Source organism: Lithobates pipiens, unplaced genomic scaffold, assembly GCF_037356315.1.
Source record: "Lithobates pipiens isolate NorthernLeopardFrog02 unplaced genomic scaffold, aLitPip1_a1.2 Scaffold_16, whole genome shotgun sequence".
In the NCBI taxonomy this organism is placed as follows: domain Eukaryota; kingdom Metazoa; phylum Chordata; class Amphibia; order Anura; family Ranidae; genus Lithobates; species Lithobates pipiens.
In genome coordinates, this window is record NW_027507748.1 from 288,829,244 (window position 1) to 289,405,959 (window position 576,716).

Consider the following 576,716-nt stretch of genomic DNA (forward strand, 5'->3'; position numbering starts at 1 on the left):
ACGCTATATTTTTTTTCCCCTATTATTATCTTGATATGTAATAGCAGAATGTGAAAATGTGCTTCCATTTTGTTTTCTTTTGGTATTATGACACTTATTACCTGTCCGGTGGGCTGCCAATAGTAAGGAGGGGCTTTCCAAAGTACCACACATTATTTAGGCATTCACCTCTCAATCAAGTGGAGAGGGTTACCTGTCCAAAACATCCCTCCTCCCTCATTTTTTAGCAAGGGCCCATCATATGGGGGGGGGGGGGGTGATGACTCTGATAAGGGGACCTTATACTTTAGGCTTTAAATACTCTAGTTCCCAACTTTAGTTCCCAAAATGTTATACTAATCTTCGCCAAAAAATTTTGTGTCTAATCTGCTTGCAATGTTGATTTTTTAAATTACTCATTTTTGGTCTTGTTTCACTCCAGTGTCCTTCAACGCCACAGGAATGGCAGACTGTGGCCTCCCACTTTGACAGTCGTTGGGACTTTCCCAATTGTGGAGGAGCAATTGATGGGAAGCACGTCCGCATCGTCCCACCACCCAACTCGGGGTCGTACTATTATAATTATAAGGGGTTTCATAGTATCGTGATGTTAGCGGTGGTGTCTGCAACCTATGAGTTTTTGTATGTGGACGTGGGGCAAAATGGATGTATGTCAGATGGTGGAGTGTTCGCACGGACGGAGTTCTACTGGCGTCTCCAGAGTGGCAGCCTGGGCTTGCCACCCCCAGAGGAGAATCAGGAAGGACTTCCGTTCTTCTTCGTCGCAGATGAGGCGTTTGCCCTTGCGAACCATCTGATGTGGATTTTCCCGATGAGGACCCTCACCCCAGACCAGAGGATTTTTAATTTCCGCCTGTCCAGAGTCCGAAGAGTGGTGGAGAACACCTTTAGAATACTGGCCAGCCGGTTACGCCTTTTTTTAATGCCTATCCACATAGCGGAATACAAACTAAATCACATAGTGCTGGCCTGCTGTGTTCTTCACAATTTTCTAAAAAGACATTCTGCGAACTATGCGGTCTCAAGAAGCAGACTAGCTGGAAAATGAGAACCTCACGGGCCTTGAACCTGCTCATCCTGGCTTGCCCCCCCAAAGCGCCCATGAGGTTAGACCCAATACATGGACTACTTTGTGGGTAGGGGGGCCATTGATATGCCAGACAATGTCTGAGCGGCATTTTCAGAATACATTTTTCTTTGAAACTCCTTCATTTACTGCTTGGCTTGCTTTTAGGTGCCTCCTATGTAAATTTATGTTTTTTCTTGTTGTGACTTTTTCACCAACAGTGCAAACCCAAGTTCTGAGCGAGATGAGGGGACAGTCTCTTCTTCAGATAAGCTTATTATGTTGTGTGTCTGTTATACACACACCTTGTTTTTGGTAACTAATGTATGTAGTGCATTACTTACCAAAATCGTGCTCATTTTCAGCGCCATGGCAGGAAAATGGCATGATTGTCAAAATTAACACATCATGTGTTTTTTTTTACTAAAGGCACTTCCACTATGCACTACAAGTGCACTGCAAAAGTACACCTGAAACTGCACTGGGAGTGCAAAGTGGAGTTACCTTTAGTAAATAACACCCATTCTCACCGCAAACAAAAATTTTACTCCAAATACATATTTTGCGCAATGAAAAAGGAAGCCACACATTGTTGATAATGTAACTTTTCAATCCAAGCACATTCACATGTGCGTTTAGAAAAGGGTTTTACAACAAACCAACAAATTGTGTGTATCAAAAACAGTCTTTCAGGTTTACACTTTGTGTTTTTGTGTAAACAGTCATGTATCAAAGCGTAACATACAGAACTTACAAAGTTCAACTTTGAAAAGTGAAGACAATATCAGACATGAGTATGTACAAACTGGGCTGATATTGCCTTTATCACATGGGGTGTCACCCCTGGAAAATTCAAATTTGGAAGATGCATACATTGTGTCAACATGTGCTATCTCCCATCATAGGGGATCAATGTACATGTTTTGGGGCTGCAAGCCCTTCATCTCAGCCACTTTCCACAAAACACGTACATTGATCCCCCATGATGGGAGATAGCGTATGTTTACACACTCTGTGCATCTTCCAAATTTGGATTTTCTAAAAATACAAAAGTTGTGGTTTAAAATCCAAAAAATAAAACCCTAGCTAGTTTGGGCTGTTTCACACTCTCCCCAAAACATCAGTGATGTTCTTCATTTTATTTTTAACATCATTGATGTTTTGCTGTATATTTTCTAAATCCCGATTGCACCACATTATCTCCCCAATCAGGATCTGGGCACTTTCACTGGTAAAATGTGATTCTTCTTCCACATCACCTACAAAACAAAGCAAAAAAACACACCATGTATTAAAAATATGGTGATATACATTGATGAGCTTACCGGAAGCTGTATTCTCCGACACTCACCTGTTGTGATGACAATTTGTACAACTTCAACGATCTCTCCTTCCTCCTCCTCCTCCTCCTGCTCCTCTGCTTCTGGTTTTTGAATTTCGCCTTCTTTGGGAGGGGTGTGGTCCCTGGTGTCCTCATACTTGCCGAGTCTTCTCTCCCCTATGAGAATGTAAAAAAAGAATAATTAGCACACAAAGGGCAGAATTAGGAATATGAAACATTGCTTGGAAGTGTTGTACAATTGTTTTTTTTGGCCGAGCTCCAAGGTGAGAACATTATTGTGGACACTTTGTTAAGCTGGAATACTTACCTGCAGAACGATGTTTCTTACAAACGAATGAAACCATGAACTTGAAAGTGGCCATTTTAAAATGCACAACATGAAATCAAAGCACATGGAGCAGTATGCACCTTCTGTACTGATCATGCTCCCTCAGTTTCAGGTCTGACCAGCGTTTTCTCAGTTGATCCTTGGATCGGCATACCCCAAAATTCTTATGAAGACTCTTCACAACTTTAGTCATGATCTTGGCCTTTCTGATATTTGGGTTTGGGATACTTCCCATCATAGTTGGTCCTGTTCAATATGTCGACCATCTCCAACATCTCTCCAAAAGACATATTTGAGGGCTTAAATCTTCTCTTCCTGGATCGGGACGTTTCAGGCTCCGGGCTTTCCTCACCTTCCTCCTCATTAGTGGAACTGTGATTGCGCACCTGCATTCTCTCTGCCATGTCCTCCCCCCACTGCACCGAAAGCGAAGGGGCAGGGAATAGTCTACAAAGAATGTCAGGGGCGGGCGGAGTTTCACGCATGCCTACTGTATATAAAACGCAACATGCGTGTGTCGTCCGTACGATCTGGGAACAAAGTGAGGAGCTGATGCGACGATCGTGCAAACGAAGGTAAAATGTTGAACTTGGTACATCACTAGACTAGACTGCTTCTATCTAGGCCCATGTTGGGACAAGATTAGGAGGGTTTTTCATGACATTATTAGTATTTTAGGGTTTGTCTTGTGTTGTGTCTTGCAGAAAAGATGGATCCATTTAAAAACCCCAATTTTATGGGTCTATTCCTGGAACTGTACAGGGAGATGCCCTGCCAGTGGCAGATCAATAACCAGTTTTATTACGACTGAAGAAGAAAGAGGAACACAGCGCTGGAGAAACTTCTTTCTTTGGTGCGGATCATGGTCCCCATGGCAGACATGGCCTATGTGACTAGGAAAATTGGTGTAATGAAGAGTACATATCTCAGGGAGAGAAAGAAGCACCTGGAGTCCTTGAGATCAGGAGATCCATATGCCGTTTATTACCCCAGGATGGTTTACTTCCAGAGGCTGCATTTTCTGGTAGACAAGGGGGTACCCAGGCCACCACTCTCCAGTCTTCCTTCAAGGCTTCCTTCACCCCCAGCTGAGGCTTCCAACGTCCAACCTGGGCCTTCCAGGCAGCAACATGTGGTGGGGCCCAGCTTGAGACAGGTATTGCATTGTTGAACATATTTCTTGTGTTACATTTAATGATGTTAACTAGATGTTTTTATTGATCAGTAAGTTGTGATTTAACACCCCTGACCGTCGATGCAGTCCCGAGTCTGGCTCGGGGTGGAATTTTTATACCAAAAGCGGTAACCCCAAGCCAGACTCGGGACTGCATCGCTGGATCCAGGAGGAGGTTTACTTACCTCTCCCTCGGATCCAGCATTGTCTCCCCGCTGTACGAGCGAGCTGTGTCTCACTCAATCTATCACGGAGCCGATCTCCGTTCCCTGCGAGCGTTGCGACGCAAGGGGACGGAGATCGGCGCCAAATTCAAAAAGTGAAACACACACATTACATACAGTATAATGTAATCTTACAGACTACATTGCTGTATGTAAATATTTCACATCCCCTTTGTCCCTAGTGGTCTGCCCAGTGTCCTGTATGCAGTTTTATATTATAAAAACTGTTCTTTATGCCTGGAAACTGGAGATTGTCCATAGAAACCAAAACTGTCCCTTTACATCAAAAATGATTTTAGACCAGCTAGAAAACAGCGATAATAAATTGGAATCACTCGCAGAATTGAGGCATAGCGATTTGTGGGGAGATCCGTCATCAAATACTGAAAAGTAATGACAGTGTAATGGAAATTTGTAGGTTCTGTATATAATTGTATTCTATTTTATATGTATTGCACAATGCCCTCACTGTGCACACGGCACTAATAATGTTTTCAGTACATGTTTTGCATTCTTTCGAGTTCTGATTAGAATAAGCCTGCCTATGTAACGCCCCTTGTTACCATAAACGTACAATTGTAATATTAATGTGATACCTACGTAATCATGTGTATAAAAGCCTTCAAATGCGTCATAATAAAGGAGAACGGTTATTTGGAAAGATGCTGAGCGTATCTTTTGTGTCTGTTCCCTACTGCAGTAGTTATTAATTTGGAACCACTAATCAATATGAGGATAGGAGTTGCCTATCATCAAAATATCCATTTCAGGTGGCGAGCCAGCCAGGAGGGGTTATCAGGTGACCCTGAGTATCCGAAACGAGGAGCTTGAGACGATCCGGGAATTTCTGATAATCAGCCGGCTGAGGTAAGCCTTTTGCTTACATTTGAGTTATCAGACTTCCTTGATCGGTAAGGCATTTTCGGGACAAAGGGTACCCATTTTACTCCCCTTAATCAAACTGTATTGATTAGTGGTTATATGTTATGTTGTCACTGTCTACTGTCCATCAGAGTGTTATAGAGAAAGAGAAGAATAGTGCTGTTCACAGAGTATAATGTAGTACATCTGCTACATAAAGTAGTTTAGAGGCAAGAGGGTATAGGCACATGTAGAGAAGACTGGCCAGTCATTATGGGCATTAAATTAAGTAAGGGAATGATGGGTAAGAGACCCTCAAAAATGCCCAGCGCAAGAGGAGCGCTATATATGAACCGAAGGTGCGGTTCCGCCTATACTGAGCCCCTAGATTAATGGTTAAAGTGGACAGGGATCCACAAAGGGTAACTGGGTTACCACCAAAGTCCACAGGGACAAAGAATCATGCAGAGTATACAGCTAGAGAAACAGCTATTTATGTGAGCAGGATGGATCAAGAGTGACATTAACACTAGACAGAAAGGGACTTTTTGATGTTAAGTTGTGGGATGAATTTGGGGTCAGGCACTACAACTAGTAAAGTCAAGAAACAGTAATGAGAGTTAAAACAGAATGCTTTATATGTTGTCAGAGAGGGAAGATGGGATGAGCACTATGGCTGCCCGTCTGATCATAGAATGTACAGTATGTGAAGTATGGTATTACAATACATTGGATGCAAAGGATATCAGAACAAAATAAAGAAAGCAGAAATTTAAGCAAGAAAGTATTAAAAAGCGTTAAAAGAAAAGAGAGAATGAAATGCATGTGTTGTGTACAAATGGGAATAATGTAAGCGATTTTAGAGCGATACTTGTGTATGTTTGTGAATGCTGGAACCTTTAGTTCGCTCGCTTGTGTCATGCACGCAAATGTGACCCCCTCCTTTGTGCTCTCCTGAAAGAATGTGGCTGACATGAGAGATTGGTGATAAGCTGGGAGGACACCATGCCAATTTCAGTTTTTTAGACAAAACATTTATAACAAAATGTGCCGGGTTAACGAATCTAATGATAAACAATGTGATCACAATTATTTTTGAATCTGTTTTCCAAACATGGTAAAATCAAGGTTACATTTAACCATGTCTTACACTAATTGAATATCTTTTGATAGTGGAAACAGAAAAAAAAAGAAATTGAGTAAAATTAAGTAATATGTCCCCCTTTAACCACTTAACAACCGCCCATTGCCGATTAACGGCATCAGGGCGGTTGTTTAACTCTAAGAGGCCGTTAATTAACGGCCTCCTAGAATTCTGCTCTCGCGCGCCCCCTGGGGCGCGCACACGAGAGCATCCGTGACCGCTGGGTCCAGTGGACCCGGCGCATCACGAATCACGGTAAACGGCCGCTCATCGCGGCCGTTTACCACGTGATCGCTCCGTCAAATGACGGAGTGATCACTTGTAAACAAGCCGGCGTCATGTTATGACGCCGGTTCCTCCCTCCCCCTCTCTGTACCGATCGGTACAGCGGAGGGGGAAGAGATCGGTGTCAGCAGCGATGTGGGCTGCATCTGCAGTGCCCACATCGCTGCTCACCGAAAATTAACCCCTCAAATCCCTGCAAATACTCTGCATTACTCTGCAATTCCCTGCAAATACTCTGCATTACTCTGCAATTCCCTGCAAATACTCTGCATTACTCTGCAATTCCCTGCAAATACTCTGCATTACTCTGCAATTCCCTGCAAATACTCTGCATTACTCTGCAATTCCCTGCAAATACTCTGCATTACTCTGCAATTCCCTGCAAATACTCTGCAATGCCCTGCAACACTCTGCAATGCCCTGCAACACTCCGCAATGCCCTGCAACACTCCGCAATGCCCTGCAACACTCCGCAATGCCCTGCAACACTCCGCAACGCTCTGCAATACCCTGCAACACTCTGCAACACCCGCCAATACCCTGCAACACTCTGCAATGCTCTGCAACCCCCGCCGATACCCTGCAACACTCTGCAATGCTCTGCAACCCCCGCCGATACCCTGCAACACTCTGCAATGCTCTGCAACCCCCGCCGATACCCTGCAACACTCTGCAATGCTCTGCAACACCCGCCAATACCCTGCAACACTCTGCAATGCTCTGCAACACCCGCCAATACCCTGCAATGCTCTGCAACGCAGTACTCTGCAACACCATGCTCTGAGATACCCAGCCATAGTCGGTGATACCCTGCAATACCCAGCCATAGACATCTCCCGCCGCCCTCCGCCCTCCGGGGCTTCTACCGAATCGCTAATACGATCAAAGCCAGAATCTTTTTTTTTTCAGGCTTCCCAGCTTAGAGGTGAGATGTGGGTCTTATTGACCCCACATCTCACTGTAAAGAGGACCTGTCATGCCATATTCCTATTACAAGGGATGTTTACATTCCTTGTAATAGGAATAAAAGTGATCCAAAAAATTATTTTTGGGGAAAAAAATGTCAAACTAAAATAAATAAAGTAAAATGAACAATAAAAAAAAATGTTTTTTTTAAAGCGCCCCTGTCCCCATGTGCTCGCATGCAGAAGCGAACGCATGCGTAAGTCCCGCCCACATATGAAAACGGTGTTCAAACCACACATGTGAGGTATCGCTGCGAACGTTAGAGCGAGAGCAATAATTCTAGCCCTAGACCTCCTCTGTAACTCAAAACATATAACCAGTAAAAAAAATGTAAATCGTCGCCTATGGGGATTTTTAAGTAGCGACGTTTGCCGCCATTCCACGAGCGTGTGCAATTTTGAAGAGTGACATATTAGGTATCTATTTACTCAGCGTAACTTCATCTTTCACATTATGCAAAAATTGGGCTAACTTTACTGTGTTTTTTTTTTTTTAAGCACAAAACAGTTTTTTTTCCAAAAAAAAGCATTCGAAAAATTACTGCGCAAATACCGTGCGAGATAAAAAGTTGCAAAGACCACCATTGTATTCTCCAGGGTGTTTGCTAAAAAAACATATATAATGTTTTGGAGTTCTATGTAATTTTCTAGCAAATAAATTATGATTTTTACATGTAGGAGAGAAATGTCAGAATTGTCCTGGGTGCTCCAGAACACCTGATGGCGCTCCATGCATGTTGGGCCTCTGTATGTGGCCACGCTGTGTAAAAGTCTCACACATGTGGTATCACCATACTCGGGAGTAATAGAAGAATGTGTTTTGGGGTGTAATTTGTGGTATGCATATGCTGTGTGTGAGAAATAAACTGATAATATGACAATTTTGTGAAAAAAAAAAAAAAAGTAAAAAGAATCTTGATTTTGCAAAGAATTGTGGGAAAAAATGACAACTTCAAAAAACTCATCATGCCTCTTACTAAATACCTTGGAATGTCTTCTTTCCAAAAAGGGGTCATTTGGGGGGTATTTGTACTTTTCTGGCATGTTAGGGTCTCAAGAATTGAAATAGGCCGTCAGTCCTTCAGGTGTGATCAATTTTCAGATATTGGCACCATAGCTTGTGGACTCTATAACTTTCACAAAGACCAAATAATATCCACCAATTTGTACTTATTTTTACCAAAGATATGTAGTAGTATGAATTTTGGCCAAAATTTATGAAGAAAAAATTACTACTTTTATAGCACAAAAAAAAAAAAACCCAGCGGTGATTAAATACCACCAAAAGAAAGCTCTATTTGTGTGAAAAAAAGGACAAAAATTTCATATAGGTCCAGTGTTGCATGACTGAGTAATTGTCATTCAAAATGCGAGAGCACCGAAAGCTGAAAATTGGTCTGGTTATTAAGGGTGTTTAAGTGCCCAGTGGTCAAGTGGTTAAGGACATTTATCTGTGCATATATATTAGTGTGTGATATTGAAATGATCATATGAGTATTAATTTCTAATATGAGTTTAACAATTTTATTAATAAATATAGATATATTGAAACTGGTTTAGACAACCTTTGGTTGGAAATGAAATCCAGGTTAATGGGGAAATTGGTAAAAATGGAATTAGTTTAGATTAAGATTAAGATTTTATATTTATTGAGTGGAAAGAAAAAATTAAGATGAAGTTGTTAATTTGAATACAGCTGCAAAAATGTTTAACAAAGCCAAGATGAATGGGATACATAAGGAAGTTTTTCTACAGAAATGAAATCTTAAAGTCTGATAATAACTTGATGTGCGGTCCATGATGTGAGAGTAATGATAACATGTAAATATAACAGACCCATCACATCAAGTCCATACATCCTGTTAGGATAGCTGCTGCCTGCAGCCAGTTGGTTTATAGTTTTTGATGGCCGAGTGCTTTCTGGTCCTTCATACTTATTGTTGGTCCTTTTGTTTTTATGTATTTTTATTTTTGAAATCCAAAGCAGAATGTGTGGATTGTGAAATGATGTGTCCCTTTTCCTTATAATGCAGTGGGTATAAGTAGAAGAATACTTAGGGTTTATGGAAATCTCTGCATGACTGCAGGGTATTCTTATTTATTATAATATTGCCAGGAAAAAGTTGTCTTTTTGAAACATGAAACTGGAGTTCTTACACAAACAGCATGATAGGAAAAAGCTATTGTTATATTTATGCAAGCTGGACCCAGTAATGAAGGCTTCATCCCGATGTATCAGAGCTGTAGCTTTATGCAAAGTTGCTATTAGACAAAGTTACAGATATTATTTTGGTTGAATATTTAATTTTTAATAGTCCGACATTCTGCACAGCAAATATATAGCTAAGTGTTTGTCTAATGAAAGGTTCAAAATATGAATTTGTTTTGTGTGTTTAAGTACAAATCTAACAATGAAAAATGCGTACATTTGGATCCAGCCACCTTATTGCCTCTATTGGAGGAGGCTGGAGACAAAGAAAAACCACATGTGTTAAATTGATGACATAGGAATCAGCTGCTGTGAGCCCAGTGCAGGACACACTCCCTGGAGACCCGAGTATTTACTTTTTTGTATTGTTATTCCTGGTTTTATACTGAGGATGAAGTTTATCACCCAGAAGGATTCCCTGTATTCAGAGTCATTGGATCCTTTTTCCCCATCTCAAGAAGCAGAGCTCCATGTTTTAGAAAAGCCTGTGAGCTATAAAAAGAGTATATATTTATATAGATAGTCAAGATATAGAGAGCTTTTGGTTCCATTTGAAGGGCTAGAAGTTTGTTTTTACTTCGGCGGGTAAACCAATCAAGCATGCTAAGTTAATTTGATTGGCTGTTTTCAGCCTTCCAGGTTCTTGCTGAGGTAGCCATACTAACAGTAAAACTCACATATGGAAGCAGACCAGGCGACTCTAAAGATGCTGCATTTACAGCCCTGGACACTTGCTGGGTCTGTGCACCTCACAGATTCCACCCTAGTTCTGGCCCAGTATAGCTGGGATTAATAATTCAACTTTAAGGACCCCAGAACGAGAAGCACAAGTGGTCCACAGAGGGCAACTTCTTACGAAACAAGACTTTGGAAAGGGTGATCATTTATGTCTGCCAGACACTCTTTTCCCTTCAGCTTGACACATGGACCGTGTCATCAGTCACAAGTAGTTATGGCTGCCTTAGTAAATGAGCGTGGGATAGAGCCAGGGTTCTCCACAGTTGTTTTTATAACATACCACTTCTTGTTTTACCTGTTACCAAAGGTGTTACCAAAAGCTAAACATCCCTTCCAGAGATAACAAAAAGATATATCCAGATGCCCGAGTCAGGATCTTACGAGTATGTATTTTGTTTGTATGGACATGTTTTATGGATGTCCAGTGGCAAATGCTACTGCAACGGCCACAGTAAAAAAGTATTATCAGAAGTAGTTTTTAAGTACAGAGTGCAGAATCTACAGAGAGTAACAGAGGAAATCATTTTTATAGGAGAGTCCTTATTAGAAGTTTTGAGGTTTTATTTTTTACACCCCCTACTGTCTACAATGTAGCGGACAAAGTAGAGTAAGAAACTAGAAAACTTTTGCCTGAATGTTTTATTATATTTTATCAAGCCCGTAAGGGGATGTTGGACTCTCTCCCTATGGGATTTGGTTTGGGAGTGTGTTACTCACTTGCTTATATTTTGTCTCAGCAGCTGAAGTCCTCCATTCGGATCTCACAGAGAATGTTGCTGATTTTTTAAGGTTTTTGACAAACTCATTTATGTGTTTTCTCCCCAATTCCAGATCCTAAAAGTTTGGAAGGATCTAAAACTAAAGCCAGGTGACTTGTGGATTGTTAAGAGACATTTATATATAAGGAAATGTTTGGAGACTCAATACAGTATCTATTTCATGTACAGTTTTGCAAAACTTGAAGGAAAAGTCACCTGGATCCACACCAGACACTGCAAAAATGACTAAATGAAAGAAATCTCTGTGTTTGATTTGTTTCCCTCTTGCGATCACAGTCTAGGGTACTTTTTGATTCAATTACTTTAATTGTAAGGAATATATATATTTGAAAAGTAGTTTAGCCATGTTGAAGTCATATTTGTCTTTTGTACCTCTTCCATTTTATGTAGAATTGTCTGTGTTTACATATCCTGATAAGTCAGCATACCAGCAATTAAGCTAGAAGGCCATTCTGGCCACAGGAGTGTACAGCCAGTACTCTGTAAATATGTCTTATCAATCATTTGTTTTTCACAGTGAAAAAGCTGCTCAGCTATTATTTTCTCCACAATGGAGTTTTTGCCTCTTTGGCCAGGATTACCTCCACCTAAGCGTGTGGAGGTTCCAGGTTAAAGGTGATAGCAGGTATGGTTAGTGATCAAAATATTGATCAAAAGAGAGGAGACTGTAATGGAAATTTGTAGGTTCTGTATATAATTGTATTCTATTTTATATGTATTGCACAATGCCCTCACTGTGCACACGGCACTAATAATGTTTTCAGTACATGTTTTGCATTCTTTCGAGTTCTGATTAGAATAAGCCTGCCTATGTAACGCCCCTTGTTACCATAAACGTACAATTGTAATATTAATGTGATACCTACGTAATCATGTGTATAAAAGCCTTCAAATGCGTCATAATAAAGGAGAACGGTTATTTGGAAAGATGCTGAGCGTATCTTTTGTGTCTGTTCCCTACTGCAGTAGTTATTAATTTGGAACCACTAATCAATATGAGGATAGGAGTTGCCTATAATCAAAATATCCATTTCAACAGTGACAATTCTGCAACTGAGCAAATTTCAGTGTTTTTGATTTGATTGCATTATTGAATAATTTGTATTATTGTTATATTATTATTTGGTATAATTATTTATAATTATTTATTATATTATAATTTATGATTTCATTTTTCAAACTTTATTATACCCGGGATGTCTGCTAGACTCTGGTTTGGACAGATTTAAGAGAGTTATTCCTAAGAATTACAGGACTACAATATAAAACGCAAAATTTTCATGTAAAATAATGGTACCACTTTTAGCACCTAAAATCCGAAATAATCGTACCGCCAGGGAGGTTAACAAAGTGGTTTACATATCAATAGACAGTAGTGACCAAAAATGATTGGGACGAGAATGAAAAATGCTGGGCTTAGAATGATAGTCTGTTCTATTTGGTAACATTCAATTTGCAAAAGTCATGAGCTAAAAATTGTGTGATTGATGAGCAAAAAACTAAAACTATGTCCCATTTTCATACACAAGAATACCTCAGTTGGGGGGAGGCTGTGGAAAGTGGCAGCCAGGAGGTCGACCAATGCCCTCCTTCTCCTCCTCCTGCCACAACTACAGGAGCCCAGCCACAGCCTCGAAGGATGCCTGGTGGGAAGTGCCTAAGGAAGACGAGAGAGTGATGGCCTGGGTTCAGTCTGGTCTGCCAGAAGATGTAGCCTCTTGAAGAACCACATCCGGGGACATAGATGGCATCTGATTTTCCTGATCTCTAGGAATTCTGGACCAGACTTCTCTCCCAGAGATATGTACTCCTCAGGCCACCAATTTTTCTTTTTCTAATTAGTTCATGTCTGCCCTGGGGGCCAAAGGCTGCACCAAAGTAACAAGTTTCTCCAGCGCTGCCTTCCTCTTTTTAGTTTATTGAGACCTAAATAAAGGTTTTTTTGTTTGAAGAAATACTTGCGTATGTTTTTTTCTTTCCAAAAGGCCAGTTTATTTGTGAGCAGGCAGGTACATTTCAAAAATACAAAGTGAAATGAATAACAAGGGGTACCAACACTAAACAACCTCCTGTAGTTTAAAAAAGAAAATATAAAAAATATAATAATGTTGTTGTGGTAAGTTTACACACAAAACACACCCCAAAAAATTGAAAGATGAGCAAACTATCAAAAAAGGAGATGTTTAGGAAAAAAAAATGCAGCCAAAAAAGAATAAACAAAATATAAAATTGTGTAGATGTGACGAATTCAAAAATGGTATTGCTGAAATGAGTAAAAAAGAGTCAGGAAATACGTTCGGAAGAAGTGTGTGCGACTATGAGCATCTAAAGAAGTTCCTTCTTGCAGCATTGTAACCAACAAGAGAATGCGCTTCATGAAAGAATTTTTAACATTGCAGTGTGACAAATGTGCTATATCGATTACGAGCAGTAGTTTTACCTGAGCGAGCGCTTCCGTGTCGGAATTTGATTGTGAGCATGTGTGGCACCTTGTCTGTCGGAGTAGGCTACACATGATCGGAGTATGTCCGATCGGAGCATTTTGTCGGAAAAAATATTTCCGGCAAGTTTGAAAAGTTGGTCCGACGGATATTCAGACGGAAACAGTCCGATGCAGACCACACACAGACAAAACGCTCCGATCGGACACATTCCGACGGAATCTCCGACCATGTGTACAAGGGCTAAGAGGAAGGCAAGTATAAACTGATTAGAATGTCTCCATTGAAATAAACCTGATGCTTTGCCTTACATGGCTAAAGCGCAATATTTTTTATTTATTTTTAAGTAACAACATGGTATAAACTGAAACACTACTTCCACAAAACAATTGGATACAAAACATTGCCAATTTTGTGGACAACATATGTACAATCCTGCTTGGCTCTTGAAAAGTAATTTACCACCTCTAGGATAAGCAGATTAAAAATATACTTTATTAGTAATTCAAAGCATATCAATGATCTGTAGTCAAGAGCTGGAGAAAAGTGGACTGTTTCCCTAATAAAAAAAGTTTCCCTAATAAAAACGTAAAACCATATCTTTTATACAGTTTGCATTTTTAACCACCTCAATACAGTGCACTTACACCACCTTCCTGTTCAGACAAATTTTCATCTTTCAGCACTCTCACAGTTTGAATGACAATTACTCAGTCATGCAACACTGTACCCATATGAAACTTGCGTCCTTTTTTTCCACACAAATAGAGCTTTCTTTTGGTGATATATAATTACAGGGTTTTTTTTTGTGCTATAAATAAAAAATAAAAAAACATAAATGTTGTGCCTTTTTCTTTGTTTCTGTCATACAATTTTGCTAATTAATAATTTTTCTTCATACATTTTGGCCAAAATTTATACTGCTACATATCTTTGGTAAACAATAACTCAGATTAGTGTATAGTATTTGGTCTTTGTGAAAGTTATAGAGTCAAACTATGGTGCCAATCACTGAAAATTGATCACATCTGATCAGGCCTTCATTACATCAGGTGTATCTAATTTCTTGAGACACCAACAAGTCAGGAAAGTACAAATACCACCCCCCCCCCCCCCCAAATGACCCCTTTTTAGAAAGTAGACATTCCAAGGTATTATGTAAGTAGCATGGTGAGTATTTTTAAGTTATAGTTAAGTAATTTTTTCCCACAACTCTTTGCAAAATTAAGATTTTTTTTATTTTTTATACAAAATTGGCAAATTATCAGGTTATTTCTCATACACAGCATATGCATACAACAAATTACATCCCAAAATACATTCTACTACTCTTCCCGAGTATGGCGATATCACATGTGTGAGACTTTTACACAGCCTGGCCACATACAAAGCACCGACATTGAAGTAGCACCTTCAGGCATTCTACGAGCATAAATGACACATCTCATTTCACAACCACCTATTACACTTTTGAAGGCCCTGGAGCAGGAGGACAATTGCCCACAAAATGACCCTTATTTTAGAAAAAAAACACCCCAACGTATAGTCTACGAGGCATAATGAGTCTTTTGAACAGTTCATTATTTTCCAGAAGTTTTTGGAAAATGTAGAAAAAAAATGAAAACGCATTTTTTTTTTTACATAAAGTTTCATAGTTAGTAAGGTTGAATAAAGACACCAGTCCATCCAGTTCAACCTGAGTGAGTGTCTACAACTGTCCCCATCCCTGTACACTGCACACTCACACCAGTCCCTACCCTCAAGGAGCCCACAATCCTAGGTCCCCATTCATATACTAGGGCCAATTTTGGACAGAAGCCAATTAACCTACCTGCATGTCTTTGGATTGTCCATTTATAAGATATTTCTAACACATAGCATGTATATAGCAAAAATTACACCCCAAAACACATTCTGCTACTCTTCCCGAGTATGGCGATACCACATGTGTGAGACTTTTACACAGCCTGGCCACATACAGAGTTTTAAATAAATTACACATCTCATTTCATTCCTACTTATCACATTTTTGAAGGTCCTGGAGCACCAGGACAGCGGAATTACCCACAAAATTACCCCATTTTGGAAAGCAAATACCCCATTATATATTATATGAGGCATGGGCTGCAAATAGGTACCCGGGTACTCTGATGGGCTGGTTACAGGTACTCTGATGGCCTGGTGACAGGTACTCTGATATTCATATGGATTGTGACAGGTACTCATATGGACTGTGACAGGTACTCAGATGGACTGTGACAGGTACTCAGATGGACTGACAGGCATTCAGGTACTTGGGTATTCAGATGAACTGTGACAGGTACTCAGGTACTCATATAGACTGTGACAGGTACTCTGATGGACTGTGACAGGTACTCAGGTACTCTGATGGACTGTGACAGAACATTTAGTGATCGGCTGTGAAAGGATCACAGCCGATCATGTGGGTAAACAGCCGGCCAATGGGAACACGCCACCACCGACGTGCGCGCATGCTCCGTGCACAGTGGGGGTGGAACCATCTGTGATCGGCCGTGACTTCTTCACGGGCGATCATGTGGTAAACAGCCATATCCAATGGCTGTTCATCCCCCTCAGTGGCGAGCGGTGTCTCCGTGACACACCGCCACTGAAGGAAAAGGGATGCACGCTCACGATCGCGCACATTCCCTGTTTAAATGGGAGGATGTCATATGACACCCTCCTGCCACAAGAGCGGGGCCGCCTGGCCATCATTTGACAGCCGGCAAGCAGGTAATAACTGATATCTTTTAAACTACTGATCACAGAAGCAATGAGTAGCTGGATAGCCTTGTATACTGTATATGGTGCAAAATTGCTGTTTTATGTATTCACAGGTCTATTAATACAAAAGATTTGTCATCTGTATTTGCTGTGGTGCTGCCTGTTCTATGCATCCATCTTTAGTTAGCACAGTGACATGTGAGGAAAGATCTAATGGGGTAGACAGGTTGTTCACAACACTGGAATTGTAATATTGGCTGATGCAATGATGCAAGTGTGGCAGTGGCAGAAGTATAGGGGTCGCTGCACATGTGTATTTGTATGTGTGTGTATATACACAGTATATGTGTGTCTGTATTGTGTGTGTGTGTTTTATATATGTGTATTTATGTGTGTGTGTGTGTTTACATGTATGTATGTATGCATGTTTAATCCTGACCCCCTATATGTGTACAATCAGAACTGATTTTTTTTCCTTGCTTGTTCATAGTACCAGCAAAAAAAGTTGTTCCCCTGAAAAGAGATATATACACAGATAGCTTTTCAGAGGCATTTGACAGCCTGTAAAGAGGCAATATTTTGCCTCCTGACCACCTGTTTTAACACCTTAAAGGCATCATCACTATTCTGCAACTGCATGCAATGCACACAGTCGCAGCGTGGTTGCAGTGCAAGCCCATTCACCTAGGGGTATTCTTCAAGAGTGCCGTGACTAGAAAAAGATTGAGAAACACTGATATAGAGGAACTGATCTCTCCATTTTCCTCCCACAGCTGCTGAATGCCTGCCAGAGGGAGGAGGAGAAGCAGGAGGAAATGTAGAAATCGGTTCCTTTATATGCAGCCACTGAATTGCGACCAGGCCCTGTTGTTCTGCCACCAGGCTTGGAGGAAAGGGCCCTGTCCGGGCCATTGGGGCCCTGAAGGTTCTAGTTATGCCACTGAATAGGGATGGGCGAACAGTTCGGCCCGACCTTTTGTTGTTCGGATGTTCTGCGAACACCGAACAATATACGGTGTTTGGGGCAAATTTGAAAGCCGCCAGAACACCGTTAAAAAAAAAAAAAGTGTTCATTTTAATGGCTTCTATGCAAGATATTGTCATAAAAAGTGTTTGGGGACCCAGGTCCTGCCCCAGGGGACAATTTTTTTTTTTTAAACAACTTTTTTCAGGAGCAAATTTTTTAATGCTTAAAGTGAAACAATAGAAATTAAATATTTCTTTAACCACTTACAGACCGGACCATTTTGCTGGTCAAAGACCAGACCACTTTTTGCGATTCGGCACTGCGTCGCTTTAACTGACAATTGCGTGGTCGTGCTCCAAAACAAAATTGACGTCCTTTTTTTCTTTCGATGATATTTGATCACCCCTGCATTTTTTATTTTTTGCACTATAAACAAAAATAGAGTGACAATTTAAAAAAAAAACACATTTTTTTTTTACTTTTTGTTATAATAAATATCCCCCAAAAATATATAAAAAAAACATTTTTTCCCTCAGTTTAGGCTGATACGTATTCTTCTACATATTTTTGATATAAAAAATCGCAATAAGCGATTATTGATTGGTTTGCGCAACAGTTATAGCGTTTACAAAATAGGGGGTAGTTTTATGGCATTATTATTAATATATTTTTTTTTTTTTTTACTAGTAATGGCGGCGATCATTTTTATTGTGATTGCGACATTATGGCAGACACATCGGACATTTTTGACACATTTTTGGGACCATTGTCATTTATACAGCAATCACTGCTATATAAATGCAGTGATTCCTGTGTAAATGACACCGGAAGTGAAGGGGTTAACCAGTGGGTGGCAGTGTAGGGGTTAAGTGTTCCTAGGGGTGTGTTACTAACTGTGGGGGGGTGGGCTTTCATTTAGTGAACACTGAACTCTGCTCCAATCACATGGAGCAGAGATCAGCATCACTAGTTGCTAGGCAGAATGGGGAAATGCTGTTTACTATGGCATTTCTTCATTAAGCCGCCCCGTGAGATGATCGCGGGTATGCCTACGGCGATTGAGTCTGCGGGACCTGCGACCGAACTCACAGGGGTCCCGACGGCACGCGAGCGGAGGCATTAAAGGGAGGCATTAAAGATTGGATGTACCTGTATGCCAATATGCCGAATGCCTGTCCGTGCCATTCTGCCGAGGTACATCTGCGTGCGCTGGTCGGGAACTGGTTAAATATTGTGCCTGGGGGGTATCTATAGTATGCCTGTGAAGTGGCGCATTTTTCTCGTGTTTAGAACAATACCACAGCAAAATTGACATTTAAAACTGATTGCAGCTATAATGAATTGTCAGGTCTCGGCAATGTAGATCAAAATCATTGAAAAAAAGAGCATGGGATCCCCTCTGTCCATTACCAGGCCCTTTGGGTCTGGTATGAATATTAAGGGGAACCCCGAAGCAAAATTTATAAAAAAATCGTATGAGGGTCCCCCTAAAAACCAGGCCCTTATCCAAGCAGGCAACCTGGAAGGCCACAGGAAAAGAGGGGGGATGAGAGAGCGCCCCCCTCCTGAACCGTACCAGGCCACATGCCCTCAATGTGGGGAGCCCCCAAAGCATCTTGCCCCCATGTTGATGGGGACAAGGGCCTCACCGGGCAAGGGTTGTGGGGGTATGCGGGCAGGGGGCTTATAAGAATCTTGAAGCCCTCTTTAACAACAGGACCCCCAGATACCGGCCTCCCCCCTGTGTGAATTGGTAATGGGGTACGATGTACACCTACCATTTAAAAAAAAAGTATCAAAATGTTAAAAAAGACAATAGCCGGTTTTTGACAATTCCTTTATTATATAATGTCTTCTTTCCCCCGCTACTTCCTCCATCTTCTTTTGGCCTTCCTTCAGTTTTCTCCTTCTGCCTCCATCTTCTTCTTCCCCTGCTTCTGCCTCCATCTTCTTCTTCCCCTGCTTCTTCCTCTGCCTTCTTCTTCCTCGATTCGTCCTCCGGACAATCTGCCTCAATGTGACGCTTCTGTGCTTGTGACAGTTCACATATAACTGAGGGCGGGCCACCCAGTGACCTCACCCCCTCTGACGCCACGGGGACTTCCCTATAGCTTTCCCGTGGTGTCAGAGGGGGTGGAATCTGGGGGGTCCCCTTTTTAAAGGGGGCTTCCAGATTGCAATAAGCCCCCCGCCCTCATAGCCCCACAACCACCGGGCAAGGGTTGTGGGCATGAGGCCCTTGTCCCCATCAACATGGGGACAAGGTGCTTTGGGGTTGTGTTGAAGGGCATGTGGCCTGGTACGGTTCAGGAGGGGGGGCGCTCTCATCCCTCCTCTTTTCCTGTGACCTGTCAAGTTGCGTGCTCGGATAAGGGTCTGGCATGGATTTGGAGGGGGACCCCTGTGCCATTTTTCTTTCATTTGGTTCAGGGTTCCCCTTAATATTCATACCAAACCCAAAGGGCCCTGGTAATGGACTGGGGGATCCCATGCTCTTTTTCTCAGTGAATTTTATCTATATTGCCAAGACCCGACAATTCATTACAGCCGTGATCAGTTTTAAATGACAATTTCTTCTTTAGAAATGTCATTTTGCTGTGGTACTGTTCTAAACACGGGAAAAACATGCCACTTTACAGGCATACTATAGACACCCCCCAGGCACAATATTTAAAAGAATATTTCATTTTTATTAATATTGTATCCAAGAATAGGAAAAGGGGGGGGGCAGGGGATTTTTTTACGGTACACTATATAAAGAAACAGAGATTTCTTAAAAAAGAATTCATAGCTTTAATATTGGAAATATGTTAAAATTATTTTGGAATAACGCTATACCACATACCAAAGGTTTACAAATAATACGCTCCTATTTGCAAGAAAGAGGCTCAAACTTCTTTGCTTACAACGAATTTGTTATGAAGCTATTGGATTTTATTTTGAAGCACAACGTATTTCAATTTAACCAATCCCACTACCTCCAGGTGCAGGGGGTTGCGATGGGGACTAAATGTGCCCCATCGTATGCCAACCTGTACCTGGGGGGGTGGGAAAAAGATACCTTCGCACGTGAAGACCTCGTCCCTTTTCTAAGTAACATCACAGCCTGGTACAGGTACATTGATGATATTTTATTTTTTTGGTCTGGATCAGAATCAGATTTGTTGCTCTTTTTCAATTTACTTTCTGTGAATCCATTCAATTTAAAGTTTACGTTGAATTACAGTCAAAACTCTATTGAATTTTTGGACTTAACTATTAAAATTGATGCCACTGGACATGTATATTCTGCCTTATACAGAAAGCCCACTGCAGGCAATACGGTCTTGCATGCGACAAGCTTTCATCCAAAACCTCTCCTTAAGAGCATCCCTTATAGCCAGTATTTAAGGGCCAAACGTAATTGCAGTACTGACTCTGACTTTAAGATTGCAGCCAATGACTTATATAATAGACTCAGAGCACGTGGATACAGTCATGTATCTTTGAAAAAATCATATAATAGAGTAAAAAATAAAGATAGGACTTCCCTTCTCTTCTCTAATAAACAAAAAAATTTTGATAATAAAGTACGTATCATTACCAAATACTCTAACCAACATCATTCTTTCCGTGCTATAATTAATAAGTTCTGGCCTCTTCTAAAAGCCGACTCTATTGTTAATCAGTACATAAACGATGTACCATCAATCACCTATATGAGACCTCAATCACTCAAGGACAGCTTAGTTAGAAGTCACTTTCAGGACTCCTCAGGTGAAACTAAACCTAAATATCCAGGCACTTATTCATGCGGGCAATGTGACATGTGTCCCTATATATATAATTCTCGAAAGATCAGACTGCCAAATGGCAACCTGTTTGTTTCGAAATTCCACGTTACATGCTCCACTCCAGGCGTTGTGTATTTGGCCCAATGCCGTTGTGGAGGATTTTACGTAGGTAAAACTAAAAGACTATTTTCTATCCGCATAAAAGACCACATCAAACCCATTCTCAATAAAAAAATTATTACAGCCATAAGTAGGCACATAGGCACCCATCATGCCTTTGACCCCAACTGGATACGATTTTCAGCCCTGGCCCATATACCTCTAAACTCAAGAGGTGGCTCAGTGGACAAGCTTCTCTTACAAACTGAAGCCAAGTGGATCTTTATCCTAAAAGCCACAAAATACCCTGGTTTCAATGAAAATATAAGCTACAGACCTTTTCTATAGCTAATCTCTGTTTGTTTCATGAACCCTCCTACCTCAGCTGTGAGCCCCCGTGGAGCCTGGCATGAAGAGAGAGAAGCGATATCCCTTTTTCCCCTTTTTGTTTATCTTTTCCCCTTCCCTCTATTCCTCCTACCCTCTCCCCAATTTATTTGTTTTTTTTTTTTATTTTATTTTTATTATTTTTATTTTTATTTTCTTTATTGATATGTTTATGTTATATTTAAAAATATCTCTGTACATCAAAAAATGTCATTTCTAATTACTATTAACGCTGTACAGGTAATATATACCGTTTAATGTCTCGCTATGCTTGGCCCAAGGTGGGTTTCATGGTTTGCACACTTGGGGATCTCTGTTGCTCTCTATGAGTCCCACCCACATTGAGGAGCTCTGCTTTTTCCCTCCTTCCCTACACCGCATTCCTAAGCCTTACTATTTTGTGATTTGGGACCGGATCCTCTGTTTTTTATCTTCCCTTGCTCCAAGTATGCAAGGGCATATGGACACCCAAGGGCGCCGCTGGGTCATATCCCCAGGCGGCTCCCGATTTGAGGTGGAAGGGAGCATGTAATCCCCTCAAGGGTTAAAAGCCATGACAATCGTCGTTTTATCTGCCCTCTATGCAGGCTTGTGTCTTCCCGCCCCTTTAAGGGCGGAGAGCTAGCATAGCCCTATCTCCATCAGCATGTATCCAAATGAACCTCGTGTCAGCACTGAGGCATTATGGGGTTGGTAGTTTAAATGCCGACTTGGAAGACTTTGCACATGCTCACTGCTTCCACCTATGGCTGTCCGCATCGAGCCGGTGACGTCAGACGCCGGCTCGATGGATGGGGGATACAAAAGGCAGCGCTGTCACTTCATCTGTAGTGCAGGTTCAGCACAGATACTACCGCCACGCTGACTTTTCCTTTTGGTAAATATACTTTTTTAGTTGAACTTCATACTGTTACAACACTGTTTCTCATCTTTCTATACCCATATCTACTCATCCTTCTTTTTATTTGCTTGTAGGTTCAGCAAGCCTGGCAGTGGCAGCATACCGCTGCACTCTGTAATTTACAAAATACCACACTGAATCAATTGATTCTTTCTTTGTAATCTGTTGCATTTGTACTGCACCAATATTATCATATGGAATTAACTCTTCCATCTTTGACTCTAACTGCAGGTAAAAATAATTTTTATTCCTTTCACTTTCTTTAACAGTATATTGGTAGTATACCCCCAGCAGCCACTTTTTACAAGCTACCAATTAAGCGTAATTAAAATCAATCGTTTCATTCCCTTGATAATGAGTATCTCATGTTCTACTATGGAGGCTTGATTTTCAGCCCCAATTCCCTCTTATAATTTAGGGATTGATATCAGTTACCCTTTCTGTTACAAACTAACATTTTTCAATACCTGTGCTGGATTTGTAAACTTGGTACTTATCTCTGGATTTTGTTTTTGATCTTTGTAGCGCTTGTCTACCTCCATCTATGCCCTGCGTGGGGCTGGGTTGTTTTTAGCATTTGATCCTGTCACCCAATTCTTGCCACCTATTTCACCATCTATTGGCTTGTGGGTTGCGATGCCGGGAATGATTATACCTGGGTAAGCATAGTACCTCCTTGGACTGAGCGAATTGAGACCAATTTCATACTTAATGTTCTGAAATTTATGTGTATCCAATTATATGGCATAAATGTATTTTCTGTATTCTTAAACCTTTTTTTGTGTTTATGTTCATGTTAGTTGCATACTCCCCTGAAGAAGCAAAAACGCGAAACATGTCGGGAGGACACATGATCATTCTCAGCAACTAACATTTTCAGGATCCCCTATACTTTGTGTCATGTAATCTTTTGTATAAAAAGTGTATTTGTTATTATATTTTTGCTATTTTGGTTTTTCCAAAATAATTTTAACATATTTCCAATATTAAAGCTATGAATTCTTTTTTAAGAAATCTCTGTTTCTTTATATAGTGTACCGTAAAAAAATCCCCTGCCCCCCCCTTTTCCTATTCTTGGATACAATATTTATAGAATTATTAGGGGATGAGGTACCTTTAACAGTAATGTGTCTCTGGGATAGCGTGGACCAACTTATTTCTATTTCATTTTTATTGTTTCACTTTAAGCATTAAAGAAAATCACTGCTTCCAAAAAAACATCAGTTTTTTTTTTAAATGTTTGCGTTGATACATGTCCCCTATGGCAGGACCCGGGTCCCCAAACAGTTTTTATGAAAATAACGTGCATATAAGACTTTAAAATGAGCACTTTAAAATGAGCACTTTTGATTATTCATGTTCGTGTCTAATAGACGTTAATGGTGTTTGTGTGTTCTGCCAAATGTTTTGCCTGTTCAGTATATTCTGGTGCAAACCGAACCGGGGGTGTTCAGCCCATCCCTACTACTAAAGTGTGGGGTATACAATTAAGCTAATTGGGTACTATCCAGGATACTTTTAGATTTGTCCTAAAAGCTTATCCTGAAAAAAAAAGTAATCAACTGTTGTTGCAAGTGCACTAATATGGCTAAAATCTCCTGAAGCATAATGCTGCTATTGAATACTGTTGGGGATATTAAAGTGGTTGTTAACCCTTACAAACCACTTTGACCTACAGGTATGCCTAGATTAAGGCTTACCTGTAGGTCCAAGAAATATCTCCTAAACCTACACGGCTTAGAAGATATTTACAAAAAGACAGGCACCGCTGTCTGCGGCGCAAGCACCGTAGACAGCGGCGCGCAGGCACACGGAGTATGCCGCTGCTAAAGGTGATATGCCGTTAGTGGCGGTTCCTGTGCGCATGCGTGGGAGTGACTAGAGCAGCGATTCCCAAGAAGATGACCCGGATGGAAGATGGACGCTTCGTACTACAGGGGACATTGGTGACATCACTGGCTCCTGTGTCAGGTAAGTGACACATAATGGGCTACTATGCGATGCATAGTAGCCCATTATGCTTTACCTTTGCAGGGAGACAAAGAGGATGTAAACCCATTAGGGTTTACTTCCTCTTTAAAGTGTTACAGCATGTTATATAACATTATTATTTAAATATTTACATTTCGGTCACATCAATAGTTTATTGCAGCGCTCTCTCATTTCATTTTGGTACAATACCTTGGGATGACTCCCTTCTTCTAGGGTCCTAGAAACTCCCTAATATCATGCATACATTCACCCACCATCTCTTATTAGTATGTGCTGATCTGAAAAACCCTCTGATTGTAATACAGAATAAATATACCTCATAAATATTTGCTGTATCCCATACAGAATCTAGTAAAAAAAGATTCTCAGCCACTAATTTAGATTTGTTGTAAAAGTCTGAATGTGAGGAAGCAGAAACATTGACATTTTACACCCCAATACACCCCAATACCACTTTTTGTTTCTAGAGTTTCTATGGTTCAGATTCTTTGATGGCTTTTCCAAATTGAAGGCAAATGAAAGGCAAACAATATGTAATTTGTAGGGATGCACCGATACTACTTTTTTGACACCGAGTACGAGTACCGATACTTGACATCATGTTCTCGCCTATACCAATGACCAATACCTGATTTTGGTCATGTGACCATCTACTTTCAAAATAATGAAAAATTACAAATTTTCGCCATAAAATGAGGAATTGAAACACAGTCAAAAGACATTATGAAAAAAAACATGTTTATTTGCTGGCCACAAAGCTGTTAAAGCGCAAATTGCACAGAACATGTTATGTTCATTATTATAACATAATGTCAAATGTCATCAATGACATATGCATTACAAGTTCACAATGTTTAGGCATGAGGAGAAGCAAGAACAGTACAGTACCTCAGTCAACTCACAACACAAGACATTATAAAATTTCAAAAACCCCCCAAAAAAACACAACATGTGTTTTTTTTCTAGTTCAACTTCTTACACATGTGTAAGAGAAACACATCTCACAGACAGAACATTCCAGGATGGCAAGGAAGGATGTGTGTTAGGTTGGCATGTAGGCTGCAGTAAGGCCTCATGCACAGCCCAAAGCAGCTGCTTCTCCAGGTGTTTTAGCTCTTTTGAGCTTTTTTTTTCTCTACTTGTTACCTCTTCCCCTCCATGTTAGCCTATGTGTTCATTCATAGCCATTGGCCAAGGAACACTATGTGGTTGCAGAAGTTTAGTGGCAGGGCAGCTTACAGGCAGCAGGCAGAAAACAAAAATCCAAAGAAATTCGAAATGGAAATCTTTGGATTTTTTTTCTGCTTGTAAACTTTCCTGCCACTAAACTCCTGAAACAAACTCCTGAAACTAGTGTGCAATGGGCTGACATGGGGAGGGGAGGCGTTAACAGGCAGGGAAAAAGCTCAAACTCCTTGAGGAGCAGATGCTTTTAGCTGCATTGTACAGGCATTATGCCTTGAAAATGAAAAGCTCAAATGTCACACAGAACATGAAATATCATCATTGTTGATGACGCCGCGTATAATAAAAAAAATCACATGTTGACGTCATCACATCAACTGCAATACAGTTAAATAATGTTAGGCCTGAGGAGGAGCAACTGAACAGTCCTCAAAACTAACATTATTTTTTAAATAATAAAAAAAAGTGCTAGCTTCTAGTTCAACTTCTTATGAAACTCGTGAAAAAACATTTTTCACAGACCAAAATTAGGTTCATTCCAGGATGGCAAGGCCAAGGCAAGGACTTAGCAGTGGTAAGGCCACATGCACAATAAAGCTCAAAGTAGCTGCTCCTACAGGCATTTCAGCTCCCTGTTTTGAGCCTTTCGTTTGCCTGTAGTGTTAACTCTATGCCACTTCATATTAGGCTATGTGTCCCCCATGTATTGCACATTGAATCACCTATAGTGTGCAATATGCACACCATAGGTGATTCACTTTTTCACTTAAGGAAAGAGTTTGTGACATGGAGTTAAAAAGGCATTTTTTTTTCTTTTAAAGGCCAACATGGAGGAGAGTTAACAGGCAGAGGAAACGCTAAAAAAATGCTCAAATGCTAAGTGGAGCAGTTCCTTTGAGCTGAAGCGTGCAACTGTGCATGATGCCTTACAGTTGGACAGTAACAGGCGGTAGATTACTTTTCCAATTCAAAAGCAAGTCGCAAGTTTTTTTTAAGAAACAGAAGAATCTCTGCATGTTCAATTAGAAGTCGATTTCTGGTGTCAGTCAGAATGTGTGGCGCTGCACTGAACAATCTCTCACTTTCCACACTACTGCAAGGAGCTGAAAGATATTTTTGTGCCATTTGGGCTAGAGTGGGAAATCGCAGTTTATTGACTGCCAAATACTCAAGAGGTTTGTCCGAACGAGGCACAGTGACCTCTCCAAGATATGCTTCTAGTTGTATGGTAGCAGCTGTGGGAGCACTGTTCTCAAATGTAGAGGAATAAGGAATTTCTTGAAAAACACTGTCCACAGTCACACTGGTACCTGGCTGTTGCTCAGTGTGAGGCCTTTTGGTAGCTGGTTTCTCAAGCACCTCAGGTGTAGCTGCCTGTGCTTGTAGTACCTGTACATAATCTATTTCTTGCATTTCTTGCACGAACATCTCTTTGGTCTGCCTGCCAGCATCTGCATTTGAGAAGAACCGTTCTTTATATCTAGAAGAAGAAAAATACAAGACATTAGACAACTTCATGCAAGCAAAGCAACAACTGTGGAAGATTGCTGCGGGGGCACTTCTAGAAGGAAAGGTGATGGCGGGGGACACAGCAAAAACAGTTGTCCGGCCTGCTCTTTGCAAAACCATTACACAGAGGCAGAGCAGGTAAGTGTTTTTCATTATTGATTTTGTTTTGTGTTTTTTTATGAAGATGAGATTTACATTGTTATCACTTGCATTACAAACATTTTTTTTTAATGCAAGCAAGCGATAACACTCACTGTAAAATATCACCTTCATCCAAAAAACAAAATTATATCATCAATATTCAAATTAAAACAATGCAAAATAGCAGCCAGCAATAATTAATTACCTGTGGATTTTGCTCCATGTCAGAGAACCGTTTCTGCAAAGCACCAAGCAATGTGTTCTTCATCATTTTCACACCGTGGTCCTCATCCACTTCTTTAGATAATAATCACTGTAGCACAGTCACTGCAGGAATTACACCCGAGGCAAAAGAATCTGAACAACTCACATGCCGAGTCAACTCTTCAAAGGGAGCCAAGATGTTGATCATCTTCTCCATGAGATTCCACTGATTTGTAGTGATCGTTGCAGGCAGCTCATGTTCTGACACATATACTCCAATGGCCCGTTTTAGCTCTATCAGAGACAGCAGCATATAAAAAGTGCTGTTCCAGCGAGTCTGAACATCTTGTTGAAGTCTTTTAATGGGTTGACGAAGCTGGATCTGAATATCTTGCAACCAAGAATATGCCAGGTTTGAATGTTTAAAGTGCCCAACTATTTTGCGCCCAACTCCCACAGCCTCTGTATTGCTGCGCTGTGATAAAAGCCCCTCTGAGACAGCCAGCTGCAGTGTATGTGCCACACATGAAAGACTCTGAAGACCAGCATCTTCTACACCTTTTACCATATTTCTGCCATTATCAGGGACTACCACATGGGCAGAACTTTTGGGAATCACCCAAGTGTCAAGAATTTCTTCTAGTATGCTTGTTATAGCTTGGCCTGTGTGAGAGCCTTGAAATTTCTTTGTGTGCAGCATGACTTGGTGCAGAGTAAAATTGGCATCAATCCACTGTGCAGTTAAGCTAATTACAGACACGGGACTCACACTACTGCTCCAAATGTCCTTGATGAAACTGATATCCTTTATGTCCTACTGTAGCATGTTGGTAATGTGTATTTTCACTGTGTTGTGTAATTGTGGCAACATGACATCTGTGACATGACGGCAGCTGGGAATTTCATACTTTGGCTCCAAAACAGGGCTCAAGTCCTGCGGGAACGCAAGGGAACGGAGTTTCCTGTACTTTTTCCACAACAAGACTTTGAAGTATGCGAGCTGTGTGGCAGGTGCTACACCAGCAGCAGCCGACACAGCTCGCAATAGTAAGTGCCTCACACCAGGGGTGGACTGACCATTCAGGCATTGCCAGTAGAGGGCACCATGACAGCTTCCTCTTCGATCTACCTGTCAATCACAGCTAGCTGATGGGTAGATCAGGTCCCTGCTGCTAAGAGATTGTATTTAGTCCGACCTCTCGTGATGCGCTCCTCCCCGCCTGCCCCTCCTGATTTTCTGTCTCCTCTCTCCTCCCCCCAGTCTCCTGCATACTTGCTCTGTGTGTCCCGCTGAATCCCCCCTCCTCTATCTTCAGTGCCATATGATGAGAGAACCCAGAGGAGGAGCACAGCTATTCTGTTCACAGGACATTAGGGAGAGAGGTGAGCTGAGGGAGGAACATCAGTTTGGGGTAGTAAGCTGAGCACAATACCTGGCAAAGTTTAATGCTAGGAGGGAAGTTTATGTGGAAATATGTCAAGGGTTGAAATAGCAGCGAGTGTGTGTTGGAGCCCTGCAGAGTTTGCAGCCCCCCAAGCTAACATACATCTCCTAAGCAGGAACACATCACTATCTCCCCAATCATTCTGTCCAGATAATGTGCAGTTCATTTATGACCTTTCTCTTTAACCTTGTGTTATGCAAAAAAAAAACTCTATATACAAAATAACATTCCCTAATAAAGATCAGAACATGATGTTCACATTTGCATTGAAGTACAGTTGAATGAATGCTGAGTATTCAGAGAATTACCATATTTATGTTTATTGAGGATTGTTTTTTTTTATGTACTAACAGTTAAGCTTCATACACACAATACGAAAAATGGATGAAAAATACCACATTTGAAGTGTTCGTGCATATGAGAGTATCATTGTTATTTTTTTTGGTGAGTGGATCTTGGGTGGGAATTCCCACATTTTTTTTCCCAGGACTTGACCCCTGCTCCAAAAGATTCATAAGTCGCCAAAAACCCACATTGTCAACTATTGATAGTGGCTAATTATCAAGAACAATGAATTGGGTAACTACTTCAGAATTTTTTTTGCCCTTGGGTTATCCATGGAAAATTTTTATTTTTCATTCTGTGTATATTTTTATATTTTTTTTATTGTTTATTTTATTTTGTTATATATTTATATTTTTATTTTAATACTATATTCTTTATTTTCTCTTTTAAAAAAATATTTTTTCTACTTTTATCCACTCATTTTTGGATTTCACTTTAGTCTGCTACCTATATATTTTTTTATTTTTTATTTTTATTTTTATTTTTATTTTTATATTTTTTTTATTTATGCTACACGCTGTTTTACTTCTATTTGAACCTTTTTTGATTTTTTGATTATTGATTTTGCACATAGCACTTGATTGGATACTGTTAGCACTGGGTAAGTGCACAGTTTGATGTATTGCACCTGAGGGGATATACACACTGTCTGAGTCTATTAAGGCACGTAGTTTATTCATATACCATTTACTGACATTTAGGCACTATAGCTAGTTTATTTAGCTATATTGCTATTTCTCTCTGTTTATCTGGAGCGCAACACCTACTACTACCTATAATCTAAAGAGTGTGTCGCAGGGTAGCCTGTGACCCGCTTTCCCCCATATGAATCGGGTCATCTTCTTCTGAAAGGATTTGAGGTGATCAGTCCTTATGTTTATCGGGATCGCTCTGAATAAGTAAAGTAGCCTGGAAAGGAGAGTCATCTTGAGGGAGTGAATTTTACCCAACCAAGAATGATCGCTCTTTGCCCAATTTAGTAAGTCTGCTTCTAACCTCTTGTAGGTAGGAGGAAAGTTGGCTTAATATAACTGTTCAATTTTACGAGTGAGTTTGATCCCTAGGTAGTCTAAGGATGTGTCCCTCCATGCGAATTCAAAATTGCTCTGAAGGAGTGCAACCGTAGGTATGGGAAGTGAAATATTAAGGGCATGGGATTTGGTGTAATTGACCGTAAGGCCTGAGGCCTTGGAGAAGTCATTCAGGGTTCTACAAAGATTAGGCAGTTTAGTGATGGGAGAGGTAAGGAAAAGGAGTAGGTCGTCTGCAAATAGACCACACTTATGTGTTTGGGTACCGCATGAAACCCCCTGGATGTCAGGATTGGTGCGGATGGCTATGGCTAGAGTCTCGATAGCTAAGGCGAAGATTAGAGGGGATAAAGGGCACCCCTGTCTGGTGCCTCGAGCTATGGTGTGTGGTTGGGAGTAGTTTCCCAATAATCAAATCTACGCAGTCGGAGTCGAGTATAGGGAATGAAGTGTACCCAGGAATCTGTTTCCGAATCCCCAATGTTCCATGAGCGAAAAAATATACGCCCATTCGATGGAGTCGAAGGCCTTATGTAGGTCCAAGGACAAAAGCATACCCTCTTGTTTGGGTCCACCTTCCCAGTTGGATTGAAGAACAGAAATTATGTCTATGGCCCTTCGGGTTAAATCCGGCCCTTGCCTTCCAGGAATAAACCCAACTTGGTCTTTATGGACATATCTACCAATAAAGGAGGCTAGCCGGTTGGCCAAGATTTTAGTGAGTATCTTAAGATCGTTATTTATAAGGGATATGGGCCTATAATTCTCTACGTCTTCCGGGCTCTTGTTCGGCTTTGGGATAACCGTAATGTATGCGGTATTAAGCTGGGGGTCTAATGGGGAGCCTTTTGTTATTGAGTTAAAGAATTTTGCCATATACGGTGCCAGAGATTCCACAAGTGCCTTATAGTATGTTGCTGAGAGGCCATCAAGGCCCGGAGCCGATCCCGTTTTGAGAGATTTTATGACTCCCTTTATCTCCTCGGCTGAGAATTCTGCTTCCATTATATCTCTATGATCAGCCGAAAGTCTAGGTATGGGCAAATCTTGGAAGAGAGCATTGCATACATTACAGTCATCTTTTTGGGTCGAACTGTAAAGTTTAGCATAAAATTCTTGGAATGACTTAAGTATTTTGATGGGGTTGGCAGAGAGCGTTTGTCCCGAGACCCTAATTTTGGGGAAATAGTGAGTACGAGTCCTAGGGGTTAATTTGGCTGCTAGCATGGAGCCTATTTTATCCTTCTGGTTATAAAATCTGGCGCTGCTCCAGCGGATTTCTTTCTCCGTCTTAGCGGTTAGGGCCAGGTTTAGTTCCAGTCTAGAGGCGTCCACCTGGTCCGCCAGAGCCCGAGAGGGATTCTTCTTGTGCTGAGATTTCAGGGTTTTATTTAGTTTCGAGGTTTTTGATGGCTATCGAACGCTCTTTTTTGATGCGCGAGGCTATGCCTATGATTTTACCTCTAACCACAACTTTATGGGCTGCCCTAGCGTAGGAATGGTGTGGAGGGGAATAGTGTGTGAAATCTCGCTTGGTTGGGTTCAACTCCCTCCAGATGTCAATCAGGCTGTGAGCATGGAGGAATCTTGCTATGGATAGGCTAGCTTTGGTGGGGCGTGTAAGCTGTGAACTCAGGGGTTTGGACCTGTCAAGTCCCTGATTGAAGGCAACATTTGAATCCCCTCCGAATATCACCTTGCCCTCCGTTAGGGGAAGCAAGGCTTTAAGAAGGTCTTGAAAAAATTTAGGTTGTCCTTTGTTGGGGGCATAGTATGAAACTATGGAATATAGGTTGCCCTCGATCAAACCCTTGACCAATAAGAACCTGCCCCCGGGGTCGCTATAGGTGGAGGAGTGTTCAAATTTGCAAGTCTTAGCGAAGAGGATAGCCCCCCCTCGAGTCTTGTTCTCAGCGTTAGCTAAGTAGAAGTTTGGGTAGTGTGGGTGGAGGAATTTAGGGCTGTACCGAACAGGGAAGTGTATTTCTTGTAGTAGAACTATATTGAGTTTAAGGGAACGGTAGTGTTCAAAGGCTAATCTCCTTTTTCTGGGGGAGTTCAGTCCTTAAGCGTTGTGAGTGGCAATTTGGAGGACCCCCTTTGGATTATTTGAATAAATCATAGAACCCCGTATGTGGCAAGCTATGCAAATAAGTGTCTCTTACCCAAGGAAGTCCTCTTACCATGAGGACTGGCTGGAGGAGGGAAGGCGATCCGGTCCAGGATCGGTGCTGTGGTCCAAGTGCGATCTGACGACTGGCTCCGAAGGGAAAAGAAGAAGGAGAAAAAGGTGAAGGGAAAAACAGACACAGACAAAAAGACATCTACACAGAAGGACTGCAGACTGCAGTGTCTGGGGGGGGTTGCGGGAAGGGTGGAGGCGCAAAGGGATCACCTCTATCCCTTACTTATAAGAACAATTGTAAAAGGAAAAAAATATGCCTGGAACACCACTAAAAATAAAAAGGATATATTGAAGGTTAAGCTTAATCAGTTAACAGACAGGCTAAACTTGCAGTAACTATTGTTTGACCAGTGAAAAAAAAACGATGTCAAAACCTAGACCATCTCGGGGGCGGAAACTGCCCGGTGGGCTAGCAACAGTTCGTGGAAATTATGGGGGATCTGCTAAAGAGAATACAAAACAGTCAGAGCCAAAAACTCCTCCGCGGCTTCCCTGTGAGAGATGAAGACGTTTCTGACAGGGCTGTCAAAGGGAGGGCCCGAAGGTCATGATGAATTAGTCTTTCCCCCCCTCATCTGGGGGCAGAATGAGGGTAGCTCTTAGCGTGCAGGGACCCAGGAGTTCACCCGGGCGTGGAAAAAAGGCGATGTGCTAAGGGCTTCAGGTAGGGCGGAGGGAAGAGGACCAAAATGGAAAAATGACAAGAAAAAGAGAAAAAAAATGAAACAGCAACATGAAGCATCCAAGAAAGGTCCTGCTTGGGGGCAGGTTAGAGTAGGAGCTCAAAGCTCCTTCCAACACGGAGAGACCCGTCCCAAGTGCGTGACCAAAATGAGAGAAAGGGAGAGTGAAGATCTTGAGGGTCTCGTTAGGGGGGGTCTTCCATCTCTCGATTTCTCGATCCTTGTAGATGAATTTAACTGCAAAGGGGAAGGCCCACCGGTATTTGATCTCCTGGTTGGAGAGGACTGTGAGAAGCGGCTTCAGGGCTCATCTCTTCTGAATAGTAGTAGGGGAAAGGTCAGCAAAGATTTGAAGCTGGTGACCATGGCAGAAGACCTGTTGACGAAGTCTCGACTGCTTCAGAACCTCCTCCTTCACGGCATAGAAGTGTGGCTTCACTATAATATCCCTAGGGGATGCGTCCTTTCTCTGGGGTCCAAGGGCTCTGTGAGCCCTGTCCAGCTCCAGACGATGTGAAGGGATATTCGGGATTAAGTCCTTGAAGAGATCCTGGACTATCATGGAAACATCTGAAAAGGTCTTAGGGAGGCCACGGCTCCATAGGTTATATCGCCTGGATCTGTTTTCGAGGTTGTCGATCCTTGATAGGGCCAAGTCCAGTTGCTCCTGAAGGGTCTGGATGTGTGCTGCATTTTGGTTTGTGCGCGACACAGTAATGTCCAGTTTGCTTTCAATCGCTTCAATTCTGGATCCCAGATTGGCGAAATTAGATTTCATATCTCTAGTGATCTGGGCTGCGGTGTTAGCTAGACCCCTTTCCAGGAGGGCTGACAGTTTGAGGAAAAGGTCTCCTTGCTGGGAGAAGGAATCTTGTTCAGGCATGTGTGGAGAGGGTGTAGCTAGGAGGTTGGGAAACAAAGGCCCTGATGGAGATAGGGCGCTGTCCTCAATGTGGCGGCCTAGGAGCGATTCTGTAGAGGCTGGGGACGGTGTCTGGGGATAGTGATGTCCACCCTGGGTCACCTGAGAGTATGACAGAGTAGCAGGGACGATCACTTGCCTTTGATCTGGCTTCTTGTCCCCTGTGGCTGTGTGAGGCTGTGAGGCGCTCTGTATGGCGGCCAACTTGGTACACCCGTTCCCTCTGGCCTTGTTGAAATCCGGCCCCAGATCTTGTCTGGCCGCCGGACCGGACATCTGCGGGTGTTCCCGCCGGGGTCTCCGGAGCGGAGAGGGTCGGAAGGAGCCGCTCTGACCGGTGCTGTGGTGCCGTGGGCGATCGCGGGGCAGGGGTGATGCGGAGCTCCTGGCTTAAGCGGCCATTACGGAGCGCCGCGCATGCGCACTGTTTTGTCTTATTTTTTAATTCAAAAAAGTATTTTTTCCAAAAAAAGCACACTTGTAAGACTGCTACGCAAATATGTTGTGATAAAAAGTATTGCAAGGACCACCATTATTCTCTAGGGTATTAGAAAAAAATATATACTGTATAATGTTTGGAGGGCCCAAGTAACTTTCTAGCAAAAAAACCTGTTTTAAACCAGTAAACACCAAATCTCAAGACGAGGCTCTGTCCTTAACCACCAGGCATCCGCGCTATAGGCGAAAGACGGCTACAGTGCGGACTCCAATTGCCGGGAGGGGACAACATCAAAAACCCCACCATGCATCTTACTAAATACCTTGGAATGTCTATTTTCAAAAAAGGGGTCATTTGGGGGGTATTTGTACTTTCCTGGCTTGTTCGGGCCGCAAGAAATGAGATAGGCCACCAGTACATCAGGTGTGATCAATTTTTGCACCATAGCTTGTAGACTCTCTAACTTTCACAAATACCAAATAATATCCACTAATTTGAGTTATTTTTACGATATGTAGAAGTATAAATTGTGGCCAAAATTTATGAAGAAGAATTTATAATTTGCAAAATTTTATCACAGAAACTAAGAAAAATGCATTTTTTTGAAGTTTCGGTCTTTTTCATCCATAGCGCAAAAAATAAAAAAACCCAGAGGTGATCAAATACCACCAAAAGAAAGCTTTATTTGTATGAAAAAAGGACAAAAAAATCATTTTGGTACAGTATTACATGTATGAGTAATTGTCATTCAAAGTGTGAGAGCAGTGAAAGCTGAAAATTGGTCTGGTCACGGGGGAGGTGCCCAGTTGTTAAGTACCTATGAACTGGAGTTAAATATTTTTGGATTTAGTATATTCATTTACAACAGTGTACTATTAAGGATTATCTGAATCTGCTGCAGGAAATTGGTGGCGGGGGATTTTTAATCTGGCACAGGCTATTTTAGAGGGTGATAGTACCTGAACAATGTATGTAGGGATTTATTGAATTCCCTGGAGTGTTCTGCTTTTGCAACAAATTAGAGAATGTTGTACAGGCATGAACAGTAATTATTAAAAAAGCAGAACACTACAGGGAATTCAATAAATTCCCAGCCCCAAGTGTTCTCTATCTCAACTTCTTTCTGTATACATACACTGTTCAGGCACTATCACTCTTTAAAATACCCTTCATACAAATTTAAATTCTTTAGGTTTGACATCATATTTAGGGATGAGCCGAACACCCCCCAATTCAGTTCGCACAGAACATACCGAACAGGCAAAAAATTTGGCAGAACACATGAACACTATTAAAGTCTATGGGATACGAACATGAATAATCAAAAGTGCTCATTTTAAAGGCTTATATGCAAGTTATTGTCATAAAAAGCATTTGGGGACCTGGGTCCTACCCCAGGGGACATGTATCAATGCAAAAAATTTTTTAAAAATTGAAGTTTTTTCAGGAGCAGTGATTTTTTAATGCTTAAAGTGAAACAAAACAGTACCACAGCAAAATTATATTTCTTTTTTTTTTTTAAATTGTAATTTTTATTGAGAGAATTTTTTAACAGAAAATGAAAAGATACAGAACTGACAATATTCAAAGAAAATCTGGAGCATACCATATCGGAAAGACTGATATAACCTCATGGTGACTACAGACAGACAGTAGCAATGGAAGGATAAAAATAGATAACTAAAAGAAAACAAAGCAAAATAAAATGCAGAAAGGAAATAAACAACAGAAAAGTATTACGTAAAACATTATTAAATTAAAAAGGCTGAGAGAAAACATATGTCGTAATGCAGGGGTTGGGGTCTTGAGCAGGTGCTTCAATAACGTGACTAATACCTGACAAAAGAGGGCTACATACCACTATAAATTTCCTCAGGAGGCAAGGTGAGCTTCAAACGGCCGTTGGGCCAGCAGAAACAGACTTAAAGTACTGACCAGATACAAAACATCAGGGAGCCAGAAGGTCAGGGAACACTAGGGGACGGACACCGACCGGGTGGCTAGGGGTACCAAGGGCGCCTGTGGGAGCCCAAAAATCGAGGCATCCCAGGGGGCCCAAATCACGCCAAACCGGTCAATCCCATCCTCCACCATAGCCGTCAAATGTTCCATCCTGCGTATGTCCCTGACGGTTTGTATCAGCTGAGTCTGGGTTGGGGGCTGAGTAGACAGCCAATTAGAGGGGATAGCTCTTTTAGCAGCAAGCAGCACATAGGAAGCTAATTTATTAGCTGCCTTCCCCAACTCTGGGAAGGGAAGGCCTAGGAGAAGGTGGACAGGATCCAATGGAATGGGGGTGTCAAAAATTTGCTGGAGCATGTGAGATACCATGGACCAGAAAGGAGTAATTAGAGCGCATTGCCAAAAGATGTGATAATGCGTTCCCTTGGTTCTCCCACACCTCCAGCACATGGGAGAAAGAGAGGCATCATACCGATGAATAACCTCGGGGGTCCTATACCAGAACAGTAGGACTTTATATGCTGTCTCTCTCTGTGCCACACATCTGGAAATTCTAGAGGTGGAGGACCAAATTCTGGACCATTGCGGGAGAGTGATTTGTTGATTAAGGAGCTGCGTCCATTTGTCCATGTAGGAGTGGGATAGGGCAGTGAGAGAGGACCTCTGCTAGAGTATATGGTAAATACTAGAGATAAGCTTTGCTTGGTAGGGGCCCTGGGAGCAGAGCAGCTCAAAAGGCGTCGGTGTGGAGAGGGAGAGAGAGGGGGAAAGAGTTGAAAAGTAGTGAGTTATCTGGAGGTATGAATACCGCAAGTGGTTTGGGAGTTGACTGTCAGTTTGGAGGGCCGAAAAGGGCTTAAGTTTACGCGTGACAGGGTGAACGAAGTGGCGGAGTTGGAACAATCCCTCTTTAGCCCAGGGAAACATACGAACATGCGATAGACTGTCAGGAACTAAAGGATTAAACAGCACATTAGAGAGGGGGGGACAGGGTGAAGACAATGCAAATTTGGAAGAGCAGGAACGCCACAGTCTAAGCGTGAACAACATGGGACCCAGGCAGAGGTCCAGAAGCCCAGGGTCCCTCATTGTCCCCGGCGACCACGCCAAGGAGCAAGGATGGGTCGGATATAGGGAACCCATCTCAATCTCCGTCCAGCGATTCGGAGGTCTCAGGCAAGACCAAGACACTATCGGGCGCAAATGAGATGCCAGATAGTATTTGTAGACGTCCGGTGCACCCATGCCCCCCTGATCTTTGGGGGCAAAAACCACCGAACCGGCCACTCTATGGGCCCTGCCATTCCAAATAAATTTCAAGAACCAGCGCTTAAGCAACTTAATCTGTGACATCGGGATGGGGACAGGCAAGGTTTCAAAATAATATAACAGTTTTGGCATGATGGACATTTTTAGCACCTTAATTCGGCCTATCCAGGACAGGGGAAGGGAGGTCCATCGAGATAACATACTGTTGATAGACTTAAACAGAGGGATGTAATTGGTCGGGTAAAGGGTGGAGTAGGAAGTCGTCAGCTGCACCCCAAGATATTTGAGGGACGATGTGCACCAACGGTAGGGGAATGTATTTTGTAGACGCAGAAGTTCCTCCGGGGGAACATGGAGGGGGAGGGCCTCCGTCTTCGCCGTGTTGACCTTATAGCCCAATAGGGAACTAAATTGAGTGAGTAGGGCATGCAGGGAAGGGAGGGAAATGTGGGGACTGGTTAGAGTAAGGAGGACGTCATCCGCAAATAAGGATAATTTATACTCCCTTTGCCGCATGGGTACCCCCTTGATATCAGGGTGAGATCTGATAGCCTCTGCCAGGGGCTCTAGGCAGAGTATAAAGAGGAGCGGGGAGAGGGGGCAACCCTGTCTCATCCCGTTTGTCATAGGGAATGAGTGGGAGGTGAAGGACACTAATCGAACCTGGGAAGAGGGGTTGGAGTATAGGGATTGTAGCGCAGAGAGAAAGGGTCCCCGCAAGCCAAATCTAGTGAGGGTTGCGAACATGTATGGCCAGCTTAACCGGTCAAACGCCTTTTGGGCATCCAGACTGAGAATCAGGGCGGGGCGACGAACCCTGTTCATCATGTCAATTAGGTCTATAGTTCGCCGGGTGTTGTCACCCGCATGTCTGGTAGGAACGAAGCCCACCTGGTCTCTGTCTATGAGCTTCGTCAGGAATTGGGACAAACGGTTGGCAAGGATTTTTGTAAATAGTTTGTAGTCTGAATTTAAAAGGGCTATAGGTCTGTAGTTGTCTGGTAGGGTCGGGTCTTTGTCCTGTTTAGGTATAACCGTGATGAAGGAGTGAAGAAAATGTTGGTGAGGGGACTTACCTAGAAGCAGCGAATTATACAGGGTCACTAGATGAGGCGACAGGATTGGGAGGAAGTGTTTGTAATAGGAGTATGGGAGGTCATCCGGACCTGGAGCTTTTTGGGAGGGGAGAGCCTTAACGGTGCTGTCCACCTCCTCCTCTGTAACGGGTGCGTTTAGTATATGCAGATCCGAATCTGACAACTGGGGGAGCTTCAGGTCCGACATGAACTCCTCAAAAGCAGCCATATCAAAAGTAGGATGTTGTGGGGGGGTTAGGCAATTATAGAGTTTGGCATAGAAGTCACCAAACACCTGGGTCATTGTCTGGGGGCAGAAAGTGGGGGACCCGTCAGGAAGTCTGACATGGTCCGGGAAGGCGTGATAAGGCCTAGGGTTAAGTCTAGAAACCAGCATCCTGTGGGGCTTATTCGAGTACTCATATAACTTTTGTTTAGCCCACAGGATCGATTTGTCTATGAGAGACATGTCTAGGGATTTTATACGGTTCCGCAGGCCAGTGACCGTGTGCAGCCGATCCACCGTAGGGGAGCGCAGCAGAGCCCTTTCTGCTCTGTTAAGCTCTAGTAGCAAGGAAGTTTTCAAGAGAGCCGCATCTTTTTTCCTTCGAGAACCAAGGGCAATACATTGCCCCCGGAAGAAGGCCTTGTGGGCTTCCCAGAGGGTGGACGCGCTGGGCACGGAGCCTTTGTTCAGGAGAAAATATTCGGACAGGGCCGCCTCGAGTTTAGTATTGGTTTCAGGATGCTTGAGCAGAGACTCGTTGAGTCGCCAGTGACATTTCTTGGGGAAAGCAGCAGAGAGGCATAAATCTAGCGTCAAGGGGGCATGGTCCGACCAGGTTATCGCACCTAGGTCAGACGACACTGCGTGAGATATCAAGGTGGCCGTAATAAAAAAATAATCCAGTCGAGAGAACATCTTGTGAGGAGGGGAGTAAAATGAGTATTGCCTACCCAGGGGATGTTTCAGCCGCCAAGCGTCGAACAAGTGGTGTGTACGAATAAGTTTCCTAAAGGAGGTAGCCAGGGTGTGAGAGGCCGGGGGGGGAGTGAGATTAAATAGAGATCGTCTGTCCCAGGCGGGAGAGAGCACAGCATTAAAGTCCCCCCCTAGAACTGTAAAGGGGGAAGAAAGCTTATGCAGACGCGCCAAGGCATCTGTGAGAAATTTCACCTGGCCTGAATTGGGGGCGTAGATGTTCATGATCGTCATAGGGTTAGATAGATAGGACCCCTGCAGTATAATATAACGACCATGAGGATCCACGTGAGATGACCTAACCTGGAGAGGACATGAGTTTTTTATTAAAATTGCTACTCCAGCTTTACCTGAGGGGTCCGATGCCACATAAGACACCGGATAATGTTTAGATGCAAATCTAAAGGAGCCCCCGGCCCGGAAGTGCGTCTCCTGGACTAGTATCACATCTGCGCCGGAGGCCCTAAACTCCCTCAAGGCCAGCCATCTCTTCCTGACCGAGTTCAGGCCCTTTACGTTATAGGAGACCAGTTTCAAAGCCATGTCGCGTCAGGGCAGTCAGGCCAGTGAACACCAAAATTATATTTCTAAAGGAAAAATTGTAATTTAAAATGGATTGTGGTTGTAATGAATTGTCGGGTCTCGGCAATATAGATGAAACTCATTGAAAAAAAAAAAAGAGTATGAGACCCCCCCCCATTGGGTCTGGTATGAATATTAGAGGGAACTCAGGACCAAAAAAAATAAAATAAAAAATGGTGTACGGGTCCCCCAAGATCTATACCAGACCCTTATCCGAGCATGCAATCTGGCAGGCTGCAAGAAAAGAGGGAGGACAAAAAAGCGCCCCCCTCCTGAACCATACCAGACCACATGCCCTCAACATCGGGTGGGTGCTTTGAGGTAGCCCCCAAAGCACCTTGTCTCCATTTTGATGGGAACAAGGGCCCCATCCCCACCACCCTTGCCCGGTGGTTGTGGAGGTATGCGGGCAGGTGCTTATCAGAATCTAGAAGCTCCCTTTAACAAGGGGACCCCCAGATCCCAGCCTACCACTGTGTGAATTGGTAATAGGGTAAGATGTACCCGTACCATTTCAGAAAAAAGTGTCAAAATGTTAAAAACTACAAAACACCGCTTGGGGACAAGTCCTTTATTAAAAAATAAAAACATAAAAATGTACTACACTGTTCATTCATCTTCTTATATTGCTCCGCTGATGGACCGAAAAAGAAAAAAATAATCCACCACCGATCCTCCTCTATGGGAGGCTCCCACCATGTGATGCTTCTTCGCTGATGACAGTTCTTATATAAATGAGGGTGGGGCACCAGGTGACGTCCCGGGTGACCCTGCCCCCTGTGACACCACGGGGACTTTGCCATGGCTTCCCTCTGGTGTCAGAGGGGGTGGGGTCATCTGTTTATGTAACTGGGTGGCCCCACCCCCTCTGATGCCACGGGAACGCCATGGGAAAATCCTCATGGTGTCAGAGGGAGCGGGGTCACTCAGGACATCACCAGGTGGCCCTGCACTCAGTTATATAAGAAATATCATCAGCAAAGAAGCGTCACACAGCGGGAGCCTCCCATAGAGGAGGATCGTGGCAGATTTTTTTTCTTTTTCGGTCTGTCCGTCAGCGGAGCGATATAAGAAGATGAATGGACATCGTGGGACATTTTTATTTTTTTTATTTAATTAAGGACTTGTCCCCAAGCTGTGTCTTGTCGTTTTTAACATTGACACTTTTTTTGTGAAATGGTAGGGGTTTTACCTTGTTACCATTTCACATAGGGGGGACCGGGATCTGGGGGTCCCCTTGTTAAAGGAGGCTTCCAGATTCCAATAAGCACCCCCGCCTGCAGACTCCCACAACCACCGGGCAAGGGTTGTGGGGAAGAGGCCCTTATCCCCATCAACATGGGGACAAGGTGCTTTGGGGGGCTATCCCAAAGCACCCTCCCCATGTTGAGGGCATTGGCCTGGTAAGGTTCAGGAGGGAGGGGTGCTCTCTTGTCCCCCCTCTTTTCCTGTGGTCTGCCAGGTTGCGTACTCAGATAAGAGTCTGGTATGGATATTAGGGGGGACCCCTACACCATTTTCTTTTCATTTTGGCGCAGGGTTCCCCTTAAAATCCATACCAGACCCGAAGATTCTGGTATGGATTTTAGGGGGTACCCTGCGCCATTTTTTTTTTATTTGGCGCAGGGTTCCCCTTAATTTTCCTATCAGACCAGAAGGGCCTGGTATGGAATTTAGGGGGACCCCCACACAATTTTTTTAATTTTGGTTCGGGGGTTCCCCTTAATATTCATACCAAAGGACCTGGTAATGGACTGGTGGGGATCCCATGCTCTATTTTTCAATGAGTTTTACCTATAGTGCCGAGACCCGACAATTCATTACAGCTTTTCATTTTTCATTCATTCAGGTTTTAATGACAATTTTTCCTTTAGAAATGTAATTTGCGCCACTTTACAGGCATGATATAGACACCCCCCAGGCACAATATTTAAAGGAATATTTAATTTTTATTGTTTCACTTTAAGCATTGAAAAAAAAATCACTGCTCCCAAAAAAACGGGCACTTTTGATTTTTCATGTTAGTGTCCCATAGACTTTATTGGTGTTCTGGCGGCTTTCGAATTTGCGCCGAACACCGCGTATTGTTCGGTGTTCACAGAACATCCGAACAAGCAAAGTTCGGCCCAAACTTTTGCTCGGACCAAACCATTCGCCCATCCCTACTCATATTATATGGTTTTGGTAAATCTAAAGGTAAAAAGCCACAGATAATTGTATAGTGCCTTGTGGTGCTATGAACATCTTCAAAAAGAACTGAAAAACCAACCTTTAATAGGGACGATGCTTCGTATAGGCTCCGTAGCTATTAAACAAAACTCCATCTCCTCATTGGATTCTCCATTGCTCCCCATTTTGAGGAACCCACAATTTTCTCCGGGTCTGTGTCCACACAAGTTCGGCAACCTACATGGTTCAGGTATAACCCAGGCATCTCACTTTCTAATGAACGGAAGATGGCCCTCAATTGAGGAAAAAATGAGGGAGGAAGGCCTTTTTAAACTGAACTTCTGGCCAGCACTTCAGCTACTACATTTTTTGGATACTATACCTAACCCTGGGAATATCTCTCATCCTTTGAGGATGTTTGAGGAATATTGCTCTGGGGAAGGTAATATAACACAGGTTTTATCCAAAACATACTCCTTGCTGAACTGCCCAGTAGCTCCACCACATCGGCTGTTTTTGGATAAATGGGAACAGGACCTACAACGAAAATTTACACCGGCCCAAATTCAGAACATACTCAGATTTGCTCTATCTTACTCCTCACCTCTTGCACCAACACTATCCTGGCACTACTGACCGCTGCTGGAGATGTCAGGAAGATAGAGGTACGTTACTCCATATATTTTGGTCATGTCCTAAACTGACTCACTTCTGGACGACAGTCCGGGAAGTGACCCAAAAATTTACGGAGTATAAGATTCCTGGTGATCCGGCATTTTTTTTTACGGCAGGCTTCGGATATTCCTGCCAAATGCTACTAATAGTCAATTCTAAAACCTTGTACACATGGTCAGACATTCCGACGGAAAATGTCAGATCGGACCATGTTGTCGGATAATCCGACTGTGTGTGGGCTCCATCGGACTGTTTCCATCGGAATATCCGACGGATAAAGTTTTATAGCTGGGCTATTAAACTTTCCGACAACATGATCCGATCGGACTTTGTCCGATTGTGTGTAGAGATTTCCGATCAGACAAAGTGCCATGCGTGCTCAGATCAAATTCCTAGACCAAAGCTATTGGCTACTAGCCTGAACCTAGTCCCGTCGTAATGAAATAACGTCATCACGTTATGTACGATTGGATTTTCCGACAGCTTTGTCCGACCGTGTGTATGCAACACCATTTTCGGACTGTTGTCGGAATGTCCGACCGTGTGTACAAGGGCTAAGACATCTCCTCAACGCTGCAAACTACTGCATTGCACTTTATCCGAAAAAACAAACACCGCCAATGGCAGCTGATTGGCTGAGTAAGGTAGTAGACATTTGTGGAATGGAGGACTTGCTAGCGCTTGAGCAACATCAACAGGACAAATATACCATGACTTGGAGAGCCTGGAAACAGTTCATCCTGTCTGAAGAAGGGGTATCTCTCCTTGAATGGAGTCATATGAATGCTATGCCCTACACGCCTTGGCTACCCGGAACCAGAGATACCCAACCCCCCCTTCCTTTTTGCTGTACCTATTCTTTTTCTCACTGTTTAACTGCTCTATTCTCCCTCTTTTCCCCCCCTTTCTCTGTTTTACAAACCCCCTTCCCTCTTTTTTATTTATTTTGTTTTATTTATTTTTGTTTTATTTTTTGGTAAACAGGAAAAAAAGGAAACGAGTGATGTTAGGTCTGCCACTAGGTCTTTTCTTACACATCCCTCATAGGAATCATCAAGAGGTGGAGCCGGCCAGTGAGTGACTTTTTAAGCAACTTCACTGATCTGTTCCGCCATATACTAGATGAATGAGGCTACATTTCAGTTGTAATTTGTATGTTGTATTTTTTCTTTTGCATTGCATTGACTTGATTTTGCCCGTTGTAGGCGTTAATAAAGATTTTATTTGAAAAAAAAAAAAATTGTATAGTGTATTGTATAGTTGAGCGGAGGCTGGAGTATAGATATTGATGTTCTAGCCTCCATATGTGGTGCTTGGTCCAGATTCATGTACCTGTCTACCACAGATACATGAATCTTTTACAAGCACTGACATTTTTCATGTGGACGCATCGTAGACATAGAATTCCTATGACTGTGTAAACATTTAAAGTATAACTAAAGGCAAAACTATATACTTTTTTGTTTTGAATAGAGTGGAGAGGACACCTGAGGCCGCGTACACACGGGCGGACTGTTCGCCCAACTTTGTTCGTCAAACAGTTTGACAAACAGTCCGCTCAAAATTAGCATGAGCGGACTTGACCACACACGATGAACGAACAGTCCGCTGAAACCGTGCGCGATGACGTGAACGGCACGTACGACGGGACTAGAAAAACAACGTCCTATACACTGCAATGCAACCTTCGGCGTGTAAATTCTTTCTGAGCATGCGCGAGACTTAGTTTGACGAACAAGCCTACACACGAGCGGACTGTCCGCTCAAACCAAGTTTCAGCGGACAGTTTTACGGAAATTCCGAAAAACGTTGTTCGTCAGACTGTCCGCTGAAACTGTCCGCTGAAGCCCACACACGAGCGGACTGTCCGCTGAAACACTGTTCAGCGGACAAAGTTGAGCGAACAGTCCGCCCGTGTGTACGCGGCCTGACAGTTTTTATTGCTGTCTGTACCCCCATTAAGGAGATTCACCCTCTCTATTGGTTCTGTTTACCATTATCATTGAAAGTGAGAGTACAAGAAAATCCTCAATATTAAGTTGTCCCCAGAAGAGTAATAGAGGGGAAATCTTCCAATGGGTACACTAGTTCTGGTGTCATAGGGGTCCCCAAGGAATTGGGGACCCCTATGTCACCAGGGATTACCTCTGTTTGGCTATGAGACAGAAAGTGAGGAGAAATCTCTGCAATGGGACACAGATGTTGAAAAGAAATCCAAAATGGAACAAAAGCTTTTCCCTATAGTTTTACTTTAAATATATCAATTAAAAACAAAAGATATTTTTTCAGGAGTTAAAAGGAGAGAGGGCCTTATTATGCACTAAATGCATTTTCCATGGCATAAAACAACCTTTCCTTCCAGCTCTACATTTTTCTTCCTATCTGCCTGGATTGAAGCTTTAATATCTGAAAGTTAAGATAGAGAAAGAGACTATGGAGGGAATAGTAAGTAGTTTAAACTTTGTGCTTCTCACTTGCCGCTCCAGCTTTCTTTGTGCTGTATGTTCATAAAGCACATGATCTGCTTTAGAGGTTGTGGTATTTTTGGCACTGGTGTTAGTTTTGACTAATGACTGCATAGCAAGCTAGGAAGTAGAAAAGCATCTTCTGTGGCATCACAAGAACACTCAATTTTCACCGAATGCTTAATGTAGATATTTGTTAAAAGTGTGACCATAAAAACATGAAGGAATGGGGAAGAAAAATTGGGATGCTGATTTTCTGACGGCTTTCTTGTGAAATGCTGTTAACACTTTCTTTCTTTTGTATTGTAACTATAAATGTTGCTTTGCATTAATACCTACTCCAATAACTGGTGTGTTTCAGGAAATCAATTAAAGGAAAATAATAATTCTGATAAAACAAATTGTAAGATAAAAATAAATGCCTTGTAAAGTAATAGGAATAAACAGGAACTGAAGTCTGGAAACTGAAAATAAAACGTAGACGGAAGACAAAAGGACACGCCATTATTAGGCACAGCTGATCTTTTCCCTATTAGTAAATTATGTACCTTCTTCTGCACTGTGTTTCTGTGTGGTACCTCTTGATAGAGACAGGGTTTTGCTTCCTAATGTCTCCAGCAAGGAGAACAATAAGTAGCAAAATAGTGACATCACCAAAGCTCATTCCAAGTTTCCTGAGACAAACAGTCAGAAAAAATGCTTTAGATCCCACACTGAAGATATACTTGTCACGGATCTTGGATACTCCTGCTGAACATCTCCGCCAGACCTGTGTCTCCTGTCCTCCAAACGCACCCGAAGCCTGCAGATTCGCCATAACCAGCCCTTAACCCCTCAATCACGAAACAAGCCACACAGGTGTTGATGGTTAAACATGCAGAGCACAAAAAGGGTTTATTAATTTTAAAACATACACTTTAAACACAGTTAGGGGCACTCCCCTTAGCCTTGTCATAGAGGGGGGTAGGGGAGAAGGAAGAACCAATGGAAACTCAACACTTGTACATTCAACCAACTTCAAATATTCCAGGGTTGAGAAATCAAATCATTCAATAGCTTAAAATTGGAGTTTTCATTGTCGAACCGTGCTTTTTATAAATATCTCCAGGTTAGGCATGCAGTCCAGTCACAATTTGGACCTCAGAAGGTTCAATGGATTCAGATGCCTGTGTTGTCATAGATTATGTCCCAGGACACGCTCAAGGGACTGATTTCTTATATGTATGCTAGATTAGGGGATAAAACGTTTGATCATGAAGCCTTGCTTAACCACTTGCCGACCGCCTCACGCCGATGTACGTCGGCAGAATGGCACGGGCAGGCATAAGCACGTACATGTACGTGATTTGCCTCCCGCGGGTCGGGGGCCCGATCGGGCCCCCGCCCGGTGCCTGCGGCGGTCGGTTTTCGTTCGGGAGCGATCCCGGACGAGGGGACGGCCATTCATTCATGGCCACCCCCTCGCGATCGCTCCCGACGAATGGAAATCCCCGGTGACATCACTTCCTCTCCTGTAATGTAAACACAGGAGAGGAAGTGATGTATTCTCTCCTCCGTGTCGGTATTTTTCGTTCCGACACGGAGGAGAGCGGATCAGTGAGTTGCACCAACACATCCCACACACAGTAGAACATGCCAGGCACACTCACACCCCCCCTTTACCCCCCGATCACCCCCCCAATTACCCCTGCCCCCCCAGTCACAGTGACACCAATGTCATTTTTTTTTTTTTTTTTTTTTTTTTGCATTGGTGTCATTTGTGACTGTAATAACTGTTAGGGCAGTTAGGGTTAGCCCCCTTTAGTTCTAATGTACCCCCCTAACCCCCCCAATAAAGGTTTAACCCCGTGATCACCCCCCGTCGCCAGTGTCACTAAGGCTGGGTTCACATTGCAGCGGTTTATGAGAACGAATGTGATTCGCACCGCACTGCAGTGCAAATCACATCCGATCTCTGTGCGATTCGAGTTCAGCCATTCGCCGCACCCGCCGCACCCGCCACACCCGCCGCACCCGCCGCAAATTCGCACGGGACCCTTTTTTTGGCCCGCAGCAGAATCGGATCGCATGGGTGTTCACACCATGCGATCCGAGTTTGCAGATCGCACTGCGATATGCGAACTGATCTGGGGGTGTCAGTAACATTTCACTGACACTCCCAGCAGTTCGCATAGGGCAGTGTGAACTGCCGCCGGGAGGCATGCGATGCGGGAACCCGCCGCGGATTCGCGGCGTTTCCGCATCGCTCCAGTGTGAACCCAGCCTAATAAGCGATCATTTTTCTGATCGCCGTATTAGTGTCACAGGTGACGCTAGTTAGGCAGGTAGGTATTTAGGTTCGCCGCAGCTTTTTATAGCGCTAGGGACCCCCATATACTACCGCATAAAGCCCCCTGATTGCCCCCTAGTTAACCCTTTCACCAGTGATCACCATATAACTGTTACAGGTGACGCTGGTTGGTTAGTTATTTTTTTATAGTTTCAGGGCACCCGCCATTTATTACCTAATAAAGGTTTAACCCCCTGATCACCCGGCAGGTGTCATTTGTGACTAATAACTGTTAGGGCAGTTAGGGTTAGCCCCCTTTAGTTCTAAGGTACCCCCCTAACCCCCCCAATAAAGGTTTAACCCCGTGATCACCCCCCGTCGCCAGTGTCACTAAGGCTGGGTTCACATTGCAGCGGTTTATGAGAACGGATGTGATTCGCACCGCACTGCAGTGCAAATCACATCCGATCTCTGTGCGATTCGAGTTCAGCTATACAGATAGTATGGCTGAATTCGTGTCGCACCCGCCGCACCCGCCGCAAACTCGCACGGGACCCTTTTTTTGGTCCGCAGCAGAATCGGATCGCATGGGTGTTCACACCATGCGATCCAAGTTTGCAGATCGCACTGCGATATGCGAACTGATCTGGGGGTGTCATTAACATTTCACTGACACTCCCAGCAGTTCGCATAGGGCAGTGTGAACTGCCGCCGGGAGGCATGCGATGCGGGAACCCGCCGCGCATTCGTGGCGTTCCCGCATCGCTCCAGTGTGAACCCAGCCTAATAAGCGATCGTTTTTCTGATCGCTGTATTAGTGTCACAGGTGACGCTAGTTAGGCAGGTAGGTATTTAGGTTCGCCGCAGCTTTTTATAGCGCCAGGGACCCCCATATACTACCGCATAAAGCCCCCTGATTGCCCCCTAGTTAACCCTTTCACCAGTGATCACCATATAACTGTTACAGGTGACGCTGGTTGGTTAGTTATTTTTTTATAGTTTCAGGGCACCCGCCATTTATTACCTAGTCTCACTAGTGTACCCCTAAATTTAGGGGTGTCTACTTTCTAAAATGGGGTCATTTGGGGGGGGGGGTTTGTGCCATCTTGGCATTTTATGGCCTTCAAAACTGTAACGCCCTTAGAAAGCCTGAAGGCGGTGCTTGGTTTTTGGGGCCCCGTACGCGGCTAGGCTCCCAAAAAGTCCCACATATGTGGTATCCCCGTACTCAGGAGAAGCAGCAGAATTTATTTTGGGGTGTCATTTCACATATGCCCATGGCATGCGTGAGCAATATATCATTTAGTGACAACTTTGTGAAAAAAAAAAAAAGTTTGTAATTTTCCCGCAACTTGTGGCAAAATATAAAATATTCCATGGACTCAACATGCCTCTCAGCAAATAGCTTGGGGTGTCTACTTTCTAAAATGGGGTCATTTGTGGGGGTTTTGTGCCATCTTGGCATTTTATGGCCTTCAAAACTGTAATAGGTAGTGAGAAGTGAACTCAAAAAATTACGCCCTTAGAAAGCCTGAAGGCGGTGCTTGGTTTTCGGGGCCCCGTACGCGGCTAGGCTCCCAAAAAGTCCCACATATGTGGTATCCCCGTACTCAGGAGAAGCAGCAGAATTTATTTTGGGGTGTCATTTCACATATGCCCATGGCATGCATGAGCAATATATCATTTAGTGACAACTTTGTGAAAAAAAAAAAAAAAAAAAGTTTGTAATTTTCCCGCAACTTGTGGCAAAATATAAAATATTCCATGGACTCAACATGCCTCTCAGCAAATAGCTTGGGGTGTCTACTTTCTAAAATGGGGTCATTTGTGGGGGTTTTGTGCCATCTTGGCATTTTATGGCCTTCAAAACTGTAATAGGTAGTGAGGCGTGAAATCAAAAATTTACGCCCTTAGAAAGCCTGAAGGCGGTGCTTGGTTTTCGGGGCCCTGTACGCGGCTAGGCTCCCAAAAAGTCCCACATATGTGGTATCCCCGTACTCAGGAGAAGCAGCAGAATTTATTTTGGGGTGTCATTTCACATACGCCCATAGCATGTGTGAGCAATATATCATTTAGTGACAACTTTGTGTAAAAAAAAAAAAAAAATTTTTTTTTTGTCATTATTCAATCGCTTGAGGCAAAAAAATAAAATATTCAATGGGCTCAACATGCCTCTTATCAATTTCCTTAGGGGGTCTACTTTCCAAAATGGGGTCATTTGGGGGGGTTTTGTACTGCCCTGTCATTTTAGCACCTCAAGAAATGAGATAGGCAGTCGTAAACTAAAAGCTGCGTAAATTCCAGAAAACGTACCTTAGTTTGTAGATGTGACAACTTTTGCGCAAACCAATAAATATACAATTATTGACTTTTTTTTTACCAAAGACATGTGGCTGAATACATTTTGGCCTAAATGTATGACTAAAATTGAGTTTATTGGATTTTTCTAATAACAAAAAGTAGAAAATATCATTTTTTTTCAAAATTTGCGGTCTTTTTACGTTTATATCGCAAAAAATAAAAATCGCAGAGGCAATCAAATACCATCAAAAGAAAGCTCTATTTGTGGGAAGAAAAGGACGCAAATTTTGTTTGGGTACAACATTGCATGACCGCGCAATTACCAGTTAAAGCAGCGCAGTGCCAAAGTGTAAAAAGACCTCTGGTCATTTACCAGCAAAATGGTCCGGTCTGAAAGTGGTTAAAAGTAGGAAAAAATGGGAGAACGATGTAGGTCCTCTGTCTAATTCCGATTGGGATCGGATAATTGACTACGGCACCAGAGTTTCGATCTCCCCTTCCCAGAAAGCTTCCCACCTTTTTTTTTTCTATCGGGTGTATCATACCCCTAAGAAGATGTTCAAACTAGGTTGGAGAAACAACGACCATTGTCCTAGATGTGGCATGTCTGGCGATTTTATCCATATGTTCTGGAGGGGCCCGAAGTTATTTAGGTACTGGACGCAGGTTATAGACCAGATCAACAGAGTCTTTAATTTAACACTGAAATCAATGGTTAGGACTTGTCTCCTGACTACTCCTGAGGATTTTACAATTCCCAACGTTACTAAAACACCAGTGATTAGATGTCTGTTCCAAGCAAGGAAGTTAATTGCTCAACAATGGCATTCACATCTAGGCCCATCAGTTGAAACTTGGACGGCAAACATAAAAACGACGATTGCTAATGAAAGGGTTTTCTTCATTAGACAGGGTAATAACAAGAAGTTTATGAGTTTATGGGGGTCTAGTCTGGGGAAGTTGGGTATTTTACTATAGGTGGATGGGCTGCAGCTTTTGCACAGAAAATTGATTTTCCCTATGAACGTCTGGTGTGTTTTTTTTTTTTTTCTTCTTTTTTTATTAGTTTTATACTTTTGCTTTTTCCTCCCTGCTCCTCCAGGACCCTGTTAGTTAACTGGCGAACATTACTGGTACAGAATTGGAGAGAGAAGTGAGGAGATCATATTATAATCATGTGTATGAGGGGATCCTGTGGGGATGGAGGGGGGGGAGGTGGGGGAGAAAAATTAAAATTTAGGTAGGGGATGCCAGGGGAATAGGTATAGTTATGGCATACACTATGAGAAAGCTCATTCACCTTATTTGTTTGTATTTTATTAAATAATATGAAATTTTTATGTGGCCACAAGGAATTTTTGTGAAAATTCATGAAATTAAATAAGCCACGATGATGTGCAATTATGGCAAGCTGAATTTAGTCTCTGGTATAAAGGTACTGATGTGGCAATAAAAAAAAAAAAAATCTTTTTGTTAATCTCTATTGCATTTCTGGCAAGATCAATGGTTATTGCTAAAAATAGTTCTTAGCCTGAAAAATGAAAACTGGTGCAGCCCTAATTACAGGACTCAGGAAAAAAAACTTGATATCAACAATTTATTGGATGAGGCTTTTTTTGTTTGTGAGAGATAGCAAGATGTATAGGTAAACCCAGAACGAATGTGTTTTCAGCTGCTTTATTAAAATAGCCTCTTTACTTACATAACCATTCTGTTGTTATCATCAGTTATCATGTCATCAATGGTATTTGTGCCAGGAAAAAGGATAAAACTTTGTCTCGGGACTTATTCCTCTCAATCTTTTTTGATTCTATACTGCAGCTATCATTTTACTTTATCTATTCTGTAACTCTGTAAACAGGTTAGCATATTATAATAGAGTACAGGAAACTTTTTTTTCTAGAGCATGCATTGTATCCAATGCTGTGAGTCAGTTTGCTCATCGGAATATCTTCCATCCATCATTAAGGTGAGATATTAAAAAGACAGACGGCTGGTTTCTATTAATACTCTCCTGTGCATTATGGGTGTATACTCTATTACTTGTTTGATACAGAAGTAGGACGGTATAATATGAATCTACGGTGTGCTGGATCTCTGGAGTTAAAATATAAGAGTCTGTCATCTCTAAATCTCATTATGCTAATGACTTATAAGATGGAGGGCTACCTGCTTCGCTGATGGTAGCTAGAAGGCATATATCATTGAGGTACTTATGCAACTTTCAGAATCCTTGAACTGGTTTCATTTAATTTGAACACAGAAATATTCTATCACACTAGCTGTGGAAAACTTGAGTTGTGAAGGTTCATTTAAAGAGAACATAGTTGTTTTACTGTGGACCTGTAAGTAAATTAATATTTTCAGCAGTTTGGCGGTTTTCACTTATGTTGTGGAGCACGGTGGTGGTTCATTCAGTCCTAATAAGGACACCGATATAATAAGAGGCTTTATTTGCCATCTTCACTATTCATTTTTGAACATTTAAACCATCATTCTTTGGTCTATGGTGGACCTTGTGTCAGAAACCACGAACCAGACCGAAACAGAACTACAATTTAATCACACTTGTTTATTAATAAAAAATATAAAGGTAAATAGAGTACGCATAGTCAAAGCATAGCCAGAGTCCAGTAACCGGATCGAGTAGTCATCCAGTCCAGAGTTCAATAACCAGATCGGGTAATCAGCCAGGCCAGAATTTAGGGATCCAAGGGGAGCAACAGCAAGCAGGGTAAGGAGCCAGAAGGGGTGTCAGCAAGCCAGTCTTTAAACAGAACTGCAGGAGATGGTTTCTTGTGATGTAGGCAGGTCAGCTGAATAGGATCAGGAACAGCTGGGTGAATGTGGAGAGAGATGAGAGCTGGCAATAAGCCGACAGCTGAGCAGCCAGCCAAGAGAAGGAAGGGCTAAGCCAGCCCTGACACCTTTGTGGACTTATTGGTGGCACAGTTTTAATTGTTCTTTATGGTTTTTGTGTTTATCCCACTTTTACTGCAGCCTATTTGTGTTTAGTTTTAATATTTAGGGTCAGTGTGGTTCTTTTTTTACTATTTCTTTGTTCTGATATCATTACCACAGCTGGGATCCAGTTTATTCAATGTATCCTTGATATGGATATTTTTAAATTTAGGGCCACACAGGTGGTCAATGTTGATGGTGTTTTTGAGACATATAAAGATGAGGAAGGTGACCTTGGAGGATTTTTCATTAGGCTTAGAAAACTTATGATATCTGAAAATCACTTCAAGTGGCATATAGCCTACCTGGAAACCTACATCAAACACCTTATGGTCCCCAGGAGTCTCAGATGGCATGTAGCACCCCAGAAGGGTGATACCGACTTGGAGGAATGGTTCAAGTATTTTAACCAGGCTGGTGTGGCCTTTCTTCACTTTTTGGTGGAGAGGAAGGTTGCCAAACTGGCTAAATTAGATGAGGAAATTAAACTCATCAAGGTCAAACTTAACCCCAGTAAAGAAGGGAGGAATATAAAGATAAATCCTCAAGCCTTCTTAAAACCCTTAAAAAAAGAGGATAAAGATCAAAGGGTAAAAAATAAGAAAAAATACAGTAGGGACCTTGAGTCCTACAATATCAGGGTAGTATTGTATTTAATTGTCAAAAGAAACTTTTGGAGGAACAAGTGACTTCTAGTGAGATGGAAATCTCTGCCCCAACAGTACGCCCAATAAGTTATATGGGATACCAGCAGGCACAACCTGTCGCCTCTAAACAGCTTCCACCAAATCCTAAAATAGGGGGTAATTCACCCTATCAGTCACCTCGGGGGTTATGGCGCTTTCAGAGGAGGTCCCCCGCAGACCAATCAAAGTTACCCCCTTAGGGATCCTAGATCTGGCTATAGTTTGGGTAACGAGTCAGGTCCATATTATCAGGGCCCACCATATAAACAGAGAGGGCAACCATCACGTGGGAGAGGTTGGGGCCAGAATAACCATAGGGGGAGGGGTACCCATATTAATTATTTGGATGGTTGGAGACAGAGCCATAATGGTGATTGGGACCATCAAGTGACTTCTTATAATCAAATCAAATTGAGATGTCCCAGTTTAAAATTCTTTTTTTCCCCTAAGGGAGAGGGATTGTCCAGAGAATGATTCAACTTTTGATGGTTCTCAATTTTTTTGAACAAGGGGTAGGGAGTGATTATATCCCCCCATAAAGATTTTAATAGACCGCCCAATTTTCGGGGTTTTGGAGTGCCCAATGGACAGAATAGTTGGGGTTTTCACAAACCCACCCAAGGTGTAAAAAGACAGGGAGAAATATCAGAGGAATCAGAGGGGGGAGGCGAAGTAGAGCAGCTTAAGCGACCAAGGATGTAGTGGGGCAAGGGATTTTTAATTTAAGCACTAAGGTGCTATCTAAATCTGAGAAACTTATTTTAGATAAGGGCCTTAAATTTGTGCCACCAAAATGTTTGGATAAATTTCATACATTTATAGATATCCATAAATGCATTAGAAAATTAAATATAAAGCGTTACACGGCTGGGATTTCACCTACCAATCATGTTGAGGCAAGTGAATATGTCCACTCTGGGTTAGCCAATGCTTCCCTTTTTAATCCACCAGGTACTCTGGCACCATCTCTTAGAGTGTTTAGAGATGTCTTACTTAGAGACGTTGAGACAATGGAGGTTAAGAAGGCAAGGTTGAATAAAACCTTGCAGGATGGACTTGATTCCCTCTGTAACAATAAATATCTGGTTGTGAGGCCAGCCGATAAGGGGGGGGGGGGGGGATTGTTATTTTAGACAGGATTGACTATCTAGCTGAAATGTATAATATAGTTGGAGATACCAACACTTATACATTATTGCCAACAGACCTCAAAGTTAATACACTACGGATCTCGGGGTACTAGTGGCCAAAGCTTTTTTTGTTTACAAACGATTTTTATTTGGTACATAGAGAAAATACAGGGAGTAAGCATAGATATAATATAATAAATGCAATGTATATCAAAACAGACATAGAAAATCACCATAGATACAAAAATTTTTTTACAAAATACCGTGCATATATATTGCAATAGTTTGTGTTTTCATTTGGTAAAGTGATGGGCTAGAGCCATAATAGTGCAGTGAACCGTAGATAATCATGTATAAGAGACCCAATTTCAGGGAGTATTAAAAAAGGAGGTAGAGTGGTTAAACCAGGGATCCCATTTCTTCCTATATAAATGTGTGGAATTCTGTGTGGTATGGAATATCTTTTCCATCAGATTAATGTTATTAATTCTGATTTTGAGGTGATCCAAGGGGACGGAATGCGATTTCCAATGAAAAGCAATTAGCCAATGAATTGCGACACAGATTGTATGAATCAATCTCATATTGTAAGTGGATAGAGAGGGGATAGGGGCATATAGGAGGCAATTCTGTAGGGTTAGTTTTATGTTTTTATTTGAGATCACTGAGGCAAAATTTTCTAACTGTTTCCATATGTATGTAATTTTGGAACAATCCCAGAAGATATGTGAGAATGAGCCCAGGGAATTACAGCCTCTGAAGCATGTATTAGGTGTTATGGGGTATATTGAATTTAATTTTACTGGGGTATAGTACCATCTGGTAAATAATTTAAGTGCTGTCTCTTTGACTGTGATTGATCTCGTGCATTTGTGTAGATTGCTAATACAAATGTCCCAGTCGTGAGAAGAAAGCAAGAGATTTGTTTCCTGTTCCCATTTGGTCATGTATGGGAGTTTGGTCATTTCAGTGTGATTGAGAAGGTTATGATATATCTCTGATATGAGTCCGGGATTCCTTGGTGTTTTAAGGCAGATATTTTCAAAAAATGAGGGGGGAGGGGGATTTGTTGTTTGGAAATATGTGTTGAAGAAATGTCTAATCTGCAGATATCCACAGAATTCTGTATTTGGGATCTGATGTTTTGATTTAAGAGATGCAAATGAGGAGAAATTGTTATTTTCTAAAAAGTTCTTAAGGGAGGTCAAATTATGATTGATCCACCATGACAAGTCCACCATATCATTGTCGTTCTGTGGGGATCTTGGGTCTCCTACAAAGGAAGCGTGGGGTGGGGATCTAGAAATAAGATTGAATTTTTTATTGTGTAAAGTCCATAATCGATAAGAGTGTGCGACTATTTGGTTAAGAGCTTCGATAGTGTTTATTGGGATTTTGTTGCCCCAGAGAATACCAGAGATAGATAGTGGTTTGATAGACTCTTGTTCAAATCTGACCCATGGTATCTTAGAGTTTTTGAGGGGATTCCTACTGCAAAAGAAAAACTATTTTTCATACCTAGAGCTCCCCTGTACACCGACCATATATTATCTTCCTAAATTGCATAAGAATCCTGTCTGCCCTCCCGGGATGTCTCATTGTTAGTGTAATTGATTCAATTACGTCCCAGGTGGGCAGATATATTGATCTTTATTTGCAGCTGCTTGTGTGGAAAATAACCTTGTACGTTAAAGACTCTAGACATATCATCAATTTGTTGTCTAGTATTTCCCCCAAAAATGGTACATGGATGGTGACAGTGGATGTCACATCCCTCTATACCATTATCCCACATGAGTTCGGTTTTGGGGCTGTGCAATGGTATTTGGATAGGGACTCAGGTCTCCCCCAGAAGCAGGTGGACTTTCTCATGTCCCTTTTGAGGTTTGCTGCAGCCTCAAATTACTTCTGGTTTGATGGCCGGTTCTATAAACAAGATACAGGAGTTGCCATGGGGGCTAAATATGCCCCCAGTTTGGCAAACTTGTTTATAGCCAGGTGGGAGGAGGATGTCATCCATTCTCAAGATGTGCCTCAAATTGTCCTTTGGGCAAGGTACATTGATGACATCCTCGTCCTATGGGATGGCCAATACCGGGATCTGGTGGACTTTACGACAATTTTGAATCACAATCAGAGAGGAATTCAGCTTAAATATGAGGGTAGCCAATCAGAGATCCATTATTTGGATTTAAAGATTTCTGTTAGAGAGGATCAATTCGTTACCTCCTTTCTGTTGGAAGCTGTCATCATAGCTCCTGGCTCAGGGCAGTTCCAAAGAGCCAGTTTCTCAGACTTCACAGAAATTACTCCAACCACCAGGAGTTTTTGAGCAGGGCTGAGGTACTGACCAGTCATTTCCTTGAAAAGGGTTATCAGAGAGAGTCTCTCAGAGACACATTAGAGACAGTGTTAGCTACCAATGGAATGGGGGAAGGGTTGGGACTTTGGATGATGCCTAGGACAATTATATCAAAATATCCTCTCTCCCTATCGGATACAATAGAAAAAGGTTTGGGACTTTAAGAGAAACATGCAATTTGGAAGCAAAAAAAGAGCAATAAAAATTGGATAATGTGGATTTATTGGCTATTGGCCTGATGCGTTACATAGGGTGCAAGGGTACACACTTGACAATTCATATTCCATCATAAATGGTAAATACATATATTAGAATATTGCACATGAAAAACATCAATCCCACAGCTCCTACATCAAGATAATTGAATTCATATATAAAAATATTGCACATAATGTAAATTGGTTCAATTATTAGGATAAAAACAACACAGAGTGTATTAAAACGACATGATTGAATATAACTGTAGCATCTAAAGCTCGACACGTTTCGTGGCTATTTTGCCACTCATCAGGAGCTGAAGTATGATGACTATCTGTAGGATGAGAAATAATGTGCCAAACAATTGGTCAGATTTACATATTGAATAACAAGAGGGAAAGAACGAGATGTGGGGGAGACCAAACGCCCATACTTATGGGTCAGGTGATGAGGAGAGGCACGGTAGTAGGTATGAGGGTGGCCGGGAGCGTCACCTGGCACGGGAGCTGAGGCAGGCAGAGCATGCGACAAGCAGGGAAGCGTAGTGCCAAAAAATAAAAAACAACCAAAAATGTGATCCTCACCCTAAGATCAATAATTCCATTTTAATATCAACTCAAGACATCTAGCACTAAATGTAAACATGATGTAAGTAAATGGGATTAAAAAATTACTAGAGGGTGTGATTGCATAAGAGATATGAAAAATTACAAGTAGAATGAGACTATTGTGACACAGTGTGTATAATATATGATAGTGAAGCCATGTTGCGAGCAATATAAATACTCCAACAGTAGTGAACGCTATCGTGTATAGATAAAAAAACAAAAAAGAGAAAAAAATTAAAAAAACATGAGAGAAAAAAAAAGTGCACTGTGAGACAATACCTTAATGTGTTGATGTTGAACTAGATGTTCATTCCATCGCAGTGTACTGTGTTAACAAAAGCGGCAATCGCCGTACTGGTGGTGCCTGTACCTATGAGCCAGAGATCTCCAAACTGTTTACTTTATCTATGTGTGACACATGATGCTGCCAACATCACGCCGGCGACTAAATAGGAGGGGGCAGCGTCATCGCCCAGGGAACCGCCCCCCGGCGAGTGGTGGCAAATCTCAATCCCTCCTACCGAGCGCGAGATGGATTCACGGCGCCCATGTAATGACGTCAGACATGTGGCATCGGATGCGTGATGTCGATGCGCAGTAGGGTGACTGCCTGATCCCCCATACGGGGAGAAGGAGCAAAAACCTCAGTGCACATCGCAGCTCCCATGGTCAGATGGAACCCCAGCCACACAACCTGAGCCACGATATCCGTGCCCCATACAACAGCAGACCCCAAGAGACTAGTAAAACTGTATAAATAAATCAAAGTATTGTACAAACATTATCCCAATAGGTAACATTTCCCAATCTTAATCCGCAATATTGCAGGCAAAGAGGCTAATACTGACATTAGTGTGTAATGTCAGAATGCTCAAAGAACCTATCCGAAATCCTATCTTGCAGTTTTGCAGAGACAGGGGGAGAGGAAAAAGCCTGGTACATAGCTACCAATAGGGAGGATTTGTTGATAGAGAGAGCACCTAGGGAGGATGAGGGGTTCCCCTTGGGTGTTTCCTTCATTACCTCTGATTCGGTACAGCATAGTAGTATCAAACAACTTATCAATAAACATTGGCATATTGTCACCAATGACACTGTTCTAAAGAATATTTTACCTGAGAAACCTAAGGTGATTGTTAAAGGGGAAATATTGTTACGTAATCGAGTGGCCCTTAATGTTTTGAACCCTCCGACTACCAGTAGGGTTTTTTTTTTTATCAACTTACTGGTTACTATCATTGTAGATGGTGTAGGGTCTGCTTTTTGAATTCTTGCTCCCAGAGAAGGACTACCTCCTTTATGTACACTGTTACCCAGAGGTAGTTTAGTATTAAACCCTGTATTACATGGGCTACAGTTGGGGTGGTCTACCTATTGCAGTGCCCTTGTGGCCTGCAATATATGGGATGGACTAAATGCCCTCTACAAGTCCACCTCAATGAGCACATTACGAATATAAAAATGGGTTTCAAAACACTACCTCCAGGTACATAATAAGGATCTCTCTTTCTGGTTATAGATACATTTAAGCCAAACTGGAGGGTCTTATGGTGAGGAAAATTTCCAAACTTGAGATGGCTTGGATCCATCAGTTAAAAACGTATGTTCCCTATGGGTTAAATGTTGACACAGATGTCAATACTTTTATTAATAATGCCTAACGTGCCCATGGGGATCATTCGTATGTTTGGGAATGATGGATTTTTCGGCCTATTTATTATTTTTGATGTTTTTTCTTTTATGTATTCTTGTCCAATATGATAGATGTACACCACGTTTTATGCACGTTTTTATATTTTCTATGGAATATATGGTGTCTTTTAACTATAGTTGGTGTAGTCATAATGTAACGCCTGCTGCAAGGATGGGCAGTGTTCATCTATTAGGCAATAGTAATATTTGTCATTGGACATGTTTAATGTTTTTAGTAAACACTGACTAAATGAATTAATGTAACTATATATAAAACTTTTTATTCATTCACTCACACTGGGATTCTATTCACTAGATAATAATGAATTATTTATTAGCACTATTCTGCACTGCCATTATTTAATGGCTCATTTAAACATGGGTCTTTTAATACTAAAGTATCTTTGGGCATTATTAAGGTTGAGGTATATTACTTTCTATAATTGTTGTTGGAAGTTCCTACATATTGTACTTTAGACGTATCTTTCTTTTATGTCATTATATATATGTTTTTAGGTTTGTAATCTTAAATGTCTCCACTAGAGGTTGTGAGATCTGGGTCTCACCTAGTCTTGCAGGATGTTTATTAATTAAAGAATTTTTTTTTTTCGTTCTTCTTTTTATTTAGTTTCAATAAACTGAAGCTAAATTATTGGCTGTGGGGTGCTAGGCAATTAAGCTTACACGTTTTTTGCAGTTGAAAGTAAATTATTGGTCGCGGGGTGCTAGGCAATTAAGCTTACTCGTTTTTTGCCGTCAATATAAGTTTTAGCCATTTAATATCCTGTATGGGTGTTCTTTTTAGCTATCAGGTAGAGTATGGGCAATTTTTCCCACAGCCAAGACGGCGTTATTTGTAAAACATAACCCTCACCGGAAGTGAGCCGAGCAGGACACTTTAAAGAAGAGCTCCTGAATCCCCAACGCTCCATCCGCATCCATCCGAGCCTCATCACGCCTGGAACAGGTCTGGAACCCACAGACTTGTTGGGCATTATCCCCTGCACTGGCCCATACCACTATTGTGCCGATTCGAGGCCTCTGGCCTAGTCCGCAGGCTTCGGCCTAGTCCATTACGGCCATCCCTGAGCCATCCTCAGGCTCCCAGGGCCATCCTTCACACAGGCTGCACTGTATCTCACCTGCCAACAAAAGAAAGACACATTCTCAAAGGGATTTAAGAGCGCTGCTCACCCCGAGCGATTATTGAATGGAAAAACCTCCCCAGAGAATGGGGTTTTTAGGCAGCAAGACAAAAGGTTATACAATTGAATAAAGATAAAGATGTAAAAAAGATGATATTTATTCAAAAAGGGGCAGGACAAAATCCCCTTAGCATAACAGTAAAAGCATGAGCTCCTATGGCAACAGAATAATAAAAACACAAAACAACAAACAGCCAGGGCTCCGGGCTCCTCCACAGACACCGCAATCCAAGACAGGCCGGGGCCACAAAATACACCTTATGAGAGGTCACACTTGAGTCCGCATCCTCCCCCTAAGGTAAGAGGCAGGAGGGACAATCACCCGATGGTGTGGTGGTGGGCAGACAATACCTGTGGTAATAAAGTACATAATAGTGTAATGTGGTAATAGTAAATAATAATTTATTGACTGCCAAATATGCAGTATCGGGAAATAGGCCCAATAGGACATATTGGCTTAACCAAAAAGTGTCAGGGGAAGTGGAAACATTGTGTGTAGAAAAGAATTGCTATATATTTCCCTAACAGCATGTCCCTCCAAGGAAGACCCAAGTGTGGGTCGAAACGCGTCAATCCACCTGTACCTCACATCTTTGATCTGTACTACTTGATGTGAATATGTAAATGTAATCCCACTTGTATTTCACATCCCTGATTTGTGCCAGTTGGTGTGGATATGTAAATGTTTTTGTGCATCTGCTTCTCTTTTTTTTTTTTCTTTTTTGTGTTTTTAATATTCTGTTGCCATAGGAGCTCATGCTTTTACTGTTATGCTAAGGGGGTTTTGTCCTGCCCCTTTTTGAATAAATATCATATTTTTTACATCTTTATTCAATTGTATTACCTTTTGTCTTGCTGCCTAAAAACCCCATTACATAGTTAGTTACACAGTTAGCAGGTGAAAAAAGACACAAGTCCATCCAGTTCAACCACATAAAAAAAAAAAAAAAAATTATATATATATATAAAAAATATCATACCAGCCCATATACCCACAGTTGATCCAGAGGAAGGCAAAAAACCCCAGCAGAGCATGATCCAATTTGCTAAAGCAGGGGAAAAAATTCCTTCCTGATCCCCCGAGAGGCAATCGGATTTTCCCCCGGATCAACTTTACCTATAAATGTTAGTACCCAGTTATATTATGTACACTTAGGAAATAATCCAGGCCTTTCTTAAAGCAATCTACTGAGCTGGCCAGAACCACCTCTGCAGGGAGTCTATTCCACATTTTCACAGCCATTCTCTGGGGAGGTTTTTCCATTGAATGTATCTCACCTGCCTTCCTCTCAGCTTTGTAGGAGATCCTCTAGAGTGAGTAGTCTGAAGCTGCAGCCAGCTCTCCCCTCAGTCACAGCTCAAGGCTGGCTGCCATTTTAGCTCAAACCAGCTCCTTCCTTTAGATGTCTTGATCATGCTTGAATTAAATACATACCCCTGGCTCATCCACAGGCCCACAATCGATTAAACTATCCCAAGAGGGGAAAAAGGAATGGAACATCCAGCCCTAGGTATCACCTATGGTGACTGCAGGGGGTAGAGGAGAAGCCGATCAACATAAATTATAAATAAAAAGATCCAAATGTAAAAATAAAATTATGGCATGCAGGAGAAATATATATCTCATACATACCATATGCGAGGTTAGTGTAGAAAACTACATTTCGGGGACGCCCAAAGTTCAGAAAAGTTTGGGGTAAAGAGGACACACAGTCGAGCTACCTGAATGCACACAAAAAAATATAATATACCTCAAGGACAAGACCATAAAAAAGCGGGCCTCTTCAAAAATGGGGGGACAAAGATATTGAATAAATAATTTATAACATAAGCTCATCTGAACCCTAATTAGAGATATTTAAGTATATTCACCAATCAGGGGCAGTAGTTGGTATCCAACAAGGAAGCCTAGCCTAAATAAGGCTATACAATGAGCTGGCTGCTTAGTAATAAGGCCCCTAATGTTACAAAAAGAAAAAATATAAAAAATATAAATATAAACAAAAATTATAATGAATCAACTACAAGGAAGGCTAGAAAGGTGTGGATCGCAATCAGCCAAGCCTTAAGACTAACCTTACATTCCGTGTGCATAGCAGGACGACGTCCCCAGACAGCCAGCAAACAGCCTTAGGCTGGAGGATCTTATATACCCCCCACTCTGTCAGCGCTCAAGCACAGATGCCGGCGACGTGCGACGTCAACGTCACAACGCGCATGCGCCGAGCGCAGACAGAGAGCGGACCAAGCACTCTCCGTGCGGCCGCTCGCTCCGTATCCTGGGCCTACAATCCCCAGAGTGCTTAGCGGCTGGCAATGCGTCATCACAACAATGTGTTTGACGCAGCTGCTAGCGATGACAATGCAGGGAAAACTCAGGTGGAATACTCCGGAGTAGGAATACCAGACAGGGGAGTGGGAACATTGACACAGAACGGGCGTAAATAAACACGGATAGTGCAATAACGGGCGCTGTTTCCACAATACAGAGCCTGGGTCGTCCATACAGGCACCAGAAGGCGAAAGACCGAGCTGGTTCACCCGGAGGGAGATATATCATCAAATGAGACACAAGAAGACAAGCCAGGGGCAGCAAAAGCCTTAAGGCCGCGTACACACGGGCGGACTGTTCGCCCAACCTTGTCCGCTGAACAGTGTTTGGGCGGACAGTCCGCCCGTGTGTGGGCTTTCAGCGGACAGTTTCAGCGGACAGTTGGACGGACAAAGTCTTTCGGAAATTCCGAAAAACTGTCCGCTGAAACTGTGTTTGAGCGAACAGTCCGCCCGTGTGTAGGCTACTTTCGAAATGAGCAAACTGTTCCCGCTCGGAAAGTTCGCCCATTTCGAGCGCGTGTACAGGTAGGCGGGGCCCGCGAGGGAGACGTCGCGGGCTCCGCCGCCTGGAATGGGCTTAAAGGGGAACCCCAACGCCGAAAAAAATCGGCGTGGGGGTTCCCCCAAAGTCCACACCAGACACTTGTCCGAGCACGCTACCCGGCCGGCCAGGAAAGGGGGGCGAGCGAGCGCGCCCCCCCTCCTGTGCCGTACCAGGCCGCGTGCCCTCAACATGGGGGGGTGCCTTGGGGAAGGGGGGGGCGCGCGCCCCCCCCACCCCAAAGCACCTTGTCCCCATGTTGATGAGGACAAGGGCCTCTTCCCGACAACCCTGGCCGTTGGTTGTCGGGGTCTGCGGGCGGGGGGCTTATCGGAATCCGGGAGCCCCCTTTAAGAAGGGGGCCCCTGGATACCGGCCCCCCACCCTATGTGAATGAGTATGGGGTACAATGTACCCCTACCCATTCACCTGTGAAATAAAGTACAAAAAAAAACACAACACAGGGAAAAAATATTTTATTGCACAGCTCCGGGGGTCTTCCGTCTTCGGGGGTCTTCTCGCCGGACTCCTCCGCTATCTGTGTGTAGCTCTTTTACTAGCCGCTGTGCGGTCACTTATATAGTGACAATGGGGCGGTGTCACATGGTATATGTCACATGGGTTGGTCACATGGGTTGATGTCACATGGGGACTATGACATCGTAAGGGGGCGGGGTCACCATGTGACCAACCCATGTGACATATACCATGTGACACCGCCCCATTGTCACTATATAAGTGACCGCACAGCGCGGCTCTGGCATTCCGGCCGGAGAGCTCGTCGAGTCAACATCTCCAGGAGAAGAAGAAGAACAACAAGAAGAAGAACAAGAACGGAAGGCGGCGGCGGCGGCGACAGAAGACCGGGCCACCGCCTGCAAAAGAGCTACAAGAAGGCGCGGTGGCCCGGCAGAAGAACCGAAGAGGGGGACAAGACCCCCGAAGTCGGGAGAAGAGGCCGGCGGCGGGGAGGAAGAAAGCCGGACTCCTCCGCTAGTAAAAGAGCTACAAGAAGATAGCGGAGGAGTCCGGCGAGAAGACCCCCGAAGACGGAAGACCCCCGGAGCTGTGCAATAAAATATTTTTTCCCTGTGTTGTGTTTTTTTTGTACTTTATTTCACAGGTGAATGGGTAGGGGTACATTGTACCCCATACTCATTCACATAGGGTGGGGGGCCGGTATCCGGGGGCCCCCTTCTTAAAGGGGGCTCCCGGATTCCGATAAGCCCCCCGCCCGCAGACCCCGACAACCAACGGCCAGGGTTGTCGGGAAGAGGCCCTTGTCCTCATCAACATGGGGACAAGGTGCTTTGGGGTGGGGGGGCCGCGCGGCCCCCCCTTCCCCAAGGCACCCCCCCCATGTTGAGGGCACGCGGCCTGGTACGGCTCAGGAGGGGGGGCGCGCTCGCTCGCCCCCCTTTCCTGGCCGGCCGGGTAGCGTGCTCGGACAAGGGTCTGGTGTGAACTTTGGGGGAACCCCCACGCCGATTTTTTTCGGCGTTGGGGTTCCCCTTTAAGCCCATTCCAGGCGGCGGAGCCCACGACGTCTCCTTCGCGGGCCCCGCCTACCTGTACACGCGCTCGAAATGGGCGGATTTGCCTCCTCCTTACGTGGGCGAGTCCGTTCATTTCAAAAGTTGAGCGAACTGTTTGGCAAACAGTTCGCTGAAACAGTCCGCTCGTGTGTGGGCAAGTCCGCTCATGCAAATTTTGAGCGGACTGTTTGCCGAAACTGTTTGACGAACAAGGTTGGGCAAACAGTCCGCGCGTGTGTACGCGGCCTTAAGAGTAATATAATCAGATAATAAATACTGAAAACAGCAAAATGCTCGAATATAAGATGGAACAGTTATACCAAACTATCAAGTGAAGGTCAGGCAGTACTCCATCAAGGAATCCATAATATATATATATATATATATATATATATATAAAAAACATATAATTTTGGAATAACACAATAGAAGAAAGCAAGAGATAAATAATCAAAAATAAACCCAATACTTTAAATCAAATTCTAATATACAAAATGTTGCAAAAAAAAAGGAGAAATGTATATATTTAACAAACACAATTAATACAGTGCAATTTAAATGATAAAGTGCAGACCAAAAGATTATATACATAAATATGAAAAAAAATGGATATCTTATCTTTTATTTAAATGCGATGGAATGAGGAGAAATTGAGAAATAACCGGACCAGCTTTATATAGCAACACAGGGGCTCGCACTGTGGAGGCGCTTTAACCCCTGCAGGGGCAGGGGAGTTGATGAGTGCGGCAATTTGATTTATGCATGAAAAACGCACCGGTCTCAATTCAGGATTTATCAAGCACTGAGCACAAGTCACTTTAATCCGTTTGGAATTTTTTCAAGATGTTTTGGTTTTGATTGCATGGCCATTATAATTATCACAGGAATTGGATTCAACAGAGGATTGTTGTTTTTCTAGCACTTGAGCACTAGCACTTTACATTGTACACTGTTGTGGATATTACTATTCTCATAGAAACTGAAGTTAATAGATGTCTGTTTGCACTTAAGCACTAGCACTTTCATATTGTATATTCATTTATTATTATTTATTAATTTTGCACATTTGATTAATTGATTAATATTGTGATGATTTTAGATATGGTGAATTTTGGATTATAGCAGACAGACATTGGTGTTTTTTTTTTTTTCCCATCAAATTTTGTTGTAACATTCACACATCACTCCATACTACTTACACATCATCTTGTTTTAGGTAGCTACCACTATTGCTTAATAATTTTATTCCAACCTATCAGGCTGGTAATATTTAGTAACGGGAGCCCCTTTGTCAATTACTAGGTATAACTTAATTTTCCTCCATAGCGCAACCCTACCTCTTTCATTATATACTCCGGAGTGAGTAGTCTGGAGTTGCAGCCAGCTCTCCTCTCAGTCACAGTTGGAGGCCGGCCGCCATTATAGCTCAATCCAGCTCCATCCTCGGACACAGATAGACTAATACTCTCCATCCTTCCACCAGACTCTGCCACATCATCCCCTGCCATTATCCTCATTATATAGGAGGATACTCTGGGATTCTGGCAGAGAATTGAAGCTGACCCGAGGCACACATGAGCGGCAGCGTCTCCTAAGATGACCACATAGTCCGGGAGCGCCACTCTGCTCTGGCACACAAGCACCCACACAGGCACACAACCAGTCCCATCACCAGATCATCAGGCAGCCCCAGAGAGGTGACAAGAGCGGGTACCACATCCGATACACAGGAGTGGTTAATAGGCCCCAAAGGCACAAATCTCTCCTGCTGTTGTTTCTCCTCAGGGAACCAAGATGGCGGCCATGGCCCAGCCTCCAGCACGGGATAATCAGGGTAACTTCCCACACAGCACAGCCCTGGAATCCATACACTTTAGTCCTCTCCCCGGAGCATTAGAGAACCCTCAACTAATAGGAGCTGCATCCCTTGCATCCATGGAATCTTTGATAAGGCACACTATGGAAGACTTCTTATTATTCCCTATGGAAGAAAGATCTGTTCTTCCAGATTTAAGGGAGGATCTCCATGCCCTCCGGCCTGATATGCATAATAACTTGGCAGAATTCTCCAGATTCTCAGACATGCTGAGCATTGGAATCTCTCAAACGGCTGCCAAAATAGAGGGGACATTAAAGCGGAACTCCAGACCTTAGGATCCCGCATAGAAACAATCGACTCACACATGCACACCATGATCGCCAGAACGAATAAAAACACTGATCATATACAGGACCTTCAAGACCAGCTTGAGATGGCTTGAGACGGCCATGTCTAAAATAGAAGACCTCAAGAATAGATCTGCAGATATAACTTCAGGATCAGAGGTCTTCCAGAAAAAGTCACAGATGTGCATGCAGCGGTTCACTCTCTCATTCAGAGCCGTATCCCCGATATTCACCCCCACAAATTGGAGTTGGACAGGGCTCATAGAGCTCTGGGACCCCCCGTTCAGATGGACTGCCAAGAGATATTGTGGTGAAACCACATTATTATGAGATTAAGGAAGAAGTTCGGCAGCGGGCACACTCCATCGCAAATCTCAAGATCTGGATCATTCTATTCAAATCTTTGCAGATTTATCCCCATCTACCATCCAAAAAAGGAAATTGCTTAAACCACTCCTCTCAGTGCTTACTCAGAAGGACATAAAATATTGGTGGCTATTTCCATTCAATCTCAAATTTTCCTATAAGAACAAGTCGTATACCTCCTCTAGCTTCGGAAGGGAGAAAAACTCCTCCTTCATCTGGAACTCATTACTCAGACCCCGTCTTCTCCTCCACCTGGACCTGCCGCTGGATCCTCTAAATGACAGATGCTCATGAGCCCGATCACTCTGCTGTGGCACACACCAAAAACCAAGAGATCCAAGGAATCCGCACCTACCTGAATTATCTAACTATATGTGACTATCTAAGCTCGATGAGCTCAAACTGTTTTTTTGCTCTGGGTCCTTCTCATTTGAATGGCCCCACCTGGGTTCCTTCGGAGCATTTGTTACACCCCTTCTCTTTTTCAATTTTTCCACTTTTTGAGGGTAGGGAGGGATTTTGGGAAAGGTTTATTTTGGATCTACACTGGTTCTATTTTAAAACATGACATTTTAAATTTAGTGTATCAGATACTGTGTGGTGGGGGGAAGTTCCCCCCTTTTTTTCTTTTTCTCTTTCACTTTAATTTATTATTATTTCAATTGTGGGGCATGTCCTAGCTTATTTCAGCAGGAGGGTCCAAACTGTTGAAACTACACCGGAAACAAGATTAACGGGACCCCATGTTCGAATTATACCACTACACCTTCTTTCCATAGCACCGCTGATCCACTTCTGACCACCCACATGTTAGCCTTTCCTCCCTTTATCCCATAGGAATCCATATGGGTCCTAACAGGTTACACACCTTGATAGGCAGTTTCAATTAAGCTGGTTGCGTTACTATCATTAATTGCTATTGTTTAGTTATTTAATTTCATATATGTTGTAATACAAAGGCGCTGCTGTCGGAGCAGCCTATTGGTGCCTCTGCCTGAACAGGAGATATGGATTACCACTCTCCCCTGGACAGGGTTGCTTCTTCTCTGGCAGAAGAAGACTCTTTAATTTTGTTTACAGGAGCATTGGGGCCTTGCCCCACCTCCCTTCTGAAGTTAGCTATATCATCTAACCACTGTTACATGCTTGCTCCTCTCTTTCTGTTGCTCATGCTTGTCTTTCTTCCAGATGTCCTTCCGGAAAATATTGCATCCTTTCCCTACCTGACTTGAATTCCAGACACCAGGACAAATCCTATATACCTCTTCCACGAGGTTCATGGGTAAGTGGCTGTGTGTCGCTTGAGCTCACCCTCCATATGCTCCATGGCTGAAGCTGATAAACTGACCTCACCCCTCCGAATAGTATCCAATAATACACAGTGATTGAACTCCCAGATTAAAAGACTAAAAATATTTCAATACTACCATAACCAAAAGATTGATGTGATCTTGTTAAAGGAAACACACTTCCCTAGATCATATTGCCCCAAGTTCATCCATCCTAAATTCCCAAATTTTTACCTCGCTAATGCGGATAATAAGACTAAGGGTGTAGCAATTCTTTTCTCACACAAATCGAAAATTCACACTCCTGCTGGAACATAAAGATCTGGATGGAAGATTCATCCTAATCAAGGGAGTGTTGGATGACCGACTTTACTCCTTCATAGTTTCATAGTTTCATAGTTAGTAAGGTTGAATAAAGACACCAGTCCATACAATTGTCCCTATCTCTGCACATTCTCACCCATCCCTATCCTCAAGGAGCCCACAATCCAAGGTCCCCATTCATATACTAGGGCCAATTTTGGACAGAAGCCAATTAACCTACCTGCATGTCTTTGGATTGTGGGAGGAAACTGGAGTACCCGGAGGAAACCCATGCAGGCACAGGGAGAACATGCAAACTCCAGGCAGGTATTGTCATGGTTGGGATTTGAACCAGCTTCTTACTGCTAGGTGAGAGTGCTAACCACTGCACCACTGTGCCGCCCTAAATTTGTTTCTTATTATGCACCCAATCAAGGCCAAGCAAAATTCTTTGAACAAATGTTCCAGAAACTGGGACCCATGCTGGAAGGCACAATTATGATGGGAGGAGATACCAACATAGCCTTTTGACTCGGGGCTTGACAAAAACCGCCCACCGTGTATTCAAACTATCCACCCACCCAAACAAAGCTTACGGATAGCTAGACTCATTCACCAACATAAATTAATTGACATTTGGAGAGAACTCAATTCTCAAACTTGGGATTATACCCATTTTTTGCACCCACACCAATCCTTTCCCAGAATTGACTATATCTTCCTGTCTACCACGCATATACCCCTAGCACACAAATGATTCATAAGAGATACTGTGTGGTCTGGCCACGCTATGTTTTTTCTTCTCATACAAGGAGCCCAGGGTCCTCATGGAAAGAATCACTGGAGGCTTAACGAATCAATACTTAGTGACCCGGTGAGGTCAATTGAAATTGAAAAAGCCATCAATGACTACTTCTCCCTAAATGACAAGGAAGATATAAACCCGGAAACTCTGTGGGCGGCCCATAAAGCCACCATCAGAGGGAAACTTATCCAGATTTCTTCCCAAATCAAACAAGCAAATAAAGCAGACATAGATAAACTAGAAAAGGAATTCTTAACTTTTAGCAAGCAACATAAAAGAGACCCTAAATCTATTCCGGCAGCCAAGCTCGATGAGGCCAGACTGGCTTTAAACCTTGCTCTTACATCAAGAGCAGAGAAAAATTTGCGATGGAGTGGGGCACGGTTTTACCAAATGAGAGATAAAATGGATTCAATGCTAGCAGCTGGTCTAACTCCTAAACTTCGCTCAAATACCCTACCAAAAATACATCTCCCAAAATGGATCTGGAAAAAAAACACAACCCCCAGAAAATAATGAGCGCCTTCCATGATTTTTGTAAAACTTTATATAGCGGAGGTGCACAGGAGGCTCAGGCTGGTATTGACTCCTTTTTAGACTCTTTACCTATTCCCAAACTGGAAGATCGCCATATTGATAGATTGGAATCTCCAATAATGGCGGAAGAAGTGCTCTTGGTAATCAAAAACTTGAAATGGAGGTCGGCTCCCGGACCAGAATGGTTCTCCAACCCCTATTATAAAAAATTTGCACCCATTCTGTCCACATATCTAGCACGATTCTTTAACGCCCTGAGGAAGGGAACGACCCTGGAATGCTCACTTAACTCGTTTAGCGTTTATCACAGTGCTTCCAAAACCAGGGAAAGACCCGGGGGAGGTTAACAACTACAGACCCATATCATTAATTAACAATGACCTAAAGATCCTAACCAAATTGTTAGAGGACCGGGTGTCCTCCTTCATAAGCTTATACATACATAAAGATCAGGTGGGGTTCATCTCGGGTAGGCAAGGCCCTGATCAAATTAGACGGGCAATTGACATTACCTCACTGTTGAGATCGGGCTGGGATGGGGGGAAATCTCAAGAAGGACTTTTACTATATAGATTTACACAAGGCCTTCGAAACTGTCTCATGGCCTTATCTTTTCAAAATATTACAGTATTGGGGTTTTGGCCGACACTTCACTAACATTCTAAGAGCACTACATTCAATTCCCGAAGCGCGAGTACGTCTTCAGGGTTACTACTCAGAGCCATTTACAATCTCTAAAGGCACGTGACAGGGTTGCCCCCTATCCCCCCTGATCTTCGCAATAGCGATTGAAACTTTAGCCATATCGATCAGGACTCATCCGGATATTCATGGCGTTCAATGTGGCCCACAATCACACAAATGTGCTCTTTTTGCAGACGATCTGCTCCTCTTCCTCACCTCACCACTAATCTGTCTACCAAATGTCTGCCGCCTACTTGACGATTTCGGAAACATTTCGGGACTACATGTCAATATGTCAAAGTCGCAGGCCCTTAACATAAATCTACCAGATTCCTTAGTTTCCCGGTTAAAAAGTCACTTTGCCTTTACATGGCATGATTCTCACATTCCCTACCTAGGGCTGCATTTACCATCTAAGATAGAGCAGCTATATGCAATCAATTATCCGCCAGTATATTTCGCAAATTGGAATCAGATTTGCGTGAATGGTCTTGACTACCTATATCATGGCTAGGGAGGGTTCACGCTATAAAGATGACACTACTTCCACGTATTCTCTATTTCTTTCGGTGCCTACCCATACCTATTAAAATGGAACATTTGAAATGCTTTTAGGCAAAAATTATAGCCTTTGTTTGGGGATCAAAGGGGCACAGGCTAGCTAAGGGGGTTCTCTTTAGATCCCGAAACAAGGGAGGGATGGGATTACCTAACCTACACAGGTATTTCCAAGCAGAACAATTGGCCCAAATATCAGTGATCTACTCCCGGATTGCAAAACCTGATTGGGTGCATATGGAAAGGAAAGCAGTACCACAATTCACACTAGATTTCTTGCTGTGGAGTCACCCTAGTAAACGACCAGCAATTCTCGCCCCAACATTATCTCATTCGATGTCAGTATGGGAAAATCTCAAAATTAAGCCTGAGTTAATATCCCCGTTTAAGCCGCTGGCCCATTTATTCCACAATCCCCAATTTCCCCCAGGCATGAACATTAGAGCCTTTCAATGGTGGCTGAACAAGGGGCTATACAGAATAGGCCATTATTTTAACTCATCTGGTCCACTCACCCTCAATCACTGTATCAATATCCTTGAAATGCCCCAGACTGAAACTTACAGATGCCAACAAATCTCTCACTTCTTACACTCCATTTGCGAATCCAAACCCTTACCACCTAGCATAACACCATATGAACATTGGTGTGGCCAGCTTACAGAGCAGAGGGGGGGGGGGGGATCTCGTGATATACGTGTCACTATCTGTAGAGCACTCTAATGCCTTGTACACACGGTCGGAGAATCCATCGGAATGTGTCTTATCGGGCCGTGTCGTCAGATAATCTGGCTGTGTGTGGTATGCATCGGACTGATTCCGTCCGAATCTCCGTCGGACCCAATTTTCCAACATGCTGGAAATATTTCCCGACCAACTGGGCCGGTCGGACCTAATCCGATCATGTGTAGAGCATTTTGATCGGACCAAGTGCCACGCATGCTCACATTCAAATTCCGACACGGAAGCGCTCGTTCAGGTAAAACTACTGCTCGTAAGCGATATAGCACATTCGTCACGCTGCAATGTTAAAAATTCATTCATCAAGCGCATCCTCTTGTTCTTTACAATGCTGCAAGAACCAACTTCTTTTGATGCTCATAGTCACACACACTTCTCCCGAACGGATTTAGTTACTCTTTTTTAACCTTTTCAGCAATACAATTTTAGTTTGTGTCACATCTACACAATTTTAGATTTGGTTTATTCTTTTTTGGATGGTTTTGGGGGGGGGGGGATTCCCTAAAAAATCTCCTTTAAAGACACTTTGCTAATTTCTCCTTTTTTTTTTTGTGTAAACTTACAACAACATTATTCTATTTTTTAGATTTTGTTTTTCTTTTTTAATCTACAGGAGGTTGTTTAGTGTTGGCACCCCTTGTTATTTATTTCACTTTGTTTTTTGGAAATGTACCTGCCTGCTCACAAATGAACTGTACTTTTGGAAGGAAAACACATACGCAAGTATTTCATCCAAACAAAAAATACCTTTATTTCGGTGTCAGTAACAGATAAAGAGGGACGTAGCAATGTTGAAACTGGGGAGATTCGTGAAGCCTTGGGCCCCCAGGGCACACATCAACTATTTCAACGCAAAAATTGGTGGCCTGAGGAGTACATATCTGAGGGAGAGAAGTCTGGTCCTGAAGTCCATGAAACTCGGAACAGCAGCAGATGACATCTATGTTCCCAGGCTGTGGTACTACAACAGGCTGCAGCTTCTGTCAGACCAGACTGAACCCAGGTCATCACACTCTGGTCTTCCTTCCACGCTTCCTTCCAGGCTGTGGCTGTGGTGCTGGAGGCAGAAGGAGGAGGAGGAGGAGCAGGGGCATGGGCCAAACGACACAAGTGTGTTTCTGGTGTCATTTGGCCCAACAGACCCCTGTTGAGGGTTTGGAGAATAACCTACTCACACAAGATCTGTTGTCCCTGCTCCCTCTTCTCAAGCTTGCATGCAACCAAGGCGGCAAAGGCCTCTTGGTAGGTGGGTTTGGCTTGGAGTGCCGCAGAAGCCTCACCAATCAGCCTCAGGGCCGACTCCTCAACATTCCCCGACTTTCTCGCCCTTCTGTGTGGAAGGCGGAGGGGAGGGACCTGGCATTCGGTGAGGCTCCTTTGGCTGCCCACCGACTGGCTGCCGCTTACCCCCGCCTCCTCCTGGCTGCCACTTTCCACAGCCACCTCCTGGCTGCTGCATTCCACACCCTCCTGGTCCTGGCTGAGTTCTTCCTGTGTATGAAAAAGGGACATAGTTTGAGTTTTTGGTTCATCAAACACACACAATTTTCACATCAACACTGTTGCAAATTGTTAACCAATAGAAAAGACTATCATTCTGAGCCCAGCATTTTTCTTTCTTGTCCCAAAGGTTTTGGCCACTACTGTCTATTGATATGTGAAACACTTTCAAAACTCACCAATTAGGGAGCAGAAATCAAGTTAACATCATTCATTTTGACTCCACAAATATGTACAACAATACTATACCTGGCTCAAGCTGGGCTCCTCCAGTTCTTCCTGAGTGGAAGGCCCAGGTTGGGCGTCGGAAGACTCATCAGGTGTGGAATGGAGCATAGGACGCGTGGAAGGAAGAGTAGAGAGGGATTCTCTGGCCTCAGCCTGGTCTGCCAGAAAATTCATCCTGTCATAATACCACAGGGTGGGGACATAAACCTCAGCTGCTGAAGCTCCAGATTTCATGGACTTCAGCACCTTATTCCTCTCCTCCAGATATGTACTCCTGAGGTTCCCAATTTTCTTTTTGATATATTTGTCATCTGCCCTGGGGACCACCGGCTTCACAAACTCAACCAGTTCCAACAGTGCTGCCTTCCTCTTTGGTCTGTTGCTATACAAAGGGTGTGTGTTTTGCCACAGGATTGGCATGTCTCTGTATTTATCGATGAACAGAGGGAGGAAGCTATAGTCATTAAACCCGTCCATAATGTCTGCAAGACACAACACAAGACAAACCCTAATGTCAGGCTAAACTTCACTAATGCAGGCCTCAATCTAGAAGCAGTGTAGCCTAGTGATGTGCCAAGTTCAAAATTTTACCTTCGTTTGCGTGTTCGTCGCCTCAGCTTCTCCCTCTGTTCACAGATCGTACGGACGACACACGCGTGTTACGTTTTATATACAGTGCGCATGCGTGCAACTCCGCCCACCCCTGACGTTCTTTCCAGACTATTCCCGCCCCTTCGCTTCCGTCGCAGTGGGGAGAGCACATGGCAGAGAGAACACAGGTGCGCACTAATAATTACACTAACAAGGAGGAGGGTGATGAAAGCCGGGAGCCTGAAACGTCCCCATCCAGGAAGACAAGATTTAAGGCCGCAAATATGTCTTTTGGAGAGATGTTGGAGATGGTCGACATATTGAACAGGACCGACTATGATGGAAAGTATGGACCTTACCCAAACCCAAATATCAGAAAGGCCAAGATCATGAATAAAGTTGTGAAGATTCTTCTGCCTAATTTTGGGGTACACCGATCCATGGATCAACTGAGAAAACGCTGGTCAGACCTGAAACTGAGGGAGCACGAGCAGTACATAAGTATCAAGCGTGTTCTTGACAAAAGTAAGTAGTTGTCGTGTGTTCATATGATTATTACTGCTTGCATACTGCTCCATGTGCTTTGAGTTCATGTTGTGCATTTTAAAATGGCCACTTTCAAGTTCATGGTTTCATTCGTTCGTAGGAAACATCGTTCTTCCAGTAAGTATTCTAGCTGAACACAGTGTCCCCAATAATGTTATGACCTTGAAGCTCGGCCAAAAAAAAACAATCGAACAACACTTCCAAACAATGTTTCATATTGTTAATTCTTCCCTCTGTGTGCTAATTCTTTATTTTTTCAAAATCTCATAGGGGAGAGAAGACTCGACAAGTATGAGGACACCAGGGACCCCACCCCTTTTACAATGAAGGACAACTTCCAAAAGCACAAACAGAGGAGCAGGAGGAGGAGGAAGGAGAGATTGTGCAGGTTGGGCAAATTGTCACCACAACAGGTTAGTGTCGGAGAACACAGCTTCCGGTAAGCTCATCAATGTATGTCACCATATTTATATGACATGTTTTTTTTTTGTTTTGTTTTGTTTTGTAGGTGATGTGGAAGAAGATTTCCGTTTTACCAGTGAAAGTGCCCAGATCGGGGAGATAATGGGGTGCAATCGGGATTGGGAACATATCCTGCAAAACATCAATGATGTTAATTAAAATTTGAAGAACATCATTGATGTTTTTGGGAGAGTGTGAAATACCCCAAACTAGATAGGGTCTTATTTTTGGAATTTTACTAACAAAATGTTGTATTTCTCAAAATTCTAAATTTGGAAGATGCACAGAGTGTGTAAACATGCATTATCTCCCTTCATGGGGGATCAATGTATGTGTTTTGTGTTTAGTGTCTGAGATGAAGGGGTTGCAGCCCCAAAGCATGTACATTGATCCCCCATGATGGGAGCTAGCACATGTTGACACACTGTGTGCATCTTCCAAATTTAGATTTTTCAGGGGTGACACCCCATGTGATGAAGGCAAGATCAGACCAGTTTGTACATAATCATGTCTGATATTGTCTTCACTTTTCAAAGTTGAACTTTGTAAGTTCCTGTGTTCTGTATTTTACAGTTAGATACATGCCTGTTTACACAAAAACAACAATTAAAGAAAATTTTTATTAAACTCTGTTTTGTAAACACACAATTTCTTGGTTGGTTGTAAAAACCTTTTCAAAACGCACATGTGAATGTGGTTGGATTAAACAGTTAAATTAGCAACAATGTGTGGCTTCCTTTTTCATGGCAACAAAAATGTATTTGGAGTACAATTTAAGTTTGTGCTGAGAAGGAGTGTGATTTACTAAAGGCAACTCCACTTTGCACTCCCAGTGCAGTTTCAGGTGTACTTTTGCAGTGCACTTGTAGTGCATAGTGGATGTGCCTTTACTAAAAAAAAACACCCACAGTGATGTGTACATTTTGACAATCATGCCATTTTCCTGCCATGGTGCTGAAAATGAGCACAATTTTGGTCAGTAATGCACTACATACATTAGTTACCAAAAAAGAAGGTGTGTGTGTAGCAGACCCACAACATAATAAAATTATCTGAAGAAGAGACTGTCCCCTCATCTCGCTCTGAACTTGGGTTTGCACTGTTGGTGAAAAAGGCACAACTTGATGAAACCTAATTATACCTAGGAGACACCTAAAACCAAGCCAAGCAGTAAATGAAGGAGTTTCAGATACAAATTTATTTTTAAAATGCCGCTCAGACATCGTCTGGCATATCAATGGCCCCCCTACCCACAAAGTAGTCCATGTATTGTGTTCTAACCTCACGGGCGCTTTGGGGGGGCAAGCCAGGATGAGCATGTTGAAGTCCCGTGAGGTTATCTGCATTGTCCATCAAGTCTGCTTCTTGTTGGCCAACTGAGACCGCATAGTTCGCAGAAACTTTTTTCAAATAATTGTGAAGAACACAGCACGCCAGCACTATGTGATTCAGTTTGTATTCCGCCATGTGACTAGGCGTAAGAAAAAGGCGGAACCGGCTGGCCAGTATACCAAAAGTGTTCTCCACCACTCTTCGGGCTCTGGACAGGCGGAAATTAAAAATCCTCTGAAGTCCTTCCTGATTCTCCTCTGGGGGTGGCAAGCCCAGATTGCCACTCTGGAGACGCCAGTAGAACTCCGTCCGTGAGAACACTCCACCATCCGACATCCGTCCATTTTGCCCCACGTCCACATACAAAAACTCATATGTCGCAGACACCACCGCCAACATCACGATACTATGAAACCCCTTATAATTATAATAGTACGACCCCGAGTTGGGTGGTGGGATGATGCGGACGTGCTTCCAATCTATTGCTCCTCCACAATTGGGAAAGTCCCAACGACTGGCAAAGTGGGAGGCCACAGTCTGCAATTCCTGTGGCGTTGAAGGACACTGTGGAGTGAAACAAGAACAAAAATTATTAATTTGACCAATCAACATTCCAAGCAGATTACACACAAACATTTTGTGACTAAATTAGTCAAACATTTTGGGAACTGAGTATTTAAAGCCTAAAGTCTAATGTCCCCTTATGAGAGGCATCCCCCCCCATCCCCTCCATCTGATGGGCCCTTGCTAAAAAATGAGGAGGGGATGTTTAGGACAGGTAACCCTCTCCACTTGATTGAGAGCTGAATGGCTAAATAATGTGTGATAGTTTGGGAAGCCCCTCCTTAGTTACACTATTGGCAGCCCACGGGACAGGTAAGAAGTGTCAGAAAAACAAAAATTAACCAAAATGTAAGCACTTTTTGACATTCTGATATTACATATCCAGATAATAATAGGTTAAAACCAAAAAAAAAAAAAATTTGAAAGTATTGAGGCAGGCCCTTGCACTACATGCTTAGGTGAATTCATCCATAAATGTGAACATCAAAAAGGTTGGTATTGTAAGGTGTTCGTCTTCTAGATTCCCCTGGATAGCCTAGGCTGGAGTGGCTCAATGGAGGTCCCAATCGCCGGAGGTTAATCAATACACATACACTCCTGGGTACGTGGTGAAAGATTACAAGGTTTAATGGGAGAGTGGACCGTCTTTTATGTGGTACTACACAAAGCCCTGCCCTGTGAGGGGCCAATCGGGTGATTTACACATACATAGACAATTTTCTTAACTCATGACATTAGTTCTTTCCTGAAATGTAAGTCAAAGGTTAATACAATCTCCTGACAGTTATTTTGCCCTTTCAGCATCTACTGACTGACCATATTCTTGCGTAACCAGTCCTTATCTAGCTTCGTGCCTTTCAACAATGTACAGAGAAGAAAACACAGGCAGATATTTTCCTGAGATATCAATATCTTGCATAGACCCTCTGGAGAGACATACAGATATCAGTCATCTAGTCACGCTATTTTGTACATAGTATGTCACGTACACCAGTATGCTTGTGTCTTAATTCTGAAGCTATTGAGAAATGCAAACCCAAGCATATTAGTCTTTATATCTTTGGTAATTTCTATAGGTATCCCCTTATAATCCTCCCTTTGATCATTCTGTGATTTACATAATGATCATTCCTTTTCTAATTTAATAGCACAGGCTTCATACTCCGAACCCTCGTGCTCTTGTGACGTTTGTTAGGACGATAGGAGGGGTGCCATTGAGGAGAGGGGGTGAAGTTTAAGGGTATGGCCATTAAGGGGATCCTAGTAACATTCGTTAGGACGATAGGGGGTGTTCCATTAAGGAGGGGGGTAAAATTCAAGGGGACTGCCATGAGAGGGATTCTAGCTGTACTGGGATGTAGCTTGCTGCAGATCCAGCATTTCTCAAAACCGGATTTTTGAGCATAGCTATATTTGAATTTTAGTAGTAACATCTTGTCAGTCAGTCCCTTAGGTGACTCATTAACGGGTATAATACTTCTACTATGTCTTTGGCCGGGGGTATTATTCATCTTAGGTGGTCCACATATCCCTTTTAATAGACCTAAGTCTTTTGGATGATATATACAGTTGGCTATAAACCATGTGGGCAGGAATACAAGTAGTACCAGACTACCCCAGAGGCATACAGCCTTCCCTGACACTGAAGGTAAAAACATTTCTACAAGTTCTTATGCTTGTCCTTCTTCCTCGCTATCGTGTAAGGTTTCAAGGGTTAATTGTCCAATGCCTTCCTGAATCTCTTGCAGTTCCGGTAGCTGTTCGGGTGGGTCGGGTTCTCCTTCAATAGGTGGGGGGTCGGGGGTTGTGGGAAGCGGTGGGCACTTTTTCAGCCTGCTGGCGTGGATCCAGGTGTTTCCTTGGTCAGTCAGGACTGCAGTTCTGGACACCTTTTCAACCTTCCAAGGTCCAGAGTAGATTGGTCCGATCCTCTTTTTGTGGGCCAGTTGTTTGACTAGCACTTGATCTCCTGGGATGAAGGGGTGTGTTGGCTCTGTGGAGAGAGGAGAGAAGGTGACAGAAACTTGTTCGTTCGTTTCATGAAGCATACTTACCAGGTTTTTCACGTACATTTCCTGTTGGGAATAAATGTCAATATCAGTGTCTTGGTCTAATGGGGGTAGTTCTATGTTTGCGGGGACTCCCATCAAAATTTCAAAAGGTGAAAGGTTCGTTCTGGCGTGGGGTGCCGTCCTAATCTGGAATAGCACAGAAGGGAGGTGATCAAGCCATCCCTTCATTGTGCCCCCTGTGGCCTTTTTCAATTTATCCTTTATATTTCTATTCATTCTTTCCACTACCCCTGCGCTTTGAGGGTGATAGGGGATGTGTAGTTTCCATTGCAGCCCTAACAATTTAGCCACAGCCTGGGTAACGGAGGAGCTGAATGCAGGTCCCCTATCTGACCAAATAGATGTTGGTATGCCAAACCTACAAATCCAGTTATTCAGCAAGCATTTTGCTGCTATATTGGCTGTCTCACCTGCACAGGGAGTGGCTTCAACCCAGCCTGAAAATTTATCAACGACAACGCACAGGAATTTTAGGTTCCCCTTTTGTTTTGGCATGTGTGTGAAGTCTACTTGTAAATCTGTAAGGGGACCTATTGGTGGGGGTAGATGACCATGTAGGCCATGCCGTTTGCCCTGCACATTGTTTTGAGCACAGGTAAGGCAACTTGTGGTCAAGAGTTTGACTTGTTTGTTCAAGGCGTTTGTGCAGAAAGATTTGGTGTACATAGTGGCTAAAGGGACGGCACCTATGTGTCCTGGACCATGAAGGTAGGAGAGAATTAGAATACTGCTTGCCTCAGGTATTCCCAATATCTTCCCCTCTTTTGACCACAGACCCTCTGGGTCTTTGGTCAAGCCAGCCTTCACCCAATACAAGACATCTTCCTCAGTGGCTAATGATTGCATTTGTGCCACTACAGATTTAAAGTTAGGACAGGTGAAATGATCCTTAAAGTACATGGACGTGGGGGTGGGCTCCTGGGTGGAGGACTGGGCTGCCTTTTTCGCTTCTCGGTCAGCTAAGGCATTTCCCTTGGAAAGTCTGCTATTATCTGAAGAATGTGCTTTTACTTTAATTATTGCCACCTCTTTTGGGAGCAAAATAGCCCGAAGAAGTGCCTGAATCTGGGTAGCATTGGAAATAGGTTTATTATCTGCTGTTTTAAAACCTCTTTTAGCCCATATTACTCCGAAGTCATGCACCACCCCAAATGCATATCTACTGTCTGTGTAAATGTTCACCTTCTTATCTGTAAATAAAATGCAGGCCCTGGTGAGGGCTTCTAGTTCAGCCACCTGAGCCGAAGAGGGGGGCAGTGGTTTGGCTTCTAATACCTTGTTTGGCAACTGGACTATTGCATATCCTGTTTGGAAGGTGGAATCGGAGGCACGGGAGCAACTACCGTCCACAAAAACATCGTCTGCATTGGTAATCGGTACGTCGGTGAGGTCTGGTCTTGGTGATGTGATAGACTCCACTCGTGTTATACAGTCATGAAACTGGTCTGGGTCTCGTGGTAGGCGTAACATGGAGTGCAAGAGACGGACGGCAGGGTTGTTGGCGGGAACATATTTGAGAGACAAATTGTCTGTGTTCATGAGGGAAATCTCATATCCACTGAGTCTTTGTGAGGTCATGTGTTGGGTGTTCATGTTCTGTATGAGGTGGGTGACAGAATGTGTGGTGTAAAGCGTCATCGGGTGTCCCAAGACCATCTTGTTGGCATCTTGTACGGCCATAGCACAGGCGGCTAAATTCTGAAGGCATGATGGCATGCCTTGAACCTGAAGGGGGAGTTTTTTAGATAGGTAGGAGACAGGGCGGTAGCCTGTTCCATGCTGTTGTGTCAAAACCGCGGCAAAGGAGGTCCCCGAGACTACACAGTATAGTTGAAAAGCTTTACCATAGTCTACCAACCCCAGGGCGGGTGCACATGACAAACTGTTCAATAGGGCCTGGAAGGCCTTAAGCCGTTCCTCTGTCCAATCAACCTGCCTAGGGGCTGTTGAGGCGGTGGCCTCTCTTAGTATGCCATCATAATAAGAACAGTCGGGGATCCACTGGCGGCAATACACCACAGCGCCCAAGAATGAGAGCAGGGCTGCCTTGTCTTTTGGGGGGCTCAGAGCTTGTAGGGCTGCGGCGCGTTTGGGGGAGACCATCCTTGTCCCCCTTTCAGTATGCACCCCAAGTATTCCACTTGTGGCATACACCACTGTATCTTCTTTCTGGATGCTAAATGCCCGATGTGGGCTAGATGGTTCAACAGAGATGTGGAATCGACCGCACAATCTTCAGCAGTGCGACTGCACAAGAGCAAGTCGTCCACATACTGTATTAGCACCGACCCTCGCTCAGGCGTCCAAGATTTGACAGTCTCATTGAGTACCATAGAGAAGGCAGCAGGACTATCAACATACCCCTGAGGCAGGCGTGTCCAGGTTAACTGACCCGTCAACTGGCCCTCCGTCCAGGAGAAGGCAAACATAGGCTGGGCCTCTTCCGCAATGGGAATGCTAAAGAAGGCATTTGCTAAATCAATCACTGTGTAGCATAGAGAATGTGCCGGTATACATGAGAAGATAAAAGTGATGTCTGAGACTAGGGGCGGAAGTGGAATCACTTGTTTGTTAACTGCCCTTAGGTCTTGTACAAGTCTCCACTCCCCACTGGCCTTTTTTACGGGGTAAATGGGCGTGTTCCAGGGACTGATGATTGGTTTCAGGATACCTTTTGATATGTAATCATTAATTTGAGGGGAGATGCCTTTGACTTTCTCTGGGGGTAGGGGATATTGTTTTTGATATTGTATCCCCGCATCTGATCGCATTTGGGGTGCATATGGTGTGCAATTAATAAAGCCCACACTACCTTTGTTTTCTGCCCAAATTGTGTGATGGTCAAGGGAGGAAGGTATCATTAGAAAGAAACTCCTGTGTGCATGTCTTTTTGGGCTGTGTAAGTCACAAAGAGGGGAACTCGCAGTGAGGGACCCGTCTTTGTCAAACTTAATGGTAATGTTCAACTGGGATAGTAAATCTCTGCCCATTAGGGATACTGGACAGGAAGTCAGGACAGCGAAACTCTGCATACATAGCTCTAGTCCATCCGGGGTAGAGACTGGTAAAGGCGGGGTGACGGAATGAGTAACCGATGTCCCATTTATTCCAATAGAGTGTCCCTCAGTACACAGTGGTGTGTCATACCTCTCATCATTTAATGAGCTAAAAGTGGCACCTGAATCAAGCAGGAAACACACTATGTGGTTGTCTACGCGTAATATAACTTGTGGTAGACTCTGCCATGATAGGTTGTGGCACACCAGACTGAGGGAAGGGACATACTCTAGGCATCCCTATTGGGGGTGTGTTTGTCGGGTAGACGGCCACTGCATGGGGATTCGAGGGGGAGGTCTGTTAGAGGTTGGGGTGTAGGGTGGCTGTGCAAGCGCATGGTTTTGAGATGGTGTTTGGGGAGGTGGCGGATATTGGGGGTACCTTGTAGTGTGAGGGGGGCGATTAGCAACGTTGTACCCCCTTCCCCTGCCCCTCGGATAGCGCGCCCTCTGTCTATATGGGCACTGTGATTTCCAATGTCCCTGTTCCCCACAATTAAAACATCCTTGGTCAGGTGGGTAGGGCTGCATGGTCATGAGGTGCGGTGGTGAGGATGAGGTTTCAGGTGTGACTAGGGTTTGTGTTTGTGTCAAGGAGGGGAAAATTCCCCCTTTTTGTTCAAAGACCCCTGAAGTCTCTCTGGACCTAGCGTCCTTCATGAATTCATCTGGTGCTTGCTCCGCCCATTTGGGGTTTGTGAATTTGAGCAATTGCGTCACTTTGGGATCGCCTCCCGACATGATGGTAGTAGTAAATAATTGTGGTGTGGCCCCATCTACAGCTTTCCATAGGGAGTATACTCTGGTACAGTAATCATAGAATTTCTCTTTAGGTCCCTGCTTGGCTAGGATCAGTTCTTGGAGTGCAGATGGTCCTTTGTATAATTTGGACCAATGACCTCCCATGCCTTTCCAAAAGGATATCCAATCCTTATCGGTCTGGATATGGGTTGTCCATAGGTTGTCTACAGGGGCCTATTCTGGGCTGTCTGGGTCTACAATGCTAAGAATACCTTTTATGTCATCTTTGTCAAGCCCTGTGCCTGCACTATATTTTGCCAGAAAGGTACCTGCATCTCGTGGATACTTCTTGGGATTGGGACATAGTTCTTTTATTTTGGAGAGTGTACCCAAAGGTAATGGTATATGCACCTCGGTGTCCCCTATGGTCATCAAAGGTGCTTTGAGTGAGGCCCCTACTACTTCTTCCTCAGTTTCCTCTTCTATGGATAATGTCCCTTTTTTACTAATTGGACCTGACTCCTCAGTTTTGGGAATAGGTGTCTCTTTTGTATGGCTTCTTGTAGTGGTGGGGGGCAGCGATATAATCCTATCCTGCGCTAGTGATGGCCGAACGGTTCGCCCGGCGGTCGTTTCGCGGCGAATTTCCGACTTTCGCCGTCCGCGGGTTCGAACGCCTTTTTCCGTCGTTCGCCCCGGCGGACTTACGTGTTTAATGTATACAAGAACTTTAACCTTTCGTGACACGTTTATCATGTGTTACAGGACAACCAATTGAGACATGACAGCTCATGGACACTTGGACATTCCCCCTAACCTATAAATACACCCGATCCGGTGGCCATTTTACATTCTTTCTTCTGTCACTGTAGGGAAAGGATCCTGTGTGGAGTAGGGACAGAGAAAACGCTAGCTATTTGGTACACAAAAGTTCTTTTCAGGACTGGTATAGGTGTTAGGTCAGCAGCCTGAGTTTCTTTTGTCAGTTTAGATAAAGGGACAGAGCGCTGTATGCTGCTATTTTAGGGACAGCTCAGCCAGATTAGTCTTTCTTCATCATCATCATCATCATCATCATTAGCTGTTACTATCAGGTCCACAAAAGAGCTGTTCCAGCTAATCGTTCCAGCCTACTCTTTTTTGCCAATTTGTATAGGGACAGGCAGGAAGCAGTGTGTCAGGCAGTGAGGATAATTTTAAAGACTTGCTGTTACTATTAGTTCCACAAAGGTTCTTTTCAGGACTGGTATCAGTGGTACGGTAATAGGCTTGTACACGTATAATATTCTTTCTTCCAAATATAGAAAGAATATTATACTTGACTGCTGCCCTTCTGCTGCAGTCTGCTAATCATTCACAACTCACTTGTTCCACAAAGCTCTTTATCAGGACTGGTAACTTGGTCTGTCTAGGGTGCTACGGTACATAGGCTTGGGTGCGGTACAGTCTGCTGTTCTGTAAGGACCGCTATCGGTCCACAATACATAGGGTTGCCGTGCACTACTGCTGACCGCTGCCCTATACTGCAGCAGTCCTTCATTGGTATAGGGACTGACGTACAGTCTGCTAATCACTAACACACAACCTGCTTGGTCCACAAAAGTTCTTATAAGGACTGGTAACTTGGTATAGGGTGCTACGGTACATAGGCCTGAGTGCGTTACAGTCTGCTGTTCTGTAAGGACCGCTATCGGTCCACAATACATAGGGTTGCCGTGCACTACTGCTGACCGCTGCCCTATACTGCAGCAGTCCTTCAGCGGTATAGGGACTGACGCACAGTCTGCTAAACACTAACACACAACCTGCTTGGTCCACAAAAGTTTTTATAAGGACTGGTAACTTGGTATAGGGTGCTACGGTACATAGGCCTGAGTGCAGTACAGTCTGCTGTTCTGTAAGGACCGCTATCGGTCCACAATACATAGGGTTGCCGTGCACTACTGCTGACCGCTGCCCTATACTGCAGCAGTCCTTCATTGGTATAGGGACTGACGTACAGTCTGCTAATCACTAACACACAACCTGCTTGGTCCACAAAAGTTCTTATAAGGACTGGTAACTTGGTATAGGGTGCTACGGTACATAGGCCTGAGTGCGTTACAGTCTGCTGTTCTGTAAGGACCGCTATCGGTCCACAATACATAGGGTTGACGTGCACCACTGCTGACCGCTGCCCTATACTGCAGCAGTCCTTCAGCGGTATAGGGACTGACGTACAGTCTGCTAAACACTAATACACAACCTGCTTGGTCCACAAAAGTTCTTATAAGGACTGGTAACTTGGTATAGGGTGCTACGGTACATAGGCTTGAGTGCGGTACAGTCTGCTGTTCTGTAAGGACCGCTATCGGTCCACAATAGATAGGGTTGACGTGCACCACTGCTGACCGCTGCCCTATACTGCAGCAGTCCTTCAGCGGTATAGGGACTGACGCACAGTCTGCTAAACACTAACACACAACCTGCTTGGTCCACAAAAGTTTTTATAAGGACTGGTAACTTGGTATAGGGTGCTACGGTACATAGGCCTGAGTGCGTTACAGTCTGCTGTTCTGTAAGGACCGCTATCGGTCCACAATACATAGGGTTGCCGTGCACTACTGCTGACCGCTGCCCTATACTGCAGCAGTCCTTCATTGGTATAGGGACTGACGTACAGTCTGCTAATCACTAACACACAACCTGCTTGGTCCACAAAAGTTCTTATAAGGACTGGTAACTTGGTATAGGGTGCTACGGTACATAGGCCTGAGTGCGTTACAGTCTGCTGTTCTGTAAGGACCGCTATCGGTCCACAATACATAGGGTTGACGTGCACCACTGCTGACCGCTGCCCTATACTGCAGCAGTCCTTCAGCGGTATAGGGACTGACGTACAGTCTGCTAAACACTAATACACAACCTGCTTGGTCCACAAAAGTTCTTATAAGGACTGGTAACTTGGTATAGGGTGCTACGGTACATAGGCTTGAGTGCGGTACAGTCTGCTGTTCTGTAAGGACCGCTATCGGTCCACAATAGATAGGGTTGACGTGCACCACTGCTGACCGCTCACCTATACTGCAGCAGTCCTTCAGCGGTATAGGGACTAAGAGTTTTGTCACAGGGTCATTTAAAAAATGACATGCAGAGGAAGAGGCAGGCCCTTCCGCAGGGGTGGTAGGGGTAGGGCAGGAGCAACAGGCTTGAGCCAAAGTGGGAAGTTGCAGAAGGTGCGTTCAATTACTTTAAAGGATGCACCAGACTTGGTTGAGTGGCTCGCTCAGCCTTACTCTTCTGCACCCTCCTCATCCTCTCGATCTGCACCCTCTTCTTCACTCTCTGCTATGTGCACCCCCAAAGACACTACCACCAACAACACGACCACCACCACCACCACCACATACCTTCCGCTTGAGTCACTGGAATTATTTTCCGATCCATATCAAGAGGACATTTCTGATGCGCAGCCACTCTTGGTATTGGATCAGGAAGAGGAGGTAGCAACAAGCGCTACTCAGCAGTCTGACGCCAGTACCCAGATCAGCCCAAGGAGGAGGTTGGTCCCCGGTGTTGCTGCCTACTCTACTTATAGCGGTGGGGAAGGTGACGTTGATGATGACGTGTCTAGTGATGTCACGTGGGTGCCCACAAGAGAGGAAGAGGAGGGGAGTTCAGAGGGAGATATGGACCAGCAGATAGGGAGGAGAAGCAGCAATGACTTACATTGCACAGCAGGGACAAAGCAGACTGCAAATGTATCAGGAGCGAGTCATCGACCATGTACGGTCACATCTGGCGCTCCCAGGACACCGGCACATGGCTCCGCAGTGTGGGCTTTTTTTAACGTGTCCGCTGCTGACAATAGCGTTGCCATCTGCAATCTTTGCAGTCAACGCGTTAGTCGCGGTAAGCCCAATACTCACCTAGGGACGACCGCCTTAAGAAGGCACATGAGCAGCCATCACCGAGCCCAGTGGGAGCAACGGAACACACAAAGCCACACTGCAGGCTCTCACCGTCCAGCCTCGTCTTCTACTTCTCCTTCTCCTCTCTCCTCACAATTGTCCTCCACTCCACCTTCCATCACGCCAAGCTCACATTTTTCTGCAAAAAGGCAGGCTTCCGTGGGCCTAATGTTTGAGCGTAAAAAAATGATGACGCCGGATAACCCTCTTGCCCAACGGTTGGCGGCTGGCTTGTCAGAACTCATAGCCCGCCAACTACTGCCATATAAACTGGTGGACTCGGAGGCCTTTCGCAAATTTGTGGCCATTGGAACACCACAATGGAAGGTCCCAGGAAGGAAGTATTTCTCAGAGAAGGGCATCCCAGAGCTATATGGCCATGTTCAGCGGCAAGTGAATGTATCTCTGGCACACAGTGTCGGTGCCAAGATACATCTGACCACAGACACGTGGTCTAGCAAACACGGGCAGGGAAGGTATATCAGTTTTACTGCCCACTGGGTGAACCTTCTGACGGCCGTCAAGCATGTAACCCGTGGCACCCGTGTAGATTTGGTTTTACCGCCACGGATTGCATGCAGGCCTGACTCTTCTTCTCCTCCTCCTACTCCATCCTCCTCCCTCTCCTCCTCAGCTGCCTCCTCCTTTTCCGCTGCTAGCGTCTCTTCCACTGCACCGCCCAAGCTCCCCAGAACCTATTCCACATGCCAGGTGAGACGTTGCCATGCCGTGCTGCGTCTGTTGTGCCTGGAAGCAAAGAGCCACACTGGCCCGGCACTCCTTTCAGCTTTGCGTTCACAGGCAGATGAGTGGCTAACACCGCTCAATTTGACAGTTGGTAAAGTGGTGTGTGACAACGGTGCCAATCTGCTTAGCGCATTGAAACAGGGCAAAATCACGCACGTGCCGTGCATGGCACACGTCTTAAACTTGGTCGTGCAGCGATTCCTTGTCAAATACCCTGGGGTCCAGGACATCTTGCGGCAGGCAAGGAAAATCTCGGCCCATTTCAGAAGATCTTACACGGCCATGGCTCGCCTTGCTGACATTCAGCGGCGACACCATCTGCCGGTCAGACGTCTTATTTGCGATTGCCCGACGCGATGGAACTCAACCTTCTATATGCTTGATAGGCTGCTCCAGCAGAAACGTGCAGTTAACGTCTACCTGTATGAACTCTGCGAAAGAAACGGTTCTGGGGAGCTGGGTTTTTTTTCACCGCGCCAGTGGCTGCTCATGCGCGACACATGCAGACTTCTGCGGCCATTTGAGGAGATCACCAAACTGGTCAGTCGCAGCCATGGCGCCATCAGTGACATGGTACCTTATGCCTTCTTTCTGGAGCGTGCATTGCGTCGTGTCATTGATCAGGCTGTGGAGGAGCAGGAGCGGGAAGATGAGGAAGTCGCAATGCTGGATGAATTCCCAGGGGGGGCTACTCTATCTGAGACAAGTCAACAACAGGAGTCTGATGAGGAGTCAGAGGAGGATGGTGCCGGGGCGGATGAGCAGGAGCAAGAAGAGCATGCTTTAAACCTTTCTGGGATCCCTGTTGTGCGAGGATGGGGAGAGGAGAATGAAGAGGACGACATTATCCTGGATGATGAGCAGGAGCCAGGCCACCACACCGCTTCCACTTTAGTGCAAATGGGGGCCTTCATGCTCCAGTGTTTTAATAGGGACCCCCGTATAAAAAGCATGAGGGTCAAGGACCAGTACTGGGTGGCAACGTACTTAGACCCCCGGTACAAACACAAAATGGCGGAAATGTTACCGCCGTCGCAGAGGGCTGTCAGAATGCAGCACTTCCAGGCCTTGCTTCGAGAAATGCTGCATTCTGCTTTTGCGTGCGCTGGCAGAGGAGCAATTCCCACTCCCAGAGAAGGATTTGCGGGTACCAATCCAACAGCGCCTGCAAGAAGAGGCCGGTTTGAAGATGTGTTGGTGACTTCGGATATGAGGTCATTCTTTCAGCCGACCCATCGACAGGTGTCATCCGGATCCAGCATCAGGGAACGCCTAGACCGTCAGGTGTCCGACTACATTGGGTTAACGGCCGATGTGGACGCTCTGAGGAGTGATGAACCCCTAGACTACTGGGTGGGCAGGCTTGACCTCTGGCCAGAGCTTGCCCAATTTGCAATCGAACTGTTGGCTTGCCCCTCATCCAGTGTCCTGTCCGAAAGGACGTTCAGCGCAGCAGGGGGGATTGTGACCGATAAGCGTACTCGCCTAGCTCACCACAGTGTTAACTACCTCACATTTCTAAAAATGAATGAGGCATGGATCTCGGAGGAATTCAACACATGTGATCAGTAGACCATGTATATGTCTATAAACAATTTTTGGAATCAAGCACACAGACCTTCTTAATTCATTTGGCTCACTTCCCTGACCCAAAAAAGCACACCGTACTATATGCCCCTACCCTCCTCTTTGAAGAGGTTGAGCGGTGTCATATTTCTACTGGGGCTGCTTATTATGAGGGGTTCCCACCATCCCTGTGCTGTGCTGACTTCCTCCTGGGTGTTCTTATTATGAGGGGCTCCCACCATCCCTGTGCTGTGCTGACTTCCTCCTGGGGGTTCTTATTATGAGGGGATCACACCATCCCTGTGCTGTGCTGACTTCCTCCTGGGGCTGCTTACGGTGCTGCTGTCAGCGCTGTATGTCACGGAGCTGCTGTCAGCGCTGTATGTCACGGAGCTGCTGTCAGCGCTGTATGTCACGGAGCTGCTGTCAGCGCTGTATGTCACGGAGCTGCTGTCAGCGCTGTATGTCACGGAGCTGCTGTCAGCGCTGTATGTCACGGAGCTGCTGTCAGCGCTGTATGTCACGGAGCTGCTGTCAGCGCTGTATGTCACGGAGCTGCTGTCAGCGCTGTATGTCACGGAGCTGCTGTCAGCGCTGTATGTCACGGAGCTGCTGTCAGTGCTGTATGTCACGGAGCTGCTGTCAGCGCTGTATGTCACGGAGCTGCTGTCAGCGCTGTATGTCACGGAGCTGCTGTCAGCGCTGTATGTCACGGTGCTGCTGTCAGCGCTGTATGTCACGGAGCTGCTGTCAGCGCTGTATGTCACGGAGCTGCTGTCAGCGCTGTATGTCACGGAGCTGCTGTCAGCGCTGTATGTCACGGAGCTGCTGTCAGCGCTGTATGTCACGGAGCTGCTGTCAGCGCTGTATGTCACGGTGCTGATGTCAGTGCTCTGTATTACGGTGCTGCTGTCAGTGCTCTGTATCTCCTGCACCCTCTTGTTTGCCTACCCTGGTCCCTGACCTTCCCTCTCCTCCATTGCCTTCATTAGCTCCATAGTCCTGAATTGTCAGAACAATTTCCCAAATAAAAAAAAAATGCTTGTAGTTATCGATCCCAAATTCACCTCATACATGTATTATGCTATTGTCCAGGTGGTGGGACTACGTGCTACCCCCTAATAATTACCCCGTGGCCGCAAATTCGACCTAAAGGTTTGCGAAATTCGCCTCCCATTGAAGTCAATGGAGCCCGCGGCGAACGGTCGTTTTCGCGAACGTTTGTGTCCGTTCGCGTTTCGCGTTCGCGAAACGTCCCGTCGGAAGTTCGTCCATCACTATCCTGCGCTTCTTTTAACACTTCCTCCTTCTTCCCTAATTGCCTTCTTAACTTTTCTAGTTCCTTTTTTAGGTCCCCAATCCTTTGTTCCTCTCTCTCTCTTCCCTCCTGGAATTCCTTCTCCCTTTTTTCCAAGTCTTTCTGATACATTTCTAACACTATTTTCCTATCCACTTCTGCCTTTTCTGCCTCATCGAGGGCTATTTCTTTTTGTTTTAGTTCTTTCATAAGTGTTTCTAACTCAGTTCTCCTTTTCCCTATTCTCTCTTCTTCCTCCTTTTTCTTCTCTTCAAACTCTTTTATTTTTTCCTCTAATTCCTGCTTTTCGGGACTACCCACTTCTTCTTGTCCTGTAACTTCTTCCTGTCTCCCCTCTTCCTCTCTGCCCCTACTTACTTGTTCCCATTGGGCCACTTGTTGTGATGTTGCTGTGGTGTGTGCTATGGCGGCTAGGACTACAGGATCCAGTGAAGGATATAGTTGAAGGTATGGACCTGGCGTCCCATCTTCGTTTTTTACCATAACATAAGGTGGGGGTGGACATTGAGGCGGGGGAGGGGGAGGTGAAGGGGGTGCAGGGGCTTCAGCCAAAGCACTGGGTCCTATATTTGGAGTAAGCTTTGTAGTTTTATTAATATGCTTCTTTTTATATTTGTGTAGACATTTATCCCATGCATGGTAACAATCTTTTATATATTGAATATTTTCCCACTTCCCTGGAGGGTACGAATTTTTGTGGATTTGGCATATTTTACTTACTTCCTGCCAGTCTTCCTCAGTACAAGGACCATATGGCCCTGGGTCATGTATCCCCAATTGCTGACACCTTTCTCGGACTTGTGTCCAAAATGGTTCTACCTGGGGGCCAGGGATCATATTACTGACAAATTCATAGGGTGATGGGGTGGCCATGGCTTGGGTTGCTGCAGAATTCCGCATCTAGTAGTCTGGGCAGTGTGTGTCTAGTGGCAGGACACAGGTGATAACACCCGGTTTGTCCAACAATCCGGTCTCTGGTCTGGGAGTAGGATCCCTGATCTTTTGGGGCAGATGGACTTATATAAAACTATGAAGATTTACCCTTAATATACGATGAAGGGTACCTTTCCTGGTGGCGGGATATACCCCTCTTACACCAAGTCTGCAAGAGAAGCCTGTAGGTCTAGTGGTCAAAAGAATCTACCTTTCATCAATGCTAAGAAAAAGTAAACCTAGCGTGCAGCGTGAACAGGCGGGTGCTACCTCACTACAATCTGGTTCTTATTCTGATTCATTTAACAACATTTGGGTTTATTCAAACAGATATCCACTCTATATAATTATATCTTATACAACGTTAATACTCTATATACTTACGCTTGCACCTAAAGAGAAACAGACATATTTTTATGGTTTAAGATTTCAGCTTTAAAACTTCATATGTACATTATCAAGTAATCACATCATGATGCATTTCATTATTTATAGTGCACTTTAAAAGTTCTCAAAGTGGGCGTCCATTTAGCCAATCCTTATGTCACGGGCGTATATGATACCTCCCGTGTTAGAATATAATCATAAATATCTCTCTTAGTTTATAGTCGGACCAACCTAGTCAGACTCCTCAATATCTCTCTTAGTTTATAGTCGGACCAACCTAGTCAGACTCCTCAATACCTGCGAACCCTTTTCACCCCCCAAGGGACCAGCCTAGTCCGTTGCGAAGGCACAGTTTATATATATATATATACAATTAAATTTCTTATAATGGTTGTTTGGACAGGTCAAGCATAAACGCCAATTACCATAAAAATAGGTAAAGGTGTAAATGACTTACCTGTGCAAACCCCACTTCTGGTACCAAAACTGTAAGGTGTTCGTCTTCTAGATTCCCCTGGATAGCCTAGGCTGGAGTGGCTCAATGGAGGTCCCAATCGCCGGCGGTTAATCAATACACATACACTCCTGGGTACGTGGTGAAAGATTACAAGGTTTAATGGGAGAGTGGACCGTCTTTTATGTGGTACTACACAAAGCCCTGCCCTGTGAGGGGCCAATCGGGTGATTTACACATACATAGACAATTTTCTTAACTCATGACATTAGTTCTTTCCTGAAATGTAAGTCAAAAGTTAATACAATCTCCTGACATTTTGCCCTTTCAGCATCTACTGACTGACCATATTCTTGCGTAACCAGTCCTTATCTAGCTTCGTGCCTTTCAACAATGTACAGAGAAGAAAACACAGGCAGATATTTTCCTGAGATATCAATATCTTGCATAGACCCTCTGGAGAGACATACAGATATCAGTCATCTAGTCACGCTATTTTGTACATAGTATGTCACGTACGCCAGTATGCTTGTGTCTTAATTCTGAAGCTATTGAGAAATGCAAACCCAAGCATATTAGTCTTTATATCTTTGGTAATTTCTATAGGTATCCCCTTATAGGTATAGTGTGTATTGAGTTTGGTAAAGTCAGCAGATAGAGGATTGCTATCAGCTGAGCTAGCAGTTGGGGGGGTTCTTAATGAGTTTGGCACAACCCCCCCCCCCCCCCCAAAAAAAAAAACACTCTGCATGAATTGAAGCACACACATCACATTTGTAGACATTTTAGGGGGTGTTTAGGGTAAAGCAATACTATGGAGCTGACAAAAGACATTGTTAAGTGACTAGACTATAGTTTTATGGGCCAAGAAGAGCATGGTGGGGAAGTTAGTGAGGCAAATATGCCTGAGGACAAAGGGGCAGAGCATATGAATTATTGTTCATCATGAAATATTAATGTTTCATCATGAAATACATAGACATGTGCAAAGTAAAATATTTTGTTTCGGAATTTCGTTTTGTCCGAAAATTTTATTTATTTAGTTACTCCCGAAATTCGTTTTTATTTATTTCGTTTTTTGTTCAAAAATTGCATTCGTTTGAAAATCCACATGAATTACGGTCGAATCTGTCTTTGAAGGCTTATGGTGTCTGTCGAATGTATAAAGAAGATTCGACGGAGCTAATATATAGCATACTTCATGTGAACTTTAGAACCCTATTAAAGTCTATGGGACTCCAACGTTCACAATCTAAAGTGCTAATTTTAAAGGCTAATTTGCAAGTCACTGTCCTAAAAAGTGTTTGGGGACCCGGGTCCTGCCCCAGGGGACATGTATCAATGCAAAAAAAAGTTTTAAAAATGGCAGTTTTTTCAGGAGCAGTGATTTTAATAAGGAATAAAGTGAAACAATAAAAGTGTAATATTCCTTTAAATTTCGTAGGGGGGGGGGTGTCTATAGTATGCCTGTGAAGGGGCGTATGTTTATGGTGCTTAGAACTGTCCCTGCACAAAGTGTCATTTATGCAGGAAAAAAAGTCCTTTAAAATCACTCGCAGCTATTATGAATCGTCGGCTCTGTAATACAGAGAACACTCATTGAAAGTCATTGATCAAAAAAAAAAAAAGCGTGGGGGTCCCCCAAATTCAATTACCAGGCCCTTCAGGTCTGGTATGGATATTAAGGGGAACCCTGCGTCAAATAAAAAAAAAAAATTTGACGTGGGATTCCCCCTAAATATCCATACCAGACCCTTCAGGTCTGGTATGGATATTAAGGGGAACCCCGGGTCAAATAAAAAAAAAAGAGGGGGGACGAGAGAGCGGCCCCCCCCTCCCTCCTAAACCGTACCAGGCCACATGACCTCAACATTGGGAGGATGCTTTGGGGGTCTGTGACCCCTTAAAGCACCTTGTCCCCATGTTGATGAGGACAAGGGCCTCATCCTCACAACCCTGGCCGGTGGTTGTGAGGGTCTGCGGGCGGGGGGCTTATCAGAATCTGGAAGCCCCCTTTAATAAGGGGACCCCCAGATACCGCCCCCCCCTGTTTGAAATGTTAAGGGGGTACAAAAGTACCCCTACCATTTCACAAAGAAAGGGTAAAAAATAGTTAAATAAGACAAACACACTTTTGAAAAATTCCTTTATTAAAAATAAAAAAAAATAAAAAAAAAGATTCCAGCGGTGGTAATCCACTCTTGCTATCCAGCGACCGACGATCATCTCTCTGGGTTCCAGCGACGCTGATCTCATCCAGCGCAGCGAATCCATCCACCTTCTGTCTCCACTGAGGAGACACTGCGGAGATTTCGGCGGCCTGACGTTTCTTATATACGGAGGGCGGGGCCACCCGTCACCTGACCCTGCCCCTCTCTGACGCAATGGGAAACCCGGGCTTCCCCGTGACGTATGGGTGACTCCGCCCCCCTCTGATGTAACGGAAACCCCCTTAACATTTCAAACAGGGGGGGCGGGATCATGGGTTCCCCTTGTTAAAGGTGGCTTCCAGATTCTGATAAGCCCCCCGCCCGCAGACCCTCACAATCACTGGCCAGGGTTGTGAGGATGAGGCCCTTGTCCTCATCAACATGGGGACAAGGTGCTTTGAGGGGTCACAGACCCCCAAAGCATCCTCCCAATGTTGAGGGCATGTGGCCTGGTACGGTTCAGGAGGAAGGGGGGCCGCTCTCTCGTCCCCCCCTCTTTTCCTGCGGCCTGCCAGGTTGCGTGCTCGGATAAAGGGTCTGGTATGGATTTTTAGGGGGACCCCCACGTCAATTTTTTTTAAAAATTTGACGCAGGGTTCCCCTTAATATCCATACCAGACCTGAAGGGCCTGGTAATTAAATTTGGGGGACCCCCACGCTTTTTTTTTATTTATTTATTTATTTATTTTTTATCAATGACTTTCAATGAGTGTTCTATGTATTATGGAGCCGATAATTCATAATAGCTGCGAGTGATTTTAAAGGACTTTTTTTCCTACATAAATGACACTTTGTGCAGGGACAGTTCTAAGCACGGGAAACATGCGCCCCTTCACAGGCATACTATAGACACCCCCCCCCCCCTACGAAATTTAAAGGAATATTGCACTTTTATTGTTTCACTTTAATCATTATTAAAATCACTGCTCCCGAAAAAACGTCAGTTTTTAAAACTTTTTTTTGCATTGATACATGTCCCCTGGGGCAGGACCCAGGTCCCCAAACACTTTTTAAGACAGTAACTTGCAGAATCTTTTCTCTCTGTCAAATCTTTTTTCTCTGTTGAATATTTTCTCTATATAATCTTGGACTAATAGAGGTAAGGTTAGGCACATTCGACCACAGGTTCTATAGACAGATTATTGTCAGAGTCACATCGAATCTCCTATTCTATATCTAACTGTTGTAACAATGAAAACGAAAATAAAGCATTTATTTATGTCGGATCTTTCGTTTTTCGGATTCTGTGCTTTCGTTATCGTTTGTCAAATAGCATTTGATCTGTGGGTTGGATGTGTCGCTCCCCTTTCCATGACACAGCTTGTACCCATTTGGGGAATCCGGAGAGGGGCGGCTTTCCCCCTTAGATTTGATTGATGTACCTGCGCCCACTAACCTCCAGTTGTTTCTACAGTAAATCTATCTATTTGAAATTTTTTCTCTCATACGTTGCATTACTATGGATTTATCATTCCACTATGTAAAAGAATGTATCAATGACTCTGTATATTCTCTGAAAAACTTTAATAAAAAACTAATGAAACTAAAAACATAACCCTACAAACCAGCTTGCAAGGACCCATGTTGTTTTCATAGTAAAAACAGAGGCATTGATAATACTGTTGCATTTCCCCACATAGTTCTTGCACTGAAAAGTAAATCCTGCAGCTTACCCAAGTTACCTATGCTACTAAGTGTCTCTAATGCCGCGTAAACAGAACCGGACTTCCTGACACTTACGGCAGAGGTCATTTTGAACTTGATGATGTAAATGGGACTAAACAAGGAAGTTCAATAGCCAGTAGCCAATAGCTGCCCTTGCGTCGCATTTGGTCCAACGGACTAGCACACGGACGAACGGTTTACACGATTTAGTCCATCGGACTTGAGTCCGTCAGATAGATTTGAAAATAGGATTTTTATATACAGCTTACCTGTAAAATCCGTTTCTTGAGAGTACAACATGGGACACAGGAGCTTCATTACATAGTGGGTTATATAGGCACCTCTGGTGATTGGACACTGGCTAACCACCAATTAAGGAGAATTCCACCCCTATATAACCCCTCCCATATGGGAGGCACCTCAGTTTTGTAGCAAAGCAATAAGAAACCACGTAAAACCCAAGAAGGGTGGGAGCTCTGTGTCCCATGATGTACTCTCAAGAAAAGGATTTTACAGGTAAGCTGTATATAAAAATCCTATTTTCTTGAACATACATCACGGGACATAGGAGCTCCATTACATAGTGGGATGTCCCAAAGCAATGCTCAGTTTGAGGGGAGGGAGACACAGATCAGAAATATAGACCGCCATGGACCAGAGGATCTAAACCGCAGCCTGCAGTACACTGCGCCCAAAGGCGGTATCCTCTTGCCCTCTGACATCCACCTGATAAAATCTGGTGAATATGTGGACTGATGACCAAGTTGCAGCCTTACAGATCTGAGCCAGGGAGGTCTGGTGATGCACTGCCCAAGAAGCACTCACAGCCCTAGTTGAGTGCTCTTTCACTTGAAAAGGAGGACTCTTCCCCTTTACACTATAGGCCAGAAGAATAACTTGTCTAATCCATCTTGAGAGAGTGGATTTTGATGCCGCTTGACCCTTCTTAGGGCCTTCTGATAAGCAATCAGTTTTTCTTATCTGAGCAGTTGCTTGGAGATAGATACTGATTGCCCTTACTACATCTAGAGTGTGCAAAGACTCTTCTTCTGCGGACTGTGGATCTGGAAAAAAGGATGGTACATCTTGATCCAAATGGAATCACGAAACCACCTTAGGCAGAAAGGACCTATTAGGACGCATCACTACCTGGTCCTTATGAATAATTAGATAAGGTTCCTTGCTCGAGAGAGCTGCGAGCTCTGACACTCTTCTAGCTGAGGATATGGCTATCAAGAAAACCAATTTTTTTGTCAAAAGAACTAATGAAGCCTGATGCAATGGTTCAAATGGTTGTCCCTGCAAAGCTGAGAGAACCAAATTCAGATCCCATGGGCATACCAGAGGTTTGACTGGCGGCCTTAACCGCATGGCCCCCTGGATGAAAGCCCGCACAAGAGAATGTGATGCAAGTGGCTTCTGGAAAAAAACTGACAAGGCTGAAATCTGCACCTTGATAGAGCTTACGACCAAATTTATTTCTAGGCCTGATTGGAGGAAAGCCAAGATCCTGCTAATGACATACTTTCTAGGATGCCATCCCCTGGGTTCACACCAGGAAACATATGCCTTCCAGATTTTGTAGTAAATAAGCCTGGAGGCTGGCTTTCTGACATTGACCAGAGTAGAAAGGACTGACTCCGAGAGTCCACGGTCTTTCACAATGTGGGTCTCAGCAGCCAAACCGTTAAATTCAGACTGTGTAAAGCAGGATGGTAGATTGGACCCTGCAAGAGCAGATCTTGCCGGAGAGGAAGGATCCAAGGCCTACCTACTGTCAAATTCATGATCTCTGCATACCAAGGTCGCCTGGGCCAAGTCGGGGCTACCAAAAGAACGAACTTTGTTTCCCTCTTGACTCTTCCCAGGAACCGTGACAGAAGTGGGTATGGTGGGAAGGCATAAATTAGATTGTACCGATCCCAGGGAACTGTCAGAGCATCTGACCCCTGAGCAAGTACATCTCTCGCCTTGACACAAATTTTTCCAGTTTCCTGTTGAATCTGGACACAAATAGATCTACGTCTGGAGTGCCCCACTTGTGATATATGGTCTGAAATATGTCTCCTGGGCATAACTGTTGGCGGCTTAGAAAGTCCGCTTGCCAATTTTCCACTCCTGGAATGAAGACTGCAGAAAGGCATGGAATATGCCTCCCTGCCCAAGCAAGTATGCGATTCACCTCTCTTTGTGCAACCAGACTCCTGGTGCCATCCTAGTGACTGATATAGGTCACAGCAGTGGCATTGTCGGACTGAATTCGAACAGGGAGACCCTGTAGTCTGTAGGGCCAGTTCATGAGGGCCATATAAACTGCCCAAATTTCCAGAATATTTATGGGCAGTAGCTTTTTGGTCGCAGACCATGTTCCCTGCGTGCATACTTCCTCCAACACTGCTTCCCAGCCTGTCAGGCTGGCATCTGTAGTTACAATCTTCCATGGAAGGGGAAGAAAAGTTTTGCCTTTCAGCAGATTCTTGGTCTGTAACCACCAAACGAGACTCTTGCGTGTCCCCGGGGATAGACACATTGGAAGGTCCAAGGCCTGAGGCTTCTTGTTCCAAGCCGCAAGGATGCATCTTTGCAAAGGCCTTGAGTGAAACTGGGCGAATGGAACGGCCTCGAAGGAGGCGACTATTTTCCCTAACAGTCTCATACACCTCCGAATGGGGGGGAGTCCTTCTGCTGAGAATTAGGCATACCAGAACCCCTATAGCCATGGCCTTTGGCCTTGGTAGAAACACCCTGCCCTGAGCGGTGTTGATGACCATGCCCAGATACTCTAACCTGGTAGCAGGCTGCAGGGATGACTTTTCTAGGTTTATAATCCAACCTAGGTGTTTCAGGTGTTCTAATGTCTTGGTAACACTGTGGTTCAAGAGCGCTACTTTTGATGAGTAGCAAATCGTCTAGATAAGCCAACACGTTTATACCCTGAGCTCTTAGGTTTGCCAAGAGAGGGTCTAGAATCTTTGTGAAGACTCGAGGAGCTGTAGCGAGACTGAACGGCAGGGCCACAAATTGAAAATGGCGCTGATCTACCGTGAACCTTAGATACTTTTGGTGTGCGGGAAAAATTGTCACATGAAGATATGCATCCTTGATATTTATTGATGCCATAAACTCTCCCCCTTGCAGGGAAGAGACCACAGAGCGTATTGACGGCATTCGGAAAGACCGAATGTGCAAAAACTGGTTCAGATCCTTTAGATACAGGATAGGTCTGACATCTCCATTTGGCTTTGGAACGGTGAAGAAATTTGAGTAAAAGCCTGAACCCTGTTCTTTTGGGTCCACTTCCACTATCGCCCCCTGGGATAGCAAGTGATTTAAGGCCAGAAGTAGCGGTTTTTGCTTTACTGGATCCTTGGGGATCCTTGACCTTAGGAAGCGAGAAGGTGGAATCTCCTGGAACTCTAGCTTGTAGCCCAGAGATATTGAGGAGGTTACCCACTTGTCCCAAATCTCTTACCGCCAGGCTTCTGCAAACTGCCACTGTGGGGGCGCCCCTTCACAAGGAAGCTTTTGGGCTCTGCTTGGCAGGCTTTCGCCCCGTGTCATTTTCTGCCCCTGGGCGTGACCTTGGGCCTTCCCTCTCAAGGGAGGTTGGGAAGGCCGTCGCCACTGCTTAGAGCTAGATGCTCCGGGAGAAAAAGAACGCTTGAATGATGGACGTTTGTTCTTTTTGATTGGTAGGAGAGTAGATTTACCCCCCGTAATCTTTTGGACGAATTTATCCAATTCCTCCCCAAATAAGCATTCCCCTTTAAACGGGAACCCAGTAAAATATTTTTTACACGACAGCTCAGCTGCCCAATTTTTTAGCCGTAGGGCCCTTTGCATGTGTACCAACAGGAAAGATAAACGAGATGCTTGTTGGACAGAATACAAAATCGCATCAATCATAAAACACAGAATTTGAGGTATTTCTGCATAATTCTCCACTTCCTCACTGGGAAGTAGGTCAAGCATCTGCTTAACCTGTTCCTTGAGGAACTGACACAACCCCACAGTTGCGTTTGTAGGCTACACTACAGCGCCGGCCATGGAAAAGGAGGCTTTCAATAAAGTTTCCAGCTTCTTATCAGTTGGATCCTTAAATACCTGAGCATTATCCAAAGGACAGGTCAGGTTTCTATTCACACAAGAAACAGCCACATTAACAGATGGGACCCCCCATTTCTTGGTGAAACTTTCCTCCAGAGGATAAAGCATAGAAAACCTTTTAGGAGGAGCAAACAGTTTATCGGGATGTCCCCAATCCTCATACAACAATGTATCCATTAAGGGATGAATTGGAAAGGAAAAGGCAGTATGTGGGATTCTCCTGACCCCCAGGGAAGAAACAGAGGATGTAGCGGCCTCAGCACCGGGCATTCTGAAAGTGGTACGCACCAACTCAGTATAATATTGAACCTGCTTTCTAAGTGCCTGGGAGGAGGGGACTCTCTCCTCTTCCTCTGATTCATCTGACTGCTCTTGATCCCTATCCCATGATAGGGATCTCTCCTCATTGTCAGAGGTGTCACCTGAATGAGGAATTTCAGCAGAGGGAGGGGATCTACCCCTTTTTCTTCTATCTTTCAGGGAAGCTGAAATAAAATTCATGATTCTCCCTTCAAAACCCTCCAATGTAGCCTTAAGGGAGTCTTCAGTGACATACGCTGGGGCTGAAACATTAGAGAGGCTGAAAAACCTGACAGGGGCACTGTGAGGCTGGCTCCAGTCTTGCAGGGGGGATGGTAATCTACAAAGCATCTTTAGGACCCCTAGACCTAGGCGGTGATTTACCAGTGCCCTTGTTACCTCCCCCTGAGACCCTCTTAGGAGGAGACATAGTCCTAAGCTACAAAGCAGAGGTACTAGTACAAAAGTGCAATCACTGTTGTGCTACAAGTCTCACAATAAACATATATGCTTAAACTGCACAACCTGATGCTGAGTAGGTGTCTTAGGTTTGCCTGGATCCAACCCCTTAGGACGCTTACTGCCCACAGCTCTGTGTCCTCCACTGTCGTTCTGGGCTTTTTAAAATTGCCACTTTGGCGCCTGCGCAGTAAAGCGCCGTGCACGCTAGTGTGCACGGCCCTAACCACACCCCTCCCTTCCATTGTTCCGCGAGGACTGCCGGCATCCGAGGGGGGGAAGATGACCACCTATAGAGCCGCGCGGGACCCCCAGACTACATGGGACCTCTCTTTACCTTATTGTGGCAGAGCCTGCAGTGGAAGGTGTGAGCCATCCGAAGACTGGCTTCACTGAGCGTGTATACTTGAAAGGCATGTAAGTATGCATCAGGCTGCTCTTACTCCCTCTAGTGGCAGAATCCAGGTAAGAAATTCAACTACTCACATGAAGAAATCCATAATATATGATTTATATAGGATTAACTTCTCTTACCTGTCCCCGCCACAGAAACTGCTGAAAACAGACAGATTCCATCACGGCGGGCAGAGTTGTGCCAACCTTCAGGAATTGTTTGGGTTCCTTCTCAGAGGAGCCTCTTACCTGGACCTTGTAAAAGACTCTGCCAGAAACTTTCATGCCACTATGTAAATAGTACACCAAGTCTGGTTTTCCCAGAGCCCAGTCTGCCACTATGCAAATAGTACACCAAGTCTGGCTTTCCCAGAGCCCAGTCTTCCAAAAGGAGAGGACTTACAGGCAAAACCTTGTTTCTTTGGATGACGAGGTCCGGGTACCATATCATCTTGGGAGTCAAATATCAGCCCGAGATATGGATCCAGTTATCATAGCCCTTAGACCCCTGCAGGGACCTGTATAGAGCTTTCTTCATAGCACATGTTTTACGTGACCAACCACCTTAGACACTGGCGAAAAAACTGAGGTGCCTCCCATATGGGAGGGGTTATATAGGGGAGGAATTCTCCTTAATTGGGGGTTAGCCAGTGTCCAATCACCAGAGGTGCCTATATAACCCACTATGTAATGAAGCTCCTGTGTCCTGTGATGTATGATCAAGAAATATGTTTTATTTCTAGGTCCATCTGACTTTTGGGAAAAAAAGTCAGCTGGAGCCTACACACGATCAAATTTTTTGTGGATTCGGGTCCGCCGGAAAGCCGGATCATATGTACGCAGCTTTACATTAAAGAACCTTCAAATACTTAGCCCTTGTACACACGATCGGAGAATCCGTTGGAATGTGTCCTATCGGACCGTGTTGTCGGATAATCCGACTGTGTGTGGTATGCATCGGACTGATTCCATCAGAATATCCGTCGGACCCAGTTTTCCAACTTGTTGGAAATATTTCCCGACCAACTGGTTCGATCGGACATACTCCGATCATGTGTAGAGAATTTTGATCGGACCAAGTGCCACGCATGCTCAGATCAAATTCCTACATCAAAGCTATTGGCTACTAGCCTGAACGTAGTCCCATCGTAACGAAATTACGTCATCACGTTCTAAATGATCGGATTTTTTCGACAACTTAGTCCGACCGTGTGTATGCAACAGTTTCGGACAAGATCCGATGGACAAAATCCAACGGATTTGGTTGTCAAAATCTCCGACCGTGTATACAGGGGCTTAGTGTTTCTGCCATTAAAGAAATATGAAGACTGTCGCTGCTTGACTACTCCTGGAAGTTGTAGTTGTCTAGTTGTGTTTTACTTTCATCATTTTGAGTATCAAGTATTTAGAACCCCTTTGCATTTATAACTCTCCTTCAATAATGCAGACCTGATGCATCTGTCAGGCACATGTCATGGTAAACTGTAATGAAACCTTAGCAAACAGGCAGTACTGCTAGTCAAAGACCTGTAGTGCAGCTAAAAATGTTGTTTACCATGCTTGAATTCAAGGAAGGACCTAACTCAACATGGCCGCAATGGATCAGAGTTCATTGGTTTTCTTCACCAGTTAAAATCGGGCATCAAAATTTACAGTGAGCCTATAAACCTTGCCACAGTAGTCTCTGTTCTCATCACCATCACTTTCAAAACACTTGGACATTCAGCGATAAATATAAATCATGCTATAATGAGGTACTTTTAAAAAGAGATCATTTTCACAGCTTGTACAGTGTCTACATGCATAGGTTAAAAGAACTGCACCATTTCATTATCCATTAAACCAGCAGCAACATGCAAAAGGAGAAGTATATTACACGAAGAATAGCAGCTATTAGGGTCTTGCTCTTTATGTGCTGCTTTTAGCTTCAGTTAACATAAACATGTAATGCAACTGTCATTGCTAAACTGTGAAAAGTTTCCTGACTGTCATGCTGATCTAAAGGCTTCATTATTTTCCAAATCATTGACCTGCCACAAACATGCAAATCAGGAATTTTAATTTCCCTCCATCTTCACTAGCCTAATGCTTGTTCAGAGTCAGTGATCAAGAAAATAACAGAAGCAGCCAGGCAACCAACATTTTCAGGAGGATATGCAACCTTTAGCAGACTCTATATAAATGCATGGCTTATGTTTAGTCTGCATAATCCATTTAAAAAAAATCCTGTTTGATAAAACCAGGGAGCTCATTGGTTAAAAATGGGGAGCTTTATTTTCCTATTAGTTTTAAATAAAATAGTAATAACTTGTCAATGGAGAGTTTACTAAGCGAAAAGGGATTAGGAAGGAAACACAAAGCAAACAGTTTGTTACATAATTTACCTGGTGCTGTGTTTTTCCAGGAAATAACTTTACCTGGAAATATAAACTGCTTATCGTTACAGCTCATTTCATTGGCATATTATTTGCATCTCATTATCTATAGTGACCTAAATTTGTAATGCTTTATTTTTCAAGGTAATATTTACCTCTTATTTTCAGATGATGGTTCAGGGTTTGTCCAACTTGCTCTGGTGGTTGTACACACATAAACAGTTGTATGTTTTTTTTTAGCCCATTTTATTTCTGTATTCTTTGATTCCATTCCACTTATTTTTCTTTATCCTGGTTTGTTCTTCAATCTCAAGTCTAGTAAATAATATCATTGTGTTGCCTATGCACTCATGCACTGCAATAATATACTGGATCATGTTAGTTTATACTTTGATGTCTTTATATATTCAGTTGATGTTATTATGTACGTTTATTCCAAAATGTTATGGTCATTTCTCTGTCCGTGTTGAACTTTAAATGAAAACTATCGTGCTATGTAGCCATATGGCTGTACACTTGTTTGGGGCTTGACATAGTGTATCCTAACTCTGGAGTCCACATGGGAAAACCCACCTAGGCTTCCACCTTGATGATTGGCCTCACCCTGGGATTATACCTGAAACTTCCCTATTTACTGGATAGTCTTTCTCTAAAAACAGAAGATGTATGGAAGCACTGCGTTAGACACTATTATTATTGCAAAGGGGATTATCAGTTAATGGAGCATAGCCCAGTTTGGCCATATATATGTGTGTGTTAAGCTGATTAGATCGATAATATTTATACTTTCTAATCACTGTAAGGTTTTGGTGGCCAGGCAATGTTCTTATAAAGTAATTTAAATAAAACAGTGTTGACTGATTCCAAGGAACTCACAATAACTCATTAATACTCATTAATACTCATTAATACTCATTAACACCCCATGTCCACAGGCACAATCATTACTTTCCTCATTCAATCCTGCTAGTACCGTGTTTCCCCAAAAAGAAGCCCTACCCGGAATATAAGACCTAGCATGATTATTGGGGAGGGCTGCAATATAAGCCCTACCCTGAAAATAAGCCCTAGTATAGTACATGAAAAAACTGTGGTCCATTTTGTAGGACGATCATACTGGTACGGGGTGCAGTGTGTCTCCCCTTGTAACTGTATTAGGAAATACTTTATTCACAGACGCCGCTGACCCGCCGGAGGTCTTCTTGTCTCCTCCTCCTGATGTCTGTGGCCCCTCCCTCTTCAGTGCTTGGAGCAGGCTGACATCAGCGGGGATCTTGGGTCTTCCCCTTCTCTTCTCCTTCCGGCTGATGTCTGCAGCCCCTCCCTATTCAGTGCACGATGCAGGCTGACGTCAGCAGGGATCTCAGAATGGAGAATGAAGAGCGGATCAAGTGATCACCCAGGGGAGCTGTAAAAAGGTATTCTCCATGAGACCTTTGCAATGGGAGACACACTGCACCTTATAGCAGTGTGATCTTTTTTTTATAAAACAGATTTTAAAAGATATTTTTAAAATGTCAAAATATTGACTCCTGACCTAACAGGGGGAGGGGAGAGAAGATAGGGACACATAAAATTAAAAAAATATATTTTATTGTTTTATTCCAGGATTTTAAGAACATATCATAGAGAGGGGTAAATTACATTGCACAAGCACTGTGCTTTAAAGGAAAAGGATGTTTTTTTTAGGGCTACAACTACTTTAAGATCGTCATTGTACATACTGTATATAAATAAATAAGACATCCCCAGAAAATAAGCCCTAGTGTGTTTTTTTGTAGACAAAATTAATATAAGACCCGGTCTTATTTTCAGGGAAACACAGTGTTAACAAAGTTGCTAAACTTTTATCTAACACCCATCTAACCACCTGCCCCCTGGATCCTGCTCCCTCGCAAATGCTACACCCCTCTGACTCGATTCTAACTCACATTTTCAACCTCTCCCCCTCTTGTGGCATCTTCCAAAACTCTCTAAAACATGTGCTAGTCACCCCTATCCTTAAAAATCTAGGCCACATATCCTTACTCCCCTTCTCCTCCAAACTCCTTGAAAGACAGGTCTACAACCGAGACTGAGCGACCATCTGACCATGAACAAACTCCTTGACCCCGTTCAGTCCGTATTTCGACCTCAACATTCCATGGAAACTGCTCTCCTTAAACACACAAGGTACCTACTAATGGCTAAAACCAACAGACACTATTCAGTACTACTTCTCCTGGACCTCTCCACAGTGACTTTGACACAGTGGACCGCCCCTTCCTCCTCAAAAACGTCACTTCTTTGGTCTCTGTGACTGTACTCTTCACTGGTTCTCATCCTACCTATCCCACTGCTCCATCAGTGTCACTTACAACTCTACTTCCTCCTCTCCTCTTCCCTTCTCTGTCGGGGTCCCCCAAGGTTCTGTCCTTGGACCTCTCCTCTTCTCAATCTACACCACTTTTCTGAGTCAGTTGATTTCCTTCTATGGCTTTCAATACCATCTCTAGGCTGATGACACCCAAATCTATATCTCCCCCCCTCAGCTCTCTCCTTCTGTCTCCTCAGGTGTCACCAACTTACTAACAGACATATCAGCCTGGATGTCAGATTACTTCCTCAAACTCAACCTACCCAAAACCGAGCTTATGATATTTCCTCCCCCACGTGCCACTTCCCCTGATTTCTCAGTCAAAATCAATGGCTCAACTAACAACTTGTCCCCCCACACAAAGGCATTAGGTGTGATCCTGGACTCTGAACTAACCTTTTAGCCCCACATTCAACTGCTAGCCAAAATTTGTCACCTCAACCTCTGCAACATCTCCAAGATATGCCTCTTCCTAACCAATGTCACCACAAAGCTTCTAATCCACTCCCTGGTCTTGCCTGGACTACTGCAACTCCCTCCTCACTGGCGTACCTCTAAATAGGCAATCCCCCCTTTAAGTCATCATGAACCCTGCTGCCAGGCTAATCCACCTTACAAACCACTCAGCGTCTGCTATACCCCTCTGCCAATCCCTCCATTGGCTGCCATCCACAGCCTGACCCCCAGCTACAACACTACTAGTTTAAAAATGCCAACAAAATCATTCTCTTTGCTCCTTCAAAGACCTCCTGGTCTTGAGCTCCCTTATCGCCTCATCCCATGCTCGCCTCCAGGACTTCTCCAGAGCCTCATCCATCCTCTGGAATCCTCTACCCCAATCTGTCCAACTTTCTCCAACTTTGTCTACTTTCAAAGGATCTTCAGAAAAGCCTATCTGGCCCCCACCTAACAACTGTACATTTATTTTCTCCATCAACACATCCCCCACAGTTATTACCTCCTACTGTATTAATGTGTATTGTATTTCTACTGTCTACGCTCAAGTTGTAAAGTGCTGCATAAACTGTCGGCGTTATATAAATCCTGTATTATAATAATAATAATAATAATAATAATAATACTGTCAGACAGACCAGCCCTTATTGCAAATACCAGAAATGCCAAATCTGCATTGAGGCTGGTTTACTTATAAGTAAATTCATAGTATATAAAACATAATAGTGTTATAAGGTAACTATCTGTATATAAAAAGTATAAAGAGAGAACAACTACTGTTACAGATATTAATATGATAAAGTATGATATTAATATGATATAGTTAGGAAAGAATCAAGCGCATTAAAAATGTTAGGCATAAAAATTCGTACTGCAAGAGATTTGTTGTCGTTCCAATGTGATCCTTTTTAAATGATCAATTAACATAAGCTTGAACTGTGGGGAAAAAAAATATTTTAATTCTGAAAGCACAATACTTTTCTAAAAACTCAATATAATTCACCAGAGGCAAGCAACAGTAAAGCTTGATGCACAACAAACGCATGTTGCTTTAAATCAAAATCAGCTACAGTAAACCTTATTTTAAATTAGCCAACTAATGAAAGCAATTCCTCAGAGGCATCAATCTCGGCCACATGGAGTAGGCTCTGCAGCTGTTGTGTGCAGCAGATTAAGTTTTTCTCTACTTTTGTGAAGATGCCTGCACAGTAATAAATGTGCGAGTTATTTGATTCAAAAAATTATAACATTTTTATTAACCTTTGCAAATTGGGTTTTCTGCTTTTTCTCCAGTTGGTTAAGTTGATTTTCTCAGCACTGAAGTCTCTGCAAGCCCTAATCACAGAAAATAGCAGGAGAATTAATTTTGTCCAGTCTTTTGTACATACACAAAATACATAATACATAACTTGTAAGTCGATGGTCTTTGTAACACACACTATTATTTAATTTACCATATATATAGTAGGAATGCTAATAGAACCTATGTAAAAAATGTTAGGGATGAAAGAATTTAATTTAACCCCTTGATGATCAGGGTCAAAACAAACCTTAGTACTTAAGATCAGTTTTGACATGTGTTAGTATACCTGTACATACCATTGCAGTGTATAAACATTGATTATACCTTGTTTTTAGGACAAATTGAGCTTTCATTTTTTGGGAAATGTTCATGTATATCTCCTTAGTAAAATATAATCTTTTTTAAATTTAGCTTTTTTTTTATACCATAACTACGTGCCACCACCAAAAAAACAACAAACTAAATTCTCCTACTCTTGACGATCACACAATACCACACATATGTGTGTGAATTGTTCTCCATGCCTGTAATAGGGCCCCAAGAAACAATAGTACATTGTTGTTGTTTTTTTGTCTTATTTAAGCATGTTGACACTTGTTGACTCTTCTTTGCAAAATAGTTCAAGCTCTGTCAGATTAGATGGAGAGCATCTGTGAACAGCAATTTTCAAGTCTTGCCTCAGGTTCTCAATTGGTTATAGGTCTGGATTTTGACTGGGTCATTCTAACACATGAATATGCTTTGATCTAAATCTTCCATTGTAGCTCTGGCTGTATGTTATGGGTCATTGTCCTGCTGGAAGGTGAACCTCTGCCCCAATCTCAAGTCTTTTGCAAACTCTAATGCCGCGTACACACAACCATTTTTAACGTCAGAATAAACTCTGATGGTTTTTCTGATGGAGTTCCGCTGAAACGGACTTGACTACACATGATCACATCATAGTCCGATCATTTAGAATGCAGTGACGTACAACAAGTACACAACAGCATACAGACAAACGGTTTTCCAGATAGGAATTGATTCTGTCAAAAAGATTTAAAACATTTCTATTTCTAGGTCCGTCAGAATTTTCGAAAAAAAATAAAAAAGTCAGCTGAAGCCTACACATGATCAGAATATCCGATGAAATGATTCCGTCTGACTTTTTCTGCCAGAAAGTCTGACCGTCTGTACGCGGCATAACAGGATTTCTTCTAAAAGTGCCTTCCATCCATTTTTTCCATCAACTTTCACCAGCTTCCCTGCCCCTACTGAAGAAAAGCATCCCCACAACATGATGCTGCCACCACCATGTTTCACGTTGGGGATGGTGTGTTCAAGGTGCTGTGCAGTGTTAGTTTTCCACCACACACACAGTGTTTTGCTTTTAGGACAAAAAGTTTAATTTTAGTCTCATTTTGCCTCTTTGCTGCTGAATAATGCTCTCTCGTGTCTTGGTAGGTTTGTAGTTGTTCCATACTCTTTCCAATTTCAGATGATGAATTGAACAGTGCTCCGTGAGATGTTCAAAGCTTGGGATATTTTTTTATAACCTAACCCTGCTTTAATCTTATCCACAACTCTATCCCTGACCGGTCTGGTGTGTTCCTTGGCCTTCTTGATGCTGTTTGTTCACTATGGTTCTCTAACAAACCTCGGAGGGCTTCACAGAACAGCCATATTTATACTGAGATTAAATACACACAGGTGGACTCTATTTACTAATTAGAAAACTTCTGAAGGGAATTGGTTAAACTAGATTTTAGTTAGTGGTATCAGAGTAAAAGGGGCTGAATACAAATGCACGCCACACTTTTCAGATATTTATTTATTATTCATTTTTGCTTATTGTCTAAAATCGAATTTTATAAAAATAAAAATTTAATTTTTTTTTTTTCTCTTCCTGTTCCAAGCCATGGCGGCTTTTAGTGGGGATCCATGGGATGGCGAAAAAAGTAAGGGTTTTTTGGCATAGAAGACTCTTTCAAAAATATATTGACAATAAAATTGTCCCTTGGGGACTTAGGATTCAGATATTCCCTAACTTAAAAAAGATTGATGATATTGTTAAGCAAAAATGGGAGGACAATCTTCAATCCTGCTCATTTGGGATTATGTCTTTGCTTTGTATTCAATATGAACATGACTTATCTCTTTTGGATACTTCTATAACACAATGGTATGAGGATTACTCTTTGGGCACCTCCACTGCTAAATTTAAAAAGAGAGAACAGGAACTTCTAAGCCCTTGTACACACGGTCGGAGAATCTGTCGGAATAAGTCTTATCGGACTGCGTCGTCAGATAATCCGACTGTGTGTGGTATGCATCCAAATTTCCAACATGTTGGAAATATTTCCCGACCAACTGGGCCGGACGGACCTAATCCGATCATGTGTAGAGCATTTTGATCGGACCAAGTGCCACGCATGCTCAGATCAAATTCCTACATCAAAGCTATTGGCTACTAACCTGAATGTAGTCCCATCGTAATGAAATTACGTCATCACGTTCTGAAAGATGGGATTTTTCGCCAACTTGGCCCGACCGTGTGTATGCAACAGTTTCGGACACAATCCGTCGGACTAAATCCGACGGGAAAAATCAGACGGATTTGGTTGGCAAAATCTCCATATAGAAAGCTACACTTTGGATATAATTCGATCCAAAGAGAATAAGTTCTCACGTGACAATAATGCACATACTAATGGTTTTGCTTACAAATGAACCTCTAATGGTAATAATAGACCGTTTAGAACCTCACGTCAATGCAATACTAAAAATGATGATGATGTGTCTAATCTATCTCTATCTTCTTCCCTCTCATCTAGTCAGTCTACTGCATATTGTGACCTTTCAGATGATAGACTCCCTAAGAAACGTAAGAGCAACTTGGATGCAGCCTCTTCAGAAATCACTTCACCACCAACTTGGCACTCCTTTACTTCGTTGTACACAATCCACTATCTCTAAACAGATTTCTGCATGCCCCACTGCTATGTTTCATCACCCCACACCCTCTGTTTCTCATGGGCCTCTTCCCACTAATTACAGCAGTATTTCTGTGACTTCTACCACTGCCTCTACTACACTCGCGCCGGCCACTACAACGGTAAGTAATACCGATAACATTATTATCTCACCTTCAGGCACTCCCATACCGGCTGATCTCCGTTTGGCCCCTATTTTTTTAAGGGAAGGAATCACCTCAACCTCTGATATAGATACTAATTCTATAAATGCTCAGGATATCCTCTCTAATTTAGAACTGTTGATAATTAATTTGTCATCTCATACTCTCTCTGAGTCTGAGATTGAGGTGTTGAAGTTGGGTTTGACCTTTTGCCCAGACTCTGATATAGACAAATTCCACCTCTTAAAAGATGCATTTATTTGCCCGCAGACTTTTGTTTAAAACTATCTTTGATAAATCTGTTATCGAATCAACTGCACCTCCATCTGGTTCATATTGGCAAGACTACATTGTGGAACATCAAGCTTTGGCAGAATTGATGGGACTCTGGGAGGAGGGACATGACACACAAGATGACCATTGGCCTGATTGTCCACCTGGTCTGTCTATAACTGGCATGTCCTTCCCCCCTCCCCAAACCTTTAAGCCAAAATCTACTCTATTCCCTTATTTGAATTTGAATCCTAATATTTGGGACTTTACACAACAGGTTTGTAGGTCAATTGAAAATGATACCTTCACCTCGACACAATCCTCCAATTTAACCCCGCAACAAAAAGAAGCGGTAAAATCTTTACAAACAAATTCTAATTTGATTATTAAAGCAGCTGATAAGGGCAGTAACCTTGTCATTATGGACATCCCTCAATATACCACTATGTGTCAGAATATTCTAAAGAAACGTGAATGGTATCGACCAATCTCGACAAATGTGATCGGAAATTTCTGTAATAAATATCGTCTAATCATATTTAAAGCCTATCAATCAGGAGTTATCGATAAAAACACTTGGAGTTTCCTTAACGTAAAAGTTCCTTTTTACGCACTTCCCAAAGTGCATAAATCCTTAGTTGAGGTCCCCTGGACGCCCCATTATTTCAGGTTGTTCCAATCTCACTGAAAACGCAAGTTCCTTGATTGATAATTATTTACATCAACATGTGATTTCACTTTTCTCATATATTAAAGATACTATTGATTTATTGAGAACAATCAAGGGTATTTCATTGCCTCAGAATTCCTGGCTAGTAGATATTGATGTAGAGTGTCTCTACTAGGAATGGGCGAACGGTTCGCCCAGCGGTCGGTTCGCGGCAAATTTTGGCTGTTTGCTGTTCGCCCGGCAGACTTACGTGTTTACTGTGTAAAAGAACTTTGACCTATGATGACACATCCATCATGTGGTACAGGACAGCCAATTGAGACATTACAGCACATGGACACTTGGACATTCCCCCTAACTTATAAATAGACCCGATCCGGCAGCCATTTTACATTCTTTCTACTGTCACTATAGGGAGAGGTTGCTGTGTGGAGCAGGGAGAGACTGCAGTGACCCAAATCGCTAGCTATTAGGTCCACAAAAGTTCTTTTATGGACTGGTATGGTATAGGTGTAGTTCAGGATATAGGTTTGAGGCACTGCTATTCAAGTCATTGTTGCAGCAGGTTGTCTTTTCTCAGTGCTGAGAGAGGGACAGATAGGATGCTGTGTGTTGCAGAGAGGGACAGTCAGTTTAATCATTAGCTGTTACTATTAGGTCCACAAAAGTCCTTTTCGGGACTGGTATGGTAAAGTAGTACAGGATATAGTTTTGAGTGCTATTCAAGTTATTGTTGCAGCAGCCTGTGTTTTGTCAGTTTAAATAGGGACAGACAGGAAGCTGTGTGTGGCAGTGAGGGACAGTCAGTTTAAGCAGTAGCTGTTACTATTAGGTCTACAAAGGTCCTTTTCAGGACTGGTATGGTAATAGGGTTGTACACGTATAATATTCTTTCTTCCAAATATAGAAAGAATATTATACTTGACTGCTGCCCTTCTGCTGCAGTAGTCCTTTATGAGTATAGGGACTGAGGTACAGTCTGCTAATCACAACCTACTAGTTGCACAAAGGTCCTTCTAAAGACTGGTAGGGTATAGCGTACTAGAGTATATAGGGTTGAGTGAGGTACAGTCTGCTAATCCTTAAGGACTGGTATAGGTCCACAATATATAGGGTTGAGGTGCACTACTGCTGACTGCTGCCATATTCTGCAGCAGTCCTTTATCATTATAGGGACTGAGGTACAGTCTGCTAATCACAACCTACTAGTTCCACAAAGGTCCTTATAAGGACTGGTAAGGTATAGTATACTACAGTATATAGGGTTGAGTAAGGTACAGTCTGCTAATCACAACCTACTAGTTCCACAAAGGTCCTTATAAGGACTGGTAAGGTATAGTGTACTACAGTATATAGGGTTGAGTGAGGTACAGTCTGCTAATCACAACCTACTAGTTCCACAAAGGTCCTTAAGGACTGGTATAGGTGTACTATTTGGTGTGCAGTATATAGTTGCGTAAGACACGTATACTTGCACATATAGAAAGCATAGTATAGTGCGGTTCCACTGTGCAGCATTGTGATTGCTGAGCGGTTCTGCAGCGATACTACAAAGAGTGACAAACTCAATCCAAAAAAAAAAGTATTGTAACTGGTGTGATAGACCAGTGGCCCCCAAAAACAACAGATTGAAGCGGGGTGTTATATACCTTCTTCCACATACATTCTTCACTTCTGTAGAGAGTTTTGTCACAGGGTCATTTAAAAAATGACAGGCAGAGGAAGAGGCAGGCCCTTCCGCAGGGGTGGTAGGGGTAGGGCAGGAGCAACAGGCTTGAGCCAAAGTGGGAAATTGCAGAAGGTGCGTGCCATTACTTCAAAGGAAGCACCAGAATTGGTTGACTGGCTCACTCAGCCTTACTCTTCTGCACGCTCCTCATCCTCTCGATCTCCACCCTCTTATTCACTCTCTGCTATGTGCACCCCCAAAGACACTACAACCAACAACACCACCACCACCACCACATACCTTCCGCTTGAGTCACAGGAATTATTTTCCGATCCATATCAAGACATTTCCGATGCACAGCCACTCTTGGCATTGGATCAGGAAAAGGAGGTATCAACAACCGCCACTCAGCAGTCTGACGACAGTAACCAGATCAGCCCAAGGAGGAGGTTGGTCCCCGGTGTTGCTGCCTACTCCGAGATCTCTACTTATAGCGGTGGGAAAGGTGACGTTGATGACGTGTCTAGTGATGTCACGTGGGTGCCCACAAGAGAGGAAGAGGAGGGGAGTTCAGAGGGAGAAATGGACCATCAGATAGGGAGGAGAAGCAGGAATAACATTGCACAGGAGGGACAAAGCAGACTGCTAATGTATCAGGAGCGAGTCATCGACCATGTACGGTCACATCTGGCGCTCCCGGGACGCTGGCACTTGGCTCCGCAGTGTGGGCTTTTTTTAACGTGTCCGCTGCTGACAATAGTGTTGCCATCTTCAATCTTTGCAGTCAACGCATTAGTCGTGGTAAGCCCAACACTCACCTAGGGACGACCGCCTTAAGAAGGCACATGAGCTGCCATCACCGAGCCCAGTGGGAGCAACGGAACACACAAAGCCACACTCCAGGCTCTCACCGTCCAGCCTCGTTTTCTACTTCTCCTTCTCCTCTCTCCTCACAATTGTCCTCCACTCCACTTTCCATCACGCCAAGCTCATGTTTTTCTGCAAAAAGGCAGGCTTCCGTGGGCCTAATGTTCAAGCGTAAAAAAATGATGACGCCGGATAACCCTCTTGTCCAACGGTTGACGGCTGACTTGTCAGAACTGATAGCCCGCCAACTACTGCCATATAAACTGGTGGACTCGGAGGCCTTTCGAAAATTTGTGGCCATTGGAACACCACAATGGAAGGTCCCAGGAAGGAAGTATTTCTCACAGAAGGGCATCCCAGAGCTAAATGGCCATGTTCAGCGGCAAGTGAATGTATCTCTGGCACACAGTGTCGGTGCCAAGATACATCTGACCACAGTCACGTGGTCTAGCAAACACGGGCAGGGAAGGTATATCACTTTTACTGCCTACTGGTTGAACCTTCTGACGGCCGTCATGCATGTAACCCGTGGTTTTACCGCCACGGATTGCATGCAGGCCTGGCTCTTCTTCTCCTCCTCCTCCTACTCCATCCTCCTCCCTCTCCTCCTCGGCTGACTCCTCCTTTTCCGCTGCTAGCGTCTCTTCCGCTGCCCAGAACCTATTCGACATGCCAGGTGAGACGTTGCTATGCCGTGCTGCGTCTGTTGTGCCTGGAAGCCAAGAGCCACACTGGCCCGGCACTCCTTTCAGCTTTGTGTTCACAGGCAGATCAGTGGCTAACACCGCTCAATTTGACAGTTGGTAAAGTGGTGTGTGACAACGGTGACAATCTGCTTAGCGCAATGAAACAGGGCAAAATTACGCACGTGCCATGCATGGCACACGTCTTAAACTTGGTCGTGCAGCGATTCGTTGTCAAATACCCTGGGGTCCAGGACATCTTGCGGCAGGCAAGGAAAATCTCGGCCCATTTCAGAAGATCTTACACGGCCATGGCTCGCCTTGCTGACATTCAGCGGCGACACAATCTGCCGGTCAGACGTCTTATTTGCGATTGCCCGACGCGATGGAACTCAACCTTCTATAATCTTGATAGGCTGCTCCAGCAGAAACATGCAGTTAACGTCTACCTGTATGAACTCTGCGGCAGAACAGGTTCTGGGGAGCTGGGTTTTTTTTCACTGCGCCAGTGGCTGCTCATGCGCGACGCATGCAGACTTCTGCGGCCATTTGAGGAGATCACCAAACTGGTCAGTCGCAGCCATGGCGCCAGCAGTGACATGGTACCTTATGCCTTCTTTATGGAGTGTGCATTGCGTCGTGTCATTGATCAAGCTGTGGAGGAGCAGGAGCGGGAAGATGAGGAAGTCGCAATACTAGATTAATTCCCAGGGGGGGATACTCTATCTGAGACAAGTCAACAACAGGAGTCTGAAGAGGAGTCAGAGGAGGATGGTGCCGGGGCGGATGAGGAGGAGCAAGAAGAGCATGCTTTAAACCTTTCTGGGATCCCTGTTGTTGTGCGTGGATGGGGAGAGGAGAATGAAGAGGACGACATTATCCTGGATGATGAGCAGGAGTCAGGCCACCACACCGCTTCCAGTTTAGTGAAAATGGGGGCCTTCATGCTCCAGTGTTTTAATAGGGACCCCCGTATAAAAAGCATAAGGTCAAAGGGCCAGTACTGGGTGGCAACGTACTTAGACCCCCGGTACAAACACAAAATGGTGGAAATGTTACCGCCTTCACAGAGGGCTGTCAGAATGGAGCACTTCCAGGCCTTGCTTCGAGAAATGCTGCATTTTGCTTTTGCGTGCGCTGGCAGAGGAGCAATTCCCACTCCCAGAGAAGGAGTTGCGGGTACCAATCCAACAGCGCCTGCAAGAAGAGGCCGGTTTGAAGATGTGTTGGGAACTTCTGATATGAGGTCATTCTTTCAGCCGACCCATCGACAGGTGTCATCTGGGTCCAGCATCAGGGAACGCCTAGACCGTCAGGTGTCCAACTACATCGGGTTAACGGCCAATGTGGACGCTCTGAGGAGTGATGAACCCCTGGACTACTGGGTGGGCAGGCTTGACCTCTGGCCAGAGCTTGCCCAATTTGCAATTGAACTGTTGGCTTGCCCCTCGTCCAGTGTCCTGTCCGAAAGGACGTTCAGCGCAGCAGGGGGATCGTGACCGATAAGCGTACTCGCCTAGCTCACGACAGTATTAACTACCTCACATTTCTAAAAATGAATGAGGCATGGATCTCGGAGGAATTCAACACATGTGACCAGTAGACCATGTATATGTCTATAAACGTTTTTTTTTAATCGAGCACACAGACCTTCTTTCTTCATTTGGCTCACTTCCTTGTACAAAAAAAGCACACCGTACTATATGCCCGTACCCTCCTGTTTGAAGAGATTGAGCGGTGTCATATTTCTCCTGGGGCTGCTTATTATGAGGGGCTACCACCATCCCTGTGCTGACTTCCTCCTGGGGCTGCTTATTATGAGGGGCTCCCACCATCCCTGTGCATTGCTGACTTGCTCCTGGGGCTGTACCTCTGCTTTGCATATTATGAGGGGCTCCCACCATTCCTGTGCTATGCTCATTATGAGGGGCTCCCACCATCCCTGTGCTATGCTCATTATGAGGGGCTCCCACCATCCCTGTGCTGTGCTGACTTCCTCCTGGGGCTGCTTATTATGAGGAGCTCCCACCATCCCTGTGCTTTGCTGACTTCCTCCTGGGGCTGTACCTCTACTGTGCATATTATGAGGGGCTCCCACCATCCCTGTGCTCTGCTGACTTCCTCCTGGGGCTGCTTATTATGAAGGGCTCCCACCATCCCTGTGCTATGCTGACTTACTCCTGGGGCTGTACCTCTGCTGTGCATATTATGAGGGGCTCCCACCATCCCTGTGCTATGCTCATTATGAAGGGCTCCCACCATCCCTGTGCTATGCTGATTTCCTCCTGGGGCTGCTTACGGTGCAGGTGTCAGTGCTGTATATCACAGTGCTGGTGTCAGTGCTGTATATCACGGTGCTGGTGTCAGTGCTTTATGTCACAGTGCCGGTGTCAGATCACTCTATCACGGTGCAGGTGTCATTGCTGTATGTCACGCTGCTGATGTCAGTGCTCTCTACCACGGTGCTGGTGTCAGATCACTCTATCACAGTGCAGGTGTCATTGCTGTATGTCACGCTGCTGATGTCAGTGCTCTCTATCACGGTGCTGGTGTCAGATCACTCTATTACGGTGCAGGTGTCATTGCTGTATGTCACGCTGCTAATGTCAGTGCTCTCTATCACGGTGCTGTTGTCAGATCACTCTATCACGGTGCAGGTGTCATTGCTGTATGTCACGCTGCTGATGTCAGTGCTCTCTATCACGGTGCGGTTGATCATCTCCTGCACCCTCTTCTTTGCCTACCCTGACCTTCCCTCTCCTCCATTGCCAGTACTGAATTGTCACAATTTCACATATAAAAAAACAATGCTTGTAGTTGTCGATCCCAGATTCACCTCATACATGTGTTATGTCATTGGCCATGTGGTGGGACTATGTGTGCACAGCTAGTAATTATTTTGTGGCTGTAAAGTTTTGTAAAGTTTGCCTCCCATTGAAGTCAATGGGGCCCGCCGTGAACGTTACGGTTCGCGAACTATAGGCCGCGTTTGCGTTTCGTGTTCGCGAAACGTCCCGTCGGAAGTTCGTCCATCACTAGTCTCTACAATGCGATTCCCCATGATAGGGGAGTCGATGTTGTGCGAATACTCTTGAATGAAATAGGTCCTGCCTTTTCGAAATATAGTGATTTTGTCGTCAAGTTACTGGATTATGTTTTGAAACACAATGTCTTTCAGTTTAATCAGACCCACTACCTCCAGGTGCAGGGGGTTGCGATGGGGACTAAATGTGCCCCATCGTATGCCAACCTGTACCTGGGGGGGTGGGAAAAGGATGTCTTCTCTCGAGAGGACCTAATTTCCTTTTTAGACAAAATTATTGCATGGTATAGGTACATCGATGATGTCAGGAACCGAGAGTGAATTGAAACAATTTTTCAGTTTGATTTCCATTAACGATTTTAATCTCAAATTTTCTTTGAAAAACAGTCAAACTGTTATCATTTTTTTAGATTTTAAGATATGGATCAACTCAGATGGTAATCTTGATTCTTCTCTATTTAGAAAACCTACGGCGGGTAATACTATAGTGCATGCACAACGTTTTCACCCAGCCCCAACGTTTTCACCCAGCCCCCTATAGCCAATATCTACGACTGAGACGCAACTGCAGCAAGGAAACTGATTTCCAAGCTGCAGCTAATGACCTATATGATAGACTAAAAGCTTGTGGCTATAGCCATGTTTGTCTAAAAAAAGAGCATATAACCACGTTAAAGTTAAGGATAGAAATGCCCTAATTTTCTCTTCCAAATCGAAAAGTGATACAGTGAGAGTGGTAACACGCTACTCAAATCAACACCAAATCCAACAAATCCAACAATCCAATAGCGCCTGCAAGAAGAGGCCGGTTTGAAGATGTGTTGGGAACTTCTGATATGAGGTCATTCTTTCAGCCGACCCATCGACAGGTGTCATCTGGGTCCAGCATCAGGGAACGCCTAGACCGTCAGGTGTCCAACTACATCGGGTTAACGGCCAATGTGGACGCTCTGAGGAGTGATGAACCCCTGGACTACTGGGTGGGCAGGCTTGACCTCTGGCCAGAGCTTGCCCAATTTGCAATTGAACTGTTGGCTTGCCCCTCGTCCAGTGTCCTGTCCGAAAGGACGTTCAGCGCAGCAGGGGGGATCGTGACCGATAAGCGTACTCGCCTAGCTCACGACAGTATTAACTACCTCACATTTCTAAAAATGAATGAGGCATGGATCTCGGAGGAATTCAACACATGTGACCAGTAGACCATGTATATGTCTATAAACGTTTTTTTTTAATCGAGCACACAGACCTTCTTTCTTCATTTGGCTCACTTCCTTGTACAAAAAAAGCACACCGTACTATATGCCCGTACCCTCCTGTTTGAAGAGATTGAGCGGTGTCATATTTCTCCTGGGGCTGCTTATTATGAGGGGCTACCACCATCCCTGTGCTGACTTCCTCCTGGGGCTGCTTATTATGAGGGGCTCCCACCATCCCTGTGCATTGCTGACTTCCTCCTGGGGCTGTACCTCTGCTTTGCATATTATGAGGGGCTCCCACCATTCCTGTGCTATGCTCATTATGAGGGGCTCCCACCATCCCTGTGCTATGCTCATTATGAGGGGCTCCCACCATCCCTGTGCTGTGCTGACTTCCTCCTGGGGCTGCTTATTATGAGGAGCTCCCACCATCCCTGTGCTTTGCTGACTTCCTCCTGGGGCTGTACCTCTACTGTGCATATTATGAGGGGCTCCCACCATCCCTGTGCTCTGCTGACTTCCTCCTGGGGCTGCTTATTATGAAGGGCTCCCACCATCCCTGTGCTATGCTGACTTACTCCTGGGGCTGTACCTCTGCTGTGCATATTATGAGGGGCTCCCACCATCCCTGTGCTATGCTCATTATGAAGGGCTCCCACCATCCCTGTGCTATGCTGATTTCCTCCTGGGGCTGCTTACGGTGCAGGTGTCAGTGCTGTATATCACAGTGCTGGTGTCAGTGCTGTATATCACGGTGCTGGTGTCAGTGCTTTATGTCACGGTGCCGGTGTCAGATCACTCTATCACGGTGCAGGTGTCATTGCTGTATGTCACGCTGCTGATGTCAGTGCTCTCTACCACGGTGCTGGTGTCAGATCACTCTATCACGGTGCAGGTGTCATTGCTGTATGTCACGCTGCTGATGTCAGTGCTCTCTATCACGGTGCTGGTGTCAGATCACTCTATTACGGTGCAGGTGTCATTGCTGTATGTCACGCTGCTAATGTCAGTGCTCTCTATCACGGTGCTGTTGTCAGATCACTCTATCACGGTGCAGGTGTCATTGCTGTATGTCACGCTGCTGATGTCAGTGCTCTCTATCACGGTGCGGTTGATCATCTCCTGCACCCTCTTCTTTGCCTACCCTGACCTTCCCTCTCCTCCATTGCCAGTACTGAATTGTCACAATTTCACATATAAAAAAACAATGCTTGTAGTTGTCGATCCCAGATTCACCTCATACATGTGTTATGTCATTGGCCATGTGGTGGGACTATGTGTGCACAGCTAGTAATTATTTTGTGGCTGTAAAGTTTTGTAAAGTTTGCCTCCCATTGAAGTCAATGGGGCCCGCCGCGAACGTTACGGTTCGCGAACTATAGGCCGCGTTTGCGTTTCGTGTTCGCGAAACGTCCCGTCGGAAGTTCGTCCATCACTAGTCTCTACAATGCGATTCCCCATGATAGGGGAGTCGATGTTGTGCGAATACTCTTGAATGAAATAGGTCCTGCCTTTTCGAAATATAGTGATTTTGTCGTCAAGTTACTGGATTATGTTTTGAAACACAATGTCTTTCAGTTTAATCAGACCCACTACCTCCAGGTGCAGGGGGTTGCGATGGGGACTAAATGTGCCCCATCGTATGCCAACCTGTACCTGGGGGGGTGGGAAAAGGATGTCTTCTCTCGAGAGGACCTAATTTCCTTTTTAGACAAAATTATTGCATGGTATAGGTACATCGATGATGTCAGGAACCGAGAGTGAATTGAAACAATTTTTCAGTTTGATTTCCATTAACGATTTTAATCTCAAATTTTCTTTGAAAAACAGTCAAACTGTTATCATTTTTTTAGATTTTAAGATATGGATCAACTCAGATGGTAATCTTGATTCTTCTCTATTTAGAAAACCTACGGCGGGTAATACTATAGTGCATGCACAACGTTTTCACCCAGCCCCAACGTTTTCACCCAGCCCCCTATAGCCAATATCTACGACTGAGACGCAACTGCAGCAAGGAAACTGATTTCCAAGCTGCAGCTAATGACCTATATGATAGACTAAAAGCTTGTGGCTATAGCCATGTTTGTCTAAAAAAAGAGCATATAACCACGTTAAAGTTAAGGATAGAAATGCCCTAATTTTCTCTTCCAAATCGAAAAGTGATACAGTGAGAGTGGTAACACGCTACTCAAATCAACACCAAATCCAACAAATCCAACAATCCAATAGCGCCTGCAAGAAGAGGCCGGTTTGAAGATGTGTTGGGAACTTCTGATATGAGGTCATTCTTTCAGCCGACCCATCGACAGGTGTCATCTGGGTCCAGCATCAGGGAACGCCTAGACCGTCAGGTGTCCAACTACATCGGGTTAACGGCCAATGTGGACGCTCTGAGGAGTGATGAACCCCTGGACTACTGGGTGGGCAGGCTTGACCTCTGGCCAGAGCTTGCCCAATTTGCAATTGAACTGTTGGCTTGCCCCTCGTCCAGTGTCCTGTCCGAAAGGACGTTCAGCGCAGCAGGGGGGATCGTGACCGATAAGCGTACTCGCCTAGCTCACGACAGTATTAACTACCTCACATTTCTAAAAATGAATGAGGCATGGATCTCGGAGGAATTCAACACATGTGACCAGTAGACCATGTATATGTCTATAAACGTTTTTTTTTAATCGAGCACACAGACCTTCTTTCTTCATTTGGCTCACTTCCTTGTACAAAAAAAGCACACCGTACTATATGCCCGTACCCTCCTGTTTGAAGAGATTGAGCGGTGTCATATTTCTCCTGGGGCTGCTTATTATGAGGGGCTACCACCATCCCTGTGCTGACTTCCTCCTGGGGCTGCTTATTATGAGGGGCTCCCACCATCCCTGTGCATTGCTGACTTGCTCCTGGGGCTGTACCTCTGCTTTGCATATTATGAGGGGCTCCCACCATTCCTGTGCTATGCTCATTATGAGGGGCTCCCACCATCCCTGTGCTATGCTCATTATGAGGGGCTCCCACCATCCCTGTGCTGTGCTGACTTCCTCCTGGGGCTGCTTATTATGAGGAGCTCCCACCATCCCTGTGCTTTGCTGACTTCCTCCTGGGGCTGTACCTCTACTGTGCATATTATGAGGGGCTCCCACCATCCCTGTGCTCTGCTGACTTCCTCCTGGGGCTGCTTATTATGAAGGGCTCCCACCATCCCTGTGCTATGCTGACTTACTCCTGGGGCTGTACCTCTGCTGTGCATATTATGAGGGGCTCCCACCATCCCTGTGCTATGCTCATTATGAAGGGCTCCCACCATCCCTGTGCTATGCTGATTTCCTCCTGGGGCTGCTTACGGTGCAGGTGTCAGTGCTGTATATCACAGTGCTGGTGTCAGTGCTGTATATCACGGTGCTGGTGTCAGTGCTTTATGTCACGGTGCCGGTGTCAGATCACTCTATCACGGTGCAGGTGTCATTGCTGTATGTCACGCTGCTGATGTCAGTGCTCTCTACTACGGTGCTGGTGTCAGATCACTCTATCACGGTGCAGGTGTCATTGCTGTATGTCACGCTGCTGATGTCAGTGCTCTCTATCACGATGCTGGTGTCAGATCACTCTATTACGGTGCAGGTGTCATTGCTGTATGTCACGCTGCTAATGTCAGTGCTCTCTATCACGGTGCTGTTGTCAGATCACTCTATCACGGTGCAGGTGTCATTGCTGTATGTCACGCTGCTGATGTCAGTGCTCTCTATCACGGTGCGGTTGATCATCTCCTGCACCCTCTTCTTTGCCTACCCTGACCTTCCCTCTCCTCCATTGCCAGTACTGAATTGTCACAATTTCACATATAAAAAAACAATGCTTGTAGTTGTCGATCCCAGATTCACCTCATACATGTGTTATGTCATTGGCCATGTGGTGGGACTATGTGTGCACAGCTAGTAATTATTTTGTGGCTGTAAAGTTTTGTAAAGTTTGCCTCCCATTGAAGTCAATGGGGCCCGCCGCGAACGTTACGGTTCGCGAACTATAGGCCGCGTTTGCGTTTCGTGTTCGCGAAACGTCCCGTCGGAAGTTCGTCCATCACTAGTCTCTACAATGCGACCAGGATGGCATCTAAGAGGTCTTTTTGAGTCTTTTCTGTCAGCAATATATAATATATATCCCCTTTCATTGCTGGACTCTGATCTCTATCTTGCCTGGTTCATATCCCTTTATAGATTTGCTGCACTCCATTGGTCTGTCTTATGTGACCTTGACGGGTGCCTTAGACCCAATCAAGTTCACCAATTGCTTTTATTAAGTAAGTATATACATCTATACCTTTTCTTAATAACTGATTTTTTCTCATGCCTATTACTTGATGTAAATGGATGAATAACCAGGTATTATTTGGTTTATTTTATCTGGCGCACTAATGTAGGTATTCTATTTAATTAATTTATGGAGGCCCTATGCCCCGCTTGATGAATTATTTAATAACATAAATGCGTAGCCACATTATATGAAGTTCATCAATAGTTATTGGAGCCTCCATTAACATATAATCTTCTGCTAATAAAGTTGGTATGCTTATATTTCCCATAAAAGCAGGGGTCGCTCCCCCCTCACCCCCCCCCCCTCTGGGATTTATATAGAGAGCTATAGTAGTGATGGAATATATTTTTAATAATAGTGGGTTCAGAAGTAATCTCTCCCTGTAGCGTCCTAACCGCTAATACCATTGAAGGGGCAGTGTTTGTTTTAAACAATAGAGACAGTAAACTACCCACTTTTTCTCCTTCCCCAAAATTCACTTGTCTCTGAAATATACGTCTATTATCTATCTTTCTCCTAATGGTCATCTTGTACTCTTGCTGCTTTTCCAACCATACCTTCTGAGTGAATGGGGTTGGGTTGATAATATACTGCTGTTCTGCCCTTTGCACAGTCTTCCTAGCCTCCTCCTCCTGGTTCTTCATCTCAGCTTTGTTGCCAGCAATTTGCTGGATAAAGAGTCCCCTTAAAAAAGCTTTTAATGAATCCCAAACCACTCCCGCCGATGCCGTACCCGCATTAATAGGGATACAATATTTCAGTTCAGATATTAATCGCTCTGGATCACCCAATATCTCTAACCACGAAGGATCGATTTTCCATTGCCCAAAATACTGCTTTTTCCCCACAATAAGCGTCAATGTTAAGGGGGAATGATCTGATATCCCCCTTGGGCCGTATTGTACTGCCTCCACTGAAGCCAGAGCTTGGGTGTTCACCAGGGCCATATCAAGTCTAGATAAAGTAAAATAAGACATTGAAAAACAGGAGTATTGTCGCTCCAACGGATACCGAGTATTCCATGAGTACGCCACGAGTCGCACAACCCTACTTCACATAGGAAGCGAGATAGCCTTGTCTCGCTCCCCGCCGTTGTTGGAGTTGCCGTTGGGAATCTATCTAAGGATTTGTCCAAAACTTCGTTAAAATTCCCCACTGCTATAACAGGGATATCAGGTTTATCTATTCTGAATGATATTAACTCATGTAAAATCTCCAACTTAAATGGAGGCAGAACATATATATTTGCTATCACATATGGATTATTTTCGATACGGCAATATAAAAAAATGTAGCGACCCTTTATGTCTATGCGACTGTTATAACAGGAAAACAAAATCTCCCTATCGATCAAAATGCTCACCCCTCTTGCATATGAAGAAAATACCGAATGGAATTGAGTTTGGAATTTCCGACCATGGAGGAGCGGAGCCGTCTCAGCAGTCAGGTGTGTCTCCTGCAAACAGAGCAATCCGGGCCCTATGCCCTCTAATGCTAATAATACCACAGCTCTCTTGGTCGGATCTCCCAAACCCCGGACATTCCATGACATTACCCTAATTCTTTTTGCCTGCATCACATCTTAGCAACCTATATAATGGGCGAATTAAAACAGAGAAAAAAGAAGTAAAAGAAAGAAAAAAGAATAAGAGACCTCCCCTTTCCCACTCAATTACAATCGTGCCATTCCCAAATACATAAATTACATTTTTACCCCCCCCCCAGTTGTGGTGCCTTCTCCCACCTCCTCCCAGGAGGTAGATCTTCAATCTTGTGTATACATGTATTAGTGCAGTATTTTCCACCCTTCCCTCCCCATCCCTCCCAAATCCTAAACTCAGATCCCCCCCCTCCCCACCCTCCTATCTTGCCCTACAGGGCTCCCCACTAGGGGTTGACCCGTGACCTTCCTACACCCCATCCCAATCCACCACTTACTTACGCTATTTCTAATTGATACTTCAATAGAAAACCAAACCCAAAATGAGGAGCACAGATACGCCCCTCCACAATCACCCGTATACATTCTTTTGACCTCAATCCCTCACAGTGCAACCCCCCTACTCCTTTTTATACGTAAGATAAGCTTGAAAAAAATTATGAATATCTCATCCCTATCTTCACCCCCCCCCCTCATCACCCACATGACAAATTACAAACCGTAAGATTATTAAATCGTGAAAACCAACCCAATTATGTAGGTCTATAACTCTTTTTTATTCTCCTCTTGCCATTGGGCTGCCTCCCTCGGTGTATTGAAAAAAAGCATCCTACCGAGTGCTATTACCCTCAGGCGAGCTGGATAGAGGAGAGCGTAATCTATCTTATACTTAATCATACTCCACTTGACTGGAATGAATTTGGCTCTTCGTTTCTGAAGATCTGGCGAGAAATCAGGATATAAAGAGACCCTAGCCCCCTCAAATCTAATGTCACCCTTCTCCCTGGCCTCTCGGAGTAAGGACACTTTATCACGGTAGTTAAGAACTTTGATCAATATAAGCCTAGAATGGTCCCCCATATGGCGAACTTTAGCTGAAGCTCGATGTGCACGTTCTATTGCAAATAAGGGACTGAGAGCAGTAACCCCAAAAAGATCCCGGAACCACCCCTCTAGAAAACCTATTAAATTAGTACCCTCACAATGCTCGGGGAGACCTATCACCCTAATATTATTTCTTCGGCTCCTGTTCTCCATCTCATCCAACTTAGCCGCTTGACTGTTAATCATATTTTTAAGAGATGCGACTTCACGCTTCACAGGACTCAAGTCATCCTCAATCACGCCTACGTGTTCCTCAAGATCGGAGGTCCTTAATATAGTCCTATTTAATTCTTGTCTCATAGATAGTAATTCTTCTTTAATAGATCTCAACTGACTATCAAAGCTAGATATTGAGACTTTACATTCTTTAATCGCATTCAGTATGTCTCTTAGTGTAGGCTCCCCCTCCAGCGTAGCAAGAGTAGATGTATAAATACTAGCTGACGTATCGATCGCTTCCGTGTTTGCATTGGCAATTACAGTTTTTCCTCCCCCTGATCCCTTAGCACCACCAGAATTAGAAACGAATGGGGTGGGAGGGTTAGTCACAGAATGTCCTTGACTCTTTCTATCTCCAGACGAGTTTTTAGAGTCTTTATTCTGTAGAATATTCTGTTGGCTACTTGTCTTTGAGGGTGAAACCAGGCTCGGGTGTGCATAACGCTCTAGTTTTGCGGCCACAGTCAAAGCCATATGATTGGCTTTATCCTTAGCCAAACGGGTGATTTGAGACCCCTCCGGGGGAGGCTGCTCTTCAGGAGATCTTTTCCTGGACAAGATTAGCTTTAAATAACAACTAGAGTTTTTCCCACTAGAGCCTCAATAGACCACAGTGTCACTCCAACCCTAAAATATCCGAAAGTAACCAAGGGGGGAGGCAAAGAGCGATAAGCTGGGGCATAGCTCCTACAGTATTACAAGCTGAAAAATTTCTCAGTACTATTTGATCGTAAAGTGCAAGCAAAATATGAAACAATTATATAGGGAGCACCGTGTACAACTTAGTAAGACTTAAACTTTAGAAAGCGAGACGGAGGTGAACAGCAGTACGAAAGTAAGTTACCCTATGAGCAAATGTGCGGAGACACAATCAATTTAGGAGAAAATAAATAAGTAGTCCCCAATCACTTTAACTCCTGGCAGGATATCTCAAACAGCAAGGAGGATACAATTATATGCAAGCTCATGTTATAAGGGCATAACAGTCAAGTCAAGTAGCCACATTATATAATATTTATTCATACTTACTTTTGATTGCAAGTCAGCCCCAACAACATCATCTTTTCTATGTTACCCGCTTTTATCGTATTTTTTCTTTTTTTCTCTTAGCTTGGTCTTTTCCTCCCTCTATGCCCTCTTGTGGCGGTCCATGTATTGTTCATTTTTTCATTATATTATTGTCTGTTCTCTCCTTTTTTGATATACCTGTTAATAGCTTGCACATCCCCTGATGAAGCTACCAGCAAAAACATGTTGGGATAATGTGCAGCAATTATCTTCGTTATTGATTTTCCGGACCCCAATTGCTTCAAACAGTCTTGTAAATTACCTCTAAAAATGTAATGTGTTTGATTAAACTTGTCTTTGTTAATAAAATACTCCTGATGTTTATGTTAAACACCATGAAAATCCCAATTTCCTTGTACCTTTAAATTGCTTTTTCAACCTGGGATGAGGTGCTAAAAATAGGCTTGGGTGTTCCCTGGTGGTTGGACCAACCTCAATTGTAGATTTTAGTTAGTGGTATCAGAGTAAAAGGGGCTGAATACAAATGCACGCCGCACTTTTCAGATATTTATTTATAAAAAAATGTAAAAAACATTTAAGATCGTGGCCCTATGACCGAGATATGGATTACATAAAAACGTGACAAGACTTACAACATAAATAGACCTGAAGTGTCTGGTCGGTAAGCCAAGAAAAGGAGGCATACCCAAGATAAATAATTGGCGATTATGGAGAAGGATGTGCTGACAAGTGCCCTGAGAAATGTAAAGGGAGGAAGGGTATCGCTTACTGGAACCGACAAAGAGCATGAGCGAGCAGGCTGCTTAAATAACCCCCCTCCCATAAGTTCAGGCCCCCATACCGGCCTTCTTATTTATGGTTGTGGCCCTCTGACCGAGTGTCACATACCTGGTGATGGAGCCTGATATGTAGAGGACAGCCTCTCTTACAACTCTGACTTGGAGCCCCTGATAGAGCTGACAGAAAGCACCGAGATGCAGAGTCGCACAAGTGCCAGGCGGGATGGCTGAACCTAGAGCTGGATTGGAGCACTTGGCTGGGCTGTAGAGGTGTCTGTAGGAATCCCAGAGCAGTGGTAGGCAGGTAGCTGGAACAAGTAGACAACCAGTCCCCACAGGCAGGAGTGTAGATGCAGCAGAAGGGATGGTGGCACCCACAAGGCTGAAGAGAAGGCAGGTACAGGCAGGCCAGGTCATACACAATGGGCACGTCAGGAACAGGGGCTGAAGCAGAAGCGGAATCAGATTACAGGCCGGGTCATCAACAGGCTGGCAGCGGAGTGGCAGAAGGAGCAGGCAGTTGCGGAGTGGGGGACAAGCCGGGGTTGGATGCAGGCAGGAAACAGGGACGTCAGGAAGCAAGCTGGGTCACAACAGGAACAGAAGGCAGGTAAGTAATTGCAGGTTACACAGGGAACGCCGTAGAGCAGACAACACTGAGTCTGGAAACTGTTTGAGTTTAAATAGCCTGTTTGGGTGGCAAGAGCTGTCACATAGTGCGTGCACACCAATGGCATCTTGACAGGGGCAGAGGTAACGGGTCATCTTCTTCTGCAGCCATCTTGGGTGCTGGCATGCTCTTCCTGACACCAAGACAGATATGGATCACATAAACATGCGACAAGACTTACAACATAAAGTGACTTGAAGTGTGCATTGGTCATCTAGTCGGTATGCCAAGAAAAGGGGGCCAAAATAATCAGATAGGGGAGTAACTCTTTATTGGTTCTGTCACTATTGCGCAAGCTTGGTGAAGGCCTGTGCCATTTCCACCTGAGGATTTGGGATTTATGTGGCGAAGCAAGCAGACTTTCTTCTGCCTAATTTCTTGAAAACATGTTCTGGTATTCCATGCTGGGATACCACTGAGGCTGCTCCAATCCGGCAGGAATGTTTGGAGAACAGACCGGGGTCAAGGCCCAAGTTGACTAGAAGGATCCTGACATGCCTTGATAAACTGGCTGCCACTCTGCAACAATGGGCTACAGTCTGATTGGCTGGGTGGATTGGACAGTAGTCGATCGAATAACGTTACTGGGCACCAGGCATTACTAGCCTTAAAGAGGCTTATGTCAACTCCATGACCAGTTTAACAAGTACTAGTATCACTGGAATGTACACACAAAATATTTAAAGTGACAACCACTGATCCCAGCGCCCTACGAAGTAAGTCAAAACTCACCCTAACAAGCTGCTATCATACAAAAGGACAAATCACAAAGATATATAGTATACCGTATCCGTACCCTAGTTACCCCGCATATACTATATTGACAGTGCTAAAACAAAAAAGGAAAATACTCAAAAATAAAATATAATAAATATATAGAGGATAATAACTCTATGTTTAGAAAGAGTCACTAGCAAGTGTCCATAATATCTCCAAACATATAAGTCTCAATATTCAATTGAGCTATCACACTTTGAAAAAAGTTCAGAAAAGAAGATCCATCTCCGAAGAAGAGAACACCAGTGTGCGAAGAGCCTGACGGCCGGTGACACCCCTTATGGTAATTCACTCACCAGAACCCAAAGGGTTAACAGGCACTTCACTACGACTGTGGAAGTAGTCCCACTAGTGTCCCTCCGGAAAATCTTCTTATCACACCACCATAGGTTCCTCTCTCTCGGGCTCCCTGCTCTCTCACCGATAAGAGTTCACTTGATTCTCATTAACAGCCCCAGATCCACATATAGAAAACAATAAAATATAGATTCCATAGTGCAAAACAGCTTTATTCATTAAAACCACTCATGCGCTTAAAATCATACGTACACAGTGTGCACAGCAAAATGTCACATTTAAAATGTCACTGGCAGCGATATCAAGGTGGTCTCACCGCAGTCCTGAGCGCGTTTGGTCGAATACCGCCTCAGCTTCCACGGCGGGTCCCGGGTAACCACTCCGAATAGCCTGCTCTGGTGACGTATAGCTGCCTGGTCACGCCCATACGCGTTTCGTCATCACGTCTTCGTCCGTGGGCGTGGCCAGGCAACGCAGCTAGTCAATTTAAATACCTTGCGGGGCGGGAAGCCGGATTGAAATAACGCCCACGTCCGGCCCCCTCACCTCCACATTCGATGTGACAATGTAATGACATCGCCGTATAAGCGATCGTCATGACAACGGCCTGCTAAAAGTCAATATCTAGCTTAAGGAAAAGGCAAGGAAGAAAGACTTCCGCTTTATTTGTTGTTACGTAATTAGGTCCCGCCGTGCAAGCTATCAGCGTACCGACAAGGATACTGATAACAAAAACTTCTCCTTATAGCCTATCTCAAATATCTGTATGCCTACCCCATCACCTATATTAGTTTAAACAGGGCATATCATTACTATAATATAACAAATTATCTAAAATACGGGGCATACTGCTGTAAATATTATGAATCTACATCAAAACAAATTGTAATGTGTCAAAGTCACCTATATACAAACTATAAGTGATCATATTATCACTTACTGATCGACCAATAAGCACAATATCCCAATTCTCCGGTCTTGATGACAGAGGTGAGAACCATAAAAAAATATAAAAATGATAAAAATGAAATAAAAATGAATGAAAATGAAAATAAATAAAATAAAAATAAAATTAAAATTCAAAGTAAAAAAAAAAAAAAAAAATGAAAATAAAAATAAATATAACAGTCACAAACAAAATAAAAATAAAAATAAAATTAAAAATAAAAATAAAAATAAAAATAAAAATGAAAATAAACATAAATATAAGAATAAGAATGAAAAAATAAAAAATAAAAAGTGAATAAAAATGAAATAATATCAAAATTGCTGAATATTAGAACCCATGCATTGTATAATAACAATGCGCTCAAACTAAAATCCCAACTCTTCTATAATGGATGAAATCAATAATCGCTAATAAAGCAGTTAATATCTACCTCTATGTTCAAACCAAAAGGACTCAAAGTGTTTGTACGGAAAATCCATTCCGTTTCTCGCTTTGATATCTCCCGGACTAGATTGCTGCCCTTCCAATCAGGAAAGACCCTATCCACTCCCCAAAACTTGAGTCCCGTTGGATCCCTACCATGTTCACGTCTAAAATGTAGGGAAACACTGTGCTCTTTATAACCGATAGAGATATTATAAATATGTTCTGCTATCCTGGTGCATAACTTTCTTTTAGTACGTCCTACATACATAAGCCCGCATGGGCACTGAAGGACATATACCACATGCGTAGTTACACATGTGATGAATTGATCGATTTTAAAATTTTGTCCATTACCAGTAGAGGTGAACTGGTCCAACCCTCTTAAATGATTACGTACTGATTTACAAGCCCGGCAGTTGCGACAGGCATAAAAGCCAGCTCTATCCCAAAACATAAGCGGTTTAGAGGGAGGATCCAGAACCTTTTTAACTAATTTATCCCCAAAGGAGGAATTCCGCCTATATATAAACCTAGGTCTATCCGGAATGACATCCCTGAGAGTCTTATCCAATTTAAGAATATTCCAATATTTTTGGATAATACCCTCCACCTCTTTATATTGAGTATGTAGCGTACTAATAAAACCCCATTCCTGTGTGTTTCCAGTTTTGTCTTCTTTGGGTCGTAAACATTGTTCCTGAGGAACCCGAAGAACCCGTTGTAATTCTTGGTCCAGAATCTCAGCTGAGTAACCTTTTTCAACAAATTTATCTCTAACTAGGGACACTTGTATCAGGTAATCATCATCAGAAGTACAGTTTCTCCTCACACGGAGAAACTGTCCCTTTGGAATCCCCCTTAACCAAAGGGGATGATGTCCACTATGAATAGGGATAAAACTGTTTCTGTCCGTGGGTTTAAAAAACACCTTTGTGGATAGGTTAGTCCTTTCTCTCATTACTGTTACATCGAGAAAATTAATTGTTTGTTTACTCCAACTAAACTCTAATTTAATATTGTTGTTATTATTATTTAAACTATCGGAGAAACTCATCAGGGAATCCTCAGTGCCCTGCCAAATGAAAAACAAATCATCAATATACCTTTGATAAAATAGTAGTTCGCTTCTCCGGTTTGCAAAAATGCGAATATCCTCCCATTGGCTCATAAATAAATTAGCCAAACTTGGTGCGAACTTTGAACCCATCGCTACCCCTTTCTTTTGGTTATAGAATTTGCCGTCATACCAAAAGTAGTTGTGAGAGAGGCAAAACTCAAGAGCCATACTCAAAAATTTCTTCTGGATATAAGGCAAATCATCTCTCTGAGAGAAAGCCCAGTTGAGAGCCAACAGGGCGTCCTCATGTTGTATAATAGTGTAGAGAGTGGCTACATCCGCCGTTACCAGATAAATCTCAGCTTCTGCAGGGAACTCAACCTCCCGCAGTAATTTTAGAAAACTAGTTGTATCCTTCAAATAGGAACGTGTAGTGACTACACTCATCTGCAAGAAGTGGTCTAGATATTGTCCAATCCTTGCAGTCACTGAATTAATTCCGTTGACAATTGGTCTGGCCGGGGGGTCACTCTGATTTTTATGAATTTTGGGTAGTGTATAGATGTTAGGAATTCTGTTATAACTCGGTACCAGAAACAATTGTTCTTTCTTCGTTAAGACACGCATACAATACCCATAATTCACCAGATTCGTCAGATCCTTTCGATAAGATTTAGTGGGATCTTTATCTAATGGTGTATACGTTGTTTGATCTGACAGCATATTAATCAGCTGAGTATGATAAAACTGCTTGTCAAGAAGTACCACACCACCCCCTTTGTCAGCTGGTCGGACTATTATATCCTTCCTCTCCTCTAGGGCTTTAATCCCTTCTTTTATGTGTTTGGGACAGAGATTTTTCTTCAAAGGCAGGTCATTCAAGTCTCTAAGCACTGATTGCTTAAAAACCTCCACCTGATGATTAGAAGGTAGTGATGGATTAAACAATGACTTGTTCCTGAGTCCACTATTAATGCCTATTATCTCACTGTTCCTATTATTCTTTATCATGCTACTGTTTGAAAGCATGTATTTCTTAATATTAATCTTACGCACATATTTGTGTACGTCAATATAGACATAAAATTTGTTCATAGACTGCCGTACAGAACACTTTAAACCAGCGTTCAAAATGTTCTTCTCCTTCTGGGATAAAGTTGCTTGGGTCAGATTGTAAATCCCTGTCATTCCGTCTCCCTGCGCCTTTTTTTGCTTGAGGCGCTTACCGGCTCTACAGCCTCTTTTGCGATGGTTTTTAATTGCCTGATTGGACTGTACGGCATTCCCCAATCTTGGGGTTGTCTCCATTCCTGAGTATTCTGAGTGGTTGGAGGGTACGACGGTCGGCCCCTCCATGGACGTCCCCCTCTTGACCTCCCCTTCCACTGACCTCTCCCTCCTCTCCCTAAAAAAGGGGGCCTCTGAGTATTGTGAGGTGAGGATGATCTCAATAATGGTGCAAACCGGTTGTATGTATCAACCTGATAAGGCCCTTGTTGATTATATACCGGGCGAGGGTCCCTATATCCCTTATGTGTCCCTCTGTATCTCAGAGAGATGATTTGCCTTATATCCAGAAGAAATTTTTGAGTATGGCTCTTGAGTTTTGCCTCTCTCACAACTACTTTTGGTATGACGGCAAATTCTATAACCAAAAGAAAGGGGTAGCGATGGGTTCAAAGTTCGCACCAAGTTTGGCTAATTTATTTATGAGCCAATGGGAGGATATTCGCATTTTTGCAAACCGGAGAAGCGAACTACTATTTTATCAAAGGTATATTGATGATTTGTTTTTCATTTGGCAGGGCACTGAGGATTCCCTGATGAGTTTCTCCGATAGTTTAAATAATAATAACAACAATATTAAATTAGAGTTTAGTTGGAGTAAACAAACAATTAATTTTCTCGATGTAACAGTAATGAGAGAAAGGACTAACCTATCCACAAAGGTGTTTTTTAAACCCACGGACAGAAACAGTTTTATCCCTATTCATAGTAGACATCATCCCCTTTGGTTAAGGGGGATTCCAAAGGGACAGTTTCTCCGTGTGAGGATAAACTGTACTTCTGATGATGATTACCTGATACAAGTGTCCCTAGTTAGAGATAAATTTGTTGAAAAAGGTTACTCAGCTGAGATTCTGGACCAAGAATTACAACGGGTTCTTCGGGTTCCTCAGGAACAATGTTTACGACCCAAAGAAGACAAAACTGGAAACACACAGAAATGGGGTTTTATTAGTACGCTACATACTCAATATAAAGAGGTGGAGGGTATTATCCAAAAATATTGGAATATTCTTAAATTGGATAAGACTCTCAGGGATGTCATTCCGGATAGACCTAGGTTTATATATAGGCGGAATTCCTCCTTTGGGGATAAATTAGTTAAAAAGGTTCTGGATCCTCCCTCTAAACCGCTTATGTTTTGGGATAGAGCTGGCTTTTATGCCTGTCGCAACTGCCGGGCTTGTAAATCAGTACGTAATCATTTAAGAGGGTTGGACCAGTTCACCTCTACTGGTAATGGACAAAATTTTAAAATCGATCAATTCATCACATGTGTAACTACGCATGTGGTATATGTCCTTCAGTGCCCATGCGGGCTTATGTATGTAGGATGTACTAAAAGAAAGTTATGCACCAGGATAGCAGAACATATTTATAATATCTCTATCGGTTATAAAGAGCACAGTGTTTCCCTACATTTTAGACGTGAACATGGTAGGGATCCAACGGGACTCAAGTTTTGGGGAGTGGATAGGGTCTTTCCTGATTGGAAGGGCAGCAATCTAGTCCGGGAGATATCAAAGCGAGAAACGGAATGGATTTTCCGTACAAACACTTTGAGTCCTTTTGGTTTGAACATAGAGGTAGATATTAACTGCTTTATTAGCGATTATTGATTTCATCCATTATAGAAGAGTTGGGATTTTAGTTTGAGCGCATTGTTATTATACAATGCATGGGTTCTAATATTCAGCAATTTTGATATTATTTCATTTTTATTCACTTTTTATTTTTTATTTTTTCATTCTTATTCTTATATTTATGTTTATTTTCATTTTTATTTTTATTTTTATTTTTAATTTTATTTTTATTTTTATTTTGTTTGTGACTGTTATATTTATTTATTTATTTATTTTTTTTTTTTTTTACTTTGAATTTTAATTTTATTTTTATTTTTATTTTATTTATTTTCATTTTCATTCATTTTTATTTCATTTTTATCATTTTTATATTTTTTTATGGTTCTCACCTCTGTCATCAAGACCGGAGAATTGGGATATTGTGCTTATTGGTCGATCAGTAAGTGATAATATGATCACTTATAGTTTGTATATAGGTGACTTTGACACATTATAATTTGTTTTGATGTAGATTCATAATATTTACAGCAGTATGCCCCGTATTTTAGATAATTTGTTATATTATAGTAATGATATGCCCTGTTTAAACTAATATAGGTGATGGGGTAGGCATACAGATATTTGAGATAGGCTATAAGGAGAAGTTTTTGTTATCAGTATCCTTGTCGGTACGCTGATAGCTTGCACGGCGGGACCTAATTACGTAACAACAAATAAAGCGGAAGTCTTTCTTCCTTGCCTTTTCCTTAAGCTAGATATTGACTTTTAGCAGGCCGTTGTCATGACGATCGCTTATACGGCGATGTCATTACATTGTCACATCGAATGTGGAGGTGAGGGGGCCGGACGTGGGCGTTATTTCAATCCGGCTTCCCGCCTCGCAAGGTATTTAAATTGACTAGCTGCGTTGCCTGGCCACGCCCACGGACGAAGACGTGATGACGAAACGCGTATGGGCGTGACCAGGCAGCTATACGTCACCAGAGCAGGCTATTCGGAGTGGTTACCCGGGACCCGCCGTGGAAGCTGAGGCGGTATTCGACCAAACGCGCTCAGGACTGCGGTGAGACCACCTTGATATCGCTGCCAGTGACATTTTAAATGTGACATTTTGCTGTGCACACTGTGTACGTATGATTTTAAGCGCATGAGTGGTTTTAATGAATAAAGCTGTTTTGCACTATGGAATCTATATTTTATTGTTTTCTATATGTGGATCTGGGGCTGTTAATGAGAATCAAGTGAACTCTTATCGGTGAGAGAGCAGGGAGCCCGAGAGAGAGGAACCTATGGTTGTGTGATAAGAAGATTTTCCGGAGGGACACTAGTGGGACTACTTCCACAGTCATAGTGAAGTGCCTGTTAACCCTTTGGGTTCTGGTGAGTGAATTACCATAAGGGGTGTCACCGGCCGTCAGACTCTTCGCACACTGGTGTTCTCTTCTTCGGAGATGGATCTTCTTTTCTGAACTTTTTTCAAAGTGTGATAGCTCAATTGAATATTGAGACTTATATGTTTGGAGATATTATGGACACTTGCTAGTGACTCTTTCTAAACATAGAGTTATTATCCTCTATATATTTATTATATTTTATTTTTGAGTATTTTCCATGACCAGTTTGTTGAGTTTTTGGAGACTGCAAGATGAAGGATTTAATGGTTTGAAAGCGAGTCAGGTGATGTCTGAGCAGTATCTGGATGCTGGTGCCTTTAAAGGAGAATTCGCTAGGCCGAGGAAACATAGAAGGCCAAGTAGATGGCCACTTGGATGACTAGACTGGGCAAAAACCCAAAACGGGGAATGTGCGAGGATTTTAGACATGTCCCTAAAGATGGCACTTGTGATAGGTAGGTGTTTCCGTTGGCTATGGGCTGGTGCTTCTGGATACTACGTAGGAGGCATCTGACTGAATGGGCCATGAACACCGATGGCTTCTGGGGTCCTGTAAGGACAAAAATGCTGGACGCCAGCTAGATATAGCCTGAAGCTAATATGAGAAAGAGCCAGCTGCATGTGTCAATACAATGTGAAGGCTAGGATGTGTCAAACATCACCTGTCACTACTCCGGTGCAAGAAGTTAAACCTGCAGTAAGTGTTCTAAGCAGTGCGATAAACCTTCAGTGTGTAGCGGGCCAAGGAGTGGTTAATGAGCTGGGCTATGTTGACAAGGTTTGGCTTCATTTCATCATTAGCAGTGACCAAGGTGGGATAGGAGCAGTTTGGGTCGGCTCCAGGTTACCATTTGAACTGTCTGTAACACTTGGGATGTTTGTTATTAAATAAGAATTTTGATGGATCTTGGAGTGCAGCCATTTCTTCAGTGTTGGCTCCAGGTTCCTGCTGGATAATGAAATAAAATTGAAACAAGAAGGCGATATTGCATTTGCCTGAAACATGCTTGAAGTGAAACTTAAACTGGTGATGGAGTGACAACTGCACCAGCCTGCGTAGGAAGGACATGATGGGGAGCGATTTGGACCTGTCCTTATTGATGATTGTCAGACCTGATTGTCTGTAGCGAAGACCACCATTTGTTCTGTCCCCTGGGCACCTGCCACGGTGGGATACAGCTCAAACAGTGATGAAGACTGAGTGAAACCAGGGTTTAAGAGGATTTCTGGGGCCAAGGTTCAGTCAACCAGTGGCAGCCAAAAAATTGCTGCAAAACCTGTGGAGGCTGCGGCATCCATGACTACCTGAGAAACAGAGCTGATTCTGACTGGATGAACATCGATATGCCATTCTAGTTTGTGAGGAACTCCTCCCACATAGCTAAGTCTTCTATCGCAGCTGGGTCAAGTTTGAGAACTTGATCTGGGTCTTGCACTAGAGTGAGAAAATCAAAATAAAAGACTCCCCCTGAGGAGTAATCATCATGGCAGAATTGAGCACAAGGATTGCAGCTGCCTTTTAGTACACCCTTGTCAAAGGTTAAGTTAATGGTGCCCGTCCTGATACGGGCTTGTCGGGAGGCAGGCTGGCCTTCATGGCACGTGTGTCCAGAGTGATGCCTAGGAAGGTGATAGAGTGTACCGGGCCTTCCACTTTATGTTCGGCTATGGGCACGTTGAGGTTGTTGAACACCACTCTCAATCTGTCTAGGACTACCAGGGGGGTGCCTGGCTGTTCAATGAGCAGAAAATCATCAAGGTAATGGATTACCATCTGACAGAGGGCCTGGTGTAATAGGATCCATGTAAGGGACTAGGCAAAAACATTGAACGGCCACAGCCTGCTCTTAGACCTGAATGTCAACTTGGTAGAAAAGTAATAAGAATCCCTCCCTCCATAGGCAGAAGCTTGAATGTATCTGAGATGTTTCCTTTGGACAGCCAGGCGCCGGGACCAATTGTAAGGATGGCCTGGATGGCTAAGTCGAATAATGTGCATTTGAGGGAGAATTCCTCAAAGGAATCAGGGAATTTATACTCGGGGTGTGGGAGGAATGAACTGCAGACAAATCATACACTAAGTGGAGTTCATTGGAGAACTTGCCTTTGACAAGCCTAATAGGGCTGACTCTCCAGGTCTGAAAAGGTGACTGTGGGAAGGGGCCGATGATGAAACCTCTGTCTAGTACAGCCTGTAGCAGCGAGTCTATGACCCGTTCGGTAGCCGCTGGCTCAAGGTTTTTGCATTTGTGAATGGAGTGGGGTAGATTGATGAGGTTGGTGTGGAAATCTGCAGTGAAGCCGTGTACCAGGAATATGGTAAGTGAAGGGGTAGGGTGTGTGGAGAGGTTAAACCCCAACCAATGGATATCTATCTGACTTAGTCAAGACTTGTTTAACTGCTTCAAGTGACATGTGTCCTATGGCATGCTGGGACAAGGTGAGCAGGAAGGATAGTATGTGTAGTCCCTGGCATACCTGCAGGGGGAGATGCTAGCAGCGGGACTGCAACCGGGTCAGGAAGGGTCAGGGGTGGGCGCACCTCCAGAGCTGTTACCTTGGACTGGACATCAGAAAGCTGTTGTGAATAAGGAGGAGACCAGAGCGTGCAGCTGGGAAATAGCCCTAAAGATGGACTGCGGGGATACCTGTTGTGTGCTGGGCCCTACAGTGGCTGGTGGCAGGAAGAGGAGCCTGAAGAGGAGCTTTCCCAGCCAGAGTGGGGTAGGGAATTTACTTGTGGAATAGACTCCCTGCAGAGGTAGTTCTGGCCAGCTCAGTGTATTGCTTTAAGAAGGGCCTGGATTATTTCCTAAGTGTACATAATATAACTGGGTATTGACATTTATAGGTAAAGTTGATCCGGGGAAAATCCGATTGCCTCTCGGGGGATCATGAAGGAATTTTTTCCCCTGCTTTAGCAAATTGGATCATGCTCTGCTGGGGTTTTTTTACCTTCCTCTGGATCAACTGTGGGTATAGAATTGGGTATATGGGATTGTATGATATTATTAATATTTTTTTTTATTTTTGTGGTTGAACTTGATGGACATGTGTCTTTTTTCAACCTGACTAACTATGTAACCATGTGACTTGCAACCCAGCTCTGCTATGAGTTTGGGGATGATCTATTCCCTGAGGGACTGCACGCCACTCTCTGAGCCCGCGGTAGGTGACAAAGGGATGGGTGTGAAGTCATTACTGTGGGCCTGCAACATAGATCTGGCTATACGACAAAACAAGGGGAGTATATGTGTTAAGAAGAGGCGTAGCAGTAGGATAGTGAGTGGAGCAAGATACAGAAACTCAGCTAAGAAGGAAAAGGAGAAATACAGGGCAAGAAATTAATGACAGACACAGAGAGGAGCCAACTGGGATCTGTTGTGAAGAACCCTGTAGAGTGAATATTTTGAAAACTCAAAAGAGTTTGTGGCAGCCATGGTGAGCCAGGAGGGGACTGGCCAGGTAACCAATGTTCGGGTAATTGTCTAATCTGAGCACAAACCTGTAGACCAGAACCCCAGGGCATATGGGGCAAGTGGCTTAAGTCTGGTATGGCCTAAGTAGGAATGTTGCAGTCTGTAGTTGGTGACACATGCTAGACCTGCTAACATTTGCACTGTCAGCAAACTCAACGACAGAGTGTTAGGCGGAGACAAGTGTGACAGTAACTAATGCCCAATGAGCAAGTCAAATTGTGTATGTGAAGCAGGGGCGTTGCTAAGTCTGCAAAATATCTGGGGCTAGAGCCCATAGCAGCGGCCACCAACCTTTTTGCAGGCCCGCGGGGGGGCACGCTGGTGGTAAGCCATATTTCGCGGGCACTGGCTGGTGTTGGCGCTTCAATAATCATGGCACCATTGAAGCGCATTGTTTCTATTGTTATATTCAACTATATAATTAAGTGGTTCAACTTTAGGGATGAGCTGAACACTCCCCTGTTCGGCTTGCATCCAGAACATGTGAACTGGCAAAAAATTTGTTCGAACACGCAAACACCGTTAAAATCTATGGGACACAAACATGAATAATCAAAAGTGCTAATTTTAAAGGCTTATATGCAAGTTATTGTCATGAAAAGTGTTTGGGGACCTGGGTCCTGCCCCAGGGGACATGTATCAATACAAAAAAAGTTTTAAAAATGGCTGTTTTTTGGGAACAGTGATTTTAATCATGCTTAAAGTGAAACAATAAACGTGTAATATTCCTTAAAATTTTGTACCTGAGGGGTGTCTATAGCATGCCTGTAAAGGGACCCATGTTTCCTGTGTTTAGAACAGTCTGACAGCAAAATTTAATTTTTAAAGGAAAAAAAGTCATTTAAAACTACTTGCGGCTATAATGAATTGTCAGTCTGACAACACACAAAAAAGTTAATTGATAAAAACGGCATGGGGTTTTCCCACAGGGGAATCTCGAAATAAAAAGAAAAAAAAATATGTGGGGGTCTCAATAAATTGCCCTTTAGGTCTGGTATGGATTTTAAGGGGAACCCCACACCTGAATTTTTTACCCCGCCAAAATAAAAAAAATGGAGTAGGGGTCCCCCTCAAAATCCATACCAGACCTGAAGACTGGTATGGATTTTAAGGGGAACCCCAGACCAGAATTTTTTTTAAAATGACGTGAGGTCCCCCAAAATTCCATACCAGACCCTTATCCGAGCATGCAACCTGGCAGGCCGCAGGAACAGAGGGGGGATGAGAGAGCGCCCCCCTCCTGAGCCGTACCAGGTGTAGCACCTTGTCCCCATGTTGATGGGGAGAAGGGCTTCATCCCCACAACCCTTGCCCAGTGGTTGTGGGGGTCTGTGGGAAGAGGGCTTATCGGAATCTGGAAGCCCCCTTTAACAAAGGGACCCCCAGATCCTGTCCCCCATTACCTATCCACACAGGGGGCCGGTATCTGGGGGTCCCCTTGTTAAAGGGGACTTCCAGATCCTGATAAGCCCCCCACCCGCAGACCCCCACAACCACCGGGCAAGGGTTGTGGGGATAAGGCCCTTCGCCCCATCAACATGGGGACAAGGTGCTTTGGGGCTACCCCAAAGCATCCTCCCAATGTTGAGGGCATGTGGCATGGTATGGTTGAGGAGGGGGGCGCTCTCTCATCCCCCCTCTTTTCCTGTGGCCCACCAGGTTGCGTGCTCGGATAAGGGTCTGGTATGGATTTTTGGGGGGACCCCACTCCATTTTTATTTTCCATGCCAGACCTGAAGGGCCTGGTATAGAATTTAGGGGGACCCCCACACACATTTTTTTAAAATTTTGGTTTGGGGTTCCCCTGTGGGGAAATTCCATGTCGTTTTTATCAATGAACTTTTATGTGTTTTGTCGGACCAACAATTCAGTATAGCCGCGAGTAGTTTTAAATGCCTTTTTTGCATTGATACATGTCCCCTGGGGCAAGACCCAGGTCCCCAAACACTTTTTATGACCATGACCAATACCATGGATATAAGCCTTTAAAATGAGCACTTTTGATTTCTCCCATAGACTTTTAAAGGGTGTTCCGCAGCTTTCGAATTTGCTGTGAACACCTAAAATTGTTCGCTGTTCGGCGAACTGGCGAACAGCCAATGTTCGAGTCTAATTCATGTTCAACTCGAACATAAAGCCCATCATTACTCCCCATAATGCAGAATCAGTGGGAGCCCTGGGTGTGTCTCCTGCCACCAAATGCAGCGCGTCACTTGCCACGTCGCCTGTCACCAGATGCAGCATGTTACTTGCCACCGTCATCTGCCCCCAGATGTGGATTGTCGCTTGCCACTAGGGATGAGCCAAACACCCCCCGGTTCGGTTCGCACCAGAACTTTCGAACGGACTGAAAATTTGTGCGAACTTTAGAACCCTATTGAAGTCTATGGGACTCGAACGTTCAAAATAAAAAGTGCTAATTTTAATGGATAATAAGCAAGATATTGTCCTAAAAAGGGTTTGGGGACCCGGCTTTGACAACTGCCGTTTTTTCAGGAGCACTGATTTTAATGACGATTAAAGTGAAAAAAAGTGAAATATTCCTTTAAATATCATGCCTGGGGGGCATCTATAGTATACCTGTGAAGTGGCACATATCTCCTGTGTTTAGAACAGTCCCTGCACAAAATGACATTTAACGGAAAAAAGTCATTTAAAACTGCTTGCGGTTTTAATGTCATGTCTGGTTCCGGCAATACAGATGAAAATCATTGAGAAAAAAATGGCATGTCTAGCCCCCCCTGCCATTACCTTTGGGTCTTGAACGGATATTAAGGGGAACCCTGTACCTAAATTAAAAAAAGGAAAGGCGTGGGGCCCCGAGGGCCCTATATACTCAGAACAGCAGTATACAGGCGGTGCAAACAAGACAGGGACTGTGTAGGTTGGTTGTATTAAGTAGAACCTGTTTGTAATTTTGAATTGGTACATTTTTAAAGTGTAGCTCCAGTCAAAAAATACATTTTTAAGCTTTTTGGAAAACATAGGGAAGGGTAATAACCCCTGTATAATTTTTTTGGCCATCCGTCTTTTTTCGTCTCACTTCCTGTTGTCTCCTTCCTTTTGCAAGTAGGAAACGTTTGTAAGTTGGATGTTTTGAAAGTAGGGACCTGCCCTATATGCTCTGCAGAAATGGCGGAACAAGGTGTTGGTGTTGCCACAACACTGTAAGCCTTCAAAGTGACTCTTGGTGGTCACTGGAGCGCCCTGCTGTGAACGATTATATCAAGAATTATAATTACATGCCATTGTTGAACAGTGGTAGAAAAATTGGGCCTTTGGTGGTTGTGGTGGTGGTGCTGGTGCCACAACACTATAAGTCCTCACAGATACTCTCAGTGGGTGTAGGAATGGGCCCTGCTGTTAAATATTATATCAAGAATTGTAATTACATGCCCCTGTTAAACAGGGGCTGAAAAATTGGGCCTTAGGCACTGGTGCTGGTGACACGACACTGCAACCTCTCCCATATACTCTAGTTGGAGTGCAGGAATGAGCCCTGCTGCAAAGCATTGCATCAAAAATTGTATTACATGCCCCTGTTAAATAGTAGCTGAAAAATTGGGCATTAGGCACTGGTGCTGGTACCACGACACTGCAACCTCTCCCATATACTCTAGTTGGAGTGCAGGAATGAGCCCTGCTGCAAAGCATTGCATCCAAAATTGTAATTACACGCTCCTGTTAAACAGGGACTGAAAAATTGGGCTGGTGGCGTCACCCAGAACCAAAAATGTTAGCAGGATTATTGAGGAGGAAGAGGATAGTCAGTCAACATAACAGGACAGTAACTCAGAATCAGCATAGGCAGTCTTGAAGGGATGTGACATTTCAAAAAAAATTATTCGGTTATATCAGCTTCAGGTGCTTGGTAGCTGGTGGTGATCCAAGACTGATTCATCTTTATGAAGGTCAGTCGATGAACCGAGTTGGTGGACAGGCGCACCCTGCGATCGGTTACAAAGCCTCCAGCAGCACTGAAGGTGCGTTCCGAAAGAACGCTGGATGCAGGACAGGCCAGTAGCTCAATTGCATACTGTGCAAGCTCTGGCCAGTGATCCATCCTCAAGACCCAGTAAGCCAGAGGATTTTTGGTGGGAAAGGTGTCCAAGTCTGATCTTGCCCCTAGGTATTCCCGCACCAGGTAAATCAGATGCTGGTGATGGTTGCTGGAACCGATCATACCTTGGGGCTGCGGACTAAAAAATTATCTGAATGCATCGGTCAGATGCGTTCAGACAATGGCCACCTTCTCCACCACTCCTTCTGTGACTGACCGAAGCCTAAGCAACACATTGTCCAGGACCAGGAGTTTGTAACCTCCCAGTCTTTGGGAACACGTTGCACAGACCTTTCTGTAAGGCCTCCTGGAGATGTCTCATCCTCTGCGACGGCAAGATAAGGTCCACTACCTTACCCTTCTACCGTGGATCAAGGAGAGTGGCCAGCCAGTAATGGTCCCTCTCCTTGATCCGAAGAATACGAGGATCCTTCCGCAGGCTTGGCAGGATCAATGAGGCCATGCAGCATAGGTTAGCTGAGGCATTTGGTTCGGAGTCCTCTGGGTCACTAAGGACAACATGATCCGCAGCAACTCCTCCCAGCCACGTACAAGTCCACGGGTTTCTTGGGACTGTAAATCATCCCTAAAAGACTGCTGCTGATGCTAAGTGCCAGGCTCCTCCTCCATGCTGACACAAGCCTCCTCCACCTCCTCCTCCTTCTGCTCCTCTTCCTCTTCCTGTGTGATGGGTGGGACAGTAGGATCACTGTCTGGATAAAGGGGGCCTTGAGAGGCAAGGAAGTCCTCCTCTTCCTGCCTCTGTTCTGCCTCAAGTGCCCTGTCCATTATTCCATGCAGCGTGTGCTCCATCAGGGGGGCAAGAGGGACAGTGTCACTGATGCATGCACTGTCACTGCTCACCATCCTCGTGGCCTCCTCAAATGGTGACAGGACAGTGCATGCATCCCTGATCATGCCCCACTGGCGTGGTGAAAAAAACAAGCTCCCTTGACCCAGTCCTGGTGCCATAGTCACACAAGTATTTATTGATGGCCCTGCAGAGCTGACAAAATATCTGCCCCAGTGTGGCTTCTGTCCCCCAAACAAACCAGCGCAAGCACGGCATGGCATCTTTTTGCCTGCGTACTTACGTAGCCTCTTGAACACCTACGGAGCACCGCTGGTTCTGAGGACAAAGCACTGGAAGAGGCCATGGAGGAAGAAGAAAAGGAGGGGTGGAGGAGAGAGGTGTGCCACAACCAGTAGTAGCATTTTGGAGGCGTGGTGGTGGAACAACCTCCAACACTACTGCACCTTGTCCTGCATCCTTCCCAGCTGCCAGAAGAGTGACCCAATGGGCCGTGAAGGATAGGTAACGTCCCTGTCCATGCCTTCTGGACCATGAGTCAGCGGTAATATGCACCTTACCACTGACTTCCCTGTCCAGCGAGGCATGGACATTGCCTTCCACATGCCGGTAGAGAGCCGGAATTGCCTTCCGTGAGAAAAAGTGGCATTTGGAGACCTGCTACTGAGGAACCGCACATTGCACAAACTCACGGAAGGGGGCCGAGTCTACCAACTGAAAAGGCAGCAGTTTAAGTACTAGCAATTTAGCCAAGCTAGTATTCAACCGCTGGGCATGTGGATGGCTGGGAGTGAGCTTCTTTCGATGGTCCAGCAACTGGGGCAGGGACATTTGCCTGCTACAATCGGATGTGGGTGTACTGCTAGCAGAGTGCCAGCAAGTACTTGGCTGTGACACACCTAATTCTACACCTTCATTCCTCTCAGTGCAGGTTTCAGAGAGGACTGAAGGTCTAGTGGGGTTGGAGATCCCAGCTGTTGAGGAGCAAGGAGAAGTCCGCTTTGTGCTTTGGTGTGGGTCTTTAAGGTAGGCTTGCCAATGAGCTGCATGGCAGGTCAACATATGTCTGATCGAGCATGTGGTGCCCAAGCGGCTGATGTTTAGGCCACGTGAGATAAACTTGAGACATATGTTGCAAATAGCAGCGGTGCGATCTGATGCACTTGTCTCAAGAAAGGCCCACACCAAAGAACTTTTAGAATAACACGCAGAGGCAGCACCCTGCACAGGCGGAGCTCTGCGGTGTGATTCAGTCGGTGTGATGCCCCTAAGCTGGCCCCCCGAGGGCATCCTGCCTCGTTGGAGATGTGCCTTCTCCTCCTCATCCTCCCCTTCTCTCCTATCAGGCACCCACGTGGAGTCAGTGACCTCATCATCCCCTCCCTCTTCTTCACTGGAGCAAACCTGGCAGTATGCTGCAGCTGTTGGAACATGACTGCCAGATTGCTGTTATTCTTGAGCATCCCCTCTCTCTGCGCTCATGCTACTGCCTTTCTCTAGCTGGATATCATCATCAGAGCCTTCAAAATGCTGGGCATCCTCCTGGAGCATGTACCCAACACTGTGCTCAAACAGTTTGGGGGACTCCTCAGGAGGACATGGTGGGCCTAAGGAAGGAGTGACTGATGACATTGAAACAAGGGAAGAGGATGCGTTGGCAGCTGCTTTGCTAGTACCCTGAGCCTGGGTGAGAGAGGATGAGGAAGATGAGGAGGGCTTGGTCATCCGCTCTACCAAGTCTTCGGCATGATGCGGCTCAACACGTTCAGCTGCCGAAAATAAGGACAAGCATGTTGCATGGCCTCGTGCTGATGACAATGCACCGCGTCCACAACCAGCACTGTTGTCTCTAGACACAGAGCCTGCTTGCCCTCTTTTATTGGCTCGTAACTGCCTGCCCCTCCTTGTTGGCTTTCCAGACATAGTAATGGCCTGCAGGAAGATGGGAAAACCAGCAATTGGGTAGTGTATACTATGCAGGAGGCACACAACACCCACTTTAACTCCTGCAGATGCCTGTATTACAGAACACCAGTAATAAAGGGTATCTTCAGGTGTATATTGTGCTGGAGGCACACAATACCCACCACGGTATATGCTACAGATGCTTGTATTAGAGAACACCAGCAATAAAGGGTAGCTACAGGTGTATACTGTGCTGGAGGCACACAACACCCACTTTAACTCCTGCAGATGCCTGTATTAGAGAACACCAGCAATAAAGGGTAGCTACAGGTGTATACTGTGCTGGAGGCACACAACACCCACTTTAACTCCTGCAGATGCCTGTATTAGAGAACACCAGCAATAAAGGGTAGCTACAGGTGTATACTGTGCTGGAGGCACACAACACCCACTTTACCTTCTGCAGATGCCTGTATTAGAGAACACCAGCAATAAAGGGTAGCTACAGGTGTATACTGTGCTGGAGGCACACAACACCCACTTTAACTCCTGCAGATGCCTGTATTAGAGAACACCAGCAAACAAGGGTAGATACAGGTGTATACTGTGCTGGAGGCACACAACACCCGCTTTAACTCCTGCAGATGCCTGAGAAAAGAACACACTGTCCCTGCCTATTCTTCTCTCCCTGCATGCCGGAACACACTACACAAGGCCGCCGCGCTGGCCACCTTATATAGTGTGGGGCATGTACTAAGCCCCCTGAACTATAATTGGCCACAGGCATCGTGCCTGTGGCCAATTATGGCTCTCCTCGCTGCCGACGCTGTGATTGGCTAAGCATGCGGGGTCACAGTGCATGCTTGGCCAATCAAGAGCCAGCAATGCACTGCGATGGAGCAGTGCATTGTGGGCCGTGAGTGCCACACGAATTTAGTGAGAACGACCCATAACGTTCGGTATTCGCCGAGCGGGCGAACAGCCGGTGTTCGAGTCGAACGTGCGTTCGTCTCGAACACCAAGCTTATCCCTGCTTGCCACTTTCACCTGGTAGCAGATGTGGATTGTTATATTCCACGTCACCTGCCACCATTTGCAGATTGCCACGTCACCTGCCACCATTTGCAGATTGTCACTTGCCCCATCTCCTGCCATCATTTGTAGATTGTGTCACATCACCGGCCACCAGATATGGGTTGTCAATTGCCAACTGATGTAAATTGATATTGTCATTGTCAAAAATGATGTACAAGTGAATGTGAGAGATGACATCACTAAGTGAGCAAGGGAAGAGGTGGAACCCTTATGGGTAGAGCCACTAAGGGAGGAAACTTGCCAGTTCAACCTTTATTATCCATGATTTCATATAGTAAAAACAAGTCTCTACCTGAGACCTCTTTTTGGGTAAATTATGACCCACATCCCCTTCCCCATCCTTCCTATTCATTTTTCCTTTTCCCATCCTAAATGGGGAACTCTGCCATCTACCTGTGTGTTGGGGGCAATGGGCTTGCAATTTAGTTTTTTGTTTATATCTATGCTATATGACTTTGGGGGTTATTTACTAAAGGCAATTCCACTTTGCACTACAAGTGCAAACTACAAGTGCAAAATGCACTTGAAATTGCGCTGAAAGTGCGCTTGGAAGTGCAGGCACCGTAGATCCAAGGGGGACATGCAAGGAAAATAAAAAACAGCATTTTAGCTTGCGCATGATTGGATAATAAAATCAGCAGATCTTCCCCTCATTTCAGATGAACCCCTCAGATTTACAGCAACTGCACTTCCAAGTGCATTTTCAGTGCAATTTCAAGTGCACATTGCACTTGTAGTTTGCATTTGCAGTGCAAACTGGATTTGCCTTTCATAAATAACCCCCTTGTGTTTTATCTTTACTGATTCTGGGCTACAATTTCCACATAGTTTGAACTTAAATTGTATACAATTTTGCTGAAGTTGACATGTTTTGTTAACATTGTACTTCCTTCAACTGCTGCTTTTCTTTGCTCAATAAAATCTTATATTGGAAGAAAACAAAGGGTGGAAACTAAAGGGAAAGTAATATTGGGCCCCCAGCCAGAGGGAGGAGGTGGAGGCGGTCTTCCTATCACAATCTGGATTAGCGCAAATGATGAGAAGTGCCATTATAATGGGGGATTTTAATTATCCAGACTCACCAGTTCCTAAATGTCTTGCAGGACAACTTCATGGGTCAGATGGTAAATGCACAAACTAGAAACAAAGGGGGTTATTTACGAAAGGCAAATCCACTTTGCGCTGAAAGTACACTTGGAAGTGCAGTCGCTCTAAATCTAAGGGGTAGATCTGAAATGAGTGGAAGCTCTGCTGATTTTATCATCCAATCATGTGCAAGCTAAAATGCTGTTCTTTATTTTCCTTGCGTGTCCCCCTCGGATCTACAGCAACTTTACTTCCAAATGCACTTGCAGTGCAAAGTGGATTTTCCTTTAGTAAATAACCCCCAAAGCATTGCTAGACCTACTGATTACCAATCATACAGACCTGTTAACGGATGTGGAAATAAGGGGCAATTTAGGAAACAGCGATCATAGGTCAATTAATTTCAGTATAAATCGCACAAATAGGAAACACAAGGGCAATACAAAGACATTGAATTTCAAAAGAGCCAACTTCCCTAAACTATGATCCTTGCTAGAACATACTAAATTAGATAAAATCTTAGAAACAAAGAACATGAAAGAAAAATGGGTAAGCTTTAAGAGCATATTAAATAATATAATAATAATATATTCCCCATTGAAAACGTCCGATTAGTGACGAAATGTGCCTGGGAGGGTATGCTGTTTGTTCGAGGAGGACAGCCTCTGTTTGTTTATGCCAGCTGGCAATATTGTTTACATGTGTTTTATGCTTTACAGAATTGTAAGTGCAACTTTTAAATAAATGTATTCCTTAGTATCTAATGTACTACACTATGGCAGCCATTTTCTTCTTTTTGAGTGAATTGTAAGAATGTATGGATTCTGAACGGATCTAGTGTATGCTGTTTCCTGGTGTGGACATCTGTGAGCGTAAAGGCCCTAGGCTGGGTTTAGCCAACTCCCCTGAATGCTTGCTATCTGGTGAGCATAACTTACATTTACGGTGATCGGGCACTGTTTGGAGTTCATGCATGCACACTGTGGTGTCTGGGATTAGCAATCTCAGTAATTCTTTTCCTTACAAATATTCGAGCAATGTTTCCTTCCTTGGGACTTGAAATGAAATTTGGACTTTAGTTTAAGATTTGGATTTGTTTTTATTTATTGTATTTTGGTGTCAGCGCACTATATACTGCTGCTGTTCTGTGCATGTTTATTTTAATATTTTTTACTTTAGCGCTGTTACATTCCCTTTTGCTCTACATATTAAATAATCGTATTAGCCAGTGCATCCCAATGGAAATTGTTTTTAAAAAGAGCTAATAAAATTCCTGGGTGGCTTAATGTAAGAATGCATATAAAAGCAAAGGAGAGGGCCTTCAAAAAAATACAAGGCTGAGGGATCATCATCAGCATTCCAACTTTGCAAAGAATGCAGCAAGAAAAGTAAGGGTGCAATCAGGATGGCTAAGATAGAACATGAAAGACACATAGCAGAGGAGAGCAAAAAATAAATAAAAAATCCCAAGAAATTCTTTAAGTATGTAAACAGTAAAAAAACGAAAGACAGACCATATTGGCCCCATAAAGAACAAGGAAGGACATCTGGTTACAAAGGATGGGGAGATGGCAAAGGTATTGAATTTATTCTTCTCCTTAGGGAATCGGGGGACTTCAGTAACCAAAACTGCAGTGTTTATTCTTATGGCATATCACAGGGAGCACCCTCATGGGTAACAGAGGACAAAATTAGAAATAGACTTGGGAAACTTAACATTAATAAATCACCAGGACCAGATGGCTTGCACCCGAGGGTATTTCAACTCAAGTAATTGCCAGACCATTGTTCTTAATTTTTACTGACAGCCTACTGACTGGAATGGTACCAGCTGATTGGAGAAAAGCCAATGTAGCACCAATATTTAAAAAATATCCATATAGTGGAGGAGAATAAAACAAATCCAAAAAAATTCTTTAAGTACATAAATAGTAAGAAAGGGAGGTCAGATCACATCGGTCCCATAAAGAATGATGAAGGGAAGCTGGTTACTAGGGATTGGCGAATGGTTCGGCCAAAGCTTAAATGTCGTTGTTCAACCATCCCATGACGATCACAACAATTTCACATAATGTACAGGGATTCATTTCCCCCAATAAAAGGAAAAAAGCCTTTTTGCATTATAAAAGGTTGAATGCAAAAATTGTAATGCTGCAAGAGACACACTTTATGACTGACACTCATTCCACCTTCTTCCATAAAGCATACAACCAATCCTTTTATACCACCTATAAATCAAAAACCAGAGGTGTTGCGATATTCTTTCATCATTCTTTCCCCTTAGAAGTCCATCAGGTCTATAAAGATCAAGAAAGTAGGTTTATTATTGTCAAAGGTTCGTTGGCTGGCAGAAATATTACAATTGCAAATTTATACGCTCCGAATGACACACAAACCACTTTTTTCACACAATTTTTTAATATATTACAACAATATCACTCTCCTCATATTATTTTAGGAGGAGACTTTAATTCAGTCCCTCAGCCACACCTTGACAGAAGTAAACAGAATCAACATTCCGGAACATTCTCTAAAACCACCACTTCCCATATTAATGACCTACAATTGATTGATTCTTGGAGAGCGTTGAATATAGGAGCAAGGGATTATACATTTTACTCACACCCACATGATTCATATTCCCGTTTAGATTTTATTTTTTGCACCCCGATTATACTAGCCAACACGCTGAACGCTGAAATACACCCATGCTCTTGGTCAGACCACCACATTATCTCCCTTAACACCAACTGTATAGGCCTTGCCCCTACTCCGTATTCATGGAGATTGAATGACTCCTTATTATCAGACCAGGCCCATCAACTAGACCTGGCTTCGGAAATTAGAGAATATTTCTCAGCCAATGTCACCTCGGATATCTCCCCCTCCACAACATGGTTAGCACATAAAGCCGTAATGAGAGGTCATTTTATTAAAAGAGCGGCACAATGTAATAGGGCTAGGTTAGAAAAAATTCACTCCCTTACCAAAGACCTTCATAATCTATATAAAGACCATAAACACACACACGACCCTGATATCTTTAAACAAGTTATAACTAAACGTAATGAATTGGATGCTCTACTAACGTTCAAAGCAGTGAAAGCTCTTCGTTGGTCGAAACTAAATTCCTACTATCCAGTAATTCCTACTCTACAATGTTTGCCCGTAAACTTAATTAATCTATAAAACCTACCCATATATACAAGCTTAAGAATAACACAAATCAGTTGGTCACACACCCTCAGGAGATACTCTCAATATTTAAAAAATGTTACTCTGACCTCCTTTCATCACCTAATCTCCCACTCCCTCCCTCCTCCCTTTCCTGGCTGAATAACATCCCTTTCCCTCAATTAAATCAAAACCAAAAGGATACTCTGAATTCACCCTGCTCTGAAGAAGAATTAGTTCAAATTATTAAGTCTCTTAAAAAAAACTCAGCCCCAGGCCCTGACGGTTTTACATCGCTATACCACAAATAATATCAACAACTTCTAATTCCCCACCTCATGAAAGTGTTCAATAAGATCCTAAAAGGGGAACAATTCCCAGAGGAAATGTTATTGGCCAATATGTCTCTCATCCCAAAACCTAATAAAGATCACACACTACCACAAAACTACAGACCAATCTCTGTTATAAACAACGATCTGAAGATTTTTAGCAGACTCCTGGCCAATAGACTTTCCTCAATCATCCCCACACTTATCTTCCCTTTTCAATCTGGCTTTATCCCAGGAAGACAAATTACTGATAACATCAAACTAGTCACTAACATTATACAGGATGCAAACTTACGCTCTAAACCCCTTTTAATGCTGAGCCTGGATATTAATAAGGCATTTGACAGTGTCTCCTGGAAATTTTTGGATCTAATCCTTTTAAGATATGGCTTCGATGGAGCATTTGTGCATGCTTTTCATGCACTTTATCACAACCCCTCCATGAGAATTAGAATTCCAGGTTGCAATTCAGATTTTTTCAAAATTAGTAGAGGAACACGTCAGGGATGTCCCCTTTCCCCACTATTATTCGCACTAGCGATTGAACCACTAGCTACATCTATCCTTCTTCATGACGGCATTAAGGGCTACTCCACAACACATAATTCATATAAATTAAGCATGTACGCAGACTATATGTTAATCTTCCTCTCTCAACCTCATGAAGCATTGCCCAACCTATTACAAACGCTTAATATTTTCTCATCTCTATCAGGCTTAAGAGTAAACGTTTCTAAATCGTTAGGTATGCCGATAAATATACCAACCTCAAACCTGGAATCCCTACGTACCTCTTTCAATTTTTCCTATTCTTTAGATTCTCTCCCCTACCTAGGTATTCACCTTACCCCTACTTTTCTGGATTTAGGGACTAAAAATTACATTCCATTGATACATAAGCTGAGAGCCACATTGAAAATGTGGAAATCATATAAAATTTAATTCCTGGGCAGGATAACAGCAATTAAAATGACACTACTCCCCAAAATTCTATATTTATTTAGAGCGCTCCCTGTCCAACTTAATAAAGCATTGATTACGAAGTTTCAATCCGATATTAATAAATTTATTTGGTCAGACTCTCACCTGCGCCTTTCTAAATTAATCCTATATAGATTCCAAAAACAGGGAGGACTGGGCCTTCCTGATTTCTGGTTATATTACCTGTCAGCCAGATTAACCCAAATCGCCCAATGGCATATCCCGAACCCAAGGGTTCCATGGGTCGCATTCGAAAAAAATTCAATTTTACCATTCGCCCTTTCAAGTTTACTTTGGGGAAACAAAATTCCCAACCCAGAAATTGATTCTTTGAATCAAATTGTCTCTCAGTCTTACCAATTGTGGAAATAGTATAACCAAAAATGTAATCTTATCTCCAAAACCCCACCACAAGCCTCCTGTATAGGAGACCCAAAACTCCACCACTACCTTCAAGACCCTGCAGACCTTACTTGGTGGATTAATAATAACCTTACATTTCTTTATTGTTTCATTGAAGGCTCAAATTTAATTTCTTTCTCTTCCCTCAAGGCAAAACATCAAGTCCCAGAAACAGAATTTAACAATTATCTTAAGATTAAACAATTTTTTATTAAACATTATCAAACCACGCATACTCAAGCTCCATCCTTCTATGAAAACCTCTGTTTTAAATCACCTATAAAACGTGGCTTTATCTCGGAAATATACTTGAACCTATCTAACACTACAAGCATAAACAAGCTCCCATATATGATTAAATGGGAACAAGAATCAAATTTCTCGTATACTACAGTTAATTGGGATGTTTGTATAAATAATTTGCATAAATGTACAAAATCTATTGCCATTAAAGAAACGGCCTTAAAATTATTCACTAGATGGTATTACACCCCAATTAAACTCCACACCATCTTCCCTTCCTCCTCCCCTACATGCTTTAGAGAATGCCACTCTATAGGATCTTTTTCACATATTTTCTGGGCCTGTGATAAGATCACCTATATTTGGAGGCAACTAGAAAAGTTTGCTTCGAAATATCAGATAAAAATATAGTTTTATCATTACACAACTGCCTTCTCTTCTCCCCAATTATAGATCTCCCCACTCATAATATGAGATTAATCCATACTGTGTGTGGCAGTCCACTGGTTAATTGCATATCACTGGAAATCATCTACAGTCCCACTAAGACATCTCAAGACAAGGATTCTAAACATTAACTTAATGGAGAAAATATTTCATTCTGTTCAAAACACTATGCATATATACAATAAAAAATGGGATCCCTGGTTTGAACATAGCAATGAGTTTTTCAACCCTGAATAATGTCCACATTTATATCTAGTCTTTAAAACTTTAGGTGCTTACATATATAAAGTAAGTGTTACCCCCCCAAAAAGAATTAAAAAAATAAATACCCAAAAATGTGACCGAATTCACCCTTTTTTCCTTTTTTTACTGTCAATGAAGGTTACTTATACTGCATATGTTTATTATATGCTCAAATGTATATTAAACTCTGTGATTTGTTTTATACTACTGTACTATATATTTTGTACCACCTTTTGTACCAAATAAAAAAGTTTGTAAACAAAAAAAAAATTTCGTTGTTCAGACGTTCGGTGAGTAGCTTAACAAACGGGTAATTCGATCATTTATTTGGCCCCCCAAACTGACCACAATGCATAGTGGCACTGAACAGTGCATTGCAAGCCCTGACTGGCTGAAGCTTTCCCTGCTTTAGCCAATGAGGGCACAGAGCACTGTGAGAGTCATGATTGGATACTATCATCATGACTTTATCCAATCATGGCTCATTCCCTCCCCACAGTATAAAAGTATTCTTTCAATGGCAGCAATTTTTAGTGGGATTTTGGCATGGAGAGCGATAGAACAGGGCTCTGTTCAGTGCTTATTAGTTAGTGTGTTATACTGTGCTATTTTGCTTCAACTATCAGTGTATAATATTAGTTTAGTGTCAATCTAGGGATAGTGTGAGTGTAGTGAGGAGGACCATCATTCAGCTTTGCATAGTTTGCAGCTAGAGTAGGGACAGCTCAGATAGTTTCGCTGTAGTGTAGTGAGACCATGTCATTCATACATACATTAGTGTAGAGTAGGGACAGCTCTGATAGTTTCAGTGTAGTGTAGTGAGACTGTGTCAGTAATCTTGACATTAGTGTATAGCTAGAGGAGGAACAGTTCAGATAGCGTGAGTGTAGTAACGGCTGAACTCCATCTATTTGATTGTGTTACTGCCAGTTTAATGCCAGTTACTTCTGTGTGCGTTACTTCTAGTTTAACTCTATTTACTTCTGTGTGCATTACTGCCAGTTTAACGCCATATAGTTTTGTGTGCATTACTGCCAGTTTAACGCCATATAGTTCTGTGTGCATTACTGCCAGTTAAACTTGTAGTAACACACAGAAGTAAATCGCGTTAAACTGGCAGTAATGCACACTGAACTATTTGGCATTAAACTGGGAGTAATGCACACAGAACTATATGGCGGTAAACTGGCAGTAGTGCACACAGAACTATATGGCGTTTAACTGGCAGTAATGCACAAAACTATATGTCGTTAGACTTGCAGTCATGCACACAGAAGTAAATGGTATTAAAAGGCATATAGTTTTGTGCATTACTGCCAGTGTAATGCCATATAGTTCTGTGTGCATTACTGCCGGTTTAATGCCATACATTTCTGTGTGCGTTACTGCCAGTTTAAAGCCATTTACTTCTGTGTGAGTTACTGCAAGTTTAAGAAAAGGACAACATTCTTCTCATCGGCCAATGGATCCAGCTACAATATAAGGGAACTCATCATGTGTGGCAGTACTCACGTAACCTACGTGATTGAATGTCCCTGCCACAAACAATATGGGGGGAGGACTACGAGAGAATTACGGGTAAGGAATCGAGAACACATAACTAACATCAAAAACGGTTTAGAAAAACATAGCGTCTCAAGGCATTTTAGGGACTACCATAACAGAGACCCCACGTGTATGACCTTTTATGGTATAGACAAGATTAAAGGTTATTGGAGAAGGGACAATAAGAAAATCAAAATTTCCCAGAATGAAACTAGGTGGATCTTCCAACTTGATACTCTCCAACCCACAGGAATGAACATTGACCTGGATCTAAACAGTTTTTTTAACTAATTTTTAGGTTTTAAAATACACAACATGAATTTAAATCCTTCTATCTATACACTACAACAATTTCCTCAATATTATTCAATCCAATCACACATACAACTTTATTTACTCTCCTTTTTTTTCAATTATAATGATTCATTCCCTCTCTTGGACATACACATGTCATGTTTTTAATAATTTATTAAAACATTTATTTTAATATTTTTTTATATCAAAATATTCTTATATGATATTTTTTATTATTTTTTTATTATTATTTTCATCTTTCAGTCCTCTCAACAACCTGAGATATGGTAACCGTGGTCTTTTCAATTAATATGTACTTTAATGTAATAGTGTCTTCCTTCCTAATTATAATAATTCTAGTACTTTAATATGCATGGTTCAGGTATACTTAATTACGGTAATTTGGAATGATGTAACAAACTAAGATTACCCATCAAATGTATAGTGCAATGCGAAGGTCACAAACATATATTTTATTAATTATATTTTATTAATCTAATTTTTTTTTTTTTTTTATAACAATACATTTTTATTGAAAATTTCCACAAGAATCGCAGCAAAGGATATTCAACAGCATACATATGCTCAAATTGTAATACAAATTATAGTCATAAGCAATATAAAGTCAGCACATGAAATAATAAGTACTGAAAGTTCAACATTACTCTAATGGAGATCAGAGACCTGCCAAAGCAAATATAACTCTAATGGAGACTCGAGACCTGCCAAAGCAAATATATGTGTTGCACCCTGGATGGTATAAAATAGTAGAACAAGATGGGAGCATCATCGGTCAAAATATGAGTGTATAGAACAACTACTGGGTAGTCCTCAAAGAGTAGAGGTGAAACAATTAGATAGGGAGTTTGTGACTCACCGACCCTGGCGCCCCTTCCGGGATCTAACTGCACCCGAGCCAGTGGGCCGCACCCCCCCCCTGCCACGGACCATGGATTTCTCCACTCTCGGGTAACTAGCGGTACCCAAGGTCTATTAAGCTACATAATAGGAATATGCAGTTATATTTTATGTCCCTTATACCAGTTCAACCACGGTTCCCATTCTGTGCAAGCCTGCTTATATTTGCCTAAGGAAGAGGCAAACATCAGTTCATAAGAAATGTGCAAGTGCGTTGTCTGGAGAACTACCGAGAGTGAAGGTGCTACCACCGACCTCCACCCCCTGGCCAACTCCAGGCGCACACTCAGGAGAATATGTGTTACAATTTTTCTGAAACGAGGGGGTAATAATTCTATGCCTAGAGATAGAATAGCTAGACCTGGGCATGGATGCACAAGGATGCTTGAGAGTATGAATATTGTGTTAAATACGTCAGTCCATAGAGGTCATATCACTGGGCATTCCCAAAGGATATGAATGAGTGTGCCTCTATAGCCGCAGTTCCTCCAGCACAATGGCGAGGTTTGTGGGGTATAGCAGGCTATCCTCGAGGGTGTGAGGTACCACTGCAACAGCAACTTCTGGTAAAGTTCCCACAAGTTGGCGCTTCTGGTGGTCTTGTAGGTAGAAGATATGGCAATACGCCATTGATCGTCGGTGTAAGACTTGGACAGGTCCAATTCCCACGACCGCATGGAAGGGGTTTTAATAAATGTTTTTTTCTGCTGTAGAAGGCTATACATTAACGAGATTCCCTTAATAGATGTGGTTGTTGAAGTAAAGATAGACCCTCCACGGTATAACGGTGGATGGGTCGGGAAGTGTCGAAAGTAGGTGGGAGATTTGGTTATAAGTAAAAATGTCGTCCGGTTGCAATCCGAATTCCAATTGTAATGATCTAAAGGTTTTCGTGGCCGGTCCTATTTGCAATGCAGTGACTGCAGTGACACCTTTGGCCAACCATTGTTTGATTTTTAAGTTAGGGATCAAGAGTTGAAGACTGGATAGGGTTAGTGGAATGGATTTTGAAGGAGCATCATCCGATGGAGTGTGAAGTAGGATTCTCCAAGCCTCTATGGCTGCCACCATAGGCGGAGAAATGTTAGGTGGTAGTGCAGACATAAATCTAGCTGCTAAGAGTAGATCCAGTGGATTCCTGTAAGGGCATTGGTAGACTTCCAATTCAATCCATCTGGCCTTGGCCCCGCTCAGAAACCACTGTCTGACCTGGGCCAAGCACACTGCCAGATAGTAGTCTTTTAGAGCTATGTGTCCTATACCTCCTACTAATCTGGACTTGATGAGTTTGTGAAATGCGCATCTAGCTTTTTTCCCCTGCCATAGAAAATTATTCAGCATAGATTGAGCTTTAGTAAAATAAATGTTTGGGGTTGGAATAGGGAGAGTGCGAAACAGATAAATAAATTGAGGGAGTATTGTCATTTTAACGGCTGCCAGTCGACCGGACCACGTTAGTTCTACTTTAGATAAAGAATGCAGTTTGGGTTCAAATGTTGAAGAAATGCTGTGTAATTTGCCTCAGCTAATTGTGCAGTCCTAGCCGTTAGTGTAATTCCCAGGTACTGTATCCCATTGGTGTTCCAAGAGTAGGGGTAGATTCCCTCTAGGCGAGCTTGGATGGCAGGGATGATGCCTAGGCCAAGAATGTGGGATTTGTTTTCATTAACCTTATAGTAAGATATTCGGTGGAACAAAGTCAAAGTATCAGAAATCGCAGCCAGGGAAGACTCCACCTCTGTCACGGTCAAAATTATGTCGTCAGCAAATAAACTGATAGCATGACTGTCTGCGCCAACTGGGAAGCCTCTAATTTCAGGATGGTTTCTGGTATATATAGCTAAAGGTTCCATTAACAGGTTAAATATTAACAGGGATAATGGACACCCCTGCCTTGTGCCATTAGAAATTGCGAAAGGGGTGGACAGAACCCCGGATGCATTCACTCTAGCTGAGGGATTAGAATATAGAGCTAAAATAGCCGTGAGTATATTGCCAGCAAAACCAAAGGCTTCCAGGACTCTTGTCATATAAAGCCAGTGTATGCGATCAAAGGCCTTCTCTGCGTCTAAAGTCAGAAGCAGAGAAGGCCTTTTCTGCCTTTCGGCCATGTGAATGATATTAATCATTCTGCGAGTGGCATCCGACGTCTGTCTGCCCAAGGTAAACCCCGTTTGATCCGGATGAACAATTGTAGGGATTATTTCGACTAAGCGCTGAGCAATCAGCTTAGCATACAGTTTCACGTCCATATTGAGGAGCGATATCGGTCTAAAATTAGAGGGGGTGTCGGGAGTCTTCCCTGGCTTGGGTATAGTAACAATTATTGCTTCTAACATTTCAGGAGGGAAAGAGGCAGAGGCGGCCGCATCGTTAAAAACTTTCACTAAATAGGGGGTCAGTATTGGAGCAAATTCTTTGTAATATTCCCCCCCAAATCCGTCCGGTCCCGGAGATTTATTTAGTGGTAAAGTGGCAATAACTTTGTGGATGTCAGTATCAGTAAATGGTTCGTTTAATGATTGTAGTTGGTCGGGCGTCAGTCGGGGAATGGAGATGGAGGACAGGAAGTCGTTTATCGTACCTAATTGGGGTTGGTGTGTCGAAGGGTCCTTTTTAAGGTTATATAAGGATTCGTAGTATGAGCTAAATGCATCAGCTATTTGTTGGGGGTGATACACTTTTTGCTTAGTCACAGGGTGAATTATGTAAGGAATTTTAGATTTGTGTCTGTCGCCCCTCAAGTTGTGCGCCAGGAGCTTGCCTGCTCTGTTACCGTGTACGTAGTAGTTCATTTTCACTCGCCTGGATGCTTTTTCAAATTCCTCTAGGAGCAGGAGCCTAAGCTCATGTCTGAGTTGGGTCAGTCTTACGGATAAGGACGGTGTGGTGTGGAGTTAGTTTTGTGCCTCTGTGTCAGCAATTGCTGTAGCTCGTTTAATCGCTGCAGCCTCTGCCTCTTAGCCCTCGCTCCCAGCTGTACCAGAATTCCCCGTATAAATGCCTTATGGGCATTCCATAATACACAGTTATCATCAACTGAACCATCATTATGATCAAAAAATTCCTGAAGGCGGGTATGTACAGTGTCTCTAGAGTCCTTCTGTTGAAGAAGATAAGAGTTACGTTTCCATAATGGACTTCTCTGTACCGCTGTTGGATCGGCAATGGACAACACCACTGGGGCATGGTCAGCCCAGGATATTGTGCCAATGGAGACAGATTTCGACAATAATAATACTCTTTGATCAACTAAACACAGGTCTATTCGTGTGTAGACCCGGTGGGGTCAAGAGAAAAAAGTGAAATCCCATTCAGCCGCATGGAAGCAGCGCCAAGCATCATACAAATTGTTGTTGTGAATGGAGGGTAGTAGTTTGGCCGCCTTTCCGGTAGGAAGTTGAGGTGGAATCGCACGTCAGGTCTGGAGTGGCGTTAAAGTCTCCGCATATCACTAATAAACCTTTCTGGATCTTCCAGATTTTTCTAATAAGTTCGTTGAAAAAATGCACTTGGTGCACATTAGGGGAGTATACGGTGGCGATCGTGTAAGTGGAAGAATTCACTTCACAGACCAGGATCAAGAATCTGCCTTTTGCATCTTTAACCTCTAGGTGCAGCTTAAACGCCACCGTATCTCTAATAGCCATGAGAACACCTCTAGACTTGGAGTCAGCGTTGGCTGTAAAGACAAAGGGATAGTTGCTATGTGAACATTTGGGGGGAGCCGAGGATTTCAAGTGTGTTTCCTGAGCACAGACAATATTACTGTTGTGGAGTAAAGCTTCCCGCCATAAGGATTTCCGCTTTGCGGAATGATTAAGACCCCTAGCGTTGATAGTGAGGATCCTCAAAGCCATCTGTTCTGGGGTCTACGTGCTAAGATGTAGTGTTGGTAAGCATCTGGCGTGGCGGTGCAATCGACAGAAGGAGAATGGGGGTGCACCAATAAAGAAAGTCCCATAGTGGAGTGCCAATGCGCGAGGCTTCCAAGATGGCCTCGATCAACTAAAGCTCCGCTGCCTCGCGGAAGAACGGAACCCTTACCGCACGGCACGGCCACCCTTCCGCTTACCGAGCTGTAAGGACAGACTCCAGGAGAGTTGGGGCACACAACCGAATGACCGGGGGACCGGCTAAACACAGCCTGGGCCCGCTGTTCGCATCGCTGGACGTGTGGGAGAAATCCAAGATGGCCACCGCAGCACAGCTCCTATCCCAGGAACACAGATCCACAGGCTTGGCGGATTTCAGGTCAGATACAGACTTTCCTCCTCTCCACGCCACCCCAGGCAACCTCAGGGGCCCTCCCAAGGAGGTCACGCCGTCCCCGGCCTCCACGGTCTCCCTGCTGGAACGCACCCTCCAGGAATTCTCCCCATCCCCCGCAGGGACACACAGGGCCTCCCAGGCTGCCATGGCCTCACATGAGGCTGCTCATGCAGACCCAGTCTCCCACATGGATGCCCTGTTCGGCAAATTCTCTGAACTATTGGAAAGGGGACTCTCCCAAACTGCCCTGAAAATCACAGGGGAATTAAAAGCTGACTTTATTAACCTGGGCTCCCGGATCGAAACAATCGAGCACAAAATGGAGGACACAATTGCCAGATCCATCCAAAACTCCAGGCACATTTATTCAGTGCAGGAGCAACTAGACCTAGCCATGGCCCGTATTGATGACCTTGAAAATAGGTCACGCAGATACAACATCAGAATCCGAGGGCTTCCAGAATCGATAACTGATGTGTCCAAGGCAGTGCACGACCTCATTACTCAGCTAATCCCTGACATCCCAGCTCCAAAGCTGTAACTCGACAGGGTCCACAGAACCCTTGGCCCCCCTAGGAAGGATGGCACTCCACGTGATGTACTGGCCAAGCCACACCATTTTTCGGTGAAAGAAGAAGTTATGAAGAGAGCCAGATCCCTGCAACACGTCACATACCAGGGCCACCAGGTTCAGATCTTTCCTCTCCCCCTCCACCATACAGAGACGGAGAGCCCTGAAACCCCTCTTGCTTGCACTGACACAAAGAGACATAAAATACAAGTGGGCATTCCCATTTGCGGTCAGGTTCACGGACAAAGGGAAGGCATACGCTTTCTCCACATTCCGCGAGGGGGAAAAGCTCCTCACCAGGTTGAAAATTATTTCTCAAGAAGCTGACATGGACACTTCTAACTCTGGCCAGGGCTCTCAAAAACGGCCCACACCTAACAGCCCACAATCCCCGTTGTGGACCTCCGGAAGAGCCAAGAAGGTCAAGGACAATGCACCCACCTGAGTAACATTCAGGCCTCAACTTCTACTCTCCATTGTGTGTCTGACCGTCCGAGGTCCTGGAGAGGGCCAGAGGACTTTTCCCCAAACATCGGAAGTTTGGTCCTCCACCTTTGTTGCCCTCCCCCTTCCTAGGACCTGTGCTGCCCCTTTTCCCCTTGCTTTCAATAGCCCTGGACGCTATGCAGTCTTCCATCCCCCTTCTGGACTGTCCACAACCCCTCACATTATCTGCGCCCCCTCGAGTTAGGCCCTCTGGGCTTCTTAACGGACACTATAGAGGGCTGCAGTCCCCAGCAATCTCCCCAGATATGTAATCTCACTTTATGGTTAATGACTAGCTTTTACTGATCAGCGCCAGTGTCTCCTAAACACTAAGTTTGGCCGTGCCTTAAGTTCTTTATTTTTGTTTAACTTCTATTGCTGTTTGATGTTAAATCAACAGATCGGGTTGTTTCCCGACTAGGGGTCCCCAGTTCTGCGAGGGACCACTTGCACAACTCCCCCTCCCTCGGTCTCTCTCGGGTGCCTGAGGGTCGGGACATCTGACCTTATGGGTCAGCTGTTAACACTGTTCTTTCTCAGGATTTCGGGGGGTGTCTCCTGCCATGATCTCCTCTTTCCTTTCCCAGGAACACTTTCTTTCCTTGTCCTATCTCTTTCTGTCTCCCCACTAGATGGTAAGCTACTCCTGTTGAATGTTTGCTTGACACTATCGTATTTTTCAGGTATGGCTGAGCTAACCCTGTCGGCAATATATTCCACGAGAAAATCACAGGCCATCAATCCCAACACTGTTGCCGGGAACTCCGCCACTGACTGGGTAAGTGAGGTCGTCTTCAGATACTGGGCTGCCCCTCTGCTCCATGGCTGATCAACAAGATGTTAGGCTTAAGATAGCTACCCACAATATACAGGGCCTCAATTCCCCCATTAAACGCAGAAAAGCTCTTGACTACTATAAGTCCCTGAAACTGGATATAATCCTACTTCAGGAAACGCACCTTCCTGTCCGGTATAGTCCCAAGTTCCTTCACGCCCACTTCCCTCAGTTCTACCTAGCCAACGCAGAATCCAAAACCAAGGGGGTGGCCATCCTGATAGCCAAAACGTGCAAATTCAACAAAAGTTTTGAAAAGGCGGATCCGGAGGGCAGGTTTTTACTTATAAAGGGCACTGTGGGAGACCACCTTTACTCCCTGGTCTCCTACTATGCCCCGAACACGGGCCAGGTCCAATTCTTTGAATCCCTGCTGCGCACCCTTGCGCCTCTTTTAGAAGGGACGGTTATTGTCGGAGGGGACTCTAACGTTACCTTCGATCAAAGCCTCGACAAATCCTCCTCCTCTCATTCCCGATTAACCCGGCCCATGAAGGCAAGCCTGCGGATCGCCAAATTGCTCCACGCTTATGGTTTATCCGACGCTTGGCGGGAATTAAACCCCACAAAGAGAGACTATACCCACTTTTTAGCACCACACCAATCCTATGCAAGGATTGACCACATCCTTGTTCCCTCTTCGCTCCTTCCCCGGGTGCTCAAAGCCTCCATCACTGACACGGTGGTCTCGGATCACTCTCTGGTAATTGTGACGGTCCTCGGGGGTTCGAGTGGGAGACACCCCAGACATTGGAGGTTAAACAAATCTCTTCTGTCAGAGCCATCACGAATTATGGATCTTGACAAAGCACTACAGGAATATTTTTCTATTAATGCGACACCTGATGTCTCCCCCGAAACCCTGTGGGCGGCGCACAAAGCATTTATTAGGGGAAAACTCATTCAACTAGGAACTCAAATAAACCGTGAAAGGCAAGCAGCTATCCTTAAGCTAGAAGAGGAATACTCTAGACTCAGGGCTCTTCACAAACGGGACCCCCTCCGCACTCCCACCACCTTGCTTGACAAGACTCGTTTAGAACTCAATCTCGCTCTAACCACGAAAGCAGAAAAATCGGTTAGGTGGTCTGGCCACAAATTTTATTAACAGGCAGACAAAATTGGCACACTCCTGGCTAATAGACTCTCCGCTAGAACCAAGCTAAGCACCCTCCCCCGGATCAGAAGTGCAGGACGCCCGCCCACGTCTAACCCGGTCACAGTTCTGAATGCCTTTCAGGACTTTTACACCTCTCTTTACAGCAGTCCCCCATCTCCCAAAGCAAACCTTCTTCCACAGTTTTTGGAGGGACTCCCCATCCCTGTCTTGTCGGACGCTCACAAACAAATCATGGAATACCCCTTTCAGGCAGAGGAGATTTTGGGAGTCATAAAGGAACTCAAAAAAAGCTCCGCCCCAGGCCCCGGCGGTCTTTCGATCCCTAATTATAAAGCCTTTGCCAACACACTTGCCCCCCACCTTGCCAATCTCGGCAATCATAAAGCTAATGGAAGCCCCCTAGATCCCCACCTTAATACGGCGTACATCACGGTCATACCCAAACCTGATAAGAACTTGGAAGATGTTAGTAACTACAGGCCGATATCCCTCATTAATAATGACCTCAAAATTCTCACGAAAGTAATGGCCAATAGGCTGGCCTCCTTCATCGGACGCTATGTCCACAAGGACCAAGTCGGATTTATCCCTGGCAGGCAGGGACCTGACCAAATTCGGAGGGCGGTCGACATTATCTCCATTTTACAGTCTAATTGGGAAGGGGGAACCAAACAATCTGGCTTTCTCCTTTCCTTAGATATCCAGAAGGCTTTTGATTCGGTCTCCTAGCAGTACATCTTCCAGCTCTTTGACAGGTGGGGATTTGGGGCTCGCTTCCTTGGCTTACTGCGGGCCTTATACTCTCAGCCGAGGGCCCAAATTCGACTTCAGGGATACCTATCCACTCCCATTCCCATTACTAGAGGGACCAGACAAGGGTGTCCCCTTTCACCCCTCATATTTGCAATAGCCATTGAAACGCTAGCGATAGCAGTTTGCCACAATATAGACATTGGAGGTGTCCAGTGTGGCAGCCAAACACACAAATGCGGACTCTTTGCAGACGACATATTGTTATTCCTTACTTCCCCCCTCACTACCTTGCCCAATTTATCTTGAGTACTAGACGACTTTGCCAAGGTCTCAGGCTTACAAGTTAACTACTCTAAGTCTGTGGCACTGAATATATCTCTTCCCACCCATCAAGTTATCTCACTCAAACAATCCTTTCCGTTCCAATGGAGTGACACTGCCATTAAATACTTGGGTGTCTCCCTTACACCTAAGACGGAGATGTTGTATGCCCACAATTACCCCAAACTATACAGACAGTTGGAAACTGATCTCTGTTCATGGTCTAAACACGAATTGTCCTGGCTTGGCCGGATTAACTCCATAAAAATGACCCTTCTTCCCAAAATCTTATATTATTTCCGAGCCCTCTCCATACCGGTCCGGAAGGACCATCTTTGTTCTCTGCAAAGCAAAATATTGAAATACATCTGGAGCAACAAAGGGTACCGTCTCTCGCAAAACACGCTATTCCTGCACAGACGCAGGGGTGGGTTGGGTCTTCCTAATCTCCACAAATATTACCTTGCAGCCCGCCTGGCCCAACTCTCTATGCTCTACTCTAAATACGAGAAACCGGATTGGCTGTCCATTGAACGCTGCTCCGTACCCTCTTTCACATTAGACTATCTCTTGTGGTGTCCACCCAAAGCCAGGCCGTCCATCATGTCTCCATCCCTCTCTCACTCCTGTGCCCTGTGGGACGGTCTCCGCAGAGAGCCTTCCCTGGTCTCCACTTTTTCCCCCTGGCCTGAATATTGGGGCCTTCAGGTGGTGGCTGGACAAGGGACTATACCGGATAGGTCTTTATTTCACTCCAAGGGGTCCAATTTCCCTAGCCTATTGTATCGAACACTTAGAGCTACCAGACTCAGAGAGGTTCCGCTTCCAGCAAATATCTAATTTCTTACACTCGCTTTGGAAGAACAAGCCCCTTCCTCCCCCCTTTACTGACTACGAAGCCTGGTGTGGTAGGATCGGGGAGCAGAGGGGCGGTATTTCAGTAATCTATGCGCAAATCCCCCTATATGACGGCATGGGAGTCTGACTTTCAGACCTCTGGCAGTCTTGAAACCTGGCAGTTAGCCAGATCCTTTCGTGGGATCCAAAACACCTCACTCATAGAAGCTAGCATCAAATTGATAACCAGGTGGTACCTCACTCCAGCCAGACTAGCCAAAATTTATCCCACGGCAAACCCCCTATGCTTTAGGGGGTGCCAACTTTGTGGCTCCATGATCCACATCTGGTGGGAATGCCCCAGACTTCGATCGTTCTGGACTAAAATCTTTAACTTTATTCACAGGGTCACAGGCTGCCGGGTTCCAAGAACTCCTGAGGTTGCGTTGCTCAATGCCCCTGCTCCTTTGTTGCCTGGTTACACTCAGAAACTAACCCACTTTATCCTCTTAGGAGCCAAAATTGCGAATGCCTCCGCTTGGAAGCAACCCAGACCCTCCTTCCTCGCAGTAAAGAGGAAGATTTCCTGGATAATGGCCCAAGAAAAACTGTCTGGCCGCGTACACACGCGCGGACTGTTCGCCCAACTTTGTCCGTCCAACAGTTTCGGCAAACAGTCCGCTCAAACTTAGCATGGACGGACATGGCCACACACGACGGACGAACAGTTTGCTGAAACCGTGCGCGATGACGTGAACGGCACGTACGACGGGACGAAAAATACGACGTCCTATACACTGCATTATAGCTTTCGGCGTGAAAATCCTTTCTGAGCATGCGCGCAACTTTGTTTGACGAACAAGCCTACACACGAGCGGACTGTTCGCTGAAACAAGGTTTCAGCGGACAGTTTTACGGAATTTCCGAAAAACCTTGTCCGTCCAACTGTCCGCTGAAACTGTCCGCTGAAAGCCCACACACGAGCGGACTGTCCGCCCAAACACTGTTCAGCGGACAAAGTTGGACGAACAGTCCGCCCGTGTGTACGCGGCCTCAGACATTCTGTTGGATACCACGCCTAAATTTAGAAAGGTGTGGGATCCTTGGGCCCGATACATGGGAATATCCCTTCTGCCGGGAATGCCCCCAGGCTCTTCCTTATCGACCCGATCTCATCCTTAAAGCTCTCCCTCTCTTATTGAGTGCTAAGCATTCTGACGCTGTACCCCACCACCCTTTTCGGAAATAGCTTACCCCTATACCCCTCTGTTCTTCTCTTTCCTTCCTCTCTTCTCTCTTCTGTCCTTCTTGATTACCTCTTTTTATGGTTTGCTCAACGGAGCTATAATTGACAGGTTTATGGTATAGACAAATTGCTTGCAGAGGTGCCCCCTGTGGACGGCTCATCAAGTACTATCTCCCTCTGGGAGGGGGGGACCCGGGAGAGTACGCCCCCACCCTGACACAGCAAGCTCCCTACTAGGGGTGTCGGGGGGGGCTCCTGGTTGCTCCCCCACACAGACACTTTAGATGGGCTCCTCACGGGGTATGACCCTTTGTTTTATTGTTTAGCCCCTCGCTGTGGCGAGGCAGGATGTCTGTACCTATTTGCCATTTTCTGATTTCCACAACTGTCTTCTTTTATTATTACTTGCACTGTGATAGCAGGCCTACCCTGCTGAAGATTGTTTGTTTTATTGGTATGTTCTTGCAAGTGCCTTTTTCATAAAATAAAATCTTTTGAAAGTAAAGAAAGTCCCATAGCCAGTAACAAAAAAGGTGTACTCACATTGCCGATCATAGAGACATAGGTTCCACCTGAACGACTCAGAGAAGTAAGATTCAAATGGTCTGGGTTTTCTGTCATCCTGGTCTCCTGAAGGCTCGCAAAGAGACGTGCTTCTGTTGCAGGTAGACATCTCGTGGAAAAGAAACGGAACATATTAGGAAAGGAGAAAGGAAGTAAACATGTAAAAACGTAAAAAAGGAACATAGTCCAGAGCAACTGAGCACCAAACAGGGTGCTCCTCTAAGTGAATAACAAGTCACCCGTAGTCAGCGGGCAACTGCTGCTATTTGTGGGGGTTTAGTCCGACCGTACAAGTCACGGCCCTACACTCCAGGGATACAAAGTTTCTTATGATCATCCGAGCATTTTTGCCAGTGACCTCTTTCCAGTCCCTGTCAACTTGTCTGGGTGTGCTGGTGGATGGGGAAGTGATCACATCCTCAGGAAGAATATCCCATTCTCACAGGAGAGTAATACCCTCCTCTAAAGAGATCGCATATGTGTGATTATCACGTGTCACTACAAACTTCGTGGGGTGACCCCATTTGTATGCAACTTTGTGGTTTCGGAGAACTTTTGTAACAGTGTTCAGGTTCCTCCTTTTCTGTAGGGTGTATTGGGACAGATCTGCAAAAAACTGCAAGTTCTGATACTGTGGGGGAATGACCTCCTGCTTTCTCATGTACAACATGAGACTTTCCTTAACGTGAAAGAAGTGTAGGCGTAGGAGGAGATCCCGTGGTATTTGCTTAGACAAATGGGAAGGCTTGGGTAGCCGGTGTATTGTATCAATGATAACATCAAGATCCGTAAGCTCAGGAATGAGGGCTTTAAAGAGCGTTGTAGCATAGGAGTTCAGGTCAGATGGTTGCACTGATTCGGGGATACCCCTTATTTTCAGATTGTTTCTCCTAGACCTGTCTTCCAAATCGGCCAATTTCGCCTTAACCCATGCAGTGTCACTTTCTTTTTCCTCATACACATCTACCAGATCGTTAATCGTATCGGCGTATTCGCCCATTTTCACCTCAATGTGATCAACCCTCTCACCCAATTCATGAATATTCCGATTAAACTTGTGCATGCAGGATGCCATATCTGATTGTATGGTACTTCTAAGGGACAGCAGCATGTCTTTTAACACAGTGTCCATCACAGGCTGATTCTGTGTAGGGAAAGATTCGATCGATTCCGGCATGTCTCTCGTGTCATCTCCGGATTCGGGGCCTGGGCTATCCAATGTGTGCAATCCATTGCCATCCAGCCTGGGTCTGGACTTAACTGGGCTCCGGGTTGCCGGGGAAGGCGGGGAGGAGGGCCGGGAATCAGGTGAGAGTGTCATTTTAGCAGGATTCCCTGTCTTAGTGTGATGTCTTGCTGCTGGGGCTGCAGGGACAGAGTAGGCCTCAGCGCCATCTTGCTTACCCTCCATAGCTTTCATGTGGAAGAAGTCTGTTAAGCGGTGCGGGCGCCTTGGGTTCCGCCGTTTGCTAGGCATGATCACGACTGTTGCCCAAGCTAAATTGCCATTTTTTTGAGTGAAATCGGTGGTCGGATGGTTCGCTAATAGCCGCTTAATCCCTGAAGCGCCGGAGCTCTGGATCTATGCGACCATCCGGCTCCGCTGCAGGCCACGCCCCCCTAATTTTTTAGTTTTAGTTCTTGTATTAAACATCTAAATTAAGTAATGCAAAAAACGACCTATTGATGCAGCAGTAATAATAATCTTTGGTTCGAAATACCACATCAAAAATGGCCACCGGAGACCAGAGGGTAGTGTATTTAATCGCTGAGGTTTATTATCAAATACAGGCAATTTGGACTTCTGTCTGCAATACCTCAGCAAAAATGGCTGCCGAGTGTTCACTATACATGATGAGCTGTCTGGTCTCCGGTCTGCAATGTCTTACAAAAAATGGCCCCCGTAATCATGTAACCGCATTGCACTATAAACAGGAAATGAAGCAAGCATGGATGTAATGCTCCAGAAGACATCAGTACGACAAAACTAGTAGAGCTGAGATACACAGACATCCCTGCGTCATTTCCGGTTGACGGTGAAAGTGTCAGTAGTAGATGCTTTTATATTTTATGTTAAAAGTGAGTACATTTCCACATGTTTTTTACAAATAAACAAGGTCTTTCACAATATTACACTATTGGGATCTTTCTCTCTTTTGCACGGTGTGTAAGGGAAACATAACTGGGACATCTAGGATTGGATAATTTTCCAGAGTGCTGCACAGTGGCAAAAACTGTGAATGTTCCATACCCCGGGAGGTGGAATGATCTCTGGTGAGTTCAGTCACAATAAGAGCACAAATAAATCACGTATGCTGTGTGCACCTTCCAAGAGGAACTAGAGCAGCGGCGTTTTTTTTTCCTTCACTAGAACAAAGCACTTTCATCTACTTAATCTTTTTGGGATTATGAGCTTTTATATTTGTTCTATGTTAACATTTTAAATTGTATTAGTATATTCACGTTGTAAAAATCTGATCATGTGGGAGATATATAATAAATGTTTCATTTTTTCATGCAATCGTGCACTTTTTTTATATTTATTCACCATTTTCTATGGATTCATTTTGTGCATTTTGTGTGTAGTATCTTATACTATACTTTTGTGCATTTTTTCTGCATTTTTCTACATCTATAGCATTACATACAATAGATTTTATTTTTAATTTAATTTTAATTTTAATTTTTAGATTAATTAATTGTACTAGGCACATCATTATATCACATATTATTTAAGCTATTTAAATGAACAGCGCCACACCTACCTCTATTTTCTTTTTCTCATCTTTCTACCCCACTTAAATGGGAGTAATCAGTAGGGGCAGCAGTTCTTTATATATGTAATTTGATTTTACACATTTATTTAAATTATATAATTTTTTGCTGGTACTTAATAAATCTTCCACTGTGCGGAATCAAACAATTTTCCTTCACTGCAAGTTTAACGCCATATAATTTTGTGCGTTATTGCCAGTTTAATGTCATATAGTTCTGTGTGCATTACTGCCAGTTTAATGGCATATAGTTTTGTACGTTATGGCAAGTTTAACGCCATTTACTTCTGTGTGTGTTAATGCCAGTTTAACACCATATAGTTTTGTGTGCATTACTGCCAGTTTAAAGTCATATAGTTCTGTGTGCGTTACTGCCAGTTTAATGCCATATAGTTTTGTGTTCGTTACTGCCAGTTTAACATCATTTACTTCTGTGTGCATTAATGCCAGTTTAACCCCATATAGTTTTGTGTGCGTACTGCCAGTTTAACACCATACAGATCTGTGTTCGCTACTGTTAGTTTAATGCCATAGAGTTTTGTGTGCATTACTGCCAGTTTAACGCCATACAGTTTTTTTGCATTACTGCAAGTTTAACGCTATTTACTTCTGTGTGCGTTACTGCAAGTTTAACACCATTTACTTCTGTGTGTGTTACTCCAAGTTTAACATCATTTATTTCTGTGTGAGTTACTGCACGCTTAATGCCATATAGTTTTGTGTGCGTTACTGCCAGTTTAACGCCATATAGTTCCGTGTACATTACTGCCAGTTTTACACCATATAGTTCTGTGTGCGTTACTGCCAGATTAATGGCATATAGTTTTGTTTGCATTACTGCCAGTTCAACGGCATACAGTTTTGTGCATTACTGCCAGTTTAACACCATTTACTTCTGTGATTATTACTGCAAGTTTAATGCTATATAGTTCTGTGTGTCACTATATGTTTGGTGCATTATATTATAGTGTATCAGTGGAGTGTGTCTGTGTAGTTCGAGTAGTCAAATGAAAATGCGCCAAACACCACTTTACATTGATTAAAGTGCATCTACGTAAATATTTCCACTTCTTTTTTACATTTGCTTATAAGCACCGCCCCCTCCATCCCAATAATGTCTAGGAGGGCAACAAGGAAAGGCAGACATTCCCTTGGCACTGTAAGGGGGCCAGCAACAAATGTGTCCACAGGCAAAGGTGTACATGGTGGTCAGTCCTCAGGCAGTGCATAATTTCCTCTGTTTAGTGAGTTTGCCCATGCTATCCAGCCACAGCATGCAGAGGAGGTGGTGGACTGACTTACTAAACCTTCCTCATTCTCCTCACCCTCTGTCGGAGTGGATAAACTTGCCACCTTGTCCACATCTATTCTTGCCATAGCCCCATCAGGAGTCAGCTGAGTTATTTGACCACAGCTTCAGCCACTTGCTACTTGATGATGCCCAGTCATTACTGGATTCAGATGTTGGTTCTGAGGTTGAGGATGACAGGAACATGAGCCTAGAGAGAGAGAGAACACTGGTAGACAAATTGGCATTCATGTTTCCCCAGATGCAGCATATTGCCAAGTTGTCTCCAGTGGTAATGATGATGATGGAGGAGATGGAGGTGATGATGATGAGGTCACTGATGCGACTTGGGTGCCAAGTAGAGCAGATGAGGAAACTGAAGGTGAGGGGTCACAACCCCAAGGAGGCCAACATCAAGAAAGAGTATAGGGCAGCCACCCTATTCCATCACATTCTGCTGCTGTTGTTTCCCTGCCCACTCCCCAAAGCTCAGCTGTCTGGGCCTTTTTCAGCACATCTGCAGCAGATCGCACTGTTACTATCTGTAAACTGTGTCTCAGGCACGTCAAACGTGGCAAAAAGACCAGCCATTCGGATACCACATGCTTAACAAGGCATTTAACGTCCAACCACCCAGCCCGTTGGCAAGAGCACCTAAAAGCCACACAAAAGGGGCACAAATCTGCCCCTCCCCCTTACTCACTTTAGTCTGCCCCTGCTATACCAAGTCATTACCTATCAGCAGCCTCCACTAACAGGGATGATGGTATAGCACAGGGTGTCCCAGGTCCTAGAAGCACATCTGCCAGCAGCACACCAAGAGCTGTAGACTGTAGCCGGCAAATTTCTCTGCCCCATCTGCTGCAGTCCCTGCCACCCACATGCTCAGCATCTAAATGCAAGCTTGTCACAGCTGTTGAATTTCCAACTTTGCCTTTCAGCCTGGTGGATTCTCCCCCTTCTGTAGATTTGCACAAAGTGCTGTACCACAATGACAGGTTCCCAGTCGCTACTGCTTTTCACGCAAGGCCTTCTCCTTCCCCACCTCCTTGTCCCCTGCAGAATTGTCTTATGAACATCAGGTACCCTCTAAGCATTCAAAGGGCTATTCTCAGAGTCAGGCTAAAAGGTGCCATGCAGTGCTTCAGCTGGTATGTTTAGGGGACATTAACCGCACCGGAACAGAGATTCTTGCAGCTCTGCAGGGACAGGTTCAGAGGTGGTTCACACCATGCCAGCTGGAGCCAGGAATGGTGGTGTGCGATAATGGCTCAAACCTGTCTGCCCTTAGACAGGGAAGGTTGACACATGTGCCTTAGCTGGATGGACTGGTGTCTTTATTCAACCTTACTAACTATGCAACTATTTCCTAATTTTGGTGGTGCAGCGTTTCTTAAATACGCACTCAGAGTTGCAAGATGTGCAAAAGCTGGCCACTATCCATTTCAGGCAGTCATACACAGCCAGTGCTTGTTTGGCTGAAATTCAGAGGGAAATCCACCTGCCCGTAAACTGCCTGATTTGTGACATGCCCACCAGGTGGAACTTGACTTTATCAATGCTGCAGGGGCTATACATGCAACAGAGGGCCGTCAACAAGTACCTGTGCAAATACGGCGCAACAACAGGCTCAGGCCGCCTTGGCTTTTTTTCCCCACAGCTGATCCTTAAGGATGCATGCACTGTATTGTTACCATTTGAGGAAGCCATAAGGATGGTGAACTGTGACAGTACATGCATCAGTGACGTAATCCCTGTTGTGTTCTTACTGGACCACACTCTGCATGGCATTATGGACAGGGCACTGGAGGCAGAGTAGCAGGAGGAAGAGGAGGACTTCCTTTCCTCTCAAGGCCCACTTTATCCAGACACCATCATTCCTATGTCACAGAACACACAGGCGGAGAGAGGGGAGGAGGATGAGGAGGAGGATTCTGGCGCTTTCATAGGCTTTGAAAAAGAGGAAGACATGCATCAATCTGTAAGCGATGCTTTCCAACCCCAGGACTAGGGATTGGCTTTATGTTCAGGTCGAACATGAGTTTGACTCGAACATTGGCTGTTCACCCGTTCGAATAGTGAACAATTTAAGGGGTTTCCGGCAAATTCGAAAGCCACATAACACTCTTTAAAAGTTTATGGGAGAAATCAAAAGTGCTAATTTTAAAGGTTAATATGCAAGTTATTGTCATAAAAAGTGTTTGGGGACCTGCCCCAAGGGACATGAATCAATGCAAAAAAAAGTTTTTTCATGAACAGCGATTTTAATAATGCTTAAAGTGAAAAAATAAAAGTGTAATATTCCTTTAAATTTCGTACCTGGGGGTGTTTATAATATGCTTGTAAAGTGGCGCATGTTTCCCCTGTTTAGAACAGTCTGAGAGCAAAATTAGATTTCTAAAGGGAAAAAAAGTAATTTAAATCTATTCACGGCTATAATGAATTGTCGGTCCCAGCAATACACATAAAAGTCATTGAAAAAAATGGCATGGAATTCTCCCACAGGGGAACCCTGAACCAAAATGTTTAAAAAAAATGTGTGGGGGTCCCCCCAAATTCCATACCAGGCCCTTCAGTTCTGGTATGGATATTAAGGGGAACCCCGTGCCAAAATTAAAAAAATTATGTGGGGACCCCCCCTCAAAATCCACACCAGACCCTTCAGGTCTGGTATGGATTTTAAGGGGAACCCCATGCTAAAATTAAAAATAAAATATTGAGGGGCCCCCCAAAAATCCATACCAGGCCCTTATCGGAGCATGCAACCTGGCAGGGTGCAGGAAAAGAGGGGGGATGAGAGAGCGCCCCCCTCCTGAACCATCCCAGGTCACATGCCCTCAACATGGGGAGGGTGCTTTGGGGTAGCCCCCCAAAGCACCTTGTCACCATGTTGATGGGGAGAAGGGCCTCACCCCCACAACCCTTGCCTGGTGGTTGTGGGGGTCTGCGGGTGGGGGGCTTATCGGAATCTGGAAGTGCCCTTTAACAAAGGGACCTCCAGATCCCAGCCCTCCCAGTGTGAATTGGTAATGGGGTACAAATGTACCCCTACCATTTCCCCAAAAAAGCGTCAATAATGTTAAAAAAGACAATAGCCGGTTTTTGAAAATTCCTTTATTAATGTCTTCTTCTTTCCCTCTTCTTCTGTTCTTCCTTCGGTTTTCTTCTTCTTCCTCCATCTTGTTCTTCCCCTGCTCCTTCCTCTATCTTCCTCCAGTCTTCTCGTCCGGCATCTTCCTCTGTCTTCTTCCCTGCTTCGTCCTCTGGACGATCCGCTTCAATGGGAGTTTCCCACTGTGTGATGCTTCTGTTCTTGGGACAGCTCTTATATAACAGAGGGCGGGGACACTCATTGACTCCGCCCCCTCTGACACATGGGGACATCTCCATGGCTGTCCCATAGCGTTGGAGGGGTGGGCCACCCATTTACGTAAATGGGTGACCCCATCCCCTCTGACACCACGGGGAAAGCCTTAGGGAAGTCCCCGTGCGTCAGAGGGGGCGGGGTCACCATGTGGCCCTGCCCTCCATTATATAAGAGCTGTCGCAAGAACAGAATCATCACATGACAGGAGACTCCCATTGAGGCGGATCGTCCAGAGGAAGATGCCAGATGAGAAGACCAGAGGAAGAAGTAGAGGAAGAAGTGGCGGAAGAACAAGATGGAGAAAAAAAAGAAAATAGAAGGGAGAACAGAAGAAGATGAAGGAAGAAGTGGGGAAAGAAGAAGACATTAATAAAGGAATTGTCAAAAACCGGCTATTGTTTTTTGTAACATTTTTGACACTTTTTTGTGAAATGGTGGGGGTACATTTGTACCCCATTACCAATTCACACGGGGGGTTGGGATCTGGGGGTCCCCTTGTTAAAGGGGGCTTCCAGATTCCGATAAGCCCCCCCCACCCGCAGACCCCCACAACCACCGGGCAAGGGTTGTAGGAATGAGGCCCTTCTCCCCATCAACATGAGGACAAGGTGCTTTGGGAGGCTACCCAAAGTACCCTCCCCATGTTGAGCGCATGTGGCCTGGAATGCTCTCTCGTCCCCTTCTCTTTTCCTGCGGCCTGCCAGGTTGCATGCTTGGATAAGGTTCTGGTATGGATTTTTAGGGGGACCCCACGCCATTTTTTTTAAATTTTGGCACAAGGTTCCCCTTAAAATCCATACCAAACCTGAGAGGTCTGGTATGGATTTTGAGGGGGACCCCACACCATTTATTTAAAAAAAATTTAGTTAGGGGTTCCCCTGTGGGGGAATCCCATGCCTTTTTTTAATGACTTTTATGTGTATTGCCGGGACCAACAACTCATTATAGCCGCGAGTAGTTGTTTTTTTTTTTTTTTTGCTGAACATTAGGAAAGAAAAAAAGAAAGAAAGCAAAGAAAAATGAGAGGAAGTTACCATATCAGATCAATCTCTTAGTTATATGATCTACCTAAAACACAATATTAGTAGTTCTCATTATTTTTCAGGAAATTTTAAGCTCTAGGACAGTGAGGGCGAACCTTGGCACCCCAGATCTTTTGGAACTACATTTCCCATGATGCTCATCTACTCTGCAGTGTAGTGGAGTGTCATGGGAAATGTAGTTCCAAAACATCTGGGGTGCCAAGTTTCACCATCACTGCTCTAGGATGTAAAGTCCATGTAAGCCAAACTTTTGTAAATTTAGCTATAGCATAATTTTTACGCACTAGCATTAGTTCAAAATGGGCTATAGAACTGAGTTTTAGTATGACATCTGATAGGTTAGGAGCTAAAGTGGATTTCCATAATCTGGTTATGGGGAGTCTCATGGCCAATAAAATATTGGCTACTATAGTCGTATAATTGATTGGGTAAATATCTAAGTTTAGACCTAATAAGGCCATTGCTAGAGTAAGTGCTATTAGATTTCCTGTAAGTGACACTATAAATGAGGAAATTTACTTCCAAAAACTGTACAAAGCTTTACATCCCCATAACGTATGTAATAAATTACCAATTTGGGTGTTACATCTCCAACATAGGGAGGATGAAGATGGGAACATTTTGGAAAGTCTGTATGGTGTTAAATACCAACGATTTTTGGGGAGTTTTGCCAGTGTTCCATGCAGGAGGATGCTGAGTTATTAATTCTTATGGCTTTGTACCATGCTTCTCATGAAAATGATTGGGAAAGATCACTCTCCCATTTAAGCATATTAGAAGTCTTGGTATTTGGGGGAAAGTAGGAGATGAGTTTATAAAATAGTGATATGCCTCTTTTTTTTTCTTTCAATATTTTTATTGAGTTTTGCAAAATAAAAACAAAACAAGCAAAAGAGAGCACCTCCCCTTTTCAAAGTCAGGGGGTGCATAATGACATACCAGTGTTTAACAGACGTTACATAAAGTAGAAAACAGTCACATTTACATTGAAAAAGGAGCAACAATCCAGAGAGGCAACTATGAGGAATATGCACTATTGAGCCCTGATATGCCTCTTTTATTATTTATTTTGCTAAAGATGAAGAAATTCCAGATCCCCATGGTCCTATTAGGATTAAAATTATTAGGGCTCTTTCACACGACCGATCCGTTCAGGTCCGCCGGCAGTTTTAAATTACTTTTTTCCTTTAGAAATTTATTTTTTCTCTCAGACTGTTCTAAACAGTGAGAAACATGTGCTACTTTACAGGCATACTATAGACACCCCCAGGGGTATGGAATTTAAAGGAATATTACACTTTTATTGTTTCACTTTAAGCATTATTAAAATCACTGCTTCCGAAAAAAAACGGCCATTTTAAAACTTTTTTTTTCATTGATACATGTCCCCTGGAGCAGGACCCGGGTCCACAAACACTTTTTATGACAATAACTTGCATATAAACCTTTAAAATTAGCAATTTTTTGCCTGTTCGCATGTTCTGGAGGGGAACCGGGGGGGGGGGGGGGGGGGTGTTCGGCTCATCCCTACCCAGGACGCTTGGGAGTAGTGCATGGCTGGGAGGAGGAAGCCTGCGAATGGACCCAAGAATATGTGGCATAAAGGAGAAGGATGATTACTGGTTGGCAACCCTCCTTGACCACAAGGGGAAGGTCTCAGAACTCATCCCTTCCCCACAGAGAGTGCAGAAGATAAATCACTTGAGGACATGTTAAAGAGGATTTTATTGAACTTTTTTCCTGACTCCAGTAGGTTACAGTGTCATGGAAAATGTAGTTTTGAGTCTTCTGTTGGTCAAGAGAGGAGCATTGGAGAAGGTGTCCGCCTAAGTGAGGCATTTTGGAATTTTTTCAGTCCTCGCCGCTGTCAGGGCTGTCAGCTTCCACACCCTATTGGCAGCATCTGCATCACATGATGGACGATTACCTTGGGGCCAAAACAGAGATGGAGAGCTTTCCAGCTGACAATCCATTGACTTAATGGGTCATGAGAATAGACCACTGACCAGAACTTGCCCAATATGCTATTGAGTTGTTGGACTGCCTTGCATTCAGCGTGCTTTCAGAACGGGCATTCAGTGTTGCAGGAGGTTTCGTTACTGATCATAGAATGGGTCTGTCCACAGACTCCATGGACCATTTGACTTTTATAAAAATGAATCAGTCCTGGATTACCAGCTGTGAAGCCCCTGAGGCTGATGTCACTGATTAAGTCTTTTTGGGATGTAGAATCTCTGCAGGACTTCGAGGCTGCCTAGCTTTGAGGGTGTTCAATCATTTCATCTGGAAGAATATTTTTCATATAGGTTTCATGGGCACAATTAACACTCAAAGACCAATTTTTCTGCACCTGTTTGACAGGTGCATATCATTGCAATTTTTTACAGCAAGGCAAATTCAAAATAAGCAAAATAAAGGCAGCTTGCAGAGAAAATTTCATTTTTTTGGCTTTATAAATTCAATTATTGCTGCAGCAGATTCTAGACTTGGTACAGATCTTCCACTTTACAGGTAGACTAAGGGACCCCCCAGGCACTATATTGGAAGGAATTAAAAATTGTATTCTTTCACTTTAAAAATTAAAAAAATCACTGTTCGTTTAAAAATTACGTTTTTCACAAACTTTTATTGACATATATCCCCCAGAGGAGGACCCAGACCCCTATAACCATTTTATGCCCAATTACTTGCATATAAGCCTTCAAAATGGGCACTTTTAATTTTTGACGTTCAGGTCCCATTGACTTTAACTACTTCAATACTGGGCAATTTCACCCCCTTCCTTCCCAGACCAATTTTCAGCTTTCACACTTTGAATGACAATTGCGCGGTCATGTAACACTGCACTCAAATGACATTTAAAAAAAAAATTTCACGCAAATTAAGTTTTTTTTGGGGGTATTTTTTAATGCTACAAATAAAAGAAGAATGGAAATTTTTCAAAAAAATTCATTTTTTGTCTGTTATAAAATTTTGAAAATAAGTAATTTATCTTGATACAGTTTGACCAAAAATGATGCTGCTTCATTTCTTAGGTAAAAATAACCCAAATTGGTGTTTATTTGGTGTTGGCAGTGATGGGGGACAGACAGACATTTTTTACTGGGACAATAAATGTGTATAGGGACCGGGGTATATCAGTGGTGCTTGGTGTACTTTTGTATGGTGATCTGTAACAGCTCTCTGTGTAAAATCATCCTCACACAGAGAGCTGTCACAGATCTGCAGATTCCCCCCCCCCCCCCCCCGAACTGAGCTCTCACTGAGCTAGACGGGGAGACCTGTCACAGTGACATGTGTCTCTGTTTACATTGTGACAGCTGTGATTGGACACAGCCACATGGTGAACGGGAGGGACAATCAAAGTGCCCATATCCCAATCTCTGCTCAGCTGGATCCTGTGATCATTCTGATCACAGGATCGAGCCGCAGTGTGCCTCGTGGCCACACTGCGAGCACTAATTCTGAGGGACTTTCCTGAACATCCACTCAGAATGAGGAAAGCACCACCCGGCCATTTATGTGCAGTGGCAGGGTGGGAAGTAGTTAATGTAGTTCGTTATTTGGGTCCAAACTTTAGTGGTGTTCGAAAGTTCTGGTGCAAACTAAACAGGGGTCCATTCGGCCCATCCCTACTGGTTACTAAGGATGGAGAGATGGTGAAGGTATTTAATTTTTTTTTTGATTTTAATAAGGCTCCATGCACACTGGAGCTCATAAACTGTAGTTTATTGGAGTTTGGGCGTTTTTTTTTAAATGCCCATAAACTCCACTCTATGTTAGCCTATGTATCCATGCACACATGGACGTTTTTTAGCTTTAATGAGCAGTGGAGTTTATGGGCTTTTTTCTGAACGCCAGAAATTCGTGTTCAAAGTGCCGTTTTTGACCGGGAAAAAACGCCAAAAAACGCCAAACACCCATAAACACTCATAAACGGCAGTTAATTAGCGTCTGACATTTTTATGATAAAAAAAATTACAGGGCATCTTGTGCATACAGGAAGCAACATTTGACCTCCCATCCACACCTCTTGAGCAGATCACTTCCTCTCTTGCTGTACACACATCTTCTGAGTCGTCCTATGCATACAGGACAAGAAGCAAAATGGCAAAAGATGTTTCTCAATCGCAGCTCATTGCTGCAGTGCAAATGCACCCCGCAATTTGAGACTTATCTCACGCTGGACATGGGGACCGTGTTTCCAAGAGGAACAATTGGAATGAAATTTGCTGCAGCCTAACGGAGGACTGGGATGAAATGAGCCAATGCATGAAGAAAGATCGACGTAAGTGCATATATGTGCTTGAATAATTTTTTTGTTTTTATGTGTATATTGTATATAGTTTCAAAAATGCTTAATGTACCTTTTTTTTGTCAATTGCAGCTTTGCAGTCTTGATGGAAGTCACTAGTTGACAGAATAAGGAGGGAAGTGAAGGATAAGCTGCTTACAGAGCGAAATGGTGCACCTTCAAATATTAGACCGCACCCCTTAGCTGAGGAGCTTTCCTTCCTAAGACGCTCCATGGGGTCGAGAGCGTTAGTAATTTGTTTTGCAGGGAGGGCCCAGTGAGGTGATGTACCATTGGTAATGAGTATATTTTTATGTTAAATTTTTTTGTTAAAATATTTATAAAAAAATTCCAAAGATTAAATTTTTTATAATTGTATTTATTTTTTAAATATTTTAAATCAAATATTTTTTCAAAAATGTTGAAAAAAATGTTTTTTTTATAAAATTTTGGCTTTTTAAAAAAAATATTAAGCAGATTTTTTAAATATTTTAACTAATATTAACCGCTTCCCGACCGGCGCACACACACGTCGGCAGAATGGCACAGACAGGCATAAGGGCGTACAGGTACGTCCCTTTGAATTTGTCGCCATGCCATCGCGTGCATGCCGCAGGTCCCGCAGACTTGATCGCTGCGGGGATACCCACGATCGTCTCATGGGGAGGATGAACGGGAGATGCGGAAGTAAACAGCATCTCCCCATTCTGCCTAGCAACAAGTGACACTGATCTATGCTCCCTGTGATTTGAGCAGAGATCAGTGACTGTCACACACAACCATGCCCCCCACAGTTAGCAACACGCCCTAGGACACGCTTAACCCCTACACTGCCACCCCCTGTTTAACCCCTTCACTGCCAGTGTCATTTACTCAGGAATCAATGCATTTGTATAGCACTGATTGCTGTATAAATGACAATGGTCCCAAAAATGTGTCAAAAATGTCCGCTGTGTCCGCCATAATGTTGCAGTCACAATGAAATTCGCTGATCGCCACCATTACTAGTAAAAAAAAAATATTAATAAAAATGCTATAAAACTATCCCCTATTTTGTAAACACTATAACTTTTGCACAAACCAATCAATAATCACTTATTGCGATTTTTTTTTACCAAAAATATGTAGAAGAATACGTATCGGCTTAAACTGAGGAAAAAAAATGTTTTTTGATATTTTTTGGGGGATATTTATTATAGCACAAATTAAAAAATAATGTGTTTTTTTGCAAAATTGTCGCTCTTTTTTTATAGTGCAAAAAATAAAAACCGCAGAGGTGATAAAATACCACCAAAAAAAAGCTCTATTTGTGGGGGGGAAAGGACACAATTGTCACTTAAAGCGACGCAGTGCCGAATCGCAAAAATGGTCCAGTCTGAAAGTGGTTATTTCAATATTTCAATAAATATTGTGAACCTTTTTTTTTTCCAATTAAATTTAAAAAAAATTCCATTCTTTTTAGAGCTTGATTTTGTACATTTTAAAAAATATATTATGTAATTTTTTACAAAAAAAATTACAATAATATTTTTGGAATAACTAAAATGTTATATGCACACAATAACACGGCGCAGTACCGGATGTATAGGAAGCTGTCAACGCGCTAAAACTAGGATTTTTTAGCCACAGATATTTTGAATGTAAAGTGTAAGCGCTAAACCTATGCTGCCACTATAATCGAATAAGAAGTGAAGGCAGAAAAAATTTATAAATATGAAAAAGTGAACAACATATATATGGAAAAGAATATAGAAAACCCTATACCATGTATTCATGCAACCATTAATTTTTTTTGTAAGATGTAAACACAAATATAAAAATATAAACACAAATGGTAAAACATAAACATAAATAATAATTAAGTGGAGTGCATATTTTGTAATAATAAATACATAAACATGAGTCACAACAAAATGTGGTGAAAACAGGAATCCAAATCAGATGTGACCATGAAAGTTCCACCGCAGTGCAAATCCCAGCACCTTAAGAAGCACAGGCTTACCAGATGGAAATGACCCGAATAGACATATATCTAAGGGGTCGAAAATCGCTTATGATTCCAAATACTGAGGCACTGATTCAGCGTTCTATGGTTGTATGGATCCCAAGACAAATGGTTCTTTCAATGTATTAGACTGTATGTGGTAACAGTTTTTAAAGAGACAGCTCCAACATCAACCCAGACATGTAATAGAAGGATAAAGCCAGGATGGTGTAATAACGTTTTTAAAAAAAAATTTTTTTTAATAAAAATAAAATATCAAACTCACATTCCAGTAGTTGATAGCAAACATGTCAGATAAAATAGGCAGTGGTAGAGTCTTCCCAAGACTAACACTGCCTATTTTATCTGACATGTTCTACTGGAATGTGAGTTTGATATTTTATTTTTATTAAAACATAAAAAAAAAAAAAAAAAACGTTATTACACCATAATGAGAAGTCACTGCGCTTATGGGGGTCATTTAAGAAGTGTCGCAATTGGAAATAAGTCCACATAGGGCAAGCGCGATCAACATTCCGTGAGGGGATATCAGCCCGGTCTAAAAACGACCCTGCAGAAAAGAAATGTCTTGCCTGCATCTCATCATGGGGCCAAAATTCCGACATAAAAGAGGTTGACATGCCCGCAGGGAATGCCGGATTCTGTCTGATTGGAGTTAGTGGACCAATTACCGAGGAAATACGGTGCCCCTTACAAGCCTTCCGGAACATTTGAAGGGTGCACCCGATTAGTGGATGATGTGTACACGAACTAGGTATGTGTTCTGAGGCCAACCAAGGCAATGAACTTATTGGTAATCTAATAAGTTTTTGTTCTATATTAACCCAAGCTTTCGATTGAATATGGACATTCCAATCAATAATACGAATCAACTGGCATGCCCAATGGTACTTAGTCACGTCTGGTAAGCCTATACCACCTGCTATTTTGGGTAGGGCCAGCCTGTCAAGACTAAGTCTGGGACGTTGAGAGCCCCATATGAATCGGCGTATGGCCGATCTATATGAGGTAAAAAAAGTCTGGGGTACATTGATGGGAACTGTTTGAAAAATATATAGCAAGCGCGGGAGGATATTCATTTTAAGGACAGCCGCCCTTCCAAACCACGAAAACATACCGGACGACCAGTCCTTAAGATCTTTCTGAATGTTTCGAATGAGAGGGATATAGTTGAGCGCATATAGGTTAGATAGGTGAGTAGGGAGCTTGATTCCTAAATAAGTGATGGCGTCTTTAACCCATCTAAAGGGGAAATTGGCTTTGCATAATGTGAGCGTCTCAGGATCTAAAGATACATTCAGGGCTTCTGATTTCGACAAATTAATTTGAAGATTAGATAGGGTGTTAAAAGTAGCAAAATCCGCAAGAACATTAGGTAGGGATACATGAGGGTCTGTCAAAAATAGGAGAATGTCATCCGCAAAAGCGGCTAACTTGTAGATAGAATCAGATATTGTAACTCCCTTGATGTTAGGGTTAGCCCGCAGCCGATTAAGCAATGGTTCCAGGGTTAACACAAAAATCAAGGGTGAGAGGGGGCACCCCTGGCGAGTTCCATTTGACACGGAGAAGGCGTCCGACAGGTGGCCATTAACTCGGACTCTAGCTGTTGGGGACGAGTACAAAGCTAAGATAAAATGAAGCATGCGGTCCCGTAGTCCTATCCGTTTGAGAACCGCTGACATATATTCCCAGGCCACCCTGTCAAACGCCTTCTCCGCGTCAAGGGAAAGGAAGAAACCTCGCTGACGGGAGGACGATAACCAGTGGTGAATGTTGATAGCTTTGAGCGTATTGTCTCTTGCCTCTCTGCCCGGTACAAAGCCAACCTGGTCCAAAGAGACCAGGTTGGGCAGAAGAGGCAAGAGACGGTTGGCTAATATCTTTGCGAAGATCTTGAGATCAACATTTAGTAGGGATATTGGTCTATAGTTCATCACAAGTGATGCATCCTTATTTGGTTTAGGGATCACGGTTATGTGAGCCGTCAACAAGTCTCTAGGAGGGGTATCGCCAAGCGCTAAGGAATTAAAGGCGGACAGAAAATGCGGCTTGAGAGGATCAATGAACGTCTTATAATATCCTGACGTTAACCCATCTGGGCCCGGGCTTTTCCCAGGTTTCAGTTGCTTAAGTACCAAATCTAATTCTGAGGAAGACAAGGGTCTTTCCAAGTCAGCTGCAGCCGATACCGACAGAGGGTCGGGGCTGTAGGTGGAAAGAAAGTCATTGATCATCTGAAGCCGGGAACTGTCACTAGTGGGAGGATCAGCGGATCTTAGATTATATAACTGGGAGTAATATGTCACAAATTGTTGCGCTATGTGATCACTAGCCGTCAATTTCCGTCCTTGGGGGTCAGTAATGGAATGTATGGTCATAGCGGCTTTCTTCCGTTTGAGGGCTCTTGCCAGAAGTTTTCCAGCTTTATTTCCATATTCATAAAAGGTTTTTTGTGCGAGGGAATAATTTCGACGTATTTGCCTATTTAGGGCCTCTAAAAGCTCTGTCCGGGCTTGGAGCAAAGCTGGAAGCGTTGCTAAAGCCTGAGAATGTTTGTGAGCTCTTTCTAAAAGCTGTATGCGTTGGGACAATTTAGAAATGAGAGCCTTCCTTTCCTTTTTCCGTCTGGCCGAGATAGCAATAAGATCTCCTCGTATCGTGCACTTATGGGCTTCCCAAAGCGTCAAGGGGGACATGTCTGGAGAAGCGTTTTCTTGAAAGAATAAAGTTAATCGCTGAGATATGGTGGCCGTAATAGTTTCATCTGTGAGTAAGGACGGGTCAAGCCTCCAAATAGAGGATCTGGTGGGGGCCTGTGCGATATCTATGGTCAGAGAAACTGGGTTGTGATCAGATAAATACATGGGGAGGATGGATGCGGAATGCAGGGATGGAAGATCATCTTGTGAAATGAAGATATGGTCCAATCTAGAATACTTATTACATGGGGTTGAATAATACGTATAGTCCTTAACATTGGGATTTAACAATCTCCAGGAGTCGTGTAACGCTAGGTCGTATAATCTATCCTTGATCGTCCTAAGTGCTCTAAACGGTATGGAGGAAGCACCATTTGAAGTGTCAAGAGAAGGATTTAGGGGGACATTAAAATCCCCTCCGAGAATTAGCATACCTTCCTGAAATGTGATAAGTTCTCTAAGAGCCGCATTAAAAAACGGGACCTGGCCATGGTTAGGTGCATAGATATTGGCTAAGGTGATAGGTTTGCCGTAGAGCATGCCTTTAACAAAAAGGTAGCGAGCATCTTCATCTACACAAGTGTCCAGAATTTGGAATGGGCAATGTTTTGCAATTAAAATGGATACTCCCTTGGTCTTGGCATATTGATTAGTGGCATGCAAAGAGGTAGGGAAGCGGAAGTTTGAGAATTTTGGAGCGGAACCCGTTTTAAAATGCGTCTCCTGGAGGAAAGCAATATCAGCTTTGTATCTATGCAATTCAAGTAAGACTTGAGATCGTTTCTCTGGTATGTTGAGACCTCTAACATTTAGGGATATTAAGGTTAAAAGCCTGTTTTTGGGCCGACTGTGGGGTTTTGACATGATATCAATTAATGGGGGAAGAAAAGAAATGCGGCTAATCCCGAGCTTAAGACAATTGGTGAACTGGAGTGAGGATACAAGGGAAGAGAAGAGAGCGAACCAAGCGGCCTTCAGGCTCGGGGCCTATGAGTGGTACCCCGTGAAAGCAGAGAAATTAAGAAGGTAGAACTTATAAGGTATATCCCTAGGGTAAGGAAAGGGGTAGGCAAAGGAGGGAAAGGTGGGGGGTGGATCGAATGATAATGAACAAAAAAATAAATAAATAAAAAAAAAACCCTACGTGTGCTGATGCGTAGGTTAGATCAGAGGTGAAAAATAGGAAAATAGCAAGAATCAGCTTGCTAATCTGAGGAGATCGTGTAACTAAATCCAAAAATAAAACACAAAATATATATTTACCAAAAGTGATGCAGTGGAATACTAGAAGCAGAACAACTGTAAAAAGGTAAAAGCTATCGCACCACTGTGTGGGGGTCGGTTTGAGACAATGGAGATAAGCTAAAGAGTTAGAACAATTTAGAACAATAACAACACTAACAGTAACAATAACCGGTCTAAGCTGGCCGACTGGAGAGAGAGTACATTAAAAAAGAAAAAACACTTATGATATAAGGGAGGAGGCCAAAAAATGGGAATAGGTGGCCTAGGCAGATGGGAGAAAAGAAAAAAAGAAAAAAAAAAAAAGAAAAACAAAAAAAAAAAAGAAATGGGGGTGCCTGTTAAGTGACCCTCTTCAAACCGTTCGTTAGAAGATGCGGATCGGACGCGCCAATGAAGCGACCATGCAAGAGACTCAAGTAACCTAGAGGGAAGAAAACAAGCAGCAACACAAAAAAAAAAAGATAAGGGGGACACCAGAAAAAGATACGAAAGTTAGTGAATATAATCAGGGTCCAATCGACATCCGAAGGGCTAAGAAAACATCAACCTGCAACCTGACCCGCAACTTAACTGTCCGTTCGATTGGATCGAAGCTTCAACGATCCCGACGGGCTCTCCTGGGCTGCGGTGCTTTCGACGGGCTGAGTCCGTGCGTTTGACCCGAAGCCAAGGGTTGGGCTCTTGGATCCGAAGGGGAGCGTCTCCTCCGAAAGCGGGAATCTTGAGAGTCCATGGTGTCATCACGTGGAGCGGCTCGTCTGAGTATGGTCGGTCGGAAGTCCGCATACCAATCGGGTACCGCCGTCATCGGAATTTCCAAGGTTTCGCAGAAGTGACGAAGATCCTCCGGGACACGCAGTAGAGCAGACCGACCGTGTTCCGAGGCGGACAATCCGAAGGGAAACTTCCAACGATAAGATATTCCCTTGGCCCGTAGAACTTCCAGAATTGGGCGCAGCTCTCTTCGTCGTTGCAGCGTGATGTTCGACAAATCCTGGAAAAGGTGAATGTTTGCACCGTTGTACAGCAGGGGTTCCGTTTCCCGGGCTTTTCTCAGGATGGCTTCTTTCAGCTGGTATATTAATTATATAAATATATCAATTATACAGCATACAACATCCCTTGGGGGATCCGTTTCCTTCCCCCTGGGGCGTAGAGCGCGGTGGATCCGCTCCATACCAATCGGGGTGGCGGCAGGTCTGTCCAATAGATTGTTGAATAGGTCCGTTACCTCTAATAGCAGGTGTTCCGCTTCTATGGATTCGGGCAAACCGCGGATACGGAGGTTGTGGCGCCTTCCACGGTTATCCAAATCTTCGATGTGGCGATTAAGATCTCTCAATTGCAGGGTATGAATATCCATGGTCTGACAGGAACGTCGGATCACTGTGGAATGGGACTCCAAAACGTTTTCCACTTCCTGCACTCTGCTCGAGATAGCTTGGATATCTACTCGCAGGTCTGAGATTGCAGCAGTGAGGGCCGCCGTAAGGGTTTCCTTGATGTCGGTGGCCACAGAACGGAGGTCCTGTAGGCTAGGTTGTTGCTGGGGAGTAAGAACAATGTCATCTTCGGCCGGGGGGATCCGCCGGCGCGCGCTGTGTGAGAGGCCTGTAGTTTGTGCCGTACCTCGTGGCGCCGCCATATTGCCCGCTTGGCTCCGGAACATATCAGGTATGTTCTGGCTCAAGCGGCCGGTATTTTCCCTGGGAGACCTCGAGCGGGATGCCGAGGAGCTTCGGGATGAAGTTCCCATTATTTGAGCAGTGAAAGAAGTGTAAAAATCCTCCGTTAAAGGCTGATGTTTCTCTCAGTCGGCAGGAGCTGAGAAGTTAAGCTGCCATCTTCCACTGAGGTCAAACCACGCCCCCCTTTTTACCAATTTTATATCTATATGAGAGTGTAACTCATAAAAGTGTTCCCAGCACCCAGTTAGATTAATATTCTTTTTTTTATTTCATATACAGCGCAGGAGCCCTTACATGTGCCAGGTCCATCTTCTATTGCTCCTCCTGGGCCAGCAGTGTACCACCCCCCAAACATGCCAGGTCTATCTTCCACTGCTCCCCCTGGGCCACCAAGGTACCACTCCACCATTGTGCCAAGCCTGTCTTCTAGAAGCCCTCCCACTGGTCAAGGTTCCCCTTCTGCCTACTCCTACAATGTACCAGGTCTCTCCTCCTATGTACAAAATGTGCCTCCTGTAAGTATGCCACCCACACCTCAACACCAGGGACATCGATTTGACACCACTAATCCCTCCAAATCACCACGCCTGGAATCACGGAGCGATGATCCTGTTTATGAAGAATTATGATTTTATTTTGACTAAATTTGCATTTTTTTGAACGTGTCACCCATTTTGACATTATATAAAGTTATTGGCCAGTTGATGGTCAGTTGTCAGTTATTAGCTAACAGTTTTGACCTCTTTTTTTAGAAAAAGTTACACTATACACTGGTTGTATTATTTTTGATTATCAAAAAAGAAAAGAATAAAAAAATCTGAACTTTATTGTAATGTAATGAATTTTATTTAAATTTTGTTAACTTTTGAAATGAAAAAAACATATGCAATTTTATTCATCTGAGAGAACATTCAAGGTAAGTAAAGGCTAGTATCAAGAAAAAGTAAACTAAATATATTGGTCTTGCCAGGCCAAACTACCAGCAGGGGAAACAAAAAAAATTGGCAAACTGATTTCGGATGTTTATAACTCTAACAGTACTGCGCAAGTCCATGAATTGCATATCATATCCTGGGTTTGGGGGTGCAGGTTCTATGGAGACTCTTTCATTGACAATTAAAAAGTTATGCAATACGCGGCATGGTAGGACGACTTTTATAGCGTTATCCACATCAAGCTGCATGGCGGAGAGAAGTACACGCCACTTTGCTGTGCATACTCCAAAGGCGCACTCCACAACACGTCTGGCTCGGCTTATTCTATAGTTATAGATTCTCTGCTGGTAAGTAAGTCCTCCTCCACTATATGGGCGCATTCGATTTTCTGCTAAGCCAAAAGCTTCATAGGCTATCATCATCAGTGGAAGACTGGGCTCCATAGTACCTGGAAGTGGTCTACAAGAAGGAATCCCTAGTCGTCCTTCATGCAGACGATGACCCAATGCAGACTCCCGTAATATTCGGGCATCCCCCTGACTCCCGTAGGACCCCACATCCACAAATATGAAGCACAGATTTGCATCCGCCAATGCCAGAAGTACAACAGAAAAGTACTTTTTATAATTTAAATAACGCAAGGTGTTTTTTTTGACATGGACATGCTTTCCATCCAGAACTCCTATACAGTTTGGAAACGGTGTCTTTTCCCAAAATTCTTTAGCTACTTGTTCCCACGTTTCTTCTGTAGGCTCAGGCATCATATCGTTTTTTAACTCCTCCCACAGAGCAAGGCAGGTCTCCCGGGTCACTTTTGCCACTGTGCTTACACCCATCAGAAAATAATGGTGCAGCGAGACAAAAGATTGTCCTGTGGCCAGGAACCTACAAAAAAAATAAAAAAATGTTGTCAATAACATTTTAAAATTGGGAAAAGGTTACAAACTAACTTTCTTATATATATATATATATATATATATATATATATATATATATATATATATATATATATATATATATACAATCCTTTTTATTTTATAAAAAATTTTTTATCAAAAAATATAAAAAAATCAACAAGCCAGTAAATTTGTTGTGGATAAAACATTGTCCAATCAAAAAAAAATTGGTTATGTAAAAAATGCAAATAATATTTTACAAAAATTATATTTTTTAAGGACAATTGTGGAAAACATGACTGTTTAAAAAAAAAAAGTAACATTTTAAATACACATGACTAAATAATGAAATACCTGAGTGTCACCAGGAGACGTTCCTCAGGAGACACGCTCATCCTCATCTGGATGTCCATTCGAGTGAGATGTAGTCGCAGCCTCTCTAAGCCCTTGTACACACGATCGGAGAATCCGTCGGAATGTGTCCTATCGGACCGTGTTGTCGGATAATCCGACTGTGTGTGGTATGCATCGGACTGATTCCATTGGAATATCCATCGGACCCAATTTCCCAACTTGTTGGAAATATTTTCATACTCCGATCATGTGTAGAGAATTTTGATCGGACCAAGTGCCACGCATGCTCAGATCAAATTCCTACATCAAAGCTATTGGCTACTAACCTGAATGTAGTCCCATCGTAACGAAATTACATCATCACGTTCTGAAAGATCGGATTTTTCGACAACTTGGTCCGACCGTGTGTATGCAACAGTTTCGGACAAGTTCCGATGGACAAAATCCGACGGACAAAATCCGACGGATTTGGTTGTCGAAATCTCCGACCGTGTGTACAGGGGCTTACAGATTGTCATATGTGCCAACAGACATCCTTGTAAAGTTAAAAAACTTTTCAGGATAATTACGCAGATGAACGTATAGGTTGGTGAAATATCCTGAAGAGATGCGTTGGTCAATCAACGGATGGGTCCAGTACCGACGAACTCTGGTCCTCTCATTAATTTCTCTTCGTCTTCTGATCGGACGCAACAAATTCAGAAGTATTTGTCTTCACGGCTGGATCCATAGTCAACGCAGCTAGCAACAATAGACAGCTCTCTGCTGAAGACAGTGCTTTTTATGGTCTAAAATGGCTGCTAGGGTTAAAAATGCTATTGTTTCAATGCATTGTGGAAGTTTGGGAATGCATTGTGGGATTTTTGGAGTGTCCTCTGTGTAATTTTATAACAAATGCCCATAAACACTAGTACAAAATGCTTTTAAAAGCAGGTTTTTCAACCAGCGTTTTCTGCCAGCAATCTGGCATCCAGAAAAGGCTTCCAGAAAAGTGTAATATTCCTTTAAATATCGTACCTGGGGGGTGTCTATAGTATGCCTGTAAAGTGGCACATGTTTGAAGTGTTTAGAACAGTCCGACAGCAAAATGACATTTCTAAAGGAAAAAAAAGTAATTTAAAACTACTCGCTACTATAATGAATTGTCGGTCTGACAATACACATAAAAGTCATTGATAAAAACTGTATTGAATTTCCCCACAGGGAAAGTCCGAACCAAAATTTAAAAAAAAAATGTGTGGGGGTCCACTTGAATTCCATACCAGGCCCTTCAGGTCTGGTATGGATATTAAGGGAAATCCCATACCAAAATAAAAAAATAAAAAATGGAGAGGGAGTCCCCCTCCAAATCATCCATACCAGACCCTTATCTGAGCATGTAACCTGGCAGGCAGCAGGAAAAGAGGGGGGATGAGTGAGCGACCCCCCCTCCTGAACCATACCAGGCCACATGCCCTCAACATTGGGAGGGTGCTTTGGGGTAGCGGAGAAGGGCCTCATCCCCACAACTCTTGCCTGGTGGTTGTGGGGGTCTGCGGCCGGGGGGGCTTATCAGAATCTGGAAGCCCCCTTTAACAAAAGGACCCCAGATCCCACCCACATGTGAATTGGTAATGGGGTACAAATGTACCCCTACCATTTCACAAAAAAGTATCAAAAGGGTTAAAAAACACGACGGTTTTTGACAAATCTTATATTAATATGTTCTTCTTTCCGCTTCTTCTTTCTTCTGGTCTTCCTTTTGTGTTCTTCTTCTTCCTCCATCTCCTTCTTCTCCATCTTCTTCTTCAACTTCTTCTTCCTCCGCTCTTCTCGTCCCGTATCTTGCTCCGGCTTCTTCTCCGCTCCGTCCGCGTGATCTGCCTCAGTGGGAGTCTTCCACCGTGTGACGCTTCTGTTCTTTTGACACTTCTTATATAACGGACGGTGGGGCCACCCGGTGATCCCGCCCCCTCTGACGCTTGAAAGAAATGTGATGGTCTATATATGGCTTTTCTGACATCGTTACTGTGATATTCTTCTACCTCCACCATGGACATTTTTATTTCTATTTCAGTTTTTTGGGTGGAATTTTAATATTATTTGTTTCACTTATAATATTATTTTTCACATTGGTTTTATTACTATACTATTAGTGATTTATACACATTTCACTGGTTTTATTATTTAGCGCTACACTTTTACCTACATCTTTTCAAATTTTGTCACATTCTTGTGTAGCTGCTCACTTTTTTATTTTTTGGGTAAGCGCAATAATTTTCTCCATTCACTAGGACTAAAACTGTAACCCTAACCAGTTGTGGCTGTACTTTTGTGGTGTGAGAAAATATCATAGTACAGCGGGGCGGCCAGACTAATCCAACTGTAGCGGGTATGGAAAAAGGACCTGATACAAATTTGGTTGTAGGGTAGGATATGAAACTGGTATGAATCTCTGTGGGTAGTATAAGTGATACGAATCGTTGTGACGCTGATTCGACTGGATTAGAATCAGACTAAAATGAAGAAATGGATCCGATACAAAACGGTTGTGAGGTAGAATGGTAGTTAGGGTAGATGCCTAAGCAGGGTAAATGAGGTAGGCCGATGCAAAATGGTAGGTAGGGTAAAACACACAAATCGATGCAAATCGTTATGCAAAGCGTCTGATGCAAAACCGCTTTGCCTCCAACGTGACTAGGTTAGAATCAGACTGTAGTGGGTGTGCAATGTATCCAGGGCCGTTTTAAGGCAGGGCAAAAGGGGCAGCTGCCCTGGGCCCTGTCAATGCTGTTGGGCCCAAAGCAGCTGCCTCATACTTGGCAATTATCCTGGTTTAAACTCCCTCTTCCCTTGAGGTTTTAGTCCCGTGCTATGTCCCAATATCTCAGTGTGAAGTGCTGCTACTAATGCTGCCCAGCTCTGGTGCACAGATGACTCACACACAGACCCTGTGTTTACATGTAAATTACCGGAATTCATACGTAAATAGCAGTTGCATTCATATTGATACGGTTGACCACCCCCTCCTTCTCAAAAAACTCCACACCTTTGGTCTCCGTGACTGTACTCTACGATGGTTCTCTTCCTACTTATCCAACCGCACCTTTAGCGTTTCTTACAACTCTACTTCCTCCTCTCCTCTTCCTTTCTCTGTTGGGGTACCCCAAGGTTCTGTTCTTGGACCACTCCTATTTTCAATCTATACCTCCACCCTGGGTCAACTGATAGCCTCCCACGGCTTCCAATACCACCTCTATGCTGACGACACCCAAATCTATTTCTCTACCCCTCAGCTCACTCCCTCTGTCTCCTCACGTATCACTAATTTACTATCAGATATATCAGTCTGGATGTCACACCACTTCCTCAAAATCAATCTATCCAAAACCGAACTTATAATTTTTCCTCCCCCATATGCCCCTTCCCCTGATCTCACTGTCAAAATTGATGGCACAACCATAAGCCCATCCCCTCATGCCAAGGTTCTAGGTGTAGTCCTGGACTCTGAACTCTCCTTCAAGCAACACATCCAATCACTGTCCAAATCCTGCCGCCTCAACCTCCGCAACATCTACAAAATACGCCCCTTTCTAACCAATGAGACAACAAAGCTCTTAATTCACTCGCTGGTCATCTCTCGCCTCGACTACTGCAACTCCCTTCTCATTGGCTTACCTCTACATAGTCTATCACCTCTTCAATCCATTATGAATGCCGCTGCCAGACTCATCCACCTTACCAATCGCTCGGTGTCTGCTACTCCTCTCTGTCAATCCCTCCACTGGCTTCCACTCAGCCAAAGAATGTAATTCAAAATACTAACAATTACATACAAAGCCATCCACAACTCTGCCCCCAGCTACATCACTAGCTTAGTCTCTAAATACCAACCTACTCGTCCTCTTCGTTCCTCTCAAGACCTCCTGCTCTCTAGCTCCCTCATCACCTCCTCCCATACTCGCCTCCAGGACTTTTCCAAAGCCTCCCCAATCCTATGGAATGCCCTACCCCAATCTGTCCGCTTATCTCCTACTTTATTAGCTTTTAGACGATCCCTGAAAACACTTCTCTTCAGAGAAGCCTACCCCACCCACACCTAACTGTATTTTCATTTTCTCCATCAGCTCACCCCCCCCCCCACAATTAATACCTTTTGTTTCAACTTGACCCTCCCTTCTAGATTGTAAGCTCTAACGAGCAGGGCCCTCTGATCCCTCCTGTATTGATTTGTATTGTAAGTGTACTGTCTGCCCTCATATTGTAAAGCGCTGCGCAAACTGTTGGCGCTATATAAATTCTGAATAATAATAATAATAATATCTAAATAGCGGCGGCCAACGGCATTGATATGTATATCATGCCCCCCTGAGGTCATATCCACAGTAATCTCTAGCAACCAATCAACAAGCCGAAATCATGTGCTGTAACCTCTAGCACCTAATCGGTGAGCTGTAATGTGTGCTGTACCTTTGGCAACGAGTCAGTGAGCGGTAATGATACACTGTAACCACTGGCAACATATTGAAATCTCTGCCTGATCTGATTCAGTAAACAGATTTTCAGTCTAGCTGCTATTTATTGTATGTCTCAGAGCAGGTGGAGAGCGAAACTGCATGGGGGGAGGGCCCCAAGAAAAGTTTTGCCCAGGGTCCAATCAATATTAAAAACGGCCCTGAATGTATCCTATATGAATTGGGAGAAGCATGCTGTAGCGCTGTGCATGACGCACATAGAAACAACTTTGGGTTTGGCATGTAGATGGGATAAGGACAGTGTTCGTACGATTCATAAGTTCTGTTGTGGGAAGTGAATATACGACGTGGGGGACACAATGAATCCTACCTGCGACAGTGAGCAAGATTCACGAACACAAAGTGAGTCGGCCTGGTGAAGTAACGAATTGCACTCTGGAACTGACATGAAACATGGGTGAGAGGGCTGCTTAAATACCCCTTGGGCCACACTGGTCCTCTTATTTATCATTTTCCTTCCACCTCACAATTATGTGCCCCTTTGTGTTGGTCTATCACATAAAATCCCAATAAAATACATGTATGTTTCTTGGTTGTAACATGACAAAATGTGGAAAATTTCAAGGGGTGTGAATACTTTTTCAAGGCAATGTAAGTCCTCAAAAAAGTGTATAAATACTCAAACTTTTTTTCAAGTCTTAGGGAAAACAGTGAAGAGTTAGAACTTTACCCAAATGTGTATCACTGTATGCTCTTCCTATTAATAGATTCACTCTGTCACTTTCTGTTTCAGTGACAATGGTCACTAAGACAAATAGAGAAATACAAAATGTTAGTTTTCCTCCAGGTTCCCCAAAATATAGGCTCACAAGGATTCATCAGTGAGCGGTAGGGATGAGCTTCGAGTTTGAGTCAAACTCATGTTCGACTCGAACATTGCCTGTTCGCCAGTGAACAATTTGGGGTGTTCGCGGCAAATTCTAAAAGCCGAAGCAGGAGCCGAAGCCAAAGCAGGAACACCCTGTACAAGTCTATAGGAGAAATCTAAAGTGCTAATTTTAAAGGCTTATATGCAAGTTACTGTCATAAAAAGTCCTGCCCCAGGGGACATGTATCAATGCAAAAAAAAGTTTTAAAAACTGATGTTTTTTCAGGAGTAGTGATTCTAAAAATGCTTAAAGTGAAACAATAAAAGTGTAATATTCCTTAAAATTTCATACCTGGGAGGTGTCTATAGTATGCCTGTGAAAGAGCACATGTTTTCCGTTCTTAGAACTATCCGTGCGTGTCATTTCTGCAGGAAAAAAAGTAATTTAAAATCACTCACGGCTATAATGAATTGTCGGCTCCCCATAATACAGAGAACAGTCATTGAAAGTCATTGATAAAAAAAAGGAAAAAAAAAGGAAAAAAAAAGTGTGAGGTTCCCCCAAATTCAATTACGAGGCCCTTCAGGTCTGGTATGGATATTAAGGGCAACCCCACATCAAATTTTTTAAGAAAATTACATGGGGTTCCCCCCAAATATCTATACCAGACCCTTCAGGTCGGGTATGGATTTTAAGGGGAACTCCATGCCAAATTAATAAAAAAAGGCGTGGAGTTCCCCCTAAAAATCCATACAACACCCTTTATCTGAGCACGCAACCTGGCAGGCCGCAGGTGACCCCGCCCCCTCTGATGTAACGGAAACTTGCGTTACATCAGAGGGGGACGGGGTCGCCAGTACGTCACTGGGGAAGCCCAGCTTTCCCCTTGCGTCAAAGGGGGCGGGGTCAGGTGACGGATGGCCCGACCTCCTCAGATAAGAAGTGTCAGGGTGCCGAGATTCCCGCAGTGTCTCCGGTGGAGACAGAGGATGGATACGCTGTGCTGGAGGGAGAGATGATCATCCGTCACCAGATAGCAAGAGTGGATTACCACCACTGGAATCTTTTTTTATTTTTAGTAAAGGACTTTTGCAATGGTGTGCGTGTCTTTTTAAACTATTTTTTACACTTTCTTTGTGAAATGGTAGGGGTACTTTTGTACTCCCTTACCATTTTAAACAGGGGGGGCAGGATCTGGGGGTCCCCTTGTTAAAGGGAGCTTCCAGATTCTGATAAGCCCCCCGCCCACAGACCCCCAAAACCACCGGCCAAGGTTGTGGGGATGAGGCCCTTGTCCTCATCAACATGGGGACAAGGTGCTTTGGGGGGACCTCAAAGCATCCTCCCAATGTTGAGGGCATGTGGCCTGGTACGGTTCAGGAGCGCTCTCTCATCCCCCCCCTCTTTTTTCCTGTGGCTTGTCAGGTTGCGTGCTTGGATAAAGGGTCTGGTATGGAATTTTAGGGGGAACTCCACACCATTTTTTTTTAATTTGGCGTGGAGTTCCCCTTAAAATCCATGGATATTTGGGGGAACCCTGCGTCATTCTTTTTTAAATTTAATGCGGGGTTCCCCTTAATATTCATACCAGACCTGAAGGGCCTGGTAATTGAATTTGGGGGAACCCCACGTGATTTTTTTTTGTCTTTTATCAATGACTTTCAATAACTGTTCTGTGTATTACGGGGAGCCGACAATTCATTATAGCTGCGAGTGATTTTAAATGACTTTTTTTCCTGCAGAAATGACACTTTGTGCAGGGACAGTTCTAAGCACGGGAAACATGCGCCCCTTCACAGGCATACTATACATCCCCACAGGTACGAAATTTAAAGGGATATTACACTTTTATTATTTCACTTTAAGCATTATTAAAATCACTGCTGCAGAAAAAATTTCAGTTTTTAAAACTTTTTTTTGCATTGATACATGTCCCCTGGGGCAGGACCTAGGTCCTCAAACACTTTTTATGACAATAACTTGTATATTAGCCCTTAAAATTAGCACTTTTGATTTTGAACATTCGAGTCCCATAGACTTTAATAGGGTTCTAAATTTCACACGAAGTTTAGGTCTGTTCGCAGGTTCTGGTGCGAACTGAACCAGGGGGTGTTCGGCTCATCCTTAGTGAGTGGTTAGAGAGTGCTTTTGTTCTATTTATTTTTTTCTTTCTTAATTAAAAGTAATAATACACGTTTTTGTATTTAGCATATCACATTGGCATACAGTATGTAATGGTCAGCATAGTTACATTTATGTTTAATTATATAGATGTGGGATGGGGTGTATGTAAGTGCTGAAGTCCCCTACACACACACACACACACACACATTTTGAAGTACTGTGTTTCTACTTTCTGTTGCATAAAAAAATAAACCTTCCTAACAAAACAAAGACAAAAAAAAAAAAAAGACAAAAAAAAAAAAAGAAACTAATAAGAATACTAAGCCTTCCCCAAATAAAAATGGCTAAGCATACAATTTCGTAGGTTACCTCTCCATTTTGTTCTATTGATCTGTTAAATATATCATTAAAAGTGTTTTGTTATATCCGCATGAAAATTGAAAAAAACTGATGAGCCTGCCAGATATCAGTGAGCTCCTCATTTTTTGCAGTGGGCAGAAGATTCTGAAATGTTAACCAGTTCCCGACCGGCGCACCCCGATGTACTTCGGCAGAATGGCACGGGCAGGCATATTGGCGAACAGGTACGTCCAATCTTCAATGCTGCTGCCGTGCCATTGCGAGCGTGCCGCCGCCGGCACGCTCACGTGCCAGTCGGGACCTCCGTGAGTCCGGTCGCGGGTCCCGTGGACTTTATCGCCGCGGGCATACACGCGATCGTCTCACGGGGCGGCTGAATGGAGGAAATGCGGTGTAAACAGCATTTCCCCATTCTGCCTAGCAACAAGTGATGCTGATCTCTGCTCCATGTGATTGGAGCAGAGATCAGTGTTCACTAAATGAAAGCCCAGCCCCTCCACAGTTAGTAACACACCCCTAGGAACACTTAACCCCTACACTGCCACCCACTGGTTAACCCCTTCACTGCCAGTGTAATTTACCCAGGAATCACTGTATTTATATAGCAGTGATTATTGTATAAATGACAATGGTCCCAAAAATGTGTCAAAAATGTCCGATGTGTCCACCGCAATGTCGCAGTCACAATAAAAATTGCTGATCGCCGCCATTACCAGTAAAAAAAAATAAAAAAAAATTATTAATAAAAATGCCATAAAACTATCCCTATTTTGTAAACGCTATAACTTTTGCGCAAACCAATCAATAATCGCTTATTGTGATTTTTTTTTACCAAAAATATGTAGAAGAATACGTATCGGCCTAAACTGAGGGAAAAAATTTTTTTTTTATATATTTTTGGGGGATATTTATTATAACACAAAGTAACTCTATTTTTGTTTATAGCGCAAAAAATAAAAACCGCACTGGTGATCAAATACCACCAAAAGAAAGCTCTATTTTTGGGAAAAAAAGGACGTCAATTTTGTTTGGGAGCCACATCGCACGACCGCGCAATTGTCAGTTAAAGTGACGCAGTGCCGAATCCCAAAAAGTGGTCTGGTCTTTGACCAGCAAAATGGTCCGGTCTGTAAGTGGTTAAACAATGTTATCAGCTACGCTGAGTTCACCTCTGTGAACCAAAAAAGGAAAATTTATTGTCAAATACTTACCATAATTTTCCTTTCCTGATGGACTCCATGCCAGCCTACGCGTGGGTTAACCCCGCTCCTCTCCAATGCTATAGGACCCCATTCCCATAAATGAACACTCACCACTCCATACGGTGTTCTGTAACTAGCCTACTCATATGACTCATGGGTGGGTACTCTGTCTGCCATGGAGTCCATCAGGAAAGGAAAATTACGGTAAGTATTTGACAATACATTTTCCTTTTTTTCTGACAGATTCCATGGCAGCCTACGTGTGGGAAATAACTAGCCAACCACACAAGTGGGTATGCTTAAACAGAAAAACATTTAATTTGACCTATCAGCCGATAGGATCTTTAAACCAACATTTATAGAGGATAGAGAAGCAGGTTCAATACAATAGTGTGACATGAATGTATTAATAGAGGACCAAGAAGCCGCCTTGCAGATGTTATAGAAAAATGGGGTTCCCTCGCGCTATCAAAGTGAAAAATATCTGAATGTGGTATGTCGGTTAGATTGCTGCTAGACCTAAAGTGTATACCATGCACTTGAACAACAATAAATAAAAAGGGTGATCAGCGCAAACTATATACCAAATATTACTACAAAGATGGAGAATCCTTGTTTGACATGTATTCTACTTCATAGATAAAGTGCAATAAATCAATAATTATATCAATACTATTGGTGAATCCTAATGCACATTGCTGCTGTGCATGCAATTATTTAGCTGCTGTGCAAAACTGCTACTGTGCAAACTACATAAATAAATTATTTGCTGTGCATACGATTATTTAGCTGCTGTGCAAATCTGCTACTGTGCAACCTACATAAATAAATTGCTCACTGTGCATGCGATTATTTAGCTGCTGTGCAAAATACTACTGTTCAGACTATGCAAACAAATCATTTGCTGTGAATGCAATAATTTATCTGCTGTGCAAAATGCTACTGTGCAAACTACGCAAATCAATTATTTTCTGTACATGCGATTATTTAGCTGCTGTGCAAACTGCTACTATACAAACTACACAAATAAATTATTTTCAAAAAATGCTCAACACATTACCATAAATTCATAAAGTGAATAAGCTACTGCTATGCAAATAATTAAAACAAACAGTTAATATAGTGTAAAATCATGCAAATCATCATCAGATGCTAAACATTAAATAATAATTGAATTAACACTAAATAATGCAAAATGGTGCAAGATTATCATAAAGTTCTGAGTATCAAATGATCCTTTGTGTACGCATTTAAGTGTGCAGGCGTAAAGTCCATCCATAAACAGTAAACGTGCAAATTAGTGCAAAAAGTGCTGGTGTGCAGCAATGTGACAGACAAACTCTTCAGGTGACATCCACTGTGTACTCTTCGTGTGCGCCACTCAGTGCTCTCTATGCACTTACCTCTAAATGGGTAAGAAATGCCTCTCAGATATTTCTAATGATGAGTCCTCCTGAGTGTGGTAACCAGGGATGATGTCCTTAAGAGTGCTGTATTGCAATAATGGCTCCCAGTTGGTTAGTTCGCCCGTTCATCCACGACAAATGAGAGCAGGGAATAAACAGGAAGATCCCATAGCGTAATATGTCTCAAATAGGTTTGTTTATGTTTAAAAAATGGCTACTTACAACAATGCTGAAAACAACAGGCAGATCAAACAATGTGCGGTGTTACAAATGGGGATCCCCTGATAAAGTCATGACCTGTGATGTAATGCATAGCGAAGTTACTGGATTAAGTAACAACCGGAAGTGACGCATAGAGACGTTTGTAACACCGCATATTGTTTGATCTGCCTGTTATTTTCAGCATTGTTGTAAGTAGCCATTTCTTAAGCATAAATAAACCTATTTGAGACATTATTAAGCCTGCAAAACAAATATTGCAGCTTACTAATCCTGAATGTGGTGGCTGCATTATATTAAAATTTTGTTCAGACATGCTTTAATTATATTACCCAGTACAAGTCAAGTACTATTTGACTAAATATCATGTTTTGTAATCATCTTCAATTTGTGTTGAAGCTGTGACCAAAAAAAAAAACAAGTGAAAAGCAAAAGACCAATCACCAGCATTGTCTGTGATCTCCCTGCAGTTGATCTTGTCCTCATCTTGTCCTATGATTACCATGTGAGGTGAAGGAAAAAAAAATCCACAGAATTAATGAAGCTGAAGCAGGGGGATCCTTGCACTGCATGTATTCATGTACTTCTTCTGCAGCAAGGAAAACAGTGAGCAGCACAGTGGTGACATTAGCAAGCCTCACTTCAAATCTCCAGAGATTGGCAGGCATGCGCTACAGATATACAGTTACAAGGTTGTATACACAAGCGTGCCTAGGGACAGGTAGTTCATTGATAGTTTTATGAAGGAATTCAAGAACAAAGATAAATAATTCCAGATACTGCCTATAAGCAGCCTATTAGATTTCTGGATGTTTACCATATGATAGATATGATAGTCACATTGTCTTAAACGGTTATTCTTTGATTTTATTTGATAAAACGATTGTATAAAATGTAATGTTAAACATTAAATAATTTGCTCTAGAGGGTTTTGTTAATTTTATACAAGCAAAATAGGTATGCAGATCTTAAAGTAAACGAACTAATGAATTTGTTAGTGAACTAAAATCCCCACTGACAGCAACATGCTGGGTTAGTCAATGAGGATATAAACCAAATCCTCATTGATGAAGTCCTGCTGGTTTATTAAAAGAAGCTTTAAGCAACAGCATGTGTGTGCAATGTATCATTTATTCTCTTTATATCTCCCACTGATATGTTTATATACCCAAAGGCACCATATCCAAAAAACTGGTGACGGTAAACATCCCCTCATTGAAATATACGTTCTTTCTTCTGAATTTCACCTCCTAGACATATTTTGCTGCTCTATGGGTGTGATTGCTTGAGCTTGTTGCTCACAGATTTTTTTTGCAATTATGATTTTGAGTGTGACACATAAGGGATTATTTAGGGGTTTAGGGGGTTATTTACTAAAGCTAGAGAGTGCAAAATTAGTCACAGCTCTGCATAGAAACCAATCCAGGTTTTATTTCCAAAGCTTAATTGAACAAGCTGAGGTTAGAAGCAGGTTTCTATGCAGAAATGTGACTAATTTTACACTCTCTAGCTGTAGTAAATAAACCCCATAGTTACATAGTTAGTCAGGTTGAAAAAAAGACACAAGTCCATCTAGTTCAACCAACCAACTTGGTTCTCTTCACGGATACAATCTTTTAAAAGCAAAGTAGCAGAACAAGGAAAACATATTTGAAAAAATACAACAGCAATTAAGCACCTTTTATTAAAACTTCGCCAGCATATAAGTTTTAGCAAGCCTTTTTCTTACTTAATAGTCAAAATTGCTTGCCTAATGCTGCTGTGCAGGCATCCAGCTGACCGATTTGCACCCAGTGGGGATTTCAACAGTTGGGAGCTAAAAAGGGGTTTTGCAAAACCAGAGTGTCTGAGTGGCAGTGTAGGCTTGATCAAGACCAAACACAAGTGCCTATGGTAAGCGTAAAGCAACTGGCTGTGTTAAAGTGGTTCTTCACCCTAAAGGGGAAGTTCCGCTATTCTGACCCCTCCCCCCTCCGGTGCCACAATCGGCACCTTTCAGGGGGGGGGGGGGTGCAGTTACCTGGATAATCCAGGTAACTGCACACACTTCCTGCCAGACCGCCGCAGAACCCCCGCAGACGCCGCCGCCCCTCCCCCCCGTTGTGTTCTGGGAAACACACAGTTCCCAGAGACACAGCGGGGGACCATAAGAGACGTGCAACGCGACTCGCGCATGCGCAGTAGGGAACCGGGCAGTGAAGCCGTCATGCTTCACTTCCCGATTCCCTGACAGAGGATGGCGGCGGTGGCAGCAGCGAGACGAGCGATCACTCGTCATCTGCCGCCGACATCGCTGGAACCTGGGACAGGTAAGTGTGATTTTATTAAAAGTCAGCAGCTGCAATATTAGTAGCTGCTGGCTTTTAATATTTTTTTTTTTAGGTGCAGCTCCTCTTTAAGTATATTCCTTGTAGGCTACTTTTGCAGCTTTCCTCCTTGTCCACAGCCTACCTCTTGCTGACTATGACTGGATACTGTCTCTACCTATCACCGCTCAAAGGTCCCTTTTTTATAGTGTATCCTTCTCCAAAACACCACCACAATCTAATGAAAAGTCTGTGTTATGTTTCAGACAGGCTTTTAAACAGGTTTCCCTACCATTGCAATAAGCAGGAGCCCATAGGAAGGGAAAAAGACACCAATGCCAGGACCCCCTCTCCATTGTTAGTGTTACTGGTACTAAAAGGACTGCAGCAACAGGGTTCACCTGACTGATTCTTTTTACCAGCCTGAAAGGGAGGTTTATCTATCAGTGACATGACTACTACATCACATGAAACCCTAGGGAGTGATCAAAGCCACCAGGCAGGAACAACAAAAGTAGGGGAAAGTTGTCAGTTGTGGTGCTAAATAGATGCTAGTGAAATCACTTATGATCATATGTTAAAATTACGCAGTGACCTGTACTTGATTGGACATGGTACAAAGGTGCAAAGAAAGTGTATAAGTAAAGGACAGGGAATGCAAATGTGGGGAAAAAAACAGCGCCATTGGATATGTTATGAGCCATATTAAGCTATATTTTCACTGCCAAAAATGATAAGCTAAAATGTACATTTATATTTGAAAATATTGTGTTAAATCAGTGTAAACGTGGATTAAATATTGATCATAATTGTCCTTTAAAAAAACAAGGCTACTATAGATTTTTTTCTAGTAAATGAAGATCATATTGTTCATTGTTGATCTGCAAGAGTAGTATTACATTAATTAAGGATAGTATTAAAAACAACATATTTAAGAATTTAAAAGTGCTTTTCTTATACAAACCTAAATTGTGGCTATATGGTCCATGTAGTTAAAAATTAAAAATCAAAAAGGATGACTTAGATGAATGTGCTTTTATTTCTTTGTAGGGAGAGGGAGTTACAACATATTTACAATGTGTAGAAAGAATAGTGACTACATACATCTTCATGTAGTTATAATAACAAAACTGTATCTGTATCTGTTATTCAGCAGCGAAGGGACCGGCTCTCCCTCATAGGCCTTTTCTGATCTCTCCACACAAATTCAATAAACATGTATCAAAAATGCAAAAATGTACTGGATTTACCATCCCACCAGAAGATGGTTTAAAAATTCTCATTTCTGCCTATCCAAACAATCAGGGGGATTTAATAAACTGTTTACAACAGTTTATTGGTGGTATTACCCACTTTAAGAAATCTGGTGCCTAATGTATGAAAGGCTTGCAACAGGTTCCTGTTTTTGTTAACCCAAAACCTCATATTCCTGATATGTACCTGCTGTGCCATGTACTTGTATGGAAAACTATCCTTTTCTCTTTGTGCTGCTTCCTTTAAGTTAAATATTTGGTGTTCCTTCAAACCCTTCTGCTTTCATATTAAAAAATTACCACACTAAGTAGTAGAACACACTGTAGTCAGTTCACAAGCTATGCTGGGAACTCAGTGTGCTCTCCTCCAATGATCAGACTTGTACTGACACACCCCTCTTGCACAGCCATTCACTGGGAAGTTAAGTGTGCTGCTGTTTCTTCTCCCCTCAGCTCTTATGCAGCTGAGAACAAATGGGAACAGAGGAATTGTGATCACTTATAAAAAATGGGGAAAAGGGATATTAATAATTTTTTTTTTTATATCTTACACAAATATTTTGCCTTTTAATTTTAAAGGAAATGGGTTGTTTTACAATCACTTTAAGATTAGCAACACATGCAACAGATTTGTGCAGCTCTTAACAACTTAAGGACCGAGCCTCTTTCTGAGATGTGAAACTTTTTTTTGCTAGAAAATTACTTAGAACCATCATATATATATATATATATATATATATATATATATATATATATATATATATATATATATATATATATATATATATACATATATATATATATATATATATACATATATATATATATATATATATATATATATATATATATATATATATATACATATATATATATATATATATATATATATACATATACATATATATATATATATATATATATATATATATATATATACATATACATATACATATATATATATATATATATATATATATATATATATAAAATTGTCTAACACCCTAGAGAATAAAATGGCGGTCGTTGTACTACTTTCTGTCACACTGTATTTGCGCAGCGGTCTTATGCCCTGTACACATGGTCGGAACTTCAGACGGAAAAGGTCCGATCGGATTATATTGTCAGAAAATCCAATCGTGTGTGGGCTCTATCGGACTTTTTCCATCAGAAATTTAGACGGAAAATTTTTAGAGCAGGATCTCAAATTTCCAACAAAAATATCAGATCAGACTTTTTCCATTCAAGACCAAGACTATAGGCTAATAGCCTCAACGAAGTCCCGTTGTAACGAACGAACGTCATCACGTTCCGAACGATTTAATTTTTTGACAACTTTGTCCAACCGTGTGTATGCAACACCAGTTTAGGACAAAATCTTGTTGTCGGAATGTCCGATTGTGCGTACAAGGCATACTAATGCCGCGTACACACTATCAGGATGCTGGGACAGTGGCATCATAAGGGATGGGGCATCACACAGTGACCCCGCCCATTGTCCCTATATAAGTCGCCGCACAACGCATCCCTGTCATTACAGCCAGAGACAGTGTCGAGTCAACATCTCAAGGAAGAAGAAGAGAAGAAGAAGAGAAGAAGAAGAGAAGAAGAGAAGAGAAGGCGGCGACGACGACAGAAGACCGGGACACCGCTAGTAAAAGAGCTATAGGAAGAAAGCAGAGGCCCGGCAAGAAGAAGAGGGGGACAAGACTCCCAAAGTCTGAAGAAGACCCCTGGACGGCGATGAAGAAGAAAGCTGGGATCCTCCGCTAGTAAAAGAGCTAGCAAGAGAGCATGAGATAGCAGAGGAGTCCAGTGAGAAGACCCCCCAATACGGAAGAAGACCCCCAGAGCTGTGCAATAAATTATTTTAAAACTTTGTGTTGTGTTTTATTTAAATTTTTACATTGTACCTCATACTCATTTGCATAAGGTGGGGGGCTGGTATCTGGGGGTCCCGGATTCCGATAAGCCCCCCGCCCACAGATCCCAACAACCAACGTCCAGAGTTGTTGGGAAGAGGCCCTTGTCCTCATCAACATGGGGACAATTAAATTCCTTCGCTAATCCCATCTATCTGGAGCTGCGTTGAAAATGGGCAAGTCCATTTGATGTCCACCCAGGATGTCAGCACTTCCACTTGGCCGTCATTCTATTATAGGCTAGGTGGGAAGTGGTTAAGATCAGCTCTCTGTTGGCGTACAGAGAGAGGCCAAAGCACACAGGGTGGGACCTCAAATATGTGCACTGCACCCTACCTGTCACTAGATGCTAGAAAGTTGTGTGCCAATAGCGACCTAGCAATCAATGACAGAGCTGAACATTTTGTGCTAGATCTTTCTGTCATGTACATGAAGTTTGTCGCGTGTCACACCATTTGTTTCATAGGGGTGCGGCAGAATTTTAAAAAGTGTCTGCAACATTCTTTTATGAATTCCAATGAATGCAGCTTTTGTGATACTTTAGACATAAGTAGGCCCGTTGACTTCTCCCAGGAAACCTGGTTAAACAATAAAAGCACATGATTCACTGATCATCTATGCTTTGACTTCACTGTGGACTTGACTGTCACAAAAATACTCCAACAAGTTCTGCAAGTGTACAGCAGAAAGAGCTTTTCTTTGAACTTCACTATATATGAACTATATGAGCTCCAAACATGTTTATTTCATTCAAAAAATTTATTTCAGCTGCATCACTTATTGGAGCCTCTCCAGCCACACCTATAAAATATGCCACATTTCTTTTTTTGTAGCCAGGCTCCAACCTTTCCAACCAGTATCCAGCTCCTATGAACCTTCCAAAGATATCCCCCTGGAAGGTCCATAGGAGCTGGATATTGGTTGGAAAGGTTGGAGCCTGACTGCATGATCTATCTTGGGAAACAGTATTGGTACATCAAGCTATGCTATGTGAGATACCCCTGTAGGGGTTATTGGAGCTACTGCGTGGGGATCCACGAGGGGGAGCACTTAAAAGTCACCTGAATTTTGTTCCTGAGTTTATCGCCACAAAGCATTTAATTATCACATAAGACTTTGATTGGATTGTTTTTTATGTATATTTTTGGACTTGGCACGCTATTTTTTGGGATAGTTTTATATAATTTCAAATATTTTTTTACTATTTAACATTTGTCTTACACTTTTGGGACTATTTTTATATATACATTTATTTTTTATATTCTTTATGTACTTGCATTTTTGTTATTGGAGCCTCATGGTTTATGTATCACTTTACTCATTTATTTATATCAAGTTCATATTTATTTGGCAACCTACAGAGGTTTGCACCACTGGTATATTCACATTAGTAATTTATTAGGATTGCACTATTGATATATGCACTTTTATTAGTCACTATAGAGGCACATAGCACCTAACAAATGAACAGGGTCTATCGCCTTTCATTATATAGGTAGCACCATTTACCCTCATACTTGCACTATTAACAAACAACAAAAAACATGGCAGTAAGTTTCCTTATACTAATACACGTATGTTTTTGTTTTGCCTACCCAAATTATAAAGATTTCCCACCATGTCCTGTCCTGATGAATGCCCATTTCTGACTGATTCTCTTTAACAATCCAAAAAATCCAGTGGGAAATGTGACAGTCTGAGACAGAAGTACAATCAAATCACACTTGTTTATTAATAAAAATAAAAGGTAAATAGGAAAAAGCGTAGTCAAGCATAGCCAGAGTCCAGTAGCCAGATCGGGTAGTCAGCCAGTCCAAAGTTCATTAACCAGATCGGGTAATCAGCCAGGCCAGAAGTCAGGGATCCAAGGAGAGCAACCGCAAGCAGGATAAGAAGCCAGGAGGAATGTCAGCAAGCCCGTCTTTGAAACAAACAGCAGGAGATGGTTCCTTGTGATGTGACCAATGCGAAGGCAAATGGAAAAGTGAGCTGGAAGGCTTTAAATAGGCAGGACAGATGAGCATCATCGGGAACAGCTGGTAACTGTAGTAAGAGAAGAGAGCTGGCAATTAGCCGACAGCTGAGCTGCCAGCCCAGAGGAGGAAGGGCTAAGCCAGCCCTGACAGTACCCCCCCCCCTCAATGACCCCTCTCCCTTGGAGGGCCACCAGGCTTGGGGGGAAACCATCTATGGAACTCGCGGAGGAGGACAGGGGCATGTACGTCAGAGGATGAAACCCAGGAGCGTTCCTCCGGACCGTACCCCTTCCAATGCACCAGGTACTGTATGCGCCCACAGAACCTATGGGAGTCAACAATGGATTGTACCTCATACTCCTCATGGTTCTCAACCTGAATAGGGTGAGGACGTGGCACCGAGGTGGTAAATCAGTTACAGACCAACGGTTTCAATAAGGAGACATGAAACACATTTGAGATGCGCATACTAGGAGGAAGGTCCAACGCGTAAGCTACTGGGTTAATCCTGCGAAGTATATGGAAAGGCCCAATAAACTGAGGTGAAAACTTCAGAGAAGGAACACGAAGCTGGAGGTTGCGAGATAACAGCCAGACCCTTCCCCAACCTGGTAGGAAGGCGCAGGCAGGAGTCTGCGGTCATCATGGAGTCTGTACCTATCATTAGCATGACACAAAGCCTCCTGGACTTGTACCCAAGTGGAACGAAGACCATGGAGATGCTCCTCTAACGCAGGAATACTCTGCGGAACAAACGAGTCAGGCAACATGGAAGGTTGGAAACCATAATTCGCCATAAATGGAGACAATCAGGAGGCAGAATTCAAGGCACTGTTGTGAGCAAACTCTGCCCAAGGTAATAGGTCAGACCAGTTGTTATGATGGTCAGAAATATAGCAATGTAGGAATTGCTCAAAGGACTGATTGGCTCGTTCTGTGGCCCCATTAGACTGCGGGTGATACGCAGAAGAGAACGCAAGCTGGATTCCCAACTGTGCACAAAAGGCTCACCAGAACCGGGAGACAAACTGACTGCCCCTATGCAAGACAATCACCTTGGGTAGCCCATGTAAGCGAAAGATCTCCCGAGCAAAAATGGAAGCCAGTTCCTTAGAGGTGGGCAACTTCTTAAGTGGAATACAATGACACATCTTTGAGAACCAGTCAACCACCATAAGGATAACAGTGTTGCCTCGGGAGTTGGGCAATTCCACAATGAAATCCATACACAGGTGAGTCCAGGGCCTCTCTCGATTGGGTATGGGTTGTAGGAAGCCCACTGGAAGGCGTTGTGGAATCTTACTCTGAGCACACACGTGACAGACAGCTACGAAGGCATTAACATCAGACCATAGACTAGGCCACCAGAATTGTTGGGAGATGGCCCAAATGAGTTGATCCTTCCCAGGATGGCCAGCTGCCTTGGGAGAATGGTAAGTCTGGAGTACTGCAGTACGGAGACTCTCTGGGACAAAGCAGCAGTCACAAGGTTTATCAGGAGGAGCATGGACCTGAGCAGCAAGAATTTTGTCACCCAAAGGAGAAGTAAGACTGGCGCGAACCATAGCCAAGATACGATCAGGAGGAATCATAGGAACCGGAACCGACTCCGACTTGGAAGTGGAGGAAAATTGTCGTGACAAGGCATCAGCCCTTACATTCTTAGTACTGGGTAAGAATGAGACAATGTAATTAAAGCTGGACAAGAAAAGAGCCCATCGCACCCTTCTGGGAGACAGTCGCTTAGCCTCAGACAAGAATGTAAGATTCTTATGGTCAGTAAGAATAAGAATGGGCACAGTAGTACCTCCAATCTCATAATTGCACTCAGCAGGTGACAATTTCTTGGAAAAGTAGTCACACGGATGCATAGCACTCTCAGAGTTAGGACGTTGTGCCAACTCCAGTCTCAGAAGCATCAACTTCAAGGATATAAGATAACATAGGATCAGGATGTGCCAACACAGGAGCAGAAACAAAGGCAGCCTTGAGAGTCGCAAAGGCCTTAATGGACTACGGAGACCAACTCTGTGGGTTACCGTTCTTTCTGGTCATATCAGTCAGAGGCTTGACGCGAGATGAGAAGTTACGAATAAACTTCCGATAGTAGGTGGCAAAGCCCAGGAAACGCTGCAGAGGATGTAAACCCATGGGTCGAGGCCACTGTAGGACTGCCGACAGTTTCTCTGGGTCCATCAAAAAACCAGCAGTGGAAATGACATAGCCCAGGAATGTAATCTGTTCATGATGGAACTCGCACTTCTCCAGTTTACAATAGAGATTGTTCTCTGTTAGTTTCTGAAGTACACGACAGACATCTGAGTGGTGGCTCTCCAGGGACTTGGAAAATATGAGGATATCATCGAGATAAACTACCACACACAATTGCAACAAATCTCGGAGGACATCATTAATAAATTCCTGGAAAACTGCCGGGGCGTTACAAAGGCCAAAAGGCATTACCAGGTATTCATAATGGCCTGTTCTGGTATTAAACGCAGTTTTCCACTCGTCGCCCTCCTTAATGTGCACGAGATTGTATGCCCCTCTCAAGTCAAGCTTTGTGAAAACCGTTGCTCCTTTGAGGCGGTCAAATAACTCTGTAATCAATGGAATCGGGTAGAAATTCTTAATCGTGACACGATTGAAACCCCTATAATCTATACAAGGTCTCAGTTCACCGCTCTTCTTTTTCACAAAGAAGAAACCAGCACCAGCAGGAGACGAGGACTTGCGGATGAAACCTCGAGAAAGTGCATCAGCAACATACTCCTCCAAGGCCTTATCCTCCAAGACCGACAAAGGGTAATCCCGGCCACGAGGAGGTATGGCACCAGGTTGAAGGTCAATTGCGCAATCATAAGGCCGGTGTGGAGGCAAACTACCGGCTTGACCTTTATCAAAGACATCGCCAAAATCACAGTACTCCGGCATGGAGGGGAATGAAGCAGTGCACAGGACCTTGGATACCTTCAGGAAGCATGTCTCACTGCATTGTGGTGACCAGGAGAGAACCTCATCATGGAGCCAATCAAAAGAGAGGTTGTGCCTCTGTAACCAAGGATAACCAATAACCAGCGGAAATCTGGGTGAGGAAATAACTTGGAATTAGATTATCTCATGGTGAAGAGCCCCTACAGCCATGGACAATCTAACCGTCTCAGGAGTCACATGGGCAGGCTGTAAAGGTCTCCCGTCAAGAGCCTCAATGGCAAGTGGAGTGTCACTCAGCTGCAGCGGAATCGAGTGCTGTGAAACAAATGCAGCATCAATGAACAGGCCTGCAGCCCCAGAGTTGATTAGAGCCTGTATCTTGATGGACGACTCAGCCCAAGAAAGGGTGACCAAAACCAGGGGTTTATCCTTCTGGATAACTGGGGATGAAACAACGCCACCTAAGGTCTGTCCATGACAGGACCTCAAGGTTCGGGTGTTCCCTGGATGGGTAGGACAAGACTTCAAAAAGTGACCTGCCTGGCCACAATAAAGGCACAATCTCTCCCTCCTCCTAAAGGCTTTCTCATCCCCAGAGAGACTCATGAAGCCCAGGCGCATGGGTTCATCTTCACTGACCAACTCGGTACCAGGTGGCATGGGAGGTGAGGGAGGCATGGGTGGGACTACAAAGCTCGTGGCAAATGTACAGGAGGCTTCCGCAAGCGCTCCTTAAGAGAAAGTCTTTCTCTGAGTCTGGAGTCAATTAGGATGGCAAATGAGATCAAGCTCTCCAGCTCAGTGGGTATATCTCGGGCTGTTATCTCATCCTTGATGGAATCCGAGAGACCATGAGAAAAAGCAGCCATGAGGGCCTCATTGTTCCAAGCAACCTCTGCTGCCAGAGTACGGAATTCAATGGCGTAGTTGGCAACAGTTCTCGTACTCTGTTTGATGGAAATGAGGCACTTGGCAGCAGAAGTGGAGTGTGCGGGAATGTCAAAAACCCTTTTAAAAGAGGCCACAAACTGAGGGTAACTCAAGACAACAGGTTTTTGTGTCTCCCATAGAGGGTTAGCCCAGGCCAAGGTTCTCTCAGAAAGCAAAGATATCACAAAACCTACTTTGTTTCTGTCCGTGGGAAATGCCTGGGGCAGCATTTCAACGTATATCTCAACCTGATTGAGAAACCCTCTGCATTGAACTGGATCACCCCCATATCGCTGGGGAAGCGGAGCAGAACCAGACATACCTCTTATAGAGGTAATACTCGAGGCAAGTGCCTGCACAGAGATTGGCGCAGCAGTAGGGATGGCCTGGGACTCAGATTGTACTGGAGCAGCCACCGTGAGGGATTCCAGGTGAGCCGTGCGATTCAGGAGCGTTTGTAATGCCAAGGCAAACTGATCCATGTGGTGATCTTGCTCATCTAATCTGGAAAAAATATTACCAACAAATGGATTGACTGTATCTTCTGAATTCATGGCCTTTGCGTACTGTCAGATACCATGAAACAGACTGAGACAGAAGTACATTCAAATCACACTTGTTTATTAATAAAAATAAAAGGTAAATAGGAAAAAGCGTAGTCAAGCATAGCCAGAGTCCAGTAGTCAGATCGGGCAGTCAGTCAGTCCAAAGTTCATTAACTAGATTGGGTAATCAGCCAGGCCAGAAGTCAGGGATCCAAGGAGAGCAACCGCAAGCAGGATAAGAAGCCAGGAGGAATGTCAGCAAGCCAGTCTTTGAAACAAACAGCAGGAGATGGTTGCTTGTGATGTGACAAACGTGAAGGCAAATGAAAAAGTGCGCTGGAAGGCTTTAAATAGGCAGGACAGGCGAGCATCATCTGGAACAGCTGGTAACTGCAGAAAGAGAAGAGAGCTGGCAATAAGCCGACAGCTGAGCGGCCAGCCCAGAGGAGGAAGGGCTAAGCCAGCCCTGACACCATAAACTTAAAATTGTAATATTAATGTGATACCTATGTAATCGTGTATAAAAACCTTCAATTGTGTCATAATAAAACAGAACAGTTATTTTTAAAGATGCTGAGCGTATCTTTTGTGTCTATTCCCTACTGCAGTAGTTCATTTTCATTCATTTGGAACCACTAATCAATATGAGGATAGGAGTTGCCTATCTACAAAATGTCTAAATCAGTATTCTTTACAAAGTGAAGCTTTACCATTTACATTTACTAAGGAAAATGAGTGAATACTTACCATGCTACCATTAATCATTTTCCTAGTCATCTCTCATGCCTTGGGTCAATTACAATCCTAGCAATGCTGCTTGTGTAAAAAGACACTCTCATTCCAGATTGGTTTAAGGATTATTCTATAATGATCTTATATCAAATAAAATGTTTTTTTTTTTGCAATGACTTTTGCCTGTAATAGTTTTACATAATGAACATTCCAATTATAAAGCATATAATGACTACCTAATGCAATTGCCCTTATATTAATAATAAAAAGATATCTATTTATGAAATAAATTCGAGTTAGAGTAATGTAATGAACTACGAAAAATTACTGATTACTGATTGCCAGATCAGTTTTGATTAAGAACATCCCCGTAAAAAATAAGTCATGTCCTGCTATAAATAGTACTGTGCCTTCCTATCCCTACCAGCATGAATATACAAATCCAATACCAGCATACAATCATCAACCTTTTAGCTACAATAAAATAAACTTTGTTTAACAAGAAATGACAGCACAGTGACTGACAAATGGCATTTTATAGTCTGAAAGAACATGAGACGTGACTTGTCCTTAGGAAGAATTTAAATGTAATTTAGGTCCCCTGTGGGGGATTTATATACATTTCATTTGTGTAATAATAAAGGATGTAAAAATAAAGTCATGATTCATCCCTACCTTCCTGACTAATTTCATTAGCAATAGAGATTTATAAGGCATAGTGCTACATTTCTTCTATAAGAAGGAGGGAGAAACCTGTGATGCTGGGTTCTGTTGGGATTGCAAACAGTGAAAAAAGAAACAAAATTTATTGTTACATGAACATTTACTGCTGTTGACAGTGGTGACATGATGCTGTTTCTCTATACAAGCTTATTAGTGTGCTTGAAAGATTATTTGCATAAGTGCTGTGCTCATTTACAGACCTTCTTTTGTTCTGGAAATGCAGATACTGCTTTCAGAGCAGCCTTTGGCATAATGACATGTTTCTTACATAACTAATTAATGTTGCTCATTGATTTTTTTCTCTCCCCATTTACACGTTTCCATTTTACTGCTCTGTTAGTATTTATTTATGGGTTGCTGTTGGGACTTGTAAGAGCAAAAGTTAAAGCTTAAGTTTAGCTAAAAATATTTTTAGACCTACAGCCTTAGTCACATTTCTTACCAGTAACGTTGTGCAGAAAGCAGGATCCTGTAGAAATTTCACTGCAGGGATGCCCTATCTTCTTCCCATCTCTGAACTTCCATCATGCACAAGGGTTTATAGCATCAGGCTCCAGACTGAGCTGCTGTGGAAAGTTACCAGGGAGCATAATTCCCTCCTCCTCCATTCATCAAAGTTCTTTTATGCTTTCACTGCCTGTAATATGATCTGTGAATTGGGGACCAAATCCTTTGACTCATCAGACTCTCCCTCATTCACAGATCCTGTTACAGGCGGTGAAAGCAATGAAAGAACTGAACTTAAAGTGACTGTAAACCCAATTCATGAAATTTGACCTAAGCACAAAGACTAGGTTGTGTTTAAACCTTAATCAGACTCAGACTCGAGAATATTTTTTGCAAAGGCTCAGAGGGACTTTTCTCGGTGTAACCAATTCCTGAGCTCTGTATATTTTGTCGCCTCCAAGGGTACACACGGTTCCAGTAGGTTTGATGCTCCCACGGGCGAGATAGTGAGTTGCTGCTAGCAAATAGTTGCCACACTATTATTTACTTGTGTCAGAGATATTATTGTATATTATTTTGTTTTTTTATATCAGTTTGCTGAAATTGGGGCTCCGGGTCCCCTGACAGTTATTGGTTTGTGTTAACACTTTTGTTTTATCACTTAAAGTTTAAGGCTTGCTATATTGACCCTAGGTAGGCATTCCCTGAGCGGTGTTCCTCCCATATTTTCCCACAATTGGGAGCTGCACTGCTTAGTACAGTGTATTTGGTACCCACAAGAAAATTCTTAGCTTGCAATTGGTCCAGCTGTAGGCAAATACCTTAGTTAAATTTGGCCACCGCCCTATATTCAGGGCTGTTCCTCCCTTTTCACTACCCTTTTTTTTCTTCTTTCTCTCTCTCTCTCCCCCTTTCCCCTTTTTCATCCCTTGCACAGGAGACCACGGGGTCAAGACCATAGGTCAGAACGATGGCATACTCATCCTTGGGGCATTCCCCCACCGTAATATCCCATAACATCCAGGGTTTGAATATGCTGGAAAAGAGATCATCCCTACTCAGAGGACTTGATAAGGTAAAACCTCTCTTTGTATTTCTGCAGGAGATGCATTTTCATGCCAAAAAAATCCCCAACCTATTCCACAAGAACTTCCCAAAAGTTTATCATGCCACGAATCCCGAGGAAAAGACCAAGGGAGTTTCAATCCTTATAAACAAATCAGCAGGCTTTGAAGTCACCCAGCAGCTGGCAGACTCGGGAGGCAGGTTTCTATTTCTGAAGGGGATGTGGGGCTCCTCCCCCAGACCCTAGAAAACGTGTACTTTCTCAACAAAGCCCATTTATCCTTTTGCAGACGTGTGACAGATGAGCTGAAGGGTTTCAGCTCGGGATGAGTTCTGCTGGGAGGAGATTTTAATATTCCACTCAATCCTCTGCAGGATATGTCCACAGGGAAATCAAACCGCTTGCAGGTTTCAATTACATCAGAGGGGACCGGGGTCACCCGCACGTCACTGGGGAAGCCCTGGTTTCCCCTTGCGTCAGAGGGGGCGGGGTCAGGTAACGGGTGGCCTCCTCAGCTAAGACCTGTCAGGCTGCCGGTATTCCCACAGTGTCTCCGGTGGAGACAGGATGCGATGCGCTGGATCATCGGGAGAGATCACCCATCGCTGGACCCCGGTGAAGAGATCAGATCACCCATCGCTGGACCTCGGAGAAGAGATTAGCCATTGCTGGATAGCAAGAGTGGATTACCACCGCTGGAATCTTTTTTTTTTACTTTTATTAAAGGACTTTTCCCAGTAATGTTTGTATGTTTTTTAACATTTTTTACACTTTCTTTGCAAAATGGTAGGGGTACTTTTGTACCGCCATATCATTTTAAACAGGGAGGGTCCGGGATCTGGGGGTCCCCTTGTTAAAGGGGGCTTCCAGATTCTGATAAGCCCCAGCCCACAGACCCCCACAACCACCAGCCAGGGTTTTGGGGATGAGGCCTTTGTCCCCATCAACATGGGGACATGGTGCTTTGAGGGGTCACAGACCCCCAAAGCATCCTCCCAATGTTGAGGGCATGTGGCCTGGTACGGTAGGAGGGGGGGCTGCTCTCTCATCCCCCCTATTTCCTTGCGGCCTACCAGGTTGCGTGCTCAGATAAAGGGTCTGGTATGGATTTTTGGGGGGATCTCCACGTCATTTTTTTTAAACTTGACGTGAGGTTCCCCTTAATATCCATACCAGACCTGGAGGGCCTGGTAATGGAATTTGGGGGGGGGGGCACGCATTTTTTTTCTTTTTTTTTGACTTTCAATGACTGTTCTCTGTGTTAGGGTAGGAAATTTAAAGGAATATTACACTTTTATTGTTTCACTTTAAGCATTATTAAAATCACTGCTCCCGAAAAACACCAGTTTTTAAAACTTTTTTTTGCATGATACATGTCCCCTGGGGCTGGTTCCCAAACACTTTTTAGGACAATAACTTGCATATAAGCCTTTAAAATGAGCACTTTAGATGTCTCCCATAGACTTTTACAGGGCGCGGCTTTTCGAATTTGCCGCGAACACCCCAAATTGTTCACTGTTCGGTGAACAGGTGATCAAGCAATGTTCGAGTTGAACATGAGTTTGACTCAAACTCGAAGCTCATCCCTAAACATGACCAATCACACTGATAAAATCGCCACTAGTTTCCAACAATTCTACACTAAATTTCACAATATCCCACGCCCTCACAAACCACCCGAACTCAGAGGGGACAGGGACCACATTATTAAGAACTATTTGATACATAGTGGCATGCCCACCCTTTCCCCAGAGGTAGCGGAATCCTTAGAAGGCCCAATAACAGCAGCAGAGTTGACAGACACGATCAAAAACCTCAAACCCGGCAAGAGTCATGTTTTCAGCACATTTGACATCCTAAACAAGCCCCTACTAAACAACTTCTTAATGGAGCTATGCCAATTACCAGATACATTTTTGGAGGCGCATGTTACATTAATACCAAAACTGGGCAAAGACCCGACAGACTACGCCAGCTATAGGCCGATCTCTTTACTAAATTTAGATTGAAAAATTCTTGCTAAAATTGTAGCAAGTAGATTCTCCCACAATTGATTGGATTAGAGCAAGTGGGGTTCATGCCGGGAAGGGAGGCCAGAGATAATGTGACAAAAACCCTTGACCTGATACACCACTGTCATAAGGCAGGACTGGAAGGCTTTCTCCTGTCAACGGACGCAGAGAAAGCCTTTGACAGGGTCTCCTGAGACTATCCCCTGGCCCCCTGTTCATACATAGGTCTGAAGTCGCATATGCTCTCCTGGATCTCTTCCCTGTACCAGAATCCAACAATGAGACAAAAAAATCAATGGTTCCCTGTCTGACAGAGTACAAGTGCGGAACGGTACCAGACAGGGATGCCCACTGTCGCCCTTGCTATTTATCATATCATTAGAACCCTTCAACTGCACTGTCAACAACTCCCCATCTATATCAGGATTCAAAGTAGGATCTAAAACTTACAAAGTCATACAGACGTATGCGGGCGATTTATTATTTTTTCTAACCCACCCACATACATCAATCCCTAACCTGCTACACATCTTTTCAGTATATGGATACGTATCCCACTTAAAGATTAATTACAACAAATCCGAGGCAATGAACCTCTCGCTACCTATGCCCTCGCTGACCCTGGCCCAACAGAACTACCCCTTTAAATAGGTGTCGGAGGCGCTCAAATACTTAGGTGTTGGACTGACCCCTTCTCTTAACAACATGTTTACACAAAATTTCCAACCCATGTGTTGGAATTGAACATGATACATCTAAAGTTTCTACATATCTGTTTGTACAACCAAGCACCAAACACAATCTGCATAGCAGAAGGAGTTCTATTCGGCTCACCTGGTGTGCACGGAGCTTCAAATAGATTTAGGACAATGATGGCTCCGGTCTGTCTGTGAAGACAAAAAGGGGGCCTAATGAGCGGGAAGGGCATCCGAGATCGAATCGCAAGATGTGAACCCAGTCGGAGCAGTTGCAATTCATGGGAAAACACTGCCCCCCAGAGGCCAAGTATGGCAGGACTGTCAGAGATATTTAGCCTGGGGAGGAGACGCCCCAGAGACACTGATTCGTCTACAGGCAGAGGGGGGTGGGCAATGGGATGTGGTGTGGCTGAGGCGTGTTTATCAAAAAAGGATTCAGCAAAGAGAGCTGTCTCTCACTCCACCATGAGGCTCAGGCATGAGGATCTGCTAAGTATTGCTTGTATTGTATTCTGATTGTATGCTATGTACTCTTGTAACTTCTATTGATACCTTATGCAAGCTTTCTTATTTCCTTGTTAAATAAATGAGATTTGATTGATCTTAGACCGTGTATTTGATTTCATAGCTAACTTTATGGTATTGTGATATTAACGATAGCATGTGCTCAGAGTATAGATAGACTAACTAATCTCTAGCCACTAGACAAAGTAATACATAACTGATAATAATAGTTTGTATTGATCAGTTAATTCATTTGGCACCCCAGAAAGGTGTGTAGAAGGTATTTTTACACAGAATCCACAAAAATCTAATGTATTTTTGTTTCTGAGTCCCTGTAAGCACAGATCCTCAGACACCCAGAACTGAAAATCATCTCTAGTGTGGACAAGATTGGCGCTGGCTCACGAATTCTGAAAGCACGCTTGGATGAGCATGAAAATTCTGTGAGATATTTCACCGGTGAAACGGACGCGTAGAACTGGGTGAGAACCGTGGCTGATATATGTATGTACGTTAATGTTGTATTGTGCTGCAGACCTGTAACCAGAGGGCAAGTTGGTGCGCTGGCGAGTTAGGGACTGATCATCCCTGGTTATGTGATATAACCGCAGATTGACAGGATATCCATACAATTTTGAGGGAAAAGTGGAAATCCCCACGTGAGTGTGAAAAAGCTCTCTGTCCCAATAGAAATTCCATGTGGCCTGCAATTGGAGAGGAGAGCATTGATTAAGAGTGTGTTCTCCTGAAGAAATTCAGGGTTAAACGGATTTGTATTTGTTTTTTTTTTTGTTTTTTTCCTTTTGCGTTTTTTGTGTTTGTTGTGGGACTACAGGTGAAAGCTAGCTTCTAAACAGCTTTATCTGTGTCTTTGTGTGTGCTTGGTATCCGTTCGTCTAGTGTATTGCTAATGCAAAGTGATGGTTAGAGATTGACAGGAATTACCATACATCTTTGAGGAAAAAACTGTTCCGATAGAAGATCAATATGGCCTGCAACCTAAGGCATTGATTAAGAGTGTGCCTTGTGTCTTAGAATTGCCTTGTGTCTTGTATGCTGTAGAACCACAAGTCACTGTAGATTTAAATGGTTCGTATCTGTTTTTTTTTGTTTTTTTTGTTTTCTTGTTTGTTGGTGGGACTATAGGTGAAAGCTTGCTTTTAAAGAGGAAGTAAACCCTGATGAGTTTACTTCCTCTTTCATTCCCTGCAAAGGCAAAGCATAATGGACTACTATGCATCGCATAGTAGCCCATTATGTGTCACTTACCTGACACAGGAGCCAGCGAAGTCACCGCTGTCCCCTGTAGTTCGGCGCATCCATCTTCTCGTGGGGTCTCGCAGCTCCGACGCTGTCATTCGGCGAAGCCACGATGACGTCACTCCCGCACATGTGCACGGGAGCCGAGATGCTCGGCATTGCACGGCATCTTCATCATCAAGGATGCCATGCTCAGTGCGCCTGCACGCCGCTGTCTACGGCGCATGCACCATAGACAGCGGTGCTCGTCTTCGGGCAAATATCTCCTAAACCGTATAGGTTTGGGAGATATTTCTTGGACCTACAGGTAAGCCTTAATCTAGGCTTACCTGTAGGTCAAAGTGATTTGTAAGGGTTTACAACCACTTTTAACAGCTTTATCTGTGTCTTTGTGGGTGTTATCTATCTGTTTGTCTGTGTTTATTGTCTAAGCAACTGGTTGAGCAACTTTAGTGTGGGTAGGCTAATTAGCATATCAATGGAAGCCATTGAAGGTTTCATTAGCAAGCATGGTGGTATTAGATCTCAATCTACACAAGAGAGTCATCTAAAACACCAATTTAGGGAACTTTTGAGACAATGTAATACACATAACGATCTCATAAGTAATAAGTAAAAAAAAGGCAGGAAACAGAGAATGGCCAATGCCTTATGCATGTTAGCGGAACAAAAAGAATTAGAATGGTTTGCTGAAAGAAAACAAGTAATGGAACAGGTAAGAAATATATTAATGGGGATTGAAAAGGCTGATGCAGATGCTCGTAATCGGATTGAACAGTTAGTGACTGAGAAATGTGTATTGCAACAGAGATTAGATGAATTAGAACAAATGTGTAAATTAAGAGAAAGTTGCATTGCCTCTTTGAATTAAAGGGAGGCTGATAATTTGCAGGTGATCTCAATGCTTAAGGCACAAGCAGCCATAATGGAGTTGTCCTCCAAATGTGCAATGGTGGAGATACCCTCCGCGCATGCTCAGTATACGGAAAAGATAGAAGGGGAACATGAAGAAAACCTGTATGCTATTATCACTGCAAATGATATTACTGTGATGGGAATCGATGTGGAAGAGGCAAATAAAGGTGCGATAACTGCACTTGAAATTGATTCAGGAGTTGAAACAATGGAAACTTCTGAGGACTCCTCAGACGATTAAAGTGTAAAGTCTGTTCATTCCAATCGCAGTAACATTATCCAGCAATGTGGGTTTCCAGCGCCATATGCTCAAAGAAGGGCCTATGCAGGGAAACCAGAGCTAAAATGTTTTTTGTGTAAAAGGGGGGGGGTCACATCGCAAAATATTGTTGAGCGGCGAATAATGGTATCAAAAGGCGTTATGTGTGTTATTCAGCCAGGTGGGGTAGCCATCCAAAGCATGGAACCCATAGTAATCAAACCCATTTCCAGTGTAAGACCCAAATGCGGAGTCTACAAACTGAAAAGCAATATGTAGGACAGTTGCGTAAAGTCAAAATGGAGGTAGCCGCATGGTTATTCAAATATAGCGCTGGGGGAAACAATGTTAGCAGAACTTTGTGAGCTGCAGGTATGGTAAGAATATTCTGGTCAATGTTTCCCTGCCATGAAAAAGGTTTGATGTGAGTTTCAGGTTCAGAATATGATAGAGGACCTTGATATATATATATATTTTTTTTGTATTTTCAATGATAAACCTCTGAATTGGTATTGTGTTTTTTTGTGGTTAAAGATGTTTCTGTTATGAGTATTGTTTTTTTTTTGTTTCTTTACTCTTCTCTTATTTTCAATTTTTGTAAACTGATCCTAAGTAATATCCAATATTGCTGCTTAATATAAGAATTGTGTGTAATCACTGTCTGTGTGTTCCTTTTCCAGAAACCAGGGAAGAAGTTAAACTGGTTTGGATACTGACATTTGCATTTGTTTGCAGGTCTGTCAAAGTGAGAACAACAGTGGGAAAATATAGCAGAACAGGGGTTAGGTTATGGTAAATGCATAATTGATTATCACAGGGTACCATGAGCTCATTAATTAGTAATTGTTTGCAAACAATGAAAAATAAATAGTACTAAAGAGTTATAAATGAAGCTACAATGTTGTGATGAGATGCATGTGCTTTGTTTTGTTTTTGTTTTTTGTTTTTCCCATTAACTAATTGTATTTCAGATCAGAATGAGCACTCTTCTCAGGAGATAAGTCCATGGATGTTGTTAACTTAAAGTTGAGTGTTTGTCATTGTTTTATGGTGGTTGTCTTGTCATGTTTGTGTGATAATGGCCAGATTTTTTTATTTAAAAAAAAAAAAAAATTCTCAAAAAAATGTTTTGATATTGGTTTAGTCATCTATTTTATTTTTATTTTTGTTCAGGTGGAAAAATGTGTATGTTTAGTCCACCTGAAAGGGGGGTAATTGACGATGCCCTCAGTTAAGCAGCTGGAAACCATTCTAAGCCGCTGGAGCTTTGTTTTTTTTTTTCATTCAGATGGAAAAGAGTTCCAAAAGTTTTAGGCTCTGTCCACCTGAAAGGGGGTAGTGCATACATCGTAGAAATACAGAAATGCATTGTCTTTTTAGCTTGTTAAATTGAGAATTTTTGAGAGGCAACACTGACGTTCAGTTTTAAACATTTTTGATCATACCATGGGGATCCATTTTAAAGTGGGTTCAGCCTAAAGAGGTCATGGTTGTTTGGATAGTTTGGTCAGAGTTGCAGAAGCCAGGAATACTAAGGTCCTGGGTTCCAAGGAGGGAACTATAAGTAAACATGGATGAGCAGATATTGTGGATAAGAATTTGATACTGCTCTTGTTTTTCACTTCCAGAATCCTAGTGGAGTGAGATTGGAGAGGCTTCTGGAACATGGATGACAGATGATCATCTGGTTGGCAGTTTGTCTGTGCCACACCACACCGCAAATTTGTTATGATAAACATCAGGAGAGAAAAAAAAACTGAAAGATTCAGATTAATACTTGTTTTTTTCTTATGGACAATGTGGTGCGAGTGCTGAATCCGAAACAACAGAGCTTGTGAAATATTTTTGCTGAAGTCTCTCCTGATGAATGCAAACATGTTATTAATACATGTGCAATTGGTTGGAGGTTGGGGAAGGAATATGACACATCCAATCCGTCAGAACATGAAAATGTAAAATATGTGTTTTTTTGTTGGAAGGAGGAATTGAAAAAAGGAAGGTTTTAATATATGACATGTATTGATGTAACGGAGTTAATATGGTGCAGATACCCAGGAGGCAGGTTGGCACTTATGCGTAATAAGGTGTCCGTGGGCCAGACTAGATGTTGGTCAGTTGACACATCAATGGGGTGAAAATTTTCTTGTATGGGGGAGTTATGCCTGGTTGATGTCTCACCTGAGGGATCGAAACCCTGCACAGATAATGCTAGTGAATACACACGGGAGCATGCTCTGTTAAATAAAGGGAACAAACGCTGGCTACCAGGGTACTGTATGACTTCACCACATGGCGTTGCAGCATCTCACAGTGGTTGATGAAAACCTATCACCCTATATGTGCTGAGTATACACTGAATCAAGTGCGGTCATTGTACCAGTGACTTACTCCCAGAGATGCGATGAAGTCCATGTAGGATGATTATTTCTGAGGAGTAACCCGAAAGAGGAGGGATGTATTCAGCACTATATTGGAGGGGAATAATAGCTGGGATGGGTGTTGTTAATGGAGTGGACATCGGCCTCCTGAGGAACAAACTCACAGCCATAGCTTCAGAGAAGGAGCGTGACTTTGTGACACAGAGAGATTGGTGGCGGCCTTGATAACATTCAACGAAGTCACAGAAACACCCAGGTTAGAGTGGCTCCTGATTTTGTCAACCATGTTGAGAGGTTGGTAGAGAGTGTGATGGTACAGGACAGAAACCTGTCATTGGCTCTGGCGTGCACTCTGTGGCAGATGGAAATATCAGCCAACATCAAGCTGATTGTACCGTCTCTGTATGAGGTGCAGTGGCCTGATGAGTTAGCATCACCGCTCAGTAAGATTTTGCCAAAACACGTTGCTTACACTAATCCAAAGTAGTGGTCGAATGCCTGTATGGGCTGTACTAATTTGGATTTGGAAAGGCGTTATTCTGTATGTTCCCATATACAGAAGCGCAGACTTGGTCTGTATATTTGGTGGCATCAATGGGCTTACTGACTGGGGATTCTATCTTGTTGCATTTGAGGCTATATCACACATGTGATCAGAGAAGATGGAAGCTGGAGGCAGGTTGATATTTTCCTTTGTCAGAAGCATGACCATGATGTCCTTTGTATGCCAGCTCAGTTCATGGGGATGAACGAATAATGTTGGGAAGTTATTTCTCTCTGTGTTCTGGATGGAGAGATCATTGCTGGGAAGGAGGCACCCAGGTATTATTTAGGACATAGGCGAGTTTGTTTCTTTGTCCTAAAGGATACCGGTGTAGTGGTATTCATGGGACTAGAGGGTTCCTTGAACCTAACCAAAGTTAGAGGTGCATGGTATACCCTGGGCATGATCTCTGAAATCCAGGCACCGGGGTGGAATTGTGTGTTTTTTTTTTTCGTTGTTGTAGATTTGTATGTATGGTTAAACTCTATATTTATATAGAAGGGTCTCCCATTTGTCTATGCAAGTTGAGGGACGATTTGACGTTAAGGTCTCTGTGTACAAGTTAGAGACTTTGCTGCCAAGTCAGAGCCCTGCAACACCGCTGTGAGCAAGTTTGCCGAACCCCGACCCATATTTACAGTAAGAGATTATAGGAGGTTGGGAGCGGGATGCATAATTGGAGGGGACACATATGTATGTATATATTGTGGTAATAAGTGGATTTATGTTATGGTATAGTGTGACCTATGTGTAGTGTAGGCTAGTGATATGGGCAAGAAAGGCCCTCATCAAAACTCGGTAGTTGAGAGCTGGGTGAAATATTGCTCTGAATGTGTGCTGGTGAATGGTGAATGAATGGACACCCCTTGCCTGTACTGCCGTCCTGAAGATACTGAAGATACAGAATGGTGACATGAAAGCTGTCGCTGAAGAATGATGGTGATGTGTCACTCAGTGGCAAAGCGGCACGTGTTGGGAAGCATCACATGGTAAAACAATGATGGACTGCTCCATAGGACCTGTTTCTGCACATGTTGAAAGCACAGTGCAGTAAGACAATTGTGTACTGTTCCATGGGAGATGTCTCTGGAGCGCACATTGAAAACAACCACACGTTACACAAGCTAAGAACTGTGCTACAGGTACTGGTTCGGAGACACAGGTTGGGGAGCAACACGCGTTAAGACGGTTATGGTCTGTTCAATAGGAGCCATGTTTGAAGAAGTGTGGTATGCGCCTTTTAGGCGCAAAGCGGGTAATGTTGGATTTGACCATGATACATCTAAAGTTGCTACATATCGGTTTGTACAACTAAGCACCAAACACAATCTGCATAGCAGAAGGATTTCTTTTCAGCCCACCTGGTGTGCACGGAGCTTCAAATAGTTTTAGGACAATGAAGGCTCCGGTCTGTCTGTGAGGACAAAAAGGGGGCCTAATGAGCGGGAAGGGCGTCCGAGATTGAATCCCAAGATGTGAACCCAGTCGGAGCAGTTGCAATTCATTGGCAAACACTGCCCCCCAGAGGCCAAGTATGGCAGGACTGTCAGAGATATTTACCCTGGGGGAGGAGACGCCCCAGAGACACTGATTCGTCTACAGGCAGAGGTGGGTGGGCAATGGGATGTGGTGTGGCTGAGGTGTGTTTATCAAAAAGGGATTCAGCAAAGAGAGCTGGCTCTCACTCCACCATGTGGCTCAGGCACGAGGATCTGCTAAGTATTGCTTGTATTGTATTCTGTTTGTATGCTATGTACTCTTGTAACTTCTATTGATACCTTATGCAAGCTTTCTTATTTCCTTGTTAAATAAATGAGATTTGATTGATCTTAGACCGTGTATTTGATTTCATAGCTAACTTTATGGTATTGTGATATTAACGATAGCATGTGCTCAGAGTATAGATAGACTAACTAATCTCCAGGGACTAGACAAAGTAATACATAACTGATAATAATAGTTTGTATTGATCAGTTACTTCACCATGTTACGACAAATTGAAATTATTCTGGCTAAGTGGTCCCTTAGGCCTTTTTCTTGGTTCGGAAGGGCAGCCATCATTAAAATGGTCATACTCCCGAGATTGCTTTATTTGTTTCATATGCTGCCGATCATTTTCCCTGACAGTTTTTTCAAACAACTCCAATCCATGGTGTGGAAATTTTTGTTTGCTCAAAAAAGACCCTGCATAAACCTATGCATTCTTATGAAACCCAAAGAGGTTGGAGGTCTTGGACTACCTGATCTCAAACTCTATTATGCTACACATCTGGTCAGGATAATTGATTGGCATTGCCATGCCCTGCACAAGGATTTGGTGACCGTAGAGGAAAGTTTTTCTACCACACCACTAAAATTCGCCCCTTGGATCGTACGGGCAAAATGCCCCCTTGACCTCATACAACATCCGACCATAGGCGCCTCCTATTAAGATCTTTTATAAAGCTGCTACCTTGTATCAAATTGCTTCCTCTCTGGACCACTTACCCCCCTAACAAATAACCCAGCTTTTCCCCCCTGGCGTAGATACAAAGGTCTTCATACGGGAGGATAACACACCTTTTATCACGGCACAGTTTATAGAGAAGGGCCAGATCATTACTCACGCTAAGCTGCTGGAGAACCTCTCGCCCACTGTACTCCATTTTTGGATTTATAGACAAATTCATCACTTCCTTTTTTCTGCGGATAGAATATGAGAAATCTCGAGAGAACCTACGATTTTTGAGTCAATTTGCTCAAAAAGTGACTCTTTTGTGAAAACCACCTCATTCCTTTACGCACACCTCCAGTGTGGAAAAGGGGCAGACCCAGTCAGGTTCATAAAACAATGGAAATCCACCTTACAAACGCAATTTGCGCATACCCAATGGCAGAGTGCATGCATTCTGGCTCACAAGTGTTCTATAAGCAAGAGAATCCGGGAGAATTCGTATAAACTTCTCTCACATTGGTATGCTGCACCTGACAAAGTGAAAACATGGTACCCATCTGCCTCAGACTCATGCTGGAGGTGTGGGGAAGAAAGAAAATTTTCCTCGTACATTTCCAGATCATACGATTTTCGTTTAGGCAGTATAGTTGTCATCCGAAAATACAATACAAATACATTACAACACATGACATCACTTACGATTTTTTTTTTATCCTACTAGAATTTTCCTAACTTTATTTAGCTATTCAATTTCTACTTGCGATTATTAACCGAAAATGGTCGTACGATCGGTCGTATTATATTCGGATCGTGTGTACGGGGCATTAGTCTGGTGCCCCCTGGTGTGTCTTCTTGGCTCTTCAGGCCACCAGCCCATCAGCCCGCCTAGTGTGTTCACTTGTACTAAGATGTCCTACTATGCTAAAGATTACCACCAGAGCCCCCAATCTATTGATGACCAAGTTCTTTTAACTGTTTTTGTAAGTTACCAATTGTCTTTCACTTCAAAAAACATGTTTTATATATGTATAGCCCTCTCCTCTATCTATGCACCATAGTTTGCAATGAGCCCTTTTAAACCACAACTAAAGCAGTGCTTCCTCTGTGTACGTGCTTGTTGTATTGAGTCTGAAAATGCTCTTTATAAGAAGACAATTCTAAATTCATGGCCTATATGGTGCCAGTAGTTTCTTTATTGAAGGTTGTTGCCTCAGCCACATCAGTTTAACTTTTTCTTAAAATTGCATAAATTGCAATCGCCTTTTGTAGAGCTAAAGTGGTTGCTAAGCTAAAGTGTGATATTTATATCAGTAGATTTCTACCTGTTTTAACAGTGTCTCCCAGCAATCATGTGACTCTTGGCTCTCCTTTCTCCATCTGATAGCTCCAGCAGACAGGGCCGAGATTCCTTACGCTGATGTCAGCCAGGGAGGCGGGGATTATAGGAGGAGAGAGCCGGGAGTCATGTGATCCCTGGGAGACTCTGTTAAAACAGGTATACATTTTTATAAAGCAAAGGCATTCGAATACAGGTTTTTATCTAACAACGGGGATGATATAAAGATCAGATAGTTTTGTAGCAGCGGGGAGAGGAGCAGTGTGGCTCTAGTATGAGCTGACAGACAGGGAGGGGCAGGAGGACAGAGGAGGACACAGGAGGGCTGTAGATAGCCGTGGCTGATGGAGGCATGTAAACTGACCACAGTGTCAGGGCTTAGCAGCCATGATAAACTGTGGTCAGTTTACAGAGAGGAGGGTATAGCCAGACAGGATCAGCCAAGTATTTCAAGTGATTCAGATGGCCAAATTACACAGCACAAGCACTGTGCTGTAAAACAACATCCTTTAAGGGAACAGGATACATTTTTTTTTTTTTTTAGGTTAACAAACACTTTAAATCGTGTTCCAAGAGGAATCTATCAGGCTTAGTTTTTTTTACTAGTTGGTCTTTTTTAAAGTTGTTATAAATTGTATTGTAATCTCACCAATAGGGTTGAGCAGACACCTGGATGTTCAGGTTCGACGGGTTCGGCCGAACTTCACAAAAAAGTTCGAGTTCGGGACCCGAACTTGACCACAAACCCGAACCCCATTGAAGTCAATGGGGACCCAAACTTTTGAGGACTAAAATGGCTCTAAAAAAGTAATGGAAAGGGATACAGGGCTGCAAATGGCAGCAAAATGTTGTTAAGAGCATGACAAGTGCTCTGTAAACAAATGTGGATAGGGAAATAACTTAAAATAACATAAAATACATAAAAATAAAAAATAATATGCTGGAGGCCCCTTTCTCAGAAGAAGAGGTACAGGAAGTCTTTAAAACCTCAAATCGAGTTCTGCTCCAGGCCTCGATTGTCTCCCTAACCCCTATTACAAGACATTTACCACCACCCTGACTCCACATTTGACACAATTTTTTAACGCAAAGACACAGGGAACCCCACTTGATCCTCACCTAAACACAGCCTACATTGCAGTAATACCAAAACTGGATAAAAACCCGGAAGAAGTCAGAAATTATAGACCCATCTCCCTCATCAATAGCAACTTTAATATCCTTACCAAACCAAATATGTTCATAAGGATCAAGTGGGGTTCATCCCAGGCAGACAGGGCATGATCAGATCAGAAGAGCCATAGACATAGTGCATCCTCCAGACAAACTGGCCAGGAGGTACAAAACAATCAGGCATGCTTTTATCACTGGACCCACAAAAGGCCTTCAATTCGGTCTCCTGGCCATACATCTTTACAATCCTTTAACGTTGGGGCTTTGGCGACAAGTTTATGGGTATAAACCAAGCTTTTTATTAAAGCCTATATTAGGCTTCCAGGCCACTACTCCAAACCAATACATATAGCCAAAGGCACCAGATAAGGCTGTCCTTTATCTCCGCTAATCTTTGCAATAGCAATTGAGACACTCGCCATCTCCATTCGCCGGGACCACAACATACAAGGCATTCAATGTGGCTCTCAGGTTCACAAATGTGGCCTGTTTGAAGACGACAAACACTGATGCCTAGTTACGGATTCCTATCTTAGGGAAAAGACACATGGTCATTTCCGTCCCTCTCCTTACATTCACACCTAGGGGTCGGTGGTTAAGTTCCTCCTCTCAGGCACAGGTAGCTCCCATTGGGGATGTCCAGGGAGGAGGTACACCTACGACCATTAACAGGAATACCAACCCTTCACTCTAACACTACCATGTCTGTCTAAAATAATTTTACATTTTATATCTCTGACGTGTTATACTCGATTCATCTTGTTGCGCTGCCTGTAACCTTTCTATGTTTTGACTGAATTGATATTATGAATGTCACTTTCAAATGTATTATTCTTGTTGTGATACAAAATAAAATACTTTGAAATTAAAAAAATGTAAAATAATAATCTTGACCTAGCAGGGCAAGGTCCATATGGAGTAGGAGGTTGAGATGGCGGTGGATGTGGCGGTGTAGGTGGAAGTGGCGGTGGAGGAGGACGAGGTAGCCAACACTGAGTTTTGTTTTTAATTACATTTTTTTTTAAATTAGGGTACATCCCAAAAGAGCGAGAAAGATCAAAAATACAACAATTGCTGGGTAAGGCCGGTATACATGTCTATTCTGCACAAGGTACGGACAAGTCCTGTGGGATCCATGCCTCATTTTAATGAACGTGAGCTTGTCCACATTGGCTCTAGACAAGTGGCTGCGCTTGTCTGTGATAACGCCCCCTGCCTTGCTAAATACACGTTCAGATAATACACTGGCTGCAGGCCAGCACCTCCAAGGCTTAAAGGGCAAGCTCAGGCCATGTGCCCAATTTGGAGACCCAGACGTTGAAGAGGGCAGACCCGTCATTCAGTACGTGTAGGCATGTGCACACATACTGCTCCACAAGGTTGGTGAAATGCTGCCTCCTGCTAACACGTTCCAAATCAGCTGGTGGTGCTGGTTCTTGTGGCGTGCTGACAAAGCTTTTCCACATTTTGGCCATGCTAACCCTGCCTTCAGAGGTGCTGGCGGTGCCCCGACTGCATTGGCGAGCTCTTCCTCCTCCTCTGCCTTCACCTTGTGCTTCCACTGTGCCCCCGCTGTCAGGTGAGAATGCCACCAGCAGCGCGCCTACCCCAGCGTGCCCTTGTACTCGCGCATCTTATGATCACGATCCAGTGAGGGAATTAAGGACGGTACATTGTCCTTGTAATGGGGATCCAGCAGCATGGCCACCCAGTAATCAACACCAGTTAGAATGTGAGCAACTCGGCGGTCATTGAGACACTGCATCATGTAATCGCTCATGTGTGCCAGGCTGCCCAGAGGCAACGAAAAGCTGTCCTCTGTGGGAGGTGTATCATCTGTGTCCTCTGTATCCCCCCTAGCCACGCACCAGGGATGGCCATGAGCTGGTCTTGGTGCCACCCTGCTGTGGTTCCTCCTCCTCCATCTCCTCCTCCTCATCCTCCACCTCTTTATCCTCTAGAACTGTGCCCTTGTTGGACAATTGTGTACCTGGCATTTGTTGGTGCAGGAACACTTGTAAATGACTGCCCTGAAAGCCTTTGAAATTATCCCTCTTCCTCCTCCTGTGCCACATCCTCTTCCATCATTGCCTGAAAAGTTTTTTTTAAAAGAGGCATAGAACTGGGATAGTAAAGCTGAGAACGGCGTAATCGGCACTGGCCATGTTGGTGGAGTACTCAAAACAGCGGAACAAGGCACATAGGTCTCACATGGAGGCCCAGTTATTGGTGATGAAGTGGTGCTGTTCCGCAGACGACGTCCACTTGTGACGAAACGCCGTGTTTGACGTCATCACGTTTGCCTTGTTGGAGGTGTAGCTCTGCGGAGGACAGCGAGCAGGGAGAGTGTTATGGGACACCGACTATTTTATATTGTGCTATATTGCAACTTTCTTGTAAGTGTGATCTATTTATTTTTATGAAATTCTTTATTTAATTACTACACAATGGGAGCTTTTATTATTTATGTGTGGTACCGATCCAGGATCAGCTGTATTGCGGCATAGGTTTTTGGGAGACCGAATTCCCTGGGCTTGCTGAGACCATTCTATTGGTCTTTGGAGTCGGTAAGGAGTATAATTGCTCATTTCCTGGGTGTTTTTCCACTTGGCAAAGGGATTTCATACTCACTGATCTTCGTTGGCAATTCGAACCAAACAAAAAAGACAGAGACAAGTGGGACTTTATATGAGGCATGCACCCTGGAGATAACATGGTGATAGAGAATATGACAGGTACCTAAAGTAATATAAAAAAACAAAAACGCTGCATATAAACATCACATGACATCAATTGGCACTAGAAGGTTTACCCTTTTAATTTATAATTTCCCACGTCATAATTCATACTTTCACAAGCTCTTTATTAGCTATAACATCTCATACACAAATCGATCACTCACTGCTAGTATACCTTAATACTTATATCCCCTCCTTTCACAGATTATGATCACCACATGGATCACACTAACTCTTATAATAAGGGGGGCACACCTGTGAGGACCAGTGTTTGCTACTGGAGTTCCATCGCTGTGTGTCTGGGCAGTCCACCTCAGCTCCCGGGGGGCTGATGTCCTTTCGTCCAGTTTCCAGTCTGCCATGTTTATGCCCCAACGTATAGGATCACCTGTAAGTAGTTTTGGAAAAGTGGGTTTTATCCCTCTTTTCCCTTTTTTTCCTTTTCCCTCCTCTCTCCCCTAATAGATCTATGGCATATATATATATAATTTGTCCAACGCATTGTTTCTTAATATTTATAGACACCCACTTCATACCTGCTCCTGAAGAGTGGCAGTCGCCACGAAACGCGTCGAGCCAATAGATGCTCTCCTTTTTACATTATGAGCCAATAGGTGCTCTCCCTTTTACATTATATTGTCATCTTCTATTTTATTCTATATATCAGCTGGACTGTACCAACCAACTATGATTGGAACTATTTACTATGGAGACACGTCGCGGTGAATGTGATTACTTACAAAGGTTTACAATATGAACCAATTTGTTGTTTTACTATGGGATTGTGAGACAAATAGTTGCCTCCCTATGTTTACAATTATAACAGTACATGACTCTATATATCAATTGGTTTATATGTAACTGAATTTGGAATATAATTAGTTGTCATAGAGATCTGCCCTGAATGAATTTGTTGTTTACAGCATTTACAGTATGATTTGATCATGTTGTTGATTACATCTTTTACAATATTAAAGACCTCTGTCTGATGAATTTGGGTTTTTATAATATTTATAATATGAACTATGATAATATTCTTGTTATTATTAATATTTTTTTACAATTACTCCTTCTAGTGCCAATTGATGTCATGTGATGTTTATATGCAGCGTTTTTGTTTTTTTATATTACTTTAGGTACCTGTCATATTCACTATCACCGTGTTATCTCCAGGGTGCATGCCTCATATAAAGTCCCACTTGTCTCTGTATTTTTTGTTTGGTTCAATTTATCGGGGATGGTCGTGCTTGGCTCTACCCACCTTGCGCTTCGTATAAAGTCCCACCTAGCTGTTTGGTTCTTCCTCTCACCTAAGGACTTGCATCTATGGACTGATTTTCACTATACTTTCACTTTTTGGGTCTCTGCCTTAGTAAACACTGCAAAATATATATATTTTTTCCCCTAAATGGGTGTTCTTAGAATAGCAGAATAGAGCAACAGTATCTAAATGGTGTATCTCACACATACAGATATGAAGAAAATGCTATTCAAACAAAAAAATGTTTTGCCCTAAATTATTATTTTTTTGAAAAGCACAATAGAAGAACAGTATCTAAAGTGTGTATCTCACATGTACAGATATGCAGAAAACACTGTAAAAAAATTTTTTACCCTAAATTTTTTTTTTTAGAATAGCAGAATAGAGCAACAGTATCTAAAAGGTGTATCTCACAGTAAGACCCCTTTCACATCACACCGCTGATAGCGTGGGCGGTAAAACGGCGCTATTTTTAACGGCATTTTACCGCCGGATTTGCGGTGGATTTGCGGCGCATTTCGGCCGCTAGCGGGGATAAAAGCGCCCGAGTGGCCGAGAAATGGTTAAAACCTGCCAATAGCGGCGTTTTGCTGGCGGTATTACAGCGCTGCCCCATTGATTTCAATGGGGAGCAGCGGTGGAGGAGCGGTAAACACACCGCTCCTTCACCGCTTCAAAGAAGCTGCTGGCAGGACTTTTCCCTGACATCCTGCCAGCGCACCGCTGTAGTGTGAAAGCCCTCGGGCTTTCCCACTACATACAATGGTGCAGCTTCTTTAGGGCAGATTGCTGGCGCTATTTCTAACGCTATAGAGCCTGCAAAACGCCCTGGTTTGAAAGGGGTGTAACATATACAGTGCTGGTGCACTGAGCTTGCATAAAATGCCTGCTGACGCCACCCTAACTAACAGACGGATAAAAGTTAAATTTTCTCTGCCACTGGGCTCAGGGCAGTGTAAGAAGAATGTGCACTGCACCCACACAACTAAATCAAGGTAGATCGTTGAGTAATTAGATTTCTGAAGCAGGACTCCTATCTAATTCTCTCCCTAAAAACAGCAGCATCAACCTTTCCCTACACTATCCATCTTTTCTCTGACACTGGGCTCAGGGCAGTGTAAAAAGATTGTGCACTGCACCCATACAAGAAAATCAAGGTAAGTCACTGAGTAATTTGATTTCTGAAGCAGGACTCCTGTCTAATTCTCTCCCTCAAGCAGCAGCAGCCACCTTTCCCTAAAGCAGAGTGACGTGCTGTGCTGTGTGCCTCTAGCTTATATAGAGGCTGGATCACATGCTGCACTGGCCAATCACAGCCATGCCATTAGTAGGCATGGCTGTTATGGCTTCTAAGGGCACACAAGTTAAATGAATGTTAATTGGCTGCCCTACAGCTGTTAAAAAAGCGCCATTGGATTACGGAACACTGAACCCGAACCTGAACATACAGTAAATTGTTCGGGTTCGAGTCCGGGACCCAATAACCCAAAAGTACGGTACAAACCCGAACTTTACAGTTCGGGTTCGCTCAACCCTACTCACCAATTTGTTTTGATAACTACAGGTCAGAAGGATGAACAGTAAACACAGATGCAGGGGAATACTTCTTATTTTTATTCATCAATTATAGGTCATTTTAGTCTAGGGTGTCGTCTTCAGTAAGAAAAAGCAGGTGCTCAGTTACACATGCCTGGTACAGAGTTTATATCCAGGCCATGGGCACCTGCTGAAATTCTGTTGCTGGTGCAATCAGAGATACCACTTTGGTTACAGCTAAATTCAAATCTGTCAACACTTGACCTTATTGGTGGAGCATTTGAGATTTTTTTGGTCCTTTTGATAGAAATGGTGCAAATTATTTGTTTAAAAGTATTTTTCTCTTTGTGCCGCTATAAAAAATAAATGTTTGTTTGTAGTGGAGCAAGCATTTTACTTTCTAGAAGTTTTATATTCACCGGATTTATGGATTTGTAAATCTGTAGTAAATATGGATTCTGCTAAACTAGTGAAATGTATTTCCTTTGGTTTCTGTTTCTCACTTGAAAGGTAATCTCTAATGCCTTGTACACATGGTTGGATTTTCTGACAGAAAATGTGCGATCGGATCATATTGTTGGAAAATCCGACCCTGTGTGGGCTCCATCAGACTTTTTCAGTCGGAATTTCCGACGCACAATGTTTGAGAGCTGGATCTCAAATTTTCCGACAACATGATCCGATTGCGTCAATTCCGATCGTGTGTAGCCTAGTCCGATGGACAAAGTGCCATGCATGCTCAGAATAAATTACGAGACGGAAGTGCTCGGTCAGGTAAAACTAGCATTTGTAATGGATATAGCACATTCGTCACGCTGCAATGTTAAAAATTGTTTCATGCAGCGCATTATCTTTTTCTTTATAATGCTAGAAGAATGAAGTTGTTTTGCTGCTCATATTCACACAGACTTCTCCAAAACGTATTTCTTTATTTTTCCTGATTTCATGAATAGAATATTTTTATTCGTCAGATCTCCCAAATCATTTTTTATTTTTATATATATATTTTTTTATTTTGTGGTTGCTTTTTTAATCAAGATCTCTTTTTTTTACATTTTGGTCATCTTTATAATTTTTTTCGTGTGTTTCTTGTGTCAACTTACCACAACACCATTATTATCTTTTTATTTTATTGTTTTATTTTTTAATCTTGAGGAGGTTGTTGGTGTCCCTTGTTAATGTGACTTTGTATTTTTGAAATTTACCTGCCTTCTCACAAATAAACTGTCCTTTTTTAAGTAAAACACATAGGCAAGTATTTCTTTAACCAAAAAAAAAACCTTTATTAGGTGTCATAATCAAATAAAGAGGGAGGCAACGCTGGAGAAACTGGGGAAATTGGCAAAGTCTTTGGCCCCCAGGGCACACATCAATTATTTAAAGGCAAAAATGGTGGCCTGAGGAGTCCATATCTAAGGGAGAACAGTCTGGTCCTGAAGTCCAAGAGATCAGGAACAGCAGCAGATGACATCTATGTCCCCAGGCTGTGGTCATACAAGAGCCTGCATCTTTTGTCAGACCAGACTGAACCCAGGTCATCACACTCTGGTCTTCCTTCCACGCTTCCTTCCAGGCTGTGGCTGTGGTGTTGGAGGTGTGACAAAAGGAGGAGGAGGAGCATGGTCCAAATCACACAGGTGTGTTTTTGGTGTCATTTGACCCAACAACCCCTTATTTAGAGTTTTGAAAATGATTTCCTCACACATGAAGCATTGCCCCTCCTCCATTTAATGTAGTTTACATGCAGCCAAGTCAGCAAAGGTCTCTTGATAAGTGGGGGTGGCTTATCATTCCTTTCTGTCCCTTTTGGTTGGAAGGCGGAGGAGAGAGACCTGCAATTCAGTCAGGCTCCTTGGCCTGTCCACATCTTGGCTGCCACTTACCCCTGCCTCCTCCTGGCTGCCACATTCCACAGCCACCTCCTGGCTACAACATTCCACGCCCTCCTCCTGGCCGAGGCATTCCTGTGTATGAAAAAGGGACATCGTTTTAGTTTTTGAAGAGCATGGTGGGGAGGTTAGTGAAGGCAAATATGCATGAAGGACAAAAAAGGAACTTTAAAAGCTTCCAGCATGCATGAGGACAAAGGGGCACAACATATTCCAATCATGGTAATTATGGAACGATGAAAGAAATACAATACATTAGCAAACATTAAATACATAGAATGTATTGTTCCCATGAGGCATAGTAAGACTCTTAGAGCCACAAGCATGACAGCCAGAAGCAGAGGCATGATGGGACTTGTAGTTTAGCAACAGCTGGAGGCTGTAATTGCATATCCCTGGTATAAACATTAAGTAGTATACCAATAACAAGCTACTGTTGCCATGAAGAGTCTAGTGAGACCAAAGGTAAAGTATTTCTTCTATAATAAACAATAAGGTTGCCTGTGATCTGCAGGTGAGTCACTGGTCATAACATTGTAGAGGAATGATCAAAGAGTTACTAAGATTATAATATACAAGGGGAAATCTGTGGTTTCTGTAGTTGCGTGATGGTCAAAAACAGAAAGTTATAATTGGACAAAGAGGAATGAAGAAAGAAAAAGGGAGTAATTCTTCTAATATAGTCTCTTAAAATTAACCAATTCCCGACCAGTGCACACCGATGTACGTTGGCAGAATGGCACAGACAGGCATATTGGCGTACAGGTACATCCAGTTTTAAATGCCACCCTGCCATCGCGAGCGCGCCACCGGCGGCTCGTTCACGTTCCAGTCGAGACCCCCGTGACTCGATCGCCACGGGCATACCTGCGAACGTCTCACAGGGTGGCTGAACGAGGAGATGTCGTTGTAAACAGCATCTCCCCATTATGCCTAGCAACAAGTGACGCTGATCTCTGCTCCATGTGATTGGAGCAGAGATCAGTGTTCACTAAAACAAAGCCCAGCCCCCCACAGTTAGTAACACATGCCTAGGAACACTTAGCCCCTACACTGCCACCCACTGGTTAACCCCTTCACTGCCAGTGTCATTTAGATAGGAATCACTGCATTTGTAACGCAGTGATTGCTGTATAAATGACAATGGTCATAAAAATGTGTCAAAAATGCCCAATGTGTCCGCCATAATGTCACAGTCACAATAAAAATCGCTGATTTGCCGCCATTACTAGTAAAAAAAATGGTTAATAAAAATGCCATAAAACTATTACCTATTTTGTAAACACTATAACTTTTGCGCAAACCAATCAATAATCACTTATTGCATTTTTTTTAATCAAAATTATGTGGAAGAATACGTATCTGCCTAAACTGAGGGAAAAAAATGTTTTTTTTATATATTTTTGGGGGATATTTATTATAACAAAAAGTAAAAAATAACGCTTTTTTTAAAAAAATTGTCGCTCTATTTTTGTTTATAGCGTAACAAATCAAAAACGCAGAGGTGATCAAATACCACCAAAACAAAGCTCTATTTGTGGGAAAAAAAATTTTGTTTGGGAGCCACGTCGCACGACCGCTCAATTTTAAAGTTAAAGTGACGCAGTGCCGAATCGCAAAAAGTGGTCTGGTCATAAGCCAGCAAAATGGTCCGGTCTGAAAGTGGTTAAGCAATGGCTTTTAAAGTGTGATATTTGCAGCAATGTTGAAGTCAGCGAGGTATTATGAAAATTAATGGCAAAAGTGTGATTTGACTCATGATACTGAATTATCCATGGACTATCACAGGTGGTTCATACATACTTCATAAGAGCTGTTTCTGTTATTTGGCTTATATCCATTTATTATTAGTTCAAATATGTATTATTCAGTTTTACAAGTTACATGTTCAGTGTAAAACAATGAAATATCCCTTAAACATTAACAATGCATAAATAGAGAATAAAAGAGAAAAGGAGAATTTAAAAAATAAATGTTTGAAGGGGATGAGGAATGGGAAGGAGGAGAAGTGAGGAGGAAGAGGTTTTACATCAATAACCAAATACTAGAGGACTATGCTAGAAAGTATAGGAAGATATACAACTGAGTAGGGCTGCAATGAAAATCTAATGTTGCCAGTAAAGCCAAGCTAGTTCAGGTGTACCGAGAGAAAAGTGGGATGGACAGAAAGTGCATTTCAGATGCAACAGAAATTGTATAGGTAGCTTATAGCAGAATTAAGGCTCGAAAAGCATCACAGACCCTGTGAGACATCAAGCATGTACAAGATGAGTGGCACCCTTCTGAGTTGTTATTGTTGGCTGCCAACAACCTCTCTATATTCATAATTTCATTAAGAAGCGGTAGATTTACAATGATGGAAAATAGTGACCCAACCCACTAAGAGGCAGGTCTAACCCCTTGTACACACGGTCGGACATTCTGACAACAAAATCCGTTGGATTTTGTCAGACGGATTTTGTCCGAAACTGGTGTTGCATACACATGGTAGGACAAAGTTGTCGGAAAATCCGATCGTTCGTAACGTGATGACGTTAATTCGTTAAGACGGGACTACGTTCAGGCTAGTAGCCAATAGCTTTGGTCTAGGAATTTGATCTGAGCATGCGTAGCACTTTGTCCGATCGGAATTCTCTACAAATGATTGGACAAAGTCCAATAAGATCATGTTGTCGGAAAATTTTATAGCCCAGCTCTAAAACTTTGTCGGTCGGATATTCCGACGGAAACAGTCCGATGGAGCCCACACATGGTCGGATTATCCGACAACACGGTCCGATCTGACATTTTCCGTTGGAATGTCCGACTGTGTGTACAAGGGCTAAGATGGTCTTAATTTTGAAGAGGGACCAAGATATCATCGACAGCAAAGCCACCCTAGGGGAGGTTAAAATGCCAGATATGCACATATATACACACTTTAGAGCAGGGGTCTCAAACTGGCAGCTAGACTTGTGCACAACAGAAAATTTTGCTTAGTTTCTGTTCGTTGTCATTCGTAAAATACATCATTTAGTTCTGTTATATTTGTTATGTTACGTTAATACGCTTTCGGATAATTTGTTATTATTCGTAGAGTGTCGAATTCATTCGTTCGTATTCGTTGAAATTCGCTATTTATGTATGTATAGACATTCGTGATAATGATTGGTAGTTTGGAAAGTCGTTTGTTTATTGAATCTTTTAACACACACAATGACAACGTCTCTTCTCCTCGGCTCAAGTACAATGCTAACTCATTTCTCAGGAATGCACTTTGCCAGTAATCCATCCTCCAGTACAAAATTAATTAGCTGATTGGACTATAAGATTTACTTTGAGCTGTTTTGACCTTTTGTTTCATTAGATCTTTAAAGAATTACCGAATCATGTCGAATTCATTTGAATTAATTCGTTATATTTCTTTCGTATTCGTTGTAATTCATTATTTTTTTATTCGGACATTCGGATGCATCCGAATGTCCGAAAGATACAAAATTCGGCCGAATTTTGATTTGTTACGAAACAAATTGCACAAGCCTACTGGCAGGCCTCCAGCCATTTCCAAACTAAGTCCCATAAGGCATTGCAAGGCTGACAGTTACAAGCATGACTCCCAAAGGCAGGGGTACAATAAGACTTGTAGTTTTGCAACAGCTGGAGGGCGGCAAGTTTTAGACCCCTGCTTTAGAGCAGCTCCAGCAAGAGCTTGGCTGTGAATAATGCCTCTCATGGGTAATATCCGTAATTTCATATGAAAGGAGGTCTAGTCCTGGAAGTCCCATCATTCATCAATTTAATAAAAGCTTAAAAACCATATGCTGTGGGGAAGATGTGACAAATTGGAGAGTCTCAAGTGGAACGAGTTTAAGGGATAGTGGCATGTGTCTTTTTACCATGTGGATGATGTTAGATAGTTTGTGAACAGTTTTTAGGTCATGTGGTAACTGTCATAAGGGGTGGTAGAATATTTATCATTGTTCAGTTAGGCATGGCATGACAAAGTGGTGGCCTATGCTGATCCTTGTGTCATTAGCTAACAGGGCCAGTTTATAGCACCCTTTACCAACTTGAAATCCCTTGATGGACTTGTTGGTTCTTAGACCCATAGCCAGATGTTCATAACCAAGGCATATAGCAATGGTAAATGTGTGCAGCTCTAACAAGTGCCATTGTGGATATGAAATGGTGATGATAAAATACCATTTGATCTGAACATAAACAATGTTTGGGGTATAATGACATGATCTTTAGAAAAATAAATTCCCTTTTTCAATTTTTAGTAGGGATACCTATATGAATGACCAATTGACCTAATCCAACACCTCATCAACATAATCTGTTAAAAAGGAAAGAGGAGTTGTATGTGACTTAGCATGGGCAATAAGATCAAGCACATTGGAAGTATTTTTCTAAAATTATGACCAGTGCATCAACAAAAACAAATATTTAGTGATATTAATACTACATAGTAATGCATATTAACTCTAAAATGTGTGTTAAAAAGTGCCTAAAATATACACTACTAAAATGCTTCACTATAACGCAAACCAATGCATGTGGAAAAAAAAGTATCATTACGTGTGGAAAAATATGATTAAATTGTCTCTTGCACAAATTTATTTTTGTTATTTACCGTGTTCACATTCATAGTGACAGCTTCCAATCTCAATCGAATGATCAAACTAGAACACTTTCCAAATGTTTCAATACACACATGCTCCTTATAATTAAATAAGCAGCTTTGCAACAGAAAAAAAACCTTTTACACCATTCTCCTCTGCTTGTCACAGGAACCAGAAACTGAAACCCATGAATTCTCTATACACCTCATGCTAAGAAATACCTTAATTGCATAACTCTTTATTAAATGTAATGCTTCTGACGGGGAGAAGGCGGAGCCGAGCCAAGAGGTAATGCTGGCTTAGAGCTCCATTCTCAGTAGGACAACGGAGCCATATAACGGTGGAGGTAACTTGACCCTCCGCACATATATCATACCAAAAGGTAGATAAATATCCCTACCTTACATAGGTGACATTCGGGGGGGTCAGAGGAGACTCATGAGGCAGAAAATTGACAAGAAAGCGCCGCCTCACACATACAGCAGTATGGCACTGAAACCCTCCCCCTCTGAGGGGAGACACAGTGAGGAGAACAAACAGACAGCCCCTTCTGCTGCTTTACATAAATATGCTCTCTCATTAAAGGCACATAGTATCTCTAGCCAAATACCTGAGAAAAATATGTCAGTTCTGGAGAATTTAGAACTTTCCACACAAAAAGACTTTACCCCTCCTGTAACGTTGAAACAAATAGAAAATCTGCTTCAAAAATCACTAAAATCCACTGCAGATACCATCACCACAAACCTTACTAAAGAAATTAGAGTACTTGGTCAGCGTACATCAGCACTGGAAATTAGAGCAGAAGATCTGGAAAATTATACATCTAACATTGCCTTAGAAATTGATTTTCTTAAAGAGGAAAATTACATACTGTATTACAATCCAAATTGGAGGATTTTGAAAATCGCACAAGATGCTCCAATATACATATTAGAGGAATACCCGAATCTGTGACTGATTTAAACTGTGCTTTTACGGCACTTTTTCAAGAATTACAACCAGCTATCCCACTAGAGCGTCTTGAAATGGACCGGGGTCATAGAAACCTAGCACCAAAGAAAACAGATGGTCCTCCCCGTGAAATTATCCCAAAATTGCATTTCTACCGCACTAAGGAACTACTGCTAAATACAGCTAGAAATAAAGATCCCCTAATTTTCCAGGGTCATAAATATCAATTATCCACAGGCCTCTCACAAATTACAATCAACAAAAGAACCCTGAAACCACTACTGCAAATATTACAGCGAAATGACATAATCTACCAATGGGGCTTTCCTTTCTCAGTGCATTTTACTTTCCAAAGTCGCAAATATATGTGCCGAACAGCTAAGGACCTGCAAACTACTTTACAGAAACTAGGGATGATAAACACATCAAGAGATGCTGCGGACACTCGCCAAAAATCATCCTCATATGCTGATAATCCCTCCTCTGCTTCCAGAAGAGAAGAAGACTACAATCCACAGAAAAGAAGTCGCATACAATCTCCACCTCCGGATCCATATCTGGCTGACACTATGGACTGATAAACACCTGTACTGAGGCTACTATCTTGCCTTTTTTAACAGAATGGCTACTGCCGAGTTTTTTCTCTGACTTCCAATCAATATTTTTATCATATTCTTATTTAAGAAATGTTCCTAATAATTTAGGCACCTTATTATAACTGTTCTTTTTCTCTCTCTTCTCTTCTTTGTCTCTGAGGTTGCCTTAATCTTACATTTTTATTTTTTGCTTGAAAAATGAAATTATATGATTGGCTCTTGGTATTCTGCAGGGAAGTTCCTTGCACCCTCTCTTGCTACCCTCAGCAGCTCGGTGTACACCGAGCAGTTGACAGTGGCTCATGTACCCTTGGAGGGAGAGTTTTTCTCCTTCCAACTGACACATTAAGAACATAGATATGTTAAGATATATTTCAATATTGTATATTAATTGTATTTTCTTTTTCAGTCATTATCTCCTTTCCCCTCCCTCCCTCCACCCCTATACTCTGGAGACAAATCATTTCTTATATGACACACGTTCTAACATAAACACCAACATATATTTACTTTTTCCAACTCCATGGCCCCATTAAACATCATATCATTAAATACTCAGGGACTAAATGTTCCACACAAACGCACTAAAGCCTTCCGCACATTTTAATCCAAAAAAGCACTCCCAAATTTTTCAGTAAAGACTACCCCCAAGTATACACAGCTTCGGCCTCCTCTAAAAAACGAGGCGTGCTTATAGCTTTCCATCGCAATACACCATTTTCACTAATGAAGGAAATCAAGGATCCAGAAGGCTGTTACTTGATTCTTAAAGGACACCTACTTGATACCGCTATCACCATTACATCATACTACGCTCCTAACAAAAATCCTATTTCTTTTCTTTCTCATTTATTTCAAACTATAGAACACCACAAAATAGGTACTACAATTCTATGTGGAGATTCTCAGACCATATTTCCATTTTTGGATAAATCACCAATCCCACAGTCACATACAGCAGACAAACAACTCTTATCAAAACTAATTACAAAACATAACCTAGTAGATACTTGGAGAGAATTGAATCCATCCAAGAGACAATACACACATTACTCGTTCCTTCGTCGCTCATTCTCTAGGATAGACCATATATTTATGTACATAGGGCTAATTCCAGAAGTAATATCTACAAAAAATTTTTCCCATCCCATGGTCTGACCATAGTGCACTTTACATTACTGTTGCCTCTATAATTCCAAAAAAAAAAAAGATCCAACATGGATATTAAGAGATTTCCTACTCAAAAATCCAGCTCATAAAAATAATATTGAAATTACGCTCAAAGATTATATAAAATATAACTCCACACCTGACGTCTCTCCGACTACATTATGGGAAGCACACAAACCTGTTTTCCGAGGCATATGTCTACAGCAAGCAAACATATTCAACAGAGAGCGGAAAATCCTTTGTCAGACTTTAGAAACAAATTTCAATAAATGTCACACAGCATTCCAAAATAACCCTTCTTCTTTATCTAAAATAAATCTTGACAAAGCTAAATTGGAATTTGATCTATTCCTTACTGAAGCAGCGGACAAAACCATCAAGAGATCACAACACAATTTCTATATCAATGTGAATAAACCTCACACACTATTAGCCAGGGCATTAAAATCCTGCCAGAACCCAACGAAACCGATACGTCTGAAGATCTCTAGGGGGTATACACAAATAAATATTACAAAAATTCAAAACACAATTAAAAAATTTATACTCTTCTAATAATGAGTTGGACTCTTCTAGAGCGAATGATTTTTCTCTCATATATCTCTACCGACACATCTAAAACACAAATAGAAATGATGGAGGAACCAGTGTCAATTATAGAGGTATCTGAAGTTATCAAAAATCTGAAAGTAAATAAAAGGCCAGGTTCTGATGGTTTTTCTGCGCTATATTACAAAACGTTTGTAGACACCCTATCTCCAGTCTTGACAAACACTTTTAATTCCCTTTTGGAAGGTCATTCTTTTAGAACAGAAACCCTAACTGCAATTATCTGTATGCTCCCTAAACCTCACACAGACGATTCAATATGGTCTAATTATCGCACTATTTCGTTACTAAATTTGGACATAAACATTTTAGCCAAAATTCTAGCTAACAGATTAAATACTATTATAGGCAATCTTATACATCGTGATCAAGTGGGCTTCATTCCATTACGTCAAGCAGGAGATAATATTAGACGTATTCCCACTTGTTTTCTTTCTTTAGATATTATGAAAGCTTTTGACACAGTATCATGGTTATATATGAACTATACCCTTTCCAAATGGGGATTCGGCCCTCATTTTTTAAGATGGATCTCTAATTTGTATCAAGATCCCAAAGCTTATATCAGATATGCAGGGTACAAATCGGACGAGTTTAATATACTGAGGGGGACTCGTCAAGGATGTCCACTTTCGCCATTATTATTTGCTTTACTCATTGAACCTTTAGCACAAAGAATTAGGATGGAACCCACTATAACAGGTATTTTAAATGGGTGGCTTTCATCATAAGCTCTGTTTATTCGCAGACAATATTCTCCTTTTTCTATCTTCTCCACATGTTTCAGCCCCAAATCTTATTGGTTGTACTACAATAATTCTCATTTATTTCGGGCCTTAAGGTCAATATTCAAAAATCATTAGCATTAAACATTTCACTTATCGAGAAAGATAAACAATCTTTACAAATTTCACTACCCTTTAAGTGGGTAGATCATAGCCTCCCATATCTGGGTGTGCAGTTTACTCCTAACCCCTCCGATTTATTTGCAGCTAATTACCCAGCTCTATTAAAAAATATTACAAGGTCGTTATCTAATTGGTCTTCAATGCCGATATCATGGTTTGGGAAAATCAATATCATAAAAATGTCTATTCTTCCGAAATTTTGATATTTATTCAGAACTCTCCCGATTCATATTCCTGCGTATTTTCTTAGGCTGATTCAACAAAAAGTAACAAAATTTACTTGGGGGAAAATAAAACCCAGACACAAAAAAACACTTGTTCTCCCCAAAGCTTTGGGTGGTTTGGGATTTCCAGACTTTAACATATATTATAAGGCAGCTCAATTATCTCAATTAACAAAATATCACTCTTCTACAGAGATTCCTTTATGAGTTCTCATTAGACATGTGCAGAGTAAAATATTTTGTTTCGGAATTTCGTTTTCGTCCGAAAAATTTATTTATTTAGTTACTCCCGAAATTCGTTTTTATTTATTTCGTTTTTCGTTCAAAAATTGCATTCGTCCAAAAATGCACATGAATTACGGTCGAATCTGTCTTTGAAGGCTTATGGTGTCTGTCGAATGTATAAAGAAGATTCGACGGAGCTAGTATATAGCATACTTCGTGTGAACTTTAGAACCCTATTAAAGTCTATGGGACTCAAACATTCAAAATCTAAAGTACTAATTTTAAAGGCTAATATTCAAGTTACTGTCATAAAAAGTGTTTGGGGACCCGGGTCCTGCCCCAGGGGACATGTATCAATGCAAAAAAAAGTTTTAAAAACTGAAGTTTTTTCGGGAGCAGTGATTAATAATGATTCAAGTGAAACAATACAAGTGTAATATTCCTTTAAATTTCGTACGGGGGGGGGGGGGGTCCATAGTATGCCTGTGAAGGGACGCATGTTTCTGGTGCTTAGAATTGTCCCTGCACAAACTGTCATTTATGCAGGAAAAAAAGTCCTTTAAAATCACTCGCAGCTATTATGAATTGTCGGCTCCATAATACAGAGAACACTCATTGAAAGTCATTGATAAAAAAATAAAAAAAAATAAAAAAAAATAAAAAAATAAAGCGTGGGGGTCCCCCAAATTCAATTAACAGGCCCTTCAGGTCTGGTATGGATATTAAGGGGAACCCTGGGTCAAATTAAAAAAAAAATTTGACGTGGGGGTTCCCCCTAAATATCCATACCAGACCCTTTATCCGAGCACGCAACCTGGCATGCCGCAGGAAAAGAGGGGGGGACGAGAGAGCGCCCCCTCCCTCCTGAACCGTACCAGGCCACATGCCCTAAACATTGGGAGGATGCTTTGTGGGTCTGTGACCCCTCAAAGCACCTTGTCCCCAGAAGGGGGCAGGGTCAGGTGACAGGTGGCCCCGCCCTCCGCATATAACAAACGTCAGGCCGCCGGAATCCCTGCAGTATCTCCTCAGTGGAGACAGAAGATGGATGGATTCGCTGCGCTGGATCAGATCATCCATCTCTGGACCCCGGAGATCCGTCGCTGGATAGCAAGAGTGGATTACCACCGCTGGCATCTTTTTTTAAATTTTTAATAAAGGAATTTTTCAAAAGTGTGTTTGTCTTATTTAACTATTTTTTACACTTTCTTTGGGAAATGGTAGGGATACCTTTGTACCCCCTTACCATTTCAAACAGGGGGGGAGCGGGATCTGGGGGTTCCCTTCCAGATTCTGATAAGCCCGCAGACCCCCACAACCACCGGCCACGGTTGTGGGGATGAGGCTCTTCTCCATATCAACATGGGGACAAGGTGCTTTGAGGGGTCACCCCCAATGCATCCTTCCATTGTTGAAGGCATGTGGCCTGGTACGGTTCATGAGGGAGGGGAGGCCTCTCTCTCGTCCCCCCCTCTTTTCCTGCGGCCTGCCAGGTTGCGTGCTCGGATAAAGGGTCTGGTGTGAATATTTAGGGGGAACCCCACGTAAAAAAAATTTTTTAATTTGATGCAGGGTTCCCCTTAATATCCATACCAGACCTGAAGGGCCTGGTAATTGGATTTGGGGGACCCCCACGCTTATTTATTTATTTATTTATTTATTTATTTATTTTTATCAATGACTTTCAATGAGTGTTCTCTGTATTACGGAGCCGACAATTCATAATAGCTGCGAGTGGTTTTAAAGGACTTTTTTTCCTGCATAAATGACACTTTGTGCAGGGACAGTTCTAAGCTCCAGAAACATGCGCCCCTTCACAGGCATACTATAGACACCCCCCCCCCCCCCCACGAAATTTAAAGGAATATTACACTTTTATTGTTTCACTTTAATCATTATTAAAATCACTGCTCCCGAAAAAACTGACATTTTTAAAACTTTTTTTTGCATTGATACATGTCCCCTGGGGCAGGACCCGGGTCCCCAAACACTTTTTAGGACAGTAACTTGCAGAATCTTTTTTCTCTGTCAAATATTTTTTCTCTGTCGGATATTTTCTCTATATAATCCTGGACTAATAGAGGTAAGGTTAGGCACATTCGACCACAGGTTCTATAGACACAGATTGTTATTGTCAGAGTCACGTCGAATCTCTTATTCTATATCGAACTGTTGTAACAACTAAAACGAAAATAAAGCATTTATTTATGTCGGATCTTTCGTTTTTCGGATTCTGTGCTTTCGTTATCGTTTGTCAAAACGAAAACAAAAATAGCTGAAATTCGGACGAAAATGCATTCGGACGAAAACGAATGCACATGTCTAGTCCTCATTGAAGCTGTAGACTGTGATCCTCTTCCTATAAACAATATATTATGGTTACAACCTGCGGATCGTAAGTCTATAAATAACCCCATTTCTAAGCATTCTCTATCTATATGGGATAGGTATAGAAATTCACATGGTCTGCAATCTCCACAAAATCCACTATTATCTTTCCACAAGAATCCGACTTTTTACCCAGCCTGGAAATATCCCAAAACCTCTAAAGCTTGGTCTAAGGCTGGTATCACTTGTCTATATAATTTAACTTCAACTACATCAATAAAATCTTTTACACATCTTTGTGAATTATATAAGCTTCCACAATCAGAAATATTCAGATATCTCCAAATCAAAATGTTTTATACTCCTCTTCTCAAATGTAAACTTACATAATATTTCTCAATTTGAAAGATTTTGTCTCAAGGAACCACATGCTAAAGGTCATATTACATCATTGTATACACAATTGATATCTAATTCTAATACTGTTATACCTAAATATGTGCCCAAGTGGGAAAAATATTTGGATTGTACAATCAATTCTAGGTCTTGGTCCAACATATGTATGATATTCACAAAATCTTCCTCTATAAATATATTGGCATCTGAATCATCATATAAAGTTCTCACACGCTGGTATTTGGTTCCTGCGATAATCTCCAAATTCTCAACAGACAACACTGGCCTCTGCTTTCGTGGCTGTCCAGAAAAAGGTACCTATATACACATCTGGTGGTATTGCCCAATTGTACAATCATTTTGGAAAAAGATCTTTCTGATAATTACAAAATTTTTTGATCGTCCAATTTTTCCAGACACAATTATAGCTCTCCTTAATTTAAAACCAGCCTTTCTGAATCAGAAACAATTCAAATTAGTTCTTACACTCCTGATAGCCGCAAAGCAGACTATAGCCAATGCGTGGAAAACAGATGTGGTGAATATTGCAGAAACCAAACGTAGAATGAATCAATCTTTCAGCCATGCTAAAATGGACTCTATAGATAAAAACCAGATGACAAAGTTTGATATCATATGGAAACCCTGGATTAAATATTATACGTCAGATAACATTGATAACCGAGTTGTATTATTATGGTGATTAAGGTTTATAGAATTACAACATTAGCTGATATATAAAACCTCCTCCGGAGAATTATTCCCTCCCCTTCCCCTCCTATATACCTTTTATGTTCTTCCCTTACTATATAATACTTACTATAAACATACTTTAGAAGTTATGGTCAAAACTTTAAAATCATATTTTCTTTTAGACATATTTATATTTTCTTGGGATTAAAATGTTTAAAACTCAGCTATAAGAATGTCTTCAAATTCTAAAATATATAAGGCCATTTATTGTCATTCCCACGAGAATATCTTGAAATTCTTCTTTGCTTTGTATCATTCGTACTTCAATATGTCTACTTTTTATTTCTGGTATCAAATAATTTGTCTTATATTCTGTACATGTAATTTATTTTAACATAAAATAAAAACTTTTGAGTGAGAAATGTAATGCTTCTTCCAAAAAACAATATTCACTTACATTGCACATGCCTTAGTTTGGCACAACATAAACTAGCCTGCAAAATATACTTTAGTTTGACGCACCACTGCTCTGCTGCCTTCATAGTGCTCCAATCTCCATAAGTAACGTCAGACCTGAAGCTAATTGGAACACACACTTGCCCCTGGAAGTGAGTATTAATATCACTAAATATTAGTCTTGTCTAAGTGCTGCCCATAATTTTAGTAAAACATGGCTCATGTCACCCAGAGTTATGTGGAAGACATAGCAGCTGGGCTAAGTTTCATTGTATTTATTTATTAATTTGTTTTTAAGGAACAGTTTTCGCTTTATCACACAGGATTAATTTGTAAACACATCAGCGCAGGTTTGTTGATTTGTAGAAACTTGAGAAGTATTCTTTCTAGCCTCTTCGATTTGAATGAAGACTGGAGACTATGGATTAATTTGGGTGGCTGGAGGTGGTGTTGGAGTAATACTCAAGATTTTGGCATCAATATTTATAAGGGATATAGACCAATAGCTGCCACCATTGGACAGGTATTTTGGGGATTTGGGGATGTGGGTGATGAGTGTCTCCAGCATTTCAGGAGCAAAAGGATTGGTTAGGGATTGGTTCCTGCTCAGCCTATAGACAAATGACAGCTGGGTGGGACCATTCTAGATCTGGGTCATATGACATCCTCCCCAGAACACACCTCATGTAGGCCCCACGGGCCATGCTGCAACGTGATCTGTTACCCTCTGTGTCCACCAGACACAGCTGATGACAGATCACTGTACCGGGCCGCTACCAAGACCATGTGATTGCTGTGATCAATCACAGCAGGTCACATGGCAATTGTACACAATGGATGGCTTCCGTTCATGTCATTTATTGTGTACTATTGTGTTTTTCTCTGTGATTGGTCACAGTGATCACATGGTACAGATAGGGCCAATGTAGCTGTGCCTAAGTTCGACTCGAACATCGGGTGTTCAGGTGTTAGTCTGTTCGTCAAAAGTGTACAATTTGGGATGTTCACGGCAAATGCAAAAGCTGTGGAACACCCTTTAAAAGTGTAATGGTATTGTCATAAAAAGTGTTTAGGGACCTGGGTCCTGCCCCAGGGGACATGTATCAATGTTTTTTTGGGAGCAGTGATCTTAATAATGCTTAAAGTGAAACAATAAAAGTGAAACCTACTGAGGGTCAGAAAGTTAATGATCACATTGTGTCCTCAATGGGAGGGAGAGGTTTAGTGGTGCTTGTTGGAAAGACAATTCATAGAATGCAGTTGAAAGGAACTCTGTTCCTAGAAACACTCACTGTCAGTGGAGAGAAGAATTCCTTTAAATTTCATACCTGGGGGGTGTCTATAAAATGCCTGTAAAGTGGCGCATGTTTCTCGTGTTTAGAAAGGTCTGAGAGCAAAATTACATTTCTAAAGGAAAAAAGTCACTTAAAAGTACTCGTGGTTATATCGAATTGTCAATCCCGGCAATACACATAAAAGTCATTGAAAAAAACGGCATGGGATTCCCCCACAGTCAATTACAAGACTATTCGGGTCTGGTATGAATATTAAAGGGAGCCCGAATCAAAAATAAAAAGAAATTGCGTGGGGGTCCCCCCAAATTCCATACCAGGCCCTTCAGGTCTGGTATGGATATTAAGGGGAACCTGCGCCAAATTAAAAAAAAAAATTGTGTGGGGTCCCCCCAAAAATCCATACCAGACCCTTATCTGAGCACGAAACCTGGCAGGCCACAGTAAAAGAGGGGAGCCCTCCAGGCCACATGCCCTCAACATGGGGCAGGGTGCTTTGGGGTACCCCCAAAACACCTTGTCCCCATGTTGATGGGGACAAGGGCCTCATCCCCACAACCCTTGCCCGTTGGTTGTGGGGGTCTGTGGGTAGGGGGCTTACCGGAATCTAGAAGCCCCCTTTAACAAGGGGACCCCCAGATCCCAGCCTCCCCGTGTGAAATGGTAATGGGGTACAAATGTACCCCTACCATTTCACAAAAAACTGTTAAAATGGTAAACATGACATGACATTGCTTGGGGACAAGTCCTTTATTAAAAAATAAAAAAATAAAACTGTTCCACAAAATTTTCTTCTTCTCTTACTCCACCAAAAAAGAAAAAAAATGACGACCTGCCTCCATGGAACAATAACTTCCATATAAGCCTTTAAAATTAACAAAAACAACCCGCAAGAGACAGCGCACTAATGAAACCTTGATATAATAAAACATAAAAGTCATTTATTAAGAGATATATATAAAAAAAAAACATGACAAAAACCTCCAATCCCTCCTGGGATCTAAGCAGCAAAAATCAGTCTGTTTGTAACAAAAAGGTCACCAAAAAATCACTGTGTACATATACAGACTTTTAGCAATCAATCCTCGCCTGTAGTATGTGTTTGTGAAGCAACACGTCAGCATTGCTGCCAACCTACTGAGGGTCAGAAAGTTAATGATCACATTGTGTCCTCAATGGGAGGGAGAGGTTTAGTGGTGCTTGTTGGAAAGACAATTCATAGAATGCAGTTGAAAGGAACTCTGTTCCTAGAAACACTCACTGTCAGTGGAGAGAAGAAAAGGGACAGATCGCTGCCACACTGTAGCCTGGGGGGTGTCTTGCTCCTGCGTGTCAAGCCAGTGATATGGGCTCTGGATGAGCAGTGTGGTGCATGCTGGGGGATGGAGTCCAGCTTGGAGACACATGATAATACTGGCTCATGGTGGAGGGAAGCTCAGAGCGCAATGCTCGAGCTCACGCGTGACACCGCCGACCTGTGCAGCCAATCATTGCGTAGACAGCTTCGTGCTGGAGGGGGGTTGCCATTCCGACTATCAGCTTACATGTTTCGTGTGTATGCGCTTTCTCAAAGCTTTTTTGCTGCTTAGATCCCAGGAGGGATCGGATGTTTTTGACATGTTTTTTTTTTTATATACATATCTCTTAATAAATGACTTTTATGTTTTATTATATCAAGGTTTCATTAGTGCACTGTCTCTTGCGGGTTGTTTTTGCATTTTATTCCACTGATTCCAAAGTGGTTAAACAGCTGCACATGGACATGGTCTAATGGACATCAATATAAATAATTTGTGGTTTGGCACATAAACCACCAATTTTAAAAAGAAGATAAAGCTCAGTTGTGCGCCTTAGATTATTATGTTATATTCTTTAAAATGATCACTTTTGTGGGGGGGCGTGGCCGACCGAGCGCTGTGATGGATGCCTGAGTCTACAGCTCCGCTCGTCCACCGGAGAGATTCGCTGTGTACGGAGCGCACCGGCAACCATCCACACCGACCAGCAGCGATCGTAGTGCCTTAACACCGAGGGGATGTCCCGGCGAAGGAAAACTACGCCGCAACCCCAGAAATTACAAGCTTTCTTCATGAACAGGCCGCGCGATCTGCCACAAGATGGCGGCGGCGCGAAACTGCCACACCATCCGCACCAGGCCGCAAGGCGCCACACGGACCAGGAAGGACAGGTAGCGGCTGCTACACGGCCCGGAGGGCACAGCAGCTCCACTTCAGGCTCCTCCAGCCCTACCACCCGGAGTCCGGTTAAGTCCAAGCCGCGGATGAGCTCCCCAGCTCCAAGCCTGGACATGGAGGTAAGCGGACAGCAAGGCACTCATACACCACAGGCCTCACGACTGCCGGACCCCATAGCAGAGTTTCCTACAGAGGACAGGCCTGTGTCAGATACTGTGCTGAAGGAGATGTTGCTTTCTCTTAGATCAGCTTTGCATACTGATATGGTGCAGGCAATTAACCAATGTCGCTCTGAAGTGCAAGCTGTGGGTTGCAGGGTGGATAGAATAGAACAGCAATTGGAAGAACATGCAGCCTCTCACAATGTCATGGTGGAAGCGCATAGGGCCCATGGGGAAGAAATCGCATGGCTCAAGGACAAGGTCGCAGACCTTGAGGACAGATCTAGAAGGAACAATTTGAAATTGAGGGGTGTCCCTGAATCAATCTCTCCATCTCAACTTCTACAGTATGCCCAAACACTATTCTCCACATTGATACCTGATCTGTCTGTACAAGACCTGATAATTGATAGAATCCATAGGATCCCTAAGCCTTCTTATCTCCCTGAAGGCACCCCACGGGACATACTAATGAGGATTCACTTCTTCCAAGTTAAAGAACGCATTCTCCACACTGCACGCAGTGCTGCTACTCTGCCATCACAATATGCTGACATGCAATTATTACCTGACTTATCTAGACACACACTGGAAAGACGGCGCAATCTGGCTACTATAACTAAAGCCCTGAGGAACCACAAAATTCTCCACAAGTGGAAGTACCCTGCCTCTTTGATTGTGACACACAACGGTGTTTCAAAAACCATCATAACACTGGATGAAGGTATAGCTATGCTCAGGGAATGGGGGATTTTGCCTGAACAACATACACAACTACCTCCTACCCAAGACCCCAGGTCTATTCCAGCAGAATGGCAAGTGGTGTCCCACAAACGCCATAGCAAGAAACACACCGGTGGCAGCTCATAAGCTTATTTCTGAAGTCATTCATTCTCTCCGGCGACTAGGAGCCTTTTGAGTCTCCTTTCACCCCCGTTCATCAGTTAGCAGCTACGACTGCACGTGGATCAGTTTGAGATCCCATTTTTATGATGACTTTACGTTCTTTTTTTCTTGTTCTGTCTTGTTTTTATCTCTTGTTTTTTACATACAGCAGTCGACCTTGCCTTCACCTGTATGATTTCCTGACGTCTCTCGAGTTTTCCACAGAAGCCTGTCTCCAACGGACTACGCATGGTATAGTAGATAACACCGCATTGCCTCTCATTTGCATCCACCTTCTCGGTATAAATGACCATTAACTGCATGTCACTGAATGCTCGGGGGCTTAACCACCCTGCCAAAAGATTCTCCTTATGGAAAGAAGCAAACACACATAAGGCTGACATACTTTGCGTGCAGGAAACCCATTTTCAAACACACAAAACCCCTGCTTGCAGTCATAGAGACTATCCGCATGTTTTCCTGGCTTGTAACCCGAATGGCAAAAAAGGTGGAGTATTATTAGCAATAAGGAACACTATCACATTTCAATTGAAGGAGTCCTTCATAGATGACGGGGGGAGATACCTCATCGTCACCGGTGATATCAACTCCCAGCCATATACCATTGTGACTCTTTATGCACCGAATTCACATCAGACTCGCTTTATAAAGAAAGTATTCAAAAAGACTCACTCAATGCTGTACGGCCAGGTCATTATTGGTGGGGACTTCAATCTAATTGCCGATCCTAACCTCGACACTACATCTACCGTTCTCAAAAGACCTATCGTTCTACAACCTCTTCTACATACCTATGAATTGTTCGACACCTGGAGATGTTTACATGCAAATGAAAAAAATTACTCCTTTTTCTCTAAGAGACATTGTTCGTACTCACGCATAGACCTTTTTTTGACGGACAAATGGTTATTACAACGCATATCAGATGCTCGAATACATGATATCACTTGGTCTGACCATGCAGTCATTACAATGTCTATTCAAGAACAGGGTGTCCCCCCCTCCTCCCCCATCTGGCGCTGTAATGTTAGAACTATTCAGGAACCAACACTACTTCCAGTGATCTCTCAGCACCTCACAGAATTTTTTCAAATAAACAATTCTCCTGATACAAACCCTTTTACACTCTGGAATGCTCATAAAGCATACATGAGGGGCATTCTAATCCAATTGGGAGCCAGGGAAAAAAAGAAACATACACAAAAATTAAAACACGCATTGGATACTCTTCACAAAATGGAAGCTCAAAACAAACAGTCTCCGTCGCCATCTCTGGCTACAGAAATATCCAAGATTAGGGAAACTTTGAGGGAATTGCTAACACACCAATATGATAAACATCTACGGAGATTGCAACTTCACACTTATGCAAATGCCAATAGAGCAGGGAAATACTTGGCTAATAGAATTAAACAGGCTCGTGTGAAAACTAGAATTGCGCATATCCTACACCCTACCAAGCAGTACAAAATTACCAACCCACAAGAAATTGCGAACCAATTTGCTGACTACTATGAATCCTTATACAACTTACATAAAGATACCACAGTTCCCCAACCCATGATGTCAGATATCACTAATTTCCTTGCACGGATTAACCTCCCTTCGTTGACGGAAGATCAATTATCCTTGCTTAATGATCCATTCTCGATTCGGGAAATTTCCCAAATTATAATGTCCACTCCTAATGGTAAATCCCCGGGCCCAGATGGGTTTAGCAATGAATATTACAAGGTCTTCAAGGAGACTATAGCCCCATACATGTTAGAAACCTTCGAAAAAGCAAAACATGGATCACACTTTCCTCCTGAGATGCTGAGAGCTCATATTGTGACCCTTCCCAAACCCGGTAAAGACCCCAATACACCCGCCAATTTTAGACCCATATCGTTACTCAACTCAGATATAAAAATCTACGCTAAATTATTAGCCAAACGTTTGATGCACATAATTCCACATATTGTTAAGCGCGACCAGATGGGTTTTGTGAGGGGGAGGCAAACCTCTGACGCTACACGTCGTATTATAGATATTGTCCATCATGCTGTTAAATCTAGAACGCCTTCTCTGCTTCTTTCAATAGATGCAGAGAAGGCGTTCGACCGTGTTCACTGGAAATATATGGAAGCGGTATTGACTACTTTTGGTTTCCGAGGCCCCATAGTGACTGCGATAATGGCTCTATATTCATGTCCGTCAGCACAGGTATACTCCTCGGGCATATTATCCAAGCCATTTAATATTTCTAACGGCACACGCCAAGGCTGCCCTTTGTCTCCTACAATCTTCAATCTTATGATGGAACCTCTAGCAGAAACTATTCGAGCACACTCTCATATTACAGGGTTTACGTTGGGACATCAAAAACATGTCATCAACTTATTTGCCGATGATGTTATACTTATGTTGACGGACCCAGGCACCTCTCTCCCTCAGGCTCATAAGGTGTTATCCACTTTTGGGGAAATATCATACTACAAAGTGAACTTTACTAAATCTCTAGTCTTAGACCTAGGGGTGTCTCACTCTACAAAACTTACTCTCCAAAACACTCTACCATACACTTGGAGTAAGGGTTCCATTAAATACTTAGGCATTAATATAACCAATACCACCTCCACATTAGCTGCGGCAAATTTTGGTCCTCTTATAACCAAAATATCCCACCAACTCAATGAGATAGCAAAAAAGGAACTGTCCTGGTTAGGCAAAATAGCAGCCTTTAAGATGGCCATATTACCACAGATCCTTTACTTATTTCGTTCATTGCCTATCCCAATTCCGTTGCGCTTTATTCGTGAAATGTCCACAACATTATGGAAATTCACCTGGGGAGGTAGGAGAGCTAGATGTTCTCGTCCCAACCTCCATCCGCACAAAAGAGTTGGGGGAATGGGATACCCGGACTTATTAGATTACCTATGGGCCACTAGACTCGACCAACTCCGCCATTGGTTTCTCCCAGTAGACCAACCGTTATGGGTAGACCTAGAAAAAGCACTACTGCAGACTACTGACGTCCGCCTATTTCTACTGAGTGATATGTGGGAACACTGGCCTTTGGGACACATGTTGCCTTCGGTGCAAGTCTCTCTTCAAGCATGGAGACTCCTCCTCCAACTTGACTGTACTGCCTCGCAAATTGTTCCTTATGATTTCCCCATTGAAATACTGGAGGCAAAACTCCCCCTGCTTTCGACGGTGCAGTTGAAGGCGGGAGGAGCCATTTCCATGTCAACACTGTTTGCCAATGGCCAACCAAAATCTGCTGACAGCATTATGAAGGAATTTAAGCTTCCGACCACATTATGGTTCTCCTGTCTCCGCATCTCCCACTATTTGAGGACACATCCACTCCCTGAGTTATTCCTACCCCCTAAAGTATGGCATTTCTACTCTACTGCCCAACACTCTATTAAAGGCATCAATCTCTTCTATAATCTCTTCCAGGATAAAACATCTTTCCATAAAACACCGAACCTTAAACGCTGGGAGAGAGATTTATCCACCAATTTCACTAACGAACAATGGTCTCAAGCTTTCCAGTCTATTCACCAGGCTTCTCACTGTGTTTCACATTGGGAAATGACCCTAAAAATTCTCAATAGATGGCATTATACACCAGTTAGAATCGCCACTTTCTTTCCAGGTTCATCACCACTGTGTTGGAGAAATTGTGGTCAAACTGGCAATCTACTACATATGTTATGGGAATGCCCCAGCCTAACTAGCTTGTGGAATAATGTATTCCACCTTCTCTCATCCCTCACAGGTATTCTAACATCCCCCAATCCTGCCCTGGCTTTACTGCACATAGGTATCAATAATTTCCCCCCGGGAGACAGACCAGTTGTTACCCATATCCTACTGGCTACTAGGAATCTCATCCTACAACATTGGAAAAACACCCAAGCCATTAATGTTTCTGACGTACACACCTTAGTTAATAGATACCACACATTTGAACGCCTCCTAGCCATCAACAACCTAAATTGCCGCAAATTTGATAAAACTTGGGAAACATGGTGCAAGAGCTTTAAACCTCACTCGTAGAGTAAGACCTTGATTACTTTACCAGCCTTAGGTTGGAGAATCATATTGTACTGATCTGCATATGAATGTTCTTGAAACTGCTGTGGAAAGCATACTGTGTGTACCAATGCGTATTTAATGATATGTCTTATTTGTTTTTATTTTATTTTTTTTTTCTTTCTGTTTTGTTCTTGCATACTAATTATCCATGTATCTTGCTTCATTACATGTAAACATTGTTGAACATCAATAAAAATTATTGATTTAAAAAAATGATCACTTTTGTGATGTTTTCGTGTCCCATAGAATTTAACGGTGTTCGCTTGTTCAAACAAATTTTTTTCCTGTTCGCATGTTCTGCTGTGAACCGAACTGAGGGGTGTTCGGCTCATCCCTAATCATAATGTGTAAAAAAATTTAAATCTGGAACACCTCCCCAGAGTAGTACAGTGTTACTATGGTATTGCTCTGGTCACAGTACGTAAAAAATATATATATTGTAACAAAATTATTAAAAATTGTAAAAAGTTGTTTATTTGTTTTGATTTTTTTGTTTTTTATATACTGTTACCAGTCAGTGTCCGTGATAACCATCACATCAGTTATATTATGACTCTGTACTCACTGGTGGCAGTATGTAAAAATTGCATTTACAAATTAGAAATTCAAAAAACTCACTATGCTTCTTACTAAATACATTGGACTGCCTAATTTCCAAAAAGGGGTCATTTGGGGTTTTTACAAACAAATATAGGAGAATACATTTTGGCCTAAATTTACGACAAACGAATAATTATTTGCAAAATTGTATAACAGAAACAAGGAAAAATACAGTTTTTTTTTCTAAATGTTTTTTTCATTTATTTACCGAAAGATTAAAAAAGCAGTGGTCATTAATCACTTCACACCTGGCCACTGCTCATAAATGGCCACAGCTCCGATTGCAGGAGGGCCGTTTTATTTTGGAGGGCCAAATTACATCATGTAGTGTAACAGAGTCAGTGAGGAGAAAGAGTGGATCCACTAGCTGGAGATCAGTGTGTATGAGCTGTTTTTTTTACAGTTTTTTACACACTGATCACCCAGCTAGTATCCCCAAACAGTGTCCTCAAACAACCAAAAACACTAAGGCCGCGTACACACACGGGGACTGTTCGCTCAACTTTGTTCGTCAAACAGTTTCAGCGGACAGTCCGCTCAAAATTAGCATGGACGGACTTGCCCACACACGACGAACGAACAGTCCGCTGAAACTGTGCGCGATGACGTGAACGGCACGTACGACGGGACTAGAAAACGACGTCCTATACACTGCAATGCAACCTTCGGCGTGTAAATTCTTTCTGAGCATGCGCGAGACTTAGTTTGACGAACAAGCCTACACACGGGCGGACTGTCCGCTCAAACCAAGTTTCAGCGGACAGTTTTTCGGAATTTCCGAAAAACTTTGTTCGTCAGACTGTCCGCTGAAACTGTCCGCTGAAGCCCACACACGAGCGGACTGTCCGCCAAAACACTGTTCAGCGGACAAAGTTGAGCGAACAGTCCCCGCGTGTGTACGCGGCCTTACACCTGTTACACATCTGTCCCAGTAAACATATGCCCCACCGAACATCTGTCCACATCTGTCTCAGTAAACATCTGTCCCACGGAACTTGTCCCATGAACATCTGGCACATCTGCCACATCTGTCCATGATCATCTGGCACATTTGTCCGTAATCATCTGGTACATCTGTCTGTGATCATCTGGCACACATCTGGCGCACATTTGTGTCTATGATCATCTGCGCACATCTGTCCATGATAATCTGGTGCACATCTGTCTGTGATCATCTGACGCACATCTGTCCGTGATAATCTGGTGCACATCTGTCCGTGATCATCTGGCGCACATCTGTCCATGATCATCTAGAGAACATTTGTCTACGATCATCTGCGCACATCTGTCCATGATCATCTGTGTACATCTGGTGCACATCTGTTGCTGATCATATTCCACATCTGTCCGTGATCATTTGCCACATCTAGTTCTATTGTCCTGGTACTCCAGGGTCTTCAAAAATGTGATAGGTAATTTATGCCTTTAGAATGCCTGATGGTGCTCCTTGGATGTTGGGCCTCTGTATGTGGCCTGGCTGTGTAAAAGTCTTACACATGTAGTATCGTCATACTCAGAAGGAGTAGCAGAATGCATTTTGGAGTGTAATTATTGCTATGTACATGCTATTTGTTTGACAACATTTTTTTTTTACACAAAGTTGTCCATTTATAAGATATTTCTTTCTCTTTCCACATTTTCCAAAAACTTGTGGAAAAAAATGACATTTCCAAAAGACTTGTTATGCTCATAGAATATACATTCGGGTATTTTAATTACAAAATGGGCTCATTTTGTGGAGTTTCTATTGTTCTGGTGCTCCAGGGCGTTCAAAAATGTGAGGGGGCTTCCAGATTGCGATAAGCCCCCTTGCAGAACCCCGACAAACTATGGCCAGGGTTGTCGGGAAGAGGCTCTTGTCCCTATCAACATAGGGACAAGGTTGAGCACCCATCCCCCATTTCAGATGTCATAAGCAGTCTGTTGGGATGTCAGTACTAGCAAAAATTGGTGCATGATTGAAGCAAAAAATTGGATTGATCTGGATTGACAGTGATTTGTCTAAAAGGTTTGGTTAATTGAAAATGTAGTCCAATCTACTACGTTGTGTGGGAAGGAGTAGAATGAAGACCAAATTACTTTGTCCCTGGTTAGGAAAATACATGTGTGCAAACATGTATATGACATCATGCAATAGAATTTCACCAACAAAAGTCTGCTTTGAACATTTCTCTGTTAGTCAAGAATAGTGCATGAAAGGTTTTTGTAGAAAAGCTTGTCTCCATGCTTTATTTTGCTGATAAATCACGTAGAAAAACACCCCCTAGCAATTCTGGCTATAGCCATCTTAAGTGATGGTAGAAGATTTATGTAGCATTTACTTTCTGGAATTCATATGCTCTTAGCCCAGAATTGCAGGCAGGAAGGTGCACTTAGCTAAGAAAACCACCTCCTTCCCTCCTGAGCAGTGGTGGCTGGTGCAAGCATTTTTTGGGGGAGGCAGCACGATTCAGGACAGGCTAAATGAGGTATTCAGTTCTGGGGGGACAGATTAAATCAAGGTATCAGGAGACACTTCTGGGAACTGCAGAAGATATGGCAGGCAGTCACGTACTCATGGGTTCCCAAGGGAGCGGAGTCTCATCGGTCCATATCCGCTTGATCTGCAGCCTTCCATTTTAACCAGGCAATCACAGTCTCCCAAATGGGTCACTGCGCTGCGGCTTCCTCGGCTTCTCCTTCCAGCCAACCCAATCCACCTCCTGTCCTAACTGGCCGAGAGGAGAAGCTGAAGACAATTCACCAGTGGGTAGGTTCAAAGTGCAGTGCTTTGTGCCCCAAGCCCAACTTTTTCCAAGCCAATTAGAGCATCAGGCTCTAATCATGTAGCTTGAAAAAAGACAAACTCATAGAAATCAATGAGTCTGGTGCCTCGTATGCATTCCTGCATGCAAACTAGGGGGTTGGCACCCCTGCGCCCCTTGTGGAGCAGCCGCTCCTGCTCCTGAGATGTATGACATAATTTGCCTAGGCATAGAGACCAGGAAAGAAGAAATATATTGAAACAGGTTCACACATATTGCTTGACATATATGAATATATAAAAGGTGTTAATTTTATTAAATGTCCATACGCCTTTTCACCATCAATAAAATGGGAATGGTCAGATAGCTGAACAAAATTTTCCAACTTTGCCATGACATATATTGCAGTATGTGAATTAGGAATCCATATTTTAATACAAACCTTGTCTGAGTTAATATGTGCCAAATGATGTTACATCCCTCTAGCATATTTTATTTTGTCTACATACAAAAGGGCACTAAACAAAGAGAGATAAAGAAAGAACAAATTAAACTTCCATAGTGAAATATATTCTTTCCCTTTTAATATTTAATCAAAAATCCTTTGAAAGCTTGTCTAAAGGCACATCTTTTTTCGATTTTGATTAGAGTTGAGAAGGGTTTGAATCCCTGACAGGTTGCCAGGCAGCCAGGCAGATTCAATTTCAGATTCAGACCACTGTCAATTTGACCGAAAGTGATGATATAATCCAAAATATTGAGTTGTCACTAGAATAGGATGGGAGAAAATATTACAGTACAATGGGGTCATAAGTTCCATGACAACTGCACAAGAAGGGGCTTACCTCACTTTAACTTCTGGCTGTATCTAGAGGACAGTAAAAGAAGGTAAAACTCAAAAAGGGGAAAAGAGGCAGCAAAAAGACATTGTAAAGCCTTACCTATTCCATTTAAAAAAAGGGAACAAAAACACAAACACTCCTTTTTAAACCCCAGAAAATTCCACAGAGGTAAAAAAAAACATGACTTTGGAGTAAATCTGGGTGAATCAGTGGCTGTGCGCATTTTTTAAAAATAATTCACTGATTCCTAAATAGAATACTGCTTTAAGAAAAACACACAAGCTCCTTTTTTGTATCTTTTGATACATTTGATTTAAGAGCTTGTAAATTAAACATTTTCTTTATAAAAGAGCAAATGACATTTACAAACATAAATCTTAAATTCACTTTGAGCTGAAGCTCTGCATACTTTAAGTCAGATAACATTCTTGGCTTGACAAAAAACATTTTCCTGCACACAGCTGACTTCCTCTAATGTAATCCCATAGAATAAAACTGTAGTTTGAATTTTATAAGCCTGTTTAGCATAACATGGCTGAGAACATAGACCATGCTCAGCTTTTAAATAATGTAAATCTCACATTTTAATATAAAATGAGCTGGGCAACAATTTCTACAAACAATGAATAATGTGTCACTATAATAAGTGCACTTAAGTCAACCAAATTATTTTGTTTTTTTTCCTTTGGTTTCAGAAAGAGCTGTCTATATTTCCACCGTGAAGAAATCCCTTCATATCCTGTTCTGATGACCAAGTTGTCACAGACACAGGAATTGAAGAAACACCTCTCCAATGAGGTATAATAAAAACACATTTTATGGATTAGGAATAGGTTAAACTTCCCTAAGCACTGGGCTGCTTTCAGTTTTCTTAGGGGAGGTTCTTAATAACTTGCCCCAAACCTATTTTTAAAACTTGTTGTTTACAAGTTAAAATATTTTTTTTATTAGAAAATTACTTAGAAAAAATATATTTAATGTTTGGGGGTTCTAACACCCTAGAGAATAAAAGGATGATCATTGCAATACTTTTTGTCACACCGTATTTGCTCAGTGGTCTTACAATCACACTTTTTTTGGAAAAGATACACTTTATTGAATTAAAAAATAAGACCCTTGTAATAGAAAAAAAGCATGACAGGACCTCTTTAATATGAGATCTGGGGTCAAAAAGACCTCACATCTCATATTTACACTAAAATGCAACAAAAAAAATGTTGTTTGAAAAAAAAAAAGTCTCTTTAAGAGCAATGGGCGGAAGTGATGCTTTGACTTCGCTTCTGCCCTGCAATGGTATGGAGCCGGGTGGAGGCCATCCTTTCCTCACTCAGCTCCATACCACACACGGGAGCGGATGCGATCGCCTCCACTGGCGGCTCCCGTAAGTGGCGGAGGGCACCAGAGCAACAGAGACCCCTTTTATCTGAAAGCAGACCACCCACCAAAGAAGATAATACTGGGGTTATGGTAGCTTGCTGCTGCCATAACAATGAGATCCCTCTTCAAACAGCCGACGTTTGATGACGTCAGGCAGCTCATAAGTGGTTAATCTCTTCTTGCCTGCCAGTTGTTACTGGGACACAAATTTAAGAAAAAAATTGCTGATGCAATAATTTTTATTGTAGAGAAAAGGAGGCATAACAACTTAACAGATAATCACCCACACAGGGGTACATCACAAGAACCATACCGCAAAAGTGTGTTCTGGAAAAACCCAAACAAATTACTTTAATAAGTATAAACTATACACTGAGTGACCTAGTGGGATAAACCAAAGGTACATATGGGTCAGCAGGGCCTAAGGCCATTCAACGGATGCCTAGGTTGCAGGTGCTAAGAATTTTTTCAAATGGGCCAAGGAACCATATCTTAAAGCTATGCCTCAAAAAGGGGTAATCTTTCATAGAGAAGGGTACAATCATCGACAATAAGGCAATAATGGAAAAGGGAGCCTAGGGCTACCCCAAAAAATTGCCCCTGGCCAAATGAAAAAATGGATCTTGGTACCCAAGGATTTAACAATGATTCAAATAAAAATTAACATTTTATTAGTAATAATTTTTGATTAAAAAAGGAAAGAACATACAAGTTCAAACATTATAAAAACTGTATAAATCAAAAAATTATAACCGCGCTCTCCCATATAACGAATTCTAGTCAGAAAAATTAACCCCCTAAAGGTTATACAAAAAAAATAATATATGCCTATTTGATTTAGGATTTAGGATTTGGTAAGCGCGCATTCTTTCTATTTATCAGCACGGTGTTGGTGAAGGAAGCTTGCTACTGCACTTGTATTGGATTTCCTTTGGAGATACATTTTTTCTGCTCATTGGACTCACGTTTATGACTACACTTCTATGGGAAACTTTCTTTTTGAGCACTTTGTGTATTATTATCTATGGTGCTTGAGATTGTTTTGTATATTTAATGCACTTTATGGATTGAATGAATTTATAACTATCTCAACATATTTCTCATTTCATTCATTTATTAATTTATATTGTATATATTTTTTCACTAGATTGTAACTGTTTATACACAGTATTCTGTTTACACGTTATGGTTATTATTATTATTATTTTTTTTACTTTTTATTTCTATATTTTTTTGTATAACCTTTAGGGGGTTAATTTTTCTGACTACAATTCGTTATATGGGAGAGCGCGGTTATAATTTTTTGATTTATATGTTTTGTGGGTGTGTATCACATCATATTAATCGCTGCTTTTAGGTATTTGGATTAGCTTTTTTATTTTTATATTATTATTTTTTAGCGCAGTATTTTCTCTTGTTTTATTATAAAAACTGTAGTTATAGCCGAGCAACATTATTGATTACATAGGGTCAATAATCCCCAATAAGTACTGGTGATACCAAATATGGCAGGTCTTGACATAATCCTCTACACGTTTCATGGTATATACCACTTCTTAAGGAGGAGTCTATCAATGATATCTACAAGATAATAAATCATTATAATCTTGTATCCAATCAGCTGTAGAAATTACGATATAAAAAGATTTTTGTTTTGAGAAAAACATAATTGAGTGAATGGCTGGTAGAGTGGGTATTTTTTAGAACCACGCATTGCTTACCCAGATAACCCAGTGGGTGACAATAGCAGCCCAGCAGGGGCACCCGAAGGTAATCCCCCCACACGGCAGACTTGGGGGACACTAATAAGTGCTCAAATTTAGAAAGTCTGAAAAATATACATAGTAAACAAATATTCCATTGTGCTAAACGACTTTAAGAAAAAGGGAGGAAAAAAGGAGAAAAAAAAGAGGGGGAAAAGGAGGAAGGGAAAGGATCGAAAAAGGGGAGGAGGGGGAGGAGGGGGGCAAGAGAGGGAAAAAGGGGGGAGGGGAAAGGAAGGGGGATATAAGGAGAAAAAAGGGAGGAAAAGGGGAAGGGAAAAAAGAGAAGATGAAGAAATGGGTATCTGTGTATCAGAAACCAACCTGATGTGCTCCAATACAGCATCCCGGGGATTAAAGAACAGGGACTAAATTCACAGTCATTTTGCTGATGCCGGCATATTGCTTTGAGTTAGGGGTTGTGCTGTGAATATTCCCAGATTAGAGGGTATCGCAGGAAAAATAGAGCCCTGAAAAACATATATCAGTAGCTCACAAATGTGAGTACACCTCTGACAGCACTCATGCAGCCCCAGACAATGACACTCCCACCACCATGCTTGACTGTAGACATGACACATTTGTCTTTGTACTCCTCAGCTGGTTGCCACCATACACGCTTGATACCATCTGAACCAAGTAGGTTTATCTTGGTCTCATCAGACTACAGGACAGTAACCCATGTCCTTAGTCTGCTTATCTTCAGCAAACTGTTTGCAGGCTTTCTTGTGCATCATGTTTAGAAGAGGCTTCCTTCTGGGACAACAGCCATGCTGACCAATTTGATGCAGTGTGTGGCGTATGGTCTTAGCACTGGCAGACTGACCCCCCAGCCCTTTAACCTCTGAAGCAATGCTGGCAGCACTCATATGTCTATTTCCCAAAGACAACCTCTGGATATGACGCTGAGCATGTGCACTCAACTTCTTTGGTTGACCACGTGGGGCCTTTTCTGAGTGGAACCTATCCTATTAAACCACTGTATGGTCTTGGGTATCGTGTTGCAGCTCAGTTTCAGGATCTTGGCAATCTTCTTATAGCCTAGGCCATCTTTATGTAGAGCAACAACCATTTTTTTTTCAGATATTAGGAGAGTTCTTTGTCATGAGGTGCCATATTAAACTTCCAGTGATTAGCATGAGAGAGTGAGAGCGATAACACCCAATTTAACACACCTGCTCCCAGTTCACACCTGAGACCTTGTAACACTAACAAGTCAAATGACAACGGGGAGGGAAAATGGTTAATTGGGCCCAATTTGGACATTTTCACTTAAGGGTGTACTCACTTTCGTTGCCAGTGGTTTAGACATTAATGGCTGTGTGTTGAGTTATTTTGAGGGGACAGCAAATGTACACTGTTATACAAGCTGTACACTCACTAATTTACATTGTAGCAAAGTGTTGTTTCTTAAGTGTTGTCACATGAAAAGATATAATAAAATATTTACAAAAATGTGAGGGGTTTGTGAGATACTGTACATACAAAATTAGTCTGTTTAAAAGATAAATTCCAATCTAACATTTTTTTTCAATTGTGAGTTGATTCCTATGAAAAATGTTTACTAAAATGCGTATGACATACATTTCATGACTTTAAAACTGGAGTAACAAAGTGATGACATGCTCTCTAGTAGTAATGTACTGTAGATACAAAAATCAGTGCATTCTGTCTCTTTGCAATGAGCATTTAAAAAAAAAAGAAAGAGATATCATTAAAAAAAAAAATCTTTATATATAAAATAAACAAACACTGTGGGTGGCACAGCAAAAGTCCATATCTTACATCAGGAATGTTCCTATTTTAATCTGCAAGTGGACAAAAAGGCATGCAGGGAAATATAACATTTATAACTTAACTGAAGTAAATATTTAGAGGCTTTCAGGCTAGTTCATTTCGGGGAAGTTCATTAAAATTTGTCGTATAGAGAGGCACAAGAAAAATATCTTGGAAATTATTTGTGTGGCTAAGCAAAAAAAAAAATAAAAAAAAATGATTCCCATTCTCACTTTCATCTTGTTCTCATTACATTAGTAAATTACTTTAAATAGAAGCTAGACAACATATTTATGTTGAGTAAAATGCTCCACATAAAGGGCACTGAATAAAATAATATGCATTATCATTATCTGATCGTTCAAGATAAAAATGACAGGAGTCAGCCTTTTGGTTTTAATTATAAAATAGTTGACCAGAAAATAGTTGCTAGGATACTGTAAAGATGAAGTCTTATCCCGAAGCAGAGCCCACACTGAAAAAAAAAAAAGAAACCTAACAATTAAGATTTATGTTTACACGTTAGAGAAGTAGGATGACATAAGATAATTCTCCAGTGTATGAAAGCTACAAATATACATTTTCCATAAATCTCCCAGGACTTTCAAAGTGGCTCTTCAAAGAGAAATTAAAGCGTCAGGGGGGGATTGTTCAGTGTGCCTGACCTTGCCTAGTATTCTTTTAGCTCTGCGGTAAATCGGCATTGCACATAAGCTTATTGTTTATTTATAACCTTGGTTAATATGCAGTATAAGTAATTTATGATTTGCTGTTAGGGTTCTCCAGACAATGTTGAATCATGCGCAAAGCAAGTGACATATGTAGGGCATCTGAATGTCCTATCCAGCTCAGCAAGTGTGACACTGCAATGACTGGTTATGGGTCACAGCATAAGAAGAACGCGGCATGAAATGAAGATTTGCTTCTTTTATTATTTGTGCAATACTGCTGGGCATGTTCACCTCTTGTTTTACACAATATTATATTTAGAATCATGTTACTAAGGGCTATTAAAGATTTAAAGTGTATCCCTTAATTTTTTTGGATAGAGTAGGGAAGTTTTGGACCTTTTTTTAAAAAAATTTTTTATTGCTGTATGTGTCCCAATTTGGGAGACTGTCATCACTTTTTGTACTGGTAACCAATGTCAGTGAGGATATACACAAGTTTATAGTTGTCAGAGCAATAACAAAATACAGAGACAAGGTTTTTAACACTCCCTTATGCTATCCTAAATGAAAAAAAAGTTTTGGCTATGCAGAAAATGTTTCTTTGCACTGCCATACGGAAAGAAGCTTTAATGTGTATCTGTGGTGACTCATTTCTCACTTTTAAACATTTCAAGAATTGATTTGGTCTTTTGCAGACTGAGGTTCAAAAGCTCGTGCACATATGTGTGGTGGACTAGGGGCAATCTTCACGTGTATTCGATTTAAAATATCACCCGGGGACAAATCTGGCCTTGTTGCCCTCTAATGACTGGGGTTGTCCAGCCTAGTGTATTAGCCCAATGGTGATTTAATAAAGGCAAATGCAAACATACTGACAAACAATGAAAGTAAACAGCATGTCAAGCCACTTCCTCATGGTACAACAGTAAGTGAGACCCAAAGTGATGCAATGCCAAAGAGACACTGTCCAGGACCCAAAAGATAATGAACGGCCCACTTTAAAACTTGTAAAGGTTTAAAACAAATTTTAAAACACAAAAAAATTATTTCTCTGCAATACTTAACCAGTCTCTGCTATAGGAAATAGTCCCTACAAAAAAATAAAATAAAATCTGGCATTTTGAACTGCAGCAGGTGAGCACCAGCAATGCAGTACACCCAGATGAAAGGTCAAGTACAAGTAGTCAGCCACAATAGATTAGGGCCCATACCAGTGTCCCAGAGGTACTTTAAAATATGTTATGGTTACTTTCTAATTCAGCAGCATATATCATCCCTCATGTACAGCCCAACCATGCATTCAGACAGAAAGTTTTTTGTTTTTTTTCACAGCATATTTATTCAATTCAAATGTGGACCAATGTCATTTTTATGCCCAGCAGTACATTAACAACAATCTCAGTTTATACCTATCTATTTGAGTAGAAGCAAATTACAGTTGAAGAATTTACATTTTTTCTTGACCTAAGCTAAATATTGCACTCACAAAATACTGTACTGCATATTGACCATATCTCGGACTACCACCTAGACTGAACCTCGCCTGTTCATTGACCACGTTTCTGCCTACTGTCTAGACTGATCCTTTGTCTGCATACCAACCATATCGCTACCTTCTGCCTGAACTAGCCCAGGCTTGTATATCAGCCATGATTTTTCCTGCTGGCTGTACCAATCCTTTGCATGTTTGCTGACCACACCTCTGCATGTCCCACTGACCATGTTCCTAGGTTCCTGAGAGACATCAGTCCCACCCATCCTTTACAGACAACTATACAAAGGGAACTACGGGAACTACAATTATAAAGAAAGATCATTTATTTCCAAAATTTGATTAACAGAAACTAAGAAAAACTGTTCTTTTATTTTGGAATGTTAAAATGCATAAAAATAAAAAATAAATAAAAAAAACAATGATGATTAAATACCACCCAAATAAAGTTCTGTCTAAATAAAAATATAAAAATCATTTGGGTACATTGTTACATGGCATGAGTAATTTTCCATCCAAATGTGACAGCACTGAAATCTGAAAAATGGCTTGGGCTGGAAGTGACTGAAACAGCCTTGAAATGGTTAAGAGGGATCCCCTCAACATTTATATCCAAACCTTACCCAGTGTATAAGGGTTGAGTAGGGATTTTGAGGGGAATCTCATGCCATTTTTATAAAGCTGAAAGGATTTTAAGGGAAGGACCTGTTATTTAGCATTGGAAGTTTTTTTTTTTTTTTTAAATATCACTTTTGCAGGAGAACATTGTACTGGTAAGCAGCTTCACATACATGTTTAAAGCATCTTCCATGTTATTTAAATGATTTGTATATTTTTAAAGAGGAAGTAAAGGGAAAAAAATAAAAAATAAAAAACACACCCTGCAAGGCAAAGGCATAATGAGCTAGTATGCATAGCATACTAGCTCATTATGAATAACTTACCTGAGAACGAAGCCCCCGAAGTGGTCCTCCGTCTTCCTCTTCACCGCTGCCATGGATCCCGGAGCGACTTCCGGGTCTCGTGACTCCGGCGGTGTGACAGCCAGAAGGTCAGGGCGGGCGGTGAACAAGCGTAGTCATATTCAAGTTGAAACTGATAAATAGAAAAACAGGAAGCAGGAAATAGCATGGACTGGGGCTAGGAAAATTAACCTGATGCTCAAACAACAGGTGTTGGTCTGAGCACAGCTAAATAGTGATCTTGATTGAGAAGCTGGGAAGGGACTTACCCTGTGGGTGGTATATAAATAAGCAGGTTCTGCCTACACTTCCCAGTCCAAGAAGAAAGCATGCTGTAGTAAGGAAGGAGAGACCACATCTTAGGAACTGCAAGTAGTAGTTACTAAACCATAGAACATCATTCTATCAGTATAGACCTCTGAGGAAGCAGAAATGGGTTATTAAGTGATAAGTGGTACTTTCACTTACAACCTTGCCTTCCCTACCTCCGGTGTTTGCTCAAACAGGGCAGGGATGGCCTTATGAAGAAAATAATATATATATATAAAAAAAAAAAAATTAAAAATCTTAATCTGTAAATAGTGTATTAAAACAAAAAATAATGCAAGGTTGGGAAGGATTGGGCCTGTAACAGTGTTTGGCTCTCAGCACTAACATCAGGTTAGGTTCATGCTCCTTTTGTTTAAAAGTTTGTTCACTTCTCATTCCTTTTGTGTCACAAAATCAGCAGTAAAAGCAGATCTGCTACTTGAAGAGGGGTGCTCACTCTTCCCCCTCTTTCCTGATCTGCCAGGCTGTATGCTTGGATAAGGGTCTGGTATCCATTTTGGGGGACCGCACGCCATTGTTGTGGGAGATCTTCCACATGCTGTGTGGGGAGCCTTGTATTGGCACTGGTGCAGTGCTGCTCCTTCTCCTCCTCCTCCTCCTCCTCCTCCGCTGAGTGCCGCAGTGCAAGATTCCAGTGTGCAATCTTCATTCCTGTGTGAGCCTCACACATAGTGCAGAGACCAGTCAGGTACACAGGCAACCTCTGGAAGGGAGCCCTGGGACATGGCTGCTGCCACTCTACTGGGCTGTATCGCTCTGCCCTGTGCCACAAGTAAGGGATGGAGGGATGCAACTTTGTGTTGTATACCCTTTATGTGGGCACCTGGGGGGAATAATGTGGGTGACCCCTGGAAAAGCTTTTCTCAATGGAATTAGTATGCAGTGCAGCCAATCAGACAGACACTGGCTGTGTTCTGGGATTTTAGGCATAGGAGGTCTGTACTTGGCACCTTCCCCCTGGGCTGTGTATGTTTGTATATGGGAGGCTGTGGGCATGGACTGTGTTTGACTTGTATTGCATGGAGTCTGCATGTCATGTGGGCACAGTGTACAGTCCATATAGGGTGTGTACAGTGGGCATAGTCAGTGGCATATCAACCATGAGGGGGGTGGGGCAGCCATTGTGATCTAATACACAATACACACATGGAGAAGATGCTGCGGCTCCACCTGTGCTTCCAGATGCCCCCCCTCCTTGCTTATGCTCCTCCTTTCCTCCACCACATCCACCACCGATGCCCTGTGACTTCTCTGCCGCTGTTAGCTCCTTGCCCTTACCACCAATTTGGAACGCTGCAGGGGATTTGGAGGAGATTTAACTAATAAAAAAGATCCCCCCACTGCTCCAACCCCCATACTGATGCCCCATGCCACCTCCCTGCAGAGCTGCTGCTAGGCTTCCTTCTGGCTGGTTTCAGCTACTGCAGGGGAGCTTCAGGCCAGGGAATCCAAATCTGTCAAAATATCCTCTTACTTCTATGGCGTTCCAGCACTTCCTGTACTTGGCTCCCCACTGTAGCACCGATCCATGCCCACTTCCCTGCAGCTGTTGGCTGGCTTCCCTTCCTCCCCCTCCTACCAGCTGTAGCTGCTGCTGGGGCAGGAAATCAGTGAAGCTGTCAGAGATGGAAAGTGAGGGGCTGGTAAGCATGCCATGTTGACTAGCCCTTTCCTGAATGAACACAATGAGCGATCTGTGTTCATTCATTACTGAAGCATAGTAAACTGTGTTTACTGTGCTTCAGTTTGTGAATGAATAGGAGCCTCTGTGTAGAGACTTCTATTCATTCACAGGCAGTACAGCCGCTACTCTTTATTTGACATCCGTGTGGGTGTAGGGGCATGTCCCCATGCGCCAACACCCACATGGGTGTCAGATTAGGAGCAATGACTGTCCTTGTATCCCAATCAGCATCAGACTGCCAGCACAGGGATGCATGAACACCCCAATATCCCTTGTGATGGCATGGGCCATGACAGGTCCTCTTTATGGAGAGATCTGAGGTGTATTAGACCCCATATCTCTCCTCTGGCCTCCAAAGCAACCGATCAGACATAGATCAGCCTAATCCTCTGCTTCACTGACTGCTAACCAGAAACCAGAAGTGACACAATCTTCATCACTTCCAATTTATGGTGTCATCAAGAGGGAGGAACAATGTCAGATCCTCTCTGTGCAGTCTACAGAATGCTGCCAGTTGGAGCCTTTCCAGGCTCCTGGATGGGACAAGAGAGCTCGGGAAAGGCGGCAGTGATAAGAGGGGCACCCCCTTCTGTTGCCCGTAGAAGTGATAGAGTAGCTGTACAGCAGCTAAAATTACTCCAACAACATCTCCTCCTGAAAAAATTTTCCTGTGAAAATATTTTAATAAATGTTTAACCACCTCAATACAGTTCACTTACACCCCTGACCATCCTGACCAGACCAATTTTCAGCTTTCAGCGCTCTCACAGTTTGAATGACAATTACTCAGTCATGCGACACTGTAGCCATATGAAACTTGCGCCCTTTTTTCCACACAAACAGAGCTTTCTTTTAGTGGTATTTAATCACTAGTGGGTTTTTTATTTTTTGTGCAATAAATAAACAAAAATGTAAATTTTGTGAAAAAAAATGCCTTTTTCTTTGTTTCTGTCATGCTAATTTGCTAATTAGTAATTTTTCTTTATAAATTTTCGCCAAAATTTATACTGCTACATATCTTTGGTAAAAATAACCCACATTAGTGTATATTATTTGGTCTTTGTGAAAGTTATAGAGTCTACAAACTATGGTGCCAATCACTGAAAATTGATCACATCTGATCAGGCCTTTAGTACATCAGGTGTATCTCATTTTCTGAGACACTAAAAAGTCAGCAAAGTACAATTACCCCCCAAATTACACCTTTTTAGAAAGTAGACATTCCAAGGTATTAAGTAAGTAGCATGGTGAGTTTTTTTAAGTTGTTATTTTTTTCCCACAATTCTTTGCAAATTAAGATGTTTTTTTTACAAAATTGTCATATTTCTCACACACAGCATATGCATACAACAAATTACACCCCAAAATACATTCTGCTACTCTTCCCGAGTATGGCAATACCACGTGTGTGAGACTTTTACACAGCATGACCACATACAGAGCACCAACATTGAAGTGGCACTTTCAGATGTTCTACGAGCACAAATGACACATCTCATTTCACAGCCACCTATTACACTTTTGAAGGCCCTTGAGTACCAGGACAATGGAATTGCCCACAAAATGACCCCATTTTGGAAAGCTAACACCCCAAAGTATAATCTGTGAGGCATAATGAGTCTTTTGAATGGTTCATTTTTTTCCATAAGTTTTTGGAAAATGTGGAAAAAAATGAAAAAGCATTTTTTTTTATACAAGGTTGTCAATTTATAAGACATTTCTAACACATAGCATGTATATAGAAAAAATTACACCCCAAAACACATTCTGCTACTCCTTCCGAGTATGGCAATACCACATGTGTAGGACTTTTACACAGCCTGGCCACATACAGAGGCCGAACATTGAAGTAGTACCTTCAGGCGTTCTAGGAGCATAAATGACACATCTCATTTCATTCCTACCTATCACACTTTTGAAGGTCCTAGAGCACCAGGACAATGGAATTACCCACAAAATGACCCCATTTTGGAAAGCAAACACCCCAACGTATATTCTATGGGCTGCAAATAGGTACTCGGGTACTCTGATGGGCTGCAGATAGGTACTCTGTTACTCTGATGGGCTGGTGACAGGTACTCAGGTACTCTGATGGCCTGGTGACATGTACTGGGGTACTCTGATGGCCTGGTGACAGGTACTGTGGTACTCTGATGGCACTGGATGGTACTGGGGTACTCTGATGGCCTGGTGACAGGTACTCTGGTACTTTGATGGCCTGGTGGCAGGTTCTCTGATGGCCTGGTGACTGGTATTTGGGTACTCTGAAGGTGATAGGTACTCAGGTACTCATATAGACTGTGACAGGTACTCGGGTACCCGGATGGACTGTGACAGGTACTCGGGTACTCTGATGGGCTGTGACAGGTACTCTGTACTCTGATGGGCTGTGACAGGTACTCGGTACTCTGATGGGCTGTAACAGGTACTCGGGTACTCTGATGGGCTGTGACAGGTACTCAGGTACTCGGATGGACTGTGACAGGTACTCGGGTACTCGGATGGACTGTGAAGGGTACTCGGATGGACTGTGACGGGTACTCCGATGGACTGTGACAGGTACTCAGATGGACTGTGACAGGTACTCGGGTACTCAGATGGACTGTAACGGGTACTCTGATGGACTGTGACAGGTACTCGGGTACTCTGATGGACTGTGACAGGTACACGGATACTCTGATTGGACTGTGACATCTTGTTACCGCGGTTTGTTTACATTTAGTGATCGGCTGTGAAAGGACCACAGCCGATTAAGTGGGTAAACAGCCAGTCAATGGCTGTTTACTAGCGTCAGTGAAGAGCAGTGTTCCCGGGAACACGCCACCACCGACGTGCACGTGCTCGCGCGCATGCGCCGTGCACAGTGGGGTGTAACCATCTGGGATCGGCCATGACTTCATCATGGCCAATCACGTATTAAACAGCCATGCCCAATGGCTGTTCACCCCCCTCGGTGGTGAGCGGTGTCTCCGTGACACGCCGCCACCGAAGGAACAGGGATGCGCGCGTAAGATTGCGTCCATTCCCTGTTTAAACGGGAGGACTTCATATGACGCCCTCCCGCCACAATAGGTGCGACGCCTGGCCGTCATTTGACGGCTGTCAGTCAGCATCTAGTTAAAGATTAGACAAGTAAATAAAATAATGAATATACAAATAAGACGATGATGCTCACCCATATATATAAAAAAAGTATACATACAGTTGAATACTATATGAAGTGTAAAGATCAATTATTAGACCATCAATATCTGATATTTTAGAACTGACTAGAAGAGTTTGACATTTAAGATTATTATAATGTTACATATGGTCTAAACGATTTATATAAGCATAAACAATTTGTATATAAGTTTGTATAAAGTAACATGAATATGTTTATAGAGAAAGAGAGGAAGAAGAAGAAAAGAAAGGGGGAAGAAGGGACCAGAAAGAGGGAGAGGGGTAAAGAAGTCTGAGGGATCCGGTCGAGGGCCACCACCTCTAATGGAAAAAAAAAGTCAAATACATAATCTCTTATTCAACTACCATGGCAAAAGCACTTGCTTATCAAACCCAGGGGACAAGAAATTATCTATCCAGGGATACCACATTCTTTCAAATTTGGGCATCATGTTTGTTTCAAGGGCACTCATTTTAGCATGTGTCATTGTATTGTTCATTCTATTCAATGCTTCGTTAACTACCAAAGGTGGGGATCTCCATGCTTTTGCTAATGCTTGTTTGGCCACTGTAAAAAGCTGAAAGTTGAACTGTGAATATGTTAAAAATTCTGGTTTTAGACTGAGAAGTGCCATTGCTGGATTAAGAGGGATTATTATCTTAAACAATTTGGATGCGGTAGGAAATATTTCTGTCCAATAGGCTTGTGCTATAGGGCATTCCCCCCAAATGTGGAAATATGTGCCCAAATCTGAGCAACCACGTAAACATTGTGCAGAATAATGTTGTGCATATTTTGCTATCCTGGTCCTCCTGAAAATTTTAATACCTGGATGATGTCTGTAGCTGCAGGCATCATCCCAGTATAACCACTTAAACCTGGTGATGTCATAAATGGTAAACAGGAATTTTGTAAGCTATGTTGTGTTTATGTGTGCTTATAATGATTTTAGTGAAAACAGTGATTTGATAAACATGTGTGCAACTATTGCGAGGATTGTACTGGGGGTCAGTCTGTCTCTCAGTACAATTCCCCTAGGTCAGTCTGACTGACCTGGGGGGATTATATAGGGAGACAGATTTATCTGGAGTGGGATAAGGATTACTGTATACTGTGGGAAAAAACTGGCCTTGTTTGATTTAAGCATGCCCCTTAAGCCCCTCAAACCATTAACACAATCTGGCCATACCCACTGTTCTGTACATTGGCTGCTATATAGTGTGAGCATGCCGTAGACCTAGTGGTGGTACCTGTGCACTCAGGATAGTCTATTCCTGGCATCCCTGCTGACAACATACTTCCTCTATGTCCATAGAATAGATAGCTATACACATAATGTGTCTGAAGTCTGTATTTGATGCACAGTGTATACATGTATAAATGTGGGTACACACTATTATCCATATTGGATGTTTATGGTTGGCATAATATATCATCTGCAAATGCTGTATGTGTTCAATATAGTCACACTGTGATGTACAGTGATGGGCACAGTATATTCTCTATATAGATTGAGCTTGGCATAGCCATGAAGGTGGTACATGTGGGCACTGGATAACTGTTTGTGTTTTCATTTTATTTATTTTCATAAAAAGGCCCACCAAAATCCTTAGCACCAGTCCCATGATGCTCATAATCTGGCCCTGGCCAGAATGTGAGGTGGTGGTACACTGTGGTGCAAGACATTAGTTGTAGCATTTTCTTCACACAAGATAGCATTGAAGTTTTTCGGAGTACTACTTTATGCAAAATCTTTAGTTTAATTTATCAATTCAAAGATTCTTTCACACAAAGACAATTATTGTGGATTTCGAACTCACTTTTATATTTATTTATTTACACATATTACATTGATTTGTTTTCTCAGTATGTTTTAACACCCCTTTTGACTATTGACACACTTTTTGGGTAAGCGCAGAGTATTTTTTTTTTTTTTTTTAGAGAATAGAGTTGTTGGATTGATGAAATTCCACTCTGAATTGCAATATGAAATGCAGCAAGCAGAGCCTGCTTTTATTTAATGCAATTAATTCACCAAAGAAAGGTTGTATCTGACTAAACTGAGCATGTTTGGTACAGATAGTAATTAGTTACATAGACTCATTTAACCAGATGGGGTTAAACCAGAAGCACAAAAAGTAGCCCAAAATGAATAGGCTATATTAACATATTACACTTTAATGTGCATGCAGTAACATATATAGCAATCAAATGGAAATGTGTGAAAGAGCCCTAAAGGTTGAGATAATTATCAATGATCATTCCTAAACTAGTAAAATAACTTGAACATTTTATCTTTGAAAAAACAAAAATAGAAACTTTTTTTGTTTTCAATATTTCTAATCAAAGTATTTTCACAAAAGAGAATACAAACGTTAAGGCAAAGATTGCAGAACTTCCAAAATGTAAAGTATATACAGAATGGTTAGTCCAAAAATGTTTATTTATAAAGAAAAAAAAACTTCTTCCAAAAGTAGAAACTGTACAATGTGGGGTAACCCCCGTTCTTTGTCAAAACACTAATTGGTACATGAACATGGTGCACCACAGGTTTATTGTACACTAGGAGATAAAGCAACTACTGTACATATTGCACTGCCAAACTTCACTGTCACTCAAAAAGTTAGCAGAAACATCTCTAATTTTAAAGAGAATAGGCAAGAAGACCCAAGAGGAATAATAGCAAAGACCGAAAAGAGAAGAGGAAAAGAGGAAGCGTTAAGGGAGAAAGTAGGGTGAGACCTAATAGTTGGTTGTGGATCTTGGATCTCCAGTCAGGTTCTTGACCCATGGGTCATACACTTGCTAAAACAACCTCATTTTGTCATTCAAGATCGCTGACATTTGTTCGTTAATCATAATCCAAGAAAGTTTGAGCTTGAGCTGTTCGAATGGCAAGGCAGCTGATTGCCAAGATTTTGTTATGATAATTTTTGATATAAATATGTTATGATATATGTTTTATATTCATATCTGATATGAATATAAAAGCTATACGGCGTCTCAAAGCTGACTCCACCTTGCAGCCCAGCAGAGCCTGTCTCCGGGATTTTGCAAGGTTGATTTGGGTAAGAGTATAAATAAAATTGTATACCCTAATCCAGTAATGCCTCAACTTAGGACACTGCCACCATATGTGATATGCAGTTCCTTCATGTCCACAGCCACAAAAACACAAAGGAGACGCTCCCAGAACATAGGCTGCCAGCCCAGCTGGCACCATGTACCATCTCAAAAGCACTCTGTAATTTGTTTTGATAATAGATGTATTTATGAGGGACCTCAAAGCCTTCTGGGCAATAGAGTGCCATTTGTCCAGCTCAACAGTCTCATGGAGCTCCCATTTTTCCAATTCTGTTTAGCTGAAGTATTAGTCAAGGTAGTATAGATCTCTGAAATGTGTCCTCGGATTTTATCAAACTTCTGACACAAATATTCCATAGAGGACATGGTTACTATATCATAGTTGTGTGACAATGTATTCAAAAAATTTGATATCTGAGCATAACAATAGAGTTCCAAATCCGGAATGTTGATGCAACTTTATTAAAGCCCCTTTTGTCACTATGCCCCTATGATCACATACATCAGCTATACGTAGAGAGCCCTTGTTAGACCACCAGTCAAAAGTTTTAAACATAAACTTTTTTTAATTGTTTGTTTAACCACTTCCCGCCCAAGGTACATCCAGGGACGTCCTTGACTTTACGGGGGTATATCTGAATTATGCCTGAGGTCACAGACATCATTCAGATATCGGCGTTTTCAGACAGCGATTCCCTGCACCATAAGAATGATCATAGCGGCTGTTCCACCGCTTGATCGTTCTTACGGGAGCCGGGAGGGGACACCCCCCTCCTGCTGCCCTCCGGTGCTTCTACCAACTCACCGCTTCCATCAGTGAGTCGGTCACAGGATCCGCTGGCTCTCGGATAATACCATAGAGATTTCCGGCAGACCAGATCGTCCCCAGAGTCTCTACCATCGTTTGGAGGCCTGCATTAAAAAAAAGGCGTCGATTTGGCTAGGAAGCCCGGATCGTTTTTTTTATTTTTTTTTATTTTAGGCTTCCCAGCCTAGAGGTGAGATATGGGGTCTTATTGACCTCATATCTCACTGTAAATAGGTCCGATCATGCCATATTCCTATTACAAGGGATGTTTACATTCCTTGTAATAGGAATAAAAGTAATCAATTATTTATTTATTTTTAAGTGTCAAAAAAAAAAAAAGTAAAATTAACAATAAAAAAAATTAAAGCGCCCCTGTCCCCGTGAGCTCGTATGCAGAAGCGAACGCATACGCAAGTCCCGGCCACACATGAAAACGGTGTGCAAACCACACATGTGAGGTATCACCGTGAACGTTAGAGCGAGAGCAATAATAATAGTACTAGACCTCCTCTGTAACGCAAAACATGTAACCAGTAAACATTTTTAAAGCGTTGCCTATGGGGATTTTTAAATACCAAAGTTTGGCGCCATTCCACGAGCGCATGCAATTTTGAAGCGTGACATGCTGGGTATCTATTTACTCAACGTATCTCCATCTATCACATTATGCAAAAAAATTCGGCTAACTTTACTGTTTTTTTTTTAAGCATGAAAAAAAGCGTTCGAAAAATTGCTGCACAAATACCGTGCAAGATAAAAAGTTGCAATAACTGCCATTGTATTCTCTAGGGTCTTTGCTAAAAAAACATATATAATGTTTGGGGGTTCTATGTAATTTTCTAGCAAAAAAATGATGAATTTTATATGTAGGAGAGAAATGTCAGAATTGGCCTGGATGGGAAGTGGTTAATTGGTTTAAAAATGTATGGATTTACATATTATTTTGTAGATGTTTATACTTAATCTAATGTAATTTCCATTAAATAATTGTCATTTTTGTTGATCTCAGCAATTACCCAGCATTCGGACATATATAAAACATTGCTTGAACTCAAGACATATAAAACTTGGAGCTTGGTGGCTTGTGATCCTACACTCTCTACGAGACCTAAAATCCATAACAATAATATATTTAACACACTACAGCTAACCACATACTTTTCATTTAATATTAAGCCAAGTTTATTGTTGTATTTATTAACATTTTAACATCTGCATTTTTTTATTAGTGTCAACTTAGGTTTAAAACTCCATCTAGCATTTTTTTTAAATAATTTTTCTGCAATGTAATAGCCTTGCTAAAGTGTTGCCCACTTTTTAAGTTAAGGAATTATTATTAATTTAAAACACTGATACAATATCTTCTTATCAATGTTTGCATTCCAGTAAATATTTATGATATTCAATTAAAAGCATGCATACATATTACAAGCACATGATCCATTCCTTTTGCAGTACAATAAATGTTACAAATAGCCCCACTTTCTTGATCCTGCAATGCATTATTTTCTATTTAAATTTCTATTTATTTTTTCTGGTTTCAAAATGCACTTCCTAATTACTAAACCAAACACAGTTAGCAAATTTTAATTTAAATGCCTTGGCACTCTTCATAGTTTAATTTAACACCGGAACACTGAATTCTAAAAAAATTTTAACAAATTTTACAAAACACACTATATTTATAACTGACTTCCTACTATATTTGTATTTTTTTTATCAATGCTACTAGAGCAACATCCAGTGATTGACAGACTCAGCTCTGTTCCTGTGTGCTGTATGAAGGGGGTGTGTCCCTTCCCTCCAATCAGCTCTCACTGAGCTCCGCTGAGTACAACTTTCATGCCGTGTACACGCGATCGGAATTTTCGTCAGAAAAAGCTCTGATGGTTTTCCCGTCGGAATTCCGTCAGAATTCAGCTGAAACATTTTTGCCTACACACGGTCACACCAAATTCGAATGCGGTGACGTACAACACGTACAACGGGACTAGAAAAAATAAGTTCAATACCCAATAGCCATGCGTGAGTTTTTGCGTGCCGGAATTGCATACACACAATTGGAATTTCCGATAGAAAGTTTTTCCATCAGGTAAATTGAGAAACATGCTATAAAATTTTTGCTGGTGGGAATTCAGCCAGCTAAATTCCAATGGAGCATACAGACGGTCGAATTTTGCGATAAAAAGCTCTCATCGGTCTTTTGCTGGCCGAAATTCCAATCGTGTGTACACAGCATCACAATTTGACCCCTGCTTTCTGAAATCTTGCACAAACATACATTCTCCAAATTGAATGGTTGTAGAGAATAGAAGGCAGTCGATAAATAGGTATAACTTATGTAGGAGGATTTGTCACCTTAGACTAGTAACTTCACTGTGCATATGTAAGGGTTTACAACCACTTTCATTTTCTCAGTTTACAAATTTCAAGTAACAGCTACTGGTATTATTCTCTGTCTTGACATAAATCCTGTAGATGGGTAATACATCCAAGAGCCATCTAAAAGTGTCTGAAGTAGGTTTCCATCTTGTTTTGCACATGGTTTTAGAAAACAATTATGGCCATTTAGCCTGGGCCTCCTATTTTTTTTTCAATTGAGAGACTGTTGAGAGAAACCTTACACTATTTTCTTAGTAACTTTATTAACTTTATAGTCAATGCTTAGAGTTAACATGTGGCACCTCTACCCCAACGCAGGTGATCAGACACTATAGCTGGCTACTGTGTTCTTCACCTATTAGCAGCCCCATTTTCCACAAGGTAAGCAGGCCTACCTATACTTGGTTGTCCCCAGGACTTATACACAATGCTATAGTGCCTGGCCACCACGCCAGGGTAGGTGCAAACTGAGAAAAGCAAACAGAAACTTGCACTTAGCAGACAGATAGCGTGTTTCTATGACAGTCTAGGTAAAAGGCAGGCTGAGTTCAGGGAATAGTTCCAAACCTGGTCCAAAGTCATACACAGGGAAATTCAATCTAGCAGAGCAGGGCAGACAGACAGGGAGCTTGATCAAAAACAAAACACGTATCACTCTCTATCACAAGCATGAGACTAAGCAATTGGATTGCTTATAACAGTAATATCATTCACCATGCAAGTGGACAAAGACAGGGAGAAGGCAATAGCCAATACCTGGATGCTGGGCTTTTATCCTTTCACCATTTCCATTAGGCCCTTCCCACTGGATCTTGAAGTGGAAACAGTGCCTCAAGATCAGGCTCACCTCTCAGCTCCTCTGCCCCTGCGCCTGTCTCTGTAACATGCATAAGTGGCTAGGAAGGGAGCTCAGTAATAGTGGGCCTGTAATTGTATCAGGCTATGTATTTGAGCTGCACTGAGGACAAATTATCTGGCATGGGTAATCCAGACTTAGCTCCAATCTCCATGTGACAAATTGATGTATCTGTTCATATGTGGTTAAATATCCGTCTTTAACCACTTAAGCCCCGGACCATTTTGCTGGCTTAAGACCAGAGCACTTTTTGCGATTTGGCACTGCAACGCTTTAACTGACAATTGTGTGGTCGTGCGACGTGGCTCCCAAACAAAATTGACATCCTTTTTTTCCCCACAAATAGAGCTTTCTTTTGGTGGTATTTGGTCACCTCTGCGGTTTTTATTTTTTGCACTATAAACAAAAAAGGAGCATTATTTTTTACTTTTTGCTATAATAAATATCCCCAAAAAATATATAAAAAAACATTTTTTTTTCCTCAGTTTAGGCCGATATGTATTCGTCTACATATTTTTGGTGAAAAAAAATCTCAATAAGCGATTATTGATTGGTTGTCGCAAAAGTTATAGCGTTTACAAAATAGGGGATAATTTTATAGCTTTTTTATTATTATTATTTTTTTTTTTACTAGTAATGGCGGCAATCAGTGATTATTGCGACTGCGACATTATGGTGGACACATCGGACATTTTTGACACATTTTTGGGAGCATTGTCATTTATAACTGTGGGGGCCATGGCTGTGATTTACAGAACACTGATCTCTGCTCCAATCACATGGAGCAGAGATCAGTGTCACTTGTTGCTAGGCAGAACGGGCAGATGCTGTTACCCCATTCTCCCTCCCCATGAGAGGATCGTGGGTGTCCCCACGGCAATCGAGTCCGCGGGACCCGTGGTCGGACTCACGGGGGTCCCAAATGGCATGCACGCCCACCGCCGGTGGCGTGCATGCGATGGCATGGGGCAATTTTAAATGGACGTACCTGTATGCCAATTTGCCAGCCCGTTCCATTCTTCCAGCGGACATCATCTTGCGCTGGTCAGCGGTTAAGTGTGGAGGATTTTCAAGAAGCAGATTAAGATATTGATTAAATGGGTAAAGCCCTCAGAACAGCTGAAGACCAGTTGAAGACCAAGACTAATAATTAATGCCCAAGTTTTCATGCACAATGGGCCCTGGACGGGTGCAATATTTTGCCCAAGTTTGGGTTATGGTTCCTTTAAGGGGGGAGATTGCAGCATTGTACTCACGGTTTCAGGGTGAGGGAGTTTCAGGTAATCTGATCAGAGAGGCGAGGACTGACTTAAATTTTCTCTGGATTGGTAAGTTCTCATTTGGGATCCAGAATTTGGAGGTTCAGAGACATATTTAGGGGTGGGGGGGGAATACCCAACCTTGATTACAGGGACTGCAAGCAAAGCTTAAAGAGAGGAAGCTCCTAGAGCAGGTGTGATATAGTCAGGGCCATCCTTAATATTGATTGGGCCCTGGGCAAAAAATTTCTTAGCCCCCCCCCCCCCATGCAATTTCACTCTCCACCTTTTCTGAGACATACAATAAATGACAGCTAGACTTAAAATCAGTTTACTGTATCAGATCAGGCAGCGATTACGATTGATTGCCAGAGGTTACAGCATATCATTACTGCTTACTGACTGGTTGCTAGAGGTTACAGCACTCCTTAAGGCTCACTGATTAGTTGCTAGAGGTTACAGCACACGTTTTCTGCTTGTTGATTGGCTGCTAGAGATTACTGTACAGTAATACTGCTCACTGGTTGCTATAGGTTACAGCACATCATCTCATCACTGCAGGGGGGCATGATATACATATGAATGCTGCCTTTATTTACATATCAATGCCAGCCATTGGCCTCAGCTATTTACATATGCATGTCACTGATATTTACAAATGAATGCCGAGTATTTACATGTAAACACAGGGTCTGCAGGTGAGTAATCTGTACACAACAATAGGTCAGAGCTGGGCAGCATTAGTAGCAGCACTTCACACTGCGATATCAGGACACAGCACAGGACTAAAACCTCAATGGACAAGGGAATGTAAACTGGGATAGTTGGCAAGTATGAGGCAGCTGCTTTGGGCCCCACAACAATGACAGGGCTCAGGGCAGCTGCTCCTTTTGCCCTGCCTTAAAGATGGCCCTGGATGTAGTATGGCATTTGTTGAGCAGACAAGTGTTTTTTGAGTGCTGTATGTCTGCTGGAAGCTTCCTGTGGGTAAAAAACAAGAGGGTAGGTGAAAAGACAACAACCATAGCGTAGTAAAATTAATGAATTAAACTATTATTAAAAGGTAGTGCACTCACAAGTGGAAGATGTTACAGGTGCCACTGAAAATTCTACAAAGCCGGAGGGAGATCAGTATGTCCTGAAGCTCTAGCCAGGGGCGGCATGTGTGTAGGTTTCCAGTAAGGGAGCCAGTGTAGCCATTGCGAGCTGCCACTAAAGGATCACCAAGCCCAAAAAGAAGAGAGAGAGAGAGAGAGAGAGAGAGAGAGAGAGAGAGAGAGAGAGACTCTGCATGTAGTAGCATAAGCGCTTTTAGTGTTAATTGTCACATGTTTTTCAGATGCACTGGCTCTTTAGGTTTCCAGTTAGAAGTTTATCCCTGTGGGTAAAACCCTTGAGGAGTTGATACACTGTTATGTTTAATTGTGCGGAAGATAAGCAGACTTTTATTTTCTTGTATTGCTGGAGTTAGACTATTTATGTTTGCTGGGGAAAGCATTTTTTATTTAGCTATTTAGCTTGGAAGAAATTAAGACCTTTAAATTTATGAAAAATGGCTTTGCAAGCTATCCTAGAGGACTAATATGGGAGGGAGAGACCACGTCTTATAGAAGCATCATCATGCATATCTCACTGATGGAAGATAGGATTGCTGCTGTCATGCTGCTTGTATGGAAACCTATGGAGCAAGCCCAGGAACCCAGGGAAGGTTTTATAATTGGGGTGCCAAGACCAGAACCTTCAACCCTGGTGATAGAGTGCTGGTACTCACAGTTGAGAGTAAATTCCTAGCAAAGTGGCAAGGTCCCTTTGAAATTATGGAAAGAGTAGAGGAAGTAAACTACAATGTTTACCAGCCAGGGAAAAGGAAACCAGAGCAAATATGTTGCATTAATCTCTTGAAAACTTGGAAGGACAGAGACTTTACTAGCAGTGCCAACCCCCTAAAATGACATGGCCCTCGTGACTTAATGACAGGATACTGAACTGTTCAGTTAGTGTCTGGATGGTGAGGATTTATTTTGTTTTGTTTATTTGTTTTTTGTGCAATGTTTTAAAAATAAAACTGGCTATAAGTCAGATTTTAAGAAAACCTGCCATATGGACTACCCTTTTTCCCACTATATATATATATATATATATATATATATATATATATATATAGTGCCATCTACATTTGAGTAGGTGCTTAGTGATGTTTTTTTGATAGTGCAGGATATACAGACAGGTACATTTAGCCAGGGTCCTACTCTTTTCTAGGCCTGGTTGTTAATTTGGGGATGGGAGTGTCAGAGTAGAAGGGAGGGTGGCCACCTACACTTGGACTCAGTGATACCTCCTCTGCTTGACAGTAGATTTTGCTGGAAAGAAAGGAAGGACTGAAACCTGAGTGTCAGGAAACCCGTGGTTAATTTCTTTGGTCAATGGGAGGTCTCTCATAAAAATGGGGGTCACATGCTCTGTGGGAAGAGGAATCAAAGGACCAGAGGTTCAGGGCCGGAGGCCCGGGAGTTCAGAGATCCCGGAGCCTCTGGTGGGAGTCTTGAAGGCCCGGGAGCTCAGAGATCACAGAGCTGGATAGACGGAGGTGAGTCCAGGGAGGCTGTCATCTGGTCACTGGAGAAGAAGTCAGTATGTAGTGCTAGAGGAAGACCGGGCGTCCCATGCGGGGATGTACCGGATAACATGGAGGAGGAGGAAGAAGTAGGAACTAAGCAGATGGAGGAAACTGGGAATCGACTTTCTGTGAGTAACATGGACTGTTGATTGGAAGAGAGCAACGGGAGTGCAACCCAGTAGGACTAATCTGTAACATAATATTGTATATCCAAGGACCACAGTATCAAGCACTTTTCCATGACTGAAGGAGGTTTGACAACACAAGTCATGGAAATAGGCAGTGTGGCCTGTGACTTCGGGTCAACATCCACAGCATTATTCAGAGTAATGATTATCTGTCCATATTGGAAATGCAAAAGCCTGAGATAGGAATTGGAACCAGGAAAGAATTGCTGGAAGGGGTTTCAACTAACCAGACAACAATTCAGTACCCTTATTGATTCAAATCTGGGGTCAGATGGGGCATCTCATACACTCTATTCAACCGCCCACCGATTTATGCCCAGAATAAAGCCTTATAAAATCCAGAGTTGACTGTTTGGTGTTCTGAAATTGCATGGAAGGATTGGAAGCGCGACCATCTGACAAAAGATAAGGAACAAAATCAGCAGCCCCCAAGGGGTAGTGCGCTATATATATATATATATATATATATATATATATATATATATATATATACACAGTATCTCACAAAGTGAGTACACCTTTCACATTTTTGTAAAAAAAGTTTTTCCTGTGACAACACTGAAGAAATTACACTTTGCTACAATGTAAAGTAGTGAGTGTACAGCTTGTATAACAGTGTAAGTTTGCTGTCCCCTCAAAATAACTCAACACACAGCCATTAATGTCTAAACCGCTGGCAACAAAAGTGAGTACACCCCTAAGTGAAAATGTCCAAACTGGGTCCCATTTGGCCATTTTTCCTCGCCGGTGTCATGTGACTCATTAGTGTTATGATGTCTGAGGTGTGAATGGGGAGTAAGTGTGTTAAATTTGGTGTTATCGCTCTCACTCTCTCATTCTGGTCAATGGAGGTTCAACATGGCACCTTATGGCAAAGAACTCTCTGAAGATCTGAAAAAAAGAAATGTTGCTCAACATAAATATGACCTAGGCTATACAGTAAGAAGATTGCCAAGACCCTGAAACTGAGCTACCTTCTTTCCCTATTATAGGCTCACTACTAATATAACACCATATTTATACCTACAGGCATGTTGGTAATAGTATGGTAAATGGTAATAGTTTTTCATATATATGGATTGCCATGTGATCTTTTCACTTATAATCACACATACATTTCACATTTTTATAGATACTTGGTGATGTGATTATCACTTTCCAGGTCATATCAGGGACTGCTCCCCAGGGATGTCTGTTTCCTGCTTACTTTCCATCTTTTTGCCTATGGGATTCACCATCTCAGCTCAGACTGATAATGCCTTTCTATTCCAGTTTGTCCCAGGCCTCAGCGCTGTCATCTACACTCACAGAATATCTGTAAGTAACCAATGGATGATTCATGGTTATCATCCTAATTATTTACACTTTTTTTCCCTCCCTCTTCTTTGTCTAGCCCTACTGTAATTATACATTATGTTTATAGATACCGATTTTGCATCTGAAGATTGGAGGTTATCCATGAAATGTGTCAAGCTATATAGATGCCAATAGTATGCTTATAGAATCCAAGAGTGTTACCAAATATTTTTTAAACTTTGTTTTACTGGCCCATACCAATGTATTATAGTCTTGTTACAACTATGTGAACATGGATCTCAGAGTCTGGTGCTTTTTATTATTGTTGTTAGTAATATGTGACTATATGACATTGTATTACTATGTTACTATGTGAGCTATATGTAATAAACTATATATTTGTATGCATTTAGTCTATGCTATGATATTATGCACATGATATGACATAATAATACTAAGCTACTTTTCATCATATACCCGCCAGACACTCCTTGTGTATGTTGCCTAATTTGGCTGCATGCTTCATATAAAGTCCCAAACTCTCTCCTCATGCAGATAGCAACTAGGGATGGAGACACTTCATGTTCTATGTCCTGGCCCATATAACATCCCAAACCTATTTTCCTTTATCAAGACCATATAGCAGTGTAACAGGATAGTTTCCACTCAGAATAGGCCTCGCCATGGTCGACCAAAGAAGTTCAGTGCACGTGCACAGCATCATATCCAGAGGTTGTCTTTGGGAAATAGATGTATGAGTGTTGCCAGCATTGCTACAGATGTTGAAGGGGTGGGGGTTCAGCCTGTCAGTGCTCAGACCATATGCCGCACACTGCATCAAATTGGTTTGCATTACTTTCATCCCAGAAGGAAGCCTCTTCTAAAGATGATGCACGAGAAAGCCCTCAAACAGTTTGATAAAGACAAGCAGACTAAGGACATGGATTACTGGAGCCATATCCCATGGTCTGATGAGACCAAGATAAACTTATTGGGTTCAGATGTTGTCAAGCATGTGTGGCCGAAACCAGGTGATGCGTACAAAGACAAGTGTGTCTATCCTACAGTCAAACATGGTGGTAGGTGTGTCGTGGTCTGGGACTGCATGAGTGTGGCCATCACTGGGGAGCTGCAGTTCATTGAGGGAACAATGAATGCCAACATGTACTGTGACATACTGAAGCAGAGCAGGGCCCCCTCCCTTTGGAGACTGGGCGGCAGGGCACTGTACCAAGTAGTCTGGGGCTGCATGAGTGCTGCCAGCACTGTGGAGCTACAGTGACAACCTGTAAAGCTCTGGTGAACTCCATGGCCAAGAGGGTTAAGGCAGTGCTGGAAAATAATGGTGGCCACACAAAATATTGAAACTTTGGGCCCAGTTTGGATATTTTTACTTGGGGTGTACTCACTTTTGTTGCTAGTGGTTTAGACATTAACAGCTGTGTGTTGAGTTATTTTGAGTGTTACAAAAGCTGTACACTCACTAATTTACATTGTAGCAAAGTGTAATTTCTTCAGTGTTGTCACATGAAAACATATAATAAAATATTTCCAAAAATGTGAGGGATGTACTCACTTTTGTGAGATACTGTTGGAATTTTGATCTCACTTATTAATATTGATGCAAAATTGTTTGCCAAATTACCAAACACCCCCCCCCCCCCCCTCCCCGGTTCTGTTTGCACCAGAACTCTGGAACAGGATACAATTTTGTACAAACATGCAAACACCGTTAAAGTCTATGGGACACAAACATGAAAAATCAAAAGTGCTAATTTTAAAGGCTTATATGCTAATTATTGCCATAAAAAGTGTTTGGCAAGCCGGGTCCTGCCCCAGGGGACATGTATCAATGCAAACAAAAGTTTTAAAAACGGATGTTTTTTCAGGAGCAGTGATTTAAAAAATGCTTTAAGTAAAACAATAAAATTGAAATATTCCTTTAAATATCATGCCTGGGGGGTGTCCTTAGTATGCCTGTATAGTAGCACATCTTTCCCATGTTTAGACCAGTACCACAGCAAAATTAAATTTCTAAAGGAAAAAATGTCATTTAAAACGACTCTCGACTGTAATGTATTGTTGGATCCCGCAATATAGATAAAAGTCATTGAAAAAAATGGCATGGGTTCCCCTATCCAATCTATTACCAGTCCTTTTGGGTCTGGTATGGATATTAAAGGGAACGCTGCGCCAAAATTAAAAAATATGGCATTGGGGTCCCCTTCCATTCTCTTTTGGAGAATACTCTTTGTGACTGAAGTTCATGATACCCACTTCTTTTACTGTATACCTTGATATCACATACTTGTAATCTATCTTCCAATATGCTAAATGAAAACGTATTTGACCATAAAAATATATGCATCCTTTGCATTGCTTGCATTGTGGATCCCTCAAACTGGCACATGAAGTTGGATGCAGTACAGTGTAGTCCTTTAACCACTTCAGGCCCGGAAGGTTTGGCTGCTGCCATTTTTTGAGATTCGGCACTGTGTCGCTTTAACTGACAATTGCGTGGTCGTGCGACGCTGCACCCGAACAAAATCGACATCCTATTTTTTCCACAAATAGAGATTTCTTTTGGTCGTATTTGATAGCTCCTTTGTTTTGTTTTTTGTACTATAAACAAAAAAATCAACAATTTTGAAAAAAACACAATATTTTGTACTTTTTGCTATAATAAATATCCCCATTTTATTAAAAAAAGTGATTTTTTTCTCAGTTTAGGCCAATATGTATTCTTCTACATATTTTTGGTAAAAAAAATCACAATAAGAGTATATTGATTGGTTTGCACAAAAGTTATAGCGTCTACAAAATAGGGGATAGATTTCTCGAATTTTAAAAAAATAAACAATTTCACTAGTAATGGTGGCGATCTGCGATTCTTATTGGGACTGCGACATTATGGTGGACACATCTGACACTTTTGACACATTTTTGGGACCATTGGCATTTACACAGAAATCAATGCGATAAAAATGCACTGATTACTGTAAAAATGTCACTGGCAGGGAACAAGTTAACACTAGGGGGCAATCAAGGGGTTAACTGTGTTCCCTGCTACGTGTTTATAACTGAAGGGGGAGGGGACTGACTAGAGGAAGTAACGGATCGTGGTTCCTGGCTAATAGGAACACACGGTGTGTCACTCCTCTCAGAATAGAACAGGGATTTGTGTGTTTACACACACACTTCCCTGTTCTGCCTCTCGTGCTTGTGATCACTCAGGGTCAGCGGTCATCATGACCGCCGACAAGGAGTATCGGCACCCCCGCTGTGCAGAGGGCATGCAAGCTGAATCCCTACAACGGTTCGTGGGATCGTGCCGACCTGCCGCAGTAAAATGATGGCAGCTGGTTGACAAGGGATTAAAAGTGAATTTTTTCACAATTTATTTCAGCAGCATTAGTGGAGTATTAATGCTACAGCTTTTAGTTCCACGGCTGGTTATTTACAAGCAAGTCTGTGACCTGTCATTTTATCACAGTAATTCTAACACAGCAAAATCAGAGTAAAGAGGGCTAAATACAAATGCACACACTTTTCAGATATTTATTTGATAATTATGTGCCAGCTTGTGTTGGTTTATCACATAAAATCCCAATAAAATAAATTTACATTTTTGGTTGTAACATGACAAAATTTGGAAAATTTCCAAGGGTGTGAATACTTTTTCAAGGCACTGTAACTAAGCAAATGAGTGAGTGACCAAGCGGGCAGGAACACACAACTTGACTAGTGTCTCTTCTTTCGGTGCAGTGACACCTCTGTGCTAATTGGCCTCTCACCTTACTGCTGTAAGGTAACAGTACCTGTAGAGAATCTTGGTGAACCAGGCCGATTAGCACAGAGGTGTCACTGTACTGAAAGAAGAGATACTAGTCACATTTGGTTGTGTGTTCCTGCACATTTGATCACTCAGCATTTACTTATTTATATTGGACTACATTTATGACTTATCACGTGCATCATTTAATGTATCACTAGCACCTATACATTATTTGTCACTTATCATTTTTGTATGAGAGAGTGTTCCATTTTGTGTGTGTTCATTCACGTTATTTAGTGGTTTTATGTCAGTTTGTGTGCTGAATATACACTCTGCAAGTTTATTTTTAATAATGCAGCACCACCTATTTGTATCCAGTACACAGTTCACGTTTTGGTTGTTTTCCTTCTGTTTCCTTTTTATATCACTCACATTTTTACCTCTATCTGTTTCTCATTAGTGTTGTTACAGATATCTGTATTGTCTTGGTAGGTTTGCAGATGTGCCATACTCTTTCCATTTTTGGGTTGATGGATTGAAAAGTGCCTAACCCTGCTTTAAACTTCTCCACAACTTTATCCCTGAGCTATCTGGTGTGTTCATTGGTCTTCATGATGCTGTTTGTTCACTAAGGTTCTCTAACAAACCTCTGAGGGCCTCACAGAAAAGCTGTATTTATACTGAGATTAAATTACACAGGTGGACTCTATTTACTAATTAGGTGACTTCTAAAGGCAATTGGTTCCACTATATTTTAGTTATTGGTATCAGAGTAAAGGGGGCTAAATTCAAACGCACGCCACACTTTTTCACATATTTATTTGTAAAAAAAAATTGAAAACAATTTATAATTTTCCTTCCACTTCACAATTATGTACCACTTTGTGTTGGTCTATCACATATAATCCCAATAAAATACATTTACTTTTTTTTTTTTTTTCAGATTGGTTTTTATTGAAAACTTTCAGAAAAGGAAATAAGAGTACAATTCCATACATAGTCATACATAAGAGATTGTGTCCGGTGAAGCCATCATTTGTGGTAGTATTATTGACATAAGAGGCAAACAATAGACATTTGATAAGTAATACTTATACTACAGATGAGCTTATTCAATCTCTCAGCAGTCCTCCAACATCAAATTACATATAAATTGAGCTCTCATTAGTTTAACTAGGAGTGTGCAGCAACCATTAACATCAAAGCATGAAAATATGCAATACATTACTTCAAGAAGTGTATATGTATGGAAAAAGGAATGGGGTTAAAATAGGCATAGGAAAATACCTAAGAATAATGTGAGGGTGTTGGGGTTAGAAACAGATAAGTAAGGGGTTAAACTGTTAGGATGCACTCTTTGTGTACTATTTTGGTAAGTATACAATATAGTATAATTTGCTTTCTATGTACTGTAGGGCTAACAGTTACTATTAGTCGGACTTCGTTAAACTATGTTGAGTCTCTGTATCTGCTCAGGGAACCTCTCCCTCCAAGCCTTCCACTTGCTTTCAGCACCCCCCCCTCCCCCCTGGATCCTTGTCTACTAGCCAGGGGGGTTTTGTATATATAGTGAGTTTTTACTATTGGGTATATGTCTGATATGTTTGAAGAAACATCGCATTTCCATTTTCTAGTAATAAGTAGCCTAACCGCTACAAGTATATGTGTCACTACAGTGCGACGATCCAATGAGAATGCTTCAATACCTAAATTCAAAAAGGCTAAGCCTTTCTTTGGGCAGGTGATCATTCCCGTAACAGAGGAGATCAGACGGAACACTGCATGCCAAAAGCTGGTCAATTGTTTACATGACCATATGATATGCATAATATTCCCTACTTCTCCATATCCTCTCCAACATAATGGAGAGTTGTTTTGGGAAAACTTATGCAAACGATAAGGTGTCAGGTACCATCTTAGTGATAGTTTTTGAGATAGGTCCCAGTGATTTAAACATTTTAATGATTTGTATATCGTGTTGAGAGCTGTTTGCCATTGTTGCGTTGTAAAGGAAGTCCCCAGATCTGCCTCCCATTTTCGATATGGTAGAGATTTGACAAATGCGGTCTTATGTTGGAAAAGTAAATAAAAATTGAGGAAAGCGGACGATGTAAGAAACTTCCATGCAATATCATGGATATATAGCTGGGGCGTGTTTAGGGATCTTAGCAAGTGGGAGATTTGATCATAAGTGTAGTTCTCCTTGTCAGGGAGTCCATATTGTTTTTTAAGATTGTCGAATGTTTTAAGGGAGTTGTTTTGAAATAGGTCAGCCACCCGTGTGATTTCTTTGGAAAGCCAGTTTTTAAGTTGAATATTCGGAATGGCTTCTGAAATTATGGATAAGGGTATTAGTATGTCTATTTGTTTGTCCGATGGTGTCAGGGTTTTGTAAAGGTCTCTCCAGGCCTGTAAGGAGGCTTGGAGGGTTAAAGGTAGATTCTTTGTTGGAGTATGCCTCCACATATCAAGCAGAAGTAAATATGGTAAGTCTTTAATGGAGCTTAAAGCTTGTTCGATATTACGCCATGGAGCATCTGCATCGTTTGTGAACAAAGTCCTAAGCTGAGTGAGCATAGATGCCGATGGTAGTCTAGTATAATCGGGAATCCCATTCCTCCTGCGGATCTATGTTTGGCTAGTAGGGCTTTAGAGCATCTAGGTCTATTTCCAAACATATCTTACCAATAGGGAATCCAGCGCTTTGTGGTCTTAAGAGGTAGCGAGAGGGTACGGAAGATGTATAAAATCTGGGGGAGAAGGAGCATTTTAAAAGATGCTAGTCGTCCTGACCATGTGAGTTTAGTTTTTTGCCAAATGGGTGGTTTCTTTGGCTAGTTTGTCTAAGAGTATTTGGTAGTTTATTTCAGACAATGTAGTTGGATCTGCGGTTATTTGAAGACTTAAGTAGGTTATTTGCCCAGTACTCCATGTGTAGGGAAATTAGGATTTCAGTTTGTTTTGGAGACGGGGGGGGGGGGGTATTTATGGGGAGAATAAGCGATTTAGCGATTTAGAAAAGTTAACCTTATAGTAAGAGGCTTGGCTAAATGTGTTAAGAACTTCATGGGCGTGAGGTAGGGACTGTGAGGGGGAGTTTATAAATAAGATGACATCGTCAGCAAATACATTTATCTTATGGGTATTGTTTGAGAAAAGAAAAGCCAATAATGTTTGGATGGGATCTAATTTTTTCTGCGAGGGGCTCTGTAAGTAAATTAAAAATGAAAGGGGACAAGGAGCACCCTTGTCTCGTCCCATTTGAGATCAAAAAAGTTTGCAACAGAGTGTTGGATGTATATACTTGTGCCGAGGGCGATGAGTAAAGGGCCAGTATTGCTGATAAAATGGGTCCAGAAAAGCCAAACTTCTTGAGAGTATGCCCCATGTACCCCCAGTGTATCCTGTCGAGAAGGCGTCCAACAGGAGCTTGCGTGTTGAAGGATGTCAATAACTTTGCGAGTAGCATCTGATGGCTACGGGTTTATCTGTGAGGGTATAATCTGTAATAGTCTCTGGGCTATTATTTTAGCATATAGTTTAATGTCAGTATTTAAGACTTTTCCCTGGCTTTGGTATAGTAACTACATATGCCTTTAACATCTCAGGGGGAAATGAAGAGTTCAAAGTTGCATGGGCAAAGACGTCTTGTAGTGAGGGGGATAGGATAGAAGCAAATGTCTTATAATAGTCATTTGGTAGTCCGCCTGGGCCTGGGGATTTGCCAATGGGTAGGGATTGAATTGCAGTTAATATTTCTGGGACTGAAATGGGCCTATTTAAAGTCTGTAATTGCATTTGGGAGAGAGTTGGGAGATTAACAGTCAAGAAGGATTGTATGTCTTCATCTGAGGGTTGATGTGTACTATTATCATTTTTAAGGTTGTACAGGGAGGAATAATAATTGGCGAAAGTGTCTGCGATGTCTTTGGGGTCAATGATCTTGCTGTTATCTTTTGCATTTTTAAGATAGGGGATACTTGGGTGGGCTCTTCGTTCCTTTAACCTATAAGCCAAAAGTTTACCTGCCCTATTACCATAATGGTTCATCTTTAGGGAGTTGATATATTTGTCGTGCTGTTCTAGAAGTACACGTCTAAGATTGCAGCGGAGTTTCGTCAACTTGTCTGCCAGAGCAGCCATATGAGAGACCTTATTTTGGATTTCTAATGTTTTGATCTCTTGTAGTAAAGAGTCTAATTGTTTAGCCTTTTGCTTGTTGGTTTTTGAATTAAGCTGTATTAGTATTCCCCGCATAAACGCCTTATGGGCACACCACAGAATCATAGGGTCTGACACTGAGGTTGCATTTATTTCAAGAAATTCTGTTAATTTATTAGTCAAAAAGATCACATGATTGGGTGCCAGGAGCAGACTAGAGTTGGCTCTCCAAACAAAATTCCCCAAAAAAGCATTCCCCTCCGCCATTGTGACCGATACTGGAGCATGGTCAGACCATGAGATGTCGTGGATGGCGGAGGAGGACGCCAACTGTAACAAAGTTCTAATAGCAATCATATCTATGTGGGAATATGAGTTGTGTCTCGCTGAGTGGAATGAGAAGTCTCTTTCGCCTGGGTTCTGACATCTCCAGACGTCATAAAGTTCCTCAGAATGGAAAATCACTTGAAGTGTAGCCAGTGGCCGCTTGGATTTTGAGGTGGTATCAATAGTATAGTCAGCTGTGAGATTAAAATCCCCACATACCACCAAAGCTCCCTGCCTGATGTTAGAAACCTTCTTCAGTAGTTTTTTCAGGAATCGTAGTTGGTGGGAGTTGGGAGCATAAAGACTTACTATTGTGTAAGTCTTATTATTTATATCTCCTATCAAGATTAAATACCTCCCTTCTGGATCAGGCATTATCATTTTCAATGCGAAGAAAACTGTGTCTCTGAAGGCAATAGCAACTCCTTTTTTTTTTGGGGCAGCAGATGCAAAAAATACATGGGGGTATCTGTTATGTTTGAGTCGGGGTTGATCAGCTACCAAAAGGTGGGATTCCTGTATGCACAGGACATCGGCCTGCAGTTTCTGGGCCTCTCTCCATAGAGCGGCTCTTTTAACAGGGTGATTCAATCCATGAGCATTACATGAAATTATGTTCAGCATTGTACCTTATAACGTATGAATGGTAGTAGAGTCCGTATTTTAACTGGGCGTGCTCGGAGAGTTCCAAGAGGTCCACATTGGAGGGCATAATCCCATAGTTCAGTGAAGATTGTGCTTGCAAATCAGATGAGTCCATCCTAGGGGAGATAGGGAAAAACAAAAACGGAAACAGAAGCAAACAAAAACAGCAAAAACAGTCAAAACGGATAAAGATCTTTACCTTGGGTGTTTGGGTAAAAAAGAGGATTCTATGTTGAATCCGGTGGCAGTATTACTGCGCATTGTTCCGTGGGGTGTAATATAGCAACTTAGCAGTCTAAGTGCCTAAGGGAACTTACATGTTGTGCTGGAGTAGTAGTGCAGGGTGTTCAACTATTGTGTTTTTTGTCCCTATGTTTGCGGGACACAATTTGTCAGGTATCCTGGGTATCTATTTTGGTTGTGGAAGATGGATTAACCGCGGGATGCTCCGGGATGATATCCCATTTTCGGAAGAAAAGCCAGTCCTTCTTCCAGTGTATTTACTACTGTGGTGTGCTCCTCTTTCAGGATTGTGAACTTGGAAGGATATCACCAGTGATACACTATGGCGTGGTTACACAGTGATTTGGTGATAGGTAAAAGGGCCTTACGCCTTTGCATGGTATACTGTGAGAGATCCGCGAAAAGCTGGATGGCCGTATACTTTTCCGGTGGTTGTCTGTTCTTGCGGTAGGCCGACATAAAGCGCTCTTTTATATGGTAGAAGTGCACCCTCATGAGGAAATCCCTCGGGATATTATCAGGAAGGTGAGAGGGCTTCGGAAGTCTATGTATTCTATCGATCAATGTTTCGGTTTCTACCAAGTCTGGCAAAAATGCCCGCAATAAGACCTGAGCGTACTGTTGCAATTGCCCTGGTAGGACTGATTCGGGGACACCTCAGATTTTTAAGTTATTTCTTCTAGACCTGTTTTCCAGGTCTGCGACTTTAGATTTAAGCCAGGTCACCTCATCAGTTTGCTCATTATGTGCATCCACTAGGGAATTATATGAGAACGCAAATTCCCCCATCTTTTGCTCCACGTGCTCCACTCTCTCTCCCAGCTCACCCATGTCAGATTTAAAACCTCTCATGCAATCCATCATGTCTGCATGGAGGGAGCTGCGTAGAGAAACAAGCATGTTCCGCAACGTTGTGTCCGACACTGGCTGGGTATTTTTGGGGAATGAGTTAAGAGATTCCGCCAGCTCCCTAGTGTCGTCTAGTGTCTCCTGGTCCCCACTCATCTTGTCCCTTTTGGTATATATCGCCAGGTGTGGTTTGGACTTCGCTTGACTCCTGGACAGTGGAGCGGAGACCTCTGGGGATTGACGATCCATGGCCTTGTGAGAGCTCAGGCTGGGTGTCGCTGATCCAGAGCCGCTGGATGTGGCCAGTGAGGCGCCGCCGGTGCCATCTTGGACAAGGCAACGACAAGAAGATCCTTCTGCGGGAAAAAGCGAGGCAGCTTTTGAAGCATTCCTCTTGCGAGCCTCTTGCGAGCCATGCCAGAGCAGTGAGGGGTCTTTCCGCGATGAGCTGGACCGGGTTAGACTCAGTTGAACACCCCCGTTCTCTCCGATTCCCATCTTTGGCACAGAACTATCTGCCTATGCATCCATGCAGTAGCCCGGTAGCCACGCCCCCATACATTTACATTTTTGATTCTAACATGTATGATAAGGACTGTATAAATCTTAAATAAACTTTGATACTATGTTTATTTCACATACTACTGGCCTCATGTGTTCACCTTACTCAAAGTCCCAGGGCAAAATTCTGTATTTTTGTTAGATTTCTGTATTGAATCCAGGTGGAAGGCACCTTAATGCTCACTTTGGTCTTTTGCTACTCTTGGCCTAATTCTTTATATTATCTATGTATTATTAATCATTTTTTTCTATAGTTGACATCCTTAACAACCATTTTGCCACAGGTCCATGCCTTAGCCGATTCCCACTGTTGTGCTCCCTATTGGTGGGGTGGTGTTTACTTATGCCCCGGGAGCTCCGAGGCATACAGGGGAGGTTTGCCTTCCTCGTTGTCCCTGCCTTTCTGCTGTCCCTGCCACTATGCATCAGTGCCATGATTGTGCATCCTTCGTCTTGACGTCCGCGTTCCCACTGCGTCGTTATGTTTGGGCACACCGCGTCATCTTTAGGTGTTTGGAAGATGATTGCAGCTGTGCATTCCCCATTAGGCAGCGGAAGCCAGTCGGTGTCTGCATGTCCTCCATAGCCATCTCCACATGACATTAGGGATGGGGCCAGTCATGCCTGCTGAGGGGCACAAATGGGAGGCTCACTTTGATAGGGATTTCCTCTTTTCTATGGCTCCCCCTTCTACGGAGGACACACTTATATTGGAAGCACTTATAACAACCCTTCAATTGGGTAAACCTGTTTATTTTTATTACCCTCTTACACTGCAGTACACAGTTCACGTTTTTTTTTTTTCTTCTATTTCCTTTATCTACCACTCACATTTTTTCCTCTGTTTCACATTAGTGTGTCTTCACAGATATCTGTTTTTTCAGCACTTTGGTAGTTTGTATTTTTACATCTCCCTCTTGTCTCCATGCTCATTTCTCTGCTGGACCAGATCTCTCTACATTAAAATTTTCAGTATGTCATGTTTATTATTTACTAGATCCCATATATATATATATATATATGTGTGTGTGTGTGTGTGTGTGTGTGTGTGTGTGTGTGTGTGTGTGTGTGTGTGTGTGTGTGTGTGTGTGGTGTGAGTGTGGTGTGTGTATATATAATATATATATATATATATATATATATATATATATATATATATATATTTGTGTCACATTTGTGACTTACAAACATGCACATTTTTGAGGGATACACTTTAATTTTCTATGGTATGCTTATCCCCTATCCATTCCCCGGTGGGTCTCGGTTGGCCCCGCCATTTTAGCTCCCAGGCTAGACGTGCCTCACCGCCACCTTCTGGGAAACCAGCCTTTGGCAACTTGGCCTAGTCAACCTGTAAGTATTGGATCCCCTTACCAGGGCCCCCCATCATTTGGTAGACTATACTCACCATCACAATATATAATTCTTTTCTTTTTTTTCTTCTTTTTTATATAATTTATTGAGAATGATACAATACAAGTTAATAATACAAGTTTTAACATTGTATAGTGCTATCAAATTTGAATAAAGGAACTTCTCAGTTATTAATTTAGAATAACAATAGTACAGTTACCGTATAGAGAGTAATATGGGAATCTTTTATCAGTAAATATATGTGAAGAATACAATCATTACAATTAATAAACCTGGTATAATTTGCATAAAGGAAAATTAATAATATTTCATATATTAAAGAATTAGACATAGAGATACAACTATGTTGGATAAATCAGTCTGTATTGGGATGTCCTGGAGAGACACCCACCCAACCAGCGCCACGGTCCGGCTATGTGGCCCGGCTTTTCCCGGATGAATGGACGTCCCACCAAAACATCCCCAACATAACTTTGGGTAGATTGTTTCTAAACCGATCATTTATTTTCTTCCAAAGAGTAATTCAATATAAGAATGGAATAATACATTCCCACTATTATACATATCTAAAAATTAAGTTTAATAAGTAGGAAAAAAAGGGATGGGATCTAAAAGGAGGTTGGAAGGAATGAGGAGTCTCCTGAGGGAATTGATTGTTCAAATATACAAGGCATCATATAACATTAGTGTCCGTAAAGGTGGTGAGCCCCCTCAGGGTAAAAGAAGTGAGAAGTCAAAATCTGGCGGTAGAATGTGTGTTATCCATGGAAGCCATAGTGTTTCAAAGTTTATCGAGTATGATTGCCTCAATTTTGGCATGGATCATTGCTTGTTTTACCGACACTTCACAGAGCTTGTCTGACTTCCAGGCTTTAGCTATAGATTGTTTTTCTGCCGTTGTAACATATAGTAGGAGTTTAAATTGGCAATGTGTTATGTTTCGTGGTTTATTATTTAAGAGAGCCACGGATGGATCAAGTTGTAAAGTAGTATCAAACATTGTAGAGAGAATATTAAATATTTTTGACCAAAAGGTCTGAGCTATGGGACAAGTCCACCAAATGTGTAGATGTGTACCTGGGTCACTAAAGCCTAGAAAAACATTGAGGGGGGGGTATTGGGGAAGGAATTTTGATATTTGTTCTGGCACTAGGTACCACCTGGTAAGAACTTTATAATTAGTTTCAAGGGCTACTATGTTTGGTGGGGCAGATTTTGTATTTTGCCAGATATGTGCCCAATCCAATGCGTCTGGAGGAAGATTTAAATCAGCCTCCCATTTAGAAGTATAAGATGGGGCAGAAGAGGTTGTATGTGAAAGCAGTTGGGCATATAGGCCTGAGATAAGTCCTCGTCTGTGTGGATCTGATATACAAGCTTGTTCAAAGGTAGTATAGTTTGGAGTTGTCAAGTTTGTGGGGGCATTTTGGGACAAAAAGTTTTTACTTTGTAAATATCTAAATGTTTCATTATTAGGTATATTTTGAGATTTGTTTAGTGTTGGGAATGTTATAATTTTATCAGATTCGTAGAAGTGATGTATTCGTGTAAGACCCACATTTATCCAGGCCATGAAGGAGGAAGGTAAAATCCAAGCTGGGTATAAGGAGGGATTGTGCAAAAAGGAGAGGAGTGGGTTAAGTGGAGATTGGAGACCAAACCGGATTTGAGTCTATCCCAAATGGAGAGGCTATGTTTTGTGACTGGAATTGTTATTGATCAACGTTGGGATGATGAAAGCCATAATAGATTTGATGTGGAAAGAGGATCACAGTCCACCGATTCTATTGCTACCCAAAGAGGAATTTCTTTTGTGGCATGGTACTTAGCTATTTGTGCTAATTGTGAAGCAGAATAATATTTTGAAAAGTTAGGAACACTTAGGCCTCCACGGATTTGGGGCATAAATAGGGTAGGTTGTGGTAATTGTGGTTTAAGCTTACCCCAAATAAATTGGGCTGATTTGCGCTGCAGTATATGGAAAAAATGAGCAGGAATATGTATAGGGAGAAATTTTAGGTAGTATTGACATTTTAACCACAGTGATTCTACCCATTCATGCTAACAGTAAAGAAGACCATTTTTTCATTAAGGCAGATAGTTGAGTTAGCATGGGTGGATAATTTTCAGAGTATAGGTCAGCTGGATTAGCAGTTAAGGAGATCCCTAAGTATGATATATGTTTTGTCGACCATTTAAATGGAAGGGAGTCTTGTAATTGTTTTTGTAATTCAGGTGATAATGAAATATTTAGGGCTTGTGATTTATGTTGGTTAATTTTGAGGCCAGATAATTTACCGAATTTAGTAAATATTTCAATGAGGTTTGGGGCTGATAGTAGGGGCGAGGTTAGAAATACTAAGACATCATCGGCAATCATACATAATTTGTGCAGGTGACCACCTAGTTCAAGGCCTTTTATATTTAAATTGGATCTAATGAGTTGGGCTAGGGGTTCAATTGGAGAATCGAAGAGGGTAAAATGGGCTAAAGGGGATAATGGGCAACCCTGCCTGGTTCCTCTTTCAATGTTGAAGGGGTCGGAGCGGTAACCCGAGTAGGATAAGCTTTTGGATTTTGATAAAGAAAGGAAATCAATTTCAGGAACCGTTCTCCAAATCCCCATCTATGAATAATGGCGATAAGATAAGGCCACAACAAAGTGTCAAATGCCTTTTGTCGATTGAGAGGAAGCAAGCAGGGATTTTGCGAGTTCTGGCTATATGGGCTAGTAGGGTTGCACGATGAGTGTTATCACCTGTTTGTCTGGAAGGAATGAAACCAGTTTGATCTTTATGAATCAGTGTTCCGATAAGTGGGTTAAGTCTGTTAGATGGGATCTTAGCTAATATTTAATATCTATGTTGAGTATTGAGATTGGCCTATAGTTAGACCATGAAGTGTCGTCAGTTTGTGGTTTAGGAATCATGGATATTGAAGCTAGTAAAGATTCTGTGCGAAAGGAATATCCTTCTAAGAGAGAATTAAATGCATTTGTCATAAGTGGGGATAGTAGTGTAGTAAAGTGTTTATAAAAGGTGGCTGAGAATCCATCAGGGCCTGGGCATTTGTATGGTTTTCAGGATTTCATTGCAGATGTGACTTCCAAATTTGTGATCTGCTTATCTATGTTTTCTTGAGTAGCAGAAAGGGAGGGAAGTTGGATAGAGAAAATAGAGTGTCTAAGCTTTTTGGGTCGAATGTATGTGTATTTTAGGATAAATCTTTGAGTTTTCTGCGGAATTCATTTAGTATTTTCTGTGGATTACTAGAATATGTGTTTTTGGTTAATTGTAGTCGAATCAGGTTTGGAATGTGGTCAGCTCTGCGTAGTGTTAATGCTAAGAATGTGGTTGGTTTGTTTGCTTTCATATATAGTGTATGTTTTGTTTTGCGAAGAGTCTGTACCGCCGAGTCTGTCAAAAAGAGGTCCAGTTCTAACTTTGCTGTATCATAGGCTAGTTTAGTAGATTGAGAAGGAAAATTTTGGAACTCTTCGGAGGCTTTATAAAAAGTTTCCTCTAAATTGTTGTAAATGTGCTGTTTTAATTTGCGGCGGTAAGATGCTTGGCTGATACAGACTCCCCTAATGGATGGTTTGAGAGCTTCCCATAATGTCAGTAGATTTGTATCTGTTGGTAAATTATTCGCAATGGCTTTTTCAATTTTTAGACGATATGTTGGGTCAACTAATAAATTGTCTTTTATACTCCAGGATCGGTAATTAGGCCTTGGTATCAAGGGTGAGAAGGTTGTCATGACCGCATTGTGGTCTGACCATGCACATGGGATGATTAAGGAATTTTGTATTTGTGGTGAAGTGCCAAAGTGGACAAATTGGTGGTCTATACGAGAAAATGTTTTGTGAGATGAGAATAAAATGTATATTGTCTTCTTTTAGAATTTTGTTCACGCCAAGAGTCAATAAGAAAATGTTGATCAAGGAGCTGTCGGAAATTAAGGCGTTGAGGTTGTAGTGGTGTAGGGGATTTGTCTAGAATTGGGTATATTACTTAATTTGAGTCTCCACACATCATGAGGGTACCCTTTTTATGTGATTCCACTACTGAGAACAGATGTGAGAGGAACGAAAGAGGATTTCTATTGGGGGAGTAGTATGAAACTATGATTATTTCATTGTCTAACAGAAGACCAGTAATTATTATATAAAGTCCTTCAGGATCCTTTATTTCCTTATGTAGAGTGAAAGGGGTAGTGTTATGAAAGGCAATTAGCACTCCTCTGTTTTATAGAGGCCGAGGCCATATAAACTTGAGGGTATTGGCGAATTATAAATTTAGGGGCGGATTGTGTTGAGAAGTGTGTTTCCTGCAGACATATTACATGTGCAGAATGTGACGAGAAAGAGTGAAAGGCTTTTGTTCTTTTTTGTGGTAAGTTGAAACCCTGGACATCAAGAGTTAGGACATTTAAAGACATTTTATAAAACGTGAATGCAATAATAAAAACTTCTTAATAAGTTATTATCCAATAGGGTAGTACTCTGGAGCAAAACATATAAAAATAAATAAATAAATAAATAAATAAATAAATAAAAATAAATAAATAAATAAATTAAAAAAAGGGGGGGGTAAGGAAGGATGGGAAAAAAGCGACGAAGAGAGGTTTAAATAGAGTAAGTAGAGAAAGTAATTTCTGGTTTTAGAACTGTGGAAGAGAAGTTGTTATGCAAATATAGAGGAATGTAGCTCCTATGTGGAGCTAGTATCCAAGGGGTGGTGAAATATCACCAGCCGGTGGGTACAAATAGTCCAAAGAGTGTCTGGTCAGTAAGTCCGACTACTCGAGGATCAAGTGAGAGGTGCAACAGATCGTCTCCGGGACAAAGGTAGCCTCCTCAAAGGTTATACAAACAATTATAAAACAATACGAGTCACTAATAATACATTTGTTATTATTAGGAACATTTAATAGGAGTGTTTACCTATAACTCTGCGTTATTTCATACACTATGCGCAAAGGCAGTATATTAAACTTAATAAACCTAAATAATGGTTTTGATGCATTAAAGATAGGTAATCTGTGGAATATTACAATAAACTTAATAAACTTCTATATTTATGAATTTGTAAGGATAAAGCTCTCACCAGGGGTAAGATTGTTTGATCTTATCCTTTGAGATTACCTAGGATTAGTCACCATTAATTTAGTGACAATAAGTAAGAAGTTTCATATGTGCAATATCATCATAGAAGATTTCAGTCCATTTGTTCTTCAGGATTTGGTGGAGGTGATGCAAAACGACTCCGCTTGTTGATACTGGAGAGGGCTTGTTGAATAGGATTTTCTTGTTGAGTATTGGGTGAGTTTGAGTTTGATGCTCGGCGTTTGGATCCTTCTGTTGTGTTTTCTGGAATTGTCAATCGAAGTTCATGGATTGCAGTTAGAAGGTCGTCAATTTTCTTGCAAGTGTATATGGTACATTTATGAGTGAATCAAAGAGCAAATGGAAAGCACCAACGATATGGGATGTGGTGGTATTGGAGTATCTGTAGATGTGGTTTCATCTATTTTCTCTTGAAGAGAGTCTGTTGTGAAAGGTCCTGGAATATTTGATAATGATGGCCTTGAAAAGTCAATGCATCCTTATTACGTGCTGCTTCCATTAGTTGCTCCTTTGTTCTGAAATAATGTAATTTTATTACAATATCCCTGGGGGGCCATCTTCCTTTTTGGGGGCCAGAGTTCTGTGGATTCTGTCCATCTCCAAGCGTTCAATGGAAATTGGTGGAGCTAACTCCTGAAAGAGTGCTGTTATTGTTGATTTTAGGTCTATTATGGTTTCTGGTATACCACGGAGTCGCAAGTTAGATCTCCTGGCTCTGTTTTCAAAATCTTCTAAGCGTGTGTAAAGGGAAGAATTTTCTTCTCTTAAGGGGCTTCTAACTCATCAGCATGAGTATTGGTGATATAATTTATTTCCTCTATTTTTTGTTCTAATATTGATGTGCGGCGCCCTACCTCACGAATTTCCCTTGTCAGTTTTTCAGTTATTGTGTTTGAGGTATTTTGGAGGGCTTTTTATAAGACACGCTCGAACTGACTAAGAACATCTGAGCCATTAGGGATATTCTGTAATGTTATAGGGGTCATTCTGAATTCATGGCCAGAGTCAATATATTGTGAGGGAGAAGAGTTATAGTTCCCTTTCAATTTCTGCCTCTGAGGTAATTCAGAGTGGGAGGATTGTGCTGCTGCCATTTTAGAAGCAAAAAGGAAAAAGAGCTGCGCCAATAAAAAGCTAGATAACACCCAGCACTATAGAGTCTCTGATTCGTTAAGTAAGTTAAAGTCCCTAGCGGGAGAATTTTTTTGTTGAAGAAAAAGCCAATCGCACCACAGTGATTCCACACTTTCTTATGGCTACTGTGCCCAGCCACCGACAAAAAGATGCACTTACCAGATGGTAGAGCGTAAGGAGCGTTATGGTATCAAGCCAATCACAACCCCTCGCCTACACCATGTGTCTTGCAAATCAGGAACAAATGTTCCATGTGTTCCTTATGCACATTTTCATTTACACCCAATGTTTATGCTCAGAATACAAAGAGAGAGAAGCTTCCCATAGTGTAAAATCTTCAATAATTGTTTAATTAGAACGAAAATGCACTCACATAAAAACAAAGCTAGAGCGCATGGATAACAAGCAGGCCAGCAAATCGGGAGCCGTCCTCCTCTCGTACAATGTGGTGACGTCACAGCGGGCACGCCACAACGGACCACCATTAAATAGAGCCAGACCTCGTTCTGAGACATAGAGGTCCGGCCGATGGAGCCATCTTGAATATGGGCAACGGACTCAATGTGGATACAGATGTGAATGCATTTATAGATAATTCCTAACTTTAATTTTATTTTTCTGCTATTATTATAGACATATGCATTTGTTTTGTTTTTATTTGTAAACTCGGTCTGAGACATGGAGGTAGGCCTTTATTATAGAGACCCCCAGCTAGGACTCAGGTAGGGTGTTTACTTAATGCAGACATGGGGAGATTGTGTATTTTTATTTTCATCTCTATTTTATTTTTATTTTTATTCTTATTTTACAGTTTTCATTTTTTTATTTTTGGTATAAATAAACCATTTTTTTTTGGATAAAACATTTTTGGTCTCAGGTGGGCTGCTCGAAATGGGATTCACATATATCGGGTATGGAGGAAAGGAATGGATAGGGTTTGGTAGGGGTTTTTAGTGTAAACATAAGGATTGGTATTAATTTGGGCTAATAATCTTATTATAACAATGGCATTCATATGTATGGGCAGATATCCCTATATGAAGTGCACAGTATATTTGCAAAAAAAAATTTTTTTGTGAATATGTATTTATTTTAAAATTAACTCACTTTTATATGTATTAATATTATTAATATTGATATTAACATACACTTTTTTATTTTGCTTTTGTTCATCAATGTATTCACATTAGGTAGTAATGTCAGAACACATAAGATGAACACACAAGGTCCAATGAAATCACAGGATGAGCAGAACCTCTTTAGGTTCACAGGGATTGATATAGATAAACATGATGATTTAGCTATCACAAGTATTTTTATTAGTATTGTTATAGATTAATATAGGTTCGTTTTGAGGTTAGGGGTTTATTTTATATAAATTGATATGATATTACTTTTCAGGTCCCTTTAAACTATATTCTAACCATTGACATCTGTCAAAATAGTACGAGGGAGAATACGTCCGTATTAGGATGATTTTTTGCTTTGCCCTCATAGTGTGCTATGGGGTATAGATGCTTTGCCAATATTCAAGATGGCTCCATCGGCCAGACCTCTATGTCTCAGAATGAGGTCTGGCTCTATTTAATGGTGGTATGTTGCGGCGTGCCTGTTCCTCATTGAAAATGTCACGTCTGATGAAACGCGTATGGAAGGGCACGCTGCGACCTCACCACGTTGTACGAGAGGAGGACGGGCTCCCAATTTGCCAGCCGGCTTGTTATCCATGCGATCTAGCTTTGTTTTTATGTAAGTGCATTTTCGTTCTAATTAAACAATTATTGAAGATTTTACACTATGGGAAGCTTCTCTCTCTTTGTATTCTGAGCATAAACATTGTGTGTAAATGAAAATGTGGAGCATCATAAGGAACACATGGAACGTTTGTCCCTGATTTGCAAGACAACTGGTGTAGGCGAGGGGTTGTGATTGGCTTGATACCATAACGCTCCTTACGCTCTACCATCTGGTAAGCGCATCTTTTTGTCGGTGGCTGGCCACAGTAGCGATAAGAAAGTGTGGAATCACTGTGGTGCGATCGGCTTTTTCTTCAACAAAAAAATTCTCTCGCTATGGACTTTTACTTACTTAACGAATCAGAGACTCTATAGTGCTGGGTGTTATCTACATTTTTATTGTATGTGTATCCCACAGTGGAGCAGCAGCCTTATAATTCTTTGTACATTCACTGTTTATTTTTCAATAATTATTATTTAATTGGTCATTGATATTGAATTTTTATTTATTTATTATTCCCTTCTCTATGAAGTATTATTTTTAGGTCTCAGCGTGCTTTTACCTTTTTTATTTTGGCCATTTTAGAAGGGTTTTTAGTCAGGTTTTCTTTGCCTGATAGTTGTTTAAGTTTTGTCTTTTTCCCATTAAACATTATATGTGCTTGTGCCCTGCAGGCTAAATAGTAGGCAGGTTACCGTGGAGATGCAGTATTCGTCCGTGACTCGAGGAGAGAAGGCCGCTCTTGTCCCAGTGACAGCAGAGCTCTAAGCATCCATGTCTGCTCAGCAGCTTCGCTTACAATGTATATTTCTTAATTGATGTTTTAGCTCATAGATACATTGTATATGCATATACTCCTGAAGAAGTGAGCAGAAGCTCGCAAAATGCATAGAGTCTCTACGATGCTTGTTACCATCATGTATCAATTACTGTGAACTATTTTTTAAGATTTTATTTATTATGTATCTATCCAATTTGGTTGGCTTTCACCTTTATGTAGTATGTTATTATAGATATCATGACGACTCTATTCAATCTTCTCTCAACTTTTATACTATGCTTATTCTACATACTTCTACTGTCCTCATGTGTTCTCCTCACTCAAAGTCCCAGGGTGAAATTCTGTATTTTTGTCATATAATGTGGGGATGGAAGTGTGTCACTAGCAGCTCCAGATCACTTTTAATTGTCTGTATTGAACCGTTGGCATAAGGCAGGATGGATCCATGCTTTCATGTTGTTTATGCCAAATTCTGACTCTCCCGTCTGAATGTCGCAGCTGAAATCAAGACTCATTAGGCTAGACAAAATTTTTACAAACTTCTATTGTCCAATTTTGGTGAACCTGTGCAGACTGTAGCCTCAGTTTAATATTCTCAGCTGAGAGGAGTGGCACCCGGTGTTGTCTTCTGTAGGGTTGTCTCGATACCCCTTTTTTAAGATCGAGTACGAGTGCTGATCCTTTTTTTCAAGTACTCACGGATTCCGATTACCGATACTTTTTTTAATGTCATGTGAAAGTTTTCAAAGCACAATACAGATTAGGTGGCACTGATTAAGCAGCACTAATGAGCACTGATAGGATTAGGTGGCATTCATATGCAGCACTGATGAGCACTGATTGATAGCTGGCACTGATGGGCACTGCCTGTGCACTGACTGATGGGCACCGATGGCTGGCACTGACTGATGGGCACTAAATGATGGCTGGCACTGATGGCTGGTACTGACAGATGGCTGGCACTGACTGATGGCTGGCAATGACTGACGGCTTGCACTGATAGATGGCAATAATGGCTGGCACTGATGGATGGCAATAATGACTGGCACTAACAGGTGTCTGACACTGATAGATGGCACTGACAGGTGGCATGCACAGATAGATGTCACTGATAGGCAGTACTTATGGGCACTGATAGGTGGCATTTATTGGCACTAATGGGCAGGCACTGAAATGCCATGAGAGGATTAGTACTCCTTGCGCTCGGCCACATAAAAGCAGCAGCAGCCATCTTGTTACACCCTACCCAAACTATATGGGCTGGGTGTAACAAGATGTCTGCTGCTGGCTTACTGCGGCCGAGTGCAGGGTGTACCAAGATGGACATTGGGATGTTGTCACTTCAGTTTGGCCTGCTGACTTTCGGTTGTGCCGGGTCACCTAATCTGAAACACCGCATCTCCCAGGTATCGGATCCGGCATCGGGAACATTTGCACGAGTACAAGTACAAATGCTCGGTATCAGTACCAATACTAATATCAGTATCAGGACAACCCTAGTCTTCTGCTGGTGTAGCACATCTGCTTCAAGGTTCAGTCTGTTGTGCATTCAGAGATGGTATTCTGCATGCCTTGGTTGTAACGAGTGATTATTTGAGCTACTGTTGCCTTTCTATCACCTCAAACCAGTCTGACCATTCTCCTCTGACATCAACAAGAAATTTTCCTCCACATAAATACCGCTCACTGGATATTTTCTCTTTTTCTGATCATTCTCTGTAAACCCTAGAGGTGGCTGTGTGTGAAAATCCCAGCAGATCAGCAGTTTTTAAAATACTCAGACCAGACTGCCTGGCACCAACAACCATGCCAAATTCAAAGTCACTTAAATCCCCTTTCTTCCTGATTCTGATGCTCAATTTGAACTTCAGCAAATTGTTTTCACCACGTCTAGATGCCTAAATGCATTGAGTTGCTGCCAATGTGATTGGCAACTTGTGTTACCAAGCAATCTCACAGGTATACATAATAAAGTGGCTGGTGAGAGTATGTCCTTCAGCCAGGAAATAATGTTGGCTTTATTTTACTTGTTGCAGTTTCTAATGCACATTGTGACAGAACACTTTATTTTCCACATTATTATGCAAACATTTCTCAGCCTCAAACAGGCTTTAATGAATCCCTTCTGAATTAAATTACACTCCACACAGTTAAGCTCTGAAAAAGCTCTGAAATATGTTGGCAGTATTTTATTTAAGGCTTTATTCACACAGCCATAAAAAAAAAAAAAAAAACTCATATACAAGTGTTTTGAACACAGTTGCGTTGTTTTCAATGGAACCATTCACACAGGTGAATAAACATGAGATTCTTTTAGATCCACAATACAGAATCCTGCGTCTAAGAACATGCTCTTTACGCGCTTATGCGTGTAAACGCATGTAAACACATTTGTAATTATGTAAATTAAGTCTAAAAAAGGGGGAAATTAAATAATTGTGCACACGTTTTTAAACAACATTACACTTATAAACACTTTTAAAAACAAGTATTTTATTGATCATTATGAAGGAACTTTTCACCTAGAAAACATATGTCTAATAACACACATTTTTATGGCCATGTCAATGAAGCCTAATAAATCTTACAAATCTATTTCAAGCTACTTGATTATATGCACCAGGTGCTCTTAATTTTATTTAAAACAATTCCATAATCATGCAGGCTTGGATCTGTTTGTAGTTATATTTAAACATGTAATTGTTTTTTAATTAAGGCATAACTGTATTAAATTGCATTTTTATATTTGTCTGTGGTTCAGCATTAAAAAAAATAGTGGAGAAAGCCTCTGTACTCAAGTTATTGTTGCTCAAAATAGAACTGGTTGTCCCTCTTCTGCTGGACCAGTGAAACAGATTTAGGTGTATAAGCCCTTGTACACATGGTCGGACATTCCGACAACAAAATCCGTCAGATTTTGTCCGACGGATTTTGTCTGACAGACTTTGTCCGAAACTGTTGCATACACACAGTCGGACAAAGTTGTCAGAAAATCCGATCGTACTTAACGTGATGACGTTATTTCGTTAGGACGGGACTACGTTCAGGCTAGTAGCCAATAGCTTTGGTCTAGGAATTTTATCTGAGCATGCGTGGCACTTTGTTCGATTGGAATTCTATACACATGATCGGACAAAGTCCAATCGGATCCTGTTGTCGTAAAATTTTATAGCCCAACTGGAAAACTTGGTCCGTCGGATACTCCGATGGAAACAGTCCGATGGAGCCCACACACTGTCGGATTATCCTATCGGACATTGTCCATCGGAATGTCCGACCTTGTGTACAAGGGCTAAGAGTATTGTATGTTAATATCTGCTTGAGTGTATGTGAATCCAAATGGTATTTTTCAGTGAAAAGAGCGGAACTTCCGACAGAAAAAGTCAGACGGAAGCTTTTCATCATATATTCGGATCGTGTGTATGCCTCATCTGACTTTTTTTTTTTTTCGAAAATTCTGACGAGCCTAGAAATAGAACATGTTCTAAATATTTCAGACAGAACCAATTCCTATCAGGAAAACCGCTCGTCTGTATGCTGTTCCGACGGACCAAAAACGACGCATGCTCTGAAGCAGGTACGAGACAGAAGCCATTGACTACTGGCTATTGAACTTCCCTTTTCTAGTCCCGCCGTCCGTGTTGTATGTCGCTGCGTTCTTGACAATCGGACTTTGGTGTGATCGTGTGTACGCAAGACAATTTCAGTGGAATTCCATTTGAACTCCATCAGAAAAACCTTCAGAGTTTATTCCAACGGGAAAATCGGTCATGTGTACAGGGCATTAGGCACTATGCAGATAGGCAGTTCAAAGGCTAACTGAAGGAGCAGGCATGACAGGATGACAACAGTTCTGCTAATTTTGTGGTTCCTGACAGGATATCCAGGTTACAAAACTTTTAACAGATTCTAAAAAATTATTTCCTCAGGAAAACTGTATGCAATGAGGCATAATGCCAAACTGTCATGGTTATGCAATAGAGTTCGTCTGCTTACCTGTCTCCATGTGTTAATTTCTAGAGACCAGCCGACCTCACCTGTCTGCTTTTATAATCCATCCTCTGGCATGGCTCCACCCTAGCTCCTATCAGAGAACTCTATATTAACCTGTGCACTGCAGGCCAGCCCTGCTGATCAACCTTTGTGTGTTAGCTTCCTGTTCCTGCCGTGTGCTCTGCTGTTATTCCGTTACAGACTTTGGCGTGTCCTTGACTATCCCTGTTTGCTAGTGATCCTGACCTTTTGGCGTGTCCCTGACTATTCCTGTCTGCTTGTGGCCCCGACCTTGGCTTTGTCCCTCACCATCCCTATCCTCCTGTTGCCTACTGTGGGTGTGAGCTGGGGGACCCTGGGGGTCGTGACCTGGAGCCAGTTGCAGCCAAGTCCATCCTCACCACTCGAGGCTCTGGTGAACATCTGCTGGCTCTTAGACTCCGCGCCCCCAGGGAATCTTAAGCTCTAACCCCGGTGGGATCCATCTTGGTGTTCTGTCGGCCCTGCCTTCCTATCACCTTGACCACCGTCCGCAGCAGTCAGCCGTAGGGTCCACAACCTTGCGGTGCACTCCTAATCCCTACGGTGTGCATCTGTCACCTGGCCTCAAGGTGACCTGACAGTTTGATCAGCTATGGACCCGGCTGACGTGCCGCTTCCTGCAGTCGATCCTTTGCAGGGCATAGTTCGGAGACTCGAGACCCAGGAATCTAATCAGACTCAGGTGATGCAATTCCTTCAAGATCTGGCTTCCCGCTTCGAGCAGCTACAGGCTTCCTTGGGAACCCCCGAACCTGCAGCCTCAAGTACAGTCTGCAACTGCACCTATCGCACCAGTCGCATCCACGCATTCATTATTACTGCCAACTCCGTCCCGTTTCTCTGGGGACTCCAAAGCCTTCAGGGGCTTCCTCAGCCAATGCACCATTCATTTTGAGCTCCAGCCTCAAAACTTTCTGTCTGAGCGGGCAAAGGTAGCCTATATCATTTCCCTCTTCTCCGGTGAAGCTTTGCCCTGGGCTGCTCCCCTGTGGGAGAAAAATGATCCAGTGGTTTCCAGCCTGTCCAACTTCTTGAAGCTCTTTCGTAATATCTTCGAGGAGCCAGCTCGAGTTTCCTCTGTGGCTAGTGCCCTTTTACACCTTCGCCAAGAATCTTGTTCAGTGGGACAATATGCACTTCAGTTCCGTATCCTCACAGCTGAATTGAGCTGGAACAATGAGGCCCTGGTCGCAACCTTTTTACATGGCCTCTCTGACCGAGTGAAGGAAGAATTAGCAGGAAGAGCTATCCCCGCCGGTCTGGACGATGTAATTTCCTTATGCAATCAGATTGAAATTCGTTTCCAGGAGAGGTCCTTAGAAAAAAGACGCCAGCACCCCCTAGGTCCTAGTCAGCCTGAACTTTTTTCCCGTCGCCCTGTGGAGCATCCTCTGTCTGCTGAGGAACCCATGCAGCTGGGCCGGACCAGACTAACCCCTGAAGAACGTGCTAGACGCAGAACTCTGGGCTTGTGTCTTTATTGTGGGGGTAAGGGTCATTTTTGTGACTCCTGCTCGCTTCGTCTGGGAAACGCTCGGGTCTAATACATTTGGAAGGTGGAGTATTGGACCCAGAAACATCACCTCCTCATTTTCTTCTTCTGGTGTTCCTCCATGTAGGCACTTCTAACCAATCGGTCCTAGCATATCTGGACTCCGGGGCTGCCGGCAATTTTATGGACTGGAGAACTGCTTCTTCTATGAAGCTTACCCTTTCTTCCCTCGCTACTCCACTGGTAGTCTCGGCAATTGATGGCACTGTGCTCCCAGGGGGCCCTATCCATTTTCAGACGCTACCTATTAGGATGTCGGTAGGGATACTCCATCAGGAGTGGATCTCCTTCCTCATCCTACCCAAGGCCTCGTCTGATCTCCCCGCAGCATACAGCGATTTCCGGGATGTGTTCTGTAAGAAGTCTGCTGAGGTGCTTCCTCCCCACAGATCATTTGACTGTGCTATTGACCTTGTCCCTGGAGCAACCGTACCTACCCTTTGTCCATTCCAGAGACCCAGGCCATGTCTGAGTATGTCTCTGAGAATCTGGAGAGAGGTTTCATCTGGAAATCCTCATCGCCTGCAGGAGCAGGGTTCTTTTTCGTTGCCAAAAAGGATGGTACCCTCAGACCCTGCATCGACTATAGAGGTTTAAACGCTGTGACTATCAAAAACCGATACCCCTTACCTCTAATATCTGAGCTATTTGACAGGTTGAAGGGGGCTTCCATTTTCACTAAGTTGGATCTCAGAGGTGCATACAATCTCATTCGAATACGGGAAGGTGACGAATGGAAGAACGCGTTTAACACTAGGGACAGGCATTACGAATACCTGGTTATGCCTTTTGGTTTGTGTAATGCTCCAGCTGTGTTCCAGAACTTTGTCAATGAAATATTCAGGGATCTACTGTACCAGTTTGTTGTCATCTATCTGGATGATATTCTCATCTTTCCCGAAAATCTGCCTGCTCACAGAAACCATGTACGCACCGTACTTCAGTGCCTTAGAGAGAACAATCTCTATGCCAAGATGGAAAAATGTTCCTTTGAATGTTCCGAGGTCCTGTTTCTAGGATGTTTTGTTTCTAGTGCAGGTCTTCGCATGGATCCCGGAAAGGTCTCAGCCATTACCAACTGGCCCCTTCCTGCTAGCCTCAAGGCCACACAGCACTTTCTTGGCTTCACAAATTATTATAGGCAGTTCATAAGGAATTACTCTTCCATTGCCATGCCTATTATCGCTTTGACCAAGAAGGGTGCGAATGCCAAAGATTGTCCTCCCGAGGCTGTCTCTGCGTTTCACGATCTGAAACAGGAATTTGTCTCTGGACCTCTCTTGAGGAGACCAAATCCTGAGGACCCATTTTTTATTGAAGTAGACGCTTCTTCGATGGGGGTGGGAGCTGTGCTTCTTCAGGACTTTTTCCCGTTTTAAATTCACGATTACGTACAAACCTGGTTTCTGCAACGGTCGAGCTGATGCGCTCTCTAGGTCATTTGACACTTTGGACGAGGAGTCCAACCCTGATCCTGAGCCGATCATTCCTACCTCATGCATTGTTGCCCATTCTACCACCCTGGAATCAAAAATTCCTCCTGGTAAGACCTTTGTTCCCACGGAGCTAAGAACTAAGATCCTTTGTTGGAGACATGATCCAAGGTGGCAGGTCATGCTGGGTTCCTCCGATCCTTCCTGCTCATCAGTCGTCACTACTGGTGGCCTAATCTCCGCTCGGATGTTAAAAACTATGTTAAGGCTTGTCACGTCTGTGCTCAGTCTAAATCTTCCACTCAAGCCCCTGCTGGTCTTCTCATGCCCTTGCCCATTCCTAAGGAGCCCTGGTCTCATATCGTCATGGATTTTATCATTGATCTTCCACTGTCGGAGAATAATACGGCTATTTGGGTAGTAATCGATTGGTTCTCCAAGATGGATCATTTTGTTCCTCTTCCTGGTCTCCCTTCTGCCCCTGCCTTGGTTCCCATTTTTGTACGAGAGATTTTCCGCCTTCATGGTGTTCCTTCTCATGTCGTTTCGGACAGGGGTGTGCAGTTTACTTCTCGTTTTTGGAGAGCTTTTTGCAAATCCCTCAACATTACCTTGGATTTTACCTCTTCTTATCATCCCCAATCCGATGGCCAGACTGAGAGAGTTAATCAGGAGTTGGAGGTCTTTCTCCGTACCTTGGTCTCTGCCCATCATGATGATTGGGCATCACTATTACCGTGGACTGAGTTCTTCCACAATAATCATGCCAACGTCAGTTCTCAGAAAACACCCTTTGTCACTGTTTATGGAAGACATCCTCAGCTTCCTCTTCCTATGACTTGTTCTTCTGACATTCCAGCTTTGGCTACTGTTCAGGAATCATTCAATTCCATGTGGGCTGACGTTCATGATTCCCTCCAGAAAGCTGCCAACAAATTCAAGAGTTTTGCTGACCGTCGCAGGCGTAAGCAACCTTCTCTTCAGCCAGGAGACAAAGTCTGGCTCTCCACCAGGAACATCAAACTCCGGGTTCCTTCTCTCAAATTTGCCCCAAGATTCATTGGTCCGTACACCATAATTTCTAAACTGAATCCAGTTTGTTTCAAGCTCCAGATTCCCAAAAGCCTCAAAATCTCTAACCTTTTCCATGTTGCCCTTCCGAAGCCTTTAGTCCTCAATAAGTTCTCTCGTCCTCTCTCTACCGTAGCACCGGTCTCTGAGGATGATCAGGAGTACGAGGTTAGCCAAATTTTGGATTCCCGACTCTGTAGAGGCATTCTCCAGTACCTCGTGCACTGGAAAGGTTTTGGTCCTGAGGAGAGGTTGTGGATTTTGGCTTCCAAGGTCCTTGCACCTCGTCTGTTGAGGAAGTTTCATTTGAAGTTTCCCTCTAAACCTGGTCCCAGGTGGGGAAGGGGGAGGCCTCGTAAGAGGGGGGGTACTTTCATGGTTATGCAATAGAGTTCGTCTGCTTACCTGTCTCCATGTGTTCATTTCTAGAGACCAGCCGACCCTTACCTGACTGCTTTTATAATCCATCCTCTGGCATGGCTCCACCCTAGCTCCTATCAGAGAACTCTATATTAACCTGTGCACTGCTGGCCAGCCCTGCTGATCAACCTTTGTGTGTTAGCTTCCTGTTACCTGCCGTGTGCTCTGCTGTTATTCCGTTACCGACTTTGGCGTGTCCTTGACTATCCCTGTTTGCCTGTGATCCTGACCTTTTGGCGTGTCCCTGACTATTCCTGTCTGCTTGTGGCCCCGAACTTGGCTTTGTCCCTCACCATCCCTATCCTCCTGTTGCCTACTGTGGGTGTGAGCTGGGGGACCCTGGGGGTTGCGACCTGGAGCCAGTTGCAGCCAAGTCCATCCTCCCCACTCGAGGCTCTGGTGAACACCTGCTGGCTCTTAAACTCTGTGCCCCAGGGAATCTTACGCTCTAACCCCGGTGGGATCCATCTTGGTGTTCTGGCGGCCCTGCCTTCCTATCACCTTGTCCTCCGTCCACAGCAGTCAGCCGTAGGGTCCACAACCTTGCGGTGTGCATCTGTCACCTGGCCTCAAGGTGACCTGACACAAACATTGTGAAAAGTTGTCATGGCCTGGCAGCAAAAGACGCAAAATGCGTCAGTGGATTTGATTATTGGTCCATCTTGGGATTTTCTGTATATAAACACAAAATGCCCCTGTCTTTATCCTGCAATCTAATCCTCATGTGTACCTGGATCTACTGGCAGGCAGTGGGGAGGGAGAAGAGGAGAAGCTGAGAGTGCTGCATGGAGAGCTGTAGGGAGGGATTGGAACAGTGAGACGAAGCCTGCGGGGAGATTGAAGGATAATGTAATCAGAGAAGAAGCATGCACATGTAGTGCTGAGGGCAGAGCAGCAGTATCAAGTGTAGACGTTATAGCTTCAATCAGCAGTTTGTTAGTGTAAGGGATGTCAAATACAGCTACCCCATAAAAAAGGATTATAGTTTTGTCATGGAGAAAGTAAAACTCATGGCATTTCTATTAACCACTTCAGCTCCGGACCAATAAACACCTTAAGGACCAGAGGTCTTTTTGCAATTTCACACTGCGCTGCTTTAACTGGTAATTGCGCGGTCATGCAATATTGCACCCAAACGAAATTTGCGTCCTTTTCTTCCCACAAATAGAGCTTTCTTTTGATGGTATTTGATTGCCTCTGCGATTTTTTTTTTTTGCGATATAAATGGAAAAAGAGCGAAAATTTTGAAAAAAAAAGATATTTTCTTCTTTTTGTTATAAGAAAAATCGAATAAACTAAATTTTAGTCATACATTGAGGGCAAAATTTATTCAGCCACGTGTCTTTAGTAAAAAAAATGTCAATAAGCGTATATTTTTTGGTTTGCGCAAAAGTTATAGCGTCTACAAACTAGAGTACATTTTCTGGAATTTACACAGCTTTTAATTTATGACTGCCGATCTCATTTCTTGAGGTGCTAAAATGGCAGGGCAGTACAAATCCCCCCCAAATGACCCCATTTTGGAAAGTAGACACCCCAAGGAAATTGCTGATGGGTATGTTGAGCCCATTGAATATTTATTTTTTTTGTCCTAAGGGATTGAATAATGACAAAAAATTATTTTTTTTTACAAAAAGTTGTCACTAAATGATATATTGCTCACACATGCCATGGTTATATGTGGAATTGCACCCCAAAATATATTCCGCTACTTCTCCCGAGTATGGGGATACCACATGTGTGGGACTTTTTGGGAGTCTAGTCGCGCACGGCACCCCGAAAACCAATCACCACCTTCAGGATTTCTAAGGGTGCAAATTTTTGATTTAACTCCTCACTACCTATCACAGTTTCGAAGGCCATAAAATGCCAAAATAGCACAAAACCCCCCAAAATGACCCCATTTTGGAAAGTAGACACCCCAAGCTATTTACTGAGAGGCATGTTGAGTCCATGGAATATTTTATATTTTGCCACAAGTTGCGGGAATATTACAAACTTTTTTTTTTTTGCACCAAGTTGTCACTAAATGATATATTGCTCACACATGCCATGGGCATATGTGAAATGACACCCCAAAATACATTCTGCTGCTTCTCCTGAGTACGGGGATACCACATGTGTGGGACTTTTTGGGAGTCTAGTCGCGCACGGCACCCCGAAAACCAATCACCACCTTCAGGATTTCTAAGGGTGCAAATTTTTGATTTAACTCCTCACTACCTATCACAGTTTCGAAGGCCATAAAATGCCAAAATAGCACAAAACCCCCCCAAATGACCCCATTTTGGAAAGTAGACACCCCAAGCTATTTACTGAGAGGCATGTTGAGTCCATGGAATATTTTATATTTTGCCAAAAGTTGCGGGAATATTACAAACTTTTTTTTTTTTTGCACAAAGTTGTCACTAAATGATATATTGCTCACACATGCTATGGGCAGAAGTCAAATTACACCCCAAAATAAATTCTGCTGCTTCTCCCGAGTACGGGGATACCACATGTGGGGGACTTTTTGGGAGCCTAGCCACGTACGGGACCCCGAAAACCAAGCACTGCCTTCCGGATTTGAATATAAAATGCTACCAAAAAACCTGTTAGCGATGGCAGGGATCAGGCCTGACTCTGCGATCGCTGCAGTTATGTGTTTAGTGTTTTGTAAGTGACAGTGATCGATCGATACTGCACTTGGGTGGGCTGGGCAGAGGGGCAAAACGCAGGTGCTAGCAGGTATTTGGGCTGATCCCGCTAACAATGCGTTTTTTTGGAACCCTAAACTGCTGGGGACGCTAGTATAGATCTGATCAGATCAGATATTGATCTGTTCAGATTCTATACCACTACGGGAGGTGTATGCTTTGCGTGTGGGTGTTAGCGGTACTGGCACTAACCTAGCGCTGCCTGGGGCGACGCAGACCCTGACCCTAAAACCTAATTGATATCACCCGCCGGGTGATCAGGGGGTTAAACCTTTATTGGGTAATAAATGGTGGGTGCCCTGATGCTATAAAAAACAAACTAACCAGAGTCACCCGTAACACTTATACGGTGATCAGTGGTGAAAGGGTTAACTAGGGGCAATCAGGGGTTCAAATTTTTATTAGGTAGTATATGGGGGTCCCTGGCGCTATATAAAAACCTGACGGGGAACCTAAATAACTAACTGGCTAACCAGCGTCACCAGTGACACTTATACTGTGATCGCTGGTGAAAGGGGGTGAAAGGGTTAACTAGCAGCAATCAGGGGGTTAAAACCATTATTGGGTAGTATATCGGGGTACCTAGCGCTATAAAAACCTGGCGGTGAACCTAAAAAAATAACTAGCTACCTAGCGACACTAGCGACACTGATGCAGCGTTCAGAAAAATTATCGCTTAGTGACACTGGCAAAAGGGGGTGAAAGGGTTAACTAGCGGAAATCAGGGGGTTAAAACCATTATTGGGTAGTATATCGGGGTACCTAGCGCTATAAAAACCTGGCGGTGAACCTAAAAAAATAACTAGCTACCTAGCGACTGTAGCGACACTAATGCAGCGATCAGAAAAACGATCGCTTAGTGACACTGGCAAAAGGGGGTGAAAGGGTTAACTAGCGGCAATCAGGGGGTTAAAACCATTATTGGGTAGTATATCGGGGTACCTAGCGATATAAAAACCTGGCGGTGAACCTAAAAAAATAACTAGCTACCTAGCGACACATGCAGCGATCAGAAAAATGATCGCTTAGTGACACTGGCAAAAGGGGGTGAAAGGGTTAACTCTAGGGGCAATCAGGGGGTTAAATCTTTATTGGGGGGTGATAGGGGGCTACCCTGGACCTAACACTAACTGTCCTGACAGTTTTTACTGTCACAACTGACACTGAATGCATTGATCAGTAAAGAAATGATCAATGCAATCAGTGACACTGTGACTGGGGGGGAGGGGGGGCGGGGGGGATCGGGGGGCGATCGGGGGGGGGATCGGGGGGGGGGGGGTTTGTGTGCCTGTGTGTACCTACATGTCAGTGTAGTGTTGGTGCACACTTACTATTAGTCTTCTCCTCGTAGTCCGGTCAAAAAGACCGCCCCGAGGAGAATGACATCACTTCCTCCTTCCTGTGTAAACAATACACAGTGGGAGGAAGCTTCTCATTGGCCAGGAGCGATCCAGAGGGGGTGGCCGAAAACGAACGGCCATCCCCTCATCACGGAGCGCTCCTGGAGCGAACCGGACCGCCGTAACCAGCGGGAGGGGGTCCGATCGGACCCCCCACCCGCTGGAAGGCAATCACGTACATCTACGTGATTGTGCCTGCCTGTGCCATTGTGTTGACGTACATTGGCAATACGGCGGTCCTGAAGTGGTTAAATCACCAGTAGGTGGCAGCATGGAGTGAAAAGCCTGAATGACATAAAGCACATTCTAATGGAACCTGCAACCTGGGGAGTAGACAGGTCATGACTGCTGGAGCTAAAGACCATCCCGCCTTCAACTCTGTTCCTCCCGTTGGACCGAGTGTCTCACCAACATTCATTCAGTGTATCAGATGAGACCGACTTATCAAGTTCTTTTGTCTGGGTTGGAGCTTTGGGTGGTGCCTGGTAGGGTTGCCACATCATCCCTTTAATCCAGGACACATATTAATTACACAGGTTCTGAGGCAGATAAGGTACCAAGTGAGTTTAATCACCTTTAAAGTGGTTGTAAACCCTTACAACACACTTTGACCTACGGGTAAGCCTAGATTAAGGCTTACCTGTAGGTCCAAGAAATATCTCCTAAACCTACATGGTTTAGGAGATATTTGGCGAAAGACAGGCACCGCTGTCTATGGCGCATGTGCCGTAGACAGCGGCGCGCAGGTGCACTGAGCGTGCCGCGGTCAGCGGCGATATGCCGCGAGTGGCGGCTCCCGTGCGCATGCGCGGGAGTGACATAATTGCGGCTTCGCCGAATGACAGCGGAGGAGCGGCGAGACCCACCGAGAAGATGGATGCACCGGACACAGGGGACAGCGGTGACTTCGCTGGCTCCTGTGTCAGGTAAGTGACACATAATGGACTACTATGCGATGCATAGTAGTCCATTATGCTTTACCTTTGCAGGGAATGAAAGAGGAAGTAAACTCATCAGGGTTTACTTCCTCTTTAATCAGCCACATAACCTGTGTAATTTAATGTGTGTCCTGGATTAAAGGGATGATGTGGCAACCCTAGTGCTAAGCCTACGGATCATTCACAGCAGCCGCTTGCAGCAGCAGGAGTCCTGTGCTACCTTGGAGTGGATGACAAGCCTTTTTAGTTGGAAATCTGGTAAGCCATTCCTTCAGGTGGTGGATTCACTTTGCTGTCTGACTTGTGAAGATTCATCACGGGGTGTGGCAGCGTTATCAAATCTTGCTGAACAGTATTTCTTTTGACTGTTTTTGGGCTCATTCACCTTTAATAACTGCACTATTGACTTTTTGCAATTTTTTTATGTTCGCATTAACGTTATGGCATTTGTTGTATGATATACACATATATATGCACATTGCACTTTTGTATACACATTTATATGTACATTGCACTTTTGGTCTATTCACCTATTCACTTAACGTTTTTTTTGTCATTGTTTACTAGCACAGTTCCTTTTATTCTATTGTTCTGATGGTGTTGAATATCACTTTGAGTTGCAGCCTTTTTAGTACTTTGTTTTTGAATAGCGAGGTTCTTTTTTTTTCCACATTCTAATGTGGGGAACCTAAGAAGGGGAACCAGTCATGGGAGCTGAATAAATGGCACAGTTTCTTCCAGAAATCTTATAAGGGAATACTCAACATAAACCTATATTAAAAATATTAAAAATATTAAAGTTTTCACACGTAGGTATTATGTCCCCTCCAGGCTTGCTAAGATTTTTCCTGATGCCTCACCTCTATGTTTTCGGGATTGTAAGCAGGTGGGTACTATGCACCATATTTGGTGGACTTGCCCACGTATAAGAGGCTTCTGGAACAGATTTTTCCACATGGCACGGAAAGTTACAGGCATTGGAATTCCACAAACTCCTACTATTGGACTACTGAACCTCGGAATAGAAGGTGTTGACAAACACACCAATGATCTTATTTTTTTTATGCTTCTAGGAGCAAAACTTACTGTTGCAAGGGCGTGGAAAACAAACAAGGTTTCTTTGATAGTCGCCAAGCGTAAAATTACTTGGATTATGACCCAAGAATAAATCACTGCAAAATTATTAGACAGGGTGCCCAAGTTTGAAGCGACTTGGATCCTTGGGCTCACTATATCAAGGTTCCCCTATATCCGAGCCACTCACCTTAATTTCCCCCAACGATTGATTCAAGTAATTGGTTTCCTCCTCCACTCCTTTTTGATAATCCCATCACAGATGCACTTATTCTTTCTCTTTTTTCTTTTCTCTTCTTTTCTATTACTCTCTTCTATTTTTACTTATTATAACAAAATTATTTTGCATGCTATTTGATCAATAGTCATCTATTATTAACTACATCACTTGGAGTAATGTACCTAGGCAGTCCATACATTTATTTAATAAATTAAAATGCAGGGGCAGGGAGGGGGCGGAGAGCAGAACTGAAATATCCAGGGGGAGCAGGAGGACACATACAGTTCACAGCTAGATCCCAGTTGGGGTGGCTTGCATGTTCTCCCTCTGGAACAAAATCAGATATTGATACTCTGCCGACCCCTGCTCAATCTTATTATCCTATGGCAAAAAAAGAATTTATTGTCACTCATTTGCTCTGATCAATGGTTTATAACAACCTTTCAGAGGATTAGGTAGCATCGATATGTGTTATAAATTTGTTGTTACATTAACATCTCTGTTATCTTCTTAAATTTTGTTTTTGATAAACCCTACTGAAGGGACATGTTGGCTCCTGGTTGGGGGTATTTATTATTACATTGTTTTGTTATATTGATGGAAAATTTTCAATAAAAATATTGAACAAGAAGGGGAACCAAAAGACTGACCTTTGTTTCTGGTGGGAACATAATAGCAGTTGAGACCCGGTAAGGATGAGCCAAACACCCCTCGGTTCAGTTCGCACCAGAACCTGTGAACAGACCTAAACTTCGTGTGAACTTTAGAACCCTATTAAAGTCTATGGGACTCGACCGTTCAAAATCAAAAGTGCTAATTTTAACGGCTTATATGCAAGTTATAGTCCTAAAAAGTGACAAATAAAAAATAAGTGCAGTGCTAAATGATAAAACAATAGTGAAAAGAAAAATTTACATAAATAATAATATATCAAGAAATATGCTGGATTATTAGCACAGACTTTGCTTAAATATAATAGATTTGCACGCTGGAATTAAGCATATATAATAAACATCCAAAAAATTATTTAGAGTGCGCATGCGCGAGGCTTCCAAGATGGCCGCGATCATCTAAAGCTCCGCTGCCTCGCGGAACGACGGAACCCCTACCGCACGACACGGCTACCCTTCCGCTTCCCGAGCTGTAGGGACGGACTCCCGAAGAGTTGGGGCACATTACCGAATGACCGGTGGACTGGCTAAACGCAATCTGGGCCCGCTGTTCGCTTCATTGGACGTGTGGACCACAGATCCGCAGGCACAGTGGATTTCAGGTCAGATACAGACTTTCCTCCTCTCCACGCCACCCCAGGCAACCTCAGGGGTCCTCCCAAGGAAGCCACACCGTCCCCGGCCTCCACGGTCTCCCTGCTGGAACGCACCCTCCAGGAGTTTTCCCCCTCCCCAGCGGGGACATACAGGGCTACCCAGGCCGCCATGGCCTCCCATGAAGCTGCTCATGCAGACCCAGTCTCCCACATGGATGCCCTGTTTGGCAAATTCTCTGAACTATTGGAAAGGGGCCTCTCCCAAACTGCCTTGCAAATCACGGGGGAATTGAAAGCTGACTTTATTAACCTAGGCTCCCGGATCGAAACGATCGAACATAAAATGGAGGATACCATTGCCAGATCCATCCAAAACTCCAGGCACATTTATTCAGTACAGGAGCAATTAGACCTAGCCATGGCCCGTATTGATGACCTCGAAAATAGGTCACGCAGATATAACATCAGAATTCGCGGGCTTCCAGAATCAATAACTGATGTGTCCAGGGCGGTGCAAGACCTCATTACACAGCTAATCCCTGACATCCCAGCTCCTAAGCTTGAACTTGACCGGGTCCATAGAACCCTCGGCCCCCCTAGGAAGGATGGCACTCCGCGTGATGTTCTGGCCAAGCCACATCACTTTTCGGTGAAAGAAGAAGTTATGAAGAGAGCCAGATCCCTGCAACACGTCACATACCAGGGCCACCAGGTTCAGATCTTTGCGGACCTCTCCCCCTCCACCATACAGAGACGGAGAGCTCTGAAACCCCTCTTGCTTGCAATGTCACAAAAAGACATAAAATACAAATGGGCATTCCCATTTGCGGTCAGGTTCAGGGACAAAGGGAAGTCTTTTGCTTTCTCCACTTTCCCCGAGGGGGAAAAGCTCCTTACCAGGCTGAAAATCATTTCTCAAGAAGCTGATATGGACACTTCTAACCCTGGCCAGAGCTCCAACAAACGGCCCACTCCTAACAGCCCACAATCCCGTTGTGGACCTCCGGAAGAGCCAAGAAGGTCAAGGATAATGCACCCACCTGAGCAACATTCAGACCCCTTTTCAGACTCTCCATTCTGTGTCTGACCGTCCGAGGTCCTGGAGAGGGCCGGAGGACTTCTCCCCAAACATTGAAAGTTTGGCCCTCCACCCTTTTTTGCCCTCCCCTTGCCTAGGACTTGTGCTACCCTCTTCCCCATCGCCTTCAATATCCCAGGACGCTATGCAGTACTTCGTCCATCTACTGGACTACCCGTAACCCCTCATATTATTTGCGCCCCCTCGAAATGGGCCCTAAGGGCTGCTTGAAGGACTCTTTAGGGGGCTGCAGTCCCCAGCACCCTCCCTGGATATACCATCTTACTTTTTGCTTAATGACCAGCATTCACTGATTAGCCCCAGTGTCTCCTAATCATTATGTTTAGCCGTGCCTTAAGTTTTTTATTGCTGCTTATCTTCTATTGTTATTTAATGTTGAATCAACAGATCGGGTTGTTACCCGACTAGGGGTCCCCAGTTCCACGAGGGACCACATGTGCAACTCCCCCTCCCTCGGTCTCTCCCGGGCGCCTGAGGGTCGGGACTTCTGACCTTATGGGTCGGTTGTTTACATTGTTCTTTCTTGGGATTTCGGGGGGTGTCTCCTGCCCTGATCTCCTCTTTCTCTTCCCAGGAACGCTTTCTTTCCTTGCCCTTTCTCCTTCTCTCTCCCCTCTAGGTGGTAAGCTACTCCTGTTGAATGTTTACAAGACACTATTTTTTTTCTCCTCAGGTCTGGCTGAGCTAACCCAGTCGGCAATGTATTCTGGGAGAAAACCACGGGCCGCCGATCCCAATGCTCTTGCCGAGAACCCCGCTATGGACTGGGTAAGTGAGGTCGCTTTCAGATGCTGGGCTCCCCCTCTGCTCCATGGCTGATCCACAGGCTGCTAGGCTTAAGATAGCCACCCACAACATTCAGGGCCTTAATTCCCCCATCAAACGGAGAAAAGCCCTTGATTACTACAAATCTCTGAAACTAGATATAATTCTACTTCAGGAAACGCACCTTCCTATCCGGTATAGTCCCAAGTTCCTACATGCCCACTTCCCTCAGTTCTACTTAGCCAACGCGGAATCCAAAACCAAGGGGGTGGCCATTTTGATTGCCAAAACATGCAAATTCAATAAAAGTTTTGAAAAGGCGGATCCGGAGGGCAGGTTTTTACTTGTAAAGGGCACTGTGGGGGACCACCTTTATTCCTTGGTCTCCTACTACGCCCCGAACACGGGTCAGGCCAAATTCTTTGAATCCCTGCTGCGCACACTTGCGCCTCTTTTGGAGGGAACGGTTATTGTCGGAGGGGACTCCAACGTCGCCTTTGATCAAGGCCTTGATAAATCCTCCCCCTCACATGCCCGGTTAACCAGGCCCACGAAGGCAAGCCTGCGGATCGCCAAATTGCTTCACGCTCATGGGTTATCCGATGTTTGGCGGGAATTAAACCCCACAAAGAGAGACTACACTCACTACTCAGCACCACACCAATCATATGCACGGATAGACCACATACTTGTCCCCTCCTCGCTCCTACCCAGGGTGCTCAAAGCCTCCATCACTGACACAGTGATCTCGGATCACTCGCTGGTAATTGTGACGGCCCTCGGGGGTTCGAGTGGGAGACACCCCAGGCATTGGAGGTTAAATGAATCTCTCCTATCAGAGCCATCACGAGTTATGGATCTCGACAAAGCACTGCAGGAATATTTCTCTATTAATGCGACTCCTGATGTCTCCCCCGAAACCCTGTGGGCGGCGCACAAAGCGTTTATTAGGGGAAAACTCATTCAATTAGGTACTCAAATAAAACGGGAAAGGCAATCAACCATCCTGAAGCTAGAAGAGGAATACTCTAAACTCAGAGCTCTTCACAAAAAGGACCGCCTCCGCACCCCCACCTCCCTGCTTGACAAGATTCGCTTAGAACTTAATCTCGCCCTCACCACGAAAGCAGAAAAATCGGTTAGGTGGTCTGGCCACAAGTTTTACTCACAGGCGGATAAAATAGGCACACTCCTGGCTAATAGACTCTCCCCTAGAACCAAGCTAAGCACCCTCCCTCGGATCAGAAGTGCAGGACACCCGCCCACGTCTAATCCGGTCACAGTTCTGAATGCCTTTCAGAACTTTTACACCTCTCTTTACAGCAGCTCCCCATCTCCCAAAGCTAACCTCCTTCCAAAGTTTTTGGAGGGACTCCCCATCCCTGTCTTATCGGACGTTCACAAACAAGTCATGGAATGCCCCTTCCAGGTGGAGGAGATATTGGGAGTCATAAGGGAACTTAAAAAAAGCTCCGCCCCTGGCCCCGACGGTCTTTCGATCCCTTACTATAAAGCCTTTGCCAACACGCTTGCCCCCCACCTGGCCAATCTCGGTAATCATAAAGCTAATGGAAGCCCCCTGGATCCCCACCTTAACACGGCGTATATCACGGTCATCCCCAAACCTGGCAAGAACTTGGAGGATGTCAGCAACTACAGACCGATTTCCCTCATTAATAATGACCTCAAAATTCTCACGAAAGTTGTGGCCAATAGGCTGGCCTCCTTTATCGGACGCTACGTCCACAAGGACCAAGTTGGTTTTATCCCTGGCAGACAGGGACCTGATCAAATTCGGAGGGCGATCGATATTATCTCCATTCTGCAGTCTAATTGGGAAGGGGGACCCAAACAATCTGGCTTCCTCCTTTCCTTAGATATTCAGAAGGCTTTCGACTCGGTCTCCTGGCAGTACATCTTCCAGCTCTTTGACAGGTAGGGATTTGGGGCTCGCTTCCTTGGCTTATTACGGGCCTTATACTCCCAGCCGAGGGCCCAAATTCGAATTCAGGGATACCTTTCCACTCCAATTCCCATCACCAGGGGGACCAGACAAGGGTGCCCCCTATCTCCCCTCATATTTGCAATAGCCATTGAAACACTAGCGATCGCAGTCCGCCACAACATAGACATTGGAGGTGTCCAGTGCGGTAGTCAAACGCACAAATGCGGACTCTTCGCGGACGACATACTGTTATTCCTTACTTCCCCCCTCACAACCCTGCCCAACTTATCCCGAGTACTAGACGACTTTGCCAAGGTCTCAGGCTTGCGGGTTAATTACTCCAAGTCTGCGGCTTTGAATATTTCTCTCCCCACCCACCAAGTTCTCTCACTCAAACAATCCTTTCCGTTCCAATGGAGTGACACCGCCATCCAATACTTGGGTATCTCCCTTACACCTAAAATGGAGATGTTGTATGCCCACAATTACCCCAAATTATACAGACAGCTGGAAACTGATCTCTCCTCATGGTCTAAACACGAACTCTCCTGGCTTGGCCGGATTAACTCCATAAAAATGACCCTTCTTCCCAAAATCCTATACTATTTCCGAGCCCTTCCAATACCAGTCCGGAAGGACCACCTCTGCTCTCTGCAAAGCAAAATACTGAAATATATTTGGAGCAATAAGGGGTACCGTCTATCGCAAAACACGCTCTTCCTGCACAGACGCAGGGGGGGGGTTGGGCTTGCCTAACCTTCACAAATACTACCTTGCAGCTCGCCTAGCCCAACTCTCCACGATCTACTCCAAATACGAGAAACCGGATTGGCAGTCCATTGAACGCTGTTCCGTACCCTCTTTTACACTAGATTTTCTATTGTGGTGCCCGCCCATCATGTCCCCATCCCTCTCTCACTCCTGCGCCCTATGGGACGGTCTTCGCAAAGAGCCTTCCCTAGTCTCCACTTTAAGACCCCTTGCTCACATGTTCCGTAATCATGACTTCCCCCCTGGTCTGGACATTGAGGCCTTCAGATGGTGGTTGGACAAGGGATTATACCGGATAGGTCACTTTTTCAATTCAAGGGGTCCGATTTCCCTGGCTTATTGTATTGAACACTTAGAGCTACCAGACTCAGAGAGGTTCCGCTTCCAACAAATATCTCACTTCTTAAACTCGCTTTGGAAAAACAAACCCCTTCCTCCTCCCTTTACTGAATATGAAGCCTGGTGTGGTAAGATCGAGGAGCAGAGGGGTGGTATTTCAGTAATCTATGTGGCTCTCACTACCCCAACGGGCAAATCCCCTTATATGACGGCATGGGAATCTGATCTCCAGACCTCTGGCAGTCTTGCAACCTGGCAGCTGGCCCTAGCCAGATCCTTTCGTGGGATCCAAAACACCTCACTAATGGAGGCTAGCATCAAATTGATAACCAGGTGGTACCTCACTCCAGCCAGGCTAGCCAAAATATACCCCACGGCTAACCCCTTATGTTTTAGGGGGTGCCAACTTCGTGGCTCCATGATCCACATCTGGTGGGAATGCCCTAGGCTTCGATCGTTCTGGACTAAAATCTTTAACTTGATTTACATAGTCACAGGCTGCCGGGTTCCAAGAACTCCAGAGGTTGCGTTACTCAATGCCCCTGTTCCTTTGCTGCCTGGTAACACTCAGAAACTAACTTATTTTATCCTATTAGGAGCCAAAATTGCGATTGCCTCCGCCTGGAAGCAACCCAGACCCTCCTTCCTCACAGTTAAGAGGAAGATATCTTGGATAATGTCCCAAGAAAAACTATCAGGTATTCTGTCAGATACCACGCCTAAATTCCGAAAGGTGTGGGACCCTTGGGCCCGATACATGGGAATTTCTCTGCTGCCTGGGGTGCCCCCAGGCTCTACTTTAGTGACCAGACCTCACCCCTAAAGCGCCCCCTCTTACATTGAGTGCTAAACATTCTCCCACTGTACCCTTCCACCCTTTTAGGACATAGCTTACCCCCCTTTACCCCTCTGTCCTCCTCTTCTCCTCCTCTCTTCTCTCCTCTGTCCCTCTAGACGTTCTATGTTTATGGTTTGCTCAACAGAGCTATAATTGACAGGTTCACCGTACAGTCCAACTTAATGTTGCGGTGCCCACTGTGGACGGCCCATCAACTTCTTTATCCCTCTGAGAGGGGGGGTCCCGGGAGGATACTCCCCCATCCTGGCACAGCAAGTTCCCTATTAGGGGTGTCGGGGTGGGGGCTCCTGGTTGCTACCCCTTAAGGTTCTATTGGGTGGGCTCTCCATGGGGGGTTACCCTTTGTTTTTCTCTCTATTTGTTTAGCCCCTCGCTGAGGAGGGGCATGATGACTGTACCCTTTTGATATTGTTTGTCTTTCACTACTGTCTCCTGTTTTCAATACTTACATTGTGTCAGCGGGCCCTCCCTGCTGCAGATTGTTTATATTCTGGTGTATGTTTGTAAGTGCCTCTATCATAAAATAAAATCTTTTGAAAGTAAAAAAAATTATTTAAAGTGACTAAAAATATCTGGTGAAAAAATGCTAAAAGTTAAAACTAAGGCAGAGTCCCAAAAAGTGAAAGTATAGTGAAAATCAGTCCATAGATACAAGTTTTTAGGTGAATTGCCAACAAAGATCAGTGAGTATGAAATCCCTTTGCCAAGTGGAAAAACACCCAGGAAGTAAACAAATATTCTCCGTACCAACTCCAAAGAGCAATAGAATGGTCTCAGCAAGCCCAGGGAATTCGGTCTCCCAAAAAGCTATGCCGCAATACAGCTGATCCTGGAGCGGTACCACTCAGGGAATATAAATAATAAAAGCTTCCCTTGTGTAGTATTTAAATAAATAATTTAATAAAAATAAATAGATCGCACTTACAAGAAAGTTGAAATATAGCGCCATATAAAATCATCGGCGTCCCATAACACTCTCCCTGCTCGCTGTCCTCCGCAGAGCTACACCTCCATCGAGGCAAACGTGATGACATCAGAGCACCTCCCTACGCAGCGCTTCGTTACAAGTGGACGTCGCCTGGGGATTGGCTTTCTTTTCACTATTGTTTTATCACTTAGCGCTGCACTTATTTTTTATTTGTCACTGATTTAGGGGTTTTCTTATATTATAAAACTCGAAGTACTGTCTGCTCTACTGATTTATTTTTATTGTTTGGACATTCATATCCCTTCTCTAGCGCTGCGTTTGGCGTTTGGCTGTTTTGATTTGTGTCCTAAAAAGTGTTTGGGGACTTGGGTCCTGCCCCAGGGGACATGTATAAATGCAAAAAAAAAGTTTTAAAAAGGTTTCCGTTACATCAGAGGGGGGTGGTGTCACCGGCACGTCACTGGGGAAGCCCGGCTTTCCCCTTGCGGCAGAGGGGGGCAGGGTCAGGTGATGGGTGGCCCTGCCCTCCTCAGCTAAGAAGTGTCAGGCTGCAGTGTCTCCGGTGGAGACAGGATGGATGTGCTGCGCTGGAGGGAGAGATCACCCATCGCTGGATCAGATCACCTATCACTGGAACCCGGAGAGATGATCATCCATCGCTGGATAACAAGAGTGGATTACCACCGCTGGAATCTTTTTTTTTTTTTTAATAAAGGACTTTTTCTAACGGTGTGTGTGTTTTTTACAATTTTTTTACAAGAAGAAGAAGAAGACCACCCCCGGACGGCAGCGGCGACGAAGGAGAAAGCCGGGCTCCTCCGCTAGTAAAAGAGCTAGCAAAAGAGCAGAAGATAGCAGAGGAGTCAGACGAGAAGACCCCAGAAGATGGAAGGAGAGAAGTGTTTTTTTATGTACACTCTTTTCCCCAGGTGAATGGGTAGGGTACAACGTACCCGATACATATTAACATAGGGTAGGGTGCTTGGAATCTGAGGGCCCCCTTATTAAAGGGGGCTCCTGGATTCTGATAAGCCCCCGCCTGCAGACCCCGACAACCAACAGCCAGGGTTGTCGGGAAGAGGCCCTTGTCCTCATCAACATGAGGACAAGGTGCTTTGGGGTGGGTGGGCCGCAGGGCCTCCTCTTCCCCAAAGCACCCCCCATGTTGAGGGCATGTGGCCTGGTACGGCTCAGGAGGTGGGTGCATGCTCTTCCCCACCCCCTTTCCTGGCCGGCTGGGCTGCATGCTCAGATAAGGGTCTGCTATGGACTTTGGGGGGACCCCATGCTGTTTTTTTCGTGTAAGGGCTCCCCTTTAAATCCATACCAGGTGACAGGGCTAGCGAGGTGTCAATCTCCCCGATGGAGGCAGTGACATTGACTTCTTTCGCTAGTTCCATCTACCTGGAGCCATGTTCAAAATGAACGGACTTTTATCTGTGTGTGGGCAAGTCCCTTCATTTCAAAAGTCCGACAATTTTTGAGTCAAAACTTCTTTCTAAGTCCACCGGATTTTTGGGAAGAAAAAGTCCACTGGAGCCCACACGTGGGCGGATTGTCCGGTGGACCAGAGTCCGCCGGATAGTCCAATCGTGTGTATGCGACATTATACAAACCTCATGCACCAGATTGACATAGGACTACAAAAAGGGTATCCCGAGTCCGAGATTGTGGAAGCTGTGGTAAAAGCCATTATTCTAAGTCTCAGAGGTATGCTGGAAATGAAGAATGGACTAACCCTAGTGCAACTTAAGAGAATCCTAAAAAGCCATTACAAGGAGGAAAATGCTTCCAAACTGTACCACAACTGATAAACATCTCACAGAATAATAAGGAAACTCTTCACAATTTTCTGTTCAGAGTTATTGAGTTGAAGGATAACCTGTTTGTCTCACAAAGAGAAAGCTCAAAAGAACACTTCGGACTGAGCTGATACAAAAGAAATTCCTAAGATCAGTGGGTATTGGACTAAGAAGTGACCACATCAAGTTTCAATCAAAGCAGTATTTAGACGATCCTTCCATTCCAGATGAGGTGCTCATAGAGAAAATGAATGAAGCTACTAATATGGAGATGGAAAGGGAACAGAAGCAAAAGAAAGCTCAGCCCAGCAATTCGATGAAAGGGAAAGAGTGTCAGTCCAATGTTTTACAGTGTTCTCAGGGACCAGATGTCTGGTATCTTGGTCCCCGCCACAAGCAAGTAGCCCAACCATCCAAAAACTGCCAAAGAGCAACTCAGAACTGGAAAAATGGATGCTCCAGATGCAAAAAGAGATGATAGAGATGAAAACACTCCTTCAAGGTTCAACATCTCAAAGAGATTGTGAATTCAGAGGACCTTAGGTAAGAGTGGGCACGAGGAAGGGATGTTACAATCTTGTAAAAGAACTGGTCCGAGAACGGCCTGTGACCATTTCTTCAACTGTGGTCAAACTGGACACTTAGCGAGATACTGCAAAATGACCAGACCCAACCAGTTAAACGGGAAAGGGTTGCTGTCAAGGGACAACAGTAACCTGTGCTAGAACCAACTCTGTGTCCCAAAGTGCAACTCTTGTAGCAAATCAATAAGCTCTCAAACCACCACCAGTACAACAGCTGGAAGGGTGAATCCAGGTCCCTTTAAAAGGATACCCAACCGCCATTACCAAAGGTCCTAACAGGTAGCGTATGTGAATATGTGGACAGATAGGATGACTGAGGCCTATCAGGTTGCTTCAAAGGTAGCTACTCAAGCTGCATAAAGAGGAAAAGAACAAGGACAGGAATACTCATGGAGTTGAACTCTCACCTAGCAGCAGAGTTCTTGTAAGAAACTTTACTGAAAGAGGGGGACCAGGAAAACTGCAATCGTTGTGGGAACAGGTCGTACATGTTGTACTTAGGAGAAAATGTGACAATAGTCCAGTATACGAGATCAAGCCAAAAATTAGAAAAGGCCAAACAAGGATTCTACACCGCAATTTGTTATTGCCATGCCATTACCTGCCCCTCGACCAAGGTCAGAAGATACCTGACAGATCCAGTGCCAGAACACAAGGCAGTGTTCAAAAGACTATTCAACCGTCTACACAGATATCTGAGGGAGTATCAGAAGATGAATCTGACCATGAACAAGAACAATGGAGATCGTTCACTTCTGTAACTCAGAGAGACTACACGAGGGAAGACACAGAGTTGAATCCAGAAGCAGCAAAGTTCTATCCTTGTCAGCTTGAAATGAGTGAGGAAGTTACAGAGAAAAGTACAGAAGAAGCTACAGCAGAAGTTACAGAGGAAACTACAGAGGAAGATACAGTGAAAACCACAGAGGACGAGCCGGTGGGCCAGGCTGAACAAACTGTATGTTCACCAGGGAAGATAGAAGAAGAAAATCCTTTATCAGGAAAGCCAACAGAGACAGCTGACAGTGACGAAGGTGAGCATGAGGATGTTTCAGATGCCCTTCCTCTATGCAGGTTCCAGCCCATGTTAGGTGTTATTTTCTGTGTTTAAAAAAAAAAAGTCTTGCATTCTCACTGCAGAGATTCCAGGTCAAGCAAAAATAGCTTCAAGTGATGGGACTAGGTAGTTAAGATAAAGTCGGCCGACAACAAAAGGGTAGAGAGTATTAGGTGGTTATACTGTACTGTATTGGTAACGTACCATGGGTATTCCACCTTATCGGAAAAAGGACAGAAGTAATAAGGTGTCCCCTAGTTTCCCCATCACACATCATCTTCTCAATAACCTGAACAAACATGTGTTGTAGAGGTTTACTACTTAGTTGACTATATGCAACAATATCTTACCAGGTACATGAGCGCTCTGGACCTAGTGGGAAGCTGTGACATAACTGGGAGTAGATGTCACAGGGAGGATGGTCCCTCCAGTAATTGGATTGCTACTTAACCTTGGGTCCCTATGGTTATTGTGAGATGAGGAAAGGAATGGTTCTTATACAAAATCTGCTTATGTATGGGACGACATAACATTTTGTGGGGGGGGGGGGGGGTGCAAGGGATGTCAAAACCAGGTACCCCATAAAAAAGGATTATAGTTTTGTCATGGAGAAAGTAAAACTCATGGCATTTCTATTAAATCACCAGTAGATGGCAGCAAAGAGTGAAACGCTTGAATGACATAAAGCACATTCTAATGGGAACTTTACTAATAAGAAGGGGAACCAAAAGACTGACATTTTGTTTCTGGTGGGAACACAATAGCAGTTACTACCCAGTCTATCAGTCTGAAGGTCATGTGTTTGTGTCATTGCAGAAACTTTTCAATAAAAACACTTCTGGTTTCACCGGCCGCTTCCCTTCGCACATTGGAATTATTGACCATACTTTCAGCATATTAGCTGCTATTTATTTAACATTAGCTGCTATTTATTTTTATAAACATCAATATCTGGGGTCAGTTCTGTTATAAATTCATGGTCATTGAAGCGACCATAAACCTATAGCAGAAGAGTGAGTGCAGCTGGCATAGGGCGTGCTGACCTGGCCCCAACTACAAGAGGTTCTGTTCCTCCATATACCGTACTTTAATGGCGTTGAAAGGGTTAAAAAACATGTATACATAATGTTCCCATAAGCAATGTGTCTGATGCATTAATAATGGATGGCATATTGTTATTAAATGTATTTAGACTGATTATAATGGAAATTTATTTTGTAGCTGAAAAGTTCCAATATATGTGTGTTTTTTTTTTTTTCTTTAGAATTGTAATTCTATTTTACCATTCTATACAGCTAGTGATATAGAATGTATGCTAATAAATCCCTCACAGCAATTGCTGATAGCACTTAATTATGCTTCATCTGTGAACAGATGTCCTTAAGGAAAAAAACAAATATAACCATTTATTACATTACTCGGAGTCTTGATAATGCAATTATGTTACATCATATTCATAAGCTACATCTGAGCTTAAGTATAAACTTGTGAGCGATAAGAGCCCCTAAAACAGAAGGATAAGATCTATAATGCAGACTCCCAGAGGAACAATATATCTATAATATACCCACTCATAAACATGGCCAAGTAATTAATCTTATCGGCTGCCATGTTTTACATGGCAGAATCTTGGTAATAATAGCTTGCTATTAGGGATGAGTGAATGTGCCCAGTTCGGATTTACTGGGGAGGGGGCATACTGTTTAAAGTCTCAAAAATCCAAGCTTGAAATCAAACCTCATTGAAATCTAAGGAAGAAAAATCTTGAAACAATCACTACCGGTCAACAGTTTTAGAACACCTCCATTTTTTCAGTTTTTATTGTAATTTAAGCAGTTTGACAAATATATGGTAATCTTCCGACCAGCACAGTGATCGTGAAATATTTCCTAAGAGTGTATCGCTCACACAAGCATACTTTTTTTCTGAACACAAGTGGATTTTTTGAACTAAAGTGGAGAGCTAACAACCAGGAGTTGTGCTTTGACTGCTTCTGCTTGCAAGTGTTGTTTTTGGGGGTGTTTTATTTTCTCCCCTCCTTTATTTGATACATTTGCTAGCAGTTTTTAAAAGACCTTTTTTTCTGACACTTTTTAAACAGCATTTTTTTTCCCCTCTTTCTTCCTGCCAAATTAGGGGAGGGGTTAATTGTTCACAGGTGTATAAAGGTAGTTATACAAACTCCCCCTTGAGCTTGCTCCCTGATTGTGGCTTGCAAGTGGATTTTTTGAACTAAAGTGGAGAGTTAACAACCAGGAGTTGAAAACAGGAGTTAAGACAGGAGTCTCTAACCTCCATCCTCCCCTCCATTTTAAAGATCCCACTGCAAGGGGCAACCAGACAGCTTTCCAGAAACGTCAGGCTGACAGCAAGCCAGATTCACCAGAACCAGAGTGTTTAAAGGGGACAACCGCAGCCAGGTAAGCTCGCACCTCCACTCCCCCCCCCCAGTGATTGTTCCAGGGACTCCGTCCGACCGCCTACGGGGGTCAGGAAGGAATTTTTGCCCCACTGATGCATTTGGCTGCTACTGTCAGGGGGTTTTTCGCCTTCCTCTGGAACAACCATAGGTTAGCATACCCCTACCTCCGGACTCCTTTCCATTTTTTACGCTATCCTAGGACGACTATTCCAGATCACAGACAGACTTCTTTTCTAAGCGGAGACCTCAACCTTAAGTAAAGGCAGCTGGAACAGCCAGCAACCGAATACAACAACTCCTTCCGCATCCATATAGGCATCCCCTGATCAACTTGCGCGCTAATAGCCTCAAGCACGGCGGCAAGTCTGATACCTAGCCCCACCTCAGGATCAATACCCTGATCAGGATCATCATCTTAGGCCCATAGTACCATCAACAGCATCCACAAACCATGTGCTACTTCAAATACTCAGCTGAAGTTCTGCACAGACTAAGGAACATCAACACCACATTGCCATCTTCCATACAAAAAATACTTCAAAGAGAACAACTATTAAAAACCGGACGACAACCAGCTCCCAACCACAGGAAGACATCTACTCGACCACTACAATTAGATTGCGCCTTGATTAACGCCAGGTCTGCAGTCAAACATAGACTGGAAGTACACGACTTCATCATCGAGAACAATGTAGACTGCCTCTTCATCACCGAAAGCTGGTTAACCTCTGACTGCAACACCATCCTCACCGAATTGGTGCCGGAAAACTACAGGATCATAACCGAACACCGGATAGGGAAAAAAGGAGGAGGCCTAGCAGTGATCTTTAAAGGTCACCTTGATCTCACTAAACCATCATCTCAGAACCCAGTGTCTTTTATGGAAACCCTGACGCTACATTTTCAACCAACACCCCATGACACCACTCATATTCTACTGTGCTACAGACCACCGGGACCAAAGTCCAATCTTCTTTCACCCCTCACGGAATCCTTTGCAATGCACACCCTAAAATTCAAAAATTTCCTGGCACTCGGAGATTTCAACCTTTGGGCAAACGAGCCTAAAGACCCCATCGCGACTGCCTGCATCAATCAACTAGAAGAACTGGGTCTACAGCAACTGATAAAGACTCCCACGCATGGGTCAGGACACACCCTGGACCTCATTTTCAAACAGAACATCGACGTCAACATACTCGACAACATAACTCTGCCATGGACGGATCACCACGCCATCAAATTCAAAATCGCTACCAACATCACCAACGCAAAACGGAAACCTGTAACAACGCACTGGACCAGATCGCATAAAAAACTGTACTCCGAAGCCTTCAAAACCACTCTGTCCAAAAAAATATCTACAATAACCTTAAACCACTCTACGGAGGAAACACTCAACTCCCTGAACAAGGCATTACTGCAAACAGCAGACTCGGTAGCACCAAAACGCAGGGCTCTCATCAGGAAGAAAAATGCTGGATGGTTTAATAGCTCCCTCTCCATACTAAAGCAAGAACGCAGAAGAGCGGAAAGAACATGGAGAAGAAATCCCACCGAGGAAAACCTATTTAACTACAAAGGTCTGACAGAGAATTATCGGAAAGCAATCTTCAAAGCCAAAAAGGACCACTTCTCATATACAATCTCAACGGCCGCAAACCAACCATGGGAACTGTTTAAACTGGTTAATCAATCAATGAATCCGGTGTGCCTAGAACCCCCAGAAAGCGAATCCCAGGATTACTGTGACAAACTGTCGGATTTTTTCATCGATAAAGTCAAAACCATCAGGGAAACAATTTGTCAGAAGAAAACATCCAACCTCAGCCAGCAAATACATAAAGAGGATGTCCGCACCAACATACCGCAACCGCCAAAATTTTCACTATCCCCAATTACCGTAGACACCGCAAAAAACATCATTAATAAACTGCGTGACAGTACCTCACCTATTGACATCATCCCCACAAAACTACTGAAAGAATGCTCCGACATCGTGGCTCCAACTATAACCCACCTCATAAACCGATCATTCCACGAAGGAATTGTTCCCAGCATCCTCAAACAAGGCATTGTCAAACCTCTACTCAAGAAACCAAACCTGGACCCTCAGGATCCAAACAACCGTAGGCCGATTACAAGCCTCAACACCATTTCCAAGATCATGGAGAAAGCTGTAGTACATCAGCTACAACTTCACCTGGATACTCACAAACTCCTGGACCCGCTGCAATCAGGCTTCCGCCCGGGTCATGGAACAGAAACAGCTCTCCTCAAGATTTGGGATGACGCCCTCGAAGCAGCAGATGACGGAGAGCCGTGTCTCCTCGTACTGCTAGACCTAAGTGCAGCGTTTGATACAGTAGATCACAATACTCTACTCGTCCGCCTCACAGAAGTAGCCGGAGTCCAAGACATAGATCTCCATTGGTTCGCGTCCTTCCTAGGAAATCGGTCACAGACAGTGAAACTAGGAAAATTCCTCTCCGAAACTCGGGCAGTCACCTGCGGAGTCCCTCAAGGCTCTCCGTTGTCACCCGTTCTCTTCAACATTTACATTCGCCCACTCCTTCAAATCATCAGATGCTCAGATCTCTGCTTCCACTCTTACGCTGACGACACGCAACTTTATTTCCGGATCAATGGAAAAAAAGATCACCAACAACAACTTGAAAACTGCCTCAAATCAATAGAGGACTGGATGACCACCAACTCCCTCCAGCTGAACCAATCAAAGACAGAGCTTCTTATCTTACACCCAAATCATAAGCCCGCAACCAAAACCTCCTGGTCTCCACCAACTGTCTTTGGGCAGACTATCTCCCCAAAGACCAAAGCGAAGAGTCTCGGGGTTATTTTAGACGCACAAATGTCAATGGATGCGCAAATAGGATCTGTAGTCAGTCGATCTCACCATCTACTGCGCATGCTTCGCAGACTCATCCCTTTTATCCCAAAGAATGACAAAGCAGTGGTAGTTGGAACAATCATTAATTCAGGACTGGACTACGCAAACTCGCTTTACATAGGATTACCACAATATCAACTTGCGCGATTACAACTGATCCAAAACACGGCGGCAAGGCTGATAACAGGAAAAAAACCCTGGGAATCCATTTCTCCTTCACTGAGGAGCTTACATTGGCTAACCGTAAAAAATCGGATCACGTTCAAGACCCTTTGCCTCACCCACAAATGCGTGCATAGAGAAGCTCCGCAATACCTAATGGAGAAAATAATTCATTACACACCAAACCGCAGTCTTCGATCAGCCAACAAAAACCTCCTCCTCGTGCCCAAAGCCCGGTATAAATCCAAGGGTGATCGGAGATTCGCTGTCCAAGGGCCTCTGCTATGGAATGCTCTACCAATCAACATCCGCCTGGAAGAAAATCACCTGGCTTTTAGGAAAAAACTCAAGACCTTCCTCTTTTAGCAGATGATCAAAGCTCGCCACAGCGCCTAGAGGCGATTCAGTTCGCATTGTGCGCTATATAAGTATTTCATTCATTCATTCATTCATTCATTCATTCATACTCTCATATGTGTTCAAGTAATCTATATTGTTTGTGCCGCACTACACTGTGTATAAAAAGGATATCCCACGTGCATGTATCCAAACAATAAAGATGCAAATATACAGGTGCATCTCATAAAACTAGAATATAATCAAAAAGTTAATTTATTTAAGTAATCCAATTCAAAATGTGAAACTCATATATTTTATTGAGATGCATTATACACGAAGTGATATATTTCAAGCATTTTTTTTCTTTCTTTCTCGGGCCACGAGATGCCTTGACATCACTCAGCAGGCAGCGAGGTATTATGTGTATGCGTGCCCCACCCCCTTCAGCGAGACTCACAGCGGTGGCGCAGCTCTCCCCCTCTGCAGCTTGTTACCTCTGCTGGTTCCCGTTCCCTGCCTGCTTCAAGGTATGTGGGGTGTTTACAGGAGCACACCGATGGGTGCATTTTCTTATATGGGGCACACTGATGGGTACATTTAATGTAAGGTTCACTCTGATGAGCACAACAAAATGTGCCCATCAGAGTGCCCCTTAACATAAAATGGGCCCATCAGCATGCCCCTTAAAATGTGCCCATCAGAATGCCCCTTATTTTATGTCAAGGAACATTCTGATGGGCACATTTTATGCTAAAGCGGTTGTATAGTCTTTTTTTTCACTTTTACTTACAGGTAAGCCCATAATAAGGCTTATTTTATGTCAAGGAACATTCTGATGGGCACATTTTATGTTAAAGCGGTTGTATAGTCTTTTTTTCACTTTTACTTACAGGTAAGCCTATAATAAGGCTTACCTGTAGGTAAAAAAAAAATATCTCCTAAACCTGTATGATTTAGGAGATATTCCACTGGCAATGAGCTCATTATGCCTTTTCCCTTGCAGGTATGAAAAAAAAAAAAAAATTTCAACGGGTTTACTACCGCTTTAAGGTTCACTCTGATGGCCACATTTTATGTTAAGAAGCACTCTGATGGGCATATTTAATGTTAAGGGGGGCACTGATGAGCACATTTTATGTTACGAGGCACAATGATGGGCACATTTTATGTTAAGGGGCACACTGATGGGCACATTTTGTTGTGTCCATCAGCGTGCCCCTTAACATAAAATGTGCCCATCAGAGTGCCCCTTAACATTAAATATGCCCATCAGAGTAACCCTTAACATAAAATATGAAAGTCAGAGTGCCTCTTAACATTAAATATGGTCATCAGGGTGCCTCTTAACATAAAATGTGTTCATCAGCATGCCCCTTATTTTATATTAACCACTTCAATACAGGGCACTTTCGCCCCCTTCCTTCCCAGCCCAATTTTCAGCTTTCAGCGCTCTAGCGCTTTCAGTGACAATTGCGCGGTCATGCTACACTGTACCCAAATGAAATTTTTATCATTTTGTTCGCACAAATAGAGCTTTATTTTGGTGGTATTTATTCACGACTCCGTTTTTTATTTTTTGCGATATAAGCGCAAAAAGCGGAAATTTTGAAAAAAAAAACTATTTTCTTTTTTCTACTTCAATAAAAATCCAATAAAATCAAATTTTGTCATAAATTTAAGCCAAAATGTATTCTGCTACATGTTTTTGGTAAAAAAAATCTGTTAAGTGTATAATAATTGGTTTGTGTGATGACGGACATATGTACGCAAATGATCATGTACATATGTGTGCAGGTGATCACGTACATATGTGTGCAAATAATCATTGGGACATGTGATTTTAGTGGGACATATGTGGGGGACATGTTTTTATTATTAGGGACATGTGTTTTTATTATTTGGGGACATGTATGTTTTGGGGACATGTGTGGGGACATTGTGTGATGTGTTTACTGTGTGGTGTGTTTACTGTGTACACTAGACTGGTGATCAGTGAGTAAAAAGCTGTAAAAAGCAGCTCATACTCACTGATCAGCAGCCGGCTGCAGCGATCTGCTCTCCTCTCCACAGCGATGACTTCTGTGTGAGGAGAGGAGGAGCCGATTGCCTAGCAACCGGCTGTTTGTTTACATCACATGACGGCCGTGATTGGACACGGCCGTCATGTGATCAGGAGGGCCAATCACAGAGCCCTCCTGCCGATCTGAGATGCGCCGTGTCCGGGTGACACGGGCGCATCGGGATCGCGCCGCTGCGCGGGCGATCCCGCTACTCCTGAATGACGTTCCTGAACGTCATATCAGGAGTAGGCGGCTCCCACCCGGCCGTATATGTGCATTGGCCGGGTGGGAAGTGGTTAAGGTTCATTCTGATGTGCCCATCAAAGTGTCCCTTAACATAAAATGTGCACATTAGCATGCCCCTTAATGTAAATGTACCAATCAGAGTTACCATTAACATAAAATAAGGGGCATGATGATGGACACATTTTATGTTAAAGGGGCACTCCGATGGGGAAATCTAATGTGATGGGTACACCTAATGTAAGGTGGACTGTGATGGGGACGCCTGCTGTAAAGGGGCACTCTGATGGGGAGACCTGATGTAAGAGGATACTCTGATGGTAGCAACTGATTTATGGGGATAGTCTGATGGGGGCACCCAGTGTAATAAATTACTCTGGTAGGGGCATCTGATGTAAGGGAAACACTATTGGGGACATTTACAAAGTATTACCAGAGTGTGTGGAGGAAAAAGTAAGAAAAGTGCTAGAGAGCACGGCTTGTGCCAAAAAAAGGAAAGTAGACACATACGATATTTCATGGCAAAGACTTGTAATTCGGATCTGGACTGAAAAAATGTTTTAGTTACCGGACCTCCTTGAATTTGAACTCACTACCCCTGGCTTACAGCTACTGAAAACCCAAAATGCAGTATCTCAGAAAATTTGCTATTACATAAGATCAATAAAAAAAGATTTTTAATACAGAAATGTTGGCTTACTGAAAAGTATGGCCATGTACAGTATAGTATGCACTTAATATTTGGTCAGGGCCCCATGTTGCTTTGATAGCATCCTTTAACTTGTCTGTATTGTTGAGTCTGGTGTCTCTCATCTTCCTTTTGACAATAACCCACAGATTCTCTATGGGGTTTAGGTCAGGAAAATGTGCCTGTTAATCAAACACAGTGATACCATGATCATTAAACCAGGTATTTGTACTTTTGGCAGGTTCCAAGTTTTGCTGACAAATTAAGTCAGCATCTCCATAAAGCTAATTAGCAGATGGAAGCAGGAAGTGCTATAGAATTTTCTGGTATAGGGCCGCACTGACTTTGGACTTGATAAAACACAGTGGACCAACACTAGCAGAGGACATGACTCCCTAAATCAGACTGTGGAAATGTTTACATTTAATTTTGAAATCAAGGTCCCAGAGTCTGGAGGAAGAGTAGAGAGCTACAGAATCCATGTTGCATGAGGTCCAGTGTGAAGTTTCCACAGTCAGTGATGATTTGGGGAGCCATGTCATCTGCTGGTGTTGGTCCACTGTGTTTTATCAAGTTCAAAGTCAGCACAGCCCTCTACCAGAAAATTCTAGAGCACTTCATGCTTCCCTCTGCTGACCAGCTTTATGGAGAGGCTGATTTCATTTTCCAGTAGGACTTGGCACCTGCCCACGCTGCCAAAAGTACCAATACCTGGTTTGATGATCATGGTATCACTGTGCATGATTGGTCAACAAACTTGCCTGACCTAAACCCCATAGAGAATCTGTGGGGTATTGTCAAGAGACACCAGACCCAACGATGCAGATGAGCTGAAATATCCACTATCAGAGAAACATGGGCTTTCATAACATCTCAGCAGTGCCACAGGCTGATGGCTTCCATACCATGCCACATTGATGCAGTTGTCATGCAAATGTAGCCCCAACCAAGTATTGAGTGCATGCTATACTGTACATGGACATACTTTTCAGTAAGCCAACATTTCTGTATTAAAAATCCTTTTTTTTTGGTCTTGTGTCATATTCAAATTTTCTGAGATACTGAATTTTAGGTTTTCACCAGCTATAAGACATAATCATCAAAATTAAAGGAAAGAAATCTTTGAAATACATCACTCTGTGTGTAACGCATCAATATAAAATACGAGTTTCACTTTTTGAATTGGATTACTGAAATAAATTAACTTTTTGATGATATTCTAATCTTATGAGATGCACCTGCAAATATAAAAATAAAATATAAATTATAGCAAAATAAAATAAATAAGTGAATACTAGTGTCCACAAACCAAATATGGATCAAAAATACAAATAGCAAATGACCAAAAGAAATTCCAAATATTCAAATGTTAATTCTTTAATCTGATCAGCAGTCTATGAATATTGCCATGTGCAGACAAGCGGAATGTCCGACAGAAAAAGTCAGACAGGGGCTTTTAATTGAATATTCCGATGTGTATGCCCTATCGGACTTTTTACGTCAAAAATTCTGATATGCCTCATCTGACTTTTTTATTTTTTTTGAAAATTCTGACGAGCCTAGAAATAGAACATGTTCTAAATATTTACGATGGAACCAATTCCTATCGGTAAAACCACTCGTCTGTATGCTGTTCCGGCAGACCAAAACCGACGCATGCTCTGAAGCAAGCACGAGGCTTCCTTTTTCTAGTCCCGTCGTACGTGTTGTACGTCACCGCGTTCTTGACAGTCAGACTTTGGTGCAATCGTGTGTACGCAAGACAGTTTCAGCGGAATTCCATTGGAACAACCTTCAGAGTTTATTCCGATGGGAAAACCGGTCATGTGTACAGGGCATAAGTGTCCTTTATTCACTTCATGTGCATATCATGCTGCGCTGTGCAAATGGATATAATAATCTTCTCTGCGAGATATATATTATCACTTCACCACTTTGTGCTAAAATCTGCATGCAATAGTGCACACCTTTCACTGGATGGACTCTCACATTAATGGTATCATCCCCCATCTAAGTTGGGTCCATATTTGGTTAATATTCACATATTTATTGTATTAATATTTTCTTTTTATATTTATATTTGCATTTTTATTGTTTGTATACACACACATGGGATATAGTTTTTATACACAATATAGCATCGGCACTTAAACGTTATGTATTTATGCAGTTTAATGTCTCAATATATTCTGAAAATAAAGTATAGAACAGATGAACAATTACACAATAAAAAATAAATCATGGAATAAATTTTTTTAACACAAAGTAATCAATGTTTTTGACATATCAAAGTAGTCACCATTTGCAGATTTAAGAGCCAAACACATTTGTGTCTTTCTTTCTTTCTACAACAGTAATCAAATATTGTTAGTTCTGACACAGCTTGGAGGTCATTATCTTGCTGTAGGATGAACCCATGACCAATTAGGTATATTCCAGAGGGTTTGGCATGGTGCTTCAAAATGTCTCTGGATACAGCAAAAAAGCCCTGCACCATCACTTTTCTGCATCCATTTTTTTCAGTTGGTGTCACACAACGAGGAAATATCCTTTTACCTACTTGATGGCATACAAAAACCCTGTGTGTCAAATTTTTCCAGTCTTCAGTAGTCCAATGGTGGTGCTTCATGGCCCAGGTAAGCCTCTTTTTCTTATTTTGCCATCTTCTTTCTTTCTTACAGCCACTAGCACTGTCATACCTGCAGCTCAAATTCTTCTCTTGACAGTTAATGTGATTGTAGCCATATTAGTGTACTTGCGATAAAAACAATTGATTAGTACAAATAGTACTAATTCAAAAACTTTTAGCAGAATGTTAAAATAAAAACACAATCTCTGAGGGAAAGGCAAAAAAAAGGAAAAGCAAACACACACAAACAAGTGTACATGGCAATGGTAATAAAACTAGCATAGTTAGTGAGATAAGACAAAACGAGATTCCTCTTTTTGCATCTTGAGAAAAATTCACTGTTGATCTGTGTTTCCTTTGTGATTAGGTTGGTTAACTGCTTCTTAATGCGGTTATATGTAATATCTTCCATCATGCTCCAGCACGTAAAACTGTTTTGGATTTTCTTCAACTTCTGTCCATATGATGAACATATCATCAATATAGTGATAGTATCATCATATGGACAGAAGGTGAAGAAAATCTAAAACAGTTTGACTCATTGATCAACACTTTTCGCCTATCAATCACACTAAAAATTGATTATTCTAACACACATGTTAACTTCCTAGACACCATGGTATATATCGGGGTGACATGCTTCACACTTCGATACACAGGAAACCTACTGACTGATGCAACTATCTCCCTGTAATTAAAGACACTGATTCAAATGCAATTTCAGGCAACAGTCCCTTTTTGATATACTTATCAAAAAGAGACTTACATTTAATCAAGACAAGGACACATTCAGAGACAGTAGGGCCTATAAATGGACCCACAACAATTATATACAAAATAAATGTAATTCCAATAGAGGCAACTTAGGTCATGGAAGAGCATTGAGTAAAATTCAAAGCACTTCCTCTCACTCTAATACCCCTGCACAACTTTCCCATAAAGTTAAAGCAAATCCGAGCACTAAACGTCAGTATCAAAGTGACTCACCTGAGGGCCAGAAGGCCAAACAAATCTACACTTGAATCTTCTTCACTTAAATCAGCAACTGAATGTAATGTGACCAACGACATGGCAAATGTGCACATCACCAGTCTACCCACCAATAGCACAATGGTTAGGGAACCCATTCCACAAACTAATGTTGGAGGAATAGAGCCATTTGAAACCCTTTCCAGTGATTCTTCTTTTTAGAGAAGATCCTGTCAGGTGTCCAACTTTCTCTGAACAACCCCAACACCTACACACAAGTGACTTTTTAGGCACTCCTAAAATTATTAACATACATTCTGAGGCTGACCTTAACATCATTAACCTCTCATCCTACTCTCTATCTGAAGAAGAGACGGCGGTTCTCAAGAAAGGGCTTAATTTTTGTACAAACCAAGACGTTGATAGATTCGAACTCTATAAGGATCTGCAGCTTTTTATTCAGAAATTAATTTAAAAAAAACTTTTTCACAAACAGGGAATACTGACTTGATTGACCAGATCGACCTCCAACGAACTTTGGACTCGGTGGACAAACAAGAAAAGGCTTCTGACAAAAACAAATCAACACTGAAAAAGAAGTCAGACTTCTGTCTGGCACCCTGCGTGAACCCGAATGTGGCAATGTTTTTGAAATTAGTCAATAAGGATCTTGAGAAACTGAAAATACGTACCCCCAAATCGTCAAATTTAACAAAGAGTGAAAGGGCAGCTTTAAAACAACTTTCAAGTAATAAGGAAATAGTGATAAAGCCCTCAGATAAGGGCGGTAATGTGGTTCTCTTAGATAATAATAAATACATCAGTATGTGTAATGAGATACTAATATAATAATTATATACTAATATACTAATATAATAATAATATATTACTAAACAATTATAGATCTTTATTTGTAACAACTTTCCTCGGGTACCCACCTTTTATGCACTCCCTAAGGCACATAAAAACAAAGAGGACCCCCCCGGAAGACCTATTATCTCCGGGGTGGGTTCCATTAGTGAGAATGCCAGCCGATTAATCAATAACATTTTAAAGCCCATGTTATGGCATTGCCATCATATGTGAAGGACACCACACATTTTCTACAGATCATTTTGCCATCCCTCTGGAGGAGAAGCCCTCCAAGAAGGGTTTGAACCATATAACTTCATTCAGGCCTGGTGCTTGGGTGGCCTTCAGCCTGTATATCCAGCATTCTTCCAACTGGAGGAGGGACTTATTCCAGTCCCTCCTCTCGGGTTGGGATGAACGCAGTCCAATATAAGGAGCTTGATGTTTGGGAATTTTCCTGCGTGCACAATTTTTGTGTGTCGCCCAAGTGGGAGGTCTGGATCACATACCTGCATGCTAAGAACATGCCCGTACACTCTCCTCCAGAACTCCAACTTGGTTTTCCCGACATAAAAACATGAGCAGTCGCATTGTAGAAAATAGATGACTCCTACTGTTTTACAGTTAGCGAAATGCTTAGCCCGAAAGACTTTTCCATTTGATAATATTGGGTTTTCTTCTACAAGCATCAATTTACAATAGTGACAGGATCCACAGGATACACACATATATGTTCTTTTATATTTGCAATGATCTTTTTTGAGACAGCAACAATCCAATATTAAATACAGACAACCCAAACAATAGTTGTTTAGGTCATTATATAACATGTATTTTAGAACTTTTCACCATGATACAGGGCTGCAATGGAGATAACCATATGAGAACAAGCATTGTATAGCATCACACCAAAGTCAGTCTAGAAATTGTCATATAGTATAGCTCAACGGGGACCAGCAAACTAAATCAACCCTAACAAAGAGTATAACTCAATTAATTCTTATTATTATTTATTATTATTTATTATTATTTTATTATTATAAACATGAATGTACATGCAGCATTTAGACTCTAAAATGTCAAGAATCAAACAGGTTCTAAATACTAGTTATAAATTGAATATATATATATATATATATATATATATATATATATATATATCGCCAAAATGGCAAAATGTAAAGGAAAGACTTATATGACTGGGTTTCATTTATCCCTGGAGCATATGTGCCAGCTAAATGCTCAATCCACAATGTCTCCTTTCTTTTGAATACATTTTGCAATATATTTAGGATGTTAGCTGACTTATACTTATCTGTATCTGCAACGCCATCTTGTGGTGATACATTTAAATTTTTATTTTCTTACTCATTATCAACAGTTTTAGTCTGTGACTGTCACCCCCTCCCCTCCCCTCTCCAGTCTATAGCTCTCTCTCTTATCTTATCTTATCTCACTAACTATGTTAGTTTTATTACCATTGCCATGTACATTTGTTTTTGTATTTGTTCTTTTTTTTTCCTTTCCCTCAGAGATTGTGTTTTTTTTTTTTTTCAATATTCTGCTAAAACTGTTATGAATCAGTACTGCTGGGACTTTGAAGAAGAAGACATACACCGAAAGCTTGTCTTGAAAAATTGTATGTTAGTGCAAATAAAAAAAGTATCACGAGGGGCGGAGTTTGGCTGCAATCATACATGGCTGCTTGAGCTGAGCGCTCTGCTGACACAGGAAACACAACGCCACCCAAGCACCACTCCAGCCACCACAGACCACATTGCCTAGGGACCCTGCAGGCGTGTCGGGAAAGCAAAACAAGCCGCCAGAACCCTGCTGGCTGACAGATTTCTTCAGCAGCTCGTGGCAGTACAGGAACCAAGATGGTGCCGGACACAAGGACAGGGAGGACACTCGAGCTTCCCCAACACACTCTGCACAGCATGATTTAGCTCGCATGGAGTGCTCCAGCCCTGCAGCTACACCAAACAAGGACAGGAACAGGAGAGCTGCTCCCTCACCATTGGCATCACCAAGTCATGTAGCCACACTAAGAAAACAACCACTTCACTTTCACAATACAGAGGGGGAGGGAGATGATCAAGATGATGAGGAGGAGATTGCTGATTCTCTGGCTGATTTACCTGCAACTGATATTGCAGTTTCTGAGCACGCACTAAAGCAGATGCTCATGACCCTGCAAAAAGACATTCAAAAAGATCTTTCTTGCGTGGCTGAGCACGGACCATGATGGCCGCAGAGTGAAGGAGCTCAGAGGACAGGGTGCACTGAAGCGACTGTCACGGTGACACGGGATGTGCTACACACACCGGAGCTACAGCGATCCACTCCTGACACTGCCACCAGCATGACAAATCAGCTGAATATCCAATCAGGGCTGCAGAAGCTAACGGACTTCTATCCACCTTACTCCTGAACTCATGGCCGTCAAGATGGTGGCAGCTCCCGCTATAGTGTCCTGGCTCCTACTCGCATAGACACAGCACAGCTAATACTGCAGCCTGGCAGCACGGGACCTGTCTCATTACAACTACTGGGTGAGTCAATGCCTCCAGACAGCCCCACCACATGCAGCCCTACTAAAATTAACAAAAGTAAGCAAGGAGAAGAGGAAGCCCTCTCACCTCTTGCTTCCTACCCAGAGTCGGCTTATCCTCCACCCACGCCATTACTAGAGAATTTCCTAGTATCCTCCCAGCCTGCCTCCCTGACTGATCTAAAGGACATGCTATTATCCCTGCATAATTCTTTCCATTCTGACATGTCCAGAATGCTTGCAGGAGTCACAACAACCGTCCCTCAGGGTGTCCCAAGCAGAAGAAAAATTTGGAGATGTGTGCCATTCACATAATGAACTGATTGACTCTTATAATTATCAGAACACAGAAATCCACAGAATTAACACCAAACTCGCCGATCTTGAGGACAGACTGAGACGTAACAATATAAAATTTAGAGGAATCCCAGAAAATGTCACTGACTTCTTGCTGAATGACTTTCTACACCAACTTATGTCTGAATTACTGCCTGAAGCTGGGAACATAGATCTTATAATTGAGCTCATCATATCCTCAAACAACCTTTTTTGGTAGACACAAACCCAAGAGATGTCCTAGAAATACCCTATGCACAGATTTTTCTGCAGCCACTAATCCCACCAGGAAGAAATTCATCACGCTGACTAAAGCACTCCATGATCATAGCATATCATATCAATGGGGTCGACCTACCAAGCTACTGATTACAAAACATCACAAGATCTATGCAGTGCACTCGCTGGAGAAAGATCCTACTACCTGACGCTACAATCCCAGACAAATCTCTACCACTGAAAGTGGCAAGGGACTGGTCCTAAATACTCCTGGAATTTTGTCTAGCTCACTCCAGGTTGAAAATAAGAAAATGCACTATCTTTGTCTCCTTCTCAGGCCCTACTAGCATTACGTCAACATTTCCTGTTTAATTTCTCCTAAGCTGCCCCAACGGAATTGCTACAGTTAAGTTGCACATTGTTTCTGGCCTTTTTTCCAGCCTTTTTTCCTACCCCTTTGTTTGTTCTTTTGCCGGTTCCTTAAGATCCGAACCTCTGCTCTGATGCAGCACATATATACCTAATGCCTCTATCACAGATGCAGACTCTACAGGAACAGCTTCAAAGAGACTTCTCGTTTGAAACTTACATCAAAAGGTACCCTTACGATGATACCAACACATTACTCATGCCTCCTTTAAGGAACGATAACACAATTAGCTGGCTACTAGTCTCCCATGGCTCTAAAACTCATTTCATTTAATGTGTGCGGCCTTAACAGTCCGTTTAAATGAAAAGCTTTGAATAACGATGTAAGATCCCTCCATGGAGACATTCTATTTGTACAAGAAACTCATTTTGCAAAAAATAGAGAGCCTCAGCTCTATTTGAAAAACTTTACACACATCTTTACCATAAACTCTGAAAAGAAAAAAGCTGGAGTTCTCATTGCCATTGCTGATTCTCTGAACTTTCAACTGATCTCTTTACAGGAAGATGACAACGGCCGTTTTCTTACTCTAGTATGTTAAATCAATGATATACTTTATACCCTGGTAAATATATATGCCTCGAATGTCAGACAAATTGCCTTCTTGAAGAAAATACTAAAGAGGATTTCCTCTTGCCGACAAGGCTTGTTAATACTTGGTGGAGACTTTAACTCAATAGGTGACCCTACAATTGATTCATCCACTAAAGCCAAGCATAAACCATGCTCTCTCAATACATTTCTCCATAAACACAATCTGTATGACATCTGGATGTGTCACCACAATACTGAAAGATATTATACCAGGGATATGCAATTAGCAGACCTCCAGCTGTTGCAGAACTACAAATCTCATGAGGCATAGCAAGACTCTGACAGCCAAAAGCATGACACCCAGAGGCAGAGGCATGAAGGCACTTGTAGTTTTGCAACAGCTGGAGGTCCGCTAATTGCATATCCCTGGATTATACCTTCTTTTCTATGGTCCACCACACATATATATGCACAGATACCTTCTTGGTTGACCAATGGGCCCTTCCACATGTCACTTCTTCCACAATAGAGATCACATCCTGGTCGGACCATGCCCTATTACAATCACCTTTTCTGACTCAGCCAAACTTAGGCCAACCTCCATTTGGAGACTAAATACCTACCTGCTCTCACTCCTGGAAAACCAGAAAGCCATAGACGAGGCACGCAATCTATTCTTCTCCACTAATGAAAAAACAGAGCTCAAAACGTCTCAAACAAATTATGCAGGATATTCGATCACTGGAAGAAGTGAACAAACACAATCCCACTCACCAAATCTCAGTAGACCTCATGAAACTGAGAATATTAATTAGAGATCTATTACTATACCAGTATGAAAAACACATCAAAGCATTCAAAAAGCTGATTTCTATACCCTCAACAACAAGGCAGATGCATTTCTGGCTAAACGCTTTAAAGGCAAATGCCTTTCACATAAAATCCCCTTTATGTTAAATAAAACTTCTGGAGCTAAAGTTTCTTCCCCAGATGGTATTGCAGAAATCTTTAAAGACTACTATGCTAGCCTATATGATCTTAAAGCAGATACCCAAACCCCACAACTTATTGCAGACCAGATACAATCCTTCCTTCAACCACTCCATTTACCTAGATTGACTACCAACTGACCACTGTATTTCAACCATTTAAAAAACTGGAGATTTAGAAAGGTATATCCAGCCTGCCTAAATCCAAAGCCCCAGGAATTGATGGGTTCTCTAATGAATATTACCAAAAATGTATAGACACATTAGCCCCCATCTTGTGAGTATATACAACTTAGCAATGATCAAAGGTCATTTCCCTAAAGAACCACTATACCTAAATCAGACAAAGATATCTCCCTCCCTAGCAATTATAAGTCCATCTCATTACTCAATCTGTACATAAAAATATATGCAAAAGCATTGGCCCTCAGACTATTGAATATATTACCCACTTTAATTTTATCCGGACCAGGTAGGGTTCATCAAAGGGCATCAAGCTCCAGATGCCACAAGGAGAATTTTAAATATCCTTAAACACGCCAAACTACACAAAAACCCTTTGTTCTTCTTAGCATTAGATGTTGAGAAAGCATTTGATCGTGTGTACTGGGGATTCCGAGAAACTGTCCTGAGTAAGTTTGTATTCCCAGGCCCAATCATGTCAGCTGTATTAGCACTTGATTTTCAAACGTTAGCCAAAGTCTTGACTTCCGGAAGCCTTTCCTCAGAATTCATTACCACTAATGGCACTAGACAAAGATGCCTATTATCTCCACTTATTTTTGCATTAATCATGGAACCCCTAGTGCACACAATCCGTACTTCCCCTAATGTGACAGGAATACAAATAGGCCCCACACAGAATAAAATTGTCATTCTGTTCGCGGACAATGTGATTCTGATGGATACAAACCCACTCCACATTCTCCAGGAACTTCAAAGGATACTATATACCTTTTAGTTCGATCTCATACTATAAAATCAATTAAAGTAAATCTCAAATCCTGGGTCTCAACATACCAACCCCACTTAAAAACTCTATTACAGAACAATTCCCATTTACCTGGGTCAATACATCTATTAAATATCTGGGAATCAATATCCCCAATAAATCAGCGAATGCCTATAAGTGCAATATCCAAACATTTCTAGAGAAAATCCCCGGAGAATTGACCACTTTATCAAAATTTTAACTATCTGTAACTGGTAGAATAAACTTATTTAAAATGACTGCGCTACCTAAATTATTATACCTCTTTCGCACTATCCTTATCTCCATACCACACTCCTTCTCTAAAACATGTTCCCTGATACTCAACTATGTATGGAGAGGTAAGAAACCAATATGTGCCACCTCTATACTCATTAAACTCTATTACCTAGCCTCTATCTTAGACCAAACATGATACTGGTGGACCCCAGGAGCTAACAAAGTATTTGCAAAGCCTTTTTCACTATTCTTATACCAGCACTCTCTGCCCAAGACTTACTTATTGACAGGACCCACAGGATCTATAAACCAACACATATCGCAGCAGATAAGCCAAGCAATGTCCTAGCCTGCATACATTTTTTCCAGACCAAAGAGAAAATATTGAGAGCGGCTAGGAACACCTCACCTTTCCCAGAACCCTATAACCACATTGCCATATACTCAGATATTTCTTCAGACATGAAGCAGAAAAGGAAGAAAAGAAGAACATACCATACAGATGGAGATTTCCAACCAAGCTCTCCATCACACATCAAGGCAAAACCACTACCATTCTCAATTTGAAACAGGGCTTGAAACAACTTCACAACTGAGTCCTAGCCCCCCCACCTGCTGAAGGAGCCACAAAGCACCTAACCATGTGTAAAGAGACTGGCCCAACATTACAAACAAATGACTACCTCTATGGTCCACTGCTTAGGCACAACCTATATAGCTACACTTTTATGATTGTTAATCTCCTGTGTTTACAGTTCATTCATTGAAATTGATGTTACTAATTCTTCCCTGCCCTGCCATTTGCAGTGTTTGTTTATGCATCTCCCGGATTTGAGGCATACTATGTACGCAACTTTTTTTGTTCGCTTTCATACTTATTACCCTTTCACCCCCCCTTTTGTTCCCTCTCTACTTTCCTCCCGAGGATGACACCCAGATGTACTCCCTGTGTAGAATATATGCCTTTGACCCAACAGAATACAATGCTACATACCTTAGAAAGATGTGGCCCCTCTGGTTGCCTGCACCCCTGGTCATGCTATTCTTAATCTTCCCACTCTGTATCCATGGCACTGTATCCTTAAGTGCTAAAGGACTGAACAGCCCATATAAATGTTTTCTCCTTTGGAAAGAAGCTCTCTCCTCTAGATGTGATATAATTTGTATCCAAGAAACCCACTTTAACAGCACAAGACCCCCTAACTGTAATCATCCCAAATTTCCCCGCATATTTCTGGCCAGCACAGACTCCAAAAAAGAGGTATCATGATAGCAGTGAAAAAACTCTGTGGCCTTCCAGCTCTACTCTGTGGACACCAACCCCAATGCCGGCTTCCTTATACTGTCTGTCACCTACAACAATGCATAACTTACCATTGTTAATGTATGCCCCTAATACTCCTTCACCAAAATTCTACACATCTCTGGCATGTAGACTCCAACCACACAAATCCCACCCGATAGTTATTTGCAGAGATTTTAATCAGACCCCTGATTCTTTACTTGACTCAATGAACCCCTCCCGCAGAAAAGCAACTGCACTTAAATCCTTCCTAACAGCAGGAGACCTATATCACATCTTGTGCTGTGCACATGGCAATGAAAGGGATTACACCTTCTATTCTGGGGTGTACTTCAGAATAGATCTCTTTCTATCAGATAAATACAGTATACGTTACAAAAGGTATCGGCATCCTCCATTGGTGTAATCATGTAGGCTGCTCATTCCCCAAACTCTTTTGATTTGATACTATCCAAAACGCCCAGCTCACCATCACCGCAGGGGATTAACTCTTCCGTTCTTGCTAATCCAGCATACAAATGGCAACTGGAAAAAAACCTAGATTTATTTTTCCAGACCGACACCAATCCTGACACAGATCCAACTTTCTTATGGAACACTCATAAGGCTTATCTTAGAGGTATTCTCATTAAACTTTCTGCCAATGTGAGGAAGCAGCGCATGCAACAACTATCTTCCCTTATTGAACAAATCAAACTTTTAGAATCCCGCAACAAAAACCACCATGACCCCAAACTGTCTGAAGAAATCTCAGCTCACATTAACCAGCCCAGCTCTTTGCTGCAGAAGGGCTATGACTTCTACATTAAATGCCTAAAATTGACTTCATATACTTAAGGCAAAAAACTGTGTGCATTCTTGGCCAAGCAGTTTAAAAAGCGAGCTTAAGCATCAAAAATCCCATTCCTTAAAGGCCACTCAGGCACAAAAATTACCAACCCAGCAAACATTGCAGAGCAGTTTTGTAAATGTTATTCAATGCTATATAACCTTAAGGACTCCACCTCTGCCCCTTCTCCCCAATGTCCAGATATCCAACAGTTCCTAGATTTAATTAACCTACACTCGCTAACTGATAAACAGCTTACCACCTTATCTGCCCCATTTACAGAAGAGGAAATTGCCAGGGTCATTAATTTGCTTCCCCTCCATAAATACCCTGGCCCAGACGGCTTCTCCAATGCTTACTAGAAAGCCTTTTCGATGCATTTATGCACCTTACTAATGCCCTCAACAACATTGCCAACAGGGGACTCAACAGGGGACTCCCTACCCGGTTCATGGACGACAAACCTCAGACAGCACTAGACATTTTATGAACCTAATGCAATGGCTTGAACATCAAAAAACCCAATCTATTCTCCTCTCCCTCGATGTAGAGAAAGCCTTTGACCGGGTATTTAGCTTCTCAGGGCTTATACTCTAAACCATAACTAGACATGTGCACACTGAAATATTTTGTTTCGGAATTTTGTTTACGTCTGAAAAATAAATTTATTTAGTTACTCCCGTAATTTGTTTTTATTTATTTTGTTTCGTTAAAAAATGCATTCATCCGAAAATCTGAAATAATTAAGGTTGAATCTGGCCTTGAAGGCTTATGGCGTCTGTTGAATGTTCTAAGAAGATTCGACAGAGCAGCTAAACTGTACGACGCCGCAGCCGTACATTTCCGGTTGAATGTTCCGCCTACAAGCTATATTAGAATTCTAATGTTGTATGACACTAGCAATAGATATATTTATTAATTACTATTACTAGTCAACCACCATTAGAATTCTTCTATAGCCTATGGGCGGAGCATTTCATCATAAATGTCCACTTACGGCGACTGCTTAATCGAATCTTCATGCCAAATCTTTTCTCTCTATGTCGAATAATCTTGGACTAATAGAGTTAGGTTAGGCACATTCGACCTTTTTTGCTATTGTCTCTATAATGTTGAATATTTTCTCTCTATATCGAATCTTTTCTCTCTATGTAGAATAATCTTGGACTAATAGAGTTAAGGTTAGGCACATTCGACCACAAGCTCGATGGACACAGATTGCTATTGTCAGCGTCATGTCGAATCTATATCAAACTGTTGTCACAACGAAAATGAAAATAAAGCATTTGTTTATGTTGGATCTTTCGGTTTTTAGATTCTGCAAAAACTTTGGGTGAAAATGCATTTGGACCAAAACGAATGCACATGTCTAATAACAACACTGTACTCAAAACCGCCGGCCAAAGTCTTGACCACGGGATTCATATCATTCCCTTTTCCCATCACAAATGGAACACAGCAGGGATACCCTCTCTCTCATATAATATTCTCCTTGGTTATGGAACCCCTAGCAGAACACATCAGGTCTCATCCCTCAATCTCAGAATTAACTGAGACTGGTCTGAACCGACAGTTCTGTTCGCATAGTTGCCACAGGAGCAGAGAGATGAGTTGTGTAGGTCTGTGTAGGTCTACTCAACATCCTAAACATCCTAAACATACTACACTGGTAGTGGGGTGACAGCTAGGTGGTGCTATGGTACTATTACGTGTTTGGTGAAAATCCACAGAGTAGCGTGTTGTCTGGAAGGCGTGTGTGTATGTGAGGGAGTAAGGGAACTGTGGATCAGATCAACAGCCCGAGACCGAGACCCGGAGAAACTAGGAGGGTAACCCAGGGCGACTGAGAGCGGCCATCGAGAGTGACGGAGGACAGCGCCAGCAACACTCCCCACGGGACCAGAAGAGAGACCGAGGGGACTGTGAGGGACAGATCTGACCAGGAGAAGTGGCAGGTAAGTGAGCTGCAGACCGGAGGGGGTGAGAGACAGGTAGTCAGGGGAGCGGTGGGAGCAGTAACAGGCTGACTGACCAGGGGAGACCATAGACATTGACAAGCTTTGAAAGTGTCAGATTGCAAGGGCATTTGAGCAGGAGCTGAACGGTCATAAAAAATAAGAAAAAAAGCAAAAAAACTGACTGACTGTATCTAGTGGGGGGCGTGTGTATTGTGGAGTACCTGAGCATTGTGAATTTCCTTGAGTATTGTGGAGTACATGAGTATTAGAGGTACCTGATTATTGTGGAATAACTGAGTATTGTGAGTTCCTGTGTATTTTGGTTGTAACTGAGTACCTGTGTGTTGTGAGTACCTGGGTATTGTGAGTAACTGAGTATTGTGTGTGTGTGTATTGTGAGTACCCATGTATAGTGAGTACCTGAGTATTGGGAGTATCTGTGTATTGTGAGTACCTGAGTGTGTGAATATGGGTGTGTTGTGAGTAACTGAGTGTTGTGTGTATCTGAGTAGTGTGTGTGTGTATTGTTAGTACCCGAGTATTATGTGTACCTGTGTATTGTGACTACCTGTGTATTGTGAATGCATGTGGGCAGTGAGTACATGAGTGCTGCGAGTGCACGCAGACTGTGAGTACACATGGGCTGTGAGTGCACGTGGGCCGCGAGTGCACGTGGACTGTATGTCACGTTCGCTGCGAGTGCATGTGTACTGTGAATGCACGTGTGCTGTGTGTGCATGTGGACTGTGAGTACCTGTGTAATGTATTGTTGAGTACATGTGTATTGTTGAGTATTAGTGTCTGGAGGCTAGTTGTTAGTTAATTTGGACAGGGTATTATCCCCAATCCTCATTAAATTAGTATGTGCGGGTGCGGAGATACGACTCGGTGCAAATCTTGCAGCATGTATGCGTTCCTTGATCATGCGATCAAGTGTGAATACTGCTGTGCTAAATGTAATCACATTGTTTCCCAAGTTCTTGCCAAACCAATCTATTAACCTTCTATGAGGAGGTGAGCTGCCATCTAGATAAAGGAAGGCCCATAGAGGTGGTGTATCTGGATTTTGCAAAAGCATTTGACACAGTTCCCCATAAATGTTTACTATACAAAGTAAGGTCAATTAACATGTACTGTAGGGAGACTACATGGATTGAAACCTGGCTACAAGGGCGAGGGTAGTGATAAATGAGGAGTACTCAGAATGGTCATACCATACTGGTGACCCCGCAGTAGGGATACAATTTTTCCACAGAAGGGAGTTTAATAAGATACGTGGCCACTCATTAAAATTAGAAGAAAATAGGTTTAACCTTAAACCGCATAGAGGGTTCTACACTGTTAGCCCTTGTACACACGGTCGGACATTCCGTTGGATTTTGTCAGACGGATTTTGTCCAATGTATTTTGTCCGAAACTGTTGCATACACACAGTCAGACAAAGTTGTCAGAAAATCCGATCGTACTTAACGTGATGACATTATTTCGTTAGGACAGGACTACGTTCAGGCTAGTAGCCAATAGCTTTGGTCTAGGAATTTGATCTGAGCATGTGTGGCACTTTGTCCGATCGGAATTCTCTACACATGATCGGACAAAGTCTGATCGGATCCTGTTGTCGGAAAATTTTATAGCCCAGCTGGAAAACTTGGTCCTTCGGATACTGCGACGGAAACAGTCCGATGGAGCCCACACACTGTCGGATTATCCGACAACACGGTCCTGTCGGACATTGTCCATTGGAATGTCCGACCGTGTGTACAAGGAGTGGCAAGGATGTGGAATTAATATAAAGGGGTGGGTCCTGCGCAAATCGTGCCACTCAAATAAAATACACAAATTCAAAATAATATAAATATGTGCATACATACAATACCGTGAAAAAAAAAATATAGTCCAAAAAACAGCACGCATAAAAATATATAAAAAATATATATAAAAATGGAAAAAAGGTTTAATGATAGAACAATAATAAAATGTCCGCTACTCAAGGCTCCCAGAACTCTCACCTTTAAACGAAGTGAATAAGCAAATCAAACAAACTCCAGGATTCTCTTATTTCATTCATAAATAATAAATAATAGCCATCAGGAAATCCAAAGGAGGGATGCAATGATACAATTCCGCCACTAGAGGGCCAGTCCCAGCTTCCAGAATAGGTGAAATGGATCTTCACTTCTATTTCACAGTGTATGGCTCAAAATAAGAGAGAGGAGGGGGAGAGAGAGAAACAGGAGACTTCCATAGTGTAGTAGTTTAAAAAACGGCAGGTAGATTTATTAAAAAGCAGTAAAGACTCTCACATTTTAATTGCAAAAACAAGCACAATCAGGAAGAGGGTATAATGACAACTTCCTCCCGCCTTACTCTACTTCCGGTTCGTCCTCTGGCCAATCCCTACGCGTTACGTCATGTGACTTCTTCATGGGGATGCCCATGTGGATGTGGATGTGGAATTCCCTTCCACAGGCTGTGGTTTCAGTGGTTTCATTAGATAAGCACCTGAACAACCGCAACATACAGGGTTATACAATGTAATACTGACATAAAATCACACACATAGGTTAGACTTGATGGACGTGTGTCTTTTTTTTTCAACCTAACCTGCTATGTAACTGTAGACACGATGCAACACAAAATAGGCTTATATGCGGATGACATTCTTGTTCTTCTAACAAACCCAGAGAGGTCATTCCCACCCCTATATGCTCTTCTGGCCCACTTTAGCTTAATATCTCTATATAAACGTAATCACTCTAAATCCCTCATGCTGGCTATTGGACTAACACCACAGCTTAAACAAAAAATTGCAAGTGTTGCCGCCTTCTCGAGGTTCTCCTCTAGATAGGTTAACTTAGGAATTCAGCTTACCTCTCCAGACTCTAAAATGTAAGATCTACACTTTTCAGCTTTAACTAATACCTTGATGAAATTATGCTCTACCCTCAAATCTGGAGTCACCTCATGGGCGGGAGGTATATCGTTATGGAAAATGTTATTATTACAGCATATTCTATATCTCATTTGAACCCTACCTCTCCCATATTCTCAAGTACAGCTAAGAAGGATCCAAACCATCCTGCAAAACTTTATATGGGAATCTAAAAAAAAAACATGCCTCAAAAAAAGAGACTCTCTGCATGTTAACTAAAACAGCGGGCATGGGGTCTCCCAAAGTTACTGCCTATTATAAAGCTACCATTCTCTCCCAATCAAGACCATGGTGGACCCCAACTCTAAGTCTCCCCTGGACTCAAATCAAATCTGCTGCCATGAACTCTAATTTAAAACATTTATTAGGGGCCATTGGGCTTTAACAATCTTCTCCATCGCAATTGCCAACACTATTAATGCAACTGTCAAAGTATGGAATTCACTAGCCAAAATGTGTCAAGGACCTCTCTACACTCTCTGCCATTAAGATCCCTGGAGTCATTAATACCAGGAACCTCCTTGGCAGAAACTTTCCACCTTCTTCAAATATCTTCAAGTACAACACACAGTTCAAAAGGTTACTTTGAGCCCTACTGATGAGCGCTCAACAAAAATTGTCTCCCTACTGGACACAGCTTTGCATATCTGGATGGGGGTTGCTCCATTCTACAACCTTCTCACCTCCATGAAAAAACTTCCTTCGATGTCCTATTGGGAAAGAGTCTTCCAATTTTCAGCTCACCTCAATCAATGGAATACAGCCTCAAGACTTCCTCTAAAACACTCAAAGTGCCTTTCGCATTGACAATCTTCCCAAAAGCTACTGAAAAATTGGTACCTAACTTCAGACATGTTGGCGGAACTGTGGGCATACAGGCTCTCCTCCACACATTTGGGGGTTTTACCCAAAAATAACATCTAACTGGACTTCCACTTTCACCTTAGCCTCTTCCATGACTAAATGACCACTTACACCAGACTTGAAACTGGCCATGTTTGGAATAGGATTGGATTCCTGGCCTCCAAAGTTCTGAATAGGGATGAGCTTCGTGTTCGAGTCGAACGTGTTCGAGTCGACTCGAACATTGGCTGTTCGTCCGTTCGGCGAAATCCGAACACTTGGTCCGCTCGCGTCAAAATTCGCATAGCGCTCACGGCCCACAATGCACTGCGATGGCGCAGTGCATTGCTGGCTCATGATTGGCCAAGCATGCACTGTGACCCCGCATGCTTGGCCAATCGCAGCGCCAGCAGCGAGGAGAGCCATGATTGGCCACAGGCAGGATGCCTGTGGCCAATCATAGCTGAGGCTGTGTAGTGCACGCCCCACACTATATAAGGCCGCCATTGAGGCGGCCTCGTGTAGTGTGTTAGCATCTGAAGCAGTGGGTGTTCTGTGTACCTTCAACACAGTACACACCGATCGTTTTTGGCTGATTTCCTATCTTGCTGTTGTGTAGTGGTTATTGTCTGTGCCCTACCGCAGTATACACCACTATATTCACTATTCACTTCACTATATTTATATATCTTTAATAATAGAGCTTGCAGTCAGTAGTGTTAGGAGATAGTGCGTGCTGTCTGCGTGCTCTGTACCCAGTACATACCGCTATAATCCACCTACATAGCTGTTCTCTATTTGAGCCCAATTGCCATCTGCAGGAGTTATTGGAAGTTGTGTGTGCCTCCAGCACAGCACAGTATACATCTGTATATACCCCTTTATCTCTGCTGTTTTCTGGTTATTGTCTGCGTGCCCTGACCGCAGTATACACCGCGATATTCACCTAACCTATATAGCTAGTGATCTATCGTTAATAATAGAGCTTGCAGTCAGTAGTGTTAGGAGATAGTGCGTGCTGTCTGCGTGCTCTGTACCCAGTACATACCGCTATAATCCACCTACATAGCTGTTCTCTATTTGAGCCCAATTGCCATCTGCAGGAGTTATTGGAAGTTGTGTGTGCCTCCAGCACAGCACAGTATACATCTGTATATACCCCTTTATCTCTGCTGTTTTCTGGTTATTGTCTGCGTGCCCTGACCGCAGTATACACCGCGATATTCACCTAACCTATATAGCTAGTGATCTATCGTTAATAATAGAGCTTGCAGTCAGTAGTGTTAGGAGATAGTGCGTGCTGTCTGCGTGCTCTGTACCCAGTACATACCGCTATAATCCACCTACATAGCTGTTCTCTATTTGAGCCCAATTGCCATCTGCAGGAGTTATTGGAAGTTGTGTGTGCCTCCAGCACAGCACAGTATACATCTGTATATACCCCTTTATCTCTGCTGTTTTCTGGTTATTGTCTGCGTGCCCTGACCGCAGTATACACCGCGATATTCACCTAACCTATATAGCTAGTGATCTATCGTTAATAATAGAGCTTGCAGTCAGTAGTGTTAGGAGATAGTGCGTGCTGTCTGCGTGCTCTGTACCCAGTACATACCGCTATAATCCACCTACATAGCTGTTCTCTATTTGAGCCCAATTGCCATCTGCAGGAGTTATTGGAAGTTGTGTGTGCCTCCAGCACAATATAAACTACCCAACTGCTGTTTTACCAAACTCCCTTCAGGCCATTACCATGTCTGGAAGGCCAGCAAGGAGAGGCAGACAGGCGTGAGCCGATAAAAGAGGGCAAGCAGGCTCTGTGTCTAGAGACAACAGTGCTGGTCGTGGACGCGGTGCATTGTCATCAGCACGTGGCCATGGGAAATGCTTGTCCTTCTTTTCGGCAGCTGGACATGTTGAACCGCAACATGCCAACGACTTGGTAGAGTGGATGACCAAGCCCTCTTCATCCTCCTCATCCTCTCTCACCCAGTCTCAGGGTAGTCGCAAAGCAGCTGCCAACGCATCGTCTTCCCTCCTCTCAATGTCATCATCAGTGACTCCTTCCCTAGACCCACCACGTCCTCCTGAGGAGTCTCCTGAACTCTTTGAGCACAGTGTTGGGTACATGCTCCAGGAGGATGCCCAGTGTTTGGTGGGCTCTGATGATGACACTCAGCTAGAGGAAGGCAGTAGCGTGAGCGCAGAGAGAGGGGATGCTCAAGAAGGACAGCAATCTGGCAGTCATGTTCCACAAGCTGCAGCATACTGCCAGGTTTGCTACAGCGATGAAGAGGGAGGGGATGATGAGGGCACTGACTCCACGTGGGTGCCTGGAAGGAGGGAGGAGGAGGAGGAGGAGGAGGAGGAGGAGGCACATGTCCAATGAGGCAGGATGCCCTCCGGGGGCCAGCTTAGGGGCAGCACACCGACTGAATCACACCGCAGAGCTCCGCCTGTGCAGAGCGCTGCCTCTGCGCGTTATTCTAAAAGTTCTTTGGTGTGGGCCTTTTTTGAGACGAGTGCATCAGATCGCACCGCTGCTATTTGCAACATATGTCTCAAGCGTATCTCACGTGGCCAAAACATCAGCCGCTTGGGCACCACATGCTTGACCAGACATATGTTGACCTGCCATGCAGCTCGTTGGCAAGCGTACCTCAAAGACCCACACCAAAGAACAAAGCGGACCTCTCCTTGCTCCTCATCAGCTGGCATCTCCAACCCCACTAGACCTTCAGTCCTCTCTGAAACCTGCTCTGAGAGGAATGAAGGTGTAGAATTAGGTGTGTCACAGCCAAGTGCTTCCGGGAACTCTGCTAGCGGTACACCCACGTCCGATTATAGCAGGCAAATGTCCCTGCCCCAGCTGCTGGACCGGCGGAAGAAGTTTACTCCCAGCCATCCACATGCCCAGCGGTTGAATGCTAGCTTGGCTAAATTGCTAGCACTTCAACTGCTGCCTTTTCAGTTCATAGACTCGGCCCCCTTCTGTGAGTTTGTACAATGTGCGGTTCCTCAGTGGCAGGTCCCCAAACGCCACTTTTTCTCACGGAAGGCGATTCCGGCTCTCTACCGGCATGTGGAAGGCAATGTCCTTGCCTCGCTGGACAGGGCGGTCAGCAGTAAGGTGCATATTACCGATGACTCATGGTCCAGCAGGCATGGACAGGGACGTTACCTGTCTTTCACGGCCCATTGGGTCACTCTTCTGGCAGCTGGGAAGGATGCAGGACAAGGTGCAGTAGTGTTGGAGGTTGTTCCGCCACCACGCCTCCAAAATGCTACTATTGGTTGTGACACACCTCTCTCCTCCAGCCCCTCCTCTTCTTCTTCCTCCATGGCCTCTTCCAGTGCTCTATCCTCAGAACCAGCGGTGCTCCGTAGGCGTTCCAGGGGCTACGCAAGTACGCAGGCAAAACGATGCCATGCCGTGCTTGCGCTGGTTTGTTTGGGGGACAGGAGCCACACTGGGGCGGATGTTTTGTCAGCTCTGCAGGGGCAGGCCGAGAGGTGGTTGACGCCGCGCCAGCTTAAGCCAGGAATGGTGGTTTGCGACAATGGCACCAACCTCCTCTCCGCCCTCCGACAGGGACAACTGACCCATGTGCCCTGTGTAGCTCACGTCCTTAACCTGGTGGTGCAGCGGTTCTTGGGCAGGTACCCCGGCTTACAGGATGTCCTGAAGCAGGCCAGGAAAGTCTGTGTGCATTTCCACTGATCATTTAATGCCTGTGCTCGGCTGGCTGAGCTCCAAAAGGAGTTGAACCTGGCCAAGAACCGCCTTATATGTGACATGCCCACCAGATGGAACTCAACATTGGCCATGCTGCAGCGGCTGCACACGCAGCAGAGGGCCATCAATGAGTACCTGTGCGACTACGGCACCAGGACAGGGTCAGGGGAGCTCTGTTTTTTCTCACCACGCCAGTGGGGCATGATCAGGGATGCATGCACTGTCCTGTCACCGTTTGAGGAGGCCACAAGGATGGTGAGCAGTGACAGTGCATGCATCAGTGACACTGTACCTCTTGTCCACCTCTTGGAGCATACGCTGCTTGGAATAATGGACAGGGCACTTGAGGCAGAACAGAGGCAGGAAGAGGAGGACTTCCTTGCCTCTCAAGGCCCCCTTTATCCAGACAGTGTTCCTGCTGTGCCACCCATCACACAGGAAGAGGATGAGGAGGAGGAAGAGGAGGAGGAGGATGATTGTGTCAGCATGGAGGTGGAGGCTGGCACTCAGCATCAGCAGCAGCAGCAGCAGTCTTGTAGGGATGATTTACAGTCCCAAGAAACACGTGGACTTGTACGTGGCTGGGAGGAGGTAGCTGCGGATCATGTTGTCCTTAGTGACCCAGAGGACTCCGGACTGAATGCCTTAGCTAACCTACGCTGCATGGCCTCCCTGATCCTGCAAAGCCTGCGGAAGGATCCTCGTATTCTTCGGATCAAGGAGAGGGACCATTACTGGCTGGCCACTCTCCTTGATCCACGGTACAAGGGTAAGGTTGCCGACCTTATCTTGCCATTGCAGAGGGAGCAGAGGATGAGATATCTCCGGGAGACCTTGCAGAAAGGTCTGTGCAACGCGTTCCCAGAGACTGGGAGGTTACAAACTCCTGGTCCTGGACAACGTGTTGCTGAGGCATCGGTCAGAAGGAGCGGTGGAGAAGGTGGCCGTCTGACTGATGCTTTCAGACAATTTTTTAGTCCGCAGCCCCAAGGTATGATCGGTTCCAGCACCCATCGCCAGCGTCTGATTTACATGGTGCAGGAATACCTAGGGGCAAGGTCAGACTTGGACACCTTTCCCACCGAAAATCCTCTGGCTTACTGGGTCTTGAGGATGGATCACTGGCCAGAGCTTGCACAGTATGCAATTGAGCTACTGGCCTGTCCTGCATCCAGCGTTCTTTCGGAACGTACCTTCAGTGCTGCTAATGGCTTTGTTACCGATCACAGGGTGCGCCTGTCCACCGAATCAGTTGATCGACTGACCTTCATCAAGATGAATCAGTCTTGGATCACCCACAGCTACCAAGCACCTGAAGCTGATGTAACAGAATAATTTTTTTTGAAATACCACATCCCTTCAAGACTGCCTATGCTGATGCTGAGTGACTGTCCTGTTATGTTGATTGTCTATCCTCTTCCTCCTCCGCTGATATGTTGGAAGAACATTTTTGGTTCTGGGTGATGCCAGCAGCCCAATTTTTCTGCCCCTGTTTTACAATTTTTGATGCAATGCTTTGCAGCAGGGCTAATTCCTGCAATAAAACTAGAGTATATGGCAGAGGTTGCAGTGTGGTGGCACCAGCACCAGTGCCTAAGGTCCAATTTTTCTGCCCCTGTTTAACAGGGGCGTTTAAGTACAATTTTTGATGCAATGCTTTGCAGCAGGGCTAATTCCAGCAAAAAAACTAGAGTATATGGAAGAGGTTGCAGTGTGGTGGCACCAGCAGCAGTGCCTAAGGCCAAATTTTTCTGCCCCTGTTTAACAGGGACATGTAATTACAATTCTTGATATAATATTTCACAAGAGGGCCCCTTCCTGTGCCCACCCAGAGTAACGGTGAGGACTTATAGTGTTGTGGCACCAGCACCACAACCACCAAAGGTCAATTTTTCTACCACTGTTCAACAATGGCATGTAATTACAATTCTTGATATAATCGTTCACAGCAGGGCGCTCCAGCGCCCACCAAGAGTCACTTTGAGGGCTTACAATGTTGTGGCAAAACCAACACCTTGTTCCGCCATTTCTGCAGAGCATATAGGGCAGACCCCTACTTTCAAACATCCAACTTACAAACATCTCCTACTTGCAAACGCAAGGAGACAGCAGCAAGTGAGATGAAAAAAGATGGACGACAAAACAAATTATACAGGGGTGATAACCCTTCCCTATGTTTTCCAAAAAGCTTAAAAATAGTTTTTTTGACTGGAGCTACACTTTAAAAATGTACCAGTTGAAAATTACAAACAGATTCAACTTAACACAACAAACCTACACAGTCCCTGTCTTGTTTGCACCGCCTGTATACTGCTGTTCTGAGTATATAGGGCCTGGGGGCCACACGCATATCCTTTTTTAATATGGGTACAGGGTTCCCCTTAATATGCGTACAAGACCCAAATAGGCTGGTAATGGGCAGGGAGGGCTACCCATGCCATTTTTCTGAATGATTTTCAACCATATTGCAGGAACCAGATATAACATTAAAACCGCAAACAGTTTTAAATTGTGTTATTTCCGTTAAATGTCATTTTGTGCAGGGACTGTTCTAAACACGGGAAACACGTGGTACTTCACAGGCATACTACAGACACCCCACAGGCACCATATTTAAAGGAATATTTCACTTTTTTTTTTCACTTTAATCGTCATTAAAATCTGTGCTCCTGCAAAAACGGCCGTTTTTAAAACTTTTTTTTGCATTGACCCATGTCCCCTGGGGCAGGAGCCAGGTCTCTAAACCCTTTTTAGGACAGTATCTTGCATATTAGCCGTTAAAATTAGCACTTTCCATTTCGAACGTTCGAGTCCCATAGACTTCAATGGGGTTCTAACGTTCGTAACGAACGTGGGGTCCGTTCGAAAGTTCTGGTGCGAACCGAACCGGGGGGTGTTCGGCTCATCCCTAGTTCTGAACTATCCTAACTCACATATTCATAGCAGCCAGACTCACAATTACCAGGAGTTGGAAGCAAGCGACACCCCCTGATGTAGATGTAACCATCCAAATTCTGAACGAACACGCACAACTCGAGTTTATGTTCGCTAAGGCAAATTTTCTGCTGGACAAATTCAACTTCCTATGGCCTCCATGGACCTCTCACCCCTCTTGCAAGTCACCTCAACTCTAACATTTCTTTACCCACTATACCATTGCTTAGACTCAAAATCTTCCAAATATGTTGCAAACATATATTACTGTCCTGCTTAATACATGACCATTACTAGCTTGCTCACCAATTTACTTAACCCAGCGGTGTCATCCCCTCTCTCAACCCCCCCCCCCCCCCCCCAGCTCTAATTTACTTCCACTCGGGCCTCTGCCCATTCTACTCTTTCCCCTCTACCCCTATCTCTATTAAAGTACTTAAGTAACGGTACCCATTTATAAGTTAATGTATAATGACCTACTTAAAGTGGAAGTAAACCCATCGATTTAAACAGTTAAAAAAAAAGGCATGCCGGGAATGCTAACTGCACATTGGCTGTGCTCTCAGCCAAACTATCAAACCATCCAATGGCTGGTGTCATAATGAATCACATGTGCAGCACCATAGCAGTTGAAGATTAAACAGAGGCAAAGATGGCAGCTTCCTTGGCTGAAAACGATAGGGGAGTTTTCTTTTTGTTAAAACAAATAAAGATATTGAAACTAAAAAAAGTATCACGGACAGTATTCTATTGTTTCTCTTCACAGTTGAACCTGAGACTTGCTTACTTGCTGTTCTTGAAGCTTTGTCCCGTGAGCTGCCTGCACATATGCTGTTGACCCTCAGAAGCGTACAGTATCTTCTGATTCTGTTGTGACTTTGGGTCTGCCAGACCACCTCCTGTCAGATTTTCCTCCAATTTCCAAGTGCCTTTTGATGGTGTTGAAAAATGTATTTCCTGTCAGACTCCATGGCAGCCTACGTGTGTGTTACTCCTGCCCCTCATACCTCACAGGACCACTCTCCCATAAATCTTTGTTCCGGGCCAGAGGCCATGTTCCTTATTTGTCCTCCTCCTAGGACCAACATTTCTGTAATCCAGGCCTGACAATATGCATGGTGATACATTGGTGATTAACGGTGATCTTCTCTGAAGTCCAGCAATCCTAGCTATTAGCAGGCGGACATGGGCGATATGATGTGATGCCATGAAGAGCTTACTGGCCTGGCCAATGGCCATTGGCAAGCAAGCGGCAATATGGACAAATGTCCCAGCTATTAGCCTTGTAAACACCCTGGTCGTGTGGTGGGTCGAGTTACAGCTCCCCAGTCCCGGGCCGTGGTGGTGTTGATGTATTGGCTTTCTTATTATTATGGCAGCCATGTCTCTGTGTTGTGTGTCCCCTTGTTGTTCCTCCCAGGCTCCATTTTTGTTATATGGCCATGGTGGCCAGAACGCTTTCAGGAAGTCGCTGGGTTCTGCCTGTCCATTGCCAAGCCTTGAAACCGAGGCTTGGTTCACACATGCACAGTGCGGACAATATGGAGGCGGTCGTGCAGGCGCACTGTGACATTTCCAGTGCAGGCGCACCACGGGACGTGGTGACGTCAGCAGCGGCGGCTATTTTAAATAGCTGTCAGTTCCTTCATTCCTGGGGTTATACTGCAAGCTTGAACGGCTTTTTTTCCCAGAAGTCCTTTCACTTACTGCTGGTTATTAAGGATTATCATAAGGCTCCAGGCCATTCTCAGCCAAGCCATTCCTCAATTGAAGCCTCGGACAGTAAGGTGGAGGTAGATGACCCTGGTGGAGGTTTTGATTTTGCCCTAGTACCCCAGCTAGTCAAAGCTGTCAAAGAAGCTTTGAGATGGGAAGAGCCAGTGGAGGCACCCCCTAAACAGAGGAAATATTTTAAACACTTCAAAAAAAGAGCGCCCTAATTTCCCCTTTTTTATGTGACAAAATAATTACCAATGAATGGGGTAGTAAGGTGAAAGGAAGAATTCCCTGCTAACGAAGGTATCAAAGATGTACCCATTTAAAAGCAAGTATTTGAAACATTTGGAGTCGGCTCCTCTCATTGACGCAGCCCTAATGAGATTGGTGAGGCATGTCAGACTCCCACTTGTGTCCTTTAGGGATGGCCTGGAACAGGAAAATTGATACCGACCTCAAGCGGATCTACATTACAGCGGGGATGACCAGCAAACCAGCTCTAGCTCTCGTAGCTCTTTCTAAAGCGATGGAAGTCTGGACAGACAACATAGATTCTTCTCTGTGGAGCACCTCAGAAGAAATGGCCAGGAGCTCATCTGTTCATGAGCTAAGGTTGGCAGCGACTTTTCTGGATGAGGCTTCCCTGGACATAATTTGCCTGGTGGCTCTGATCATGCTGTCATCCATCATGGCTAAGCATGCCTTGTGGTTGCTCCCATGGCTAGATGACCCCGCCTCCAAGCAGGCATGGTGCAGGTTAGAAGTTTTCAAAAGGGGCATCTTGGATGGACGTGGACGTGGACAGGAAGCTCGGGAAATCTTTTTGATATTGTGCCTGCCCAGACAGAGCAAGTCGTAGCTTGCTTACTTTTCAACACGTCTGGGCAGCATCGATCAAAGATTTTTGAGTCCTCAAAACAGTCTCATTAGGTCATGCCTGGACATTTAGCAGCCCACCCAATCTCCATTTCATACCCACATCATTGCCTCTCTCGGCAGAGCCTCTGATGACTCAGGGCATTGCAATACCAGTTCAAGCCAACAAAAGATTTCAAGGGGTCTACTCCCCCCTCTTCATGGTGTTGAAGAAAAATGGCTCCTGGAGACCAGTTATAGACCTAACCCACTTGAATTATTTTATCAAGAAGGAGAATTTCTGGAAGGGTACGCCAGCAATCAACATGGTGACCATAGAAGTTCCCCTGTTCTGCATGTCCCACTGAGAAGGGCAGCACGCACCTGTGCACACGCGCACACACTTGCGCACTAGTGCCACACAAAATAAAAACATTGGCACGCATGTCTGGTGACGTTTGTGGCGCTAACAGGCTATTTAAACTGCCTTACTTCCTTGGATCGGTGCTGTCTGGTCTAATATTATTATTATAATACAGGATTTATATAGCGCCAACAGTTTACGCAGCACTTTACAACATTAGGGAAGACATTACAATACAATTCAATACAGGGGGAATCAGAGAGTTAGAGCTTACAATCTAGGAGGGAGGGTCAAGCTATACAAAAAGGTAATAGCTGTGGGGGATGAGCTAAAGGAGAAAATAGTGCAGTTGTTAGATGGAGGCAGGAAAGGCTTCTCTGAAGAGGAAAGTTTTGAGGGATTGCTTAAAAGTCGATACATTTGGAGACAGTCTGACAGATTGAGATAGCGAATTCCAGAGGATGGGCGAGGCTCGGGAGAAGTCCCGGAGGCGGATATAGGAGAAGGTGATGAGGGAGCTTGGGAGGAAGGAAGAGGGTGATTAGATTGGTATTTTGATACTAGGCTAGTGATGTAGCTGGGGGCAAAGTTGTGGATGGGGCAGAGTTGTGGATGGCTTTGTAACTTATAATTAGTATTTTGAATTTAATTACTTGGGTGAGTGGCAGTCAATGGAGGGATTGGCAGAGAGGGGTAGCAGACACTGAGCAGTTTGTAAGGTAGATGAGTCTGGCAGCAGCGTTCATGATGGACTGAAGGGGGGATAGTCTATTTAAAAGGTAAGCCAATGAGGAGGGAGTTGCAGTAGTCAAGACGAGAGATAACCAGGAGCTTTGTAGTTTTTTTTTTAATTTTGGCACGGAGTTACCCTTAAAATCCATACTAGACATAAAAGGCCTGGTATGGAATTTGGGGGGACCCCCATTTTTTTTTTTTTGATTTGGAGTTTCCCTTAATATTCATACCAGACCCAAAGAGCCTGGTAATGGACTGGGGAATCCCATGACATTTTTTTTCAATGACTTTTATCTGTATTGCCAGGACCAGGATTCATTATAGCCACAAGTACTTTTAAATTACTTTTTTCCTTTAGAAATTTCATTTTGTGCAAGCACTGTTCTAAACATGGGAAAAATGTGCCACTTTACAGGCTTATTACAGACACCCCAGGTATGAAATTTAAAGGAATATTTCACTTTTATTGTTTCACTTTAAGCATTATTAAAATCACTGCTCCCGAAAAAACTGACATTTTTAAAACTTTTTTTGCATTAATACATATCCCTCGGGGCAGGACCCAGGTCCCCAAACACTTTTTATGACAATAACTTTCATATTAACCCTTACAATTAGCCCTTTTTTATGTTAATGTCCCATAGACTTTAATGGTGTTCAAGCAGCTTTCAAATTTGCCCCAAACACTGTATATTGTTCGGTGTTCTGCAGAACTTATGCTTGGGCTGAACTGTTTGCCCATCCTTAATGGTTGTGCCATTTCTCCTGACAGATAAGTCAGAGGAAGAGGTGTGTTGGGGAGGAAATATTAAAAGCTCGGTTTTGGACAAGTTGAGTTTGAGGAAGTGGTGTGACATCCATACAGATATGTCTGTTAGCAAGTTAGTGATGCATGAGAAGACTGATGGAGTAAGATGAGGGGTGGAGAGATTGCTGTGTCGTCATCGTAGAAATGATATTGAAAGCCATGAGATGCTATCAGCTGACCCCGGGAAGAGGTGTAGATTAAAAATCGAAGAGGCCCAAGAACAGAACCTTGGGGGACCCTGATGGAGAAGGGAAGAGTATGAGAGGAAGTAGAATTGTAAGTGACACTGAAGGTGCATTGGAATAGGTAGGATGAGAGCCTATTCAGTATAGCACAGTCGTGGAGACCCAAGGAGTAACATTTTTTTTTGAGGAGGGGGTGGTCAACTGCGTCAAAGGCAGCTGAAAGGTCCAGAAGTAGGAGTACAGAATAGTGTCCATTGTTTTTTGCAGTTAGTAGATCATTTGTGAGTTTTAAAAGAACAGTTTCTGTGGGGTGTTGAGGGTGAAATCTAGATTGAAGGGGATCAAGAAGGTTATTCTTAACCACTTCCCACCCAGTCAATGCACATATACGGCCGGGTGGGAGCCATCTACTTCTGATAGGACGTTCAGGAACATCCTTCAGAAGGAGCGGGATCGCTGCGCGCGTGCCCGCGCAGCGGCGCGATCCTGATGTGCTCGTGTCACCCGGACACGGCGCATCTCAGATCGGCAGGAAGGCTCTGTGATTGGCCCTCCTGATCACATGACGGCCGTGTCCAATCACGGCCGTCATGTGATGTAAACAAACAGCCGGTTGCTAGGCAATCGGCTCCTCCTCTCCTCACATAGAAGTCATCGCTGAGGAGAGGAGAGCAGATCGCTGCAGCCGGCTGATGATCAGTGAGTATGAGCTGTTTTTTACAGCTTTTTACTCACTGATCACCAGTCTAGTGTAAACACACAACACACCACACAGTATAAACACAATGTCCCCACACATGTCCCCAAAACACACATGTCCCCAAAACATACATGTCCCCAAATAATAAAAACACATGTCCCTAATAATAAAAACATGTCCCCCACATATGTCCCACTAAAATCACATGTCCCAATGATTATCTGCACACATATGTACGTGATCACCTGCACACATATATACATGATCATTTGCGTACATATGTCCGTGATCACACAAACCAATTATTATACACTTAACAGAATTTTTTTTTCCAAAAACATGTAGCAGAATACATTTTGGCTTAAATTTATGACAAAATTTGATTTTATTGGATTTTTTTTAAAATAAAAAAAAGAAAATATTGTTTTTTTTCAAATTTCCGCTTTTTTGCGCTTATATCGCAAAAAATAAAAAACGGAGTCGTGAATAAATACCACCAAAATAAAGCTCTATTTGTGGAACAAAATGATAAAAATTTCATTTGGGTACAGTGTAGCATGATCGTGCAATTGTCACTGAAAGCGTTAGAGCGATGAAAGCTGAAAATTGGTCTGGGAAGGAAGGGGGTGAAAGTGCCCTGTATTGAAGTGGTTAAAGAGGTGGTCACTCAGTTGGTTGTAAACCAGGCATTCAAGTTTAGAGGAAAAGGGGAGCAAGGTGATAGGGCATAGGTTTTTAAGCTTGGTAGGGTCCAAGGACAGCAAGTATGGGGGTGACCAGTGCATGTTTTAGAGCGTTGGGGAAGATGCCAGAGGTGAGGGAGAGATTTAAGATGTTGGTTAGGGAGTGTAGGATAGAGTCAGAGGGCAACCATAGTATTTAAGAGGGAATAGGGTCAAGGGAACAGGTGGCTAAGTGGGCGTTAGAAAGGAGTTTAGCAACTTTGTGTGTAGTAACAGATTTAAATAAGGTGAGTGTCAATTGTACCTGTTGACATGGGGTCTTAATTGGGAGAGATACATTTTAGAGTGGAGATTTCATCACGGATTGTATAAATCTTGTTTTTGAAGTGATTAGCAATCTCCTGGGCAGTGAGTGAGTTAGCGGGTGGAGGATGAAGTGGAGAGTTGAAGATGGAGAAGAGTTTACGGGGACTGGATGAGAAGGTGTTAATAAGAGTTGTAAAATAGGTCTGCTTGGCAGTGTGGAGGAAAGAATAGTATTTTTGGAGAGCAGATTTGTATTGTTTGAAGTCTTGTGCCACAGACGCTCAAGAGCGCGACTGCGTTTTTTGAGAGTTTTAGTGTCATCTGTTTGCCAGGGTTGTAGGGGTCAAAGCCTGATTCTGAGTGTAGTGAGGGGAGCGAGCTTGTCCAGGATGGAGGATAGGGATTTATTTTAGATGGAAGTGGCTTTGTTGGGGCAGGACAGGGGAGAGATTTTGTCATAGAGGTGGTCAGTAGCAGAATAGAAGAGAGAAGAGTTGAAGTTGGAAAAGTTTCTATGGGTGATGATTAGGCGATTGGAGGGAAAGATGGTGGAAGACAGAGGGAGAGAGAAACTAATTAAGTGGTGGTCGGAGAGACGAAAAGGATTGTTTGAGAAGTTGCATAAAGTGCATAGTAGGAGAATACAAGGTCAATGGTGTTGCCATCGGAGGGATTAGAAGCCTGTACCCATTGCTTAAGGTCAAACTAAGAGGTTAGACTGAGGCCGCGTACACACGCGGGGACTGTTCGCCCAACTTTGTCCGTCAAACAGTTTCAGCAAACAGTCCGCTCAAAATTAGCATGGACGGACATGGCCACACACGACGAACGAACAGTTTGCTGAAACCGTGCGCGATGACGTGAACGGCACGTACGACGGGACGAAAAATACGACGTCCTATACACTGCATTATAACTTTCGGCGTGTAAATCCTTTCTGAGCATGCGCGGAACTTAGTTTGACGAACAAGCCTACACACGAGGGGACTGTTCGCTGAAACAAAGTTTCAGCGGACAGTTTTTCGGAATTTCCAAAAAACCTTGTTCAGCGGACTGTTCGCTGAAACTGTCCGCTGAAAGCCCACACACGAGCGGACTGTCCGCCGAAACACTGTTCAGCGGACAAAGTTGGGCGAACAGTCCCCGCGTGTGTACGCGGCCTAAGATGTTTAGAAGCAGCAGGAGTGTTTGTATTAGCAGGGATGTTGAAATCACCGAGAAGGATTGTGGGAATTTCCAAAGAGTGAAAGTAGGGTAGCCAGGCAAAAAATTCATCAAGGAAAGTCGATAATGGTCCAGGAAACCGGTAGATCAGAGCAATTCTTAGAGAAGTTGGGGAGATTGGACGTATACAGTGAGCTTCAAATGATAAGAGGGAAAGAGGGAGGAGAGTGAATAACCTGGAAGGTGCTCTGAGGGGACAGGAGGAATCCCACTCCACCTCCCTTGCGTTCATTAGGCCTAGGGGAGAGAGTCCAGTGAAGACCACCATGGGAGAGGGAAGCAGGAGAAGGGGTGTCAGATTCGTGGAGCCAGGTTTTGGTGACAGCAAGTAGTCTAAAGGAATTAGTGACAAAGATGTCATGAACAACGGTGAGTTTGTTGCAGACAGAGCGGGCATTTCAGAGGACACAGGAGAGGGGGAGGCTGGTGTTGGGAAGAAGAGGAATGGAGACTAAATTGTGTAGATTGTGACTACTGCCAGAGGGTGTAGGGTGATGGGTGTGTTGGGTACAGTTAAATAAGGGAGGCCCAGGGTTTGGGGAAATATCTCCAGCGGTTAGGAGAAGCAGAAGAGTAAGGGAGGTAATATGAGAATATGATTTGTATGAGGGGATATGCTTCTGTATCCTGGGGGTTTGATAGCAAGTGGGCTTAGAGTTAGAAAGAGGTGATGAGTGCAGTAATAGGGGGAGGGGAGAAGTAAGGGTCATATGTACAGATTGTGGGGTTTTCAGAAACCATGAATCAGATTAGACAGAACTACAGTTAATCACACTTGTTTAATAATAATAATAGAAATGTAAACAGAGTAAGCGTAGTAAATACATAGCCAGAGTCCAGTAACCAGATTGGGTAGTCAGCCAATATCAGAGAACCAGAGATCAACGTAGTAGTACAGAAAGCAGAATCAGGAGCCAGAAGGGACATCAACCAAGCAAGTCTTCAACAGGAACGCAGGAGAAAAGTCTCTGAGATGTGACCAAAGGCAAAGGCAGAGATTAAGACCCCTTTTACACCACACCGCCCATAGCATGGGCGGTAAAACGCCAATATTTTTAGCAGCGTTTTACCGCTGCATCTGTGGCGCATTTTACCCCCGCTAGCGGCCGAGAAAGGGTTATAACCACCGGCAGTACACAGCAATAGCGGCATTTTGCCGGCGGTATTACAGCGCTGCCCCATTGATTTCAATGGGGAGCAGTGGTGGAGGAGCAGTAAACACACCGCTCCTTCAGCGCTCCAAAGAAGCTGCTGGCAGGACTTTTCCCTGACGTCCTGCCAGCGCACCGCTGTAGTGTGAAAGCCCTTGGGCTTTCACACTCCAGACAATGGTGCAGCTTTTTTAGGGCAGATTGCAGGCGCTATTTCTAACACTATAGCACCTGCAAAATGCCCTGGTGTGAAAGGGGTCTAAGTGAGCTTGACAGCTTTAAGTAGGCAGGACTGACGAGCAGATCAACAACAGCTGAGTTACTGTGGAGAGAAAGGAGCTGGCAATTAGCCGACAGCTGAGCGGCCGGCTCAGAGATGAAAGGGCTGAGCCCAGCCCTGCCAGGGGTGGAGAAGAGGGGTGAAGAAAAGAAAGTTTGATGAGAGAGGCTGCATTTGCGAAAAGTCCAAACACAAAAAAACAAAGTCAGTGCTGGCCCCATAACCAACTCTCAAATGTTCACAGTCTATATAGAAAAAGTTCTCTTGCTCTAGGTGCTGCAGATCTCTCAAAGATCCACTGGGTGGTGGACTTAATCTGAAATATACAAGGAAAAGAGAGTGCATGGCTGCCCTAGTGTAATTCCATTTTAATGCTACAAATGCAAAATCAAACAATAGAGCATTGCACTCACAAACATGGGACTTAGATCGCATGTACAGCAGGATGTATCCCTTCCTGGCCTGTATAACTGGGTAGGCTCCCAAAAACGGGTGGTGATAATATGAGAAGTCACTGCGGACTCTGTTTCCTCATCTCGTCAAGCCGTGTCTGCTGTAGGTCACCTGAAGAAGGAGGCCACCCACCAGAAACATGTAGTCTCTGCAGCCTTTTTGTTGTTAGCTAAAGAAGAGGCATCTCACTCACCTTGTCTTTCCTCTCCAGCCGCAAGTGACCTCAGTCACGTTGCACCAGCTGGACAGTGTGCGTGCCCTTCAGCAGACACAGCTTGACGAGATGAGGAAACAGAGTCCGCAGTGACTTCTCATACCATTGGCACTCGTTCTCTGAGCCAACCCAGTTATGCAGGCCAGGAAGGGAGACATACAACCTGCTGTACATGCTATCTAAGTCCCATGTTTGTGAGTGCAATCCTCTATTGTTTGATTTTGCATTTGTATCATTAAAATGGAATTACACTAGGGCAGCCGTGCGCTCTCTTTTCCTTGTATATTGCAATTGTGAAAAGTAGGAAAGGTAAAGAGTGCATGTTTCAGAAAGGAAGGTGAGATCATTTGGAAATTAGGTCACCTGCAGTCTGCTGTGGTTTGCTTTGTGCAATTTGCTGTAGTGCAAGAGCAGAAGTACAACTTATTTAAAGAACCCCACTTCTTTGGAAGAACCTCCTGCATGTGCAGTCCCCTGCATGTGTTTCCCCGTAAAGAAGGCCTTATTTTTATACTGTGTTAGGTGTGGATTGAATCTGGCATTTAATCAATCAGGAGGTAATATTAGTCACACAGCTAGCAGAGCAAAACTTTTCAAACCACAATCAAACTGCAAGAGGATCAAAAAGCCAAAATTGTAAAGATTAGGGATGAGCCGAACACCCCCCGGTTCGGTTCGCACCAGAACTTTCGAACGGACCCCAAATTCGAACGAACTTTAGAACCCCATTGAAGTCTATGGGACTCGAACGTTCGAAATGAAAAGTGCTAATTTTAACGGCTAATATGCAAGATACTGTCCTAAAAAGGGGTTGGGGACCTGGCTCCTGCCCCAGGGGACATGGGTTAATGCCTAAAATGTTTTTAAAAATGGCCGTTTTGGCGGGAGCACTGATTTTAATGACGATTAAAGTGAAAAAAAAAGTGAAATATTTCTTTAAATATGGTGCCTGGGGGGTGTCTGTAGTATGCCTGTGAAGTGCCACGTGTTTCCCGTGTTTAGAACAGTCCCTGCACAAAATGACATTAAACGGAAATAACACCATTTAAAACTGCTTGCGGTTTTAATGTTATATCTGGTTCCTGCAATATGGTTGAAAATCATTGAGAAAAATGGCATGGGTAGCCCTCCCTGCCCATTACCAGCCCCTTTAGGTCTTGTACGCATATTAAGGGGAACCCCGTACCCATATTAAAAAAAGGAAATGCGTGTGGCCCCCAGGCCCTATATACTCAGAACAGCAGTATACAGGCGGTGCAAACAAGACAGGGACTGTAGGTTTGTTGTGTTAAGTTGATTTACAGTAAGTTGTTTGTAATTTTCAACTGGTACATTTTTAAAGTGTAGCTCCAGTCAAAAAAACTATTTTTAAGCTTTTTGGAAAACATAGGGAAGGGTTATCACCCCTGTATAATTTGTTTTGTCGTCCATCTTTTTTCATCTCACTTGCTGTTGTCTCCTTCCGTTTGCAAGTAGGAGATGTTTGTAAATTGGATGTTTGAAAGTAGGGGCCTGCCCTATATGCTCTGCAGAAATGGCGGAACAAGGTGTTGGTTTTGCCACAACATTGTAAGCCCTCAAAGGGACTCTTGGTGGGCGCTGGAGCGCCCTGCTGTGAACGATTATATCAAGAATTGTAATTACATGCCATTGTTGAACAGAGGTAGAAAAATTGACTTTGGTGGTTGTGGTGCTGGTGCCACAACACTATAAGTTCTCACCGTTACTCTGGGTGGGCACAGGAAGGGGCTCTCCTGTGAAATATTATATCAAGAATTGTAATTACATGTCCCTGTTAAACAGGGGCAGAAAAATGTGGCCTTAGGCACTGCTGCTGGTGCTACCACACTGGAACCTCTCCCATATACTCTAGTTTTATTGCAGGAATTAGCCCTGCTGCAAAGCATTGCATCAAAAATTGTACTTAAACGCCCCTGTTAAACAGGGGCAGAAAAATTGGGCCTTAGGCACGGGTGCTGGTGCCACCACACTGCAACCTCTGCCATATACTCTAGTTTTATTGCAGGAATTAGCCCTGCTGCAAAGCATTGCATCAAAAATTGTAATTAAACGCTCCTGTTAAACAGGGGCAGAAAAATTGGGCCTTAGGCACTGGTGCTGGTGCCACCACACTGCAACCTCTGCCAACTGCAACCTCTGCCATATACTCTAGTTTTATTGCAGGAATTAGCCCTGCTGCAAAGCATTGCATCAAAAATTGTACTTAAATGCCCCTGTTAAACAGGGGCAGAAAAATTGGGCTGATGGCATCAACCAGAACCAGAAATGTTCTTCCATTATATCAGCGGAGGAGGAAGAGGATAGACAATCAACATAACAGGACAGTCACTCAGCATCAGCATAGGCAGTCTTGAAGGGATGTGATATTTCAAAAAAAAATATTCTGTTACATCAGCTTCAGGTGCTTGGTAGCTGTGGGTGATCCAAGACTGATTCATCTTGATGAAGGTCAGTCGATCAACTGATTCGGTGGACAGGCGCACCCTGTGATCGGTAACAAAGCCACCAGCAGCACTGAAGGTGCGTTCCGAAAGAACGCTGGATGCAGGACAGGCCAGTAGCTCAATTGCATACTGTGCAAGTTCTGGCCAGTGATCCATCCTCAAGACCCAGTAAGCCAGAGGATTTTCGGTGGGAAAGGTGTCCAAGTCTGACCTTGCCCCTAGGTATTCCTACACCATGTAAATCAGACGCTGGCGATGGGTGCTGGAACCGATCATACCTTGGGGCTGCGGACTAAAAAATTGTCTGAAAGCATCAGTCAGACGGCCACCTTCTCCACCGCTCCTTCTGACCGATGCCTCAGCAACACGTTGTCCAGGACCAGGAGTTTGTAACCTCCCAGTCTCTGGGAACGCGTTGCACAGACCTTTCTGCAAGGTCTCCCGGAGATGTCTCATCCTCTGCTCCCTCTGCAATGGCAAGATAAGGTCGGCAACCTTACCCTTGTACCGTGGATCAAGGAGAGTGGCCAGCCAGTAATGGTCCCTCTCCTTGATCCGAAGAATACGAGGATCTTTCCGCAGGCTTTGCAGGATCAGGGAGGCCATGCAGCGTAGGTTAGCTAAGTTATTCGGTCCGGAGTCCTCTGGGTCACTAAGGACAACATGATCCGCAGCTACCTCCTCCCAGCCACGTGTTTCTTGGGACTGTAAATCATCCCTACAAGACTGCTGCTGCTGATGCTGATGCTGAGTGCCAGCCTCCACCTCCATGCTGACACAATCATCCTCCTCCTCCTCTTCCTCCTCCTCATCCTCTTCCTGTGTGATGGGTGGCACAGCAGGAACACTGTCTGGATAAAGGGGGCCTTGAGAGGCAAGGAAGTCCTCCTCTTCCTGCCTCTGTTCTGCCTCAAGTGCCCTGTCCATTATTCCACGCAGAGTATGCTCCAAGAGGTGGACAAGAGGTACAGTGTCACTGATGCATGCACTGTCACTGCTCACCATCCTTGTGGCCTCCTCAAACGCTGACAGGACAGTGCATGCATCCCTGATCATGCCCCACTGGCGTGGTGAGAAAAAACCAAGCTCCCCTGACCCTGTCCTGGTGCCGTAGTCGCACAGGTACTCATTGATGGCCCTCTGCTGCGTGTGCAGCCGCTGCAGCATGGCCAATGTTGAGTTCCATCTGGTGGGCATGTCACATATAAGGCGGTTCTTGGGCAGGTTCAACTCCTTTTGGAGCTCAGCCAGCCGAGCACAGGCATTAAATGATCAGCGGAAATGCACACAGACTTTCCTGGCCTGCTTCAGGACATCCTGTAAGCCGGGGTACCTGCCCAAGAACCGCTGCACCACCAGGTTAAGGACGTGAGCTACACAGGGCACATGGGTCAGTTGTCCCTGTCGGAGGGCGGAGAGGAGGTTGGTGCCATTGTCGCAAACCACCATTCCTGGCTTAAGCTGGCGCGGCGTCAACCACCTCTCGGCCTGCCCCTGCAGAGCTGACAAAACATCCGCCCCAGTGTGGCTCCTGCCCCCCAAACAAACCAGCGCAAGCACGGCATGGCATCGTTTTGCCTGCGTACTTGCGTAGCCCCTGGAACGCCTACGGAGCACCGCTGGTTCTGAGGACAGAGCACTGGAAGAGGCCATGGAGGAAGAAGAAGAGGAGGGGCTGGAGGAGAGAGGTGTGTCACAACCAATAGTAGCATTTTGGAGGCGTGGTGGCGGAACAACCTCCAACACTACTGCACCTTGTCCTGCATCCTTCCCAGCTGCCAGAAGAGTGACCCAATGGGCCGTGAAAGACAGGTAACGTCCCTGTCCATGCCTGCTGGACCATGAGTCAGCGGTAATATGCACCTTACCGCTGACCGCCCTGTCCAGCGAGGCAAGGGCATTGCCTTCCACATGCCGGTAGAGAGCCGGAATCGCCTTCCGTGAGAAAAAGTGGCGTTTGGGGACCTGCCACTGAGGAACCGCACATTGTACAAACTCACGGAAGGGGGCCGAGTCTACCAACTGAAAAGGCAGCAGTTGAAGTGCTAGCAATTTAGCCAAGCTAGCATTCAACCGCTGGGCATGTGGATGGCTGGGAGTGAACTTCTTTCGCCGGTCCAGCAGCTGGGGCAGGGACATTTGCCTGCTATAATCGGACGTGGGTGTACCGCTAGCAGAGTTCCCGGAAGCACTTGGCTGTGACATACCTAATTCTACACCTTCATTCCTCTCAGAGCAGGTTTCAGAGAGGACTGAAGGTCTAGTGGGGTTGGAGATGCCAGCTGATGAGGAGCAAGGAGAGGTCCGCTTTGTTCTTTGGTGTGGGTCTTTGAGGTACGCTTGCCAACGAGCTGCATGGCAGGTCAACATATGTCTGGTCAAGCATGTGGTGCCCAAGCGGCTGATGTTTTGGCCACGTGAGATACGCTTAAGACATATGTTGCAAATAGCAGCGGTGCGATCTGATGCACTCGTCTCAAAAAAGGCCCACACCAAAGAACTTTTAGAATAACGCGCAGAGGCAGCGCTCTGCACAGGCGGAGCTCTGCGGTGTGATTCAGTCGGTGTGCTGCCCCTAAGCTGGCCCCTGGAGGGCATCCTGCCTCGTTGGACATGTGCCTCCTCCTCCTCCTCCTCCTCCTCCTCCTCTCTCCTTCCAGGCACCCCTGTGGAGTCAGTGCCCTCATCATCCCCTCCCTCTTCATCGCTGTAGCAAACCTGGCAGTATGCTGCAGCTTGTGGAACATGACTGCCAGATTGCTGTCCTTCTTGAGCATCCCCTCTCTCTGCGCTCACGCTACTGCCTTCCTCTAGCTGAGTGTCATCATCAGAGCCCACAAAACACTGGGCATCCTCCTGGAGCATGTACCCAACACTGTGCTCAAAGAGTTCAGGAGACTCCTCAGGAGGACGTGGTGGGTCTAGGGAAGGAGTCACTGATGATGACATTGAGAGGAGGGAAGACGATGCGTTGGCAGCTGCTTTGCTAGTACCCTGAGCCTGGGTGAGAGAGGATGAGGAGGATGAAGAGGGCTTGGTCATCCACTCTACCAAGTCGTTGGCATGTTGCGGCTCAACATGTCCAGCTGCCGAAAAGAAGGACAAGCGTGTCCCATGGCCACGTGCTGATGACAATGCACCGCGTCCACGACCAGCACTGTTGTCTCTAGACACAGAGCCTGCTTGCCCTCTTTTATCGGCTCACGACTGTCTGCCTCTCCTTGCTGGCCTTCCAGACATGGTAATGGCCTGAAGGGAGTTGGGTAAAAAAAGCAGTTGGGTAGTGTATATTGTGCTAGAGGCACACAACACCCACTAACTCCTGCAGATGCCTTTATTATAGAACACCAGAGATAAAGGGGTATATACAGATGTATACTGTGCTGTGCTGGAGGCACACACAACTTCCAATAACTCCTGCAGATGGCAAGTGGTCTCAAATAGAGAAGAGCTATGTAGGTGGATATAGCGGTATGTACTGGGTACAGAGCACGCAGACAGCACGCACTAGCTCCTAACACTACTGACTGCAAGCTCTATTATAAAAGATAGATCACTAGCTATATAGGTGAGGTGAATATAGCGGTGTATACTGCGGTCAGGGCACGCAGACAACAACCACTACACAACAGCAAGATCGAAAATCGTCCGAAAACGATCGGTGTGTACTGTGTTGAAGGTACACAGAACACCCACTGCTTCAGACGCCAACACACTACACAAGGCCGCCGCGCTGGCGGCCTTATATAGTGTGGGGCGTGCACCACACAGCCTGAGCTATGATTGGCCACAGGCATCCTGCCTGTGGCCAATCATGGCTCTCCTCGCTGCCGGCACTTCGATTGGCCAAGCATGTGGGGTCACAGTGCATGCTTGGCCAATCATGAGCCAGCAATGCACTGCGCCATCGCAGTGCATTGTGGGCCGTGAGCGCCACACGAATTTGGCGCGAACAGACCAAAATGTTCGGACTTCGCCGAACGGACGAACAGCCGATGTTCGAGTCGAACGTATGTTCGACTCAAACACGAAGCTCATCCCTAGTAAAGATAAGGGAACTTATAATTTAGGCAAGACTTAATAGCTAAATAAACATTGAAATAATGTGAGCATAGCTACAGATGGAGTTACAGATGGAGTTGAAACAGCGGTGACCAATGCAGATTTACCAAATATGCATTTGAGCAGTCAGTCAATGTTCAGTTTAAAGTAGATGGAAGTATAAATGCAGATTTACCAAATATGCATTTGAGCAGTCAGTCAATGTTCAGTTTAAAGTAGATGGAAGTATAAACGCAGATTTACCAAATACAGTATGCATTTGAGCAATCAGTCAATATTCAGTTTAAAGTAGATGGAAGTATAAACAGCATTACCTGTGATTCCTGATTATCATTTGCATGTACCTGCTCCAGTTTAACTACCCGGATTGCTCCTGACTATTTCTGTAATCTGCCTGCACCTGACCTCAGCCTGTCTTGACTATGTCCCTGCCTGTTCCTTTTGCTACCTCGCTGCCAGCCTGTTGTCAACCTGCTTGTACCTGAGACCATGTTCCTGTCTGCTTCCATGCTGCCAGCCTGTACCTGACTCTGCTCCAGTATCCACCTGCTCTGGACTCGTGTGCCTACACTTCCAGTACATCTGCCTACACCTGCCTCAGCTCCAGTCTCCAGCTTGACAACTGTTCCTGGGTCCATTCCAGTTTCTACTTCAATTCCAGTCCAGCTCTTCTTCTAGCAACCTTGCCAGGCACTTGTTCGACTCTGCACTCCTGCGCCTCCTGTTTTCTCTATCAGGGGCCTCAAGTCAGAGGTGTAAGAGAGGTCTCCCTCTGCATATCAGACTCTACCACCAGGTACGTTACAGAGAATTTCAAGATGGAGACACTGCTTACAATCTGTCAAGCAATCCAGCCAGGCTATTGGCTCGTGTCTATAGACCTGAAGGACGCTTACTTCTATGTCCCGATAGCGTCAGAATTCCAAATATACCTTCGCTTTTCTGTGGATCAAATCCATCTACAGTTCACCTATCTCCCCTTCGGGCTTACGAAATCACCTTGTGTGTTTTCATAACTCTTGTTGACTGTCATGGCTCTGATCAGGACCGGAGGTATCCATTAAACATGTGCGATTTGTTTTGTATGAATCGAAAATTTGCACAAATTTCTGAAAATTCATACATTCGGAAGCATCTGAAATACGAATTGCTATGCTTCCGAATTTTATACGAAATAGGAAATTTCGGATCCAAATTCCATTACAATGGAAACGTGATTGGTGTTTTGTTGGCCAATCAGAGGTTTTCTTCTGCTGCTAAGTGAGGATTGGGAAAATTACCTTTTTTAATATGGGAGTGGGAGACTGGTACTGGTAGTCGATGGGAGATTCAGAATCGGACAAAATAAGAATGTTTGTTAATACCGTTTTATTATTGTCATAATAATTATGATTATTCGTTATGATGAAGTTAAAAACCAGGAAGTCAGCACAGCACAGGGATGGTGGAAGTCCCTCATAATGAGCACAGCACAAGGATGGTGGGAGCCCCTCATAATGAGCACAGCAGGGGTATTTCGTATTTTGTACGAATCCAAATTTCTAATCCAAACGACTAATACGAAACAACAAAATGAATTGATTGACGGTGCAGGTGTCTAGTATCTGTTTGTATCACTATCTGGATGACCTGCTGTTATCTCAGGACAGGGAGCAGTTGCTAATCCACAGATCCCACGTCATCTCCACTCTATTCCAGTTTGGTTGGCTTCTGAACCTGGAAAAGAGACATCTAGATCCTACACAGTCCCTGGTATTCCTAGGAGCACAATTTGACACTATTAAGGGCACCATTTCCTTACCCCCGGAAAAAATGCCAGTGATCCAGGACAGAGTTCAGCTTGCAATGTCGCCCTCTCATCTCGAGCCTCTCAATGCCTAAAGATCATCGGCACCATGGTGGCAACAACACCCATGGTAAAGTGGGCTCAGTGGAAAATGTGGCCCTTCCAGAAGGGCTTCCTCCAGCAGTGGAACCCAGGGCTTTGAGATCACTCTATCTGAATAACCTTATCCATGTGGGAGAGCCTTCCCTGGTGATTGCAACAGAGGAACCTCCTCAATTGTCACTCCATCGCACATGTGTCTTGGGTCACCATCACAACAGATGCCAGCAACAGGGGCTGGGGCGCTCTTTACCTGACAGAGGTAGCCCAAAGCAAATGGAGTTTTCCCTCTCACAGGATAGTCTCTAATATTCTGGAACTCCGGGCAGTGTTCTGCACTCTACCGGCCTTTCACCACTTAACAGCAGGAGCCTCAGTCCTCCTAAGACTGGACAACATGACGGCAGTCGCATACATCAAGAGACAGGGGGTACTTTCAATCTCTCCCTGTTGAAGGAAGTAGAGACCTTCATGACCTGGGCCCAGAAGAGCCTAGCCAACCTGACATCTCTCTGGAGTCCAGAACATTCAGGCAGATTTTCTGTTGAGAGTTTCTATGAACAACGAGTGGACTCTCCACCCTGAAGTCTTCAGGTAGGTCCTGTCCCTGGGAGTCATTCCAGAAATAGTCTTGTTCACCACCCCATGAAACTTCAGACTAGGGAGATACTACACGTGGTCTCGGTGTCCCCAGGCTTTTGGGGTAGATGTTCTGACAGACCATTGGCAGTTCCACAAGGCCTTCCCCCGGTTCATGTCATTCTCCGGTTTCTGTCGAGGCTCAGGATGGAAGTGACAATGTACCCCATACTCATTCACATAGGCATATTAAAGGGGGCTTCCAGATTCCCATAAGCCTCCCTCCTGCAGACCACGACAACCACTGGTCAAAATTGTTGGGAAAAGGCCCTTGTCCTCGTCAACATGAGAACAAGGTGCTTTGGGATGGGAGGTTCAGAGCCCATCCCCCCATGTTGAGAGCATGTGGCCTAGTATGGTTTAGGAGGGTGGAGTGCTCGTTCGCCCCATCTGCTTTCCTAACCTGCCAGGCTAGGTACTCAGATAAGGGTCTGGTATGGATTTTGGGGGGACACCACACCATTTTATTTTTTAGGCGTGGGTGTTTCCCTTAAAATCCATATCAGACTGAAGGACCTGGTATGCTCTTGGATGGGGAACCCAATGCTTTTTATTTGGCAAGGGGCTCCTCTTCAAGATTCTCAGAGCAAAAGTCACATGCCAAAGTCGGATCAGTTAAGACAGCGATCCAACTTTGATCCGACTTCCGTGATATTAATTGGGCTGAAGTAGGCTCAAAGTCAGACCAAAGCAGGTAGCATTTTCAAAGTCAGACCATTATGATGGCTCTCATAGGGAAATATTGCTGTGCACATGAGCTCCAAAGTCGGAGCGTTTGTCGAACCAGTGTGAACCCAGCCTTAAGGCTTAATTTACTTACATTCCTGCAGAACAACTGTGAGTTATTAACCCATTACTTCTTCCCTGAAAAAGCCTATTGTATAACTCTGAAATGTACATTATTTTTCAGTTTTTGTTAACCTGAACTTTTTTCTTTCAGCTCTGACAGTTTAACCTGAAATGGTACAAACATAAATGGTATTCACTGTTTAAATTTCAATAACAACTGTAAAAATGGGGTGGTTCTAAATCTTTTGACTGGTAGTTTACAATTTGTCCATTTTCAAGGCAAGGTTTTGTAAAAAAAAAAAATAATAATTAATCAAAAAAGTAAATAAATAAAGAATACCATACAAGAGGGAAATCCTCCTTTTACTGCGACTTTAAAGGAAACATGTGAAATTACAAAAAAGAAACAATTCACACAGACACACTATTAAACATTAAAGAACATAAGGGAAATTATTTTTGCACACCTGTGGAACATCATTTTTCATAATTAGACCACTCTATGGAAGATATGTTTTTTTAGTTCTTAAAGGAACTTCAAAAATACTCAGGAAAAGACGAATGGTAGTTCGGACCTAAACCAGTCCTTCTTCAGAGGTTTTGTTGCCATTAGGTTCATAAGAATTCTACAATACAAATATATAACATATGCGTTAGTGAAAAATTTTTCAAAATTATAAATATGTGTGCATGTATTGTCACAGATGCTTAGTATCAACATTTGGCCTCTACTTACAAAAAATGATTAGGCAGCAAAAATGGTCAGCCAGGACCTGATGGTAAGTTGCCCACAGGCCACACAATACAGCCGGAGGTGCGCAGGATGGAAAGAGTGGATGTAAACACCACAGAGGAAGGCAGCAGATGTCTCAGCTACAAAAACCCCTAGGCATAGGAACAAGTTCCAGCCTATTTTGACCAGCAATCTAGTAGATGGTGTAGATAGGGGCACAATGCTGTAGTATAGGCTGTGTATAAGGATAATAAATACATTACTATTAGCATTTTTATGGTATTCCAGTCTTTACAATAGATGTATATGTGTATGTATCTTTAGAGTATCAGAAAAAATAATGTGTAATCAATGCCTCACAGGATATGCTGGGGGTGATTATATCAAGCTGTATAAGCAAGGGCTGCTGACATAACTTATCCTTAGTTGACAAGCAGTGTGTGGTATGTGTCCATTCGGCGATCCCAAGGCCTCACAAATGAAGCCTGGGATTCCGGTGTATATGAAGCCTTAATTGTTCCAACTGCGTCAAGGGCGATTAGGAACAGCTAAGGGAGAGGACTGCAGTGCCAGATTATGGCATCAGAGGTCCATAATGTGATCCCCCACCATTTTTCCTGCCTATGCATTTTTGTAAATGCAGGCCAAATGTTGATACTAAGTATCTTTGACAATACATGCACACCTATTTATAATTTTGAAAAAGGTTTCACTAATGTATACATTGTAAATTTGTAATGTAGAATTCTTATGACCCAAATGGCATAAAAACCTCTGAAGAAGGACCAGTTTAGGTCCGAAACATGTCAGGTGTACCTGCCAGTATGCAACTTTGCTGGCCCACCCATCTTTAAGGGCAGCTTGCTGTACATACAGGCACATGTATTTGGGTTCAAATATTAATAATGTTTTTTGTATTGATGTATTTCTTATAATGCCATTTTTATGAATTTATTGTAATAAACATACCTATTCTACTTACCTACTTGGTTAGTCTTTGAAAGTTCTGAGGGGTTAGACCGTGCAAATTTGGCATCAGGTCTAATTTTTTCTTGTTTGTATTTGGATTGGAAAGACCAGGTATGTTACACACCTACCTTCAGAGGCGTACCCAGGGTCTCCAGTGCCCTTGGTGAGAATCTGTAGCGGCGACCGCCCAGCACCCCACCCCCTTCATTAACCGCTTCCCACCCGGCCAAGGTATATAAACGGCCGGGTGGGCACTCTCTCCTTTTGAGTGGATGTTCAGGAACGTCCCTCAGAAGGAGGGGGATCATGAGCGAGCGTGCCCGTGCAGCGGCGTGATCCCGATGCGCTCGTGTCACCCGGATACAGCGCATCTCCGATCGGTAGGAGGGCTCTGTGATTGGCCCTCCTGATCACATGATGGCCCTGTCTAATCACGCCATCATGTGATGTAAACACAGAGCCGGTTGCTAGGCAATCAGCTCTCCTCTCCTCACATGGAAGTTGTCAGTGAGGAGAGGAGAGGTGATCGCTGCAGCCGGCTCGTGATCAGTGAGTATGAGCTGTTTTTTACAGCTTTTTACTCACTGATCACCAACCTAGTGTCACCACACATGTCCCCACACAATGTCCCCAAAACACATATCCCCAAATAATAAAACCCCCTGTCCCCCACATATGTCCCACTAAAATCACATGTCCCAATGATTATCTGCACACATATGTCCCTGATCACCTGCGCACATCTGTACATGATCATTTGCGTACATATGTCCGTAACCAATTATTATACACTTAACGGAAATTTTTTTGCCAAGCACCCACGGTATTGCCATGAATGCAACATCCACCATATTGCCATGAATGCAGCACCCCCCGTATTGCCATGAATGCAGCACCCACGGTATTGCCATGAATGCAACATCCACCGTATTGCTATGAATGCAACACCCACGGTATTGCCATGAATGCAGCACCCACTCCATTGCCATGAATGTAGCATTCACAGCAATGGAGTGGGTGCTGCATTCATGGCAATACAGTGGATGCTGCATTCATGGAAATATGGTGGGTGCTGCATTCATGGCAATGAAGTGGCCCACTCCATTGCCATGAATGCAGCACCCAGCCCTGTGTTGCCATGAGTGCAGCACCCAGCACTGTGTTGCCATAAATGCAGCACCCAGCACCGTATTGCCATGAATGCAACACCCAGCACTGTATTGCCATGAATGCAGCCAGCACGGTATTGCCATGAATGCAGCACCCAGCACCGTATTGCCATTAATGCAGCACCCAGCACCGTATTGCCATGAATGCAGCCAGCACCGTATTGCCATGAATGCAGCACCCAGCACCGTATTGCCATGAATGCAGCGATCACCAACCCACCGTATTGCCATGAATGCAGCACCCAGCACCGTATTGCCATGAATGCAGCCAGCACCATCCCACCATATTGCTATGAATGTAGCCAGCCCCAACCCACCGTATTGCCTCCCTCACAGGCTCACACACACTCACCTGCCACACTGCCGACAGGGAATGATCTCCTAATCCCAGTCCCAGATAAAGTCCCACTTCCAGATCCGGAACCAGTCAGAAAGAGTGGAGGAGATGGCGATGGCTTGGCTTACAGAAGCACGACCCTTGCGGGACACCAGGGGGCAGAGCAGCCTTCACGCATGTGCCGCCCATGTTCAAGGACTGACCAGCCCTGCAGCACAGCACATGACCAGTGACCACCACATTTGCTCAATCACAGGGCGCAACATGGCGGCTGGATCACATTCGCAGGGGACACAGCAGTTAAATTCACAGAAGTGACACACAAACTGGTGCAGTGCGGTGCAGGATTTCAATTTGTCCCCGGCCTGCACAGCTCTGGCCCTGGCGGGTGCCGGCCTCACCAACCCCTTGGTACGCCCCTGCCTACCCTTTCCTCACATTTTATAAAAATTGAAGTTTTATTTGACACAAAGGATAATAAACACATGTTTTCTAAGTCACAATCCAACAATGTTATGACCATTCTCACCTGTGTTACCCTTTCCCTTCTCCCAGACACTCCTTTCCTTATCTCAACTATCCAAGTTTTGATACTATTGCTGTATATGCTTGTGTTTTTTTCCCTCAGGGATTTTCTTACCTAACATGCTGCTAAAATTGTGTGTATAGGTACTGTTTGGACCTTGAATAATGATGTACATACTGAAAGCTTGTCCTGAAAATGTTAATGTTCTTGCAGATAAGAAAAGTATCACAGTCATTCCTCAATTGTTGTTGCACCAATACGGCTACAATTACTTCAAGCATGGGAAATACATAAATTATTTTAATTACATGTTTGGGAAATGCTTTTAAGATGTTTGTGATGTTATGAATCAGCACAATTTTCATGGACAGCATCAGCAACACCTTATTCTAGTATCACAAATTTTGGATGTGTATTTTTTTTTTTTTTTTTACTTTTACTTCTACCTTGGCATAAATATAGCAGTAGCACCTCCAATTTGATTTATTACATTATGATGTTTAAGGTTGTTTTGGGTGTAACACTGACTTTTTTTAATGAAATAATCTTGAGTAGCAGCTACAACAGGTCTAAAAGCTAATTAAAACTTTGCTTTAAAAAAAATCAAAGCCATCATTAGTTGGCCAACAGCACACACGTTTAATTGTAATGGTTTGCTTTGAGCTTCTTTTTTTCAGTACCACCCTGCATTGTTATAAGTGTAATAAAATGTCAATACAGAATGTACAAAAACACTTCAAAACCACAACCCCACATTCTGTGAACCCTTCTCTACATACAGTACCAGAATAAAATTGGTGGAAATAGCAGCCACTTTAGATCTAAAAGACTTTAGGCTAAAAGCACACATGGCAGGAGAAAGGGGATAGGAGCGCTAAAGAGGGACACGAGTAGAGGAGGATCTGGGCTGCTCTGTGCAAAACCACTTAAAAGAGCAGGTAAGTATAACATGTTTGTTATTTTTGACTATAAAAACAAGACTTTAGTATAATTTTAGGATAAAATTCAGATATGGCTGCCTATACAAAATGTGTGATACCAAATTCAAAAAACATTAAATACACAGTGTGCTGCTACATCCCAATAAACCAAAAATGTATAAAGCTATAAATCACATATAGCATAGAATTAATAGAGTGCAAATGTAATGAATAAATTCCAAAGTGCAGGTGCAAAACAAATGATTAAATTCCAATGTGCAAGCAGCGCAGAAAAAATCTAAAAATATTGAAAGAATTTTTAAAACATATAATAATAAAAAGTCCCAATAGACTTATGAAGTACCCTTGATAGTGTAATAAAACATTATCCAAGTGAATCAACAACTGTGCAATCAATGAAACTTGAGCCTCTTACCAAACAATATGGACCATTCAATAAAAAAAATGATCAACAGTGCCATAAAAGTGTGTCCTGAGCTTAAATGGTTAACATTCACCTCACAGTGCATTTTACCACCATTCCAATCAATGCGGACACCTTGTGAAAAAAGCAACCACTAGCCTCTTACAGAGTATAGTGGACCATTCAGGATTAAAATAGTCCAGTTCATCCACAGTATCATACAAAAGAGAAATATGCACAGACCATAGTGTAGTATGTAACAATATAGTTCTCTTTATTGCAAGTAAAAGTGTACTTACAAGATAAAATACAAGTCATGTTTCCACAGAGCATTAGGAGATACAAATCAGGCAGTATCGCATAGCAGGACTCACAAGTTCAAGTGCATGTAGCATGATGATGTCACATTTTAGTCACACCTCATGTGTTTCATCAGGAAATTACATTGTCAGGGGGACTGGCTAGAAGGCATCCATCACACTTCACTATTTAAATATCCCTGAGGTCTCTAAACACTTGTGTGTTCTGGCCCCATTACCACAGCAATCCAAGGCTTCTATACAAAACCTGGGGGAGTTACAATTCATAACGACCACCATACAGCAACCCCGATAAGTTCATTAATTATATTACAAAAATGTCCTATAAAAAAATAATAATTGTTCAAACTGCCTATATATAATTAAAGGGGAGAGGATACCAATTAATATATAAAATGTCATAATGTAAAAAATGTATTACTACATGTACCAATACCTATAAATGAGAAAGAGAGGATACTACTTCAATGTATATTTAATAGATAAAAAGTTGGCTATTATTATTGAAGCAATTTAAGTCCCACTCAACATTTAAACTGAACGGGACATAAGTTTAAGCTGGCAGATCCATCTAGTCTCTAGAAGGGAAATCTCCCTTCTAATAAAACTCTCCCTTCAATGTGGGGAGTATTTGTCTGTTGCTGTAAATAAAGTACCTGTAGAATCCCTATTATGATATTTTGCTTAAGGTTTAGGTACACAATGATTCAAGAATTCCAACTTAATATTTGTAATATGCTCCATTAACCTTGTCTGTAACAACCTTGCTGGCATTGGAAGTTTGTAAGTTTCCTCCCTTAAAGGTATTTTTTCAACATGGATAAAAACTTTTCATATCCTGAAAAAACTGCAACCCGGTGGTAGGGTCTATAACACTTGGTACAATCATTGCCATGGATGCATGACCTAGAGTTTGGAGAACCATTATCCCAGTTAATGCACTGTTGACCATTTTAACCCTGAATTGTTCACTATACTCGGTAAGAGTCTGGTGGTTGCTTTTATCATGAGGTGTCCACATAGATTAGAGTGGCGCTGTGAAGTGGATGTTAACCAGTTAAGTGCAGAACAGACTTACTTGACACTATTGACCATTTTTTCATTGAATGATCAATATTGTTTGCTAAGAGGCTCAAGTTTCTTCATTGATTGCATCAGTTGTTGATTCATTCGGATGGTGTTCTTATGCACTATCAAGAAAGGAAAAGAGAAACCTAGATGCAGGCATATTCAACCTGAGTTCCATTACCTTTATTGCAGAGGAACTCAAGTTATTAAGATTAGGTTTAAAATATGCTATTTATAATGTTATTATAGGGCTTATGGCGCTACCTATACCAGACAGTGTAAAAACAATGGTGTTAGTTTATCCACACACCACATTACCAGCCATATATGCACTATAATATTGTGAAGGAGATAGCAACCCAAAAGAAGAAGAAGGGGAAGGAGGCTCAAATCAATATATTATATGAAGACAGGATCCCTAAAACAAGGCCCCTTTAGTACTAATGCGTGCTCACTAAATTACTATATGTGTTTATAGTGTATCTGTCAATAACGAGGTAAGGAGGCCGAGATGCTGAGAGGGCTCCCCTTGCGGCCGAGTGCAGTACAACCCTGAAGATGACACAGGGATGCAGTGCCCACAGTAGCACAGGTTGCCGGGTAGCAGCAGTAGATGGAAAAGCTGAGAAGACCAGTCTCTGGAGGCAACTGTGCAAGGAAGTCCAAAGGCAGGGTCACGGACAGGCCGAAGGTCAAACACGGGAGATCAATCCGGAGGTCAGAGCAATGGGTCCTGAGCTGGGGACCGGGAAGCAGAAGCCAAGCCAAGCCGAGGTCGGGTGCCGGGAGCAGACAAGGAATGCCGGGTACAAGCCAGAGGTCGGAGCCAGGAGAGTAGCAGAAGCAGGTCAAACAAGCCGGGTCGGTAACAGGAGATCAAACAGCAGGGATAACAGGCACAGGTACACAGGAGAAGCTGACGATAATCCAGCTATGCGGCACTGTCAGGTGAACGTTTAAATAGGCACGGTTCTTGGGTTACGTCGTGAGCGCGCCATCGCGTTCGTACGCCTACGACGTGTAACGTTATGCGTTCGTCCTGCCCCGCGTACTCGCACTCGATCGGACGCAGCATCAGGCGTTCGTCTGGGAACCACATTGCGCCTCCGTGAGCGCTGACGCGCGTTAACACGATCGTACCTCGCAAGGTTACGCCTATTTCCCTGACAGTGCCTCCCCCCAAGGGGCAGCCTCCGGATGCCTAAACAAGCCCATTTTTCGGGATGAAGACTACGAAACCTGTGTATGAGCCTAGGTGCATGTACAAAACTTGCAGGTTCCCAAGAATTCTCTTCAGCAGAGTACCCCTTCCATTTAATTAGAAATTGGATTGTCCTACCTCTCCGACGACAGTCAAGGATAGACTCGACCTCGAATTCGGTTTCGTCACCAACCTGAACCGGAGGCGGGGGCACCTCTTCTCTTCCTGAAAAAGGACTGAAGATGACACGTTTGAGAAGAGAGACATGAAACACAGGATGGATTCTGAAAGATTTAGGCAAAGCAAGTTCAAATGCTATAGGGTTAATTTCACGTCTAATCTCAAAAGGGCCCAGGAATTTGGGTCCCAACTTCCGAGATGGACATGACAATTTCAGATTCACTGCTGAGAGCCACACTTTGTCCCCTATCTTAAAAGCAGGGTTAATTCTCTTCCTCTTGTCATAATGTTTCTTGTACTCCTCCTGAGCCTTCTTCATAGTATCCTGGAGCAATTGATAGTTTGCTTGGATGAGGTTTACTCTGTCTTGGACTGCTGGGACCGTGGATTCAGGAATGGTATTGGGTAAGAATGAAGGATGGAGGAAGTGCGCATGCGCGGGACTTCCGGTCGGACGCCTTGATCGGGAGCTCCGTACCGCTCCGGCCCTTCGGCGCTAACATTAGCATCTTCAGCCAGCGGGAACCTCAGCCGCATATACCACGAGCTCCGGAAGACATCAGGAGCCCGCACATATGCCCAAAGGCCGGGCAAAAACGTTCGCCAGCCGCCAGCTACTTTACGGCCTAGACGAGCCTGATCCGTCCAAGATGGCGACCGCTCCTCTTCCCGGCGGAGACACAGATATCAGGGATGATATAGCGGACCCCCCTCCTCCCCAGCCCTCCTCCACTGCCGTGAGTAGCATCCAGGACCCTCAGACTTCTCCTGCTTCTACTATATCATTGATACATAGATCGCTGGCAGGCTTCTCTTATTCTCCTCAAACCATCTCCCCAAATAGCCTGGCTGAGGCCCTGCAGGCCTCCCCTCAGCCTATCCATCCACCTGACCTGACACAGCTCTTAAGTAGCTTTTCTGAAATGCTGGCAGCAGGCCTAGCTCAAAATGCTGTTCAGATAACTTCTTCAATCAAAGCCGACCTGCAGAATCTAGGGGCCAGAATAGATGTGATAGAACAGGCAGTAGATAATACAGCAGCTCGCACTAACCAGAACTCTAAATGCATACAGTCCCTGCAGGAACAACTGGATTCAGCTCTTTCTAAATTAGATGATTTAGAAAATAGAAGCAGAAGGTATAACTTCCGCATCAGAGGTGTGCCTGAATCTGTCACGGACATTCAAAGCACCGTCAAGGCCTTCATTAAGGACATTATCCCGGACGTTCCGGACCACAAGCTAGAGCTGGCTAGGGCCCATCGAGCGCTACAAGCCCCCGTCAGGACGGCTTGCCCCGTGATATTGTGATCAAGCCTCACTTTTATGGAATTAAAGAGGAGATTATGATGCGATCTCGCAATCGTGACAATCTCACCATCCAGGGCAACAAAATCCAAGTCTTCGCAGACATCTCTCCCGCCACGATTCAAAAGCGAAGATCTCTCAAGCCCCTTCTGGAAGTTCTAAATCAAAATTCAATCAAATATAGATGGGCCTTTCCATTTCGCCTCCAGTTCCAGTGGAAAGATAGACAATACAGCTTTACCAACTTTCTTGACGGGGAAACCCTCCTCCTGCAACTTGGGCTCATTGCACAAGAGCTACAATCCATCCAGATGGAGAGCCGGCCGAACGCGTCTAAAAGACCCCCCCCCGAACAGCCCGTTGGCCCCCCTGTGGGTGAAGCAAAAGTCGAAGAGGCAACGCGACTCTGTACCTCAAAAGTGACTCCTGAACCCTTAGGCCCTCTGGGCCCCTGACTTTTTTTTTCTTCATTTTTGAATCCTGATGATTGTCGGGAGGGGCCGACGGACTTTCCGGCTTCCCTCCGGTCCTTTTAAGGACCCTCTGAACTCAGTTTTTCCACTTTGCAATATGTGATTTTTTCCTTTTTTCTCCCAATCCCCTGGCCCCCTACTCCCCTCCCCCCCCCCCCCCTTCCCCCTTTTTTCTTTTTTATTTTTATTTATTTTTACGGGGTGTGAATGTCTGCCCAGATTTTCCACTTAACATTCACCTAACATCCCGTGCTCTTCCCCCCCCCGTCCATGACACATCTCTCCTAACGTTGTTGTCATACTGACACCATTTGTTTTTTTTTTGTTTTTTTTGTATTTGGTCTCACTATCTTGTTGGACAGTCCCGGATCTTAATTGCTTATAAGTTTTCCAAGGTTGATCTGTTTTTTTTTTTTCTTTCTCTTTGTTAAATTCTTTTATGGTTCTCTGTATTTGCCTGCTGGCACCCATTTTTATAGGCACGTCGATAGAGGCGCTGGTGCCGGAGCGGGGCTTAGTGCCTTGTGCCACTCTACCTGCTGCCCCCTTGCGGAGATTTCTCCCTTAGGGTCATCAGGAATGCAGTCTGATTTCAGACTGCCTTTAGTTCGGGCCCTCCTGGTACAGGAGGCTCTAGGTGGGCTCTGCCATTCCAGACCCACCACAGAAGGACCCGAGCTTTCCCGTTCTCGAGTCCTTCCCCTTCTCCCCCCCCCCTCCTTCCCTCCCCCACTTTCCCTCCTCCTCTCACTCTCTCCTTTTCTATTCTTCTCTCCCTACAGGAGCCCTCGGGGAGATCCCGCCTTTCGGTCTATGGCGCATTTCAGCACCTGTATCCTGCACCTTGGAACAGCAAACAAGTTCTCCTGCCCAGGGTAAGATTGTTATTCCCTATCTTGTTCCCACACTCTGATAACCATGGCTGATCCGCATATTAATAAGACGACGCTCAAGATGGCGTCACATAATACTCAAGGTCTAAACTCCCCTTCTAAAAGACGTAAAGCTCTTCACAGCTATTACATTAGGGGCCTTAATATTGTTATGCTTCAAGAAACCCACTTCCCCAAAAATTATAACCCCACGTTTTTACACCGGAATTTCCCTACCTTCTTCTTAGCAAACACAGAGGACAAGACGAAGGGGGTTGCCATATTATTCTCTAAACACACCCCGTTCACCCACATTCAAACCATCAGAGATATCAAAGGGAGATATCTTCTGGTTAAGGGTCTTATTAACGATATCCTTTTCTCCTTTGTCTCATATTATGCGCCCAATAAAAACCAAGCTCCTTTCTTTTCGTCCATGCTGACTGCCTTATCCTCCCACCTGGAGGGTAAGGTGGTCATGGGAGGTGATTCGAACATCGCGTTTGACCACCTTATGGATAAGAGTTCCAATGGTAGATCCCACTTGAAACGTCCCCCCAAACAGAGCCTAAAAATTGCTAAACTTTTTCATTCTTTGGGGATGATAGACTCCTGGAGAGAGCTTCACCCTGATGCTAGGGACTTCACTCACTTTTCGGCTCCACACAGGACATTCTCCCGCATAGATCACATCTTTGTCCACACGGCGGATATTACCTTTTTATCTCAGGCTTGCATTAAAGAGGTTCCATGGTCTGATCATTCAGTCATCTACATCCAGCTCGTGGGCTTTCTGGCTCCGGCGGGCCCCCCCCAATGGCGCCTCAAGGAGTCCCTCCTTGCCAACCAAATACACTGCACGCAACTGGAGAGAGACCTGAAAGAGTTCTTTCAACTTAATGACACTCCTGAAATCTCCCCGGGCACGTTGTGGGGGGCCCATAAAGCGGTCATGAGAGGTAAAATTATTCAGCTGACCTCCCAGCTCAAGAAGGAAAAAGCCCAAAGCATAGTCAATCTGGAACGGGACTTCCAGGATCTGAGTACTGCGCACAAGAAAAATCCATCACCCACTTCATTAGCCAAAATGGATACCGCTAGAATTGCTCTGAATTTGGCCCTGACTTCCAGTGCGGAGAGCCACCTTAAATGGACAAGTGGCAGATTCTATCTTCACACTGATAAATTTGGCCCCCAGCTGGCTGCGAGGCTTTCCCCCCGGCACAGGATTCAGGCCCTCCCCAAAGTGAAGTCCCTTTCCGGAAAACTGACTCAAAACCCTAAACAGATTCTAGAGGCCTTCAATAAATTCTATTCTAATCTATACTCGGACACCGACCCCGCTAGTATTCCACAGATGGAGGCCTTCCTGGACGGTATCGCACTCCCCAGAATCTCAGACTCCCATAGGGAGCTTATGGAATCCTCTTTCACGGAGGAGGAGGTTAGAGAAGTCATTAAAGGACTTAAACTTGGCTCGGCCCCTGGCCCTGACGGGTTTTCTACTAAGTACTATAAAAAGTTTATAGATGTCCTAGCTCCTTACCTGGCCCGATTCTTCAACTCCCTCAACAATAAGTCATCCCTGGATCCGACAGCTAACCTGGCATTTATATCAGTAATACCTAAACCCGATAAAGACCTAAGCCTAGTGAGCAACTATAGACCTATTTCCCTAATTAATAACGATCTGAAAATAATGACCAAGATTCTTTCAAACAGACTAGGCTCTTTCATAGGTTCATATGTCCATGGGGACCAGGTTGGCTTCATACCAGGCAGGCAGGGGCCGGACCAGGTGAGGAGAGCTATAGACATAATCTCCATCCTCCAGTCGGGCTGGGATGGCGGTCCTCTCCAGGAGGGTTTCCTATTATCCATCGATCTCCAAAAGGCCTTCGATACCGTTACCTGGCCATATTTGTTCCGCACACTAGAGCGATGGGGTTTTGGCCACAAATTTGTCAATACTCTTTCCGCCCTTTATTCCCATCCTAGTGCCCGGATCAAACTTCAAGGCCATCTCTCAGACCCCTTTCCCATTGCCAAGGGCACTAGGCAGGGTTGCCCGTTATCCCCCCTATTATTCGCTATAGCTATAGAAACGCTAGCAATCTCTTTTAGGACTCATCCAGATATCCACGGCGTGCGCTGTGGCCCCTCCTCGCACAAATGCGCGTTATTCGCGGACGATGTCCTTCTATTCATTACATCACCACTCATCTCCACTCCCAACGTTTTAAGGGTGCTTCATGAGTTTGGGCAAGCCTCTGGCCTGCAAGTCAACATGTCCAAGTCAGTAGCTCTCAACATCTCCGTTAACTCGGATTCGGTAGCAAAACTCCAAACCCAGTTTCCCTTTTCGTGGAATCCAACGTCCATTCCCTACTTAGGGATCCACCTCACCCCAAGCATTGGTCTACTCTATAAGCACAATTTCCCCCCAATGTACAACAAACTGAAGGCGGATCTGGATCAGTGGTCCCTTTACAAGCTCTCCTGGTTAGGCAGAGTTAATGCCATTAAAATGACCCTACTTCCCCGAATCCTCTATCTTTTCCGCTCGCTCCCTATCTCGGTTCCCAAATCCCACATCAACAGTTTGCACTCTTCTATAATCCGCTTTGTGTGGGGCGGCTCTTCCCATAGACTACCCAAATCGGTTCTCTTCAGACCCAGACGAAAAGGAGGACTTGGACTACCTAATCTTTGGTGGTATTATCAAGCGGCGCAGTTGAGCCAGATCTCCTGCATCTACACTAACGGTAGGAAACCGGATTGGGTGGAAATGGAAAGACAAGCTATTCCCAACTTTACCATAGATTTTCTTATATGGCGACCCCCCAAGTCCAGGCCTCCGATTATGTCACCCACTCTGTCTCACTCAATGGCCCTCTGCGATTCGGTTCACTCCAAGAACTCCCTGACTTCCCCGTGGCGCCCTCTAGCACACATTTTTAACAATCCTCAGTTTCCACCTGGACTAGACGTCAAAACATTTCAATGGTGGCTTAACAAGGGTCTCATTAGAATTGGGAACTACGTCAACTCTAATGGTCCCCTCACATTAGACCAGTGTATCTCTAAACTAGAGATGCCTCTGACCGAGAGATTTCGCTTCCGCCAAATCTCTCACTTCCTACACTCACTTTCTTCCCGTACATTAGGCCCCCTGACAGTCACCCTCTATGAACAATGGTGCACATCAGCTGTGGTTATGAGAGGTGGTATCTCCCTGATTTATGCAGCTCTAGCAGATCCACAGGTTAAGGCAGGATACATGCTGAAATGGGAGCGGGATCTGGATTTCGATTGGGACCTGGATACTTGGCATTGCAGCTTTATGAGAGGGCTCAAGGGGATCATCAACGTCTCTCTAATGGAGGCCAGCCTCAAGGTGATTTCCAGATGGTATTTAGTCCCGCAACAACTTGCGTCAATCTTCCCCCAATCTTCCCCACTTTGCTTTAGGGGCTGTGGCCACCTAGGATCCCTGATCCATACTTTTTGGGAATGCCCCAGAATCAGAAGTTATTGGAATGGTGTTTTTAACCTCATCCGCAAAGTCACGGGGCTTGGAATTCCCCAGGACCCCAAGATCGCTCTCCTCAATCAAGATATCCCTCGTGCGAAGAAATTCTGGCCCAATTCATCCTTATTGGGGCGAAATTGTCCATTGCCAGGGCCTGGAAATCACCTAGAGTTTCCCTCCACTCTACTAAACGAAAGATTACTTGGATCATGCTCCAAGAACAGACTTCCAGTGTAATTCTTGACAAAGTTGACCGGTTCAAGAGCATATGGGAACCCTGGGCGAGTCATATGGGGGTCTCACTTGGCTATAACCTGTTCTCTTCTCTCCCCACTAGGGGTACTCCCACAGACAGGTCGGGCCCTCCCTGAGGTCTCCTCTCTACTCTCCTCTTTCCTCATGTCTTTCTTCTCTTTCCTCCCTCCTTCCTCTATCTCTTTCCCTAACCCACCCTCCCCATTGCCTTTTTTCCCTTATCTGCTATTGCCCCAACTAACAGAGGCTGAAAATTTGGACCCTGCTCAGAGCGGGCCCCTGCTAACAGTATTTTGTCTTAGATTGGGAGGGCTCTGAGTCCCTGACACAGCAAGATCCCGGTAGGGGTGTTGGGGGCTTGGGGCAACTCCTGCCTCAAGTTGACTTTGGAGCCTTGCTCAATGTTGTAATTGAGAAAATTTCAGATATGAGCAGGCTGATGGGTATTGTTCCATTCACTCTCTGCTTCACTATGCAAACTATAGAACTTTTGCCAGTTATGTTGTACCTCTGTTGTGTAAACTCCTTCTTCACGACTCCCCTGCGTGGGAGACCCTTTGTTCCATTTTTTATTATGTTTCAATAAAGCTCTTTTGAAACTTAAAAAAAAAAAAAAAAAAAAAAAAAAAAAAGAATGAAGGATGGAAACCGTAATTTGCCCAAAAGGGTGATTGGTTGGTAGAAGCGTGCACTGAATTGTTATACGCGAATTCCGCACAAGGTAGCAAGGAAACCCAGTCATCCTGGGAAAAGGAACAGAAGCATCGTAGGTATTTTTCAAGCGTCTGGTTGGTTCTTTCCGTTTGTCCGTTACTCTGTGGATGATAGGCCGAGGATAGACATATTCTAATTGACAGCAACTTACAGAGCTCCTTCCAAAACCTGGAGGTAAACTGTACCCCTCTATCTGATACAATGCTGTCGGGCACACCATGTAATCGGACAATTTCCTTTATGAACAATTTTGCGGTATCCAAGGCGGAGGGGGTCCCTTTCATCGGCAAAAAGTGCGCCATCTTGGATAAACGGTCCACCACCACCAAGATGGTAGTATACTCTTCAGAAGGAGGTAACTCCACAATGAAATCCAGAGAGATTTCCTTCCAGGGTTTTTCTGGGACTGGTAGCGGCCTTAGCAGGCCCCAGGATCTAGCGTTAGACCCCTTGTTACGTTGGCAGGTTGTACAGGAGTCAACGTACTTCTTACATTCAGATCTTAGGGTAGGCCACCATAAGGACCGCTGCACAAGATCAATCGTCTTCCGGACTCCGAAGTGGCCGGCTAGTTGATGGTCGTGGAAGGTCCTTAATACAAGTAACCTGGCTTGCTGAGGAACAAAAATTTTATTCTGATGCCATAGAAGCCCTTCTTGGCTTCTCAGGGAAGAAGCTTCTATTTCTGTACACTGGCTAGAGGCCTGCACTATTGAAGCTCTTAGATCCGGTTGAATTAATAGGAAATTCTGAGGAGACAAAATTGTACTGGGTGGAATTCTTTCTGGGGAATCTGGGAACATCCGGGACAAGGCATCTGCCTTGCCATTCTTTGATCCTGGACGATAGGTCACATGGAAATTGAACCTCGAGAAGAATAAAGCCCATCGGGCTTGTCGGGGTCTTAGACGTTTGGCCGTGCGGAGATATTCTAAGTTTTTGTGATCAGTGAAAACCAGAATGGGGTGAGCGGCACCTTCCAGGAGGTACCTCCACTCTTCGAGGGCGGTTTTAATCGCCAGAAGTTCCCGGTCACCTACATCGTAGTTCCTTTCTGGGGAGCTCATCTTCCGTGAGAAAAAGGCTACGGGGTGCAATAATGCCTTGGGACCTTGACGCTGAGATAGAATTGCCCCTGTGGCCACCTCTGAGGCATCAACCTCCAGCACGTAGGGTAAGGCGGGATCTGGATGCTGCAGAATTGGTGCGGTAGTGAAGAGGGTCTTGAGCTGGTCAAAGGCGGACTGTGCTGCTGAGGACCAGAGGAACTTGGTATGCTGACGAGTGGTCTGCGTGATGGGTGCTACGATGGTGGAGAAGTTCCTTATGAATCTTCGGTAGAAGTTTGCGAACCCGATAAACCTCTGAACACCCTTCTTGTCAGAGGGAGCGGGCCAGTCCAGGATAGATTTCACCTTTTGGGGGTCCATGGCAATTCCACCTGTGGTGATGATGAGTCCCAGGAATTGAATGGATTCTTTTTCAAAGTCACACTTCTCGGCTTTAACGAATAGTCCATGGGTCCTAAGAATGCATAACACTTTCCTAACATGTATTCTGTGGAGTTCCAGAGTGGTCGAGAAGATAAGAATGTCGTCCAAATAAGCAACGACGAAGTGGTCTAAGTACTCCCGGAAGATGTCATTAATAAAGTGCTGGAAAGTTGCTGGGGCATTGCACAATCCGAAGGGCATGACTAAATATTCGAAATGCCCAAAACTCGTCCCCCTCCCGGATACGGACAAGATTATAGGCTCCACGTAGATCAAGTTTGGTAAAAATGCGGGAAGTGTGGAACCTTTGAAAAAGTTCTGGGATGAGCGGAAGTGGGTAGCGGTTCTTAAGGGTGATGTTATTTAATTTCCTGTAGTCCACACATGGTCTTAAAGTCTTGTCCTTCTTTTCTACAAAGAAGATGCCTGCACCGGCAGGGGATGAAGAGGGACGGATGAATCCCTTTGCCAGATTCTCGTCTATATACTGTCTCAAGGCCCCAAGTTCAGTCTCGGAAAGAGGGAATATCCGGCCAAAGGGAATGGGAGCTCCTGGCAATAATTCGATGGGGCAGTCATAGGGACGATGAGGGGGTAAGATATCTGCCCTTTTCTTGTCGAACACATCTTTGAATTCCTGGTAAGCTGCTGGTATGTTAGGAGCTGGACTGGGTACGGGTTGAACGGTCAAACAGCTGGACAAGTCTCTAGATTCGGAATCCAGACAATATTGTTGGCAGTAGGCGGAAGTAAAGGTTATTTCTTTCTTGAACCAATCAATCCGAGGGTTGTGTGCCTGAAGCCACGGGATTCCTAGGATGACGGGAAACATGGGAGAACACAGGATATCAAATTTAAGAAACTCCCGATGACCTGAATCTGTAGTCGTTAGAATGGGTCTCGTTTCCCTGGTGACATGGCCAGAGCTAGGTAGGGAGCCATCGGCCAGACGGACAGTCAGTCTTTGTTTCTTTAGAAGAAGTGGGAGAGCAAGACTCTTAGCCAAGGTTAAATCCAAAAAACAGCTGCAGGCCCCAGAATCAAGTATTGCCTGTAAGTGGACTTCCTGACCTGCCACCATCAACGTGACAGGAAGGGTGATGTGGGCTGAAGCGGGCTTCGTTACTTGGAGGTGAAATTGAGTACAGGGGGTCGGTTTACTTGGTCTTGTGGGACAGTTGTTTATAAGATGTCCTGACTCCCCACAATAGAAGCAGAGGTGCGCCTGACGGCGGTGCAGCCTTTCCTCAGTGGTTAAGGAGGAACGGAACAGGCCATTCGGAACAGAGGTTGCCATCGGGCAGACCGGAGGTGGGGCCTGGATAGGATTAGGAGCCCGAGCGCGTTCAGACTGGCGCTCTCGTAGGCGCCTGTCAAGCTGAATGGTAAGTCGGATAAGATCCTCAAGTGTTGGGGGAACCTCCAATCTGACTAGCTCATCCTTGAGGACTTCGGACAACCCCATCCGGTATTGATATTTTAGGGCTGCCTCATTCCAGCCAGCATCTGTAGACCAAGCACGGAACTCTACTGTATAGTCCTCTGCAGGCCGCTCACCCTGGCGGAGGGAGTACAAGGTTGCTTCGGCTGTAGCTGTCCGAAAGGGATCATCATATAAGCGAGCCATAGCTTGAAAAAACTGATCCAAAGTATTAATGAAAGAGCTGCGTTGCTCTAGTAGGCCGTGGGCCCATGTCTGGGGATCGTCCCTTAGTAGAGAGATGGAAAAACCCACTTTGGTCACTTCAGAAGAAAAAGTCTGAGGCTGCAGGGAGAAGTATAAATAGCATGAGTTCCTGAAGGATCTAAATTTTCTTCAGTTCCCATGAAAATACTCTGGTACAGGGACTCGTGGCTCTGGAGGGGTTGTGACTATAGTGGTAGAACCTTGGCCGGAAGGGATGGGCGACTCAGAAGAGTGCTGCAGACGTTCCTCCAGCCGGAGATACTTCTCTTGGAGTCCCTTAATCGCTGGGGTAAGGGCCATAACTTCCTGTAGAATGGCCTCTATCGGGGAGTTACCTCTGTCGGCCTCTGACATTTGGCTGGATTATACTGTCAATAACGAGGTAAGGAGGCCGAGATGCTGAGAGGGCTCCCCTTGCGGCCGAGTGCAGTACAACCCTGAAGATGACACAGGGATGCAGTGCCCACAGTAGCACAGGTTGCCGGGTAGCAGCAGTAGATGGAAAAGCTGAGAAGACCAGTCTCTGGAGGCAACTGTGCAAGGAAGTCCAAAGGCAGGGTCACGGCCAGGACGAAGGTCAAACACGGGAGATCAATCCGGAGGTCAGAGCAATGGGTCCTGAGCTGGGGACCGGGAAGCAGAAGCCAAGCCAAGCCGAGGTCGGGTGCCGGGAGCAGACAAGGAATGCCGGGTACAAGCCAGAGGTCGGAGCCAGGAGAGTAGCAGAAGCAGGTCAAACAAGCCGGGTCGGTAACAGGAGATCAAACAGCAGGGATAACAGGCACAGGTACACAGCAGAAGCTGACGATAATCCAGCGATGTGGCACTGTCAGGTGAACGTTTAAATAGGCACGGTGCTTGGGTTACGTCGTGAGCGCGCCATCGCGTTCGTACGCCTACGACGTGTAACGTTATGCGTTCGTCCTGCCCCGCGTACTCGCACTCGATCGGACGCAGCATCAGGCGTTCGTCTGGGAACCACATTGCGCCTCCGTGAGCGCTGACGCACGTTAACACGATCGTACCTCGCAAGGTTACGCCTATTTCCCTGACAGTATCCTTCTTACAGGAATTATCTAGGTGATATCCACATGAAAGCTCTATTAAATCTCATGTAATACAAACTCCAGATGCTTATCTCATAGAAACTGTACGATCTGGTATAGGTAGCGCCATAAGCCCTATAATAACATTATAAATAGCTAAATAGCCATAGCTCCCTAACAGGGGCTGAGGACTTAGAGGGTGGCAGCAACCTAAAAATATTTTGTTTCCTAAGCACAGCTATTACAAGCCCTCTCTAAGGTTTAAAATATGCCCCACCCAAAAATGTAATAAATTTAGAACTTTCATTGGATTTACATAAATGTACTAAAAAGATCAACATTAAGAAGCATTTTGCTAATAAAATTGATCATGTTCAACCCACAGATCCATTATATGCACACAGTGGACTAAAGAATAAATCTACCTTTAATCCGAAACATAGCAGTAACCAGTGCTTAGATGTTTTTAAAATGATGGTAGAACAGGATATTGAAGCCATCAATATACATCCCATGAGAGGTAATAAAAAGATTAAACAGGGCCTTAACGATTTTGAAAAAAAGAAAAATATTGTAATAATACTGACTGATGAGGGGGTAGATGTCTTAGAAAAAGACGACTATAACCAGGAACTCAATCATCTGGTAGATGATAAGGATACATACAGCAAACTAAAAGGAGACCCGGGCAGCAAATTGAAAGCCCAACTTATCAAAAAAATAAAGAAAGCCCAGAAGGGCGGAATTCTAAATATAGAAAAAGGCCAAAAACCTCATACCAGAGGGACCAAAAACTCCCATCGTATATCTAGTCTCAAAAGTTCACAAGGACCCATTAAAACCCCCAGGTAGACCTATTATAAATGAGGTAGATTCTTTATTTTCCAGGGTAGGAGAGTACATTTTCTCCAACCCATAGCTCAACAATTTCCATAATACACTAAAGATCACATCAAGGATATTAAATGATATCCTCTAAATTATCACACAGTACTGGCTAGTATTGATGTACATTGATTGCACACTAATATTAAACAAGATGATGCCATTAAAGCTATAGAATTGGAATTAAAAAAGGAAACAAATATAAAGAAGATACAGAATGAGTTTATGGTAGACATATTAGAATTGGCAATGGGTAACAATTATTTTTGGCATGCAAAACTATTTTTTTTAAACACATTAAGGGTGTAACCATGGGGGTTAAATATGCCCCCACAGTTGCAAATAGTTTTATGAGTAAATGGGAATTAGAAGAAATGTTTGGTAAACAGATCCCAGGTTTGATCACATACAAAAGATATATTGACAATATATTTCTAGTATGGGAAGGCACTGAACAATCACTAAAATATTTTTTACAACAAATTAACATCAACAAATAAAATATCTCTTTCTCAGTGAATTGCAGTAGAGATAGAGTCAATTACCGTACCTTGATTTGGAAATTTTTAAACAAGATGTTCACAAGCATCTATTTTAAAAGTACGGCTAAAAATAGCTACATTCCTACCTCTAGTGGCCACCATCCCAAGTGCATTACAGGCATATGTAAAGACCAACTAAAGAGAATAAAAAGAAATTGTGATGCATAGCCCAACATGCTGATAGACAGATTCGTTGAAAAAGGATATAAACGACCCCAAATACAGAAGATAAAAGAAGAGGTTGGCCTAATAGATAGAGGGGAATTACTTACCCCCTAATAGAGGAAATAAGTAGATTTTCAAATAGCCTTCTTTTTTTTTTTTTCAAAAGATTTTATTGTGGTAAACAGGGTAGTATACATACAGAGTCATGTATATTGCAAACATTGAATAGAAACCAACGTTACATTCTAGTGTACAGAGATTCAACAGGCGTCAACATTAGTAACGTATTATGAATGATCATCATAAAATTGTTCAAATACAGATATAGTAAGTGTAATTATTGAGCATAAAAGAGACTAGATAGGTGACATAGGTTCATTATGGATTGGGATCTTGATCTAATGAACACGTCCAAAGCCGATCTCTTAGAGTGAGTTTTTATCGTAGCAGTATGGTAGAAACCATATTATCTTTTAGAATAAACCATGCGGAAAGGAAGGGTAGGGGATGAGTGTGAAGGCTAATTTTGTCATAAGGTTTCTAGAATCACAGATAAACAGGAGATCCTTATGATATATAAATCTAGACAAGCTATCAAGCATCCCTTTGGGGACCCAGCCCTACTGTATCTGAGCAGTACATTGGTTATAACCATGAATAATATTAAATTGCTTTAGAAAGTACCCTTATGCCTTAGTCGGGTATGGGAAGAAGGGGAAGGGATAAAGGATCAGGTAGATTGCTGGAGTGGAAAAATGAAAGGAAAGAAGGGGAGGGTAAGGAAGGTAGGGGAGGGGAGAGAGGAATAAGGAGGGAATCCAAATAATCTCTGTTTAATATCGCTTGACCATTGCTTCAAGACTCTCCTAAAACAACAAAAGCAAAGTTATGATGGATGGGTAGGGGAGGCTCCAAACAAAGGTGTCTGGAGCGATCCAATGTTAAAATTTCAGTATGCAAAAAGGTTTAATGCAGTCAGTTGCAATAAATTTATACTGAGTGTGGGGCTATATAAATAAATGGCAATGCGTTTTCATCTCATTCATGCTAAGGGAAGCTGCCGGTAACGGTCAGACAGGTCTTAGAATGTCCTTGAAATCTGGGGTGGTCTCAAAGTCTTTCCAACATGCCCATTTTTGACTGAATTTTTGCGGGGTGTCTTTAGAAATGTTTATCAGTTCTTCCATCTCAGCGATCGCTTGGACTCTCAATGTCCATTCTTTGATGGACGGGCTGCCCTGAGATTTCCAATGTCTAGGAACACATTGTTTTGCTGCATTGATTAGGTGAATAATTAGGGACTTACGGTAAGATGCATTGCCTATATTGGTATGGTGCAACAAAAATTGTGCTGGGGTGAAAGGTAAGTTATATGTTGTAATCTTCTGTATCAATGTGTGAACCGTCCTCCAGAAGGATTGAATGCGGGGGCAATCCCACCAGATATGTAACAGGGTGCCCTTAGACAATTGACACCGCCAGCATATATCAGAGATGCTTGGGCTCCATTTGTGTAAAAGTGCTGGTGTTCTATAGCCTTCTATAGAGAATACAATAGACACTACAAACAGATAGAGAAAGTTGTTAAAACACACTGGCTAATTATATTGAGGGATCCGATACATGCCAAAACACTTCCAAAATTACCCAAATTCATCTATAGACAACCACCCATATTAAAAGATAAAATAGTAAAGAGTATCCCTGATCCACCAAGAAAAACTGTCACCTTCTTGAACCAGACTGGTTTCTTTAGGTGTGGTAAATGTCTAACATATTGAACTGTCAGAAACCATGAATCAGACTAAGACAGAAGTACAGTTAAATCACACTTGTTTAATAATAAGAAGAAAATGTAAACAGAGTAAACGTAGTAAAAACATAGCCAGAGCTCAGGAACCAGAACGGATAGTCAGACAAGCCAAAACCCCAGGGAGCCAGAGATGAGCGTAGTAGAACAGCAAGCAGGATCTGGAGCCAGAAGAAATGTCAGACAAGCAAGTCTTTAAAAGGAACCCAGGAGAGCGTCTGTAGTGATGTGACCAAGGTGAAGGCAGAGATCATCTGCACTGGATGGCTTAAGTAGGCAGGACTGACGAGGATATCATCAACAGGTGAGTCACTGTGGAGAGATAGGAGCTGGCAATTAGACAACAGCTGAGCGGCTTTGGGAAGGAAAACAGCAGCTGTCAAAGTTGAGTGGTGATGTTGGAGGTGGGCAGGACTAGCTGTCAAATGTCAGCCAATGGGATGAATGCAGGGCAGGTCAATATGTTTATGGGGCTCTGCCTCATTTCTCAAGCCTTGAGGGATTTGTACTGGGACCTGACGTATAACAGCTACTCCAGTCCTGCCCACCTCTGATGGATTTGAGCTGGGAGAGTGAATTTGGGGGGGAGGGTTGTGTTGGGAGGGGGAAATTTGGGGAGTGACAGGGTAAGATTTGCCTTAAGATGAGACATTTGGGCGGATTTGTGCTGAGAGGGGGGATTTGGGGTGTGGTGACAGTCTTAAGATTTGTTTTAGGAGCAGAAATTTACGGTGGTATTTGGGGGGGGGGGGGTGACAGTAGTAAGATTTGTTCTCAAAGGGGAAATTTAGGGGGATGTGCAAGGAGTGGTGGTTTGGAAGGGGGATTTGTGCTGGAGGGGGTATTGGGGTAGGGGGGATTTGTGCTGGAGGGGGTATTGGGGTAGGAGATTTGTGTTGGGAGGGGGAAAGATAATAGGATAATATTTTTTCTAGCAGGGAAAATTTGGGAGCGGGGGTTGGTCTAAGAGGGGTGATTTGTGTGGATTTCTGTTGGAAGGGGAAAATGATTTGTGCTAGGAGGAGGGCTTGGGGGGATTTATACTGGGAGAAGGGGGGATTTTAGGTGTGCAGATTAGTGCTCAATTTTTTGGTGGTGGAGGGGATTTTGCTGACACACAATGTTCATGCATCTTGGAGGGGGGCAATTTTTGGCATCTTCGTCCTGGGTGCTAGATGACCTTATCTCAGCACAAGGGATCGGTGTGTAGCAATTGCAGAAGCTGAAAGACAGTTTCTCCCCATCTCCCTCCCTCCAGGTTTCAGATTCTAGAGGGAGAGGCACAGACCAGTGTTACCTGTGTTGCCACCTACTTAGCCATTTAGCATACCTCTGTAACCCAGGCCACCACATTTGACCAGAAGCAGGGCTGTATGGGGGTGGGATGGAGACAAGCCAACATATCTGAGTATATATAAGTATATGCCCCCTGTTAGAAGAAGGTATAATCACATTTAGATCAAACAAATCATGCAGCGCCCACACAGGACTCACACAAATAGATCTGTAGAAACAGCTGATGATCGTCACTAACATTATGTCACACACATGTAATGCCAGCTGCAGAAGAAGAATCATCATCAGTTTGTTCTCCTGTCCTGTGGGGAGATTAGACAATGAACACACTGATCAGGGAATGACTTTCCCTCGCTCTTCTCACACTGCTTCTTATTTTTGTTTATATTTACTCACACTACTCAGAGGACGAGTGAACACACTGATGATGATGATTAGACTTCTGGAAGAAGCTGCAGTCAGCATTACATGTGAGTGTGCGACATGTTGTTAGTAATGATTTTCAGCTGCTTCTATAGAACTATTTGTGCCTATTATGCTATTTATACTATTTGAGTTCAACTATAACTGATTTTAAAGTTTTCCTAATCAACCATTTCAGCTCCTGTACCATATTATGATTATAATCCTAGGTTCTAAAATGGTCTGTGATCCTTGGGCAGGTTGAGGGTAAGTGTAGCTTTGGGAAATGGATGTATAGGGATCTTGAGTATTAGGTATGACAAGTGCTAGTCCAAGTTTTCCACTATAATTTTTAGGTAGAGGAGAATTATTTGGAGGATTTGGTGGGGCTGTACCAAAAATGTTTCCATCTTCTGGGGGAATAAATACAGATATATGCATTGGATACATTTCTATTTCTAGGGTATAAATCAAAAAATGTCGTCACCAAAGTGACCACTACTTTGGCAAATTCAAACCTATCTACTAAAAAACAACAGAATTATCTAATTAGTTGTTTTTAACCCCTTCCCGCCCAATATATGTCCTATGACATCCAAGACTTTGAGTGGGCATATCTGAATGATGACTGCAGCTACACGCATCATCCAGATATCATCTTTTTTGCCTGGCACCATAAGAACAATCATAGTGACAGTTCAGCCACTTGATCGTTCATACAGGCGGCGGTAGGGGAGGTCTACCGGCTCGCCCGTGCAATCTGTGAGCCGGAGAAGAAATCCATTGGCATCGGAAGTTGAGCATAGAGATTTCCAAGGGACAGATGGTCCCCGGCAATCTCTATGACCTTCGGAGGCCTGGGCACGACTTTATGATGTTATTTTTTCTTTTGATTTCATTCTTTCCTGCCTGAAGGAGAAATGTGGGGTCTTATAGACCAGTGGTCATCAACTCTGTCCTCAGGGCCCACTAACAGGCCAGGTTTTATGTATTACCTTGGGGAGATGCAGACTAGAGTACTGCAATCACTGAGCAGAAAATTATTTCACCTGTGATGTATTTCGGTTATCTTTCAAACCTGGCCTGTTAGTGGGCCCCAAGGACAGGGTTGATGACCACTGTTATAGACCCCACATCTTTCCATGCAGAGGACCTGTCATGCACTATTCCTAAGGGATTTTTACATTCCTTGTAATAGGAATAAAAGTGATAAAAAAAAGGGGGAAAGTGTAAAAATAAAAAAAATTATAATAAAATAAACAATAAAACATTTTTTTTAAGTGCCCTTGTCTCCCTGTGCTCGCACACAGAAGCGAACGCATACGGACATCGCTCCCACATATGTAAATGGAGTTCAAACCACACATGTGAGGTATTGCCGCGAACATTAGATCGAGAAAAACAATACTTGCCCAAGACCTCCTCTGTAACTCTAACCTGTAAAAATGTTTAAGTTGTCTCCTATGGAAGTACCAAAGTTTGGCATCATTCCACAAGTGTGCGCAATTTTAAAGCATGACAAGTTAGGTATCTATTTACTCGCCGTAATGGGAGGAGTTTTGGATCTCAGGGAGATTGAAGGAATATTTGTAAGAGGAGGGGAGGAACTGGGCAAGGGGATGGGGAGGGGTGGAGCGAGAAAGAGAGGAACAAATTTTGAATAAAATGTATTTAATTTTTTCTATTATGGGAAGAAGTGTTTGAGTGTTGAATTGTGGATAAATGTTAATATGATGTATCATTAGATAAATGTTAATATGATGTATGTTTTAAAATATAAATACAAATAAATTTGAAACAAACCACACGTGAGGTATTGCCGCAAACGTTAGATCGAGAAAAACAATACTTGCCCAAGACCTCCTCTGTAACTCTAACCTGTAAAAATGTTTAAGTTGTCTCCTATGGAAGTTTTTAAGTACCAGAGTTTGGCATCATTCCATGAGTGTATGCAATTTTAAAGCATGACAAGTTAGGTATCTACAGTGCCTTGCGAAAGTATTCGGCCCCCTTGAACTTTTGAACCTTTTGCCACATTTCAGGCTTCAAACATAAAGATATAAAATTTTAATTTTTTGTGAAGAATCACCAACAAGTGGGACACAATTGTGAAGTGGAACGAAATCTATTGGATAATTTAAACTTTTTTAGCAAATAAAAAACTGAAAAGTGGTGCGTGCAAAATTATTCGGCCCCTTTACTTTCAGTGCAGCAAACTCACTCCAGAAGTTCAGCGAGGATCTCTGAATGATCCGATGTTGTCCTAAATAACTGATGGTGATAAAAAGAATCCACCTGTGTGTAATCAAGTCTCTGTATAAATGCACCTGCTCTGTGATAGTCTCAGGGTTCTGTTGAAAGCGCAGAGAGCATCATGAAGACCAAGGAACACACCAGGCAGGTCCGTAATATTGTTGTGGTGGAGAAGTTTAAAGCTGGATTTGGATACAAAAAGATTTCCCAAGCTTTAAACATCCCAAGGAGCACTGTGCAAGCGATCATTTTGAAATGGAAGGAGTATCAGACCAATGCAAATCTACCAAGACCTGGCCGTCCCTCTAAACTTTCAGCTCAGACAAGGAGAAGACTAATCAGAGATGCAGCCAAGAGGCCCATGATCACTCTGGATGAACTGCAGAGAACTACAGCTGAGGTGGGAGAGTCTGTCCATAGGACAACAATCAGTCGTACACTGCACAAATCTGGCCTTTATGGAAGAGTGGCAAGAAGAAAGCCATTTCTCAAAGATATCCATAAAAAGTCTAGTCTAAAGTTTGCCACAAGCCACCTGGGAGACACACCAAACATGTGGAAGAAGGTGCTCTGGTCAGATGAAACCAAAATCGAACTTTTTGCCCACAATGCAAAACGATATGTTTGGCGTAAAAGCAACACAGCTCATCACCCTCAACACACCATCCCCACTGTCAAACATGGTGGTGGCAGCATCATGGTTTGGGCCTGCTTTTCTTCAGCAGGGACAGGGAAGATGGTTAAAATTGAGGGGAAGATGGATGCAGCTAAATACAGGACCATTCTGGATGAAAACCTGTTGGAGATTCATCTTCCAACAAGACAATGATCCCAAACATACAGCAAAATCTACAAAGGAATGGTTCACAAATAAACGTATCCAGGTGTTAGAATGGCCAAGTCAAAGTCCAGACCTGAATCCAATCGAGAATCTGTGGAAAGAGCTGAAAACTGCTGTTCACGAACGCTCTCCATCCAACCTCACTGAGCTCGAGCTGTTTTGCAAGGAAGAATGGGCAAGAATTTCAGTCTCTCGACGTGCAAAACTGATAGAGACATACCCCAAGCGACTTGCAGCTGTAATCGCAGCAAAAGGTGGCTCTACAAAGTATTAACGCAAGGGGGCCGAATAATTTTGCACGCCCCACTTTTCATTTTTTTATTAGTTAAAAAAGTTTCAAAAATCCAATAGATTTCGTTCCACTTCACAATTGTGTTCCACTTGTTGGTGATTCTTCACAAAAAATAAAAATGTTATATCTTTATGTTTGAAGCCTGAAATGTGGCAAAAGGTCGAAAAGTTCAAGGGGGCAGAATACTTTCGCAAGGCATTGTATTTACTCGCCGTAACATCATCTTTCACATTATAGAAACAAAATGGGCTAACATCACTGTTTTGTTCTTTTTTAGTTCATTAAACTGTTTTTTTGTTTTTTGTTTTTAAAAAACTTCTTTGGAAAATCACTGCACAAATACCATGTGACAATAAAAGTTACAACAGCCACCATTTTATTCCAAGTGAAGTGCTAGAATTGGCCCAGATGGGAAGTAGCTAAAGATTCTCTGGCACATTCTATGGACAAAGTGCAATACTACACCTTAAAGTGGGATTCCCCCTGCCAGAACACACTGATCAGCACTAGCAGCCTTTGTCTGGCAGCACTGAAGAGATCGCAGCCTTTGTCTGCAAGGGCTGAAAGCTTCCGGAATGGAACTTGTTAGTAAGTAGGGGACTCACTGTATATGTGGAAAAGTGTAATCACCAGTGTTTTCCCAGGTGGTGGTGGCATAGGCTGCAAACACCTTAAAGGGCATTTCTGCATCAAACACTTTCTCTTTTGCAGCCATCTAGCTCTGAGGTTGTGTGTGAGAGAACGGAAGGTATCTAGGGGGGTGGCTTGTTACCAGATGGAAATGCTTGAAAATGCACGTAAATGCGTTGACTTTCATGAGCCTCAAAACACATAAGTAAATAAAAAATGGACCTGAGCTATTTTCTAAAATGTGTTGCAGCACAGCACACAGATGTGATTGGGTTCCATCTTTATTGTTACCTTTGATGACACATGCACTTTGACATATTCTGATGAGTGTCTGAAGTGTGAATGAGGCCCGGGCCATCTTTAATATTGATTGGACCCTGGGCAAAAATTTTCTTGGGCCCTTCCCCATGCAATTTCACTCTCCACCTGCTCTGAGACATAGCCCTTGTACACACGGTTGGAAATTCCGACCACAAAATCCGTCAGATTTTTTCCAATGGATTTTGTCCGAAACTGGTGTTGCATACACACGGTGGGACAGAGTTGTCTGAAAATCCGATTGTTCAGAACGTGATGACGTTTGTTGCGAGGGACTACGTTCAGCCTAGTAGCCAATAGCTTTGCTCTCATACTTTGATTTGAGCATGAGTGGTACTTTGTCCGACTGGATTTCTTTACAAACAATTGGAAAAAGTCTGATCGGATTTTGTTGTCGGAAAAAGACGGAAAAAAAAAAAAGCCCACACACAATCAGATTTTTCAACAATATAATCCGATCGGACCGTTTCCATCGGAATTTCCGACCGTGTGTACAAGGGCATACAATAAATAGCAGCTAGACTTAAAATTGGTTACTGTATCAGATCAGGCGGCAATTGGTTGCCAGCGGATACAGCATATTATTATTGCTTACTGACTGGTTGCTAGAGGTTACAACACACATTACAGCTCACTGATTAGTTGCTATAGGTTACAGCAAATAATTTCTGCTTGTTAATTGGTTGCTAGAGTTTACTATACAGTAATACTGCTCACCGATTGGTTGCTAGAAGTTACAGCACATCATCTCCTCACTGCAGGGGAGCATGATATACATATGAAGGCTACCTTTATTTACATATCAATGCTGCTGGCCACAGCTATTTACTTAGAAATGCTGCCGCTATTTACATATGAATGCTGGTTATTTACATGTAAACACAGGGTCTGCAGGTGAGTCATCTGTACACAACAATAGGGCAGAGCTGGGCAGCATTAGTAGCAGCACTTTACACTGAGATATTGGGACACAGCACAGGACTAAAACTTCAAGGGACAAGGGCATTTAAACTGGGATAGTTGGCAAGTATAAGGTAGCTGCTTTGAGCCCCCCCAACAAAGACAGGGCCCATGCCAGCTGCCCCTTTTGCCTTAAAGACGGCCCTGAATGGGGCCCAAACAGCTGCAATGTGATACTCATTGCATGGGCATTTTCTGCTGTTGTCACCATCACCTTAGCAAAGACAAGCTATTACCACAGGAGCCCAAGCATGTGTAGAAAATAAGACGAAAGCAGTATTTTCTAAAAGAAAAATGCATGGCAATAGTTTATTTGCTTTAGCTAAATGTCATCCAGTTAGGTTTTACCTCTCTTTAAATATTGTTCCAATGTAGATCAATGTAGATCCTTTCCTGTGTTAGTATATGGTGACAGAGTTTAACTGGTATTTCTTTCTATGTATGCCAATGATATGTTGGCCCTAATTACTGTATATACTAGATTGCTCAGTATCAGCTACATTTTGTGGGTTAAGAATAGTATTTATCTAGCAAATGTCATTCTCTCCAGCTGTGTCCTTATAATGCAAATAAGGGCTGTTTTAATAGGACATGGAAATGAGCAAGCTGGAATTGTTAAAAGAAATCCTTATTTTTGGCATTTTCTTTTTATAGAACGTTTGTTTTCCGATTCAACTAGTCAAAGGCTTGATTGTAGGTTTACAGAGCATCAGACTTCTTGTGGGATCTCCAGAGAAAGTCGATTGGTTGTGTCGTTGACAAGCCAGGAACACAAAGCAGCAACCGAAAAATGTAGTAGCATGCATTGTTATCACACACACCCAAGCAGATAATTAGACAAAATTTCCCTCTAAAGAATGGATTTAGAAATAGAAAGAGGCAAATGATTGAAAAATAAGGTCCTTTATTTTCCATAGTGACATCCAAAAAAATAAAGTAAAATGTACAATTTGTCACAGGTTGGATGCTTATACCTTTCTCATTAGTGTATTGCTGCACTAGTTTTTACTAGTACAGTAGATTATTTAAAAAAACTGCACACAAACATTTTCTGAAGGCTCAGCAGTAGGGATGAGCTTCGTGTTCGAGTCGAACGCACGTTCGACTCGAACATTGGCTGTTCGGGCGTTCGGCGAAATCCGAACTCTTGGTCCGTTCGCGTCAAAATTCGTATGGCGTGTGCGGACCACAATGCACTGCGATGGCGCAGTGCATTGCTGGCTCATGATTGGCCAAGCATGCACTGTGACCCCGCATGCTTGGCCAATCGCAGCGCCAGCAGCGAGGAGAGCCATGATTGGCCACAGGCATCCTGCCTGTGGCCAATCATAGCTCAGGCTGTGTAGTGCACGCCCCACACTATATAAGGCCGCCTTTGAGGCGGCCTCGTGTAGTGTGTTGGCATCTGAAGCAGTGGGTGTTCTGTGTACCTTCAACACAGTTACACACCAATCGTTTTTGGCTGATTTCCTATCTTGCTCTTGTGTAGTGGTTATTGTCTGTGCCCTGACCGCAGTATACACCACTATATTCACCTCACCTATATAGCTAGTGATCTAGCTTTAATAATAGAGCTTGCAGTCAGTAGTGTTAGGAGTAGGGATGAGCCGAACACCCCCCGGTTCGGTTCGCACCAGAACTTGCGAACGACCCCCGCGTTCGGCACGAACGTTAGAACCCCATTGAAGTCTATGGGACTCGAACGTTCGAATTGGAAAGTGCTAATTTTAACGGCTAATATGCAAGATAGTATGCTAAAAAGGGTTTGGCGATCTGCCTCCTGCCTCAGGGGACATGGGTCACTGCAAAAAAAAGTTTTAAAAACTACCGTTTTGGCGGGAGCACTGATTTTAATGACGATTAAAGTGAAAAAAAAAAGTGAAATATTCCTTTAAATATGGTGCCTGGGGGGTGTCTATATAGTATGCCTGTGAAGTGCCACGTGTTTCCCGTGTTTAGAACAGTCCCTGCACAAAATGACATTAAACGGAAATAACACCATTTAAAACTGCTTGCGGTTTTAATGTTATATCTGGTTCCTGCAATATGGTTGAAAATCATTCAGAAAAATGGCATGGGTAGCCCTCCCTGCCCATTACCAGCCTATTTGGGTCTTGTACGCACATTAAGGGGAACCCTGTACCCATATTAAAAAAAAGGAAATGCGTGTGGCCCCCAGGCCCTATATACTCAGAACAGCAGTATACAGGCGGTGCAAACAAGACAGGGACTGTGTAGGTTTGTTGTGTTAAGTTGAATCTGTTTGTCATTTTCAACCGGTACATTTTTAAAGTGTAGCTCCAGTCAAAAAAAATATCTTTAAGCTTTTTGGAAAACATAGGGAAGGGTTATCACCCCTGTATAATTTGTTTTGTCGTCCATCTTTTTTCATCTCACTTGCTGTTGTCTCCTTCCGTTTGCAAGTAGGAGATGTTTGTAAATTGGATGTTTGAAAGTAGGGGCCTGCCCTATATGCTCTGCAGAAATGGCGGAACAAGGTGTTGGTTTTGCAACAACATTGTAAGCCCTCAAAGTGACTCTTGGTGGCCGCTGGAGCGCCCTGCTGTGAACGATTATATCAAGAATTGTAATTACATGCCATTGTTGAACAGTGGTAGAAAAATTGACCTTTGGTGGTTGTGGTGCTGGTGCCACAACACTATAAGTCCTCACAGTTACTCTGGGTGGGCACAGGAAGGGGCCCTCCTGTGAAATATTATATCAAGAATTGTAATTACATGTCCCTGTTAAACAGGGGCAGAAAAATTGGGCCTTAGGCACTGGTGCCATCACACTGCAACCTCTGCCATACACTCTAGTTTTTTTGCAGGAATTAGCCCTGCTGCAAAGCATTGCATCAAAAATTTTACTTAAACGCCCCTGTTAAACAGGGGCAGAAAAATTGGGCCTTAGGCACTGGTGCCATCACACTGCAACCTCTGCCATACACTCTAGTTTTTTTGCAGGAATTAGCCCTGCTGCAAAGCATTGCATCAAAAATTGTACTTAAACGCCCCTGTTAAACAGGGGCAGAAAAATTGGGCTGCTGGCATCACCCAGAACCAAAAATGTTCTTCCAACATATCAGCGGAGGAGGAAGAGGATAGACAATCAACATAACAGGACAGTCACTCAGCATCAGCATAGGCAGTCTTGAAGGGATGTGGTATTTCAAAAAAAATTATTCGGTTACATCAGCTTCAGGTGCTTGGTAGCTGTGGGTGATCCAAGACTGATTCATCTTGATGAAGGTCAGTCGATCAACTGATTCGGTGGACAGGCGCACCCTGTGATCGGTAACGAAGCCACCAGCAGCACTGAAGGTGCGTTCCGAAAGAACGCTGGATGCAGGACAGGCCAGTAGCTCAATTGCATACTGTGCAAGCTCTGGCCAGTGATCCATCCTCAAGACCCAGTAAGCCAGAGGATTTTCAGTGGGAAAGGTGTCCAAGTCTGACCTTGCCCCTAGGTATTCCTGCACCATGTAAATTAGACGCTGGCGATGGGTGCTGGAACCAATCATACCTTGGGGCTGCGGACTAAAAAATTGTCTGAAAGCATCAGTCAGACGGCCACCTTCTCCACCGCTCCTTCTGACTGATGCCTCAGCAACACGTTGTCCAGGACCAGGAGTTTGTGACCTCCCAGTCTCTGGGAACGCGTTGCACAGAGCTTTCTGCAAGGCCTCCCGGAGATGTCTCATCCTCTGCTCCCTCTGCGATGGCAAGATAAGGTCGGCAACCTTACCCTTGTACCGTGGATCAAGGAGAGTGGCCAGCCAGTAATGGTCCCTCTCCTTGATCCGAAGAATACGAGGATCCTTCCGCAGGCTTTGCAGGATCAGGGAGGCCATGCAGCGTAGGTTAGCTGAGGCATTCGGTCCGGAGTCCTCTGGGTCACTAAGGACAACATGATCCGCAGCTACCTCCTCCCAGCCACGTACAAGTCCACGTGTTTCTTGGGACTGTAAATCATCCCTATAAGACTGCTGCTGCTGATGCTGAGTGCCAGCCTCCACCTCCATGCTGACACAATCATCCTCCTCCTCCTCTTCCTCCTCCTCACCCTCTTCCTGTGTGATGGGTGGCACAGCAGGAACACTGTCTGGATAAAGGGGGCCTTGAGAGGCAAGGAAGTCCTCCTCTTCCTGCCTCTGTTCTGCCTCAAGTGCCCTGTCCATTATTCCACGCAGCGTATGCTCCAAGAGGTGGACAAGAGGTATAGTGTCACTGATGCATGCACTGTCACTGCTCACCATCCTTGTGGCCTCCTCAAACGGTGACAGGACAGTGCATGCATCCCTGATCATGCCCCACTGGCGTGGTGAGAAAAAACCAAGCTCTCCTGACCCTGTCCTGGTGCCGTAGTCGCACAGGTACTCATTGATGGCCCTCTGCTGCGTGTGCAGCCGCTGCAGCATGGCCAATGTTGAGTTCCATCTGGTGGGCATGTCACATATAAGGCGGTTCTTGGGCAGGTTCAACTCCTTTTGGAGCTCAGCCAGCCGAGCACAGGCATTAAATGATCGGCGGAAATGCACACAGACTCTCCTGGCCTGTTTCAGGACATCCTGTAAGCCGGGGTACCTGCCCAAGAACCGCTGCACCACCAGGTTAAGGACGTGAGCTACACAGGGCACATGGGTCAGTTGTCCCTGTCGGAGGGCGGAGAGGAGGTTGGTGCCATTGTCGCAAACCACCATTCCTGGCTTAAGCTGGCGTGGCGTCAACCACCTCTCGGCCTGCCCCTGCAGAGCTGACAAAACATCCGCCCCAGTGTGGCTCCTGTCCCCCAAACAAACCAGCGCAAGCACGGCATGGCATCGTTTTGCCTGCGTACTTGCGTAGCCCCTGCAACGCCTACGGAGCACCGCTGGTTCTGAGGACAGAGCACTGGAAGAGGCCATGGAGGAAGAAGAAGAGGAGGGGGTGGAGGAGAGAGGTGTGTCACAACCAATAGTAGCATTTTGGAGGCGTGGTGGCGGAACAACCTCCAATACTACTGCACCTTGTCCTGCATCCTTCCCAGCAGCCAGAAGAGTGACCCAATGGGCCGTGAAAGACAGGTAACGTCCCTGTCCATGCCTGCTGGACCATGAGTCAGCGGTAATATGCACCTTACCGCTGACCGCCCTGTCCAGCGAGGCAAGGACATTGCCTTCCACATGCCGGTAGAGAGCCGGAATTGCCTTCCGTGAGAAAAAGTGGCGTTTGGGGACCTGCCACTGAGGAACCGCACATTGTACAAACTCACGGAAGGGGGCCGAGTCTACCAACTGAAAAGGCAGCAGTTGAAGTGCTAGCAATTTAGCCAAGCTAGCATTCAACCGCTGGGCATGTGGATGGCTGGGAGTAAATTTCTTCCGCCGGTCCAGCAGCTGGGGCAGGGACATTTGTCTGCTATAATCGGACGTGGATGTACCACTAGCAGAGTTCCCGGAAGCACTTGGCTGTGACACACCTAATTCTACACCTTCATTCCTCTCAGAGCAGGTTTCAGAGAGGACTGAAGGTCTAGTGGGGTTGGAGATGCCAGCTGATGAGGAGCAAGGAGAGGTCCGCTTTGTTCTTTGGTGTGGGTCTTTGAGGTATGCTTGCCAACGAGCTGCATGGCAGGTCAACATATGTCTGGTCAAGCATGTGGTGCCCAAGCGGCTGATGTTTTGGCCACGTGAGATACGCTTGAGACATATGTTGCAAATAGCAGCGGTGCGATCTGATGCACTCGTCTCAAAAAAGGCCCACACCAAAGAACTTTTAGAATAACGCACAGAGGAAGCGCTCTGCGCAGGCAGAGCTCTGCGGTGTGATTCAGTCGGTGTGCTGCCCCTAAGCTGGCCCCCGGAGGGCATCCTGCCTCGTTGGACATGTGCCTCCTCCTCCTCCTCCTCCTCCTCCTTCCAGGCACCCACGTGGAGTCAGTGCCCTCATCATCCCCTCCCTCTTCATCGCTGTAGCAAACCTGGCAGTATGCTGCAGCTTGTGGAACATGACTGCCAGATTGCTGTCCTTCTTGAGCATCCCCTCTCTCTGTGCTCACGCTACTGCCTTCCTCTAGCTGAGTGTCATCATCAGAGCCCACCAAACACTGGGCATCCTCCTGGAGCATGTACCCAACACTGTGCTCAAAGAGTTCAGGAGACTCCTCAGGAGGACGTGGTGGGTCTAGGGAAGGAGTCACTGATGATGACATTGAGAGGAGGGACGACGATGTGTTAGCAGCTGCTTTTCTACTACCCTGAGACTGGGTGAGAGAGGATGAGGAGGATGAAGAGGGCTTGGGCATCCACTCTACCAAGTCGTTGGCATGTTGCGGTTCAACATGTCCAGCTGCAGAAAAGAAGGACAAGCATGTCCCATGGCCACGTGCTGATGACAATGCACCGCGTCCCCGACCAGCACTGTTGTCTCTAGACACAGAGCCTGCTTGCCCTCTTTTATCGGCTCGCGCCTGTCTGCCTCTCCTTGCTGGCCTTCCAGACATGGTAATGGCCTGAAGGGAGTTGGGTAAAACAGTAGTTGGGTAGTTTATATTGTGCTGGAGGCACACAACACCCACTAACTCCTGCAGATGCCTTTTTTATAGAACAGCAGAGTTAAAGGGGTATATACAGATGTATACTGTGCTGTGCTGGAAGCACACACAACTTCCAATAACTCCAGCAGATGTCAATCGGGCCCAAATAGAGAACAGCTATGTAGGTGGATAATAGCGGTATGTACTGGGTACAGAGCAGGCACACAGCACGCACTATCTCCTGAGTGACACTGCTGACTGCAAGCTCTATTGTTAAAGATGGACCACTAGCTATATAGGTGAGGTGAATATCACGGTGTATACTGCGGTCAGGGCACGCAGACAATAACAAGAAAACAGCAGAGTTAAAGGGGTATATACAGATGTATACTGTGCTGTGCTGGAGGCACACACAACTTCCAATAACTCCAGCAAATGACAATCGGGCTCAAATAGAGAACAGCTATGTAGGTGTATATAGTGGTATGTACTGGGTACAGAGCACGCAGACAGCACGCACTAACACTACTGACTGCAAGCTCTATTATTAAAGCTAGATCACTAGCTATATAGGTGAGGTGAATATAGTGGTGTATACTGCGGTCAGGGCACAGACAGTAACCACTACACAAGAGCAAAATAGTAAATCAGCCAAAAACGATTGGTGTGTAACTGTGTTGAAGGTACACAGAACACCCACTGCTTCAGATGCTAACAAACACTACACGAGGCCGCCTGAAAGGCAGCTTTATATAGTGTGGGGCGTGCACTACACAGTCTGAGCTATGATTGGCCACAGGCAGGATGCCTGTGGCCAACCATTGCTCTTCCCGCTACTGGCGCTGCGATTGGCCAAGCATGCGGGGTCACAGTGCATGCTTGGCCAATCGTGAGACAGCAATGCATTGCGCCATCGCAGTGCATTGTGGGCCACACGAATTTTGCCGCGAACGGCCCAAACGTTCGGAATTCGGCGAACGCACGAACGACCGATGTTCGAGTCGAACATGCGTTCGACTCGAACACGAAGCTCATCCCTAGTTAGGAGATAGTGTGTGCTGTCTGCGTGCTCTGTACCCAGTACATACCGCTATAATCCACCTACATAGCTGTTCTCTATTTGGGCCCAATTGCCATCTGCAGGAGTTATTGGAAGTTGTGTGTGCTTCCAGCACAGCACAGTATACATCTGTATATACCCGTTTAACTCTGCTGTTTTCTAGTTATTGTCTGCGTGCCCTGACCGCAGTATACACCGTGATATTCACCTCACCTATATAGCTAGTGATCTAGCTTTAATAATAGAGCCTGCAGTCAGTAGTGTCAGGAGATAGTGCGTGCTGTCTGCGTGCTCTGTACCCAGTACATACCGCTATAATCCACCTACATAGCTGTTCTCTATTTGGGCCCAATTGCCATCTGCAGGAGTTATTGGAAGTTGTGTGTGCTTCCAGCACAGCACAGTATACATCTGTATATACCCGTTTATCTCTGCTGTTCTATAAAAAAGGCATCTGCAGGAGTTAGTGGGTGTTGTGTGCCTCCAGCACAATATAAACTACCCAACTACTGTTTTACCCAACTACCTTCAGGCCATTACCATGTCTGGAAGGCCAGCAAGGAGAGGCAGACAGGCGCGAGCCGATAAAAGAGGACAAGCAGGCTCTGTGTCTAGAGACAACAGTGCTGGTCGTGGACGCGGTGCATTGTCATCAGCACGTGGCCATGGGACATGCTTGTCCTTCTTTTCTGCAGCTGGACATGTTGAACCGCAACATGCCAACGACTTGGTAGAGTGGATGACCAAGCCCTCTTCATCCTCCTCATCCTCTCTCACCCAGTCTCAGGGTAGTAGCAAAGCAGCTGCCAACACATCGTCTTCCCTCCTCTCAATGTCATCATCAGTGACTCCTTCCCTAGACCCACCACGTCCTCCTGAGGAGTCTCCTGAACTCTTTGAGCACAGTGTTGGGTACATGCTCCAGGAGGATGCCCAGTGTTTGGTGGGCTCTGATGATGACACTCAGCTAGAGGAAGGCAGTAGCGTGAGCGCAGAGAGAGGGGATGCTCAAGAAGGACAGCAATCTGGCAGTCATGTTCCACAAGCTGCAGCATACTGCCAGGTTTGCTACAGCAATGAAGAGGGAGGGGATGATGAAGGCACTGACTCCACGTGGGTGCCTGGAAGGAGGGAGGAGGAGGAGGAGGAGGAGGAGGAGGAGGAGGCACATGTCCAATGAGGCAGGATGCCCTCCGGGGGCCAGCTAAGGGGCAGCACACTGACTGAATCACACCGCAGAGCTCTGCCTGCGCAGAGCGCTTCCTCTGTGCGTTATTCTAAAAGTTCTTTGGTGTGGGCCTTTTTTGAGACGAGTGCATCAGATCGCACCGCTGCTATTTGCAACATATGTCTCAAGCGTATCTCACGTGGCCAAAACATCAGCCGCTTGGGCACCACATGCTTGACCAGACATATATTGACCTGCCATGCAGCTCGTTGGCAAGCGTACCTCAAAGACCCACACCAAAGAACAAAGCGGACCTCTCCTTGCCCCTCATCAGCTGGCATCTCCAACCCCACTAGACCTTCAGTCCTCTCTGAAACCTGCTCTGAGAGGAATGAAGGTGTAGAATTAGGTGTGTCACAGCCAAGTGCTTCCGGGAACTCTGCTAGTGGTACATCCACATCCGATTATAGCAGGCAAATGTCCCTGCCCCAGCTGCTGGACCGGCGGAAGAAGTTTACTCCCAGCCATCCACATGCCCAGCGGTTGAATGCTAGCTTGGCTAAATTGCTAGCACTTCAACTGCTGCCTTTTCAGTTGGTAGACTCGGCCCCCTTCCGTGAGTTTGTACAATGTGCGGTTCCTCAGTGGCAGGTCCCCAAACGCCACTTTTTCTCACGGAAGGCGATTCCGGCTCTCTACCGGCATGTGGAAGGCAATGTCCTTGCCTCGCTGGACAGGGCGGTCAGCGGTAAGGTGCATATTACCGCTGACTCATGGTCCAGCAGGCATGGACAGGGACGTTACCTGTCTTTCACGGCCCATTGGGTCACTCTTCTGGCTGCTGGGAAGGATGCAGGACAAGGTGCAGTAGTGTTGGAGGTTGTTCCGCCACCACGCCTCCAAAATGCTACTATTGGTTGTGACACACCTCTCTCCTCCACCCCCTCCTCTTCTTCTTCCTCCATGGCCTCTTCCAGTGCTCTGTCCTCAGAACCAGCGGTGCTCCGTAGGCGTTGCAGGGGCTACGCAAGTACGCAGGCAAAACGATGCCATGCCGTGCTTGCGCTGGTTTGTTTGGGGGACAGGAGCCACACTGGGGCGGATGTTTTGTCAGCTCTGCAGGGGCAGGCCGAGAGGTGGTTGACACCACGCCAGCTTAAGCCAGGAATGGTGGTTTGCGACAATGGCACCAACCTCCTCTCCGCCCTCCGACAGGGACAACTAACCCATGTGCCCTGTGTAGCTCACGTCCTTAACCTGGTGGTGCAGCGGTTCTTGGGCAGGTACCCCGGCTTACATGATGTCCTGAAGCAGACCAGGAAAGTCTGTGCGCATTTCCGCCGATCATTTAATGCCTGTGCTCGGCTGGCTGAGCTCCAAAAGGTGTTGAACCTGCCCAAGAACCGCCTTATATGTGACATGCCCACCAGATGGAACTCAACATTGGCCATGCTGCAGCGGCTGCACACGCAGCAGAGGGCCATCAATGAGTACCTGTGCAACTACGGCACCAGGACAGGGTCAGGGGAGCTTGGTTTTTTCTCACCACGCCAGTGGGGCATGATCAGGGATGCATGCACTGTCCTGTCACCGTTTGAGGAGGCCACAAGGATGGTGAGCAGTGACAGTGCATGCATCAGTGACACTGTACCTCTTGTCCACCTCTTGGAGCATACGCTGCGTGGAATAATGGACAGGGCACTTGAGGCAGAACAGAGGCAGGAAGAGGAGGACTTCCTTGCCTCTCAAGGCCCCCTTTATCCAGACAGTGTTCCTGCTGTGCCACCCATCACACAGGAAGAGGGTGAGGAGGAGGAAGAGGAGGAGGAGGATGATTGTGTCAGCATGGAGGTGGAGGCTGGCACTCAGCATCAGCAGCAGCAGTCTTATAGGGATGATTTACAGTCCCAAGAAACACGTGGACTTGTACGTGGCTGGGAGGAGGTAGCTGCGGATCATGTTGTCCTTAGTGACCCAGAGGACTCCGGACCGAATGCCTCAGCTAACCTACGCTGCATGGCCTCCCTGATCCTGCAAAGCCTGCGGAAGGATCCTCGTATTCTTCGGATCAAGGAGAGGGACCATTACTGGCTGGCCACTCTCCTTGATCCACGGTACAAGGGTAAGGTTGCCAACCTTATCTTGCCATCGCAGAGGGAGCAGAGGATGAGACAACTCCGGGAGGCCTTGCAGAAAGCTCTGTGCAACGCGTTCCCAGAGACTGGGAGGTCACAAACTCCTGGTCCTGGACAACGTGTTGCTGAGGCATCAGTCAGAAGGAGCGGTGGAGAAGGTGGCCGTCTGACTGATGCTTTCAGACAATTTTTTAGTCCGCAGCCCCAAGGTATGATTGGTTCCAGCACCCATCGCCAGCTTCTAATTTACATGGTGCAGGAATACCTAGGGGCAAGGTCAGACTTGGACACCTTTCCCACCGAAAATCCTCTGGCTTACTGGGTCTTGAGGATGGATCACTGGCCAGAGCTTGCACAGTATGCAATTGAGCTACTGGCCTGTCCTGCATCCAGCGTTCTTTCGGAACGCACCTTCAGTGCTGCTGGTGGCTTTGTTACCGATCACAGGGTGCGCCTGTCCACCGAATCAGTTGATCGACTGACCTTCATCAAGATGAATCAGTCTTGGATCACCCACAGCTACCAAGCACCTGAAGCTGATGTAACCGAATAATTTTTTTTGAAATATCACATCCCTTCAAGACTGCCTATGCTGATGCTGAGTGACTGTCCTGTTATGTTGATTGTCTATCCTCTTCCTCCTCCGCTGATATGTTGGAAGAACATTTTTGGTTCTGGGTGATGCCAGCAGCCCAATTTTTCTGCCCCTGTTTAACAGGGGCGTTTAAGTACAATTTTTGATGCAATGCTTTGCAGCAGGGCTAATTCCTGCAATAAAACTAGAGTTTATGGCAGAGGTTGCAGTGTGATGGCACCAGCACCAGTGCCTAAGGCCCAATTTTTCTGCCCCTGTTTAACAGGGGCGTTTAAGTACAATTTTTGATGCAATGCTTTGCAGCAGGGCTAATTCCTGCAATAAAACTAGAGTATATGGCAGAGGTTGCAGTGTGATGGCACCAGCACCAGTGCCTAAGGCCCAATTTTTCTGCCCCTGTTTAACAGGGGCGTTTAAGTACAATTTTTGATGCAATGCTTTGCAGCAGGGCTAATTCCTGCAATAAAACTAGAGTATATGGCAGAGGTTGCAGTGTGATGGCACCAGTGCCTAAGGCCCAATTTTTCTGCCCCTGTTTAACAGGGGCGTTTAAGTACAATTTTTGATGCAATGCTTTGCAGCAGGGCTAATTCCTGCAATAAAACTAGAGTATATGGCAGAGGTTGCAGTGTGATGGCACCAGTGCCTAAGGCCCAATTTTTCTGCCCCTGTTTAACAGGGACATGTAATTACAATTCTTGATATAATATTTCACAGGAGGGCCCCTTCCTGTGCCCACCCAGAGTAACGGTGAGGACTCATAGTGTTGTGGCACCAGCACCACAACCACCAAAGGTCAATTTTTCTACCACTGTTCAACAATGGCATGTAATTACAATTCTTGATATAATCGTTCACAGCAGGGCGCTCCAGCGCCCACCAAGAGTCACTTTGAGGGCTTACAATGTTGTGGCAAAACCAACACCTTGTTCCGCCATTTCTGCAGAGCATATAGCCCCTACTTTCAAACATCCAACTTACAAACATCTCCTACTTGCAAACGGAAGGAGACAACAGCAAGTGAGATGAAAAAAGATGGACGATGTTTTCCAAAAAGCTTAAAAATAGTTTTTTTGACTGGAGCTACACTTTAAAAATGTACCAGTTGAAAATTACAAACAGATTCAACTTAACACAACAAACCTACACAGTCCCTGTCTTGTTTGCACCGCCTGTATACTGCTGTTCTGAGTATATAGGGCCTGGGGGCCACACGCATTTCCTTTTTTTAATATGGGTACAGGGTTCCCCTTAATATGCGTACAAGACCCAAATAGGCTGGTAATGGGCAGGGAGGGCTACCCATGCCATTTTTCTCAATGATTTTCAACCATATTGCAGGAACCAGATATAACATTAAAACCGCAAGCAGTTTTAAATGGTGTTATTTCCGTTTAATGTCATTTTGTGCAGGGACTGTTCTAAACACGGGAAACATGTGGCACTTCACAGGCATACTACAGACACCCCCCAGGCACCATATTTAAAGGAATATTTCACTTTTTTTTTCACTTTAATCGTCATTAAAATCAGTGCTCCCGCCAAAACGGCCGTTTTTAAAACTTTATTTTGCATTGACCCATGTCCCCTGAGGCAGGAGTCAGGTCCCCAAACCCTTTTTAGGACAATATCTTGCATATTAGCCGTTAAAATTAGCACTTTCCATTTCGAACGTTCGAGTCCCATAGACTTCAATGGGGTTCTAACGTTCGTAACGAACGTGGGGTGCGTTCGAAAGTTCTGGTGCGAACCGAACCGGGGGGTGTTCGGCTCATCCCTACTCAGCAGCATTAAAAGAAACTATACTGTGCGGATGCAGCCTAGGTATCTTTCTGAGCATATTCATTTAAATGGTAATCCAACTCTCGTCATCCAACAGTATATGCGTGTAGAGGTTTTTGTAAGCTTTTCACTGATCCCTCTATCATGTCGCAGCTTTCTAGAAACTCTTAGGTACCAGCTATAAAAAGTTTTGTGTAAAACTATTTAGTGTGATTTGCAGTTAATGTCTGTGTTTAGTCTGCCCGAATACAATGAAATAAAACATAATTTTTTATAGTACACAGTATATTGGTTGAGGTTTGGGATGAAGTTCAGGTTCAAAGCCATTTTAGTTTTAAAGCAGATCTCATGGTTTTGCCGTTCAACAAAACTCTAAATTTATGGCAGCAAAATTTGTTTCTGAACCCATAATGCACTTAATAAGCTTTGTCCTTGAACAAATGGGTCCCTGAGTGCCAATATTCTGAAAGAATGGACAATCCAGCTCCCTCACTATAAAAGAGTGGGCTCTCGACAGCCCTATTAGTGTTGTTTGTTGGAACTGGTTAGTGAGAGCTGACAAATCTATGTAGCGCGTGATTCCTTCCTATACAGTGCTATACAGTACCAAAACAATTCAATAGCAGAGTGCAACCACAAGTTAATTTAACCACTTGCTTACTGGGCACTTAAACCCCCCTCAGTCCCAGACCAATTTTCAGCTTTCAGCGCTGATGCACTTTGAATGACAATTGCGCGGGCATACAACACTGTACCCAAATGAAATTTTTATCATTTTTTTCCCACAAATAGAGCTTTCTTTTGGTGGTATTTAGTTACAGCTCGGAGTTTTATTTTTTGCTAAACAAACAAAAAAAGATGCAAAAAAAATAAAAAATAAAATCATGTTTTAATAGTTTGTTATAAAATTTTGCAAACGGGTCATTTTTCTCCTTCATTGAAGTGCGCTGATTAGGCGGCACTGATAGGCTGCATTGGTGGGCACTGATGGGCTGCATTGGTGGGCACTGATAGGCTGCATTGGTGGGCACTGATAGGCTGCACTGGTGGGCACTGATAGGCATAGTTAAGGCGGCACTAATAGGCACAGATAAGGCGGCACCGATGGGCACAGATAAGGCGGCACTGATGGGCAAAGATGGGCACAGATAAGATGGCACAGATGGGTGGCACGGATAAGTGGCACGGATGGGTGGCACGGATGGGCACTGATAGGTACCACAGATAGATGGGACTGATGGGCACTGATAGGTGGCACTGATAGGAGGCTCTGATAGGTGGCACTGCTGGGCACTGATGGGCGGCACTGCTGGGCACTGATGGGCGGCACTGGGGTGCAGCACCTTTGAGGCAGATTGGGTGGCACTGTGGGTGGCACTGTGGGTGGCACTGTGGGGTGGCACTGTGGGTGGCACTGTGGGCACTATGGGCACTGACGGGGGGCACTGACGGGGGGCACTTACTTTTGCTTTTTATTTTACTTCAGGATGGCACTGCGGGAGGCAGGTGGGCACTGGCAGGTGGCAGGTGGTCCCTTGCATTGCTGGCCGTGATCGGGACTGATGTCCCGATCACGGCCGCCGGTGATCGGCTTTTTTTTTTTCTCCTCGCGCTGTCAGCGCGAGGAGGAATAATAGCCGATTACCGGCTCCGTTCTATCACATGATCAGCTGTCATTGGCTGACAGCTGATCACGTGATAAGGGGTCGGGATCGACCCCCTTGCACGGATCGGTGATCAGGCGAGTCTCATGGACTCGCCGATCACAGAGCGCGCCGCGCGCGCCCCTCAGGGGGCGCGCAGGCCGCTCGTACACGGGACGACGTCAATAGACGTAGTCTCGGAAATGTAGGTCCGCGCTAATGCCGTCATTTGGCAATAGCGCGGATCCCAAGTGGTTAAATATGATTTCACTCGTTTTTGTTTTCTTTAGAAATGCAGTTTTTGCTGCAGCATGTTCTATGCATGACACAGTTGTGACACTTTACAGGCAGACTAAGTAGCCCCCCCCCCCCCCCACCCGGCAATATATTTAAAGGAATTTTTTGTTTTTATTGTTGCACTTTAAGCATCATTAAAATCACTGCTCCTGAAAAAACAATTGTTTTAAAAAAAATCATTTTTGCATTTTGCATTTTGCAATACCTGGACCCCCATACCCTTTTTATGGCCAATTGCTTGCATATATCTTATTCCGATTAAGAGTAAAAGCCCGTAAAAAGTAGTGGATCAGTAACCAAATCGGAGGAGGAAACAGTCCCTCCAAAAAGGCTAAGATGCTCTGATAACGAGGAAACCACCAGCAGCATCATACACCCCTATGGTGAATCAGCAAACACTAGACCCTGGTGCTAGACTCCTGGATGAATGGCCCAGTACTAGTACTGGGTATCACATCAGTCCCCAATAATTAGGGCCCATACATATCTCTTAGATGCACTTGTGAACCTCCTATGACTGTCCTCCCTCTCAGAATCAGGTACAATCCCCTCTTTTACCACACAGCCAGGTATTCAGGCCAACATTGAACATTTTTCAGAAATATTTTTTTCTTTCACTGATAATTTATTTCAGTTGATTGTGGACCAGACCAATCTTTTTGCACAGCAATATATTGCAAATAGCCACAATTCATCATATGCCTGTCCATTTGAGTGAAGATGGAGGAGTTCAAATTATTTTTGGGCCTCACAATTAACATGGGGCTTACAAAAAAAATGAATGACATGCTTCCTGGTCCACCGACCCCATCCATCACATGCCCATTTATTCAGCTGTAATCTCCAGGTCACACTATAACATAATCATGTGCTTCCTCCATTCGAGCAATAATTCACAGTGCCCTCTGTGAAATCAACCTGGCTATGATAAGCTCTATACAATTTGCTCACTAATTAATTTTTTACCCCCCAGAAATTAGCTGAATTGTATGTCCCTGACAGAGAAATCTGTGTGGATGAGTCCTTTATCAACTTCCTGGCTGGCTGGGAATCAAGCAGTAGATTCCCAGTAAAAGGGCCAGATATGAAGTGAAGCTCTACAAGCTCTGTGAAAGAGCCACAGGATACAGTATGTGTATGTCTTCTGCATGTATGAAGGCAAGGATTCCCAGCTCAAGCCCCGGAGTGCCCAACCTACATCAGCACAGGTGGGAAAATTGTCTGGGGCTTGTCATTCCACTGTTCAAAAAGGGATATCACATCTACTTGGATAATTTATACACAAGCCTGCCCCTTTTCAACACCCAAATGCACATGCCTCCTCCAATTAAGAGAACTATTACCGAAATCTTTGGACCCTTTAACCACTTAAGCACCAGACCATTTGGCTGGCCAAAGACCAGAGCGTTTTTTGCGATTCGGCACTTTGTCGCTTTAACTGACAATTGCGCAGTCTTTCAATGTGGCTCCTAAACAAAATTGATGTCCTTTTTTTCACACAACTAGAGCTTTCTTTTGGTGGTATTTGATCCCCTCTGCGGTTTTTATTTTTTGCACTATAAACAAAAAAAGCGATAATTTTGAAAAGAGTGGTGATCAGTGACCGTGTCACTAGGAGAATGGGGAAATGCTTGTTTACCTCAGCATTTCCCTGTTCTTCCTCTCCATGAGACGATCGCGGGTAACCCCATGGACATCAAGTCCGTGGGACCCGCGATCACGCGCCCGCAACCTGCCTCCTAAAGGACAATGTACAGGTACGGGATTCTGCCTGAACTTGCCCTTCTGCCGCAGTATATCTGCGTGAGGTCGTCGGGAAGCGGTTAAGTATAAACACTTAAATGAGCATAGAAATTAAATCACATTGTCAGGGAAGCTGAGGGGAACACCATCTCCAGGGGGGCTAATAACAACTATAAGTCTTCAGACAAGGTCTGCTTATTGTCCAGTCTAGTGACCTGGTATAGCTCACCATGCTATTAAACCAAATCAGGGAAACTCACATAGTGTAAAACTGTATGGTTTCTTAATTATATTTAAATGTAAGTACACTACTTACAAGAAAAAAAATATAAGGGTTTTAGGTGAACAATACCATTCCTGGGAATCGATCAAACACTTCCTCGTACATGGGAGAATGGTAACGCCACATCCATAAGCTCAGCTCTATGCATTTAGTCAAAACTGACATCATTAGGGGCACACCGATGACGTTACCATGCTCCCATGTACAAGGAAGTGTTTAATCGATTCCCAGGAGTGGTATTGTTAACCTTGGTAGTTTATTGCGTCTTCTTGTCTGTCAGTGTATCTGCTTGCCCGTACATCGCGTATGGGTAAGCAGATAAACTATAGTTATAGAATAGTTTCGATCAAAGCATATTCATGTGTTAGAATGGCCCAGTCAAAGTCCAGGCAGCCTGGAGGCTAATTAGCCACTAAGATTGCTTTTATATGAAAGCTGACAACTGACTGAAAAGAATGATACCAAGATGATACCTAAACCTGCAGGCCTCATTCTGGTATAACCACTCAAAGTCCAACAACATACCAGTACGTTGCTGGTCCTTGTGGGGCATATATTGTAATGTTCTTTTCTTCATGCAACCTGTGGGCTGAACGAAAAAAAAAAGATTGATCGGTGGATATGCCCACCATTAGAATACTGCCCTTCATACACCCACTTCTAATGATGGGCATATAGGCACCATTTTTGTTTTAACTGTAGTGAACAAATCACCTTCTACAGCGCTGGAGTAGCTGATTTACGTATAGGGAGAGAAAACGCTGATGCTGTCAAGATGAATAAGTCAGTGCTGCAGCTGAATGGCTAAGAAAACGATGGGTAACAGTAAAACAAAGTAACATTACAGTATAACAATAAGACATACCATACCTGCAAAGCAAATACAAAAAAAATAGTAAAAATAGAACATTGCAGTTCTAAAATACAGTAACACTATAGAGAGAACAATAGATATAGAACAATAGAGGGTGAACAAAAGAGTGGACACTAGAGAGCGAACATAAGAGAGAGAACAATAGAGAGAGAAGAAAAATAAAACCACAACTATTTTTGGCTTTTTTATTTATTTTGTGTTTTTGTGTGTGTGTGTGTTTTTTTTTATGCACTTTTACATAAACTTTAAATGTTCCAAATTAGGGTCTCTCAAAATCTGAGGCCATCTCATCTTTCAAGACTCTGTGTAAGTGTGCCCTAGGACTGTGCAATGCTGTACTTCAGTGATGGATGAACTTCCGATGGGACGTTTTGTGAAAGCGAACCGCAAACACGCCCAAAAGTTTGCAAACCACAAAGTTCACGGCGGACCCCATTGACTTTAATGGCAGGCGAATCTTAAAAATCTCCAGGTCATATTTTCAGCCACAAAATACTTACTAGCTGTGCACACATAGTCCCACAACATGGACACTGACATAACAAAAGTATTAAGTGAATATGGGATCGACAACGACAAGCATTCTTTTATTATCTGTGAAATGTTGACAATTCAGGAGCGCATGAAGGCCATGGAGGAGAGGCAAGGTCAGGGCAGGCTATGAAGTGGGTGCAGGAGATGATCAGTGCCACAGTCAGGGCAGCGCAGTCCTGTGTCAGTGTCCCAGTGTGCCAACCTGTGCTTGAGCCCCTCCCTCTGCCCGGCCCTTACCCCAACATATGCAGGACTCCACTGCGGTGGTCCGGAGGTGCCAGTCCAGTGCTGATCCTCAGCCATGGTGCTGGCACTGCCTACTGATTGGCTTCTCCGCTGCTATCTCCCTCACTGACACCAGCACTGAGATAGAACACTGACACCAACACCGCGATAGAGCCTGAGCACTGACACCAGCACCGAGATAGAGAGCACTGACACCAGCACCGTGATAGAGAGCACTGACACCAGCACCGAGATAGAGAGCACTGACACCACACCAGCACCGTGATAGAGAGCACTGACACCAGCACTGTGATAGAGAGCACTGAGACCACACCAGCACCGATATAGAGATCACTGACACCACACCAGCACCGTGATAGAGAGCACTGACTGACACCAGCACCATGATAGAGAGCACTGAGACCACACCAGCACTGAGATAGAGGGCACTGAGACCACACCAGCACCGAGATAGAGAGCACTGAGACCACACCAGCACCGAGATAGAGAGCACTGACACCACACCAGCACCGTGATAGAGAGCACTGACTGACACCAGCACCGTGATAGAGAGCACTGAGACCACCCCAACACCGAGATAGAGGGCACTGAGACCACACCACCACTGAGATAGAGAGCACTGAGACCACACCAGCACTGAGATAGAGAGCACTGAGACCACAATAGCACCGAGATAGAGAGCACTGACACCACATCAGCACTGTGATAGAGAGCACTGACACCAGCACTGTGATAGAGAGCACTGAGACCACACCAGCACCGAGATAGAGGGCACTGAGACCAGCACAGAGATAGAGAGCACTGGGACCACACCAGCACTGAGATAGAGAGCACTGAGACCACACCAGCACTGAGATAGAGAGCACTGAGATAGAGAGCACTGAGACCACACCAGCCCTGAGATATAGAGCACTGAGACCACACCTCCACCGAGATAGAGAGCACTGACACCACACCAGCACCGTGATAGAGAGCACTGACTCCAGCACTGAGATAGAGAGAGAGCACTGACACCAGCACCAAGATAGAGAGCACTGACAGCAGGACTGATACCAGCAACTCGCTACGGGACCCAAAAATATGACACCGCTCAACCTCTTGATTAAATAAATTGTTTAGAGAGTTATGCATATATTTGGTCTACTGGTCACATGTGTTGAATTCCTCCGAAATCCATGCCTCATTCTTTTTTATAAATGTAAGGTAGTCAACACTGTCGTGAGCTAGGCGAGTGCGTTTATCGGTCATGATCCCCCTTGCTGCGCTGAACATCCTTTCGGACAGGACACTGGACAAGGGGCTAGCCAACAGTCCCATTGCAAATTGTGCAAGCTCTGGCCAGAGGTCAAGCCTGCCCACCCAGTAGTCCAGGGGTTCATCACTCCTCAGAGCGTCCACATCGGCCGTTAACCCGATGTAGTCGGACACCTGTCGGTCTAGGCGTTCCCTGATGCTGGATCCAGATGAGACCTGTCGATGGGTATAGTCATCAACACATCTTCAAACCACCCTCTTCTTGCAGGTGCTGTTGGATTGGTACCCGCAACTCTTTCTCTGGGAATGGAAATTCCTCCTCTGCCAGCAGAATGCAGCATTTCTCGAAGCAAGGCTTGGAAGTGCTCCATTCTGACAGCCCTCTGTGACGGTGGTAACATTTTCGCCATTTTGTGTTTGTACCGGGGATCTAAGTACGTTGCCACCCAGTACTGGTCCTTGACCCTTATGCTTTTTATACGGGGGTCCCTGTTAAAACACTGGAGCATGAAGGTCCCCATTTGCACTAAACTGGAAGCGGTGTGGTGGCCTGGCTCCTACTCATTATCCAGGATAATGTCATCCTCCTCGTTCTCCTCTCCCCATCCACGCACAACAACAGGGATCCCAGAAAGGTTTAAAGCATGCTCTTCTTCTCCTCCTCATCCGCCCCGGCACCATCCTCCTCTGACTCCTCTTCAGACTCCTGTTGTTGACTTGTCTCAGATAGAGTATCCCCCCTGGGAATTCATCCAGCATTGCGACTTCCTCATCTTCCTGCTCCTGCTCCTGCTCCTCCACGGCTTGGTCAATGACACGACGCAATGCACGCTCCATAAAGAAGGCATAAGGTACCATGTCACTGATGGGGCCATGGCTGCGACTGACCAGTTTGGTGATATCATCAAATGGCCGCAGAAGTCTGCATGCATCGCGCATGAGCAGCTACTGGCGCTGTGAAAAAAAGCCAGCTCCCCAGAACCTGTTCTGCCGCAGAGTTCGTACAGGTAGACGTTAACTGCACGTTTCTGCTGGAGCAGCCTATCAAGCATATAGAAGGTTGAGTTCCATCGTGTCGGGCAATCGCAAATAAGACGTCTGATCGGCAGATTGTGTCGCCGCTGAATGTCATCAAGGCGAGCCATGGCCGTGTAAGATCTTCTGAAATGGGCCGAGATTTTCCTTGCCTGCCGCAAGATCTCCTGGACCCCAGGGTATTTGACAACGAATCGCTGCACGACCAAGTTTAAGATGTGTGCCATACATGGCACGTGCGTCATTTTGCCCTGTTTCAATGCGCTAAGCAGATTGGCACCGTTGTCACACACCACTTTACCAACTGTCAAATTGAGTGGTGTAAGCCACTGATCTGCCTGTGAACGCAAACCTGAAAGGAGTGCAAGGCCAGTGTGGCTCTTGGCTTCCAGGCACAACAGATGCAGCACAGCATGGCAACGTCTCACCTGGCATGTCGAATAGGTTCTGGGGAGCTTGGGCAGTGCAGTGGAAGAGACGCTAGCAGCGGAAAAGGAGGAGTCAGCCGAGGAGGAGAGGGAGGAGGATGAAGTAGGAGGAGGAGGAGAAGAGGCAGGCCTGCATGCAATCCGTGGTGGTAAAACCAAATTTACACAGGTGCCATGGGTTGCATGCTTGATGGCCATCAGAAGGTTCACCCAGTGGGCAGTAAAAGTTATATACCTTCCCTGCCCGTGTTTGCTAGGCCACGTGTTTGTGGTCAGATGTATCTTGGCACCGACACTGTCAGACAATGTGTCAGAGATACATTCACTTGCCGCTGAACATGGCCATATAGCTCTGGGATGCCCTTCTGTGAGAAATACTTCCTTCCTGGGACCTTCCATTGTGGTGTTCCAATGGCCAAATTTTTTCGAAAGGCCTCCCAGTCCACCAGTTTATATGGCAGTAGTTGGCGGGCTATCAGTTCTGACAAGCCAGCCGTCAACCGTTGGGCAAGAGGGTTATCCGGCGCCATCATTTTTTTACGCTCGAACATTTGGCCCACGGAAGCCTGCCTTTTTCCAGAAAAACGTGAGGAAAGCATGATGGAAGGTGGAGTGGGGGACAATTGTGAGGAGAAAGGAGAAGGAGAAATAGAAGACGAGGCTGGACTGTGAGAGCCTGGAGTGCGGCTTTGTGTGTTCCGTTGCTCCCACTGGGCTCGGTGATGGCAGCTCATGTGCCTTCTTAAGGCGGTTGTCCCTAGGTGAGTTTTGGGCTTACCGCGACTTATGCGTTGACTGCAAAGATTGCAGATGGCAACACTATTGTCAGCAGCGGACACGTTAAAAAAAGCTCACACTGCGGAGCCATGTGCCGGGATCCTGGGAGCGGCAGATGTGACCATGAATGGTTGATGCCTCATTCCTGATACATTAGCAGTCTGCTTTGTCCCTTCTGTGCAATCTAAGTTCCGCCTGCTTCTCCTCCCTATCTGCTGGTCCATATCTCCATCTGAACTCCCCCCCTCTTCCTCTCTTGTGGGCACCCACGTGACATCACTATACAGGTCATCATCGATGTCACTTTCCCCACCGCTATAATTTGATATCTCAGAGTAGGCAGCAACAGAGGGAACCAACCTCCTCCTTGGGCTGATCTGAGTACTGTCGTCAGACTACTGAGTGGCGGTTGTTGCTACCTCCTCTTCCCGATCCAATGCCAAGAATGGCTGCGAATCGGAAATGTCTTGTGATGGATTGGAAAATAATTTCTGTGACTCAAGCGGAAGGTATATGGTGGTGGTGTTGGTGGTAGTGTCTTTGGGGGTGCACACAGCAGAGAGTGAAGAAGAGGGTGCAGATTGAGAGGATGAGGAGGGTGCAGAAGAGTAAGGCTGAGTGAGCCACTCAACCAAGTTTAGTGTGTCCTTTGACGTAATCGCATGCACCTTCTGCAATTTGCCACTTTGGCTCAAGTCTGTTGCTCCTGCCCTACCCCTACCACCCCTGCGGAAGGGCCTGCCTCTTCCTCTGCCTGTCATTTTTTAAATGACCCTGTGACAAAAGTCTCTCAAGAAGTGCAGTATGTATGTGGAAGAAGGTATATAACACCCCGCTTCAATCTGTCGTTTTTGGGGGCCACTGGTCTATCACACCAGTTATAATACTTTTTTTTTAATTGCGTTTGTGACTCTTTGTAGTATCACTGCAGAACCGCTCAGCAGTCACAATGCTGCACGGTGGAAATGCACTATACTATGCTTTCTATATGTGCAAGTATTTTATACATGTATTACACCCCTATATACTGCACACCAAATAGTACACCCATACCAGTCCTTAAAAGGACCTTTGTGGACCTAGTAGCTAGCGATTTGCACACTGTCCCTCAGTCCCTACACTGATAAAAGACAGCTGCAGAATCGGTCAGCAGTCAAGTATAATAGGCTTTCTATATTTGAAAGAAAGTATATTATACGTGTACAACCCTACATACTGTACACCTATACCAGTCCTTAAAAGGACCTTTGTGGACCTAATAGTAAAAGCTAGTGATTAAACTGACTGTCCCTGCTCCAGACAGCGTCCTGTTCCTACACTGACAAAAGACAGCTGCAGAATCGGTAAGCAGTGCACTCAGCAATCATCAGCAAAGCAGTCAGCAGCAGTGCACCAGAACCCTATATACTGTACACCTATACCAGTCCTTAAAAGTACTTTTGTGGACCTAATAGCTAGTGATTTGTGTCACTACAGTCTGTCCCTGCTCCACACAGCAACCTCTCCCTACACTGACAAAAGACAGAATGTAAAATGGCCGCCAGATCAGGTTTATTTATAAGGTAGGGGGAATGTCCAATTGTCCATGTGCTGAATTGTCTCAATTGGCTGTCCTGTACCCCATGATTGATGTGTCATCATGAGTCAAAGTTGTTTCACAATATAAACGCATATGTCCGCTGCGTGAACAGCGCCAGAAGTTTGGCGAATCGCGAACACGCAAAATTTGTGCGCAAACCGACCGCTGGGCGAACCGCAAGGCCACCCCTACTATACTTTACGCTAATACTCCACTAGTGTGTGGTAGCGTTCGAAATGCACAGACCAGGTTTGTCAGGACAGGAGGGACAATAAAAGCGTGTGACATGCCTAAATCCGTGCTTTCTATAGACATGACATCTTCTTTGGGGATTTCTTTGGTTAGGAGTACCAGGGAGGACATACGGAAAATGCCTCTCATGCAGCCGGCTCACTGTATTTGGATTGGGAATTGGGCCACAGCATTGTCTGGAAACAGAAGGGCTGTCATGACCTCTTCCTGGAATTTAGCACATAAGCATTCAGGAGAGCCAATTGGAATAAATATACAGACACTTTTTTATACCAGCATCTGACCTTATGGGCAATTAGGTACGGCACCAACAACTGGTCGTTGAGGTCCACCCCTCCAATATTACGGCTATATTCCCGGACACAGAGGGGTTTTTCGCCACAACACCAGTCACCGTTTGAATTTGGACCGTCTTGTCTGTGTGAAGGGAGGACAGAATGAAAAAATTCTTATTATCCCTTCACTTCACAGCGAGAAAATTATTACACTTCAAGCAGGTTCTCTCCCCCAGCCTAAGACAGGAATCTACAAGCCACTGGGGTAAGCCTCAGCAATTAGATCGCATGGTGCCACATGCACCAATTCCATGATCAAACAAGTGACTAAAAAGGGTCACGCTTGTGTAATAATTGTCCACATACAAGTGGTACCCCTTTCCGAATAAGGGTGACACCAAGTCCCACACGATCTTACCAGCACTCCCTATATAGTCCGGGTAGTTCTCTGGCTCTATGTAACTATCTTTTCCCTCATAAACCATAAAACTATATGTATAGCCTGATGCCCTGTCATAGAGCTTATACAGCTTGAGCCCATATCTGCCACGCTTGCTGGGAAGATAGGTTTTCTGGCCGCTTGTCATTCAAACATTAATTAGTGATTCATCAACGCAGACAACTTGATCTGGAGTAAACAAGGTTGCAAACTGCTGGTTGAAGTGGTTTACGAGAGGCCGGATTTTGTAGAGCTGATCGTATTCAGGGTCATCTCGAGAATGACAGAGTTTATTGTCATTGAAATGCATGAACCTCAATATCTGCTTGTATCGTGTCCTGGTCATGGAGGCAGAGAACACAGGCATATGGTGAATTTGGTCAGTAGACCAATATGACCTCAACTCACTTTTTTAGTTATGCCCATGAGGAGGGATAGGCCCAAGAAGGTCTTAAATTCGGAGACCGTAATAGGTATCCAATCTCTCGCAAGGGTCAACTGGGGATTAGCAGCAGAGAATTGACCAGCATACAAATTGCTTTGGTCCACAATAGCTCTATAGACATCTTCTGTGAAAAACAGCAAATAAAAATCAAGTAACAGAAAATCAACTGTTTCCACCTGAATTCCGGGTTGGCCAGTGAATGGGGGAAGTATGGGTGCTGCAGAAGTGGTGGGCTCCCAATTCAGATTGACAAATGCAGCAGAAAGGGCACTATGGGCTCGACAGGCCTATCTTTGTCTTCTTGGTGGCTGCGGGACACTAGTTGTGCTAGCCACCTCACCAGCTTGAACTGCACTTATGGGACTCACCACGTCACTGCGTGTTACTGCAGTGCTGGATGTACGACCAGGATGTACTAAGCCGCTGGTGCTTGCCAGTTCACCAGAAGGATAAGCGGTACTAGTACTGGCTCTCTGCTCCATACAAGAGCCCTGCAGTTCTTGCACCTCAACAACAGCAGAATAACGGGGTCAGGTACGCCTGACCTTGGTAGGGACCACTACTCCGTCATCAGAGCTATCTGTCAGGGTGCTGCTGTTGTCTATAGGTTTGTATTCTGAGGCTGAATCTGACAGATAGGTGAGTTCCTCTTCACTCTCATCTGTCATGCTCAGAAACATGTAGGCCTCTTCACTAGTGTACCTTCGATTGGACATTTTGGCCTCTAAATTTACTGGTACACTAGTAAGATTCACAGGAAAAGTAGCATCTGACTGTCAGTGACTGCTTAAAACACTATAAAAAAAACTGTTAGCATTCGCAGGGATCAGGCCTGACTCTGCAAATGCTGCAGTTATGTGTTTAGTGTTTTTTAAGTGACAATGATCGAATGATACTGCACTTGGGTGGGTTGGGCTGGGCTGGGCGGAGGGGCTAAATGCAGGTGCTAGCAGGTATCTGGGCTGATCCCGCTAACGCTGCATTTTTGGGAGCCCTAAACTATTGGGGATGCTAATATAGTTCTGATCAGATCAAAGATATCAATCCGTTCAGACACTATACTACTAATCGAGGCGTATGGTGCATGCCTGGGTGTTAGTGCTACTGACACTAATCTGACACTAAAACTGATGTCACCTGCCAGGTGATCAGGGGGTTAAACCGCTATCAAAAAATAACTAGGTAACCAGCATCACCTGTAACACTAATATGGTGATCACTGGTGACAGTGGGTGATAAAGGGGTTAAACCTTTATTAGGGGGGTTTAGGGGGGTCCTTAGACCTATCTGGGGCTACTACTAAGTACCCTAACGCTGATTAGTGTCACAAATGACACCAGTACAGGGATCAAAGAAAAATATAAAAACTGCACTGGGTGACACAGTGATAGGAAGTGAAGGGGTTAACTGAGGGGAGCGATCAGGGGGTGATCGGGGGTGAAATGTGTGCCTATGTGTACTGTGTCAGTGTAGTGTTGGCGCAACTCATGTTTGGATGTCCTCTCTCCACTCTCTAGAATGGAAAAGATTTCCATGGGGGGAACCCATGCCATTCTGCCGCAGTAACTGAGGTGGCTGGATGGGAAGCGGTTAAGCAGCTTCTCTCTCTGGAAGATCTACCACTGACCTATGTGGTCCAGATCACCCACCTTACATATACTGCAGCAGAGCAGCCCGGCTGTGGGAAACAACATACCTGTTGTTGTTCGTACTTCCTGGCCTGGGGTGCACACGAGCTCTGCTGGTGACCCAATCCCGCTGTGATTGGACATAGCGGGAGCAATGACTTCCGGCCACCCGCAATCATTCGCGGGAAGGACAGAACAGCGGTGTGCCTATGTCAACAATGCAGACGGTCTATCTGTCACAGAGGAAGAGAGAGATCTGTGATTCCTACTAATCAGGGACATCAATCTCTCTCTTTGTCTAGTATCAGCATCCCCCACACGGTTAGAAAGCACACATATGCCCATGATGTTAACCCCTTCCCTGCCAGTGTCATTTATACAGCGTCATTGTTATTTTTTTTTAGCACGGATCACTGTGTTGGTGTCACTGGTCCCCATAAGTGTCACTTATGCCGTGTACACGATCAAATTGTCAGGCATACTTTCACATTTCACCGGACAATCCGATCTTGTGTGGGCTTCAGCGGACTTTTTCAGCGTAACTTGGGTTTCAGCGGACAATAAGTTTGTGAGTATGCTAGTCCAGCGGACTAAGAATGACGCATGCTCAGAAGCAAGTACGAAAAGGAAGCTATTGGCTACTGGCTATTGAACTTCCTTTTCCTAGTCCCGTCGTACGTTCTGTACGTCATTGAGCTAGCAATCGCCAGACTTTCCGTGTGTCGCCAAGTCTGGTCGGTAGAAAGTCCGCCAGACTATCCACCGGATTGTTTGCTGGACTAAGTACGCCGGACAATTCGATCGTGTGTACGCGGCATTAGTGTCCAATTTGTCCACTGCAATGTCGCAGTCCCACTGAAAATCACTGATCGCCGCCATTACTAGTAAAAAAATGTTTTTTAAAAAGTCCCTAAATCTATCCCATAGTTTGTAGACTCGATAACTTTTGCGGAAACCAATATGCTAATTGGTATTTTTTTACCAAAAATATGTAACAGACTACAAATTGGCCTTAATTGATGAAGGAAATAGATTTTTTACATATTTTTATTGGATATTTTTTATAGCAGAAAGTAAACAAAATATTGTTGTTGTTTTTTTTCAAAGCTATAATATAAGCCCTAGTCTGTTTCCCCGAAAAAAAGCCCTACCCTGAAAATAAGACCTACAAGGACTTTAAACAGGGCTTATTTGGGGGGTAGAGCTTATATTGCAGCCATCACCGACAATCATGCTAGGTCTTATTTTTGGGGAAACAGGGTATGAGGCAAACCTTTCCTGCTACAGAACCTGGGCTATGTGTAAAATAAAATATTCAGCCATTTGATCAAATGTGGTAGGGGTGCTCAAGTTTCCCTTGGCTCCATTCCACATGGTCAAGGTTATTGTTTAAGATGTCATAAAAGTTATAGCCTTCTTTAGTTGTGAAGCTATCAGGTGGTCTTCATGATGTGTTGCATTCTGTGAAATCATTTGAATAGCTGTGTAGTATATGCGCACTAAACCATCCTGCCTGCATGAGTGAGACAATAGTTAAATATTCACTTTGCAGGTGTTAGACCACTCTGCGAATATAGCCACATAATTGGAAACTCCAAATGGATGACGGTAAATAAATTTCCAGCTGCAAGAAACCTAAAAAAAATCTTTCTTGTTCTATGTTTTGCAGTGCAATTATTAAAAATCAGGTGGAGATCCTTGTGTGATTATTTTCAAAGAAAACTACGTAAACAGCGGACTGAGAATCATAGTGGTTTGGCCTTTAAAAAACACTGGAATTTCTGCACCCCATCATGAAAAGCTTTGCCCATAAGTAGACATAGCTGTCACCCCCATGTTATATTGCGTTTGTAATATTTATTTTCTGTTTCACAGAACTGACAGCAACTTTGATAATGAGGAGGAGCCAGAGAGGGAAGTTGAAGAGGCTGAAGAGGATACTGTGGTGGAAGAGGCTCCAGTATTAACATCCAAGTCAACTATTGCCACTGCTAATAATGTGAAAAGGGCAGGAGCTTTTGATTAGTCAAGAGGTGAAGCACCACCACCACCTCACACCAGACTGCAAAGGCAAACCACAAGTGGATCCAATTGCAGATCAATGATCCAGTGCCCTGAGAAACTCATGGATGCATTCAATTCTTTAGCAAGGAAGGCAGGAAAGGAAGGGGAACATTTTCACTTTGCTATGACCTTTATCCTTTTTATGGAGGAAGTGCACTGCCACACTTTGGTAGATATCTGTAAAGTCACAATGGACTTACTGTTTTCTTACAATTGGGGCACCCCACCATGGTCCTACTCCAGCAGAATCACCACCAATATTACCACCAACATCTCATGACAATTCACAGCAGGGATGTTCACTCTACCCACATGCCACTCATATCCTTCAACTTCATATTCTGCTGGTACACCACCAACTCAGTCATTTATGGGTAGCTGAGTCTAGGGTGACAAATATATTTTGAAATTATTAACAATCAAAAAGAAAAAACCTGTGACAATATTTTTTTTTATTACAAATGTTGGTCATGTATAATAAAATACCTCAAACAAATTACAAACAAATATAGCATGTGACACAATGGCTTTTTGTTGGCTATATTTGTCAAAAAAAGCAAAAAATCCTTAAAGAGAAGTTGTCAACCTTGCTTGTATTTTATTTTTTTATTTTTCTCACTGATGTTTCTTATCTGCACCAATGTGTGAAGTAGACATTAGGGGAGATTTACTAAAATTTAAGTTGGAAGTCGATTGGTTACTATGCACAACTGCACCAGAGTATGTGTGCACCAGTAGGGATGGGCTGAACACCCTCCTGTTCGGTCCCCAGCAGAATTCCGGAACAGGGGAAATGTTCTAACCTGAATGACAGATCCAATTGAAGTTTATGGGAGACACACAGAAAAAATAAAAAGTGCCCACTTTGAAGGCTTATATGCAAGTAATTGGCCATAACAGGGGTATGGGGGTATGGGTACTGCCCTGGAGGACATGTATCAAGAATAAACAAAAAATTTAAAACAATAGTTTTTTAGGAGCACTGATTTTAAATATGCTTAAAGTGCAACAATAAAAATGAAAAATTCCTTTAAATATTGTGCCTGGGGTTCCCTTTAATGTGGCTGTAAAGTGGCACATCTGTAGCATGCATAAAACATTCTACAGAAAAAATGACATTTCTAAATAAAAAAAATGAGTCAAGTCCCAAGTAAAATGACTTGCGTTTACAATTGCCGGCATGTGACGCTTCAGACAATCTGCTGCACACGTATCAAAAAAGGCCCACACCAAAGAACTTTTCAAAATACGTGGGGAGTCAGCAGCGCCCTGCACATGCAGAGCTCTGCGGTGTGATGCAGTCAGGTGGTTGCCCTTAAACTGCCCCCTGGAGGGCATCCTGCCTCTCTTCTTTTCTATCGGGCACCCACGTAGAGTCAGTGACCTCATCATCCCATCCCTCCTCATCACTGGAGCAAGCTGGGGAACATGACTGCCAGTTTCTTGTCCTTCTTGGGCATGCCCTCTCTCTGGGCACACGTTTCTGCCTTCCTCAACTTGGGTACCATCATAAGAGCCTTCAAAATGCTGCGCATCCTCCTGCAGCATGTACCCGACATTCTGTTCGAACAGTTCAGGGGACTCCTCCATGCATGATGGCGGTGCTGGTCCATGACTAACACTGTTGGCTGTAGACACAGAGCCTGCTTTCCTTCTTTTAGTGGTTTAGTGGCCTGTGAGCGTCTGCCTCTCCTTGGTGGCTTTCCAGACATGCTGTAAACTTTTATTAGAAAAACACTGCAACTGAAGTTTACTAGAAAAAGTACACCAGGAATAGCCTCCAGTCAGATATATGCTTGGCTAGACTAGAATGCAGTGGATATATATATATATATATATATATATATATATATATATATATATATATATATATATATATATATAGAAGATTGTATATATATATATATATAGAAGATTGTATATATATATATATATATATATATATATATATATATATATATATATTTATTTATTTATTTATTTATTTAGATTTAGATTTAATGCACTGCAGATCACAGAATCACCTGTCTGCCTGAAAGTGTATTTAAAAATGTACACCAGGAATGGCCTGCAGTCAGATATAGGCTTGGCTAGATTAGATTGCAGTGGATATATATATATATATATATATATATATATATATATATATATATATATATAGGAGACTGTATGTATGTATATATATATATATATATATATATATATATATATATATATATATATATGTATTTAATGTGCTGCAGATCACTGAATCACCTGCCTGCCTGAAAGTGTATGTGAAAACGTACACCAGCAATGGCCTGCAGTCAGATTGTCATGTACCTGGTCGGAGTCTGAAGTTTCTCCAACATGGGTCCCGCTGATGATGGAGACAGATGGACCCAAGGAAAGGAGGAACACAAGTGCCTGCAGATGTAGCCCAAGAAACTTGAGGCAGGTGATGCAACTTTGGGGATGCAGAAAGTCACAGCAGGTCACAGGAACGGAGCTGCGGACACCCGGATGACAGCTTGGAGCCAAACAGGAGACAGGAGCTTAGTCACAGGAATAGCTGGGTTCGGAAGCAGGCGGGCAGCAAGGAACGAAATCATCAGGCAGGAGCAGGGTCAATTAGGAAGTCTAAATCAGGAGCCAATAGTTAGAGATAGGATCCATAAGCAAGGTCAGGACAAGCCAAGGCTTCAGCAAAGGATCTCAGGCAGGCAATGGCAGGAATCAAAAGGAATGGGAACAGGAACAGCTGAAGATTGGTCAGTATCTGCTACAAGTCAGTGTGCCCCTTAAAAAGGCCATCTGGTGCCAAAAGGGAGCGTGGATGCGCACCTATGAACGTGAGCGCACATCAGCGCGCACATTGGCGTGCACATTTGCGCGCCCGTGATTGGTACAGTCCCTTGTGCGCACATGCGTGCGCAAATGTGCCCGGAGTGCAACAGCAGTTCTCTTACACAGATATTGACTTGGCTAGACTGGAATGCAGTGGATATATATATATATATATATATATATATATATATATATATATATATGTGTAGGAGACTGTATATATATTTTATGCACTGCAGATCACCTGCCTGCCAGAAGTATATTAGAAACAGTACACCAGGAATGGCCTGCAGTGAGATAGAGCTAAACTGTATGCACTGGATATATATATATATATATATATATATATATATATATATATATATATACAGTGGGGATCGAAAGTTTGGGCACCCCAGGTAAAAATGTGTAATTAATGTGCATAACGAAGCCAAGGAAAGATGGAAAAATCTCCAAATGGCATCAAATTACAGATTAGACATTCTTATAATATTTCAAAAAAAGTTAGATTTTATTTCCATCATTTACACTTTCAAAATTACAGAAAACAAAAAAATGGCATCTGCAAAAGTTTGGGCACCCTGCAGAATTTATAGCATGCACTGCCCCCTTTGCAAAGCTTAGACCTGACAGTGTCATGGATTGTTCTCAATCATCATCTGGGAAGACCAGGTGATGTCAATCTCAAAGGTTTTAAATGGCCAGACTCATCTGACCTTGCCCCAACAATCAGCACCATGGGTTCTTCTAAGCAGTTGTGTAGTAAACGCTCACAAAGCTGGAGAAGGCTATAAAAAGATAGCAAAGCGTTTTCAGATGTCAATATCCTCTGTTCGGAATGTAATTAAGAAATGGCAGTCATCAGGAACAGTGGAAGTTAAAGCAAGATCTGGAAGACCAAGAAAAATATCAGACAGAACAGCTCGCAGGATTGTGAGAAAAGCAATTCAAAACCCACGTTTGACTTCACGATCCCTCCAGAAAGATCTGGCAGACACTGGAGTTGTGGTAGACTATTCCACTATAAAGAGATACTTGTACAAATATGGTCTTCATGGAAGAGTCATCAGAAGAAAACCTCTTCTACGTCCTCACCACAAAAATCAGCGTTTGAACTTTGCAAATGAACATATAGACAAGCCTGAGGCATTTTGGAAACAATTTCTGTGGACCGATAAGGTTAAAATAGAACTTTTTGGCTGGAATGAGCAAAGGTACGTTTGGAGAAAAAATGGCACAGAATTTAATGAAAAGAACCTCTGTCCAACTGTTAAGCATGGGGGTGGATCAATCATGCTTTGGGGTTGTATTGCAGCCAGTGGCACAGGGAACATTTCACGAGTAGAAGGAAAAATGGATTCAATAAAATTTCAGCAAAGTTTCGATGGTAACTTGATGCCATCTGTGAAAAAGCTGAAGTTAAAGAGAGGATGGCTTCTACAAATGGATAATGATCCTAAACACACCTCAAAATCCACGGGGGATTACATCAAGAGGCGTAAACTGAAGGTTTTGCCATGACCTTCACAATCTCCTGACCTCAACATTATTGAAAATCTATGGATAGACCTTAAAAGGGCAGTGCATGACAGACAGCCCAGAAATCTCAAATAACTGGAACACTTTTGTAAGGAAGAATGGGCAAAGATACCTCAAACAAGAATTGAAAGACTCTTGGCTGGCTACAAAAAGCATTTACAAGCTGTGATACTTGCCAAAGGGGGCAGTACAAGATATTAACTCTGCAGGGTGCCCAAACTTTTGCAGACGCCATTTTTTTTGTTTTCTGTAATTTTGAAAGTGTAAATTATAGAAATAAAATCTAACTTTTTTTGACATATTATAAGAATGTCGAATCTGTAATTTGATGCCATTTTGAGATTTTTCCATCTTTCCTTGGCTTCGTTATACACATTAATACACACTTTTACCTGGGGTGCCCAAACTTTCGATCCCCACTGTATTATATATATATATATATATATATATATATATATATATATATATATATATGTATGTATATGTATATATATATAGTGCCTTGCGAAAGTATTCGGCCCCCTTGAACTTTTCAACCTTTTGCCACATTTCAGGCTTCAAACATAAAGATATAACATTTTTATTTTTTGTGAAGAATCACCAACAAGTGGGACACAGTTGTGAAGTGGAACAAAATCTATTGGATTTTTTAAACTTTTTTAACTAATAAAAAAATGAAAAGTGGGGCCTGCAAAATTTTTCAGCCCCCTTGCATTAATACTTTGTAGAGCCACCTTTTGCTGCGATTATAGCTGCAAGTCGCTTGGGGTATGTCTCTATCAGTTTTGCACATCGAGAGACTGAAATTCTTGCCCATTCTTCCTTGCAAAACAGCTCAAGCTCAGTGAGCTTGGATGGAGAGCGTTTGTGAACAGCAGTTTTCAGCTCTTTCCACAGATTCTTGATTGGATTCAGGTCTGGACTTTGACTTGGCCATTCTAACACCTGGATACGTTTATTTGTGAACCATTCCTTTGTAGATTTTGCTGTATGTTTGGGATCATTGTCTTGTTGGAAGATAAATCTCCGTCCCAGTTTCAGGTCTTTCATCCAGAATGGTCCTGTATTTGGCTGCATCCATCTTCCCCTCAATTTTAACCATCTTTCCTGTCCCTGCTGAAGAAAAGCAGGCCCAAACCATGATGCTGCCACCACCATGTTTGACAGTGGGGATGGTGTGTTGAGGGTGATGAGCTGTGTTGCTTTTACGCCAAACATATCGTTTTGCATTGTGGGCAAAAAGTTCCATTTTGGTTTCATCTGACCAGAGCACCTTCTTCCACATGTTTGGTGTGTCTCCCAGGTGGCTTGTGGCAAACTTTAGACAAGACTTTTTATGGATATCTTTGAGAAATGGCTTTCTTCTTGCCACTCTTCCATAAAGGCCAGATTTGTGCAGTGTACGACTGATTGTTGTCCTATAGACAGACTCTCCCACCTCAGCTGTAGTTCTCTGCAGTTCATCCAGAGTCATCATGGGCCTCTTGGCTGCATCTCCGATCAGTCTTCTCCTTGTCTGAGCTGAAAGTTTAGAGGGATGGCCAGGTCTTGGTAGATTTGCAGTGGTCTGATACTCCTTCCATTTCAAAATGATCGCTTGCACAGTGCTCCTTGGGATGTTTAAAGCTTGGGAAATCTTTTTGTATCCAAATCCGGCTTTAAACTTCTCCACAACAGTATTACGGACCTGCCTGGTGTGTTCCTTGGTCTTCATGATGCTCTCTGTGCTTTCAACAGAACCCTGAGACTATCACAGAGCAGGTGCATTTATACAGAGACTGGATTACACACAGGTGGATTCTATTTATCACCATCAGTCATTTAGGACAACATTGGATCATTCAGAGATCCTCGCTGAACTTCTGGAGTGAGTTTGCTGCACTGAAAGTAAGGGGCCGAATAATTTTGCACGCACCACTTTTCAGTTTTTTATTTGCTAAAAAAGTTTAAATTATCCAATAGATTTCGTTCCACTTCACAATTGTGTCCCACTTGTTGGTGATTCTTCACAAAAAATTAAAATTTTATATCTTTATGTTTGAAGCCTGAAATGTGGCAAAAGGTTGAAAAGTTCAAGGGGGCCGAATACTTTTGCAAGGCACTGTATATATATATAAGTACACTGCAGCTAACTGAATCACCTGCCTGCCTGAAAAATATTAGAAACAGTACACCAGGAACAGCCTGCAGTCAGATCTAGCTAAACTGGATACAGTGGATACAGTATATATATATATATATATATATATATATATATATATATACAAGCCTGGATTTTTTTTTCTTTACAAACTATTTTGCAATTTGCGGTAACTAATAACAGCCAATTCAATTATATTTGATTGGTTACCGCACAATGCACATTACTATTGTGCTTTGCAATGTATCTCTATGTACTGTATCAGAGGTAAAGTACTGAACACAGCAGGTTTTCCTCATACTGCATTTCAGTGGAAATAATGTATGACAAGCAAACCATCTCCATTAATTTCCCATGAGTTTTGGTGTCACAAAAGACATTTTGGTGTGTTATTGATTGACATTCAGTGGCAAATGTTGTGTTGTTCTGAGAACAAGTAGAACAAGTTATTCAAAAATGAGTCAGCCTGAAAAGCGATCATCCTTTTTTCACTGCTTGTTATTTTATCACACTAGATCTGGTTATGAATTTGAAAATGAAGTATGTGAGACATATTCTGACATTAGCCATCTATCTACTCTAAAATCCACATTTCAAATATCTTTAAAAGCTGGCAGGAAATATGATGTGCCCATGAAAAATCATTTAGACTTTATAAATGTTAACATATATAGCGTATCACTGCTTCGTCATGTTGAGTGCAAAGGGAAATTAGCATGGAGATAGTTCTGTAGAATAGGCCTCCAGTTTTTTTTTTTGCCATTAAGCAGTCTGTTCTTAAATCAACCATGGTGTTTTATCTTTTATAAAAACAAACACATATTATGGAACACAGCTCTGTTAGCATTTGTATTTATAAATTTAGGGATTGGATTGTTGGCAAGTCTGGTAAACAGATATTTGGCTTCAGCTGAGCACCGACATTTTGGTTCAAGAAAAATTTAGCTGGCAACTTCAGAATCCCATGAAAGTCTTTATTAGCTACATAAAGGTCAAGTTTAAAAACATTTGGCATGTTTCGGCATGCAACCTTGTTTACAGTAATTTTATTAAGGACCCTGGACCAGTAGGGAGGTATAGTAGGCATTTTTAGAATATTCAAAATGGTTGTAAACCTCAGACATAAAAATGAACAAAGCATATCCGTCTATAGTATGTACTCACCTGAATCCAAAGTATCGAGTGTGGTTCATCTCTGATCCCTCTGCTGACTGAATAAGTCACTGAAAAGAATTTAGGCTGACACCTCAGCCTCCTGGGGGATGATCCATCCCCCTCCAGCACACATCAGGTGATCCATAGCCCCAGCTCTGGATATTTTTTCTATGAGTCTGTAAACCTGTGTACAGGGGGATGTGTCCCTTCCTTCCAATCAGATATCAGATTTTGTGTAGCTCTGTGCTCTAGCTCTGCAGTGTGTGTGTGTGTGTGTGTGTGATGTCAGATACCGGCCCACTGCTTTCTACTACTTGGAGATGCAGTGTAAAATTTGTATTTTAGGAGGCTGTAGAGAGGAGAGAAATTATTAACCACTTAAGCCCCAGACCATTTTGCTGGCCAAAGACCAGAGCACATTTTGCGATTCGGCACTGCGTCACTTTAACTGACAATTAATTGTGCGGACATGCGTTGTGGCTCCCAGACAAAATGTATGTCCTTTTTTTCCCACAAATACAGCTTTCTATTGGTGATATTTGGTCACCTCTGCAGTTTTTATTTTTTGCGCTATAAACAAAAATAGAGTGACAATTTTGAAAAAAATGCATTATTATTTACTTTTTGCTATAATAAATATCCCCAAAAATATATAAAAAACATATTTTTTCCTCAGTTTAGGCAGATACGTATTTTTCTACACATTTTTGGTAAAAACAAATCACAATAAGCGTTTAAAGTTATAGCGTCTACAAAATAGGGGTTAGTTTTATGGCATTTCATTTTTTTTTACTAGTAATGGCGGTGATCTGCGATTTTTATTGGGACTGCAACATTATGGTGGACACGTCGGACAATTTTGACACATTTTTGGGACCATTGCCATTTTTACAGCGATCAGTGCTATAAAATTGCACTTATTACTGTAAAAATTACACTGGCAGTGAAGAGGTTAACCACTAGGGGGCTAGGGAAGGGTTAAGTGTGTCCTGGGGAGTGATTCTTACTGTTAGGGTGCTTGGCTGCGAATGACACTTCACTGATCAGTGATCATAGCTCCCGATCACAGGGAACTATGATTAGTGACAGTGTCATTAGGCAGAACGGGGATATGCTTGTTTACATTAGCATCTCCCCATTGTTCAGCTCCGTGAGACAATCGTGGATATCCCTGCGGGACCCGAGATCCTACTCCTGGAGCTCCCGGAAGGGTCGCGCGTGCGCCGACGGCGGCATGCACGTGACCACACTGCGGCAAATTCAAAGGGACATACCTGTACACCCATTTGCCCAGCCGTGCCATTCTGCTGACGTAAATCTACATGCGGCGGTCGGCAAGTGGTTAAGAGACAGTTTGTCTGTGCCTCTTGCTCTTTCTACTTATTTTTACATTTGCTGCACTAAACCACTTGTAGTGTCTTAGACATGTATGTAATATTATGCAGCACACTCCTTTTTTTTTTAATTATAAGGTGCTCTTGTTATGTAACTACCTCCAAAATGTGCAATATAGAAATACTACTAGTATACAGACACTTCAAAATCATGCAATAACAAAGTGCGTCAATACCAATGTAAATTATGCAATGTGCATTGTGCAACATACCCACTTTGTGCAAAATCTGTTTTGATTATCCCAACTATAAATAACAGGTGTACATTCAATATTGATCAATCAATAAATATTTTGTGCAAATAACCCCTCTGTGCAAATATCCACCTTCTGCTCCCAATAAAGTTTATTCACAATACTTTTGATAAGCAAATTTCATCCAAATAAAGTTAATCTCAAATGAAAAGTGGTATGTGCTTGTGCAGTCCTTTAAAGTGCTCAGTGCGGCTTCAATTTATAGCATGCCTCACATTCCACCTTATGTTCTGCACCTTGTGTGCTCCACCTCTGTATCCAAACACACTTGCCAGACATTGTTGACCCCTTTATAATAAACAAAGTGGGTCAAACAGTGCTTTATGCCCAAAGGCAGAAGTCTCCTCCTCTCCCTCTTTCCGACCTTGTATCCACACATGACTTCTTATAACTCACACCGTTACTCAGGTTCGCGTGAGAAATAAAATTGCTCATAGCATAAAAACATATTTTTATTATATTAAAAATCAATACTGCTAGTTATACACACTTACGTAGTATTGTGCTGAAATCTAGCACATAGTACTTGCATTAGTATTACACCACTGGCTTCTTGCAATCCAAAGCCACGTCTGAAACCTCTGGCAGAATGATGTCAGCTCTGCCAGCTTCGGGGAGCATTAGCTTTCACCTTCCAGCATTTTCAGGGAGCATTACCAACCTAGTAATACTCCCTGAAGACGCCAGATGAAACGCATAGAAGTAGGGCTTGCTTAGCTGGCGTCATTCCAATGGAAGTTTGGGATGCGACTTTGGAATGCAAGGAGCCAGTAGTGTAATGCTAATGTTATTACTATGTGCTGGATGTCAGCACAATACTATGTGAGTGTGGTATTGATTTTAGTATAATAAAAAGTGGTTTATGATTTGTTATTGTATATTTTTGTGAGGTATCTGTAAGACAGTAGTATATCTATAGTGCACATTTGAGTGGTATTTGCTTAACAAGCACTTTAGAATTAAATGAGGAGAGACCTGCATAATTTTGCATATATGAGGAGAGGATAGGGCATATGAACAGGTACAACCTATATAGGGGGATTTGATTGATCTCTGTGTATCACCTGGAACTAGCTCACTTCAATGGGTATATGTAGGTGTTTACAACCACTTTACAACCACTTTAAATATAGCATATACCCTGCTGGTGCTACACTTTCTACATTACTAGTTATGTTTACCTGAATAAGCAAAGTAGGGGTTCACTTTAAGGTCTCCATGGAAAACTAAGAGGTTGCAGAGAATGGACAAATAGAGACAAGAGTGTGCTGAGAGCAAGCAATGTTGATGCGTTGATCCCAGCAAATCGTTTTTTTTTTTTTTTTAGAATTTTCTTAGAACTTTATTGAAGTGACATTTCATTATGTTCTATTTACACAACAACATTGTGATATTGTAGTTTATGTTGCAGTCCACTGCTCTGAAAAAAAGTATTGAATGTAGTACTTTTTCTGTGGTGGCCGGCCTTTATATGGAACAAGGCTTTTTGTGCAGTCCCAGCACAGCTGGGATGAACAAACCCTAAATTGTCTCAGTGAAATATTTACTAATTATGACATAAAAAAAAGGAAAAAAGCCTCTTTGAAAGTGTAATAGGGAGTTCATAGAGGGGGCCATTTGTGAAGTGGCATAATTACAATGGCACCACTTTGAATCTGCTGAAAAACTTTCTTTTTATGAAGGCCAATGAAATAAAAGGGAGAGAAAATCTTTTTATTTGAACATATAGAAGAAACAGCCATGTTCATTTTGGAAACAAAGATGTATGCGTGATTGGAATTTCGGCCAGCAAAAGACAGATGAGAGCTTTTCATTGGAAAACGCGACCGCGTGTAGGCTCCATCGGAATGTAGGTGTCTGAATTTTCGCCAGCAAAAAATTGATAGTATGTTCTCAATTTTCCCAATGGAAGAACTTTCTATCGGAAATTCCAATTGTGCGTATGCAATTCCGACACGCCAAAAGTCCCGCATGCTCAGATTCAACTACGAGATGGAAGCTATTGGCTACTGGGTATTGAACTTACTTTTTCTAGTCCCGTCGTATGTGTTGTATATCACCGCGTTCTTGGCGGTCAGAATTTGGTGTGACTCTGTGTAGGCAAGACAGTGTGAGTGGAATTCTGTCGGAATTCCGTTGGGAAAACCATCAGCTTTTTCCGACGAGAATTCCAATCGTGTGTACGTGGCATTAGGGAAAAACGTATTAATATGTTTTAACCATCCCCAGGGACAAATCTTCAACTGGCCTTCACAATGGGCATCATATGTGTATGAAATGCAGAATATTTTACCAACATCAGTTTAGGAATTACGGATGTATGGCAACATTGGCAACAGATACCCGCAGAGTTTTGATTCGCCTTCCTCTAGATAAAAAGCTGTGAATCCTGCAGAATGAGGGTAATATATATAAACGGATATGTGTTATAGAGCTTACCTCAGCTAATGATCATTCTATTAGACTGTAACCAATAGCTATGATAAACAATTGTTTTGAACAGTATCATTTTTTTTAATTTTGAGAGCATACATTATGTTTATTAGAGCTTAAGCTCCTAGATGGGAAACTACTGCAAATAAATGGGTTCTAAATAACTGAATGGGAATCTGGCTATCTCCAAGCACCCTCAAATGGTCTCAATCAGATATATACTGTACTGTACTGTGATGTAGTTGTAAAAGGTCATGCAAGAAAATGTAGTTAGGAGAAGATTCATAAGACAGCAATCCAGGAAAGAAATGCAGGCTAAATTCCTGCAGGAGAAAATGAGAAATGAGTCTTCAGATTAAAAAGACTAATCAAGATACATTAATATGTATTTGTGTATCCATTTCCCCTGACAGAAACAGTGAAATTTAGCAGTGGGTGGAGAATCGCATTAATGCCCTAGTAAAATGCATATTATTAGTGAAAATATCCCGTCAGTGACAAAGTAAATATAACAACATCAATACTACAGTAATTATAACAGTTATAATGAATTCCCAAGTCTCATCAGCTTTTTTTTCAAATTTGTTTTCTACAAAACCTTCCTTCTCATCTTGTTAACAGTCAAGTATGGCTATAAAGAACTTGGAGGTAGGGGGCTTTACGGTACCAATTGCAAATATATAACACATAATAATTCATAAAAATAGGAAATTATATTTATTTAGACATACTAAAAGTTCACAAACACATGGAACCTGCAATTATTTCAATTCCTATACAAAGAGCCTGCTACAAGGAAACAAGCATCATTCCTCCATTAAAACATTATATTCTCCGTCCCAATTTATTCAACATGTTTTGGCTTCTTCAGGAACAAAGGACTCGGAGTGTTCAATCCAAAAGGAAAAGGACATATTGCATTCTAAATGTACATATAAAGAAACAAATGCATAATTTAACAATCAGTAAAATTGATTACAAACAATATTGAAAAAATATGAAAAATGTACAGAGCATATCTGCAAATGTGTGTCTCAAAACCCCATACACAAGAAAAAAGGCCTTATGAACAGAAACCCACCCCCTGCTTTTCTACAAAGCTAAATGTCACATTCCCCCTTACCTCCAAAAAAGGGGAGATGAGCAAACAAGGGGTCAATTCCCATCAGCACAATTCCCTATCTCTCACATCCCCCGTAGTGCCAAAAGTGTCGAGTTGTATGGGTCTGATAGCTCCTGTTTTGTTGGGATGGCCTCGGAGGTTGTGACTCGAGCGTTTGCTGCCTTTACCTCCGCAATTTGAGGAGGTTTATGTCCATTGTCTTATACTTTGCAAAATATGTAATTTGCACGTGGCTATGGCCTCTTTGTGGGGCTTAGTATGCGGAGCATGTTAAATTGGATTGTGATTTTGTGTGTTTAAGTTTTTGTGATGCAATTGTGTTAAAGTAATTATCAACTTTCCCCCCCCTTTTTTTTTCTTTCTCTGAACCTTGTGCCTAGTGGTTCTTTTGGTCATCAGATGCCCGTATGGACGCTCAAGGGTCTCTTTTTTTGGGGGGGGGGCACTATTCCTCGTTTTTGGGGATGGTGACCCTCCCTATGGGCCCACTTTGGATGTTCCCTATAGGACATAGTTCTCCGGAGGTTTTGCGCAGCCTCGGTAGAGACACTCTCCGTCTTCTGGATGATTTCCCTTTATCTAGAAGGTGTCAGCAGGGAGATGGTGTTCTCCCTGCTGACTGGCAGGCGCACCGGAAGTGACGCTTACTTCTGGTTCCGGCGGTAAATCTATGCCCCGTGGACGTCCGCTCTTTGCGTCCGTGTGGCTTCATCACGTTGTGACGTCACATGTCACGTTTTGGCGCCATGAAGAGGGCTATTTAAATCCGGATTGCCATGTGATAAGCCGGGAGTGCTTTGGAGCTCGAGATATGTGTGCGGACACATGTATAGGTAAAAATTAGCTCTGACTCGTTTTTTTTCCCATTTTCAATTCTTTCATTTATTTTTTGGTTGGTTGTCCATTTAAATATGCTTACTTGCCTTTGTATTATTACTGTTCTAATTTAGATACACATATTGGACTGTTGGTTCGAGTTTGCTTGGTGTCGGTGCCTTGTGCTCGCTTCCCTTGGGGGTGTGCGTGACCGTCTAGGTGGGACAGACCCCCCCTTTTAGGAAGCTTGGAGACATTATGCATTAGCAACTCAGCATTCTCACAGGTGAGAGGCCATATTTCTGGTGTTCTTTGGGATATTTCATTGAAGGAATATTCAGAACGGCGTGTTTGTTTTTGATGTTTCCTTGTGGGATTTGAACTTAATATGTGCACTTTTTGCATTTCATTATTTGTATTCTATTTTTACAATCTTTTCCATTTTCTCCCCTTTTTTTTATAGATTCTGGTGACAATTATCAACTGTAGGCTTAAGTCCTCTACCCGAGCTCCGTAATTTAATTTTCTTGGTAAGTTTTTTGAGTGGGAGGTAGGTGTAGCCCCTGAATGTTAACGTTGCTTTGGTTTCTTTTCTGCCTCTTTTTCTTTATTTATGTATTTCAGTATGGATCTTAGATTTTTTGATGTTATTCCAGACATGAATTTATATTTTTCAGAGACACATGTAGCAACTTCACCCCTCTCTACGGGTTATCTGGCCTTTCATTGGACCACTGTTGGCACTACGGGGGATGAAAGAGAAGGGGAATTGTGCTGCTGGGAATTGACCCCTTGTCTGTTCATCTCCCCTTTTTTGGAGGTTTTGTGACATTTAGCTTTGTAGAAAAGCAGGGGGTGGGGTTCTGTCCATAAGGCCTTTTTTCTTGTGTATGGGGTTTTGAGCCACACATTTGTAGATATGCTCTGTACATTTTTCATATTTTTTCAATACTGTTTGTAATCGATTTTATGGTTGTTAAATTATAAAAAAAAATTCTTTATATGTACATTTAGAATGTCTAAATAAATATAATTTTCTATTTTATGAATTACTATGTGTTATATATTTTCAATTGGTACTGTAAAGTCCCCTACCTCCAAGTTCTTTATATCTATTACCCTTTTTGGGATGTTGGTACTGTAATGTGTAGAATGAGAACAGACCCGTATCAAATAATTTTTGAATATAGTCAAGTATGGCAGTAGTTCTGTGTGGAAGGAAATGTAGACAAGATGTAAGAAAATCTCTTAGGCAAAAGTTCCACAACATTCAATCCAGAATATAACCTAAAGCCCCATACACACTATCAGATTATCTGCTGAGTTTTTCCTTCAGATTGACCAAAACCATGTAGTAGAAGGGCCTGCCTGATTGCATACACATTGAAACTCCTAAGGTTTGTCCTCATATTATATGGTTTTGGTAAATCTGAAGGAAAAACTCATCAGATAATCTGATAGTGTGTATGGGGCTTTATACACAATCACCTGTGTGCTACCTAGCGTTCATAGCATTTTATACTTCCTTTATTTGGGCTGAACAATGCAAACACATGTTTAACACTCAAAGCTAGTATAGTATAACCAGCAACAACAAATATATAAGGTGTAAATATAAAAAAAAAAAACACTTTGATACTACTGGCTGGACTTCATAATTAGCATATTGTTGCTTTGTGATCAGTTTTTGTTTTCGATGCCTGTTGATATTGCGCAGTCATGCATATGCAATTTTAGTATTTTTTTTTCACACAAGCATAGCTTTCTTTCAGTGGTATTTAATAACCATTGGGTTTTTTTCTATTTTTTGCTAAATAGTTTGTTATAAAATTTAGCAAACAGGTAATTTTCTACTTCACTGATGTGCGCTGATGAGGCTGTACAGATGGGCACTGATAGGCTGCATTGATGGGCACAAGTGAGGCAGCACTGATAGGCTGCACGAATGGGCACTGATGGGCTGCACTGATGGGCACTGATATTCTTTACCAATGGGCACTGATGAGGTGGCACTGGTGATGAGGCTGTACTAATGGGTAGCACAGATAGGCACTGATAGAGGCACTAATGGGCACTGATAGGTGGCATGGATGGAACACTTGCAGCAGGGTTTTTTTTTAAGCATCTGATTAGAGCCAGAGGCTCTAATAGGCTTCAAAGTAGGGTGGGCTCAGGACACAGATGTTAGAATAGTGAATAAATATTTGCTATTCTAACACTGAATCACCTCTCTGCCAATCAGGAAGCACGTGTGGGAGACAAGTTTGGCCGTTGATTGGCCGAAAGAAGCAATCTGATTGGCTGTCGAGCAGGGAAAGGATATGCCCACCCGTGATGCCTGTGGAGGAGAGCCGGAGAAACATGTGATTGAGGTAAGTGCACCGACCAACTGACCAATCCAAGCTGACCTGGGGGGATGGGGGTGAAATTTTTGCCGCCCCCCCCCCCGCAAAAAATTTACCACCAGCCACTACTTTACCCCTGGATTCATATTTGTACAATACTATGTTTAAAGAACAGATACCTTTTGTGCACCTGTCACACAATGGCCCTCTCACACTTTTCCTGGACCTCAATGCTGCAGTTTACTGCTGCACCAAGCTACTGCTCAGTGACTTGGAAGCATGGTACAATTTCACAAGTATATACACTGGAGCTTGGTCTTTGAGGGATCAATTCATAAATGTTCATGACTGTTCACTAAGGGGGCTCATGCAAAACTGCTTCCAAAGTGCACCTGTCCCTTAAAACTTCCATCCACAACTCATTCACTTGCTAAAACCCTGCTGTACTCTGCCAGCACCTCAGTACTCCAATCTACTTTTCACTGCCTACATGAACAACTTCATTAACCAAGGCTGTAGTTCCAGTGATATATTTAAGACCACAGCATATCCTTGGTTTCTACTTCATTGCTTATGGTAATAATGTAGTAACTTTGACTTCTGTTCTAGTTATACAGGTCTCCTAGACTTCAGCAGCTACTTCTCAGTTTCTTATATCTCAGTCATAAAGATGTCAACATATACTGTATATTTGTTACATTTTTGGTTTAATTTAGTGTAGCAAGACAAATAGTCATAGTGTATGACAGTGTCGGTGACAATGTGAAGGCCACCCACCATACTTACAAGCAGTCTCTGGCAAATCATTGTTACTGCACATATAGCAAAAAATTCCCAGCACTACTGGGAAACCTACTCTCATTTAACAATGTTGGTTGAGGGCAAATTTAATCACACTGGCAGCTGCAAAGGAGCAAGGAGAAGTAGGCATAAACACATTTTTAACTCTCCATAAAGGATCTAGAGCTGGCCATATTTCTTCCTGTCTGCAATAATGGGTACATCTGGTATCTTCTCTTGCGTTCATTATTCTGCCAAGGTACAGTATCTGCAGCAGGTGCAGTAAATACACTGAAAACACAAGGGTCAATCAAAGTCAACAATATCAACAACACACAAAATGGCAACCCCTTTGCAAGAAGTCACATCGTTTTGTATACACACTTTTCATGAGCATGCCCTCTTGGTATTGGCTACCATATTATTGAAGAAATAAATATTAAAAACGTATGTTAACGTGAACTAATGCATCAGACATGGACCTTGAAAAACTAAAAAAAAATCGAAAAAGATTATCAATGCACACACATATATCTAAATTGCTCTTAAAGGCCGCACTACAGGAGACAGAAATCCTAAATTAAGATCAATATACCATTTTCTTTCTTCATTTTGATGCCCAGAGTCCTGTTCACTAAGGAAATCAAAGACCAGCTGTAAAAGAAAGCTAAGTGTCTTCTTTTATTTAGCACTACGTACAAACTTTTGTAAATGTTTACTCTCTAAGAAAGGACAGATAGTATGTCCATGTTTGTATATCTACATCTGCATTCCTCTCAAGGTCGTTGTTAGGCAGGGCAAAAGGGGCAGTTCCCCTGGGCCCCATCATTGCTGTGGGGCCCAAAGCAGCTGCCTCATACTTTCCAACTATACTAGTTTAAATTTCCTTGTCCCTAAAGTTTTAGTCTTGTGCTGTGTCCCGATATCTCAGTGTGAAGTTCTGTTACTAATGCTGCCCAGCGTTGCCCTATTGCCATTTACAGATGACTCACCGTAGACCCTGAGTTTACATGTAAATAACCGGCATTGTTATGTAAATAGCGTCAGCATTGTTTTGTAAATAGCCATGGACCGCTGCATTGATATGTAAATAGAGGTGGCGTTTATTTGTAAATCATGCCCCCCTGAGGCCACTATCACTTCTGCTGAATGCTACCCACTGGGGAGGTAAATGGCCAAGCTTGAAAGTCCTGTCTACGTCTGGGCTCATTAAACCTACCATCAGCCTGTTCTGCAAAGGTAAGAAAATTGGAGGTGGAACCTTTTTTCAAAAGAACATGGCATAACAGCACTGTGAATTTTGTTGAATGTGAATACGCATGTCTCAGCTGATGCGTGAGGGTGTCATCAGTTAACGACACTGCTATGTATCTGTTAAGGGGCAGCAGGTTTCTGTGGCGAAAGGAAAGCGATTTTGCATGCATTTCTGACACACACAAATGTGAATGCAGGTTAAATGTCTCAGTTACATTGGTGGTCAGAGTAAATCTCATTACATTGGGGCCTGGTGTACAATCCTTTCATTCACATTAGTGGCCAGTGTCAAGGCCCCCTCACATTAGTGGTCAGTATAAATTCCTCCTTACATTAGTGGCCAGTGTAAATCCCCAGTATATTAGTGGTCAGTGTAAATTCTCATTACATTAGTTGTCAGTGTAAATCCCCATTACAATAGTGGTCAGTGTAAATCCTCATTTCATAAGGGGTCAGTGCAAATCCCCATTACATTAGTGGCCAGTGTAAACCCTCATTACATTATTGGTCAGTGTAAATCCCCATTACATTGGTGGCCAGTGTAGAAACTCCTCTTTATATTGGTAAAAAAATCCAAACTTGCATTTGTGGTCAGTTTAGAATGCTTCCTTACAGAGAACAGCGGACATTATGCGGTGTTTGCTGCAAATTCGAAACCTGCGAAACACAGTTAAAGTCTATGGAACACTAACATGAAAAACCAAAAGTGCATATTTTAAAGGCTTATATGTAAGTTATTGCCATAAAAAGTGAATGGGGACCTGGGTCTTGCCCCAGGGGACATGTATCAATGCAAAAAAAGTTTTAAAAAGGCAGTGTAAAGAACGATAGCAAGATAGACTCCATTTTGTTCAAGATTTTATGTTTTACTCTGAAAACTCTTAAATTCAAATATGAGTTTAAGTTGAAACTCACACATGTTTAAACTGTTATCTAAAGAAATTTTCTCAAGGTAATTTTTACATATATATTAAGACTGTGGAGTTTGACCTAGCTTAGGCTTGCGTTTGTTTTAGATAAGATAACGACATCTGTTCAAGAATGCATATATTTTGTAGTAAAAATGATGTGAATTTTGTCTTATGGCACCAGCTAATAAGTAAAATATTGACTGAAGCTATTTCTTCTGTATACGTGTAACACTTCAGAAACTCATCCCTTGTTATCCCTAGACTGCATATAAGTGCAACTTTCGCATTGTTTCAGGAGATATCTTTAAAGTGAATGAATGCAAACCTGTCTCCTGTGTCACATTATTGATATCTCTGGCCTGGGGGTCTACGGAAGTCTTCCTGCATTACCTGAACCTATCTGGGTGGTCCTAGAAGCTGAATTTCCCTACAACTGGGGGCTCGTCATCCGGGATATAAAAATAAGCAAAAGTCAGCTGAGGGTAAGTTTTATTTGTCTTTATTGACAAAATATTCCTTGCCCCAGCTCTGATTTAAAGCTTTTTTAGATCCATAAATTAGTAGGGGATAGGATCACGCCAGAGGTTAATGTTGGAGGGTTTTTGGGAAATCCACAAAGATAAGCAGTACTGCATACATATATATAGATACATTTCTTTTGGGAAGAAATATGAGGAGGTTAATGAGGAAATAGACTCTGGTGACCCCAAAATCTTTTGCTTTTTCTTTCTGTCGCTTAGAAGTTATAAGATAATCTGTTGTGTGGGTCAGAAGGCTGCGTGGTAAAACAGTCGGCTCCCACTGTCAATATGGGTCAGAAACAAGGTAAAGAAGATCCTCCCCCTCTTCCCAACCCAGGAGAAACATGTAAAGATTTTGTAGCCAGAATTTGTGGTACTAATTATGAATTTATAGTCCCATGGGTTTCAAATTTAGCGGGATGGACCGAAACCATACACAGTGTAGACCCCTTTTCCCGGAATGGTAATAACGATAATTTTCATATAGATATGATTAAAGAATTGTGTTTAGGAGATAAGAGAACTTTCCCTTGGTACCCTGGGGATCCTCAATGGGATATGGATTATATGGAAAAGGGAGGGGAGAACTGGTTAAAATACACCCCATATTGGTTTCAGAGGGAAAATAAGAAACAGAAAAAGCCCACCAAATGTCTAAGTAAGGAAGATTATGAACAGAAACATAGAGAAGAAGCCGATAAAAAGAGAATTTTCCCTGACCCAACAGCCCCATCCCTGCCAATAGTCAGTCATCCTCCACCCACATATGTACATGTCTATCCAAGTTTAGCAAAGGAAGATATTGATCTTCTGGCTGGACATTATGCAACCAGACAACGGCAGGTCCCTCCCGCTCCACAACCACAACAGCAGATCTTTCCTGCTCCACAACAAGATAAACAGCACCCACAGAGGAGAGAAGCGAGAGCCCAAGTCGAGGTAGCTGAACCAGAAGATCAGGGAGCTATAGGAGAGGTAGTTTCTCCACCTGGCCAAGAGCAGGAGGAAGAACAGGAAATCGCTGATAGGGATAAAATATTCAGTCCCCCTAAAACAAAGAGTGGAGCTGTATATTGTAACCCTAATCTTCAAGCGCCTTTCATGACCATTGGAAATGAAATGTTGAAAAAGGTAATAGACATTGAGGACATTGACAGGATAGTAAAACATTGCCCCAAACCCACCGCCTCTGCAGGAGGTACTTTAACTTACTTAAAAAAGGCCTGTAAGGGTAGAAATTACACACAGGAAGATATGTGTCTTATCATTGATGGCATCATAGGACACACCAGTTCCTGGAACTGGACAAATGTTGCAACTATAAACACTATTGACATTAGAAATGCGGGAACATATGGGTTAAACACAGTACCAGGTAGGAACACCATGTGGACGGAATTAGAGACTGAAATGATGAGAGTATTTAAAAATAAAAGTTCCCTCCCTACTGCCATAGCATGCAAACAAAAGTCAGGAGAGACTGTAGTTGAGTTCTGGAAAAGGTTTAATGAAAATTGGACAACAGAAGCTGGATTAGCTACAACTACTGATGTGGGAGCTTTGTTTATTCAAACTTATATGAATAATCTAAAACCCCAGTTCGCCTTGGTGGTCAAACAGATGATATCGGAATGGACCACACAGACGATTGACCAATTTCAGGAAACTTTAATACAGAAAGAAGCAGCAGGGTGTTTCGATGTAATAAAAGAGAAAGCAGTGAGTACCCATTATCAGGGTGGAGTGCAAGCCCAGCCTCCCCAAGTTAATGGTGGACAATGGGACAGTGGAAATAGAGGTAGAGGCAGAGGAAGAGGAAGAATAAGAGGGAAAGGGCATGGTTTTTCCAGACCCCCCCAGTAGTCACGCACATGTTGTTTTAACTGTGGACAGGAGGGGCACTGGAGAAATCAATGTCCTTATGAATGGAATGACCCGAATACTCAAGATCAAGATCAAATGCATACACAGGGACCCCAATCTAGCCAACAGAATCAAGTTGCCCCAAAACAACAGGGTCCCCGATTCCCTATGCAGTGGAATCAACAACAACTGAAATGAAGCTGCCCAGAAGGTAGTATCCCAGCATTTTCCTTGATATCACACTCTTACAATGAGCAACCAATTGTGACCTTATATGTTAAATATAGGCCTGTTCCATTTTTAACCAATTCAGGAGCGACTCGGAGCACCCTCAGTGAGGACTACTACAGAGGTGAGACCAAAATTGCTGAACCTTCTATGGGAATTAATGGGATACTTACCAAAACATACAAAACACCGCCTTTGCCAGTAAGTGATGTTGAAGGGGGAGGTACAACAGTCTTGCATCATTGTTTCAGGATTATACCAAAATGTCCCGTGAACCTCTTGGGAAGAGATTTGATGGGAAGATTGGGTATAACACTGAAAATGACCACTGAAGGAGGGGTTTTCGTACACTCCAAGGTAATACCAATATATTACACTGAGGATAGTGATCCCCCTCCACCAGATGATCTGGTATGGTGTAAAAGCTCCTTGGATGTAGGTCTTATTTCTTGTACCCCATACAAGGCAGCTTTAAAATCATGGACACAGCCGGTTTATCACAAACAATACCCCATTTCAAAAGAAAAAGAGGAAGGAGTTGCTCCAATGGTAGAAAGGTTCCTGCAGCAAGGAATTCTTAAAGAGATACTCTCACCCTACAACACCCCCATTAACCCAGTAAAGAAGCCGGATGGCTCTTACAGGTTTGTACAAGACCTCAGAGCTATAAACAACCTAGTGATACCCATTGCTCCCATAGTGCCTGACGTGCCATCACTCCTAACCTCCATACCATCCGATGCAGAGTATTTTTCGGTCATTGACCTTTGTAATGCATTTTTTTCAGTTTCTGTTGACGAAGAGACACAACCTATCTTTTCATTCAATTTCAGAAATTGGCAAATGACGTGGTGTTGTCAGGGAAATAGGCGCAATCTCACGAGGTACGTTCGTGTTAGCGCGCGTCGGTGCCTACGAAAGCGCAAAGTAGTTTCAAGACGAACGACCGACGCTACGTCTAACCAGGCGGGCATATGCGGTGATGTTACGAATACACAACGTACTCGACGTAGCTGTACAATCGCCCCGACGCGCTCATGACGTGACATGGTCACCTCGCCTATTTAAACGTTCGCCTGACAGTGCCGCATCGCTGGATTATCGTTAGCTCTCCTGTGAACCTGTACCCGTGTTTCCTGTTATCCGACCTCCTGTGTACCGACCCGGCTTGCTTGACCTACTCCTGTTATTTTCCTGGCTCTGACTCCTGGCTTGTACCCGACGCTCCTGGTCTGCTTCCTGCACCCGATCCCGGCTTGTTTTGACCACTCTCTGGACTTCTGCTGCCCACTCTCGGACTTCCTAGCACGGTTGCCCCTAGAGACTTGCTTACCCGGTACCTGACCTCTGCTGCTGCTACCTGGCAACCTGGCCAAAGGATTCATTCGTCCCTCTTCATCCCCTGCCGGAGCAGGCATCTTCTTTGTGGAGAAAAAAGACAAGACTCTAAGACCATGTGTGGACTATAGGGAATTAAATAATATTACCCTTAAAAACCGCTATCCACTTCCGCTCATCCCTGAACTCTTCCAAAGGTTCCATACCTCACGTATCTTTACTAAACTCGATCTACATGGGGCTTACGACCTTGTCCGTATCCGGGAGGGGGACGAGTGGAAGACCGCTTTCAGAACAAGATTTGGACATTTCGAGTACTTAGTCACGCCCTTTGGACTATGTAATGCCCCAGCAACCTTTCAGCATTTCATTAATGACATCTTCCGGGAGCATCTAGACCACTTTGTTGTCGCCTACCTTGACGACATTCTGATTTTTTCAACCTCACTAGAGCTTCACAGGGTACATTTTAAGAAGGTACTATGTATTCTTAGAACTCACGGGTTATATGTCAAAGCCGAGAAGTGTGATTTTGAGAAGGAATCCCTTCATTTCTTGGGACTCATCATTACCACAGGTGGAATTGCCATGGACCCGCAGAAAGTGAAATCTATCCTGGATTGGCCCGCTCCTTCTGACAAAAGGGGTGTACAGAGGTTTATCGGGTTCGCAAACTTTTACCGAAGATTCATAAGGGGCTTCTCCACCATTGTAGCCCCCATCACTCAGACCACTCGCCAACACACCAAGTTCCACTGGTCCCCAGCAGCTCAGTCCACCTTTGACCAGCTCAAGACCCTCTTTACCACTGCGCCCATCCTGCAGCATCCAGATCCCGCCTTGCCCTACGTGCTAGAAGTTGATGCCTCGGAGGTGGCCACTGGGCCGATCTTATCCCAACGTCAAGGTTCCAAAGCTTTACTGCATCCTGTAGCCTTTTTCTCTCGAAAGATGAGTTCCCCAGAGAGGAACTATGATGTAGGGGATCGGGAACTTCTAGCGATCAAAATCGCTCTTGAAGAATGGAGGTATCTCCTGGAAGGTGCCGCTCACCCCATTCTAATTTTTACGGACCATAAAAACTTAGAGTATCTCCGCACAGCCAAACGTCTGAGACCCCGACAGGCCCAATGGGCTTTGTTCTTTTCAAGATTCAATTTCCACATTACCTACCGCCCAGGATCTAAGAACAGCAAAGCGGATGCTTTATCTCGGATGTTTCCTGATACCCCAGAAGGAGTCCCACCCAGTACAATTTTGTCTCCCCAAAATTTCTTGTTGATCCAACCGGACCTAAGGTCTTCTATCGAGCTGGCTACTAGGCAGTGTACGGAAACTGAAGTTTCTTCCCTGAGAAGCCAAGGAGGGCTTCTATGGCATCGGGACAAGATTTTTGTTCCCCGGCAAGCCAGGTTACTGGTATTAAAGACTTTCCATGACCACCAACTTGCAGGCCACTTTGGAGTCCGGAAGACGACTGACCTTGTACAGCGGTCCCTATGGTGGCCTACTTTAAGGGCTGACTGTAAAGTATACGTTGATTCCTGTACCATCTGCCAACGTAACAAGGGATCTAACACCAGACCCTGGGGTCTGTTAAGGCCACTGCCAGTCCCGGAGAAACCATGGAATGAAATTTCCATGGATTTTATTGTAGAACTACCTCCCTCTGAAGGGTTTATGACCATTTTGGTGGAACAGTACATGCGATGCTTCTGTTCCTTTTCCCAGGATGATTGGGTTTCCTTGTTACCTTGTGCAGAATTCGCCTATAATAACTCAGTGCATGCCTCTACCAACCAGTCACCTTTCTGGGCAAACTACGGATTCCACCCCTCATTCCTGCCTAATACCATTCCTGAATCGTCTGTCCCGGCAGTCCAAGACAGAGTAAATCTCATTCACTCAAACTACCAAGTACTTCAAGATACCATGAAGAGGGCCCAGGAGGAGTACAAAAAACAGTACGATCAGAGGAAGAGAGTTAACCCTACCTTCAAGGCAGGAGATAAGGTGTGGCTTTCAGCAGCAAATCTTAAACTGCCATGCCCATCCCGGAAATTGGGACCTAAATTTCTGGGTCCTTTTGAGATTAAACGGGAGATTAATCCCGTAGCCTTTGAACTTGTTTTGCCTGAATCGTTTAAGATCCATCCTGTATTTCATGTCTCCCTCCTTAAACGTGTTACCTTTAGTCCTTTTTCAGGAAGAGAAGAAGTGCCCCCGCCTCCAGTTCAGGTTGGTGAAGAAACCGAATACGAAGTTGAGTCCATCCTTGACTGTCGTCGGAGAGGTAGGACTATCCAGTTTTTAATCAAATGGAAGGGGTATTCTGCTGAGGAGAACTCTTGGGAACCTGCCAGTCACGTACATGCTCCTAAGCTTATACACAGGTTCCGCAGCGTCGGCGCCTACGAAAGCGCAAAGTAGTTTCAAGACGAACGACCGACGCTACGTCTAACCAGGCGGGCATACGCGGTGATGTTACGAATACACAACGTACTCGACGTAGCCGTACGATCGCCCCGACGCGCTCACGACGTGACCTGGTCACCTCGCCTATTTAAACGTTCGCCTGACAGTGCCGCATCGCTGGATTATCGTCAGCTCTCCTGTGAACCTGTACCCGTGTTTCCTGTTATCCGACCTCCTGTGTACCGACCCGGCTTGCTTGACCTACTCCTGTTATTTTCCTGGCTCTGACTCCTGGCTTGTACCCGACGCTCCTGGTCTGCTTCCTGCACCCGATCCTGGCTTGTCTTGACCACTCTCTGGACTTCTGCTGCCCACTCTCGGACTTTCTAGCACGGTTGCCCCTAGAGACTTGCTTACCCGGTACCTGACCTCTGCTGCTGCTACCTGGCAACCTGTGCTACTGTGGGCACTGCATCCCTGTGTCAACTTCAGGGTTGTGCTGCACTCGGCCGCAAGGGGAGCCCTCTCAGCATCTCGGCCTCGCTCCTGACCGTGACAGGTGTAGAATGCCCATGGGATATGTAGACTCCGCTGTAGTATATACAGTGGCCCTCCAAGCAACCCTGCGGTCCTGGGCACCCCACCATGGTTCCGTCCTACTTCAATATGTTGATGATTTGTTGTTGTGTAGTCCAAGCCAGAAAGCATGTAAAAATGATGGTTTAGATCTGTTACATTGGTTAGCAGACAATGGTCACAAGGTTTCTAAGAAAAAGCTACAATGGTGTCAGGAAACTGTTGAATACCTTGGTTTTGTACTCTCCAAAGGAGAAAGGAAAATCAGTCACAAGAAAGCTGAGGCTCTTGTGGGTCTGCCCCGCCCACTTACTAAGAAGGACATGCTATCCTTTCTTGGTATGATTGGTTACTGCCGCCAATGGATACCTGATTGTTCCTACTATGATAATCTCCTGAGGCAAGCCACAGGTACTGACATGCCAGATTGTGTGAAATGGAATGATGAAATGTACAATGCTTTTGTGTATCTTAAAACTGCAATGGTCACAGCTCCTGGACTTGGACTACCTGAATATGGGAAAATGTTTCACTTGTTTGCAAGGGACAATTGTAAAACTTTGGCGGGGGTCCTGGCCCAGGAGCATGGGGACAAACTCCGCCCTATTGCGTTTTTTTCAAAGGTTGTGCCTATGCCAGTACAGGGCATGCCGGCATGTCTCAGAGCTCTTGCATCCTGTGCGATGGTGGTGGAATTGGCTACATCATTCACTCTAGGACATGCCACCACACTGCATACCACTCACAATGTATCCATTCTACTAAAAAACATCCATACCCAGCACATGTCAGCCCAGAGGCTGAGCGGTTATGAAGTCATTTTACTTTCTAATCCAAAACTTGAGATAAAATATGCCTCTCCCACTTCTGGCCCAGCTCCAATCCTGAAGGCCTTGCTAGGCTTGAAAGGGGAAGAGGATGAGGTAGTGCCTCCACATGAATGCATGGACCTCATCCACCAAGACACATCCCCGAGACCAGACATGTCTTCAACTGCTCTCCTTGGAGCACAGAATGTCTTTGTGGATGGGTCTTGTTCGAGACCAAATGATAATACATACCATGCAGGGTATGCTGTTGTTAAAATACTGGAAGCAAACCCTGTCCCATTCCAATCAGCACAAGCTGCAGAACTTATAGCTCTTACTAGAGCTTGTCAGCTTTTTTGAAGGGCAGGATGTAAACATTTACACAGACTCCAAGTACGCTTACGGCGTTGCACACGATTTTGGAGTTATATGGAAAAGGCGGGGCTACATAGCAGCAGATGGTAAATCCATCTCACATTCCACGCTTGTCACAAGTCTGCTAGAAGCTATACAATTGCCAAGGTCCATAGCTATATTACACTATAGGGCACATACAGGGCAACAGGATGACATAGCCAAAGGCAACGCCTTAGCTGACAAAGCAGCAAGAGAAGCAGCATCCACACAGCCTGCAAACACACAAATGCCATTACTCTCACCAGAAATTCCTCTTTTGGATCAAACATTGCGTGATCTCCAAGCATATGCCACAGACCAAGACAGACCTTGTCTGTCAAGAGGGGAGACCATGTATCCCTGTAGCCAGCGCACCCATTTTTATTTCAAAATACCATGGGATAGGTCACAGAGGGTGGAAAGTCACATGTGAACTTTTGGATAAGGATTTTTACATTCCAGGTCTTCCCTCTCTTGTAAAGGCATATGTTTCCAGATGCATCACATGCATTCGGATTAACACTAGGAACCCTTACAAAGTAAAACATGAACATCTGATATATCCATCTACACCATTCACTCATCTGCAGATAGATTTTACACACTTGCCCAAACTAGGTAAAAGACAAGAATATTTGCTCGTAATACTGGACGTGTTCTCAAGATGGATAGAAATATTTGTAACTACAAAGGAAGATGCACAAACAGTAGTGAGGATTCTGATACAAGAAATTATTCCAAGGTGGGGTTGCCCACTACAGATCAACTCTGACAATGGTCCTGCATTTGTGGCCAAAGTTTGTCAAGACCTGGTAAAAACACTGAAAATAGAATGGAAGTTTCATATTCCTTACCACTCCAAGAGTTCAGGTATAGTGGAAAGGATGAACAGAACCATTAAAGATAAGATCAGGAAGGCCACTGGAGGTACGTATGCAAATTGGAAGAAGGTCCTCCCAGCTGTACTAGCCGAGGTAAGAATGACACCCTCTAAAAAGACAGGATACTCTCCTTTTGAAGTCTTAATGGGTAGGCCATTCCCCACCCCATGGGCCAGACAGCCACTTATGTTAGAAAGAGGGGGCCTAGATCTTATTCAGGAAGAATATGTAAAAAAACGTATTGAAACTTTGGATCAAGTTGAAAGGAACTTTGCACGCACCTCTCCTTCTTCTTCACAGGAACCTACACACCCTTTTCAGGTGGCTGACACCGTGGTGGTCCAGCAATTGAAACGCACCAAGAAACAGGAGTATCCCTTTGTACCCCCAACCACAGTGATCGCAGTTACCTGCACAGCTATTCTGGTAGAGGGACAACAGGCCTGGATTCATGCAAGTCGTGTAAAGAAGGTCAACCAGGACCCTAAGAAGCAAGGCAAAGACAAAGATAAAGCACAGAGAAGTGAAGCAGATAGTCAAGACTCTATGGAAGTCTTCCTGCATTACCTGGACCTATCTGGGTGGTCCTAGAAGCTGAATTTCCCTAAAGGCAGGTTTTTCAGGAGCAGTGATTTTAATAATGCTTAAAGTGAAACAATAAAAAATAAGTATTTCTTTATATATTGTGCCTGGGGGGTATGCTTAGTATGCCTGTAAAGAAGCACATATTACCCATGTTTAGAACAATACCACAGTAAAATTACATTTCTAAAGGAAAAAATCTCACGTAAAAAAGTAACTGTACTGAATTGTCGTATCCCAGCAATATAGATAAAACTCATTGAAAAAAATGGCATGGGGACCTGAGTCCTGCTCCAGTGGACATGTATCAATGCAATTTTTTTTTAAATCGGCAGTTTTTTCAGGAGCAATGATTTTAATAATGCTTAATGTGAAACAATAAAAATGAAATATTCCTTTTAATATCATGCCTGGGGGGTGTCCTAAGTATGCCCGTAAAGTAGCACATGTTTCCTGTGTATAGAACAATACCACAGAAAAATTACATTTATAAAGGAAAAAAGTCATTTAAAACTGCTCGCGGCTGTAATGAATTGTTGGATCCCGGCCAATATAGATAAAAATCATTGAAAAAAAGGCATGGGTCTCCCCCCAGTCCATTACCAGGCTCTTTGGGTGTAGTATGAATGTTAAGGGGAAAAATTGTGGGGTCCCTCCAAAATCCATACCAGGCCCTTCAGGTCTGATATGAATTTTAAGGGGAACCCTGTGCCAAAATTAAAAAAAAGGTGTAGGGGTCCCCCCAAAATCCATCAACACTGAATTTATTCATTACCTAATGAATAAGCGCACCTGTTAGTGTGTGAAACGTGTCTACCATTTGAACTGTCTGTAACACTTGGGATGTTCATTATTAAATAAGAATTTTGATGGATCTTGGAGTGCAGCCATTTCTTCAGTGTTGATCATATGCGGAGGCGGGGCCGAGGCAGGCACCTGTGATATCATTAGGCTTTCTTTCTCACGTGGAGCAGCAAGTTCTTTTGTTTGGATAGCCCCAAAATCCATACCAGACCTTTATCAACCTGGCAGGCCACAGGAAAAGGGGGGGGAGAGAGCACCCCCTCATGAACCGTAGCAGGCCACATGCCCTCAACATGGGGGCTTATCATAATTCAGAAGCCCCTTTACCCAGGGGACCCCACATCCCACCCCCCCATGTGAATGGGTATCGGGTACACTGTCCCCCTACACATTCACCAAAAAAAGTGTCAAAATGGTACAAAATAACAATTTGACAATTGACAATGACAAATGACAATTTGGAACAAGTCTGTTATTAAAAAAAAAAAAAAAAAAAAAACATTGATGCAAAAAACACACCAAGCCCTACCCGAGGGACGGTGTTCATACAAGGGGGGACAGTTGAAGAGCACTAAGGATGTCTCTACGCAGTGACTATGGGCATCCATAAACAGAATAATAAAAAAAAGTGCAGAAAAGTAGAAAAATAAGAGGAAAAAAATAATCAAATCCATCTATTCCTAAATAGAACAAATAGAACAAAAACAAACAAGGTGAGGGGCAATAAACCATATTAAGTGTAAAAGAACACGAGGAGGGTGGGGAGGGGCAAAAAAAAAAAACACAGAAAGGGGAGAACAAAATATATTAATTTTCACATATATTCATTCCCCTCCCCACTTTCTTCCCACTCCTCAGAAATCCCTTCACACACAAGCATTCCTAAAAATCATTCTTTTGCCCTTCTTAATCCGTTATTAAATTAAATTAGCTATTATTACAATTACACTTGAGATCACCAGCGGGTTTAATCTGCCAGATTAGACTTTGGGTTTTCTACTTGGTTTATTCTATTACAATCCCGGTGTTCCGTTCTTCTGAACTGTGTATAAGTCTGCTGCCAAATTATTAATGGGAGATCAGGCAAACCTAAGGCAGATTGTATAGCAGGAATATCAGATGGATCACGTAAATTTAACCACCTGTCATCTTTCTTAATTTGTAGTTGAAAAGGGAAATTCCACCTATATACAATGTTACGATCTTGCAACTTTTTTAATAAAGGCCTTAACGCCTTCCTCTTCTCCAAAGTGAATTGACATAGATCTTGTAACAATTGTATATTTGCTCCGTTAACATTAATTCGTCCCCTCTCTCTTACCCTTCTCATAATCTCCTCCTTATCCTTATAGAAATGCACAAATTATGTCTCTTGGTTTATCTGGATCTAATTTACGTGGTCCTATTGTCCAATGTACTCTATCAAGTTCCAAATTTGATTCCTCTGGTTACCCCAACAGTGATGTAAAAATTTGATTAACTGTTATGACTAGCTCTTCAGTTCTAACCGTTTCTGGTAATCCCCTTATCCTAATATTATTTCTTCTATTACGGTTGTCTTGGTCCTCCCATAATTGAAATAATGTGTAAATATGAGACTCTTGGCCATCTATACGCTGCTCCTATGAGTGCACACTGTCTCCCAATATATCTACAGAATGCTCCACTTCTGATATTTTCTTCCCAGTTGCCTGTAGTTCTTTATTTACAGATTGAATCTCCTTATGGAAACCATGTTCTAGATGCTGTATAAAAGCTTCCATCTCATGACGAGTGGGCAAAGCTCTTAAGTAAGTTCGCACATCGCCCACCTCCGGACCCACCTCTGAACCCATTATATCGCCTTTTAAATCCCCTCCTATATCCTCACTACCAGTTGTATTTACCAAATTACACCCCCTAACAAGGGGACAGATCTATTATCGTCTTCGATGTACGTGATCGAGTCCGGCCGCCTACCAGAAAAAACTCCGCTATCCCTTGCTGAGTGTTAGAGGGGGCTATAGATGGACGATTAGATGGAGTGGCAGACGTTCCCGGGTTACACACCACAGTACACACCAGCATACATACTGTGCTATGCTCTCCTCTCCTCCTCCTCCATCCCATGAACAGCCCCGGAGGTCAATTCCTCAGAGTCTTATGATAAGACTGCTTATCCAAAACTGGCTAGCTATCAACAGTTTCAGTCACTCACCCCCGCCCCCGTCACAATCTATCTTCCAGTGCAACCAGTGATACCTAGCGGGGTCCGCCAGATGTGTAAATCTATGATCACTTCTACAGCCCAATCAGCGATATCAACAATATCAACGATGTCAACAATATCTGCAGTATCAGCAGTATCTGTGGTATCAGCAATGTCAGCTATATCAATCATTCAACGATATCAAAAATATTAATGTCAAAGGTATCAATAATGTCAGCTGTATCTGCAATTCAACAGTAACATCCGCATCAACAGTATCAACAGTATCTGTGATATCCGCAGTATCTGCGGTATCAACAATTCAGCAATATCAGCAGTTTAGCGGTGTCAGCAGTTTAGCGGTATCAGCAGTTTGGCGGTATCAACAGTTTAGCGGTATCAGCAGTTTAGCGTTATCAGCAATTTAGCGGTATCAGCTGTTTAGCGGTATCAACAGTTAAACGGTATCAACAGTTCAACAGTATCAACAGTTAAACGGTATTAACAGTTCAACGGTATCAACAGTTCAGTGGTGTCAACAGTTCAGCGGTGACAGTAGTTCAGCGGTGTCTGCAGTTTAGCGGTGTCAGCAGATTAGCGATGTCAGCAGTTTAGCGGTATCAGCAGTTTAGCGGTATTGGCAGTTTAGCAGTATCAGTAGTTTAGCGGTATCAGTAGTTTAGCGGTATCAGCAGTTTTAGCGGTATCAGCAGTTTAGTGGTATCAGCAGTGTCAGCAGTTCAGCGATATCAGCAATTCAACGGTATCAGCAATTCAGCGGTATCAGCAGTTTAGCGTTATCAGCAGTTCAGCATTATCAGCAGTTCAGCGGTATCAGCAGTTCAGCATTATCAGCAGTTCAGCGGTATCAGCAGTTCAGCGGTATCAGCAATTCAGCTATATAAGCTATGTCAACGGTATCAACAGTATCAGCAATGTTATTGGTATCAGCAGTTCAGCATTATCAACATTTCAGCGTTATTAGCAGAACAGCGGTGTCAGTAGTTCAGCAGTATCAGCAATATTAGCAATATTGGCAGTGTCTGCAATATCAACAGTGTCGGCAGTGTCAGCAATAGCAACAATTCAGCAATATCAGCAGTTCAGGATGATTATGCAGTATAGAATTTTCTTAGATATTTTTAGGTATCAGTAGAATTTAGCAGAGTTCAATGATATCAACAAGTTCTGTAGCATCAACAATATTAGCTGTATTAGCTGTGTTAACTGTGACAACAGTAATAATAGTATCATCCGCAATACCAGTAACAGTGCTAGCTTTGTGAGAGGTGACAACAGGTCAGCGATGTCGGTAATAACAGCGGGTTCAACAATTTCAACACCAGCAGCCTCAAAAGAAAACATCAAAAGGAAGTCAACGGCAGCAGCAAGGACAGAGTCTGGCGACACCAGACCCACCAGACAGAGGAGACAGTGAGTCCACACTGGGAGAACGGAAGAGCCAGACCGCCAGACAGCATCCACTCACCACCTCCACGCGCCCACCGCCCAACCCACAGGCAGATCTTAAGCCGCCGCGCCTGCATTCAAATCTTCCCACCGAGTCCGTGGCATTGACGGCAGCGGCGTCAGTAGCAGTGTCAATAGCAGGTAAGCCCAGCCCCGGTCACTGCGAGAGCTCGGAGCATGTCTAGGACACTCCCTCCTCCATGCTCAGTCACTCCTCCCTCCTCTGCGCTTTTTTTTTTACCAAAAATATGTAGAAGAATACGTATCAGCCTAAACTGAGGAAACATTTTTTGGGGGGATATTTATTATAGCAAAAAGTAAAAAGAATGCGTTTTTTTGTTTATAGCACAAAAAATAAAAACCGCAGGGGTGATCAAATACCACCAAAAGAAAGCTCTATTTGTGGGGAAAAAAGGCGTTAATTTTGTTTGGGAGCTATGTCGCACAACCACGCACTTGTCAGTTAAAGCGACGCGGTGTCGAATCACAAAAAATTCTCTGGTCAGGAAGGTGGTAAATTCTTCGAGGGCTGAAGTGGTTAAAGGGATATTTCATTTTTATTGTTTCACTTTAAGCTCCTGAAAAAAACTGACTTTTTTTGCATTGATACATGTCCCCTGGGGCAAGACCCAGGTCCCCATTCACTTTTTATGGCAATAACGTGCATATAAGCCTTTAAAATGAGCACTTTTAATTTTTCATGTTCGTGTCTCATATATAAAAAAAAGAATCCCAAACAGAGGGGGGAAAAAAGAAAAGGAGAACTTACTGAATGATAGATTTACACATCACTAATTTAAGGACTTAGTGACATGTAATTTGGCTAGCCACAATGGATAATTAGTCCTTAAATTAAAGACCATAGTCTTTTACCATGTTTTAAACTTTTGTTAACAGAATAAAGTGGCTATACGTGATCATTAGTGATGTGTAAATCTATCATTCAGTAAGCTCACCTTTTCTTTTTCTCCCCCTCTGGGATGCTTTTTTTTTACATATGCCTAAGGGCTGAATGATATACTCAATTTGATAGAGATATATACACATATAACATGGATCTTTTAAGCCTTGTTTTCAATACCTTTATGTTTGTGTCCCATATACTTCAATGGTGTTCGCTTGTTTGTACAAATTTTTTCCTGTTTGCATATTCTGATGCGAACCAAACCGGGGGGGGGGGGGGGGGGGGCTTTGGCTCATCCCCAGTGGCCAGTTAGCCAGTGTAGAAATCCCCCTTTATTATTTGTTGATGTAAAATCCCCCGTTGCATTGGTTGTCAGTGTAAATTATTCTTTACATTGGTGATCATTGTACATTTCCCTTTACATAGGTGGTAAGTTCAGAATTGCCTTACACTGGTGGTCAGTGTAAATCTCCCCTAACATTGGTGGTCGGTGTAGAAGTGTCACCTTACATTTTGGCAGTGGTGGCCAGTGGTAATATTCTTTGGAGAGGACGGCAAACAGTGCCACACCCCCCTGTTGGTCCATTGTTTAGTCCATCCGTGGGCAGGACTGGCGCACACTTACCTTCATCTATGCTGAGCTTCTCCCAGGCTCTCTGCGGCTCTCCCATTCTCCTGCTCTCCACAGGTAACAGCTCTGGCTTCAGTTTCCTGCCTCCTTCTCGGTGGCCAATCGGGAGTCTTCTCTTTTCAGCCGATCAGAAAATGGGTCTCATACCTGCTTCTGATTGGCTGAATTGAGGATCAGTGTTATAACAGCAAAAATGTATTTGCTGTTGTAATACCTGGATGGGCTCATGGCGCAATGCTCTGCGCCACAATCCCACATATTTTGAATCATGTATTTCAAAAAAACATCTCGGCGAGGGGCAGAGACCATTATGTCTCATAAAAGGGGCCAAGAATGGGGCCCAAAAAAGTGCACTGAGGAAAAAACAAAATGGCGCCGCCGGAGATGAGAAGAATAATAAAGCGCTATATACTGATCAAAAACACGGCCAAACGAATGTTAAATGTACAGGATTATCATCATCTTGTACTACTCCCCTCAATCATTACCAACCGCTCAGAGTCCCGCAAAATCGCGGATGAAAATGGACTCATATCACCAGAACACTGATGCAGTGAATACAGTAATACAAAGTGAGAGCACCATATCTTCACTACAATCATCCATTACTGCTTTCCCAACCTCAGGACAGTCGGTTTTGGATACTACAATGAAAGATATGCTAATGTCATTGCAGTCTTCAATTGTTTTAAATTTTTCCTCCTTAATTCACAACTTCTCCCTAGAAATGAAACATATAGATAGTAGGTTACATTATATAAAAGACAAAATGGAGGAATGTACTGTAAGGCCGCGTACACACGCGGGGACTGTTCGCCCAACTTTGTCCGCTGAACAGTGTTTCGGCGGACAGTCCGCTCGTGTGTGGGCTTTCAGCGGACAGTTTCAGCGAACAGTCCGCTGAACAAGGTTTTTCGGAATTTCCGAAAAACTGTCCACTGAAACTCTGTTTCAGCGAACAGTCCCCTCGTGTGTAGGCTTGTTCGTCAAACTAAGTTCCGCGCATGCTCAGAAAGGATTTACACGCCGAAAGTTATAATGCAGTGTATAGGACGTCGTATTTTTCGTCCCGTCGTACGTGCCGTTCACGTCATCGCGCACGGTTTCAGCAAACTGTTCGTTCGTCGTGTGTGGCCATGTCCGTCCATGCTAATTTTGAGCGGACTGTTTGCTGAAACTGTTTGACGGACAAAGTTGGGCGAACAGTCCCCGCGTGTGTACGCGGCCTTACAGTTAACAAACTAGTTGATGCATATGCGGAACAAAAGGATGATTCCTTGTGGGTCAAGGCAAAGCTGGCAGATCTCGAAGACCGTTCTTGACGTAATAACATTAAAATAAGAGGAGTAACGGAATCTGTTCCACCCACGGAATTATGTAACTACGCCAGCACGATGTTTTCATCATTACTACCAGATTTATCTCCAATTGAACTTACTATTGACCGTATTCATAGACTTCCCAAACCACAACATCTAGAAGAATTGATTCCCAGAGATGTCATTCTATGATTTCACTTCTATCAAGCCAAGGAACAAATCTTATCGAAAGAATTAAAAATTCTCCCAGCTCCTTATTCAGATATACAACTTTTTGCGGATCTCTTGCAATCTACATTGCAAATGAGACGTCAAGTAAAGACGATAACAAAAGCACTATCAAACCATAAAGTTATATACAAATGGTGCCACCTGGCCACTATACTAACCACCTACAATGGCAAACAACATTCCATATCTACCATTGATGGCGATATGCAGCTACTATATTGATGGGGTATCATACTAGACCCCCCCACAAAATGTTCCTGACCTGCAAGAAAAAGCAAAAGTGTTTCATTTCGGACACAACAAGGAACAGAGTAAAGCCTAATTTAAATGAAATCTTCCTGCCCGATAATTAATTAATAGTTACATGTCCAGTCAGGATTTTTGCTCAGAATCTTATTATCTGAACCTTCCCCCTTTTCTAGGTCAGCATCTCCGAGAGTTATTTACTGCTGACTTTTGTGTCTGTCCTTTTTGAACTATTGTTTTTTCTTTGCTATTGATAATTTTCTTTATTTTTCTTTCTTTTTTGATTAATTATGATTAATTATGATTGATTAGTTATGTTAGTAACGTATATTAACTATTCAGTATGTATAGTAAATTAACTTTATTGGCTTATATTTCAGTGGCTTCAGGTCTCTGTGGTGTTCCAGGGTTTCCCTCGCCAAATTCGGGTAAAAAGAAAGCGATGCTCCATCGAAGTCCATGGGAGCAGCATCCCTGGCTTTCTTCATGATGAGCTCTTTTTCTGTAAAGTGGTGGATCCTGCTGGTAAGCGGACTTTCAACTAAATCCGAGCTGGCATCCATGCTCCACAGTTTGGAACATGCCATAAAGAAAGTGGTCTCTGCCGTGCGCTCAGACCTCTCTATGGTACTGGAACAAGTGGAGGAATCTGAGAATTGTTTAGATTGACATGCAGCAGCTATCCGGACCCTGCAGGGTACTACCCGTAGTCACACAATAGCGCACAGAATGGCCCTATACAAAATCTAGGACCAAGAGAACCGTAACCGGCGGGACAATATCCGCATCAGACTTTTACCCCTCCGTATGCGGCATTTTCAATAGCCTGCTGGGCCGGTCAGCCGATCACCCCCTGAAAATTGATTGCATCCACAGGGCCCTCAGACCCCGCAACCTGACTTCGGACACACCCTGGGACGTGATCAATTTTCAGGGGGTCATCGGCCGGCCGGCCCAGCAGGCTATTGAAAATGGCGCATACGGAGGGGAGAAGATTCTCCATTCCAGTAGCCTCGGGTAAACCTCTGATGCAGATATTGTTCCACCGGTTACGGTTCTCTTGGTCCTAGATTTTGTATAGGGCCATTCTGTGCGCTATTGTGTGACTACGGGTAGTACCCTGCAGGGTCCGGATAGCTGCTGCATGTCAATCTAAACATTTCTCCGATTCCTCCACTTGTTCCAGTACCATAGAGAGGTCTGAGCGCACAGCAGAGACCTCCTTCTTTATGGCATGTTCCAAACTGTGGAGCATGGATGCCAGCTCGGATTTAGTTGAAAGTCCGCTTACCAAGGCAGCCACATCTGACTGTTTAGAGACGCTTCCTTCAGATCCGACAGACGAGACCAGAGAACGATGTCTGGTGTTTGCAGAAAGCATGAGGCGGAGCCCGCGCCAGAGCTTGTGCCACGTGGAGAGCAGCCTAGGCCATCCATATCAGCCAGGTCACCCGGGTCAGTGGCCAGAAAAAGTTTTATGGAGCCCGCAGTGGCGTCTTTTTTCCGTAGGGACTTGCTGGACCTTTTCCACATCCTCTCTTGCAGAGAAGGGAGAGTGAGGGATCAATTAAGTGCTTTAAATGCAATATTAATGCTGGAGCTCCGGTGGCATGCGTCTTCAGTGCTGCATGTCCAAGCCATGCCCCCCTTCAGTGCATTCTATTTAGTTTGCTTCTGATTTGCAGTGCATGCTTGGCAGGTCATTTCTGATTTTCAGGTCGTGCTTGTCAGGTCCTTTCTGATTTTCAGTGCATTTTTGTCAGTTTGTTTCTGAACAGCCCTTCGTCTACTAGCCATGTGGTGTTCTCGTCAGAGAGATAGTGCTATTGTTGGGCTTGGAGTTATTGCTTTGGCCCAAGTCCAGTCCAGGAACAGGGGGAGGAGGAGTTCTCGGACCAAGAATTGGTTACTTAATCGTAACCAATTCTGCTGTGGGAGCTCCAGGAGAATAATCCTGAAGATTTCAGGAATTATCTCTGGATGACGGACCCCTGCTTTCATCGTCTTTTGGCTTTTCTTACCCCCTATATTAGTAAGCAGGATACATGCATGCGACAAGCCATCACTCCCGAACAAAGGCTCGTTGCCCAGGCTCTAGGAATCATTATTCCAGAGACCTGTTCTGCCATCACACAAGTCCTGTATTTAATGTTTTCTAATGTATTGTATTAATTTTGTCATTCCATAATTACCATTATTGTAATATGCTGTGAATGTCCTCTTTGTCCTCGTGGATGCTGTAAGCTTGTAATGCTCCTTTTTTGTCCTTCATGCATATTTGCCTTCACTGACCTCCCCAGCATGCTATCCTGGGCCCATACACACCTAACTTAACAATATATTTTGTCAGCTACATTTCTGTGCTTACCCTAAACACCCCTTATAATGTGTACAGATGTTATTGTTGTGCTCAAATTCAGGCAGAGTGCAAGAGGCTATTTTTTTGGGGCCCAAACTGATTTTGAACCCCCCCCCCCAATGCTAGGTCAGCCGATACCAATACTCTATTTGCTGACTTTGCCAAACACATACACTCTATACCTCTTTTGTAGTCATATTTATGGATGAATTCACCAAAGCATATAGTGCAAGGGCCTACCTGAATACATTTAAATGGTACTGTTGAAAGTTTTTGTCTACTATTATCTTGACAGGTAATTTATGAATGTAAAAATGTGCTTCAATTTGGACAGTGTGTATCCATATTTTTGTATTATGACACTTCTGACCTGTCCAGTGGGCTGCCAATAGTGTAAGTAAGGAGGGGTTGGCCAAAGTAACATTATTTATGCATTCAGCTCTCATGGAAGTGGAGATGGTTATCTGGCCAAAACATCTACCCATGGTAAGTTGACCTTATACTTTTGTCTTTAAATACTCATTTCAATAAATGTTATATTTATGTTGGCCAATAATGTTTGTGCCTAATCTGCTTGCAATGTTATGTACAAAAGTTTTGACTCCACAGTTTCCTTCAAACTCACAGGAATGGCAGACTGTGGCTTCCACTATCAGTGGGATTTTCCCAACTGTGGTGGTGCTATTGATGGGAAGCATGTACAGATTCTCCCACCACCCAACTAGGGCTCTTATTATTTTAATTACAAGGGCGTTTGTAGTATAGTGATATTAGCGGTGGTGTTGGCCAATTATGAACTTCTCTGCCTTGACGTTGGAAAGAACGGCCGAAACTCGGACAGAAGAGTGATAGCCCAGACGGAATTCTACCATTGGCTACAAAATGGCACCTTGCGTTTGCCACCTCCTGAGGAGAATGTGGTGGGCCTCAACTTCCTGTTTGTTACAGATGAAGCCTTTGCTCTGTGGGAACATCTCATGAGGCTGTTTCCCATGAGGAACCTGAGCCCAGAGCAGAGAATTTTTAACTATTGGCTGTCTCATACCCAAAGAGTTGTCGAAAATGCGTTTGGCATCTTGTCGAGTCGGTTCTGGCCTTTTCTTATTGCGATCAACCTGGCAGAATACAAACTTAATCATTTGGTGTTGTGCTGCAGCATTCTTTACAATTATTTGGGGAGGAATGCAGGCATCTTGCTTCTGTTTGGACTGAGGTGGGCTTTGCTGTGTCCAGCCCAGCTGAATCCACAGTGCTGACGGATCTGGAAAGTGGCTATGCTGGGTTGCCTTCCCAAACTGTGTGTAGAGGGGCAGTGGCTTTACAGAAAAATTTGGCTGTTGTATACTAATTTTATTTTTTATATACTAAACTCATATTTTATTTGAATTACATATTTTATTTGAATTATTTTTATATACTAAACTCATATTTTATTTGATTTACTGTTTGTGTTTCTTATCTGTCTACTAGGTTTTCAAATGGCCTTTTACATTTGGCCATTTTCATAAATAGTGCAAACATAACTTATTTGCTCCATGAGGTGACAATCTCTTCTTCAGGTAACGATTATGTTGTGCTGTGGGTCTGCAACACACACACACAATGTTATTGTTGTTAATGTATGTAATGCATTAATAAATAAAATATTCAGCCTTTTCAACTCCTTGAATGAATTGCTTGGAGTCCCTGAAATTGCCTGAGTTGGCACATTTTACAGCACATTGTCATTATTACTACACCAACTTAACAAATACACTGGTATTGAGCATTGAAATTAGAAGCCACAACAAAAGGAGTCTCCATTCTGTTTTCTAAAAATGTTCAATGGGAACATCTGGATTCCCTTATAGATACAGATGGACGTTACCTTTTCCTGAAAGGGAAACTCAATGGCCGACCGATGACTTTAGCTAACGTTTATAGCCCGAACTCCGCGCAAGCGACCTTCTTTAGACGAGTCTCCCAACTCCTGATGGAATTCTCTTCTGGGATAACCATTCTTGGTGGAGATTTTAATGTAGCTCTTTACCCTTTGCTGGACACCTCGTCGGGTACTACATCTCTGCCCTACAGAACCCTCCGACATATTAAAATTCAACTTCAAAATTTGCTCCTACATGACACTTGGCGTACCCTACATCCGACTGACAAAGATTATTCGTTCTTCTCAGCCCCACATAACAAACATTCAAGAATTGATTATTTCTTTCTTTCTCAGAAGGATCTCCCCCTCCTTTCCCATGCTACCATTGAACCTATGCTCCTTTCGGATCACAGCCCCATTACCATGACACTTACATTTCCAGACTTTTCTACCTGTTCTAAAACTTGGCGCCTTGACTCGACTTTGCTGACAGCAGAAGCAGACATTTTAGCCCTCAAACAGGTCATTCACAACTATTTCTTAGAAAACGACAACGGAGAGACCTCCCCAGTGACACAGTGGGAGGCGCATAAATGCGTTTTGAGGGGTGAATTTATTGCTCTAAAATCGGCCCGCAAAAAAATACGTCAAGCCAAAATTGCATCACTAATTCAAAACATTAAAACTCTGGAATTAGCACACAAACAGACACGAGCCCAACAAACATACCTTGAATTGACACGCCACCGTGAACTTCTCCTGACGGAACTCGCCCAAAAAACGAAACGAAAATTTATTCTCCAACAGAAATTATTCTATGAGTTTGGCAACAAAAGTGGGAAATATTTAGCTAGAGCTATTCAGAAAAACAGAGCCCTGACCAATATCCGTACCATTAACGACCCCCAGGGGAGGCCTAAAGTTACAACCCCAGACATAGCCGACCAGTTTGAATCATATTACTCAGATCTGTATAATCTCAACACGAAGGCAGACAACCCCTTACTGCAGAGCGAGCGACGCACCCTTATGGAAAATTTTCTAAATGAACACTGCCCTACGCCCATTGACCAAGCAGCTGCTATGCAATTGGAAAATCCCATCTCTGCAGAAGAGCTCAAATTGGCAATCAAACAACTGAAAGCAGGGAAAAGCCCAGGCCCTGATGGGCTTACAGCTTCTTACTACAGGACCTTTACAGATACTCTCTCCAACCCCTTTCTCAAAGCTTTCAACTCCTTCTCATCTTCGACACGCCCTTTTCACAGACTTCTGGAAGCCCATATAACAGTGATACCAAAAGACGGTAAAGACCCAGCAATAGTCACCAATTACAGGCCGATTTCCCTACTAAACGTAGACGTAAAGCTTTTTGCCAAAATTATTGCCAATCGCTTGCTTCCCTTCCTACCCTCCCTGATAAAGAATGACCAAGTAGGTTTTGTCCCAGGAAGGGAGGCGAGAGATAACACCATTAAGGCCATTAATATTCAACATTGGATGTCCACAAACAAATTTAAAGGTTTTTTCTTATCCTTGGACGCGGAGAAGGCGTTCGACAGATTGGCCTGGGACTACATGGCAGCAGTCTTGAGACATATAGGTATTCAAGAACGCCTATATAACCTGATAATGTCCCTCTATACTATCCCGACTGCTAGGGTTCGGGTTAATGGTTATCTGTCGGACGCCTTCTCCTTGACCAATGGAACTAGACAAGGATGCCCTCTATCTCCCATTCTTTTTATTTTAACCCTAGAGCCCTTCCTTAATTGTATTAGAACAAATTCGAATATCAAAGGAATTCCCATTGCAAACCGGACCTATAAGCTTGCTGCATTTGCCGATGATATTTTACTTTTCCTTGCTGAACCCCATATTTCGATTCCTAACCTTTTAAAAGACCTTGAATGCTTCCAGCTTCTTTCCAATTTTAAAATAAATTCTTCCAAGTCCCAAGCCCTTAATATCACCTTATCTCCAGACTTAGTTAACCAATGTGAAAATAACTTTCCATTTCAATGGCGCCGCGACATGATCAAGTACCTGGGAATAAATCTCACTACGAACCTCTCTGACCTTTATAGTAAAAACTTCCTACCCATCCTTAAAAATGTTTCTGATGACTTGATTAGATGGAATAAACCACAATTTTCATGGTTTGGCCGCGCGGCGATACTCAAAATGAATATCCTCCCCCGTATTCTTTATGTTCTACAAACCGTTCCTATACGACTCCCCCCATCATACTTTCTATCCTATAAAAGAATGGCTACGAAATTCCTGTGGGGCCATAAACGTCAGAGAATTGCCTATGAGGTCCTAACTCGCCCGAAGTCAAAAGGAGGCATTGGTCTCCCAGACCTTAGAAAATATTACTGGGCCTGCCAGCTTTCTAGAATTGTAGACTGGGCCGTACATGGCCGATATAAAGACTGGGTGGCTCTGGAAAATTCGACCTCCCCCGTTCCGCTACATTTATCTCCATGGATAGAATCATCTTTCATTTCTCCCCTATGGAAAAAACACCCTTTTATCGACGCGACCCTCCGATCTTTTAGAGAAATCTGCAAATCGGCACACATATCATCTATCCCAGGCCCTCTCACCCCTATTAGAATGAACCCTGCCTTCCCCCCCGGCATGTCAACACAATTCCTAGTGCAGCAATGGCAACACCCTGACATCCTAGCGCATCATTTTTTCCACAATGATCTAATATTAGACCGTCTCGCTTTAATCCCCAACCACACTGAAGCTCCTATCCCATATTGGTCCTATTTTCAAATTCGTCATTTCCTACAAACATTAAACCGAAATGCCAAGGTTTCCAGAGGCCTATCCCCCTTTGAAAGCCTATGCTCTCAGTCAACGCCCCAACGTCACTTGATTTCCAACACATATGCCATGTTATTTGCAAATATATCTGCCAAAGATGGGAAGGCCCCTAAAGCATGGGAAAAAGAAATGCAGTTAGAAATAACGGCGGATCAATGGGAACATATATACACGATAGCACATAAGGGCTCCCTGAATGTCTCCATACAAGAAAATAATTATAAATCCCTAACGCGCTGGTACAGAACCCCGATGATTTTACACAAATATAACCCTTCCTACCCTATCACATGTTGGAGATGTACGGAAGCGCCAGGTACTCTACTCCACATACTATGGGATTGTCCCGTTCTACAACCATTTTGGGCACAAGTCAGACAACTCACAGAAATAATATCAACATATACAATTAACTTCACCCCAGCTCACTGTCTGTTTCATCTCTCTGATATGCCAACCCTCCACTACCGAAAGACCCTGGTCCTGCCCCTGCTTAATGCAGCCAAAATGTGCATTCCCAGGCACTGGGCTTCACCTCACCCCCCAACAATCTCAGAATGGCTCAAGCAAGTCAATAGAATAGCGGAAATGGAGGAGCTCATCGCTATAGCTCGAGACTCCACAGCTAAATTCTCCAAGACTTGGGCCTGCTGGAAACATTTCCTTACCACTGACAGGTATCGAAACTTGATGCGTGAATGTGCGATTCCATGTAATGCGGTATGAATGTCCGTCAGGAGAACGGACCCGATGTTTACTCCTGTTCTCTAGGTGACGAGGTGCGCCCATTCCTTCTTGAGGGATGGGCCTGAGAACCACCATTGGATTTCACAAAGAGCTCTCTTTTTTTCACCCTAGCCTTTCAGAAGCTATAATAGGCAGATCTCGTGTAGTGCAGAGTGGAGACCGAGGAGACATTACCCACCCCCTTTACCTTTTCTTAGCTTCTCCCCCCCTTACTTCCACTGCCATGGACCTGACCCTCCCCTCCCCCCAACCTATTAACCCGACTCTTCCCCCCCCCCACACCCCCTCCTGTCCTTTATATCGACCACAACCCACTGGTTATCTTTTGGATGCCCAAATGGAGGTATCCAAGCCGACCCTTTCACATGTACCCGTAGAACTATGATGGAACGTAATTACCCATCGGCTGGGCTAGGCAGGAACTTCCACCGAAACATCCTTCACTAATTGACCCCAGTTACGTTACTATTGGGTTACATCTGCCTTTGGGTCACCCTGTTATGGCTGATTCAAAATGTCCAACACATCTTCCTTGAATGCACCTCCTACCTTTTGTTTGGAAAATATGTTCCTTTTTCTTTTTATTTTTTGCTTTTTTTTTTTTGTTTTTTTGCGTTTTGTATCTTGACTGACGACAAATGGATGTGAATTGCCTACGACATGTTCTGGCTTGGATCTTTCATTTTGTACATTTTATGTTATCTGGAGAAATATATGACATCTCTATTATTGTAACTGATTTATGTTACTTTTTTGAATAAAAAATTTTATTGGAAAAAAAAAAAAAAAAAAAAAGAAGCCACACATTGTTTAATATAAAAGATTTTACTCCAAGCACATGTGCGTTTATAAAAGGTTTTTGAACAAACCAACATCTTGGTGTATAACATATATGTTTGACATTATTTAGCCCTTTTTGGAGCTAAACAGGCTCCAGGCTGTTGAAAAGCATAACATACACATCCCCAACTCAGAAACTTACAAAGTTTGACTTTGCTAAAGTGAAGGCCAGGGGCGGACTGACAATTCAGGCACAGACCAAGGGACTCGTGTCACTAGGGGCCAGAGTGGCCAGCCTCAGTAAAAGTAGGGACAGTATGTAAAAATCTGTCCCTGAAATATCCCTTGCTGACATCATTTTTCTGTAAAAAAAAAAAAGAAAGCTATAGCTGCTCTGTCTCTGTACTGCCTCCTCAGCAAATGGGAACACAGTGTACACGCCCCCTTCCTCACTGTGGCTCATTTGATTTCAGAGCAGGGAAGGGCTGCAACCTGCAGAAAGGTAAGCTTGCTGAGCTGAACTGATTGTATTTTTGTCAGTGGTTTACCCTGGTGAGCAGGAGGGAGCGGGAGGATGTGTTTTTCCTCTAACATGGCTCCTCCTGTCTCTGAAGCTGTTAGATCAATTATATCTGTGTGAAAAGTGCCATGCTTCTGGAGGAAGGATGTTCTGAACTTCTCCTCCAATCTCTGCTACCCTGCCTACTCATTACCTGCCCACCAATACACAGACACAGTCTCCCACTCTCCTACATTACCACCTAAAGTGTCTGTTAGCTGCTGGGGCACTACAAGGCCCAGCATGTCAGAAGACAGGGCAACAGTGTGTTGTTTTTAGGCTGATTTTTAGGTGAAAAGTGCTGGTGTGTGCGTGTGTGTCTGTGTGTATATATGTATGATGTGTCTATGTTTATATATGTATACTGTATCTATATATATATATATATATATATATATATATATATATATATATATATATATAATCCCAGGTTCCTCCCCTCAGCCCTCCAACTAGAAGAACCAGGAAGTCGAGAAACCTGGATAATGCCACGGCCGCGTTCCTCAGGCATGCCCCATGTGCTATTAGCATGGCCCCTGATGCCCAGGAGGCTTTTGGTTGCATGGCGGCAAACAAACTGAAGGATATGGAGGAGGACCAATGCAGCATGTGCAAAGAGATGATCCTTCAGCTCCCCAACAAGGGGAGGAGGTGCCAAATTACCACAAAAATGCGCATATGCAAAATCAACCATAATCCTCCACCACTTCCACCAACACCACAGCCACCCCACCCACCACAGCAGAATGGCAAACCGTGACCAATGCAGCCACAACACCCTCAACAAGGCCGCTGGGTTGGGGATTATTAGCTGTATAATTTATCATTTTCTTTTTGTTTAATTTGAGTTGATCGTATTTTTGTTTTTGGTGCAGAGAATGCATTTTTTATTTAATTTAGTTTATTTGTGTGGAAGGAAGCATTGAGAGTGATGGCCTGGGTTCAATCTGGTCTGACAAAAAACATAGGCTGTTGTAAGACCACAGCCTCGGGACATATATGTCATCTGCTGCTTCTCCCGATCTCTCAGAGTCCAGGACCCTATTGTGCTTCCTATTAAATGGACTTTTCAGGTTACCAATTTTGAACTTCACATAATTGATGCCTGCCCTGGGGTACAAACGCTTCACCAATTACAACTGTTTCTCCATCGTTGCCTTCCTCTTGATTTTTATATGACCTTGTGCTTCCTATTGAATAAAAATTGTTTAGGTTGACAAATACTTGGCCATGTGTTTTAAAAAAGGACAGTTTGTTTGTGAGTAGGCAGGTACATTTACAAAAATACAATGTCATATTGACAAGGGACACCAACATAGTTGTATCTTACAGCTTAAAAAATACAACATAATAATGGTCTTGTGTTAACTTGACCCAAAAAAAAAAAAAATATTTAAAAAAATATAATTCTGGAGATCACTCAAAAAAAACAAAACAATATTCTGAAGATCACTAGAAAAAATAAGGTAATACGTTTGGCAGAACTCTGTCAATATCACCAGCAAAGTAGTTTCATTATTATACCATTATAAAGAAGAAGAGAATGTGCTGCATTGAGAGATTTCATAATTTGAAGCGTTGTGAATGTGATATCTCCTTTATGAATGCTAATTTTACAAGATAGACCGCTTCTGGCTCATCCTTGCTTCCGAGCATGCATGTTTGTACTTTTGACTTTTGTCCAACGGACTTATATACTCACGCTCGGAAAAACCTGAAAACACACATTTGTCCGTGGAAATTTTGAAAACATGCTAGCCAACATTTGTTGGCGGAAAGTCCAATGGAGCATACACATGGTCGGATTTACCGCCAACAGCCTGTCATCGAACATTTCCCGTCTGAAAGTCTGATTGTGTGTACAAACCTTAAGAGTGCTGGCGGGGGATGGAGCCCAGTGAGAGTTCAAGGGAAATAAGAGGGGTGCCCCTAAGAGTAGCACATCTAAGGTGTCCTAGAGAGATGAATGGAGTGGCCACCTCAGCTTGGACTCTGACCAGGCCACGCCCCCAACATGTTGGGGGCATGGCCTGGTGGGAGTCCAGGCTGAGGTATCCACTCCCTTCATTTCTTTAGGACACCTTAGATATGCGACTTATAGAGGCACCCCCTTCTTTACCTTGAACTCTCACAGGAGCCAGGACAATTTAAGCCCTCAATGATAAGTCCAGAACCATTAATTAGCACACCAAAAATTAGTCTCCAGAGTATGTGCATTTACTCTTCAAAGGTCATTCTCTAAACAACATGCATTAATCCATCAGTTGCCAGTCTTCGTAGTACATGTGACCCAGAAAGTGTATGTGTGCCGCTCAGGCTCAGTAAAGAGGGGGTATATACAGTAGATGGTGCATCCTCAGCAGCTGTTAGAGTGCTGACAGGAGATGGAGCCCTTCCTGGCTCCTGCGAGAGTACAAGGGAAATAATGGGGGTGCCCCTGCAAATTGCACATCAAAGGTGCTCTAGAGAGATTAATGTATTGGCTACCTCAGCCTGAACTCTGACCAGGCCACATCCCCAATGTGTTTCACTCCGCCCCCCCGGAGCATAGTCAGTTTCCCTATAACTAATCTCTGAGGGGCGTAGTGAAACACGTTGGGGGTGTGCCCTGGTCGGAGTCCTAGCTGAGGTTACCACTCCGTTCATCTCTCTAGGACACCTTAATAAGCACAAAAAAAGTAACAATATTTATGTATTTCTAACTAGCTAAGATTTGTCATACATGCCAACTGATCATACATGGCTCTTGTGGAATCAGTCAATGCTTGAATTGTGGGTGGCCTTATCAGTACCACCCAGCTCATCAAAAGCTGGCTTATTAATTGAAGGAGCTGGGCCAAAAATGATTGGCCGAACACTGACTGCATCCTATTAAGTGTATCATCCAATCAAATTAGAAAAAGCCACTATTCAGGTGTTCAGACAACTGAGCTACTGTTGCTGTCTAGTCACCAGAAGATATTGCCCTATCTATGCTGTTTTGTTGTGGACAGGGGAATCAAGTGATTTCTCTTATTTGGGGCTGAACAAAAATGTATGTGTAATGCATATAGATTTTTGCTACAAAAATCTTTACATTAAGAACATTTGTTCGACTTTCTAATTGTTAATGGGGTCAAATCATTGTTAGATTTCAACCAAAGTGACAAGAAAACTCAAGGGAGCAGAATGGCAATTGTTTCTTGAACAAACACATTTTCAGATGTTGTATGGGGTCATTTTAAAATCGAATGTTAAAAGCAGGTGAAATTTTCAACCAACATTTGTTCATTCATTAAATGTGCAATAAATTTTCTTATGAATGTTCATATGTATATTCTCATTGAAAAATCTATTAGTACATGGGCAGCATTAGGCTAGCCTTAGGCTGTACAGTCTATTTAAAGTGTGGCAAATCAACAGTTCTTGCATAGAAATTGTATTTGCACTGCGAAACACATTTGGCATATAATATTTAGAAAACATTCTTTGACCACTGACCACCTGTTGTGATTGCTGATGGGTTGTAGGTTTTTTAGGTGGCAAAAATCCTGTGTAATAAAACTAGTACAATACACTGTGGCAAATTCTAAATCATGTAAAACCTGGAAATCTTTTTTAATGTATTTATTAGGATATTCTACTCTAATCACCAATGTAATGGGAAATTTACACTGACTATTAATCTAAGGGGAGACCTAACAATGACCGCCAATGTAAGAGGTGATTTACACTGACCACCATGCAGTGGGGGATTTCTACACTGGTCTCCAATGTAAGGGAGATTTACATTGACCGCGAATGTAAGAGGGAATTTACAGTGAAAACAAAAGTGAGGGTTATTCTAAACTGAACACCAGTGTCTGGGGGGATTTAAACTAACCAACAATGTAAGGGGAGCATTTACACTGACCACTAGTGTAATGAAGGAATTCAACACTGATACATAATGTAATGAGCAGGTTTAAACTGACCAGCAATGTAACAGGGACATTTACACCAACCACCAATGCAATGGGAAGATTTACACTGACCCCAACATAACAAGCATAGTATCATTAAGAAGAAAAGAAAAACAAACAATCCCAGCACTCAAGGGTCCTCCTCAGAGAGATGGATGTACAGGCAACACATCATATACATGGCCAAATGCTTGGTGGATGCAGCCCTCTTTGGATAGGAGTATACAATGTGTAACTACAAGAACAACAAAGGGGATGGCGCATTTACCCAAGTAAAAAGGTATTTTAATGAAAGGCACTAAAACCAAAAAAATGCATACTCACAAAAGTACAATTTCCCATTTACATGCTGTCTATCTTTGTGTCAGTATGCATTTTATTGGTTTTATTGCCTTTCATTAAAAAACCTTTATACTCAGGTAATGCACCAGGTGCTTGTGCCTTCCCCTTTATTGTTCTTATAGTAACATTAACCACCAATGTAATATAGGTCTATACATTGACCAGTGATGTATTCCTCCCTCCCTTGTCACTCTGCTTATCTCTATCCTTATCACAACCCCTATCAGTTTACCTTCACAATTCTAAATTTCCCTGTTAACCTCTGCACACCATGCACCCACCCCCCCCCCCGCTTACCTCTACATGTCCCTTCTGTTCCCTTTTGCATCCCCCCACTTAACTCTATAAACTATTTATTGTAAGGTATCCTCACAATGTGGAGGGCATATGGGCTGGTATGGTTCAAAAAGGGGGGCACAATCAATGTTCACCCTTTCTGACCACCCTGACTGCATGCCTGTATAAGGGCTTTTCTTCAATTGTTAAGGGGAGCCTACACATGCAGCAAGTTTTATAATATACATTGGTTACACTCTTGGTTTCCTTTAGAGTTATATGTGAAAACATTTCTTGCTGTAACTTGAAGTGCAAGAAACCAAAAAATAGCTGCTAAAGTATTGGGGAGTTGTATAACTTGAAAAAAAGCCTAAGCATACTTTTTTGACTATATTTGTCAAATGGTGTTGCATAAGAGCATATACCCTCCCTTTCTGAACCATATCAGGCCACATGCCTCAGGTTACCTTGCAAGGTGGGACATCAAATCCTTCCCCATCTTATCTCATCATATGGAAAAGGGCCTCGTTTTCACATTCTGTCCACTGAAAGGGATATATGGGTCTGCAGGGGGGACTTATCAGAATCTGAAAGCCCTATTTAGAGCTAGGGGGCACCAAGATATCCCCCTCCCCCAGGTACATGGGTAATAATAACATCCACACTATAAAAAAGTCCTTTAATAAATAAAACATCACACACTGTACATATTATACATGTAAATTGAACATTAATTTAGTTTAACGATTTAGTTTCACATCAAGACAATGCCTGGTGATGTTGACCCACTGCCACAGCAACTCATTTTTCCCAGCAATCTTCACTCACCACTACTTGCAAATGACAGATTCCCTTGGTTTTCTGTTTGTTAACAAGCTGGTGGAGATCCTGGGTGATGTCATTGACCAAATATCACCCATAATCTTTGCTGGCTTGGGTACAAACAGATTCTGGTGGGGATCTCCCGTGTCATTTAGCAGCATTAGTGCTACCACTGCTAAATGACAGACTTACGGTTACATTAACCAGAGATTCATGTGGGTTGGTGAACTAGCCAAATATGGGCGGTTCATGTGCCCATTCACCAAACTGTGAACAGGCTGGGTCATTCTTATGCCGCGCGCACACACGATCAGACTATCCGGCGGACTTAGTCCGGCGGACAAACCGCCGGACTTTGCAGCGGAGGTCCTCCGGACTTTCCAAACGAGCGGACCTGCCCACACATGCCCACACATGACCGGACTTTTCCGGCGAACTAGGTGAAATGAACGGACTTGCCCCCACACGGAGTAAAGTTCGTTCATTTTGAACGTGGCTCCAGGTAGACAGAACTAGCGAAGAAGGTCAATGTCGCCGCCTCAATCGACGAGATTGACACCTCGCTTGCCCCGTCACCTGGTATGGACTTAAAGGGGAACCTCTACGCTGAAAAAACGACATGGGGGTCCCCCCAAAGTCCATAGCAGACCCTTATCCGAGCACGCAGCCTGGCCTGTCAGGAAAGGGGGAGGGGACAAGCGAGCATTGCCCACCCACTCCAAAGCACCTTGTCCCCATGTTGACCCTGGCCGTTGGTTGTCAGGGTCTGCGGGTGGGGGGCTTAACAGAATCTGGGAGCCCCCTTTAATAAGGGGGCTCCCAGATTCCAGCCCCCCCACTCTATGTGAATGAGTATGGGGTACGATGTACCCCTAACCATTCACCTGGAAAAAAGTGTACTAAAAAAAACACAACACAGGTGTCAACACAGCCGCGCTCCTCCGCTAGTAAAAGAGCTAGTAAAAGAGCAGAAGATAGCGGAGGAGTCCGGTGTGAAGACCCCCAAAGACGGAAGAAGACCCCCGAGCTGTGTAATAAAGTATTTTAAAAACCTGTGTTGTGTTTTTTTGTGTACACTTTTTTCCCCAGGTGAATGGGTAGGGGTACATCGTACCCCATACTCATTCACATAGGGTAGGGGGCCGGAATCTGGGGGCCCCCTTATTAAAGGGGCTCCCAGATTCTGATAAACCCCCCACCCGCAGACCCTGACAACCAACGGCCAGGGTTGTCGGGAAGAGGCACTTGTCCTCATCAACATGGGGACAAGGTGCTTTGGGGTGGGGGGGCCACAGAGCCCCCCTTCCCCAAAGCACCCCCCATGTTGAGGGCACGTGGCCTGGTATGGCTCAGGAGGGGTTGGCGCTCGCTCGTCCCCACCCCCTTTCCTGACCGGCCAGGCTGCGTGCTCGGATAAGGGTCTGCTTTGGACTTTGGGGGGACCCCCGCGCCATTTTTTCAGCGTAGGGGTTCCCCTTTAAATCCATACCAGGTGATGGGGCTAGGGAGGTGTCAATCTCACCGAAGGAGGCGGTGACATTGATTCCTTCGCTAGTCCCATCTACCTGGAGCCATGTTCAAAATGAATGGACTTTTCTCCGTGTGTGGGCAAGTCTGTTCATTTCAAAAGTCTGGCGGACTAGCACACTGACGGGCGGATTGTCCGCCGGACTGCCGAGTCCGGCCGACAATTTTGAATCAAGACTTCTTTCTAAGTCCGCCGGACCTTTTGGAAGGATAATTCAATCGTGTGTACACGGCATTAGAGTTAGCCTACTAAAATAAATGAAACATATAATAATTTATGTTTTTATCTATTAGGTCACCACATAGAATAAAACTTCATGTGAAAAACCAACCTTCACAATAGTTAGTTGCCTTGATTCCTCTTTTTTCAAGAGCTAAACCGGACTAATTTAATTCTTCTATAGCTACCGTTTGTGTTTTCAGAGGTGCTTCAATTTATCTTTTCAATCAATACATACAAACAAGTCCAATTATCTGAAGATTCCTTGTAAATTCTAATGTTAATTCCCATTTTGTTTGGACATCAAACGTAATACTATTACCTTGTGAAAATCAATACATTTGCCCAGGAGAATGAAGATTATTATACCCATCTTCATTTCAAGTTGTTATTGGATTTATTTGTAAACTAATACATTTTCTGAGTACTTTTCCACTTAAAGTGATTGATGAAGAAAAAAAAAGGTTACAAATCATTATGATCTTCTGTTGATTCAACCCTAGATTAATTCATTTTCAGTACTTGGATATATATACAATTGGGAGGAAATACATATTACAAAATAACGAGTCTTGGCTTACCTGTCACCAGTGGAATATAAATTATATTTTATATTTTTCTTAAAAAAAGATTATGAATCAACACATGCTCTTATGGTTTAAGCTGAAAAGACGCAACATCTAAAAGTGCAGCATTCTTCAAACATGTTTTAGCTGGGAGGAGGAAAAAGCATTGTTACTTCTAAATGTTGGTATGGCAGCAGTGATACATTTTATTCTCCACTCAGAGTCCAAGGATTACTCCAAAAACCCACAAGCAAAACATACCTAATTAAACAATTTTGTCCAAATAAAGAAATAAAATAACAAAGTGCAAGCAACAAATATAGCATCATACACTACATTTATTCACAGTAAAAAAATGACCTTTCTTACACCCATCACCTGGACACTAATATAAACACAAAACACCAATATATATATATATATATATATATATATATATATATATATATACAGTATCTCACAAAAGTGAGTACATCCCTAACATTTTTGAAAATATTTTATTATATCTTTTCATGTGACAACAGACAACACTGAAGAAATTACACTTTGCTACAATGTAAAGTAGTAAGTGTACAGCTTGTATAACAGTGTACATTTGCTGTCCCCTCAAAATAACTCAACACACAGCCATTAATGTCTAAACCACTGTTAACAAAAGTGAGTACACCCCTAAGTGAAAATGTCCAAATTGGGCCCAATTAGCTATTTTCCCTCCCCTGTGCCAAGTGACTTGTTAGTGTTACAAGGTATCAGGTGTGAATGGGGAGCAGGTGTGTTAAATTTGGGGTTATCGCTCTCACTCTCTCTGAGAATCTGAAAAAAAGAATTGTTGCTCTACATAAAGATGGCCTAGGCTATAAGAAGATTGCCAATACCCTGAAACTGAGCTGCAGCATAGTAGCCAAGACCATAGAGCAGTTTAACAGGACAGGTTCGAATAAAGAAGTTGAAGTGCATGTGCTCAGTGTTATATCCAGAGGTTGTCTTTGGGAAATAGACGTTTGAGTGCTGCCAGCATTGCTGCAGCTGTTGAAGAGGTGGGGGAAGGGGGGGTCAGCTTGTCATTTCTCAGACCATATGCTGCACACTGCATCAAATTGGCCTGCATGGCTGTCAGAAATAAGCCTTTTTCTAAAGATGATGCCCAAGAAAGTCCACAGTTTGCTGAAGACAAGCAGACTAAGGACATGGATTACTGGAACCATGTCCTGTGGTCTGATGAGACCAAGATAAACTTATTTGGTTCAGATAGTGTCAAGTGTGTGTGGCAGCAACCAGGTGAGGGGTACAAAGACAAGCGTGTCTTGCCAACAGTCAACATGTACTGTGACATACTGAAGCAGAGCATGATCCCTTCCCTTCGGAGACTGGGAGTCAGTCAGTATTCCAACATAATAATGACCCAAAACATATCTCCAAGATGACCACTGCCTTGCTAAAGAAGCTGAGGGTAAAGATGGTGGACTGGCCAAGCATGTCTCAAGACCTAAACTTTATTGAGCATCTGTGGGGCATGCTCACATGCAAGGTGGAAAAGTGCAAGGTCTCTAACATCCACCAGCTCCGTGATGTCATCATGGAGGAGTGGAAGAAGGCTCCAGTGGCAACCTGTGAAGCTCTGGTGAACTCCTTGCAATGTGTTGTCACATGAAAAGTTATAATAAAATATTTACAAAAATGTGAGGGGAGTACTCACTTTTGTGAGATTTTATATATATAAAACACAGTATGTAGCAAAGGACCTGGGACCTGACACACACCTGAAAGTGCACCAGATGTGGAAGGTATTCCAGAAACCATCTTTCAACTACATGGGCATCAAGATAGCTAAATATTAGGGATGAGTTCAGTGCTCTTACATTCAGACTAAACAGTGGCTGTTTGGACATCTGTCCAAATGCCGAACCTCTAGGGCATTTGACGTGGATGAATTTGACAGCTTCCAGCTGTCAATGGCTGCTGAGAAAGCAATGGGTGCTTGCACCATTGAGTCTTTACCAGTCACTGACATCACCCAGCCCATTCTCTTACAGCATTACTTAAATATGGTAATGTGGTCATATTTGGATAATGATGTCACCACTGTCTCCACCCGTTTTCTTATATAGCTGTTGACCTCTTGGTGCACTGTCATTCAGCTAGTGGTACCATTGGGATTGGTTGTAGGTGCTGGGCCATCAAGGTTTTTTTTTTGTGCGAATCAGCTAGTGGCAGGCATTGTAAATTGATGTTGGATTTGCAGCAAGGGACATTTTTTCAGGATGTTTATTTTTTAAAAAGGACTTGTCAAACACTGTTTCGAGGTTACACTCTTTTTGTAATGTTACCAAGTAAAAATAAACAAGAATTCTATGCTTAGGAGTAATGAGAACTACTGCCTCCCTAAAACAAACTTCACAAAGTGAAATATAAGGTATATATATATGGTGAAAAAAGGCAGATGTGTAAGTTAAAACCCCAATTAATGTGCAAAGAGCGTATTTAAAATACAATTTAATATAAATCAGCAAGTCCAATAAATGTGCAATAATGTCCATATATCAAAAAATGAACAAAAATAAAATATTAATTCCCAAAGTGACTGGTGAAAACTCAAAAAGTATATTAAAAAATATTAGTGACTATCTATAGATAGACTATGTCTATTTTTAATTCCAGTGCCAGACATATATTGGTGACTTTTCCATTCTCTCCTCTCATATATGCACTCACCAGAGCGCCTTACCACTGCAGGGGTGAAAGGCGTATATTTGGGATGTACTCCTATCCCTGGTGGCCTGATCTCAGGGTGTAGTCTCCTCCTGATACAAACGATTGGATCTCCGCCTGGAATCTTGGTCCCTCCTGGGGTAGGTGATGTATTGTGGGGTATGGGCAGAAAAATGCCCTCCTCTCTCCACTGTGAGCTGGGAGTATTCGGGCATCCGCACGTCATTTTAGCAGAAAAAATGGACCCTCATACCATACCACCATAAAAAAATGTTTTTTTTTGTTATAAAAATATAAAGGCAATGTAGCCCAATTAAAAAAGGTGGGGAGCTCCAATTGCTCCAAATACCATACAGGGGATACGTAAGACACTCTCGAGGTCTGAGCTGCATGTATTCCACAGACTGTGCCGAGAGAAACCAGAAGTGTCGGAAATTACGTAGCGCGTAGCAAGTACCCTTAGGCTTTTCGTCATAAGATGTCATCTGAGGCACCTGTGTTTGGGAAATCTTTCCCTTGCATCACATTTTTATTTGTATCACCCTCTATTCATCACTCATGAGAGTTTTACATTCATGATAATTTGGCTTCATAGAACAGCGCCATTTCCCTTTTTTTGATTTTAATGTTAGCATGTACCACATACTCATTCACACAAAAAGAATCTGGGGGCCCCTTTATTATTAAAAAGTAAGAAAAAAACAGTAGTGATGCAATAATTGGCTGGACTGACCTGCATTCTAACATTGTTTCTATTTATAAAGGTTCAATTTTAAATCCTTCCCACCACATGTAAACATATATGTGGCCTCATTGAAGTGAGTCTTATTCCATGGGGCCACAAATATGCTTACATGTGTTTGTGCTGGGAGTGTGCTCCCAGGACAGGGACTGCACTCTCACTGAGAGCTCTGGGTCCCATGCTGATGATCGGGAACTGGGAATCTCAGCTCCCAATTGCCTGACCACTGTGATAGTCTCTAATTTTCTTTCCCAGTGATTAATCAGCAGCCTGTCAACATAGTTTTTACTCTAAAATTGTCATGTGCCTGGCTGGTTTTGAACCTGTGACCCTCTGTCCGATCTGCTTTGTACACATGATCTGATTTTCCGATCCAGAAAAGTGTGCTGACGGGCTGTTGGCAAAAAATCTGACTATGTCTATGCTCCATCGGACAATTGTCAGATTTTCCATGGGCAAATGTTGGCTAGCAAGTTTTAAAATTTTCCGTGGACAAATGTCTGTTGTCAGATTTTCCGAGCGTGTGTACACAAGGCCAGAATCGGTTCATCTTGTAAACTAGTGTTCATGATGGAGAATTAACATTCGTGATGTGACAAAATTATGAAATGCTTTTTTCTTTCTTTCTTTTTTTTTTTTTGGGGGGGGGGAGTTACCACAAAACCATTATCACGTATTTTTAAGATCACAGATACAACTATGTTGGTGCCCTTGTCAATTTGATATTGTATTTTTTTCTTTTTAAAGATTTTTATTGATAACAGACAAATAGCAGTTGTAGACAGTACAGTTTAAGATTGAGCAAGTACAGATAACATAAAACATCACGGTTTACTAATATGGCAAAAACATGTTGAAGAAGGAAGCACAGAGATCAGTCAATTCAACATAGTTTGCCTATTCCAAAAGGAGTAGTTAAAGCCATAACGAAGGAGAGGGGGGTGCCCTTAGACACAAGGGGGCTAGCTAACAGGTTTACTCCATAGGCGATGACCTCGGTACAAACTGAACAATTTGTACTAACTGACCACGTTACCTGTGGTAAACCATGAATAGGGAGGAAGGATTTGGAAGAAGGGGGGAAGAGGAGGAAAGGAGAAAGAGGGATAGGATGAAAGAAGGATAGGGTAGTTAGTAGAAAGGTGGTTAAGTGGTCCGCACAGGGCCAGGTCCTTTTTATTGTCAATTTTCGCTAAGAATCTGGGTGGGATTAAAGTGGATGTAAACCCACTTTCATCCTTTCTAAACTACTGCAATACTGCAATATTGGTTATCTAGAAGGTTATACATGCCTCCTGCATGTATACTTATCTGTCAAATTCTCCCCTCTGTCTGCTATGAGACCCAAAAAACTACAAATTTTGTGGGTGGGTCTGTTTTTCAGGGCTCAGTGGGTGGAGTCGTGATGTCAGTAGACTTCCCGTCCACCTCTACACTCCCCTTATCAACATGCATTTTCCCCTGTGTATTTCTTACACTGAACATCTGCTATGATCACTAACATCAAGTCAAAACCCAGAAAAGTCCCCACATGACTTCAACATGCCAAATCATGTTGAGGAGTGGAACAGCCAATCTTTGCAGAGCAGCAGAAGAAAGGAGCTGGAGGGAATGAAAAAATAATACATGCCTCTTAGGCTAGTGCACGAGATATGTAAATCACCTGTCACTCACAGCAAGGAGAAGGATTTTACAATGTTTCTCTGTTTGTCAAGATTTATCTCACTGAAGAATAAAAGAGGATTGCTCAGAGCTGGATTAACTCTTTGTGGCAAGACTGACTCAAATGAAAGGAAATTGTATACGCTACATTATGACATCAAAAAAACAAAACTAATTTGGGTTTACGTCCACTTTAAGGTTCTAAGACATTCTTATCAAAGTCAGGAGGCAGGAAGTGATCTATCCAAGGGTGCCATATTTTGAGGTGTCGGGGGATCCTGTCTAGGATCGTTGCTTCTTTTTTGCCATGTATCATGGCTTGGGTCACTCTATTTTTCACTTCAGCTATGTTTAGGGTAGGTGTGTTCCAGGCCATCGTTTGCTTGGCCGCTGTGGTAAGTTGGAGAAGAAGACGCAGTTGAGATCTGGTGTAATTATGAGCTATAAAATTTAGTAGGGCAACAGAAGGGTCAGGGTCTAGGTTTTCTCAAAGCAGCACAGAGGTCATTTGAAATATTGTCGCCCAGAAGCATTGTACAATCGGACATGTCCACCAAATGTGTGCATGGTACCTCTTTCACTGCAACCTCTAAAACAATTCGGGGGATAATAATTATATAATATAATAATAATTATCCCATATATTCATCCAGGCCTCCACATCAAGGTCAATTGCTAGGTCCTACATTGTATTCTTTTAAATTTAACTGCCTACTCCATCTGTTATTTGAAGTAAAATACATAGGCAAGTATTATTCTCCACATTTTTTTTTATTGTGCATTAAAAAAAAGAAAACAAATAAAATTAGACATGCTATCTGCCAAAAGAACTTAATCAAAAAGTGCATTCTATGCATCCAAAAATATTAAAAATATACCAAATCAAATCATTAACCACTTCAATAACCAGGCACTTAAACACCTCCAGCCCAAGCCAATTTTTAACTTTCAGCGCTGTAGCAATTAGAATGACAATTGCGCGGTCATACAACACTGTACCCAAATTTTTTTTATCATTTTGTTCCCACAAATAGAGAATTCTTTTGATAGTATTTGATCACCTCTGCAATTTTCTTTTTTTTTTTTTGTGGAACAAATAAAAAAATTGTGAAAAAAACAAGTTTTTTTTGTTTCTGTTAACATTTTTTGTAAATAATTATGTTTTCTTCTTCAGTGATGGGCACTGATATGGCTGCACTGATGGGCACTGATAAGGTGGCACTGATGAGGTGGCACCAATGAGGTGGTACTGATGAGGGGGCACTGACGGCACTGATGATAGGCACTGATAGGCAGCACTGATGGGAACTGATAGGTGGCACTGATGGGCACCACTGATGGGTCTCCACTGATAAACAATTAGCACAGACCCCCCTGTCAGGAGAGCCGCCGATCGGTCTGTCAGACGCGAGTGAGGAAAAGCTGGTCAACGGCTTTTCCTGTTTACATTGTGATCACCTGTGATTGGGCGGCACAGTGGTGTAGTGGTTAGCACTCTCACCTAGCAGTAAAAAGGGTCACTGGTTCAAATCCCAACCACAACACTACCTGCCTGGAGTTTGCATGTTCTCCCTGTGCCTGCATGGGTTTCTTCCGGGTACTCCGATTTCCTCCCACACTCCAAAGACATGCAGGTAGGTTAATTGGCTTCTGTCCAAAATTGGCCCTAGTATATGAATGGGGACCTTAGATTTTGGGCTCCTTGAGGATATGGACCAATGTGAGTGTGCAATGTACAGGGGTAGGGGTAGACACTCACTCAGGTTGAACTGGATGGACTGGTGTCTTTATTCAACCTTACTAACTATGAAACTATGATTGGACATGGCTGATCACATGGTAAAGAGCCTCTGCTGGAGACTCTTTACTGAGATCAATGGAGCGGTGTGTCAGACTGACACACCGCTCTACGATCACCACGATGCGTTCCCCCACGGGCCCGCGACAGCATGTTATCCTGAAGAACGTCCTATGAAGCCCAGTCAGGATAATTGAACCACTTCCCAGACATCAATCTGCTATTGACCGGGCGGGAAGTGCTTATTCAACCAAAAAAGTAATGTCAAAGCAATAACTCCAAGGCCAATAATAAATAACACGTTATCTCCTCAGATTCTGCAACATGTCTGGTTGACAAATGGCCATTCAGAAACGAACTGAAAAGCGTGAAATGAAAAGCGTGAAATTAAAAATGCAAATCAACACTCACCAAACTTCTACTAACATGCAGTTAGCAGAAGGAGCCCAAAGGGTGGTGCTAAAGAACTGAAAATGTAGTTGTTGTATGTAATACGTCACTAGGTTAATGATTGTTGGGCAACAATTGTGTGCCATGTGTATGCGAGACAAGTTTGGGCCAACCCCCGTTAGACAAAAGTCTGTGGTTTTGTTGGCCAACAGTAAAGTAGTGAAAACAGGCCTTCGCGCTACTACTCAAAAATGCAAACAATAAACAGGGTAAAAGTACCTCTTCAAAAAAACAGTGTATAAAATGGTAAAAATAGAAAAAAATATATATAAATATTCAACAACAAAAGTGCACGTGCAAATATAAGGTGCAAGAAATGCAGCTGAACCTGATAGTATACACAAACTACCCATCAAAAATAAAAGTGAACAAAAAGTCCTGCGCAAATCAATCAAAAAAAGTCCTTTTAAAGTGCTAAGTGCTGATGAAGTATAAAAAAACATAAATATATGAAACGTATAGAAAAAAAATTATGCAACACAAAAACAGTCTATAAACTGTGATTCACACGCACCACAGGCACCACTTATACTGTAGTAGCAGGGAGGATGCTTACAGAGGTGTGCAGCTCAAATATATAATAAAAAACATGGAGAGAGAGGGAAGGCTCTGATAGTGTAGTAATTGGTTAAAATATAAGGGTTTTATTTGAAGAAATAAAAATCGGACTCTCACATTTAACCACTTTCAGACCGGACCATTTTGCTGGTCAATGACCAGAGGTCTTTTTACAATTTGGCACTGCGCTGCTTTAACTGGTAATTGCGCGGTCATGCAATGTTGTACCCAAACAAAATTTGCGTCCTTTTCTTCCCACAAATAGAGCTTTCTTTTGATGGTATTTGATTGCCTCTGCCATTTTTATTTTTTGCGATATAAACGTAAAAAGACCGCAAATTTTGAAAAAAAATGATATTTTCTACTTTTTGTTATTAAAAAAATCCAATAAACTCAATTTTAGTCATACATTTAGGCCAAAATGTATTCAGCCACATATCTTTGGTAAAAAAAAAGTCAATAACTGTATATTTATTGGTTTGCGCAAAAGTTGTCACATCTACAAACTAAGGTACGTTTTCTGGAATTTACGCAGCTTTTAGTTTAGTTTACGACTGCCTATCTCATTTCTTGAGGTGCTAAAATGGCAGGGCAGTACAAAACCCCCCCAAATGACCCCATTTTGCAAAGTAGACCCCCTAAGGAAATTGATAAGTGGCATGTTGAGCCCATTGAATATTTTATTTTTTTGCCCCAAGCGATTGAATAATGACAAAAAAAAAAATTTTTATTTTTTTTTACACAAAGTTGTCACTAAATGATATATTGCTCACACATGCTATGGGCATATGTGAAATGACACCCCAAAATAAATTCTGCTGCTTCTCCTGAGTACGGGGATACCACATATGTGGGACTTTTTGGGAGCCTAGCCGCGTACGGGGCCCCGAAAACCAAGCACCGCCTTCAGGCTTTCTAAGGGCGTAAATTTTTGATTTCACTTCTCACTACCTATTACAGTTTTGAAGGCCATAAAATGCCAAGATGGCACAAAACCCCCACAAATGACCCCATTTTAGAAAGTAGACACCCCAAGCTATTTGCTGAGAGGCATGTTGAGTCCATGGAATATTTTATATTTTGCCACAAGTTGCGGGAAAATTACAAACTTTTTTTTTTTTTTTCTTCACAAAGTTGTCACTAAATGATATATTGCTCACGCATGCCATGGGCATATGTGAAATGACACCCCAAAATAAATTCTGCTGCTTCTCCTGAGTACGAGGATACCACATATGTGGGACTTTTTGGGAGCCTAGCCGCGTACGGGGCCCCGAAAACCAAGCACCGCCTTCAGGCTTTCTAAGGGCGTTACAGTTTTGAAGGCCATAAAATGCCAAGATGGCACAACCCCCCCCCCCCCAAATGACCCCATTTTGGAAAGTAGACACCCCTAAATTTAGGGGTACACAAGTGAGACTAGGTAATAAATGGCGGGTGCCCTGAAACTATAAAAAAAGAACTAACCAACCAGCGTCACCTGTAACAGTTATATGGTGATCACTGGTGAAAGGGTTAACTAGGGGGCAATCAGGGGGCTTTATGCGGTAGTATATGGGGGTCCCTGGCGCTATAAAAAGCTGCGGCGAACCTAAATACCTACCTGCCTAACTAGCGTCACCTGTGACACTAATACAGCGATCAGAAAAACGATCGCTTATTAGGCTGGGTTCACACTGGAGCGATGCGGGAACGCCACAAATCCGCGGCGGGTTCCCGCATCGCATGCCTCCCGGCGGCAGTTCACACTGCCCTATGCGAACTGCTGGGAGTGTCAGTGAAATGTTAATGACACCCCCAGATCAGTTCGCATATCGCAGTGCGATCTGCAAACTCGGATCGCATGGTGTGAACACCCATGCGATCCGATTCTGCTACGGACCAAAAAAAGGGTCCCGTGCGAGTTTGCGGCGGATGCGGCGGGTGCGACGCAAATTCAGCCATACTATCTGTATGGCTGAACTCGAATCGCACAGAGATCGGATGTGATTTGCACTGCAGTGCGGTGCGAATCACATCCGTTCTCATAAACCGCTGCAATGTGAACCCAGCCTTAGTGACACTGGCGACGGGGGGTGATCACGGGGTTAAACCTTTATTGGGGGGTTAGGGGGGTACCTTAGAACTAAAGGGGGCTAACCCTAACTGCCCTAACAGTTATTACAGTCACAAATGACACCCGCCGGGTGATCAGGGGGTTAAACCTTTATTAGGTAATAAATGGCGGGTGCCCTGAAACTATAAAAAAATAACTAACCAACCAGCGTCACCTGTAACAGTTATATGGTGATCACTGGTGAAAGGGTTAACTAGGGGGCAATCAGGGGGCTTTATGCGGTAGTATATGGGGGTCCCTGGCGCTATAAAAAGCTGCGGCGAACCTAAATACCTACCTGCCTAACTAGCGTCACCTGTGACACTAATACAGCGATCAGAAAAATGATCGCTTATTAGGCTGGGTTCACACTGGAGCGATGCAGGAACGCCACAAATCCGCGGCGGGTTCCCACATCGCATGCCTCCCGGCGGCAGTTCACACTGCCCTATGCGAACTGCTGGGAGTGTCAGTGAAATGTTAATGACACCCCCAGATCAGTTCGCATATCGCAGTGCAATCTTCAAACTCAGATCGCATGGTGTGAACACCCATGCGATCCGATTCTGCTGCGGACCAAAAAAAGGGTCCCGTGCGAATTTGCGGCGGGTGCGGCGCGAATTCAGCCATACTATCTGTATGGCTGAACTCGAATCGCACAGAGATCGGATGTGATTTGCACTGCAGTGCGGTGCGAATCACATTCGTTCTCATAAACCGCTGCAATGTGAACCCAGCCTTAGTGACACTGGCGACGGGGGGTGATCACGGGGTTAAACCTTTATTGGGGGGGTTAGAGGGTACATTAGAACTAAAGGGGGCTAACCCTAACTGCCTTAACAGTTATTACAGTCACAAATGACACCAATGCAAAAAAATAAAAATGACATTGGTGTCACTGTGACTGGGGGGCAGGGGTAATTGGGGGGGTGATCGGGGGGGTGTGAGTGTGCCTGGCATGTTCTACTGTGTAGTGTCGTGTTGGTGCAACTCACCGATCCTCTCTCCTCGGTGTCGGAACGAAATATACCGACACGGAGGAGAGATTACATCACTTCCTCTCCTGTGTTTACATTACAGGAGAGGAAGTGATGTCACGGAGCATTTTCATTCGTCGGGAGCGATCGCGAGGGGGTGGCCATGAATGAATGGCCGCCCCCTCATCCCGGATCGCTCCCGAACGAATACCGACCGCCGCAGGCACCGGGGGGGGGGGGGGCCCGATCGGGCCCCCCACCCGCGGGAAGGCAGGGACGTACAGGTACACCCATATGCCTGCCCTTGCCATTCTGTCGACGTACATCGTCGTGCGGCGGTCGGCAAGTGGTTAAAGAGCTGCACACCTCTGTGAACATCCTCCCTGCTACTACAGTATAAGTGTATATGAATTATATGGCCCCCTTGTGGCCCGTTGTGGAGAATATCGGTGCATAGTCTGCTACAGTTGAGGACCCCCCTGGTGGCTGGAGACGAGGAGTGGAGTTGGCCAGTTCTTTCTGATGTGCCTGTTTTTTTCTATTTGGAGGTGAGAGTTCTGAGAGCCTTTAGTCCGTGGATTTATATTACTGCTTTCATCTGCAATTTTTCACCAGTGGTGCCTGTGAATCACAGTTTATAGATTGTTTTTGTGTTGCATAATTTTTTCTATATGTTTCATATATTTATGTTTTTTTATACTTCATCAGCACTTAGCACTTTAAAATGACTTTTTTTGATTGATTTGCGCAGGACTTTTTGTTCACTTTTAATTTTGTTGGCCAACAATCCAATCGTGTGTACGAGGCTTTAGTCTCAGCAGCATCCACTCTGCTTGTGCTTCTACCCTACTCCAGCTGCAGTCAATCTGTAATCAGAAACAAAAAAATAATATTGCGCAGGTATACAGACTAAATATAAACGTGCAAGCTGCTGGCAACAACACAACAGGACCAATCGTGATAAACGTGAAACAATAAAAAATGTTGCCACACTAAACAGATATTGAATAAACAAATGTCCATAAAGTGTGAACAACTGGTGCTGTTCTAAATAGTGCAGATGAATTCCTTGATGAACATAAGTAACAATGAGTATAGTTGATGTGCATTTTGATCACTCAAGTGCACCTCCACCGATACTGGTGAGGCCTAGACTCCAAATTATAAGAGGCTAGTCAGGCGTGATATGCAAGTATAGAAGATCCAATCAGCTTCATCTATTATATTGCAGGTGATGGTACTGTCATGGCTGATGGTAAAGTTTACTCCATAGAAGTAGGGCCCATGAAGGAAAGATAATACAGCCACATAGTGTAAAACTGCTTAACAGTTTTTTAAAAGAAAATAAATCAGTGCTAAACACTTACAAATTTCTGGTAAAAATAAGCATTAATAGATGCAAGACATCCCAGAGGTTGATCGACCAGTAAACAGGATTGGCGTGCACGGTACCTCATGGACATGGTACCTCACAGACATGGACATGCCTGTTTGTTGGATCTGTTTCACTGGGTGTGTGCTATACTATTGAACTACAGAACTCCTGGACTTTGAACTTGACCTGATTTCTGGACTACTCTTTTTGTCTTATGATTTTGCTTTACTCGGTCAGTCTGTGTATATCCCTGTCTGTCCCCAACCATGCTTCTGGATTCTGACTTTGTACCTTACTGTCAATACTTGTTGCTGATCTGGCCTGTCTGACTACACTAACACCTCAACCCCCAGCCAAAGATCCACTCTGAACAGGGCTGATGCTACCACTATGCAAAATAGGCAGCTGTCTAGGGTGCACTGCTACCTAGGGCACCCGGTCGCTGGTTTCCCTACTCTCCATCTCTGCGCTATGTAAGTTTTCAGTGCTGTATTGTAAATACCTCTGGAATAAATGTTATAACCTCTAGTGGGCACTGCTGGGATAAGGTGTGCAGATCTAGGGGGATGCAGAGGATGCCTCTGCTGCATGTTACTTATGTAGCATTGTCATTATAGAGGCACAACACTGGAAGACATATCTGTATGGAACCAAAGCAAACATCCCTTGACCCCTCTTTGATCAGTGCTCGCTACTGTAGCCACATGCTTCCTCTAGTGCCAGGGTCACACTGATGCTTGGGCAAAGGGGGTAGATTCAGGGGTGGAGCCAGGGGGCAGCAAAATTTGGTTTTGCATGGGGTGTCAAAAATCCTTCCACCAGCCCTGACTCTGGATGAAACTTTCTACAGGTACCTTACATAACAAATGGGCCATAATCACAGTGGACCCAGCTGATGTGGTTAAGACTATTACCGTATATTACAATAAATTCCATCCTTTGCCAAATGTTAGCAGCATTAAACATAATACAGGTCACTGTCAGGAAAGGGCTCACGTGCTGGTGGCACTGTGGCTCCCAGATTCATAAGCTACAGTTCCAGTGTCCACCAGCGGGTGTCTCTCAGCAGCCAGAAGATCATCTCATGTAATCAGTCACCACCTGATGCTTGTTGCAGGATGTGTATCTAGTCCCTGTCTACGCTCTTCAGTCCTGCCTTGGTGTTCTGTCTTCATGTGCCCCTGACCTGTGTTCCTGCATCCTGCTTCCTGTTCCTGGACCCTGACCCAGACCCTGTAGCCTGGTCCCTTCCCACCTGCTCTCTCAGTCCCCTGTTACTCTCTCCCTGTCCTGTCTTGCTCCCAGCTCCCTATGCTTGATCTCCTGTATATGACCCTGGCGCAGTTATGACTACGCTTTGCATTCTCTGCTTGCTTTATATACTTGTTTTGAGCAGTTGTTCATCGTGTGTCACTATTTTTGGTTATCTGGTGGTTTTACACAGTTTGGTATATTGGAGGTACATTTATATTTATGTTGTTCACTTATTTTTCAATAAATTATTGTCTTTTACACTGTATTTGTGCCTGATATTCCCTGTGGCAGTCCACACATTTTTGCTCACTCTGGTTCCTGACAGTCACAATGAGACTTTTCCCTTCAGGTAGCTTTCAGTAGCACTCTCCACCACTCTGCTGTCACCTTTACACCACTAATACATCTCACCATTGATACATCTCAGAGTAAAACATATAATAGAAGACATAGCACATTTTCTATAAGAACACATATTTATAAAACATTTTTAATTAAACATTCACATTATACTGTGCATCCGGTGCGCACAGAAATATTGTTTTTTTTTATTTAAACCCCCTAGGCATTCATATAATAGTGACCAGCACCTTCGCTCCTCTGTATGCTTGATCACTTTCTGGCTGAGCATGATGACAACACCAGAGCAGCACTCCATGTGAATCAGACCTTTACAACCATGCCTTTCCCCCGGTAGCATACCTGTGGATCAAATTCGTGAAAACAGAAACCTGACACTTTTTAACATTCCTGTCTTGCTACAGTTGTTTTGAGGTGCTCACCCTATAGCAATTGCAGGGAGCACCATCCTTTTCCTGAGTACCATAGATGTGCAATGTCCTCTCGCTCTCTCTCTTTCCTGTCACAGCCACGGAGATCATCAACAGCAGTGGCAGTTTTTCCAGCAGGCTACTGTTGTTGTGTTATCAGAGGAGAGGCACAGTTATTACAACTGATTAGCATTGGGTGCTGCTATGGTGTAGTATGACTGGATAATGTTTTTTTTTTTTTTTTTTTTTTTACTTTTTTTATAGAAGCAGTATTAAATCCAAAGCCAAAAATATAATATATTGCAGCATACCAATCATTAGATGTGGTGGCTGCATTACGTTTTACGTTTTATTTGGGGGATTTTTTTTTCAGTTGGTGATCTGGCCAATAACACACCTCTGGATAAAAGAGCAATAGAGACTACTTTGGACAGCAGCATTGTTAGACTGGAAGGTTAGACGCGCTAGCAGATGCACTGACAAACTCAAGCCAAATTCCGGCTAATATTTTGCAAGCAGTTACAGCGATAGTTGTTTTATATAGTTGTACTTACCTGTTTAGCATCTGTACTACTGTAATGCCAGAAGTTAATTGTGTACATTATCAAAAATTCAAAAATATACAATATATAAATAGCTTTCCTACTTCATATACCTATTTATAAGAAACACTTTGTTTATTTTACCATATTTGAGTTTTCTATTTTTATTAAAACATATTGAAGGTAACATATTGTATACAGAAATAATTTTCTTGATGACAGTGCTAATTACTGTGAAATTGCTAAGACACTCTGTAACATTTTTAGCTGCTGAGAATATATTAAGAATCTTATAATCAGCATTATATAACTATAGATTTTTAAACTTAGTGTTGCAAGTAGGGGTTAGTGTACACAAACAGAGATTTAACTCACATTCTGCTGATACATGGCAAGCGATTGCTCACCTGCTTTCGGCATTCCAGAAGATTGTGAGATGTTCACAGTTAAGGTTCCATGTGTTAATATTCCAATTCATTGCATGATTGTCAGCCCAAATGATAAACACTTGAATTGAAAAAGTCATAAGTATATAAAGACTGCCTTGAATTGATCATCCTCTGCATTGGGGATTTGCCAATATCTAGTTGAAAATTTAAAGGATGGAAAAAAGGCCTACACTTGCTTTTTGCTTCATTAACAGAAAATGTTTTTTTGAAGGTGTTTATATCAAAATGGCTCTAAAGGCTGAAGGTTCCCCTCTCCAGCACTCCCTAATACTTACCTGAGCTCCCTCTCTATCCAGCGCTATGCACAGAACATCGGCTCTTTGGGGACCCTCCCTCCTCATTGGCTAAGACAGCAGTGGGAGCCAATGAGGAGAGAAGGGGCGGGGCCAATCAGCATCTCAAATAAATAGACACGCGGAGCAGCTGCTCGGGAGCATGCCTGCTTGGATGCCCCCATTGCAAGCTGCTTGTTCTGGGGGCACATAACAGAAGGGAGGGGCCAGAAGCGCTGGCTGGTAAGTATGCAATGTTTGTTATTCATTTTTTTTATTTTGTCTTTAACATCACCAGAGATTATTGTGGGTAAGTTACAGGAGAGAATGCATCATGGCTTCCATATAAAGTCCTCCAAGAACTGAAGAGTGAGCAGTATAGGGGGCAAAGAAAGGCAAGCAACAGCAAATATAAGTAGGAGGAGGTAGTAAAAATGTAATGTACAAATAGAAGAATAAAAGGGTGACTGTAACAGTAAGAATATGCTTGAGACCCATACCGCCACCAAGCCTGTTGCTGGGACTAAAGTTGTGGATACATTTACTTTTAGAAGTAATAAAAAAAAAACTTTTGTGGAAGAGTAATGCCACTGGGGTGTCAACGAGTTACAATCAATTATTTTTTTGTCTAAAGGGTTAAGCCTGGCACACACAATTCCTTTTTTTTTTTTTGCTTTCAACACAGCGGACTAAATGAAACAAAAACTAAGAAGCTCAGGAGGAGCTTGCTGTACTAACTATGCAATGCCAGTACAGCGATCTCCCCACTGAGCTATTGTGCTTTGGCAAGGGGCCTGCCCCCTTTCAAGAACAAACTGGTCAGTGCTCCCAGCCATTGGCTGTGAGGGTTGATCAGATGCTGTTTTTCCAGCATGTCCATTCGACAGAAGCTAGACCAGCTGCTGTACACATGGGTCAAATGTCAATATATTCGACCCGTGTGTACCAGGCTTTAATCAAAGTAGGTATGTTTATTATAAAGAGATTGTTCGAGCAGTAGAAGTACAAGAGGGCAAAAGTCACATCTGTAAACCATAATTCATTGGTCAATATACCCACAAAGTCTTTGTTTGAATTTGGACAAATTAGTTGCGTCTTCCCCACTGAGCTGCCTAAAAGAGAAATTTAGATACTTTGGTTACAATGCATGCTTTAAAGCAAACAAGATATCAGCGTCTTATAGAATTAGTGTTTATAATTTTCCTGCCACTAGCATCGGTTAGCTATGGATCCAATATGTGTAAAAAAAAAATATGTGTATGGATATTTGCCATTGTGCTTAAATTTGTTTAATTGTATTATTTCTATTTTTTTAATTAATTAGTATTTATTTAATTAGTATTTTTTTCATTAATTAGTATTTGCTACATTTCTATAATTTGTTATTTGTATAAGTTATCTATATGAATTTAATATTCCTTAAAAAATGACTTACTTCTATTCTACAGAGTGTCTACTGTAATAAAGACTGAGGTAAGCTTTACTTTCAGCACCTGGGTCAGGGGTTCTAGTGGCTCTCGTAATTAAACACATAATAAGCTTGAAACATGCATACAGAAATAATAAGAAAAGTAAAACCATATCTTTTAACCAGGAAAATATTCCAGCAAACCCAAAACCTCCTAGACCTTTTAGAGGATCCCAATTCTGTTCAATGTTATGGGCTTTTTCTTGCGACTTATTAACTTCTTTCCGTTTTTGTGCAATTATGTCATGATAGTCAGGCACCTCCACTCTGGCATTGTATATCCAAGTACAACACTCAAAGTCCTCCGTGTATGCGCAGAGACCAGTCAGTGCTGCACTCATGCTTTCAATGGCCAGATCATGTAATTCTACCTTCTTTCTGAGTGCCCTTTGCTCAATACTTAATAGTTCAATATCGTCTGAGTTCTTTTCCATAATATCATTAATAATCCTAGATTCATTATTTAGCTTTCTCATCGTATCTATTCCCCACTCTGTGTATGAAGGGAACCAGGCCCAAGCCAGGTCTCTCTTAGTAAACAATTCTCTCTTCATTTTATGCCTAAGAGGGTATCTTGGATACATACTGGCCTCAAGTAGGTGGTCTTCCTCATTGTTACCCATTACTCCCATAATCGTGACTAAAGAGGCAAAATAACACCATCTTTGGACATGGAGAGGGACCCAAAAATAACATACCTTCCTACAACACATATAGATACTTTGTCCTAGTATAAATGGTTTCTTAGCGATACACCCATGAGTGTACATGTCCTGTGCTGTGATTATGAATTGGTGTAGTATATCACTTACGTTTTGAGGGAGAGAAGAAAAGTTATGCAAGGTATTTTTTAAATCAGGGTCAGATATGTAGAACAGTGAACAGGCAGAGCTTCCCTTAGATTCACACATGGAAATGTTAAATATTGACTTACTGCATGTAGAGGGGTTAGTCTGTGTATCATTTCCTAAATTGAAACACCAGTTCAGGGAAATTACTTCTACCAGTTATTGGAAAAGTAATTGTGTCATTTTCATATAAACTTGATATGTTGGTTAAAACAAAGGGAGGAGTTCCATTTAAAAAAAGGGTGATATTCAAAGGTACAGCCATAAGGGAAATATGGGCTGTACTAGGATGCAATTTACTACATATACAAAATGTCTCATAACTTGATTTTCATGCATATGCATATTTGAACTTCATCAGTAACCTTTTATCATGGAATGTGGTTGACACTTCCCCATCTCATTTTCTCCCAATCATTCTCTTTTTGACCTGTCATGTGTGTCATGTATAGGTCGAGCTCCACATATGCCTTTTATGACACCCAAGTCCTCAGGGTTATATATACAGTTAGTTATGATCCAGGTGGGTAGGAACACAATCAGGGTGATCAAGAATAGAAGGCACAAGGCCATCCCAGAATCTGTGATGAAATTAGCGAGGTCATCTTTTTCAGAGATTTTCACTGCTTACTTCACCTCCTTTGTCTTTAATCTTCCTCTTAGGTGTTTGGTTCACTTTCTTCACACGACTGGCATGAATCCAGGCCTGTTGTCCCTCTACCAGAATAGCTGTGTGGGTAACTGCAATCACTGTGGTTGGGGGTCCGAAGGGATACTCCTGCTTCTTGGTGTGGTTCAATTGCTGGACCACCACAGTGTCACCCACCTGGAAAGGGTGTGTAGGTTCCTGCAAAGAAGAAGGAGAGGTGCGAGCGACATTTCTATAAATTTTATCAAAAGTTTCAGTAAGTTTTCGTACATATTCTTCCCGAGATCAAGGTCCCCTCTTTCTAAAATAAGTGGCTGTCTGGTCCATGGGATGGGGAATGGCCTACCCATTAGGACTTAGGATTAGCAAAAGTCGAGTATCCTGTTTTCTTAGAAGGTGTCATTCTTACCTCAGCTAGAACTGCTTGGATGACCTTATTACAATTGGTATACGTACCTCCAGTGGCCTTCCCGATCGTATCCTTAATGGTTCTGTTGATCCTTTCCACTATACCTGAACTTTGAGGGTGATAAGGTATGTGAGATGGACTGAAGGGGAGCCCACCTCTTCGTAAAGGTGCAGGAGCACACTGAACACCCAGCATGTAGCTCAAAGGCTGCAAAGGTGTCAGTGCGTTGCCTGACCAATATACAGTGTGGATACAAAAATGGCGCTACTGCCTCCACCTATAACTGGTGTTGGTGAGAGCCTGCCCATGTACTAACAACCATTTTGTGTTAACATCCATATTTTGACATTTGTTTATAATACTGCTTGAAGGTGTGCGAGGGACTGGATTATTTCTCGCCTGTCCCCTGGAGTCCTTCCTTCCAAGTGATACTGTACAGCACTGGCAGAGTTATGGGATGTAATCTTTTCTAAAGGAACATATATATTAATATTCCTCTGTCACCTCCTGGAAGAGCTCCTGATAAAGCAGATATTACATCTGTGAAACAAATAAAACATGTGTTCTTCTCCTTACGTTATTACTAATTTAGATTACTAGGAAAATTTGTCAGTGGTTGCTAAGGAAGCAAGAACTTGCTATCTCCCTAGGAACCCCTATTAACACTGTGTTTTTGCTACGGTTGCATAATAGTTTGTTTGATGTTTTGGGAGTTTTATTCGAGATGTGCAAAGAGAGATCACACAAACACTTGTAGGTATAACATTTAAAGAGGAAGTAAACCCTGATGAGTTTACTTCCTCTTTTTTTCCCTGCAAAGGTAAAGCATAATGGACTACTATGCATCGCATAGTAGCCCATTATGTGTCACTTACCTGACACAGGAGCCAGCGAAGTCGCCGCTGTCCCCTGTAGTCCGCCGCATCCATCTTGCTTGTGGCGTCTCGCAGCTCCGCCGAATGACAGCGGCGAAGCCGCGATGACGTCACTCCCACGCATGCGCACGGGAGTGGCGTCTCGCAGCTCTGCCGCTGTCATTCGGCAAAGCCGCGATGACGTCACTCCCGCGCATGCGCAGGGGAGTCGACAAATGCGGCAGCTCCATTCTTGGAACTGCCGCGTTTAGTGCGCCTGCGCGCCGCTGTCTACGGCGCATGCGCCGTAGACAGCGGTGCCCGTTTTCGGGCAAATATCTCCTAAACCATATAGGTTTAGGAGATATTTCTTGGACCTACAGGTAAGCCTTAATCTAGGCTTACCTGTAGGTCAAAGTCGTTTGTAAGGGTTTACTTCCTCTTTAACTAAGTAATTACAAATACAGATAACAAATGTTATATTAGAATATGTAACAAGAATACTGTACTTAGCTTTAGATGCCTTCTCACTAAGAAGTACTGACTGCTTCGAATGAGGCTTGGCACAGATGATCAGAATCAGGCACATGCATTTAAGCAGCTCTGATACAAGACTGATTATCTCAAGTGTTGGCTGTGCCATTTACAGGACTAGTGTGTAAAGAAATGACTACTTGAGAGCAACATGACCTTTTAAGGACTTGGTCCGTTTGTAATGACAGTCGTTTGGCTTGAAGTCAGCTAAAGTATCCAGGCTTAGAATCCACTCTTAGATATTATGAGCCAACTTTAATAGGGAAATATGAAATTTCCCCATCACACTGGGAATCCCTGGCCAAAAAAAACAAAGGGGGTAAGGACACCGGTGACATCAATAAGGTAAGAATTTCCTAAGGGACCTTCATTTTTTGTTTTTGTTTTCTGCATGAGGTACCCACTTAAAATTCATAACAGACTCAAAGGGTTTTGGGGGTCTCTATGCCTTTTTCCATTCTTGCTGTACGTTGCACTTGAGCAAATGTGAAATTTACAAGGAAAAAAAATTATAAAGTTTAAATTGCCAGCAAATGAAACTGAAAAAAAAAAAACACCACAAAGAACCATTTAAAGGTCCCCCAGCACAAAGACCCCTTTAAAGGTCCCCCAAAATACATAACCGACCTTTAGAAAAACCACTGTGTATTTTGGGGGACCTTTAGGGTGTACTGCATGTTCCTTTTTTTCTATTAAAAAAGAAGCCAGTGAAAGACTCTGCATATGAGCCATGCCTCCTGTCCGATCACTCCCCATTTTGGGTGCAGCTGGATGCCACTGTTTCCTCTGGCCATCCACTGTCGAGAGTGAACCCCTTCTGGCTGACCCTGTTTCCATCCCCTGTTGGGGTACTGAGTGCACTGAGTGAGTTTCTGTGATATGTGACAGGCGCTCTGCCAGTGCAGCGGTGGTTTGGGACTCACTCAAGGCATTCTTAAGGGTCTGCCTTATTAGAGAAATCACAGGTATCAAGAACTGCTCTAGAGAATGAGACGACATGAGAAACAGAGAGCAGGCATTGGTCACCAATCCATCTCAATCTAACCATGAGGCCTGGATGGAGGCACAGTCCTTGTACAACTCTGTCCTAATGTCAGCAGCGGAGAAGAGGAGATACTTCCTTCAGCAGGGATATTTTGAGGAAGGGGAAAATACAGGCCATCTACTGGCCCTAGTGGCTAGAGAGCAAAGGGATTCTGCTACTATTACAGCCATTAACCACTTAAGCCCCAGACCATTTTGCAGCTAAAGGACCAAGCCCCTTTTTGCGATTCAGCACTGCGTCGCTTTAACTGAAAATTGCACAGTCGTGTGACGTGGCTCCCAAACAAAATTGGTGGCCTTTTTTCCCACAAATAGTGCTTTCTTTTGGTGATATTTGATCATCTCTGTGGTTTTTATTTTTTTGCGCTATAAGCAAAAATAGAGCGACAATTTAAAAAAAAATCTATATTTTTTACTTTTTGCTATAATAAATATCCCCCAAAAATATAAAAAAATATATTTTTTTCCTCAGCTTAGGCCGATATGTATTCTTCTACATATTTTTGGTAAAAAAATCGCAATAAGCGTTTATTGATTGGTTTGCGCAAAAGTTATAGCGTCTACAAAATAGGGGATCGTTTTATGGCATTTTTATTAATATTTTTTTTTACTATTATTAGTATTATTTTACTTTTATTGTGACTGCGACATTATGACGGCCATGTCAGACAATTGTGACACATTTTTGGAACCACTGGCATTAATGCAGCGATCAGAGCGATTAAAAATGCACTGATTACTGTAAAAATTTCACTGGCAGTGAAGGGGTTAACCACTAGGGGGCAGTGTAGGGGTTAAGTGTGTGTGTGTGTTTTCTTTACTGTAGGGGGGCGTGGCTTGGCATGTGACATCACTGATCGTCTTTCCCTATGACAGAGAACAGACGATTAGTGACAGGCTCACTAGGAAGCACGAGGAGAGGTTTGTTTACACTTACCTCTCTTCGTTCTTCAGCTCTGTGACCCGATCGCGGGACACTGGCGGCGATCGTGTTCGCGGTTCCCGAGGCCACAGTCATGGAGCTCAGGACCGGGTTACGAGTGTGCTGGCAGTGGTGCATGCGTGACCCACACTGGGCACTTAAAGGGCAACGTACCTGTACGTGCTTGAGCCCAGACGTGCCATTCTGCCGACGTATATCGCCGTGAGGTGGGCCTTAAGTTGTTAAGAATACTACCAGAGAAGTATATACTCTTAACTCTGACATACTGAATGACTTTCACCAGTTCTATAATGATTTGTATGCTTCTAAAACTAGCTATACTTCTATAGAATTAACTGAATTCTTACAAAACTGCCCTTTTCCCCAGATCTCGGATGTTGACAGGGAATCACTCTAACAGAGCTGACAGATGCCCTAGCAGAGACACCTCATCACAAGTCATTGGGCACGGACAGGTTGCCAGCTGAGGTATACTCCAGATATGGTGAGGTTCTTCTCCCACCTCTACTGCAGGCTCTCACGAAGGCCATAGAAACAGGCAGCCTCCCTGATAGTATGCAAGAGGCCATTATTGTAGTGCTCCCCAAGCCGGGTAAAGATAAGCTTCGTATTGTCTGATTTCTCTATTAAACGCAGAGATTAAGCTGCTGGCATGAGTTTTGGCCACCAGGCTCTCTCGAGTGATAGGAGGATTGATCCACCGTAACCAATCTGGGCTAAGTATACCGCGATCCACGGCTAATAATATTTGGCATCTGTTCATGAACCTGCAGGTGCCTGTGGATAAGCTGGGAGGTAGGGCCATTTTGTCATTAGATGCTGCAGAGACTTTTGACAGAGTGGAGTGACCCTACCTCTTGGACATCCTGGGGAGATTTGGGCTGGGAAGCCAGTTTATTTCTTGGGTGGAGGTGCTACATTCGGGGCCCAGGGTGAGGATTCGTGTCAATAACAATCTGTCTCCCTCTTTTAATCTACACAGGGACACCCGTCAAGGATGCCAGCAACCCCCCTTGCTGTTTGCTTTGGTGATAGAGCCTCTAGCCATCCTGATTGCCCAATGCACCATAGATTGTAGGGTTCCGTAGAGGCCTACTGGAAGACAAAATATCCCTATATGCGGAAGATGCACTCATATACCTGGGTGACACCAATGCCTCTCTGTGAAAAGTGATGGGGATTATAACTTATTTTGGCGGATTCTCTGGCTTTACCATAAATTGGTCAAAGTCAATCTTAATGCTTATTGACCCCCTGGCAGCACCTTTGCCAGCAGGGGTACATCAGATTGACATTGAGCACAGCTTCAATAATTGGGGGTGGTGGTGTCCCCAGATCCTGTGGATTATCTTAGACTGAACATGGGGCCATTACTAGAGAGACAGAAGGTTAAATTTAATAGCTGGTGCAAGCTACCCTTGTTGGTGGTAGGATGAATAAATCTAATTAAAATGGTATGGGCCCTGCACGTGTTTCACAACTCATCTGTGTGGATCCCAAACAAGTGGTTTAAGCGCATAGACCCCCTCATGCGTGATCTGATATAGAAAAAGAAAAAAGAAAGGATCAGCTTGACCACACTACAGTATGGGAAGGATAAGGGAGGACTAGCTGTACCGCACCCTACAGTATATTTCCTAGCTTCACAAATTCAACAATTACCAGGGTGGGGAAGGGACATTGGTGACGACCCTGTAATTAACCTGGTGACCATGTCTAACCCCTCACTGAAGGCAGCCTCCCATATGGAAATGGATCTACCAAGTATACCCCACTCGGCCTCCATTGGTGGCCTCCTAAAAAAATCATGGAAGGGATTCTGGAAGGTGATGGGGAATGAGGGTACGTTGCCTTTCACTCCACTGTGGAACAACGCCAGATACCCAGAACTTCGGGAACTACAGGGGTTTTCCCCATGGAGAGAAAGTGGGATCTGGTTCTTCCCACAGCTATATGAAGGGACAATATTGAAATCCTATGAACAGATAAGTAGGGAATTTCACTTGGCCTCAAGGGGCTTCTACAAATATCTCAAACTTAGACATGCCCTATAGGCGCAGCAGCAGCAAACCCATACCTTAACAATGTCATTGTCTCCACTGCTGATGGATGTCCTCCAGGCTGAGACCTGGAAGGGACACATAACTAGGATATATGCGGTGCTGTTGTCATCCATCCAGGATCATGCCTCATTCAAGTGTAGGAGTAAGTGGGTAGAAGATATTGGAGACATAGACGGTGATCAGTGGGACATGGCCCTGGAGTCCATACCTGCGGTGTCTGTTTCAGCATCTCATAAACTGTCACAATTATTTATACTGCATAGAGCCTACAGAACACCAGTGCAACTCCACAGTTTGGGAAGTAGAGACTCCCCCTATGCCCAAAATATAAAGTACATCAGGGGGACTTTATACATCTGCTCTGGAGGCGCCCGAAACTCTGTCGGTATTGGGCGGAGGTGTCTCAATGCATATCCAGACTAGCACAAGTTCCTGTTCCCCTGAACCCCCTGGTGTGCTTGCTCTGGGCAATTGATGAGGAAATGTATCCAAGGGGCATGTATTATATGATTACTAGACTGATGTATGTACCTGACCAGGAAACGTATAGCACGGTATTGGATGGCACCTGCAGTCCTACGGGGAAACAGTGAATTACATATGTTAACTCTTTACTTCTCAGAGAGCAACTGGCCTACATCTATAGGCAGGCTGTGAGAAAATTTGATCTTATCTGGCAACCATGGTTGGACGACCCTACTCTAGCTCCACCACAGTTTGTAATAGATAGGTTCTTACAATAAAAATCATCAACGGATGTGGGGGGGGGGGGGGGGTGGGGGGTTTGTCAGGAGAGCAAGAGAGAAAGGCAAGAAACACAGGTTTGGTTAAGTTCAAATGTTATGCACTAGACTGCTTTATCTGGAAATAGAAGAAAAGTATGACATTGTTTTATCATAAAAGGTTGGAAGTGCTGGTTAGACCCTTTCCTCTTTTTATCTTTCCCCTTTTTATTTTCTTTGGGGATAGAAGAGGTATAAGAAATTTATCATCTGTACCATCTTTTGTTATTGCTCAGACACTATGTGTACCTACAAAGACATATACTGTATGTATTGTTTTTCTTTGACTTTACTGCAACGATTGCATGTATCATATGATCAATTTATTAATAAACAAGTTTTGATAAAAAAAAAAAAAGAAGCCAGATGTAATTTGTCCAAAATATAAAATTCTCTTTTTTTCTAACACAAGAAGTTAGTGCTTTAAAAACTCACTGCCCCAGACAAATAAATAGTTTTTGTACTAATACATGTTCCCTGGGACAGTGCCCATCCCCCATGTTATTTTTGGTACCACCTTTCCTATTAGCCCAAAAAATTGGTGTTTTTAAATTGACAGATTTGTCTGTTCAATGGGGTTTGGGTTTAGCATCTGAACTTTTTGGATGTTCCCTGAACCCTGTTCAAACCAATCCCAGAGCAATGCAGCTCATCACTGCTGAGGATTTGTGTTACATGATGTATACTTTGGTTCACATTCAATGTAAGTCAGCAATACATCTTAATACAAGGAACAGAAAAGAGTCACATAAGCTTTGTGATGGGGAACTAAGAAAGCAATAAAAGATAAAAAAAATACCTGGAGCTATTAATAGTGCAAAAAACACAGGGGGCGTGTATGCATGCTGAGCGGAATGGCCATCTGAGTTTGCTGCTCTCCCCGGACCTCTGAGCTCTTTGCATCTAAAGGGGGACATCTGCAGCTTATGATGGGCAAACCATGCACCACCCAATAAGGGGGAGTCACTGGACAGCCTCTTGCTCTGGGTCTGCCAATCCACTGTTTCTTCAAGTGGCTCTCCGGGCCCCTGCTGCATGAGGCGGCTAGCATAGCACTGCTGCACTTTTCATAGGACTCTCCCCTACCTCCTGGTGCAGAATGGGTGGCTGATCAGGAGCTGCAACAGAGTCCCTCCATCTCTGTCTCTACCAGAGCTGTGTCCAGGCACCACTCTCTCCCTCAGGCTAATGCTCCATCGTCCAAACCGACTTTTTCAGTCCACGTGGTGCTCGATTGGTCATCTTGCCCAGAGGACACTGCAGTAAAGCCAGCATCTCTTCAGGTGAGCCCTCCACCTTCTCCCCCAGTAGTTTTGGAACTGCCACTGGCTCTCTGTCACCACTGGGCACACCATCTCTGCTCCAAGTTGAGGTCTGTCCCCCCCTCGCCATACAACTTGCTCTCAATCTCTGCCACGGTTGCAGCCTAAGTCATCTTCTGCATTGACCCCGGCCTCAGCCCCTTTCTCCCTGAAACCACAAAGGGTGCATTGCTTGAGGGATGTCAGTACTTTCCGCCCCTCTGCCAATTGCCCTGGGGGCTCCATCGCAGCCGAGTTACAATCTGGGGGCAACACTTGCAAGGCCTGTAACCACCCTCTATTGGATGACCAGCAGGCCTGGTATGAGCTTTAGGATTCTCCTGGTGAGAATGCAGGACAAACCCATCCTCTTGCCAGGACCTCCCCTATGCTTTCTGCTGAAGAACTCAGCGTGAACAATTGCAATCTCTGCCCACCAAGGATGACTTCAAGCTGCTGATAACAGAGGTCAAAGAGGCTTGTCACAATAAGATTAAAACCCTGTATACTGACTTCTAGGGTAGAAGAAAAAAGATGTGCAAACCACAAAGCTAGCGATTCATCAGGTACAATCACAACAGATAGACAATCGCTATATCCTCCGTGACATGCAAAGACACTTGCAAGACCTGGAAAATCGCAACCATCAAAACAATATTCAAGTTTGGGGCCTCCCAGGTTCTGAGGGTTTGAAAAGTGCTCTTTGGAGTCTGTTCAATGGTTTACTGGGTGAACCTGTCTCTTAAATTATTGAACTGGATAGGGCTCACTGGGCTCTGAAACCTAAAGGCCTGCCCTTAAAGCCCAGAGATATCATCTTCAGGGTGCATTCCTATACTTTGAAAGAGGACATTATGCCTAAAGCCTGAGTCACAATTTTTTTTTAAAGATGTCCCCTATCCAATTATCCAATAAAAAATAATTGTTATATAGCACTGACCCCCGAAGGAGCGGCTGGTTTAATTGGACTTACCGTTACTTTCTTGACCTTGTGTGCGTCTAGGGGTTTCCCGAGGTAGATGGCCCAAAGATTTGCAGAAACTGACACTGGATCCACTTTTGGGATTTTTATTTGACAACAAGTAGAAAAAAACAGTCTCTCAAAGAAGGGTAGAAGGTTGGGTAGGAAGTTCAGGTACTCTTGGAAATGCAAAAGATAGGAAGTCTCTCACTATAGAAATCCAGAGAATTACCGCTCACAACTGGATTTTCACAGCTACCGGATAGACCTCCTCTCACTAGGCCTAGCAGCTGATAGAGTGTTTAAGTAAAACAAAGTCTCTGCCACAGACTTGAATGTAGAACACTTAAATAAAGTCTCTGCCACAGACTTGAATGTAGAACACTTGTGAATAAAGTCTCTGCCACAGACTTGAATGTAACTGAGGGAAGTAGATAAATTTAGAGAGCTACCATACGGTACCAGTATCTCGCAGCCCCTCCAGCAATACCGTATGAGTGTAGATTCACTTGGTGTCTTTCAACTAAGCCTCCAGGCTCCTTCTGAGAAGCCAGTCTTATGCGTGGCCTTCTCCTGAAGAGTCCATGGGGGCTGGTCAGGAGGACCAGGATCAAGCAGACAAAAAGATCTTCTGGACCGGAACTCAGAAGCACGTGATGTCAGTACCTTAAGTACCCTCTCCCAGAATGCACAGCAAGATGACACTCCCACTGGGCTGATTCCGAGAAAGAATGGCACTCAATACGCCTAGCTAAACTGCGTTCTCACACTGGTCAATGGTGACAGCAACACCTGTGGCCAAGCAGAACCCAGTGCAATCCAGCTAGACTGGTACCGAAACCATAATTTGGTATAATTAACCCTAAAACCCAACTGTGGCTTTACGAATTAAAAAAAAAACACATAGCTCGTGCTCTTCAGGAGCCGGAGCTACAGTTATATAACACCCTCTATTGTGTGCTAGCGTTAGTGTAGGTTTTGTTAGTGTAGGTAAAATTTAGGTAGCTCAGGGCTAAGCCTGAGTTCTGGAATATGGGTCAGGGTTCAGTGCGTCAGGGCTGGATGACTCATCCTGACAGTCCTCTGGTGCCTCCCCCTGTTTCCGGGACATTGGAGAATGTTCTAGAGTTAGTGGGCATGAGGTTAAGAAGAGCTGTCTGGAATACTTATAAGGCTTCAGCCAATCCCCAGTAGTGGGCTGGCAGGGGGCAGAGCTTACCTTATAAATAGGCATTAACCATGCCAGCAGGGTGAAAGATGGAGATATAGTGCTGAGGAGGCTGTCGGTAGCCCTCAGGGGTGCCTCCTAGTCTGGGTGGGTGACCCTGGGTTGGAGCTAAGGCGCTGGAAGGATCTTGCCACAACACATGGATGAAAGCCCTTCCCAAAGGCATGGGAGCTAGAGTGAGGATAGTGTGACTAGATCAGCACTTTTGGGGACTAACAAGGGGGGAGACTGCCACATGTAGCTAGCCTCCTTGAAGACAGGGGTCTTCATCCTTCCCTGGGAGATGTCACGTACCTGGTATGAGAGCCCAGAATGCAGGGAGTGGCTTCTCGTAAGTCTCTGGCTCGAGAACCCCTAAAGGTGGGAACAGGAATTCAAGAGTTCAGAGGGCACAAGTGCCAGGCTGGTGTAGGGCAGATCCGGACCAGCAGTAGCAAGGGATCCACAGAGGCACTGGATGGAAGACACCCAGCAGGCCGGTAGGAACGTGGACGACAGCGGGCACAGGTAGATGGCTGGAACAGCTGGTGGCAGTCAGCAGATGGCAGCAGGCACAGGCTATCAGACAGGAACAGCAGGTGGCAGTCAGCAGATGGCAGCAGGCACTGGCTATCAGACCTGAATAGTAGGTGGCAGTCAGCAGATGGCAGCAGGCACAGGCTATCAGACAGGAACAGCAGGTGGCAGTCAGCAGAGTCGGGTACAAGTCAGGTCGGTAACAGGCGGGCAACAACGGTACACAGGAAGAGGCAGAGACATAGTCAGACAGGCAGGAGGTCGGTGGCAGGCAGCAAGCAAACGTAGTCAGGAACAGGCCGGGCAACAGGAATCAGAAGCAGAAGATAGCAGATAGCAGAATCACCGGACACGCTGTAGACAGGACAGCAAGGAGGCACAGTGGCAGATTCCTTAAGTAGCCCTTTGGGCGCCAAAAACGGTCGCACGGCGAGTCTGCGTGCCCCCGCGGGTAACCGTGCGCCCGTTCGTGACCCCGCGCACCCAAATGCGTCCGTTCGCACCATCGCGCACCCGCCTGCGCCCGTTCGTACCAACGTGCACCCGCATGCGTCTGTTCGCGCTAACGCGCACCCAAGGATACGACAAGTTCTCAGCAAGGGAATCCTGCGGGCAGGTCTCCCATGTGCCATTGGATCACCGGGACGACCATGACAGGAGATCTCCTGAGAGTTGCCTGGGTGGTCTAGTGAGAGTTAGTCTGGATAACTGATGTGGAGAAGTTAGCCTGGAGGGCTAGTATAAGGGGTAGCTGCAGCCAGTTGATAATGCTTGAAGAGGTGGTGCTGGGATCACTAGCCACAGAGAAGTACAAGCTGTTCACTGTATTCTTGCTACACAACAAGGGGCCAAGAGTTCCTGCCTGTAAAAGCCCATTGCTAAAAAGAGAGCCTGTCAGATCAACTAACAGTGAATCAGCTGGAGTTTGCAACCAAGTGAAGTTCAGGAGGAGAGTAAAGGAGATTGTATATAGCCTGCATATATGAAAGTGTCCCTGAAACTGTTGCCAAAGTTTGGTTGCTGAAGTCAAGTGGGCAATGCATCCCATAACCCCATCCCATAAACCCATCGCTATCCAAGTTAATAATCCTCAACAAATAGCAAAAAAAAAAGTCACAGACTGTTCTCTGACTCTGGAGGGCCTGTGAATATTCGGTGTGCCTGGCTGTGCAGGATTAGGGGATCCAGTTCATCTGCGGTTCCTTAGGGGGTGTGCTACATTTGGGGGCTCACGGTAACCTGCACAGCCATTACTCCTAGCCAGAGGAGCCAGAGGACTGTGCTTTGCTAACATGACCACTGAGGTGGTTAAAACAGGGAAACAGAGTTATGTGCCTTGTCAAACTGTGATCGTGTTGCCAAGTGCCATTGTCCATAGCAACCAGCGGTAGTTGCTGCCAAGCCAGTATTGCACCGCATACCCAGTTGCCCCAACAGCTGAACACTTGAACTGAAAACTTGCTATTGAGTGAGAACTGTGTCATATGCTGTCACCCGTGGCAACCACAGCATGTGATCACGCCCATGGATTACAGCGTGTCCAGCGGTCTACTTAAAGCTGGAAAAAGTGATTGTATACTGCAATGCCCTGCTGATAACAGTAAAGAGTGCACCGAAATGTCTCCTGTTGTCCATGGCGATCAAGGTAAGCCAGCAGGTGTCTGCAGGAAGGGGTTTATCAGTTGCCCAACCATGGCTGATATTAAGGACTGTACTAACCCTGCTAAAAACAGTGTGATATGTGTTACAGTGGAAATGGGGGTGGTTCAGGCGCAAACTGTAGTTCAAATGATGCCAGAGAACTGGCGTCTCCGTTATTGTAATGGGTGTGGATCAGAGGAGAGCACAAACCATGCAAGATGGATGGTGATATCCAGGGGTACAGAAGAAACCATCCATAACTCAGGGCAGGCCTCTTCAGGATAGCAGAAGCACACTCCAAAACATGTAGAAGAAAGAGGCGCCTTTTAAGTATGAACTGTAGAAACTTTTTGGTAAAATAAATCACAACACTCACATTAGGTTAAAAATTATTGGGGGTGGGGGGGGATGGGGGATGTTTGGGGGGTTTAGCAGAGGGAAAGTGAAAGGGGATGGAAAATTACAATTAACGTAAAAAAAGTGTATCCTGGACAATATACTTACAGGTACCGAACCAAAAACATCCACCACCCCCACCTGATGGTTTTCAGGAGACCTGTCTCCATGCTACTGAGGCAGGCTTGTAGCTAGCACCCTGGATTTGTGGCCCCTCTCACCATTTAGGGTATCTTATATCTGCCATACATCATTTCGTCTTTAGCAGTCTAGATCTTTAACTACTTTCAGGTCATCACACATACTCTCACCAATATATGTGCACATCACAGACAGTTCATTATTTACTAATCTCATGCCCAGTGCCCCTATCAGTTTTTTTTTTTATATACTGATCCCTACATTTCCCTATTTACCCATACACATGACTCTAGATCGTCATGTTGCTATTGTCTAAATATGGAACCGATCCACAATTTGGCCCCCTCGTCCCTATTTCTTAAATTACCAGCTCATTAGAATCCCCTCATGATCCCCCACGATGGGCTGAATGTCTAATACTTACATGAAGTCTAAATGCTTTTATCCCAATATTTTAAGATTTATCACACACATTTTATCATTGTTTTTATTTTTATTTTAGCCACTTTTTATTATTCCATTCCTCTCTTTTTGTCCCGTGGTTCCCATTCTCAATATGTGGTACATTACATTGGTTATCATTGTTGTTTTTATTGTTATTTCCAGTTTGTCCACTAGATGGCCCCCCATCTGCATGACCATATTATTCTCCACCTGTGTTTCATCACCTGTGTTTCATCATCACCTGCCATTTCCCCATATCACCACAAGATGGTAGACTCTATATATATATATATATAGCATGTTGAATTCCTGCATATCCAGCTTGACAAAGGAGCGCACCTGTCCATTCCACGGACAGCGTGCAGGCCCAGAAACGGCGTTGCAAACACTTCTGGTAATGTCAGGAGTGCCTCAGACTTCTCCTCTGTATTACCAATAGAGACGGCAAACAGCTTTCTATGTGTTCATGAGCAGGGCTGCTGATAGAAATCATGGGGCCCCGTACAGCCTACCTGACGGGGCCCCCCCTTCAGCTCCACCCTGGTCCCTCCTCCAGCCCCACCCCTCGCCCCTCCCCAGATGGTCAGAGACTGCAGACATACTACAGGAGATGGTCAGAGACTGCAGACATACTACAGGAGATGGTCAGAGACTGCAGACATACTACAGGAGATGATCAGAGACTGCAGACATACTACAGGAGATGGTCAGAGAATGCAGACATGGTACAGGAGATGGTCAGAGACTGCAGACATACTACAGGAGATGGTCAGAGACTGCAGACATAGTACAGGAGATGGTCAGAGACTGCAGACATACTACAGGAGATGGTCAGAGACTGCAGACATACTACAGGAGATGGTCAGAGACTGCAGACATACTACAGGAGATGGTCAGAGACTGCATACATACTACAGGAGATGGTCAGAGACTGCAGACATACTACAGGAGATGGTCAGAGACTGCATACATAGTACAGGAGATGGTCTGAGACTGCATACATACTACAGGAGATGGTCAGAGACTGCAGACATACTACAGGAGATGGTCAGAGACTGCAGACATACTACAGGAGATGGTCAGAGACTGCAGACATACTACAGGAGATGGTCAGAGACTGCATACATAGAACAGGAGATGGTCTGAGACTGCATACATAGTACAGGAGATGGTCAGAGACTGCATACATAGTACAGGAGATGGTCAGAGACTGCATACATAGTACAGGAGATGGTCAGAGACTGCAGACATAGTACAGGAGATGGTCAGAGACTGCATACATAGTACAGGAGATGGTCAGAGACTGCATACATAGTACAGGAGATGGTCAGAGACTGCAGACATAGTACAGGAGATGATCAGAGACTGCATACATAGTACAGGAGATGGTCAGAGACTGCAGACATAGTACAGGAGATGATCAGAGACTGCAGACATAGTACAGGAGATGATCAGAGACTGCATACATAGTACAGGAGATGATCAGAGACTGCAGACATAGTACAGGAGATGGTCAGAGACTGCAGACATAGTACAGGAGATGATCAGAGACTGCATACATAGTACAGGAGATGGTCAGAGACTGCATACATAGCACAGGAGATGGTTAGGGATCGCAGACATGATTGATTCAGGAGATGGTCAGAGACTCCGTTTATGGCTGAACCCAGTGTACAAGTATATAGTATCACAGGGCTGATCCACTCTATTTAAACCAGCTCTGCAAAATCAAGTCAGTGATTTTTCTTTGAAAGTACAACCAAGTGACAGAAGACAGCTTTACATCCAATTTCCAAAATACAAATTTTCTTACAAACAGTGAACTGCTCAGGATTACTGAGGACAGTAACCAGTTAATGGGTCTGTGAAGCTTCTAGCCTGATTCAGAAGTAAATCCTTCTCCAAAAAATAATTAAAATATCAAAAAATCTGTGCAGCACACACAGAGCTCTGGCTAAATAGATGATTATAAGCTGAAATGGTTAAAAGCTGCTGCAGAGTCTTCCAGAAATCTTATCGGTGTGATCAGGCAATGTGCAGGTCAGGTTAGGCAGATAGAAAAAAGTAACCAGCAAGACAAGAGGGAGGGGAGGCTGATCGATAACATGTACACTGGCTGATCACATAGATATCTGGAAGACACTGCAGCCGGCCAGTTACATGTAACTGTGCTCCAGACAACCCCGTTTCCTGCAGAACTTGTATTGCTCTAGTCATATGTCCTTGTGTCTCCCTCCTGGCTCTCCCCCATTCAGCCCCACTCCAGCATTGTTTACAGTTAAAGGTGAGAGCTACACTTTTTTTTTTAAATTAGTTACTATGCATTCTTTCATCCCTGTTTATATTGCCTGGGCCCCCCCTGGTGGCCGGGCCCGGTACAACAGGGCCAGTCTTACTGGCTTATCAGCGGCCCTGTTCATGAGTGACACAGCCTGTTAAACCAGTGAGCAGGGAGATGCACTGCTACAGGATTTTATTCACACTGATCGTTTTTAACTTCAATGTGAGTTTTTTTTATTTATTGTACCATGAAGTTTCTATAGTTCATACTTAGAAGGTGCCTTTTTACTTACCCTTTTTTGATGTGTGTTACAGACTTTGCTGTTGCTCATGGCAACAACAAAGACCAAGTAAATGATTACTGCTATCTGTTCTCAGTTGCTTGGGTACAGTCAGTGCTAAGCGGCGTGTCCTGACAAGTTCAGCAAGTACCAGTGTGTGCATGACAACCATGGTGCCTGCAAGTTTCAGTCAAGGAGGGGATACTACAGAGCACGCAGGAGGAGCTTAGCAGAGCTGTGGGCACCAGCCAGTTAATAAAGCTAGGGGGCAGAGCCACGCAGCGGAGCAGACCCAGCATTGCTTGCCTGTGGAGAGAAAGAAAAGCAAGATGGCAGATGGTGCATGTGTGTACCCAGCGTTAACCTGGTTGCCTGAAGTGCAAAAGATGACAACAATGGACACTGGTTTTCCACTGGAGCATCAAGGGGAATTTGCTCTCAGATTGATCAAGGGGACAGAGAGGCTGTGTCTGTTATGTCCTGGCTGCAGGAGACCTACTGCCTGGATCCGGTGTGGGCACTGCGAAGAGCTGCTTACCAAGCTGACAGTGAGTGATAAGGAGCCGCTCACTTACAGCGTAGATCTGTGATCAGGTCTTTGCACAGAAGAGCCGCTGAAGTCTCAGAAGGTCGAAGCGGGCATAGAAGTGACTGCGAAAGGTGGGGATGAGTCTGAGGATAGTGACTCCCTTGTAAAGACAAGGGGCATTGGGGATAAAAGCTGGAAAGCTGCCTCAGCCTGCAGCCTGGTCAGGGAGCTGGTACCTGTAAGTACTACCCAGCAGGAGCCAGAAGCTACCCTCGGAAGGCAGTCTGTGCCCGTCCACCCTGCCAACCCCACCTGGAAAGAGTCAGTGCAGGAAGACAGCTTGTCTTCAAGTGAGCCAGAGGGGAGCAGCAGAGGTAAGGGCAATAGATTGGGGGTCACCCAGACTGCAAGCAGAATTTGGGCCCATAGATAATGTCTGGGAAGATTGGACGTCTCACATCAGTTCTGAGGAGAAATGGGAGGGGGGACTTCCAGGAAGTGGTAGAAGCACTGGCAGAAATGCCAGAGGTGCCAGCGGCAGCTGAAAGGACCAAAGGATCCCTGCAGACCCCCATCTGTCCAGAACCAACCCTCCATGACCCAGACCCAATGTACTGAGTACAGGCAGTGGGTATTGAGGTCACCCAAGTCCTGTGTTCTCCCTGGGAAAGGCAAGCCAAGGGTACTGCCAAGGTTTTCCAGGATTCAGCCAGAGGTAAAGAGGAGGACAGCACTTGAATGGGGGTTGGATTCCCCATATGTCCCCCAAGACATCATGGACATCATAGAGGACTCTCCTGCACAGTGTGGGGATGACTTGGTGTGGTGGAACTACCTGCACACCCTCAAACCATTGTGGGGATCTCATAGTGAGGAGGCTCCCTATCCCAGTTATTAACCCTCAATAAATAACAATAAAAAACAAAGGCACAGACTGTTCTTTGACTCTGGAGTGCCTGTGAATATTCAGTGTGCCTGGCTGTGCAAGAGTGGGGATCCAGTTCATCCTTAGAGGGTGCACTACATATATGTATGTGTATATGCACTCTACAGGAAGGGGAAACATACAGACTGTATAAAGCACATAAATGCCTATAAGAACAGTTATTTCAAACATAAACTAGATTACACTCACCCTATGGTATTGCAAATTATAAGTACTTATTCTGAAGATGAGACTAAGGGAAAAAAAAGAGACCCCCCCCCCCCCCCCCCCAACTATCTTTCTAGAACCAAATTCCAAAAAATAAGGAAGGTGACCTAAAGGGTCCACTGGAAAATAAGAAAAGAGAAATTATCAGCAAAAATGCACATTGAATGTTATACACTTTATCAGTATGGTAATAATAAAGAGGGAAAATAAGGAGGAGGGAAAAGCAAGGGGAACTGGGAAATTGAGGAGGGGGGGGGGGAGCAAGGATAAACACAGACACCATTTTAAATGCACATACTCAAAATGTGAGAAATGACTGAATGGTCATACCAGTGTGTGGACCTCTATTTATTAATTTAGCCCCGCATGAATAAGAGTATTGAGAGAGTAAATTCATCATGTTTCTTGTTGACATGAACATTTAAAACGTTCAGCCACAGAGTATGAGCCCATTGGTTGATTTGTTGTGATGCTCCAGGAAGTGTATCAGGACATTGTATTTATCACAACCACTTTTAATAAAGCCTTCTATGTTCACCAAAACGTTTGCCTAGGGTCCTGATGGCTCAGCCTACATAAAACAAGCCACAAGAACATGTTAGGCAATATACAATGTACTCTGTCAAGCAGTTGTAAAATTCTTTGAATGTGTATGTTTTCCCATTTACCATAAAAGTTTTTTGGCCATGTTGGACAAAATCACATGTAAGACAGAGTTTTTTTCTTGCACTAAAACTTACCAGTGTTTTGTGTTGTGATCCTGAAATTCTTTAAGTTTACTTGGGGCCAATTTGCTTCTTATGCTCCTGGCCTTACGGTGTGATACCTTGGGGTGCTGAGTAAGAAAGAATGTTAGAAAAGGATCCACTAATAATTTGGACCAATGTTTTTGTAAAATATTCTTCTTTTTTTGTACTAAGCATGAAATTGAGTTGTGAAGGGGATTTCTGAAAAGGGGAGCAGGGTATCCCTTGTCTATGAATTTGGTGACAAGGAGATTCACATGTCTAATGTAATCCTCCATTTGGGTACAATTGTTACAGAGGTGACAATCTTGGCTACTAGAAATAGTCTAGATTCACCTCGGATGGTGACAACTCCAAAAATGAATATAAGAATTCCCGGCCATGGGTTTCATGTTATTCTTAGAAAATATTTGTGTGCTGTCATGACCTAATTCTAAATCCAAGAAAGCGAGGGTATTTGGATCTTGCACATAGGTAAAGGAAAGTCCCAGGGTGTTATTATTGCAATGTTGTGCAAAATTGTCCACTAAATGTGCTGGTCCATCCCATATAATCACAATATTATCTATGTAACAACTATTGTAGACTATATGGGCCATCATATACCGATGGAGTTTCCCCTTTAGCCTCTCGGTTACCCACAATCGGAAGTCTGTGGTTCCTCGTGTTTCTGGGGACTCATGCACATTTTGTGAAATCCTGGAGATCCCACTTCGGAGCTGCTTGGATGGGACCTCATCCCACCCCCTCCTCCTTCACCAATTATCTGGCTAATGGCCTCCCCCAAAAAGCATTTGCGGCCTCCGGATTCTCCCCGCAGGAGTCCTAAACAAAAAACAGCTTGAGAGACTGCACTGCTATGTTGTGAAATAAAGTGAAACTCTAGGTCTGGTAAGCAGATCATTTATCCATTCACTTTTGGGTGTTGGTTTTTCCTAAGTTTTGGTGAAGGATCACTTAGCCTTTGTTGGAAGACATCGTCACATTTGGAAGATTTGTTTTTCTGGTGGAATTTTATAAATTTTTTCAAATGATCAGTTTTTTTATGATTTTCTTCAATTGTGTTGACACTCTACTGATTCACATACATTTTTTGTCCAGGTGGACAATCTGAAATAGCACTTATACCACTTGTGATTTTCAATAATTTTTTCATTTGTTGTTATGGGATCACTAATTAGTTAATTATTATTATTAACCACAGCTCCCCTACACTTACTTTCTTCACATGCACTGCTATGGTGCTGGACTTACTTGTTGTACCCTATATCTAGGTCATCTTTAAGCGGGAGCTCTCTAACCCCCTTTATCTCATATTAGCTATAGGTTCTTTCTAATATAAAGGGGGGGGGGGGGCGGTTGGTACTTTACGTGCCTCCATCCCTGCTACTTTCTAATCCTCATACGGAGTATTTACACCATACATGGGTTGCTGGAATGTGCTGCTATGTTGCTTTTATGTGTGTATATGTATATGAACTGTTTGGAATATGTAATTATATCCTTATTTTTATGTATTCATGAACTGTACTTTATTCATTGTGTGGGTATATTTAATGGCTTTGCTACATATTTCATATTGAGTGCAATTTTATACCCCCTTTATGACAAATAAACATTTGCTAAGCCATCTATATGTTCATTATCCTATTTGGTTGCCACCTGCCTCACACAAAGTCCCATCTCCCTTTCTATGTTCAAAGGTTCTTTTATATAAGGTGGAAAATATTTTGTGAAATTAAGAGATGTAGAAACCGTTGAATACCTTGCAACACATCTTACCAACATGGTAGACCATCGCAATGTGGTCTGGGATCTTTTCTGACTGTGGTATTGGTATTCTCTACACCCAGTGATGAGCTCTGATTCTTTATCTTCTCTGTTTTTCTTTCTTTTTCTCCTTTCTTTTCCTGTTGTCTTCTTAATAAGAGCATTTAGCATTTTCCTCCTTTTGGTCTGGAGTTATCATGAGCCTTTTGCCATTTGATGCTGCTTACTTGATGGATCTACCTTGGTGCTCATGTAGTCCAATGTTTACACTTAATACTGTCTGTTATTGGATTTATATAAGATGTCCAGTGTTTGTTATCTCTGTCTTAAATGCCCTAAATTATACACTCTAAACAAAACAATATGTATTTTAAAAATCCAATCTGTGCAAAAAATTAGCAACATAACAAAAACAGAAAGCAAATAAACAATGTGAATCAGTATAATACAACAGATATCGTTTTTGAAATATATATCCCAAAGAAAAAATGTGCACATTGTCCAAAATGATAATAACAGTCCTATACACCATCTAATCTTCATGTGACAGCAATCTTCAGAAAGTGCTGTTATTATTGGGGGATAAAGTGTGAATTCCTTATGCACATGGAAGAAATTTGTTGCACTTTCTGAAGATTGTTGTCACATGAAGATTGTATGGCACTATTATTATCGTTCTGGACAATTTTCACGCTTTTTCTTTGGCATATACACTCCCCAGCCACCTTATTAGGTACACCTGTTCAATCACTTGGTAACACAAATTGCTAATCAGCCAATCACATGGCAGCAAATCAATAAATGTAGGCATCTAGATGAAGACAACTTTCTGATGTTCAAACTGAGCATCAGAATAGGGAAGAAAGGGGATTCAAGTGACTTTGAATGTGGCATGGTTGTTGGTGCCAGATTGGCTGATCTGAGTATTTTAAAAACTGATGATCTACTGGGATTTTCACGCACAACCATCTCTAGGGTTTACAGAGAATGGTCCAAAAAATAGAAAATAACCAGTGAGCGGCAGTTGTGTGCAGGAACATGCCTTGTTGATGTCAGAAGAGAATGTACAAATATCCGCTCGTTATAACCATGCAGAATACCATCTTTGAATGCAAAACATATCGAACCTTGAAGTATATGTGATACAGCAGCAGGAGACCACACTGGGTGCCACTCCTTGTCGGCTAAGAACAGGAAACTGAGGCTACAATTCACACAGGCCCACCAAAATTGGACAATAGTAGATTGGAAAAACGTTGCCTTGTCTGATAGACCCATCCTGCCTTGTATCAATGGTTCAGGCTGGTGGTGATGGTGTAATGGTGTAGGAGATATTTTGTTGGCTTTGGGACCCTTAGTACCAATTGAGCATCATTTAAATGACACGGCCTACCTAAGTATTGTTGCTGACCATGTCCATCCTTTTATGACTACAGTGTACCCATCTGATGGCTACTTCCAGCAGGATAATGCACTATGTTACAAAGCTCAAATCATCTCAAACTGGTTTCTTGAACGTGACAATGAGTTCACTGTACTCCAATGGCCTCCATAGTCACCAGATCTCAATTCAATAGAGCACCTGTGGGATGTGTTGGAATGGGAGATTCGCATCATGGATGTGCAGCCGACAAATGAGCAGCAATTGCTTGTTGCTATCATGTCAATTTGGACCAAAATCTCTAAATAAATGTTTCCAACATCTTGTTGAATCTATGCCACAAGAATTAAGGCAATTCTGCAGGGCAAAAGGGGATCCAACCAGGTACTAGCAAGGTGTACCCAATAAATTGTGTCCATTGAGTGTATATTTCAAGGGCTGTATCTGCTATATTATACTGATTCACATTGGTTATTTGCTTTCTGATGTTTTTGTTATATTGCACATTTTTTGCACTGAATTTTTAAGACTGAATTTTTAATTTTATATAGTTTTGTTTTGATTGTATAATTAAGGGAGATAATTTAATTACAGAATATGTTTTCCAATTTGATGCCTGGCATTCCACCTACCCAGCTGAATACACTGCAGGTAATTCCCCATACTACCTTTCATGTGGGTATGGGCATCTGAATACTTCAAACTGGGTCCTTCTGGAAATTCTCAGTGAAATGTAACTCCCTTGGCCAATACTCCTGGTCAGTTAAATAATCCACACATTTATAAAATATGGCCAAGCCCAATTATACTAATTAATTTACATTATATTCAAGTTCAACATTGGCCAAAATAAGAAAAAGAGAAACCCTTGGATTGTGGAGAGTACTGAATTTCTGGAGAGAAGTGTGGAAAGTTTTTTGTGGATTGCTTGCAACTGATGAAAATACATCCCGTGTGTATTGCTGTAGATGCAATAAAAGTTTTAAAAGTTGTTCCTAATTTAGCATAGGACCAATGCACATTGATGCTGTGCATGGAAACCAGAACTCTGTGACAAAAATGTTAAAAACATTGACCTGATTTATTTCAACAGTCTGCAACATGTGCTATTGGGAACCATCAGTAAGAGATCATAATCATAGATTATAAATCACTCACTTTATCAAGAGCATGGTAATCAAAGGGAGCAAAAAGACATTTAAAGATACACTCCAATCTAAATTGAAAATTAATCCTTAGACCCCCTTTCACACTGGGGCGCTGGGTGCGTCGGCGGTAAAGCGCCGCTATTTTTATCAGTGATTTACCGTCAATTTCACAGTGCTATTCAGTCGCTATGGGGGGTGCTTTTACCCCCTGCTAGTGGCTGAGAAAGGGTTAAAACCACCCACAAAGCCCTGCTGCAGCAGCGGTATAGCCGCTCTGCCCACTGATTTCAATGGGCAGGAGCGGTGGAGCGGTATACACAACGCTCCTTCACGGCGACAAAGATGCTGCCAGCAGGACTTTTTTTAGCGTCCTGCCAATACACCTCTCCAGTGTGAAAGCCTTCGGATAAACTGAATTTACAAGTGTATTATGAGCATTTTATGAGCATCTTCTGTTCAAATAACAGCTCTCCACCCCTAATTTCTTCTTCTTTTGCTACCCCTAGTGCTTTCTATTGGCAAAGCTAAAATGCCTGAAGCTGTAAAACGCTTGTAATAGGCTTCTAAAACGCTTGAAAAAAGGTGCAAAAAAGCTTTAAAAAAGCCAGTTTAACACTGTTTTAGTGTTCACTTGATAATAATAGAAGCTCTCTGTTTTGTTTCACATGTTTATAGGAGTTGCTTTTTATTGAATATAAAATAGTTATTTAGTGCTTCATGATGAATCAAATCAGTATTTGATAGAAGAATAGTGTACTGTGCATGCTGCCATCATCACCTGTTCAAAAATGTTGTAAATGTAACTAATGTCAGTTCAGAGGTGAGACAAGATTATGATTCACAATTTATGCTTGTATAAATATATGTATAAAATAGTAGATACAGACGATATAGATTTCACAAACAGGCTTACTTAAAGTGGTTGTAAACCCTCCCCCACAACTTTGTCCCATGTAAATCAGCATAAAAAACCCTAATGAACACTGCTTGTAGATATCTCCTTACTTGATTAGTATTGTTGTAATCCTTGTTGTTCTGTAGAATGAAGTCACTGAGCATGCCCAGATCTCCCCTGAATTACGGCACACTCTGTATGTGCTTATCTATCTGTTATCAGGACTTCCTACGGCACAACACTGAACTCTGCTAATCACTCAGAGCTTCCTCCTACACACCATGTGACTATGTGACCTCACATACAGTCTAAACATTGGCCATTGCTGCAGTCATAGCAGCTGAAGCTGATAAGTCTGACTAAGGGAAACATTAGACATCGGCACAAGTAAATACTAAGAAATAAACAAGTAAGCTATGAACAGGGAAGCAGGGTTGCCATAGAAACGTTGGATTGAGAAGGAGGCTTGGTTAACAGTACAGGAAGTGCTCAATGTAGGGGCGGAAATACACTCCACTGTGGACTCAGAAAACAATACTTAAGATGGTGCTGCCTAACCCCTGGAAACAAGTTTTTTAAAGTTTCTTTAAACAGTAAGTAATATGCGATTTGGGCTGGATTACAGTTGCTATAGTCTGATAATGACTTATTATAATGGACTAAATGAAAAGAAGCATCAGAGTGGGAGAGTTTACTTCCTCTTTAAGCCCATGTTATTTTTAAATATAATGCAAATATATTGACATGTCATGTGAAACATTTAGAAACAGAAAGGGTTTTTTTTTTTTTTTGCAGTAAAGATGCATTGCGAAGTTCCAGTACATGATTGTTTTAGCACATTTCAAATATATAGTTTAAAGTATACAATCACACAAAGGATTAAAACAGTATTTTATTTATTTTTATTAAATCCTCTCATCTAATAATATTTTATTAATGTTATTACATCCTTTTATAAAACAGTGCAAAAGCAAAGTGCACCCAGGCAAATTTAAAGAGGAATTTGACCCATTAAAAAAAAAAAAAAAAAAAAATTAGCAGCTACAACTATTGTAGCTACTGTCTCTCAAAAAGCAGGTACTTGCCAGTCCATGGAGCCAAGCACTGTCACTGTTCACATAGCTTCTGGTCTCTGAGGCCCCCTTCTTGAATTGTGGAGCCAGCTGTGACTTCCTGAAGAATTCCCCTCTGTATACACATATCTTGTACCTCGGTGAGACTGGTTCTGCAGTCTCCTGGGATGTGTGATATGTCCCAGGAGGCTTCAGGCGAGGGTGGCTTGGGGGGGTTAGGACAAACGTTGTCATTCTCATCTATGTGAGAATTAAAAGTGGGAGTGGGATGGAACTAGCCAAGGCTGCCAGCAGAACTGTCAGCTTTGAAGATATCCCTAGACATCTGTAACATTCACCCTATGGTATTCGCTACCCTGAAAACCTTATCCTTTCACTACCTAACCCACCTCTTCTGTCTCGGGAAGTCAGCTCAATTCACACCACTGTTAGTTCCAACATGGAATAGACTTTTCTAAAGATCTTGGCTTCTGAGACCAAGTTCATGCTCACTCTAAAACCTTTGCAACTTTCTAGTGTATTCTTCAAACCAACGTATTATTATGCAATATCACTACATTAGCTAAAACAACGTATCACTTTTATGGTATTCATGTATATCTTTAGGCCATTGGGCCCATTGTAATTTGTTATTTATTTAGTTTTTTCTGAATATACTCAATAAGATATTATGGAAATTAAAATATAAAAAAGTGTGAGTGGGTACCTTTCAAAAAAGTTACCTGCTCCCAGTTAAAAACTGGTGGGAGTGTGTGTGTGTTTACTTGAATGAAGGTCTAATTTAAGTTTAGCAGATGTAGAACCCTAGAAGATAAATTCAAATTACTTCAATTTTTGATGAGCTTTACATATTTTCCTTTACCCTAAGGAATAAACCTTCCCTTTCTGGTTGTAAAAAAACAACATAGCTCTTTATTTTTAATTAAAGTGTTGCTAAACCCAGGACCTTGCATTCGCTATATCTGGTCTTCCACAGTACACAGAACATGGAAATTTAATTATTTTAGTAAATATGAACTGCTTAACACCTTTTCTCATCAGCAGTATATATCTTGTGACTTCTATCAGTGTCTATCTTCTATTAGTGTCTGGTTTAAAGCTTGTAGGAAGAGTTTTCATTCTTCTGTGACTGTCCTATGAGGCTGCAGGACCCCTGACCCTTTTTATGGACAGTGCTGATTGGCCCTGTGCCGATCACATGCAGCCACCCAAGAAAAAACTAAAAATCTCTAGCAATACACCCCAAACTGAACATGTAAAAAGTGACTCCAAAGACTCTGTGTTATCAGGAAATGATTTGGGGACATTGGAAGAAGGGGAGGATCAGAGAAGTGAGGATCAAACAGCCATTTTACACAATGAGGAGGATTAACCCCTTAGGTTCCACAGTGAGTATAACAAGCATGCTTTATGCACATGCAGACTGATTTTACTGTTATGTGTTTAATAACACTTTAACCCATGGCAACCATTTAGATTTCCAGAGACTCTTAAAACATATTTTTAATTGATTAATAAACATTACTGCTGCTAATAATAAATGATGTATGTGCATTTTTAAACCCTGCATACAAATGCCATGGTATAAGACCATGACAGGTCATAAGACATATTGCATAGACTTACAATACTGTATTTCACTACTTTGAATATGCATCTCTGTGTTATAACTTTGATCCCTTGTACTTGGAACTATTGTAAATAATGTAACGACCAAAGCTCAGAAAGTTTTTGATATTCCAACTGTTTTGACAGTTTTGTTTTTATGGTGTGCTAATATACATCCCCAGAACATAATATTTTGTTCAAGTTTCAATGTCTTTGTAATGCATTCAAAATGTACCTGTGTATAAAATTATTAGCAGCACATAAAAGCCTTATGTTTTAAAGAAAACATAAGAAAAGTATGTAAGCACTGATACAGTAAATCTTTATTTCCTGCTGTGTTGCAGATAAAAGGCACTATTTTAAGTATAGTATATCTACTGAGTAAATAAGCTCTGGATGAAAACTGCTTCTTTGATGTTGCACTGGGAGCGGTAAAACTAAATGAGTAGTTTGTCGAACACTTTAAGGAAAATGGAAGCTTTAAGGTATAATATTCACATAATGTTCTGTCATATATAAAAGGTGCTATCGCTGTGCATGTGGTTTGCTGATGTGCTTGGGTTTTAATACCTGCCTTTTTGCTCTTATACTCTGCGTTATAAAAGGAGCTGTCTAGCATTAGAGGTGCTGAACTTAAGAGCACTGTCGGGAGAAAATAAATAAGCCACTCCTCGCAGATCTCAGTGACAGTTTCTTTAGTTGCATTGTTAGAGGAAACACTATTTTTAAAATGTATAAAGGGACAACCATTGCCTTTTATAGAGGCTGCATTGACCAGCTCTACAAATTACTGACAAAATATTTTTCGACATGAAGCTACCACAGAATCAAATAAAACTGTTCACAAAGCACAGAAAGAGGCTACCGCTCTGCGATGTGATTAGGAAATTCATTTTCCTGTATTTATATGTTGAGATGTTGGTCTTCTCTATGCACTATAGTTGTTTACCTTGTTTCTAGATTTTTATAGTGTGTGATGTTTTCTGTTTTCATTTTATAGTAAAAGAAAAAGAAGAGGAAGAAGAAAAAGCTTTTATAATTTATCTATAAAATTCACTAATTTGCTTTCTTTTTTTTTATTTTACATTCTAGCACCCTCACTTTGTCAATTACAAGTTTATTTATTTATTTTTTTAATTCTTTGTTCATATTATACTTTTATATTTGTTGTTGCTGTTTTAAATGTACTCTTATAAAAATTAACCATTCTTTGCCTTGGTTTTTTGTATTTTATGGTCTTTTTTACGTTTTGAAAAAATGGAGGATATATTTTTCCCAATAGCTGGTGTTGGCTGGTAGGGATGAGTTGAATTTCCCTAGGTTCAGTTCAAGCAGAGTTTGGTGAACTTCAAAGAAGTTCAGATGCTATACCCAAACACCATTGAAATCAACAGGAGCCAAATATGTCACAAATGCCAATTTACTAGGCTATTAGGCAAAGGATTGTCAAAAAATGAGTAACTAGGGGCACATAGTACCTCTGGTTACTTATTCACACACAAAAAAAATGAAGAGTAAATTAACACCCCCACTTTTTGATAAAATCATAAAAAACAAACAAAAAAAAACTGTGTATTCTGTATACCCCTTACTCATTTACTTGAGGGGGGCACCTTATATTTTAAAGAGGGTTTCAGATTCTGATAATTCCCCTACAGCAGACTCCCACAACCTCCAAGGCAAGGTTGTGGAGAAGGGAGGCCCCTGCCTTAATAAACATGGTGTCAAGGTGTTTTGGCTGTGGTCCTCTCCTAGAAAAATTCTCTCCCTATGTTGAGGATATGTGGCCTGGTACAGTATGGTTCAGGAGGAGTTGGGGGCACACACTTACCTCCACTTATGTTCTCACCAACCAGGCATATATGAATAAGGGTCCTATGTGGATTTTGTAAGACGAATCAGCACAAAAAAAGGGCAACGGTTGTTCAATTGGCAGAGGCATCCAATGTGGTTATTCGGCACAAGTCGTCTGCTTTGGTAAAACATCCAATTACTTTGTTTCACTGAATAAAACATGTTTTGTGGTTTCAAATTGCAATTTCCTCAGTTCAAGGGGATAAAATGGGTGTCTAGTATCAGCTGGTGATTTGCTCCATTTATGTCTGTGAGGAATAGTTTATTATTGGGTAATGTCAAAGAAGTAATCCTAAGAATAAGACATAATCAATATCCAGGAGGGTATGTGTGTAGGTTAAGCAGGGTGTGGGTAGTTAGGATGGATGGGACTTAAAGACTTAGGCCGCGTACACACGGGCGGACTGTTCGCCCAACTTAGTTCGTCAAACAATCCGACAAACAGTCCGCTCAAAATTTGCATGAACGGACTTGACCACACACGATGGACGAAAAGTCCGCTGAAAGCGTGCGCGATGACGTACGTCACGTACGACGGGACTAGAAATAGGAAGTCCAAGACACAGCAAAGCACCCTTTGGGCTCCTTCTGCTGACTTTGCGTTAGTAGAAGTTTGGTTAGAGACGATTCGCGCTTTTCAGACTTCAGCTTAATTTGTCCGTTCACTGCGGCGCAGTCTACCTGTGAGGTTTGTATCTGTCTTTCGGTGCACGTGGATCAGTTGTACCTGTTATTAGGCGCTTCTGGTCCGCTCGTTTCTGGGTTTCAGGTCGTTCTTCATAGGTCTGGCTGTTCTTCAGTGCGTTCAGTTGAGCTTGTCTGTCCAGCCGACCGTTTCAAAGCCATGGAGAGTGGACGTACTCGGGAACGAGTTCGTGCTATATTGGGGCTTGGTGTTGGGGTTAATACTTTGACCCGAGCCCAGTCTGTGAACAGGGTGAGGAGGAGTTCATGGACAAAGAATTGGTTGCGCCAGCGTGACCAATTCTCGCATATGCCTTTACTCCGTGAGATCCGTGAGAATAATCCTGATGTTTTCTGGAATTATCTCAGGATGACGGACCCCGTTTTTCACCGTCTGCTGGCTTTGCTGACCCCTTATATCAGCAGGCAGGATACCTGCATGCGGTAAGCCATCACTCCGGAGCAGAGGCTCGTCGCCACGTTGCGCTACTTGGCGACAGGGAGAAGCCTTCAGGACCTCAAGTTCTCTACAGGCATCTCCCCCCAGGCTCTGGGGATCATTATTCCAGAGACCTGTTCTGCCATTATTCAGGTCCTGCAGAAGGAATATATGAAGGTAAGTTTATTCTTTTAATATTGCATTATATGCGTTATATGCATTGTATGTTTGTATTCATTTCATCATGACTTTTAATATCCATGACAGGAATATGATGTGAATGTCCCCTTTATATGAATGCATGCTTTTTTTTTTTTTTGTCATTTTTTTTGAGCTTTTTACCTTTTTGTGTCCCACGTGCATATTTGCTTTCATTAACGTCCTCAGCATTCAATCCTGGGCCCCATATACACCCACAGCCGAGACTGTTTTTCTCTATAATTCATATTGTCAGCTCCATTGTACTATTTTACTTGCCCCCCCACCCTTTGTATACTCTTTGTATACACCGTGTGTGTGTGTGTGTGTGTGTGTGTGTGTGTGTGTGTGTGTGTAGATAGATAGATATAGATATAGATATAGAGATAGATAGATAGATAGATAGATAGATAGATAGATAGATAGATAGATAGATAGATAGATATAGAGATAGATATAGAGAGATAGATATAGATAGATAGATAGATAGATAGATAGATAGATAGATAGATAGATAGATAGATAGATAGATAGATAGATAGATAGATAGACAGATAGATATAGAGAGATATAGATATAGATATAGATATAAATATAGATATAAAGATAGATATAGATAGATAGATAGATAGATAGATAGATAGATAGATAGATAGATAGATATGGATTGATATATATGGATTGTCAACTCATTAATTAGTCCCCCCACTCAAATTGCTTGCAGGTGTTGGATACTCATTAATTAGTCCCCCCACCCCAATCAAATTGCTTGCAGTTGTTGGATACTCATTAATTAGTCACCCCACCCCAATCAAATTGCTTGCAGGTGTTGGATACTCATTAATTAGTCACCCCACCCCAATCAAATTGCTTGCAGGTGTTGGATACTCATTAATTAGTCACCCCACCCCACTTACCCACCTAATTTATGTCCCCTGGTCCATCAGAGGGCTGATTAATCTGTGAATTGGTCCGCCTATTTTTTATTTATTTTTTGCAGAAAACAAATTTGCAATATTTCTGTTTAACTGTTGTTCCAAAATGTTTTTGAGTTTTATTTGTTATGAATTGTTTTTATTTAATGACTAATTTTTTTTTTCTTCCTGTGTTTGACTCCCCAGTGTCCTTCCACGCCACAGGAATGGCAGACTGTGGCTTCCCAATTCGCTGCCCGTTGGGACTTTCCCAACTGCGGAGGGGCGATCGACGGGAAGCATGTGAGGATTGTGCCCCCACCCCATTCGGGGTCCTACTATTGGAATTATAAGGGGTTCCATAGTGTGGTGCTAATGGCGGTGGTGTCGGCACAATGTGACTTTCTTTATGTGGATGTGGGGAAGAACGGCCGGATGTCTGACGGAGGAGTCTTTAGGCAGACCGAGTTCTGCCACCGTCTTATCACTGGTGGCCTGGACTTGCCACCAGATGCCGAGAATGTGGAGGGTCTACCGTTTGTGTTTCTGGCTGATGAAGCGTTCGGTCTGAGTGAACATCTTATGAGACCCTTCCCCCAAAGGACCCTCACCCCGGAGAGGAGGGTTTTTAATTACCGGCTGGCCAGAGCAAGAAGGGTTGTGGAGAGTGCATTTGGCATTATGGCCAGCCGGTTCCATCTGTTACTGACAGCGATCAACCTTGCAGAATATAAACTGAACTATGTGATTCTGTGCTGCTGCATTCTGCACAATTTTCTACGGAAATTTTCAGGTAACCAGTACCTGCAGCCTATTGGGCCTGAGGCCGGACTAATATTTCCAGAACTGACAGGGCTGGATCATGCCCTTCCTGGCTTAGCCCCGCAAACAGCACGTGAGGTGCGTGACCGCTATGTCAGCTATTTTAATGGTAGGGGGGCTATTCCAATGCCAGCTGAGCAATAAAAATGTATTTTTCTTGAAATATGTATTGTCTGTTCAAATTTTTAAGTTTGGTTCTTGTTTGCTTTTCACGTTGCTTGTCTCCTACATTGTCCTAATTCAGGGATATGCAATTGGCCAACCTCCAGCTGGTGCAAAACTACAAGTCAATCATGCCTCTGGGTCTCATGCTTGTGGCTGTCAGTCTTGCTATGCTTCATGGGACTTGTAGTTCTGCAACAGCTGGATTTCCACTAATTGCATATTCCTGTCCTAGTGCATTTGTATAGCAAAGTGGTTTTTGACAATAGGAAATAAGGCCCTTTGTGACAGAAAACACAAAATGACTTCCCAAACTGGTATTGAGTATTGAAAGAAGTAGACACACACACACACACATCTTTTTTTTGATTTTTTAATAGTGCACATTCCAACCAGTGCCTCTTTTTTAGATATTTTTCTTTTTGTGTTTTTTTTTTTTATTTTTTTATTTTTTTGTAAACATAGAAATATATAGATATATCTATATCTAAAATACAATTATCACAAAAATTTAAAATAAAAGCATATTTTTAACTATTTACATAAAACAAGGGTTAAAGCCAAATTTTGAAGATGCACACCAAAAATTGGTAATGTCAACATGTGCTATGTACCATCATGAGTGATCAATGGACGTGTTTGGTGTGTGCAATCCCTTCCTCTCACATACTAGAATGAGGAAGGGTTTGCAAACACCAAATGCGTCCATTGCGATCCTCTGATAGCACATGTTGACACACCGTGTGCATCTTCAAAATTTGGCCTCTAAAAACAATATTGTAAAAACATTTAAAAAATTTTGGCAAGGAAATGAAGAACATGATGTTTCGTTTTAGGGAAAAGGGGCTTAGATTCTCCCTAAAACATCGATCATGTTCTTCATTTCCTGCCTCATAGTGACCAGTTGCTGTTGCATGGCATGGATTTGGTGTTGCATGGCATGGATGTTGTTCTCCATTAAATCAATCCTGCCATTCCAGGCCATGATCTGCCCAATCAGCCTCTGGGCACTGTCACTTGTAAATGGCTCTGCAGCTTGTTGTCCTTCCACAACCAGATCATCACCTAAAAACATGTGTAGATAAAAAATTGGTTAACATATACAGCCATTAATTTTTTACCTTAAGCTGGGTTGTCAGACACTCACTTTGTGGGGTGTGTATCTCCACCACCTCTTCCTCCTCCACATCTAGCCCTGGGCTTGGCTGATCCAGTGGAGCTACGGAGCTTGGTCCAGCGGAGGATACGGAGCTTGGCTGTTCCCTCTCGGACACTGGGCTGGGCAGCTCCAATACCGACGCGGGGCTGGGGCTAAGTGCCCAATCAGGCTGGCGAGGTCTGGGGGTCCTGGGCTGCTCCGCCTCTTGTCTGAGTCTTTGTTCCCCTATGAGAATGAAAAAAAAGGATACTTTTAAGCATAGTGATATTTGAGTTCAGAAATTTGAATATGAAACATTGGTTTGAAGTGGTGTACAATTATTAGCTGGTTATTACAAGCTCATAGTTTAATACATCATTAAAATGACTTTTTTTTTAGTTAGGCTGTGTTCAGACTGCTGCGATGTGTGAACGCTGCAAATCTATGTGGTTTCACATATCGCATGCGCAGTTCGCACTGCCCTATGTGACCTGCTGGGAGTATCAGTGTAAAGTTTTATTGACACCTCCAAATTAGTTCTCATTTCACAGTGTAATCTTTAAACTCGGACAGGAATCGGACCACATGGTGTGAACACGCATGTGATCCGATTCGGCTGTGGACTTAAAAAAGGGCCATGTACAAGTTTGGGCCGGATGCGATGCAAATTCAGCCATACTATATGTATGGCTGAAATCGCATCACACAGAGATCACATGTGATTTGCACTGCAGTGCGGTGCAAATCACATTTGATCTCAAACATTGCAGCAATGTGAACCTAGCCTTTAACCAAACTGTGATACTTTATATCTTTTGTCCAAGTTTCACAGACGGACACACTCGAATCATCCCCTGGAGTACCTGTGTGTGATTATGTCAAAAAATGTTCTATGATGTCCCAAACTACACTAAATGTTTCCCAGTCCAGATGTTGAACCAGCATTTTATCTATCTATCTATCTCATTTTTTTTTTATTGAGTCTACATTGCACTGAATAAATTTATGAAACTTTATTAAAAATTTATATCCTATAAACTGAGTGTGACAATTCAGTTTATCATGAACAATACAAAAAAATTAATAACTAATTAAAATCTAATCCAACACCAGATAAATTTACACCATATACAACTTCATGCTATTTACGCCCACATATACAAACAACCATATGCGCTCATTACATGAACTATTAACTACGCGAACGATCAAATCCGCCAGATTTACATACAATACCTACACGAACGATTACGAACAAATCCGCCAGATTTACATACAATATCTACACGAACGATTACGATCAAATCCGCCAGATTTACGTACAATACCTACACGAACGATTACGAAAATCCGCCAGATTTACATATAATACCTATACGAACGATTATGTCCGACAGTCACGATAAACGCGGAGTTTACTCACTTTTTTTCAGGGCCTTTTTGATGCGGTGATATTGGTCCGGCTCCCTGGACTTGATGTCGGACCATCGTTTCCGGAGCTGGTCCTTGCCTCTTTGTACCCCAAATTTGTTCTGCAACGTTGTCACGACCTTATCCAAGATTTTTCGCTTTTCCGGACATTAAGTTTGTGGTACGGGCCATGTTCCCCATCATAGTCCTCCCTTCTTAATATAGCCACCATCTGCACCATCTCTTCAAAGGCCATATTGGTGGCCTTATATCTCCTCCTTGCTCCGGAAGCATGGGGTCCATGGCTTTCCTCCGCGCTGCTCACGCTGCTAATTGAATTTGCGTCCGCCATTTTCTCCTATCATTCACCCACAGCGGAACGAGGGTAAAAGGGCGGGGAAATACGGTCACAAGGAACGTCAGGGGCGGGCGACGCAGGCGGAGCCTGAACGCATGCGCTGTATATAAAGCGTTACCGCGAGGCCGTACGCTTGTCCGAACGGAAGCAGCGAGTGCTACACGCGACGGTAAGATAGTTAGCGTTTATTTTCGTTTAATTTTAAGCCTGCGTTAGGAATGTGTATATTGAAATTTAATCTTATTGATGTTTAATTGATTTTTATGTGGGTTGGTGGTTAAGTGGGGTTGGTGTTTTGTGTGGTAGTGTGGGGGTGGGGGTGGGTGTATGGGGGGGGGTAGTGTGTGTGTGTGTGTGTGTGTGTGTGTATGGGGCAGTAGTGTGTGTAGTGTGTGTGTGTGTGTGTGTGTGGGGGGGGGGGGGTAGTGTTTGTGTGTGTGGGGGGGGGGGTAGTGTTTGTGTGTGTGTGGGAGGGGTAGTGTGTGTGTGTGTGTGTGTGTGTGTGTGTGTCTGTGTGTGTGTGTGGGGGGGGTAGTGTTTGTGTGTTTGGGAGGGGTAGTGTGTGTGTGGGAGGGGTAGTGTGTGTGTGTGTGTGTGTGTGTGTGTTGATGTGTATGGGGCAGTAGTGTGTGTAGTGTGTGTGTGTGTGTGTGTGTGTATGTGTATGGGGCAGTAGTGTGTGTAGTGTGTGTGTGTGTGTGTGTGGGGGGGGGGTAGTGTTTGTGTGTGTGTGGGAGGGGTAGTGTGTGTGTGTGTGTGTGTGTGTGTGTGGGGGGGGGGGTAGTGTTTGTGTGTGTGGGAGGGGTAGTGTGTGTGTGTGGGAGGTGTAGTGTGTGTGTGGGGGGTAGTGTGTGTGTGGGGGGTAGCGTGTGTTGTAGTGTGTGTCTCACCTACATTGTCACAATATAAATAGTGAGCATTTGGTCTGACTTTTTTTTTGGTATTTATTTATTTATTTATTTATTTATTTTTCAGAAAACAACATAAAATGCAAAGGTATACCCCAGACCCCTTTAAGGAGGAGGCCTTCCTCTCCACATTTCTGGATTTAATTGAGTCGCACAGTAGTCTTTGGGATTCAAAACACCCCCAATATTCTAGCCGTGCTGCCCGGAAGAAGACACTGGAGACAGTTTTGACGTTTGTGAAAACCCGACTCCCCCAGGCAGACACTGACTTTGTGAACGCCAAAATTAAGAACCTGCGTAGCGTGTATAGGCGGGAGCGCAGAAAGATCCTAGAGTCCCAAACATCAGGATCAGCAGCAGGTCAGGTCTATGTACCTAAGCTGTGGTATTATGACAGGCTGTGTTTTCTGGATGACACGTCAGAAGCCAGGCAGTCACTTTCTACTCTTCCGTCTACCCGTCCCTCCACCCTTCCCTCCACCTCAGGTGAGCCATCCCTGGAAGATCCAGACCCTTCCTTGCTGGACGAAGTTGATGCGCCCAGCTGGAGCCAGGTATATTTTAGTTTCAAAAGTTTGGATTGCTCAAATATTAATGATGTAAAGTTCAATGTTTGAATTGCTTCCAAATCTAGGATTTCATCTCAAATTTAATTAGATAGAAGGATACAGTAGTTTACACAAATGTGGCTCAAATCTTGGTGAACTGATGGAAAAATGATGGTGTCAAAATGATAGCCTTTTGTATTTCAAGACAAATGTATTTGCAAGTGAGAACTGTAAAATTGTTAGTGATTGATGATTTCAAAATATAGACACATCTTATTTATTGATTTCTTTGTTTTTTACACAGGATGAGCTCACCCAGGAGGAGGCCGGGACCAGTGGTATGGAGGAGGAGGCCGGGACCAGCCACACACAGGAGCTAGCTGGGCCCAGCAGGAGTCGGACGGAAAGCCAGGTCCCTCCCCTCCGCCTAGCCAGCAAAAGGCCCAGGAGGATGACACGGACAGAGGAGGAGTCATTGGCACTTATACGCCAAGCCACACAAGTTCTGTCCAAACCCCCCAATCCGGAGGAGGCCTATGGCACTTATCTGGCTAGTAAGCTACTCGAAATGGAAAAACCACAGCGCAACTTGTGTGAAGCAATATTTTTTGATGCCATCCAACGGGGTCTGAAGGGTGAGCTCACACCCACCACCAAGCTTTATAACGCAGACCCTACTGCTGCTCCTCCTCCTCCTCCTCCTCCTCCTCCTCCTACCACAAGTCCACCACCAGAGGCACAGCCTCCAGCGACGCTTGGAGGGAAGGCTAGACGGAAGAGTCGCAAGTGACTGCCTGGCTTCAGTCTGCTCTGAAAGAAGACGCAGGCTGTTGTAGTACCACAGTCTGGGGACATAGATCTCATCTGCTGCTGTTCCTGGTCTTTGGGATTCTAGGACCTGGTTGTGCTCCCTATTTACATGCTACACAGGTTCGGAATTTTGGTGGCCACTCACTTGATGTGTGCCTGGGGGACAAAAGGCTTCACAAACGTCAAAATTGTCTCCAGTGTTGCCTCCCTCTTGATTTAGTTTTGTTCTGAGGAAAAATAAAAATGTATTATTTCAAAAAAATATTGCATGTTTTTTTTTTTTTTTTTTAATTTTGGCTTAAAAAACAAAGTTTATTTGTGAGTAGGCAGATACATGTCAAAAGACTCTGGGGGTTATTTACAAAACACACGTTCATGTAAATATGCTAACTTCAAGTGCAATTTTTAAAGCACTGCAAGTGCACTTGGAAGTGCAGTCGCTGTAAATTTGAGGCTTAACATTTGAAATGAGGGGAAGCTCTGCTGATTTTGAACATGCAATCATGTGTAAGCTAAAATGCTGGTTTGGGTATCTATCTATCTATCTATCTATCTATCTATCTATCTATCTATCTATCTCTACTTGCATAGTCCTGCTTGGCCAAAAAAAATGCAAGTCCATCTTGTTTCAACCCCCCCCACAAAAAAAAAAAAAAAATGACAATAGTAGTTCCCAAAAATATATAGTAATAGATAAATTCTATAATTTTTTTTTTATAAATAAATAAATAAATATATATATATATATATATATATATATATATTTTTTTTTTTTGGGGGGGGGGTTAAAATAATTTTAAATATATTTTTGCTATAATTGGAAGATTAATCATAGGATGAGGATGAATAAAAACGTGGTATAACTCTGTGTGAATATAAGCAGCAAAGCTACTTCACTTTTCTTGCATTACGAAGAAGAAAAGAACGGGCTATATTAAAAAACCACAAAATTATCAGCATGACGAATATGCTAGCTTCAATACGAACACTAGTTTTACAAGACCGAGCGCTTCCGCCCTGTCCGCCCTGTAAATCCTTTCTGGGCATGCGCGAAACTTAGTCTGTCGAACGAGCCTACACACGAGTGGACTGTCCGCTGAAACCAAGTTTCAGCGGACTGTCTTACGGGAATTCTAAAAACTTTGTTCGTCAGACTGTCCGCTGAAACTGTCCGCTGAAGCCCACACACGAGCGGACTGTCCGCTGAAACACTGTTCAGCGGACAAAGTTGGGCGAACAGTCCGCCCGTGTGTACGCGGCCTTAAAGTTTGTGGCAATGATATCATGATGGTGGATCACATGTAGCAGGTTGGTGGTCATTTGTGCTGCCCTTATGTGGATTTTGGAAAAAGATGCCTACATTTTTTTATGCATTTGAATGACAGGAATTGCCATCATCTATTCCAGGGGTCTCCAAACTATGGCCCTCCAGTTGTTCAGGAACTACAATTCCCATCATGCCTAGTCATGTCTGTGAGTGTCAGAGTTTTACAATGCCTCATGGGATGTGTAGTAACATCTGGAGGGCCATAGTTTGGAGATCCCTGATCTATTCGTTATGTACATCCCAAAAAAATGTGCTACTATGTTTACAGACTGAGAGCCCTTCCTCTTTGCCTCTGGAAGCATCTGTAAAAATAGGATGTCCAATTTTCCAACTGAGTGTAAGACATATTACTGTATACCGGGTCTCTGCCTGTACAGTAAGAAACATGTCACCATGTCTGAGCCTGTGCTTCCAAAATGTAGGAAATTGGTAGCTTCTGTCAGAGCCTGAGGCAACTCACATATATGACCTTGTATTCCTTCTGGTATCAGATGATCTAGTGCTGCCCTCAATAACATTTAATTTGCATCATCAGAAAGTACACACCTTTTGTGTATGTGCAATCTATATTGTGGCAAATAGGTAGATTTCATGCATTCAATAATGTGTGTTATATACAAGACCTGTGCTTCCATAGTAATAATCATTTCTAAGATCATGATCCCTCTCTAAACAGCTAAAACTTCCTCCTGAAATACCAGTTATTATATATACCAAAAAAAAAAAAAAAACATGCAAGACAAAGACATAATGAGCATAGCATACTAGTTCATTATGAATTACTTACCCGAGATCGAAGCCCCCGAAGCGGTCCTTGTTCCCCTCCTCCGACTCTGCCATCTATCCCGGAGTGACTTTCGGGTATCGCGGCTCTGGCGCTGTGACTGGCCGAAGCCACGATGACGTCACTCCTGGGCATGCGCACTGGTGCCACCACTAACAGCATGATCGTCGTTAGAAACGTCACGTTCAGTGCGCCTGCACCCAATGTCTACCACACATGCGCCGATTACATCGGTGCAGCTAGTTCTGCAAATATCTCGTAAACCTTTTAGGTTAGGGAGATATTTCTTGCACCTACAGGTAAGCCCTAATCTAGGCTTACCTGTAGGTTAAAGTGGTTGTAATGGGTTTACAACCACTTTAAATTGTTATTGACTATTTTAGCAAAATGGTCTGCTTCATACTGTAACTGTTTATAAATTGTATTCTGCTTCAGATGTGGCCAAACTATTAGATTGCTCCATGGCATTTTTTTTTTTTAATTATATGGGATTTTTACACAAGACTGAGGATGTGTTTGAATTGAAAGACAAAAGGCAATCAACCCTAAAGTCATTATTTTGAAAAAAGGGCATCGACCAGGTGCTGGGACTTTGATATGAGTTTAAAGAAGGTAGTGAGAGGGCAAGAAACATTTGAAGAGCCCACTGACTTAGGTTAAGCTGCTCACAACAGACAAGGCTACCCTACTGTGGGTACTCAAGCAGGTTACAAGGAAAAGACGTGCATATGTGGACGGAGCACCAGACCAAAAAATATAAGTCCAAATTTGTTTATTGATGTCGTGTTAAAAGACAGCCAACTCGCTTTTGGGGGGGGGAAGTCACTCCCTCTTCATCAGTGCTACAATAAACCATAATATAATGTAAAAATATTGTGATTGATAAAATAATGGGCCTAACTATCATAAAACATTGTGGATAACATACATATACATGTGCATACACATATGTGCATCCAAAAATACCTGCATATTCACAAACATGCATACCTGAAATAAAATGATGATGAAGAAATTTGGGAATATCAGATATTAAGTGATACGGTGCAATGGGTTCATTTTTAAAATGAATGATATTACAATTATTTTGACATTAAATTATGTTTTATTGTAGCCCCAATGAAAGGGGAGTTCCTTTGACCCCCCAAACACATTGGCTGTCTTTTAACACAAAATAAATAAATACATTTGGACTCTTATTTTTTGGTCTGGTGATCCTTCTACATTTGCACGTCTAAAGTAGTTCTTGACATGCTGTGTTTTCAGCAATCAGATCGAATAGTATTTGTATCTCTTCAAGGCAGAGTCTGCCCATAACAAAACCCTGTGTGATGTAGAGATATCTCCAATCCAATCAAAAATAAATAAATATTTAAATACATTCAAAAAACATATCCTCCCTGCTCAGTATTAAATTTTTCTCGCCAGCATTTCTATTACCAATCCACCTTAGTTCCTTATGTTGGCAGTACAGTGTAGTGTGGACCGCTTGTCATGCAGAAGAAACATTTCCAAACACACCCACTCTAATGACACAAAGAGCATGAATGCAGGGAATGAAAAAGAGTTAAGATCACAGAAAACTGAGTGAACATTGTGAATGTTCAAACAGCATGCTGCAACAGTGTTTGATGTATAACAGTAGTATCTATCACAGAATGGGGTCGAACCTTTGTGTCATCAGCTGGATATTGAAGTTCTGACAAAGGCGCAGGCTCCAGTATTGTTTGATGTTCAGGATTACCTGGGTAGTGACAGTCAACATTTCGGCAGAACCAAAACTCAGTACTAAATTGACAGACAAGTTCAATAAAGGGTTGAGTATGACTCATACCAGGAAGCAGCAAAAGGTAATTCATTTAAATGAGTAAGGATAGCACAGCAAAAATTCTTGAAGAAACTGAGTTATAACAGGTAGTAGAACTAAGTATTTAAAAAAAATGTAGACTCTCTGAAGGTTTTGATGCCAATTAACCCCTGGTTTACACTTTCAAGGGTCTTCGAGGCTGTGTTTGCTTGGGCACAGAAGCCCATTCATTTGAAATAGAATTTGAAAGAAGAATTTGAAAAAGGTTCCTGCACCATTCTAAAAATGCAGAGGCTGGGAAATTGCATGGTGCTTTTGGACCATGCAATTTACCTACGGTTCCCACACCTCCAAATGTGCTACATTTTTGGATGCATAGGGGTGCCGTTAAGAATGAATGTCAGCCCTGCACATTTTTAAACAGCATCCCGTTTTGGTTGAGTGTGAGGAAACATGTGCAATATCTGCAGTCACGCATGATCGTGTGAACCAAGCCTTCCCTCTACTGCTGGAGGACAAATCAAGCCAATGGCAGGGACGAGCAACTAGACAGAGAAAGTCTAAGGACCAGCATCTGACCGACTCCTGATCAGCACTTTCGGTCAATGGCAGAGAGTGGTGATTGGAGTGTTCTGGCAGGGTTAGTACAGCGACTCCAACCAGAGCTGTCAGTGTATAGTGTGTACCAGGATTAAAACTTTACCAATAACTATGCAGTTCAAGGGCCTGCCTGCCTGGCTGCATCTTGATCAAGTTTTTTTGCTAGGTCCTCTTATTAAATCGTTTTGGTAAATGTAGAATGATTGTACAAAGAGTGTATGGTCAAATTTTAATATGTATGGTAATCCTAAGCATTCCAAAAGGAAAATGGAATTGGAGAGTCGAGGAAACAAGTCACCCATAATCTACAAGTAAGCAGTGGGTCAATAATTACAGTACACTTTTTAATTTTACAGTTTCCAGATCAGGAAAAGATCAGACTGTCATCCGAGTTTATGACTGTACAACATAAATCAAATAAAAATGTCATTAGTAAAATTCTGAAAAAATAAAAGATACTCATATACACAAACAGAAAATCATATGAAAAATACTGCTTTCAAATCGATCATACAATAATCTGATCATTAATACACTTTAGCTTTTGAGAGCTTTTGAGAGCTCAACTCAACAATTCATGCATAATTATCTAATGGGACAAGCACAAACGTTTTTCTACGATACCAGATCATATGATATTCATTTAATCAGTACCATATTCTCATATGACAGAATAAAAATTCAGAAGTGATATAATGTGTTGCTGATTGGGTCTTCTTCCTTCTTCCTTCCTTCATCCTTCGGTTTCTTCCTCCATCTTCTTCTTCCTCTGATCCCCTGCTTCTTGCTCCGGTGTTCTCTTCCGTCTTCTTCCTCCATGGCGTTTTCTTCCCCGCTTCGTTCTTGGGCTGCTTCACATCAATGGGAGGCTCCCGCTGTGTGACGCTTCTCTTCTTCTGACACTTATATAACGGAACCATGCGTCAGAGGGGGGCAGGGTCACGGGTGGCCCTCTGTTATGTAAGCACTGTCAGAAGAAGAGAAGCGTCACACAGCAGGAGCCTCTCATTGATGCGGAACGGCCCAAGAATGAAGAGGGGAGGAAGATGCCGGACGGGAACACCGTAGCAAGAAGTAGAGGATCGGAGGAAGAAGCAGAGGAAGAAGAAGATGGAGGAAGAAACCGAAGGATGAAGGAAGGAAGAAGGAAGAAGACCCGAAGAAGATGGAAAGAAGAAGACGGTCTCTTGTCATTTTTAACATTTTTGACACTTTTTTGTGAAATGGTAGGGATACTTTTGTACCCCCTTACCATTCCACAGGGGGGGGGGCGCAATCTGGGGGTCCCCTTGTTAAAGGGGGCTTCCAGATTCTGATAACCCCCCCACCGGCAGACCCCCACAACCACCAGGCAAGGGTTGTGGGGATGAGGCCCTTGTCCCCATCAACGCAGGGACATGGTGCTTTGGGGGCTACCCCCAAAGCACCCTCCCAATGGTGAGGGCATGTGGGCTGGTATGGTTCAGGAGGGGGAGCGCTCTCTCGTCCCCCCTCTTTTCCTGTGGCCTGCCATGTTGCATGCTCGGATAAGGGTCTGGTATGGATTTTGAGGGGAACCCCATGCCAAATTTTTTTAAATTTTGGCATGAGGTTCCCCTTAAAATCCATGCCAGACCTGAAGGGCCTAGTATGGATTTTGAGGGAGACCCCGAGCCATTTAAAAAAAAAAAATTGGTGCGGGGTTCCCCTTAATATCCATACCAGACCTAAGGGCCTGGTATGTTCTTGGAGGGGAACCCATTGCAGTTTTTTATTTAAAATGAAAGTCGCCTGGCTTGGTGGAGACTTAAAGTTGTGTTGTAAGTCGCCCAAAGTCATGTTGTAGTCGCCCAAAGTTGCGCTGTGATTCATACTCAAGTCCAAGTTGCCTCCCAAAGTTGTGCTGGAAGTCATGTTGTCCCTGTGTGAATGGACTCTTAATGATACAGCATGCGCTATTATCAATGGCATATTATTATTGCCGTTGTGCATATGAGTGTGCCGTTAACGCGCTCAATTAATGATTTATCTGGCGCACCAATTAAGGTATGAACTGGCGGAGCGCATTCATCTTAGTAAATGACCCCCATTATATAACTTCTGAATTTTTATTCTGTCATATGATAATTTTTGGATTTTTAGTAACCGCTTAATTTTCTATATGAGACTAGCATGCAAAAAAAGTTGATCATTCGTCAGATAATCTCATCGTGTGTACCAGGTATGAGGCAGTACCAAATAGTCATAATGGCTTTCCTGGGTGTTAAAGGCAAACTTCCACTTTTTGTCCTCATTGATGTTATGTCAGAAAAAGATGGTTGAAGAATTCAAAGAACTGAACATAAATAATCTCTCTATAGAAAAAAATCCTCAGTCGTGAATTAATTGTATCTAGTTACAGGTAACAATTATTTCATAAGCAATTTTTGTGAAGGGGTTGTGAAGAGACTGCAGGCTGATCTCATGGAACCACTTTCTTGTGACCCTGGCCATGAATCAGTCGGCACTTGTTAACTTAATCTCCACTTTCTGCAAGTGCTTTATAAAACGTACTTTGGGTTTTTAATTTAGGTCCCTAGCGTAATAGGCATACACTTATATTTGTAGTACATTACAAAATGCTTCATTTGTGGAGCAAGTGGTACTTGGTGCAAAATGTACTGAAAAACAGATGCAACAAAATAGCAAACACATTTGTTGGGTAGACATCTTAAAAAAAAACAAATTAGTATCCCTTGTATAACACTACACAGAGCAGAGATATTTTATACTGAGCTGTACTAGTTGGTACTGAATTTTACTCTACTCAACCTTATCAAACGCTGAGTAGGGTTAAGTGGAATCATTGTAGAAATGTTCGATGGTTTCTGTGGAACAGTGTATGGCCAGTTTAACTATAAGGGCCCATTTACACTAGCAGCTGGTCTATAACACAGTTAATGGTGTGTTGTAAGATGACCGTTTACTTTTTTTAAACAAACTTTGTTGAAATGACAGAAAACAACATATTATTATAGAATTTTGGAAGCAGTGATATGCAATATGTGGATTGCCTCACTGCTGTACTTTTTTCAGCACACAACACCACAATGTAATGGTGTGAATTAGGCAGGTAGGAGACAAGGAATTTTTCCTTGTTTTGTGGTGAGACTGCACTGAATAATTTGCCTAATGTAGTCCTGCTGCACCTGGTGTGGGCAGTAGAGAGGCATTTTCCAAGTTTTACTTTGGCCTTTGATCATCTGACTGTAATATTGTTGCAATTCACAAGGTGAAAAGCAGCAGAAGAGTTGATTTTGTGAGACTACTGCATATGTATTTTTGGAGCAAAGGCAATGGGATTTTTTTTTCCAGGTACCAGATGAGTCCACCAAATAAATATATTTAAAACATACAATATTTATAGTAATCCATATTAAACCATTAAAAGCCAAAAGAGAAATACAATTTCATATAAATGATTAAATGAATTGTTGTTTGGTATTGATACATTGTACTGTGCTCCAAATGCACTTGCTGCTTTTTTTCGTTGAACAAAGGTTTTTATTGAGCAATTACATTGTACAAATATTTAAACACAGTACTTGTATATTTGAGTTGAATAATAGTTTCTAAGGAGCAAAGTGTATATTCATGATATGTATATTAAACAGCTTACAGTGGTATATACCGACATGGATTTGTAAAAGTGCATGTACAGAACACTGCAAATACAAATAAAAAAATAAAAAATAAAAATTGTTTGTCTCTTTATGTGTTTGAGCCTTTGTGTCACTGGTCAGATACATGTTTAGCTGCATGTTTCAGATTCCTGTAGCCAACAGTCCCAGATCTTGTTGTATTTGCCTGGGCAACCTCTATTGATATAAATGTATTTCTTATAGGTCAAGGATATGTTTACATCCGTGTTCCATTCCGAAAAGCTGGAGGGGGTTGGCCTCATCCTTTTCCTGGCAAGTATTTTCCTGACTGAGAATAGGGTTTCATGGAGGAATATTTTAGTGAATTTGTCTACTGTGTCAGAAAGTATCCCAATTATGCATTGTTTTGGGTCTAGGGATATGGGAGAGCCCATGGTGTCATGCAAAAAGGTTACGACCTGTTTTCAGAGCTCTTGTATTTTTTCTTTTTTTTTTTGTTTCACAAAGGTTTTTATTGAGAATAAAAAGGCAAAAAGATACAACATATAACAGTTCAGTATCAATGTCGATTACATAGAAAAACATAAGATATTTGTAGAGTTACTCAGAGTGCCATTTAATCAGGCTGGGTACAGATAAGTGTATATTGACTTAATACTAAACTAGGATATCGATTCTAAAATTGGCTGAACATTTTTAATCGAAACATATATAAGATATCTCCAAGGTTCCTCTGGGGAAGGGAGGTGATTCCCGGTGAGGAGAGAGAGAAAAAAAAAGGGAAGGGGAGAGCTAGGGAAGACGTGTTTGTCGCTTAATGGGCCAGTATTTCTTGTCTTTCTAGATCTTCACAGCATAGCTGTATGACAGGGATTCCTTATTTGATTACAATACGACTGCTTTGTAATCCTGAGTATTTTTGTATTCTATCCATTTGAGCCAAGTTGAGGTAAAATATGTAATTCTTTCCTGTGAGATACTTATAAGTTCCTCTATGGATTCTATGGAGTTGATTCTTCTGAACCATTCCTTCTTTGTTGGCGCTGTGTTTGAGCGCCAATGGCAGGGGATACAGTGTCTTGCAGCGTTTATCATAAACATGATTAAGGATTTTAAATATTTCTTTTTGGGGATGGTGTTGTGGTGTAGTAAATAGTGTGCTGGATCGAAGTTTATTGTTTCTGAGGTTATCGATGTGATGGTTTCATGAACCATTTTCCTAGAACGTCTGAATTTGGGGACAGGACCACCAAATGTATATCATCGAGCCCTCATCCCTGTTGTATCTCCAACATCTGTCAGAGACCTGAGGGTAGAATTTGTGTAAGATGTTGGGTGTTCTGTACCATCTTGATAAGATCTTAAACCCGCATTCTTGGGTGGCCACATTGAGTGAGCCTTTATGAGCATATGTGAAGATGGTTTCCCAGTTATCATTAGATAGAGATAAGTTAAGATCTTGTTCCCATGCTATGCTTCCCATGGGTGGAGAATTCCGAACCATTCATAAATAGTGAGTTATAGATAGTAGAAATGTTATGTCTTTGTGGGTGTTTTTTTGAGCATAGGATCTCAAGGGTTGTGGGGGTTCTGGTCCATAAATGAGCCATTTTAACTCTGGTGAGATAGTGTCTTATTTGAAGGTAGGTCCAATGTGAGATCAGACTTGGGTCTTTATCTTTATTAATCTCTTCCAGGGGTAGAAGTTTCCCATTTTGGAAGAAATGTTTGGCTACTACTTCTTTGTGTGGCCAATTGTCCAAGCATTTTTTTTTCCCATTTCCTGGGGGGAAGTCAGGATTATTTCTGAGGGGAGTAAGAGAACTAATCCAAGGGGAAGGATCATTTTTTTTATAAGTATTGTGGAATATTTCCAGAGAAGGGCCTATAAGGGGGTGGGATTTTTCTTCTTTTGAATGATGTTTGGGGTTTATCCAAGGTAGATGGCTGATTGGATAGGTAAATTGTGTTTGTTATAATGACACCCAGTCCTTGATTGGTTGGTGTATGTTCAAGTCAACTATGCGTGTCAGATGGGCTGCCTGATGATATTTGCTTAAGTCTGGGAGTGCTATTCCTCCTTTGTTTTTGGGGAGGTTTAGTCTTGTGTATTTGATTCTGGGAGGTTTACTTCTCCATATAAAGGTGGAACAAGCTTTTTGGAAGGAGGCAAAGAGGGAAGATGGGAGTCTAATAGGAATTGTTTGCATAGCGTAAAGGAATCTGGGCAAGATTGTCATCTTTATTAGTGAAGCTCTGCCAAACCACGATATGTTAAGAGAATTCCATCTCTTAAGGTCTTCCTGAGTTTCCCTTAGTAAAGGCAAAAAGTTAATTTTAAAGAGATCATTTAGGTTGGATGGTATTTCAATTCCTAGATAAGTGATATTTTGTGTAGACCATGTGAATGGGAAGTTTTGCTTGCACAGTTCTACAGTGTTAGAGGGTAGTGATATGTTTAAAGCTACGGATTTGGAGTGGTTTATTTTTAAGTTGGATAGTAGTTGGAAAAGTTCAAGTTCTTGAAGAATATTGGGTAAGGAGATATGGGGTTGCGAAAGAAAAAGTAGCATCTCCTCTGCGAATGCAGCAACTTTATACGTATGTTTTTGTATTTCAATACCCTTTATATCTGGGTTGAATCAAATTTTGTTCAGGAGTGGTTCTAACGTGAGGACGAAAAGTAGCGGCGATAAGGGACAACCTTGTCTTGTACCATTGTTTAGGTTGAAGGCATTCGACAGGTGGCCATTTGTGCGGACTCGTGCTGTTGAATTAGAATAAAGCGCAGCAATATATGCTCTCATCTGGAGTAGTATGCCAATATTTTTTAGTACTGCGTTGATAAAATCCCAGGCCACTCTGTCGAATGCCTTCTCTGCATCAAGGGAAAGGAGGAAACCTTGGTCTTTTTTGGAAGTCAACCAGTGATTTATGTTTAGGGCTTTAATTGTATTGTCTCGACCCTCTCTTCCAGGGATAAAACCCACCTGATTGAGGGAGACTAGAGATGATAGTAGGGGTAAAAGTCTATTGGCTAGAATTTTGGCGTATATCTTGACGTCTACGTTTATTAGGGAAATTGGTCTGTAATTTGTGACAAGGGTCAAGTCTTTGCCTTCTTTGGGGATAATGGTTATATGTGCCTCTAGGACTTGCTTTGGGGGGTGTTGTTCAGAATGAAGTGACTGGAAGGTTTTCAAGAATCTTGGTTTCAGTATGTTGGTAAAAGTTTTGTAATATTGTAGGAGTAGACTATCTGGACCTGGGGCTTTGCCTATTTTCATGTCTTTTAAGGCCTTATCAAATTCTACACCTTTAATGGGGGCTTCGAGTTCTTGGGCTACATCCTCTGCTATTTTAGGGGGGCTATTTTTCTCTAGGTAATCCTGTATAAGTTTCGCTCTGATCTCAGAGTTGAGGGGACATTTGGGATTGGAAGGGATATTGTATAGAGATTGGTAATATAGTTCGAACTGTTTGGCTATCTCTTCGTTTGAGGAATATGACACCTTGTTTATCTCTTATCTGATGTATAGTAGAAGCAACTTTCTTATTTTGGACCGCCTTTGCAAGTAATCTTCCACTTTTGTTTCCTTGTTCATAATATATTTTGTGCCTCAATTCAAAATATATTGTCTTTTAGCTTTCAAATTCAATTCCTCAGTGAGTAGTGCTCTTGCCTTTGTTAATTCCTCAAACGTAATGACAGCCACATTTTTTTTGTGTGATATTTCTAGTTTGTGTATTTGGTCTATTAGGGTTTTGATTTTGGTCTGTTTTTCTTTTTTAATTGCAGTCAGTTTCCTTATAAATTCACCTTTAATGACGCACTTATGTGCCTCCCATTGGGTTATATGTGAGGTTTCTTCATTTTCGTTTCGGGTAAAATAGTCGTTCAATACGTCTTTAAAGTGAAGTATGTCTGTGGGGTCTTTCAGGACCGTGGTGTTCAGTCTCCATGTTTTAGTTATCTTAATTTTTTCCGGGAATGTCAGGGATACCGTAATGGGATGATGGTCAGAGATAGTCATGGGTTCTATTGAAGAATTCTTTAGAAGTGCTAGATCAGGTTGTGAAATAAAAAAGTAGTTAATTCTGGAGTATTTTTGGTGGATTGTAGAAAAGTAGGTAAAATCTTTGGTTTGAGGGTTGAGGGTTCTCCATGTGTCATGCAACATTAATGCTTGTAGCTGAAGTTTTATTTGTTTCAGGGCCCTATAGGGAAGGCTCGATGTACCATTTGAGGTATCAGTGATGGGGTTGAGGGGAACGTTGAAGTCACCCCCTAATAAAAGAATGCCTGAAGCAAAGTTTGTTAATAAATCTTTAACTTTGCGAAAAAAAGCAACCTGTTTCAAGTTAGGGGCATAAATATTGGCTATTGTGATGGGATGAGGGCCTATTTTGCCTTTTAGGAAGACGTATCTCCCCTCCGGGTCTATCAATGTATCCTGGATCTGTAGGGGGGTTTGTTTTGAAATGAGAATAGAAACCCCTTTTGTTTTCCCTTCTGGATTGGAGGAGTGGAATGCCGTAGGGAATCTTTTGTCATACATTTTTGGGACATTGTTGGATTTGAAGTGGGTCTCTTGGATACAAACGATATTTGCTTTGAGTTTGTGGAATTCAAAAAGGAATTTAGTTCTTTTAGTGCGTATGTTGAGCCCTTTAGCATTAATAGATATAAGTTTTAATGAGGACGGTATTATTTGTTGTCTCTGGGTCGGCATTCTGATAATTGCCTCTTCTGTTAGTGAGCTCAGGGATATTTTGTGTGTTTTAGAGAGAGGGGGAAAAAAAAAGGAACCTGGGGGTGGGGTGGGGGAGGAGGGGGGAGAGTTTGGATATTACCTAATAAAGGTAATTAACAGATAAACCGGAGGAAGGACTAGACCTGCTAATCCGTCCTGTATGTATATGCCGGTAGGTTCAAAGAGTGATAAGATGGTTCACTCTTTGTGTGGGTTCGAGGTCCAAGGGGGGACAGATAGTAATCTAGATGATATCTAATTTATAAACTAATAGGTGTCTTATGTTTGGATCCGGCACTCAGGGAGTATTATTGGGTTCAGTTTTACCAAAAGATACAGGGTTTTAATGTCAGGAGGCAGTATGGGAAGCATAAATTGAGCTTACCAGCTTTTAGACGTTTATGTTTAAGGCCCGAATTTGTAGGTCCTACTCTATTAGGTTATGTGATTGAGTGCCCGCTTGTTAGGTAAGGGCGGAGGTCTCTTGCAGTAATAGGACAAAGAGATAACATTAGAAGGCTTTCATAGATTGGTGTTGTGGTGTGTGGTTATTAGATGTTACCCTCGTATCGTTTAATTTGATTAGTAACTTGAGTGTACTAAGTTACAAACTTATGTAATAACGTAAACAGTAGGAAAACGTTTATATCAACAATTTCTACTACAGTACTAGAGGGATACATAGGGCGCATTGGTAATTCTACTAGGCGGAGAAACATTCAACAATGTAAGGAATCAACTAGCAATTGCTGTAAACAGTAAAGAAATATATTAAATTTCTCTCTTCGAGAAAGGTTGGATCTATACGGGCATTGAATCAATTGTGTTGTGCCTTTCTTGAACCCAAGAGAGGTACACGCCTGAAGGATTTACAATGCGCCTAGAAGAAATATTTGTAAGACAATTATATATATAAGGAAAAAAAAATGCAAGAGAGTAATCTCAAGATATATATTCCATACTACCTTCTAACGGAAGTTATTGATGACAAGAAAACCTTTTATGGGAGATAAAAATCCCTCTTTTCAAACTAAGACGGAGGTTATTTCAATCCTCTAGTGATTGTACAATATTAAACCTTAAGCGAAAAAATTCTAAATCCCCTGCTTGGCGACATAATGATACCTTCTAACATCACTGTTCACTATCCCGTCTTTACAGATTCACATTTTGGCTGAGCTATAACCCTTCCCACTATTGATATGCGCCGGTAAACGTCCTTGGTGGCCATAGAAGAGCTTTTTGTACAGTTCATGGACTAGAGTCTTTCTGCAATGGGGACTGTATAACGGAATATATGGACTAAGCATTCCCAAAGTGGGAGGGAATAGATAGATTGCCATCTATCCTGTAAAGGCATGTGTGTTCACTCTTCAAGTGGCTAAGTAGTGAGTTTTTCTATAAACTGTACTCACAGTTCAAGTTCCGAAGTTACCCCGCAAATGGCTTACCTTTGGGGTAACGGTTCTTTCCCAACTATGTATAGGTTGGTTTATGGTTCGTTTGGTTCCTGAGTTCTCAGTCCAGAAGGCACTATCTAGCGGTGAGGATCAAACAAATAAAATAATCTAGAGGTAGGGATAAGAAAAGGGCAAAGGGGTGCATATCTCTGAGAGATGGTTCTTTGGTTGAGAGGAGGAGCAGGAAACATGACTGAGGTTTGAAACGGGTACGGTGAATAGGGCGCTGAGCCGAATGGCTACAACTGGTTAGGGAGTTAAGGTTTTCATGACTTTACTGTAGTAGAAATAGACAATAAGGCTTTAGGTGTCCATATGATCTTGCCTGTCCATACGATCTCTTCTTCTGGGTGGAGAGATTCCTGGACTTCCATGGCTTGCTCCTCTTCCGTAATGTGGTACCGATGGTGATCTTCGACGGCGATCTCTGTTCCTTTGTGATCTAGGTGTCACGTTGTTTGCGACTTCGATCCAAGTGTCGTGAATCATGAAGGAGTTGTACCATTCAGGTACATCCGTTTGGGGGAGTTGTTGAGTGATTCACAGAATGAGTGTAGATCCTCTGGAGTGCGTAGAAGGGCTGTGTGACCTCTTCAGGTAGCAGATAAGCAGAACGGGAACTTCCATCTATAGGGAATCCCTCTGGTCCGAAGTTGATCTAGAAGTGGGCATAAAGCTCTGCGTTGCTGTAAAGTGATGTTGGAGAGGTCTTGATACAGCTTAATTTCATTCCCATTAAAGAGCACTCTGTTTCTTTCTCTTGCTTTTTTTAGAATGGCTTCTTTCAAAGGGAAATTTACCAAGCAGCAAACTATGTCTCTCGGCGGGTCAGTATCCCTTCCTCTTGGTCTGAGGGCGCGGTGAATTCTTTCAAAATCGATTGGCGAATCTGGGGGCCCTCGGATTCTGATATTATGGCACCTCTGGCTGCATCTCAATTAAGTGTCACAGGTGATTGTCTGAAGATTTCTGTATTTGCTTCAGGGCCTCAGTGTGGCGAGCTGTAGTTTGTTCTGCCACACCAATCCTTGCTGCCATGTGATGTATATCAGACTTTAAGTCTGTGATGGCTGCTGATAGTGTGGCCTTTATGTCTAGGGCCACAGTTTGGAGATCTGCCAAGCAGAGGGCTTGGGGGGCTGTGTGGGCCTGGGGGGATAAAGCTGGTAAGGGCATGGGGCTGCTGGAGCTCAAGGAGCTGTTCGCGCCGTCCGCCGCGCCTCCGGAGGTGCCGAGCGGGATGTGTGGCTTAGGCGAGGCCGCGGCTTTGAGGCCTTCGCCCTGTGCAGAGCGGAACATCGCAGGGATGTTGGTGGGGGGATTCTGACTTTCCTCGGTAGCGTCACGGGTTTCCGGGGAGCTCCAATCGCCTTTCTCCATGTCAGAATGCATGCTGTGTGACCCTGTGTGCTAATTCTGAGCTCCCTGAATGCTGGAGAATGCAAATCAGGCGTCCAACACTGTCCGCGGTTAGGCCACGCCCCCCGTATTTTTTCACATGCCCATATTAGATGGAAAAAAGTGCCTGTCTCTTGTCCACACAACAAGCACAGGGTGGACTGGTTATGTTTGTATCTTTCCACATGAATGGGGGTGAGGTATGCCCTGTGTGTTATATAGATCTGAGATAGTCTGTGCGAGAGCCTGGGGGACACTGCTTTACAGGTCTCCAAAGCCTCTTCCCATTCCTCATCCTCCATGGGTCCCACCTCCCTTTCCCAGCATGGTTTCAGGTCGAATGCGCTTGCCTCTTTTACATGTTTCACCAATCTTGGCTTCTTCAGGAAGTGCAAGAGTACAGCAATGCTCTCAAGACTCCAACCCCAAAGTGACTAGATGTTATGCAGTGGAGAAACACAGTCACGCTAGGGCTAAGGGATAGTTAGAGATAATCCACAGGTCTGAGCACCAACACCCCTTGTACGTGGTAAACCGCAGAGGAGGTATGGTTCAAGGAAACCCAATTTAAAAACATTGTATATACGCAAATCACTTGGTGGAAACAAATTCCAATGCTGGCACAGCTGAGTTATCCACTAATAAGATGTCAAAGTTAGAGTCAGTTAAACTGTGTGCTTGCTGCCTGCTTCCCATGTAGAGATGTCTCCCTAAGGGTCCGGGAGGGGTCACTGCAGCATCCTGGGGACTGGTGAGAGGGCTAGTCAACCATTGCTGATACTGCTAGGAAGGACTGAGCCATTGAGGGCAGGACACAAATTATACCTAATCCACACCACACTTATTCCAAACCTAGAAAGCATCTATACCAATCTACCAATCTTACTGCACATTATACAGAACTTTTAACGCATCTGAACCACATCTGCCTTGCACCTGCGCAGAGACTATACCATACCTAAACTGTACCTATACTGTATTTCAGCTCAGGGTTAAAGTTGTGGAGAAGTTTAAAGCAGGGTTAGGTTATAATACAATATCTCAAGCTTTGGACATCTCACAGAGCACTGTTCAATTCATCATGCACAAATGTAACTGCTAACCCACCAAGGCATTGGCTGTCCATCTAAACTAGCAGGCCAGACAAGGAGAGCATTAATCAGAGAAGCAGCCACCATTCGGGGACATACTATTTTAACTATAAGGGGTTTCATAGTATAGTGTTTATGGCGGTGGTGTTGGAACAATATGAGTTCCTCTATGTAGACGTGGGGAAGAATGGCCAGATGTGGGGTGGAGGAGTCTTCGCCCAGACAGAGATTTACCAATGGCTCCAGAGTGGTGGCCTGGGATTGCCACCTGATGCAGACAACATTGATGGACTCCCATTCATCTTTCTTGCTGATGAAGCGTTCAGTCTGGGCGAGCACCTGATGAGGCCATTCACCCAGAGGGCCCTCGCCCTGGAGAGGAGGGTTTTTAACTACCGGCTGGCCAGAGCCAGAAGAGTCATGGAGAATGCCTTCGGGATAATGGCCAGCCGGTTATGCCTGTTTCTGACCGCCATACAAATGGCGGAGTATAAACTCAACCACATAATCTTATGCTGCTGCATTTTGCACAACTTTTTACGTAAAAATTCACACAATTATATAGCCTCAGTTGGGCCTGAGGCAGGACTTATTACTTCCAATCCTCTGATGGGCCTGCATACTGGCTGTCCTGGCTTGGCACTCCAAAGCGCCTGTGAAGTTCAGGAGAAATATGTTAATTATTTTATGGGTAGGGGGGCCATTGCAATGCCAGACAATGTCTAAATATTTTTTAACAAATAAAAAAATTAGATCTGATAAAATCTTGCATTTTCTTTATTTGTTTGTGTTTCTTTTTTGGCTGTCTCATAGGTTCTCCTAGTACACTTGTAGTGCCAAGTGGATTTTCCTGTATAGTATATAAGCCCCATTGCCACTGTAAATACAAAATAACTTACAAAACTGGTATTGCGCATTGAAAGAAGAAGCCACACATTGTTGATTATCCCCAAAAAATTTAATCTTTGCAGATTCACATATGCGTTCCAAATTTTTGGGTAAAATATTTTTTTTTGTTTTTCGCTTTTTTTCGCAGGCATGTTTTAAAACATAACATACACAACTCTCGAACTTACAAAGTTCAACGTATAAAAACTGAAGGCAATATCAAACATTATAGTGTCAAAAATTTCTTGATATTGCCTTCATCAGATGGGGTTATGTCACCACTGTAAAAGACAAATTTTGAAGATGCACACAAAATGTGAGTACAAATGGGTATTTCCCTCCTGATCCCATGCCTAATGTCAACATGTGTTTTCTCCCATCATGGGGGCTCAGTGTATGTGTTTTGGGGGTACAACCCCTTCCTCTCACCTACTAGAGTTACGAGGAAGGGGTTGCACCCACAAAAAGCATACATTGAGATCCCCTGATGCACACTGTGAGCATCTTCAAAATTTGGCTTTTAAAATGTTGAAAAATAAAATAGGTTTAAGACCAAAAAATGGGAAAATGTATTGGATTTGCAAAACAATTATATTCTCCCCAACACACTGATCATGTTTGTTATGTCTCCAGGGTACCTTTCTCTGTCCTGAGGTTCAGAAAAGAGAATTCACCTGTTGTCGCATTATTAAACTATAAATTATGTTTGTTCTAGGTTAGCTGTTACGCTTGCGCCACCTACTGGCCAAATATTAATATAGTTTATGAGAGAAACTATCCAGCCACTTGGGAAGTGATGTAAAAATCATCATATCCTCTTTAGTCAGGAAGTGAAACAGCCACAGGGATTACCATGTTCAATATCATGGCAGCAGCCTAGATGCTATCTCTCCCCATCTATGGCATCAGAGGTAAGCAATATTCCCTTTCCTCCTTCACAGGCTATCAGGGAAAGGAGTTAGTCATTTC

The 576,716-nt window shown here is 43.2% G+C and overlaps 1 long non-coding RNA gene across 1 annotated transcript; it reads left to right on the forward strand.

The window, feature by feature from the left end:
- Positions 1-22,507: 22,507 nt before the first annotated feature.
- Positions 22,508-23,432, forward strand: LOC143984344 (uncharacterized). The gene is made up of 3 exons (XR_013274800.1): positions 22,508-22,659; positions 22,954-23,087; positions 23,229-23,432. It is a non-coding gene; the product is annotated as an uncharacterized LOC143984344 (long non-coding RNA).
- The last annotated feature ends 553,284 nt before the right edge of the window (positions 23,433-576,716 follow it).